At 47.6% G+C, this 571,074-nt stretch overlaps 15 protein-coding genes, 2 long non-coding RNA genes, 3 other non-coding genes and 5 pseudogenes across 25 annotated transcripts in view; 13 read left to right on the top strand and 12 right to left on the bottom strand.

Annotated features, from left to right (window-relative positions):
• Positions 1 to 71,601: 71,601 nt before the first annotated feature.
• Positions 71,602 to 129,383, bottom strand: LOC126025670 (histone-lysine N-methyltransferase PRDM9-like). 4 transcript variants are annotated; one of them, XM_049785466.1, is made up of 7 exons: positions 129,139 to 129,370; positions 127,331 to 127,457; positions 125,970 to 126,050; positions 76,345 to 76,421; positions 72,417 to 73,127; positions 72,068 to 72,164; positions 71,602 to 71,983 (listed from the first exon to the last, which is right to left on the bottom strand). In XM_049785466.1, the coding sequence occupies exons 1-5, from the start codon at positions 129,169 to 129,171 to the stop codon at positions 72,489 to 72,491; spliced, it is 957 nt and encodes a 318-aa protein (XP_049641423.1). In that variant the 5' UTR covers positions 129,172 to 129,370; the 3' UTR covers positions 71,602 to 71,983; positions 72,068 to 72,164; positions 72,417 to 72,488. The 4 variants fall into 4 exon arrangements, with proteins under 4 accessions (XP_049641423.1, XP_049641422.1, XP_049641424.1 ...); XM_049785465.1 differs by lacking the exon at positions 72,068 to 72,164 and having other exon boundaries at positions 71,602 to 71,996; positions 129,139 to 129,371; XM_049785467.1 differs by lacking the exon at positions 72,068 to 72,164 and having other exon boundaries at positions 71,602 to 71,912; positions 129,139 to 129,369.
• LOC126026868 (uncharacterized) lies at positions 95,960 to 96,058 on the top strand (annotated as a pseudogene).
• A 16,228-nt stretch (positions 129,384 to 145,611) lies between the features above and the next one.
• Positions 145,612 to 151,318, top strand: LOC126025924 (zinc finger protein 460-like). Its single transcript, XM_049785641.1, has 5 exons — positions 145,612 to 145,687; positions 146,319 to 146,445; positions 148,261 to 148,344; positions 148,749 to 149,003; positions 151,290 to 151,318. The coding sequence occupies exons 1-5, from the start codon at positions 145,625 to 145,627 to the stop codon at positions 151,316 to 151,318; spliced, it is 558 nt and encodes a 185-aa protein (XP_049641598.1). The 5' UTR covers positions 145,612 to 145,624.
• Positions 151,319 to 152,064: 746 nt separating this feature from the next.
• LOC126025691 (uncharacterized) lies at positions 152,065 to 185,375 on the bottom strand. The gene is made up of 2 exons (XR_007501503.1): positions 185,311 to 185,375; positions 152,065 to 152,259 (listed from the first exon to the last, which is right to left on the bottom strand). It is a non-coding gene; the product is annotated as an uncharacterized LOC126025691 (long non-coding RNA).
• LOC126025677 (histone-lysine N-methyltransferase PRDM9-like) lies at positions 152,220 to 153,640 on the top strand. The gene is made up of 2 exons (XM_049785480.1): positions 152,220 to 152,697; positions 152,866 to 153,640. The coding sequence occupies exons 1-2, from the start codon at positions 152,220 to 152,222 to the stop codon at positions 153,438 to 153,440; spliced, it is 1,053 nt and encodes a 350-aa protein (XP_049641437.1). The 3' UTR covers positions 153,441 to 153,640.
• A 5,624-nt stretch (positions 185,376 to 190,999) lies between the features above and the next one.
• On the bottom strand, positions 191,000 to 214,021 carry PRMT2 (protein arginine methyltransferase 2). Of its 2 annotated transcripts, XM_049785478.1 has the most exons (10): positions 213,952 to 214,021; positions 212,216 to 212,308; positions 205,149 to 205,331; positions 202,095 to 202,256; positions 201,429 to 201,593; positions 199,954 to 200,129; positions 197,967 to 198,096; positions 195,005 to 195,141; positions 193,366 to 193,537; positions 191,000 to 191,493 (listed from the first exon to the last, which is right to left on the bottom strand). In XM_049785478.1, the coding sequence occupies exons 1-10, from the start codon at positions 213,988 to 213,990 to the stop codon at positions 191,461 to 191,463; spliced, it is 1,290 nt and encodes a 429-aa protein (XP_049641435.1). In that variant the 5' UTR covers positions 213,991 to 214,021; the 3' UTR covers positions 191,000 to 191,460. The 2 variants fall into 2 exon arrangements, with proteins under 2 accessions (XP_049641435.1, XP_049641436.1); XM_049785479.1 differs by lacking the exon at positions 193,366 to 193,537 and having other exon boundaries at positions 191,000 to 191,140.
• LOC126026532 (small nucleolar RNA U3) lies at positions 199,196 to 199,409 on the bottom strand. Its single transcript, XR_007501767.1, has one exon. It is a non-coding gene; the product is annotated as a small nucleolar RNA U3 (small nucleolar RNA).
• Positions 214,022 to 218,550: 4,529 nt separating the features above from the next.
• On the top strand, positions 218,551 to 224,676 carry S100B (S100 calcium binding protein B). Of its 2 annotated transcripts, none has more exons than XM_049785488.1 (3): positions 218,551 to 218,732; positions 222,799 to 222,937; positions 224,396 to 224,676. In XM_049785488.1, exons 2-3 carry the CDS (start codon positions 222,800 to 222,802, stop codon positions 224,534 to 224,536), a joined length of 279 nt encoding a protein of 92 aa, XP_049641445.1. In that variant the 5' UTR covers positions 218,551 to 218,732; position 222,799; the 3' UTR covers positions 224,537 to 224,676. The 2 variants fall into 2 exon arrangements, with proteins under 2 accessions (XP_049641445.1, XP_049641446.1); XM_049785489.1 differs by having other exon boundaries at positions 218,551 to 218,737.
• Positions 224,677 to 228,037: 3,361 nt separating this feature from the next.
• On the bottom strand, positions 228,038 to 312,747 carry DIP2A (disco interacting protein 2 homolog A). The gene is given in 39 exon segments (XM_049785490.1): positions 228,038 to 229,813; positions 230,604 to 230,727; positions 231,338 to 231,512; positions 231,642 to 231,716; positions 231,950 to 232,007; positions 232,625 to 232,686; positions 233,219 to 233,248; positions 234,403 to 234,573; positions 235,999 to 236,167; positions 237,219 to 237,349; positions 238,096 to 238,205; positions 238,608 to 238,719; positions 238,819 to 238,940; positions 243,543 to 243,666; positions 246,230 to 246,310; positions 246,385 to 246,494; positions 247,612 to 247,813; positions 251,174 to 251,288; positions 253,021 to 253,148; positions 253,657 to 253,737; positions 254,031 to 254,167; positions 256,021 to 256,160; positions 257,023 to 257,137; positions 258,360 to 258,479; positions 259,491 to 259,584; positions 259,839 to 259,903; positions 261,886 to 261,988; positions 262,352 to 262,461; positions 262,706 to 262,829; positions 266,031 to 266,141; positions 270,068 to 270,159; positions 273,378 to 273,575; positions 274,254 to 274,373; positions 277,285 to 277,413; positions 283,125 to 283,328; positions 284,801 to 284,920; positions 287,911 to 288,030; positions 295,882 to 295,953; positions 312,641 to 312,747. Coding segments are annotated over 39 exon segments (4,698 nt in total). The 5' UTR covers positions 312,732 to 312,747; the 3' UTR covers positions 228,038 to 229,560.
• A 6,066-nt stretch (positions 312,748 to 318,813) lies between these two features.
• Positions 318,814 to 373,726, bottom strand: PCNT (pericentrin). Its single transcript, XM_049785459.1, has 44 exons — positions 373,579 to 373,726; positions 371,207 to 371,371; positions 368,731 to 368,847; positions 368,306 to 368,561; positions 367,501 to 367,556; positions 366,747 to 366,921; positions 366,161 to 366,297; positions 365,844 to 365,955; positions 364,478 to 364,712; positions 363,974 to 364,046; positions 363,113 to 363,245; positions 362,640 to 362,857; positions 359,207 to 359,673; positions 357,288 to 357,840; positions 355,004 to 355,138; positions 353,162 to 353,313; positions 351,639 to 351,778; positions 351,108 to 351,343; positions 349,959 to 350,121; positions 349,653 to 349,865; positions 346,074 to 346,303; positions 345,691 to 345,807; positions 344,341 to 344,547; positions 343,675 to 343,845; positions 342,048 to 342,188; positions 340,607 to 341,452; positions 337,258 to 337,905; positions 335,480 to 335,579; positions 334,381 to 334,523; positions 333,504 to 333,698; positions 333,191 to 333,352; positions 332,912 to 333,107; positions 331,787 to 332,009; positions 331,411 to 331,561; positions 330,323 to 330,772; positions 327,399 to 327,592; positions 326,290 to 326,392; positions 325,349 to 325,522; positions 324,689 to 324,808; positions 323,198 to 323,427; positions 322,788 to 322,864; positions 321,672 to 321,798; positions 320,746 to 320,867; positions 318,814 to 319,237 (listed from the first exon to the last, which is right to left on the bottom strand). The coding sequence occupies exons 1-44, from the start codon at positions 373,633 to 373,635 to the stop codon at positions 319,194 to 319,196; spliced, it is 8,964 nt and encodes a 2,987-aa protein (XP_049641416.1). The 5' UTR covers positions 373,636 to 373,726; the 3' UTR covers positions 318,814 to 319,193.
• On the bottom strand, positions 360,583 to 360,689 carry LOC126026696 (U6 spliceosomal RNA). Its single transcript, XR_007501919.1, has one exon. It is a non-coding gene; the product is annotated as a U6 spliceosomal RNA (small nuclear RNA).
• Positions 373,727 to 377,156: 3,430 nt separating the features above from the next.
• Positions 377,157 to 377,321, top strand: LOC126026932 (U1 spliceosomal RNA). Its single transcript, XR_007502118.1, has one exon. It is a non-coding gene; the product is annotated as a U1 spliceosomal RNA (small nuclear RNA).
• A 150-nt stretch (positions 377,322 to 377,471) lies between these two features.
• LOC126026439 (uncharacterized) lies at positions 377,472 to 377,609 on the top strand (annotated as a pseudogene).
• A 10,542-nt stretch (positions 377,610 to 388,151) lies between these two features.
• YBEY (ybeY metalloendoribonuclease) lies at positions 388,152 to 392,561 on the bottom strand. The gene is made up of 5 exons (XM_049785486.1): positions 392,470 to 392,561; positions 391,993 to 392,216; positions 391,407 to 391,535; positions 390,921 to 390,989; positions 388,152 to 388,289 (listed from the first exon to the last, which is right to left on the bottom strand). The coding sequence occupies exons 2-5, from the start codon at positions 392,200 to 392,202 to the stop codon at positions 388,203 to 388,205; spliced, it is 495 nt and encodes a 164-aa protein (XP_049641443.1). The 5' UTR covers positions 392,203 to 392,216; positions 392,470 to 392,561; the 3' UTR covers positions 388,152 to 388,202.
• Positions 392,562 to 393,696: 1,135 nt separating this feature from the next.
• MCM3AP (minichromosome maintenance complex component 3 associated protein) lies at positions 393,697 to 435,319 on the top strand. The gene is made up of 28 exons (XM_049785640.1): positions 393,697 to 394,744; positions 395,877 to 396,097; positions 399,618 to 399,696; positions 399,894 to 400,038; positions 400,434 to 400,615; positions 401,765 to 401,904; positions 403,895 to 404,092; positions 405,226 to 405,494; positions 406,554 to 406,716; positions 407,766 to 407,926; positions 408,574 to 408,815; positions 408,894 to 409,033; positions 410,060 to 410,160; positions 411,020 to 411,151; positions 411,334 to 411,447; positions 413,927 to 414,079; positions 414,941 to 415,138; positions 417,356 to 417,424; positions 417,511 to 417,642; positions 420,814 to 420,967; positions 422,546 to 422,816; positions 422,943 to 423,040; positions 423,674 to 424,064; positions 424,622 to 424,879; positions 425,511 to 425,640; positions 429,214 to 429,417; positions 432,349 to 432,502; positions 435,059 to 435,319. Exons 1-28 carry the CDS (start codon positions 393,697 to 393,699, stop codon positions 435,215 to 435,217), a joined length of 5,706 nt encoding a protein of 1,901 aa, XP_049641597.1. The 3' UTR covers positions 435,218 to 435,319.
• An 8,521-nt stretch (positions 435,320 to 443,840) lies between these two features.
• LOC126025679 (RNA-binding motif protein, X-linked 2-like) lies at positions 443,841 to 445,149 on the bottom strand. The gene is made up of 2 exons (XM_049785482.1): positions 444,118 to 445,149; positions 443,841 to 443,912 (listed from the first exon to the last, which is right to left on the bottom strand). The coding sequence occupies exon 1, from the start codon at positions 445,138 to 445,140 to the stop codon at positions 444,157 to 444,159; it is 984 nt and encodes a 327-aa protein (XP_049641439.1). The 5' UTR covers positions 445,141 to 445,149; the 3' UTR covers positions 443,841 to 443,912; positions 444,118 to 444,156.
• Positions 445,150 to 446,907: 1,758 nt separating this feature from the next.
• Positions 446,908 to 472,775, top strand: LSS (lanosterol synthase). The gene is made up of 22 exons (XM_049785463.1): positions 446,908 to 446,958; positions 448,374 to 448,542; positions 449,769 to 449,907; positions 451,914 to 452,022; positions 453,418 to 453,539; positions 453,910 to 454,006; positions 454,774 to 454,909; positions 455,124 to 455,232; positions 455,979 to 456,097; positions 458,244 to 458,341; positions 458,865 to 458,892; positions 460,621 to 460,677; positions 461,283 to 461,354; positions 461,585 to 461,635; positions 462,152 to 462,301; positions 462,822 to 462,918; positions 463,783 to 463,888; positions 468,776 to 468,841; positions 469,446 to 469,526; positions 470,432 to 470,602; positions 471,357 to 471,435; positions 472,114 to 472,775. Exons 1-22 carry the CDS (start codon positions 446,945 to 446,947, stop codon positions 472,243 to 472,245), a joined length of 2,202 nt encoding a protein of 733 aa, XP_049641420.1. The 5' UTR covers positions 446,908 to 446,944; the 3' UTR covers positions 472,246 to 472,775.
• A 9,851-nt stretch (positions 472,776 to 482,626) lies between these two features.
• On the bottom strand, positions 482,627 to 482,845 carry LOC126025687 (NADH dehydrogenase [ubiquinone] 1 subunit C1, mitochondrial-like; annotated as a pseudogene).
• Positions 482,846 to 483,458: 613 nt separating this feature from the next.
• On the top strand, positions 483,459 to 500,593 carry SPATC1L (spermatogenesis and centriole associated 1 like). Its single transcript, XM_049785481.1, has 4 exons — positions 483,459 to 483,663; positions 487,932 to 488,282; positions 499,904 to 500,055; positions 500,267 to 500,593. The coding sequence occupies exons 1-4, from the start codon at positions 483,459 to 483,461 to the stop codon at positions 500,591 to 500,593; spliced, it is 1,035 nt and encodes a 344-aa protein (XP_049641438.1).
• Positions 500,594 to 502,347: 1,754 nt separating this feature from the next.
• FTCD (formimidoyltransferase cyclodeaminase) lies at positions 502,348 to 509,487 on the top strand. The gene is made up of 14 exons (XM_049785468.1): positions 502,348 to 502,463; positions 502,863 to 503,046; positions 503,329 to 503,457; positions 503,721 to 503,809; positions 503,888 to 504,067; positions 504,420 to 504,557; positions 504,677 to 504,808; positions 506,432 to 506,493; positions 506,789 to 506,918; positions 507,036 to 507,197; positions 507,647 to 507,690; positions 508,626 to 508,764; positions 509,045 to 509,140; positions 509,309 to 509,487. The coding sequence occupies exons 1-14, from the start codon at positions 502,410 to 502,412 to the stop codon at positions 509,393 to 509,395; spliced, it is 1,626 nt and encodes a 541-aa protein (XP_049641425.1). The 5' UTR covers positions 502,348 to 502,409; the 3' UTR covers positions 509,396 to 509,487.
• Positions 509,488 to 520,386: 10,899 nt separating this feature from the next.
• LOC126025922 (transmembrane protein 184C-like) lies at positions 520,387 to 524,169 on the top strand (annotated as a pseudogene).
• A 4,089-nt stretch (positions 524,170 to 528,258) lies between these two features.
• LOC126025921 (transmembrane protein 184C-like) lies at positions 528,259 to 529,663 on the top strand. The gene is made up of 2 exons (XM_049785639.1): positions 528,259 to 529,396; positions 529,614 to 529,663. Exons 1-2 carry the CDS (start codon positions 528,259 to 528,261, stop codon positions 529,661 to 529,663), a joined length of 1,188 nt encoding a protein of 395 aa, XP_049641596.1.
• A 291-nt stretch (positions 529,664 to 529,954) lies between these two features.
• LOC126025919 (uncharacterized) overlaps positions 529,955 to 571,074 on the top strand; it is a 188,587-nt gene continuing 147,467 nt past the window's right edge. The window contains exon 1 of the mRNA XM_049785638.1: positions 529,955 to 530,057. Within this exon, the coding sequence (XP_049641595.1) occupies positions 530,028 to 530,057 (30 nt within the window). The 5' untranslated portion in view covers positions 529,955 to 530,027. The remainder of the gene's footprint in view (positions 530,058 to 571,074) is intronic.
• On the bottom strand, positions 560,528 to 560,625 carry LOC126026832 (uncharacterized; annotated as a pseudogene).
• Positions 568,513 to 570,606, bottom strand: LOC126025692 (uncharacterized). The gene is made up of 2 exons (XR_007501504.1): positions 570,466 to 570,606; positions 568,513 to 568,683 (listed from the first exon to the last, which is right to left on the bottom strand). It is a non-coding gene; the product is annotated as an uncharacterized LOC126025692 (long non-coding RNA).

The following is a 571,074-nucleotide window of genomic DNA, read 5'->3' as shown; positions in this document are numbered from 1 at the left end:
ATCTGAGAAATATTCGTATGTTTTGTTCAGAGAATCTTACGAAAAGAAAGTTGGATGTTCTAGGCTTATCCATAATGCTTCTGTAATAACACAATAAGGTGGAGAGTTGGGATATCCCCTCTCCCAAGTTCTAATCTCACCTGAATGATCAGAACACCCCGGAATGGGTGGGTAGAGGAGGCTGACGGTGAGTGGGAGAGGGAATAAGGATAGTTAGAGTCAGCAGAAGGTTCAGCATCAGAAATTCTGCATCATATTCAGCATCAGAAATTCTGCATCATATTCAACATCAGAAATTCAGCAAAGAAGCAACAGCAGTAGCAGCAGCAAGGGGAGTTAATCAACAAGAAATCCTGGAGAAGCAGCTGAAAGGGAAACAGGCTGAGAGAGCCAGAAAGAGTAGAGAAGTAGATTCTAGAAAAAGGCTTAGCATAGAAGTCATGTGAGGAAATGTTAGGTCAGTTAGGACCATGAAATAAAGATGGCTGACTCCTGGATGTTTATCTGACAGCTTTATGAATTTCTCTGTGTTTCTGTGCAATTTACTGACTTGCCACACCATAGAGACTGCAGGAACTGAACCAGAATGAGAAAGTCCTCACCATCCCCACACCACCACTAAGACTCTTTAATTTATATGAAAACAACATTTGTTTTAAATGTTCTAAATGGCCCACTTTAAAGTATAAATTATTGGAAAGGTGCAGGTATATATTTCTTTCAGGATAGATGCAATTATAAACACACATTAGTTTAAAGGAAAAGGATAAAACGTATGTAGTGTTAGCCACATCAATATAAAGGTTCTATTTGATAAAATACCAAAGTAGATTTCAGAGTAAAGAATATCACAAACTATTGAACGAGGGGTGGGTGGAGAGAAGGCAACACTGGTGAAGGGAATGGTCCTGATTTATTGTCACTATGTACCTTAAATATTACTGTGAAGGATGCATGATTCATTTTGGTCACAATGAAAATTATTTAAAAGAGGGGCCGGAGTGGTGGTGTGAGCTGTACGGCATCTATCTGCCTTGTGCACACCAGCCTAGGACAGACCACGATTAAATCCCCCAGCGTCCCATATTGTCCCCCAAGCCAGGAGTTATTTCTGAGCGCATAGCCAGGAGTAATCCCTGTGTGTGACAGGGTGTGACCGAAAAACAACAACAACAACAAACAAAAAACAAAAAAAAGAAAGAAGATTACACACTATCAAGAATGTTCTCTCAACATCTCTTATCTCAACAGATAAGGCTTTTGTTTTGCATATAAGGTTATCCAAATGTAATCTCCCAGACATCTGATGGTCCTTGAGCTTTCCTGAGTGTAAAACCTGAATCATAATTGAGAAAAGCACATGGAGTATTTCCACATCATGAATCTATGAAGAGAATTCCCCAAACTATGCCACCCACTAGGGAGAGGGAACCATTAGAACTTTTTTTCTAGGTTTCCAAATTTTGAAAGTTTGGGGAGCAATAGAAATAGATTTTTCTTTAGCCATGATGAATCTGTCCCATTCTTGAAGTCAAAATTACAGGATTAAAAGATTCCTTGAGATGAGCTGTGGGCAGTTTCCTGGCTTCTTGAGCTAGCTGCATGGGAGCCATGACAGTGTGCACAGGGGAATGGGAACATAGCAAAAGACCTCTGATAAATCCTATTGAAATTGGGCACATCTGCCTTGGAGGAACTCCTGACAGGTCTGGGAGATCAAGTGACAGTGGTGAGGGAGCAGTGGAGGAGTCCAGAAATGTTGTGGAGAGGTAGTGAGGAATGAGGAATTGCATGGGGGCCTTGGGAAGCCCAGGCTCTCTGGACTCACTCTGTTTTCATACCCATGCAGCGTGTGCACCAGCTCTTAAGATCTCTTCAGCAACATGGGGCTGCGGGTTTTGACATCGAAGACCAAGTGGACGAGATCATGGCCTTACTATTCGAACAGGTGGGAGCAGTGGGACTGGTACATCTTCATATGTGGTGATCTTTCTCTGTGTGAGCCCAGATAGATTCATAGTACCCATGGGTACAATTACAGGAAAATTTTCTGATTGTCTTTAGAGAAAATATATATGGGTGATGGCATTGAGTGATCTTTTTCTGCATTACAGAAGTAAGTCAAATCAGCTTGGAGACATCTCTGAGCTAGAATTCCAGGCTGCTTTCCCTTTCTCTTTTGGAGCTGCTGGTGTCCCCCAGGTAGAGGGGTCCTTATCTCAGTGCAGGCTTCATCTTCACAGTGACTTTAGTCATACACTCTGCAGGCTTTCCAGAAAGAGCCAGTGTCTGGAATCTGCATATATGGAGAGGGTCTCACGTGCAATGGAACACATTGTATTTTGTAGCTTTGATAGGCCACTGTCCCTTTCCCATATACTCTGGTAAATGGACACACAGATCCAACCACACCATGATTCCTGGAAGGTGTCAGTCCTTCTCTATAGCATCTTTGATTAGGAAAAGACTATGGAACCTTTTACAAATGACTTAAGTTTAGCATTTTAAATGCATGTCCCAATGTCTTCGCTTTTGGCTCCTCTGGGACTTGTAGATTCTATTAGCCTTTCTCCTATTTCCGAGGGACCCTATTTTTAGAGCTGTGTTCCTTGGACCCCTATCCATGTCCTGGGACCCTGGTGACCAGACTCCCAGATCTGATGGCTCTTTATCTCCCCACAGCTGAACAGAAGAGATCTATTTAGTGACCCACTCTTTGAGAAAACTGAAAAGATGACCTTTCAATGTTTCTATATCCTGAGTAAGTGAGGCCCCTGTGGGTAAAGGGTCTGGACCCTCTGTCTCTTCCTGGACAGGGGAAGGGGTGGGGGTTGGCACCATGAAGGGCTTCAACTCGTCTATAGAGATGAGCATTGTAGCTGTGCCTAAAATAAATGGCTTGCTCCTCTCCTCCCTGATTTTATTCCCTTTTTCTTCACCTGGGGTTGCTTCTGGCCTTGGGCATTCCAGCACAGAAAGGGGCTAACATTTCCTGAACAATCATGAGGAGTGTGCTGAGCTATGGGGGAAGGTGATGAGACGAGGAAAGTGCTTGGCACCTGGCTTATGCCAACTAAGTTTGGCTCTCATTCTCCTCCCATTCTCTTTGCGAATGGACCCAATTTGATCTGATTCGTGACTGTGTATTTAGTTCAGTGATTTTTATGGGAACATGATATCCTCCCAGCATACTACAACCTGTATTCTGGTTTTGATTCCCTTGTTTTTCCACCCTCTCTAGCATCAATACATAATAGTAGGGTCCTTTACATTCTGAAGATGGGCATTCTATCGAGAGACCCAGAGCGAATAGTTTTGACCCTGAAGGTTTTCATGAAAGTGATCGAAGTCGGTGAGTGGGAAATGGGGTTTTGCTGCTTTCCTATGAGATGATCTTGCTCATCTTTTGCTGATGCATAGTTTTCACTTGAGCATGGCCAAGTTAGACAGGCAGGGAGAAAAGGGATCGATCGAGTAGGAATGATAAATTGTGCTCAGGATGAAAATGTGCCAAGAAAAAGGAAGAGGTTTATAGCTGTCTGGGAAGATGGGGAACTCCTATGGAAGAAAGCAGAAGAACGCCATTCTTATGGTAGAAGTACCTGGCGTACAGAAAATGATGCAGTGTGAGAGATGGACTCAAATGGGTGGCCCCCTGATCCAGTGAGGACTGAGGATCAGTGAGCGCCAGGAAACTGTTTTGGTGTCTTTCCCTTGTCTAGGTTAAAGCAGAGCAATCGTGGCGTGTGCTCCATGACTGCTGCTTGGCCTTTTAATGTTTGTTTTTGATGGTGTTCAGGGTTTACTCCTAACTGCATTCAGACTTCTCTCAGAGGGGATAGGGACCTTTATATGGTATTGTGGATGGAACTCATTTTGGCCACATGCAAGATAAACACACTATTCACTGCACTTTAACGCTGCACCATCCCTACTCCCCACTCCATCTTATGCCACAAAGCAGCAGCAGCACTGGAAGTTGACTTGAGCTCTGTGCATGTCTTCCCTCTAGTGCCACAGAGCAACGACGTAAAGAGAGAGGTGGTGCAGGCAACTATTACAGTGCTGCAGCAGCATTTCCAACCAGTGAGTAGACACACTGTGCTGGCCCTGGGTACTGAGGACTTTCTGATATGGAGATGGAGAAAGATGGGAAGGAGGTGGTGGGGGTGAGCACTGTGAGTTTTCCTCATGCAATTCTCTGTGACAGGAATTTCTGTGGGTCACATTTAGGCTTTTCCATATCTCATCAGAGTTGAGATGAGAATGACTGCTTCTAACCTAATTTCTAAGCTTTTCTATAGGCAGCAATATGGTGTGCCCAGGGAGATTAAGTGGCGTGATTTACATCTGAAACGTGACATGGTTTACATCTGGGGTGCTATCTTTTCCTCATTTTTTAGGGTAGGGGTGCTGAGTGGGGAACACAGGGCAGTACTCAGAGATTACTCTGACTCTGTACTTGGGAGTTATTCCTGGTACTCTCAGTGTACCTGTGGTGCTGGGTCTTAAAGTCAGTATTCCAGCATGTATAGTAGAGTGAGCTCAATATTCTAGCTCACTGAGAATGCAGGAGCTTTCTTCAGCTAAGCTCTGCTGCTCTGCTGCTGGAGTTGCAGGCAGCATGGATGATAGTATTGTAAAGGGCCAGAGGGCTGGAGACCATGGGTTTGGTGCATGAAATGAAGGAAACTGGCAGAAGATTAAGGGAACTCATTCCCCAAAACCAATTGCTACCTTTGCAGAAATGTAACGATGAGGCCAGGATCTTAGGGATCCTGCTTGACAATTCCAAGGAAGGCCAGGGTCATGGGATCTGGTCAGGACTTATATTCTCTCCAGACTCCACATTACTGCAAGTACTACCTCAAGGAACTAGCTTTTTATCCAAAGGGCTCCAGTAAGATGAGGGGAGTCCAGTCTTGCTGGAACTCCAGGGATGAGTCCAGAAGAATCTGGTCTATTTGCAGCTCCCTGGAGAGGCACCCAGGGCTTGTGTCCCTCGAGGAATCCCCTCACTTCCTCTGATCCTTTGTGTCCTTTTCTGGTTCTTTTACACAGCTGACGGATCATCAGGTGGTATCTGGTTTTCTTACCCAGAGTCCCAGGGCTTCGCCTATCCAGGTGCAGCATATCCTTCTGGACTTCATTGTGGTGTTGATCCAGCAAGACTACTTGCTACCTCCTGAGGGCCACAACCTCCTGATAGAACTCATGCAAATGAATTTTAATAATCAATCAGTGAGTAGCACCAAGAGGAGGGTCTAAGAAGATGGTGGAGCAAGGGGAGGTGGGCTTTGGAACATGAGGGACAGTGACAACGAGATTAGATTCTGTGCAGGGGGCATAGCCTCATCGTTTCTATTTCATTTTCCATTTCCAGGTTAGATGGGACATGAAGAAGAAATGTTCGGATGTGTTAAATAAGGTACATTCACCCAGGGACACGGGCCTGGCCATGCCCACTCTCCTGGGTCCCCTAACTTCCTGGCCATGAAATATTGTTGCCCCAGCTTCTTCTCACCTCAGTATAGTCTCTACTTTTTCCAACTTCTATAGCTTTTTAGTTTTATTTTTTTGGTTTTGAGGCTGTACCCGGTGACACTCAGGAGTTACTCCGGCTCTGGGCTCAGAAATCGTTTCTGGCTTGGGGTACCATATGGGATGCCGGGGTATCAAACCAAGTTCCATCCTAGGTCAGCCACATGTAACGCAAATGCCCTACTGCTGCACCAAAGCCCTGGCCCCATAACTTCCATAGCTTTGCACACAGACCCTGGGTGTTGGAGCAATGGTTTAAGGGAGCAGCTGAGGGCACTACAGGAGCCCTAGAGGAGCAACTGGACTGGTCTCTGCCTTCATCCTGTGAATTTTTGAGCTCATTGATGGCTGGGCTGTAGTTTTCCCTTCTGCAAAATGAGGGAAAGATTTGCCCCACTTTTATCTCCCAGAACTGCTCCTCCCCAGCTCTCAAGTGATTTGAAGCCCAAGTCAGTACTGAGAAGAGGTGAGGGAGATGAAACCATCTCAAATCAATTAGAATTTGCTGAGACAGCATGAAGAAGACTAGGACATGATTTCTTCTTCCTGCAGTCACCAATGTGATTGGGCGCACACTTTCCTGACCCCCCCCAACATGGCACACTTGCCCCTGGAGTGTTCCTCAGACTTCCCCACGTCAGGTTACTGTGCCTCCTCTTTGCCCTTGTGACATGGAGGTCAGTACGTGCTGATGTTTTATTGATATTCAGTGGGAGCAGGCAGCATGTTTGTCCAGGCTCCTAGGGAAGGAAGCTATTGGGTGGAGAGCAGAATGGAAGATTGGGCCAGATGGATTTGTTGCTAACATCGAATATTTTGCCATGTTCTCTGCCAGGTTTCTTTGGCCAAACTCATCACAGTGGTATGCCATCCTGAGAACCACACCATTTTTGTTCCCATGAGCAAACGATTAATTAAAAGGTGTGCAATGGAAAAACGTCTGGGCCACTTACCCTACTTGAGCAGATATCAGCTGATGCGTAAGTACCAGTGAGATTACCACTGGAGGGGTGGCTTCAGGAACTTGGGGTCCTCAGCAAAACCAGTCTAGGAAGCAGGGAGACTGAGTTTTCAGGGGAGAGGGTACAGATGTGTGGGGTTGGGGGTTCAGGCCATAAGCTGGTTCAAAATGGGAGGAATTGGATTAAGTGTTAGGGCAATAGCATTACCAAAATAAGAAGGGACATTTTGAGAACTAGAGTGACATAGGCACGGTTAGCCGTTAGGGTAAAACATGAGATTCATGCTGTAAAACTATGTTAATTATGTCATCATGAGTCTGTAGCCTTTCCTGACCCTCACTTCTTTAGCCCCAAGTTTGAGACTCACTTTAACTTAGCCCATCTTTGACATTCATCTCAGTGGGACGCAGGGCTGGGTGAGATAGTTACTGACTCATCATATTATAGGAGTGTGTCATATCCTGGAAATAAAAACATTAAAAACTGATTCCAAATGCCACATGCCTTGGTGGCACTTGGCATAATGCTCCCCTGTCACTAGGTTATCTTCATCTTGGGAAGTACAGATGGTGGGATGCTAGTGTGGGCTTGGGGTTGGTCGCCTAAACATTGACTCACTATATCTTGTTTATTCTTTTCTTAACTTAGCCACCCGCTTCATGTCCCCACAGGAACTCTTGGTCAATCTTTTGGTAAGTGATATAGGGAAGGATACTATATCTGAGACAACCCACTTTGTCATCCACATCCATCCATGCAGCTGTCCATTTGTCCCTGATTCCTCACTCCTTCCTTCCTCCCTTCCACTCACCCACCCTTCCATCTTTCCATTGGTCCTTTCAATCATTCCACAGAGTTGAGTACTCCTCAATCCCAAGCATTTGTCTGGTCCTGATAAGGAAGTAGGCCCTGGAACACGGGGACTCTGAAGAGAAAATCGAGGCCACATAGCTCATAGAAAGAAAATGGAAGCATGGTAAATGTGGAGTTTAGAGGGGGAGGAGCAGGGATGGAGAAGACCCAGTCTGTCTCCTATGTGGCCTTCTGGAGAAAGCACCATTTTGTTCAACTCAGACAAGTCCACATGACTTTCTGGATGTCAGATTGTTAGCAGATAGGTTTTCAGTTTTTTATTTCAGTGGAAATGATAGGGGAGACATTATAAATACTTGGAGTGACCACAGAAATGTTTATGCTGTTGAGTTCAGTCTCCGTAGTGAAGACATATATCAGAATAATCACACATAATTCAGTGAGACAAATGTAGAAACAGAAAGGAAGACAGAATTCATGGTGGCTATTTTCAGAGAGCAGGGGACTGACTTCTTCTCTGAGGAACTCCACTAGCAGGCATTCCCAGGCCAAGCAACAGAACATGGTGTATTCCAAGAAGATGTGAAAGGGTTTTTTTTCTGCTTGGGTTTTTGTAGAGGTTTATAGAATCGCAAGCTAAGCTCTGTGGCTCTGTGCTTTTCTTTTGAATTTCTATCTTCCCCTAATCCAATCTGTACCTCCAGTTTGGATGTCTTCTTTTGAGTTGCTTGATAATCTTATATAGAATAGTTTCATTGAAGGAAATTTATTCATAAAAGTGTGGGGAGGAGGAGAGAGACTGAGACAGACAAACACATGTTCATGAGAGCACACGGGCTTCTGTAGAGGAAACAATCTGAGAGAACATCCCTCCGTGAGAGGAGGCCATCTCAAGAGTGGACACTAAGCTGCATCTCTTTTTCCCTCAGCTGTTAGCAAAGAATTCATCTGGGCAAGCTAAACTGAGGATAAACTCCCTCCTATTACTCTCATTCGTGCAACCACTCACCTCCCTGGATCCTGCTATCAACTCAGGTTACATAGACGTGTGTAGTAGGACAATTCCCCAGCTTGTGAAGATCCTGCGTGGTAAGGATTGGATTGGGAGTGGGAGCTAGAGCTGGGTCACTGGGAAGATTCCATAAGAGCTGGAGACCCACGATATAGGTGGGTTTCTATGATGAGGAGGGATTGTCACCAGCCCTATGTTCCAAAGCTGAGAGCATGGGCCCCCTTCTCCCTCCCTTATGCAGTTTATTATTTTCACTGAGTTCAGTTCTGAGGCTGAGTTCTGGAACTGTTATGGGTGGATGAACAGGATTTGGCAACCAAGCAGGCTCAGGTGTGCCTTGGGGGATCTGGCACTAATTATTTGAAATGCCAGACCATTGAGTCTTCTTGACATTTTGAAAGGGACTCTCTCCTGTGGCCTCTGTCAAGTGGGCTACATGATCATGTGGGATTCTGGAGGGAATGAGAGGAGGTGATGAGCATCCCAACCTGGGACTAGTTCTCACATATGTGGGCTTCTCTGGGCTTGAACATTCTGACAGTTTGGGGAATTCCTTGTTCTCTCCTTTCCTAGAAAATGAGATCACCCTGAATGAGAAGGAGTGGGACAAGGAGCTCCTCGAGGTGAGCATGCCTGAGCATTCCACTGTTCTATGCCCTATCCCTTTTCATTCCTCAGGGAAGGTAACTAGGGTGAGCTGCATGCAAGTCTTCAGGAAGGAGAAAAAGCCACTGAAACCTCAGACAAGTTGGAAGCTAGACTGAGAACACATCCCACCTGACATGCTCCCAAGAACTTTATTTCTGGGTCCCTGTCCACTTTCTCTACATCAGCATCTTTGACAATGTCTCCTCACCTCTAGAGAGCGATTTCTGGAGGCTGAGTGTATTGGATCTTTGCTGTGTTCTCAAGTAGAAAATTGGTCTTGGTTACTCATCCTTCCTCCTCTATGATAGTCAATCCAATTTTTCTTCAAGAATGAACTGGGAACCTGGGAACTGGGGAGAGGCTGCACTCATGTTGGTGACATTATCGTCAGTGTCTCTGTTGTTCTCTAGTCCTGAGAATGCCCTCTTGGATTGAAGCCTTCCTGCCTGCCTGAACTCTTTGCTATATGTGTAGACCTGTTATCTTTCTGACCCACTTCCATGGGCCAGAGTTGTGCCACCACCATTCACTGTGAACCTTCTCTCCCTCCATTTTTCTAGTTTTCTGGGAAATACTTGACTGCTGTCCATGACGATGACTGGCTGGAGCAACTACTCCAAGTCCTTTTGGAGAAAATAAAGGGTTCCAACTCAGGTTTAAGTGACAAGGTGGGTGTGGAGGCCGGGAATGAAAAGAGGGAAACTGATAAGACAGATGTGGAGGAGTCTGGGTGAATGTCCATCAAGTATGGACCTTGGGGAGGAGAAAAGAACTGTTGGTGGCCATAGAGAGAGAATCGAGGATGTGAAGATGCAGGAAAATCTTCAGAAAGAGCAATTTGCTTAGCTACAGAGTGTCCTATAGGGCTTGTCTTTTAGTTGGGAGGGATTCACACCCAGATGTACTTAGGGCTTACTCCTGGCTCTGCTCATTTTTGTTGATGCATGCAGGTACTGTATGTGATGCAAAGTTCGAATCTGGGTCAACCATATGTAACCCTTAGCCCCTAAAATCTCTCTGGCCCCAAGTCTGTCATCTTCAGAGTCCTGCCCTGTATTTTATAAGATCAGAGTTGGCTCTTGGACTTCTGTAGAAAAGCTAGTGGCCTGAGTGTCATGATGAAGTCAGAAATATTGGAGGGCTCTTTGTAGGTCAGGGTCTGTAGGTGGTATTTAGTATAAGAAGATGCTTGATATGAGGAGGTTCCATTCCATAGGTCTGTGATCCTGCTCTGGCTTCTCCGTGCTTTCCTGGAGTAACCAGGATCTGTACTCGGCCTCTGAGTGATATTAGTCACCTCATTTGGGTAGAAACAAAAACCATCTCTAGGTCCCAGGAGAGCAACTGAGGATCCAACAAGGAAATGAGAGGGTGTTTGTTCAGCATAGGTTAGGGAAACTCAGAGCTGTTTATCTCACACATCTACAGATCCAGAGATAATCCAGAGAGTCTTCCACACATGCTTATAAAATGAGTGATTAAATTGGGTTGTGAGATCTAAGTTTGTCTCCCTCTCACTGAATAGAACTGATATAGGCTTTGGTGGGGTAGGGGTGGAGTCTCAAGACAGAAACGTCATTCCCACGACTTTTCTCTCTGCCTGTGACTAAATACTTATTAAGCACCAACCACTTATTTGCAAAGCATTGTGAGGAGTGTCTTGGGCTGTGAAATGGAATATGGGCTTCTGAGTACTGGCCAAGAGGCTTTGTCAGAGGTGCCCACCATGTAGCTTTTATGCTCAAGGCTGTCTCTCCATGTTCAGGGCTGTTTTGGTGGAAACTGTGGTTCCTGGGATTGAACCTAGGCTTGGCACATGCACATGCAAGGAGATGTGCTCCACTGTGTGAGCTCCTCTCCAGCCCAAGGCTCTTCATGCTAGTGAAAGAGCATGTACTGGTAAATGCCTGTGGGCTGGGCAAATGGGGAAACTGGGTCATGCCTGGGAGGAGATTGTTGAAAGATGAACGCCATTGGCTGGCAAAGCAAGGAAGCAGCTGCTTTAAGGCCAGTTTCCCAGGAGCTGGGCCTTGGTTGACAGAGCAAAGGAGCAGGTCCGGGTGGGGGGATGGCTCAAGCAGGCAACCCTGAATGGATATGTCAGCGTAGTCTGTGCTGCCTGGAGACAGAAGGCCTGGGGCTGTGTCCCTGTTCCCTTACCTCACTGTCTGAGCCTCCATTCTGGGACTGGAGTATGGAAGGAAGGAGACAGACAGCAAGGCAGTCCTGATTGCCCCCCAAACATTGCTCCCCAATGCTGTAAGGGTGCTAATTCCACAAAGCTTGCCATAAGTGCCATAAAGGACCCAACCCAGGCACTTTGCCCACAATATGGGGGAATAGTAGCCCTGTGGGAGTTAGCATAAACTTCTCAGGTGCTTGCTCAATAGCTTTTCCTCTGTGCCATGAATTGTGCAAGTCCTGGGCAGCCCTTTGAACAAGAGCAGCTTTTATTTGGAGATTCATGGTGGGGGTGGTTTGGAACCGACCAAGCCAATATGTGGAACATATTTCCATGACAGTATTTTGACAGTAGCTCTATTCTCTCCAGCCTGAATCCATCTCATGTGCTTTCTTCTTTCCCAGTTTCCCACAGAGGTAAAGGGGATAGGAACAGGAACAGATTTCTTTTGCTTAGTAATTTGAGGTTTGAACCCCGAGTGTTATTCACAGAGACATTGCTGGCAGCTCAGAAGCTAGACTCAGCAATGGCTGCTCCCAGATTGCCCTCACTGTCCCTGTGATTTACGAACTTGCTCTTCTTCCTCTCCTAGGCTTTCTTATACAAACTAGTTGGATCTGCCCTGTCAATAGTAAACTCAAGGCAACTGGTGGAGAGCATGGTCATCTCCCTTCTCCAGACATCCCATAAAGACCTGGATGAGAGGAAGGTGAGTTGGAGGTTGCTGGCAAAGTTGAAAATCTGGTTTGATTTGGTCTTGTGTTGATGTAGGACTGTCATTTTTCTCCCTTGTGGTCCTCAGGAGGATCATGGCCCACACCACGCCTGGGGTTCAAAGGGTACAGTGTTGCATGAGCCCTGCAGTGTGAGGGAATGACCCGGTCTTTCTGTTGGTTCATGGGACCTCCATGAAAAACCCTGCAGTGTTCAGGGGCCCTCCGAGATGTGTATGATAATATTTGCATGATTAAATTGTGTGCCTGGGATTAAACCTGGTTTATTTGCATGTGAAGCTGCACTGGGACTAACTCTCTGGCCTCTTTTCAGTTCTAAAAGTAAGATATCAAGGTCGAAACGCATTTCCCAGCTCTGTTCTGCACTAGTTGTGTGCTCATGGGTGAATTGCTGAACCACTCTGGGCCTCATTTTTCACCTTTAACAATGAGTCTCTGGTAATTTTTAGGGAGGCTCTTTTTGGAAGTTTTCTTTTCAAGCAATTTCACACTTACAGAATGCTTGTATAGGAAACCAGCTAACAAGACCCAAACAGACAAGATTTCTCTGGTAGATTCCTCACATCCAATCATTTTCTCCCATTTGCTGTATAATTCTCTCTTTCACACTCTTCATATATCTATATGTCACAAGTACAGGGTGGAATCTGATTATCTTAAAATTTTATACATATGTGGTTCTAGATGTATATAGTCTAGGAAAATTTAGGAACTAGTGTTTGCAGTGTCATTTCTCTACCTGGAATTGTGGCAAGTCAATACGAGATACGAGATAGCAGGGATGTGTGTGTGTGTGTGTGTGTGTGTGTGTGTGTGTGTGTGTGTGTGTATGGCAACTGGTGATACTCTCTGTAATTAACTCCTGGGTTCACACTCAGGATTTTCTCATGCCAATACTGGGGACCATATGGGAATACTGGGAATGAACCCTGGGTTGGCCACGTGAACAGCTAATGCCTTCCCCACTGTAACAGTTCTACAACTTCCAGGGCACCAGATTCCCTTTCTGTTTTCTGATTTCACTTTTCTCTCTCTCCTCTCTTCTCCACTCATGGTTTGGGGGCAGGCAGGAGACTTTTGGTTGTCCTGTGTTGTGGCAGGGGGCTCAGACTATCCATGTTTCAGGGCATTGCAGAGGCACTCAGTGCCACATCCCAGAGCCACCTGGAGGTAGTCCTGCTCCAACTAAAAACTTATACTGCAGCGCTCCTAGAGGTGAACACATCACCCATCCTGGAAATGGCACAGGTAAATATGGCCTTCCAGGGCAATGGGAGATCTTCCTGTCTTTTAGAAAAGCCTTTAGGGGAATACCCTAGCCTCCCCCATGTCCCAGCAGCACAGCTGGAAAAGTTCCCTTTTTCCCTCTCTTCCTCTCTGGGGATGTTATATCCTTCTCCCACTTGTGTGCCTCAGTTCCACCATAACTCTACTAGTTATCTCTTGGTGCCATCTCTTCGTATCATTGTTTCCCATTTGGAAGCTGCAGGAGGAAAACGATAGGCAATTTTCTATTTGACCCACTTACAGGACCTTCAGCAAAGGGAATGGGTGCTGGTGTGTGACACAATCTACTGTAGCCTCAGCAAAATCACCAAGAAGATAAAGGGAGATATTGCCAAATATGTCAATGACATTCTTGCACTCACCAGTGACAACTACAATAATGCTATTGTTGAAAAGGTATCACGACCCTTTCTCCTGTGACCTGTCCCTGCCTTTCTCTCCCTCTCTTCTCCTCCAAGAAAATTCAGATTAGTTTTGATGGACACTAAGGATCTGCTTGGGAAGTCATTCCTCTTCTCCTTCTGCCCACTCACTGAGTGGAGACGGCCCTGGTAGTTTCAGGTCATTTGAAAAGTGTCTTTCTTTTCCATGCCTTTAAGATCTTGAAATATAATCAAAACCTGAATTCACTAGCACATTTGCAGGGACAAAACTTTGAAGGAAGTAGAGGTCACTTCCAGCACTGATTCTGCTTTGATTCATTCTTTGTCTGGAGCACGTTTCCTCAGAGTTGGGGGTCATTTGTTGATGACCTCATTGAAGAGGAAACCGGACCTATTGTCATTTGAGAGAAAGTAGAGGTGGACCAGGGAGGGGGCCCTTTAACCCTGTAGGGGTGTCGTGTCTCCTCTTTCAAGAGCTGCACTCGGAAAGATGATGTGGGGGGCCGGCGAGGTGGCGCTAGAGGTAAGGTGTCTGCCTTGCAAACGCTAGCCAAGGAAAGGACCACGGTTCGATCCCCCCGCGTCCCATATGGTTCCCCCCAAGCCAGGGGCAATTTCTGAGCGCATAGCCAGGAGTAACCCCTGAGCATCAAACGGGTGTGGCCCGAAAAAAAAAAAAGATGATGTGGGGCCTTGGCTGAGGGAAAGTTATCTGGAGGGTTTAGCTCCTCATAACCAGATCACTTGGGGCAGTTTTCTCTGGGTCCAGGACTGTTCCTACCCAGGGGATCTGAGCAATCTGATTGGTCCAGGACACTACCCTGAAGGTGAGCTACCTGAAAGCCCTGAAGAAGCTCACGACCGCTTTAAGAACCCAGCTTGTGGACAGAAACACAAAGTTCCCACACGCTCAGGAGCTGGTGATCCTCATGATGGTAAATGGCCCTTCTTGAGCAAGTGGGTGGAAGTACAGAGAGGAAGAAGGAAGGGTCCTCCCAGCCTGCAGAGCTAGCTCTCACTCTGGTGCTCGCCCTGGCGAGGAGCAGGTTGGATTCTCTGAGTGTGTCCTTTCTCCTTACTGAGCAGGGGATGAGGACTCTGGGGAGATGTGGCTTTGAGTCAGGGGGTTCTGTCTGTTCTCTGGAGTCCTTAGAAGTCCCTGAAGATTGGAGGTGTGGGGTGGGATAAGTGAGTGAAAGTGAGAAAATGTGCTTGTTAGCCTTATGATCTTTGCTGTGTCTGTGTGTGCGTTTCACAGAGGTTTCTGGAGGAGGAGCCGGTGGTTTCCATGTCCAGCCCCATTAGGCTGAAGGCAATCGGAGTAATCACTGACATATGGTACTGTGCGCCTGTCTCTTCAATTCTGCCTGTATCTCTGCCCTGTTGTCTCTAGTCCAGGCCCAACTATTTCTTCTGTTGACAGTTACAGGAGCCCAGGCAGTAAAAGACATTTAGGGACCCAGAGCTGCCACTTCCTTTCCTGCTACCCTATTTGGGAGCAGGGTTTTCGCTATTGGGCAGAGACTGCCTCTCCCACCTCCACTGACACTTGCTGTGGCTGGTACCCAGGGCTTGCTGCTCCTCCTCTGAGGCTGTCCTTGATGAGACACATAAGTGCTCATCAGTGATCCTCCATTCCCTCCAGACAGCCAGTGAATCAAAATTTCAATGTCATCCCCAAAGATCACTGCCCCATTTACCATAGTCCTGCCTTGTCCCTTTCTTTTAATCCCTGTCTATCTCTTCTCCTGTTTCTTTCCTGTTTCTCCTCCTTTCTTTGCTTTTCTCCTAACCTCTTCGTTCCTGCTTTTATACCTGTCTCTTATTTCATTGCCTTCCTCAGCTGTTACACCTGGTCTCTCTTCCCTCATTACCCATTTGCTTATCCCTTGATCTTAGGAGTTTTAAAGAAGAAAATCAAGATGATGAAGCAGTACTATACACATGCTGCCAGAATGTGTTCTCCCTCCCAGCTACATACCGTTTGTTTGGGGAGGGTTATCAGCACTTGGAGGACAATGCGGTATTTAATTCCTTCTCATTCAGATCTCTGTTATTTATGTATTTGGGGTTTGTAGTGGAATGAAAGGAACTCAAAAGCCTTAATGATAATGGAATCATTACTCTTGCATCCAACCTATGAGTGCAAAAGAGTCAATGAATGTATCTTTGCTCCCAAAGGAAAAAACTAGAGGCCCTGGAAAAAATGGAGCACATCCCTTGCTTCTCTGACCCTTTATTTATTTCTCTTTGGACTTTTCCAAAAACTCACACTAGAACATCTTGCCTGAGGAAGGACAATGCCAGCTCATAGTTTGTTTTCTGTATTTTAAAAATCAAAATAGTTTTCATTGAAAGAAATGTAAGGTTAGCGAGATGTCAAGGGAGAGAGATGTTTGAGAAGCTGGAATTCTCTAGAATGGTTCAGTACTTTTTTGTGTGCTTGTGCTTTTGTGTTGGAAGTCACATGTGGTAGTGTTCAAGGAATACTCCTGACTCTGTGCTCAGGGATCATTTCTGACTGAGCTCTGGGTATCATATGTGATGCCAAGGATAGAACCCAGGTTGGCCAGATGTATGGCAAGTGCCCTCCCTGCTGTATTATCACTTCAGATAAAACAAAGTTTGAACTGAATGCAAGAGATGGTCTTCTTTCTCAGGGGCACTCAATACTGACCACTGTCCTCAATGGTCATTTCATTTACATGACATTCATTTACTCCTTTTCTTGATAACAATGCAACTGCATTGGATGTTCCAGTGTGAGATTTAGGAAAAATCCATGGAGAAATAAATTAAGGGTCAAAGTATCAAGGGGCCTGCTCCATTTTTTCAGGGCCTCGAGATTTTCCCTTTCAATTAAATGTAAATTAAATGCAAAGGTGCATTTAATTGACTAATTTGCACTCATAGGTTGGACACCAATGCACTGTTTTTTGTTCCTTGATTGCCCTTCATTCTGGATTGGTTTTTCTTGTTTTATAGCTGCTGGAGTCCTTTATATTCACTGAGGAGTGTAAGATTATTTCCTTCATTACAGATGTCTCCTATTTATGGTGTTAGTTTTGTTTTCTGGAAAGGCCTGGTCTTGTCTCCTTATCTTGGACCTATTTTTCACCAGATGTCTGGTGGCCCTTTGTGAATGCATGGTCAATTGTGACGCCAGAGAAGGATTAGTGCATATTCTTCTGGTTTTATTCCTAGACGCCTTCTGGTGTGTAGTTCTAGATAGTCTGGGAAGGTAAATTTGATAGGGTTTCTACTTTTCTGCACCAGAACAGGCATTCTAACTGCTCTAGGAAGGACAGGTTTGGTGTGAAGATGTCTTCCTAAAGGTAGACAGTGTTAGATTTTCTATTCTTTCCTGATGCTTTGGTCTGTTCCTTTAGTTCTCCCGACAGGCTGTTGCATACATAGAATCCTCCGGGAAGTTGCTCTACATACTGTGTGATTTAAAATTGTTGAAATTGTTATTGTGGTTTAGGTACCACATTTAGAACAGTGTTAATCATTACAACGTTGATGTCTTGCTACCACACCTGTAAGTGTGCAGCACCCTCCATGAGTAAAAGCATTTTACTTCTAGGTCACCTCATTGGTCCCTTGCTCCTTCAGCTTGACTCTCTAAATTATGTCATCCAAGCTAAGAGGGTTCTCCATTGAACCTTTCTTTGTAAGCAAGATTTACCAGTCTTAGGGCAGGACTAGGTACATCACTAAAGGGCAAGAAGTGCGTATTCACTGATACTTTTGCGTTTATGTTTGTTTTTCTTTTTTGTCACAGTTAGCAGTTATCAGGGTTTGCTTCTGGTTCTTTGTACAGAGTTCACTCCTGGTGGTCCTGGGATGGTCGTAGCGGGGGAACTAATTAAACCCAGGTTGGCAAATGCTATATCCCCACTGCTCTATGATATGGGGCCCAGCATGGGAGCTACTGTGTGTCAGTTGCCTAGCTGGCCAGCCTGCCTCCCTCAGGCACGGGAGCAGGCTAACTTCTGAGTCAGTGCTGCTGACAGAATCAACAGCCTCCTGGGAGCAGAGTGCTGGGCATAGCTGTGTCCTCAGCTTCTCCCAGACCATTAGCACTTGGTGGAAATGTCCACATTCTGGTGAACAGAACTGAACAATTCCTTCGATTTGGTCTAGAGCAAAGGAGGCTCCTTGAAACTGAGGCCTGTGGGATAATTTAAAGCACAATTTTCCCCTGAAGCCTCCCTTGAATGGCCAGATATTTGGCAGGGTCTTGCAGGTGGGACGGGGCTGAGAACATGGCAATTCTTTTGAGTCCTCTTGCCTCCCCAGGATCTCTTCAGAAATACCGTGCGATCTTTACTAAACTTACTGAAGAAAACAGTTGCTGAGAAACCCTGGAGGATCGAGTGCTTTCTCACGGTCAGTGGGGAAGAGCCCAGGGAGGTTGCTGTCTTCCTTTCCCAGGGAAACAAAGAGCCTTCCAAATGTGGAAGTGTACTTTCTTCTCCTACTGTGGGAAAACCCAGAAGTTCAAATTCAAGCTATGGGTGGGTTGGTTCCTCCTTGGAGCCTCTGAAGCAGAGACTGCATCCCTCCTTGCTTCTGGTGAGCACCGCATGGCTCCTTCATTTACACATGACAATTATCCCTGTGTGATTTGTTTCCTCATGAAGACAGGGCTCATGGGTTCAAGCTCCCTTCAGATGGTGTGAATTCCCTTTCACCTGAACTCAACTGCAAAGGTCGTATTTCTGAATAAGGTTTTGTTCTAAGGTGGTGGCTGCTTAGGAATTGTGGGAGAATATTGAATCCATTTGAGCAGAGTTGTGATCATGGCATAAAGTAAGAGATAAAATAGACTGAAATGCATTTGCCGATCCTTTAGGGAAAAGATATTGGGGCTAAGACATAAGTGATATTGGTTTTCCCTTGGAGACAACCTTTCCTCCTTCACTTCCAGCCATTTCTGTGCCCACTGCCTCTTTCTTCACCTCTGCACCTTCCTAGAGGTAAAGGCATGGGAACGGGACTTGTCCACACTACCCTTGAAAATTCTTGCTCTGTTGTCAGTTGTGTGACCTGAGAAATGAATTTGAAGTTTTTTCCTGGAAAAATGAGATAGCAGTTGTGCCTTGTTGATAGTCATGTTCAGAATGAATGGGATTTGCTTATATATGGTTGGATATGGAGATTAGTCAGTCTGAGGGGGTTAGACATTGAATAATCTCACTCACTTGTAGGATATAAGAAAAACAAAAGGACTATATGATAATAGTATCCAGAGCCCAGAGATGAGGGCCAGGAGGACCAGTCCATGGTAGGAAGCATACCACAAAGAGTGTTAAAGCAGTTAGAGTGGGTTCCACTATGAAAATGATAGTTGGAACTGGTCACTCAAACAAAAGCTGGTGCTGAAAGGGCATAAAGTGACATGTATGGTAGCCCTTTATTAACAGTGTCAAAAGGGGAAAAAGAGAGAATCAAAATGCTTGATCCAGAGTTCTATGGAGATTGGTGAGTGGAAAGGAACCTGGGGACATTGGTGGCAGGAAAAGTGCACTGGAGAAAGGTGGTGTGTACGTTCTAAGACATAAAATCAATGAACAATTTTGTACCATAGTGCTTAACTAAAATAATTATTTTTTAAAAAGAGGGAGATGAAACTTTCCACCATGATATGAAAAACCATGAAGACAGTGAGAATTCATCGCTGCCCTCCACCTCTGGGGGCTCTAGTACTTAACCCTCAGAGAAAGTTCACTTCATATCTGCTTCAGTGTGTGCGGTGAGACTCGCAATCTCCACTTCCGACTGGGGCATGTGTCTGCCACTGTGAGTGGAGTCCAAAAGACTGAGAAAAGGGTAGCATTCTGCATATATTTTCCTCAGTGTATTTATGGACCCGGCCTTATCTAAAGGTCTCTGATATACTTTGAATTGAATTTTGTGTAAGGTCTGAGATACGGATTTACTTGCTATGTTCCAAATTTATGAACATAAATATATGGACATTATACTTAAGTATATTTCTACAAAAACATAAATTTGTTTTAAAGCAAGGGAAAAGTTCAGCTAGGGATCGGGTGAAAGGTACAGATGTCTCTTCCTCGCAAGGCTCCTTGTGTGTGATCAAACATGAGGCTCAGACCCTGGGTGTGGGATAAAGCAAAGAAAAAAAAAAAAAGAATGAATCGGATCATGTTTATTAGACTCTTGGGCCAAGGGATGAAGGTGCAGGTTGAGATAATACCCACATTAAAGCAACTTGTCACTGGATGATTCAATTCACCTTAATTTTGGTGCCACTGTGATGTTTTGCCCTTCAAAGGGAAAAGCTACAACAGAATTAAAAAGAGGAACTCTACTATAAAGAGACCTCTTCAGCTGAGAAGAGATCTCTCAGCATGAGCAGCAAAGCAAGCTTCATTTGATTCTGCTGGTCTGATCATTTGCCATTAGTTCTGTTCCACACATTCTATTATTACCCAAGAATCTCTGGCTATTTAGGGATTTTTAATACTTTATCTACATTTTTGCCCTACTAAAATGACTCTGTAAGGTAAAGGGCCATTTTAAAAATACCATTTTTTCAATCCTTGAACGGGATATATTTTCATTTCCATGTACCTTCTTTCTTCAAATGTCTTTCATTTCTTTTTTACAATTACTATAATTTGTATTTAAGTCTTGTGGGTATAAAAATGTTCATAGTTTGGTTTCAGTCACAGAATGTACAGTTTTCACTAGAGCAACTTTCCCACCACCAGTGTTCCCCATTTCCTTCCCACCCCACCTCCAACTCATGCCTGTCTTTAGAGCAGGCATTTTGTTCTCTCTCTCTCACTCTCTCTTCTGACACCATGCTTTGCTCTATTGTTAATGGGAATGTCACTTTGTCCTTTCAGCTCTCAGTTCTTGTCCAGAATGATCCATTTCAACTATCACTGTCATAGTAGACCCTTCTCTACTCTAACTGCACTTACTGTTCTTTGTGGCAAGCTTCCTAATATGAACTGGTCCTCCCAGCCTCATCTCTATTGTCTCTAGATATTCTTACCATACTGTCTTTTATTTTTCTTAAATTCCACAGATAAGGAGACTTTTTATGTCTATCCCTCTTCTCCTGACTTATGTCACTCAGCATAATAATCTCCCTGTCCATCCATAGATAGGCACAAAAAGATTTAATTTTTTTTAAATATATCTTTCACCTCTGGGATTTTTTTCTTGATTGGTCTTTTGAGTACCACTGGCTGTAGGCTCAGGGATCTCTTTGGACAAGTTTTAAGGGACCATCTTATAGTGCCAGGAGTTAGGGTATTTGAATATGAAAATTATTTAATCTCATGGATTTTTGTAGTTTTTCCACCTTTGTGTATTTGTTTCTTGTTTCTAAGTGGGTTTTGGGTGGCTTATATATTCTTATAAGAATACATCCTCTGTGAAAAGTGATAGTTTGAATTATTTGTCAATTGAAGACCTTTCATTGGTTTTATTTGTATTATTTTATTTTAACACTGCTCAGAATGTCTGTCTGGTAGCCTCACCACTGAGTCTCCTCGACCAACTGGGTTTTCGGTGCTGGTTATTAAACATGGACCGAATCTCTAAACAGTTCTTACTAGGTGCTGACCTCATTGTTGGCAAGAAACCTCAACCCAGAGGTCTGTTGCTTTAGGATCAGAAGAATGCTATCCATTAGACCCCTGTGTCAAATTGAGGAACAGTTGCCTGGGTAATAATAACTCATGCTGGAGTGCTGTTGGTGGGTTGATGTGATAGCGGTCGAGGTTGACAGTTGTGTTGATAGTGGCTCCTGTGTGAATTTTCTGAATGGCTTCAGTGTAAGACCCCGGCCTCCTTCCTCCCTTTTATTTTCCTATGAAACCTTTTCTCAGCAAAATCCAGCTGACTGGAGTCTTGCTGCATCACAACTGGAGGAAGGCATTTTCGTCACCCTCATCCTATTTGGGTCACTTGAATATCTCTTTCTTGTCAAATGCTATATATAGCAGGGAGTTCTAATACCAGTTTCAATCACAGTGGTGTCAGTGGACAACCTTGCTGTGCCTTACTTGTGGAAAGCCTTTCAAATTTTCACCATTTAGTAGAATGGTAGTTGTGGTTTGTGATAAATGGCCTTCAGTATATTAGGAAAAGATCTTCTATACATATTGTGTGGAGAGCTTGTTTTATATATACTAATTAGATTTTGTTGGCTATTTCCTCTGCATCTATTGCTATGATCTTAAGATTTTTATCTTTCCTGGTATTAATGTGTAATGTGGCATTAAGTGTTGTTATTGAGCAATCTTCAGATCCCTGGGAAAAATCCCACTTTATCATGGTGTATGATACTTCGATTTTTTATTGGATCCATTTGGCCTAGATGTGTCAGAATCTTTGATTCTTTTTTATCAGGTAAATGACTCTGTAATTGTCTTTGTTTATAATATCTTTTAACTCTGCTGGTCTCAGTGTCATGTTTGGTCACAGAGAAGCTGTTTCAGAGCATTTCTATCTCTGACATTCTGAGATTAAGAAGTAGGTCTTGGAAGATTTGGGAGAACTCACTGAGTGCATCTGGGCCTGCCTCCATAGCTTTTTCTGAGTCATTTTGATTGCCACGTTAGTCATTGGTCTGTCCAGGTGCTCTGCTTTATCCTGATGCAGTCTTGAAAGTTACGGAATCCCTCAGATTGATCCATTTCTTCTAGGCCTTCAATTTCATAATAATCAAGGGCCATCTTTTCTCTGATATCTGTTTCACCTTCTTTCCATTCTTTTCTGCTCCACATTAATATGTATTAGGTTTTCTGATGCTTATTATTTCAGGAAAACAGCTCTTGGATTTATCTCTTTGTCACTGCTATTTTTGTTTGATTTTGGAAGTCTCACCCACCAGTACATAGGGATTACTCCTGGCTCTACTCTCAGATTTCATGCTGATGGGGCTGACGTGATAAGTGGTAATAAGGATCTAAGACATGTTCGTTCACTTGGCCCCATTCATTGATCTCTTTTATTTTTATTGGTTTGTTTCTATGTTGTTTATTTCTGCTCTATGGTTTATTATTCTCTTATTTACTTTGGGCTTACTTTTTTTGGGGGGGGTCACACCCGGCAGCACTCAGAGGTTACTCCTGGCTCTATGCTCAGAAATCGCTCCTGGCAGGCTTGGGGGACCATATGGGGTGTTGGGATTCGATCCACCATCCTCCTGCATGCAAGGCAAATGCCCGACCTTCACGCTATGGCTCTGGGCTCCATGGGCTTTCTTTTTTAATATTTTTCAAGTATTTATGAAGGCAGTTAAGTTGGGCTTCTTGCTTCCTAGTGAAGCATGAAGGTACAAGAAGCTCCCTTTTGTAATAGCTTTTGGTGTGTCTCAGATGTCCTGATAATTCATATCATTGATTTTGTGATTTTGTGTGATGGCAATCAGAAGAGGAGCTTCTAAGTGGAGTCAAGAAGGCCCAAATCTGAGGTGCTTGGCTAATGGAGCAGTGGTTCAGTGTGATAGACCAGTTGTAGTGGTGCTAGGCACCTACAGTGGGAGGATTAACGAAGACACTAGAGACCTGTTGGGTTGCATTCAGCAAGCCTTCAGGAACCATGGGTGTCATGGATCAAGGGGGTATCAGGGCATGCATCTTCACCTTTGTTGAAATTCTTCAGCCAATCCAAATGAGATTCGTAGACTTCTCATGCTCTTTGATTTATCGGCTTTTAGTATGTCCATAGAGCAAAACTACTTTCTCTTCCTTCATTGCAGACAAGTTCTATTATTATGCAACTATGTACATAATTATATATTGTTCTGTATAGATCTATCCTATCACTAAGCTCAGTTTATAAAACACCCTCACTAAAGTAGATTTATCATATAATCTGAGAGGATATATTACTGGTGGTGCCTAGAAGAGCCGTTAGTATTATTGTCTTCACCCGTTACTTTCAGGGGCTCCCACACTAGTCTGGGTCTAGATTTGGGCAGGTTTGAGTAATTATGGAAGGTTTAAGCTGACCAGTTCTAATGGAGCTTCTGCAGCCATGTTTGTGTGCACAAATCAGCACCCCCTGCCCGCACCTCCAGTTCTCAGAGCTTCGCCATATCTTTTGGTTAGGATTGTATCTTGTATTTACTGATTCTGGCCTGGAATTAACTATTTCTCCAAGCACTCCAGTTTCTTCATGAAAAATGCTATGTAGAGTCCATAGTCTTGACACTGAGGCCATTTATCAGATGCTGGCTCTGAGAAAGATTGGTAAGGGTCCCACCACAATTTCTTTTCTCAGCACAATTTTTGTCTCATCTGTGTGGCTTTGGTGTTCTCTGAGTTGTTTGTGGATTTTTCATCTTGCACTCTTCTTCACAAATAAAAATTGGTCTGTGTCACTGTTCATATTGAAGTTACACTTAAAATCTGACAGGGCATCTGTTTATAAGTGAGACGGGGCATCATTTAACATGAGTGGCTTTACAGGCAAGTGCTTTGACTAGCAGTCTAGTATATAGTCATTTCTCAAGCACAGAATAAATCATTCATCCTGCAGTCTGTGAAAAGAGTCCTTATTTGTTGTCCCTTGCCATTTCCCTTTCGCCTAAAACATGGACATATGCTACATGGACCCACTGCAGGGGATGGCCAATATAATTTGACAGCCACTTTCCTTTTAATAATATTTTCTGCAGGTTTTTTGGGTGGGTCACACCAGTAGCGCTCAGGAATACTTTTTAAGATTTTGCTTTGTTTTGTTTTGCTTTTGTTTTTTGCTTTTGGGTCACAGCTGGCAGTGCTCGGGGCTTACTCCTGGCTCAACACTCAGAAATAACTCCTGGCAGGCTAGAGGGACCATTTAGGATGTCAGGATTCAAACCACTATCCTTCTGCATTCAAAGCAAATGCACTAACTCCATGCTATCTCTCCAGCCCCCAGGGAAACTTTAATTTTTTGGATACTCTTTTTAATAACATTTTTGTTTTGGTTTTGGTTGGTTTTCGGTCATACCCAGTAGCACTCGGGAATATTCCTGGCTCTGCACTCAGAAATTGTTCCTTGTAGGTATGAGGGGATGTCGGTATTCAAACCACCATCCATACTATATTGGCTGCTTGCAAGGCAAATGCCATACGGTTGTTCTATATCTAGCCCCAATAATATATTTTTAAGCACCCGAATTACAGAAAAGAACACCTCCCTTCACTAGTGCAACCTTCCCACCACCAATATCACCCAACACCCTCCTCCCCACCCCACCCCCCACCTGTCTTCAAGACAGGCCTTCTACTCTCTCACTCACTACCATTGTCATGATAGTTTTTAGTTATTTATCTGCACTCACCACTCTTTGTGGTAAGCTTAATATCATGGCTCGTCATTCCAGGCCTCATCTCTATTGTCTCTGGGTATTATTTTAAAATAATGTCTTTTATTTTTCTTAAACCCATAGGTGAGTGAGGTTATGCTGTGTCTCTCTCTGCCTCTCCCTTATTTCACTCAGCATAATAGTTTCCGTGTCCATCATGTATAGAAAAATTTTATGATTTAATTTTTCCTGACAACTGCATAGTATTCCATTATGTATATGTACCAGTTTCTTTACCCACTCATTTGTCTGTTGGGTTATACCTTATTTTATGTAAAACAAAGATCACTCCTAGGTTAGCATGAGCTATCTGTCCTTACTGCCCCACCAAGGGTTGGTCTCTGTATTCAATAAAAATGGCAGTTCTTGCAGGAAGCTGGCTCTCCTTATAGGTAGAAGACTGGATTATTTTATGCATGACCCTGATTCAGACTCGTTCACGTGTGGGGTTATTTTACATCTGTTGTCTGGCCTGTGGGTTGTTTCCAGATTCTGGCTATTGTAACTAGTGCTGCAATGAATATAGGTGTTTAGAAGGCATTTTATATTGTGTCTTTGTGTTCCTAGGAGTGGTATATTCCCTATGACTTGCATAGCTGAATCACATGGGAACTCAATTTCCAGTTTTTTGAGGAATCTCCATATTGTTTTCCATAAAGGTCTAGATTTTTTGACCTCAAAACAAGAGGGGCGACTGAAGATGACCAGCACCTAAATAAGTAGAAAACTGGGGGTAGGAGAAATGAAAGGCCTGATGTGAGGCCATTGTAGCATTTCCACAAAGACCAAGTAGCACAATTCTCAGAAAGCTTACCTGACACTTGGTGAAGTATTAATTAAATTATGAGAGTTCTTGATGGTGCATGGACTGGATAGATAGCACATGCAGCCTCTTCCAGCCTGCCAGGACTGTATGTGATGGCGAGGAAATGATCCGCAGGTAGTCAGTAGAAGTCAGGAGACATACAGCTTTATTTGGGCCCTAGCCACCATGTTTGGCCTCTAAGATAAACATTTTAAGCAGCCCCCTTCATCTTTCCTACATCTCCACCCTGCCTCCTTCTGCTGAAGCTTCTCTTGCTGAATCCAAATTCCTTCTCCCCCTGAGGCAACCCCTTTTATTACCTACCACAGATCCCTCTCATCCAGGGAAGATAGAAAGTTTGGGGGAGGGGCTACAACTTAGAAAGCAAGCTTCAGTCTCCTTTGAAGTCTCTAGATGTAGCTGTAAAGGTCTGACTTTTATCCTCTTCTCCTTTCAGGTTCTCTACGATTCCTTAAATAGTAGATCAAATGCTGAATGGGAGCATGGCATGTGGTGGGCTTCAAACATTCTAGGATATATGGCAGATACTGATTGTTTAACAGTGAGTGTACTTGTGCCTGCGCCTGGAGCCCCTGCATCCTATCTTCCTTTGCCCTGTCACTCACCTCCATCCCCTGTCTTCCTGGCCTGTCGTAATTTCTTATTTGTACACCTCATCTCCCTTTCATTGTCCCACCTATTTTTTTTAAACCTCATTTCCTCAATCCCTTTCTATTCTATTTGTTTATATTTGATCGCCTATTCCTTCATCAGTGGGTACTAGATGTCCAAGTTTTGAGGAGGCAATCTTCCAGAGAATAAACTTAAGTAGAATGTGATCCTGACTACCTAACAAGTGACAAAGAAATGAGAGATGAAAGTAGAAAGGTTTATAAGGGAGTGTTCTGGGAAAAGCAATCTAATTGTAATGGTAGAGTAGGATTTGAGCTAAACTCAAAGAATTAGTGTGGATTGTCAAGAAACCAAGAGGAGACAAGTGTAATGGAAACCCTAACTAGAGCCATGTCTGTGCTCTTGAAGCCACAACTTGCCAGTCTGTGTCCACTAGTTTTATGGTGGACATTGTCTCTACTCTGATATCTCTCCGGCTTCTGGTTCCTTTTCTCCTGATGGTTTTCTTGGACAACTCAGATTAAGAGAATGGCGGGGATAGTTTGTGACTTGCAGCTCTCCCATTTAGACAGAAATCGCCTTCATTAACTTCGGACATCTGTTGAAGCTGCTGACTATGGGCTGCCACAATAAAGCGAGCGACATTTTCTCCCTGTCTTCTCGGGCCCTCAACCACTTGTACAGCATTCTTGTGCAACAAAAGAGTAAAGGTATTGCTTCCTACTCCTCTCTGGGCTCCCTCTCAGGTCTCCCTTACATGTGTCCATCCCACTTGCATACACATACACTGTCTATGAGAATAGCAGCCAATCAGTACTTGAGTACCTCTTGTTCTGTCAGGAACACCATACTTCCAGGAGATAGTTGTCTAGAACTGGTGACTCCCTCTCTGCTGAGTCCCATCTCTTCCCTGGTACAGTCCCTGTCCAGATCAGGTAGCATGTGTAAACTTCTGTCCTGAGCTGTCACTTTTCTTTATTTCAACATCTACTGACTCCTTCCAGTCCCAGGGGACATAGCCCTCCTCCAACTGACTTAAATCGTTAAGTCAAGGGAAGCCAGGGTCAGTGATAGGTGGGAATGGGAACATAAGATAACCCTGAATGGGTGAGTCTTCAGGGGGATCTTTGTTTCAGGTGTACCAGTCGGATTAAAGTTTGTATTTCCAGAACTATGTAGGGGATCGAATGAGAAATACATGACCAAAATGAACGTCCACCAGAGCTATCAGGCAACAACCATTGGCAAGGTGAGGGGGCAGAGTTAAAATCAGAGCTGGGAGACGGCCTCTGTTTGCAACCAGTCCTAGATTCCTCTGTAATTGCAGGGTGATGACTAGAACTCCCTCTCCTTCGCATTGTAGTGAACTGTAGGTTGAGGACATTATCCTGGCATCAGCTTATCACATGCTCCCGCATGAGTTTTATGGTCCTTCTCATTCATTACCATTTTCCCAAAAACTACCACTTTATGCTAATGATGCTTTGGGAAATGTACACCCCCCCACTTCAGACTTCAAGTAGATGCCACCAAGGTTCTTCCCTCCAGCCCTGCCTCCCATCCTGCTCAGCTCTCCCTCTCTAGCCCCTGACCTCTGGACCCACCTTGCCTCTAAGCTCCCTGTTTCTTCCTTGCCACCCCCATGGTTCTGTCCCCAGAATGATGTTCTCTCGAAACCCACCAGAGGGTAGCACAGGCCTAAGGCAAATATCCATTGTGCTCACAAGAGAAGCTCTCCTTCCACCTTCATGAAAGAGAGCCAGGAACCAGGGTGTGATGGGTGTTCCAGCTGCATTGGCCTAACTCTACCCTGTTGCAGGTGTTTGCGGAATTTTTCAACAATACCCAGCTCCTCATCTTCCTGAAGGAGGTTCTTGAAGATCAGAAGGGCAGTGAGGTTGAAGTGTCTCTCACTGCCCTTCAGCTAATGAATGGCATCCTGACAGAGTGGTACAGAGACCCAATGCAGGTAGTGGGCTCCTCTAGCCAGAACTCAGCCTGCAAGTCTGGTGTGTTCTTCTTCTGTCTGTTACTAGCCAGCTGATGACCATGCCAAATTCATGTCCTCTGTAGGCTACAGTGCATTCACTTGTAACATGTAAGCCTCAGCTAGGCTTTCCTCGCACTCTCACTGAGCTCACACATTTGTAATCCTGATTCATCACTGTGCAGCCTTCTCTCTGAGGGCTTTGTAGCTGAGATCAGCTCAAACAATAGTTTACCTATATTGAATGGATCCGAGAGCTCGATTTTATGAATCAAGAAGTTGGCCTACTTGGGATCTCTAACCTAGCTCTGCATCCAAATCAAAAAAAGTGTGAGCATGAATCACTGGAAGGAGTGTTCTCCCTGGAGCGTTTTGTTACTCTCCCATGAGTCCCTTGGATATTCAGCTGCTTGCTTGAACCTTCCTCCTCAAGCAGTCATCATCCAGTTGGTGAAACTAAAGGCTTCCTTTGCTCAAAGGTCTTCCCAAATCCCTATGTTGCTTCTGATAAAGTACCACTTTGTTTTCCCCAAACCTTGTTCCCAAGGTGTCAAGCTCTCCAGTGACTGAGTGATTTCTGCTTTCTTCCAAATAGTCAGAACACTTCACAGAAGTCAGCCTGGCTTGTCTCCTAATAAGAGACATTAGAAAAAAGGAACTAAGAGTCACTTTAGAGTCCATTCGCTGCCTGAAGATCATAATGTCCCAAGCAAGTAAAATGGAAATCAAAGATAATTTCGGCAACATCAGTAAAGAACTATGCCTTTTGATGCTAGAGGTATGGGACTAAGTTCTGGGGAATAGTTGGGGAGAGTATGGAATGGGCTGAAGTGAAGCGAAGGGTGTGAACCAGGCTCTTCAACTGTGCTGGGAAGGTTCTAGATGCTGAGGGACATAAAATGAAGGATCTAGCTACTTGAAACGGTGGTAGCATGGTCCCCAGTGCACCTCCTTTGACATTCCAAACTAAACCCCTAATTCCTTAAATATGAAGTGCCAACTACAGGGAAGGTCCCCCATGGCTCCATATAAACCATCAGCTTCACTTACTGCTAGGACTTGGCCTTACTTACCCCTATGATGTATCATTTCTGGGCGGCCTGAAAAGTATTGCTCAGATCCATCAGCATGCTATCTGGCAGAGAAAGAGGGAAACAGCCCTTCAGCAATCTTTTTCTTTTGATGGCAGGCGAGGCGAGAAGTGAGGAATGAAGCCACTGACTTCCTCTTCATTATCCTGAAAAGAATCTATGCATTTTGTCTGGAAAATAGTTTGAAAAAAGAAATTCAAACTTTTATACTCCCACTTCTATTAAATTTTCAAGAAGAAAAGATCTGCACGAAGGTAACTGTGGTCTTTGTTCCTGCCACTCTCAGTCTAAACCGCTTCCCTTTCTGCTAGAAGAGAGTCCCTTTCTCTTGCCTCTTTCCCGAGCGCAAACTGCATCGTCTGCTCTGCATCCACCTATGATGGGATGGACCAGCTGCTCTGAACACTGTGCTCCTCCTTGTTGTGTCTGTGTCCCCTGAGTGCGTTCTTCTTTCTGATGCTCTGCCGCTCTATCAGGGGTCTCAAACTCAATTTACCTGGGGGCCGCAGGAGGCAAAGTCGGGGTGATCCTTGAGTGCGAAGTCAATAGAAAGCCTTGAACATTGGGGGGTGTGACCCAAACAACTAAAACAAAACAAAACAAAACAAAGATTCCTCTAGGGTTGGGCCACAGAATGTTGTACGGAGGGCTGCAAATGGTTCATGAGCGCGAGTTTGAGATCCGATTTCAAGTCTGTCTTTTCAGCCCGCAATAAGCCCCTGGGAGCAAGTGTTGTGTTTATTGCTGCTATGTAGGCTCTGACGTGCTCCTTTTCTCTCAACTGTGCAGGTCTGTGCTGTGACCCTTGGAAAATGGGCGCAGGTGATGGGGTATTCATCGCTAACCCGCAAGCTCGAGCATGGGAAAGTTTACGACCCCAAACAGAAGAAAACCATAGAGGAAACACTCAGACACCTGGTGAGTAAGAGTCTCTGAGGAAGCTCAGATACAAAATCCATTCGAGGAACTCAGTGATCAGGGGAGGAAGTGGGCAGGACTCATAGAAGATGCCTTGGGTTCCTGGGTTCTGCTCTAACAGCAGTGAGCCTGAGAACCTGTCTGATCCTCTTAACATTCAAATTCTGCCTTCAGATGCTGCAAATGTCGAGAAGGTGAGCAGAGAGCAGGGCACAGAGACCTCTTAGAGTTGGTAGAAGAGATCAAAGCAGGCAGGAGTGATCAGGGCTCACATGCGTGGCCTGAGTAGGAAAGGAATCTGCAGGAGCAATTGGAACGTTCAGAAACTTGGCTTTGTCTTGAACAATCAATGAACACTTTTGGGAGGGAAATGGGGGCAGGTTTCACATCAGCGCAAGAGCATCAAGAATAGTCTCCAGGTCTGGGTGTCCTGGCTGAACACTGGATTTTCAGAGAAAAATGTACTTATCGTCACACTTACCATCGCTGTTTCTGCTCTGTTGGGATATTACTTGAGTCTGAATTTCTCAGCTACAGAGGTTGAAACTGGTTGCAGCCAATATGCTGCTGACGATGCTTGTTACCAGATGTTCCAGATCCACACAAACCCCACACTCACCCCTCCCCTAAGGTTGTCTGCTGATCATCTTCACCTCCCTTTCGCTCCACAGATAAGTAGAAAACCACAATGGTTGGGGCGGTTGCTGTCAGAGAACTTCAGTCTCATCCACAGCCCTGACCCCTTCGTGAGGACCACTGCTTATAAGTTCATAGGTAATGCTGTGTTCCTAGCCAGCCTCATTCCTCTCTCTAGCAGGGATGCTCCCTGGCTTTGTGCTAATGGATAAGCCTGGCTTCTGTACCAGTGCAACAGTCAGCACCTTTCCTCGTTCTGATCTGTTCAGACGTCTTGGGACCTGGCTTCAAATCCTGCTTGGGAAGGTCCAGGAAGGAGAGGTGGCAGTTACCTGAGTACCAACTCAGTGGACCCTCCTGCCCTGTCTGCACTTCTAGGGAGGAGAAACACGTGCCACTGAAATGGGGGGGGGGGGTTTTCAGAGAAAGGGTCGTGGTTAAGGTTCATGAATTACACAGGGCTGAGGCTGTTTTGATTATCGGCACAACACAGGCACGATTTACCCAGGTAATTGAGGTACAGCCCTGAAGACCACCCAACACTGACAGGCGTGTCCGGAAGCACCACAAGAGTGTCACAGCTTGGATCCTGTATGGACTTTCTTGGCTGAGAATCGTCAGAAGGGTCCCCCTGCCTCCAGAGAAGCCCATCCCCTCCCAAAAATGGATAATTTCCCATAGAGGGCCTGATGCAATAGAATAGTGGATAACGAGTTTGCCTTAGATGCAGTCGATCTGAAATCTCTTTCCAGCATCATATATGGTCCATCAAATCCACCAGGAAGGGCTCCTATGCACAATGGTAGGAGTAACTGGGAAAATGCCAGGTATGAAAAGAGAAAATGAAAAAAAAAAAAAAAAAAGAAGAATTTCCAGTCCTGGAGAACAGTATAGCAGCTAGGATGTTTGCCTTTCATACAACTGACGCAGAGTTGATCCTCAGGATCACATATGGTGCCCCGAGCCTGCCAGGAGTAACTTCTGAGCACAGAGCCAGGAGTAACCTCTGAGCACTGCTGGGTATGTTCCCCCAAAACAAAAACAAAACAAAACAAAAACTTTTTGAACAGAAAAATATTGTTTCTACTGGAAACCCACTGTGTTTGCCAAAGAATTAAGGTTTCAACCATAACAAATTCATGAGAGGAAGCTGCATGTAACAATTTTAATAACTGCAATATTGCAATTCTGGAGGAATTTTAACTTTGTCCTATTTTTAGGGATCATATTGAAGGTTCTTCCCGAGGTATCGGAGAAAGATGCAGAGGTGATTGAAACTGGTGAGTTTCTACCTTCTATTTGGCTGCTGAATTTCACAGGGGATGCGCATGGGGCCAGAGAGGCGGGATAGGGAAATCCTTGGAGACATGTTTCATGCCCTAAAATAAGGTAAATGTTATTGTTGTCAGTGGAGAACAGTAGTTGGACCAAAGCACGTTTCTACTGTCATTTTATTGAGAGCACTAAAAGCCAAGAGTCCTGCCAAAAAAAAAAAAAAAAAAAAACAACTTGTAGAGCAACAAATAAGCTTGTTCTCTTGTATTTAATAGAACATATTAAAATTCATGTTTAAGAGAAATACACAAATAGCTTGTCTGTTCCAAACATTGAAACATCCTATTGATCCCCAAACCTTGTTTCACTCTGTCCTTCCTTGCCTTTTTGGTATGCATCAAATTAAGGATATATTAATGTGTACAGACTATTTGGGAGGGTGTTTTTTTTTTAAACTTTCTTGATAGATTGGTTTCTGGGCCAAACCCAGAGGCACTCGGGTTACTCCTGGCTCTGCACGCAGAAATCACCCCTGGTAGTCTGGGGGACCATGTGGGATGCCAGATCCCTCCTGGGTTGACCAAATGCAAGACAAACTCTCTACCACTGCACTATCTCTCCGGCCCCATAATGGACACAGACTATTTGTTCACTTGTGAATATGTGTATTCTATCATATATGTATCCTTCAAAAATATTCTTAGTTTTTCCTTTTACGTTGTTGACAGATACAGAGCTTCTGTGTTCTGGTCCCTCAGGATTGACCTTACTAAAAGATTGCTGTTCAAATAAGCAGCCATGAAAGTTTTTAGATATGTTTCCATTTTGGCATGAGTTTCTCCAAGTACACATGCAAAGGAGAATTTTCTCCTACACATAAATTGAGAAGTTCAAAATACAACAGCATTTTTTCACCTTGTTTCTTATCTTGATGTTTCATTCCAAACAACATCCCTTTCGAGAAAGAGGCTTTAGCGAGTCACTCCTCATTCTAAAATTTTGATGCTGTGATCAACTATTGTCATTTTAAATAGACTTTCAAACTCTGATACATACCTTTTTGTATCTGTCAGTTCTTTTAGTTTCATATTACTGCCTCATGAAATACCATTATTACTTCTCTGGACTTTAAATATTTTGTCTTCTATTTTTCTAGAGATTATATATATATACACTCATATTATATTCTGTCTTTTGTTTCATGGTGGTTCATGGGTTCATTCTTTTTAACTCATTTAAGATATTACTGTCTGTTTTAAATTTCACCCAGAGTATAGTTAATCATATAGTAAGGTCCAGTGTACACATCCCATCTCCAACAGGTGTCAACTCATTGATTTCTCATTTTCCTTGTGCAAAGCCACTCCCTGCCAAGACTTCTATTAATAAATGTATCCCAGAATGGCATATCATTTATAAGTATCTTAGTATTCACATCTGAATTATGCTCTTTTTCTTCCTTCAAATTTTGGCCTACACCTGGCATTGCTGAGGAGGTGTTCCCAACAGTGCCCAGGGATCCATGGCTAGGAAGAAACCTGGGAGTTCCATATGTAAATCATATGAGTCATCTCCACACTCAATAGTAGTCTTTGAAATTTGAAACCATTAAAACATATAGAATGGTCTTCCTAGGAAATAAGATGCATATTCGTGAATTTTTAAGTGCTAGTAGTCCCAAGAATATGTAAACTCTAGCAGCCTTGGTGGATGAAATCTTCCAGAAACCCTAGACTTGAAATTTAATTTCTTCTTAAGTTTAGGGGTTGCAGATAAGCTTTTATTGGACATATTTGAGTTACCTTTTAAATTTTACAGCCGGAATCATTTCCGGTCACATTCAGTCACAGTGGCTGAATGGATAAAGAATTAGAAGCCTGAATGTCAATATCTGACATTCTTCTAAGCATGGGGACATAGCTATAGTGAATAAGAGAGATGATGCCCCTGAATAGTTGGGCATAAATACTAGGCCCAAAAGTCAGGCCTAGAACAACTCTGGGGACCAAGTTGGATATGAGAGAGTGGAGACAGAGACTTATCCAAGAGGGGGTATTTCAGCAGGGAGAGCCAAGTAAGGTGTACCCATGAGTGGCCCAGGAGAGGAACAGTGTTGCCACCCATCGGGAACAGGAAGTCAACCTCATAGGCATGTGCTGAGCACAACAAAGTGCAGGATAGGAGACAGAGAACAGCAATTGGCCTGATCATGCCAAGTCTTTGACACATAAAAGGGTTTGTGATTTCATGTGGAGAGCCAGGGGTGCTCTGGTGACAGCATTGGCTCTTCGAGGGTTTGAATGAGGTTTGGGTGCTTGTGAGCACTACTTAAGCACATTGACTCATCTGGTACTTAGGGAGATGACTTGTCAATTACTTTGCCTCACTATTTTCCATGCTACCATAAATGTGGGTTCAAATGAGATTGGTTTGAGGGATTCTAATCCTTTGTCTTAGATGTGCTTTTACAGCTGGGATCTCTACTGGGGAGTGTTGTCTTAAATAAATAAAGATGGATCTGGATGGCGATGGATGGTGAAGGAACTGGATGGGGCGCCAGATGTTGTCTTAAATAATTAAAGATGGATAAGGTGCCAGATGTAGAATCAAATAATTAAAGATTGGGAAGGATGATGATGGATGGTGAAGGATGGAGGTGGATGGAGGCCTTTGTTCTTAGGCCCCGGCCACGTGGCTTCATCCCCCATCAGCCGGCAGGTCTGGGGTTCAGGAAAGCGATGGGTATTAAACTCACTCACAGGCAGGCATCAGGAAGTATCAGCTTTATTCATGCCCTATCCACCATATGTGTGGTTTCTATCATAACCTTTCAAGCATTCAGCCATTCTTAGCTACCCTGCATCTTAATTCCTTTCAGCCATCTCCCTTTGACCTCCATGCTGGTCAAAGACCCAAAAGCCAGAGAGCCCAGCAGGGCAGCGTCCCCTAATCCCCTGGCTCAAAGGCTTATCTACCTTTTCCAAGACCCCTCCCAGGAATGGGCGGGGTCTTGCAGGTAAGGTCACACATAAAATCTGGTTCCCAAGACCCCTCCCAGAAATGGGTGGGTCTCAGGTAGCTACACCTAAATCCAGGGTGGAGTTACAGAGAGTATACCCTCATTTGTCAGACTCCAAGGGGGAATTTCAGGGAATGCTTTGGCGTAATGAAATTCTCAATCACACAGATGAAAATGAACCCCTTGCCCGCCGCAGCTTGCTCATACCTCCAGAAGATGCCTCAATTTCCTGATGTAGGGGATGTTTATCCTCATTAATGTTATTCTGCACAAACAGCATCCATATCAGGCACATACACTCCTGGGATCAGGGATAAATATTCCAGTGATTTACATCTTTTCTGGGTACCTGAAGCCAACTCTGTCTCTGGTCTTAAGAAAATGAGACAACATGAGACAACAGTATTTGACAGGCTGGAGCCCTTGAAAGTATTATCGATGAAGATGCCTGTGGTTTTTATCTTTGATGCTATCAAAATTTCAGAATATCTCACCTCCCCAGGCACCTCACGTTCTAATCATTCACTAAATAAATAAATAATGTTGGTGTGCTTAGGTGTGACTCATGGCTCTGCACTTGGGAATCACTCCAACCTGTGCTCAAAGAACCATATGGGATTCTGGGAATTACACCCAGATAGACAACATGCAAGGAAAGTGATCTTTACTATCTCTCTGACCCACTTAATTTTTAATGGTTGCAACTTGCCCATCTTCTCGGCACTACTCTCCACTTAGCAGCCATGGTTTCTCGAAAGCATGTATACAGGATCACATCTGCACACTCATGCAGAAAACATCAGTGGCTTCATACTTTTGTAGGTGAGAGCCAGGGGGTGGATCCTTGCATTAGCCCCCTATTCAAGAAAGATTGACCACTGCCTCTCTATCCATTCTTCCTCTTCCTTCTTTCCCCTCACTGGCAGTTACAAGATGAGTAGATAACCCCCCACCTCAGGCTGAAACATTTATGCCTGAATGTGGTACAGATTCGTTCTCTGAACCTTAATTCTTCTGTGACTGGCCTGTTCAAAGGGACCTCTGCAGTCAGTTGCCAGTTTCTTTCTGAAACTTCCTTCTTTGTACTTCACCACTGTTGACTTGTTTCTGTTATCTTTCCCCCACTAGAAAGTCAAATTCTTGAGCATGGGGAATTAGTCCTTTTGGTTTGGCCCTGTTACCCCAGTGCCTAACAACTTTTGTGTCCAGAGATAGTGCTCACTATCACTGCTAGCAGGACAAGAGAGTAGTTATTGTTGAGCACACTGAAAAATGACAAAATTGTATATTTAGACACTGCAGGAGGTCTGCTAAGGAAATTACAACAAAAATCAGGTTGTGGGGCCAGGCAGATGGCACAAGTGGTAGAGCACATCCCTAGCATGTGTTAAGCCTTGGTCACTTCCACAGGACTGCCTGGTTCCAAGGCTGTCTGTGACCTGTACAAAAATAAAAGATGAAATGACTTCCTATTGAGAAATAGTTTATGGAAAGAATACTCAAACCTAATTTGTAATTTTAAAAATACCTATTGTTGGGCCAGAGAGATTGCACAGCAGTGCAATCTTGTCTTGCATGCGGCCAACTCAAGAGAAACCCGGTTTAATTCCCAGCATCCCGTATGGTTCCACGAGCCTTCCAGGAGCGATTTCTGAGCACAGAGCCAGGAGTAACTCATGGGCACCACCAGGTGTGACCAAAAAAAACCTAAAACAAATAAAAATCATATTGACAACCTTAGATGTTTAAAAAATACGATGTGAGGGATTTGCTTGTAGCTCAGTGGTAGAATGCGCCTCTTATGGGAAATTCTTGGTGCAAGCCCAGGCACAGCAGAAAACCGATGCCAGGATAGTTAAGAAAATGGAAAGTGTGGTGTGATGGGTGGGATGATTGATTTTATTTCCCTGCCTTTAACGGAAAAATCATCTATAAAAATTTCCCATGGCTATTCCACTTTCACTATACCTGTGACTAAATTAAGTCTAAATAAGTTCCTTAACAGTGTATAATCAGATGAATAATCAGGGCTTGGATAGACAGTGCTTAGAGAACTAAGAGACTGAATTCACTTTCTTTCTGGTTACAGCTCTTGAAGAAATCAATGAGTCTGATCCATTCATACAGAGACTGAAATCTTTAAATATGCATAGACTACACCAAATTCCTGCATGCCAGATGAGAAACAACTCTATATGTTGTTTACCTTGTACAACGTTTCCATGTTGGAGAAGGAGAGACTTATTTTCTTCCAAAAGAAGGGGACCTAGGGAAGCACTGAGGCACTGGCTGGGGTGGAGGGTGAGAGCTACATCACCTTCTGGGGTAGCCAGACCTATAAATGTTTAATGTTTAATGCCAATCAAATGCCTTTATTTTTGATTTGTATTTTAATAATGTATTTATTTAAACACTTATTACAAACATGACTGTAGTTGGGTTTCAGTCACAAAAAGAGCACCCCCTCTTCACCAATGCAACATTCCCACCACCAATGCCCCCATCTCCCTACTCCCACAAGCCCTGCTTGTATACAAAACAGGTATTCTACTTCTCTCATTTATTAACATTGTTTTAGTAGTTGCTAGTGTATTATTTCTCTAACTACACTCACCCCTCATTGAGGTGAGCTTCATATCGTGAGTCATTCCTTCCAGCACTCATCTCTGGGAATTATTACAAGATGTCTTTTATTTTTCTTAAAACCCACAGATAAGCAGACTATTCTGTGTCTTTCTCTCCCTCTATTTCACTCAGCATAATACTTTCCATGTCCATCATGCATAGGAAAATTTCACGACTTCATCTCTCCTCAAGGCTGCATAATATTGCATGGTGTATATGTACCACAGTTTCTTTAACCATTCGTCTGTTGAAGGGCATCTTGGTTGTCTCCAGAGTCTAGCTGTTGTAAATAGCACTATGATGAATATAGGTGTGAGGAAGGGATTTTTGTATTGTACTGTTTTGTTCTGGGAATATATCGCTGGGAGTGCTATAGCTGGATCATATGGAAGTGGAATTTCCAGCTTTTTGAGGAATCTCCATATTGTTTTCCATAAGGACTGGACTAGATGACATTCTCACCAGCAGTGAATGAGAGTTCCTTTCTCCCCACATCGTTGCCAGCACTTATTGTTCTTGTTCTTTGTGATGTGTGTCAGCCTTGTGGCTGATTCGTTGTTTTGATTTGTCTCTCTCTAATAGTTATGTGGAACATTTTTTTCATATGCCTTTTGGCATTCGTATTTCTTCTTTGAGAAATTGTCTTATTATTTCTTCTCTCCATTTTTGATGGATTAGATGTAACTAAAGACATGAAGAACCTATACAAAGAAAAGTACAAAACCCTGCTTCAAGAAATAAGAGGACACAAAAAATGGAGACACATACCCTGCTCATGGATTGGCAGGATTAATATCCCCAAAGCATTGTACAGATTTAGTGCAATCCCTCTAAGGATATCTGTGGGTATCCCCTCCCCCAACTCATCTATCCCACCTGAATGATCAGAACTGCTCACACCTAGAATGGGCGGGTAGAGGAGTCTGCAGGAGGAAAGAGAGGATAAAGAGATTTAGAGAAAGGGAGGAGAGGCATCATCATGAGAGCCATCATCATCAGAGATACAGCATCACACTCAGCAATTCAGTATCATCAAAAAAGCACCAGCAGCAGTATCACCAAAGGGAGTTAATTAGCCTGGAAGCCAGTTAGGAAGCCTGGTCAAAGCAGCTGAAAGGGAGAGAGAGGCTGAGAGAGCCCAGAAGGAGAAGAGAAATAGCTGCTAGGAAAAGGCTTAGTATTAGAAGCCAGGTGAAGAGGTGTACATGGCAGTAGCGACTGTGAAATAAAGCTGGCTGACTCCTGATGCTTCATCTGACTGCTTTGTGAATCTCTCTGCCCTCATCCTGCCACCTTCAGACCTGCCAGATCATAGGGGCTGCAGGAGCTGAGTCGAGTCCAGTAAGATCTCACCATCCCCTTACCAACAATAGGACTCGTTGATTTATATGAAGACAATAGATATCCATGACATTCTTTAAAGAAGTGAATCACACACTTCTGACATTCATTTGGAACAATAAACACCCACGAATAGCTAGAGCAACACTTGGTAAAAGGAGTATGGGAGGCATCACTTTCCCACTTTAACGTTCCTTAACATTAAACTGTATTACAAAGCTATAGTCATTAAAACAGCATGATATTGGACTAAAGACAGACTCTCAGATCAGTGGAATAGACTTGATTATTTAGAGAATATTCTCCAGTTATACAATTAATTAATCTTTGATAAAGGGGCAAGAAATGCAAAATGGAGCAAAAAAAAAAAAAGCCTCTTCAACAAGTGGTGTTGGGACAACTGGTCAGCCGTTTGCAAAACAGTGAACTCAGACCTCCACAACGGGCAAATCCAAATGGATTAAGAACCTCAGTATCGGGCCGGGCAGTGGCGCTAAAGGTAAGGTGCCTGCCTTGCCTGCACTAGCCTTGGATGGACCGAGGTTCGATCCCCCGGTGTCCCATATGGTCCCCCAAGCCAGGAGCAACTTCTGAGCACATAGCCAGGAGTAACCCCTGAGCGTCACCGGGTGTGGCCCAAAAACCAAAAAAAAAAAAGAACCTCAGTATCAGATCTGAAACCATAAGGTATATTGAACAAAACATAGGTATAACACTCCATGACATCGAAATTAAAGGCATCTTCAAGGTGGAAACAGCACTCTCCAAATAAGTTGAGGCACAGATAAACTGATGGGACTACATTAAGCTTAGAAGCTTCTGTATCTCAAAGGAAATAGTGCCTAAGATACAAAAGCCACCCACAGAATGGTAGAAACTAGTCACCCAATACCTGTCAGACAATGGGCTAATATAATATCTAAGATACACAGTTACTGACAGACTTAACAATCAAATGCCTTTAAAGGCAATTACACCTGATGCATTTGTAGTCGACCTTCTTAGCAAGGCTGGAACACTCCAACCACTGTGGCAAGCATATTTGCCAAAGCTTGTGCGACTTTTGCCCTCAGGAAATTTGTAAATTAAATGTTATGATGCGTGAATGCGTGTTTTTTGGGAAGCCACACTGGGTGACACTCAGGGGTTACTTCTGACTATGTACTCAGAAATTGCTCTTGGCTCGGGGGACCATATGGGATGCTGGTGTCCAAACCATGGTCCATACTAGGCAAGAGCGGGCAAGGCAGATGCCTTACTGCTTGTGCCACCACTGGCCTGAATTAGTGTTTTTTGAAGGAACACTGTTCAGGCATCACACTTACAGAGGTGCTCAGGACTTGCTGCTGGTGGATTTAGGAAGAAAAACCAAGTCTCCAGCATGGAAAGAATGTCTCAAGCCTGTTGCACTATCTCTCGATGCTTCCTGACTCATCTAGGAATAGGTGTCAGTCAAGTCATTCACAATCACAGGTACACTGGTCTCCTGGATGAAAACTTTAGGGTTCCCTTCGGGGGTTGGGCCAGGCCCTCCCTACCAAATCTCAAGCAGCCACCATATCAATGGTCGAGCTTCAACGCTTCAAGACTATTTTCTACAAAGATATCAACCAAACTGGTCAAAATTCCAGGTACATATGTTGAAACACTGGGGTCTTTTGGAGTGGGGAGGGCAGAACCCCCCACCTAAACCCACATCCTAAAGCTGCCACCATGTGTGGTCATATCCCAGTTCTAAAGATCCTGGGGTTCTTTGAGTGACACCTCCAAATTCTGCAATCTTGACAAAGCAGTTTGAGCAGAGCAAATTAGAAGGAAAAGCAGATGAAGTCAACTATGCTTAATAAAAAACAACACAAGGGCCAGGTGGTTGTCCAAGGGGTAAGGGCATTGCCCGCACTAGCCTAGGATGGACCACGGTTCAATTCTCCGGCATCCTATATGGTCCCCCAAGCCAGGAGCAATTTCTGAGCGCATAGCCAGGAGTAACCCCTGAGCGTCACCAGGTGTGGCCCAAAAACCAAAAATAAACAAACACAGAAGCCTCAACTAGCAACAAACAGCTAAGTAAACTCTCAGATTGACTGAATGTCCCCATTGAAAAATAACAGTTTTCACCCACTTTCTTTTATGAAAGTGTTGTTTGATAATTCTATTAGCCAGTTGGTTGTAACAAGCAATGTAAAGTAAATAGTTTTAGACTGTGTGGGGCAGAAATCCAGAGATAATAGAGATGAAGTTTAGGAGGAACAGGCATCTGAGTTCCAGCAGAGTTCAGCGGCTTCCCCTTTCTGGGTGTGTAAGCTCAGCTCCAGGAAAGGCTCCAGGGAAGGTGAGCTGTCTGCAGATGAGCCATACACAGAATGAATCAGGCCGAAAATGGAGCACAGCACAGAAATAGCGCCCGGGATACAAGAGCCCCCCACTGAGTGGGAGAAACTATTCACCCAATATCCATCAGGCAAGGGGCTAATCTCCAAAATATACAAGGCACTGACAGAAATTTACAAGAAAAAAAAACATCTAATCCCATCAAAAATGGGGAGAAGAAATGAGCAGACACTTTGACAAAGAAGAAATGCAAATGGCCAAAAGACACATGAAAAAATGCTCCACATCACTAATCATCAAGGATATGCAAATCAAAACAACTATGAGGTACCACCTCACACCCCAGAGATTGGCACACATCACAAAGAATGAGAACAAGCAGTATTGGCGAGGATGTAGAGAGAAAGGAACTCTTATCCACTGCTGGTGGGAATGCCGTCTAGTTCAACCTTTATGGAAAGCAATATGGAGATTCCTCCAAAAACTGGAAATCGAGCTCCCATATGACCCAGCTATACCACTCCTAGGAATATACCCTAGGAACACAAAAATACAATACAAAAGTTCCTTCCTTACACCTATATTCATTGCAGCACTATTTACCATAGCAAAACTCTGGAAACAGCCAACAGATGAACAGATGAATGGCTAAAGAAACTGTGGTACATATACACAATGGAATATTATGCAGCTGTCAGGAGAGATGAAGTCATGAAAATTTTCTATACATGGATGTACATGGAACCTATTATGCTGAGTGAAATAAGTCAGAGAGAGAGAAAGATGCAGAATGGTCTCACTCATCTATGGATTTTAAGAAAAATGAAAGACATTCTTGCAATAATAACTTTCAGACACAAAAGAGAAAAGAGCTGGAAGTTACAGCTCACCTCATGAAGCTCACCACATACAGAGATGAGTTTAGTTAGAAAAATAACTACGTTTTGAGCTATCCTAATAATGAGAATGTACGAGGGAAATAGAAAGCCTGTCTAGAGTACAGGCAGGGGTTGGGTGGGGAGGAGGGAGATTTGGGACATTTGGTGATGGGAATGTTGCACTGGTGATGGGTGGTGTTCTTTACATGACTGAAACCCAAATACAATCATGTATGTAAAAATTTTGTTTAAATAAAAAAAAGATTATGAAAAAAAAGAAAAAAAAATTAACACTAGCCAGAGTGATAGCATGGAGGTAAAGCGTTTGCCTTTCATGCAGAAGGATGGTGGTTCGCATCCTGGCATTCCATATGGTCCCCCGAGCTTGGCAGGAGCGATTTCTGAGCATAGAGCCAGGAGTAACTCCTGAGCACTGCCGGGTGTGACCCCAAAACCAAAAAAAAAAAAGAAAAAAAAAAGAAAAGAAAAGAAAAGAAAAATGAACACTATGTTCTTAAGAAAAGAACAAATGGGAAAATAAATTAACTCCAAAAGAATAACTAGAGTGACCTATGTTTGGCAAGCTCAAAATAAAATATGGGTTTATTCATCTTGTTCTGCCTCATAAATTGAGGGGGAAATAATGGAGGGTACCAAGACATAACAGTTGTATAAACATTGAGTAGAAATAAAAAAAATGATCAGACTTAAACACCAAATACAAAGCCAATGACAGCAGAATCGATACCCAATCTACAACAAGCTACACATAGAGGGGACCACTTATGCTAGCCTTGGGGACAAAGGAGGGGGATAAGGGGTGCATGCTGGGAACAGGATGGAGGGAGGACAACACTAGTGGTGGGAATGCCCCTGATTCAATGTCCTAAAATATGTCCTAAAATATTACTGTGCAAGATTTGTAATTTACTTTGGTCAAAATAAATATTATTAAAAAATTAAAACATATGAGTTTATTATACTTCCTATTGTCACTTCATTAATTTTTTGATTTCTCATCTAATTTATTCCAGTCTCATTATTTTTATTTACATCGTTATTCCTTTCTCTCTGTAATTTCTAAACCTCTAAAAAGAGCTCATAAAAATAAGGTCAGGCATGGGCCATTTCTGAGGACAGAGCCAAAAGTAGCCCTGGAGCACCACCTGGTGTGGCCCAAAAACAAAAACAAATCATGCCAGTGGCTCTTTATTATTTTTGTCAGAAACATGATTATTAGGAAATTCTTTATTAAGTTCCTTCTCAAGCCATTTCAAAATTTTTTTCTTCTTTGAAATATTCTTGCCAATATTTCTGCCTCACTAAACTTTTGACTGAACAATATGTACTAATGAAAGAGTATGTTCACAATGTATTATCCTTATCTCTGAAAGTTATTTTTTCCTGAAATATGTTACTTCTCTAACTTCTAAAGCTACACTTTGTTCTTTGCCTATTCACCTTTATATTAGTCTGTGCAGACAAACATTCATTTTTTTTATAAATTATGTGACTTTTACAACAGATTAATTCCTTTTTCTGAAAAATGAAAGTTCAAGACAAAGTGCTAGTGACCATGATGTCTAATGAGAGTTCTTATTTGTTTGTAAAAGAGTTGCTTTCTATTTGAACTCATATAATTTGTTTATTCATTTATTACTTGTCTTTGTTATTGTTGTTTTGAGTCTGCAAACACATTATATTTCTTTTATTATAAAGACAAATTCTAATCTTATGATCTAATTTAATCTTGATTCTCTTCTTTAAAACCCTATATTCAAATAAGGCTGCTTTTGGAAGTAGGACAAATATGCACATTTGTGTGTTTATATATGTTGGGGAGAGAGAGAGTTCAGGTCATGAGTTTCCCCTCATGTTTGGAATCAAATTTCTCTGTCTTTTAAATTCTTTTCTCTGAATACTACTGCCACCTCCACTGTCAACTCTTATATTTTGTTGTGTTCTTATGACATTTTTATAAGTGGGCGGCAAAATGGTAAAATGACAAATGGCAAAATGGTGAGAGATGATTTACGTATATGGATCTCAGGAACTGTTAACATTTGGGGACAAGGTTTGCATTCCCTTTCAACTTGAATTTAAAGAATGTAGAATGGCTGAATCATAAACTACTCAATAATTTTAAAGTGATTATTCAATCAGGATTATAAAGTCTGGCTTAATCTTGAAGCCTATGTTCTCCCTTTAGTAAATTCAAAGTAGATTTTCTTCTTGCATATGTTCTGTATTGGGACTCTACTTTTTATTGTTAGTTCAAGGTGAAGTAGATTTTGGTGCCCTTGATTCTTCAACAGACTCTACAAAGATGTGATTTAGCAATTGTCTTGCACATGACTGGACAGTTCAGTTCTGAGTTCCCTGTGTACACAACCAGGAATAATTTGTGCGGTCCCTCAAACAAAAATTTGACTTCAATTAGAAAGCAATATTTTAGAGAGGCCAGAGAGAAAGTACAGCAGGCAAGTGTCATTTTCAGTTTATGGCTCATTTTGCTTTAATCCCCCGTACTCACAGTCCCTGAACCCTGGCAGGAGTGATCCCTTAGCATCTTTAATACTAAGTGGCCTAAAAATAAACATGCATATATATCGATAGATAGATATAGAGTGAAGAAAACCTATAAGCAAAGATCCTAATACTTCCATTATTTCATCTGACAAAAATAAAAGTAAAGGAAGTCTGTAATCACCTATGTATGATTTATAATTCAGATACTGTAAGGTGAACAGATTAGGGGATAAGTGTTACTGAAAATACCCTCATGTGGGGAATATGAGATGCATGCTGGGAACAGGGGTGGAGGGAGGACAACATTGGTGGTGGGAATGCCCCTGATTCAATGTCACTACGTACCTAAAATATTACTGTGAAAGATTTGTAATCCACTGTGGTCAAAATAAAAATCATTAGGAAAAATACCCTCATTTAAATTCCTATAAAAAAGGACTTGTGCTCTCCTTCCTGGGAGCCGGGAGTCTAGCAGGAGGGGGTTTGGCAGGCTCCCGCCATGCCGGAGGCCTTCCTAACCAGGCCTAGTGGGGGTGTGGGACTTGGGTAACCCCAGCATCCCTCTACCACCTTGCTCCAGATCTCCAGGGCTTCCCCGGGCCACATGCCTGGGCAAGCCAGTGAGTTGGGCCCCTTGGTGGAGCTCGAGGGTACCCTAGGCTTTCCCCCATTATCCATTCAGCTCCTTAGGGAGGGTCTGGGTGGGGCCCTGAACTTCTGGCCTCCCAGCTTCTTGAAGGATCTCTCCTTCCTGGGAGCCGGGAGTCTAGCAGGAGGGGGTTTGGCAGGCTCCCGCCATGCCGGAGGCCTTCCTAACCAGGTCTAGTGGGGGTGCAGGACTTGGGTAACCCCAGCACCCCTCTACCACCTTGCTCCAGATCTCCAGGGCTTCCCCGGGCCACATGCCTGGGCAAGCCGGTGAGTTGGGCCCCTTGGTGGAGCTCGAAGGTACCCTAGGCTTTCCCCCATTATCCATTCAGCTCCTTAGGGAGGGTCTGGGTGTGGCCCTGAACTTCTGGCCTCCCAGCTTCTTAAAGTCACTGGTAATCTCTGTCCAGTCTATATTTTCAAAATCACGCGGGGGCAATAGCCCCCACACGCACAAGAAACATTAATAGTACTCACTGTCATTGAATTATGTTTTTATGTATGCAGAATGTCCATTTTGTACTCTGCCCTTTTGCATACCTCTTCATAAGATCATATTTCTCTTTAACTTCCTTAACTCCTATCATCATTACTCCTCATTTACCCTTTCTAACTTAAGTACTGTAGAGTTCTTAGTCACAGATCAAAGTGGTGCCCTGGAGTTAACACCCACCCAACTATTTTAAAAGGCATAAAAAGGACACTTATTTCTCTTCAACATTTTATGGGTGTTTTCTTTGACGGCTATAACTTTTGCTGAATATTTTCTTATACAGTGATGATTCCCCCCCCCCCATGTTTTTTATCTTCTCTTTGTGAACTGCTTAATATGAAATTTGGTGTGAAAGAATCCTTCAGTTTAATGCTTATGTTTAAACCAAGTCATGGGTATTGTTGGAAATGTTCTTACGCCCCCATATATCTGATAGCACCACGTGGCTTTATTTCTTGTTTGCTTAGGCACACTAAAATGGGAAAATACTATACATACCAATAAGTTCTTATCTAATAGAGATGGGAACACACAAATCTTGTAGTGCAATGAGACCTTACACCCTGAACATTGACATAAAGACCTGGTACAGGCCTCAGAAGAATGGGCATTCTCCATTCACCCCTGATCTAGAGAAGACATCTACAAAACATCCAAGGTTGTATATAACATCACCTGGAGGCATTCCTCTACCAGGGAAGACCCTACAGCTGCTCTGACATTGATCTACTCAAAAAAGACTTCCCTTAACACTAAGAAGACTTAACAAAAACAATGACCTGCTTACTGGACAGGGCTTGCTGTATTGCCCCTTAATTGTGAGGTTTGTCTATAACATCACCTGGAAGCAATCCTCTACCACGGAAGACCCTACCACTGCTCAGACATCGTCCTGCTGAAAAGAGACTTCCCTTAACAATGAGAAGACTTAACAATGACCTGCTTACAGCACAGGGCTTCCTGCATTGCCCTTTCATGGTGAGGTGAAACGAGAAGACACTCCACATCATAACTTCAATTTAGAATATGCAGATTCCAGAATCTTTAATACAGAAACATGATACCAACAACAGAGACTGTGTGAAAAGTGTGTTGGCACTACGGACAATGTCTTGGATCGGACAATAACTTGCCTGAAACCTAGAGTTGGTCTTATGCCAGGAAACTTCAGGGGTAGGATCTCTTTATATTTAGGCCAAGGTTATTCCTTTCCATGCCTCTCATATTTTGGTGGGCCTATGCAAAGAACAATTGCCACTCTAACACCATTTTTACTGTGCTCCTTTGACTCTAATCCTTTAAATGCACCCACTTAAAATTTGAGGTTAAATGCACCCACTTAAAATTTGAGGTTAACTTAAGCTAAGATGCATGTACATGGAAATGTAAACAATACTATGCCTCTAATGTTTAAGGAGTTATATAAGTTTTATGGCTTTAGATTGCCTTGTGTGCTATTAAGAAATATTATAATGTGCTACAATCTGGGGACTTGACGGACAAAGTAATTGTACATGGATTCTGTTTTATTTATCTTAACATTCTTTGGCTGAAAGTTCAAAGTTAAGATATCAGCAAGGGGACTTCTTCTGAGAATTATGTTATGGCTGATTGTCCTTCCACTATAACTATACCTTGTCCTCTTTCTTTGCATCTTTTGTTCTCATAATTCAAAATAAAAAAATTTAAAAAAAAAGGACTTGCGATGGGGTAAAGGAGTCATACAGACACTTCCATTTTAGGTTAGGGGCAGAAGAAGGTGAAATGATCATTTAAATGAGAAAAAATGGCTGTGGTAGAGTATACAGGCTTATCTTTGACCAGCTTGAAGTATTTTGCTTGACATTGGGAAATAGGACAATCTTGATTGTTGATGGCGACATTTGTGCAGATTTTAGTGATCCTGAATGGAAGCTTATATAGGAAGAGTATAGAAATGGTATGGGATTGCTTGGTTTGCATATAAGTGGATTCACAGGCAATTCATTTACTGGCTTCCAGGAATGGCTAGCTGTGGGAGCTACTGCTCCACTCCAGAGAGCAGGGCTGCAGATTTTAAGCATCAGGACAAGAATTTTTAAAAATACTGGCTCAGAGTGATAGCATAGCAGTAGGACATTCGCCTTGCATGCAGACAATCTGGGCAGACCCAGTTTTGATTCCAGCATCCCAGTTGGTCTCCCTCGCCAGGAGTAATTTTTGAGCACAGAGCCAAGTGTAATCCCTGAGCTCCATTGGGTGTGGCCCCAAAGCAAAAAAAGTATTTTTAAATTCAAATTAACACACAATTTATAAAATTAAAATGGACTTAGAACATTTCAATCTTCGTAAGAGATAAAACTAAAGATAAAAGAATTTGCAGATCAGGTACATGAAGATGGACAAGGACTAAAAAGAAAGTTAGTGTTTTTTCCTTCAAAAAGGATGCGACAGGTTCATATGGAAAAAGATTTAGGGGACATCTCTGCTAGAGTCAGCAATATTAGATCCCCTGGTGTGGGGAGCCTAGCTGATGAAACCTAGAACATAGGACACCTCAGTAATTCCTAATCTGGTCACCCACATGACCAAAGGCGCCCATGCCTTGAGAACAAAGGAAATAGACAAATACTAAAGTAATTCAAAGCAGCCCAATACATCCAGCCAGAAAGAAAAATATAGAGCAACTTGCCTTTGTGTTAGCTAAAGAATTACAGCTGATGTTCTATTTATGCTTATTGAGTATAATTTATAAAACTCTGTTTAAATCTTATGCCTTCAGGTAAAATGTGCTCTCTACCTCTTTGCCCCTCCCTATTACCTGCCCCAGCTTATGCTAATGAATGCTTGTAACTGTGATTGGTGGAAAACTTGTAACACCTTCTGACGTATTTCAGCCCTTAAAAGCTGATTCCCCCCGACAATAAACCCCTTTTGAACAGCATGTGCAGTCTTGAGGGCCCTTCTTACTAACTTCTCAAGTTCTTCTTTACAGGTCGGTTCTGCTCGGGCAAACCCACTAATAACTAGCAACCTTCATTTCCACACCCCCGTGGGTCGGGGGTCTCCCACGGGAGGTTGCAGAGTGGCGCCCAATGTGGGGCTCGAGTTACAGAACACCCGGCCGAACGGCAAAGGGGAGTCCCGGGAGCCTGTCCACAAGTCGCCGGTAAGACCCTATTAAGGGCGGGGTGCAGGAAGGTTAAACTAAGTGATCACTAACACCGCCGTTCTATCGCCCCGGAAAAATGGGGGCTACTTTATCGTCCCAGAGATTAGGGACTATCGCCCGGAGAAAAATGGGGGCTACTTTATCGTCCCAGAGATTAAGGACTATCGCCCAGAGAAAAATGGGGGCTACTTTATCGTCCCAGAGATTAGGGAATATCGCTCCGGAAAAATGGGGGCTACTTTATCTAAAAAAGAGGTTTTTATTAAAGATCTTAAGAAAGAGCTGGGTGAAAAAAAACGTTAAAGTAAAGAAAAAAGACTTAATTAAATTTTTTATATGTGTCCATGATATTTGTCCATGGTTTGTAGTCACTAGACCCCGAATAGTTAATCCACCCCAGGTTCTAGCACGGCAGACTGCCCCCTCTAACTTCAAAAAATGTAAGGCCGACCTAAAGACACAATTAAGAGAACTTAAGGAGATAAAAAGTCCAAAGGAACAAATTGCCCGGCTTCAAGCCTCTAATGACTCATATCAGTTCCCTGTATTTTTTAATCAACAGCCCGAGCGAGTTCCCAACAAAGGGGCACGGGTGCCGTCACTCGCAGCCATAGCCTAGATAGAGCCCAGGCTGCCCAGAGGGCTCAGGCTTCAGCTAGGTCCTGCTGAATGGAAGGAAATTGCTAGCACAACCTTGCCGCGCTCTCACTATATACTTTGGGAGACGGAATTTTTGGCCCGATGCAGGCAACAGGCCAACCCGGGCGACGGAGGTTTTACCCTTCCAGATCAGATCTATGAACAGCTTACCAGCACGGGAACCTTTCTCTCCCTTAGGGAATGACTACAGAGGCTTTCCCCTGCTTGTTTGGCTCAAACCAATGCTGCTGCCCTCCAGGCTTGAAGAGCCACGCCTAAAAGTGCACAAGCCACCATTCTGCTGGCTCAAACAGTGCAAGGCCCCCAGGAGCCCTACAATAAATTCATTAGCAGACTCCTGGAAATGGTAGAAAGGATTATGGGCTCTGCAGATTATAATAATCCCCTTTCAAGCAGCTTGCTTACGAAAATGCTAATGAAACCTGCAAAAATATTTTAAGAGACAAACTCCAAAGAAAAACCTGAAGGGGCTGGAGAGATAGCCTGGAGGTAAGGCATTTGCCTTTCATGCAGAAGGTCATTGGTTCAAATCCTGGCATTTCATATGGTCCCCCGTGCCTGCCAAAAGCTATTTCTGACCAGACTGAGCCAGGTCAGCTGCTAAGCCATAAAACCTTGTGATATCTGCACTTTGCTGTTAAAACTTCTGGGTCTAATGCGCCCTTTACTCAGTACATTTTGCTTGAGCCAGCCCAACTTTCAGTAAAAAAAGTTGAGCCCAACTTTCAGTAAAAAAATTTTTACCTCTAGCCTCCCTGCTATTAACTGTGCTGGCCCCTCCCCGCATTATCAGTGCAAATTTCTGCTTCACCTTGTAATATGTGTAGCACAGGTAACAAATTTTGTAAAAAATATTTTGAAAATAAACTTAATTATCCTATTCAACCTTAAAATAAAACAGCATATTAATTGGCTGATGCAAAATACAAATAATTGGCCTTTGGCATGTGCCTCCTTTAAGGAAAAAATTAATATTCATTATCCAGCAAATAAGTTTATACAGTTTTTCAAAAGATGCATGTAAAGAGAAAAAAAAAGTCGCAAGCCAGTAACAACAAGGTACCCCCTACCTCCTGGTCTTAAAAGTTCTTGTTTTAAATATCAAAACCTCAGATCAGCACAAACAGAAAGATAAAGTCCTGGCCCCACTCTAGGAAGAAGCCATATACCCCCAACTCACTCAAGGTCTATTTTTCTTTAAGATCCTAATAAGCTAGCCAACACCCCCGCCCCCATTCCTTAGGGTATAAATGCAGACCTAAAATGTTTTTCTAAAATAAAAACTACAGTTGGTAAAATTATAAGGTTTTAAAAGTGTTCAAAAATGTTATAATAAGCCCTTTAATCTATGCAGAGGTAGTGTTTGTGGCAGAAAGTGGCGGGGGTAGAATTTTGTTGCGTCTCATAAAATGCCTCAAATGTAAAGTTTGTGAATTAAATTATGTGGCATAAGTGTGCCTTTTCTAAAAGCATTTGTGTAATTAAGTTTTGTGCATTTGGTGTTGTAAAGTAATTATTAAAACATTGAAAATTAAAAAACCTTCTAAATTCATGTCTGTAAGGGTTAAAAAATTCTATAAAAAAAAGCAACAGGAAAATAACAGCAATAAACTCCCTTTTTTCATGCCTCTCAGAAATTTTAAAGCAAGGTCATAATTCTGTCACTTGTAATAACAGATTATTGGTAAAATAAAAACCTTTTGGTGTTTTAAAAATTTAAACGTATACACAGGTATTAAAATCTGAGTCTTTTATATTTCTATTAAAAATTTATTTTGATTCTTAAGGTATTTAAAAAAATGTTAAAAATAACGTGGTTAACCTTTTTAAATAATATAGTTAATTTTATTGCAGTTAACACCCAGGTGTGCTTCATAATACCCTTAGTTTTAATTTTGTGCTAAAGAAATTGTTCTTTACCTTTGCATTACAACAACTATCCTTTTAAGTGTATTCAAAAGGTCAGCACATTATACAAATCTGTACATTTGTGTCAAAGTAAAGAAATCTAGTATTGATAATATATATATATATATTTAATTTTATAATATTATAAAAGCAAATTAACTAGTATCAAATATAATTTTGGTCTTAAGTTCTAGGAGTAAAAATGCATCAAATGTCTTTAACTATATTTTATAATGTCTACACATCTTGTTAATTTGGTATATAATTTTTACAAATTATTCACTTAAAATCTTCAAAGTAGAAACAGTTGTTTGTTAAAATTTTTAACACTTTATTGCAGCTGCCTCACTGTTTTCCTGTTAAACTAATTTAAAGAAAACCTGTTCATTTACAGCAAATGATATCATACTTCAGAGTGGAGACTCCTTCTACAGTGCTCATTAACCATTTTACTTAACAAAATTTTTTAACTGCTTACATTTTACTTCATGTTTTAAACTTCAAATTAGAATTGTTTTAAAAATGTTTTGTGTTAAATCTAAACCTTAAAATTTATTTTCAGCAAAGTTCCACTCCAGCTACATTAAAGTACTTCTAAAAACTAAGTTTTTCTACAAAAAAATTTTTTTACAAACATGCCGGCTAAATATTTAAAAGCGCTTGTCAATTTTTCTAATGCAAGTTTTGAATGAATCCTTTTGTCTGTTCATGTGTGTGTTATGAGTGAAAGTGGCCACAATGTTGTGTTTCATGTTGTTTTGTTCTGTTTGTTTGTTATTTTTGCATTTCATGATAAATACAATTTTTAAAGCCTTATCCATTTTTGAAATTTTCAAATAATTTTTTTAAATCTGGCTCAGTTTGGTCATCTAACAAACTGTAACAACCTGCTAAATCATGTGTTAAGCTAGCTTTGTCCTTCTGACAGCATGGCAGAAAGAGTAGGGGATGGTAAACCCCAGATTTCTCAATGGCCATCGGGGATAACTTTTCCCTGGAGAATTTCTGGACTTTACAATCACCCAGCATTCCTGCTATGTGTAAGTTAAGGCCTATAGAATATGAATTTGTGGCTAAAGAATAGCATCTATCTTTAAAATAATAACTAGAAGTTTAAGAAAAATCCTTTATATTCAGTTTAAAAAAATTTTTTTTGAAAAATTGGCTATTGTTAATTATAACATTTTTTGAATGCTGAAGTCTGACAGAGGTCAGATAACATTCCCATGGTATTCTAAAATAATTTGTGTAATGTCATTTTTTTTTATGAATAATTTTTTTTTATTTAAACACCTTGATTACATACATGATTGTGTTTGGGTTTCAGTCATAAAAGGAACACCACCCATCACCAGTGCAACATTCCCATCACCCAAGTCCCAAATCTCCCTCCTCCCCACTCAACCCCCGCCTGTACCCTAAACAGGCTCTACATTTCCCTCATACATTCTCAATATTAGGACAGTTCAAAATGTAGTTATTTCTCTAACTAAACTCATCACTCTTTGTGGTGAGCTTCCTGAGGTGAGCTGGAACTTCCAGCTCTTTTCTCTTTTGTGTCTGAAAATTATTATTACAAGGGTGTCTTTCATTTTTCTTAAAACCCATAGATGAGTGAGACCATTCTGCGTTTTTCTCTCTCTCTCTGACTTATTTCACTCAGCATAGTAGATTCCATGTACATCCATGTATAGGAAAATTTCATGACTTCATCTCTCCTGACAGCTGCATAATATTCCATTGTGTATATGTACCACAGTTTCTTTAGCCATTCGTCTGTTGAAGGGCATCTTGGTTGTTTCCAGAGTCTTGCTATGGTAAATAGAGCTGCAATGAATATAGGTGTAAGGAAGGGGGTTTTGTATTGTATTTTTGTGTTCCTAGGGTATATTCCTAGGAGTGGTATAGCTGGATCGTATGGGAGCTCGATTTCCAGTTTTTGGAGGAATCTCCATATCGCTTTCCATAAAGGTTGAACTAGACTGCATTCCCACCAGCAGTGGATAAGAGTTCCTTTCTCTCCACATCCCCGCCAACACTGTTGATTCTCATTCTTTGTGATGTGTGCCATTCTCTGGGGTGTGAGGTGGTATCTCATCGTTGTTTTGATTTGCATCTCCCTGATGATTAGTGATGTGGAACATTTTTTCATGTGTCTTTTGGCCATGTGTATTTCTTCTTTGTCAAAGTGTCTGTTCATTTCTTCTCCCCATTTTTTGATGGGGTTAGATGTTTTTTTCTTGTAAAGTTCTGTCACTGCCTTGTATATTTTGGAGATTAGCCCCTTATCTGATGGGTATTGGGTGAATAGTTTCTCCCACTCAGTGGGGGGCTCTTGTATCCTGGGCACTATTTCCTTTGAGGTGCAGAAGCTTCTCAGCTTAATATATTCCCATCTGTTAATCTCTGCTTTCACTTGCTTGGAGAGTGCAGTTTCCTCCTTGAAGATGCCTGTAATGTCCTGGAGTGTTTTGCCTATGTGCTGTTCTATATATCTTATGGTTTTGGGGCTGATATCGAGGTCTTTAATCCATTTGGATTTTACCTTTGTACATGAATTTAGCTGGGGGTCTAAGTTTAATTTTTTGCAAGTGGCTATCCAATTGTGCCAACACCACTTGTTGAAGAGGCTTTCCCTGCTCCATTTAGGATTTCCTGCTCCTTTATCAAAAATTAGATGGTTGTATCTCTGGGAAACATTTTCTGAGTATTCAAGCCTATTCCACTGATCTGAGGACCTATCCTTATTCCAATACCATGCTGTTTTGATAACTGTTGCTTTGTAGTACAGTTTAAAGTTGGGAAAAGTAATTCCTCCCATATTCTTTTTCCCAATGATTGCTTTAGCTATTCGAGGGTGTTTATTGTTCCAAATGAATTTCAAAAGTGTCTGATCCACTTCTTTGAAGAATGTCATGGGTATCTTTAGAGGGATGGCATTAAATCTGTATAATGCCTTGGGGAGTATTGACATTTTGATGATGTTAATCCTGCCAATCCATGAGCAGGGTATGCGTTTCCATTTCCGTGTGTCCTCTCTTATTTCTTGGAGCAGAGTTTTATAGTTTTCTTTGTATAGGTCCTTCACATATTTAGTCAAGTTGATTCCAAGATATTTGAGTTTGTGTGGCACTATTGTGAATGGGGTTGTTTTCTTAATGTCCATTTCATCCTTATTACTATTGGTATATAGAAAGGCCATTGATTTTTGTGTGTTAATTTTGTAGCCTGCCACCTTGCTATATGAGTCTATTGTTTCTAGAAGCTTTTTGATAGAGTCTTTAGGGTTTTCTAAGTAGAGTATCATGTCATCTACAAACAGTGAGAGCTTGACTTCTTCCTTTCCTATCTGGATTCCCTTGATATCCTTTTCTTGCCTAATCGCTATAGCAAGTACTTCCAGTGCTATGTTGAATAGGAGTGGTGAGAGAGGACAGCCTTGTCTTGTGCCAGAATTTAGAGGGAAGGCTTTCAGTTTTTCTCCATTGAGGATAATATTTGCCACTGGCTTGTGGTAGATGGCCTTCACTATATTGAGAAAGGTTCCCTCCATTCCCATCTTGCTGAGAGTTTTGATCAAGAATGGGTGTTGGACCTTATCAAATGCTTTCTCTGCATCTATTGATATGATCATGTGGTTTTTATTTTTCTTGTTATTGATGTTGTGTATTATGTTGATAGATTTACGGATGTTAAACCATCCTTGCATTCCTGGGATGAAACCTACTTGATCGTAGTGGATGATCTTCTTAACGAGGCATTGAATCCTATTTGCCAGGATTTTGTTGAGGATCTTTGCATCTGCATTCATCAGTGATATTGGTCTGTAGTTTTCTTTTTTGGTAGCGTCTCTGTCTGGTTTAGGTATCAAGGTGATGTTGGCTTCATAAAAGCTATTTGGAAGTGTTTCTGTTTGTTCAATTTCATGAAAGAGTCTTGCCAAGATTGGCAGTAGTTCCTCTTGGAAAGTTTGATAGAATTCATTAGTGAATCCATCTGGACCTGGGCTTTTGTTTTTCGGCAGACATTTGATTACTGTTTTAATTTCATCAATGGTGATGGGGGTGTTTAGATATGCTACATCCTCTTCCTTCAACCGTGGAAGATTATAAGAGTCCAAGAATTTATCCATTTCTTCCAGGTTCTCATTTTTAGTGGCGTAGAGTTTTTCAAAGTAGTTTCTGATTACCCTTTGAATCTCTGTCATATCAGTAGTGATCTCTCCTTTTTCATTCCTGATACGAGTTATCAAGTTTCTCTCTCTCTTTCTTTGTTAGGTTTGCCAGTGGTCTATCAATCTTGTTTATTTTTTCAAAGAACCAACTTCTGCTTTCGTTGATCTTTCGGATTGTTTTTTGAGTTTCCACTTCGTTGATTTCTGCTCTGAGCTTTGTTATTTCCTTCTGTCTTCCTATTCTTGGGTCCTTTTGTTGAGCATTTTCTAGTTCTATTAGCTGTGTCATTAAGCTACTCAGGTAAGCTCCTTCTTCCTTCCTGATGTGTGCTTGCAAAGCTATAAATTTTCCTCTCAGTACTGCTTTTGCTGTGTCCCATAAGTTCTGAGAGTTTGTGTCTTTATTGTCATTTGTTTCCAGGAACCTTTTTATTTCCTCCTTGATTTCATCTCGGACCCATTGGTTATTGAGCATGAGGCTGTTTAACTTCCAGGTGTTAAAGTGTTTCTTCTGAGTGCCTTTGGAGTTCACAAATAATTTCAGAGCCTTGTGGTCAGCGAAGGTAGTCTGCAAAATTTCTATCCTCTTGATCTTATGGAGGTATGTTTTATGTGCCAGCATGTAGTCTATCCTGGAGAATGTCCCATGTACATTGGAGAAGAATGTGTATCCAGGTTTCTGGGGATGGAGTGTCCTATATATATCCACTAGGCCTCTTTCTTCCATTTCTCTCCTCAGGTCTAGTATATTCTTGTTGGGTTTCAGTCTGGTTGACCTGTCCAGTGTTGACAAAGCCGTGTTAAGGTCCCCCACAATTATTGTGTTGTTGTTGATATTATTTTTCAGATTTGTCAACAGTTGTATTAAATATTTTGCTGGCCCCTCATTCGGTGCATATATGTTTAGGAGAGTGAATTCTTCCTGCTCTACGTACCCCTTGATTAATATAAAATGTCCGTCTTTGTCCCTTACAACCTTCCTGAGTATAAAGTTTGCATTATCTGATATTAGTATGGCCACTCCAGCTTTTTTATGGGTGTTGTTTGCTTGGATGATTTTTCTCCAGCCTTTTATTTTGAGTCTATGTTTGTTCTGACTATTCAGGTGCGTTTCTTGTAGGCAGCAGAAGGTTGGATTGAGTTTTTTGATCCATTTAGCCACTCTGTGTCTCTTAACTGGTGCATTTAGTCCATTGACGTTGAGAGAAAGAATTGTCCTGGGATTTAACGCCATCTTTATTTCAAAATTTGGTGTGTCTTTTGGGTAGTCTTGTCTTAGATTAGGTCTTTCAGTTTTTCTCTTAAGACTGGTTTTGTGTCTGTGAAGTTTCTGAGCTGTTTTTTGTCTGTGAAACCATGTATTCTTCCATCAAACCGGAAAGTGAGTTTTGCTGGGTATAGTATTCTGGGTGAAGCATTCATTTCATTCAGTCTTGTCACAATATCCCACCACAGCTTTCTGGCATTGAGTGTTTCTGGTGACAGGTCTGCTGTAAATCTCAGGGAAGCTTGCTTGAACATGATTTCCCCTTTTGATCTTGCTGTTTTCAGAATTCTGTCTCTATCTGTGGGATTTGTCATTGTGACTAGGATGTGTCTTGGGGTGGTTTTTCTGGGGTCTCTTTTGGTTGGTACTCTTCGGGCATGCAGGATTTGATCACATATATTCTTTAGCTCTGGAAGTTTCTCTTTAATGATGTTCTTGACCGTTGATTCTTCCTGGAAATTTTCTTCCTGGGTCTCTGGGACTCCAATGATTCTTAAGTTGTTTCTGTTGATCTTATCATAGACTTCTATTTTCGTCTGTTCCCATTCTTTGACTAATTTTTCCATTGTCTGCTCATTTGCTTTAAGTTTTTTGTCCAATCTCTCCTGCTGAATGGAATTGTTATGTATCTCATCTTCCACAGCACCAAGTCTATTCTCAGCTTCTGATACCCTGTCCCAGAGCTTATCCATTTTGTCATTCACTTCATTTACTGACTTTTTCAGTCCTGTTAGTTGACATGTTATTTCAGTTTGGAGTTTTGTCATTTCTGCCTTCATATTTTCTTGGTTCTTATTAGTGTTCTGTTCAACTCGATCCATGGTTTCTTGGAGTCTGTTGAGCACCTTCCATATTGCTAGTCTAAAGTCCTTATCTGAGAGGTTGATTAGTTGTTCAGTCATTATCTGGTCCTCAGAATTGTCATCTTCATTCTCTATGTCTGATGCTGGCCTGCGTTGTTTCCCCATTGTCACACTTGTATTGTGGGTTTTTCTACGTGTTGTGGTGGTATTCATTGTCTATATGATGTAGGCAGCACACTCCTCTGGCTCCTCCCTTTCTGGATGGGCTGACTTGCCTCTAAGGGAGGGGAGTCCTCCGTGGATGAAGCCTCACACTGGGTCAAATCTTAGGCCTGAGCATGCAACAGAGAAGACAGTCCAGAGAGAAATGTTTGCTTCTGTGATATAGCGCCGTTCTTAGTGTGATTTTTCCTTCTTGTTGCAATGGAGTTCTTTCCTTAGAAAGAGTGCACGGCCGCGTAGCGAAGTGGAGCTAAGTGCCTTCTGGAGCCTCTTTTCAGCCCACTCTAAGGAGGTTTACGCAACAGGATAGCAGAGAGACACACACAGGCAGCACTCACAGTTTTTCACAGTCAGGCCCCACTGGTCAGGCGTAGTTTTCACTCGCTCGCTGGGCAGCTTCAGAATGCTGTATTTTTGGGGTTCACTTCCCAGGACTCTGAGGAGAGTCACTGGCTCACTGGGTAGCTTCCGAATGTAGTTTCTTTGGGGTTCGCTTCCCAGGGCTCTGAGGAGAGCTTCCAGAGTTCAGGAAAGACAGAGAAGGGTAGGACAGGGCTCGCTTCCGGTGCTCAGTTTCCTCAGAAGAAGCACAGCCGGGTGGAGACTCTGCAGGTAGAGCAATCAGCACTCTGCCTGGAGACCCCCACATCCAGCCATTTCTTACTCACTCACTGGCTCGCTGTGTAGCTCCCAAATGTAGTTTCTTCGGGGTTCGCTTCCCAGGGCTCTGAGGAGAGCTTCCAGAGTTCAGGAAAGACAGAGAAGAGTAGGACAGGGCTCCCTTCAGGTGCTCAGTTTCTGGTTCGCTGGGTAGCTTCCAAATGTAGTTTCTTTGGGGTTCGCTTCCCAGGGCTCTGAGGAGAGCTTCCAGAGTTCAGGAAAGACAGAGAAGGGTAGGACAGGGCTCCCTTCTGGTGCTCAGTTCCTCAGAAGAAGCACAGCCCGGTGGAGATTCTGCAGGTAGAGCAGTCAGCACTCTGCCTGGAAACCCCCACCTGCAGCCATTTCTCACTCACTCACTGGCTCGCTGGGTAGCTCCCGAATGTAGTTTCTTTGGAGTTAGCTTCCCAGGGCTCTGAGGAGAGCTTCCAGAGTTCAGGAAAGACAGAGAAGAGTAGGACAGGGCTCCCTTCTGGTGCTCAGTTCCTCAGAAGAAGCACAGCCCGGTGGAGATTCTGCAGGTAGAGCAGTCAGCACTCTGCCTGGAAACCCCCACCTGCAGCCATTTCTCACTCACTCACTGGCTCGCTGGGTAGCTCCCGAATGTAGTTTCTTTGGAGTTAGCTTCCCAGGGCTCTGAGGAGAGCTTCCAGAGTTCAGGAAAGACAGAGAAGAGTAGGACAGGGCTCCCTTCCGGTGCTCAGTTCCTCAGAAGAAGCACAGCCCGGTGGAGATTCTGCAGGTAGAGCAGTCAGCACTCTGCCTGGAAACCCCCACCTGCAGCCATTTCTCACTCACTCACTGGCTCGCTGGGTAGCTCCCGAATGTAGTTTCTTTGGAGTTAGCTTCCCAGGGCTCTGAGGAGAGCTTCCAGAGTTCAGGAAAGACAGAGAAGGGTAGGACAGGGCTCCCTTCCGGTGCTCAGTTCCTCAGAAGGAGCACAGCCCGGTGGAGATTCTGCAGGTAGAGCAGTCAGCACTCTGCCTGGAAACCCCCACCTGCAGCCATTTCTCACTCACTCACTGGCTCGCTGGGTAGCTCCCGAATGTGTAATGTCATTTTTATATGAAAAATTAAATTAAAAAAAAAGCCCCCAAGTAACCATTTTGCCTCCTGCCAAGCTGTTTTCTTATAGACTTCCTGCAGCTTCCCGCAGTCCTGTCTTCATCCACTTCAAAAGAGCCTGTCACCCCTTCTGCTAACCTGTTTCTGACTGACTCCGCCTAAGAACAATGCTGAATTTAACTCTGCCTGGCTGCCCTGGATGTCCACCACTGCCACTAACAACCTCTGTTGCAATTTGTTTGCTCCACTTGACTCTCCCTTGCAAGACGATGACAACACCTCTGGTTCCTTCCCTTCCCCTTTTAACAATGGTGCCGGAAACATAGCCAACCCCCTCCCACTCATCCCCTGACCCATCCTGGAAGTAGCCCTTTGTGCCCTCGCCATGGGTGCTGAGAAAGAGTGAGCCACCCCCAATCAATTTTTGCCACAACCTGGCCCATTCACCCATTCCCTAGGTCTCAGCTCATCCTTGTCATGGTAAATGCCTCCGCCCAAACGCCCTCCGGTACCTGCTACTCACCCATCTCACCGTTCTAAATTGCTGCCTTGAACTGCCTCACTTCACCAACGATACCAACCTTCTGCGATGCTGTATGAAACCTCAACAACATGGCATAACTTTAAAACTAGTGGTGGAACTTGAACTTTGCCCTTTGGTACCCAATATGATTCCCCCTGTTGAAAATTGTAATCAAATTCTTGTTGTTTATTTCTCCTTTCAGTTCATAATTGCCCCCAACTTAACGTTTTTTGCCTGTTTCACTGGTTTATCTCCCCCATTGTTTTACATTTGTTTATTTAGTCCTAGGATACTGTGTTTTGGCTGTTTTAATGCCTAAATTAACTGTTAGATCAGAAATTGCCTTATTACCTCTTAAATATAACCTTGTGTCTCTCTCCCGCTGCAGTATAAAATCAAACATTGCCTTCACCCCAGCCTTATTGAGAGGCCTGGGTGTTATTGGTGTGAGCACAGAAATTTATTCATTGGTTCATACTCTAGAATCTGTTAATGCCTTATAACTGTTGACAGAAATGTTTACAAACTTAAAAGAAGTTTACACTACTTAACTGTTGAATCCCTAACAGTAATAGTGCAGAAAAACTGCCGTGGTTTAAATTTGACATTTTTTTGAGGGAGGGGGAAATTTGTGTCATCTTTATAGCAGAATGTTACTTTAAAAAAAAAATAAACTCGGCTTAGTTAAAAATAGCATTAGACTTGTGGAAGAAAGTCTAGAGGATAGAAATAGAGGGATTAAGATGAGTCCTGATATAAAAATTGGTCCTCTACCTCATCCTGGCTGTCCAAGCTGCTGCCTAATTTGGTCCTTTCATTGGCTTTTTGCTACTTTTTCCTTTGGCCCCTAGGCATTCTGTCGCCTCACAAGTTTTTTTAAGAATCCGGTTACTGAGATTGCCCAATGTTCAGTATAGGTCCAATATCAGTGGCTCTCTTAAATGCACCCCGAAGGACTTGAAGCCTTGGATAAACCTCTGAGCTTTAAGGAGTTTTGAGTATTTGGCTAAACGCCCCTGCTTGCTCAGCATGCTCCTGGCTGTGGAGATGCTCATGACGGGGATAGCTTGGTGCCAGTGTCTGGGTGCAAACATGGCATTCCTAATATTTTGCGCGCAAAAACTTTTAATTTGGTCTCTTGTTGCCATGTCCAGAACTGGAAGCCCACCAAAGCGACCTAAGACAGGCACTTCACCCATTTTGCTCTTCTTCTTTTATTATTACAAAAACTGGGAACTGTGGGGAGCCTAGCTGATGAAACCTAGAACATAGGACACCTCAGTAATTCCTAATCTGGTCACCCACGTGACCAAAGGCGCCCATGCCTTGAGAACAAAGGAAATAGACAAATACTAAAGTAATTCAAAGCAGCCCAATACATCCAGCCAGAAAGAAAAATATAGAGCAACTTGCCTTTGTGTTAGCTAAAGGATTACAGCTGATGTTCTATTTATGCTTGTTGAGTATAATTTATAAAACTCTGTTTGAATCTTATGCCTTCAGGTAAAACGTGCTCTCTACCTCTTTGCCCCTCCCTATTACCTGCCCCAGCTTATGCTAATGAATGCTTGTAACTGTGATTGGTGGAAAACTTGTAACACCTTCTGACGTATTTCAGCCCTTAAAAGCTGATTCCCCCCGACAATAAACCCCTTTTGAACAGCATGTGCAGTCTTGAGGGCCCTTCTTACTAACTTCTCAAGTTCTTCTTTACAGGTCGGTTCTGCTCGGGCAAACCCACTAATAACTAGCAACCTTCATTTCCACACCCCCGCGGGTCGGGGGTCTCCCATGGGAGGTTGCACCCTGGGTCAAGGTATGTATGATGATTGATGTCCTTTAGTTTATAAAAATATAGTCTTGCAACCTTTATGACTCAGAACATGAGACTAGGAAATGATTCTACTACTTCTACTAATAAAGAATAATCAGGCAGGGCCAGAGCGAAAGCACAGCAGTGGGGTGTTTGCCTTGCATGTGCCTGATGCAGGACAGACCTGGGTTCAATCCCTGGTGTCCCATATGGTCCCTCAAGCCAGGAGCAATTTCTGAGCGCATAGCCCAGAGTAACCCCTGAGTGTCACTGGGTGTGGCCTAAAAACAAAATAAAACAGAAAGAATAACTGGGCATATAAAATCAATGTCCCAGTGGAAGTTTAATACAATACTACAGTAATACATGAAACTCACCTTGGGCCATCACTTAACTGGGGGAAGGTGGATTCAAATATTTTATTCCATGTGGTCCTCTCTTAGCTGCACATTTCTGTTCAGCTCTGAGTCCCTTTGGCTTTATGTGAAATGGCTGCCTAGTTGATTCTCTCTGCACAGTGCTGCTGAGAATTACATGTCACACCAGCCTTGTAATGTGCTGTCTTAAATTATCTTTCCATTTTGACCAATTGCTAGAAAAACTGCATCTCGCAGTGCCCCAACTTCTTCAACAAAGACCTGTTTTTCCTCTTAGATACCTGTCTATTTTGGTGCTTCTTATTAAGCCTCATAGGTTCCTACTCATCAAAATTGTGCCCAGGATACTTGAATTATTTCTGAGATGCATATTCAGCAGAACGCCAAGGAAGAGCAGAAATACACACATTGACAACAGTAAAATATTGAAAGAATGTGTAAATTAGACGACCTATTTTTATTTCAAAGACATGATAATGCAAAGGCATGAGGGAAATTTTAAAGAAAATCCATTCATAAAAATCCACTCATTTCAGTCTTCTTGCCTATCCTCCTCCATCATTAAATGCTCATGGAAAAAGGTAAATAGGAGATTAAGATAGTTGTAACTTAAAGGTTGTGATTTGTCAGGAATAGACATATGGCCTTTATAGCTCTCACTCTATTCGTATATTTATCTCTCAACCTGTCATTTATTACATATATATAGGAGTAGTTTTCCCGAAATGTCCAGAATAATATCTCAGTTCAATACACAAGCTATGAATTGTGTTCATCAGTATCCCTTCAAATTCAAGAGAAAAATTAACCCTTCTAGAATTATCCAGAAGAATGAAATTGGGGGTATTTCTCAGAATTAAGGATTTTACCTCAAAGTATATATTTTGTCAGGGGGAACTGACATAAGACAATTTGTCAGAGCGAATTTTAGAGCATCTGGTCTTATTCAATGAATTACCATTCCCTCATCTTGTTGACTCCCATCCTCTTTCCTTCTAGGTATTTATCCTCTTTCTTAGCTCAGGATTGAGAACAACACTTTTTTCTTACTTTCGTATCAATGTTTTTGTGGATTTCCTATACTACTGCTTCAACTTCTTTTTCCTCTACTAATTTATTTTATATTTATTGGAAATCCAGAAAAACCCAGAGGGTAGAGATTTCTTTTTCTTTCTTATTTCTATCTGCATATATACTTAAAATATTTGAGACTGGATTTCATCAGCGTTCCTGTCGGTGATCCTGCCTGCTTCAGAGGTAAATGTCAATTTTCTGGGTGACCCTGGAGACCACAGTGAAGGTTTTTGAGGCTTCAAGCTCTTTCACCTTTGTCAGTGAGAGAATGGGAAGCCCCAACCATCAGAGGAGATTACCCATTTCAGACTAGAATTAAAGTTCTAAAGGATTTCTGGGAACTCAGATGTCAGCACCCCTATCTGCCTGTCTTCTGTGCTGTGCTGCATTTTCGGCCTGATTTCATCCTGTGTGTGGCTCATCTGCAGACAGCTTGCCTTCCCTGGAGCCTTCCCTGAAGGTGAGTTTACATGCCCAGAAAGGGAGGAGCCAGAGGAGCACCGCCGCTTCACTTTGCTTCGCAGCCGTGCACATCATTTAGCCAATGAATAAAACCACAACACGTAGAAAAACCCACAATACAAGTGTGATAATGGGGAAACAATGCAGGCCAGCGCCAAACATAGAGAATGACGATGGCAACTCTGATGACTTGAGCATGACCAACCAACAAGTCAGTCTCTCAGATAAGGAGTTTAGAGTCGCAATATGGAAGATGTTCAAAGAACTCAAAGAAAGTATAAAAGAGAACACTAATAAGAATCAAGAGAACATGAAGATAGAAATCAGAGAACTCCAAACTGAAATTTCAGGCCAAATATCAGGTCTGAAAAACTCAGTAGATGAATTAAAGAAAAACATGGTTGAGGTTTCCCACGGGTTAATGGCAGTTAATTGAAAAATTACTCAAAGAATGGGAACAGATGAAAATAGAAGTCTACGATAAGCTCAACAAAAACAACTTAAGAATCATTGGAGTCCCAGAGACCCAGGAAGAAAATCTCCAGAAAGAATCAACGGTCAAGAACATCATTAAAGAGAAACTACCAGAGCTAAAGAATACATGCGATCAAATCCTGCATGCCTGAAGAGTACCGAATAAAAGATATCCCAGAAAAAACACCCCAAGACACATCTTAGTCACAATGATGAATCCCACAGATAGAGACAGAATTCTGAAACAACAAGATCGAAAAGAGAAATTACATTCAAGGGAACATCCTTGAGATTTACTGCAGACCTGTCACCGGAGACACTCAAGGCCAGAAGGCAGTGGTGGGACATAGTGACAAAATTCAATGAAATAAATGCTTCGCCTAGAATACTGCACCCAGCAAAACTCACTTTCAGGTTTGAAGGAACAATACATGGTTTCACAGACAAACAACAGCTCAGAAACTTTACAGACTCAAAACCATTCTTAAAAGAAAAATTGAACGGCCTACTTTAAGACAAGACTGACCAACAGACACACCAAACTTCGATATAAAGATGGCACTAACTCCCAGGACAATTTTTTTCTCTCAATGTCAATGGACTAAATGCACCAGTTAAGAGACACAGAGTGGCTAAATGGATCAAAAAACTGAATCCTATCTTCTGCTGCCTACAAGAAACACACCCAAATAATCAGAACAAACATAGACTCAAAATAAAAGGCTGGAGGAAAATCATCCAAGCAAACAACACCCATAAGAAAGCTGGAGTGGCCATACTAATATCAGATGATGCAAACTTTATACTTAGGAAAGTTGTAAGGGACAAAGATGGACTTTTTGTATTAATCAAGGGATACATACAGCAGGAAGAAATCACTCTCCTAAACATATATGCACCGAATGAGGGGCCAGCAAAACATTTAATAAAATTGTTGACAAATCTGAAAAATAATATCAATAACAACACAATAAGTGTGGGAGACCTCAACACGGCATTTTCAACACTTGACAGGTCAACCAGACTGAAACCCAACAAGAATATACTAGACATGAGGAGAGAAATGGAATAAAGAGGCCTAGTAGATATATACAGGACACTCCACCCCCAGAAGCCTGGATACACATTCTTCTATAATGTACATGGGACATTCTCCAGGATAGACTACATGCTAGCACATAAAACATACCTCCATAATATCAAGAGGATAGAAATTTTGCAGGCTACCTTCACTGGTCACAAGGCCCTGAAATTATATGTGAACTACAAAGGGACACAGAAGAAAAACTTTAATACCTGGAAGTTAAACAGCCTAATACTGAATAATCAGTGGGTCCGAGATGAAATCAAACAGGAAATCAAAACCTTCCTGAAAACAAATGACAATGGAGACACAAACTATCAGAACCTATGGGACACAGCAAAAGTGGTACTGAGAGGAAAATTTATAGCTTTGCAAGCACACATCAGGAAAGAAGAAGGGGCATACCTGAATAGCTTAATGACGCAGTTCATAGAATTAGAAAGTACTCAACTAAAGGACCCAAAAATAGGGAGACAGAAGGAAATAACAAAGCTGAGAGCAGAAATCAATGAAGTGGAAACCAAAAAAACAATCCAAAAGATCAACGAAAGCAGAAGTTGGTTCTTTGAAAAAATAAACAAGATTGATAGACCACTGGCAAAACTAACAGAGAGAGAGAGAAAGAGAGAGAGAGAGAGACTTGATAACTCGCATTAGGAATGAAAAAGGAGAGATCACTACTGATATGGTAGAGATCCAAAGGGTAATCAGAAACTACTTTGAGAAACTCTATGCCTCTAAAAAATGAAAACCTGGAAGAAATGGATTAATTTTTGGACTCTTATAATCTTCCACGGTTGAATGAAGAGGATGTAGCATATCTAAACACACCCATCACTATTGAGGAAATTAAGACAGTAATCAAATGTCTGCCCAAAAACAAAAGCCCAGGCCCAGATGGATTTACTAATGAATTCTTTCAAACCTTTCAAGAGGAACTATTACCAATCCTGGCAAGACTCTTTCATGAAACTGAAAAAACAGGAACACTTTCAAATAGCTTTTATGAAGCCAACACCACCTTGATACCTAAACCAGACAGAGATGCTACCAAAAATGAAAATTACAGACCAATATCGCTGATGAATACAGATGCAAAGATCCTCAACAAAATCCTGGCAAATAGGATTCAATGCCTCATTAAGAAGATCATCCACTACGATCAAGTAGGTTTCAACCCAGGAATGCAAGGCTGGTTTAACATCCGTAAATCTATCAACATAATACAGATCATCAACAACAACAAAAATAAAAATCACATGATCATATCAATAGACACAGAGAAAACATTTGATAAGGTCCAACACCCATTCTTGATCAAAACTCTCAGCAAAATGGGAATGGAAGGAACCTTTCTCAATATAGTTAAGGCAGGGGTCTTCAAACTACAGCCCTTGGGCCACATAAGGCCCGCAGACGAGTCTGATTCAGCCTGCCAGCTGTGAGCGCTGTTTGGTTGCCAAGATACCTGCCAGCATATCCACTCAGTGTCACGGTTTCTCAGGGATGATGTCAATCGCCTCCGCCCACGGCATGTTGTATGCTGGGAGGGTGGGCGTGAAGGCAGTGTTGAGAGGGACACTGATGCACCCTTGTGCCTGGTGCTTGGCACGTGCTTTGCTGATGATGTCACTGGAGGGCGCTGGACGCCGCATGGCGAGGAGTACCACATGTGGTTGACTATATGATGTAAAAAGGCGCCTGCTCCACCCCCAGGCAACATGGTGTCTGTGTGCTGTGCCTGCCTGTCAGTGAGGTTTTCCTCCACTCCCTCCACTGCCAAAGGTCAGTCAAAAGTGCCATAAAAATAAATTTTTGCCAGATGAGGGGTTCTGCCCAATTGGGCTGTGGGTGACTCATATGAAAATTCCCCTTAGGGGTGGTGAGGCGTTCAGTGCTGAAATCAAAGTTAGGGTGTGGACGGTGGTTGGGAGGTTAGGAGTTCGGTGCTGAATTGCCCATGTGGAAAATTAGGGGTTCGATGCTGAAGCATTTTAAAGGGGTTACATTGAAAATGTTATATGCATTTTGCAATTCCTTTTCAGTGTTCACATGCTGATTCCGAACATATCAATTTGGGCATTATATAGGGAGATATAACTGAACAATCAGGAACTGAGCTGGTCTGCTTAGAAAAAGCCTGCAAGGGGTAAGTGTTCACATCAGGGAGTAATGGGGGTTCATACACTGTGTGTATATATACACACATATTTGTATTTCACTAATATCAGTTTGGAATCCCTAGGAAACAATGATGTCAAAAAAAAAAAGAAAAATTAACAGCAAGTGTAGGATATTCAAAGAAGAGTGGACTTATGATTACTTTTTAATGCGGTACAAAGAAAAAGCTGTGTGTCTGATATGCCAGAATATAGTTGCTGTGTTCAAAGAATACAAATTGCGATGCCACTATCAAACTCAACATAAAGATAAATATGATTGTTTGGTTGGAGAAGTGAGAAAAGATAAAATATTACAACTGAAACATACACTGACGACTCAGCAAAATACTTTTGTGAAGCAGAAGCAGTTAAATACTTCCTCACTGCGGGCAAGTTTTCAAGTTGCCAAGCTAATAGCGTGCAATGGCAAACCATTTGTGGAGGGAGAATTTGTTAAAGAATGCCTTATTTCTGTTGCCAAAGAGATGTGTCCAGAGAAGGCCGATTTATTTAGTACAGTGAGCCTTTCAGGAGTTACAATGACACGAAGGATTGAAGAAATGGGAGAAAATTTGCTGCACCATTTGCAAAACTCTGCAAAGAAATTTTGCTATTTTTCCTTGGCACTAAACGAAAGCAATGATGTTCGTGATTCTGCCCAACTTCTCATTTATATGCGTGGGACAAATGAGTATTTTGAAGTCACAGAAGAGCTTGCTGCACTGCAAAGTATCAAAGGTAGAACCACAGGAGTGGATATATTTGAAAAGGTTTGCCAAATTGTGAATGGTTTGGAGTTGGACTGGGTTAAACTAGTCAGTGTAACAACTGATGGTGCTCCTAGCATGGTGGGGTCTAAGAGAGGAGTAATTGCTCACATTACACAAGAGATGGACAAACATAACCATCCTCATCCAATTGCCATACCTGCCTCATCCACCAACAAGTGCTGTGTTGTAAATCACTGAAGCGGGACTCTGTTATGAAAATTGTGGTATCTTGTGTTAATTACATTAGAACTCATGCACTAAACCACAGACAATTTCAGGAATTCCTATCTGAGGTAAATGTTGCCCATGAAGATGTTCTGTACCACACAGAAGTTTGTTGGCTGAGTAGAGGGAGAGTTTTGAAACGTTTCTATGACTTACTTCCACAGATTACAGCTTTTCTACTTTCAAAAAAACCAAGAAGTACCAGAGCTCAATGATGCAGAATGGAAATGGCACCTTGCCTTTCTGACAGATATAACAGAGCTACTCAACAGTTTCAATCTGCAACTTCAAGGCAAGGGGAAGCTCATCTGTGATATGGCATTGCATGTGAAAGCATTTGAAGTAAAATTAGGCCTTCTCATCAAACAAGTACAGGAGGAAAACTTCAGTCATCTCCCAACAACTCAAAACCTGTCAGCGGACAAACCATTGGTTGCATTCCCAAAGGAAACATATCTGGCTTCACTAGAATTGTTGCAAAAGGAGTTTCAATTTAGATTCCAAGAGCTTCATCTCCATGAACAGGACATACAGCTTTTTTGTAACCCATTTTCTGTTGAGATTGAAAATGTCCTTACAATTTATTTACCAAATGAAACTAGCTCAACTGCAGAATTGTGACTCTCTGAAAGACGCATTTAAGTCAAGTAACCTTTTGAATTTCTATGCATCTCTCCCCTCTGAGACATATCCAAATATCAGGAACCATGCACTCAAAATGGTAACCATCTTTGGTAGCACTTATGCCTGTGAACAGACTTTTTCAAGAATGAAACATCTGAAATCTCCAACCAGATCAAGATTAACTGATACCCACTTGCATCACTTGTTATGGCTGGTAGTGACAAATATGGAACCTGACATTGACCATCTCATTAGCCAAAAGCAGGCCCACAGTTCCCATTGAAATACTGGTGCATGATCTGTTTATTTATAAATGGTTTTCATTTTATTTATATAAGATATGCGCAGTGTGAGTAGGAATTAGTAGCTTATATAGTCCGGCCCTCCAGCTCTCTAAGGGACCGTAATCCAGCCACCACTTTAAAAAGTTTGAAGACCCCTGATTTAGAGTATATATCTCCTGGATGTGTTACATCTCACAAAACATCTTTCTTACTTTACACACTACTGAACAATTTATATTGATGCTTACAACTCTTAGTTATATACTATAACTGAAATGCAGTAGTGAATTTAACAAACACAAACACAATTAGCTAACTCCTTGTCAAATCAATTTCAGAAGTTACATGAACTGATCACTGCGGGTATCAAATTGTAGTGTAGGCGGCTTCTGTCCTACAGCCATTAGTGAGATCTCAGTGAAAACACTTTAGGGAGAGTGGGTTGTGAAATATAAAACAGTGAAACCACACACAGAGTATGTGGAGTCAACACGTCTTCTGGCAGGAGTGCAACAAGTTTATTTTCCAAAAAGGGGGTTTTATAGAGGTAAGCCAGTCACAGGTGCAGAGAAGGATGTTTACAATGACAAAGCAAAGTTAATTCTGAGTTGCAAAAGAAAAGGTCACACTCAGGGCAGCTTTTAACAACCAACCTCAAATGCAAACCAAAGGAAACTAAGAAGTAGAAAAAATCTAGAACGTGGTTCCCACCAAGGTGAACTCTGTTGTTTCAAAGGTCAAGGAAGGGGTCAAATTCTCTAAGGTAAGTTCCCAAAATTTACTAATTCATGGTGACTGCCTTCAATACATATTTTGTACTGATTCTTTTTTAAATAGAATATATCTGTCCATTCTATTTCCCTCCAATTTGAAGGGGGAAGGAAGTATTAAAAACCAGAACTACATAAGTATGAATTTTCTTTTGCAGAAAACTAAATACTGGTGGAGTTAGATGTCAGAACATTGACCTAACCACTTTCCTAGATACACTATGTAGATTTTGCTGGTTGTATTTGTTCTCTGTGGATTCTGAGGTCACTTTTCATTAGTCACCTTTCTCCAAATGTCGACATTCGAATATGTGTGTCCTGTGGTGTGTGATGAGATGTAAAATTTAGAAGAAGCTTCACCCCCACCCTACACAAACATGGGGTTTTTCTCGTGTGTCTTTTTTTGGGGGGGGGCCACATCCGACGGTGCTCAGGAGTTACTCCTGGCTGTCTGCTCAGAAATAGCTCCTGGCAGGCAGGGGGGACCATATGGGACACTGGGATTCGAACCAACCACTTTGGTCCTGGATCGGCTGCTTGCAAGGCAAATGCCACTGTGCTATCTCTCTGGGCCCTCTCGTGTGTCTTCTGATGAGACCTGACCTCTGACCAAAGCCACATCTACTCTCGGCAAACATGGTTTCTCTCATTTGTATCCCCTGATGTGTGATGAGATTTGACCTTAATGAAGCCTTGCCCACTCTGCAAACACAGGGCTTCTCCAGTGTGCAATGAGACAAGTAAAGCCTCTCCCACAATCTCTGTAAATATAGGGCTTCCTGGCTGTGTGTGTGGTCTGGTATATTATGAAACTTAACTAGCCAATGAAGACTTGATCTCAGAGTAAAGCCTCACCCACAATTCCTGCAAACATGGAGTTTCTCCTGTGTGTGTGTGTGTGTTTGTACTCTGGTGATGAGACTTAACCCGTGTGTGTATGTGTGTGTGTGTGTGTGTGTGTGTGTGTGTGTGTGTGTACTCTAGTGATGAGACTTAACCTCCAATGAAAGCTTCTCCCACTCTCTCTGCAAACATAAGGCTTCTCACCTGCGTGTCTTCTGGTGTCTGATGAGACTTTTCCTCCAATGAAAGCCTTGCCCATTCTCCACAAACATGCAGTTTCTCCCGTATGTCCTCTGGTGTGATGAGACTTCTCAGCGAAGCCTCGCCCACACTCTGCAAACATACGGCTTTCTCACCTGTGTGTCTTCTGGTGCATGATGAGACTTGGCCTCTCAGTGAAGCCTCACCCACACTCTCTGCAAACATAGAGCTTCTCCCCTGTGTGTATCTTCTGGTGTCTGTTGAGATGTGACCTCCAACAAAAGCCTTGTCCACACTCCCTGCAAACATAGGGCTTCTCCCCTGTGTGTATCTTTTGGTGTCTGTTGAGATGTGACTTCCAACCAAAGCCTTGTCCACACTCCCTGCAAACATGGAGCTTCTCTCCAGTGTGTGTCCTCTGGTGTGTGATAAGACCTAACCTCCAACGAAAGCCTCTTCCACACTCTCTGCAAACATAGGGGTTCTCCCCTGTGTGTATCCTTTGGTGTCTGATGAGACCAAACCTCACAGTGAAGCCACGCCCACACTCTCTGCAAATATGGGGTTTCTCCCCTGTGTGTGTTCTCTGATGTCTGCTGAGACTTGACCTCTCACTGAAGCCACGTCCACATTCCCTGCAAACATGAGGCTTCTCCCCTGTGTGTATCCTCTGGTGTGTGATGAGACTTGGCCTCTCAGTGAAACCTCGCCCACACTCTCTGCAAACATAGGGCTTCTCCCCTGTGTGTGTCCTCTGGTGTCTGATGAGACCTGACCTCAGAGTGAATCCACGCCCACACTCTCTGCAAACATGAGGTTTCTCCCTGTGTGTGTTCTCTGGTGTCTGCTGAGACTTGACTTCTCACTGAAGCTACACCCACACTCCCTGCAAACATGGGGTTTCTCCCTTGTGTGAGTCAGTTGATGTGTGATGAGATTTGATCCATCACTAAAGCCTTGCCTTGGCCTTACATGTTTGTCTCTTACAATTATTGGAAAGTTTATCCTTGGAACTACTCCACATGTGTCCTTTTGATTTTCTTCCAGGTCTGTGTTAATGTCTTCCTCCATTGTCATCTGTTTACTGGAATTACCTATTTGATCACTAAATCGTCTAGAAAAGGCTGCTGAAATTCTTCTAAGCCTCATCCTATTAGCCAGATGTTCAGAGCTTTCTTTGTGCTTTTGACTTTCAAGTATGTCATTCTTTGGTTTGTCATTATATAAATCAGAATGCTTCCACCATTGGTTTAGATCAGGTGGATAGGAATTCTCTGATTGAGGGTGCTTTCTTGCAGATGTTTCCAGGAGGAACCAAGAGGGATGACTTCGTTTCATGTGACGACTGAGTAAGTTCTGACTGGAGCAGGTGAGACAGCAGAAGGGGCAAGAATGGATTTCTGGCTTGAGTTCTGCTGAAAGAGAACGGTTTGGGTCAGCGTAGATGTTGACAAGGCTGTTTGAACCATAGTTCTATCTCTTGCTAAAGTCTGTTCTCCTAGCACTTTCTTATTTTTTTTTTGATAAAACAAGATAAAATCTTCATGCTACTAAATAGTCTGGTGGATTTTTCTGTTTGGTTGGATTTTGTGGCCACACCTGGAGATGCCCATACCTTACTCCTGTTTCTGCTCTGGGATGACTCCTGGCAGGCTTGTAAAACTGTATGGAATGCTGTACTATATCTCTGGTCCCTAAACTGTGTTTTGTCATTCCATTTGCATCCACTAAATCTTGCAAAATTCAGAAAGTACACATTCAGAACCTTTTCTTTGTTTTTGTTTTGTGCCTTAGAGTACTCAGGCATTGCTCTGTGTGTTCACTCAGCAAGTATTCCGGCTGGCTGGAAAAGACCATATAGGATGCCAAGGATTGAACCTAGGTTGGTGCATAAAAGACAAACACCTAAGGAGTTACGTAAGTTTGATGGCTTTAGATTGCCTTGTGTGCTGTTAAGAAATATTATAATGTGCTACAATCTGGGGACTTGAGAAACAAAGTTATTGCACATGGATTCTGTTTTATTTATCTTAACTTTCTTTGGTGAAAGTTCAAAGTTAAGATATCAGCAAGGGGACTTCTTCTGATAATTATGTTATGGGTGATTGTCCTTCCACTGTAACTTTACCTTATCCTCTTTCTTTGCATCTTTTGTTCTCATAATTCAAAATAAAAAATTATAAAAAAAAAAGACAAACACCCTTCCTACTGTGCAACTGCTTCAACCTCTCACCTGGAACTTTTGGACTTAATATCTTCAGTGACCTTTCGGTACACAGCACCCTAAAGTCCTTTTACTCTATGATGTGGTTTCTAAAGATATTTTACTCTCCTGAGATGTACTGACACTTGATATCATAGCTCAAAATCATTCTTAGTGACTTCCTATGAGGGGAAAACTATTAGTCATTAGGAAGCACCTAGCATGGAGCTTTACCAACAGAGGCATAATAAGGTTATGGTTAGAGATTATGAATGAATATATTCAATTTCATATTTTAACATCAAAAGTCATATTTAAGGTACAAGATCTATGGTGCATGCATGGCCTGTGGACAATCCCATTTCAATCCCTGACGCTGTATCTGGTTCCCCAAAGCACTGCCAGGAGTGATTCCTGAGCACCAATATAAGATTAATTCCTGAGGGGCCGGGCGGTGGCGCTGGAGGTAAGGTGCCTGTCTTGCCTGCGCTAGCCTAGGACGGACCGCGGTTCGATCCCCCAGCGTCCCATATGGTCCCCCAAGAAGCCAGGAGCAACTGCTGAGCGCATAGCCAGGAGTAACCCCTGAGCGTCACAGGGTGTGGCCCAAAAACCAAAAAAAAAAAAAAGATTAATTCCTGAATATTAGTGGGTTTAGCCAGACCTCTCTTCAGAAACCCAAAATGTCATATTTAGGGGCAGAATCCTAACTTAAATGGCAAGGCCCTAGTTTTAATCCCTTAGGACTATGTGGCCCTATGACTAGAGCTGGATGTGACCTAGTAACACCAACACAATAAAAAAATGAGTACAAATGCCAAGTCTGCAAGCAGTTTATATCCCCAGTGCTAGGGATCTAAGTCATACCCAGCACCACTGGGAGACAGTCACAAGCACTGGATCTTGAATAGCCTCTGAGAAACAGTGAGAACAACTAGTGTGGCATGAATGCAGGGAGAAAGGAACTCTCACTGCTGGTGAGAATGCTGTCTAGCCAAATCTTTCTGAAAAATATTATGGATATGGCTCAAGAAAGTGGAAACTGAGCTTCCATGCAATTCAGTAATACCACTCCTAGGGACAGACCCTAGGAACACAAAAACACAATACAAAAATGTCCTCCACACTACTATGTTCACTGCAGCAGTATTTATAGTAGTCAGAATCGGGAAACAACCCAGGGGCCCGACAACAGATTAGTGGCTAAAGAAACCTACACAATGGGACACTATGCAGCTATTAGAAAAAATGAAGTCATAAAATTGGCTTATACAGGGATGGACATGGAGATTATTATCATATTATAAATCAGAGGAAGAGAGATTGCCATAAAATAGTCAAACTCATCTGCGGGATATAAGAAAAATAAAACAGGGCATAGTAATATTATCTAGAGACAACAGACAGCTGCAAGGACAAGCCCATGATATGAATCTTGCAACAAGCTGTAAGCACAGAGCAATACAAGCATGACAATGATTGTGAGAGAGAGAAACAAAATGCCAGTCTTGGACAGAAGTGGGATATTGTGGGGGTAGGACATAGGGGACACTGGTGCCAGAAATGTTGCACTGGTGAAGGGCAGTGTACAATTTGACTAAAACTCAACAATGAACATTCAATAAACATGGTGCTTAAGTAAAAGTTTATTAAGAAAAGAATTAGTTGAATGAAACCTGGTTTAAGAAACCTGGTTGAAACATAGGTGAAGTGAATACATGCTGTTTTCAGATACTAAATAAGCTGTCATGAAAAGGCAAGACAGGTTGGGAGCAGCACAGTGAGGAACTTGGCAAAATCTACATTAGCTTTGTGCTGGGCTTGCTCATAAATGATTTAAAATACAGACAAAATATTTTTCTGAGTGGGCCAGAAAGAAAGCACAGCAGGGAGGTGTTTGCCTCGAAGCTGACTTGAGTTCAATTCCCATGATCTCATAATGTCCTCCAAGCCCACCAGGAGTAATTCCTGAAGCACAGGGCCAAGATTAACCGCAATTATTATCAGTGAGGGAACTTCAAAATAAAAGGAAAGAAAATCACTTCCTTGGGGATATCAAACACCCCATAATATCTATCAGAGTAAAAGAAAAAGACAGAGGGGCCTGAGAAGGGCACTCGAACATGAAGCTGTGCAACCATACTGAGCACTAACAGCAAATGAAGGAATCTCAGGATCTGTTCTAAATACCCAGACATGGAATCAGAAAGAGGTTTACATTCATAAACCTTTGCTGTCTTGCAAAGACAGCAAAGCTGCAGATTATTCTGGGACTCAATATAAAGGGAATTGAAAGGTCATGAGAGGTCTTGAACCAATGACCTGGTAGTCCCAAGGCCCAAGCCCAGGGCCCCTATCTCACACAGGCCCATGACAACCCACAAACAAACCACACCCTGAGCCCAGGAGGCTCTTCCCACATTCCCCTGCAAACAGACTTCGTGGCAGCCTCCCCAGGGCTCCTCCTTCCAACCAGGAGATTAGCACAGGCTTTACCCCAAAATACCCTGCCACAGAAGGACAATCCGGCATTAGAGACAATGAAGGGGACAGTAGTCCATGCCTAAGTCTGGATCCCTAATGAAAAAGGCCAAATCGTGGATCAAATGCAGAACAGAATTGCTGCTCTTCATATACATGTTGGTTATCACAGAGATGAGAATAGACTACAATAAAAGAGGGGAATGGATAATACAGCAAAGGGATGGGGAGCAATAGATCAGTACTGGCCTGTACATGGCCTATCTTCATTTGACCTCAGCACCCTCAGTACTGCCCTGAGTCCCTCAGGGCGTGAGCAAAGAGTGAAAAACCAGGAGCAAAATCAAGAACCACCCAAGCCCAAAGGTGTCTTAAAAAGAGGAGACTGGAGTCTGCTGGTCCTGATCCCCCTACCATCCTGTGCCATTTCAGGATTTCTGGTCTGTGTCTAAGTGGAAACAGGGCCCTCCAGTCCCTCCCATCAACCCTCCTTTTCCCAAACTACAAGGATGTTAGTGCATTTGCATAAGAACATTTCTTTTTGGTTTTTGGGTCACACCCAGCCACGCTCAGGGGCTACTCCTGGACCAATACTCAGAAATCGCCCCCGGCAAGCTCAGGGGACCATATGGGTTGCTGGGATTCGAACCACCGTCCTTCTGCATGCAAGGCACACACCTTATCTCCATGCTATCTCTCCAGTTCCAGAACATTTCAATTAATATAGATTTCCAGGCTGACTGGACCTAGCACTTTTTTTTCCTAGAATATAAACCTCAAAACTCAGTTGAACAAACCAATGAATTAGTTTGCATTATTTTTTGTTTTGTTTTGTTTTGTTTTGTTTTTTTGGGCCACACCTGGCAGTGCTCAGGGGTTACTCCTAGCTGTCCACTCAGAAATAGCTCCTGGCAGGCACGGGGGACCGTATGGGACACCGGGATTCGAACCAACCATCTTAGGTCCTGGATCGGCTGCTTGCAAGGCAAACACCGCTGTGCTATCTCTCCGGGCCCAGTTTGCATTATTTTTTATCGTACTCAGATAACTTCAATTGTTTAGGAAAATAACCTCTAAAGCAGATACACATACCTCTAGCCACTTTTTATGCTATCCATGCAATAGATCACTTTCTTAAACACCCAGTTTGGGATCTGCATGATTTTTTGTTTTTTTGTTTTTTGGGTCACACCCAGCAGTGCTCAGGGGTTACTCCTGGCTCTACGCTCAGAAATCGCTCCTGGCAGCCTTGGGAGACCATATGGGATGCCGGGATTCAAACCACCATCTTTCTGTATGCAAGGCAAACGCCCTGCCTCCATGCTATCTCTCCAGCCCCTCTGCATGATTTTTTAACCTCACCTCAGCGGGTTCAATGGGACATGTTTTACACAGAAGGAGTTAAAGCCAAGCTCTTTAGCCCAAAAGGAACTAAAAAAAATGGGTGGCAGAAGTGACCCTATCTTATGAACTATTGATGGCTGACAATCAACACTCAAACGTTCAAGATCAAGCTGCTTGATATATTGGATATAGTTAAGAAAATCGCATTGAGCCCGGAGAGATAGCACAGCAGTGTTTGCCTTGCAAGCAGCCGATCCAGGACCAAAGGTGGTTGGTTCGAATCCCGGTGTCCTATATGGTCCCCCGTGCCTGCCAGGAGCTATTTCTGAGCAGACAGCCAGGAGTAACCCCTGAGCACTGCCGGGTGTGGCCCAAAACCAAAAAAAAAAAAAAAATCGCATTATCCTCATGGGAAACAATTGATTGCATGGGAATATATTCAGGGAATTTTCTTAAATTTACACAGAGCAGGGGCCGGAGAGATAGCATGGAGGTAAAGCATTTGCCTTCCATGCAGAAGGTCGGTGGTTCGAATCCTGGCATCCCATATGGTCCCCTGAGCCTGCCAGGAGTGATTTCTGAGCATAGAGCCAGGAGTAACCCCTGAGTGCTACCGGGTGTGACCCAACCGCCCCCCAAAAATTACACAGAGCAATCTTGAACCATATGTAGTTTGTATGAAGGCTCCCTGATGCACTTAAATTGCAAGTAAAAGACGAGGATATGAGAAAATTTCTCAAAAATAATTTGGCTTACCAAAATGCAAATACAGCTTGCAAATCAGTATTATTGCCTCTGACTTGATAAAGCTGATATGAACAATTTTCTGATATAACTCAATCCCCATCTCACACAAACTCTAAGCAAACTCTTAAAGTGGCTAAGGGCATTACAGCTTCTCCCCAGAGGGGACAAAACACAGTCAGGAAACTAAGATTTTGTCCAAAATGCGGTAAAGAGCATGACTGCTGGTCCAAAACCGCTTTGATAACAACCTGGGGAGAAGTTTGAATACAAATCCAAGGAGGCAAAGTAACTGCTTCCATTGTGCGAAGCCCAGGCATTTCTAAAAAGATTGCTGACTTCTTTTAAATTCAGTTCCCCAGTACATGATACAGGGAAAATGTATATTGGGACTGTCTCAGCCCCCTCAAAATCAGGGCAAAACCTCTCAACCATAATGCTCCCCAGCTCAGCCCAAGGAAATTCTGCACTGTAAATGATCTGAATCTCACAACCACAGGAAGCAGCAGTCTGGACATAATATGTCCAGAAGACATTACTATCTACCCAGGACAATGTCTTTATATGTTGAGAACAGGTATTATGGGCTCAATACCCCAAATACATTCGGTTGGTTTTTGGCAGAAGCAGCCTCAGTAGCAATGGAATTTCAGTCATTAATGGTGTCACTGATTCAGACTCAATGGGAGAAATAATTGTGATTATTAGCATACCGGTTACTTGGATTTTTGTTTTTTGTTTGTTTGTTTGTTTGTTTTTGAGTCACACCCAGCAACGTTAGGGGTTACTCCTGGCTCTATGCTCAGAAATCGCTCCTGGCAGGCTTGGGGGACCATATGGGATGCTGGGATTCAAACCACCGTCCTTCTGCATGCAAGGCAAATGCCTTACCTCCATGCTATCTCTCCGGCCCCGGTTACTTGGACTTTAAGAAAAGAATCGGAGGTTTTGGAAGCATCAATCCAGGTGCCATCCATAACCCACTCATGGCTATGGTGAAAATAAGGGATGAACATCCAATGCTTTAATTGAAGTTTGAAGTACTTTTGGATTCTGGGGCACAGGTTACCAAAATCTCTAAAAAAGAATGGCAAGATACCACACTCCTAGGGATATATCCTAGGACAGGGATGGCGAACACGTGGCTCTCAAGCCGCATGCGGTTCCTGATCAAAATGAATGCGGCTCTTTGCCTCTTATCATTCTTTTGTATACTGTGGCTCTTTGCCAAGTTTGGATTTTGTTCTGCTGCTTCTGAGGAGGGATCTCTAAGGAGAGATCTCCAAGTACTTAGTCCTGCCCCCAGGCTGCATCCTCCTGTCTCCCATCCCTCGGAAGCAACTGCACGGGCCAGTGAGGGGGGCGGGACATGTGTGTGTCACATGTTGGGTCACATCTTGCCGTTAGTTCTTAGTGTGGAGGACGCAGCACACCCTCACCATCATTGCAGGATTTTCACCCTCACTCAAAATGGCAAAATGCAATATGTGTTTAATATATTATTGTTAAAATTAGATGCTTTTGTTTGAGTGTTTGTCTGTTTTGGCAGGTCTCTCACAGTTTAAAATTTTGGCTCTTTGTGTCAAACTTGTTCGCCACCCCTGTCCTAGGAACACAAAAATACAATACAAAAATCTGCTCCTCACACCTATCTTCATTGCAGCGTTGTTTACAATAGCCAGACTCTGGAAACAGCCTAGATGCCCCACAATAGATGAATGGCTAAAGAAACTATGGTACATACACACACACACACACACACACACACACACACACACACACAGTGGAATATTATGCAGCCATCAGAAGAGATGAAGTCATAATATTTTCCTATACATGGATTATATGAAATCTATTATGCTGAGTGAAATAAGTCAGAGGGAGAGAGATAAACACAGAATGGTCTCACTCATCTATGGGTTTTGAGAAAAATGAAAAACATTGTGTAATGATTCTCAGAGACAAAAGAGAGGAGGACTGGAGGGTCCAGCTCCTGACATGAAGCTCACCACTGAGATTGTTGGGCGCAGTCACAAAAATAATTACACTGATAATTATCATAACAAAATGTGACTGAATGAGGGAAGTAGAATGCCTGTCTAGAGTACAGGCCGGTGTAGCGTGGGAAGAAGGGACACTTGGGATACTGGTGATGGGAATGTTGCTCTGGTGAAGGTTTATATATATAAACTCAAGAGAAAAAAAGAAAAATAAAAATTAATTTAAAAAAAGACTGAATGAATGGGGCCGGGAAGGTGGCGCTAGAGGTAAGGTGTCTGCCTTGCAAGCGCTAGCGTAGGACGGACCGCTGTTCGATCCCCCGGCGTCCCATATGGTCCCCCCAAGCCAGGAGCGACTTCTGAGCGCATAGCCAGGAGTATCCCCTGAGCATCAAACGGGTGTGGCCCAAAAACCAAAAAAAAAAAAAAAAAAAAAAAAAAGACTGAATGGGAATTGTATACCAGAAAAGACAACTTTTCTCTTTAAATTCTGTTCTCAAAATCTGCAAGATTTGTTTTTTATATAAATTGAGTAATTTGAGCTCCCTGTCCTCACCAACTTAAAGGGACTTTAGATTGTTCTTATTTTTGCTTTTTTTTTTTTTTTTTTTGGTTTTTGGGCCACACCCAGCATTGCTCAGGGGTTACTCCTGGCTGTCTGCTCAGAAATAGCTCCTGGCAGGCACAGGGGACCATATGGGACACCGGGATTCGAACCAACCACCTTTGGTCCTGGATTGGCTGCTTGCAAGGCAAACGCCACTGTGCTATCTCTCCGGGCCCTCTTATTTTTGCTTTAGTTCACTGTATTCTATAGAGTATTAAGGCCTCTGTGAACCAGCTCTCATCACATGATCATGTGATGCAGACATATACAATGGTAAGAAGTAGACATAATTTCTAATAAAATGTCACTTCTGAAAACAGTTTCCAAGCTCATGTGACTTTTGTTTTACTTCTCCCTTTCCAAAATAAAAGTAGGGAAATGGAAAAAAAATAACATGAACTGAATATTATGAGTTAAGCACTGTATTCAGGGCTTTTATATACAGTATGTTATAACCCACAATATTTTTTTTTTTTTGGTTTTAGGGCCACATCCAGCGGTGCTCAGGGGTTACTCCTGGCTATCTGCTCAGAAATAGCTCCTGGCAGGGGGAGCATATGGGATGCCGGGATTCAAACCAACTACCTTAGGTCCTGGGTTGGCTGCTTGCAAGGCAAATGCCGCTGTGCTATCTCTCCGGCCCCAATATACCCACAATTTAATGTCTATTCTATAAAAAAATAAAGTTTCTGAAATCTGAAATTGGTTGTCCACAATCACATGATAGGTTATAAGCAGTCTTTTAACTTCCAATGCAAAAAAAAAAAGGCAAGAAAATTGGCCTCTCCAGGAAATCCTGTATTCTCTGGAGGGGAGTGGGAGGTTTAAGCTCCTATTTGCTGAGGACAAAGACTATGATGTGCAAAGGCCCAGAAGAAACAAAGAGCTATAATTAGACCTCATGTGGGCCCCTTTTCACCATCCTTGTGGGGTCATGACCTACAAAAACAGTGGAATGTATAATTCCATATCACACTAGCTCAAGAAGAACCTGAACCATCATCCTCTGATTCAAAAACTCAAGAAAAAAAATTTTTTTGGTTTTTGGGTCACATCCGGTAGCGCTCAGGGGCCACTCCTGGCTCTATGTTCAGAAATTGTCCCCGGCAGGCTTGGGGGACCATATGGGATGCCGGGATTTTAACCACCGTCCTTCTGCATGCAAGGCAAATGTCTTACCTCCATGCTATCTCTCTGGCCCCATAAAACTCAAAATTTTTACTAGAGGCCGCTGCCATTAAAAATCCCGCACTTAAAAAAAAAATCCAACACTGAAAAATAAAATGGGAAGTCTGATGAACCAATATGGACAGGTCAGTTGTGACCCCTGATGGGGGACCCCCGACCCGCGGGGGTGTGAGAATGAGGATCACGAAGTAATTCGTGGGTCACGAGCGGGATCCGACCTGAAATGGAGGAAAGAGGCTGAGAAAGAAATGAGCTCAAGTCAAACGGGGTGATCAAGAGCTAAAGTTTATTGAAAGGGGGCTAGCTTTTATAGTTAAGCAAAATACGGAAGTAACAGTCAGTACTTTTCCATGGTGTCTATAGAAAAGTAGGGGGGTCGTACAGGACGGACTTTCCAGTTTTACAGCATACTCTTAGATCATACAGACATTCTTTCACAATGGTAGCTTAACAGGATGTGATCTATATCTTATCAACTCAGAAGGTTTATTGGAGCATCTTGTGGCTATTGCTAACTGAACTATGTGGCTGTTCTTTCCTTTAGGCCCATGGGGGAAATGCCACAGTACAGCCTGTCAGGTATGCAGGCCTTTGGTTTCTCAGGCATCAGAGACTCCATTTTGCTCTCTAAGTCTTATGGCTTCCAACAGTCAGTGGCCTCTTAAAGCTGATAAATTAAAGGTGCTGAAAGAATTAGTGGATGAACAGTTGAAATGGGACATATTGAAATGTCCTTTTCACAGTGGAATTCACCCATAGTTATTATACAGAAAAACATGTGGGAAATGGATACTTTTCACTTTAGAGCTAATTTATCCATGATCCCCATGGGCAAACTGCAGACTGGTTTACCTTCACCTGTAGCTATTCCAAAGGACTTGCCATTAATAATAATTGATCTAAAAGACTGCTTTTATCATATTCCTATCCGCCCAGATGATAGAAAACGCTTTGCATTTTCTGGGGCCGGAGAGATGCGTTTGTTTGCCTTGGTTTGAATCAGGCATCCCATATGGTTTCCCGAGCCTGCCAGGGGTAATTTCTGAGGGTAGAGCCAGGAATAACCCCTGAGCATTGCCAGGTGTGACCCCAAAAACAAAAAACAAACAAAAAAAAAGTTCTGCATTTTCAGTTCCTTCTCTCAATAATACTCAACCCTGTAGGGCATTATCAGTGGGTTTTACCACAGGGCATGGCGAACTCCCCAACGAAGTGTTTTTTGTAGATAAGATTTTGTGCCCTGCTTGTGAAAAATTTCCTCAGACTATCATTTATCACTAAATGGACAATATTTTATTAACTATGAACAATGAGACAGATTTACAGAATTTGTACTCTTTTGTTACTGTTATAAGCATCAGGACTAAAAATAACTTCAGAAAAAATACAGACTATGTCACCTTAGCAATACGAGGGTTTCATTTTAGACTGAACTTCTATACACCCACAAAACATTTCCGTTTATAAAAAAAAATCTTAGAATGCTTAATGATTTCCAAAAACTTTTAGGTGACATAAACTGGATCCATTCCACACTAGGTATACAAAATGCAGAGCCAATCTTTTTCAAACACTGGAAGGAGACCTCCCCCCCCTTAAACAGCCCAAGGCAGTTAACACCAGCTGCCCAAAAAGATTTGAAGTTTTTCTTAAACAGACTTCAAAAATCCTACCTCTCCAGGTTTGTACCTGGAGAAACTGGCCTTCTGCTGATCTTTTCAACAATAGAATCTCCCACAGCTGTGCTGACACAGCTATCCAGACTTTTGGAGTGAGTTTATTTACATAACAAACAACCTCCTCAGGGGTGCCCTATTTAGAACTTATTTCAGAGCTTATCATCAAAGCAAGACTCAGAGCTGTTTCTTTTCTGCGTTTTGATCCAGACATAATAGTTTTACCAATACCAAAGAAAGGAAATTGAATCAGTCTTGCCTCTTTTTTTTTTTTTCTTGGTTTTTGGGTCACACCCCGCTTTGCTCAAGAGTTACTCCTGGCAGTCTGCTCAGAAATAGCTCCTGGCAGGCAAGAGGGACCATATGGGACACCAGGATTCGAACCAACCTCCGCTGTGCTATCTCTCCGGGCCCCAGTCTTGCCTCTTAATGAATCTCTTCAAAAGGCCCTCTCAGATTTCACAGGAGAAATGTCCTCCCATTACCCAGCAGGAAAGGCCTGGGACATTTTTTTTAAAAGAAAACACAGTTTGTTATTTCTTCAATTGTTTGGGCTTCTCCTATTCCCAATGCCCAGGTTTTTTACATCGATGGATCTCAAAATGGGAAGGGAGGAATAACTGAGGATAAAATTAATATGACTATACATACTAAATACAAGTCTGCACGGCAAGTGAAATTAGCAAAACTGAACTACTTAATAGCACATGTAATAGGACCATGTAACATTTTAAGTGACTCTGCTTACTTAAGTGATAGGTCTGTGCCCTGCTATAGCCACTGACTCCATCAAGGCCAATAACCTGATAATACAGAATTTACTTAAACAATTACAAAAGCTTCTATAGAAACAGACTGAGCACATCTTCATCACTCATATTAGAGTCCACTCTGGATTGCCAGGACTGATGGCTCAAGAAAATAAAACTGCTGACTTATTACCAATGCCTGTTTGTTTGTTTGTTTTTGGGGCCACACTGTTGATGCTCAGGGGTTACTCCTTGCTATGCACTCAGAAATCGCTCCTGGCTTGGGGGACCATATGGGACACCGGGATCGAACCATGGTGTTGTGTATGTAAACATTTCAATGGGATTATTATGTAACTGACCCTACCCTGATTGGTGATTGTGCCCCACCCTAGGGTGTGATCGGATTCTGCTTCCACCCTAGGGTGGTACCTGATCTGCTCCCACCATTGGGTGGTACCTGATTCTGGGGTACAAAAGCAAGGGTCTGTGGAAGGCGAGGGGCTTTTTGGCTGGAACTGATGCTGAGGCTTTGGCTTTAGTCTTGTCCACCGAATAAAGCTACCGTATTTGCCGGCGTATAAGATGACCCCCTAATTTTACAGTTAAAACATAGGTTTAGGCCTATATTCACTGTATAAGACAGAAAGTTCCTGTGCTTCAACTGTATGTACCACAGTGAGCCAATCACAACAAGCAAAGGTTCAAAGGGTATACTGTAATAGACTTCCTCTCTGACTCGGCCCATTTGAGCAGGCTTTTGACAGTGTAGATTCGGGTACAGAACATTGTCTAATTTGCATGCATCAAAAGCCTGCTTGAATTGGCCGAGTTAGAGAGGTGGTCCGAGCAGCCTTGCAGTGATTGGTGCAGGATCAAGTTGGAAAATTCGTCTCGTGGCAATATCCAGATAATTTTCATTTAGCGGCATATCGAGATGTTTTTCGGGATGTAGTTGGCGTATAAGACGACTCCCGATTTTCAGTTGACTTTTTTTCGTTTCAAAAGTCGTCTTATACACCAGCAAATACAGTAATATTTTTACAAGCCTGACCGTCTGCTTGCCTTTTACCTGCTGCTTCACCTCAGAACCGCCGGCTGAACAGGGTGGCAGACGTATGCTCTGAGCTGGAGGGAAAAGACCTCATCCTCCATCCCTCCATCAGTCAACCCCATCAAGGGCTGACTTACAACACCACGGTCCGTCCTAGGCCAGCACCAGCAAGAAAGACAGACATCTTACCACTCAGCACCACTGCTCCGGCCCTTAGCAATGCCTATTTTTAAAAACCCCCTTAGAAGAACATTCAGCTTAAAAAAAAAGAACATTCAGCTCTACATACAAATACATGCTGTCTACATGTGAAATATCAGGTTCCATGGAGGCAGGCCAGAGAAATTATAGAAAACTGCAACATTTGTGCTCCATTAACAAAGGAAATTCCCATTGCAGGAGCAACCCAAGAGGTTTACAGACTAATGAACTTTGACAAATGGATATTACTCATACAGATTTTTTTTTTCAAAAAAACTTTACCTGCATGTTGTGGTGGACACATATTCTCAATTTCTATGGGCAATTCATATGTCTTCTCAAAGATATAAGATTGTTTGTAGCTTCCTTTTACAGTGCTTTTCTGTAATGGGCATTCCATATTCTATAAAATCTGATAATGGGTCCACCTACATTATCAAAACTTTTTAATTATTTTGTAAAGAATGGCAGATAAGACACCTGAAGGGGGTTCCTCATAATTGTAGACAAGCCATTGTGGAAAGGACTCACAGAACCTTAAAACCTCAATTTCAAAAAAATAGAAAAAGAGGTTTACCACCAACGGACTTGCTATTATTGACTCTATTCACATTAAACTACTTAAGTTTACCTAAAGGGGAAATTTACACTGCAGCTGAGAGACAATTTAAAGAAGACATTCAGAAACAAGAAACAATCCATACACCTGTTTGGATTAAGGAGGATGATAAATGGATAGCTGATTATCTCCTCCTGATAGGGAGAGGATATGCCACGTTTCTATAGATGACAACCCTTCCAGAAAATGTGGGGGCCCATTATGCTTCGTCAGAAATCGGGCAAGCACAAATGATCAGATACAGACTGCCATGACTATAAACTCTCCTTCATATCAAATACAAAATACTCAAAAGACTAACAACAGTAACATTGCTGAAACCTCTGGCAGGTAACAAAGATTTAACATCCACATCCCACAACCTGAGTGAAACTGGTAATGGTGATAAGCCAGAGCAGTGGCGCAAGTGATAGGGCATTTGCCTTGCACACACTAACCAAGGATAGACTGCAGTTTGATTCCACAGCTTCCCATATGGTCCGCAAGCCAGGAGAATCACCAGTGTGGACTAAAAACCAAAAACAAACAAACAAACAAACAAAAATGGAGTTCTGACTTTTGGCTCTGGCAGAGGCCAAGAGTGAGAAGCCATTACTCTCACCATCTTTTTCTCAATGGAATTCACCTATATTCACTATAAAAAAGAAATCCGGTAAATGGAGACTTTTGATGGATCTTAGAGCTATAAATTTATCCATGATACCTATGGGCAAATTGCAGACTGGTTTACCATCACCTGTAGTTATTCCAAAGGAATGGCCACTAATTATAATTGATCTGAAAGACTGCTTCTACCATATTCCTATCCACCCAGATGATAAAAAACGGTTTGCATTCTCAGTTCCTTCTCTCAATAACACCCATCCCTGCAGACGTTTCCAATGGACTGTTCTCCCCCAAGGCATGCTGAATTCTCCAACAATGTGCCAGTTTTTTGAAGATAAGGTTTTGAGCCCTGCTCATGAAAAATTTCCTCAAGCCATGATATTTCATTATATAGATGATATCTTGCTCACAATGAACAATGAAACAGATTTACAGGACTTATACTCTTATGTTATTGACTGTTTACAAACATCAGGACTGAAAATAGCTTTAAAAAAATACAGACAATGCCACCATATCAGTATTTGGGTTTTATTTTGGACCAGACGTCAATATGTCCACAAAAAATTTCTATCAATAAAGAAAACCTCAGAACGCTTAATGATTTTCAGAGACTTTTAGGTGACGTAAATTGGCTCCGCCCTGCACTAGGAATCCCGAATGCAGAGTTGACTAATCTGTTTAAAACTTTGGAGGGTGACCCTGCTTTAGATAGCCCGAGAAACTTAACAACAGCTACCAAAAATGAATTGGACATCTTCTTGAGCAGATTACAAAAATCGTTTCTCTTTTTTTTTTTTTTTTTTTTTTGGTTTTTCGGGCCACACCCGTTAGATGCTCAGGGGTTACTCCTGGCTACGCGCTCAGAAATTGCCTCTGGCTTGGGGGGACCATATGGGACGCCGGGGGATCGAACCGTGGTCCTTTCCTTGGCTAGCGCTTGCAAGGCAGACACCTTACCTCTAGCGCCACCTCGCCGGCCCCAAAAATCGTTTCTCTTAAGGTTCATCCCAGGAGAAAAGATATTTCTGTTAATCTTCCCTACTATAAAAACCCCCACAGGGGCCTTGATGCAACAGTCAGGACCTTTGGAATGGGTGTTGTCCCCTACTTGCAACTGATTTCAGAGATTATTATCAAGGCAAGACTCAGATCTATATCTTTACTAGGTTTTGATCCAGATATAATAGTTTTGCCAATACCAAAAAAAGAAATTGAGTCAATATTGCCTCTTAATGAATCTCTACAAAGGGCCCTCTCAGATTTCACAGGAGAAATATCTTCCCATTATCCAGCAGGAAAAACTTGGGACTTTTTAAAGAAAACTCAGTTTGTTATTTCTTCAATTGTTCGGGATTCCCCTATTCCCAATGCCAAGGTTTTTTACATTGATGGATCCCAAAATGGAAAAGGAGGAATAACCGGAGACAACATTAATATGACCATAGATACCAAATATAAATCTGCACAGAAAGTTGAATTAGTAACGTTAATTTACCTATTAGAAAATGTATCTGAAGCCATGAATATAGTTTCTGATTCTTTGTATGTGGTAAATTTATGTCATGTGATAGCCACTACTTCCCTTAATGCTAATAACCCGATCATACAGAACTTACTTAAACGATTACAGCAGCTTCTTCAAAAACGAACTGAGCCCATCTTCATCACACATATTAGAGCTCACTCAGGTCTTCCAGGACCAATGGCTCAAGGAAATAAAACTGCTGACTTGCTAGCAATGCCTATATTTAAATCACCTGTAGAGGAACATTCAGCTCTACACACAAATGCTCGACATTTACATGTGAATTATCAAATTCCATGGAGGCAAGCTAGAGAAATTGTAGAAAACTGCAACATATGTGCACCATTAACAAAAAAGACTCACATAGCAGGAGCAAACCCAAGAGGCTTACAGTCTAATGAACTGTGGCAAATGGATATAACTCAAACAGATTTATTTCCAAGAAAACCTTATCTTCATGTTGTGGTGGACACTTATTCTCGGTTTATGTGGGCAATTCCTATGTCTTCTCAAAAATCTAAGGCAGTTTGTAGTTTTCTTTTACAATGTTTTTCTGTGATGGGTATTCCATATTCTATAAAAACTGATAATGGGCCAGCCTATGTTAGCAAAACTTTTGAATTATTTTGTAAAGAATGGCAGATAAGACATCTCAAAGGAATTCCTTACAATTGTAGGGGACAGGCCATTGTAGAAAGGACTCACAGAACCTTAAAAACTCAATTACAAAAAAATAGAAAAAGAAGTTTACCACCAACGGATTTGCTATCTTTGACTCTTATCACACTAAATTACTTAACTTACCCCAAGGGGAAAGTTACACTGCAGCGGAAAGACATTTTTTTTTTTTTTTTTGGTTTTTGGGCCACACCTGGCGGTGCTCAGGGGTTACTCCTGGCTGTCTGCTCAGAAGTAGCTCCTGGCAGGCACGGGGGACCATATGGGACACCGGGATTCGAACCAACCACCTTTGGTCCTGGATTGGCTGCTTGCAAGGCAAACGCCGCTGTGCTATCTCTCCGGGCCCGGAAAGACATTTTTAAATAAGATATTCAGAGACAAGAAACAACCCATAAACCTATTTGGATCAAGGAGGATGAAAAATGGATAGCTGGATATCTTCTCCTGAGAGGAAGGGGTTATGCCTATGTTTCTACAAATGACAACCTTCCCAAGAAATTTTGGGTTCCATTACACCTTGTTAGAAATCGGGCTAGCACAAATGATCAGGTTCAGACTATCAACTCCCCTTCAGAGCAAAAACAGAATATTCAAGACACTAGCAACAGTTATATTGCTGGGCAGGGAACAAGGATTTAGCTGTCACACACCATACATTGAGTGAGACTGACGGTAGTGATAAACCCTTACACTCTGAGATGCAAAAGGAAAGACAGGAACCTGTCTTAACTGGGCTAGAGAATACAGGAAACTGTTGCTAAATGAACTCAATATTGCAATGCTTGTATATTTCAGATTTGACTCAGTATTTTCATCAAGATCATTATAAAAAGGATATTAACAAGAAAAATCCAATGGGACATGAAGGTAAATTAGCTGAAGAATTTGGTCGGCTCATCAAAACCATGGGAAATGGATTTCATAGATATATTAACCCTGAAAGCTTCAAAGTAACAATTGATTTACTTAATGACCAGTTTGCTGGACACAATCAGCAGGATCCACACGAACTACTGATGTTTCTAATAGAGGGACTACATCAGGACTTGCTTACTGTAAGTCTAATGACAGACAAAACTACACATATTATGGAAAATAAAAATTATGAACAATTTAGTCCAGAACACCAAAAGGCTCACAAATCTATTATTTATTATCTCTTTAAGGACAATTCAAATCTATACTACAGTGTCTCACATGCCAACAAAAGTCTGAGGTTTATGAGACATTTGTTCATTTGTCTCTGGCTGTTACATCTACAGATAAATGTAGATTACAGGAATGCCTTTCTGAATTTTTTAAAGAGTTAAGGGATGACAAGAAAGTTTAGTGCAATAGCTGCAAAACTAGAAGAAATTTTTCAAAGAAAACGTATTTATGGAAACTGCTACCATACTTATAATACACTTGAAACGTTTTGCTTTTGATGGCAAACAAATAAAATAATTGCACACTTATGTGGATTTTCCTTTAGAAGACCTCAATTTAGTAGAATTCACTTCAGAGAATAAAAACAAGATTAAGAAATACAACTTATCTTATCAGTGTCAAACCATTATGGTAAAGTTCACTATGGACACTGTACTTCATACTGTAAAATTGCTGCAAAACAACACTGGATTCATTTTGATGACAAGAAGATCAAAAAAGTCCTTAATACATTGGTGAAATCCACAGCAGCATACATCCTGTTTTATACTTCTTAAAGATCTACAATGAACAACAGATAATCATTTCATTTCCTTATTGGTTGCTATTAATGCTCTAAGATTCTTTCCACAAGCATGATCAATAAATAGGATTAAAAATCACGGACTCCCAATGTGTTTCCTTGTATGGTGGATTTATGTCTTAATTTCATTATTGCTCTAGGTCTCAGTTAATCATGAAATCTTACAATTTAATTTAGTAAAGGTTCACCTGAAAGAAAAATTTCTTATCATATTAATGTTGTTTTTCTTTCTAGATTATACTCATTTAACAACTTTCTTTTTATTTTAACATCATTGCTTTATTTCCCTCAATTTAGGTTTTAAGACGCTGACATAATAATTTTTAGGTGGACTTTCTTCACAGTACTTCTCACCTATGATTGACTATCATTGAGTTACTGGTATACAATAACTTTGTATATATACTGTTATACACTTATAGTAGAATTTTCCATGTTTGTATTATGCATGAAATTCTCTTTCAGATCTGCTCTGCCATTAAAAAAGTTTTTTTTTGAATTTGAAATGATTCATCTAAACAGTTGCCAGCTATTACATTTTGAAACGCTTTTAGTTGATTCAGCTGAATTCTTTTTTCTTTTAATCTATTTTGGATTCTTTCCAACAAATGTTTTTTGGTATGAGTGAGTGTTATGGCCATAATTTTGTGAAGTCTGTATGTGTATGTCTTGTTCAGTGCTGTCTGTTTTGCATATTTTGTATATAGTTCCCTTTTTCCTAACTTTACCTTCCCCAATTTAGTCTTCCTTATCCTTTCTTCTCTCTTCCTAGTCCTTAAAATTTAATTTTCAGGATTCCCTTCACATGTGCAACTCATCTCCTTCACCCACAACTACAAGCCTCCTGATCTCGGCCTGAGGAAGAAATCCATGACTGTTGGAGTTTTGTACCATGTGTGCTGCAAACTTGTTGGAAATGAAGCCACCTGGAATTTGTGTCACAATATAACCCCAGAGAAAAGATCCATGGATAAGATCCCGTCTCTGGATCCCAGTTAAACTGTGCTATCTAAATTTCTGGTTTTCCATCCACATACACAGTGCTATTGTTTACCATTTCTACAATGGCTACCCCAAGATTGCACCGATCCCAAAGGAAATGTAGAAGCCCAACCAACTCCTGATGGTAATAATGTAACGCTTGGGGATGCCCCAACACATGGATGACTATACTGGCCTTCCTTCTTCATTCAGCTTGATGTTATCTCTGTACCAGGCTTCATCCCGCTTTTCCAGACCCATCAAGTATCTTTTGCCAGTCTTTTTGGAGTTCCAGACCCCTCATCTTTACAGATTGGTATTGGACTCTGTAGAAATTTCACATTTTCTATTTTTCTTATAATTGTAATCCTTTGAATTTATATTTGGTACTACACTTCTTTTGACTATTGTAATTAATGTTTTTCTATTTTAGTTTTTAATCTTAGGAATTGATGTTGTATTACATTAGGGTTTTGCTTTCTTGACTTTAGGTTAGTGGGTTAGATATTGTTGTCTATAATTTCCTAAATGATATTTTTGTCTGTTTTCAGGGTTTTTTGCATGGGCGCATCATAGGCAAAATACTAGGTTTATAGGAGATTCCATCCATTTTGGATGGACCCTCAAGTTGTTTATTTACACAGGGAGGGTCTCTGCCTTAAACATTTTGTTTTGGTTTGTGACTTAAGCTCCCATCTATAAATAATCGATGTATTGGTACATCATATGGACTTCAGCCTGGATTAAGAACTTGGATTAAGTTCAGAAGCCTATTGATCATCATTGCAGTGGCCCCCCACTGTGTAGGGGGTATATGCTTCTTCCTCCAAAATAAGGGCCTAATTCAATGACCTCAAAGATGGGCTTTCTGGTCTACCTGGACTTGAATGAAAATAGGTCCGGAGAAATAGCATGAAGATAAGGTGTTTGCCTTTCATGCAGAAGGTTATTGGTCCGAATCCAGTATCTGCCAGGAGCGATTTCTGAGCGTGGAGCCAGGAGTAACTCCTGAGCGCTGCCAGGTGTGACCCAAAAACCTAATACCAAAAACCAACAACAAGAACAACAAATAGGGCCGGGCGGTGGCGCTGGAGGTAAGGTGCCTGCCTTGCCTGCGCTAGCCTAGGACGGACCGCGGTTCGATCCCCCGGCGTCCCATATGGTCCCCCAAGAAGCCAGGAGCAACTTCTGAGCGCATAGCCAGGAGTAACCCCTGAGCGTCACAGGGTGTGGCCCAAAAACCAAAAAAAAAAAAAAAAAAGAACAACAAATAAAGAAAAGGTGCTTCTTCTTGCCTGCTTGCTATACAACCTTTCTGGCGTCTCTTCGAAGGATCTATGTACGTCTTAGATTTATCTTCTCAGGAGCTTGTAGTTGATTCCTTGATACATGTTTCTGGTTTTAGACACCCTGTATTTAGGTTAGAAGTTTTTTCTTTACATTTTCCTGTGATGCGCTTATGCAAACAGCCACTTTTAATATTGACTAGTTTTTCCTTTAATAATTATAGACAATATTGTTTGTTTACTAAAAACAAATGGGGGAATTGTTGTGTATGTAAACATTTTATGGGATTATTATGTTACTGACTCTACCCTGATCGGTGATTGTGCCCTACCCTAGGATGTGACCTGGCATTCTGGCCCCACCCTAGGGTGGTACCTGATTCTGCTTCCACCATTGGGTGGTATCTGATCCCACCATTAGGTGGTACCTGATTCTGGGGGATAAAAACAAGGGTCTGTGGAAGGCGAGGGGCTTTTGGCTGGAACTGATGCTGAGGCTTTGGACTTCAGTCTTGTCCACCGAATAAAGCTAATATTTCCACAAGCCTGACTGTCTGCAAGCTGTTTACCCGCCGCTTCACCTCAGAACTGCTGGCTGAACAGGGTGGCAGATGCATGCTCCGAGCTGGAGAGAAAAGACCTCATCCTCCATCCCTCCATCAGTCAACCTCTTCAGGGGCTGACTTGCAACAGAAGTTAGAAATACATCAAGGGTTGAGCTCACAACTCGTTGATTTTATTTTACAATCACTTATCATTAGGGAATTCCAAATCAAGACAACAATGAGATATCATCTTACACCACTGAAGACAGCACACATCAAAAATACTGAGAACTGGGGCCACAGTGGTGGCACAAGTAGTAGGGTGTTTTCCTTGCATGTGCCTAATCTATGATGGACTGCAGTTCAATCCCCTGGTGTCCCATATGGTCCCCCAAACCAGTAGTGATTTCTGAGCACATAGCCAGGAGTAATCCCTGAGTGTCACCGGGTGTGGCCCAAAAAACAAAACAAAACAAAAAATACTAGGAACAATTTCTACTGGTGGGGATGTGGTCAGAAGGAAACCTCCTCAACTCCTGGTGGGAATGCTGCCTGATCCAACCTCTATGGAAAACCATATAGAGGGTTCTCACTTCTCACTACCCTCAAAATTGAGATGCCATATGACCAGGAAAGCCCTCTTTTGGGTATGTATCCTCCAGACAGAAAAACATTCATCCAAAAAGTATGTCTTAAAAACAAGAGGCTGTACTGATATTACAGAAGTTAGGGCATGTGACATTATCAGAGTTGACAATGATTCAATCCCAGGAATCATATAGCTTTCACCAAGCCCCACCAGAAGGGATTTCTGGGTGCAGAAGGGATTTCTGGGTACATATCTGGGCATAAGCCACTGGACTGCCTGTGTAGTCCAAATACAAAAACAAACAAATGAGCCAAATTTTCCGTGGCCTGAGAAAGGATGCAATGTATTGGTTAATATGCTCTGCATGTAGGAACATCAGATTTGATACCAGCCCAAAAATAATGCTCCAATAATCACTGGGGAGACCCCAGGATCTGCTACCAAATGTAACTTTCGAAAACATAAAAAGAAATTAACTCATTTATAAATTCTGCAGTCTAGTTAGGAATGAAACAATAGTAGAGAAGAGAGCACGTGACCATAAACAGAACAACCCAGGGATGACAATGGCATCCAAGATGATGCCAAAACCCAACAGGAGTGATCCTTGAATCAGAGTCCAGAGACTAAGATCACACGATTCATGAATTCACATGAGGACACTGTCAGACTTAGGGGAGCATATGCAACGCCGGGTATCAAATGCAGTGTCGCCCAAATATGGCAAACCCCGTGAAACAATGTACATCGCTAGTCACTGAAAAGACATTTACAAATATAAAGTTGGATTCATCTGAGAAATGAAGTCAGAGGCTGAGGGTCAGAATAGTAGAGAAGTGGGGCCGGAGATAGCACAGCCATAGGACGTTTGCCCAACCTGGGACCGAACCAGGTTTGATTGTCAACATCCCATGTGGTCCTGAGCCTGCCAGGAGTAACCCCTGGGTGTGGCAAAACAAAATAAGTAAAACTTTAAAAGCAAAAAAGAGAACAGTAGGGAAAGGTTTGACCTTGGGCTCAGCAGAATCATGTCCCCTGTTGAGCCCATATCCCTGGCTGATCCAGGAACCTCCCTGTCACTCCAGGCTCTGGCTATCAGCGGTGGCCCAGGGCCAGGGCAGCTCTCACCTACTGCCTGCAGGTGCTCGTAGGTCTCCAGCATCACATCTCTGTAGAGCTTCCTCTGAGAGACATCCAGGCATGGCCACTCTTCCGGGGAGAAGCTCACGGCCACATCAGGGAAGGTCACCAAGCCCTAAACACACAAAGGAGGGCCAGGCTCACCCAGGGCCCTAGGAGGGAAGATAGGATCCCTTAGGGTCCTAGAAGGGCTCAAAGCCTATACAATCTGCCCTCGAGAGCACCCAGCTATCCAGAGTGCAGAGCCAGAAGAATTCCCTTTCGGCGATGGTGCCATAAATTAGAAATAAATCAGTGCTCGCTTCGGCAGCACATATACTAAAATTGGAACGATACAGAGTATGGCCCCTGAGCAAGGATGACATGCGAATTCGTGAAGCGTTCCATATTTAAAAAAAGGAAAAAAAGAAATAAATCAAAGAACCTTTCTCCAGGTGAGGGAGGAATGTTATTTTATGGCAGAAATTCTGGGATCAAGATCTCCTTCACCAACATCCAGGTTTATATTACCAGGAGCTCAACCCTGGAACCTGGCATCCAATACAGTCTCAGACTGGCAGGGAAGACCCAGGAACACTGAGTCAGCAGGAAGGTTTGAGCAACACCTGCTTAGCCCCCTGAAATAAACACAAGACAACAACAAAAGAAAAAGAAGAAAAGGGGGCCGGCGAGGTGGCGCTAGAGGTAAAGTGTCTGCCTTGCAAGCAGATTGTGACTGCGGTTCAATGCCCCGGCGTCCCATATGGTCCCCCAAGCCAGGGGCTGTAGCAGGTCACCCCTGAAGAGGTTGACTGATGGAGGGATGGAGAATGAGGCCCTTTTCTTCCAGCTCGGAGCACGCGTCTGCCACCCTGTCTAGCCCACGGTTCTGAGGTGAAACGGCGGGTAAACAGCTCGCAGACAATCAGGCTCGTGGAAATATTTGCTTTATTCGGATGGACAAAACTGAAGTCCAAAGACTCAGATTCAGTTCCAGCCAGCAAAAAGCTCCTCACCTTCCACAGACCCTTGCTCTTCTACTCCAGAGTCAGGTCCCACCCAATGGTGGGATCAGATACCAACCAATGGTGGAAGCAGAATCAGGTCCTACCCTAGGGTGGGGGCATAATGCCAGGTCACACCCTAGGGTAGGGCACAGATTAGGGTGAGCAACATAGTAATCCCCCAAAATATTTACATACACAACAATTCCCCCTTTTGTTTTTAGTAAACAAACAATATTGTCTACAATTATTAAAAGAAAAATTAGTCAATAATAAAAGAGCGGCTGTTTGCATAAGCGCATCACAGGAAAATGTAAAGAAAAACTTCTAACCTAAGCACAGGGTGTCTAAAACCAGAAACATGTATCAAGGAATCAACTACAAGCTCCTGAGAAGATAAATCTAAGACGTACATAGATCTTTCGAAGAGACACCAGAAAGGTTGTGTAGCAGGCAAGAAGAAGCACCTTTTCTTTATTTGTTGTTGTTGTTGGTGGTGGTGGTGGTCGTTTTTGGGTCACACCTGGCAGTGCTCAGGAGTTACTCCTGACTCCACGTTCAGAAATCGCTCCTGGCAGATATCGGCATTTGAACCAATGACCTTCTGCATGAAAGGCCAATGCCTCACCTCCATGTTCGGCCTCCATGCTATCTCTCCAGCTCCATTTTCATTCAAGTTCAGGTAGACCAGAAAGCCCATCTTTGAGGGCATTGAACTAGGCCTTTATTTCAGAAGAAGAGGCACATACACCCTCTGCACAGTGGGGAGCCACTGCAATGATGATCAATAGGTATCTGAACTTAGTCCAAGTTCTTAATCCAGTCTGAAGTCCATAAGATGTCTGAAATTGATGTCGACTATTTATAGAGGGGAGCTTAAGTCACAAACCAAAACAAAATGTTTAAGGCAGAGACCCTCCCTGTGTAAATAAACAACTTGAGGGCCCATCCAAAATGGATGGAACCTTCTATAAACCTAGTATTTTGCCTATGATGCGCCCACGCAAAAAACCCTGAGAACAGACAAAAATATCATTTGGGAAATTATAGACAATAATATATAACTCACAAACCTAAAGTCAAGAAAGCAAAACCTTAATGTAATACAACATCGATTCCTAATATTAAAAACTAAAATAGAAAAACATTAATTACGATAGTCAAAAGAAGTGTAGTACCAAACATAACTTCAAAGGATTACAGTTATAGGAAAAACAACAGATGTAATTTCTACAGAGTTCAATACAAATCTGTAAATATGAGGGGTCTGGAACTCCAAAAAGACCGGCAGAAGACACTTGATGGGTCTGGAAAAGCGGGTTGAAGCCTTGTACAGGAGATAACATCAAGCTGAATGAAGAAGGAAGGCCAGTACAGTCATCCATGTGTTGGGGCATCCCCAAGCGTTACATCATTACATCATAAGTTGGTTGGGCTTCTGTATTTCCTTTGGGATCGGTGCAATCTTGGGGTAGCCATTGTAGAAACGGTCAACAATAGCATTTTGTATGTGGATGGAAAACCAGAAATTCAGATAGCACAGTTTAACTGGGATCCAGAGATTGTGGGTCTTGTCCATGGATCTTTTCTCTGGTGTTACATTGTGACACAAATCCCAGGTGGCTTCATTTCCAACAAGTTTGCAGCATATATGGTCAGTATATATACAAAGTTATTGTATAACAGTAACTTTATGATAATCAATCATAGGCAAGAAGCACTGTGAAGAAAGTCCACCTAAAATTATCATTATGTAAGCGTCTTAAAACCTAAATTGAGGGAAATAAAGCAATGATGTTAAAATAAAAAGAGTGAAAGTCGTTAAATGAGTATACCTAGAAAGAAAAACAACATTAATATGATGAGAAATTTCTCTTTCAGGTGAACCTTGACTAAATTAATTTGTAAAATTTCATGATTAACTGAGACCTAGAGCAATAATGAAATTAAGACATAAATCCATCCTACAAGGAAACACATTGGGGATTCATGATTTTCAATCTATATTCATTGATCATGCCTGTGGAAAGAATCCTAGAGCATTAATAGCAACTGATAAGGAAGTAAAATGATTATCTGGTGTTCATTGTAGATCTCTAAGAAGTATAAAACAGGATGTATGCTGCTGTGGATTTCACCAATGTATTAGGGACTTTTTTGATCTTCCTGTCATCAAAATTGATCCAGTGTTGTTTTGCAGCAATTTTACAGTATGAAGTACAGTGTCCATAGTGAACTTTACCATAATGGTTTGACACCGATGATAAGTTGTATTTCTTAATCTTGCTTTTATTCTCTGAAGTGAATTCCTCTAAATTGAGGTCTTCTAAAGGAAAATCTACATAAGTATGCAATTTTTTTATTTGTTTGCCATCAAAAGCAAAACGTTTCAAGTGTATTATAAGTACTGGTGGCAGTTTCCATAAGTACGTTTTCTTTGAAAAATCCCTTCTATTTTTGCAACTGTTGCACAGAACTTTGTTGTCATTTCTTAATTCTTCTTCTTTAAAAAATTCAGAGAGGCATTCCTGTAATGTACATTTATCTGTAGATGTAACAGCCAAAGACAAATGAACAAATGTCTCATAAACCTCAGACTTTTGGTGGCAAGTGAGACACTGGAGTATAGATTTGAATTGTCCTTGAAAGAGATCATAAATAATAGATTTATGAGCCTTTTGGTGTTCTGGACTAAATTGTTCATAATTTTCATTTCCCATGAGATGTGTAGTTTTGTCTGTCATTAGATTTACAGTAAGCAAGTCCTGATGTAATCCCTCTATTAGGAACATCAGTAGTTCGTGAGGATCCTGCTGATTGTGTCCAGCAAACTGGTCATTAAGTAAACCAATTGTTACTTTGAAGCTTTCAGGGTTAATATATCTATGAAATCCATTTCCCATGGTTTTGATGAGCCGACCAAATTCTTCGGCTAATTTCCCTTCATGCCCCATCGGATTTTTCTTGTTAATATCCTTTTTATAATGGTCTTTATAAAAAATACTGAGTTAAGTCTGAAATATTATACAAGCATTGCAATATTGAGTTCATGTAGCAAGAGTTTCCTATATTTTGGAGCCCAGTTAAGACAGGTTCCTGTCTTTCCTTTTGCATCTCGGAGTGTAAGGGTTTATCACTACCATCAGTCTCACTCATTGTATGGTGTGTGACAGCTAAATCGTTCCCTGCCCCAGAGACCTTAGTAATATTACTGCTGTTAGTGTCTGAAGTATTCTGTTTTTTCTCTGAAGGGGAGTTTGTAGTCTGAACCTGATCATTTGTGCTAGCCCGATTTCTAACAAGACGTAATGGAACCCAAAATTTCTTGGGAGGGTCATCATTTATAGAAACATAGGCATAACCCCTTCCTCTTAGGAGAAGATAGCCAGCTATCCATTTTTCATCCTCCTTGATCCAAATAGGTTTATGGGTTGTTTCTTGTCTCTGAATATCTTCTTTAAAATGTCTTTCCGCTGCAGTGTAGCTTTCCCCTTGGGGTAAGTTAAAGTAATTTAGTGTGATAAGAGTCAAAGATAGCAAATCCGTTGGTGGTAAACCTCTTTTTCTATTTTTTTGCAATTGAGTTTTTAAGGTTCTGTGAGTCCTTTCTACAATGGCCTGTCCCCTACAATTGTAAGGAATTCCTGAGATGTCTTATCTGCCATTCCTTACAAAAAAATTTCAAAAGTTTTGCTAACATAGGCTGACCCATTATCAGTTTTTATAGAATATGGAATACCCATCACAGAGAAACATTGTAAAAGAAAACTACAAGCACCTTAGATTTTTGAGAAGACATGGGAATTGCCCACATAAACCGAGAATAAGTGTCCACCACAACATGAAGATAAGGTTTCCTTGGAAATAAATCTGTTTGAGTTATATCCATTTGCCAAAGTTCGTTAGACTGTAAGCCTCTTGGGTTTGCTCCTGCTATGTGAGTCTTTTTTGTTAACGGTGCACATACGTTGCAGTTTTCTACGATTTCTCTAGCTTGCCTCCATGGAATTTGGTAATTCACATGTAAACGGCGAGCATTTGTGTGTAGGGCTGAATGTTCCTCTATAGGTGATTTAAATATAGGCAATGCTAGCAAGTCAGCAGTTTTATTTCCTTGAGCCATAGGTCCTGGAAGACCTGAGTGGGCTCTAATATGTGTGATGAAGATGGGCTCAGTTCGTTTTTGAAGAAGCTGCTGTAATTGTTTAAGTAAGTCCTGTATGATTGGGTTATTAGCATTAAGGGGTGCAGTGGCTATCACATGACATAAATTTACCACATACAAAGAATCAGAAACTATATTCATGGCTTCAGATACATTTTCTAATAGGTAAATTAACGTTGCTAATTCAACTTTCTGTGCAGATTTATATTTGGTATCTATGGTCATATTAATGTTGTCTCCAGTTATTCCTCCTTTTCCATTTTGGGATCCATCAATGTAAAAAACCTTGGCATTGGGAATAGGGGAATCCCGAACAATTGAAGAAATAACAAACTGAGTTTTCTTTAAAAAGTCCCAAATTTTTCCTGCTGGATAATGGGAGGATATTTCTCCTGTGAAATCTGAGAGGGCCCTTTGTTGAGATTCATTAATTGGCAATATTGACTCAATTTTCTTTTTTGGTACTGGCAAAACTATTATATCTGGATCAAAACCTAGTAAAGATATAGATCTGAGTCTTGCCTTGATAATAATCTCTGAAATCAGTTGTAAGTAGGGGACAACTGAGCGAGGTTGTTTGTTATGTAAATACACCCATTCCAAAGGTCCTGACTGTTGCATCAAGGCCCCTGTGGGGGTTTCTATAGTAGGGAAGATTAACAGTAATACCTTTTCTCCTGGGATGAATCTTGAGAGAAACGATTTTTGTAATCTGCTCAAGAAGATGTCCAATTCATTTTTTGCAGCTGTTGTTAAATTTCTCGGGCTATCTAAAGCAGGATCACCCTCCAACGTTTTAAACAGATTAGATAACTCTGCATTTGGGATTCCTAGTGCAGGGCGGAGCCAATTTACGTCACCTAAAAGTCTCTGAAAATCATTAAGCGTTCTGAGGTTTTCTTTTTTGATAGAAAATTTTTGTGGACGTATAGACGTCCGGTCCAAAATAAAACCCAAATATTGATACGGTGGCATTATCTGTATTTTTTCTAAAGCTATTTTCAGTCCTGATGTTTGTAAACAGTCAGTAACATAAGAGTATAATTCCTGTAAATCTGTTTCGTTGTTCATTGTGAGCAAGATATCATCTGTATAATGAAATATCATGGCTTGAGGAAATTTTTCACGAGCAGGGCTCAAAACCTTATCTACAAAAAACTGACACATGGTTGGGGAATTCAGCATGCCTTGGGGGAGAACAGTCCATTGGAAACGTCTGCAGGGATGGGTATTATTGAGAGAAGGAACTGAGAATGCAAAACGTTTTTTATCATCTGGGTGGATAGGAATATGGTAGAAGCAGTCTTTCAGATCAATTATAATTAGTGGCCATTCCTTTGGAATAACTACAGGTGATGGTAAACCAGTCTGCAATTTGCCCATAGGTATCATGGATAAATTTATAGCTCTAAGATCCATCAAAAGTCTCCATTTACCGGATTTCTTTTTTATAGTGAATATAGGTGAATTCCATTGAGAAAAAGATGGTTCAATATGTCCTAAACTTAGCTGTTCCTCCACTAATTCTGTCAGCACCTTTAATTTATCAGTTTTAAGGGGCCACTGACCTGTCCAAATTGGTTCATCAGATTTCCATTTTATTTTTATTGGTGCTGGTGTTTTTACGGCAGTGGCCCCCACTAAAAATTTTTGGTTTTTAAATCAAAAGAAGGTTTGGGCTCTTCTGGAGCTAATGGGATGTGGAATTCTGCTTTCCACTGTTTGTGTAGGTCATGGCCCCACAGGGATGGTGAAAATGGGCCCACGTGAGGTCTGATTATTGCTTTTTGATTTTCTGGGCCGTAAAATAGTATAGTCCTCGTACTCAACAGACAGGAACTCAGGCCTCCTATTCCTTCTAGGGAATACGGGATTTCCTGAAGAGGCCAATTTTCTGGCCATTCTTTATCAGAAATTACGGTAACCTGAGCACCCGTATCTATCATTCCATCAAAGGGTTTGCCTTCCACGTGAAGTTTGATCATTGGGTGTTCATCTTTACATTTAGTAACCAGAGCCACGATTGGGTTTTGAGCAGCACCCGGATCTGTGCTTCCAAAACCTCCAATTCTAGTCTTATCTGAAGTCCCAAATTTGACATAAGGCACTATTACTATCTGGGCAATCGCTTCTCCTTTTTTAAGGGTCCATGTAACTGGTACAGTAATAACTACAATGATTTCTCCCATGGAATCTGAGTCAATGACACCAGTGATTACTGATATACCCTTTATGTTGAGGGAACTTCTGCCAAGAATCAAACCCATGGTATCTGGGGGTGGCGGGCCTACAATGCCAGTTTCTAACATGTAAGGGCATGCTCCTGGGTAAATTGTAATGTCCTCTGGGCATAATATGTCTAATCCGGCACTCCCTGAAGTAGAGTGGATTAATTCCCTTATCGTGATGAATTTTCTTGGGCTGGGCTTGGAAGGATTATTGTCTGTGAACTTTGCCCCTGATTTGGAAGGGCCTGGGGGGAGGCCCTGTGGGCGTTTCCCTGCATCTTGTATGTGTGTTCTTGGGGAGCTGAATTTATAAGGAGACGACAATTTCTTTTGATATGTCCCTGTTTTCCACAATGGTAGCAGGCGATTTGCCTCCTGGGGACTGTGTTGAAACCTCTACTTAGGTTATTATTAATGAGGTTTCTGGATCTGCAATCTTTCGCCCAGTGGCGACCCCTTTTGCATTTTGGGCAAAGACCTGGTTTCCGGAAAGTGTTCTGTCCCCGAGGGGACTAAGGCATTGTTCCCTTGGTAACTGGGAAGGTTTGTACTGAGTCTGAGTGGGGTGGGAGTTGGGGTTCCACATAGACATTCCGGCAGGCATAAAGGTAATCATTCAGATCTGACTTTTCATTTAATGTATTCAATACTAATCTACAGGCTGAATTTGCATTATGATAGGCCAAAGATTTTACTAGGAAGTTTCTAATCTCCTCATCTTCCACCTGTAACTTCAGAGCATCTTTAATCTTACCTACAAACTCTGCAAATGACTCATAAGGGCCTTGGGTAATTTTTAAAAAGTTTCCTCTACCAATGCTGTTAGAATCAATTTTTTCCCATGCTGACAATGCAATCTCCCTGATTAAATTTAAGATTTCCTTAGGTAAAGCTGCTTGTGTCTGAATATTTGCAAATTGATTTTCTGCCATCAATAATTCATACGATAGAGTAACACCTGCCACTTGCTTTTTCATACCATCCGGACTATATAATTTAGCTTTTACGCCTTCTGAATAGTACATTTCCCATTCAGTTCGCTGTTTAGACGACAGGCATATTTCAGCGATTCTTTTAAAATCATACAAAGTCCAAGATGAGTTATGACTCCAAAGTCTTAATAACTCCACACTGTATGGCGATTTTGGCCCATTTTCTTTACATGATCTTTTAAACCGATCTAATTCTTCCATCTGATAGGGTACATAGTTAGAAACATTTACCCCGTCTATAGGGGATAAGGCCTGATTAGCAAAATTACTCTGAATAGAGCTCTGAGACCTAGCATGTGGTTCATCGTTTGAATCTGCTCTGCTCTGCGATTCAATTTTGTGACTAGAAGGAGGCATACTTCGTGGAGTTAGCACTGGAGGTAGATCATTATCTGAGTCACTACTGTCAAGCAATTCACTAGAATCAGGCTTAACATTCTGAGTTGTTTTTCTTCCAGCAAAAATTTCTATATTGTTCATGGTGGGGCTGGATTCGTCAGCCTGCACCTTGGTCTGAGTTTTCGTCAGATAAATTTCATTATTATCTATACTGGTTTTAGCCTCACCATTTCTACACTTTCTATTTCCTAAATAGAAATAACAGCAAATAACTATGCTCATAATAATAACGTTAGTCAACACAGAAATTCCACAAACTATGATGGCTAGAGACACTACACTTTTCATTTGAAATATAGACCACAACCATCCAACTGCAGTGATTGTCCTTAGATCAAAACCAATTAGTTTTAAACAAAATGGAATGATCCACTTGTATACTAGAGCACCAATGCGTAAGACTAAGGGTGGTAAAATCCACATGACTAACCACAGAAACCATTTGATGGTCAGCATAGGAAATTTCCAATGAAATATTTCACTTACAGTTCTGAGGGTCCAGGGTTCAGGTCCCTGTCCGGGCGTCATTATGTAGCAGGTCAGCCCCTGAAGAGGTTGACTGATGGAGGGATGGAGAATGAGGCCCTTTTCTTCCAGCTCGGAGCACGCGTCTGCCACCCTGTCTAGCCCACGGTTCTGAGGTGAAACGGCGGGTAAACAGCTCGCAGACAATCAGGCTCGTGGAAATATTTGCTTTATTCGGATGGACAAAACTGAAGTCCAAAGACTCAGATTCAGTTCCAGCCAGCAAAAAGCTCCTCGCCTTCCACAGACCCTTGCTCTTATAGTCCAGAGTCAGGTCCCACCCAATGGTGGGATCAGATACCAACCAATGGTGGAAGCAGGATCAGGTCCTACCCTAGGGTGGGGGCATAATGCCAGGTCACACCCTAGGGTAGGGCACAGATTAGGGTGAGCAACATAGTAATCCCCCAAAATATTTACATACACAACAAGGGGCAATTTCTGAGTGCTTAGCCAGGAGTAACCCCTGAGCAGCAAACGGATGTGGCTGGAAAAACCAAAAGAAAAGAAAAGAAAAGAAAAGAAAAGAACTGCAGAGATCAGGACCTCTGAAGGAGTGCCAGCAACCGCACCCATCCCCAGATTCCTTCCTAAAACATTTCTGAGTTCCCCCCTGGTCCTGGGGGGGCTTGCACTCCTTCCCCCTACCCTGTCCTTCCCAGAGTCCATACTGCCCCTTACCTGGGGGCAGGATGTCAGACGGTGAGACCCCATCTTCTCCAGCCTGGATTATTCCCTAAGAGCAGCAACAAGGTCCACTGCCCAAAGTCCTGGAGAAAAGTCACAGCCCTGAGCAACAAAGATGAGATCCAGCTGCTTCCTGCTGGATCCTAACCCTGATCAGCACTTCTGAACCCGGCAACCACCACCTGCTCCTTTCTGAGGGAACATGTGGAAAGCGCCCAAGTAGCAGCAAAATCAACCTACTATCCACAGGGCTTACTAAGGAACTCGATGTGACCTGTGTCTGTGCTTGGAGTTTCTGGAATAAAATCTACTTTTATAATCAATAGATCTTTGTGGAAGGGGACAGTATGCAGAAGGGAGGGCATTTGCCCTGCAGGCAGCTGAGTCAAGTTGTCCAACTGGGGATGGAGCTCAGTGCCTCTGACCTTGAGGGTGTGGGCCAACACTCCCTTGCAAAAAGAACTGTTTTGCATAAAATTCCCAACTAAACAGAAACAAAAACAAAAAACCGCACCTCTTTCCCAACATACCCAAAGCCTGCGGTCACCCGCTCACTGGAGGAGAGAGCGAGCGGCAGGTGCTCAAGCACCATCAAGCCAGGGCGCAGCAACAGAACCAACAGTGGAGCGTGGGGCGCTCACCTGGCGGGGTCCTCTGGCCCGCGGGAGTGAGCACTGAGCGCAGAGCCCGGCCAAGACCCTGAGCGCCCGGCCGGTCCGAAGAGGGGGAGCGGCCCTCAACGGACGGATGGGCAGACAACCGTCCCTCGAGGCCCCGGCCGCCAGACCCCGGAGCTGCCGGTCTGGGGCGAGGGAGGCAGAAGCGGCCTTCCCGCTCCCAACGGAGGGATCTGAAAGGGCGGCTCCGTCGATCTGCAGCCCCTTCCCGGCCTGAAGGTCGGTTTTCAGCCGGCACTTGAGCTCGGTCAGGGGTGGCGACGAGTTCGGCACAAAGCCGACGTGTTAAACCGAGAGAGTCAGAGAGCAGCACCACGCAGCGACCGACCGGCCAAAACAGACGGACACTCCCACAAAAGCGTAGGATCTGAACAACGCTGTGAAACCCAGATTGCATTTTGCCGTTTTGAGTGAGGGTCAAAACCCTGCAGTGACGGTGCGTGTGCTGCGTCCTCCACCCTCAGAACTCACGGCAAGATGGGACCCAGCATGTGCCACACGGATCCCCCCGCGCTGGCCCGTGCAGTTGTTCCCGAGGGTGGGAGCCGGGGGACGCAGCCTGGGTCGGGACTCCGCGCTCGCTGGGAGATCTCTCCTCAGAGGTCCCTCCCCAGAAGCAGCAGAACAAAACCCAAACTGGGCAAAGGGCCACAGGATACAAAAGAATAAGAGGCAAAGAGCCGCGTGTTCGCCACCCCTGAGTTAGGCGATGATTAAACTGAAGGAGCAGTTTCAAAGAAACATAAACACACTCGTCGCTGGGGTGTGCTTAGAGCTCAGTGTGCAGCCAATCTTCTACACCTGTGTGAAAGCCCTATTAATGCCCCACAGAGCTGAAAGAAAATGCACGTATTTGCCATTTAAAACACCTCATGAGCGACTGAGCAATAGGATATAGGGAGGGCTAAGGCACGGCAGAGGACCTGCAAGGATTCAACCCCAGGCATCCCATAGGACCTATGAGGCAGCCAGGAGTCATTCCTGCATACAGAGCAGGAGGAATCCCTGAACAAAATAATTTTTACAAATATCCCACTATAGCATATTCCTGTGAAACGTCAATGACTTTGCTTTGCTTTTTAATTATCTTTATGTGCTACCGGGGTCCCCACCAGGCCATGCTCCTATTTACTCCGGCTGTGCGCTCACGAAGCACACTTGGTGAGTAGTGTTTACAATAGCCACAATCTGAAAACAACCCAGTTGCCCAAGATCAGATGAGTGGATAAAGAATCTTTGGAGTACATAGATGCACTGGAATACCATGTAGCTGTTAGGAAAAATGAAGCCATGACATTTGTTTATACGTGGAAGGAGATGGAGAGTATTATATGAGTCACAGGGAGCAGAATAGACATTGTAATAATGCCCAGACACAATAGAGATAGGGGCCAGAAGGGCAGCTCACAAAGAGTAGTGAGTGCAGTTAGGGAAATACTATATTAACAGCTATCATTACTATCTTAATGAGTGAGAGAAGTAAAATGCCTGTCTCAAATACAGGAAGAGGTTGAGAAGGGGGGCACTGGTGATGGGAATCTTGCACTGGTGAAGGGGGTGTTCTGTTTATGACTGAAACCCAACTACAATCATGTTTATAATCATGGTGCTTAAATATGTTATGTAAAAAATAATTAAAAAAAAAGAGGGGGCCGGAGAGATAGCATGGAGGTAAGGCGTTTGCCTTTCATGCAGGAGGTCATCGGTTCGAATCCCGGCGCCCCATATGGTCCCCTGTGCCTGCCAGGAGCAATTTCTGAGCCTGGAGCCAGAAATAACCCCTGAGCACTGCCGGGTGTGACCCAAAAGCCACAAAAAAAAAAAAAGAAAAGAAAAAAAATAAAGGGGCCGAAGTGGTAGCGCAAGTTGTAAGGTGTCTGCCTTGCCTGCACTAGCCTAGGACAGACCGCAGTTCGATTTTCCGGCGTTTCATATGGTCCCCCAAGCCAGGAGCGATTTCTGAGTGCATAGCCAGCAGCAGCCCCTGAGCGTCACTGGTTGTGGCCTAAAAACCAAAATAAATAAATAAATAAATAAATAAATAAAACAAAAAGGAAGACGACATTGTTTACTAAAAAAGGGGGAATTGTTATATATGAAAACATTTACTGATCCTACCCTAATCAATTATTGTACCCACCCTAGGGTGTGATCTAGTGATAGTATATTGGATTATTCCTTACTTGGTATTCTGCTCCCACCTGATTCTTGTCTATAAAAGCAAGGGTCTGAGGAATGCTGGGTATTCTTCATCCTTATCCACTGAATAAAGCTGATATCTCCTGAAGCCTGACTGCCTGTGTTTTCTACTCGCCGCTATCCTGAACCTTTAGATCTACTGGCTGAACAGGGTGGCAGACGAGTGGTCCGAGCTGGAGGAGAAAGACCTCATCCTCCATCCTATCACCTTCCAGCCCCATCATGGGCTGAATTACTACATAAAACCAAAAATATTTGGGGCCAGAATGATAGCACAATGGGTAGGGCATTTTTGTTGCACATGGCTGACCCAATTTAATCCCAGGCATTCCATATAGTTCCATGTGCTGGCCAGGAGTCATATTTAAACACAGAGGCAGGATTAACTCCTGAGCATCATCATGTGTGCCAAAAACAAAATCAAAACAAAATGAATTGTCACAATGAAAAACTTGGTAATCGGGCCGGTGAGGTGGTGCTACAGGCAAGGTGTCTGCCTTGCAAGCGCTAGCCAAGGAAGGACCTCGGTTCGATCCCCCAGCGTCCCATATGGTCCCCACAAGCCAGGGGTAATTTCTGAGCGCTTAGCAGGAGTAACCACTGAGCATCAAACGGGTGTGGCCCAAAAAAACAAAAAAAAAAGAAAAGAAAAGAAAAATTGGTAATCAAATTGAGCAACAGCTGCTGTGGACCAGAAGGGGATTTGGGAGTGGTTGGGGCTGTGGAAGGAGGAGACACCAAGGCAACGAACCCTGGTCCTGCTTATGAGAATGCCAGGGTTCTGTGTGGTCAGCTGTGGGGCACACTGATTCAGGGTTGGACACGAGGGTCTCATGTTTCCAGAGAAGTTTGGCTTCTGAGAAAAATTTACGAGGTTAGGGAGGGAGTTTCGCTTTGCCACAGCTTGGTGGTAAACATTCAGAAATCAACCTCCTGGTTCCTCCTCAAATAGTACTAGCCACAATCTGATAAGATTTGGTTTTTCGGGGAGGCGAGGTGGCACTAGAGGTAAGGTGTCTGCCTTGCAAGCGCTAGCCAAGGAAAGATCGCGACCGCAGTTTGATTCCCCGGCGTCCCATAGGGTCCCCCAAGCCAGGGGCAATTTCTGAGCGCTTAGCCAGGAGTAACCCCAGAGCATCAAACAGTGTGGCCCGATAAAACCAAAAAAAAAAAAAAAAAAGACTTGGTTTTTCAAGCTGTGGTCCCCTCTCTGCAAATGAACACTCTCACTGGGAACTGTTCTGACCTTGGAAGACTGAAGCAGAAGTGATAGGGACATAGAGACCCGCTAGTTCCTATCATGTCCTTAAATTCACCTACTCTTCTGCCTCAGATGAGTCACCTGAACTTGTTTGGAGGGAGAAGTCACTATGCCCTTCCTCCAAGTGGTCCCTCTCACTTTAATTTTTTTTGTTTTGTGCCCAGTATTTGTTATCCATCCATCTGTGCACCTGAACTAAGTCAAAAGTCCTGAAGGGTGAGGCATAGGGGAGAGAGAAAGGGAGGCAGCTGGATTTCTTCATGGGTTGGAATAAGCTGACCTGCACCTAAAGCAGCCTCTAGGGTTCTATAGATTGGGACTTGGTGTGGAGTTAAGGAACCTCAGTACTGGCAGTTTTACTGTTCCTGGCTGTAGAAGTAAAGTACATGCTGTCTCTTTAACACATATTTCTGGTGGGTTTTCTTCGACTCTGAGATGCCCATATTCTCTCTTGAACAAGATTTTCTCTTTCTGTCCCCTAATATTTTACTAAGAAAGTATCTTTTAATAAAAACTATCTCTTTTCGAAGGAAGGAAGGATAGAGGGACCAATGGAGGAAGTAAGGAAAGGCAGGAAAGAAAGATGGAGGGAAAGAAAGAAGAAGGATTTTTCTGGAAGCACACCTAGTACAGATAAAATAAATGGGTTCCATTCAAAGTTGCAACTCTGGCATCAACATGTGGAAAGTGGCAATCTTGAAATGTTCACACTCACCAAGCAATGGCAAAGAGTTCACACTGCTGCACTGTGTGAGATAATAGTTAAACCTTTAAAAATTCTCGAGAAGTTGTCATTTTATTTCTCTTCAGTCTCCACTGAATGTCTTGACTGGGCTAGGGACCCTTATAGCTCAGCATCAGATGGTAGAAAAGACATGACTTTACAGGAGCAGGAAGAACTAACTGAACTGAGACAAAATCGTGGTTTCAAGCTAAGATTTGCTGATCTACCTTTGGACAGTTTTTGGTTGGATACTGCCAAGGAGTTCCCTGTTCTGGCAGACAAAGCTATTTTGACATTGCTCCCATTTTCCACTACATATCTGTGTGAGGTGAGTTTTTCAAACCTGATTGCTATAAAAACTAAAGGCACAGAGAGACTAAGAGCTGTTGACAAAGAGCTACATGTGTGTCTTTCTTCGATTCCTGCAGAATATCAGCTTTGTATTCAGCCAAACAGGCCCAGGTTTCGCACTAAGTAAACAGAAATATGAACAATTATAAAATACTTTATTTCATAATAGTGATTCTAAAATAATTTCTTTGTGTTTGATTCCTATTCAAGAGAATTACTTTATAGTCAATCTAAGCACAGAGTTAAATTTTTTAAACATTTTCTAATGGTGGTGTGCCTCATGTTTTTTTTTTTTCTTGAAAAAAGTGTGCCTTTGCACAAAATATGTTGAAAAACACTGATTTAGAGCTCAGTGTAGAGCCAATGAGCACTTGTGTGAAGGCCAGGGGGAATTGTCCAAAGAAGTTAAGGAAAATGCCCATATTTGCTATTTAAAATACCTCACTAGAGCCTGAGCCATAGGACAAAGAGGGCTAATCCACTGGTGGCGACCAGCCCAAATTCAATCCCAGGCATCCCTAGAGACCCTCAAACTACCAGGAGTAATTCCTAAGCACAGAGCAAGGAGGAATCCCTGAACATTGCTGTGAGTGGCACCTAAACAAAAAAAAAATTTTGAAAGGTACCACTGTAGCATATTACTCTGAAACATCACTGAATATTTTTTCCTTTTATTTATTTATGTATTTATTTTTAATATACTAATGACATCCCCACCAGACGACTGCCATCTTTACTCTGGCTTTGTCCTCACTAATCACACTTGGGAAGCACTATTTACAACAGCCATAATCTGAAAACAACCCAAGTGCCTGATACCAGATGACTGGGTAAAGAATCTTTTTGGTACATATACGATACGCACTGGAATACCATCAAGTGGTTAGGAAAAATGAAATCATGACATTTGCTTATACATGGAAGAATATGGAGACTTATGCTGAATGAATCCGATGGAATAGACATAGAAGTATCTCACTTATTTGTGGGATATAAGCAAAAAAAAAAAATAAGACAGTATAGCAACAATACTCAAAGACAATAGAGACAAGGATCAAGAGAAACAGTGATTGGTAAGAAGCTTACCATGGATTGTGGAGCAGTGCAGTAGGGTACAGAAGTACCCTATATTAAGTACCACTCTGACAGTGACAATCATAGCTGAAACTTATTGCTCTAAACAAGTCTAAACAAGAAAAATGTAAGAAATAGAAGTAAAATGTTTGCCCAAACAAAACAGGCAGAGGGCAGGAGGGAAACTGAAACTTTGCCCTACCTCCTTCTTCCTTTCACCCACCCTTTTTGAAGACACACTTAGGCTTAGTTAAGCATTGTAAAAGTACTTTTATGTTTTAACTACATCTGCTTGTAGCAAGTCAGCCCCTGAAGAGGTTGACTGATGGAGGGATGGAGGATGAGGTCTTTCCCTTCCAGCTCGGAGCATGCGTCTGCCACCCTGTCTAGCCGACGGTTCTGAGGTGAAATGGCGGGTAAACAGCTCGCAGACAGTCAGCTCGTTGAAATATTTGCTTTATTCGGTGGACAAGACTGAAGTCCAAAGACTCAGCTTCAGTTCCAGCCCAAAGAGCTCTGGCCTTCCACAGACTCTTGTTTTTATCCACCAGAATCAGGTACCACCCAATGGTGGTATCAGATACCAACCAATGATGGAAGCAGAATCAGGTACTACCCTAGGGTGGGGCAGAATGCCAGGTCACACCCTAGGGTAGGGCACAATCACCAATCAGTTTAGGATGAGTAACATAGTAATCCCCTAAAATATTTACATACACAACATCTGCCCTTCCCACACCAGGTAGCTAGAGAATGAATAAAAAAGATCACAGGAGGTTAGTGGGCATTCAGCCCATAAAACTGAAAACCCTCAGACCCCAATCTTTCTATCCTTTATGTCATTTTGTTATCTTTTTTTGCTTTAATTTGTGGCACAGCAGCATTTAAAATTTACTGGGGGAAATAACACAACCAGGGTTTGAGCAAGCCCATTTGTCAGTGGAGCAGGGAAATCAATAGGGTCCCCTCCTGGATCATCACTATCAAGATTCACTCATGCTGGACTAATTGTGAAGACTTTTATTGAAGCACCAGCCTACATGGCCCTCCTACTGAGCTGCTTCTTGCTGCCCTGGTGCATTTACCAGCGTCTTTCACATTGACTGAATATGCAATGACCTTGAGAGATTCTCTCGCACACAAGCCCTGAGAAGGGGGGACATACCATTAATGGTGCATTCTCGATCTAAAGACATTCCCAGAAATAAGTTCACTAATGGAGATCCCCCTTTCCATAGTATAACTTAGATTTCAGTATATCAGATGAGAAAGATGAGCTGGTTACCACTTATAGACTCAGAGTCTGAAAAAGGCTCAGTAGAAGTGCTCCTTTCAGCCCAACCCTAAATCCCCCGTAGAAATGACTCCAGAAGTAGTTCCAAGAGAAGCTTATGGTTAAAACCCTTATTGTTTCATAAATGGTCTATTACATCAAGGCTACATGAGCTTCACCCTTACTCAACCATCTGGAAGATAATCATCCTCTATCTTCTGAAGGCTTGAAAACGGATTCACTCAGACACTTTAAAATGACCTGTTCTTCATATGGACCTACGTCTCCTTAGTAGAATACCTTAAAGTCTGGATTCCAAGTGCAGTTTGGTCCTCAGGATTTTCATGTGGTTGTTAGAATCTTCCTAAGCCCTTCTTGATACATACAATGGAAATGTGCTTTAGTGATAAAGCCAAAAAAAATCCCATGCCTTGGGTCTATTTGGGAGAAAATTTCAGGGATTCAATTGACTTATGAAATGCAAATAGTCACGGGAGAGTGGGAGAACACGATAAATGAAGATGCCTTGCCTCAGGTTTTTTTAGCTCAAGACCATGAGGCAGCATTGTGTACTTCAGAAAATATTGATGCAGGTACTGAATTTAAGGGAATTTATACATGAACTTAACGGGAAATTTCCAAACTATATGCAGAATTTATTAGGAAACTGAGGGATGTATTTCAGAGACAAGTTAATATTGATGTATGGTAGTTAGACACACCCCTTGGCTTACGCTATTCAATGACAGTAGAGCCTGGACACACACCCTAGATACACCCCTTGGACATGCCCCTTAAAATGCCAGGGGTAAAAGGAAAAACTTGGACTGTTGTGGGGGAGTTAGGGGCTAAGATAGTGACCACAGCAGTGCTTGTTGGTCCAAGGGAGACCAGAAAAAAGGACCAGAGACATGCTACCTGTTATATCTATTTCCTTCTCTCTCTTCTTTGAACCCAGGCCCTCCCAGGCCATTCTTAGCTCATAAAATATATATACAACACGTGGGTTGTGGTAATGGCGAGGTTTGTTCACTAAAAAGCAACAAATAATGAGGAATACATCTCGACACTCCCAAGAAAATATCTTTGGTCATATAATATTCATTGCTATGGGCGAAATGTCCTTCACATTGCCTAACAAGTGGTTTTCTTGGTTTTTCAAGTATCTTGAGATCCATCTTTTTCTCCTGAGCTGAAGGAGATGGGTTCCCAAGATGTGGGGTAGTTAGATTTCCACCCAGTCGCCCATTACTTCAGGCCATCACTCTGGCAGAGGAGAAAAATGTCTTCCAAGAAAATGCCTGAGACTTTAAGGAGACAGTGTGAATTTTGTAACACGTAAGCAGTGGTTGGTAATTTGAGAACTTTAAAGTTTCTGGATGTCACTTAGAATTAGCATCAAACAGGTTAGAAGGGGTAGAGAAGACAGAATCTGTCAACTCGAGAATTGTAGGCAGCTGTGGAATAACCAAAAAACAGACATACGGCTCTGTTCTTGTGCAGAGGCCAGAAGACTGCAATATGATCAATCCTAGGAGTTTGATTTCAGGAGGCTCTTTGCCGTGTTCTCTCCAGACCTCTTATCCTTACCCACATTAGCTCTCCAGACTGATCTTCAGGTAGGGTCTCTGCTTCTATGTTCTGCATTTACCTGGGAGGAAACTTTTGTTTATTTTGTGCTTATTGACACAACAGGAATGATTTTGAGTTACCCAAACCTACACGGGGCAATGTTCCCAAGGGCTACAGATAATGTTCTCCAATCAGTGCAAACATTGTTGATATTACGGAACAAGAATGTTAATATCTTTATAGCATAATTCAAAGAGAAGATATGAATCTCAGAGGTAACTTGAGAATAGTTCAGTCTGTCTCCTGAGACACCCAGTAATTACCATTCTCGTGCATTAGCCCATTCTGTGGTCTCTTATCAGGTCGGCTTGGGGCTTCCCAGTAGAGAAGAAACATAAATGGAAAAGAGACCATCAGGAGACATATTTCCCTGCATCTTCTATTTGTCTAATCTATATCTTTTCATTTGGTTGTTGGTACCCAGCAAAGCTCTTACGTTGCTTTGAATTGAGGAATTACTTTTGACTTGCTGGGGGACCATATGCTATGCTGGGATTGAACCTGGGTTGGCTGACTGCAAGAGAAATGGCCTTTCTGACTTCTGGTCTTTGCATTTGTGACTTGGCATAGTCATCAATTTTGAGTGAAATAAAGTTCTTTTGTCTTTTACTTCCAGATTGCAAAATACCCCAGAACATAGGGATTTATTGCTAGCATTTGTTTTCTAATAAACTCTGAATAGAGAAATAAGACTCCAGGTAGACTCAACTTGGAGATATGGATCCTGAGTATGCTGAGGGAACACCTTAGACCTTCCTCAAAAGCCTGTTTGCTGGTCCATGATGCCACAAGCCCTTCTGGTCATATCACAGATTCTGTTTCTGTTGGGCAATTAATATCCCCTGGCAAGGGGATAGATACACCTATATCAAGATTTCACAGAACTATGACACTCACCAATTCCTTTAACACAGTGGCACTGTAAATGAGTGTGACAACTTTCAAAAAGTATTATATTTACTTTTCTTGGTCTAATGGTAGGACTGCAGCTCAGCAATATGCAGGTAGAAATATGTACACAGGCTCAGGGCTCCCAGACAATCAAAGAGGGAAACTTGTCAACCTGTCAACCCCTTGATTTCTTCTCCAAGAAAATGCTTTCGTGTTGTTGCACAGAATTTAAAACAAATATACACGAACTGAACTCCAAATGTCTGTGGATTTCACAGTGGTCACAGAAATGTCATAAAATCCAGACTTGAGTTTCACATTGTATAGTCTCTGCTGCTATTGACTGATCGTCAATGTGTGAGGACCACTTCTTTTCTTAGAACACAGATGCTCAGATGGGACTGTTTCAGGGGAGTGTCTCTTCAGGCACGCAGCACAGCAGCTGCTCCTGTGAGTGTACACCTGTGAACCACAAATGCACCTGGCTCTCAGATCACATCTAGCTGGTTACTTGTTTTCTTTTCTTTTTCTTTTTTTTCTTTTTTTTTTTCTTTTTTTGGTTTTTGGGTCACACCCAGCAGTGCTCAGGGGTTACTCCTGGCTCTATGCTCAGAAATCACTCCTGGCAGGCTCTGGGGAACTATATGGGATGCCGGGATTCGAACCAATGACCTTCTGCATGAAAGGCAAACGCCTTAACTCCATGCTATCTCTCCGGCCCCACTTCTTTTTTATTTTCTGACATGACCGAAATCTTACTTCTGTTTTATTTTCGGACACGACCGAAATTGAACTTCAACACTGAAACTCATTTCTTTACCTTTCCTTAAGGACAAAGCTATTTTTCAAAATTGCTGAAATATTGGAGTTTTCTAAGTATACATGATCAGTACTTGCAGTGAGACCAACACATATGTCATTACAAATGGTTCTGCTTTCTTGGGGAGCTCCATTACATGTTCCAACATGAAAGTATGAATAAAGGACAGAATAGTACAGCAATAGGGTGTGTCTTGCAACCAGCATCTCATATGGTATCCTGGTAACTCCTGAGAAACTCCAGAGCCATGAATAATTAATCCCTTACCATCACTTGTTTGTCCCAAAAACAGAGATTGAATTCATGAGTTCTAGAAAAAAGGGCATATTTCTATTGGTTATTGAAGAAAAACAAAGGGACATACTGAACTTTTCTCAACTGAAACCAGATATGAGTCCCATTCTTTGCCTCAGACCCTGAATCTGCAGGGGAAAATCAGAAGGCATGAGCATCCCTATCATCTCTTCATGCAAAACAGCTGCCTGACACTCAGATGTGGGTTGTCACATGTGTCTCTTGCACAGTAATACACGATCGTCTATATATCTTTGAGTCTAGGAATCATTAATAACCTAATCCGACTGACCTCAAATACTTTAATACGGACTGATTTTCGGTGTAGAAGTGGATGATAGTCTGAGTTTCCTGTCCTTTCTTTCTCCTCTGATTTCAAGAGTGAAGGAAATATTAGACATCAAACTGTATGAAGACAAAATTTATTGGTGTACAGAGCAAAATATGGAAGGGGTTAGAGTCAATACACTTCCCTAGCCATCTTCTCAAGTACATTATGCAGTTTTGGGCAGCTCCATTTGTTCTCTGTAGATTCTGAGATGTCATTTAGTCAATTTTGCTTCAAATTTAGGAATTCTCCTTTGTGTATCGTCTGGTGTCTGATGAGATGTGACCTCTGACTGAAGCCTTTCCCACACTCGTTGCACACATGGGGCCTCTCCCCTGTATGTGTCCTCTCATGAGTGATGAGTTGTGAACCCTGAATGAAGCCTCGCCCACACTCCTTACAAACATAAGGCTTCTCGCCTGTGTGTATCCTCTGGTGTGTGATGAGATCTGACCTCCAACTGAAGCCTCGCCCACACTCCTTGCAAACATGGGGTTTCTCTCCTGTATGTGTCCTCTGGTGTGTGATGAGATGCAGCCTCCGACTGAATCCTCTACCACAGTCGCTGCACACATAAGGCTTCTCTCCTGTGTGTGTCCTCTCGTGAGTAATGAGAGCTGACCTACATCTGAATCCTTGCTCGCACACCCTACACACATAGGGCTTCTCCCCTGTGTGTGTCCTCTTGTGTTTTGTGAGATCTGAATACCAACTGAAGCCTCGTCCACACTCCCTGCACACATAGGGCTTCTCTCCTGTGTGCGTCCTCTGGTGTCTGATGAGACTTGCATGCCGAATGAAGACTCGCCCACACACACTGCAAACATAGGGCTTCTGCCCTGTGTGTGTCCTCTCATGTTTAACGAGAGCTGACCTACATTTGAATACTCGCTCACACTCCCTGCACACATAGGGTTTCTCCCTGGTGTGTGTCTTCTGGTGTTTAATGAGATTTGCATGTGGATTGAAGCCTAGCCCACACTCTCTGCAACCACAGGGCTCCTCCCGTATGTGTGTCCTCTGGTGTCTGATAAGATATGACCTCTGACTGAAGCCTCGCCCACACTCGTTGCAAACATGGGGCTTCTTCTCTGTGTGAGTTCTTTGGTGTCTGATGTGACTTGACCTCTGATTGAAGCTTTGTCCACACTCCTTGCAAACATAGGGTTTCTCCCCTGTGTGACTTCTCTGGTGTGTGATGAGATATGATCCATCACAGAAGACCTGCCTGGTTTTTACATATTTCTCTTTTAAAATTCTTGGAATTCCTTTCCCTGCAATTACTCTGCCTGTGTCTTTTGGATTTTCTTTCCAGCCTGTATTAGTTTTTTTCTCCATTGTCTTCTCATGGTTATCAGAGCTTCCTATTTTTTTACTAGATACATTAGAAAAAGCTTTTGAAATTGTTTTATCAATTATCTTCTTAGCCAAACGGATGGAACTTTTATTGTGCCTTTGATTTTCAATTATGTCATTTCTTGTTTTATCATTATATGGATTAGAATGCTGCTGCCATTGGTTCTGATCACGTGGACAGAAATTCTCTAATTGAGGGTGCTTTCTTGCAAATGCTCCTGGGAGCTTCCGATAGGGATGACTATATTTCATATGATGACTGAGGAAGTTCTGACAGGTGAAGGTGAGAGAACAGAAGGAACATGGATGGATTTCTGGCTTTGGTTCAGCTGAAAGAGGAAGGTTTTGGTCAGAGAAGATTTGATAAGGCTATTTGAACCATAGCTCTATCTCCTGCTAAAAATCTGTTCTCCTAGCTTTCCTTATTATGTTGATAAAGCAATATAAAACCTTCCTACTCCTAAATAGTCTGGTGGGGTTTTTGTTTGATTGGATTTTTCACCACACCTTGCTCAGAGCTCTCTCAAGTCTGTTTTCTGGGATGACTCCTGGAAGGCATAGTGAACTGTATGGAATGCTGTAGTATACCTATGGCCTCTACACAGTGTTTTGCCATTCTATTCTCATTCACCCAATCCCTTCCAGTTTTAAGAACATCTGTATTCAGAAATTTTGTTTTTGGGTCAAACCTTCACAGTGCTCAGGGGTTACTCCCTTTTTTGCACCCAACAAGAAGTCCTTGCTGCCTGAGTGAGACTGTATATGGGGCCTAGGATTGAACCTGGGTTGCTAAAGGCAAACATACAATCCACTTGACAACTGTTATGACGGCTATCCTGGAACATTTTGACATAAAGTTTTAAGTGACCTTTCCATACACAGTACCCAGAAGTCATATTACAGTGTGATGTGATTTCTAAAGATATTTTATTCTCCTGAGATATACTGACATTGATTTCATGAGGACAAATTATCATTAGTGACTTACTATGGCAGGAAAATTATTAATGTGGTGAGGAAGCACCTAGCTTGGAGTTGTAGGCAGGTTAGAATTATGGTTAGAGAGATATGTGAATAAACTTACTACATATACTCGAATGCCTTATCTCCATGCTATTTCTCCGGCCCCTAATTTTATAGAATTTTTTTTTGTTTTTGTTTTTGTTTTTGGGTCACACCCGGCAGTGCTCAGGGGCCACTCCTGGCTGTCTGCTCAGAAATAGCTCCTGGCAGGCACGGGGACCACATGGGACACCGGGATTCGAACCAACCACCTTTGGTCCTGGATCGGCTGCTTGCAAGGCAAACGCCGCTGTGCTATCTCTCCGGGCCCAGTTTTATAGAATTTTTTATAAAATATCTTATCTTTTAGCTTCTCCCTGGATAAAAAGTATGGTTGCTGCTCTTTGCTATGCCCCAATAGCAAACTGCTGCTATAGCCCAATTATCAGGCCCATTAAATGGCTCTACTTAAGCAATAAACAACCTCATACCCTTGTGCCAAATTTGGAATTGATAGCTTTTCTGGTAAAGGGAGACTGCAAACACATTTCCTACTGGGTTATGACCCCCCTAGCATTGTCTTGCCTATTCCAAAAAGGGAAATCAAATCCATTCTACCTCTCAGTGAGCCTCTTCAAAGAGCCTTAGCTGATTTCTCAGAAGAAATTTCTTTCCACTATCTAGCTGGAAGAGTCGGATTTTCTCAGAAAGATGTCTTTTGTAATTTCTTCTAGAATCTGTTCTCCATTCCTGATGCTCTGATATTTTATATAGATGGCCCCTCACTGATGAGTACAGTGTCTACAAACTATAAGTCTGCCCAACAAATGGAACTTGCCATATTGATTTACTTACTTTCTCAACTGTCAGGCCCATGTATCATGGTGAGTGACAGCATACATGGACAGCCTTTTCCCAGGGATTCTCACTGCTTCCCTAAATGCTCATAACCAAGTGGTTCAAGAATTACTTCAGCAACTCCAAACCCTTTATTTTTGTTTTTTTTTGGGTCACACCCACTGGCGTTCAAGGGTTATTCCTGGCCCTGTACTCAGAAATCACTCCCGGAGGAGCCGAAGAGATAGCATAGTGGTAGGGCATTTGCCTTGCACACAGCCAGTCCAAGATGGATCCTGGTTCGAATCCTGGAATCCTCATATGGTCCCCTGCCAGGAGTGATTTCTGAGCACAGAGCCAGGAGTAACCCCTGAGCGCAACCAGGTGTGAACCAAAAAAAAAAAAAATCACTCTTGGCAGGCTCAGGGCCCATCTGGGATACTGGGAATCAAATGGGGTCCATCCTGGGTTACTCTCATGCAAGGCAAACACCCTACCGCTGTGCTATAGCCCTGGCCCCAACTTCAAACCATTTTAAGACAGTATTCTGGATCCACTGTCATCACCTACATAAGATCTTATTCTGGCCTCACCAGCCAATGGCTCAAGGAAATGAAATTGCTGATCGCCTGGAAGCACCTCTTTTTACATCACCTATAAAAGAGCATCAAGCGGGGCCTGGAGAGATAGCACAGCAGCGTTTGCCTTGCAAGCAGCCGATCCAGGACCAAAGGTGATTGGTTCGAATCCCGGTGTCCCATATGGTCCCCCGTGCCTGCCAAGAGCTATTTCTGAGCAGACAGCCAGGAGTAACCCCTGAGCACCGCCGGGTGTGACCAAAAACCAAAAAAAAAAAAAAAAAAAGAGCATCAAGCTACACACATGAACACTCACCTTCATGTACATTACTTGCATATCATTGAAGCAAGCCAGAATGTCAGGGCATGTAATATTGATGCCCCTTTGAACTGTCGCCAAACCCCGAGGTCTGCCGATAAATAATTTGAGGCAGATAGATGTTATGCATGTAAAACCTCTTTTCCAAACAAGCCATATCTTCATTTAGTAGTTGGCACTTATTCTCATTTTATGTGGCTATGACTTCTGGAAGAGCTATGGCTGTTTATTTTTACTACAATGTTTCCCCGTCATGGGCATTCCCAATACTATCAAAAGTGATAATGGCCCAGCCTACATTAGTAAAATTTTTCAATCATTCTGCAAAGAATGACACATCACTTGTGATCCTCAGGGACAAGGCATAATTGAACATGCTCACAGAACCCTCAAAACTCAATTATTAAAATACAGGAGAAGGCACATGCCACCAAATGATCTTATATCCTAACAATATTTTCACTAAACCTCTTCAATTTACCCACACAACTGCAAAAAAACACTTTCAAGAAGATGCATGGACTCAAGAAACTGTTAACTCACCTATTTGGATAAAAATTCATTAAGAATGGATAGCTGGTAATCTCCTCATTCGAGGAAACGGACACACTTATATTTCTAAAGCTGGCAGCAACACCAAAAAAACTCTGGGTCCCAACTATACTCTGGCAGAAGTAGAATTCTCACAAATGATTAAATCAAGCTACAGGTTCCTGCTGAATGGGATAAGGAGCCCTCCAAGCTGAAGCATTTCTGATCCTCCACAAAGACAACACAGAATACCCAAGAGAAAAAGGAAACCAGCTGCAATTACAACAGATAATCCGGACAACAAGCCCACATTAACAACTCAATTACCCTTGTGCTCTAGAACACCACCTCACTCCCACAAGCCTGAGCACTCCTCACACACCTTCAACCTCCCGTCGCTATGGACTGCCGCTCATATCAGAACTGCTCAAGGACTGATGTCAGTCCATAATTCTATTTAGCAGCTGCAGGACATTTCCATCATATATTTGACTGCCATCAACTGACAGATCACCTCCTTAACTGAAGCAGTATTACAGACACTACCCACTTTGGACTTATTCAACAGACTAGGGGTAGATGCATATTTCTTCATGAGTATTTCCTCATGTGCATTTTTTTTTTTTTGTGGGGAACAGTATCGCTTCTTTGGACTGTGCAGCAGAAAAGAGGAGAGTGTGTAGTTTTTGAGGTATTTCTTGGGGAATAGTGTTGTTTACCTATGTATCAGGAATTATAGAGAATGGCATCAACTGAGAGACAGATACAACAACCTAGCCAAAGTTCCTTGATGGTCCAATAGTACTCAGTGGCATTATCCTTTTTTTTTTTTTTTTTTTGCATAGACCCATTAAAATGGAGAAATCTTAAGTGAGACAGGAGTTCCTGTTCAATTAGGGATAAAAACTCAAAAAATTTTAAACTGAGGTAGGTCTTTTCCCCTAAACATTTGTCATATTGACTTGATTTGAGCTTTGAGCATCAGTTGTTCTAAAATCGACCACATGCCCCCAAACTTTGGGACCCATCACTGAACCAAGAACAGATTTTGTGCCACCCTAACAAAGAATCCAGGGACAGGTTTTTTTTTTGTTTTTGTTTTTTTTTTTGGTTTTTGGGTCACACCCGGCGGTGCTCAGGGGTTACTCCTGGCTGTCTGCTCAGAAATAGCTCCTGGCAGGCACAGGGGACCATATGGGACACCGGGATTTGAACCAACCACCTTTAGTCCTGGATCGGCTGCTTGCAAGGCAAACACCACTGTGCTATCTCTCCGGGCCCCTAGGGACAGGTTTTAAGCCAGCCTGGCAATGAATTGAAAAACCAGGCATCTTTTGTGATACCCAGTCAACAACTTGCAACTCTGGCATCTTTATGACATCCTAGTAATGACTTGTAAACATGGGCATTCTTTGTCGTGCCCTAGCAATGACAGAGGACTTCTGAAAGCCCAAGGATTCTTGTAATATGACTACAATAACAGCCACCCTGAGAACTTTCTTTGGGACAAAAAAAACTCTGTGGTTAAGCAAAACTTAGATTGTTTGAAGCCTACAGTTGGAATGTATAAGCAATTCATCTTGGGGAAAGGTAACCAGCCCTCTATCTAGGGTTAAAGGCTTATTTATTTGGGGCTGGTGAGGTGGTGCTTGAGGTAAAGTGTCTGCCTTGCAAGTGCTAGACAAGGAAGGAACATGGTTCAATCCCCCTGCGTCCCCCATATGGTCCCCCCAAGCCAGGGGCAATTTCTGAGCGCTTAGCCAGGAGTAACTCCTGAGCATCAAATGGGTGTGGCCCAAAAAACAAAAAATAAAAAAAGGTTTCTTTATTTATTTCCCCAGATTTTACCATGCCTATGCAAAATAATAACCAAAATAACTAACTTTGGGGGGGGGGGTTGGGTCACACGAGTGGCGCTCACAGGCTATTCCTAGCTCTGCACTCAGAAATTGCTCCTGGCAGGCTCAGGGGACCATATGGGATGTCAGGAATCAAACCACCATCTGTTCTGGGTTGGCCATATGCAAGGCAAATGTCCTATCACTGTGCTATCTCTCCAGCCCCTCAAAATAACTTTTGTAACTCCTATTTGAGGGTTCTTGCCCAAATACCCTGTCTTCTAAAATTCTAGCATTTGGAACATGATCTATTCTGGTTTACCTCACATTTTATGCATTTAAGTAAACAAAAAAAGAAGGAATTGTTGGACTACAACTTATGATTTGATTCCACCGAAAACAAAGATCATCCCTGATTTTTTGTATTTGTTTGTTTACAACTTGGTTCTACCCAAAACAGAGATTTTCCTAACTTAGCCTGTATTAAGCAAACCTGGGCAGGGCAAGTCAGAATACGCCTTTGGTTCATACTCCCCTGCCTGAGAATAGTCTCTATACTCAATAAAAACTGCAATATTGCAGGCAGTTATCTCTCTAGGCTTAATGAGACAAATTACTTCTCAGCCACGCATATTTCTTTTTTACTATGGATTTTGAGCCACACCCAGCAGCACTCAGGGGTTCCTCCTGGCTCCTTGCTCAGAAATCATTCCTGGAAGTCATGGGGACCATATGGGATGCTGAGATTCAAACCACCGTCAATCCTGGGTTGGCTGCTTGCAACACAAAAGCCCTACCACTGCCAGCCCCTGCCAAATATATTTCACTCTCAGCTTTGTTCATGGTTAATTTCTTGCAGCAAATCTTGACCTAGATCTGCTTTCCCTCTGTGGAAATACTGCATTTGAGGTCATTAGAGTAATAATATCCAGACACAATAGACAGCAGGGGTGTGAAGACCAGTGGATGATACGAATCTTGATACAAAAAGTGTTGAGTTCAGCACTAACTGCACAGGCACAGACAACTTACATAATGATAGAAAGAAGCAGAATGGCAGTCCCAGAGACAGGCAGGGAAGGGTGGTAGGAAATGGGGGACAATGGTGGTGAGAAATTTGCACTGGTGAAGGGCAGTGTACATTCTATGAAAGAAACCAACTAAAAACATTTCTGTAACCATGATGCTTAAAAAAGAAAATTATTAAAATAAAAGTATAAGTTAAATGAAACCTGGTTGAACATAAGTTGTTTTTAGATACCGTATTTTCTGGCGTATAAGACAACCCTTCAACCCATGAAAAACTTCCTAAAAGTCTTAAAAGTAAGTTACTTCTTAAAAGTAAGAGGGGTGGGCCCGGAGAGATAGCACAGCGGTGTTTGCCTTGCAAGCAGCCGATACAGGTTGGTTCGAATCCCGGTGACCCATATGGTCCCCCGTGCCTGCCAGGAGCTACTTCTGAGCAGACAGCCAGGAGTAACCCCTGAGCACTGCTGGGTGTGGCCCCCCCCCCCCCAAAAAAAGTAAGAGGGGTGTGGATCACTCGTCCCTGAAGCTGGAACAAGTTTCCGCATGCCGTATACTAGCATATGACTCCCGACTTTTAGGAAGTTTTTCATGGGTTGAAGGGTTGTCTTATACGCCAGAAAATACGGTACTTTTCTATCAGCTGATAGAAAAGATTAAACAGGTTGGGAGGATCATGGCAAAATCTACTTTAGCCTTGTGCTGGGCACAGTCATCAAAGGTTTAAAACTACAGACAAAAAGTATCTTTGAGTGTGGTGTAGAGAGAAAGCACAGCAGAGAGTGTTTGCACTGAAAATGGTTGACCTGAGTTCAATTCCCAACACCCCATAATGTTCCATGAGCCACCAACTCCAGGAGTGATTCCCAAAGCACAAGACCAGGACTAACCCCAAGTACCATTACTGAGTGAACCTGAAAATAAAAGGAGAGGAAGGTAAGCCTCTTCCTTGGGGATACAAAAATTCCATAACAATAAAAGAAAAACACCAGAGTAAAGAAAAATGATACAGGGGCCTGAGAAGGGCACCTGACATGGGTCTGTGCAGAAACAAAGAGAATATAGACAGGGAGTGAAGGTTCAAAATCACAGGATCTGTTCTAAAAATCCACAGACAGAGAACCACAAAGAGCAAATGCAAGACCGCAAAGCTCCAGATTGTTCTGGGACTCGGGATAAAGGCAGTGCATGGGAATGGACCCTGCACCCTTATATGGGAGCCTGATGCCCCAAGCGCAGGGGCATCTCACAAGTGTCCACGATGATTCACATTCAACCAAGGCTCTGAGCCCAGGGGCCTTTTCCCACACTCACCTGAAAACACACATCTCTGTAGCCTCTCCAGCATTCCTCCTTCCAACCAGGAGATCAGTGCAGGCTTCACTCTGCAATGCCCTGCCACAGAACGATGAATCTTGGATTAGACAGGGAAGGGGACAGAGGCGGTGAAAGAGTCTAGTTCCATAACAAAAGCAGGCAAATCGTGGAACAGATGAATAACAGAATCTCTGCTCTCCATATGCACTTTGGTTACTGCAGATGAGAACAGGTTTTAGAACAAGCCTAATTGAGGGGGCTGCATACTATAGCAGGGGAAGAAGGAGCAATAAGACAGTGCTGGCACAGGACGTGGCCAACTTGCATTTTATATAGCTACCCTCTGTCGTTCCCTGAGTCCCTCATGGAGTGAGCAGTGAATGAAGAGCCAGAAGTAAGCACAAGCACCACCAAAGCCCAAAGGTGTCTTAAGAAGAAAAAGCTGGAGGGCCAGAGTAGTGGTGCAGCAGTAGGGCATTTGCCTTGCACGAAGCTGACCCAGGACAGGCGGAGGTTCGGTCCCCTGGTGTCCCATATGGTCCCCCAGTCAGGAGCGATTTCTGAGCGCATAGCCAGGAGGAACCCCTGAACGTTACCAGGTGTGGCCCAAAAATCAAGAAGGAAAAAAAGTAAAAAAAAAAAAAAAAAAAAAAGGCTGGAGTAAGTAGCGGGCATGTTCCATGATCAGGGTTGACAATGATTCGATTTCTAGAACCATATAGGATCCACAAAGCCCCAGCAGTAGTGATTCCTAGGTGCAGACTTGAGCATAAGCGCTTGGAATGCCTGCAGAGTCCAAATACAAAAATAAACAAAAAATTCAAACAGTCCCTGCCCAGGGACAGGATGCAAAGGATTGGGAAATGCTCCGCATACAGGAACATCCGATTTGATTCTCTCAAATGTCCCAAGAAGCATGGGGAGACCTCAGGATCTGTTACTGGGTGGCCCTATTGAAATCATGAAAAGAAATTGGGTCACATATATTTTGCAGTCAGTCTCGTGAGGATTGAAACAATAGTAGAGAGGGGAGTGTATGACAATAAACAAGGTCAACCCATAAATGCTAACAAGCACCCCAAATGATCCCCAAAACCATCAGGAATGATCCCTAAACTCAGAGTGGCAAACACCCAACACAATGTACATTCTCTCTGGTTGCAGAAATGACATTTATAATTATAAAGATAGACTCATCTAAAAAAATAAAGGGTCTAGTGTCAGAATAATGGAAAGGGGATTGACCTTGGTGCTCAGCAGAATCACGTCGCTGTTGAACCCAGATCTCTGCCTGATCCCGGGGCTTTCCAGGCACCCCGGGATGTAGCCTACAGCAGCAGCTTCAAGCCAGCTCTCACCTACTGCCTGCAGGTGCTGGTAGGTCTCCAACATCACATCTTGGTAGAGCTGCATCTGAGAGGCGTCCAAGCACTGCCACTCCTCCGGAGAGAAGCTCACAGCCACATCAGGGAAGGTCACAGCCTCCTGAGCACACTAAGGAGAGGTCAGGATCCAGATTAAGCCAGGGCCCTAGGGAGAGGACAGGACCCCCCAGGATCCTAGAGGAACTCAAAGGCCTCCCTTTTCTGTCCTTGGAGGAATCAGCCTCCGTGTCCATCTCTTGAGGGGAAGCTCCCCAGACATCATGCTAAAAAGCCAAGTCAGTCAACATGATGTGCAGACACTATTCTAGGTTTGCACCCAGACAACTCAGGTCCAATTGCTATAGATTCACTGGTATTGGTGGTCAGAGCTACACTTGAGTATCCAGAGCCAGAAGGAACTGAAAAAGCAACTCTGGGTGTAGACAAATGCTAAACACACAATAGTTTGATCTGCCTCCAGAGTCCATCTATGTCCCAGCATACAAGGAGTGAGATGGGAAATCCAGGGTCCAGTGAGGGAATCAAACCTGTGGTGGTACTATCCATACTCACGGTTCACTCCCAAACAAATCCCTTCTGGTACAGGAAAAAAAAAAAAAAATCACCCTACTCCCAGCAATTATGGCTTCAAGAAACATCCTTTGCTCCTGTTTCCCAATAAGAACCACAAGCCACGGGACTGTAAACAAGAGCTTTTGGAAATGCAACTGGTTTACTGAGGAGAAATCTGATTGTAGTGAGGAGGCTCGACTCTGCAGAATGGAAGGACAAAAGAGCTGAGCTGCAAGTCCTGGAACCAGAGCAAAAGTGCCACGGAGAGTGCGCACAGAGTCAATGTGAGGTCAATCCCAGGCAAAGATTCAAGAGTCCCTTGACATAGCCTGGAGCAAACTCTGCACAGAGTCCAAAGAAAGCACTGAGCACAGCCGTTAAGGCTCAAATTGAATACAAAGCAAAACAAGTAGACACAGCAAAGCTCAAAGAAACCAAATTAAAACCAAACAAAACCCACACAAAAATACACATACAGAAAAGGACCTTGCTCCATTCTTTCAGGTAAGGCAGAGAATTCTTCACTCAGAACCTAGAGTTAGGAACCCTGGGAGGGGGGCTGTGTGTGCAAAACCTGCATGGAGGGTCCAGAGCTAATACAGAAAGGAGACATGGGTGTAGTCATCAGCCTGACATCTGGGACAGCAGCAATATACAAAAGAACTTTGTGCAGGACCAACAAGACAATCTGATGGATACGTGCCTCAAATGGAGGTGTCATAGGCTGAATCCCCAAGTCCCAGTATTGTCCCCCATCCCCAGAAGATACGATTCTAAATTGCAGAGCCAGGAGAATCTCCTTTTGGCTGTGGTAACATAAACTAGAAATAAATCAAAGAGCTTTTCCCTTCATGAGGCAGGAATGATGCTTCATAGCAGAAATCCTAAATTCAAGGTCTCCTTCCTCACCAACAACCGGGTCCATATTACCAGGAGGGCAACCCTGGAACCTGGCATTCAATAGGGTCTTAGACCTGCTGGGGGTGACCCAAGAACACTGAGTCCTTAGGAAGGCCTGAGCACCACCTGGCGAGGCCCCAAACCAAACACAAGATAACAAACAGGACAAGAGTGTCTTCAAACTGCAGAGGCCAGGGGCCCTGCTAGGAACCACAACCTGACCCAGATAGATTCCTTCCTAAAACATCTCTGGGCCCTAAAGGTCCTGGATGGCTCTGCAGTCCTGTCCACCTACCCTGTCCTTCTGTGGGTGCACAATGGCCCCTTACCTGAAGAGAGGAAGTCAGACGGTGTGGCCCCATCTTCAGCTTGGATTATTCCTGAAGAGCAGCAGCAAAGACCATTGCAAAAAGTCCTGGAGAACAGTCACAGCAACCAAGATGAGCACCACCCCTGCCCAGCTGCTTCCTGCTGCGTCTTGCTAGATCCTAAGCAGATCTGCACGGCTGAATTCCACACCCAGCGCCTGCTCCTTCGCGAGGGGACAAGTGAAAGGCGCCCAAAGAGCATGTTGTCCAGCAAAGTCACCCTAATATCCACAGTGCTTGCTAAGGACCATGATGTGACCTGTGCCTGCACTTGGAGTTTCTAGACTAACATCTACTTTTTACGATCAATGCATCTTCGGGGAAGGGACAAAAGTACCGAGGGAGGGAAGGTTATCTGCCTGCAGGCGGCTGATCCAGGCGGCATACTTGGGGACGGACCTCCGAGCCCCTGAGCCCCGCTGGGTGTGGCCCAAAAATCCCTTGCCAAGTCAAGATTCCCCCTCCCCACAAAATGCTCCTTCCCCAAGTACCGCCCCAAAAGCCTAGGGTCACGGGCAGAGCGGTGGAGCGGGCGGCGTTCTGCAGCTTACAGAGGAAACGATCGCGGAGCCAGGGCCGCAATCACAGGACTCATAGCGGAGTTGGGGGCCCGCGGGAGTGAGCACTGAGCGCAGAGCCCGGCGAAGGCCCCCGGAAACGAGCGACGAGCAGAAAAGCCCCGAGACGCCCGGGGCCGAGCGAGAGCACGGGGCGGAGGCGCCGGTCTGCAGCCTCCCGGGGCGCCCCGAGGGGCCCCTCGACGGACGGCGGAGAGCAAGTCGTCCCTCCAGAGCCCCCGCGCCCGCGGAGACCCCCGACCCGACGCCGTCACCCGGGACTGCGCCGTAGGGCGGAAGGCGCTTCCGGAGACGGAACGGAGCCGGAAAAGGTGGCGTGGCGTCACGCGACCTCCGGCCGGAGTCTTAAAGGGCCAGGCTCCAGCTAGTTACCAGCCACTTCCTGGCCTCACTCCCTGGTGAGTTTTCCTCCTGAACTTGATTGAATAAGGGGAGGTAAGCCTATTCCTGTGAAGAAACTGGAGGACTCGTTTCAAAGAAATATAAAGCATTCCCCACCTGTGGGGCCTGATTAGGGCTCAGTGTGGAGCCAGTGAGCAAATGAGCACATGTGAAGGCCGGCGGGAATGCCCCCAAGGAACTGAAAGAAAATTTGTCCACATTTGTCATGGAAAATACTTCACTAGGGCCTGAGCCACAGGACGGAGGGAGAGCTAATTCATTGCAGGTGGCAGCCCAGATTCGATCTCAGGCACCTGAGTCCCTGAGGCAGCCAGGAGTAATGCCTGCATGCAGAGCAAGGTGGGATCCCTGACCATTGTCATGTGTGGCACCTAGACAAAAATATTTCGAAAAGTCCCATTGTAGCAAATTCCTCTGAAACTTCAATAAATTTATATACTACCGGCATCCCCACCAGATGGTGTTCATCTTTACTTGTGTGCTCACTCATCACACTTGGTAAGCATTATTTAAAACAGCCATAATCAAGAAACAACCCAAGTGCCTGATATCAGATGAGTAGGTACAGAATCTTTTTGATACATATATGCAGTGGAATACCATGGAGCTGTTAGGAAAAATAAAGTCATGAAATGTGCTTATACATGGAAGGATATGGACACTTATGCTGAATAAAATGAGTCAGAAGGAGAGCAATAGACATAGAAGTATCTCACTTACTTGTGGGATATAAGCGAAAAATAAGATAGCCTGGCAATAATGTCCAGAGACAATAGATATAAGGATCAGGAGAGCCAGTTAGTAGTAAGAAGCTGGTCATGAATTATGGAACAGTGCAGTTAAGGAACAGAAGTACCCTAATAGGGGCCAGAGAGATGGCATGGAGGTAAGGCGTTTGCCTTTCATGTAGGAGGTCATCGGTTCGAATCCCGGCATCCCATATGGTCCCCCGTGTCTGCCAGGAGTAATTTCTGAGCCTGGAGCCAGGAATAACCCCTGAGCACTGCCGGGTGTGACCCAAAAACCACAAAAAAAAAAAAAAAAAAGTACCCTCATAGTGCTTACCACTCCCAACAGTGACGAATGGAAGAGAGAGAGAAGTAAAATGTCTGCCCAGAACCAGACAAGGCAGAGTACAGGAGGGAAACTGGGTGTTATTAGTGGTTGGCAAAAGTGAACTGGTGAAGAGGTGTACGTTGTATGACTGAAACTCAATCATGAACAACTTTGTAACCAAAGTATTTAATAAATAAAAATATAGTATTAAAACATAGGTATATTAAAGGTTAAAAAATAGGAGCTGGTTGGTGCCAGCATGACAGCATAGCTGGTAGGTCACTTGCTTTGCATGTAGGTGGGATACCCAGCAACCCGTAGTAGAGCTAAACCCTCAGAGCTCACACTACATTATTCCCAAAACTGAGACTTTGCCCTACCTACTTCTTCCTTTCACCCACCCTTTATGAAGACACATCTAAGCTTAGTTAAGCATTGTAAAAGTACTTTTATCTTTTAACTACATCTGCCTTCCCATACCAGGTAGCTAGAGAATGACTAAAAACGATCACAGGAGGAGGTTAATGGACACTCAGCCAATGAGGCTGAAAACCCTCAGACCCCAATCTTTCTATCCTTTTTGTCGTTTGTTATCTTTTTTGATTTAATTTGTGGCACAGCAGCATTCAAAATTTACTGGGGTAAATAACAAAACCAGGGTTCAAGCAAGGTCACTTGTTGGTGGAGCAGGGAGATCAACAGGGTCCCCTTCTGGATCATCACCATCGAGAGTCACTCATGCTGGACTGATTGTGATGACCTTTATAGGAGCATCAGCCTACATGGCCTTCCTCCTCACCTATTCTGGCTGCTCTAGTACATTTACCCGCATCTTTCACATTGACTGAACATGCAATGGCCTGGAGAGATTTTCTGTGCATGTGGCCCGAGAAGGAAGTAATATCCCACTAGTGGTACATTCTCAATATAAAGGTGTTTCCAGGACTGATAAGTTCACTAATGCCTCAAAACAGAGAGATCCCCTCTCCCAAGTATAAGTTAAATTCCAATACACCATATAAGAAAGAAGTTTATGATGAATCAGCTACCACTTCTAGAGACTCAGAGTCTGAGGATGGCTCAGTAATAATGCTCCCTTTAGCCCCCTCCACCCCATATTTAAGTAGTTCCAAGCAAAACTTATGATTAAAACCCTATTGTTTCATAAATGGTCTATTCCACCAAGGCCTCATTAGCTTCGCCTTTTCTTCCCATCCATCTGGAAGATAATCATCCCCTATATTATGAAGACTTGAAAATAAACTCATTCAGTGCACTTTGGTTGTTAGAACCTGCCTAAACCCTTCTCGATACATACAATGAAAAATGTGGTTTAGTGAGGAAGCCAAAACAAAACTCCATACCTTGGGTCTATCTGGGAGAAAATTTCCAGGGATTCAATTTTTTTGAGATGCGAATAAACAATGGGGAGTGGGAGAACACAGAAAACAAAGATTCCTGGTCTCAGGTATTTTTATCTCATAACCATGAGGCAGGTTGAAAAAAGATTGATGCAGACACTAAATTTAAAGGAATTTACACACGAACTTATGGTGAAGATTGTGAACCATATGCAGAATTTATTTGGAAACTGAGAGATGCATTTCAGAGACAGCTGAACTGTAAAGAGGTTCAATAACACCTAAAACATTAGCCTTTAACAATGCTAATGAAGACTGTTGGCCTATCTTGCATGTCATTAGAGAAAGGGAAGCTGTTTTGGTTTATTTAAAGATTCTATTAAACATCTAGCTCTGTTAATGCTATTGAGACCTATGTAGTGCAGAGGCAAAAGCAGTACAAAGGTTCCATTTGTGGTAAATTAGGCCATCTCTGCAGGGAATACAGAGCCCTTCCCAATATAGCTCTTTGGGGAGTCCCACAGGACCTTGCCAGGATCAGCAGAGAAAGCCATTGGGCAAAAGAATGCTGTTATAGGGGCGAGACTGTGAGCACAGTGGTAGGGAGTTTGCCTTGCAGGAGGCTGATCCAGGATGGACCTGGGTTCAATTCCTGGCATCCCATTTGGTCCCCCGAGCCAGGAGCGATTTCTGAGCACATAGCCAGGAGTAACCCCTGAGTATCACCAGGTGTGGCCCAAAAACCAAAAAAAAACAAAATCCAAAACAAACAAACAAACAAAAAATGCCATTATACTTCTCATGATCTTGTCTTAGGAAATGGGAGAAGGAGCAGTGCCACAACCGCAAATGCCATGTTCACCTCTGTATAAGAAATTCTGACCCTGAGACCAAAGGGGGGCACCAGTCTCCAGGGGCCTTAACCACCTTACCCATAAGGTAGGGCATCGGGAGAGAGGTGTTAGTTGCCTATACCCATAAGGGAGGACACTGGGCTTGAGGTGCAGCCTGTACCCACTAAGAAGGGTATTAAGGCACAGAGAGACCTTGGCTGCCTGTCCATGAGGCACTCAGGGAAATGGGGAAACTGCTTGGGGATGTGGCATAAATACTATTTGAGACATATTTCAATAACATCTGAAGGACCTTTCTTTGAGTCTCTCTTAAAGACCACTCATATTTCTGAAAACCCACCCTATCACAAGCAGCTGTGTATGATCAAGTAATTCTTATTAGTCTTAAAAAAGTATTACTGCCCTCAAACATACCATTGCTATTAGCCTAAATGCAGTCATATTAAGGGTTAATATTTAAGGCCTCCACTCATAATGCATGAGGTAGAACAGGGCAAGGGCAGTGGAGGGGGTCAATCTCTGAGAGCTGACCTTAGTGGAGGAGCCTGGAGGCTGGGGGCTGTGCCCTGCCCTGAGTGGGTAAATATAAGCATGCAGCTTGTCCTGTGCATTTTGTCTAGGTACAATTTGAGAACTAACAGTTATGGCTGAGATGATGATGTCTGGCCAAGAAATTTAGTGTAAGTGTTCTGCGCTAGTCCAGAGGGAGAGACAATAATAAAGAGACAAGATGCAACCTCACTTCTGTGTGTTTTAAACTGATCACCAATTGCATGCCTCACCTTCCTGAGCAGGAACCCCGAGAATTTCCTTAGTGCCTGGACCAAGCAGGCCTTGACAGAGCAGAACTCTGGCTCAAAAGTTCAGACAGATGTTGTTTGTTTGTCTTTTAAGCCAGTCAAATTGAGCAGTGGGGGGAGGGGTTATATACCAACTTTTGCGATACTAATAAGTTCTGATAAACCACTGCCATCGGACCAGCTGGCAGATGTTTTAATCGTGGTAAATTGGGTCACTGCACAGGGAATGCAGGAATCCTTCTACCCCTGCCCTCTTCAGGCTGCTATTCAATAATCTTCTCTCAGGAAACTGAGAAGGAGCCAACCCCAGCTCCTGTCAAACCAGTTGGCACTCCTCACTACATTCCTCCTCTAGCCTAGGCTTATGGAACTATGGTCAACAGACTCACTGCAATCTGCCAACACGGGGAGTGCTGCTTTGCATATTCCCTGTCAAACACCATTACAATAACCCCTGCCCGATGTGCCTACAAATTGAAATTTGGTACAAAAAGACAAATTTTGTCATACACTATAGGCCCACTAATGGGAGAAGCAGTCTGAATCTTAAGGAAATCACTGTTTATATAGAGGGATATTTAGTAAAATGTAGTGCCCCAGGGCTTGCTGGGAAATTTAGTAAAATATAGTGCCCCGGGGCATGTTGGGATATGTAGTAATGTGTAGTGCCCCGGGACATGCTGGGATATGTAGTAAAATGTAGTGCCCGGGGGCATGATGGGCTATGTGGTGCCCCGGGGCATCCATGATCATTGGCTCCACACTGAGTTCTCCCAGGCCCCTCAGATGGGTGTGTTTTATGTTTCTTTGAAACTGACACTTCAGTTTCTGCCTAGGAATAGATTGACATGACCTGATACGGGTCCTATACGGGGGAAGGGGGGGAATTCTCCTTCAAGGCCACACATAAAGTGGCTGGTAAACAGCTGGACTCTGGCCCTTTAAGACTCCGGCGTGTAATCGCGTGACGTCACGAAATCCGCCTCGTTTTCCGCGCTGTGGCCCGCCCTGAGACGGAAGCGCCCAACCCACAGTTGCTGGGGGTCTCCGCGGGCGCGGGGGCCTCTGGAGGGACGACTTGCTCTCCGCCGTCCGTCGAGGGGCCCGTCTGAGCGCCCCGGAGCTGCGGGTCTGGCCTGGTGAGCGGCGGGGAGCCCCGGGGAGGCCGCAGGCCTGAACCCCTCCCCGGGAATTTGGGGTTTGTCTGCAGTTAACGTCCAGGGGCCAGTGCTCACTCCCGCGGCCAGGATCCCAACTCCACTCCTAGTCCTGTTGTTGCGGCCCTGGCTTTGCGATCGTTTCTCCGGAGAATGCTTACTCCTTCTTCCGTAAGTTGCAGAGCACCTCCCGCTCGCCAGGCTTTTGGGGTGAGTACTTCGGGAAAGAGCATTTGCGATGAGGGTGGATGTCATGCAAAACAGGTATTTGGGGGGAGTTTTGGGCCACAGCCAGGGGGTTCAGAGGCCAGAGGTCCATCCTCATGGGTACCACTTGGCTCAGCTGTCTGCAGGGCAAACGCCCTCCCCTCTGTACTACTGCCCCCTCCCCTAAAGATCTATTGCTTGTGAAAAGTAGTCTGAAAAGTAGGTTTCGGTCTAGAAGCTCCCAGTGCAGACAAAGGCCACGTCACATCACACCGCTTAGTAAGTTTAGGCGCTTCCCACATGTTCCCTCAGGAAGCAGCAGTTGCTGGATGTTGTGTATGTAAATATTTTGGGGGATTACTATGTTGCTCACCCTAATCTGATTAGGTGATTGTGCCCTACCCTAGGGTGTGACCTGGCATTCTGCCCCCACCCTAGGGTAGGACCTGATTGTTGTGTATGTAAATATTTTGGGGGATTACTATGTTGCTCACCCTAATCTGATTAGGTGATTGTGCCCTACCCTAGGGTGTGACCTGGCATTCTGCCCCCACCCTAGGGTAGGACCTGATTCTGCTTCCACCATTGGTTGGTATCTGATCCCACCATTGGGTGGGACCTGACTCTGGACTATAAGAGCAAGGGTCTGTGGAAGGCGAGAGGCTTTTTGCTGGCTGGAACTGAATCTGAGTCTTTGGACTTCAGTTTTGTCCATCCGAATAAAGCAAATATTTCCACGAGCCTGATTGTCTGCGAGCTGTTTACCCGCCGTTTCACCTCAGAACCGTGGGCTAGACAGGGTGGCAGACGCGTGCTCCGAGCTGGAAGAAAAGGGCCTCATTCTCCATCCCTCCATCAGTCAACCTCTTCAGGGGCTGACCTGCTACATAATGACGCCCGGACAGGGACCTGAACCCTGGACCCTCAGAACTGTAAGTGAAATATTTCATTGGAAATTTCCTATGCTGACCATCAAATGGTTTCTGTGGTTAGTCATGTGGATTTTACCACCCTTAGTCTTACGCATTGGTGCTCTAGTATACAAGTGGATCATTCCATTTTGTTTAAAACTAATTGGTTTTGATCTAAGGACAATCACTGCAGTTGGATGGTTGTGGTCTATATTTCAAATGAAAAGTGTAGTGTCTCTAGCCATCATAGTTTGTGGAATTTCTGTGTTGACTAACGTTATTATTATGAGCATAGTTATTTGCTGTTATTTCTATTTAGGAAATAGAAAGTGTAGAAATGGTGAGGCTAAAACCAGTATAGATAATAAGGAAATTTATCTGACGAAAACTCAGACCAAGGTGCAGGCTGACGAATCCAGCCCCACCATCAACAATATAGAAATTTTTGCTGGAAGAAAAACAACTCAGAATGTTAAGCCTGATTCTAGTGAATTGCTTGACAGTAGTGACTCAGATAATGATCTACCTCCAGTGCTAACTCCACGAAGTATGCCTCCTTCTAGTCACAAAATTGAATCGCAGAGCAGAGCAGATTCAAACGATGAACCACATGCTAGGTCTCAGAGCTCTATTCAGAGTAATTTTGCTAATCAGGCCTTATCCCCTATAGACGGGGTAAATGTTTCTAACTATGTACCCTATCAGATGGAAGAATTAGATCGGTTTAAAAGATCATGTAAAGAAAATGGGCCAAAATCGCCATACAGTGTGGAGTTATTAAGACTTTGGAGTCATAACTCATCTTGGACTTTGTATGATTTTAAAAGAATCGCTGAAATATGCCTGTCGTCTAAACAGCGAACTGAATGGGAAATGTACTATTCAGAAGGCGTAAAAGCTAAATTATATAGTCCGGATGGTATGAAAAAGCAAGTGGCAGGTGTTACTCTATCGTATGAATTATTGATGGCAGAAAATCAATTTGCAAATATTCAGACACAAGCAGCTTTACCTAAGGAAATCTTAAATTTAATCAGGGAGATTGCATTGTCAGCATGGGAAAAAATTGATTCTAACAGCATTGGTAGAGGAAACTTTTTAAAAATTACCCAAGGCCCTTATGAGTCATTTGCAGAGTTTGTAGGTAAGATTAAAGATGCTCTGAAGTTACAGGTGGAAGATGAGGAGATTAGAAACTTCCTAGTAAAATCTTTGGCCTATCATAATGCAAATTCAGCCTGTAGATTAGTATTGAATACATTAAATGAAAAGTCAGATCTGAATGATTACCTTTATGCCTGCCGGAATGTCTATGTGGAACCCCAACTCCCACCCCACTCAGACTCAGTACAAACCTTCCCAGTTACCAAGGGAACAATGCCTTAGTCCCCTCGGGGACAGAACACTTTCCGGAAACCAGGTCTTTGCCCAAAATGCAAAAGGGGTCGCCACTGGGCGAAAGATTGCAGATCCAGAAACCTCATTAATAATAACCTAAGTAGAGGTTTCAACACAGTCCCCAGGAGGCAAATCGCCTGCTACCATTGTGGAAAACAGGGACATATCAAAAGAAATTGTCGTCTCCTTATAAATTCAGCTCCCCAAGAACACACATACAAGATGCAGGGAAACGCCCACAGGGCCTCCCCCCAGGCCCTTCCAAATCAGGGGCAAAGTTCACAGACAATAATCCTTCCAAGCCCAGCCCAAGAAAATTCATCACGATAAGGGAATTAATCCACTCTACTTCAGGGAGTGCCGGATTAGACATATTATGCCCAGAGGACATTACAATTTACCCAGGAGCATGCCCTTACATGTTAGAAACTGGCATTGTAGGCCCGCCACCCCCAGATACCATGGGTTTGATTCTTGGCAGAAGTTCCCTCAACATAAAGGGTATATCAGTAATCACTGGTGTCATTGACTCAGATTCCATGGGAGAAATCATTGTAGTTATTACTGTACCAGTTACATGGACCCTTAAAAAAGGAGAAGCGATTGCCCAGATAGTAATAGTGCCTTATGTCAAATTTGGGACTTCAGATAAGACTAGAATTGGAGGTTTTGGAAGCACAGATCCGGGTGCTGCTCAAAACCCAATCGTGGCTCTGGTTACTAAATGTAAAGATGAACACCCAATGATCAAACTTCACTTGGAAGGCAAACCCTTTGATGGAATGATAGATACGGGTGCTCAGGTTACCGTAATTTCTGATAAAGAATGGCCAGAAAATTGGCCTCTTCAGGAAATCCCGTATTCCCTAGAAGGAATAGGAGGCCTGAGTTCCTGTCTGTTGAGTACGAGGACTATACTATTTTACGGCCCAGAAAATCAAAAAGCAATAATCAGACCTCACGTGGGCCCATTTTCACCATCCCTGTGGGGCCATGACCTACACAAACAGTGGAAAGCAGAATTCCACATCCCATTAGCTCCAGAAGAGCCCAAACCTTCTTTTGATTTAAAAACCAAAAATTTTTAGTGGGGGCCACTGCCGTAAAAACACCAGCACCAATAAAAATAAAATGGAAATCTGATGAACCAATTTGGACAGGTCAGTGGCCCCTTAAAACTGATAAATTAAAGGTGCTGACAGAATTAGTGGAGGAACAGCTAAGTTTAGGACATATTGAACCATCTTTTTCTCAATGGAATTCACCTATATTCACTATAAAAAAGAAATCCGGTAAATGGAGACTTTTGATGGATCTTAGAGCTATAAATTTATCCATGATACCTATGGGCAAATTGCAGACTGGTTTACCATCACCTGTAGTTATTCCAAAGGAATGGCCACTAATTATAATTGATCTGAAAGACTGCTTCTACCATATTCCTATCCACCCAGATGATAAAAAACGTTTTGCATTCTCAGTTCCTTCTCTCAATAATACCCATCCCTGCAGACGTTTCCAATGGACTGTTCTCCCCCAAGGCATGCTGAATTCCCCAACCATGTGTCAGTTTTTTGTAGATAAGGTTTTGAGCCCTGCTCGTGAAAAATTTCCTCAAGCCATGATATTTCATTATACAGATGATATCTTGCTCACAATGAACAACGAAACAGATTTACAGGAATTATACTCTTATGTTACTGACTGTTTACAAACATCAGGACTGAAAATAGCTTTAGAAAAAATACAGATAATGCCACCGTATCAATATTTGGGTTTTATTTTGGACCGGACGTCTATACGTCCACAAAAATTTTCTATCAAAAAAGAAAACCTCAGAACGCTTAATGATTTTCAGAGACTTTTAGGTGACGTAAATTGGCTCCGCCCTGCACTAGGAATCCCAAATGCAGAGTTATCTAATCTGTTTAAAACGTTGGAGGGTGATCCTGCTTTAGATAGCCCGAGAAATTTAACAACAGCTGCAAAAAATGAATTGGACATCTTCTTGAGCAGATTACAAAAATCGTTTCTCTCAAGATTCATCCCAGGAGAAAAGGTATTACTGTTAATCTTCCCTACTATAGAAACCCCCACAGGGGCCTTGATGCAACAGTCAGGACCTTTGGAATGGGTGTATTTACATAACAAACAACCTCGCTCAGTTGTCCCCTACTTACAACTGATTTCAGAGATTATTATCAAGGCAAGACTCAGATCTATATCTTTACTAGGTTTTGATCCAGATATAATAGTTTTGCCAGTACCAAAAAAGAAAATTGAGTCAATATTGCCAATTAATGAATCTCAACAAAGGGCCCTCTCAGATTTCACAGGAGAAATATCCTCCCATTATCCAGCAGGAAAAATTTGGGACTTTTTAAAGAAAACTCAGTTTGTTATTTCTTCAATTGTTCGGGATTCCCCTATTCCCAATGCCAAGGTTTTTTACATTGATGGATCCCAAAATGGAAAAGGAGGAATAACTGGAGACAACATTAATATGACCATAGATACCAAATATAAATCTGCACAGAAAGTTGAATTAGCAACGTTAATTTACCTATTAGAAAATGTATCTGAAGCCATGAATATAGTTTCTGATTCTTTGTATGTGGTAAATTTATGTCATGTGATAGCCACTGCACCCCTTAATGCTAATAACCCAATCATACAGGACTTACTTAAACAATTACAGCAGCTTCTTCAAAAACGAACTGAGCCCATCTTCATCACACATATTAGAGCCCACTCAGGTCTTCCAGGACCTATGGCTCAAGGAAATAAAACTGCTGACTTGCTAGCATTGCCTATATTTAAATCACCTATAGAGGAACATTCAGCCCTACACACAAATGCTCGCCGTTTACATGTGAATTACCAAATTCCATGGAGGCAAGCTAGAGAAATCGTAGAAAACTGCAACGTATGTGCACCGTTAACAAAAAAGACTCACATAGCAGGAGCAAACCCAAGAGGCTTACAGTCTAACGAACTTTGGCAAATGGATATAACTCAAACAGATTTATTTCCAAGGAAACCTTATCTTCATGTTGTGGTGGACACTTATTCTCGGTTTATGTGGGCAATTCCCATGTCTTCTCAAAAATCTAAGGTGCTTGTAGTTTTCTTTTACAATGTTTCTCTGTGATGGGTATTCCATATTCTATAAAAACTGATAATGGGTCAGCCTATGTTAGCAAAACTTTTGAAATTTTTTTGTAAGGAATGGCAGATAAGACATCTCAGGAATTCCTTACAATTGTAGGGGACAGGCCATTGTAGAAAGGACTCACAGAACCTTAAAAACTCAATTGCAAAAAAATAGAAAAAGAGGTTTACCACCAACGGATTTGCTATCTTTGACTCTTATCACACTAAATTACTTTAACTTACCCCAAGGGGAAAGCTACACTGCAGCGGAAAGACATTTTAAAGAAGATATTCAGAGACAAGAAACAACCCATAAACCTATTTGGATCAAGGAGGATGAAAAATGGATAGCTGGCTATCTTCTCCTAAGAGGAAGGGGTTATGCCTATGTTTCTATAAATGATGACCCTCCCAAGAAATTTTGGGTTCCATTACGTCTTGTTAGAAATCGGGCTAGCACAAATGATCAGGTTCAGACTACAAACTCCCCTTCAGAGAAAAAACAGAATACTTCAGACACTAACAGCAGTAATATTACTAAGGTCTCTGGGGCAGGGAACGATTTAGCTGTCACACACCATACAATGAGTGAGACTGATGGTAGTGATAAACCCTTACACTCCGAGATGCAAAAGGAAAGACAGGAACCTGTCTTAACTGGGCTCCAAAATATAGGAAACTCTTGCTACATGAACTCAATATTGCAATGCTTGTATAATATTTCAGACTTAACTCAGTATTTTTTATAAAGACCATTATAAAAAGGATATTAACAAGAAAAATCCGATGGGGCATGAAGGTAAATTAGCCGAAGAATTTGGTCGGCTCATCAAAACCATGGGAAATGGATTTCATAGATATATTAACCCTGAAAGCTTCAAAGTAACAATTGGTTTACTTAATGACCAGTTTGCTGGACACAATCAGCAGGATCCTCACGAACTACTGATGTTCCTAATAGAGGGATTACATCAGGACTTGCTTACTGTAAATCTAATGACAGACAAAACTACACATCTCATGGGAAATGAAAATTATGAACAATTTAGTCCAGAACACCAAAAGGCTCATAAATCTATTATTTATGATCTCTTTCAAGGACAATTCAAATCTATACTCCAGTGTCTCACTTGCCACCAAAAGTCTGAGGTTTATGAGACATTTGTTCATTTGTCTTTGGCTGTTACATCTACAGATAAATGTACATTACAGGAATGCCTCTCTGAATTTTTTAAAGAAGAAGAATTAAGAAATGACAACAAAGTTCTGTGCAACAGGTGCAAAAATAGAAGGGATTTTTCAAAGAAAACGTACTTATGGAAACTGCCACCAGTACTTATAATACACTTGAAACGTTTTGCTTTTGATGGCAAACAAATAAAAAAATTGCATACTTATGTAGATTTTCCTTTAGAAGACCTCAATTTAGAGGAATTCACTTCAGAGAATAAAAGCAAGATTAAGAAATACAACTTATCATCGGTGTCAAACCATTATGGTAAAGTTCACTATGGACACTGTACTTCATACTGTAAAATTGCTGCAAAACAACACTGGATCAATTTTGATGACAGGAAGATCAAAAAAGTCCCTAATACATTGGTGAAATCCACAGCAGCATACATCCTGTTTTATACTTCTTAGAGATCTACAATGAACACCAGATAATCATTTTACTTCCTTATCAGTTGCTATTAATGCTCTAGGATTCTTTCCACAGGCATGATCAATGAATATAGATTGAAAATCATGAATCCCCAATGTGTTTCCTTGTAGGATGGATTTATGTCTTAATTTCATTATTGCTCTAGGTCTCAGTTAATCATGAAATTTTACAAATTAATTTAGTCAAGGTTCACCTGAAAGAGAAATTTCTCATCATATTAATGTTGTTTTTCTTTCTAGGTATACTCATTTAACGACTTTCACTCTTTTTATTTTAACATCATTGCTTTATTTCCCTCAATTTAGGTTTTAAGACGCTTACATAATGATAATTTTAGGTGGACTTTCTTCACAGTGCTTCTTGCCTATGATTGATTATCATAAAGTTACTGTTATACAATAACTTTGTATATATACTGATATACACGTATAGTAGAGTTGTCCATGTTTGTATTATGCATGAAATTCTCTTTCAGATCTGCTAGGCAAAACCATAAAAAAAAAAAAAATTTTTTTTGTGAATTTGAAATGATTTATCTAAACAATTGCCGGCTATTACATTTTAAGGAGCTTTTAATTGATTCAGCTGAATTCTCTTTTCTTTTGCTCTATTTTGGATCCTTTCCAACAAATATTTTTTAGTATGAGTGAGTGTTATGGCCATATTTTTTGTGAAGTCTGTGTATGTATGTCTTGTTTAGTGTCTGTCTGTTCTGCATATTTTGTATATAGTTTCCTTTTTCCTAACTTTATCTTCCCCAAATTAGTCTTCCTTATCCTTCCTTCTCTCTTCCTAGTCCTTAACATTTTAATTTTCAGGATTTCACATGTGCAACCCATCTCCTTCACCCACAACTACAAGCTTCCTGATCTCGGCGGGAAGAAGAAATCCATGACTGTTGGAGTTTTACACCATATATGCTGCAAACTTGTTGGAAATGAAGCCACCTGGGATTTGTGTCACAATGTAACACCAGAGAAAAGATCCATGGACAAGACCCACAGTCTCTGGATCCCAGTTAAACTGTGCTATCTGAATTTCTGGTTTTCCATCCACATACAAAATGCTATTGTTGACCGTTTCTACAATGGCTACCCCAAGATTGCACCGATCCCAAAGGAAATACAGAAGCCCAACCAACTTATGATGTAATGATGTAACGCTTGGGGATGCCCCAACACATGGATGACTGTACTGGCCTTCCTTCTTCATTCAGCTTGATGTTATCTCCTGTACAAGGCTTCAACCCGCTTTTCCAGACCCATCAAGTGTCTTCTGCCGGTCTTTTTGGAGTTCCAGACCCCTCATATTTACAGATTGGTATTGAACTCTGTAGAAATTACATCTGTTGTTTTTCCTATAACTGTAATCCTTTGAAGTTATGTTTGGTACTACGCTTCTTTTGACTATCGTAATTAATGTTTTTCTATTTTAGTTTTTAATATTAGGAATCGATGTAGTATTACATTAAGGTTTTGCTTTCTTGACTTTAGGTTTGTGAGTTATATATTATTGTCTATAATTTCCCAAATGATATTTTTGTCTGTTCTCAGGGTTTTTTGCGTGGGCGCATCATAGGCAAAATACTAGGTTTATAGAAGGTTCCATCCATTTTGGATGGGCCCTCAAGTTGTTTATTTACACAGGGAGGGTCTCTGCCTTAAACATTTTGTTTTGGTTTGTGACTTAAGCTCCCATCTATAAATAGTCGACATCAATTTCAGACATCTTATGGACTTCAGACCGGATTAAGAACTTGGACTAAGTTCAGATACCTATTGATCATCATTGCAGTGGCTCCCCACTGTGCAGAGGGTGTATGTGCCACTTCTTCCGAAATAAAGGCCTAGTTCAATGCCCTCAAAGATGGGCTTTCTGGTCTACCTGAACTTGAATGAAAATGGAGCTGGAGAGATAGCATGGAGGCGAGGCGTTGGCCTTTCATGCAGAAGGTCATTGGTTCAAATGCCGGTATCTGCCAGGAGCGATTTCTGAACGTGGAGTCAGGAGTAACTCCTGAGCACTGCCAGGTGTGACCCAAAAACGACCACCACCACCACCTACAACAACAACAAATAAAGAAAAGGTGCTTCTTCTTGCCTGCTACACAACCTTTCTGGTGTCTCTTCGAAAGATCTATGTACGTCTTAGATTTATCTTCTCAGGAGCTTGTAGTTGATTCCTTGATACATGTTTCTGGTTTTAGACACCCTGTGCTTAGGTTAGAAGTTTTTCTTTACATTTTCCTGTGATGCGCTTATGCAAACAGCCGCTCTTTTATTATTGACTAATTTTTCTTTTAATAATTGTAGACAATATTGTTTGTTTACTAAAAACAAAAGGGGGAATTGTTGTGTATGTAAATATTTTGGGGGATTACTATGTTGCTCACCCTAATCTGATTAGGTGATTGTGCCCTACCCTAGGGTGTGACCTGGCATTCTGCCCCCACCCTAGGGTAGGACCTGATTCTGCTTCCACCATTGGTTGGTATCTGATCCCACCATTGGGTGGGACCTGACTCTGGACTATAAGAGCAAGGGTCTGTGGAAGGCGAGAGGCTTTTTGCTGGCTGGAACTGAATCGGAGTCTTTGGACTTCAGTTTTGTCCATCCGAATAAAGCAAATATTTCCACGAGCCTGATTGTCTGCGAGCTGTTTACCCGCCGTTTCACCTCAGAACCGTGGGCTAGACAGGGTGGCAGACACGTGCTCCGAGCTGGAAGAAAAGGGCCTCATTCTCCATCCCTCCATCAGTCAACCTCTTCAGGGGCTGTCCTGCTACAGCTGGATGCCTGGTCAGGGTGAGGATCCAGCAAGACCCAGCAGGACGCAGCTCGGCAGGGAGGGGCTGTGCTCATCTTTGTTGCTCAGGGCTGTGATTTCTCTCCAGGACTTGCTGCCATGGGCCTCGCTGCCACTGTTCAGGAAAAGATGGGGCCTCAGCGTCTGACATCCTGGTCCCAGGTAAGGGGGCAGTGTTGGCTCTGAGAGGACAGGATAGGGAGACAGGAGTGCGAAATCCTCAGAGCCTGTGGGGCACAGAGATGTTTTAGGAAGGAATCTGAGGCCAGAGTGTAGCTCTTGGCACTCCAGTCAGGGCGCTGGTCTCTGTAGTTTGAGGCCACTTTTGTTCTTGTTTGTTGTCTGGTATTTGGTGGGGGCCTTGCCAGGCGGTGCGCAGGCCTTTCTAAGGACTCAGTGTTCTTGCGCCACCCCAGCAGGTCCAAGACCCTATTGGATACCAGATTGGTTTCAGGGTCTCTCTCCTGGTAATAAGGACATGGTTTGGGGTGAGAAAGGAGACCTTGAACCTAGGATTTCTGCCATGAAGCATCATTCCTGCCTCACCTGGGGAAAAGCTCTTTGATTTATGCCTGGTTTATGGCACCACAAACAAAAGGGAATTTTCCTGGCTCTGCACTCTGGAGTCATACCGTTTGGGGCTGGAAGACCATATGGGGTGTCAGTAATTCAGCCTGTGGCAGCCCCGTCCTAGGCAAGCTCACCAGTTGTCTTCTTGATCAAGCACAAAGTTTGCTTCTCCCACATGCCAGGCCAGGCCAAGGTTGGGTGAGCCCCTATTTTGTGTACTCAGGACACAGTGACCTTCCCTGATGTGGCTGTGAGCTTCTCCCCTGAGGAGTGGATGTGCCTGGACTCCTCTCAGAGGAAGCTCTACAGAGACGTGATGCTAGAGACCTACCAGCACCTGCAGGCAGTAGGTGAGAGCTGCCCTGGAACCATTGTTGTGGGCTACATCCTGGGGTAACTGGGAGGTGCCTGGATCACTCAGGGATCTGGGTTCAGAGAGGATGTGATTCTGCTGAGCCCCAAGATCAAGCTTTTCCCCATGGATCTTACCCCCAGACTCTGACTTTATTTTTTAGAAGAGTCCAACATTATAATTTTAAATGTCATTACAGTGACCAGAGAGATAGCACATTGTGTTGGGTATTTGCCACATCTGGGCCAAACTAGTTTTGATCCTTAGCTCTGCATATGCTCACCTTAGCCTGCCATGTGTCCTCCCTAAGCACAGAGCTAGGAGTCAGGCCTGATCACTGCAAGGTATGACCAAAAAAGGTGTATTTTAGCCACACCTGGGTGTGCTCAGGACTTATTCTGGACTTTGAGTTCAGGGATCACACCTGATGAGTTTCAGGGATCATCTGGGATGCTAGTGGTTATTAATGGGTTGGCCTTCTTTATGGTCATGCACTCTCCTCAGTACTATTGTGTGTGTGTGTGGGTTTTTTTTTTTTTTTTTTTTTTTTGGTTTTGGGTTTTTGGGTCACACCTGGCAGCACTCAGGGGTTACTCCTGGCTCTTCACTCAGAAATTGCTCCTGGCAGGCTTGGGGGACCTTATGGGATGCCAGGATTTGAACCATCGTCCTTCTGCATGCAAGGCAAACACCCTACCTCCATGCTATCTCTTCAGCCTCTGTACTATTGTTTTAATCCTCATGAGACTGACCATAAAATTGCATTACTTTGAAAGGGCCAACAGATAGTAGATTCTTGCATCTCCCTAGTGCTTCATGGGACATTATGTTGTGAGGGATCAAATCAGATATTCCTTCATGCAGAGTATGTTCTCCATTTCATTGCTTCTGGTCCCTGGCCTGGGACAGATGTCATTTTTATTTATTTTTGTATTTAGACTATCTAGGCTGTCCAAGGGCTTATGCCCAGGTCTGCACCCAGGAATCAATTCTGGCGGGGTCTAATGGATCCTATATGATCATTGTCAACCCTAGTCATGACACATGCCCTAATATCTGTTCTATCCCTTCAGCCTTTACTTTTTTTTTTTTTTTTTTTTGGTTTTGGAGTCTCACCTAGTGGCGTTACTCCTGGCTCTGTGCTCAGAAATCGCTCTGGCAGGCTTAGGGGACCATATGGGATGCTGGGATTTGAACCGCCATCCATCCTGGTTTGGCTGTGTGCAAGGTAAACACCCTACCACTGTGCTATCTCTCTGGCCTCCAGCCTTTATTTTTTTAAGACACCATTGGGTTTTGGTGGTGCTTGGATTTACTCCTGGCTCTTCACTTAGTGCTCACCCCCTAAGGAACCCAAGGAACTACAGAGGGTGCTGAGATCAAATACAGGTCTGTCATGTGCAAGGCCAGCGTTGTCCTTTTGCTCCTCTTCCTCCTCCAGTAGCATCCAGCCTTTTTTTTTTTTTTTTTTTTCGGGCCACACCCATTTGATGCTCAGGGATTACTCCGGCTACGTGCTCAGAAATTGCCCCTGGCTTGGGGAGACCATATGGGACGCCAGGGGATCGAGCCGTGGTCCTTTCCTTGGCTAGCGCTTGCAAGGCTAGCGCCACCTCGCCGCATCCAGCCTTTTTAATTCGACTCTTTCACTTCAACCTGTTCTCATCTTAGAAATAACCAAGGTGCATGTGGAAAGCAGAGATTCTTTTATTCATCTGTTCCGTGATTTGGCCATTTTCGTTAGGGACCCAGACTCATGTATTGCCTGCTGTCCCTTTCTCTGTCTCTAACCCAAGGACTCATCCTTCTGTAGCAGGGCATTGTGAGATGAAGCCTGCACTGATTTCCTGGTTGGAAGGAGGAACCTTGGAGAGGCTACAGAGAGGTATGTTTGCAGGTGAGTGTGGGAAAAAGTCCCCTGGGCTCAGAGCCTGGGGTGGATATGAAGCATCATGGATACTTATGATGTGTGGGCCCTGGGCATTGGGTTCCCATATCAGGAGTGCAGGCCTGCTCCCATTCACTACCCTTGATCCTGAGTCCCAGAATGATCTGGAGCTATGCTGTCCTGCCTTTGTTCTTTCTGGTCCCCTATCTGGGCATTTAGAACAGATACTAGAATCTGAGCCTTCACTCCCCATCTGTGTTCTCATGTGGCTGCACAGCCCCATGTCAGGGTGCCCTTCTCAGGCCCCTCTGTCCTTTTCCTTTACTCTGGCCTTCGACCTTGGATAATTATGGTTTTTTGTTTTTTTTAGATCCCCATGGAAGTGATTTTCTTTCCTCTCTTTTTCTTTCCAGGTTCACTGAGTGATGGTGTTTGGGGTTACTCTTGGCCCTATGCTTCAGGAATCTCTCCTGGTGGGCTTAGGGAACATTATGATGTGCCAGGAATTAAATGCTGGTCAGCCTCTTGGAAGGCAAAACTCTCCCTGCTGTGCTTTCTCACTACACCAATCAGAAATACTTTTTTGTGGGGCTGGAGAGATAGCATGGAGGTAAGGCGTTTGCCTTTCATGCAGAAGGTCATCGGTTTGAATCCCGGTGTCCCATATGGTCCCCCGTACCTGCCAGGAGCAATTTCTGAGCATGGAGCCAGGAGTAACCCATGAGCACTGCCGGGTGTGACCCAAAAACCACCACCCCCCCCCACACACACACACCAGGAGCAATTTCTGAGCATGGAGCCAGGAGTAACCCCTGAGCACTGCCGGGTGTGACCCAAAAACCACACACACACACACACACACACACACACACACACACACACACACGAAATACTTTTTGTGTGTGTTTTTTTTTTTTTTTTTTTTTTTTTGGTTTTTGGGCCACACCAAGCAGTGCTCATGGGTTACTCCTGGCTGTCTGCTCAGAAATAGCTCCTGGCATGTACGGGGGACCATATGGGACACCGGGATTCGAACCAACCACCTTTGGTCCTGGATCAGCTGCTTGCAAGGCAAACGCCGCTGTGCTATCTCTCCAGGCCCTGTGTGTATTTTTAAACTATTGAAGAACGAGCCCAGCACAAAGCTAATGTGAATTTTGCCATGCTTCTCACCATGATCCTCCCAATCTATCTTGCCTTTCCTGTCAGCTGAATTAGTACCTGAAAATAACTCATATTCACTCCACCAGTATTGCCGCATTAAAATAGGTTTCATTCAATTTATTCTTTTATTTTAATAATTTTTTTTTTTTTTTTTTGGTTTTTGGGCCACACCCTGTGCCGCTCAGGGGTTACTCCTGGCTATGCGCTCAGAAGTTGCTCCTGGCTTCTTGGGGGACCATATGGGACGCCGGGGGATCGAACCGCGGTCCGTCCTAGGCTAGCGCAGGCAAGACAGGCACCTTACCTCCAGCGCCACCGCCCGGCCCCTATTTTAATAATTTTTTTTACTTAACATCATGATTACAGAAATGTTCTTAGTTGGGTTTCTTTCATAGAATGTACTCCACTGTTGACCAGTGCAATTTTCCAACCACCAATGTCCTCCATTTTCCTACCACCCTCCCTGCCTTTCTCTGGGACAGGCATTCTGCTTCTCTATCTCTCTCTATCATTATCATGATAGTTGTCACTCAGTACTCTTTGTGACAAGGTTCATATCATGGGCTGGTCATCCTAGCCAATCCTTGTCTCTACATGCTGTCTTTTTTTTCTTATCTCCCACAGATGAGCCAGACTATTCAATACCTGTCTCTCTATCTCTGACTCATAATATGAGCATAATAATCCCTATGTCCATTCATGTATAAGCAAATTTCATTACTTCATTTTTTCTAAATGCTGCATGGTATTCCTTTTTGTGGCTGTACCACAGTTTTTTAGTCATTCAATTGTTTCTGGCTATTGAAAATAGTGCTACAATGAATATAGGAGTGTGGAGGGCATTTTTGTACTGTGTTCTTGTGTTCCTAGGGTCTGTCTCTAGAAGTGATACTGTTGGATCTATAGGAACTCAATTGTCACTGTTTTGAGGCATATCCATATCGTTTTCCAGAAAAGCTGGAGTATACTACATTCCTACCAGCAAAGAATGAGAGTTCCTTTCTCCCATGTCTACACCATCACTCATTGGTTCTCAGAGGATACTCTAGATGCAGTGCTTGAGACTGGCTCCCAGTGATGCTGAGGGATCAAACAGTACCGAAGATCTAACCTGCATGCCTAGTTGCCCTTCTACCCATATTTCATTGTGCGAGGGGTTAGTAAGTCACACCCAGCAGTGCTCACAGGACGATACAGTACTCAGGCAACCTAGGGCGTTGGTACTTGAATATGATTTGCCCCTAAATATGACTTTTGAGTATTTGGAGAGAGGTTGGGCTATACCCATTATTATTTGTGCTCAGGAATAACCCCAGGCAGTGCTTATAGTACGGTATTTAGTGTAAGTAATTGCTAACACCAATTCAGGGATTGAATTGGGATTGGTCACAGGCCAGACATGCACTGTAAAATCTTGTACTATGTCTTTAACTCCTAAATAAGACTTTTTAGATGCTAAGACTCAACTTTAAATTTTTTTTTGTTTTTGTTTTTTTTTGTTTTTTGTTTTTCGGGTCACACCCATTTGATGCTCAGGGGTTACTCCTGGCTACGTGCTCAGAAATTGCCCCTGGCTTGGGGAGACCATATGGGACGCTGGGGGATCGAACCGTGGTCCTTTCCTTGGCTAGTGCTTGCAAGGCAGACACCTTACCTCTAGCGCCACCTTGCCGGCCCCTCAACTTTAAATTTATTCATATAAAATCTCTCTCCATAACCCTAACCTGCCTATATTGGTACAACTCCAAGGTAGATGCTTCCTAACCACATTATATCTTTCCCTTCATAAGAGGTCACTAAGGATGATTTGACCTCATGAAGCCAAGTCTCACTACATCTCAAGAGAGTAAAATACCTTTAGAAATACACGTCACAGAGTGACATCAGGGTGCTGTGTATAGAAGGTCACTTAAGATCATATATCAAAAAGTTCCAAGATAGAGGTCAAAGGATGTTAAGATCTTTGCCTTTCATGCACCAACCCAGGTTCAATCCTCAGAACTTTTTTTTTTTTTTTTGGTTTTTGGGCCACGCCCAGCAGTGCTCAGGGGTTACTCCTGGCTGTCTGCTCAGATATAGCTCCTGGCAGGCACTGGGGACCATATGGGACACCGGGATTCGAACCAACCACCTTTGGTCCTGGATTGACTGCTTGCAAGGCAAACACCGCTGTGCTATCTCTCCGGGCCCCAATCCTCAGAACTTTATATATGGTCTCCAGCAGCCAGCCAGGAGTACTTGCTCTTGCTGAGTGAAAAAATGGGAGGAACCTCTGAGCACTGTGAGGTTTGGTCTAAAAACAACAATAAAAATTTTCTGGATACAGATATTCTGAACTTTGCAAAAAAGATTTAATGAATGCAAATTAAATAACAAAACACTGTTTAGGGGTCAGAGGTATAGTGCAGCATTTTATACAGTTCTCCAAGCCTGGCAGGAGTGAGCCAGGAGTAAGCTCTGGTCATCTCTGGTTATGGCCCCGAAGTCCAGCAAAACAAAACCCACCAGACTAGAAGCATAAAGTTTTTATCTCGCTTTAACAACAAAATAAGAAAACTAGGATAAAAGACGTTAGCAGGAGATAGAGCTTTGTTTCAGACAACCTTGTCAACATCTACTCTGACCCAAACCTTCCTCTTTCAGCAGAACCAAAGCCAGACTTCCATCCATGTTCTTTCTGCTCTCTCGCGTTCTCCAGTCAGAAATTCCTCAGTCATCACATGAAACGTAGTCATCACTCTTGGATCATCCCAGGGACATCTGCAGGAAAACACCCTCAATCAGAGAATTACTGTCCATGTGATCAGAACCAATGGCAGCAACATTTTGATCCATATAATAACAAACCAAGGGATTACAAACTTGAAGATCTAAAGCACAAAGAAAGCTCCATATCTTTGGCTAAGACGATAAGGAATAACGGAATTTCAAGAGCCTTTTCTAGGCTATCTAGCAGTCAGATTGGGAGCTGTAATAAACGTGAGATGACAGTGGAAGAAGAAACTAACACAGGTCAGAATGAAAATCCAAAGGACACAGGCAGAGTAGTTTCAGGGATAGGAATTTTAAGAGACAAGTGTGTAAGGCCTGGGCAAGGCTTCAGTGATGGATCAAATCTCATGACACACCAGAGGACTCACACACGGGAGAAACCTCATGTTTGCAGGGAGTGTGGGCGAGGCTTCAGTCTGAGATCAACTCTCATCACACACCAGAGGACACACACAGGAGAGAAGCCCTATGCTTGCACAGAGTGTGGGCGAGGTTTCAGTCAGAGCTCAAATCTCATCAGACACCAGAGGACACACACAGGGGAGAAACCCTATTTTTGCACGGAGTGTGGGCGAGGCTTCACTATGAGATCACATCTCATCAGACACCAGAGGACACACACAGGGGAGAAGCCCTATGTTTGCAGTGAATGTGGGCGAGACTTCAGTCTGAAGTCACATCTCATCAGACACCAGAGAACACACACAGGGGAGAAGCCCCATGTTTGCACAGAGTGTGGGCGAGGCTTCAGTCGGAGGTCGAATCTCATCACACACCAGAGGACACACACAGGGGAGAAGCCCTATGTGTGCAGGGAGTGTGGGCGAGGCTTTGGTTGTAGGTCAGATCTCATCAAACACCAAAGGACACACACAGGGGAGAAGCCCTATGTGTGCAGAGAGTGTGGGCGAAGCTTCAGTTGGAGGTCAGATCTCATTACACACTTGAGGATACACACAGGGGAGAAGCTCCATGTTTGCAGGGAGTGTGGGCAAGGCTTCAGTTGGATGTCAAGTCTAATTAAACACCAGAGGACACACACGGGGAGAAGCCCTATGTGTGAAGAGAATGTGGATGAGGCTTCAGAGATCAAGTCTCATTACACACTAGAGGACACAACCGGGAGAAGCCTTATATTTGCAGGGAGAGTGCATGAGGCTTCAGTGTGAGGTCACTTTTCATCAGACACTAGAAGACACGGGAGAAGCCCTATGTTTGAATCAAAGTTGACTAATGAGCAGTAAATAACATCTCAGCATCCACAGAGGACAAATGCAGCCACCAGAAAGTGGCCAGGGAATGTACTGACCTGGTAACCGCATTTCATATTTATTTTGTCCTGTGAACTAATAAATTTTGTCTTCATACAGTTCAGACCTCTAATATTTTGTTCCCCTTGAAAGGGCAATAAAAAGGGAAAGACACTCATACTATTACCCAGTTCTACACACACACACACACACACACACACACACACACAGTCAGTCTCTGATAAAGTATCTGAGATCATTCAGATTAAGTTATTAATAAATTGATTCCTACGCCCAGAGAGAAAAATTTCAGTGTTAAGATGAAGTAGCAGAAGGAACGGTCGAGGTTCTTTGGTAGTAGGATCTTTTCTTGTGTGTGTATTTGTATTAGATTTGAGGTCACTCCTGACAGTTCTCAGAGGTGACTCCTAGCTTTGTGCTCAGATTTCATTTTGGGTGTACCAAATGGGGTGCTGGATATCAAACCCTGGTCAGCCACATGCAAAGCAAGTGATCTGCCCACTGAACCATCACTCTGGCATCAAAACTACATTTCTTTTTTTTTTTTTTTTTGGTTTTTGGGCCACACCCATTTGACGCTCAGGGGTTACTCCTGGCTATGCGCTCAGAAGTCGCTCCTGGCTTGGGGGACCATATAGGACACCGGGGGATCGAACCGCGGTCCGTCCTAGGCTAGTGCTGGCAAGGCAGACACCTTACCTTTAGCGCCACCGCCCGGCCCAAAACTACATTTCAATAAGAAACATTAGTTATATTCTCTTCAGTTGGATGCTTTTTGGAATACTAGATGTCTCTGGTGCTTTGGGGAAAGTAGGGAACAACTTGCCAGTTTGTCCCACTCAGAGAACACCACAGACTTTCCATATTCTGTGACTTTAGCTGAGGTATCTTAGGGCTGGAGGAGCAATAAGTCACTCTTCAAAGACCAGAAAAGCAGTGGGGGGGCAATCACAAACTTCCAGGTCAATGTCACATCCTCATCTCCCCAAAAGTGACTGCAGAGTTGAGAGATTGCACAAAAGCCAGAGGGCCCTCCCTTTCCTCCCCATCAGCAACAATCCACAGTGCTAACGTGGCCCCAGTCTCCAGGGTATCTCCAAGACTACTTCCTGCCACCTCAGTCTTTTTGGAAAGAGGGAGAGTCTGATCTCAAAGCTGAGTCGTGAAAAAGTACTTTGGCTTCAGTCTGCTTCACCTTGACACTGCCTCCCCACTCATGCTCAGTGGCTTTGGTCCTTATCCTGCATCTGGAGGAAGCTTAGAGGTGGGGCTTTCCTGCATTCACTTTGTCTCAAGTTTCTGTCCTCTAGAAAACAACAGACACCTTCACCAAGACCTCAGCCCTACCCCTAGGCCACCTCTGAGCATCCACAGCCACTGCTAACACCAGTGCCTCCATCAAAAAATTATTTACAGATGCAGGACTAGGTTGTTGGCAGATAGGAAGCAGGAGCTGAAGCAAGGGGGCCTCCATTCCGTTCATCCAGTCACTTGGTCACAGGAACTACCACAGCAGTCAAGACCAGCCCTCCTACCTGGGAAAGGCCATTGCCAGCTTTCTAGGGACCATATCTTGGCAGGTGAAGGTAAGACCCAAACAACAGAGCTGTTCACACCTGTGGTGGATTGAGCCTCAAGTAGGAGCAGGTCAAACAAGAGACTAAAGGTTTGTGGAACTTGGTACATTTGTCTTCAAACCCACATCTCAGCACTGTTTGAGCAATAACTGTGCACCTGTCAGAACTGTGTCTGACAAACTTCTAACAGTTGCCTTTAAGGAAACACGCTACCCAACAATGCTGTCTCTACAGAGAGCATGAGGTTGTAGAGAGCTCAAGTGGTAGAGCATATCACCTGCATATGTGAGGCCCTGTGATTCAGTCCCTGGCACTTCATACCTCCTTTCTACCCAAAATGACTAAGAGTGGCTCCTTGGTGCCTTGAGCCTTCATTAGGGTCTCTAAAATATTTAAAACCCGAGGCGGAGAGGTAGCATGGAGGTAGGGCGTTTGCCTTGCATGCAGAAGGATGGTGGTTCGAGTCCTGGCATCCCATGTGGTCCCTGAGCCTACCAAGAGCTATTTCTGAGTGTAGAGCCAGGAGTAACCCCTCAATACTGCCAGGAGTGCCCCCCCAAAAAAAACAAAAATAAATAAATAAATAAATAAAATACAATATTTAAGACCAGATTTAGGAGCTTGGAGGAATAGCAGAGACACTTGGAACACATGCCTTGCAAGCTTGTGGTCATAGATTTTTATCCCTAGTGTCCCACTTTCACAAATCACAACCCTGTCCTCCTATTTGATTATTGCTTGTTTTTATTTTAGGGTCACATTAGCAAGTGATCAGGGCTTTTCTTGGCCCTGCACTCAGGAATCACTCAAGGCAGGGGAATCCCATGGGTTGCCAGGGATCAAAATTGGGTCGATTATATGCATGACAAGTTCCCTACCAAGTGTACTATCAGTATTTTCCCGTCCTCTTGTTTTTATTTTTTGATTTGTGGGGCATGTTTGGGGGCCACACCTGGCAGTGTTCAAGGAATTACCCCTGGCAGTGATAAGGAGACCAGTTGGGTGCCAGGAATCAAGTCCAGGTTAGTTGCTTGTAATGAAAATGCCTGCTGTATTATTACCACTCTGGCATGGTTTTAAAAATGTTTGAGTCTTGCTGTTTTCAATCCCCACTGCTACAAGCACACTGTGGCTAGGTGTGTGAGCACCACCTGAGGGCATGATATGTCTAGGAAGCAACTACAAAAAAGCTATGCAAGAGCCATTACCAGGAAGTGACCCTGGCAAGCATGTGTTCCTTAGCACACACTTTGAGTGCGTGAACTCAACTAAGAACACTAGCCCCAACAAGCACTGTGTAGTGAGCGCAGGTAAGAGAATGTCAACCTTGAAGTTGAGTGTATAAGCACCCCAACTCGATGTGTGACCTACCAACACTGAGTACCAAAGATCTAAATATGTGAACTCTTAGCCATGTGTGCAACTGCCATCATCAAAACTGCATTAACAACACAATGAAAAAAATTTTAAAAAGATAAGGGGCTGGAGAGATGGCATGAAGGTAGGGTGTTTGCCTTGCATGCAGAAGGATGGTGGTTCGAATCCTGGCATCCCATATGGTCCCCAAACCTGCCAGGAGCAATTTCTGAGTGTAGAGCCAGGAGTAACCCCTGAGCACTGCCAGGTGTGACCCCCCCCCCAAAAAAAAAGTTAAAAAAACCCAGATTTCAGGGACCAGGGAGAGAGCTCCAAGATTTTAATGGTTCCTTAGTATGAGTGTACTGGTGGGATTCAATCCTAGCACTGCATGGTCCACAAGTACTGAGATGGAATCTGAGTGCTACCAAATACCAAAAAACAATAAGTCAGGCTTGATGCAGATTTAACTCCAGTGATAGAGCAGCTGCCTTGCATCTTTGAGACTATAAGTACCATATCTGGCATGAAACAAAAAATTCATATGATAAGCTAGTTATTTTTACAAAAATCAAACTCAGGGGGCCAGAGAGATAGCATGGAGGTAAAGCATTTGTCTTGCATGCAGAAGGTCAGTGGTTTGAATCCCGGCATCCCATGTGGTCCCCCGAGCCTGCCAAGAGCAATTTCTGAGCATAAAGCCAGGAGTAACCCCTGAGCGATGCCAGGTGTGACCCAAAAACAAACAAACAAACAAACAAAATCAAACTTAGGCTAGAGAGATAGTATATATGGCACTTGTGTATGAGGCTGACCCTGGTTCAATGCTGGGCACCACTTGATCCAGCAAGAGTTTCTTGAGTTTTCTAGGCCCAAAAATAAAACTCAGACTCATGATTTTCTGAGAAAAGCACTTTTTTCATGTTTGGGCCATGCTTAGTGATGCTCAGGATTTACTCCTGGATCTACAATCTGGAATCAGTTCAGGTAGATAGTGTTCAGGAGACCACATGGGATGCCGGAGATTCAAACCCAGACTGGCCATATGGAGGCAATTGCCCTACTCATTACTATTTCTATGGCCTGGAAAGCATGTAATTTAATGTAATTTTGGCCACAATCAGCAATGCTCAGGAATTACTTCTGGCAGTGCTCAGGGGATCAACAATATAGAATGCCAGAAATCAAACCCAGGTTGGCTGCATTCAAGGAAAGCCCAAAATACATTGTGGAAGTGGGAGAGTAAGACCACACCCAGTGGTGCTCAGGAGTTATTCATGTGTCTGTGCTAAAGTGTGACCCCTGACAATGCTTGGGAAACCAGATGTGGTGCCCAGCATTAACACTAAAGTCAGCAGCTTACCTTCTTACTATTTCTCTAGTCCAGTGCTTCTCAAATAGTGGGGCGCACCCCTCAGGGGGGGCATGAGACTCCATAAAAGGGGGCGCATTTGACCTCGACAAACACTGTCATAACAAGCTAAGCCCCGTGTTCATGTCTCGTATGTCTCTGGAGCTGAGAGTTGCTGTGTCCTGCTTCAAACCCCGCTTCGAAAAGCTATGCATTGCAAAATGTACTCATTGTAGCCATTAATTCAAACATCACCTCTGATTAAAAAATCAGCTCAAATTATTTTACATATTTTTGTTTTGCAGGTTAAAGTTTTTTTTTGTTTGTTTGTTTTTTGTTTTTTTTTTTATTTTTGGGCCACACCCGGCGGTGCTCAGGGGTAACTCCTGGCTGTCTGCTCAGAAATAGCTCCTGGCAGGCACGGGGGACCATATGGGACACCGGGATTCGAACCAATCACCTTTGGTCCTGGATTGGCTGCTTGCAAGGCAAATGCCCCTGTGCTATCTCTCCGGGCCCAGGTTAAAGTTTTTTTTTTAATAAAGATACTATTTACAGTAATGCAGGGGGGACACGAAAAATGTTTTCTTCTTCCTATGGGGGCATGACAGAAAATAATTGAGAAGCACTGCGCTAGCTCCTCCTGTCTCTAGTTTCTTAGAAGTATTTGATTTCATTAACTAGAGAAAACAATGTGTTGTGAAGTTTATACCTTAAAATTAATCTTATTGAGTTTCATTTGGGTTTTTAGTCATATTAAAAATCATTTGCTGGGGCCAGAGAGATAGCATGGAGGTAAGGCATTTGCCTTTCATGCAAAAGGTCATCAGTTCGAATCCCGGTGTCCCATATGGTCCCCCGTGCTTGCCAGGAGCAATTTCTGAGCTTGGAGCCAGGAGTAACCCCTGAGCACTGCCGGGTGAGACCCAAAATCCAAAAAAAAAATAATCATTTTCTGGGCCCGGAGAGATAGCACAGCGGCGTTTGCCTTGCAAGCAGCCAATCCAGGACCAAAGGTGGTTGGTTCGAATCCCGGTGTCCCATATGGTCCCCCGTGCCTGCCAGGAGCTATTTCTGAGCAGACAGCCAGGAGTAACTCCTGAGCAATGCGGGGTGTGGCCCAAAAACTAAGAAAAAAAGGGCCCGGAGAGATAGCACAGCAGCGTTTGCCTTGTAAGCAGCCGATCCAGGACCAAAAGTGGTTGGTTTGAATCCCGGTGTCTCATATGGTCCCCCGTGCCTGCCAGGAGCTATTTCTGAGCAGCCAGGAGTAACCCCTGAGCATCGCCAGGTGTGGCCCAAAAACCAAAAAAAAAAAAAAAAAAACTAAGAAAGAAAAAATTATTTGCTTGGGAGCTGGAGCAGTGGCACAAGCGGTAAGGCGTCTACCTTGTCAGCGCTAGCCTAGAACATACCACGATTCGATCCCCCAGCGTCCTATATGGTCCCCCAAGACAGGAGCAATTTCTGAGCACATAGCCAAAAGTAATCCCTGAGCGTCACCAGGTATGGCTGAAAAACAAAACAAACAAAGATACAAAGAAATCTACCTTTTAAAAAAAAAGTGGAAGTGGTCTTGGTATATTCTTTCCTTATTTTGTTGTTTGTTTTCTAAACCACACCTAGTGGTGCTCAAGGGTTACTCCTGGTTCTGTGCTAAGATATCCTGGCAGGCTTGGGGTACCATATGGGATGCTGGGATGAACCCAGGTGGATTACATGTAAGGCAAACTCACTTCCCATTGTGCTATCTCTTAGGCCCTAATACTTTCCTTTTAAAATAATAATATGCAAATTTATTTTCTAACATAAAAGTGTACTAAAATTGGACTTTTGTTTGTTTGTTTGTTTTTGGGTGGCACTCAGTGGTTCCTCCTGGCTCTACACTTAGAAATGGCTCCTGGCAGGCCCAGGGGACCATATTGGATGCCAGGATTTGAACCACCGTCCTTCTGCATGCAAGGCAATGCCCTACCTCCATGCCATCTCTCTGGCCCCTCATGTACTAAAATTGGAAAAATAAAAAATATTAGCATTGCCCCTGAACAAGAATGACATATAAATTCATAAATTATTCAAAAAGTCCTTTAAGAATTTTTAGAGCAGCCCCTCAGGCACACCCCTTACTTATAGCTACTTCACACACTCCTCAAACATATTCCTCACACAAGACTGCTCATGCATACCCATCACACATGGAATATTGGTATTTTTGAATCATAGAATAAATAATAAAATGATTGGATATAGGTGTAGTGGAATATTGAGATGTTGAATATTGGAATTATGGAATATTGGAATACAGGTATTTTTCAATTTTTGGAATATTAAGTTGGAATATTGGCATGTTAGAATAATGGATTATATGTATGATTTCATATCAAGATAGTATTTTTGAATAATGAAATATTGTGATGTTATATTAATAATTATGTGGATGTTGGAATAGAGGAATGTTAGGATGTTATAATATTGGAATATTAGAATATTGGTAAATTAGGATGTTAGAATACTGTGAAGTTGGAATCTTGAAATATTAAGATGATAGAATACTGGGATGTTAGACATTGGAATTTTGCATTTTAATATTGGGTTATTGGTTGGTGAAATAATGGTGATGGTAAATGTGCATTGGTGAAGGTATGGGTTTTGGACCTTGCATGACTAAATTTCAATCATAAATAAGTTTATATCTGTATTTCATGGTGTTGAATTAAAAATATTTAATTTTTAAATATACCACAATATAAAACCAGAAACATAACTGAGTTTTCCAGGGAGGCAAAATGTGGATTACAGGGCTCCATGGTTCATTGATGGATGAAAGCAGATATCTGAAATAGGTGATAGTATTAGAATATTGTATAATGAAGTTGTTAAGAACATTGAAAATAATAGTGCTAAAATAAAATAATAATTATTCATAAAAGATTATGACTTTCTGGCATTTATTTTGACATATAAAAATTACCAACTGAGGGGGGCTGGAGAGATAGCGTGGAGGAAGGGCGTTTGCCTTGTATGCAGAAGGATGATGTTTCGAATCCTGGCATCCCATATGGTCCCCCAGGCCTGCCAGGAGCGACTTCTGAGCATAGTCAGGAGTAACCCTGAGCGCTGAGTAACCTGAGTGCTACCGGGTGTGACCCCCCCAAAAAAAATTACCAAGTGAGGAAGCAAAATAATGTGTATGATATCCATTTAGAAATAGTACTTAAGAGGCCGGAGAGATAGCATGAAGGTAGAGCATTTGCCTTCCATGCAGAAGGTCGGTGGTCCGAATCCCAGCATCCCATATAGTCCCCTGAGCCTGCCAGGAGCAATTTCTGAGACTAGAATAAGGAGTAACCCCTGAGCACTGCCGGGTATGACCCAAAAACCAAAATCAAAAAAAAAAAAAAAGTAAAAAAGAAATAGTACTTAAAAAAGAAATACTATTGGGGGCCGGTGAGATAGTATGGAGGTAAGGCGTTTGCTTTCCATGTAGGATGGTGGTTCGAATCCCAGCATTCCATATGGTCCCCTGTGCCTGCCAGGAGTAACCCCTGAGCACTTCTGGGTGTAACCCAAACACAAAAAAAAAAGAAAAAAAGAAAGAAAGAAAGAAAGAAAGAAAGAAAGAAAGAAAGAAAGAAAGAAAGAAAGAAAGAAAGAAAGAAAGAAAGAAAGAAAAAGAAATACTATTGTCTAAAAAAATAAAAATAAAAAGAGAGAGGCGAGGGAAAGAAAGATTAAAAATCCCGGCATCCCATATGGTCCCCTGTGCCTGCCAGGAGCAATTTCTGAGCATAGAGCCAGGCGTAACTCCTGAGCGCTGCTGGGTGTGACCCCCCCAAAAAACAAAAACAAAAACAAAAAATGACTGTTATAATAAGTTGTGTAGATAAAATACTATACTGCTGTTAGGAAAAATGAAGTCATGAAATTTGCTTATACATGGACAGATATGGAGAGAGTATTATATTGAGCAAAATGGGTCTGAGGGAGAGGGATAAGATAAACATAGAATATCACACCCACTTGAGGGTATAAAAAGATTAAAATTGTATGGTAATAGTATCCAGAGACAATAGAAATGAGAGAGAGCCAGAAACTCCAGTCCATGGTAGGCAAAAAGTGAGATGAAATGGAAACCTCATGTCCCAATCCGAAGGGACTGAGAAAATGTGGGTCTGGAAGCACAGCTTGCCCGTTGTGTGCAGCAGTCTATGGCGAAAGGAGAGAGTCACAGAAATCTGTGGGAGACCGAGCATCCCACATATCAAAGGAACTCTGAATGAATTTTCCACCACCTGATTCAAGCCATAAAGTTTGCTTAGCCCCGAGCCAACTGAAAACTCTGCAAATAAATTTAGCCCAGCACACAGAATCTGGCTTAACCAGATTCCTTAACCTTTCCATGGAACCTGTTTTTGTAACTGCTCTCAAGCACGTAGTTATAGATAGGTTTTTGTAAAGTTTAAATTATGATCCTTATTGCTTGCACAAAAGAAAGATTTAAATGGAAAATAGGCTAAACAAAAATTGTATTTGCGTAAATATCAATTAGCTATTTGTTTAAGGATTTGCTTCCCCTCCCCCCATCCTGCCAGGTTCCTCTTTATCCTTCCCGCCATCAAAATGTGTTTATGCTCCCATTGGTTAAAATTGTTGTACTTGTACAAATCTGATTGGTTTATATTTCTTTTTTTTTTTTTTTTTTTTTTTTTTTTTTGGTTTTTGGGCCACACCCGTGGTGCTCAGGGGTTACTCCTGGCTGTCTGCTCAGAAATAGCTCCTGTCAGGCACGGGGGACCATATGGGACACCGGGATTTGAACCAACCACCTTTGGTCCTGGATCGGCTGCTTGCAAGGCAAACACCGCTGTGCTATCTCTCCGGGCCCATTATATTTCAATCCTATGTTACTACCCCTCCCACAGGAGCAGGGCATAAAAACCCTGCTTCTGGGCCGGAGAGATAGCGTGGAGGTAAGGCGTTTGCCTTTCATGCAGGAGGTCATCGGTTCGAATCCCGGCGCCCCATATGGTCCCCCGTGCCTGCCAGGAGCAATTTCTGAGCCTGGAGCCAGAAATAACCCCTGAGCACTGCCGGGTGTGACCCAAAAACCACAAAAAAAAAAAAAAAAAACCCTGCTTCTCCCTTCAATAAATCTCTTGACTGGAACACACCTTGAGCGTTCTACTAACTTCTGCAGCTTAATTTTTTAGGTGTTCACAAAAGAGCTTAACACTCGCGAATTATTTGCAGTTGCCTCTTGCCTTCTGTCCTGGTTGAGAGAAAGCTGCTGGCCGGAATCCTCTCCCAGTAAAGGACAGGAGCAAAGGCAATCGCAGAAATCCTTTACTAGTCAGACGGTTCTCCCTAATATCAAGCCTACTGTTTCTGAAGAAATTGGACCTTTTATGCCAGATCTTAACTTGTTAGGGCACTGGATGGTGTTATTGTAATTTCTTCAGGATGTGAAATGTCCAGGGCACAGCTTCCTGAAGTGACTGGCTTTGATGAGTTTATGCTTTGGCGTCCTCTTGGTACAGGCTGGGAAGCTTAGTTGCTGACAAAAAGGTTCCTTGATTTTGTAGGGCCTGGGATTGGCCCCAATTCAGTTTCCGGAGACTAAATGATTAGGTCTTGGCCTCAATGGGGCAGGTCCAGGAGCTGGAGCAGAAAAGGGGGAATCCTGTAGTCTACGTAAGTGTCCCATTTTGCCTCAGTTAAAGAATCTGACCTGAACTCTATGCATTTAGACCCTTTCCCCAGATACTCAAGATATAAGATGAGAAACAATCTCTAGCCCACTGGAATCCTTTGCTACACCTTGGAAAAGTTCAGGTGTTCTTCATGGACAGGGCTCACTGTATGCTTTGAAAAGATAATTGGATCCGTTCTGTTTCCTGGAGTTTGCCTGTCTGAGTAGGCTGCTAAAAGAGCTCAAAAACTGAATGACCAGCTCTTTCTACAAGCATGTAGAAATCCCATGACATCTCTCTCTCTCTCTCTCTCTCTCTCTCTCTCTCTCTCTTATGGACATAAAATAGTCCTACAATTTTTATTGGCATTTCTTTTTTTCCCGGGTTTTGAGCCACACCAGCGGTGCTCAGGGGTTACTCCTGGCTATCTGCTCAGAAATAGCTCCTGGCAGGCACGGGGGACCATATGGGACTCCGGGATTCGAACCAACCACCTTAGGTCCTGGATCGGCTGCTTGCAAGGCAAACGCCGCTGTGCTATCTCTCCAGCCCCTTATTGGCATTTCTTTTTTTTTTTTTTTTTTGGTTTTTGGGCCACACCCGGCCTTGCTCAGGGGTTACTCCTGGCTGTCTGCTCAGAAACAGCTCTTGGCAGGCACAGGGGACCATATGGGACACCGGGATTCGAACCAACCACCTTTGGTCCTGGATCGGCTGCTTGCAAGGCAAACGCCACTGTGCTATCTCTCCGGGCCCCTTATTGGCATTTCTAATAGCTAATTTTTTTTTCGGTCAGGAACTGTTGTATTTCCTTGCTTTGAACTTGCCTCCGGATAGCATCTGTCAGCTTCCCCAGAAGTTCTGCATGTAGTTCCAAAGCAGCCTGAAATGTAAATTACTATTTTGGTGTTTGTTTTTTTTCTTGGTGGGGGCCTGCATCCAGTGACGCTCAGGGGTTATTCCTGGTCCTGTACTCAGAAATTGCTCCTGGGACCATATGGAATAAAAAGGGTAGCAATATATGTGAAGAAAGACCATGGTCCCTCAATAAAAACCCAAGCCATTGTCACAATTTTGGACAAAATAGGAACTAGATCTTAGTCCAAGGTGGCATTATCTACTTGAGCAGCCACGAAATGAACCCAGAGAACATCTCACCAGTTGTAGACAGAGTCCCTTTACAGGTACCAGGTGAAGAGGAAGCTCATGCCTCAATCCCAAGGAATTGGGGAGAAGTGGTACTGGAAGCAAACAACGACACAGGAAATAATCCACAGATTGAAGGGAACAAAACAGGTTCAGTGGGCCCGGAGAGATAGCACAGCAGCGTTTGCCTTGCAAGCAGCCGATCCAGGACCAAAGGTGGTTGGTTCGAATCCCGGTGTCCCATATGGTCCCCCATGCCTGCCAGGAGCTATTTCTAAGCAGACAGCCAGGAGTAACCCCTGAGCACCGCCGGGTGTGGCCCAAAAGAAACAAAACGAAACAAACAAACAAAGAAAACAGGTTCAGTAAAATTCTACCACAGCCTTCAACTTAATAGCAAGAGATGCCAGCAGGCAGATAAGCTAGTTGTGGAAACCAAAACTGCAACCAGCTTCTCCCTGAAACATGAGGTCTTTATTGTGAAGAGAAAGACTATCTCGAGGGTGGAGAATAAGTAGGGTAAGAGAACAGTCTAGAGGTTCTTCCATTCCATGAGTGACAAGCACCAGCAAAGAATAAATACCCTGAGTAAAATGAAAACTAATTACTCCAACAGTGGAGAAGTGCAGTTAGGACAGAGATGGGACCACTAAGACAATGATAGTTGAAAATGATCCCTCTGGACAAGAACTGGGTGCTGAAAGGAGATAAAGTGATCATTATGATATGCCTTCAGCAACAACATTGCAAAACAGTGTCTAAAAGAAAAAAAGGTAAGAGGAAGATAGAAAGAGAAAGAGAAAAAAATATGTCCTCTGAATATCCTCTGAAGGCAGGCTGGGGAAAGCGTAAGGGAAACAGGAACAATAGGGTGGGAAATGAGCACTGGTGAAGTGTGGGCGACCGTGCACTCACATGTTCAATGGAACTCTGGATGAATTTTCCACCGCCTGCCTGATAGCCACAAAGTTTGCATAGCCCCGAGCCAACAGGAAACTCTGCAAATAAATTTAGCTCAGCACACAGAATCTGGCTTAACCAGATTCCTTAACCTTTCCATGGAATCTGTTTTTGTGCCTGCTCTCAAGCATGTAGTTATAGATATGTTTTTGTACAGTTTAAATTGTGATCCTTATTGCTTGCACAAAAGAAAGATCTAAATGGAAAATAGGCTAAACAAAAAATTGTATTTGCGTAAATATCAATTAGCTATTTGTTTAAGAAGTTGCTTCCCCTCCCCTCATCCTGCCAGGTTCCTCCTTATCCTTCCCGCCATCAAAATGTGTATGTGCAGTATGCGCACTAAACCAAAAAAGGAATTTATGCTCCCATTGGTTAAAATTGTTGTACTTGTACAAATCTGATTGGTTTATGTTTCAATCCTATGTTACTACTCCTCCCACTGGAGCAGGGCATAAAAACCCTGCTCTCCCCTCAATAAAGTCTCTCGACTGGCATACGTCACCCTGAGCCTTTTACTAACTTCTACAGCTTAATTTTCTAGGTGTTCACAAAAGAGCTTAACACTCGCGAATTATTTGTAGTTGCCTTCTGCCTTCTGTCCTGGTTGAGAGAAAGCTGCTGGCCGGAATTCTCTCCCAGTAAAGGGCAGGAGCGGAGGCAATTGCAGGTGGCGCCCCACGTGAGTGTCTCAGTCCTACGTGTTCATCGGTCGGCTGGAGGCGGCGAGTCCAGGAGCTTATGCATTAGACGTCGGGTAAGCCCCATCCGGGTGACACAGCGTAGCAGTTAGCCTTCCTTGTGTGCACACTTTCAATTTGTGCCGACCTCATCGTCCAACAATTGGCCTTTGGGACTCCTGTGCCTTTTTTTACTATGGGTAACTCCTTAAGCACAGAAGCCAAATTCATTGCTGATATTCAGTCTGAGTTAAAAGCCAGATGCGTAGAAGTCTCCAAACAAAATCTCTATAAATTTTTTGCCCTCGTTCATGAGGTTTGCCCTTGGTTTGTCCTCACAGCGCCCTGTATTGCCCAGTCCACTTGGAAAACTGTCGGCCAAGAATTAATCTCCTTTTGTGATCAAAAGAATGACCTCCCCCATAAAAACCTTATTCTGCAGTATTGGCAACTTCTTCAGGGTATTATTGTTGATGCTCCTTTCTCCCCCGCCTGCTCTCTTGCTGTCCAAGAAGCCCAGAAAGCATTGGACTCTGCTTCCCGCTCGCAATCCCGTGCCTCCACCCCTTCTCTTTCCCCTACCGGCTCTCATTCTGATCTTACCAAGCCTCTCCTGCCTCCTTCTTATACTGTTAACCCCTCTCTCTCTCCTACACCCACTGTGCCCCCTCTGGACACTGTCATTGACCCCCCCCCGCGTTCCATCCCCTGCACCCATCCAACAGTCCCCAGCAGCTTCACCCCCTTCGCCCCCCCCCTTACCCTTCACCCTTTGCCTTCTCCCTCCCATTCTGAGCTTCCCTCTGAACTCTCTCCCTCTGCTTTCCAAGCTACCATCACCAAACTCTCCGAAGTCCTTGATAAAGTTCTCCAACGCCTGTCCCCGCCTGACCCTCATCTCCTTTTCCCTGCCCTTGTTAAACAGGGTCCCGTGGCTCCTTCGGAACAACCCCTTCCTGACCCTCTTCCTCCCACTGCTGATCCCACTCCCTCTTTGCCTCCTCCTGCTGATCCCGGAGCCCGGCCTCGCCGCCCTCACACCCGATCCCAAACTAATCCCGGCTACCCCTCACCTTCTTCCTTTGGCGCTGCCACGCCTCCGCCTGCGGCTCCCTCTCCTCCATCTGCTAATCCTGATTCTCCGCCATCCATTCCTGAGGCACCTCTTGTCGCACCACCTGCCCAGCCTGCCCCACCTTTGGTCTATCAGCAATATGTTGAATATCAAGCCCTAAATCGCAAAGACCTCCAGGAGCTCATGAAATCTGTCCATGACTACGGAGTCCAAGCTCCTTACACCATTACGTGCTTGGAGGGGATGTCCTACGGTGGTGCTATGTACCCTCTTGAATGGCGCCTAGTTGCCCGTATCGCCCTTAAGCCTGAACTTTTTGTTTTGTGGGAGGCGGAATTCACCAATAACTGTAAAGACCTTGCTAAGGATGATAAGCGTTATTTTCAACAGCTCTCCGGTTCTGAGCCTTTTCATTCCATTGAACAACAGCAACTTATTCCCTTTCCTATCCTCACTAACACCTCTCAGGCCGCCATGAAAGCGTGGCGTGCTCTCCCTCGCTCCTCTGCCCCCTCTGAACCTCTCTCTCGTATCCAGCAGGGTGCTGATGAGCCCTATCACTTATTCATCTCCCGCCTCCTTGAGGCCATTGAACGCACTGCTGGTATTCCTCCCTCTGATTCCTCCCACCCTCTTATTAAACAATTAGCCTATGAAAATGCTAATTCTTCTTGCTGTGCCTTACTTAAATCCCACTGGCAGAGTAAATCTCTCCAGGATATGATTTCTTTGTGCAAAGATGCACATTCCTTTGCACATCAGGTTGCCGGTGCCCTCGTGGCCTTCCAAGGTCAAACTAAAGGTAAAACCTGTTTCCAATGCGGCCAGCCAGGACACTTTTCTGCTCAATGTCCCCAGCGCCGCGCCCCCACTATGCAAACTGGTTCCTCCACGGCACACCCCTCTCTCTGCCCGCGCTGTCGCAGGGGCCGACACTGGTGCTCTCAGTGCCGCTCTGTCACAGATGTGGAGGGCAATGCCCTTGCCCCCAACCCTAGCACTCATGCTTCTCAGACCTCCTCTCAGAACAGTTTTCAGGGAAATGGCCGCAGGGGCCTCCCCCAGGCCCTGCGCGCCCAGCCTTGTCATATCAATTTTGTTCCTGCAACGGGGGACCACTCATCAGGAACGCCCTCAGTTCCCTCTCAGGTGCTTTATCAGCACCAATGCTCCCAAAACCAATCTCCCGCCCCACAGCCTCCTCCCTTATCAGGGCCACCCCAGGCTCCGCAGGGCTCGATCTCAGTGCCTCCTCCCCTCACTTATTGACCCCTGAGGGTGGCATTTACCAGCTCCCCACCGGCATTTATGGACCACCTCCTCCAGGTTTTTTCTTTATGATTATTGGCCGCGCCTCCCTTACTATTAAAGGCCTTATCATCCAGCCTTCTATAGTTGATGGCGACTACTCTGGTGAAATTATTCTTCAAGCTGTCGCCCCTTACCACCCTGTGCAGGTTACACCTGGTCTTCGCATTGCCCAGGCCTTACCACTGCCCCTGGCTATGGAACTTCCCACCCTGCCTCGCCATTGTGGCGCGTCCGACCCAGGTTCCTCTGACGTATATTGGATTAAGGCCATCTGTCAGGAACGACCATCCTCCATTCTCACCCTTACTATCCAAGGCCGTCCTTTCAAGGGTCTCTTGGACACCGGTGCTGATACCACTTGTTTCTCTCCCCTCGACTGGCCCCCCGAGTGGCCAACCACCACCTCTCCTGACCATGTCTCCGGCGTGGCCGGTGCTGTCAAGCAAGTTCTTGTCAGCGCCCACCGCCTCGTCTGGCAAGACGAGGACGGCGATGCTGGTCTCGTCCGCCCTTACATCATTCCTGATCTTCCCATTAACCTCTGGGGCCGCGACCTCATGGATCAGATGGGCCTCCTGCTTCTTAAATGTAAGAATAAAACAGTTCTTAACCAACTTTTTGCTCAAGGGTACGTCCCCACCAAAGGCCTCGGTAAACACTTACAGGGCATTCGCAAGCCCATCCAGGCCACTCCCAACCTCGGCCAACAAGGTCTCGGCTACTCCCCTTCTCCCCCTCCCACCTCCTCTGTGTATGTTCAGTTTTCCCTTCCTCCCGTTTCCTCCTCTCTTCCTTCTCCGTCCCCTGCGCCTAGACCCTCCCTCCAAATTTCCTGGAAATCTGACTCCCCTGTGTGGGTTCCCCAATAGCCCCTCTCTTCTGAAAAACTTGCAGCAGCCTCTTCCCTTGTTCAGGAGCAGCTCCACGCTGGCCACATTGAGCCTTCTACTTCCCCTTGAAATACCCCTATCTTTGTTATCAAAAAGAAGTCTGGATCCTGGAGACTTCTTCATGACCTTCGAAGAATTAATGCCACCATGCACCCTATGGGATCTACTCAACCTGGTCTTCCTGTTCCTACCGCTTTTCCTGAAAATTCCTTTAAAATCATTCTTGACCTCAAGGATTGTTTCTTTTCCATCCCTTTGCATCCTGATGACTGTCCTCGCTTTGCCTTTTCTTTACCCCCAATTAATGCATCCGGTCCATGTGCTCGTTTTCATTGGAAAGTTCTTCCACAGGGCATGGCAAACAGTCCTACCTTGTGTCAAATTTATGTTGCCTCCTTTGTTGATCCTTTTCGCTCCCTCTACCCCTCCCTCTCCATTTATCACTATATGGATGATATTCTCCTTCTAGGCCCGGATGAGGATCTTCTTTTCTCCGCTGCCTCCCACTTGGTCTCCTCCCTTCAGCAACATGGTTTTTCCATTTCTAAAGACAAAGTTCAACTTCATCCTCCCCACCTTTTTTTAGGTTTTGAACTACTGCCCTCTAACGTCTGCTCTCAAAAAGTTCAGCTCCGTATCTCTCACCTAAAAACCTATCATGACTTTCAGCGTCTTCTCGAAGATATTACCTGGCTTCGTCCTTATCTTAAGCTCTCCACTGGCGATCTTAAGCCGCTCTTTGATATATTGCAAGGCGACACCGCCCCTACCTCCCCTCGATCCCTTACGCCTGTGGCTCGTGCTGCCCTTGATTTAGTTGAATCTGCAATCCAGTCTCAATTTCTTTCCTATTTTTCCCCCTCTTCCCCTCTTTCCCTCATTGTCCTTGCTACCTCCTTTGCCCCCACAGCCGTTTTTTGGCAATCCGCTCCCCTTTATTGGGTGCATCTTCCTGCCACCCAAGCAAAGTTCTTGCTACTTATCCTGACCTTGTTGTTTCCCTCCTTCAACAGGGCACCACGCTTTCCGTTAAACTTTTTGGTAAATTACCTGATACTCTTGATCTTCCCTACACTTCTAACCAGCTTGACTGGCTTCTCACTCAAGTCCCTGACTGGACTTTATTTCTTACCTCCTTCCCTGGCATAATAGCACATCATTATCCCACTGATAAATTGCTTCATTTTTTACGTTCCCATCCTGTTATCTTTCCCACTGTTACCCGTTTTTCTCCTATTCCCAATGCTTCCACTCTCTTTACTGATGGCAGTAGCTCTGGCGCTGCAGCTCTCCTTATACAAGGCAAGCTGCATTCCTTTCCCACTTCCTTTACTTCTGCCCAACATGTAGAATTGTTTGCTGTCTTCAAGCCTTTCAAATGTTCTCCTCTCCTTTTAATCTCTATACTGACAGCTCCTACATTGCCTCTTCCGTTCCCCTTCTTGAAACCGTTCCCTTCATTAAGCCCTCCACCACAGCTTTTCAATTGTTCTCCCAAATCCAACAGCTCATCTTGTCCCGCTCACATCCTTTCTTTATTTCCCATATTCGTGCCCATACCGACCTCCCAGGTCCCTTGGTGCAGGGCAATGCTCAAGTTGATGCAGCCACCAGGCACACTCTTTTTCCTGTCCTCTCATCTTCCTCCACATGCTCCCCTCTTCAACAAGCCTCTATGGCCCATAAGCTTCATCATCTTAACGCTCAAACCCTTCGTTTAAAATTCTCCATCACCCGTGAACAGGCTAGAGACATTGTCAAACAGTGCCAATCCTGCGTCTCCCTCCTTCCTGAACCCCATCTTGGAGTTAATCCTCGTGGTCTCCTGCCTGGTTCCCTTTGGCAAACTGATGTCACTCATTTTGCCTCCTTTGGCTCTCTTAAGTTTGTCCATGTCTCTGTGGATACCTTTAGTGGTTTTATTTGCGCCTCCCTTCACACTGGTGAAGCTACTCGAGATGTTATAGCTCACCTTTTGCACTGCTTTTCCATTGTTGGCCTCCCATCCACCATTAAATCTGATAATGGGCCTGCCTACACCTCCCACAAACTTCAAGATTTCCTTGCTAAATTTGGCATTGCCCACAAATTTGGTATTCCCCACAATCCCCAGGGACAGGGTATAGTGGTACGCTCTCATTCCACTCTCAAAAACATGCTTTTTAAGCTCTCTTCTAAAGACCTTGTTTTCCATGGTCACCGTTCCACTCCTCCTCGCTCACTCCTCAATCATGCACTTTTTGTGTTAAATTTTCTCTCCCTTGATCTTCATGGAAAGTCTGCTGCGGATCGCCTCTGGCATCCCTCTACCAAAGATTCTTTTTCCACAGTCTTGTGGAAGGATGTGCGCACTGGCGCCTGGCTTGGACCACACCCCGTTCTTATTTGGGGAAAAGGCCATGCATGTGTCCATAATCCGGACACCAATGAAACTCGCTGGCTTCCTGATTGCTTGATCAAGCCCTTTATTCAGCCCAGGGATTCAGACCCTGAGGTTTCTCCTTCTTCCATTTCAGATGCTGCTTCACCTCCCGTCTCACAAAATGACACCCTCACTGCCCCATCCACTGATGACAGCCCTGCTCCTATGGCTCCACCTGCTGGCACAGCCTAATGCTGCATCGCCATCTCCTCGTCATAGTTCCTCTCCGTATACTCTTTGGAACTATACATGGCTCATCTTAAATGAGGCCGGTGATGTTGCCAACGCTACCAGCATTCTTGCTACAACTACTCCTTGGCCTACGCTCACCGTCGATTTGTGCGCCCTCGCCCTCGGTGCTGATCCTGTCTGGGGCACTCCCAATTCCTTTCTGCCTTGTCCCGGACCAGCCAACCCACCAGATCAACAGCTCCAGCCTGCGGATCATTTTAACGTTCAGGGCGGTGCTTTCGCTTTCTCCAGAACCCAAAATACCTTTGGCTGTGGTAATCCCATCGCTCGTTCTGAGCTTTCTTCCTACCCTTTTTATGTCTGCCCTGGTGGTCATAGAGACCGCTCCCTCAATTCTAAGTGCGGTTTCCGTGACGTTTATTTTTGTGCCTCCTGGGGTTGCGAAACCACTGGTGATGCCTCTTGGTCCCCATCCTCCTCCTGGGACTATATCTCTGTCTCTCATGCCTCCTCTTCTTCCTCCCTTAAACCTCTTTGTTTAACCAACAAATGGTGTAATCCTCTCACTATTTCCTTTACTCCTGCTGGTAAAGTCCACTCCTGGTCCAAACGCTGTGACTGGGGCCTGCGCCTTTACTCCTCTGGACGTGATCCTGGCCTCATTTTTTCTCTTCAGTTGCTCATTGAGCCCCCTCGCTCTTACCTCCCTCTTGCTCCTAGCCCAAATCTCGCCCTTGCCTCCCGTCCCCCAACCACCACCTCCCTCTCTGCCTTCCACCCCATCTCCCTTTCCCCCTGCCACTCCTGATTCCTCTCTTCAGCTTACCCTTCCCCCTAGTGTCACTTCTGACTCTCAACTTATTCTTGACATGATGAATGCCTCTGCACTTGCCATCCAAACTCCTGGCTATCAACAATGCTGGATTTGTTTTTCTCCAACCCCCCCTTTCTATGAGGGTGTTGCAGTGCTTGGTGACCTTTCTGTCACCTCAGATCCATCAAAGCTTCGTTGGGGTATTGATTCCCATCATGCCATCACTGTTGGACAAGTCGTTGGATCCGGACTCTGTGTTAAACCTGTCCATACTCGTCTCCCCCATGAATTATCCTTCACCTGTAATGTTACCCATACTCTTTCTAATGCCTCTGATTCCTCCTTTTTGCTAGCACCTGAAGGCACCTACTTTGCCTGTGTTTCTGGTCTTTCCCCCCATATTATTCCTTCTGTCTTTTTACAATCCAATGATTACTGTGTTCTCATCCTTCTCCTTCCCCGCCTGTCTGTTCATCACACTGAAGATTTCCTTTTTGCCCACTCCACCTCCGGTTATTCCCGTCATAAACGTGAACCTGTCACTGCCATTACTGTAGGTGTCCTGTTGGCTCTTGGCGCAGCTGGTGCCGGTACTGGCATTGCTTCCCTTGTCACCTCCTCCCAACATCTTTCTGCCTTGCAACGCTCTGTTGATGCTGATATTGATGAACTTAAAAAAGGCCTGCAGCACTTCACCAACACTGTTAATTCCTTAGCTGAAATGGTGCTGCAGAATCGCCGTGGTCTTAATTTGGCTTTTTTGAAGGAAGGAGGAGTCTGTGTAGCCCTTAAAGAAGAATGTTGTGTTTTTAAGGATGAAACAGGTTTAGTTAGAGATAGCATTCAACGTATAGAGGATGATTTAGTAAATAGACAAAAAGATATAGAGCAGAGTGAGAGCTGGTACAAAAATTGGTTTTCTACCACTCCATGGATAACAACAGTGCTCCCAGCCTTTTTGGGACCCTTCATTGGCTTTATGTTGCTAGTTTCCTTTGGTCCTTGGGCTTTTCACAAACTCACCACCTTCGTAAAGAATCAAGTGGATGAAGCAACCAGAAAGGACTCAAAGGTTCTATATCAACAACTATGCACCTCAGAAGACCAGCTGACGCCTGACATCTCCCCTCCTGCCAACTCTCCGCCACTTAAGTTTGAAGTTATCAAGGAGCTGGCGCATAGACCTCAATCTGTGCGCTCGCGCCTTGCCAAGCTTTGGAAACGACTGACTCAAGGGTAGCAGATGCGGTGACTGGAAGCCCCACACCTCTTCACCCAGTGTGGCCAGTCCACCGAGGCACGTCTGTCCCTTCCATATTGTATACTATACAGGGGGAGATGTGGGCGACCGTGCACCCACATGTTCAATGGAACTCTGGATGAATTTTCCACCACCTGCCTGATAGCCACAAAGTTTGCATAGCCCCGAGCCAACAGGAAACTCTGCAAATAAATTTAGCTCAGCACACAGAATCTGGCTTAACCAGATTCCTTAACCTTTCCATGGAATCTGTTTTTGTGCCTGCTCTCAAGCATGTAGTTATAGATATGTTTTTGTACAGTTTAAATTGTGATCCTTATTGCTTGCACAAAAGAAAGATCTAAATGGAAAATAGGCTAAACAAAAAATTGTATTTGCGTAAATATCAATTAGCTATTTGTTTAAGAAGTTGCTTCCCCTCTCCTCATCCTGCCAGGTTCCTCCTTATCCTTCCCGCCATCAAAATGTGTATGTGCAGTATGCGCACTAAACCAAAAAAGGAATTTATGCTCCCATTGGTTAAAATTGTTGTACTTGTACAAATCTGATTGGTTTGTTTCAATCCTATGTTACTACTCCTCCCACTGGAGCAGGGCATAAAAACCCTGCTCTCCCCTCAATAAAGTCTCTCGACTGGCATACGTCACCCTGAGCCTTTTACTAACTTCTACAGCTTAATTTTCTAGGTGTTCACAAAAGAGCTTAACACTCGCGAATTATTTGTAGTTGCCTTCTGCCTTCTGTCCTGGTTGAGAGAAAGCTGCTGGCCGGAATTCTCTCCCAGTAAAGGGCAGGAGCTGAGGCAATTGCAGTGAAGATTTGGATACACTGGATAAATAAAACTCAATCGTGAACATCTTGTGATTGTGAAAATATGACAACTCTATTATGAACAATTTCCTAACCATAATGTTTAAAGTAATAATGAAAATAAGTCGATTGTGTGGATGGAACTGAGGTCATTGGTGGGGAAAAAGGGCACTGGTGAAGGGATATTTGTGAAATATTGCATTAATAAAGCTTAACTATGAACAGCTTTGTAATTGTGTATATCACAAATATTCAATGAAAAATTTTCTTAAATTCCAATAATGCATCCAGAAAGACAGTACAGCAGGTAGGACACTTGCCTGGCATGTGGCTGAGCAGGTTCAATGCCCAGAAATTCTAATCCTATCCTGAACCCACCAGATGTGATTCCTGAGTACAGTCAAATTACACCCGTAGCATCAAAACGGGAAGACCAAAACAACACAAAACCTCCCATTGATCTCATTAACAATTAATTATTAATTAATCCTCATAAAATATCATCAGTATAGCAATAATTAGCTGATTATTCTCAAAAGTCATATCATGTCCGGTCATTCTGTCTTAATTGATATGGCCGTATGGAGAGAGAAAAATAATAGCTTTGGGGCCGGAGAGATAGCATGAAGGCAAGGTGTTTGCCTTGCATGCAGCAGGTCAGTGGTTCAATCCTGGCATCCCATATGGTCCCCGAGCCTGCCAGGACAATTTCTGAGCATAGAGCCAGGAGTAAATCCTGAGCACTGCCAGGTGTGACCCACAAAGAAAAAAAAAGAAAAATAATACCTTTCATTTTAATGTCTTTATTTAAAAAGCATTTTATTATGTGAGATTTTAATTTTTTTTGGATTTGGGGTCACATCCAGCAGTGCTCAGGAGTTCCTCCTGGCTCTATGCTCAAAAATCACTCCTGGCAGGCATGGGGGACCATATGGGATGCCAGAATTTAAACCAATGACCTTCTGCATGAAAGGCAAACGCCTTACCTCCATGCTCTCTCTCCAGCCCCTATTATGTGAGATTTGATTGTTCATTATCAGCGCATGACATATATACACGACGTGGGATATGATCATGGCGAGGGTAGTTCACTGACAAAGCAACAAGTAAGGTCTTTGGGAAAATTGTCCTTCACTTTGCCTAATGAGTAGTTACCTTGGTTTTCAAGTATCTTGAGATCCCTGTCTCTTTCTCCTGAGCTGAAGGAGATGGATTTCCAAGATGTGAGGTAGGTAGATTTCCACCCAGTCACCCATTACTTCAGGCCATCATTCTGGCAGAGGAGGAAAATGTCTTCCAGAGCAATGCTTGAGAATTTCAGGAGTCAGTGTGAATTTTGTAACACGTAAGCAGTGGTTGGTCCTTTGAGAACTTTAGAATTACTGGGTGTCACTTAGAATTAGCACCACACAGAGTTTAGAAGGTGGAGAGAGGACGGAATCTTTCAACTCAAGAATTGTAGGAAACTGCTTAATAACCAAAAGGACAGACAGCGCTCTGTTCTTGTGCAGAGGCCAGAAGACTGCAATGTGATCAATCCTAGGAGTTCGATTTCAGGAGGCTCTTTGCCGTGTTCTCTCCAGACCTCTTATCCTTACCCACATTAGTTCTCCAGGCTGGTCTTCACGTAGAGTCTCTGCTTCTATGTTCTGCATTTACCCGGGAGGGAACTTTTGTTCGTTTTGTACTTATTGAGACAACAGAAATGGTCTTTGGGTCAGCCTAACCTGCACATGGGCAATGTTCCCAAGGGGAACAGATAATGTCTTCCCATCAGTATGAACATTTTTGATATTATGGAAAAGATTCACTTTGTGTAAATGACCATGTTAAGCATATTCCAAAGAGCAATTTATTGCCCATTGTTATTATTAGCCCATGCATTTATTGGCCCATTCTGTGCTTCTCTTTGAGGATCTGCTTAGAGCTTCCCAGTGGAGAAGAAACATATGGAGAAGAGACCATCAAGAGACATATATGTCCCTCTATCTTCTACTTGACTCATCTATTTATTTTTATTGGTTGTTGGATCCTATCTCGCAAAGCTCACAGGTCTCCTAGGTTGTTTTACACTGAGGACTTACTTTTGACTTGCTAGGGGACCATATGGTATGCTGAGCATTGATTGAATCTGGTTTGGTTGTCTGCAAGAAAATTCCCTATCAGATAGGCTATCTCTCTGGCTCCTCGTTTATTCTTTTGTGCCTGGAAGCTGTCTATTTTTGAGAAAAATGAAGTAAAAATTTTGTCATATACTTCCAGATTGCAAAATACCCCAGAATTTAGGGGCTTGTCACTAGTATTTATATTCTAGTAAACTTTGAAAGGAGAAATAAAATCACAGGTAGACTCAACTTGGGTAACGGATCACAGGGGTGTAGGGGGAAGAAACACCTGAGACCTTTAAGAGCCTGTTTATTGGTCCTATATGCTGCCAGCCCTCTGGCCACATCACAGATTGTGTTTGTGTTGGACATTTACTGTCCCCTGGCAAGGCGTTAGCTACACCGAAGATCAAGATTTCACAGAACACTGACAACAATTCCTTTCACACAAGTAGCACTGTAAATGTGACCATGACAACTTTCAAAAAGTATCATATTTAGTTTTCCTCGTTCAGTGGTAGGACTCCCCCTCAGGAACATGCAAGTAGAAAAATGCACAAAGGAGCAGGTCTCCCAGACAATCCAGGATGGGAACTTGTCAACCCTTGATTTCCTCTCCAAGAAAATGCTTTCTTGTTGACGCACAGAATTTAAAACAAATGTCCATAGACTGAACTCCAAATACCTGTGGGTTTTATATGTCACAAAATGTCATAAAACTCAGATTTGAGTTGTACATTATATAGCTTCTGCTGCTACTGAGCCTTGATTTGTGAGGAGCAGTTCTTTTCTCAGGACACAGATGCTCAGAGGAGACTATTTTGGGCAAGTGTCTGTCTCTTCAGGCACACAGTAAAGCAGCTGCTCCTGTGAGTGTACAACCTGTGGACAGCAACTGATCCTAGCTCACAGATAACACATAGCTGGTTACTTCTGTCTTGGTTTTTTGTTTTTTTTTTTTTTTTGACATGATTGAAATTAAAATTCAACACTGAAACTCATAACCTTCCTTAATGACAATGTCATTTAATAAAACTGCTGAAGTTTTGGACTTTTCTAAGTACACATGATCAGTTCTAGAACTTGGAATGAGACCAACACATATGTACAAGGGGTTCTGCTTTCCTGTGGATCTCAATTGCATATTTCAACATGAAAGTATGGATGAAGGGAAGGAGTGATAGATAGATAGCTAGATAGAAGGGAAGGGGCAGATAGGGCATTTATCTTACAACTAGATGACTTGGGGTAAACCCAGCATCCCATATGGTATCCTCGGAATAAATCCTGAGTGTACAGCCAGGAGTGATCAATCCCTTAACATCATCCTTGTGTAACCAAAACAGATGAAACTTTTTATGATTGTGTTCTAGGAAAAAAAGGGCTTTTCATTGGTTATTGTAGAGAGACTCAAGGACATACTAAACCTTTCCCTCTGCTGAAACCAGGTACGTAAGCCCCATTCTGTGTCTATGACCCTGACACTAGAGGAGGATGTCAGGAAGCACCAGCATCCGTCATCTCACCAGGCCTGTCTCTCAGGTTTCTGACATACTATGAATGTGGGCTGTCAGACTGTCTCTCGTACCGTAATACATGACATGTATTTCTCTAAGCCTAGGATTGACTTATTAATAACTTAACCTGACTTATCTCAAATACTTTATCAGGGAATGATTTTCTGTGTACAATTGGATAATATGAGTTTTTCTGTCCTTTCCATTGCCTTCTGCTTTCAAGAATGAAGGAAATATTATAGAACAGAACTGTCTGAAGACGGGGTCCAGAGAGATAGCACAGTGGCGTTTGCCTTGCAAGCAGCCAATCCAGGACCAAAAGTGGTTGGTTTGAATCCTGGTGTCCCATATGGTCCCCCGTGCCTGCTAGGAGCTATTTCTTTTTTTTTTTTTTTTTTGGTTTTTGGGTCACACCCGGCGGTGCTCAGGGGTTACTCCTGGCTGTCTGCTCAGAAACAGCTCCTGGCAGGCACGGGGGGACCATATGGGACACCAGGATTCGAACCAACCACCTTTGGTCCTGGATCGGCTGCTTGCAAGGCAAACGCCGCTGTGCTATCTCTCCGGGCCCACCAGGAGCTATTTCTGAGCAGACAGCCAGGAGTAACCCCTGAGCACTGCCGGGTGTGGCCCAAAAACCAAAAAAAAAAAAAAAAAAAAGGAACTGTTTGAAGACAAAGTTTATTAGATCACAGAGCAAACTATGGAGGTGGTTAGAGGTCAGTACACTTTGCTCGCCATCTTCTCAGGTATGTTATGCAGTTTGTTGTAGCTGCAATTTGTCTCTGCAGAAGCTGAGATGTTATTTACTATTGATTAGTCAACTTTGCTTCAAACACAGGGCTTCTCCCCTGTATCTACTAGTGTGTGGTTGGATCTGACCTCACAATTAAGCCTGGACCACACTCCCTGCAAACATAAGGCTTTTCCTGATGAGATGTGACTTCAGACTGAAGCCTCGCTCACACTCTCTGCAAACATAGGGCTTCTCCCGTGTGTTTTCTTTGGTGTGTGATGAGACTTGACCTTTGACTGAAGCATCGCTCACACTCCCTGCAAATGTAGGGCTTCTCCCGTGTGTGTCCTCTGGTGTGTGATGAGACTTGACTTCACACTGAAGCTTTGCCCACACTCTGTGTAAACAAAGGGTTTCTCCCCTGTGTGTGTCCTCTGGTGTGTGATGAGATGTGACCTTGTACTGAAGCCTCACTCACACTCGCTACAAAGAAAGGGCATCTCCCATATGTGTGTTCTCTGATGTAAGATGAGACATGACCTCCAACTGAATCCTCGCCCACACTCACTGCAAACATAGGGCTTCTCCCGGGTGTGTCCTCTGATGTCTTGAGTTGTGATTTCCGACTGAAGCCTTGCCCACACTCCCTACACACATGGGGCTCCTCTCCTGTGTGTATACTCTGGTGTATGATAAGATGTGACTGCCGACTGAAACCTCGCCCACACTCCCTGCAAACATAGGGCTTCTCTGAATGTATCATCTGGTGTGTGATGAGACTTGACCTCTGACTGAAGCCTCGCCCACACTCCCTGCAAACATAGGGCTTCTCCCCTGTGTGTGTCCTCTGGTGTCTGATGAGACTTGAACTCAGACTAAATCCTCGCTCACACTCTGTGCAAACATAAGGCTTCTCCCCTGTGTGTATTCTCTGGTGTGTGAGGAGATGTGATCTCTTAATGAAACCTCGGTCACACTCCCTGCACACTAGGGCTTCTCCCCTGTGTGTATCCTCTGACTGAAGCCTTGCCCACCTTCCTCACGAACATAGGGTTTCTCCCCTGTGTGTGTCCTCTGGTGTGTGATGAGATCTGACCTCCGTCTGAAGCCTGGTCTACGCTCACTGCAAAGATACAGCTTTTTCCCTGTGTGAGTCCTTCGGTGTGTCATGAGATTTGATTCATCGCTGAAGCCTTGACCAGGCTTTACAAATTTGCTTCTTAAAATTCTTGGCATTCCTTTCCTTGCAACAACTCTGCCTTTACCCTTTGGATTTTCTTTCTGGACTGTGTTTGTTTCACCCTCCATTGTCATCTCACGGTTAGTAGAGCTACCTGTTGGACTGCAAGGTAGGCTAGAAAAGACTCCTGACATTCTTTTATGCATTATCTTCTTAGCCAAAGATATGGAGCTTTCTTTCTGGTGTTGACTTTTAAGATTGCCATTTCTTGTTTTGTTGTTATATGGGTCAGAAAGCTGCTTCCATTGGTTTTGATCACGTCGACAGGAATTTTTTGATGGAGGATGCTTCCTTGCATATATTCCTGGGAGGATCTGAGAAGGATGACTACGTTTCATGTGACGGCTGACGAAGTTTTTTTTTTTTTTTTTTTTTTTTTTTTTTTTTTTTGGTTTTTGGGCCACACCCGGTGCTCAGGGGTTACTCCTGGCTATGTGCTCAGAAGTTGCTCCTGGCTTGGGGGACCATATGGGACACCGGGGGATCGAACCGCGGTCTGTCCAAGGCTAGCGCAAGCAAGGCAGGCGCACCTTACCTTTAGCGCCACCGCCCGGCCCCGGCTGACGAAGTTTTGACTGGAGAAGCCGAGAGAGCAGAAGGGACATGGATGACTTTCTGGCTTTGGATCTGCTGAAAGAGAAAGGTTTGGTCAGAGTAAATGCTGATAAGGTTGTCTGGATCATAGCTCTTTCACCTGCTAAAATCTGTTCTCCTGGATTTCCTGAATTTTATGTTGATTAAAAAAAAAACACCTTCATGCTCTGATGAGTTTTTTTGTTTGTTTGGATTTTTGAGCCACATCCGGAGGTGTCCAGAACTCACTCCTGGCTCTGTATTCTGGGATCACCCCTAGCAGACTTGGAGAACTGTATGGAATACTGTACTACATCTGACCCCTAACAAGTGTTTTGTTATTCCATTTGCACTCACTAAATCGTCTTGCAAAATTCAGAAAAAACCACATCCAGAATATTTGTTTTTATTTTGTTTTTTTGGGTCACACCCAGCAATACTCAGGAGTTATGCTCAGAAATCACTCCTGGCAGGCTCGGGAGACCATATGGGATGCCGGAACTCTAACTACCATTCTTCTGCATGCAAGGTAAACGCCCTACCTCCATGCTATCTCGCCAGCCCCCAGAATGTTTTCTTGTTTTGTTTTTGGCTCACACCTGGTGACGCTCAGGGGTTACTCCTGGCTTGGGGGACCATATGGGACGCCGGGGGATCAAACCGTGGTCCGTCCTAGGCTAGCGCTGGCAAGGCAGACACCTTACCTCTAGCGCCACCACGCTGGCCCCACCCCAGAATATTTTATGGGCCAAATCTCAGTGCTCAGCAGTTACTCCCATTTTTTAATTAACTGAGTTCTTCTGGCTGGCTATGGGAAGCCATAGAGGGTGCTGAGGACTGATCCTGGACTAGTAAATAATAAAAGGCAAACATCCTACACACTGTATTATCACTATGGTCTCTATCCTGGAACTTTTCTGACATAAGGTCTTAAGTGGCATTTGCATACACAGCACCTGAAATCATGTTCTGATGATGTGATTTCTAAATATGAATTACTCCTGAGACATAGTGACATTTATTTCTTTTTCTTTTTTCATTTCATGAGCTCAAATCATCCTTAGTAACTTCCTATGAAAGGAGAGGTATTAATGTGGTTAAAAAGACCTATCTTGGAATTGTACCAATGTAGGCTGCTTATGGTTAGAGAGATTATATGTGAATAAATTTAAATTTAAGGGGCAGGAGAGATAGCATGGAGGTAAGGCGTTTGCCTTTCATGCAGAAGGTCATTGGTTCGAATCCCAGCATCTCATATGGCCCCCTGAGCCTGCCAGGAGTGTTCTGAGTGTGAAGCCAGGAGGAACCCCTGAGCGCTGCCGGGTGTGACCCAAAAACAAAACAACAAATTTTAATTTGAGTCTTGTCATCTTAAAGTCATATTTAGGGGCTAAAGACATAGTACAAGGTTGACAGTGCATGCCTGGCCTGTGGCCAATCCAGTTCAATCTCTGACACTGTATATGGTACCCCCAGCACTACCAGTAGTGATTCCTGAGCACAAATCCAAGAATAATTCCTTAGGCTATAGCCTAATGGGTGTAGCAAAACCTCTCTCCAAAACATCCAAAAGTCATATTTAGAGGTAGAATCATGATTCATGTGGGTAGACCCTAGGTTTAATCCCTGAGTATTGTGTGGCTCTGTGAGCATTGTTGCATGTGACTTACTAACCACACCACAATAGAAAATGGGTAGAACCAATTCTGCTTGCAGGTTAGATCCCCAGTACTGCTGGATCCTTCAGTATCAATGGGAGCCGGTCACAAGCACTGCACCTAGAGTAGCCTCTGAGAATGAGAGAGAACGATCAGTGCTGGTGTGGATGTAGGAGAATAAAACTCATTCTCTGCTGGGAGGGAATGCTTTTATAGTTCAGCCTTTCTGGAGAACAATAAGGAGATGCCTCAAAACAGTGGCAACTGAGCTCCTATGATTCAACAATACCATTTTTAGGATAGACCCTGGGAACACAAAAACACAGTACAAAAAAGTCCTTCACACTCCTATGATGTTCATCACAGCACTATTTACAATAACCAGAATCTTTTTTTTTTGTTTTTGTTTTTGGGCCACACCCGGCCTTACTCAGGGGTTACTCCTGGCTGTCTGCTCAGAAACAGCTCCTGGCAGGCACGGGGGACCATATGGGACACCGGGATTCGAACCAACCACCTTTGGTCCTGGATCGGCTGCTTGCAAGGCAAACGCCACTGTGCTATCTCTCCGGGCCCAATAACCAGAATCTTGAAATAAACCAGGTACCTGACAACTTATGAGTGGCTAAAGAAACTGTGATACATCTATACGATGGAATACTATGCAGCCATAGAAAAACAAATTCATGAAATTTGCTTATATTTGGATGGACATAGAGATTATTATCCTCAAATTATGAGACAGAGGGAGAAGGATAGGCATAGAATAGACTCACTCATAACCTGTGGGTTATGAAAAATAAAATATGGCATGGTAATCGTTGGTTTACAACTTAGAAGCTGGTTCCACCCAAAACAATGATCATCCCCAGTTCCTTTTTATCTGTTTGTTTATAACTTGGCTCTACCCAAAACAGAGATATCCCTAACTTAGCCTTTCTTAAACAAACCTGTATAGGACTGGCTCAGGATAGGCCTTCTGTCCTTACTCTCCTGCCTGAGGGTGGTCTCTTACTCAATAAAAACTGCAATCTGGCAGAAAGCTCAATCTCTTGGCTGGACTAGACAGATTACTAGTCAGCAATGCATATTTCACTCAGCTTTGTTTGGATCATTACTGCAGCGACTCTTGTTCCATACCCACTTTCCCGGGGTAGAAATATAGGTTTGGGGCCATTACAATAATACTATCCAGAGACAATAAACAGAAGGGCCAGGAGAACCAGCCTATGATATGAATCTTGCCACAAAGAGTGGTGAATGCAAATAGAACACTAACTGCACTAAGGACAACTACAACAACAATGATAGATACAATTATTGCATACTGACACTAACTGGCAACTACAATGATAATGACAGAAAGAGAAGTAGAATGGCAGTTCCAGAGACAGACAGGAAGGGGTGGTAGAAAAATGGGGAAAATTGGTGGTTGGAAAGTTGTACTAGTGAACGGCAGAGTACATTCTATGAGAGAAACCCAACTAAGATCGCTTCTGTACCCATGATGCTAAATAAAGATATTATAAAATAAAAGAATAAGTTGAGGGGCTGGAGAGATAGCTCTTGCCTTTCATGCAAAAGGATGGTGGTTTGAATCCCGGCATCCCATATGGTCCCCTGTGCCTGCCAGGAGCAATTTCTGAGCGTGAGCCAGGAGTAACCCCTGAGCGCTGCCAGGTGTGACCCAAAAACCAAAAAGGTGGAGCAAATATAGGTTGTTTTTAGGTACTTAATCAGCTGACAGAAAAGGCAAGACAGGTTGGGAGAATTGGGGTGAGGAGCCTGGCAAAATCCACATGAGCTTTGTGCTGGGCTAACTCATCAACAGTTTAAAACTACAGAAAGAAGTAGTTTTGAGTGGGCAAGAGAGAAAGCACAGCAGGGAGGGTGTTTGCCTTGCAAGTGCTTGACCCGAGTTCAATTACAGGCTTCCCCCAGGAGTGATTACTGAAGCAAGGGCCAGGAATATCCCCAATTAGCATCACAAAGTGAACCTAAAATAAAAATAGAGGAAAGAAAATCACTTCCTTTGGGACCTCAAAAACCCCATAATTTCCCAATGGCAAAAGGCAGATTAAAGGAAAGGACAGAGGTGCCTGAGAAGGGCACCCTGACATGTGGTGTGCAGCCATGCTAAGAGCACAAACAGGCAGTGAAGGCTCAGAATCTCAGGATATATTCTAAACACCCACAGACAAGGAGCCAGGAAGAACAAAGGCAGGATGGCAGAGCTCCAGATCCTTCTGGTTCTCAGGATCATGAGCAGTGACCAGGAGCGGGAGAGGCCCAGCACCCAATATGGGAGCCCGATGCCCCAAGCTTAGGGCCCAATCTCACAAGTGCCCATGATGCTCCATATCCAACCCAGGCCCTGAGCCTAAGGGACCTTTCCTACATTCACCGGCAAACATGCCTCTCTGTAGCCTCTCCAAGGTTCCTCCTTCCAACCAGGAAATCAGTGCAGGCAGGCTTCACCCGCAATGCCCTGCCACAGAAGGACAAATCTTGGCTTAGAGACAGGGAAAGGGACAGCAGGCAATGCATGAGTCAGGGTCCCTAATGAAAGTGGACAAATCATGGAACAGATGAATAAAGGAATCTCTGCTCTCCATATGCACTTTGGTTATTTCCAAGATAAAAACAGGTTGAAATGAAAGAGGCTAAGAAGGCTGGATACGACGGCAGGGGAAAGGGAAGCAACAGGACAGCGCTGGCCTTGCACATGACAGACCTGCATTTGATCTCAGTACCCTCTGTAGTTCCCTGGGTCCCTCAGGGACTGAGCACTGAGTGAAGAGCCAGGCGTAAACCCGAGCACCACCAAAATCAAACATGTCTTAATAAGTAAAGACGGAAAGGCGTTTGCCTTGCCTGTAGAAGGTCGGTGGTTCGAATCCCGGCATCCCATATGGTCCCCTGAGTCTGCCAGGAGTCATTTCTGAGCGTAGAGCCAGGAGGAACCCCTGAGCACTGCCGGGTGTGACTCAAAAACCAAAAAAAAAAAAAAAAAAAAAAAAGTAAAGGCGGAAGTGATAGAATGGTAGTTAAGACACATGGCACCGTCAGGGTTGACTACAATTCAATTCCCAGAAACATATAGGCTCCACCAAGACCCGTGAGAAGTGATTCTTGGGTGCAGACCTGGGTATAAGTCCTCAACTGCCTGTGTAGTCCAAATGCAAAAATAGACCAAAAAATGTCAAACTGTCCATGGCCAGGGACAGGATGCAACAGATTGGGGACCATGCTCTGCATGCAGGAATATCAAATTTAATCCCAGGCCAACCTCAGGATCAGCTACTGGTGGTCTGTTGCAAATCAGCCCCTGAAGAGGTTGACTGATGGAGGGATGGAGGAGGAGGCCTTTCTCCTCCAGCTCGGACCACACGTCTGTTACCCTGTTCAGTCGGCGGTTCTGAGGTAAATGCGGCGGGAAGAAAGCCAACAGGCAGTCAGGCTTTCGAAGAAAACAGCTCCTTATTCTGTGAAGAGGCCGAAGCCAAAAGGCCTAAGTATAGGCCCAGGAAAAAAGCTCGTCGCCTTCCACAGACCCTTGCTTTTATGCCCCAGAATCAGGTACCACCCAATGGTGGGAGCAGAATCAGGTGCCACCCTAGGGTGGGAGCAGAATGCCAGGTCACACCCTAGGGTAGGGCAATCACCAATCAGGGTAGGGTCAGTAACATAATAATCCCATAAAAATGTTTACATACACAACAGTGGTCCTTTAGAAGTCATGAAAAGAACTTGTCAATTAAAATTTTGCAGTGTCTTGAGAATTGAAACTATAGTAGAGTGTGCGACCATAAATAAGATCAACACAAAAATGATCACTATCTCCCCACAGGATCCCTGAAACCAGTCATGAGTGATCTCTGAACTCAAAGTCCAGAATAAGTCCTGAACATATCCAGGTATGGTTAAGATCCCCCAAATCATGAAATCACATCACTTTCAGACACACCCCATAGTGATCAGGGGCAACTCCTGGTTCTGAGCTCAGAACACCTAGCAGGCGTAGGGGAGCATATGCAGAACTGGGGTTCAAACCCAGTTTGGCCCAGATGTGGCAAACACCTGACACAATGTACAATCTCTCTGGTCGCTGAAATGACATTTAAAATGATTATAAGTTGGATTCATCTAAGAAATAAAGAAAGGGGCTGGGGAATCAGAACAGTGGGGAAGGACTTGATCTTGGGGCTCAGAAGAATGATGTCTCATGTTGAACCCAGATCCCTGAGTGATCCAGGCACCTCCCTGTCACCCAGAATGTAACCCACAGCAGCAAACCCAAGGCAGCTCTCACCTAGTGCCTGCAGGTGCTGGTAGATTTCCAATATCACGTCCCTGTAGCTTCCTCTGAGAGGCATCCAGGCATGGCCACTGCTCTGAGGAGAAGCTCACGGACACAGCCTCCTAAGCACACCAAGGAGGGTCAGGGCCCAGACTCAGGGCATCGCCTTCTGTCCTCGGAAGGGGCAAACAGAGGGAAAGTCCTCAGATATCCTGCTAGAAAACTAGATCAGCCAATATGATGTGTGGACACTATTCTAGAAAGTTCTTGGAGATACTGTTTTGCACCCAGAAAAGCCAGGCCCAATCACTGCAAGAGATTCATTCATATTGGTCAGAGGTATACCTGAAACAGAGCTGAAAACTCTAGATGTAGACAAAATGCTATACACACTAGCCTCTTCTGTCCCCAGAGTCAATCCCTGCCCAGAATATAAGGGGTGAGAAGATAAATTCAGGTGAGTGAATCAAACTTGTAATTGGCGTTATCAGCACTCATGTTTGTTCACTCCCAAACAAATCCCTCCCGGTTCAGGTAAAAATCACCCAACTCCCAGCAACTACGGATTTCAGAAAGATCCTTTGCTCTTGTTTCCCAATTAGAAACACAAGCCACAGGACTGCCGACAAAAATACAAAAGATCTTTGTACTGAACCAACAGACAATTTAGTGGGAACTTGCCTCGGGCAGGACTGTCAGATGATAAATCCTTTTTTTTTGTTTTGTTTTTTTGGGTCACACCCGGTGGTGCTCAGGGGTTACTCCTGGCTGTCTGCTCAGAAATAGCTCCTGGCAAGCACAGGGGACCATATGGGACACCAGGATTCGAACCAACCACCTTTGGTCCTGGATCGGCTGCTTGCAAGGCAAACGCCGCTGTGCTATCTCTCCGGGCCCAGGATAAATCCCTGACACCCCATATGGCCGCAGCAGCCCCAGAAGGTATGATTCCAGCATACAGAGCCAGGAGAAGCCGCTTTCAGTTGTGGTGCCATAAACTAGAAATAAGTCAAAGAGCTTTTCCCCACATGAGGCAGAAATGATGCTTCATGGCAGAAATCCTAAGTTCAAGGTCTCCTTTCTCACCAAAATCCGGGTCCTTATTACCAGGAGCAAAACCCTGAAACCAATCTGGTATCCAATAGGGTCACAGATTTGCCAGGGATGACTCAAGAACACTGAGTCCTTAGGAAGGCCTGAGCACCACCTGTTGAGGCCCCAAACCAAACACAAGACAACAAACAAGGGCAAGAGTAGCTGCAGAGACCAGTGCCTCTTGGGAGATGGGGGGTTCACCTTCCAGTCCCCCTACCCAGTCCTCCTCAGGGCATACAGTACCACCTTACCTGAGGCCCTATCTTTTCCTGAACAGTGGCAGCGAGGCCCATGGCAGCAAGTCCTGGAGAGAAATCACAGCCATGAGCAACAAAGATGAGCACAGCCCCTCCCTGCCGAGCTGCGTCCTGCTGGGTCTTGCTGGATCCTCACCCTGACCAGGCATCCAGCAACTGCTGCTTCCTGAGGGAACATGTGGGAAGCGCCTAAACTTACTAAGCGGTGTGATGTGATGTGACCTTTGTCTGCACTTGGAGCTTCTAGACCGAAACCTACTTTTCAGACTACTTTTCACAAGCAATAGATCTTTAGGGGAGGGGGCAGTAGTGCAGAGGGGAGGGCGTTTGCCCTGCAGACAGCTGAGCCAAGCGGTACCCATGGGGATGGACCTCTGGCCTCTGACCCCCCTGGCTGTGGCCCAAAACTCCCCCCAAATACCTGTTTTGCATGACATCCACCCTCATCGCAAATGCTCTTTCCCGAAGTACTCACCCCAAAAGCCTGGCGAGCGGGAGGTGCTCTGCAACTTACAGAAGGAGTAAGCATTCTCTGGAGAAATGATCGCAAAGCCAGGGCCGCAACAACAGGACTAGGAGTGGAGTTGGGGGCACTCGCCTCGCACGGGATCCTGGCCGCGGGAGTGAGCACTGAGCCCAGAGCCAGCCGCTCCCCGGAGTGGCTCCTGGACGTTAATTGCAGAAAAACTCCAATATTCCCAGGGAGAGGTTCAGGCCTGCGGCCTCCCCGGGGCTCCTCGCTGCTCACCTGGCCAAGACCACACAGCTCCGGGGCACTCAGACGGGTCCCTTGATGGACAGTGGAGAGAAAGTCATCCCTCCAGAGCCCCGAGCCCAGAAAGAGAGAAAAGAAGGGGGGGGGGGGGCAGGTTTCGTGACGTCATACGACTTCTTTAAGGGCCAGACTCCAGCTATTTACCAGCCACTTTATGGCCTGGAAGGTGAAGTGTTTTTTTTTTTTTTTTTTTCTGTACTTGAATCATGTCATGTCAATCTATTCCTGTGCAGAAACTGAAGTGTCAGTTTCAAAGAAACATAAAACACACCCATCTGAGGGGCCTGGGTAGAGCTCAGTGTGAAGCCAAAGATCACATATGGATGCCCCCAAAGAACTGAAGGAGAATTGCCCATATTTGCCACTTAAAGTACCTCACTGGGGCCTGAGTACAGGACATAGGGAGGGCTAAGGCATTGCAGGCCGCCAGCCTGGATTCAATCCCAGGCATAAGTAGCATAGAGGCCTTGAGGCAGCCAGGAGTAATTACAGTGAGAAGAGCAAGGCGAATCCCTGAACATTGCCATGCATGGCGCCTAAACAAAATAAATATTGAAAGGTCTCATTGTAGCATATTTCTGAAACATCAATGAGTTTATTTTTCCCTTTTACTTTTTTTTATATACTACTGGCATATCCAACAGACGGTTGCCATGTTTACAAAAGCAGCAGGAATCCCAGCTCTAGCAAGGCTGGTAGATGCCTTGAAAAACCAAGGGGTGAGTGTCCCCTTCCCCAATGGGCATATTTAACCTGAGATGTAATGGACCCCCATCCTCCGCTGAGAGAACACAGCAGGAACCCCAGCTCAAGCTGAGGCTGGCAGAAGCCCTGAGAAACACAGGGGTGAGAGGCAACACACCTCCTGTGAGGGAACACAAACTTCTCTGGCCCAGAGATGCAAAAGCAGCAGGAACCTCAGGTCCGGCAATGCTGGCAGAAGCCCAGAGAAATAGAGGGGTGAGTGCCCCTTCCCCCAAAGAACACAAGTAACCTGAGAGGTGAGGCTCCTCCTCCATTGACAGAGACCCAGCCTGGCCCTTGGAGGCACTCCAGGCCTCTCTCACATTGCCACACTGGCCTGAGTGCTGGCTACATGAGTCCACTAGCATAATCCAACTTATGTGAGCTGTGATGTACTTTTTTGTTTTGTTTTGTTTTGTTTTGTTTTGTTTTGTTTTTGGGCCACACCCGGCAGTGCTCAGGGGTTACTCTTGGCTATCTGCTGAGAAATAGCTCCTGGCAGGCACGGGGAACCATATGGACATGTGGACTCCGGGATTCGAAACAACCACCTTTGGTCCTGGATTGGCTGCTTGCATGGCAAACGCCGCTGTGCTATCTCTCCGGTCCCTGTGATGTACATTTTCTATTTCAATAAAACGAGGCCTAGCAAGTGGTTCAAAGGCAAGGAATCTACCATGCAGGTGTGAGAGCACAAGTCTGATGCCCAACACTGACCCACATTGCCCAGGGCCATCCTGGGGCACTGCCACTGTGATCTCCAGCAAGAGACCTGTGACCCTGGTACAATACAACCAAGTATGCACCCCAAGGAAGGGATAGGGGATTAGAACACTTTTCTGGCAGATGGGAGGGAACATCTCACAAAGAAATGCAGTCTGATCCCATGCTTACAAAGAGCAAGTACATGCAAAGAGCAACCTCCAAATATTAAAAATATTTATTAAGCATGGACTATGGACCAACACGTGATTTACTTGGAAGACATGTCTACAAGGATCTCGTGCAGAGTCCACAGCATGCATGGCCACCTCTGCTCCCACACGGACTTTTGTGCTTCGTTCTGCAAAGTGGGAGAATGGGTGGGGCAGTAAGGTTGCCACTGATACATGTGGAGAAAAACCCCCTTTCATGGCACACAGGGCTGCTGTGTGTGCCCAGGGTTCACTAGCCTAGCTGAGGAACACTGAGCGACTGACTGGTGGGCTTGGGGACACAGCCTACTTCTAGAAGACAAAAACGAGGGACGAGCCGAGGTGCATCTCCACAGTGATCCTGACATTGCACCCACAGATGAGGGCCAAGCTGCTGGGAAGAGGAACTGGGGGTCCAGGTGTTGTCCCTGCCCACTCAAGCTTGTTCTTCCCAGCACAATCTGGCCTGTCATCTCCAGATTGGGAAGACTTTTTCTCCAGCCTGAAAAAGACCAAAGAGGAACCAATCAATCAATAATCATTCTGGCAAGATTAACACAAAGCATTTCCTAATAATTTACTGTAAGTCAAGAGACTGTCACTGGTACAGAAATTGGGGTGGGGGTGTCTCAGAGGCCCTGGGTTCACTCCCAACAGTGTTCAGCTGACTGGGCCTTATAGTTCTGTGCAGATCCCACAGTGCCAGAACCACCATGACCACAGAAACAGGTTTCCTTGACCCCTGTTATACCTATGCCAATTACAGAAATGTTTGGGTGTTTTGCTTTGTTTTGGTTTTGGCTGACAAAAGGCAGTGCTCCGGGCTTACTCCAGGCATTACACTCAAGGCTCACTCCAGCAGTGTTCAGATGACATGTGGGTTGCTCACTTTGTCTTATTATTTTTGTTTTTGGGCCACACTTGGTGATACTCAGAGGTTACTCCTGGCTACTGGCTATGCACTCAGAAATCGCTCCTGGCTTGGTGGACCATACAGGATGCCAACGATTGAACCAAGGCCCATCTTGGGTTTGCAAGGCAAACACCCTACTGCTGCACTACCGCTCCGGCCCCAAGTTGCCCACTTCTTTTGTTTGTTTGTTTGTTTTTTTTGGTCAAACTGGTGATGCTCAGGGATTACTCCTGGCTATGTACTCAGAAATCGCTCCTGGCTTGGGGGACCATATGGAACACCAGGGGATGGAATCTCGGTCCGTCCTAGGCTAGCATGGGCAAGGCAGATGCCTTAACGCTTGCATCACCACTCCAGCCCCTGGGTTACTCAGTTTTAAACCATGAACTCCTGGGGCCAGAGTGATTGCACAGCAGAGAGGCTGTTTGCTTTGCAGGTGGTCAACCAGATTTGATCCCCGACATCCCAGATGGTACCCTGAATTTGCCAGGAGTAATTTCTGAGCCTAGAGTCAGGAAATAGCTCCTGAGCAAGACAGGTATGCCCCCGCCCCAAAATAACTGGATAGCTCCAGTCCTTTAAACTATCTCTGACCCAACACTTCAATTCTTAAGATAGAAAGACTGTATAACAGGCCTGGAGAAATAGTACAGTGAGTGAGATATTTGCCTTGCACATAGCCAACCCGGGTTCAATTTCTGGCACACCATATGGTTTTGAGACCTGGCAGGAGTAGTTCAAAAGAGTGGAACCAGGAGTAACCCCTGAGTAATCCCTGTGTCCCCCTCAAAAAAGATAAAAGATCATAAAGCAAAATTAAAACAAGTAGCAATAATAAAAGGAAGGGGTTACGGCTGAAGAGATAGCACAGCAGTAGGGCATTTGCCTTGTATGTGGTCGACCCAGGACTGACAGTGGTTCGATTCCCAGCATCCCATATGGTCCTCTGAGCTTGTCAGGAGTGATTTCTGAGCCCAGAGCCAGGAGTAACTCCTGAGCGCTGCTGGGTGTGACCTAAAAACCAATTTCTGAGCACAGAGCCAGGAGTAACTCCTGAGCACTGCTGGGTGTGACCCAAAAACCAAACACACACACACACACACACACACACACACACACACACACACACACACACACACACACACACACACACACAGGAAGGAGTGAATTAATGAATGAATGAAGAGCAGCTATCTGATCACCTCCATTCTCCCATCTGGAGCAGAGAGCCTGTTGGTGCCTCTGTCGAGGTGATCCCGCTCTAACCCAGTGTCTCCACCTCTGTCCAGGAACTACTGTCAAACATGCCACAGCACCAACCGGGGCGTGAACTCAGCTATAATGGCAGCCCTGGTCACCCCAGCACTTTGGTCCCACTTCCTGTCGCTGGACCAGACAGAAGAAAAGGTGTGGCCCAGGCTCCAAGCAGTACCCAGTACACGATTCCAGGTGAGCCTTTACCTTTTGTGCCGTGGGGTCTAGTCTGGAGGTCACAGACCAGCTCAGAGTGACAGACATGTGCCTCCTCCACACCGGGTTCCTCTGCAGCACGATGGAGCCTGTGAGCACGTCTCCCGCACACACGGCCACAGGCTCATCCATCATGAACAGCACTTGCTTCCAGTGGGTGGTGCTGTGCGAGAGGGGTGCATGCTGGGAACTGCTCTGGGAAGGCCAGTCCCGACCCACAGCTCGTAGGGGAGGGCCGCAGGAGGGCAGATGCCGCCCACTAAGGGAAGGGGTGTCCCTGGAGATCTTGACAACTGAGAGCTCCTGAAATTAGCCTCGTTCTGGCCAAATGCACTGCAGAACCTCAAAGTCACTCCACACTGAGCAGTGGCTGCCATATTCAGCAGCATCTGAAAATCTGCTAGAGTCTAGAGCCAGGGGTCCTCAAACTTTTTCAACAGGGGGCCAGTTCACTGTCCCTCAGACCATTGGAGGGTCTGACTCTAGTAAAAACAAAACTTATGAACGAATTCTTATGCACACCGCATATATCTTATTTTGCAATGAAGAAACAAACAGATCAAGTACAATATGTGGCCTGCGGGCCATAGTTTGAGGACCACTGGTAGACCGTCAACAGGACAGTGACCTTCAGGGGACAGCAGCCCCTGAGGGTCCAAGGGAGCCCAACTGCCACACCTCCAGGCACCACCTTTCCTGTTTTGTCTCCTGCTCCACTTGGCCCAGTGCCGACTGGTCCCTTTGATCAACCCCATAGGGACCACCTACAGATGCACAGGCCCTAACACTGCAGCAGACCCATGGAAAGCTGGGAGGCACGGTCCACAGGACTGCGGGGTGCAGCCCACCTTCCTCTGACCAGACGCCATACTGCAACTCTCCCATGCACCCCCTGCGGGTGCCTGCACCTCAGTATGAGGGACTCCAGGGGCGGCAGAGAGAAGGACCTTTTCAGAGGGCCAGAGAGATGGCACAGCGGTGAGGCATTTGCCTTGCATGCAGCCAACCCAGGAGGGACCCGGCTTGATTCCCGGCATTCCATATGATCCCCCGAGCTTGCCAGGAGCTATTTCTGAGCACAGAGCTAGGAGTAACACAAATGCCTCCTGGTGTGTCCTCAAAACCAATCAATCAATGAATAAATAAAGTTTTTTTTAAAAAAGAGAAGGGGCCCTCCAGGAAGTGCTGGAGAGGGCACATGGCTGCCACGCCATGTGGTCCCACGAGAGTGTCCCAGCCCAGCTGACAGGCAAACAACCTGCTACCTGCTCGAGTGAGAGCAGGGGGTACTGGCAGTGTCCACGCACATCAAGAGCAAGGCCAGTGACAACTCCCACGTTTGTCGCTTGTGAAGCCACGAAGACTGAGGAGCAAATATTAAATAAGACCCAACTAGCTCCTCACACAGCTCTGCTCAGTACTGCACCGGACCTGTCCCATACTCCTTGCACACCCCTGGGTTCCTCACACAGCTCTGTACTCCCAAAGACACTCCTGGGCCTCTCCTACGGCCCTCCCAGCATCCACCCATCAGCTCCGCCCAGGGCAGCGTACCAGGGCTGGCCCTCCCTTTCTAGCAGGCCCCTGAGCCCGTGGAGAACCATGCACCTCACACCCTCGTCATACTCACGGGTGGAAGGGTCCTGTGCTCAGCACCAGCTGTGGCTCCTCCTGCTCCAGGTTCTGGAAGTGGACGCTGAACCAGGCCGTGAATCCGTGCAGAGTTCCCGCTTTCTTGATATCAAAGTACAGCTCACCTTTCAACATCTGCGCCCAAGCAGAGAAAACCAGAAACTCATGTGGCTTTCACGTGCACGGATCATGAGGCCACCAGCAAGTCCCTCTTCTGTCTGCCAGCAACACTGACAACAACCTGTAGCTGCCCTGGTCATATGAAGAGACAAAAAATTCTCTGGGGGAAAGTAGACATTAAACCTGAACCATAAATCCAAACGTTAGGGAAAATAAAAAAGATTTTTTTAACCACCTTGGGCCTCATTTCCCTGACTTTTCTGCTCCAAAGTAAGATACTCCTCACTTAACGACCTACCTGTTTAGTGACCGCTCGCACTTAACGACCATCCCTTCACCGTTATTTATTTATTTATTTATTTTTGGTTTTTAGGCCACACCTGGCAGTGCTCAGGGGTTACTCCTGGCTGTCTGCTCAGAAATAGTTCCTGGCAGGCACAGGGGACCATATGGGACACCGGGATTCGAACCAACCACCTTTGGTCCTGGATCGGCTGCATGCAAGGCAAACGCTGCTGTGCTATCTCTCCGGGCGCTATTTTATTTTATTTTAAATATCCTTTTTCCATCTTGTACATTCTCCAGTACAGTACTGTGGTTTTTGGTGCTTTGATGTACCTACTTTACTAACTTTATGTTTTGTAATCCATTGCAGTACTGTGTGTAAATGACACAACCTATGCAAATTAAAACAAGTGGAAGTTTTCAGTTTGATCTCTCTCGTTATTTTACTTATTCAGAATACTGTATTGCCAAGTACTATGCATATATTGTACTACTGTATCCAGTCCATGCAGTTCCTTACTTAACGACCAATTCGCTTAACGACCAAGTCTTTGAAACGGAAGTAGGTCGTTAAGCGAGGAGTATCTGTAATGTAGAAATCATTCTCCTCAAAATTCTCCACATATATGGATAGTTCCGGGCCAGGCCACCTGCCGGGCATGACCTCAGTTCTTCTTCAGAGCACACCCTTAACTGGGTGGCCCTGAAACCACACATGGACGGTGGCAACTGAGAGCAAATGGGTATTTAAAGGATTTGTCATCCATGGAGCTCAAGTAGCTTACAAAAACAAATTGATTCAAATTGCACAAGGGGCTGGAGAGATAGCACAGCGGTAAGGCTTAGATGCTGGAGGACGGTGGTTTGAATCCCCGAATCCCATATGGTCCCCCGAGCCTGCCAGGACCGATTTCTGAGCATAGAGCCAGGAGTAACCCCTGAGCGCTTCTGGGTGTGACCCAAAAACCACACACACACACACACACACACACACACACACACACACAAATCGCACAAGAAAACGATTGCTTAGATCTGAAGAGAGTGAAAATATTAAAGAGAAATCTAAAAATAACCAAAGATGGTGAAGGGGCCGGAGCAACAGCATAGCAGGGAAGGCATATTTGCCTTACATGCAGCCAACCCACGTCCAATCCCCAGCATCCCATATAGTTCACCAGAGCCTGCCAGGAGTGATTTCTGAGTGCAGAGTCACAAGTAACCCCTGAGCACTGCTAGGTATGGCCCAAAAAACAAAAAAAATAAAATAATGAATATAATGGGAAGACATAAAAGACAAGACTAGCTAACAAGGATGCCCTTCAACAGATGAATGGCTAAAAAAACTGGTACATATACACAATGAAATACTATGCAGCCATCAGGAGAGATGAAGTCATGAAATTTTCCTACACATGAATGAACATGGAAGCCATTATGCTGAATAGAAATAAATCAGGAGAGAGACGGGGCTGGTGCAATAGTGCAGCAGTAGGGTGTTTGCTGTGCACACAGCTGACTCAGGAGACCTGGGTCCTATCCCCAGCGTCCCCATATGGTCCCCCAAGCCAGGAGCGATTTCTGAGTGCATAGCCCAAGCATCACCAGGTGTGACATAACCCACCCCCCAAGGAGAGAGATGGACACAGAATAGTCTCACTCATCTATGGGTTTTAAGGAAACAAAATACATTATTGTAATAATGCCCAGAGACAACATAGATGAGGGCTGGAAGGACTAGCTCTCAAAGTGAAACTCAGCAGAGTGGTGAAAGCAGTTAGAGAAATGACTACACTAAGAATTATCATAATAGAGAGATAGCACAGAGGTGTTTGCCTTGCAAGCAGCCGATCCAGGACCTAAGGTGATTGGTTCGAATCCCGGTGTCCCATATGGTCCCCTGTGCCTGCCAGGAATAACCCCTGAGCACCGCCGGGTGTGGCCCAAAAACCAAAAAAAAAAAAAATCATGACAATGTTAATGAGTGAGAGAAGTAGAATGCCTGTCTTGAATACAGGTAGGGGGTAGGGAAGGAGGGAGATAAGAGACATTGGTGGTGGGAAGGTTGCACTGGTGAAGGGGCGGAGTATTTTTTTGTGACTTAAACCCAACTACAATCATGAATGTAATTCTGGTGCTTAAATAAAGAAAATAAGGGGCCGGAGAGATAGCATGGAGGTAAAGCGTTTGCCTTTCATGCAGGAGGTCATCTGTTCGAATCCCGGCGTCTCATATGGTCCCCCGTGCCAGCCAGGAGCAATTTCTGAGCCTGGAGCCAGGAATAACCCCTGAGCACTGCCTGGTGTGACCCAAAAAATAAATAAATAAATAAATAAATAAATAAATAAATAAATAAATAAATAAAAGACTGCCCCCAAGCATGCGATTCACTACCTCCCATGTCTGTAAGGTGCTGGATTTGATCAGGTATCACTACAACCACCGTATGGAAAATCAGGGAGAACCCACAGGGAATGCAGCAGCCCTGTGCTTGCACAGGTGTGGTTCCTGGTGACTGGTGATGTTGAGGGGGATCCCTGCTCTGCTGTGCTCACCTCCAGCTCTGCAATCTGCACAGTCCTCATGTCCAACTGAAGTATTGTGGCTGGGTCAGACAGACAGTCTTCGGGCTTCAAAATGTGATTATACTTGGGTTTTGAGAAGAACTCCTTGATTGCTAAGGATCTAGGGACAGATGAAATGTGGGTCACACAATGTGGCAGGCAGCCATATCTTGTGAGTTTGGGGGAGGGGAGTCCTGACCAGAAATTCCAACCCGGCCTCCCAGGCAGCAGTCTGGGTATAGAAGTGACAGTCACTACATCTGCCACTACTGAGCACTGGTTTCAGCATCTCTTTATGACCCCTGATACCCAGAATCACTCTGTCAGCAATTCTAAGAATGTAGCAGGACAGACAGCTGGACTCACACCCAGCCTCTCCACACAGCATCTAAGCACCAGTCCACTGGCTGAACTGACCCCGTGTTCTCTGAAAATCACCTCTTCTTGTTTTTCAGAGAAAAATGTTCCAACACTAAGCACTGTAGAAACTCAGCAATAACAAACGAAACATACAATTAAAAGTTTACCATACTTGTTTTCAATCTTCTGAAAAACATGATAATATATTCATAGAGATTTTGGAAAAGACAGAAAAATTTCAGATCTTTCATCTTCCTTCTTAGCTTTTAGAGTCCTCCAGTTTTCCACAGACATACGTGTGGAGCAAAGGCAAGCGAGTGCCTCCAGGTTCCCACTGGCAATTGCAGGGCCAGCAATTCCAGAGAGCAACGAAGGAGCCATGCCCCCAGTAAAACCCAGTGATCAGTGGGTTGGTTGTGTGCAAAGTGAGAAGAGCCTGGCCTGCTGTCCATATCTCCGGCACACAGACTTTTGGGCAATACCTAGTGAGTGATGCCCAGAGCTTACCTCTGGCTCTCTGCTCAGGAATCACTCCTGATGTGCTGGAGAGACCATAGGGTATGCTGGGAGTCAAACCACATGCAAGGCAAGAGTCCTACCCATTGGACTATCTCCCTAGCATCAAGACACATTTTTTATGTGAAAAATAAGAACCATTCTCTGTAAATGGCTTGTGTTCCACGAGCTCCTAATGCTCTAGAATCTCCAGGTATTCCTGAAAACCACCAGGCATAACAGTTAACTGATGGAAATGGTGCATGTCAATAGGCACTTCTTCCAGTGCCGTGTGAGAGGGCAGGCCAAGGCCAGTGTCATGTCCCAGCCAAGCTCTGAAGGCGATCCTCTTTTTTTTCTTTTTTACCACTCAGACTGCATCCTCTCCCTCTACCTTTCCCAGAGGAAAGGGAGAACGATCATCAATGGCAAAAGGCAGCTGCAGAAGCGACACCTAGAGCTGGCTTCACGCTCAGGAGAGGACGCTCTGACTCCTCCTCACGGCTTCGGGTGCTCTACACGATCAGAGAAACTTCTCTAGTCACATACTATAGAAGTGACCCCAGAAAGTCTAGTCTTTGAAGGCGATATTCTGATGGCCTGAAACAGCTCTGCAGTTTCAGTCTGTGCTGGTCCCGTGGGTAAAAGATCTTCAATTTTATATTGCACTTTCAATTACAAATAACACTTCAGTCTTTCAGACACAAATTGGTCATCTTTGTATGATTTGCATGCTCACATGATTGGCTATAGCTTTAGCTGAGTGTTCATTTTCTTCTAATAGACTCTTAAGATCAAACTCTGAGACAAATGTCTAACTTGTGATAGGTGTTTCACCTGGAGCTGCCAAGATTCTCATGAGTAGTGGAAGCCCCGTGCTCTGGGCACTTTCTCCCACCCAGGACTGCTTTGAGGCCCCCAGACTGATGGAACAGGTCTGTACTTGCTCACACACAAAACTTGAAGCACATGCACATACACATACCACGTGCACACACTGACAGACGCACACACATGTGCAGACACATACAAACTTATCAATCCCAGTGCAACGCAGAAGGACCAAGGGCTACTCCCAGTCAGCCCCCCCCCCCCCCATGTCTCAAGCCCACACCGCCCTCACTTGAGGGGACTGAGGTCAAACTCATAGGCGTTGTCCCAGAAGAGAACTTTGCTGCGATAGTCCCGATCTGCGCTGCAGGGCACCAGGTGCAGCGCCGCCGTGGTTGGCCAGATGATCCCGTCCTCCTTCAGCCACGCATCCCGGGCATGCAGGATCGACTCGATCATGAACTCAAACTGCAATGAGGGAAAGATGTGTAGTGACTGGGGATCTGTCTGCAGAAGTACCACCAACCAGCAGGGGCCGGAGAGATAGCATGGAGGTAGGGTGTTTGCCTTGCATGCAGAAGGACGGTGGTTCGAATCCCGGCATCTCATATGGTCCCCCGAGCCTGTCAGGAGCGATTTCTGAGCGTAGAGCCAAGAGTAGCCCCTGAGCGCTGCCGGGTGTGACCCAAAAACCAAGAAAAGAAAAAAGAAAGAAAGAAATACCACCACCAGGGATGACAGCTGTTTCTGAAGAAATATCACCAGCAAAAAGTACTGGTCAGGGGCTGGAGAGATAGCATGGAGGGAAGGCGTTTGCCTTGCATGCAGAAGGTCAGTAGTTCGAATCCCGGCATCCCATATGGTTCTCCGAGCCTACCAGGAGCGATTTCTGAGCGTAGAGCCAGGAGTAGCCCCTGAGCGCTGCCAGGTATGAACCAAAAACCAAAAAAAGTGCTGTTTATTGAGTTGTGTTGAGGTGCTACTTCAGCTTGTGTGTCTGTGTCCGCACCTGTTCACATGGTAATTAAGAACTAGGTGCAGATGGTCGAACAACCCTCCAGACTCTCAGGAGTCAACCACACATCTCAATCCCAAGTACTGCAGGTTCCATCATCACAAGAAATCAATTTGGCCTGGAACAGAATGTCAGAGCTGGGAGCCACAGATGTCATGTGGAACCTGGAAGGGCAGGTGGACGGACATAGGCTGAGCTCAGGGAGGCCTGTGTTTCTAAGTTATGGGGGCAGCGCCGGAGCAATAGCACAGGAGGAACGGCACTTGCCTTGCTTGCAGTCAACCCAGGTTTGATCCCCAGCATCCCAGGTCCCCTGAGCACCATCAGGAGTAATTCCTGAGTGCAGAGCCAAGAGTCTCTTCCTGAGCACGTCCTACTGCAACTCAAAAACCAAAAACCAAACTAAGAAAAATTAAGAAAGATGAAGGTAGGATTTTTTTGTAAGTTCATACAGGTTCATTACAGAAAAATTTACAAAATTCAGAAAAGCACAGAAGAAAGTCTGTTCCCTTGACTCAGCTGTGGTGCTGAGTGGGACAGTCACCAGCCATTCCGATGGTCTGCAGGGTTCCTGCTGGTGCCTGGCAGTCTGCACTATGACTCACGCCTCTCATAAAGGCACCTGACATGCCACCAACCTACGTTTCCAGAACGAATCACAGTCACCTCAGCCAAGGGTCTTTGTGGGGATTCAGAGATACCACCCAGCCAGCAGGCCCCAGGCCCCCCTTCACTCACCCCTCTTCCCTTACCAGCAGGCAGGTGCCCATCCACTCGGACACGAGCACGTCCACCTTTTCAGGGAGCACCACGTCCTCTACCTTCTGCTGGAACACAGTGATGATGTCGGCAAAGCCGTTCTGCACGACCAGCTGCCCCGTGTGCTGGGCCATCTCGCTGGCCTCCACGGCATACACCTGCACAGGACATAGAACTATCAGTGCACAGCCAAGCTTGCAAGCAGGCTGGATCCACCTCCTGGTCCAGCAGAGCCTGAGAGAACGGCCACCTACAGGGATGGCACAGGACAGGCATGCAGACAGGCAGAGCCTCGGGCAGAGAGCAGCCTCGCAGAATTCCTCTGCCTGCTGCAAACATGCAGACAGATACCGGCGGGCAGAGGCCTGAGGGACATGGAGGGCTGCTGGGAGGGTGAGTGAGGGCTGGGCTGACAGGGAGTAGAGGGGACTGTCCCTTAGGCTGTCATGCTGAAGCAGGAATGACGCGTGCTCTGTGGAGCAGACAGTAACACGAACAGGTTTCCCTGTTTTGCAGACTCTCCCGCAGCACCACTCCCAGAACTCCTGTCTGCCCCCCCTTCTGTGCTCCCAGACCCATTCACGAGGCATCACTAGTGATGGCTGCAGTGAGAGCACAGGGGCCCATAGCTTGCTGGGAGCTGCTGCAGGGTGACTCACGGCCTTGGGCTGCGCGTAGTGGGCACAGAAGAGGCTGATGATGCCAGTCCCACAGCCTACGTCCAGGATCACTTTGTCTCTCAGGAACTCTCTGTTCTGCAGGATGACGTTGTGGTACTTGCTGGTCCGTGGCTGATCTGCCAGCATCTCCAAGTGAAGTTTCTGCAGGGGACACATGCATGACCACAGCCAGTGACGGAAGCTCTGCTAAGAAAGCTTTAATTGGGAGATTCAATGCCCTTGACCCTACCACCCCATACGGAAAAGATGAGCAATAAAGAGGGTTACAAACCCCAATGACCAAAATACAGCAAAAGACTAGGCCAGGGTGATGGCACAGTGGTAAGGTGATTGCCTTGCAGGCAGCTGATCCAGGATAGATTTTGGTTCAATCTCCTAGCATCCCATATGGTCCCCCAAGCCAGGAGCAATTTCTGAGCACACAGCCAGGAGTAATCCTTAGCATCACAGGGTGTGGCCCCAAAACAAAAAGCAAAAGAGAAATACAGAAATAGGCAGAGAAACAGTGGAATGGGAGTGCCATGAGTCCATCCAGCTCAGCGTGGGGCTGTATCCAGCTGCACTTCCCAGGACCACGGGAGTGAGCATGGTGGCAGGAGGGCCCCTTTCCCAACTACGACAGGGCGGCCACGTGTGTGCCAAGGACATGTGCGAGCCAGAGAGGCCCAGTGTTGCGTGTGGGTCCATCCACACGTTGTGGCCTCTCCTGTGCAGACAAGCTTGCCGCGACCTGGGGAGAGGCAGAGAATAACCTAAGTCTGAGGGAGGACCCAGGTCACTCGGGGTAGCACTGCTCTTCCAGGAGGTTCACAAAAAAGACAATCAGAACAAATTAGCACATATTAAAAGTTCCACAAGAAAATGGTAGTAAGAAGGCCAAACTGCTTACTCAGCACACAAATAGAAATCAAAAGAAAACTGAGCAAAGTATACGAAAACTTGTTGGAAAAAGAAAGAGATGAACACAGAGAGTTAGCACTGGTGGTCTGTGTGGGAACTACATCATCAACAAACAAGCTGAGATCAGGGACCCTCCAGAGCAGGAACATGATGTGCCTACGATTCCACTAGGGTGGAAGATGGCAGAACTGCCTGTCAAGGGGACAATCTCTAATTAGGCTTTGTTCCCAAGTTCGGCCCTTTATTTTCCGTTTTTTTGTTTTGTTTTGTTTGGTTTGGTTTTTTTGGTTTTTCGGGCCATACCCTTTTGATGCTCAGAGGTTACTCCTGGCTAAGCACTCAGAAATTGCCCCTGGCTTGGGGGGAACATATGGGACGCCGGGGGATCGAACCTCGGTCCTTCCTTGGCTAGTGCTTGCAAGGCAGACACCTTACCTCTAGCGCCACCTCAAAGTACGGCCCTTTTAAGGAGACAACGCAGGTGCTGAAAACATGGTCCTCACACCAGCAGTTGGGGGGAAGCAGAGAGGAAATGGTGTGCAGACTGCAAGTTTCTCACAGATCTGCCAACACCCAGCAGACAAAACACACTCTGGAGACTCATCACTGCAGAGATCTAGTGATACTGTGTAAGATGGAAAGGGACAGCCTGGCTCTTTCTCACTCTTTCCCTTAACAGAGTAAAAGCTCAAGGGCCAGAGTGATAGCACAGTGGTAGGGCATTTGCCTTGCACGTGATCGACCCAGGACAGACCCAGGTTTGATCCCCGGTATCCCTGAGGAGTGATTTCTGAGGGCAGAGCCAGGAGTAACCCCTGAATCCTTAGGGTGTGGCCCCAAAACAGAAAAGCAAAAAGCTCAACCAGGAACATACAGACAGGCAATGTGTGTGTGAGTGTGTGTGAGTGACTGAGACACCCTGTGGTGCTCAGGGAACCATACAGAATACCAGATACTGAACCCAGGTCAGCTGTGTACAAGGCAAGCACCCTACTTGCTGTTCTGTTATTCCAGCCGATATGCAACTTTTGGGGGGGGGGGGTTTCACACCCAGCAGCGTTCAGGGGTTACTCCTGGCTCTGTTCTCAAGAATCGCCCCTGGCAGGCACCATATGGGATGCCGGGATTCAAACCACGTCCTTCTGGATGTAAGGCAAACACTCTTACCTCCATGTTATCTCTCCGGCCCCACCGATATGCAACTTTTTGATTTACATTTTAACCTCAAGAGAAGACATACCTTAAAAAGGTGTATTTGAGATCTTATGTGGCTCATAAGCACAGCCCACCACCACCCTCCATGCCAGTCCCTGACCCTACAACAGGGAAATCCTCCATGCCAACCACAGACTCACCTGTGGTTAAAACAAAGTATTTGCTTTTCAGGGGCTGGAGAGATAGCATGGAGGTAAGGTGTTTGCCTTTCATGCAGAAGGTCATTGGTTCGAATCCTGGCATCCCCTATGGTCCCCCGAGGCTGCCAGGAACGATTTCTGAGCGTGGAGCCAGAAGTAACCCCTGAGCACTGCCGGGTGTGATCCAAAACCAAAAAAAAATGTATTTGCTCTTCTTTAAATCATGAGGAAAGCTCAGATCCCACTGTTCAACTGCCCCTAACATAGGATCATTCTCAGTCCAACTTCCAATTCCAGCCTATCTGCTCTCATATGACCCACAAACGAAGAATGGGTTTTATATTGAGTGGTTTCTACAAACCAAAGAAAGACTATGGCTGGTGAAAATCATACAAAATTCAACCCCAGTATCCTTAAACGCAGTGGTGCAGGAATCCAGCTGCACAGTCTGATTCCACACTGTAGGCAGAGAGTTGTTCGGTGGACACCACAGGCCATAAGCTAGGGGTGGGAGCCTTTTCCTGGTCAACAGCATGTAGGCATTTATAACATCATCTGTGGGCTGTATGAGATGAGACAGGGATGGGCTGTAGGTAGCTGGTGAGAAGCATTCATCTGCCCTGTCGAGTGCTAGGACCCAGGGCCAGATCACATGACTTCAAGGGCCCCGGTGCAGATGAGCCTTCGCTCCTACTGTCAGCTGCTGGGTATGAGAAACCCAGACCGATTTGCCAGAAGTGGGAACTGGGGGAAGCCCCATTTGAGTCAGGCACAGTACCAGGGTGCCGTAGCTGCCGAAGTACTCCTCATCCTGCCAGGTGTCTTCGGCATCGGCCTCATCCAGTTCCTTCCCCAGGTGGTTGGCGGGGATGTAGCCACAGCAGCCAGCATGCTCACCCCACCACCAATCCGCCGTGGTCTGTCTCAGGATGAGGATCTTTTCTCCTCTCAGGAAACTGAGCTGGAAAGAAAGACAGCGGTGTGAACATTTAAAGGCGGCTTCAGTGGTGTTTCCTGTGTGGCTCGAAGACAGAGTCCTCTGGGCCTCCACTCAGCTGTGACCGCTACTCGGGAGCTTCAGCTACAGCTAACACGGGGAGAATAGGGGTGGAACAGGCACTTCATGGAGCTGGGCAGTCCTGCAGCTCGGGGAGATGCATGGTGCGGAGAACCCCAGTTGATTGCCTGACGCCACGCCACATGTCCCACCCTCACACCACCCCCAGCCCCATTGGAGAACCCTTTGGCCCTCGCACTGAACAACCAGCCCAGGTGGCCAAGAATAACTGAGAAAATAAGCAAAAAGAAGAGAAAGTTAAAAAAAAATAACTAGGGAGGGGAGCCAGAGTGATAGCACAGCAGTAGGGTGCTTGCCTTGCATGGGGCTATCCGGGACAGACCTGGGTTTGATCCCTGGTGTCCCATATGGTTCTCTGAGCTTGCCAGGACTGATTTCTGAGCACAGAGCCAGGAGTAATCCCTGAGTGTAGCTGGGTGTGGCCCCAAAATTAATATAAATAAATAAAAATAACTAGGGATCTCAACTGAATTTAGGAAGGCCTATCGAGAAAGCCATCCCATGCATAGTTATGACAAACTTCATAAAACCAAGTTGTAAATGAAGTAATTTTTATTGTTTTTGAATCACACGAGATAATGCTCAGGAATCACTCCTATTTCTGCACTCAAGAATTACTGCTGGGGCCCGGAGAGATAGCACAGCGGTGTTTGCCTTGCAAGCAGCCGATCCAGAGGTGCTGAACCAACCAAAGGTGGTTGGTTCGAATCCCGGTGTCCCATATGGTCCCCCGTGCCTGCCAGGAGCTATTTCTGAGCAGACAGCCAGGAGTAACCCCTGAGCACCGCCGGGTGTGGCCCAAAAACCAAAAACCAAAAAAAAAAAAAAAAAAAAGAATTACTGCTGGCAGTGCTCAGGTGATCTATGGGGAACTGGGGACTGAATTAGGGTTGGTCATGTGGAAAGCAAGCACCCTACCTGCTGGATTATCACTCTGACCCCGAAATCTTTTTTCCCCCTTTTGGGCCACTCCTGGTGATCAGGGGTTACTCCTGTCTCTGTACTCAGAAGTCACTCCTGGTGGGCTCAGAGAACCATATGGAGTGCCGGGGATGGAACCCGGGTCGTTCACATATAGGGCAAAGGTCTTATCCACTGTGCTATCACTCCAGCCCCTGACCAAAGTCTTTTTAAAGATCTAAGTTATCTCCTTGTAAAAAAATATACATTAGGGGCCAGAGAGATAGCATGGAGGTAAGGCGTTTGCCTTGCAATCAGAAGGTCGGTGGTTCGAATCCTGGCATCCCATATGGTCCACTGAGCCTGCCAGGGGCGATTTCTGAGCATAGAGCCAGGAGTAGCCCCTGAGCGCTGCTGGGTTTGACCCAAAAACCAATATACATATATACATACATACATACATACATACATACACACACACACACACACATTAAACTAATCAGGCTGATGACACATCAAAATATGTGGGTAGTACCAAAAAAAATGTGGGTAGCAATGTCAAATCAAAGTAATGTTCAATATCCCAGGGTGTTTGGATTTTTGTGTGTCATTGTTTTGGGGCCACACTAGTGATGCTCAGGGGTTACTCTTGGCTCTGCATTCGGGAATCATTCCTATTGGTGCTGAGGGAACAATATGGGATGCTGGGGATTGAATCAGGGTCAGCTGCATACATGCCCTTCTCACTGTCTTATTGCTCAGCCCCAACATTCTACGAATGATTCTATTTTTATTCTATGAACAGTTTTCTAAAACAGTTTTCTCAACATTATGTGAGTCTCTAAAATGTACTGTCCTCATATTTACTTGCCTTTATCTTAAAATACTGTACTTTTTGTGGCCCCTGATATTAAGTCTAAATAGATCTTGACCATTGTATCTGTGAAGCCTGGAGCAGAAAGGACTCCATTTTGTCAGCCCAAAGTAAGTTTCCATTTAAAGCTAAGCAGACGAAGTTTCTACTTGCAGGCTAAGTTTCTATCCCAACAATGATGACACAGACCCCAAGGCCCTGTAAACCACAATATACCACCCTCAATATCTAACCATAAAGAACATGATGAAACATCCTAGGAAACAGCCTAGATCTTTGATGGCGAACCTATGGCATGCATGCCAATGGTGGCACACAAAGGCCTTGCAGCTGGCACGCGGGAAGAGGTTCACAATTAAGATATGCGGCGCGGCAGGAGGCGAGTGTGCCGGTGTCTGCTTTGCAGCTCACCCGGCAACACGGCCGGACTGGCTATTGGGAGGACCGGGTATTGTGCGGCAGTTTGGGCACCCGAGCTCAAAAAGGCTAGCCATCACTGTCTAGGCCCTACAATGGCCAATCAGCATAACAGGCAATGCTTCCTGCTTCTTGCCCTATATAACCTAGCTTGTGACCCTGGGCAGGGTTACCTCATTCAGAAGGTGGCCCTCATTTGGAAGCTTATAGCACTATGTGTTGGTAGAAGGAACCAAGCTTTGCTTTGCTTTATCTCTTCCTTTGACTCTGGCTCTTAAAAGTATCCTTTTGTTATGGGGGAACCACACTCACTGCTGCTCAGGGGATACTCCTGGCTCTGTGCCTGGGGATCCAAGTGGGGCCAAGGGTTGAAGCCAGGTCCCTACATGCAAACTGTCCACTCAGATTACTTTGCAGTTAGCCACTGGGAAAGGAAGCCCTAGCCACTCCTCCAGGCTATATTCTTCTGTGTGAAGGCCTAGGCAGTGGCTCTTATCCTCGGCGGCTCACTGCCTTGGTCACTTGGAAGACGACTGGAACCATGCAGGAAATGCTTGGGGAGTGAATCTTGGGTACTTACATGCAGAGCATGTCCCTATCCCTAACCCCTATCCCAGACTATGTGTGATTCCTCAACAGAAAGCTTTCTTTTCATGGGCACGGTAAGTGCAAGGTAAACACTGAACACAAAATCTCCGCTGACATCTGAAATAGCCACTCCCAGACCTAGGGATTTCCTTCCAGCATCAACTCTTGATGGAAAACAAGGGGAAATGATCTGCTCACTATACAAGGAGACAGATACATACAACAGATGGCAGATGGGAGCTCACCTCACCTGAGGCTGCTAAGGCATTGCCTATAAAAGGACACCCAGCTATTAACCCAAAACACAGGCATTCCTCCAATTTCCTCTTTCCTTTCATGTAAAAGCCCACCTGGATAACTTGGCCTTCCCTTGGTTTAATAAGAAAGAGTCAGTTTTTGGCTTGGCCACGCAGAGACACCATGAGAGAGAAGCCATTGATTCCATGGCTCTCTCCTGATGGCTTGGTTTATTAATTTTTCACCGCTATCCTGCTTCATCAGACCCATCCGCCTGGGGGTAGAGATACAGTGTGTGGGGTGATTTTACAACGTGGATTTATTTTACAATTGCCCTCAGTTCTCTCACACTCTCTGGGCCACAAACCGTATTTGGACTATTTGCCTGTTCTGGGTGTGTAGTTAAGTTCCCTATTTACAACCACTGTAAAAATGACATGACCGAGGAATGTGCCTCACTTTACACTTAGAACTCACTGACTTGACAAGACAGATTTCATATGAATGCCTGAGGTGGGAGGGACTGCAACTCAGCGGGTAAAGCTGAGGTCCCTCAAATGGAAGGTTCTGGTTTCAATCCCAGAAAAGACAAACAAGGGCCCGGAGAGATTGCACAGCGGCGTTTGCCTTGCAAGCAGCCGATCCAGGACCAAAGGTGGTTGGTTCGAATCCCGGTGTCCCATATGGTCCCCCGTGCCTGCCAGGAGCTGTTTCTGAGCAGACAGCCAGGAGTAACCCCTGAGCACTGCCAGGTGTGACCCAAAAATCAAAAAAAAAAGAAAAAAAAAAAAAGACAAACAAACAAACACTCCTGAGTAAACCTGAGTAGTCCCTGCAGCCTTCCTTGTTACTCAAACGCGGACTCAAGTTAGCCTGTGCCCTTTCACTCCACATAGGACATGACAACTAAAAAAGGTCCTTCCATGCACCAAAAGACAGGGACACCAAACGTGGAGTGAAGCCCAACTCTTAAGTTCTGGGACAGAGAAATGGCTCAAAGAATTGAGCATGTTTGGCAGGCAGGAGTCTCAAATTCGATCCACAGCACTGCATGGTATCCCCAGGTACCACTTTAATGCTCTCCTCCCCCTAAAAAATACCGATGATGTTGAGAAAAGATCCCAGGCAAAGGGGTGGTGTGGAGAGGAAATGAGTCTTTGTAAAGAAACTGGGTCAGAATCTTATAGCAGGAGTGATTAGCACTCACCACCGTTTCACAACTGAAGTCAGCCTGTGCCCAGGCAGGAAGCAGGTTATCCCTGGTTCCAAACAAGGAATCATCTACTGCTTCAAGGAAGCTCACGCCTGTGATGAGTTTTTCTTTACAGGGTCACACCGCCTCGTGTGTTCAGGAGCTTGGGACTATTTATAGTTGTGCTGGGGGAGCATGGAGAACCAAGGACTGGCCCCAGACCCTATGAACACACAAACTGTACACTTGGGCTAGATCTTCTGGGAAGAGAACATCTCCTCCCAGAAGATCTAGCTCACCTGCCACAGAGACACAGAAGGATGGGGTGCAGCCCACACATAGCCCTGCCTCTCCTCCAGGGTCTCAGAGCAGCTCATCACCTTTCCTTTAAAGAGCAGCTTCTACACTGGGGGAGAGGGTAGAGGGGAACAGAAAAAGGGCAGATTTTTCCCAGCCAATATATAGCATCATATCTCAGGCTGTAATTCTTTTGGTCATCCTAAATAAATCCTTTTGCTAATCAAATCAGCTATTGTGTTGAAAACTGACAGATCTGATGGGTAATTACAGCCACTAAGAATGAGAAAAATAATCAAAAGATTTCTGTAGAGCAACTACAGGAAAGAAAAACCCAGTTTTCTCTCCGAGTCCCCTCTCCCCACCAAAAAAGAGTATAAACGGCAGTCATATGGGTTGCCAGAGCTCAAACCCTAGTTGGCTGAATGCCCCCGACCCTTTAAGTAAGGTGACCCCAGCTATTAACTCAAAACAAAGGAGTTCCCCCATCTTCCTCTTTCCTTTAAACCTCCCTTTGATATGTAAAAGCCCACCTGGAGAGGTACTTTTGTCTCTCTCAACCTTCCCCCTCCTGGTGAATTGGGAATGAGTTAATAAAGAAAGAGCTGTTTTGGCTAGGTGCACTGAGAGACATCACAAGGGTGCAACCATGGACCCCATGATTCTTTCCTGACTAGCTTAATTTATTAATCCTCCACAGATACCCTGCTTCTTCAGACCCATCCACCTTGGGGTAGAAATATGTATGTAGGGTGATCTCACAACTTGTGAAATTTATTTCACACTTTGTACCACAGCTTTGCCCCATAATGGATACTTTTTTTTTTTTTTTTTTTTGGTTTTTGGGTCACACCTGGCAGTGCTCAGGGGTTATTCCTGGCTCCAGGCTCAGAAATTGCTCCTGGCAGGCACAGGGGACCATATGGGGCGCCGGGATTCGAACCGATGACCTCCTGCATGAAAGGCAAACGCCTTACCTCCATGCTATCTCTCCGGCCCCCATAATGGATACTTTTAAAGATCGAACACTTTCAAATAGTTTGGAGTAGATCTTCTTAAGAGCTTCACATTAGGGGCCGGGAAGGTGGCGCTACAGGTTAGGTGTCTGCCTTGCAAGTGGATGGACCGCGGTTCGATCCCCCGGTGTCCCATATGGTCCCCCCAAGCCAGGGGTGATTTCTGAGCGCATAGCCAGGAGTAACCCCTGAGCTTCAAACGGGTGTGGCCCAAAAACCAAAAAAAAAAAAAAAAAAAAAAAAGAGCTTCACATTAATGCAACTATATGGTATCAACAGTTAGAAAGCTACAATCATGAAAAAAAAAAAAAAAGAAAGCTACAATCAAGTACTCTTAATCTATGGCCCTACTTTCCAATGACAAGAACAAGATCTTGATTTAGATCAAGATCCAAAGCAAAACCTAAAAAAGTGCTTCCTCCCCCCGCCCTTTCATTTTTTTCTTTTCTTTTCTTTTTTTTTTTGTGGTTTTTGGGTCACACCCGGCAGTGCTCAGGGGTTATTCCTGGCTCCAGGCTCAGACAGAAATTGCTCCTGGCAGGCACGAAGGACCATATGGGGTGCCGGGATTTGAACCGATGACCTCCTGCATGAAAGGCAAATGCCTTACCTCCATGCTATCTCTCCAGCCCCTCATTTTTTCTGGCCATACCTGGTGGTGGTCAGGGATCATTCCTGGCAGGCTCAGGGGACCCTATGGAATGCTCCTCACCATCAAACCCTTGTCAGATGAGTTTGCAAAACAAATGCCATACCCACTGTGCTACTGCTCCAGCCCCTATCCAGATATCTTTTTGATTAACTGGTCTTGGGCTTGGAACCACACAGGGCTGTGCTGTGGTGTTAGGAAGAAGGTATAGTATGAGGGTCACATCTAGGGCTCCTCCATGCAAAGCTTGTGCTCATGCTTTGAGTTGTCTTCTCAGGAGTCTCACACACAGGAAGGTCAGAATTTGTTGGCTGGGAAGAGGCAGCGACTATACCCTGGGTTCTTGAGGTTCTGGCATCAAATCATTTTTAGGAAACACTGGAAAGATTTTTCCAAGCCTCTGGGCAGCATGAGGAAGTCACTCACCTTGTATACAGCTAAACTATGTTCCATCATAGGCACCCTAGATGCCTCCCCAAACCATCAGGAATGATCCCTAATCATTGCTAGGTGAGGCCCAAACCTTATCTCCAACCCAAAAGCAAATGTCTCAGAACATGCTGATACCCACAGTCCCCCTGCTGGGTTCCCAGCTACCTGTGTCTCATCAGGAGCCGTGTAGTCTGCAATGGCCACAAACTCCTCAGGGTACTCGCCACCCTGGGCCTGTTCAGGCGGCTCTGCTCCCTCCTAGGAAACCAGGAAAAGAGCAAGCACATGAGTGTGGGGTTTGCTTAGCCTGCATTTGCTTTTATCAGGATTATTTGAAATGCTCCATGAGGCCAGGCTCTGGGTCCGGAGCAGGAGCAGCCCAGGAGGCAGGCACTGGCCTGGCCGGGCGTGAGCATCTGAGCAGCAGAGGGTCCTGAGCATCACCACCAGTGACCACTGGTGAGCCAAGCTGGGAGAAGACCTCCACAAAAGGAGGTGGAGGTGGGGGTTGGGGGGACACCAGGAGAACAGAGGAGCGGGAGGAGGTGACCTGTCATATGCTCCTGAGCCGCTCTCAGATCCCACTGCTGTGAACATGCTGCTGAGAGCCCCTCAGCTTGATGGCACCCCCTTACTGACCTACAAGCACAGGTATCCACCCCAAGGCAACAGCCCTGGAGGACTACTCCCCCACCTCAGCACACACTCTGACCCTGCACAGAAAGCTCTGCATCAGATCCCAGCACAGAGGGCTGCCAATACCTTAGCATGCATCATTGTTGAGCCTTGACATTCTCTTCGACTTTGTGGGAGGGGGGCGGGCTGGACTCACAAGAGGGGGCTCAGGGCCACTTGGGCCAACGCTTGGAAAAGAGGCAACCCAAATACAACCACAGCTCAGGCAGAGTTTGCTCAGGAGACCAAGGACGACAGCAGAGGTGCTCAAGAACCAATTCAGCCACCTGAAAACCATGACTAAGTATGTAAATGAGTGACTCAAACAGAAAACCCACACGGGAGTGAGTGTAGCCTGCACAGACCAGACCATGTCACTCAAGAGTCCAGTATACATGAAATTCAAAGCTACAAACTCATCAGCATCTCACGATCTCCACCCTGAGACCTATAGAATGTGGTCTAAAAAACAAAAACAGTAAATATATTATTTTGCAAAACAAACAAGCAAAAAAAAACAACAGACAACAAAACTCAAAAACAGACTGGAGGAACAGTACTGCAGGTAAACACTTGCCTTGCAAGTGGCCAACCTGAGTTCAATCCCCGGCACTACATGGACATAGTCCCCCGAGGACCACCAGGATTGATCCCTGAGTAAAGTGCCAGGAATAAACCCTGATCACCATTGGTTCAAATAGCAAAAACAAACAAACCAAAAAAAAAAAAAATCAACCTAATGCTAAGTGATGTCACAAACAGAAAAATATAGTGATTTCTTCAATAATGACTTGAAAGAAGGAAGAAAGTAACATGACTTTCATATGACTTCCCTGCCAATAATATTCCATACCCAGGACTTGATTAAATACCTACTTCCTGGGGCCGGAGAGATAGTGTGGAGGTAAGGCATTTGCCTTGCATACAGAAGGACGGTGGTTTGAATCCTGGCATCCCATATGGTCCCCCGAGCCTGCCAGAAGCGATTTCTAAGGGTAGAGCCAGGAGTAACTCCTGAGCGCTGGCAGGTGTGACCCAAAAACAAAACAAAGCAAAAAAACCCTACTTCCTGTGCAAAGTTACAATGCCCAATTCAGAAAGCCACTCGGAACCCCCACAAGAAATGCATACTGATTGGTCCTCGTTCAGTTGGGAGGCTGCAGACAGCTCACTGGCACCTTTAGATACAGAGATACAGGAGCTAATGAAACCACGAGCGAAATCACCTGCAATTCGCTTCCAGGCCAGTCACCTGATGTCGCCATAGTTTGCAGAGACGGTGATGCATTGCTGCCACTTAGTGCTGCATTTCCCCGCCCATGTCTATTTAGAGACAGAAGGGGAGAAAGGGAGGGAGGGAAGGAGGGAGGGAGGAAGAGAGGGAGGGAAAATTAGAAATGTGCTTACATCACCTAATAAAGTTCATCAAATTTCAATGGTCCATGATAAAGGTTCTCTACCAGTTTGTGTCACAATGGACTAAAGGGGCTTGGAGAGAGCAAGCACCCTCCCTGGGTGCCATCCCCAGCACCACACCGCCCCCAAACAGCCCTGGAGTGAACCTGTAGACCTCTGAGCACCACAGCACCAGAGCCTCAGGCTCCGGGACTGCACTCCTGCCCTGGTCAAGAAACCAAAGGGAGGGGCCGGCGAGATGGCGCTAGAGGTAGTGTCTGCCTTGCAAGTGCTAGCCAAGGAAGGACCGCAGTTCGATCCCCCGGTGTCCCATAGGGTCCCCCCAAGCCAGGGACAATTTCTGAGCTCTTAGCCAGGAGTAACCCCTGAGCATCAAACGGGTGTGGCCCAAAAAACAAAAAAATAAAAAATAAAGCCATGGTCTGTAACCACTGCTCCGCTGACCAGTGTGACAGATGTTAAGGTCGAAAACCACTGATCTAGTCTAACTGCAGGGCACAGCGACGTCAGCTTCTTTCAAGGGTTTCTATGAGAGGCTCGAGATAGCACCGGATTTGAGGAGTGCTGGCTTTGCATGAAGCTGGTACTGGTTCAATGTCCGGCACCATACATGGTTCCCCAGTACCACCGGGAGGATCCATGAGCAGTCAGGAGTAAGCCTGGGCATCGCTGGGTGTAGCCTAACAGTGATGATGATGATGATGATACCACAGACAGGAAGCGTTTCTTCCCACTCTCCATTCTGATTTTGCCAGGGCCAGTGAAGTCCACATCGTGCTCGGGAGCGTGAGCCTATCTGTTCCACCACAAACCAGCTCTTGAAGTGGATGCCTTCTCATCAATCGAGACCTACTATCTGTGACATTTCTTTGGTTTGCTTGGTCGACTGGTTGGCTGGTTTTGGGCCACAGCCAGTGTCGTTCGGCGGTTACTCCTGGCTCTGCGCTCAGAAATCGCCCTGGAAGACGTGGGGGACCCTCTGGGATGCCGGGAATCGAACCCAGGCCGGCATCCCAGAGGGTTGGGTGCTCTCTCTGCGGCCCACCTGCCGTTGCTAACAGCAGTGAGAGGAACACTGCGAGTCCGGAGAACGCTTTTCCTCGTGGGGGTGAGAGCACAGGCAAGAAAGAGGGTGCCTCAGCGAAGGAGGACGGTGGCGGGAGGGAGGAGGAGAACCAGCGCCAAGGCAAGAGCTCGGGACAGGCAGGGGCGGAGGGTGGGATGCCGGCGTGGGCGTGGCCGGGAGTGATGGACGGCGGGAGGGCGTGGCCCGGCGCGGTGGTCGAGCGGCCTCCGCGGGAGGGGCGTGGCGCACAGGGGCGGGGCTGTCCCGCGGAGGGGCGTGGCCCGGCAGAGAGGGCGTGGCCGTCGGGTGGGCGTGGCCTTCCGAGGGGCGTGGCCTTCCGAGGGGCGTGGCCAGGAGGCCACGGAAGGCGAGCCCCGGGAAGGGCGCGCGGCAGAGGGGCAAGGCCGCGGCCAGGCTGCCGCGGCGAGGCTCCACCGAAGGCGGGGGCGTGGCTGCTGGGGCGACGGAGGGCGGGGCGAGACGCGACTCCCGGGCAGGTGACGGGGTGGGGAGAGGCCTCTCTCGGCCTGCCTCAGTCCTACCTCAGCCGCGGTCTCCGCCGACCCCCGCGTCCACGCCGCGGCGCACAGGGCCGGCCAGTGCCTGCGACCAGCTGAGCCGCCGCCCTGGGCCCGCGCAGGCGCGGTGCGCGCAGACCCAGCGCGAGGGAAGCCCCGCCCCAGAGCGCGTCGGCAGGGGGCGGGGCCGCCGCACTCGGTCTGCGCAAGCGCGGGGCGCTGAGCCCGGCGGCGCCGCGGGTCTCTCCCGCGCACGCGCGCTCGGGAGCTCGGAAGCCCGTGGCTCCGGGGCCTGGGCCGCGGTGCTGCCGCTCGGCAGGGCCCGGGTGGGGTTTTCGGGGCTGCGGCCCAGTTGGTCGCGTACCGAGAGGCTGAGCTTTCTGGAGCCACTGGGTACCCGGGGGCGCTGCGGCGTGAAAAGCCTGAAGCTCCCGCCTCGTCAGTAGCGCAGGTTGCTTAGTGGTGGTTCCCACTTTCAGTCTGTCGTTACGTCCTCACCGACTGTAGTAAGCGTGTTCCAGTGACAGCGGCGGCAGAAAGGCACTGAGGGGGAGCTGGCGATCTCCTTCGTGCCTGCTGGGGAGCCCGTCCGCAGACCCTGCCCACCCCCTGCAGCACGGCACCCAGCACAGCAACAACAGGTGCGGCGCGGGCTTCTCTGAGCGCCCCACTCCAGTTCCCTCTCCAAAGAAGTAAGCAAAGTCCAACCACAGAAGCAAAGACAAAGGCCTGGCTGTTCGGAGCTGGACTCCTGCCTTGGCCTGGCTCTGAAGCAGACCCAGCACGGCCCCCCACTGCTCTGGACGCGCCCCTGGAAGGCTCAAGTGAAGCTCTGGAATCCAGCGCGGCACATGAACAACAAAACGTGACACCCGAAAGAGGAGGTTTCGTCTCCTGTGCCAGATGCCTCTTGGACTACCTCTTGTCGAGGAGCACAAGTAGCACACCCTCGTCCCGCTCCGTGGGCTCAGAAATCTCTGTCTCTGTTCCGCTCTGTTCTTCCTCTGCCAGGACTTCACCAGGCAACGGCCAGGCCTTTGCTGGATAGGAACTGGGATATCTTTGATCACAGACACCATCAGGGTTCATTCACACGTGCACATAACTGATGTGTGCCCAGGATGCTCAGTTCATTTTCTTTTGTTTAATTGATCGATTGATTGGGTTTTGGGCCACACCCAGCGGCTCTCAGGGGTTCCTTCTGGCTCTGCACTCAGAAATTGCCCCTGGCAGAATGGAGGACCCTATGGTATGCCGGGGATCGAACCAGGTCCCTCCTGGGTCGGCCGCATGCAAGGCAAAAAGCCCTACTGCTGTGCTACCTCTCCCGCCCCACTAAGTTCATTTTCTCCTCCATCTTCCAGAATCAAGGGAGATGCCAGTCACAGGTCTCCCACAAAGGGCATCAGAGTCCTCGGCCAGGGCATTCTGTAGAATAGTCTTTAGAAGAGGAATGACTGACGATTTTCTATCCCATACACACCACTCACCATTCCCTGCAAGAGTCTGTTGTTTTTCTCTCTGGCCTTCCAGGATACAGGGCCCCTTTACTCCCACACCTGTGGTCTTGGCCTCTGCAACCACCTCGGGAGCAGCCTGACACAGACGCCCACTGAGTGGGGAGAGGTACTGCCTGTCCTTTCCTGCCCCATTGCCATTCGGAGTAACCTTACTGGGCCAGCAAGCTAGCAGGGCCCACCAGTGGTGGGTGGGCTGGAAAGGGGAGTGAGTCGTGTCCAGGGGCCACACAAAAGCTCAGAGCCTTGACAGAGGTTTAACCACCTGGGGCCACTTACTGAAGGGACTCCTTCCCACCTTGGACAGGCTCCCTGCCTGAAGCTTACAGGTCCCTGAATGTGTCTGAGGTAATGTCCTATCCCTGGGACTCCTTAGGACCAGGCCAGATGTTCCATCTCCCCTCACCCCACCCCAAACAGAAACCAGAGATTGGTCTCAGGAAAGGATATACTTTGGCCCATAATCTAGAACTCTGGTCAGAATGGGCTGGTCTGCTGAAGTCCACAGAGCATCCTGGGTCCTCAGATCATCATGGGGTCCACACAACATGTGGGACATGAGAATGTGGCTTGAAGACGGGCTCACTCCTGAAATGACTGGCAGAGCTGCTGCTTCCCGGGGGAGGGGGGGATAATTGACCCATTGCTGACCTCCTCCTGGGGGGTGTCAGGCAGTGGAGAGAGTTCTGTGGATTTACCTTTCTCTGCATACCAGCTGGCCACTGTGACGGCTCAGCAGAAGGGTCTGACCAGGGCCCTGGAGGAGGGCAGTCTGCCTCGTAGCTTCCCCACCAGAAGTGGCTCACGAAGGCACCCTGCAGTCAAGAAGTGTGTGTGTGTGTAGAATTAAACAATTAAAAGGCTTAATGCAACATGTGTGGGAGGGGTAGCGGGGGTGGTGGTGGTGTTATTTTGCACTGCTCCAGGATCACCTGGACGGGCAATTCTGGGACCCTCCTCTCTGACACAGGCCCTTACCTACTGGATGAAGGTCTTGCTGTGGCCTGGCAGGCCCTGCAGGCCTGGCTCTGTGCTTCCCCAGAACAAGGCTGAAACGAGAGGAAAGCTGGGCCCTCAGCTATCATCTGCTTTGGCCCTGAGAGCTTCTGGCACCTGCTGTGAGCTGCTCTGCCCGAATCAATAACCCAAGGCCCTTTTCTAGGCCCAGCCTGCTGCCAAGACAGCAGGACACTGGCCTATAAATTTTTCAGTAGCACAAAGTGCTGACTCCCCACTTCCTGCCCATGGGCCATTTTCCTCTTTGGCCCCGAACAGGCCTGGCATCCAACAAGTGGGAGGGGGGCCGTCAATACAGTGCTGTGTGCAGACCACCCCAGCATTGGCTCCCTGGGCCTGCAGTGGGCAGTTGGCCACGCCCGCCAAGCCACGGGAAGGGATAAGAGGCAGCCTCGCCCTGTCTGTCCGCATCTGTGCGGGACCTGCAGACTTCGCCTGCCTGCGGGACCAGGAGCAACAGCACAAGCCCTGACGTGAGGCTCTCAGGAAAACCTGGTCTTTTCTCTTGGGGCTGGGATCTTGAGGGAGGCCGGGAAAATGGGTGGTCGTTAAAAGGACCCTTTGGAGAGGTCTGGAGACAGAATACGAGGGTTAGTGTTCATTGGCTGTGACTGACTCTGTTGATCCCTGGCACCACAGGGCCCCCAAACATTGAGCCCCGAACCTGGAGACTGCCTTAGCACCTCAGGGTAGCTCTGGGGATCCTCAGCTGTGCAGGGCTCAAGTAGCACATCTTTGCGCCCTTGCTCTGAGCCGCTGTCGGGTTGGCTAAGAATCATGGGCCGAGAACCATGAGCCCCAGGGGCATTGCTTGAGAGGCTCCCAAAACTAAGACAATAAATCCCTTAAGGATAACTGACATTTCCACGACAGGATTTGTGGGCAGGCCTATGTTACTAGCCAGCAGAAGGGACCCATGGTGGGTGCTTTGCAGAGTTGGTGCCCAGCCCCTGCCCAATCTATCTCAGGGTACTCTGCTCCCTGCCACCCTCCATCTGGACCCGCATCTTCCTAGATGTTGTCAGGGCCTCACTGAGAATGGCCAGGAGGGTTTTCTAGGGAAGCACTAGCAGGGCCTCCCACATATGATGTGTGCTCAGGAACCAAACGCCCAAAGAGCACCATCAGTGCTCATGTTAGACTGATAGTATGTGCTAAGGAAACCTCCTATCAATAAAAAACAGGACCGTTTTGGGGGCCGGAGAGATAGCACAGCGGTAGGGTATTTGCCTTGCACGCAGCTGATCCAGGAAGGATGGTGGTTCGAATTCCAGGGCATCCCATGTGGTCTTCCGTGCCTGCTGGGAGTGATTTCTAAGAGCAGAGCCAGGAGTAACCCCTAAGCTCCGCCTCTGGATGTGACCCACAAACAAACAAACAAAAAACCTGGAGTCAGAGCAATAGCACAGTGGACAGGGCATTTGCTTTGCACATGACCAGCCTGGATTGGATCCCTGACACCCTTACACCCTTATGGTCCCCTGAGCCTGTTAGGAGTGATTTCTGAGCGCAAAACCAAGAGCAACCCCTAAGTGCTGCTGGGTATATCCCAAAGAACAAAATTAATAACTGAAAACTTGTGCAAAGGATAAGAAAGTTTGAAATGTTTAAGAGTTTAATGTATCTGGAGTGTTCTATGTTTGTGTGATGTCTAGGATTCAGGCACTTACAGGCAATGCTGAGTAGCCATCAGTTGCTTCAGCAAAGGAGCAACTGAGAGACTTGTAGTACTTGAGTAGCCTGAGGACTGTTGAAAACTAAAGCCAATGCCAGTTTTGAATAACTGGTTTTAATTTCTAACTTTTTTTTGAGGGAAATAAAACCTTTTAAATAAAATAAAATAATTGAGTGACTTTCAACCAAGACAAAAATCCTCGATCCTTTTTCTTTAGATCAAGAAATTGTTTTCTGTTTTTTGGGTCACACCCAGTGACTCCTGGCTCTGCGCTCAGAAATTGCTCCTGGCAGGTACTGGGGACCATATGGAATGCCGGGATTTGAACCAAAAGTTCGTCCTGAATCGGCTGCATGCAAGACAAATGTCCTACTTCTGTGCTATATCTCTGGCCCAAGAAATTGTTTTTGATACTAAGTCCAACTTATTTTTAAAATACAAGTGGTAGATTTAGAATGGAAATGAATTTTCAACCAGCAGCTGTATTTCTTTCCATTATTTTTGTGGGGGGCACAGCCAATGGTGCTCAGGGGTCACTCCTGGCTCTGTGCTCAAAAATCACTCCTGGCAGGCTCGGGGAACCATGCTGGATGCCTGGGGTCACAAATGCCCTACTCACTGTGCTACCACTCTGGCACTTTTTTTTTTTTTTGGATCACACCAGCAGCACCCAGGGGTTACTCCTGGCTCTATGCTTAGAAATCTCTCTTGGCAGGCTCGGGGAACCATATCGGATGCCGGGATTCGAACCACCATCCTTCTGCATGCAAGGCAAACGCCCTGTCTCCATGGTATCTCTCTGGACCCACTCTGGCCCTCTTAACATTATTTCTTTTCTTTTTTTTTTTTTTTTGGGGGGGGGTCACACCCGCGGTGCTCAGGGGTTACTCCTGGCTGTCTGCTCAGAAATAGCTCCTGGCAGGCACGGGGGACCCTATGGGACACCGGGATTCGAACCAACCACCTTTGGTCCTGGATCGGCTGCTTGCAAGGCAAATGCCGCTGTGCTATCTCTCCGGGCCCTCTTAACATTATTTCTAACATGGCAGCATAAAGACTCTAAGCCAGACATGGGCTGTGCACTTCTTGTGGCTGTGAAATAATGCAGTAGCTTTGTGCAATATATCTGGTTCCCAGGGCTGTCTTCCTCCCTGGCAGGGATGATACTGCTAATGCCCCAGGAGAGGAAGGACTTTTCCCCTCTGGAATCTGCAGAGACGCTTTCAGCAGTGAATGAACAATGTTCCTCAGCTAAGCAGCAGGCAGACTTCACTCACAGTAGCCAGAAAGTGGCCTCAGAAAAGAGTCCTGCTTCTATAGGTCAATGCACACTTCTTAAAGCTTTTCAAAAATTAATACTCAGGACACCATTTCCATACTCACTACCATTATAGTCAGCAAATAGTCTTATTTTTTAATGATTCTATCATGTTTATTTTTTCCACTTGAATTTTACATGCTTTGGGGTCATGTTCATTATCTATCACAAACAATGTTCAAGAGCTGGGGGTTAGGCTAATACCTTACATGGGGCCAGCACTGCACCTACCTGCCCTGATTCTACACCATTGGCCCTTTTGGCTAATAATCACCAGGGGTACTTGGACCACCTGAGCACCACTTGGAAAGGCCCCAAACAAGCACAGGAGTCTGCTAAGGTTTTTCTCAAAAACGAGTTGAATTCAAGCATAGATTCAAAGGTAACAAGTTTCTTCTGGGATCTTGGGTAGGAAATGCAGGTTCCCAGGAAGGTGTGTGTGTGTAAAATAAAAATCCATGAGTTGTGAGATCACCTCAAGTACTTTATTTCTAAACCCCACACAGACAGGTCTAAAGAAGCAGGGTAGAGGTGAAGAAATAATGCACTAAGCCACTTAGGAAGAGATGATCATGGATGGCATCCATGACTTTTTGCCTCATGCTCTCTACCTGAGCCAACAAGCCAGAACTCTTTTCTTCATTAAAACCAATTCCCAGGGCCCGGAGAGATAGCACAGCGGCGTTTGCCTTGCAAGCAGCCGATCCAGAACCAAAGGTGGTTGGTTCGAATCCCGGTGTCCCATATATTCCCCCGTGCCTGCCTGGAGCTATTTCTGAGCAGACAGCCAGGAGTAACACCTGAGCACTGCCGGGTGTGGCCCAAAAACAAAAAAACAAACAAACAAACAAAACCAATTCCCAGTGGCCTGAGCAATAGCACAGTGGGGCAGGCATTTGCCTTGCACACAGTCGACCCAGGTTCAATCCCAGGCATCCCATATGGTCCCCTGAGCTGGCCAGGAGTGATTTCTGAGTGCAGAATCAGGAGTAACCCAATATCAGGAGGTAGAAGGTGGAGAGAGAATAAAGTACCTATCCAGTGGGCTTTTATTTATCTGAGGAAGAGGTTTAAGGAAGGAGGGAATTGGGGGAACATCTTTGTTTGGATTCAATAGCTGGGTGTCATCTTCTAGTGTGTAGGACTGGGATGGGCTTTGGTTGTTCTTGGATGGAACAGCCAGATCAAACAGGGAAGCTATTGATTTCTGGAGCCTCACTTGCTTCATCCGCATTGTTCTGCTCTGTCTCATGGCCTTGCTCCTGTGGGATGTCCATCCTGGAGCCTCAGGCAAGCAGATGTGGCTTCACTATTCCCCCCAACCCTTTTGCTCCTCCTTGTTTTTTTTTTTTTCCTGTTTTCCTGCCGAAGTTAGAGGGTCTGGAACTTAGCTACAGTCCACAGGGGCAAGCAGGGAAGAAGTGGGTGGTGGGAGGAAGAGTGGCCCTAAAGGGAGGAGCTATGTGTGGCCCCCCTGTGCCATGGGGTATCCCTATTCTGGGAAGCAGCAAGGCAAACCAACAGCATTTTTGCTTGTGGCTCATAGCATGTCTGAGCTGGAGAAGGCTGTGGTGACCCTCATCGACATTTTCCACCAGTATTCTGGAAAGGAAGGCGACAAGCACAAGCTCAAGAAATCAGAGCTCAAGGAGCTGATCAACACCGAGCTCTCTCACTTTCTAGAGGTAAGTCACCATTCTCAAAACTGCCCAAGGCAGGGGCCCCTCCGGGCTGTTCTCAAGTGATGCCTGCTGTCAGGGTGGGAGGGGGCCTGAGTGCTCCCTGATTCCCGGGTCTGCCCTGGGTTTCCGGGACAGTACGGCACCCAGAAAGAGAGATGCCACAGAAGCCAGAGATGGTGAGTTTCATCTGAAAAATCTAAGGATGCATAGTGGCAGAGCAGGCTGAAACCAGAAAATGGTCCAGACAGGAGCACCAGGGAGGGAGTCAGCATCTGCTGTTTGGCCTTAAGTCAGGTGCTTGGCAAACGCCCAGTTCAGGACACCTCTGCTCAGAGCCACAGCCAGGAGGTTCCACATCATTGAAGGGTCTAGGGGTAAGGGTGGGGAGGACTGGTCCTCACTGAATGCCTGACCCAGAGAGTATCTTTTCTGGGCACTTACTGCCTGGGCAACAGTGGTTCGAGGACCAGCCTCCTGGTTGAGGCCTCACGCCCCTTTCTGCCCAGCACCTTTAGGTCAGTCAAAGTGCCTCACACAAGTGCTTCTATTTATGTACCTTCTATTTATGTACCTTTCTGAGTAATCAGTTCCAGCACTGGTTGGGGTGCTCCCTTGAGGGAGTATTTCCTGCTTCAGAGGGACATTTCCTAGGTTTCAGAGCAAACCAGTCACACACACCCCACCCCATGTGGGACCAGTGCTCTGGGGACTGAGAGCTGCTTCTGGGACAGACCCTGTGCATGACCATGCCCCTCAATCCTGGAGTCCATAAGCACAGGACACGGTGGTTCCAGCTCCTACTGTGCAAATGGGTACAGGAGACTCTGCCTCCCCACAACTTGTGACTGTGAACCCTGCCACCCAGGCAGAGGCAGCGAGGAGTGGGGACACCCTAGTTCTGGCACTCCAGTGTGAACTCATGCCTCTCCCACAGAACGCTGAGCTCCAGAGCAAGCAGTTGCCTTCACAGGCTCTGGGCTGAAACAGGAGAGGGGCAAGAGGGAGTTGGCTGCTTCTAGGTTTCCTTCAGCAGATAACAAAGAGCAACTCGAAGTCCACAAATAATTGCAGCTCTCCCACCCAGTGGCCTGGCTCCTGTAGGAGCAGTGATGCCACAGCTCTACTAGACATACACACGGAAGGCTCAGACCACCTTGCCCGACCCTGTCCCCACTTTGCCCGTCTGTGCCTTCTTCCCTGGGCTCTGGGCTACTCTGTGTGCTGGAGCCCGAAGCCCTGTCTTGGCGGTGCCATCCTCAAGGTCTGGTCAGAAGCCGGTCCTTTGCTGCGGCAGAACGAAGCCTGAGCACTGCATGCTCCACGATCTTCCCTGGTATTTTGCATTTTGTGATGTAAATCATTTGTCATGCAAAGTGGCAGCTGAACGACATGTGTGGTCTTGTCTCGGTGAGCTGACATTTCATTTAAAAACAAGTCAGGCACCGTTGCTTTTTCTTTCAGGAAATCAAAGAGCAGGAGGCTGTGGACAAAGTCATGGACATCCTGGACAGTGACGGAGATGGGGAATGTGACTTCCAGGAATTCGTGGCCTTTGTTGCCATGGTGACTGCAGCCTGCCACGAGTTCTTTGAGCATGAGTGAAATGGGGAGGGCAGCCGCAGGCCCTGTGCAGAGGCGAGGTGTGGGGAACAACGGGGCCTGGCAGGGCAGCAGCAAACTAGGAGGGGTGATTTGCTTAGTGCATGAAAAATTAAAACCTGCTCCCAACGGTGGCTTCTCATGGCCTCCACCTCAGTTTCTCTGGCCACCTGTCATCTTCCCCCAACCCCCACAAGTCACTTGAGGGTGCTGCTGCCCCTCATTGGGCCCTCCTCCATGCCAGCTTAGGATTCATTTAACATTTCTTACGAGAAACTAGGCACTGACCCTTTGGTCAGACTGAAATTCTACTCAGTGGCATTTCCCTTGAGTGGTGTGGCCGACTGTGTGGATGGAGACTAGGCCTGAGGGTGTCAGCTGTCCTGTGTCCTATGTGCCATGTCCTAGTTCCTCCCATGCTGGCATCAGTCGCCATGGTGCTTACTGTCTGCTCTACTGGTGAACATCAGTGCTGACCTGTTGGGACGGAGACTGGAGCAGCCAACAAAGCACGTGGGACATGAACGGTCGGCATGTTGTCACGAATCACGCAAACTGAGTCACAAACACAAAATTTACTTCCAGGAAAATTCCAGTGCACCTTCTTCACTCTTACTTATTCTTTCTGTTTGCTGGGCACAGACTAGAAGCTCCTAAAATTGATGGCTTGTATCAGCACTAAATAAAAAGTATAAGCAAGGAGTCTCTGCAGCTGTTTAATCTGAAGTGAAAACAAGACACAAAGCCAGAAAAGTGACAGCATCAGTTCTGCCAGGGCTCTGGGAACTCTTGGACTGAGCCTTAATTCCAGAGATGGGAGAATTGCCCCAGGAGAGGGCCCACACCTCTCCCTGTCTGATGTGTCATCCGCACCATAAGGGCTGCGCAATGCATCTCAAGCTGCAGGCACCACTGTAGGGTCACTGTAGAGACAGTAGTACTGAGTCCATTGTCAAGATCCTCAGACAGGACTCTGCAGGGCCTTGGCTCCCTGAGCACTGGCAGACGCTGCTGTCCTGGTTGCTCCGGAGCCTGATCCCATCACACAGCTCTCCTCACCCTCACACTCTTGCAGGCACAGGGATGGAAGCAGGATCCCAACTCCAGGACAACGGCCAGACAGCGTCCAGAAGATGGGAATAGCCCCGTGCTAGGACCAGCCAGACTCCCCAATCTGGCAGCCAGGGTTGCCCCCCCCCCCCAATTCCTGACCTTGCTCCCTGCAGCCCCCAGGAAGCACACTTTCCCCATCGAGGCCTCACCAACTCCCTATGGGCACAACTCTGTGCCATGCCCTGAATGCCCAGAGCCAATGACCTGGGTAGCTCCACCCTCCACCCTGCGGGATCCAACCTAGGTTCCAAGACTTGGCTCTCAGGCCCTGCCAGCCCACCTGTTGTCTGGGCACGTAGAAGTTCTGGGGAAGTCCACATCTCTGTCCTGTGAGGTCTCTGGGTTATTTTGCTTTATTTATTTATTTATTTATTTATTTTGGTTTTTGGGCCACACCCTGTGACGCTCAGGGGTTACTCCTGGCTATGCGCTCAGAAGTTGCTCCTGGCTTCTTGGGGGACCATATGGGACGCCGGGGGATCGAACCGCGGTCCGTCCTAGGCTAGCGCAGGCAAGGCAGGCACCTTACCTCCAGCGCCACCGCCCGGCCCCTATTTTGCTTTATTTTTAGTTAGTTTAAATTTATTCAAATTCATTGAAAAGCAAGACTGTTAATTGACATCAAAAACAAAATTAAGACTACACACACACACACACACACACACACACACACACACACACACACTCATTTGGCTTTCGGCCACACTCAGCTGTGCTCAGGGGTTACTCCTGTCTCTGTGCTCAGGAATCACTCTTGGCAGGCTCAGAGGACCACATGGAATGCCAGGAATCGAACCCGGATCAGCTGCATGCTAGGTAACACCCTACCTGCTGTGCTACCAGTCTGACCTTCAAAACAAAATTAAATTAGGGGTTTAGAGGGTAATTCCTAACTTTAGCGAGCCTCAGCACCAACTTTCTTTCCCTTTTTCTGTTTTTGGGTCACACTTGATTGAGCTCAATGTTTGAGGGAATGGACATGGGTCCTCTGGGCTCTCCCCAGCTGTTAGTCTATTACCTGACCTTCCTACAGCCAATCTGGCTTTTTTAGGACTGCTTATTTGCATGAAGTATCTCAGTTATCCAGATCTAGAGGTCCTCTCCTGTGAGGACTAGGAAGACAGAGCTCAGCAGGATGGAGAACATGCCTGGATGCACAGGGTTAGAGTCATCTGCTCTGCTGGGCTATGGTGGCCCCAGCACTGTTGGAAATTTGTTTCCTCCAAAACAATAATAGGGGACTGGAAAGATGGGCTTGCACATGCTGAGCATATGTTTGACCTAGGTCCAATTCTGGGCACCACCAGGTCACCAAACATCACTGGGCGCAGCACTGCTCGGGTGGCTCAGGGATGCTCTGGCATCTCAGTCCCCAGCAGTCTTGCATCCTGGGGCTTCTGCACTGAGGCACTGGCCCAGCTGATACAGAACTGTCCATGAAACCGCCTGAGCATGGCCTTGCCTGGGAATTCCCTGTACCCTGGGGAAAAAAACAACCAACAGGTTGTCAGTAGGAAATAGTGGGATCCTGTCAGATGAGCTCTGCCTTTTGAACGAATGAGTGTTGTTTTTAGATACACTAAAACAAATTTATCTTTTTATCTTTTTTGTGTGTTTATGCATTTAGTTCTACTTTACTACTTACTGTCATGAAGGAAATATTTCTCAGCCCACTGAGCTATCTCTCTGAGAGCCCACAACTGCTTACTAAACCTTCATGCTGACAGTCTGTGCTGTATGCCCTCAGGCTACTTGGAGTGGGTTTCCCTGTGGGGCTCAGGGGCTGAGAGGCCACTCTTGGTGATACTCAGGCCCTGTGGTGCAGGCCTGAGGGTTTCAGTAGCAAGAGTATGTGCTTGGGGTGGGGGAGTGTTGGGGAGGAGGCAGTATTGGGGCAGGAAGTGTAGGGAAGAAGCAGAAGGTTCCAGAAGTCAGACACAGGATGTGACACACAAAGCTGCCAGCCCACAGTAGGCTTCTGAGGGTGGGGCAGATTGTGGGGACCTTCACTCCCAGTCAGGAATCGAGTGGCCCCCAAGCACCCTTCTCCTGAGCACAATCCATGACACACTCTGAACATGCAGGATTTGTGTCACACATGAAAAATCCGCAATTTATTAAGCACAAAGTTGAGTCTAAGTATTTATGATGCTAACTGTTAAAAAATTTAAAGGAAAAAATCCCTAGGAAGGATTTACATTAAATACTAATGCTAATATTACTCAGATGTAGGATTATAGGATATTTTAATTCTTTTATTTGCATTTTAACGTGCATTATTAATCTTATGCTATTGGCATAAATGCTTTTATATTTTAAAAAAGGAAGGCATAATAAAATATACTATTTGGGTTAATTCAAAAATGTTTTCACACATTTAAAAATGCAGAGTTACAAATAGTCAATAACTTTTATTAACATTATATAAAAATTTTAGTGTGATATACAGAATTCCCATAGAGTATTTTTAAACTAATATGCTTCTTAAAATATTAATTTACAAGACATCTTGTCTTAACTGCCACTGACCTTCCAATACAAAAATTTTACAGTATTTGCTATAAAACTACAACATCAAGATGAGGGTTAGGGAACTCTTTTCCCTCCCAGCCATTCTATTATAAGGAGCGTGACTAGTCTGCCTTGAAAACCTCTGGATGTCAAATAATAAGTTACATGGATTATGTACATAATTACAACGGGACCGTTAGATTTTCAGTACGTCACCACACACTACGTGGAAGTCCAGTACCACAGCATCTAGAGCCACTGTGCACCGACTGTAGCCAAATGAGAGTGAGAAGCGGCTGGGTCAGTGGAAAGACCCATTTGGTGAGAATTAGAACCACTCTAACAAGCACTGATTCGGGGTAATTTCAGAAGAATCTGGCTGTTTCTATGAAGCATGCATGAGTTATAAACTTTCTCTCCCCGAGTTCCTCCCAAACCCAACAACTCCCTAACATATTCTTCATTAGCTGTATAAAAATAATCTATGTCTTAGATTAGAGTTCAACCTCAAATTTTTAGAAGTATCTAAAGGATTTTACATTCTCTCTTCCATTGAGATCTACTATAATATTAGATCATTCAGGTTAGTTGAGTTTGAATAAAATACCTGGACACAGTTTGGTCATATTTTATAGGCACACAACTCAAACTATGAAGCCAGAGTGAGGCCGAGCGTGGGGTGAGGCTGAGGTGGGTGCTCAGCACATGGCACTGAGGCAAGAATTTTATCCCTGCCTGCCACCAGCGTCTCTGGGTCTGCTGACATGGGATTAAAAACTGGTGTGTACAAGAACTCACGTCGCTAGGAAATCGATAAAGCAGCATGAGGAGGAACTAAAAAAAAACCCAAGAAACAAAAACTAAAAGCTTGTCTGTCTTTCCACGCCTCAGCAGCTACCTCCTAGCTCACACGTGCACTTCCCAAGTTCCATGGCACAGGGCATGCTTGGTGGCACCTCTGGCATGAGTAAAAGGACCAAGTGCCCGTGCTCACAGTCCACCTCCAAGTGCAGGAGGGAGTCAGGACCATTCCCTTTTGCACAAGCCCTTCCGACTTCTGCTCTTCCTTCAAAGTATGACACTTGCTCTGAGGTCCTCAGAGTTGTTTTCTGTCTAACTTCTTTACAAAGCTAAGTGCAAACTTGCAATGCAGCAGAGAAATGCTGTGCATGTGCCACAAGCCCCCCTGGCCTGGCCACTTCTCCCTGCCCACCCACCGTCCGTCAACTGGTGCTTTTGCAAATGTTCTCAGAAGAAATGTCTCTCCAGATCATTTAGAAAGTGGTTTCTAGAATGTCGCTTAGGGACAGAGCAAAGGGCAGAGACGGCCAGGGTAGCACATACAACATGTCCTGGAGCTGGACTGGGCGTGTGTGGGCCACACTGGGCTGACATGTGTGGGCTCACATGTTGTAGGCCACATAGACAGGGTCAAGCTGGTCAGCCAGGAAGCCGTCACGCAGGTGCATGCGCTGCTTTTCGCCCCGGGAGTTGATGGGGATCACTCCGGGGTCCACGATGACCACGACACCCACCACCAGGTGGTGCTCCTCCAGCACCACATTGGTCACCAGTGCCACCAGGTCCAGCGCGTCCTGCTCGAGACCATCCAGTTCCACCACCACCACCAGGAGGTTGGTCCATGTGAACACAGCACTGTGGGGAGAGACACAGAGCATCACACGGGAGGGGAGAACAGACCCTGAACAACACTGCTGGAAGCCTCCACCAGGTTCTTGTCAAGGTCATGAGTCTGTCTGGTCAGTGGTAAAGGCTTTACCTGTCTCAGTGAGCTCCCTACACAGCAGACACACAGTCATGGAAATTGGGAAATTTAGTTAAAGTCAAAACAGTACAGAAGTGTGTGATCTCATGCTTCACCTGTATCATCCATCACTTGGTTTAAAACCAACTAAGAGGGGGCCGGAGCAATAGCACAGAGGTAGGGCATTTGCCTTGCACGTGGCTGACCCCAGACGAACATGGAAAAGTTTGATCCCCGGCATCCCATAGAGTCCCTTGAGCCAAGAGCGATTTCTGAGCGCATAGCTAGAAGTAACCCTAGAGCGTCACCGGGTGTGGCCCATAAACCAACCAACCAAACAAACAAAAAAAAACAACTAAGAGGGCAAGAGGAACCAAGAGGATAGAGTGGCTTGGAGTGGGTTCAATCCTGGTACCACCTGATTCTGTGCATAGAGATAGGAGTAGCCCCCGCAACACTGGCTGAGGTTCCAAAACAAAAATACAGAAATGAAAAAGTAAAACTGGCTGGGAGTGGAAGCATGGGACATCTTATCTCCTGGGAAAAGCACAGAAAGGGCAAGACCCTGATGGGAAGCACAGAGCATTGCATTTCTTGGGAAGACGGGGTGTGCGGGGTGTGGACAGTTGATGGCAAGCACATAGGGCAGGGCCAGCGGGGCCACGTGACAAGAACGCTCACCACTCAGCAATGCTCCGGTGTGCTCGGATCACAGATGTCTCGATGTCGATGGGGTGGTACCTCATGCCTCTCAGCTCCAGCGTCTCATCCAGAGAGCCCACGACATACAGTGCATCATGCCTCTCTGAAAGCACAGATCCTCCTCAGAGCAGGAGCCTGAGTGCTCAGGTACACACGTCCTGCACAAAGAGCTGCAGGCTCTTACCCTGAGAGTCCAGCTCTGTCCTGCAGCAGAGTCAGCACATACAAACATCTTTCAAAGGCTGGAGAGAGTGGACCAAAGTGAAGACTCATGTCTAGCATGAGGCTGATGCCAGTGCAGCCAATACCACAGGAGGAATCCAAGAGGCCCCAGAGCACCACCAGGGAGCACAAGTCCTCCCCAGAACTGCACAGCAGGGCCCGAGCAGCACCAGCTCTCAGGCCCCTGCACGGAACAGCCAGGTTGAGTCCTCTAGGACCTCTAAGAACTACCAGGGAAACCGAAAAAGAACTTTAGAAGTTCCTACTTCTGGAAACAAAGACACCACGGAGCTGGCCTGTGACTGACTACCTGAGGTCAGAGGTCCGGTCCGGATCTCTCCATATTCACTGAACTCAGCAGAGGTCAAGCTCCAAGGACAGGAAGCAAGAGCACACAGAGAGCAGCAGGCCCCAGAGAGCAAGTTCCTCAGGTGTGAGAGACTGCAGGAGCTGACAAACAGCCTGATGCACCGCTGGCCCCTGGCTCTCACCTCCACTGGCATCTGTGAGCTCTGTTCTTCGCAGAAAGCCTAGGTAGCCAGTCCTCGCCCAAATGGTCTGGGTGTCTCCAAAACTCAGTCGGGCACTGAAGTGGTCGGCGTGCAGGGCCTCCTCCCCGTACACTGTGTAGTAGCCAGTAGCATTGTGGGGGCTGCTCACCCAGATCTGGAGGGCAAGGACAGAGGGTCAGCACACCGGGCAGAGCTCAGACATGCAGGGAAAAGGGAGCACCTGCTGACACAGAAGCAGGGTGAGGGGAAGAGAAGCCACAGTGCCACTGTGCCCGGCATTCACCTCGCCCAGGTGAGAGTCTCCTAGGGGTCCCCTGGTCTCCGTATGGGCAATGATGACCTTCACTCCCGGGAGGATCTGAAGGAAGGAAACAGGAGATCGGAGACTCTTGGGTTACCAGGTGGGAAACCAGCCCAGCTCTTTAGTACTTAAAACACCAGGAGATGTTTGTAGGTTTTTTTTAACAATGGTGACATATCCCCCGTCTCTTCCACACCCTGACCAAGAAAGCCCTTTCTGCCCTGTGACTCAACGTTCCCTCTGTGGTGGACAACCGGAAGAAACAACGATGAAGGCTCAGCTCCCATTACCTTTCCAGACTCTGTCAGCGGCAGGCTGTGTGGAGATCCCCGTTCCACCAGACGCACCCTGAAAAAGAACACAGGAAATCGAGAACCAAGCTGACTCCACAGAGTAGCTTCCAGGGTGGTGTAGGTGGTAAAAAGCTGCTTCCTTCTCTCACACCTTGCTGGAACCTTGTGAGGTGAGTGCAGGTACCATGGGCCTTTCCCTACCTACTGTGCTGCTCAGGTACCAACGCTGCCTAGACTCTTTTTCAGGGCCTCCTAGGGCCAGCGGGCACCTGCCCTGTGAGTTCCTCTACCACACACAACAATGCTGTGCCCATCTTTGCCACTCCAGAACTGGGACTCATCTACCACATAAGGCTGAGTCCTCTGCGAATGATAGCATGCAAAGTCGGTGCTTCCCATTATTTGTTTATTCTACCCCACAAAAAACTCAGCACCAAGTCTGATTCCTCCTTGTGTGGGAATGGCTGGAAAGTGGACCCCCAGGGGGGACCTCGGGAAGCAGGATGTGGGGCCACACTCCCCCAGGAGAGGCCTGAGCCAAACCAAGCCCTGCATTTCCTCAAGCCTCTCTTAGACACCAGCCTGCTTCTCTCTCTCTCCATCCTTGCCCTGTATCCATCAGCCAGGTCCTTGCCCACGGGTCCCAGCAGCCTGGTGGGCCGGACACTGTACCTGTCGTGCCGCAGTGCCCTCATGTCCACGTAGACGGTGGTGGGGTCCGGACCCGCTGTACCCTGGAGAAGAGCAGCAGAGACCCCATTTCTCGGAGTGTCCATAGTGGAGCCTCCCACAGGACAGCTCTCGGGGTGGGGCCCGGCCCAGGAGCAGTTCCTCCCTTAGGCTCACTGATGCCTCCACCGCACTTGAGCTGCTCACAAAGGGGCGCCAAGGCGCACAGCCCCACATTTCTACCCCCCATGGCCTCCAGCCTGTAGAGACACCAGAATAGGCTGAGCCACGGCCTTTCTGACCGAACTCTCCTACTGCCTGGTCCCAGAAAAAGGACATTGAGTTCCACTGGGTCAGATAAGACCAGCTGAGTTTGGGCTCGCCGTGCTCTGGAGAGCTGAGACTGCATAGTCCTGGTCTCCTGGGGACCAACACTGCACATTACAGGGGCCCATCTGCCCCGGGCACAGAGCCTTCCGGAGTCCTTTTCTCTTCGACTTGGTCAGTTGTGACTGTCACGTAATATCCACTGTGAGCAAAACCATACGGTTCCCCAGGGGGAGCGCAGAGATGCATGGGCGGAGGTCATGGGCGTACCTGCTCAGCCAGCTTTCCCAGCCTGTTGGGCTGACAGAGGCAAAGGGGCCAGCAGAGCGAGACAGGGAGACAGCACAGGAAACAAACAGAAAGCAACAGCCACATGAGAAACACAGGAGAAGAGACAGCAAAGGGGCCCCTGCATCTCAGAGCCAACAAACTATCCCACCAAGACCAGAGTCACCAGTGAACCCACACAACGAGCAGAAGAGTCCAAGTGTTTGAAGCACAGGGCCACAATCCCTACAGATGGTTGCTAGTTTCCAGTTTGTCTGCACCTGGCAGGAGTTGGAGAGGCCCACTGAGGCACAGGATCTGCAGTCTTCAGGGAGGGGGAACTGCTCTGAGGGCCAGAAAAAGCCAACCGCCCAGGCCCCTTGTGAGCCCGGTGTGCAGTGTGGAAGTTTTCAGGAGACAGAAAAGGGCCTGCATGGGAACTCTAGATAAGAGCCAGAGTCCCCAGAGCAAGTGGCCTGCTCACCAGGTAGCATTCATTTCCGAAACTTCAAATTCTGGTCTTTTCTTTTGTGTGGGGGCCACACCCAGCGGTGGTACTCAGGGGTTACTCCTGGCTCTCAACTCAGATAATACTCCTGGCAGGCTCGGGGGATCATGAAGGAAGCTGGGGACTGAACCTGGGTCAGCCATATTTAAGATAAGTGCCCTATCTGCTGCATTATCACGCTGGCCCATTTCAAGGTCTAAGCACAAGGGAGTTTGAGGCAACACAAATAATCACATCAGTAGTTGTTTCTATCTAAGTATGCCTAGAAGTTAAGAGAATAAGTTCACTACTGCTTTAACATATTAGCTATTTATTACATTCAACTTAGAGAGTCCAGAGATGATAGCATTTTAGGTATAAGAATTGAAAACGATTCATTTGGGGTCGGCATGTGCCCAGAGTGTTCAATCCTGGACACTGCATGGCTGTGAAAGGCCCTGATCCCAGTACCCCCCAGAGCAGCCCCATAGCACCACCTATTTGTTTTAGGGTTAGAAATGTGTTTCCCCCCCAAGGAACCTCCCCATCTTTTTACATCCATAAGAAGAATCTTTCCAAATGCAATGCTCACAGGTCTCTGAGCTAGACAACTATTGGAAACGAAATGTCTGAGGACAGGGGACAGACAGGGGACAGTAGGTACTATTCCTATTCCTGAGCCCATGAGGTGATGCCCTACCTGCAGGCAGATGGCCACGTTGACCCTGCAGCCGAAGGTGGTGCTCACAGCGCGTGCGGGCAGGCCCAGGTCTTTGAAGAGCTTGCAGAAGGACTGCGTCAGGGCGATCCGCGGCCGCTCCTCTGCGACCACCATGCATGTACGCACACAGGACAGGCTCACCCCCTTTGTCTGGGTAAGGAGATGCTGCCTCAGTGGGGTTCAAGGGCCCAGGTGGTCTGGCCTGAAGTTTGAGTTCACAAAGACCCAGCTGGACACAAACCTTAGGGGCCTGCTGCTTTCTTTATTTGATTAGTCATAGTGAAATTGCTATATTATTCAGGACTGTGATTCAGCACCCATCCCTTCACCAGTGCCACTTCCTTCCACCCTAGGCTGATTTCTTTGTTTGATGTTTGGGCCAATCCGGGCTCTAGAAAAGTTTACTCCTGATGGGGCTCAGGGGACCCTATAGGATGCCAGGGATCAAGCCCGGGTTGGCCATGTGCAATGCATGCACCTTAACCACTGTGCTATCGTTCCGGCCCCTAGGGTGCTTTCTTTCTTTTTTTTGGGGGGGGGGGCCACACCCGGCATTGCTCAGGGGTTACTCCTGGCTGTCTGCTCAGAAATAGCTCCTGGCAGGCACAGGGGACCATATGGGACACCGGGATTCGAACCAACCACCTTTGGTCCTGGATCGGCTGTTTGCAAGGCAAACATCGCTGTGCTATCTCTCCAGGCCCAGGGTGCTTTCTTTATTAATTTTTTTTTGTTTTGTTTTTTGGGTCACACCTGTTATTACTCAGGGGTTACTCCTGGTTCTGTGCTCAGAAATCGCTCCTGGCAGGCACCGGGGATCATATAAGATGCCGGGATTCAAACCACCCTCCGTCCTGGGTCATCTGTGTGCAAGGCAAATGCCCTACCACTGTGCTATCACTCTGGCCCCCCCTACGGTACTTTACTGAGTCCTGAAAATTTCTCGATATGGAAGCACAGGGGCCCTTTGCACCCACACTGGCCTTTTCAGACACCTCCCTCTGGATGTCTAGCAGTAGCCAGACTGTGTTCTGCAACAACCTCCGAGTCCTCCTATCTGTGGCCTGATCCCTTGTGCCCCACCCCATTCCTTCCTCATGGTTTCTTGATGAAGGAAGAAGCCTGGGGGAACAGCCAGGAGGCAGGGAGAGTTTCCCTACTATACCTGTGGGGCCCAGGTGGCCAAAAGTAGCCTCTACTTCCACAAAGCCCTGCTGTGTTCTGGGGACACATTGCATGCAGTCTTTTTTTTTTTTTTAATTTTATTTATATTTTTTTTGGGGGGGTCACACCCGGCAGTACTCAGGGGTTACTCCTGGCTCTATGCTCAGAAATTGCTCCTGGCAGGCTCAGGGGACCACATGGGACACTGGGATTCGAACCACCGACCTTCTACATGAAAGGCAAACGCCTTACCTCCATGCTATCTCTCCAGCCCCTGCGTGCAGTCTTGTACTGAACCCAGTCTTCTGCTCTGCCTGTATTCAGCCCTGTGGACACTTCTCCAAGCCCTGCGGGTCTCCCTCCAGGAGTGGGCTCAGAGCCCTGCTCAGGTGAGGGCAGCAAACAACTCACCCTGAGGAGGCCAGTCTGCGTGCCCAGGCCTTTGGTGCACATCTCCATCACAGAGTAGGAGCAGAAGGTGACACGCGCCTTGTACTGGCTTACGGCCGACAGCCACAGGGACACATTGCTTTCCAGCTCCAGTGGGGGCACCAGCACTGACTGGTGGCCTGAGTAGACACTGCGGGGAGGATCGGTTCAGAAGGTCATTTCAAGGCTCTGTTGATGGCTTCCTTTGCAAGGACATTTCATTTTCCACTAGAGCAGAATAAGTGTTTTCTAACAGAACCAATCTGCCCTCATGTCATTTTTAGTGGAAAACAGAGTGAGACACTCTCTCTCCTGGAAAACAGGGCATGACACTCTCTTTACTGGTCTCACTCACACGTCAGAATACCCAGGCCAGCTGCCTGGGGACTCACTAATCTGCTTCGAGGGTTTGATGGACAGTGGTCTCCTCAGTATTTCTCATGGGCTATGCCGGTGCCCCATTAAAAAAAGTGTATTTACTATCCTTTCACTTAATTTTATTTATTTATTTTGGTGTTTGGGTCACACCTGGCAGCGTTCAGGGGTTACTCATGGCTCTATGCTCAGAATTTGTCCTGGCAGGCTTAGGGGACTTTATGGGATGCCGGGATTCGAACCACCGTCCTTCTGCATGCAAAGCAAATGCTCTACCTTCATGCTATCTCTCCGGCCCCAAATAAGTCAACCACAAATAAGTCAACCATTTCTGCCCAGAATAGCTTGCTGCTTTTTCTTTCTATCTTTCTTTCTTTCCTTCCTTCCTTCCTTCCTTCCTTCCTTCCTTCCTTCCTTCCTTCCTTCCTTCCTTCCTTCCTTCCTTCCTTCCTTCCTTCCTTCCTTCTTTCTTTCTTTCTTTCTTTCTCTCTCTCTTTCCTCCTTCCTTCCTTCCTTCCTTCCTTCCTTCCTTCCTTCCTTCCTTCCTTCCTTTTTTGGTTTTCGGGTCACACCCAGCAGCGCTCAAAGGTTACTCCTGGCTCTACGCTCAGAAATCACCCCTGGCAGGTTTGGGGGCCCATATGGGATGCTGGGATTTGGACCACCCCTTTCACTTAATTTTAGACCCAGACTCCAACCCACTCAAGCTCTGGACAAAGTCGTCCAAACGTGTATCTCTGGGATCTGGGAAGGGGGATCTGTCGCAGCACAGACATTCCCTGCCTGCAGGTACAGATGGGCAGCCAGGGACTCCCTGACAAGCTCACCTGCACAGGCACCACAGGGCAAAGCCAAGGCCACAGTAAGGGTCCAGGCAGATGGCGATCTGCCTTGAGGGGTACAGTTCACACTGCAGTTTGATGGAGCGGCACAAGGCGCTTGTGGCTGCATGTGACATCTGTGGAAGGAGTCAAAGCTTGGTCAGTGCCGTGAAGGAGAGGGTTCATTTTCAGACAGGTTCATGTCCTGCAAGAAGGCTGGCTCAGGGTCCCCATGGACAACACCCAGAAGAAAGCACACTTGGTCTCACAGACAAAGACTTGTTGGGTCCTGTTTACACCTTGATTGGTTATCAATGGATCCTCAAAGAGCTCTCAGAATGAGAAATTGATTCCCACTCCCCTATCCCCTTGGGGAAGAGGAGATCTTGGTAATGTTTATCTGCAGCGAATAATCCACACAGACAGGAGGGTAAAGGGGTAAGAAGGTTGGATGCAGAGTCCTTTGTCAGCCTACTACCAGCTCCAAAAAACACCTGGAGCCAGCTAGTAAACTCTACCAAAAGACCCGGAGCACTTTGCTCCCAGGCTATTTATTAGGCTCTCAACAGCGCCCTCACCTGGAAGGTAGTAGGTGGGACAACAGGCAGAGATAATAATCTTATGGAAATGCTTTCATATGTAACAAGACGCAGAACAGTCATGGGTTCAAATGGACTCCTGGACCCTGTGCCCTGGAGCTGGTCATGAATGAGAAGGCTCACACATCACCACAAAATATCCAAGTGCACATGACTCAGCAACTAACTTATACCTGAAGATACTCTTTGGAGCCATGATAAAAGGAAGGGACTATGCACTTGTGCAAACACCCTCCAAGCAGCATCCATCAGGGCTGCTGCCCCAGGAGACCACCCGGACTCACCTTCACACCCGCCAAGATGCCCGTGGTAGACACGCTGAAATCCAGGTATGCGAGTACCTCAGGTGTGGAGGGCCTGAAGATACTGGCCACTCTCTTCTTCGGTAGATCATCTGACAGACACGAAACAGGGGAGGCTCAGAAAGGAAGCTGGACGGATATCAAGTCAGAACACGACAGAGGAGCTGCTGGACATGTGGCAGTGCTGTCTCCACTTCTAAGGTGTGGGTCTAGCAAAATACAGAGTGAGCCCACTTGACCACAGAGCAGGCACATTTGTCCATAGAGGAGTCAAGTGAAGGAAGGGCAAGAAGGTTGCAAACCTACCTAGCTGACAGGGGTTTGTGTCAACGATGGGGACAGGTATGAGCGAGTAAATGAGCAAACAGATGTGCGTGCGTGCGTGCATGTGTGTGTGTGTGCTCGCGCGCGTGATGAGAGCAGCTTTGGTTAGGCATGAACCGCTGCTCTGGGTATTGCTTTTATAGGGAGGCGTTGGCGTCGAGAACACAAACCTGTATCTAGGATGGTGGGCCAGGCCCTGACGTCCACAGCAGCTGTGGCTTCCTTGGACTTCAGCAGCCTCATGATGGCCTGTGTGGTGAGCACGCACGCAGATTTGCTGACCTACAGACACAGGAGCTATGGGCCCAGTGGGGGAGGAGGGCACCCCACCTGGGCTCATCTCCCACACAGGGTCCATCAGCAAGGGCAGGGTGCATGCACCTCCACAATCATCTTGACAGTAGGAAGAGTTGTGGCAAGGTTCTGAGGGTGTGGGGGGCGCACGGTCACAGGTACACAACCACAGTACAAGCAGCCGTAGAAGGCGGCGATGAGGTCCACTCCTGGAGAGACATACAGCCAGAGGCACACACAAGTGAGATTGTACCTGTGCAGGGAGGACTGAAACACGAGCACCAGCCATGCTGGCATCCCACTAATAGACTGTGGACTAGGCCTGATCACCTGCTGCAGGCGGACAGGGTGGAGTGTTCGCTCCTTTTAGAGAGGCTCTTCTCCTAGGGAGGCAGGATGTCCTGGCCTTGTTCTCAGTCACAACCACATTCTTGTTTGTTTTGGGGCCACACCCAAAGATGTTCAGGGTTTATTCCTGGCTCTGTGCTCAGGGATCACTTCTGGTGGGGCTCAGGCAACCATATGGGATGCCAGAGATCAAACCTGGGACTGAAAGCTTCCTCCAACTGTGCACTCATTCACAGGAGTAAGGACAAGTTTGAACCATCAGGAGGTGGTGCAATGTCCCTGCTGTTATCTTGAGAGCTGTGTGTGATGTGGAATAAATGAATCAATACGGGATATTTGAAGTCCATAATGAGCTCAGTCAGAAAAATCAGGATTCCAGCATGGGAAAAGTGTGTGTGTGTGGGCGGGGTGTCACTGAGATAACAGGTTAGTTAACAGCATCTAACTCTGATTTTGAACTAGATGTAATCTGAGAACTTTGTGACCCAGAAACAAGAGGCACTTTAGAAGACCAGGAGCAGCTGTGAGATTAGTGCTTATGGGGAAAGTGACTCTTAGGCTGAGGCAGGAAAGGCATAGCTAGGTGTAGCGCGCGGGTCCCAGCAGCCAGCTAGGAGTCTTCTGGGGCCCACTCAGAGACAGAAATGTAAGATGACCCTTAGCTATTAACCCCAAACAAAGGCGGACCCCCTCAGCTTCCTTTCCTTAAAACTCTCCTTTGATATGCAAAAGCCTACCTGGATAGGTCCTTTCCTTTCCACTCTTCTCCCTCCCTCCCTCCCTTTCCTCGCCTCTCCGTCTCCTCCTCCTCCTCCTCCTCTCTCTCTCCCCCTCCTCTCTCTCCTTCCCTCCCCGCCTCCTGTCTCCCCTCCTCTTTCTCTCTCTCCCCATCTCTCCTCTCCTCCACCCCACCCCCCCTTGCTGTATGGGTATTGGTTTAAATAAAGAAAGAGCAGTTCTGGCTTCTGGCAGACACCGTGAGAGAGAGCCATGAGAAGCCACTGACTCCATTACTCTTTTCTCGCTGGCTATTAATCTTTCCTGCTGCTTCAGACTTGTCCGCCTGGGGTTGGAGATAGAGTGCATAGAGTGATCTCACAACTCGTGGGTTTTATATTGTAAGAAGCTCCCACTGAACAGAGAGGACAACCTAAGCTTTAGTAGAGAGTTAGGGAGATGGTTCAACAGGCTGGAGCACAGGATATGCATGTGGGTACTCCAGGGTCAGTGCTTGAAACCACATGGTTCTTTGGGCACTGCTTGGACTAACCTCTGGGTGCTGCTGGAAGAAACTCCTGAGTATTTCCAGGTATGGCCCCATCCCCAAAATATCTCTGTATTTAACAATCTAATCTGCAACCCGAGTTAATATGTGCATTATGTTTAGTCCACAGATCCCTTTAGAGTAGATCAGAAAACAAAGCTCATGTGACTGAAAACTGATCAAAAAATCTTACTCTACCTTCTGTATGTAAACTCTCAACCACTGTGAATACTGGATGAGAAAACGTTGACCATCAACTTCACAGCGAAGAAATTACAAGAGGCCAGAGTTGGAGTCTAGCTCTCAGAGCCTGGTGGAAACAGCCCCTGTGGTGGCTGCGGTTGGCTCAGACAATACCCATATGTTCCCAGCAGTTCTGCACACACCCTGGTTCCAGAGAGGACTGAGGGGATTCTGCGCCCCAGCACAGGTGCTCATTCCCTATGAGAAAGGTCGGGGAGCTCCTGCAGTGAAGAGATTTAAAACGCTGAAGAACCTGGCAGACATCCAGGACAAGGAGTACTTGTCCGTTGACCAGACCATGCTCCAGGCGTGGCATACCACTCGTAGTATACCAGAATTAGGATAAGGCTGCTGGGGACTGAGCTGGGGGCATCTTACGCATCTTAGAACGATACTTTCTAGTATCAGGTGTATCTAGATAGTAGAATATTAATTCACACCCTACTATTAACCCGGAAACAAAGTCAGTCCTCCAACTTCCTCTTTTCTTTAAACCTATCTCTTTGATATTAAAAGTCCACCTGGGATCTCACTGGAACCCTCCCCTGCCAGGTTGAATTTGTTCTGGAGAATAAAGACAAGTATCAGTTTGGCTGGATAGGCAGAGACACCACGAAATGAGAAGCAAACTGACTCCATGACTCTCCCCTGACTGGCTTGGCTTATTAATCCTTTGCAGCTACCTGTTTCAGACCTGTTCACCTGGGATTGGAAATATGGTGCATTGGGATGTATTGGGATGTATTTTACACGAGCGACTTATCTAGTATCTCTATTTACTAATATCTACTATCTTCCTTTAGGTGGCTTAAGGAAGTTGGCTCTACATTTTAAAGAAATGCCTAGATGGGCCCGGAGAGATAGTACAATGGCGTTTGCCTTGCAAGCAGCCGATCCAGGACCAAAGGTGGTTGGTTCGAATCCCGATGTCCCATATGGTCCCCCGTGCCTGCCAGGAGCTATTTCTGAGCAGACAGCCAGGAGCAACCCTGAGCAACCCCTGAGCAACGCCGGGGTGGCCCAAAAACAAAACAAAACAAAAAAAAGAAAAGCCTAGATGGGAACAAGCCACTCATAAAGCTCAATAACAAAAGACCAGTAACTCCAACCAAAAAAGTGGAGAAATGAACAGATACCTCTCCAGAGAAGAGATATAGAATACAGTAGGCAAGAAAAATGTGTTTTGTTTTTATTTCCTTTTGGGTATTTTTTGGGGGGAGGGTTGGGGCCATATCTGGCAGTGCTCAGGGCTTACTCCTGGCTCTGCACTCAAGATTATTCTTGGCAGGCTCAGTCAGGGACCATACAGGATGCCGGGGATCAAACCCAGGTCAGTCCAGGGCTGACAGCATGCAAGGCAAATGCTGTACTGCTGTGTTATTGCTCTGGCCCCAGAAGAAAGTGTTTACTAAAGAGCATTCATGTCACTGGTTATCAGAGAAATGCAAATGAAAACAACAATCTATGATCTCACACCAGTGAGTATGGATGGCATAGATCAAAAAGGCAGAAACAAGGGGCCAGAGCGATAGTACAGTAGTAGGGCATCTGCCTTGCATGCAGCTGACCCAGGACAGACCTGGGTTCAATCCCCAGCTCCCATATGGTTCCACCAAGCCAGGAGCAATTTCTGAGTGCAAAGCCCGGAGTAATTCCAGAGCGTCACTGGGTGTGGCCCAAAAACAAACAAATAGAGAAAAAATGGCAGAAACAAGCAGTGCTAGTGGGAATGTAATTTAAAAAAAGGAGCTTTTTTTATGCGATAAAAAAAAGGAGCTTCAGGGGGTGGAAAGGTGGCACAGAGTATTGCCAGCACTAGCCTAGGACGGACTGCGATTCGATTCCCTGGCATCCCATATGATCTCCCAAGCCAGGAGCGATTTCTGAGCACATAGTAGGGAGTAACCCTAAGCGTCACCATGTGTAGCCGAACACCTCCTCCCCCCAAAAAAAGGAGCTTCACCCACTGACAGCAGGAATGTTGTTGTCTTTCTGGATACTATGGAAAGCAATTTAAAAAAACTAAGGACAGGGCCTGGAGAGATAGAACAGCGGTGTTTGCCTTGCAAGCAGCCGATCCAGGACCTAAGGTGGTTGGTTCAAATCCCGGTGTCCCATATGGTTCCCCCCCCCCCCCCCAGGAGCTATTTCTGAGCAGACAGCCAGGAGTAACCCCTGAGCACCGCTGGGTGTGGCCCAAAAAACAAAAACAAACAAAAAAAAAATGTAAGGACAGAGCTCCCATATGAACTTGTGATTTCACATACTGGCATCTATTCTCAAAACACAAAAACATTAATCCAGAAAGACATTTGCACACCTGTGTTAGTTATGGTGCTTAGTACGACAGTCAGGATAGTGGAACAAACTAGATGTCAGATGAGTGGATAAAAAAACTGTGGTATAAAGGAATGATAGAATGCTACATAGCTTTAAGAAAAGAGCATCATGCATGTGGAGGAACTAGACAGCATTATGTTAAGCAACAAAAGACTTTGGAAGGACAAATACCAGGTGATCACACTCAAGTGTAGAATATTCAAAGACTAAACAAGGGAACAGACATTTTCCAACAATGACACCCCTTTGGCCTTGGATCACAAAACTGACTGCCACGCTCTTCGGGGAGAGGAGGATGCAGACCGGACTCCAGTGGCAGCACATAGGCAATGGTGGAGGGTCATAGGTCATGGGCACTTTGGCGGGGCAATAACTGTGTATCAATACCATATTCTGTATCACTATGGTAACCATCTTACCTAAACTATACTTACAAAAGTAAAGAAAAGTATGGGTGGCCAGAGAAAAAAGTTCAGAGAGAGTAAGACTGTATCCAAGCTACATCCTCCCACTGGCTGACTTGTAAGGAGAGTAGTTTCCAGAGCCCTAAAGGCTCTGCAGTGTCAGGAAGACAGGAAAGTGCACCGAGTGATGCCAGTGCTATTCCTGTGATTACCTGGGGGATACACCAAAGCCACATGGTCCCCAATACTCAGTCGTGCCTTTTCCGTCAAAGCAGCGGCCACCCTCTCGGCCCGTTTGTGCAGCTGGACGCAGGTGGCAGTGCTCGTGACTGTGCCCTAGGAAAGCAACAGGGTCAGTGCGGAGCTGTGGTGAGTGGCCCAGCACGACAGGGACACTCCCTGTGCTAAACTGATACGTACTGATACCCTCTGTTCTCAACAGTGGAGTGGGGCAGACAGAGTGGCCAAGAAACACTGACTGCTATCTTTTCTGGAGAGTCTAAATGGGATTCCCAGTGCTTTAACAGGGAGGGAAGAACAGGCCTCTGTCTTCTTAAGATGGGAGAGGCCAAGTTCATCCTAGGATATGACTACTACAGAAAGTCCTTTGAACCTTTTGGTGAAGTATTTCAAATTTTACATTACAGAGAAAACTACACTGAATTCGATTCTTACTGCCTATTAATACATTGCTGCATTGCTTCCATTTCTCTGTAAAAATAAATTAGTTGGCATACTAACCCAATTCCATCACTCCCTCCCACTGCCCTGAAAATAACACAGACAAATGTTGTAACAGACATCGATGACTAAACCCTATATGGCAAAGCAGTGGTCTGTGTCACCACAATTTGCTTTCTTCAGCGTCTCCTGGTGCAGAGCCTGTGCTGTATGTGTGAGGCCCTGGTGGGGCTTGTCCCCATGCCTTGCTGCACCATCCACTTGTCTATAAAGGACCCTGAGGGAGGCCTTAAGGGCCAGGATCAACTGTGCCCTTCGCTCTACTGACCATGTTGGGCTTTTCTAGTCTTCCAAGAAGCTGAGGAGCATCTCTGTGACCTTGGTGCCGTTCAGTTCAATGTCCTGTGAACACCCCAATTCTGCATGCTGTGAGCTATCAGCCCGGCACACCATATCTGATTCTCCTGCAGGCTTCACTGCTAAGCCAGACCAGACCCCTTTGCCAAGCTGGGTGAACTCAGCAGCCCAACACCCAGAGTCTGTGATCCCTAAGTAGGGCCAGAGGCATCTTGGGGAACCCAGAGCAGATGGTTCCAAGAGAGGAAGACGCTCAGCAGTTATGAACACATGCCTGGGTGGGAGGACATGGGCCAGTCTACTGTGGATGTCTCCTCTCCATAGAAGGCTGTGAGCTCTGTTGCTTCCCTCGCAGAGTACATCCTTTGTGTGTGTGTTTTTGTGTATATGTGTGTGCATGTGTGTGTGTGTTTGTGTGGTCATACCGGCTGTGAGCTCTGCTTCTTCCCTCGCAGAGTACATCCTTTGTGTGTGTGTGTGTGTGTGTGTGTGTGTGGTCACACCCGGCGTCACTCAGGTTGGTAACCCCGGCTTTGCGCTCAGAAATCACTCCTGCCAGGCACAGGGGACCATATGGGATTCCATACAGAATACATCCTTGCTGCCTGCCACCCCTCAGCCCCACTCTGCCAGGTGCTTGCCTGTAAGTCAACAGAATTCTCACACTCGAGACACCTTTGGGTCCTCACCATGCCCCCACCATGGTGGCTTGAGTGAGCCACGGTCTGGGTTGTCTGCTCACACACTCACTCATCCCCTTACAAGCCCAGAAATGCCCCGATGGCTCCATCCTGGCCAGGGTGTCCCCCTGTAGCCTGGCCTTACCTCCCCACTCCTCAGCACTGAGATAAGAGGTTGGTTGTATGATTTTCAAATGCTCATTGTGAACTGTGCATTTTCTTGGCCTACTGTCGTTACTGCTTACAGCTTGATGGCAAGTGCCAGCTCTGTGGGTCACCAGCAGGGAACAGGGACCCTTCTTACCTTATGCAACTCATCATCTGAGTATCAACATCTAAGTTTTGAATGAAGCAAGTGGTCAGTGGCTGCTGGGAGTAAAACAAGACAAGCTAACTCCCGGAGCCCTTCTGTCTGAATGAGCTCGAGGGGGCAATCTTGTTAGAGAACTTGGTACCTTGCCAACTGGCTCATGACTGGGCATGAGGACAACAACTTCTCCTTTTAGCAAAGTGCTCCTAGTGATGTGTCTGCACATTCAAAGTGCCCGTGGAAGGCCAGAAAGACAGTACAGCAGGAAAGGGAAGTGCCTACATAGGGCAGGTACAGGTTTGGTCCCTGAGCACAGAAGGTAAGTTCTGAGCAAATGGATGTGGTCCCCTAAATCCCAAAACCAATAAGCCTGGGATACCCACTAGATGCTTTTGTTTCTGGTTTGTTTTTGTTTGGTGGCCACATGTGACAGTGCTCAGGGGTTACTCCTGGCTCTACACTCCGCAATTATTCCTAGGGTGCTCAGGGCTAGCAGCATGCTGGACCAACACTCTTGCCTGCTGTTACTATTGTTGCAATCTTCTAAATGCCCTTTGATTTGGTACCTGGACCACAGCAGCAACTAGCTTCTCTTACAGTGATCTGCGCTTAGCCCCTTTAACAGTAATCTGTACAAGTCACCAGAACACGCAAGCTATGAACCGAGAGCTACTAACAAGTACACCAATTCCAGGAAAGAAACATTTTTTTGTAAGCTTACTTAGAAATATTTTACCCTCATGTACCTAATTGGCAATCCGCAAGGTAATGGTAATTTTTCTAAATTAAATATGAAATTGACAGGCAGAAGGAGTGGGCATAGGTGGGAAGAGGGCTGGCAGCAGCAGTACAGGGTACAGCCTTGCCTCACCTTGGCGTTGAGCAGCAGGAACAGTGGGTGGTCGGGAGTGGTATGTGCTCGCCACTGCAGCACGTCAGGCAGGAACAGGAACTGAGCAGAGAGGCTGTCAGCAATACGGGGAGGGGAAGCAGCCCTCAATCCCCCAGCACTGGGCATTGTGCTACCTTTCGCGCTTGGTCGCTGTCCTCCAGGTGGGCCAGCTCTCGCCCAGAGGCCTGTGCAATCCTCTTTCCAGCAACCAGGTTCCCCACAATCATGGAGGCTGGTCCGACCTCTGGAAAACAGGGATTCTCATGAGCACTTGGACTCCACCCCCAGCTTTGTTATCACATGTTCATCTGAGCTTCTAGTCCTCGCCCCATGGCTTCTGTTCAAGGAACCAGCCTCAAGTTCCATGTGGAGTGAGTGACAGAGCCTCTGCAGACACAGCAGAGTCAGGCTGAGAGGTTCACCGTGGTTCATAGCTCTCAGAAAAGGGTCTGGCTTCAGTCATTATATTTCACATATAACACAGGGATTATCTTTCTAATTATTTGTATTTTATCTAATAACATTATGTGTACAATGGTCAGCAAAGCCTAGTAATGAAAGTAATAAAGTAATGAAAAACTCTGTTGGGGGCTGGAGAGATAGCATGAAGGTAAGGCGATTGCCTTTCATGCAGAAGGGTCATTGGTTTGAATCCCAGCATCCCATATGGTCCCCGAGCTTGTCAGGAGCGATTTCTGAGCGTGGAGCCAGGAGTAACCCCTGAGCACTGCTGGATGTGACCCAAAAACCAAAAAAAAAATAAAAATAAAAATAAAGAAAATAAAGAAAAACTCTGCTGTCATAAAACCAGCCTTTTAAATTATTTCTAAACTTGTGAAACCAGGGAAAAGAGCAACTGAGAAACTGTGAGCCCTGGATGCCACTGTGGACTGTGGCAGATCCCAAGGCAGAACAAGGGATCCTGATGGTGAGTGAGAGGGTCCTGAGGCAGAGTGAGGGGCCCCAATACTGAAGAGATTCTGAGGCACAGTGAATGGGGTGTCGAGGCTGAATGAGGGGATCTTGAAGTGGAATGAAGAAGGGGTCCTAATGGTGAGTGAGGGGGTCAAAAGGCTGAAGGGGCACTATGTATGGCCTTGGCATGGTGGCTACCATAGCTGGGTGTTCCTTAAACACACATCTGTCCATGGGCCATGTTCCCTCCACCATCACTACCAAGTGGCAGGTGGCATGGGCCTAGACAGGCAGCAGGATTGTGTTGCGCAGAGGGTTAGCTTCATACTTCATACTCAGTCCAGGGGGGCAAGAGGTGGTGAGCCACCCATTTTAGCCACATAGGGTGATGACAACAGATACATACTCTTCCCCTCCCGACAGACATACTCTTACGCACTACTCACCGGGTTGCTTCTGGCGTGGTTTGGGGAGATTGGTCACACAGGTGTGAGGACACATCAGCACATTACAGGGGTGCAGCATTCCCTCCAGAAAGCGCTGGCTTAGTTTTCAGAAATATGAATTCCTCGAGAGGAGCCTTGGGCAAGTGTTGGCAGGAACCAGGGCGAACATGTACACACCAACCTGGTGAATGCTGTCGATAGCCTAGGTGGAAAAGACAACTCTGAGTCACAACTGAGCAGGTGCAGATGAGCTCAGGGAAGGTGAGAAGCTGGAGAATGAGGCCTGGGCAGGTCTAGAAGCCCTGGCCTCTGGAATTGCTGAGAAATCTGGTGCTAGATGGAGAGAACCATGCATGCTTTCAGCTGTCCAGTGGAGAAAGGACAGGCCAGTGCTGTGCACACAGACTCACAGTGGCCTTGGCACTACTCAGCAAATAGAGGCAGGCAAACCCAAAAGAACACGAGACTCCCTGGGTGAGCAGCCACACATATGCTTCTCTGAGCCAACCTTGTTCAATTTTGCTTTTAGAAACATGGCCATATTTTATGTGTAACAAGCATAAAGCTTTAAAACACATCAACTAAATTCCATGAGGTAAAACGAACTGAATCCAGGGGTAACAGGCTGGCAGGATAGTCCCACAAAGAGAAGCTGTAGTGTGACGACCACCTGGCTTATAAGGCCATGTGGATAGTCGTGTGTAACTATATGGCACAGCAGCTGTCAACACTATGATTCTCCTGAGGAAGGAAGGCAGGGAACATGTTACAAAAAATTCTGTGGCCCTAGAATAGACCTGGGATTACCAGCACTGATCCAGGGCATAGGTTATGTTCTAAAGCAGGGGTCTTCAAACTACGGCCCTCGGGCCACATAATGTATTTATTCCCATTTTGTTTCTTCACTTCTAAATAAGATATATGCAGTGTGCATAGAAATTTGTTCATAATTTTTGTTTTCACTATAATCTGGCCCTCCAACAGTCTGAAGGACAGTGAACTGGCCCCCTGTTTAAAAAGTTTGAGGATCCCTGTAAAAGCATCTGACACAAGTACTAACTGAATTTGTCGAATATAAAAGGGCCTGAAATAACGTGTTCTTATGCCCCCACATACTGATAACGCCACGTGGCTTTATTTCTTGTTTGCATAGGCACACTAAAACGGGAAAATACTATACATACAAATAAGTTCTTATCTAATAGAGATGGGAACACACAAATCTTGTAGTGCAATGGGACCTTACACTCTGAACATTGACATAAAGACCTGGCACAGGCCTCAGAAGAATGGGCATTCTCCATTCACCCCTGATCTAGAGAAGACATCTACGAAACATCCAAGGTTGTCTATAACATCACCTGGATGCAATCCTCTACCAGGGAAGACCCTACCGCTGCTCTGACATCGAAAGAGACTTCCCTTAACACTGAGAAGACTTAACAACAACAATGACCTGCTTACTGGACAGGGCATTTCTGTTTGCCCCTTAATTGTGAGGTGAAACTAAAGGATACTCCACACCAGCCTGACTTCAATGTAGGATGTGCAGATTCCAGGATCTTTAATACAGAAACCTGATGCCAACAATAGGACTGCGTGAAAAATAAAACTGTATTGGCACTACAGATAATGACTTGGATGGAATAAACTAGTTTGCCTGGAGCTTAGAGTTGGTCTTATGCCAGGAAACTTCAGGGGTAGGGGTCTCCAAGGCTTTTCCTTTCCATGTCCCCCATATTTTGGTGGGCCTATGCAAACAATATTTGCCACTCTAACACCATTTTTACTGCGCCCTTTTGACTAACCCTTAAAAAAAAACCTCTTAAACTTTTGATGTTAACTTAAACTAATATGTATGTGCATGAAAACATAAAAAAATACTATGCCTTCAATGTTTAAGGAGTCACAAATCTCATGGCTTTAGGTTGCTTTGTGTACTGCTAAGAAATGTTATAATGTGGGCCCGGAGAGATAGCACAGTGGCGTTTGCCTTGCAAGCAGCCGATCCAGGACCAAAGGTGGTTGGTTCGAATCCCGGTGTCCCATATGGTCCCCCGTGCCTGCCAGGAGCTATTTCTGAGCAGACAGCCAGGAGTAACCCCTGAGCATCGCTGGGTGTGGCCCAAAAAAACAAAAAACAAACAAAAAGAAATGTTATAATGTATCTGGGGACTTGTGGACAAAGTAATTGTACATGGGTTCTGTCTTATTTTTCTTAATGTTCTTAGACTGTTAGTTCAATATTTAGGCGTCAGCAAGGAGATTTCTTCTGAGAACTCTGTTTATGGGCGATTGTCCTTTCACTGTAACTTTACCTTGTCCTCTTTGCATCATTTTTATCATAATTAAAAATGAAAAATTAAAAAACATAAAAGGGCCTGAAATAGTGACTAACCCAGTACCAAGCATCTGCAGAGTGACTGAGGTTTTATTTCCCCTGCAGGGCACCAAAGCCCTGGGGTAATAGCTGTAGATGCCCAAGGACGAGAAACACACCCTCTGCCCCAAGCATGTGAGCTCACTCAGCTCTCCTGAAGGGGTCTCAGGGATGTTGAGGATTCAAGAGGCAGCTGACTCCTGAAATGGGAAGCAGCAGCCACAAACGGAGGCAGCACTGGAAGTGCGCGACTCATGCCTCAACGGGTAATGGGAGCAGCACATGTCATCTGGGACCACTCACACAGGATCTGAACGTCAGATGCATTTTGTGTTCTACCCCGTTTTCCTGTTTTGCCTAGGATTTGCTTCTAAGTGCTTATGAGGGTCAGGGCAGCCTCCATTCTGAAGCCGGGTCCTGGGCAGACACTGACACTCTTGCTCAGTTCAATGAACATGAAACAGTGTGAAGAACATTTGGTGGAAAAACAAAATTCTGGTCTCTCTGACAGCAGACTGGGGCAGCTTTGTTCCTCAGAGCCTATGGGCTCAGCGCTCTAGGAAGATGAGTGGAAGTCAGGGCCGAATTAATACAATAATACCATATAATAATTTCCCCAAGTGTTCATGCACTGTTGTCCATAGCAACTTTTTTCATAAGGCCCCAGGTGAAAGCCGATGCATCAGCGCATCAAGATGTGAGCAGGGAAGCAGAGGTGGCTGGATCCACCCAAGGACATGGCCACTAACAGGAATGCACAAGGACCATCACAGGCAGCCAGGCCGAGAGCACCCAGTCCTTCAGAGAACCTGCACCCCAGAGCCAGGTTCTCTTCAGGGTGAGAGGAAGCAGGCAGGCCTAAGAGGTGGGCTTGGTCTCAAGGTATCTGGAACCTACTGCAAGAGTGTCTGGTCAGCCAGCACAGTGAAAATGAGCTCATTCTCCCTATGGAGGGTCACACGGACACAGTCACCATTCAGAGCCCTACAAAATCCCCAGTGATACGGAAGCCTGAGGGACCAGATCTCAGCAAGCCCTTCTGTGATCATGAAAAGGTAACTGGACTCCTGACTACTGGGCAGGGCCCTCAAAGGCTGGAAGCAAGGAGGGTAGGGAAGAGCCCAAGCTCAGTGGCTCTAAGGGGCCGAAGGCTGGCAAGAGGATGGGAGAGGCCCAGCCCACCTGCAGCACACGGCTCATCCACTGGAAGCTGTCTTCCTCAGAGGCATCCGGCCGCTGCTCTGCCACCAGGACAATGCGGTCATCATGCAGCACTCTCACGGAGAACACAGCGATCCTGAGGAAGGCAAGGATACAGTGACCACCCAGAAAGGGCCACCTCCTCGCACCTAGAATGGAAGGTGTGGCGGGTGGTATTGGGGCGTGTCTCCAGATGCAGCTCCAACTGCTCAGATTCACTCAGGACTTGGGCTTCTGTTTACAGGAGAGACTTTAATTCTAATGCACAGCACATCTCCTTTTTTTGAGGGGGAGGGGGGGACAAGAGGGACACATCTGGTGATGATCAGGGGTCAATCCTGGCTATGTGCTCAGAAATCGTTCCTGGCTTGGGGGACCAAATGGGATGCTGGGGATAGGACCATAGTCCGTCCTAGGTTAGCGCGTGCAAGGCAAACGCCCTACCGCTTGCACCACCTCTCTGGCCCAAATACAGCACATCTCTTTGTGAAGAAACCAGTTCAGCAGATTGAAACCCTTTCACTATGTCAACCTGTGTGTGTCTGCTCAGCTCAATGCAGCCTCACTGATGCCAACAGTGTACACACAGCTGCTCCCTTCTCTGCTGCCTGTTTCTTCTCTGACTTTCAGTAGATGTCAGAATGTCCCTTTCCTTGTCAGGTGCTCTCAGGGCTAGGGAAGACGCTCAAATGGTCGGAGCACATGCACCCTAGGGGATGGCTCCCGAACAAAACAAGCGGTTCTCCTTTCAAACCCACTATGTCAGCCCATCTGCAGGTGCAACCCTATGCCCTGAGGACATGCCACTTCTAGTTCTCTCCTTCCATGGGCATGGAATGTACACACACGTGTATGAAGGCTCACATGTCCTATGACCTGGCCGTGCCTGTAGGCTCTGACTCCAGTGGCACACTCAGGCCCTGGCTCATTCTCTAGGTCTCTGCTGCAGCCCGGCAAGAGCCAACCACCCTCTCCCCTCTTCACAGAATGCAGGTTGCCATTTCCTCCAGCTGTTCATGGCAGGGCACGGCCTCCAGCACCTATACAGTCAGGTGGGAAGGAGGAGGGCTCCACAGGTCCCTGCAGAACTAAGAGAGGGTTACCTTGCCATGGCACTAGGGTACCCGCACCAGCCACCCCATGAGACTTACCCACCCTACCCTGCTGGCTTCTGCCTAGTAGCTTGTGCCCTGCCTTCGACCTGAGGAGGCCAAGTGGCCACATGGTCTCCACTCAGTGGAATTCCACTCAGGGAATTCTTAGGCTTCTTTAGGGAAAAGAGGGTTTGGGGAAGTGTTCAGATCCCTAAGTGTATATGATGAAAAGTCCTCTCAGGAGAATAAACTTAAAAGCAGCCAGTGAAGGCTTGTCCTCCTTCCTGGAGCACAAAGGGCCTGAGGCAACAGAGCTGGACAGGAGTGCCCCTGGCTGCAGCTACCTGGGATCTAGGCCAGCGGCTTGTTTCTGTGCTCAGAGCAGCTTCATCACAGGAGCAGGGGCACAAGTGCTCTCTGCGCCCTGAGGGGGCGGGGGGGACCTTGGTGGCTCCAGAGAAACACACAAGTGAGTATTTCCACGTGGAGCTCCGGTTCTGTGCTCTCTGCCCTGGCAGCTCCTCTAAGATGGACCTGGGCACAGGCTCACAAGGACAGCCTGGCTCAGAGAAGCCAGGGGGAGCCTTGGCGCTCACTCAAGTGCCACCTCTTTCTTCTGGAGCTTTTCAGAGCAGCAGGAACTTCTAGACTCTACATATGAAGTGAGTGGGCTCCCTCTGTGGACCTAGTCCCGAAGCTTTTAAAGTCACAGCACCAGGACCCGCAGCGCATCACCTGCCTCTGTAGACAAACTTCATGGGCTCCACAGCTAGGGCAGTGGCCACGACGTCGTCTGCATTGTGTCTGCGAACTCCAACCACCATGAGCCCATCCAATTTTCCCACGACAAAGACCAAGTTGTCCTGAAGGAAAGACTCTGGTCAGGCCCGAATGTTCACACAGGCAGAGCCTGTGGTCCTGCCCTGCATATCCAGGGATACAGGGGATCCTGGAGTCAACAAAGTCCACAGCTATGTGCCACCCTGACTCAAAGAAAGGCCAGTCAGAGGTGAGGGGCAGATGGGGCCTCAAAGTTTCGTGACTGAGTGGGTGCTGTTGGCACAGGCTCTGAAGATTCAGGTGACAGCCCTGGCCTAAAGGTGCCCGCAAAGTGCCAGCAAAATCCCCTCCCAAGTCATGACAAACAAAAATGCTTTCAGATGTTGTCCACCATCCCCGGAACAGGAAGTGCAAACCCTGCCCAGCTGACAACCCCAGGCCCAAGTGACACAACCAAAATCCAAGTGGCAAAGAATATGCTGTCATTTCACCTGACAAACATCTCCCACACTCCCAAGGCTAACCTGGGAAGGGGGACAGCCAGGAGCAGAAAGGGCAGTATAGCTGGGTCCCGAGTGCAGACATACTCACAGGCCCGATGAAGCCCAGCAGCCCCGTCCTGGTGAAAGGCGTGTCGGAGATGGGTACCCCAGCTGCAGTGACCGGCACAGTCTGCAGAGAAACAAGAACACTCAAGGGCAGCCAGACGATCCCCTCAATGGGGAGAAAGTGGTGTGCACACTGGCGGTCAAGCCAAGGGATCCTTTATTCTCCTCCCCTACTCTGTAGCAGCATCTGGTCCAGAGCCAGGGTACTTTCAGGATTTGTTCCATGGACCGACCCAACATGCATGCAGAGTGCTGACTTCCTGTGTGTCAGGCATGTCAGCCATAGGCCTGCCAGCCCCTCACCCACCACTGTAGGGCTCGATTGTGGAGGCCACCAGCTCGTCTGCAGGAACAAACCTCAAAGACATTTCTGGTGATGCCCAGTAGTCCATAGTAAGCTGAGCCAGTCGCCCCAGAATGGACACATATTTCTCCAACTTCATCCGTCTTACAGAGATGAGGGGTGCCTTCCACCTTCACAACACACAATGTAGCTACAAGGGAAACCACATTCAGAGTGAGATGCAGCCGTGGGTGGCGGCCTGTGGAGTCCATGGTTGCCAGCTTTCACTTACAGCCAGATGTGCAAGTGCAATGCACCACTTTCTCAGGGCATGTTACCCAGGGCACAGTCGTGTAGCTGGGGGTGAGGAGGTCCAGTACCCAGACCCTCCAGATTGGCAGATAAGACCCTCCTACCTTCAGAGCAACATGTGCTGTGCTGATCTGAGGCAGCTCCTGCTCCTGCCTTAGGTTCGCTAAACATGGGCCTTTTTGTCCTGGGGCCCATATGTGATTCATCCACAGCCTGTCAGCACTCTCCTGTCAACCCTGAGCAACCAAACATGCCATTGCCTGACACACAGCCTAGCCAGAAAGTAGCTGTCTGAAGTGCCCCATAACAAGCTAACCTTCAGAGCATGTGAGGCCACCAACGACACCAGGCTCACCCATGATATGTTATTTCTGCCAGTGACAGGAGGACGGCTCAGAGGAGGTGGTGCTCCACATTGCAGTGAGCAGGCAGCCTCACGTAGGCCTCTACTACAGTAGACACCACACAAAGGTACAAAGACACAGATCACACCAGCCAGTGCTTTCCAAGTTGAAGACTTGGAGGTTTCATGAGGACAAGTCAATTGCTGGTGAGTCAACCCAAGGTTTCTGTGACATAGCTTGGGGATCTCTGTCCATGTGCATACACACGCGTGCACAGACACACCTTAGGGAACTCTTCAGGAGAACTGTGCTTGTGCAAGCAAGCTCACGCTCATACTAACTGTGCTTGTGCATGCAAGCTCACACTCACACCCACTGCACAGTCCTTTCTAGGCTGTCCACAAGCCCAAAGAAGTGAGCAGTACTGTGAGCACAGTGGAGTATGAGAGCAATTCCTTTACACAGGAAGCAGGTTCACAGACAGGTGGACGGACTCGCACACAGGAAGTGAGCAGCATGATAAGAATCCTTATCAGGTTTTGTATTTAAATCAATTGGGACTGACTTCCTTGTGCCTTCTTTACAAATAAACTTCATTTTCCATTCTTGCTGAAAAAATGTTTCACCCCATGTTCAAACATACAACAGGACTAATAACCCATGTTCTGACCAAACATTCACACATGAAACATGTTGGAACTCTGAATATAAAGGAGAGTATCAAGTGGTGAGCCCTCGACACCCTGCACAGTGCCCAGTTCTCTTGCCTCTCTCTCAGGCAACAAACAGCAGGCAGAGTTGCAGGCCAGGGTTTCCTGGATGGTCTGCTCATATTGCCTCTAAAAGTTACTGGAATGTGAACCACCCCCTCCCCGAAGAGTGGACACAGTGGAGAGGGCCTGAATCAGATGAGGATGCCATAGGAAGGCCCCCAACTCCCACAACAGTCTCCTCACAGCGCTGCCACATGTACCTGACCTTCGGGACACCACATGCAGGAGGTCAACTGCGCTCCTGACACTCAGACTGGCTAAGACTTCCCATGATGCCCAGGGTGACATAAGGGGAAATGCACTGAAATGTGTGAAGCCTGGAGACCGTACTTGGCTACAGGAGGGGGCTACGGTCACCTGAAGAACAGGGTTAGGTTAGGTTCATGGCCAGACACACACTTGCATTGTGCCTCACCTTTAAACTTAACACAAGGGAAGCAAGAAAGTGAAAAATACTGAAATTTGAAATTCCAGTATACATGGTAAAGTCTGTAGGGAACCTCCTGGAATGCCCACACCTGGAGCACGGTGTCTTCCGTGGAATGGCACTGGAGCATGATACGGTGATCTTCCGTTAGGAGATGGCACTGGAGCATGATACCCTTTATTCGCAAGCGGTACAGGTACTTCCTTACCTCCAGGCATGACCTGCCCAACATCCTGAACAGTGAGGACAGACAACTTTTCTTCAGTGTCAACTCTGATCACGCCATAGCTGAGACCATTCATGGACAGGACAGCTTTCCTTGGAGGAGGTCCTCCCAGGTCAGGTGGCCTAGGGAACAAAGTCATACTGGCTGAGCTAGGGTAAAGCACAGGAAGACCACCCCCAGGCCCTGTTACCTAGAGGACACCCTGCACCACAGCTCCAGGAAAGCTGAGGCAGTCCACAGCAACCCAACCTCACCAGGGCCCAGAGACGCCCAGCTCTGCCCAGAACACCAGCTTGTGGCTGCAGTGGTGCTTTCAGCCCCCAATTTCAGGAGTAGTGAGCTGCTCATCACTAATGACTGGCCCGCATATCTTCCAACAGGGAGAATGACAAAGGGAGCAAAGGAAAGGCAAGGCAAGGCTTGGGAAGAAAATGGTGCTTTTCTTAAGGTTCTTGTCTACCACGTGCACACATGGAAGCCAAGGTTGCATCCTTCTCACATTGGAGTTAAGGAAAAAACACTGATGCCACCACTGCTGCCATTTGTGGTAAGCACATCTACATAGGAGACACCAGAGTACACACCAAAGCCAACGTGGTTTTTCATTTTGTTTTGGTTTTGGGTCACACCCGGCAATGCTCAGGGATTACTCCTGGCTCTACGCTCAGAAATCGCTCCTGGCTGGCTCGGGGGACCATATGGGATGCCAGGATTCGAACCACTGTCCTTCTGCATCTAAGGCAAACAAACGGCCTACTGCTGTGCTATCTCTCCGGCCTCTAAAGTCAATGTGTTGACACAAATTATAGCCCTATCTTCTGGCAGGTCCCAGCATATGCCAGGCATGGGCCCTGTGCAGGACCAAATACAACTGGGAAATGGGGAAGGGAGTGGTGGGCTTCTGCTTAAAAACAAATTGGCCATATGTGGCAGCGTCAGGACAAGCAGCGAGGTGCTCACAATGCAGACAAGCCATGCAGTCACCTGCGGATGGCGACTGTCAGTGCCTCAGGAGAGCTGGCGCATGGACAAATGACCTCAGGTCTCAGCCCTCTGGATTGGAAGACGTTGAGGAAAGCATCACAGGAGGATATGGACCCTGTATGGAACAGAGGGGCATGAGTTGTAATGGCCTAACCAGGCTGACCTGGCTACAAACCTGGGCACACAAGGCAAATACAAGCTGGGCCGCCTTGCCTGCCTACTCGAGTGGGAGATGCTGCCACAGCATCCTGGAAGGCAGGTGGGGCTGCTCCCTGGATGTGAGCCTTTCAAACCACCACACACACAAGTGCACTTGAACCCTTGCATTAGTTCTCAGGTGAGACTTAAAGGTCAGCCCTATACCTCTTGTCCTCCCCAGGAGACAGGGCTACTATGAGGCTGGGTGTGGCTGCTCAGGGCTGAGTCAGTACTACCAGGATGCAGGTACAGTGTGGCCCAGGCTTCTGCACTGGGTGGTGGGACAGCAGCAGCCAACAGTTGGGGGAAGAGTCATATATGGGACACAGCAGCTTGGGTTGGAGGTTTTGAGGAAGACAGCTTAAGGAGTACTACCTGGTGGTACAGTCACACACTGGGAGTGGACAGGGGCTGGGGGGGGGCAGCTCTGGCAAAATGAGGGGCTGAGTGAGGACTGGAGGAGACCAAGACCTGGTGTTTCAGGGCTGTGTGTGGGAGCTGACTGGGATCATATGTGGGTAAAGGGGCTGAGAGGTTCGAGCTATCAGAATGGGGTAGAGAGAATAAATTTAGGGGTATAGGAAAGAGGTGCTGACAGGCCCACTGAGTGGAGAATCAGAGTTTAGGGATCCTGGAAGGTACTGACAAGGTGCCCAGGAGCACAGGATGTCCAGGCGTTACCAGATGGAGGCAATACCTAGGTCACTTGGCCAGGGCAGTTCCATTCATCAGTGACTTAGGACTGTGAAAAATGACAACACTAACTAACTGTGTGCTCCCAGGAACCCTTAACAGAGGTCAGTTGGCACCAGACGGGCCACGAGACATGGCACTCTCAGATCCTGTATGCCCAAAGCACCTGCCAGAAGACACACTAAGTAAGTCAGGGCTCAGGGGGGAGAGGAGGGTATCAGGGACTGGGCCAAGCTCTTAGGACACACCTTCACTCGGGCTATTTCTCAAGAAAGATGGTCACCGTGGGCATCCTTCGAGGGGCCAGGCAAACCCAGTGCCTGCCCAATGCTCCTGCCCAACGCTTCCAGGAAGCCTAGTGAAGCTGCCAATTAATTGGACGCACTGCAGGGGTGATTCTGCCACTGGGTGGGAACACCGAACCCTGCTGGAACAGACCTACTCACATGGGTTAGCACCGTCGGCCACAATAAGCAGGCGCAGGGAGCTGAGGCTGACATCCCTCTGACCCCGCTGAGCCAGAAGAGACCAGTGCATGTCTCGGGACTTCACAAGAGCGGCACGGGCTGAGGGGATACAGTTGTGCTGAGTCACAGGAAGGCTTGTCCCCACACCTTCCAGACATGTATGGACATGCACCACCAAGAGAGGTTTCACACACTCTCACGGCCACATAACCAGCACTTCACACAGACATGAACTCGGAGGCAGGATTCAGTACAACAGATTCAGGTGCATTTTCACGGACTGCCCCACCAAAGCCCTCTCCCACAGCCCCTCTCTGAGCTGTAACACAGTGGTGTGTATGCACAAATGCAAACACTGGGCTCTAAGCCTGGCAAAGCTCTGACAGAGGAAGGCAACACCCAAATCCCTGCTGGGCTTTTTCTCCTCAGGACGGAGAATGATGGTCAGCTGCCACCTGGAGGCTGAGATGCACCTTCTCAGGCCCAGTGGCCGGCTCTACGGTGCAAGCAGACTGGAGACAGGGTGCCTAGAAGCCAGCTTGGGAAGTAGGGCAGATGAGCCAGAGTCTGGGTAAGGGTGGGGTGTGGTGCTGCTCCTTTAAGTAAACAGCTCTGAAAAGCTTGAAAAGCCCAAACTTTAAACTGAAACAAAACAAAACAAAACATGTCCGATACTAAGCGCAGGAGCCCTGACATGGCAGACATTAGAGACTAGAATGAGTGTCTGTGGTGGCAGCAAAAAAGAACCTTGGGGCAGGAGCTATAGCACAGCGGGGAGGGCATTTGCCTTACGTGAGACAGACTTGGATTCGATCCTCAGCACCCCATTTGGTCCCCCAAGCCCGCCAGGAATGATTCCTGAGCACAGAGCCAGGAAGTAGCCCCTGAACATGGCCAGGTATAGCCCAAAAGAAAAATAAAAAGAGCCTTCACACACAGACTTGTCTGTGCACATGCAGGTCACAGGTCAGCCCTCCAAAGCCTTGCCTGGGACTTGGTCCAGCACACGCCCCCCTCAGGGCTCTCGGCCCACAGCTGCAGTTCTGCCTGAGGGCTTTATTCTCTCTCGTTCCCAAGCATGAGCCAAGGGATGGAGCTATCTCCTGTTACCTTTATAGGAACATACTTTCTGGATCCAGGAGAGTGGGTTCACCTTCATCAGTGCGTAGGGGATGCTGATCACGTGCATCCTGTTCATGACGCTCTAAAAAGAGACAGGAGCTCAGGGGCATCCTTACGAGCACTCAGCGAGCAGCACGCATGCATGCCACACCAGGGCAGGCCACCGTAAAAACCAATGCTCTTCCCACATTTCAGTTCAGATATAGCATTCCAGCAATCAGCACAATTAAAGATTAATCACGGCACCTGAAAACAGGGCTCGGCATCGTTACTGTTTTATAAAACATCAGAAAGCCCTCATACCAGCAATGAAATCATTGAGCTTACAACACTCACTGTTAACACTCCATGCCACAGGCCAGCATCCCTTTTGAAATCCAGCACATTTGTTAATGTTTCGGCTGAAAGTGGACAAAGATGGTTAAGACAGATTGTCTGACCCTCTCTCAGACCTTCATGCGCTTTTGCAAAAACTCAGGTGATGACATCATCAGCATAGATGATCTAAGCAAACCAGGAAAGCATGCACCAACCAATCACTGATCCTGGCTATCTGTTCAAATTCTTAAGCAACAGAGAAGTCCAGGACACACATTCTGTATGCAAACACAACTGATGCACACTCCGGCAACAGGGAAGCTGAAGAGGTGAGGGTGGGTGAAGGATTTCCTGGACATCCCCTTCCTACCCCACATCCAGAGATTCTTTTCTGCGAAGCCCCCAGGGTCCTTCTTTCCCAGCTAACAACCTGGGAAGATCTCAGGAACCTCCTTTTAAAGAAAAATGCTCTCCTTAATTTTCTCTCCCTCAAAGAAAATGGACAGCCAATTTAGTTAGGGAGTGGGGGAATAATCCCTGAGGGCAGAGGCAGGAATAAACCTTGAGTACTACCACAACGACAACAAAAAAAACAAATAAAAATTAAGTCATTGAGGGACTGGAGAGTTGTACTGTAGGTAGGGAACTTACTTGCCTTGTATACAGCTGACAAGATTTAATCAACTGAAGGAAACCATATGTCCCTCAAGTCCTGCCAGGAGTAATTCCTGGGTGCAGAGCCAGGAGTGATCCCTAAACATTGCTGGGTGTGGCCCAGAAATCAAAACTAAAGTTCTTAAAAATACCCTACATCTGGGCCAGAGACAGTACAGAAGGAAAGCTCTTGCCACCAACGAGGCTCCAACATCAGGCATCTCAGATGGTCCCCTAAGAGTAGAGCATTGTCAGGACTGTTCCAAAGAGCAGAGCCAAGAGTAAACACTGAGCAACACAGGATATGGCTCCAAAACAAAAAAGAACAACAATAAGAAAACACCCTAAATCCTTTGCCTAATTTCTACTGTTGTCTACTGTCTTGTCCTTAGGCCAGTCCTTGTCTTTACAGACGTATTTATGTAGTTAAAAATGCCATTCATGGGGCCGGGTGGTGGCGCTGAAGGTAAGGTGCCTGCCTTGCCTGCGCTAGCCTTGGACAGACCGCGGGTTCGATCCCCCAGTGTCCCATATGGTCCCCCAAGCCAGGAGCAACTTCTGAGCACATAGCCAGGAGTAACCCCTGAGCGTTACCGGGTGTGGTCCAAAAACCCAAAAAAAAAAAAGAAAAAAAAAAGCCATTCATTTTAAAACCTAGTTTTGTTCCATTCTAGTATCACAACAGGAAAACTGCAAGTATCTGTCTGAAAAGATTTTGTTTTTGTTTGGGGACCACATGTCATGGTGCTCAAGGGTAACTCCTGGCCAGTACTCTAGGGTTGCTCCCAGGTGTGTGCTCAGGGCTCCACACCCGGGCAGGGGTTGAACCCTGGCCAGCATGACAGACTCTTCTCAGCCTGTTGAGCTCTTCTCTCCAGCCCTACACAAAAGTTTAAATAGCAGTTCTCAAGTTAAATACCTGGTGGTTAGCAGTTTTAACATTGGGGGTTACAGTATTTTATATATTTTACACACAAGAGATAAAGTATGTGGATAAAAATTCCATTTCTGTATCTGCAGCACAACGGTTTAGGCCAAAACAACAGTCACCAGAAACTACAGGAAGTGCATCCCAATTAAAAAAAGCTTTCCATTTCCTGAGATACACAAGGCACTGGCCATCCACTGCCATATGCTAAACCAGGTACTGGGCAGAGAAGTCAGTGGTGTCAGTGTGGGTTAGAATCAATAGTGTGTGGATGTCACTCTCTAAAAACATGGGGACACACACTTATCTACTGAAAGGACCCTATGAGTTGTGTGGACATCTCAGCACCCACTTGTCCAGCAGAGCTGAGTCTGTGGCACATCCTGAACTCAAGGGCAGGCCCTGCACAAGGCTCATCAGACAGGTGCCAGCCATGCCAGACACTGCAGGCAGAGCCAGAAAAGTCTCCCCACAGGGCCTTACCTTCCGAGTAGCCGCATGCCTGGGTCAGAGCCCGGCACTGTGCCAGCAGGGAAGCATGGGACACTGTGACACCCACTGTGCTGCCTTCTTTGCTGGTTTTGTACTGAAATATTTCAAGAGAAAAATTCATTATGTGATGATTCTGGAGATTAAATCAACAAACAAGACCATGGACTCTTCAGAAGAAAGGAGAGGCCCTCGGGCTTTTTCACTGCCCACCACCAGGCTAAGGCTCCCCTAAGTCTGACTCCAGGAGACACTTTAGGCGAACTGAGGTGTTCTCCTGGCACCTGAGGGCCCCTCACAACCACACTGACTCCCCCTCCCAAAGTCAGTAGAGCCAGGGTGAGAGCAAACCCTGCGAGTCTTGGGTGACCCAGAAGTGGGACTCAGAGACAGTTTCATCCTCAGAAGAGCTCGGTGCTCTGCCCTGGGCTTGTCTCCTGTGCAGTGGTCAGGTCAGTACCTCAATGTAGGCAGTTCCAGCCCCTGCATCCTGTGTCAATGGATGCCAGTCCTTGGGTGGCTTGGCCAGATGCTTTCCATCGATCACTAGCCAGGCAAGGGGAGGCCAACCTGTGAGGGCACAGGGGGTAGGTGACTGTGGCCCAGAGGCCAGGCTCTGTGTGGCTGACATGCATCCACTGCCTGCCTTGTGCCTAGGAAGAGAAGTCTCCATCTCATTGTGGACTTGTGTTCAGGGACCTCCAGTTCATGGCTACCAAGCTGGAGCCAAGGCCAGACCCCAAGCGAGAAGAGAGCGCTTAGGGCCAGCAGCTAACATAATGAAGGATACCAGGTGCCTCACCCTGAAGCCCACCTTTGAAAGTCGCCACCTCTCCTGTCTGTGCCTTGGGCAGGCCCTTCTGACAGGCATCTGTGGTCAGTGCCAGGGTGACCCCACAGCTGCCCAGCAGAAATCCAATCTGCTGACTGCCGGCGTCCTACAGAAAAGAGAGGTGGGCGTGAGGTCACACATAAATATAGCTCCTCCATTTTGTTCCAAGAATACTTCTAGAATAATTCATTCCTCTGATAAATACGCATATATTATAGATTTTTAAAAAAGGACTTTGGTGGGCCGGAGAGATAGCACAGTGGTAAGGCACTGGCTTTGCAAGCAGCCAATCCAGGGCAGATGGTGGTTCGAATCCCTTCTGAGCGACTTCTGAGTGACTTCTGAATGCAGAGCCAGGAATAACCCCTGACACTGCCGGGTGTGAGCCAAAAACAAAAAAAAAAAAAAAAAGAAAAAAAAATTGACTTGTTTCGGGAGGCCACATCTGGCAGTGCTCAGGCTTACTCCTGGCTCTGCACTAAGGGATCACTTCTAGCAATGTTCAGGGGAACTAAATGGGATGTCAGGGATCAAATCTGGATTGTGCATGTGTAAATACCTGCTGTACTATCACGCTTGTCCCCATAGTTGTTTATTGTTTTTCTTTTTCCTTTTTTGTTTTTTGGGCCACATCCGGTGACGCTCAGGGGCTACTCCTGGCTATGCGCTCAGAAGTCGCTCCTGGCTTGGGGGGACCACATGGGACGCCAGGGGATCGAACTGTGGTCCGTCCTAGGCTAGCGCTGACAAGGCAGACACCTTACCTCTAGCGCCACCACGCTGGCCCCAGTTGTTTATTGTTTTTAATAATTTTTTTTGCTGTTGTTTTGTTTTGGGACCAAACCCGTTGACGCTCAGGGGTTACTCCTGGCTATGCACTCAGAAATTGCTCCTGGCTTGAGGTGACCATATGGGACGCCGGGGGATAGAAGCATGGTCTGCGCTAGGCTAGCGCTTGCAAGACAGATGCCTTACCTCTAGTGCCGCTGCTCCAGCCCGTTTTTAATAATTTTTAATTGAATCATAGTTGTTTTCTTTTTTTTTTTAAATGAACTATAGGGGCCAGAGAGATAGCATGGGGGTAAGTCATTTGGCTTGCATGCAGAAGGTCGGTGGTTCGAACCATGGCATCCCATATGGTCCCCTGAGCCTGCAAGGAGCGATTTCTGAGCATAGAGCCAGGAGTAACCCCTGAGCGCTGCCGGGTGTGACCGAAAAACCAAAAACCAAACAAAAAAACAAAAGAAAAGAACTATAAAGTTCTGGATAATGTTGACTTCTCAAAGTTTTTTTCTTACAAATAACAGAGCAGCATTTTCTTTTTGTTTGTTTGTTTTAAGGCCACACCCATAAACCACCCTAAAAGCACTCTGCTGGCTCTGTGCTCAGAAATTATTCCTGGAAAGCTCAGGAGACCATATGGAATGCTAGGGATCAAACTTAGGTTGACCATGTGCAAGGCAAATGCCCTCCCCACTGTGCTTTCGCTCCAGCTACTCCAAGAAGCATTTTAATTTTAAATTACTAGCATTTGGGCAGGGAAGACAGCTCTATGGGCGTAAGTGGATACAGCATGCCTGGGCTCCAGGAGTGATCTCTGGCAGTACAGGATATAATTTTTTTGCGGGGAGGTCACACCCAGCAGTGCTCAGGGGTTATTCCTGGCTCTGAGCCCAGAAGCTGCTCCTGGCAGGTATGGGGGCCCATATGGGATGCTGGAAATTGAACCACCATCCATTCCAGGCTGGACTCATGCAAGGTAAATGCCCTACCGCTGTGCTATCTCTCTGGCCTCATGCAGGATATGATTTTTTAAAAAAGCCGAAATAGTATAGATTTCCACTTGAATTATATTTTTATGGGAGGCCCGATATTATTACTATTACTACAGACAAATACATGCTTTCGTTTAATCAAGAGTTCTTTTTTATTATTTTGGGCCACACCCGGTGATGCTCAGGGGTTATTCCTGGCTATGTGCCCAGAAATCACTTCTGGCTTGGGGGACCATATGGGACACCGGGGATCAAACCGCGTTCCATCCTGGGTCAGCCACATGCAAGGCAAATGCCTTAATGCTGCGCCATTACTTCAACTGATGTGTTATTCAGTCGAGTCCAGGATAATTTTCTTCTTAAGAATCCTATTTTACAAATACAACTATCTGTTCATTTTATTCTCTGAGATATACTAGTTCTATGAGTAGACTTTACTTTTGGATTAACTATCACCTGAATTTGGGGCTAGAGTGATAGCACAGCAGATAGGGTAATTATTCTTCCACATGCCCAAACTAGGTTTGATTCCCGTTAGTTACCCCATAGGACTCCAAGATCCCTGCCAGGATTGATCCTGAGTGTGGAGCCAGGAGTATTTTTAAAACACATGTTTAATCTGCTCTCAAAATGCTATTTTTTTCTTCTTTCTTTTTTTTTGTTTTTTTGGGCCACATCTGGCTATGCTCAGGGGTTACTCCTGGCAGGCACGGAGGACCAAATGGGACACCGGGATTCAAACCAACCACCTTTGGTCTTGGATTGGCTGTTTGCAAGGCAAACGCCACTGTGCTATCTCTCCAGGCCCAAAATGCTATTTTTTTCAATGATCAGATCAGTGTTATTTCTAGCAAAAATATAATGTTACCTAGAATATCAGCACATTAAGCTGATATTCCCCACATTCAGCACACAGTAAAAAAAAAAAAAAAAAAAAAAAAAGCAGTAACAAACATTAACACAAGAGAATGTCCATCCTGCTAATCCAAAACTACTGCTGAGCACTATTATCATACATCCATAACAATTAGTGCCAGAAAATGAATGGCTGCATAAATAAGTATATGGTTCTAAGAAAAGTCAGAAAAATATTTTCAAATCCCAATGTCCCCCCTAAAACAAACAAACAAACAAATGGGGCCAGAGAGATAGCATGGATGCAGAAGGACGATGGTTCGAATCCCGGCATCCCATATGGTCCCCCGAGTCTGCCATTAGCGATTTCTGAGCGTAGAGTCAGGAGTAACCCGAGCACTGCTGGGTGTGACCGAAAAACAAAACAAAACAAAAAAAAAATCAAATCCCAATGTCTACTCAGTAGAGGAAAGCGGTGAGTGGCCCTGAGTGTCTCTCACCAACAGGACAGAGAGAACATCTTCCATCTTGCTGAGGCTGGTGGGTCTGTGCTCCTGCCTATCCAGAAATGTCTACTGACAGCCTGCTCTAGCAAGGGGAAAACTAAGGCACTAGTGACTGATGGCTGACCGGAGAATGAACCCTCAGGGACATGAGCCCATCATGGAGGTTGCTACCTTCCTTGTTAATGGCACTTCGATGGGAACAGGAACCAGCTCTGCCAGGAGACATCCATAAAAGGCAACCATGAACATCACAGGGTCACTGTTGGGGAACACCAGCGCCACCTACGACAGCACAGAGCACAGAGAACATCATCAAGCCCACACAAGAATGACACTCATTTTAGAACCACTGACTAGAAGGAATTTGATCATTCTAGATCAGGGGTGGCGAACAAGTTCGACACAAAGAGCCAAAATTTTAAACTGTAGGGGCCGGAGAGATAGCATGGAGGTAAGGCGTTTGCCTTTCATGCAGGAGGTCATCGGTTCGAATCCCGGCGTCCCATATGGTCCCCTGTGCCTGCCAGGAGCAATTTCTGAGCATGGAGCCAGGAGTAACCCGAGTACTGCCGGGTGTGACCCAAAAACCACACACACAAAAAATTTAAACTGTGAGAGTCAGAGAGCCACACCACGCAGTGACCTGCCAAAACAGACAAACACTCACACAAAAGCATATAATTTTAACAATAATATATTAAACACATATTGCATTTTGCCATTTTGAGTGAGGGTAAAAATCCTGTTCGGCACCCCTGTTCTAGATTATCTGATTTCAAAAATGTAACTCTAGTGTTAACTTCCCTCAAATTTCTACATGAAGCTAAAACAAGAGCTTTAAATTTTTAGGTTTCAAGGTAACACATTATGTCTGGCTTTGTTTGTTTTGATTTGGGCCACACCTGGTGATGCTCAATGGTTACTCTTGGCTCTGCACCCAGGAATCATTTCTGGTGGTCTCAGGGGGCTTTTAAGGTAATGCACACAGATCTGATTTTGGGAATGAAACTTTGGTCAGGGATAAACATGATGGGCTGTCACCCATGGTCAATGAGCTCTGGTTAAAACTGCTGTGCCAACATAAAAACTAAACAAGGAATCATTCTCCCTAAGTATCTTCCTAAAGAAAAAACCTATCTGTCCCAAGGCATTAACTAAAGACACCATCATTCAAACAAAAGGCATAACAAAACTCAGCTGAGACTCTCCACAACTGGCCCAAAGTGCCATGGGTGATCCCCATTCCCCTCCCATCAACATGCTGCCACTGTTCTATTATATTCTACATTTTAATTTTAACCAAACTTTTTTAAAAAGGGAACTTAAAATTCTAAGTGTGAATGAAAAACAGTATCTACTGGAGTCAGAGAAATAATACAGTGGGTAGGGCACTTGCCACCTGGGTTTGATCTACCAGGTCACATTGGGATATGGCCACCAAGAGTGATCGCTGAGCATAGGGCCAGGATTAAGCCCTGAGCGTCACTGGGTATGGCCTCCAAACAAACAAGTAAAATACAGTTAAGGCTACTATGGAGTAAGATTTTCATTATTTGTTTTCTTTGTTTTGTTTTTGGGCCACAGCAGACTTTACTCTGGCTCTGTGCTAAGGAACCACTCTGGTGAGCTTGAGGACCATACGGAATGTTGGGGATCGAACCTGGGTCAGCTGCGTGCAAGAGAAACACTCTACCCGTTGTACACTCTTGCCAAGATGTTCGTAATTTATAAAGATTATATACAAATAGCAAATGATAAGATGAACAGTATCAGAGCATATCATGTTCAAATCAACAGTATTTGAGGGTTAACAGTGCCTTTGGAGAACATGAAACAAGATATAATTAACACTCCGCTCCCACAAGGCAAAATTTCTGCTCTATCTACATTGATTCTGTAGCTCGTATCTGGAAGTGGAATTTATAACCAGCCCATTTGTTGAAACAGGCAAATTCTCTTCGGATTGATGCAGCTGTTGCAGAAGTGTGGCCTTCAGTGTTGAGACCACTATACAGAAACAGGCTCTCAGATACTTGTTAGGGACCTTGTCCAGACTCCCTTGGATAAGACATGTCATCAAAGGAGCATGGACTCACCACCTCTCAGATGATTTCCTCACTCTCTGCCTACAGGGGTGCTCTTTTAAGTCAGTTGAGTATGCTGGCAGCAATTTCTTTCAAGAATAAATGAATGCCTCAGCTTCAGTTACAGCACAGCAAGTTATCATGGCTTCTGACAAGCTCCCTCTGAGCACAACTCTCAACTCTCAAGGGCCATGTTTCCTGGCATTATCAACATCATTCCCAGGTCTAGTGTTTATGCATATGTCCTTCTGTGCTGCCTGGGCTGCTCCTGCAGTAGCTGCCCTGCACAGATTCTGTTCCCTCATTTTTTTGTTTTTGTTTTTGGGCCACACCTTGCGGTGCTCAGGGGTTACTCCTGCTGTCTGCTCAGAAATAGCTCCTGGCAGGCATGGGGGACCATATGGGACACCGGGATTCGAACCAACCACCTTTGGTCCTGGATCGGCTGCTTGCAAGGCAAACACCGCTGTACTATCTCTCCGGGCCCCTGTTCCCTCATTTATGAACACTATTTCCCACTGGGGAGTCTGTTTTCTCCTGTGTCTATAGTCCCAGCGTTCCTCAACAGTGCGGCCCAAAACAACTTTGGGCCATGATGAGCTTTTCTGGTTCCAAGCCATCAGTTTTATGGCTATTAGCCATAAAAGGGCAACCAAATGTTTATTCAATTTTGCTAGACTTAAATGGCCTAAAGTGGCCACTGCCAGTCAGATGGGCAGAGTAGGTTACAGACCTGAAGTCTGGCCTCCCCTGTACTCCATTTCCACAGGAAGAGAAGGAGAGGCCACCTGGGTATGTGGGACTGAAAGAACAGTGAAAAGAAATTGTCTTGAATTTCAAAGTAAATTTTTTTTTAGTTTTTTGGTTTTTCGGGCCACACCCGTTTGATGCTCAGGGGTTACTCCTGGCTAAGCGCTCAGAAATTGCCCCTGGCTTGGGGGGACCATATGGGACGGCGGGAGAATCAAACCTCGGTCCTTCCTTGGCTAACGCTTGCAAGGCAGACACCTTACCTCTAAACGGCCACCCTCGCGGGGGCCCCTCAAAGTAAATTTTTTTTTAACTTTTTTTTTTTTTTTTGGTTTTTGGGTCACACCGGCAGTGCTCAGGGGTTACTCCTGACTCCATACTCAAACATTGCTCCTGGTAGGCACGGGGGACCATATGGGACACCGGGATTCGAACCAATGACGTTCTGCATGAAAGGCAAACACCTTACCTCCATGCTATCTCTCCGGCCCCTCAAAGTAAATTGTAAAGTAAAATTTAAGTTTTAAAACTTTGTTAGTTTGGTTCTGGCCCACACCCAGAAATACTCAAAGGTTATTCCTGGCTCTGCACTCAGAATCACTTCTGGAGGTGCTCAGGGACCATATGGGATGCCATAGATTGAACCCAGGTTGGCTGCACGCAAGGCAGGCGCCTTCCCTGCTGTACATCTCTCTGGCCTCATGCTCTGAAATCTTTTTTTTTTTCATGTTTTTAAACCTTAACAACAATATCTGCCTTTAACATTTTCATTGCAGTTAAGATATCAAAAAGCAAACAAAGAAGCGACAAACAAGAGGATGGACAACGAGAATAAAAGAAACTGTCATCACTGACAGAATCAGGAACTTCTCTCATCCAGACTTAATGATTTCCTCACCAATTTTATTTGAATTTTGGGGTCTATTTTTGTGACATACCGGGAAATGCTCAGAGATTACTTCTTGATCTGCACTCAAGATTTACTCCTGGTGGGGCTTGGGGACATAATGGGATGCCAGGAGATCAAACAAAGATGTGTTGTGTGCAAGGCAAACACCCTACCTGCTCTTTTATCACCTCAGCCATTTACTTTGAATTTTGGGTCACACCTGGAAGTGTTCAGGGCATACACCTGGCTTTGTGCACAGGAGTCACTGATGGACGAGCTCAGGGGACTATATGGAATGCTAGGAATCGAACCCTGGTCATTTGCATGCAAGGCAAATGCTCTACCTGCTGTACTACTGCTTCACCCTCCTAGCCAATATGACTCCAGCACATTATTGCTAACAGTCTAACAATTGATGGAATAAAAGTTTCAACATAATGATCTCTAGGGTCTGTTTTTATTCATGTAAAATTCTAGTTACTTACTCTGTCTCCAGGTTTCAGTAGTGGTTCATTCTTATTAGTCAGTTTATTAAGCAGAGTATAAGCTAGCTTTAAACTCCGACTCCAAAGTTTGCCTAACACAAAATAAAAATAGTAAGAATTGTAAGAAACTATAACTATAATTAACACTTCAATGTATCAATCAAACCCCACTGCTCCATCCGAACTTTTAGTATTCTGCACAACGCTATAATGAACATCATAGTTTTCTGGTATTGATTTTTGTTTTTTAAACACATTTGGCAGTACTCAGGAGTTATTCCTGCCTCTGCACTCAGGAATCATTCCTGGCAGTGCTCAGGGGACTATAAGGAATGTCAGAGATCAAACTCACATTCACCATATACAAGGCAAACACCCTACCCACTGTATTATTGCTCAGGCCCTGAAAATCATAGTTTTCTATAAGAACTTAGGTTGTTTTTTTTGGTTTTGGTTTTTGGGCCACACCCGGCGGTGCTCAGGGGTTACTCCTGGCTGTCTGCTCAGAAATAGCTCCTGGCAGGCATGGGGAACCATATGGGACGCCGGGATTCGATCCAACCACCTTAGGTCCTGGATCAGCTGCTTGCAAGGCAAACGTCGCTGTGCTATTTCTCTGGCCCCATACAAAAATGAAACAGGATTACAGAAAATTTAGAAATTGAAAATCCTACACAAAAGTCAGTGTATTTCTGCATTTTTCTGCATACAGAAATACAGATATGTGTGTGTGTGTGTGTATATATATATAGACACACATGTTTATATATATACTTTTCAATAAATAGTTATCACTTTTCATGCTACTTTTTTTGGGGAGGGGGTCACACCCAGCAGCACTCAGGGCTACTCCTGGCTCTATTCTCAGAAATCGCCCCCCAGCAGGCTTGGGGAACCATATGGGATACCAGGATTCAAACCACCATCCCTCTGCACCTCTGCAGGCAAGACAAACGCCTTACCACTGTGCTATCTCTCCAGCCCCTCATGCTACTTTTTTCAATCACTGTTTCACTGTGAATGGAGCTTTTTTTTTTTTTTGGGGGGGGGGGGGTTGTTTTTGGGTCACACCCGCGGTGCTCAAGGGTTACTCCTGGCTGTCTGGTCAGAAACAGCTCCTGGCAGGCACGGGGGACCATATAGGACACCGGGATTCGAACCAACCACCTTTGGTCCTGGATTGGCTGCTTGCAAGACAAACACTGCTGTGCTATCTCTCCGGGCATATGAATGGAGTTTTATGTCACTAAATGTCTCTCAGCTGCATCATTTATAAGTGTGGCATATGATCCACTTGACCTTTCCAACAATTCATGAGGCAGTTCTCATCGATGTCTCTGCCTCTCACTGAGAGGAAGACAGCCAGGGGTGCTAGAAATCTGCCCAGTTTTGATCTCTGGTACTGCTGGGAGTAACTCCAGATTATTACCAGTTATGGCTACGTCAAGAAACAAGTGAAAAATGAACATACCAAATATCTATAAAAATGTGCAACAAAAGGCATGCAGCAGTACCACATAAATTAATTAAAATAAAAAAATATAGGGGCCGGGCGGTGGCGCTAAAGGTAAGGTGCTTGCCTTGCCTGCGCTAGCCTCGGACAGACCGCGGTTCGATCCCCCGGCGTCCCATATGGTCCCCCAAGCCAGGAGCGACTTCTGAGCGCATAACCAGGAGTAATCCCTGAGCGTCACCGGGTGTGGCCCAAAAACCAAAAAAAAAAAAAAAAAAAAAAAAATAAAGAGAAGGATTGTTACTTTTGGCTGGAAGACTTAATGAAGAAATATTTTCTTTAAATTGGTTCAAAGCAATAACTGGTACCTCAGCAGCTGTCTGTGGCTCCTGCCAATGAAGCTAAAACAATGACAGGCAAGAAGGCCCAGATGCACTGAAGTGAGGAGGGGACAAAGAGGCCCTCTGTGGTGCCAGAATTGGACACAGGCATTAAGAGAGTGTGGCACTGGACAGAACAGAATCACAGGGATTAGGAAGAACTCCCTGTATACATTGGACACCCCACTGATGATGGAGGCACCACTGAGCAATTAGCAGCACTGTGAGAACATACATGAATCTTGTCCCCTTTCTGAAAAAGCTGACCCACAACCCACCTCTGCTCTGTACACAAAGCTTTGCCCTACATGTGAAGGTTAAACCAACAATATTCTCCCAAGGTGTCAGGGGATGGGGAGCCTTCCTCATCAGGCCATCAAAGATTTAGAGTTCATGAAAGAGGATTCTTAAATAGACAAAGGAAGGGGCTGGAGAGATAAGATAGCATGAGGTAGGGCATTTTGCCTTGCATGCAGAAGGACAGAGGTTCGAATCCCGGCATCCCATATGGTCCCTCGAGCCTTCCAGGAGCTATTTCTGAACGTAGAGCCAGGAGTAACCCCTGAGCACTGCTGGGTGTGACCTAAAAACAAAAACAAACAAACAAAAAACTAAAACTAAAAAATAGACACAGGAAGAAACAGAAATAAGTCAGTGGAAAATCAGCCACAGAAAAAGCATGCTACCACTCAACTTCTTAGAGCTACAGAGGTAACAGAAGCCTTGAGTGGCAGTGAGGGCTCCTCCCACAGTGCGAGGTGGAGCTACAGGAGCACTTGAGAAACTGTCTGGAAATGTGTCTCAGAGCTAACAGCCCACTCCATGTCCCTTAGATATCCAGCCTGGTGCCCAACACCCAGAGACACCTTGGTGCCCTTGGTCACCCCGTGCCAGTAGCCTCTTTACCTCAGGTGGGCACACCGGGGAGTGTGGGCAGAATCACGCACCAGTATCTATCAGGGAGAGGACACTGGCTCACAAAACAGCATGCTGCGAGCACACCTTTCACACAACTTAGAGAGCAGCAAAGGCAGCCATGTGGTCAGTCACAGGACAGCAGAGGAGGGACAGAGGGGCACATGGGGAATGGGATTTGGGTGAGTGCTGGTGTGAGAGTTCACTCTGTGAGAGACATCAAATTCCATGTTTACGATCCATCAAAACACATGTGTGTGTGTGTGTGTGTGTGTGTGTGTGTGTGTGTGTGTGTACACACATACAAATGCTGATTCTACCAACACTCCAATTGGACAAAACTCAGGCTCACTGAACCTCTGAACCAAACAAGTGTCCCCACCAGTACACTGGTGAAGGGTGTCTCTGAGGGAGGAGGAAGGGTATTAAGGAGACAATGCTCTATGTCTGACACTGTGGCACTTGGGCATCTGTCCTGTATTCCTTGTCAAGCTGTCGATGAGCTGTGTGTGTGCGTGACATTAGCTGCTACACCAGTGCCCCAAGCTTTTCTGACACTTGCCGTAGGTGAGGGTGTAGACCGCCTTCCCCGTTGTGTCCAGAGCAGTCAGACAGGGAGCTTTGGGTTGCATGGTGCCCCACTGCTGCAAAGCAGCCAGTAATGACAGCGGCCAGGGTGATGCCAGGGCCACAGGTTCCCCTCTCAGAACCACCGTCTGGCTTCCCTCAGGCTTGGGCTGGTTTGGATCTGGTTGTTGGACTAGAAACAAAGTTAAAACATTAAATACCAACATTTCATAGTACCGTGCACAGACCCTCATTTTTAAGCATTCTAATTCTTAATTCTTTCCTAGAATGTCAATAAATGTCAAGTTATTTAACGTGATTATGCCACTACAGTTTGTCAATCAAACCACATCAAGTGTGAGCCACTAATGGCGTACATCCCTGTCAGCGTGCTGACATCCTCCTCAGTACCACTATCCAAGGGAGAGAGGGACTTGGTCCTGGCCTGAGTGATCACAGAACCCAGAACCACATCACACAGTAAGACCTGAGAGTCAGAGGTGGCCAGCTTCCTCTCACTTTCCATTACTTGGCAACTCTGTTTGGTTTTGTTTGTACTGAGGACCACCATGGCTCCACACAGAGGTACTTGGGAGGCCTGTGCTGCTGGGGATAGAAACCAGGGCCCTTTGCAATAATGTAGGTAAAACCAATCCTCCTAAGTATCCTTCGAAAAGCAACTTGCAGTAGAGCAGAGGCACAGAAAGGAGAGGGGTGCTGTCACTTAGCTGTGAGAATATGTCTGATCAGTGATGCACACAGAGCCACCACCGCTGGGACAGAGAGTATTACCTATACTTTATGCAGAGCCCCAACCCAGGGAGAGAGACACATGCATACGCCAGCACACATAAAGCTCGTAACTTCTTACCTTCTAATAGCTCCTCAAAATCATCCACAAAAAATTCCTTCAGTGGTGGACGCTTTGGCTTCTTTAGGGTGTTCAGGAGCTGCTGGATTTTGGAGGACACCCTGCTGTTCACAGGGACACCTGTCACAGGAGGAGCAAAGGAGAGCGACACAGTCATGCCACGCAGTCAGAAGGGGACATGAAGACAAAGTCTGGCAGCACCAACACAGATTTGTCAGAACATACATGTACCATCCACCCCAACACAGATCCAGTGGACAGCCACTGTGGAATGGCCACTGACATGTTTGTTGAATGGCTTCCCACAAAAGGTTTAATCTAGCAGTTTTCAAACTTTCAGTTTAGCAATGTCTTTCCCAAAAGGGCTAAATTATTTTGTCCATATCTAGGGGCTCCATTGGCCACCCCCGGCAGTACTCCGGGCTCACACCTGGCTCTGTGTATGCTAAGGGAACCATAGTAGTGCCAGAGATCAAACTTGGGATGGCCACATGCAAGACAGGTGCCCTAACCCTTGTACTATCTCCCCATACCCTAAACCATTTTACATTCCCAGCAATAATACATATTTCACTAAGAAAAAGGCTGATTGGGCCCGGAGAGATAGCACAACGGTGTTTGCCTTGCAAGCAGCCGATCCAGGACCAAAGGTGGTTGGTTCGAATCCCGGTGTCCCATATGGTCCCCCATGACTGCCAGGAGCTATTTCTGAGCAGACAGCCAGGAGTAACCCCTGAGCACCGCAAGGTGTGACCCAAAAACCAAAAAAAAAAAAAAAAAAAAAAAAAAAAAAGAAAAGAAAAGAAAAAGGCTGATCATCATGTTTGAAGGCTGGTTTATATAACTCTTTTCAAGAACTGTCTGCTTGGGCTAGAGTGATAACATTAGTGGGTAGGCCATTTACTGAGTTCGATCCCTGGCTTCCCAGAGGGTGCCCCAAGCTTACCAGGAGCTATTTCTGAGTTCAGAGCCAGTAGTAACCCCCGAGCACTACCAGGTGAGGCCCAAATACAAGCAAATAAACAAACAAACAAAAAAAAAAAAAACCCCACTGTCTGCTCCTATTCTTTGCCCAACTTCCCTGAAGAGGAGCTGGCAAACTTTCCTTACAGGGCAGGAAGTAAAAACTTCAAGCAGCAGGGACAGGCCCGGTTGTATGCAGGAGACTAACACAGACCAACCAGAAAGGGTAGCCATTTTTTGTACCTAGGAAACTACTCCTAAGCAAGAGGACAATCCATAAACCATAGTGTGCCAACCTCTGATCCCTATTATTTGGGGATTTTGGCATTTTTTTTTTCTCCTTTTCAATAGTAGGGAGAAGGTTCTAATTTCCAAAATACGTTTCCAGTGGTTCCAGTGACACTTATTAAACAACTACTCTGGGACACTGAGTTGAATTACCTTATTTGCACAGTGGATTGGCAATAGTCAATCCTACAAAAATGATTTGGTTTTGGAATTTTGTTTGTTGTTGTTGTTGTTTTGCCAGAGCCAACAGTGCTCAGGACTTAACTCCTGGCTCTTTGCTCAGGAAATGCTCCTGATAGAGCTCAATGATAGACCATATGGGGGTGCTGAAGATGGACTATAGGGCAGCCAACGTGTGAAACAAAGATCCTGTCCACTGTACTATTCCCTAGTTCCCTGAGGAAACTAAAGAAAATTAAAACGGAAAGACCAGAAACCTAAAGAAGGCAAGAATAGCATAAAGCATACCTCAAGAGAAAAAGCAATAGGTCAAATTTGAGAATCTATCTGATCAGTTTAAAGCTGATTCACACTGACTCAGTATTTTCCTTCTGTATCTGAACAAGAAGTTATCTAAAAAAATAACCTTAACAAAACATGCACCTAGGGGCTGGAGCTATAGCACAGCAGTAGGGCATTTGCCTTTCATGTGGCTGACCCTGGACGAACCCAGGTTTGATTCCCAGCATCCCATATGGTCCCCCGAGCCTGCCAGGAGTAATTTCTGAGTGCAGAGCCAGGAATAACTCCTGAGTGCTGCCGGTGTGGGCCCCCCCCCCCAAACACAAACCGCGCGCGCGAGCACACACACACACACACACACACACACACACACACACACACACACACACACACACACGCATCCAGTGTTAAATCTGAGATCCTTTGAATTTTTCTGCACTTCAACTCTGGTACATTAAAAAGAAATCTCACAGGACTTTGATAAAAGAGTGCAAATCGTTTCCAAGGAAATCATATAAATGGGGCACACTGACATCTCTGGGCTTGCAGTGCCAGTTCCACGGCTGAGTTGTGGATGTCAGGACACTCACATTGCTAAGTGGCCACTTTAGGGCCAAACCAAGAAACTTTCCATGGCTTTGTTTTTGTGCCACACCCAGCAGTGCTTGGGGGACCCATATTGGACGCCAGGGATTGAACCCAGGTCGACCATGTGCAAGGCAAACGTCCAACTTGCTGTATTAAAGCTCTGGCCCCTTCACACGGCTTCTTATTTCCCCACTCTCCCTGAGAGCCAAACACCTGCATCCAACTTTAATCTGAGGGCTGGTAGAAGAGAGAAAATGAGGGGCCTTACAGAGACAACTGTGGTCTGATCCCTGGTTCCATAGATGGTCCTCCAAGGACAGTCATGAATGATCCACAGGGTGTGACCCAAAAACACACACATCCATGGGGCCGAAGAGATAGCACAGCGGCGTTTACCTTGCAAACAGCTGATCCAGGACCAAAGATTGATTCGAATCCCAACGTCCCATATGGTCCCCCGTGCCTGCCAGGAGCTGTTTCTGAGCAAACAGCCAGGAGTAACCCCTGAGCACCGCCGGGTGTGGCCCAAAAACCAAAACCAAAACAAACAAACAAAAAACACACATCCCCCCTGACTGATGACACAGACATTTCCATACAAACTTGTGCACACAGGCATTATTATCTCGAGGGTAGAGCAGCCCAAGACTGATGACTGGCCCAAGGGGAAAACATAGGTCCAGCCTTGGAGAGAGAACCTGGGCTCCGTTGCTTCAGGAAAGAGACTGACCCCCTGCTGTTTCCAGGATGCTCCCACTGCAGCCCCGAGGAACGCCTCTCACAGAAGCCAGCTGCGGTCGCTCACAGGGCGCGTGCTCCACAAGGCCTGTGGTGACATCGGGAGGGGCAGCGTGCACACCTGCTTTAAAAACAAGAACAAGAGAGGCTCTTAACTCCAAAGAGCTTACAGTATTGTTTAAATACCATTTGACTAAAGCTTTATTCAAAGTCCATTTTGAGTTCTAAGCAAGGAATATGTTGTTCAGATTTTTTTTCTGGTTGACTTAAAGGCACACCAGTATCCCATGAACAGGGCACCTGCAGACACATATGAAGAACACACGAAGGTTTACAGAAACCAAACACAGAACCACCCACCACAGCAGAGTGAGCCTTTCCTCACTTATCTCTCTTAATAGCCTAGGAAGTCCTAGTTAGAAGCTCTCCCTCAATGAACAAACTAATTTTAGGATTATTGCTATAGACTATTCTACAACATTATGGAAAAACAAAATCAAGCAAGGAAAGAGAGGGGCTGGAGCAACAGGACAGCAGGAAGAGAGTTTGCCTTGCAGGTGGCTGACCCAAGTCTGATCCCTAGCATCCCATATGGTCCCCCAGCACTGCCAAGAATAACTTCTGAGTACAGAGCCAGAAGCATCACTGGCTGTAGCCACCCAAAAAAGGGATAAGGAGGGAAAATAGAGATGAGAAAAGAGATGATTGTCCTAAAAGCATCCGACTCAAGTACCATCAGGTTACCCCTGAACACAGAGCCAGAAACTGAGTGGAGCAACACTAGGTGTGGACCACCATAACCACTCCAAAACAGGCCTGGCTTACAAAACAAGTGTCTTTTTGAGTGTCAGCAAAGAATCCATACACAAAGCTCAAATCTGTCTCTCTAGGAAGAAACAACGCAGCCCTTAGAGGGGGTTACTGTTCCTGCTATTTCCTTTGGGAGATCTGGAAAGGACAAGGCCACATGTTGTCGTGATCACTGTCTTCCAGGGAAGGGATGCTGGTCCTCAACATGTTCACTATTATAGCCCAGGCTGCTACTAGAGTGACTGTGAGAACTAAGGCCAGCTCAACTGTAAGAAAATAGGTTATGTTGGGCCATCGAGTACAGGGTATAAAGCAGGTGGCCTGCACTCCATCCCACGACTGACAGATGCCTTTGTGTCACACAGACATTGGGACAGTCTCAACTACTATACTCCAACTACTTCTCTATCCTCCAATATCCTAGGTGGAATGCAAACATCTTGTCTAAATACATAAAAAGATAAAATTATTTGGAAGCAAAAATATAATCTCAGTAGTCACAAAGCAAGGGGAAAAAAACATCAGAAGGGCCCAACTTTAATGTCACAGATTTCACAATCTGGAAAAACTTGATGCAATTGCATTTTAGGAACTGGAGAGTTAGTAAAGTGAGTAAGGTATCTGTCTTGCACATGGCTGACCTGTCAATCCACAACACCACCTATAATCCCCTTGAGCACTACCAGGAGTGACTCCTGCGCACAGAGCAGGAGTAAATCCTGAGCACTGCTAGATGTGCCCCCTCAAAACAAATCAAACCAAACCAAAGAAAAATTAAGTAACAATATATAATGTAAAGTATGTCTTTCAAAAAGTTCTTTATATTTAAATAAAAATCTTCCCACTTTTACACATCTGGAAAGAAATTATTTCCAGTGTTTTGGAAAAATGGCATGGTCATTTTTGAAAAGTAGTTTTCAAAACATCCACATTAAAACCAAAATGTGCCTGATCCTGAGAATTCAAAGCTAAGAAACTGCATGCAGAATCACACCATTCAGCCCCCAAGCCAGGGACACACACCCTCTCCAAGTGCAGAGTTAACACAACCACACATTTCTTGATTTCAACATTTCTTATAGAGAAGATACACCGACATTCTAACTTTAGTGCCCTACCCATACAAAACATCTTCAGAGTTCAAAAGTCACAACAGGAAAGGAATGTAAAACCTCAACATACTTAGTGGGTGAAGACTCAGCCAGTAATAGCCAATTAATATAAGAGAAGAGCTTTAGGGGGCCGGGCGGTGGCGCTAAAGGTAAGGTGCCTGCCTTGCCTGCGCTATCCTTGGACGGACCGCGGTTCGATCCCCCGGTGTTCCATATGGTCCCCCAAGCCAGGAGCAACTTCTGAGCGCATAGCCAGGAGTAACCCCTGAGCGTTACCGGGTGTGGCCCAAAAACCAAAAAAAAAAAAAAAAAAGAGAAGAGCTTTAGATAAGAAATGTTGGGGATGTTTTAGGAGCTCAAAGAAACAATGGAATGGACAGCCAATAAAACACAAGAGAATATGAGGAAAGTACAAACAGAAATGACAGAACATAAGAACCTGGTAGGTGAAATGAAAAACGCTGAAAAGGCCTCAGCAGTGGAGTGACAGCAGCAGACCATAAAATCAGTGTGCTGCAGGAGGAGATGCAGAAAGGGACCACAGAACACAATGGAAAAAATGACTCAAAATAAATGAACAGCAGACAAGGGACCTCCGGGAAGAACCCAAGTGGAAAAATTCAAGTGGAACATAAGAATCGTCAGGATCTGGGGGCCGGATAGATAGCATGGAGGCAAAGCCTTTGCCTTGTATGCAGAAGGACGGCGGTTCAAATCCTGGCATCCCATATGGTCCCGAGCCTGCCGGGGCGATTTCTGAGCGTAGAGCCAGGGGTAACCCCTGAGTGCTGCCGGGTGTGACCCAAAAACCAAAAAAAATGCAATCCTTGCATGAAACCTCGAAATCTTATACTAGTGTAAGAACAATAGTATCACAGGAAATCTAATGGGAAAGTTCTATAAAAATCTCAAAGCTCGGGCCAGGTGGTGGCGCTGGAGGTAAGGTGCCTGTCTTGCCTGCGCTAGCCTTGGACGAACCGCAGTTCGATCCCCCGGCATCCCATATGGTCCCCCAAGCCAGGAGCGACTTCTGAGCGTATAGCCAGGAGTAACCCCTGAGCATCACCGGGTATGACCCAAAAGAGAACCAAAAAAAAAAAAAAAAAAATCTCAAAGCTCAGTGAGCCTGAACAATAACACAGAAGGCTCAACTAGCACCAATCACAGTCCAGTAAATAATTAAGACACTGACTTTAGTAACACCATGGAAAGAGAACCATTATTTCAAACTGACCCTCTTGGATTTAAGTTTTGATAATTCCATTTACCTTTGTATTGTAACAAACAATATAAAGTAAATTTGCTTATGCTTGCAAGGAGGCAGAATAAGGTAGTGGGTTGGAAATTGTGGACACTGGTAAAAGGAAGGTTCCACTGGTGATGGGGTTGGTATTTGAATATTCAGTGACTGAAACAACTGTATTATGAACAATTTGGTAGAACTCAATGTTATAATAATAATGTTAAAAAAGGGGGCCGGAGAGATAGCATGGAGGCAGCGTGTTTGTCTTGCATGCAAAAGGACGGTAGTTCGAATCCCGGCATCCCATATGGTCCCCTGAGCCTGCCAGGAGAGCCAGGAGGAACCCCTGAGCGTTGCCAAATGTGACCCAAAAAACAAACACAAAAAAAAAGTTAAAAAAAAGTTAAAAAAGGAATCCGGGATCAGAGAGATACCATGAAGGTAGGGCATTTGCCTTGCATGCAGAAGGACGGAGGTTCAAATCCCGACATCCCACATGGTCCACCGAGCCTACCAGGAGTGATTTCTGAGTGTAGAGCCAGGAGTAACCCCTGAGTGTTACTGGGTGTGACCCAAAAACCAAAAACCAAAATCAAAACAAAAAGAAGGAATCCAGGGGCCGATGCAGTGGCGCAAGAGGGTAAGGCATCTGCCTTGCTTGCACGAGCCTAGGACGGACTGCAGTTCGATCCTCAGGCATCCCATATAGTCCCCCAAGCCAAGAGCAATTTTTTTTTTTGAATTTTGGGTCACACTGGCAGTGTTCAGGGGTTCCTCCTGGCTCTATGCTCAGAAATTGCCCCTGGCAGGCACGGAAAACCCTATGGGATGCCAGGATTCGAACCACCGTCCTTCTGCATGAAAGGCAAATGCCCTACCTCCATCCAGGAGCAATTTCTGAGTGCATAGCCAGGAGTAACCCCTGAGCGTCACTGGGTGTGGCCCCAAAACAAACAAACAAAAAATGGAATCCAACCTTCTGCCACTTATAAGAAACATGTGAACAGTAAAGGCAAACATAGACTCAAAATCATCAAAGGGTGTACCTATGTACATATGTACCTAAAATGTTACTGTGAAAGATTTGTAATCCACTTTGGTCAAAATAAAAATTATTTAAAAAAATACCTGTTGGGTATTTTGCCCCCCCCAATAAAAAAATCATCAAAGGGTGGAAGACACTATATCAAAAAATTAATTCCAGGGGCCAGAGCGGTGACGCAAGTAGTAGGGCGTTTGCCTTGCACGCACTAAACTAGGACGGATCATGGTTCGATTCCCCCAGCATCCCATATAGTCCCCCAAGCCAGGAGCAATTTCTGAGCGCATAGCTAGGAGTAACCCCTGGGCATCCATCACCGGCCCAAAAGCCAAAAAAAAGAAATTAATTCCATAAACAGAACAGTGTGGCCATACTGGTATTAGACAACACCAACTTTGGGATTATAAAGTTGTAAGGAGACAGAGAAGGTCATTTCTTAATGATCAAGGGATGTGTACATCAGAAGAACTCACTCCTAAACCTATATGTACCTAATGAGGTACCAGCAAAATACCAGCAGCCATTTCACCCCACTCCATCAAATGCCCAACATCACACAAAAGCAACTCAGCACCTGAGTCCAGGGCCAGCTTGGACTCAATGGAAACACAACCTGCTATGGCACATGCTGGTCTGTTTTGGCAAAAAAGCAACAAATAGGGGGCCAGAGAGATAGCACAGTGGTAGGGTGTTCACACTGCATGAAGCTGACCCAGGAAGGACCCTACTTCGATTCCCGGCATCCCATATGGTTCCCAGAGCCTGCCAGGAGCAATTTCTTTTTTATTTTATTTATTTATTTATTTATTTATTTATTTATTTATTTATTTATTTTCAGGAGCAATTTCTGAGCGCATAGCCAGGAGTAACCCACATGACACCAGATATGGCCCAAAAGCAAAAACAAACCAACCAACCCCAAAAAAGCAACAAATAGAGAAAATGGATAGGAACCAAAAAATGTTATATCAGTCCAGGACTAACCACAGGGCCAGCCTAAGTATTCAGCCATCCCCAGTGCAGTCTGTGTCCCTGTGTGCATAGAAGAGGTTGTTGCCACAGTGGGCCCCTACCAAAAGAAGTGTGCACTTCTTTGCACATCAACTCTGGGTGTCCACACTCCCACTGTACAGAAAAAAAAAAGGGTTGCAGTTTTCCCTCCAAGACTACTGTGATCTAATGGGATAGATTTGGTAAAAATCTTATCAATTTCAGGACTATAACATAGTTTTAGATATCTGAATAGATTGCAAAACAATCCCACAGTTCAACTAGTTAACCTGTCACCTCACATTTGTAAAATCCTTTGATGACAAAAGCGACTTCAAGAGCCCTTTTAGCAACTCTGAAATATGATCCAGCTTTGATCGCCATTTAAAGGGCTGCTCCACCTGGAGTGTGAAGAAAACAAGGGCTGAGCCGCTGGCCCTGGCTCCGACCCATGTACACAAAGGAAGGAAGACAGGCAGCACGAAGGCAGATTGAAGACCACACACTTACAGGGCACTGGGGGACACACCCAGAACATTATCTTGTTCCCAAACACTTTGCAGATGAAAAAAAGAGAAGGCAGGTGGCGCTGGGCACTGAAAGGTCTGTCCTGGGCTGTGGCAATGGCTACTGACCTACGTGGGCGTGGACAGCGGGGCCTGTGGCTGCGGGTCTCCCTCCTGGGTGAGATGAGGTGGAAGATGCGGAGGATGAGGTGGACGAGCCCTGAATGGCTCGGTCGAGCCACGGCTCAACGTTGGAATGGCTCTGAAGCGGAGTGGAGGTTAGCCGCCTGGGTCGCCGTAAAGAGCCCTCATCTTCTGAGGCAGATGATGTGTCTGTGGTTAAAATAAGGATAAGCATGACGCAAGGAAGAGGGCAAGGGCCCTATTCCATCACCTGGGCTTCTCAGGCCGTGCTCAGCAAGCTTAATGCACTGACTGCTGCACCAAGATAGGGCCAGGATCATCCTCAGGGACAATTTCTCAGAGCCCAGACTAGCATGGCACTCTGGGATAGACTGCCAAGCACCAGTCTCGCTGCCTGCCTTTCTCAGAGCACTGGGCTAGAGGGTACCACCCAATACAGTCAGGGCAGTTGCCAACTCCTAACCAGCCGCAGCACTCTTCATCTGTATCAAGAGCTTTGCGAGTGCTCAGTGTTCCTGCAGCCCAGTGTGAGCCCCATCCGCCTCACACTAATTTGGGGGGTGTGGGGAGACACTGGGCAGGACTCTGCAGTCCACCTGACTCAGTGACAGGTGGCCCAACACCATACAGTCTTCTAAGGACTGGCTGGTGTGGCTAAAAAGAATATAAAACAAACAAACAACAATAGCAACAACAAACAAACAGGCCCACAAAGGAAAGTTCTTTATAATCATAGTTAAGCCTTGGGGCCAGAGTGATAGCAGAGTGAGCAGGAGGGCGCTGGCTTGCCTTGCACCTGGTTAACCTGGGTTTGATCCCCATATGGCATCCCATACGGTCCCCAGTCTGCCAGAAGTAATTCTTGAGCAAGAGCCAGGAGTCACCCCTGAGCACACCCCAAGTGTGGCCCAAAAACCAAAAACCAAAAAAAATTAAGTTCTAACTCTAGTTATAGTGACCAGAAATAACTTTACAATTTCTTTGGACTTTATTATGTGATAAACATTTTTTAAAGCAAGGAAGTATTACTCACACCACTAAACTATCTTGGGAATCTGGGTGTGTTTCATCAAATCAAAACCAAATGTGCAAGTATGTTGCAAAAAGCAGAAAGGCAACGATGAAGCTCAGACACAAAGTTCTTCCTCCAGCAGATGCCCAGCTGGTAGAGTTTCACGCAGTGTGAACAGAAACCGCTGAGAGAACTGCAGGAGGAGGCTTCATGTCTAATGTAGCAGCAAGGTCAATGGCAAAACAGCAGTAACAACACAAAGGGAAACACCCTCCAAATAGCTCTTTTGCAGGCCGGCACACACACACACACACACACACACACACACACACACACACACACACACACACACACACACACGCATGCGCACACACGCACGCACACGCACGCGCGCGCACACACACAATTTAAGGAACTTTAGCATTTCCCTCTGCTTATTTAGATTCTTCTCTTTACTAAGAGAAGAAAAACATCTTAGTGAAACCACTAGCATCTACACAAGAGGTGTGGCAGAGCGAGTGTCGGAGCAGCACCCTGCTATGCCCAGATTACCAGGGTGGAGCCCTGGACCTGTGTTTCCAGACCTTCTCTACAAAGTCGAGGTTTCCAGCACCAGGCATCTTGTCACTGCTGACTCTGAGATCAGTACCTGGAGGGGTGTAGGTCTCCACAGATGTGTGCGTGAGAACAGAGCGTCGTTTTGAAGGCATGGGCATCTTTCGCTCTTTATATTTGGCCAAAGCTGCTTGCACAGCTTCAGTGTGAACATCTGCACAAAGAAAGCACAGCAAACATACTTCTTACAAGATCAAAACTGATATGACCAAGTTTCACATTTTTATTACACAGAGGTTACATGCTCATGATGTGTGTGTGTGTGTGTGTGTGTGTGTGTGTGTGTGTGTGTGTGTGTTTGCCTGTGTCTGTGTGTATAATTGGGGCAGGGGTGGGTTTAAGGCATGCAGCCAACCTCAGTTCTCAGCAATACTTAGGGAACATTCCTGACAGGCTCAGGGAGCCATATGAAGTACCAGGGATCAAACCCAGGTAGGCTGCGAGCAAGGAAAGTGCCCTCTCCCCGTATCATGGCTCGAACCCCCAATGTTATCTGGAGGAGCCCAGCAATACTAGGTCCTCGCAGCCCTCGTCCTCAGTGCTCACACTGAACCACCAGCCCAGGTAAACAAGAATCTGAGAGTCAAAAAAAAAGAAAAAGAAAAAAAAGAATCTGAGTCACTGGGATGGGCCCCAAGGCCACCCGAGAGCAGCACAACCCTACTACCACCACCCCTGCAAAATATAAAAGATCAAGTGGCTCTTCGTTCATGTATTTGATTTTGAAAACATGTATTTTGATAGTTACGAATTAAGTTATTTCATTAAACCCCAAAATGAAAACAGAAGAAAATAAAGGAACATAATATGTCTGTAGTGGTCGGGACTAGGAAAATGCCTCAAAGACTGTGTGTGTGCTCTGCATGCAGAATCCCAGAACCCAAGAATCCCCTAGGCATGCTGGGAACGACCACTGGGCTCTGGACTGGGAGTTGTTCCTTATATATTGGGGGGGGAGAGGGGGGGAGAAGGGGGAGAGGGGGGGAGAGGGGGAGAGGGGAGAGAGAGAGAGGAGAGAGAGAGAGGGGGGGGGGGAGAGAGAGAGGGGAGAGAGAGAGAGAGAGAGAGAGAGAGAGAGAGAGAGAGACACTCACTCCTGAGCCTATTCCACCCAGGTTAGCTTGAAGAGAGAGAGGAAAGAGGGAGAAGGCCTATCCTGAGCCAATCCTACCCAGGTTTGCTTGGAGGAGGAGAGAGGGGGTGGGATTAGGGTACATGTGGCTATATGAGGGTTTTGTTTTATTTTGGTTTTGGTTTTGGGCCACACCCATCGGTGCTCAGGGGTTACTCCTGGCTGTCTGCTCAGAAATAGCTCCTGGCAGGCACGGGGAAAATATGGGATGCCAGGGATTCGAACCTACTACCTTAGGTCCTGGGTCAGCTGCTTGCAAGGCAAACACCACTGTGCTATCTCTCCTGCCCCATGAGGGTTTTGTTTGTTTGTTTGTTCTGCCCAGTGACACTCAGAGGTTACTCCTGGCTATGCGCTCAGAAATTGTTCCTGACTTGGGGACCACAGGGGATACGGGGGATTGAACCATGGTCCATCCTAGGTTAGCACGTACAAGGCAAATGCCCTACTGCTTGCGTCACTGCTCTGGCCCTTAATAAGGGTTTAATTTCCAGCACCACATAGATTCCCTAAGCAATGCCAAAAGTGATCTCTGAGCACAGACCAAGGCATAAAATCTGAGCTCTACTGGGCATGGCCTCAACTCCCCCAAATTACCCCCACCAAAATAAAGACAAAGAAAGAGAGGCAGCAAAATAAATTGGTTTCCATAGCATGGCAAGATGTTGGTGAATTAACACATTTGGGATTTGGTGATAGTTTTACAGGTGTTAAGAGATTGAACCCAAGATTTCAAACACTCAAGGCACATGTGCTAACACTGAGTTGTTAGCATCTGCAACAACTGCATCCATTCTTTTTTCCTTCTTTTGGTGGGTTTGTGGGCCATACCTGGAGGTGCTCAGAGTTACTCCTAGCTCTGAACACAGGGATTGCTCCTGGTGGTACTCAGAGGACTCTATTTGGTGCTAGAGATTGAACTTTAGCTGGCCATGTGCAAAACAAGCACACTAACTGCTATGCTATCTCCTCTATGGTTTTTCTTTTAAAGCTATATGAACATTTGCATACCTAGTACTAAGAAACTGTTATTCACTGCCTTAACATGTTTTAGAGATGCATTCTTTTTAAGTAATGTTCAAGAGTACAATGTATTATGATATCTAAATGAAATAGCATGATCTCTGACACAGGTTACAACATCCATCAGGGATGGAGAAAGCAGGTGAGTTTTAGATGAAGGAATCCAAGCCCAAGTATGGCACTGATGGAACTGAACACTGAGTCTGAAGGGCTACCACTTTAGTAAGTCCACATTTGTATTGTCTAAATTTTTTGCCAGGGAAAAATTCTAAAAACACTGTAAGGAGCAACAATACGTTGGCCTTGCACCTGGACAACTCAAGTTTGATCCCTGGAAGCCCATATGATCCCCTTACTGCCCTTAATGCCAGGAGTAAGCCCTGAGCATGGCTAAGTATGCCCCCAGAATAAAAAACAAACCCCCAAAATAAATTAATTGAAACCATTTTTTAAAAATCTTATAGCAAGAAGGCTCGTAGGGGTCTGGAGAAATAGGTAGAGTATCTTGCCTTGCATGCAGCAAACCCAGGTTCAATCCCCGGAAACACAGTTCACTGTGTCAAGCTTTCCTTGACTGATATCTGGGTACAAGACAGGTCAGTCCTGAGCACCGCTGGGTGTGGTCCCCAAACAAAACAAAAAGAATGAAAATACTCAGACCAGGAGATGTCTCAGCAGGCTGGAAAGCATGCTCTGTATGCTGGAGACCCAGGCTCCATCTATGGTAGCACATTGTGTGTCCCTTTTTTCCCCCCAGCACTGTACAGGAGTAGCCACTCCATGTGCCACTGGGTGTGGTCCAAAAAAAACCAAAAGAGCAAAGAAGAGGAATATTTCCAAAGGTCTGAGAAGGGGACCCTAGAGGTTTTCCTTAGAGAGCTGCATATGTAAGTTCTCTGGATGAAAACAAACTGTCAAACAGCCATGTCTGGTAAACAAAGAACTATAAAGCCTGGATCTGACACTGAGTCACCCCTCGCTGGCTCTACCTGACCGGAAGCGCTCATCTCGGGAGTTGGTGGGCCGTTGCTTCTGCTGTTTGAGTGCTGTGGCTGCAGTTTGTGAGGACCCAGAGATCCTGTGCTCGGCAGGTGAGGTCGGATCTACTCCTGGAAAACAATTTCATAGGGAGGTCTCGTCAACATTTGGTTTCCGAGTATGGAAGAAAATGCTGGAAGTCTCCCTTGAACTGCCACCTGGCACAGATGGCAATGTAACAAGGGGACAAATACCCAACCATGCCGTGGTACCTCCAAGCACAGCAGACAGTGACTCTGGAAGCTGAAGGAGCAGCTCTCTTCCCACAGGAAGAGCCCCAGAAAGACTGTTCATAACCTGTTACTATTTCCCAGGTATGAAAGAGGCTAGGCCACAATCTGGTACTGTTCATGATGTCAGTCAACTCAGTGACAAATAGCACTAAGCAATCATGATGGGGTCCCAGGCAGATGTGTGGGTGAGATAACTCTAAGTTCATCATGAAAACACCTAGAGTCTTCGGCACCATAATGACAGTGCTGTAGAGGAAGGCACATGCTCATAAACTCGAACTCTTTAACATACATCACTGGCTTAATAACTGAAACAACAAACTGGCAAAGACAAGAAAATTCACTCTTAGGCCCTGTGAAAACAACGATATTCACCAGAGGGAAAGGGGATGGAGTGAGAGGAATAGGTCGAGTTACAGGTGGCAGGATGTTGCATGGGGTTTATGTAGGGTGGATATGGCAAGTCTTATCATATACGGAAAAACTGAAAACTGAAAGAGGGGTCGGAGTGATAGCACAGCAGTAGGGCATTTGCCTTGCACGCGGCTGATCCGGGACGAACCTGGGCTCGATCCCTGACATCCCAAATGGTCCCTGAACCTGCCAGGAGTGATTTCTGAGCACAAAGCCAGGAACCCCTGAGCACTGCTGGGTGTGGCCCAAAAACTAACTAACTAACTAACTAACTAACTAACTAACTAACTAACTAAATAAATAAGGTTTAGATTGCTAAACCAAAAAGAAGCCATTGTTGTGTTTTTGTTTTCATTTGCTTGTTTTTTTGTTTTTGTTTTTGTTTTTTGTTTTTGGGTCACACCGGGCAGTGCTCAAGGATTACTCCTGGCTCCACTCTCAGAAATCGCTCCTGGCAGGCACAGGGGACCATATGGGATGTCGGGATTTGAACCGATGACCTTCTGCATGAAAGGCAAATGCCTTACCTTCGTGCTATCTCTCTGGCCCCATTTGCTTGTTTTGTTGATTTACTCCTAGCTCTAAAATCAGAGATCACTCTGGTAATGCTCCAGGGACAATATGGGGGATGGGGGGAACTGGGGATCAAACTCAGACCAACTACTTTAAAGATAAGCACTCTCCCACAGTCCTCTCTCCCAACCTCAAAGTCACCATATTTTGAAGAGGTATGAAAAAGCACTCTTAAGATGCAGAATGTAAATTGATGTTACTTCAAAAATATTTTTTAAATAGATTCTTCAGAGAGATACAAAATTCAATGTGAAATGGCCTGGTGAAAGACAGGGTGTATTTTTAACTTGGACAGTTATCAAGAGATATCTTCTTTAAAGGTTACTGAGATTCTCACTCCCACAGCAACATAGAGAAGTGCCACTTCCCCACATCCTTGTCAGCACTGAATTCTGAGAAACGACTTAGAACTCTGCCAGTTGGGTGGGAGACAAACAGTTCGTTTTCACTTGCAGTTCCACATAGACCAGAGGCAGGAGAATTTAATATCTGATGCCAGACCACAACTCCTGTCTTGAGTTTCTGTTCATTACTAAGATGCTGAGTGCACCCCCAAAGACCAGAGCTGGTCTACTAGGAACCCACCTGGTCTAGACTATCACACCCCATGCTTTCATCTTGAGTGAACCAACAAAACCTAGTACTCTATGATTTTCTAACATTTTAGTCCCTTACAATGCCCTTCCACTCCAATTTTATTTATTTATTTATTTTGGTTTTTGGGTCACACCCGGCAGTGCTCAGAGGTTACTCCTGGCTCTATGCTCAGCAATCGCTCCTGGCAGGCTCAGGAGACCCTATGAGATGCCGGGATTTGAACCACCAAACTTCTGCATGTGAGGCAAATGTCTTACCTCTATGCTATCTCTCCGACCCCCAATTTTATTTTTTTATTTTAAATAATTATCAGCATAGAGAGAGAGCTTCAATACTCTTTGTTGTTGTTGATTTACTATAAACAGTTTATATTCATATGTATATTTATATATTCAAGTTGATAGTATAAAGTATGTGCAAGGTGTGAGAATTATTAATCAGAAAATGACAAAGAAAAAAAACAAGTACAACTATATCAAATTAAAGTTTTTTCATATGGCAGAAGAAACTTGAAGCAGGGGCCAGACATAATACAGCAGTAGGGTGTTTACCTGGCAAATTGGATCTTTGGCACTCTACATGGTCTTCAAGCCTGCTGAGAGTGGTCCCTGAGCACAGAGCATTAGTAAGCCCTGAAACACTACCAGATGTGGCCCAAAATTCTCCAAAAAAGAAAAAAAAAAAAAAAATAACCAAAACAGACACTTTTGTAAGTGGTCAAGTGTAATACAAGAATATTTACACACAATACGTGACATAAAAGGCTAATATCCAAGATGTATAAAGCACTCACAAACAAAAAATTCTTTTTTTTTTGTTTGTTTTTGGGCCACATCCGTTTGACGCTCATAGGTTACTCCTGGCTATGAGCTCAGAAATCGCCCCTGGCTTGGGGGGACCATATGGGATACCAGGGGATTGAACCTCGGTCCGTCCTACGCTAGCACTTGCAAGTCAGACACCTTACCTATAGGGCCACCTTCCCGGCCCCTCACTAACAAAAAAATTCTAACAGCCACATTTAAAAAAATCGGGGAGAGGGGTCGGAGAGATAGCATGGAGGTAAGGCGTTTGCCTTTCATGCAGAGGGTCGGTGGTTCGAATCCCGGATCCCATATGGTCCCCTGAGCCTGCCAGGAGCGATTTCTGAGCAAAGAGCCAGGAGTAACCCCTGAGCAACTGCCGGGTGTGACACAAAAACCAAAAAAAAAAAAGATATGAAAACTTTTGCCGGGAAGGTGGCGCTAGAGGTAAGGTGTCTGCCTTGCAAGCGCTAGCGTAGGACAAACCGCCCAGAGTCCCATATGGTCCCCCCAAGCCAGGGGCGATTTCTGAGGGCATAGCCAGGAGTAACCCCTGAGCACTGCCAGATGTGACTCAAAAAAAAAAAAAAATTGGGGAGACAAGAAGACAGAGAGATAGTACAGAGGTTACAGCACTTGTTTTGCACATGGCCAAACCAGGTTTGATCCCCAACACTGCAAACGGTCCCCTGAGCTCTGCCAGGAGTGATCTCTGGTATGTTCCCAAAACAAATAAATAACAAAAAATAAATAAAATGTGGAGGAGAGAGAGCAGACACATAACAAAGAAGATATTCAGAGGCCAATAGGAAATTTTTAAAAAAAAGATTTATCATCTCTTATGAGGGAAATACAAATCAGAACATCAATGAGATTTCATCTCACACAAGTAAGAACAGCATACATCAAAAAGTCTGGAAAATTGGGGTCGGAAAGATAGCACAAAGGTAGGGTGTTTGCAGCCAGAGAGATAGCATGGAGGTAAGGTGTTTGCCTTGCATGTAGAAGGACAATGGTTCAAATACTGGCATCCTATATGGTCCCCCGAGCCTGCTGGGAGCGATTTCTGAGCATAGAGCCAGGAGTAACCCGAGTGCTACCAGGTGTGACCCAAAAAACAAAAACAAAAACAAACAAACAAAAAAGATTGAGTGTTTATCTTGCAGGCGGCTGACCTGGAACAGACCTGGGTTTGATTCCGGGCATCCAATATGGTCCTCCGAGTCTGCCGGGAGTGATTTCTGAGCACAGAGCCAGGTGAGTGCCTAAGTGCCACTGCTGGATGTGGCCCCAAAACCAAAAAAAAAAAAAAAAAAAAAATTCTGGAAAATTGGAGCCAGACAATAGTATAGAGGGTGTTTGCCTTGTATGCAGCAGACCCAATCTCGGGCACCTCATATGATCGCCAAGCACTGTCAGGAATAATTCCTGAGTGTGGAGCCAGAAGTAAACAGTCATCATCAGTTGTGACCCAAATACCCACCTTCTCCCAAAAAGGTCTGTAAAAAAACTGTCTTCAAGGAGGTGTTGAAAAGAAAGTCTCTTTCACTGTTGGTGGGAATATTCTCTACGTCAATTTCTTGTTTTGTTTTTGGGCCACACCCAGCAGCGGCACTCAGGCACTCACCTGGCTCTGTGCTCAGAAATCACTCCCAGCAGACTCGAGGGACCACATGGGATGCCCGGAATCAAACCCAGGTTAGTCCTGGGTCAGCCGCATGCAAGGCAGATGCCCTACTGCTGTGCTATGTCTTCGGCCCCTAGTCAGCCTTTTATGAAAAACAAGTTGGAGTGCTTTCAAAAGTGGAGAAGAAGGGCTCCCACAAGACCCCGACCCACACATTACTTGGCATAGAGCAGGGGTCTCAAAATCGAGGTCCATGGGCCGTTTCCGGCCCTCCGCACAACATGTTGTGGCCCTGTCCTGGAAGAATCTTTTTTGTTTTGTTTTGTTTTAGTTGTTTGGGTCACACCCCCCAATGTTCAAGGCTTACTACTAACTGCACTCAAGGATCACCCCCACTTTGCCTCCTGTTGCCCCCAGGTAAATTGAGTTTGAGACCCCTGCTATGCCCTCCAACACAAAAATATTACTTCAGAAAGTTATAAGATACATAAAATATCAAGTTGATATGTGCACACCAGTGTCCACTACTGTGGTCAGGATATGGAAACCAAAATCATGATGGATGTGAATACCTGACTCACTCATCTTTGGAAAACAAAGAAGCAATATAAGAGAACAGAGAGCACTGAGTGATGATAAAGCCTTGGCCTAAAAATTTAAATCTGAAAACACCAAGCAGGGAAATGGATTGGGAGGAATGATGAGGTAAACTGGAAGTAACAAAAATACATTGGTTGATGAAGTAATAACTGTGTACAACAAAACCATACATGCTGGAGCCAGAGCAATTATAGAGCAGGTAGGGCATTTGCCTTATACTTTATTGATCCAGGTTCCATCCATGGCATCCTATATGGTCCCTCTGAGCACCACAGAGGTAACTGTTGAGTCAGAGCCAGAAGTATAACCCCTTAGCATTGACAGATGTGGCCCAAAAACAAAAATAGAAACAAACTCTCAAATCATAAATGTTAACTTGGGGCAGGAGAGATAGCACAGTGGTAGGGCATTTGAATCCTGGCATCCCATATGATCCCCGTGCCTGCCAGGAGCAATTTCTGAGCGCAGAGCCAGGAGGAATCCTTGAGCGCCGCCACAGGGTGTGACCCAAAAACAAAAACAAAACAAAACAAAAGTAAACACTAAGTACATGGCCTAACTCATAATCACAACAGAAAACAGGCCGGAGCAGTATCGCAGCAGTTAGGACATTTGCTTTGCTCGTGGAGGACCCAGATTTGATCCCGGGCATCCCATAAGTTTCCCAAACATTGAATTTCCTTATGTTTCCCACATGCAAATCCTTATGCAGATTCCAGGATCTTTAATACAGAAACATGATACCAACAACAGAGACTGTGTGAAAAGTGTGTTGGCACTACGGACAATGTCTAGGATTGGACGATAACTTGCCTAAAGCCTAGAGTTGGTCTTATGCCAGGAAACTTCAGGGGTAGGATCTCTTTGTATTTAGGCCAAGGTTATTCCTTTCCATGCCTCTCATATTTTGGTGGGCCTATGCAAACAACAATTGCCACTCTAACACCGTTCCTTTGACTCTAATATGCATGTACATGGAAATGTAAAAAATACTATGCCCCTAATGTTTAAGGAGTTACGTAAGTTTTATGGCTTTAGATTGCCTTGTGTGCTGTTAAGAAATATTATAATGTGTTACAATCTGGGGACTTGAGGGACAAAGTAATTGTACATGGATTCTGTTTTATTTATCTTAACGTTCTTTGGCTGAAAGTTCAAAGTTAAGATATCAGCAAGGGGACTTCTTCTGAGAATTATGCTATGGGTGATTGTCCTTCCACTGTAACTTTACCTTGTCCTCTTTCTTTGCATCTTTTGTTCTTATAATTCAAAATAAAAAAATTTAAAAAAATGTTTTATTTTCTTCCAAAGATTTTTTCTTATGAATGAAATATTCATTTGTCTTCTGTTTTCCTACTGGAAATTTTTTTTATCATGTTGGAGAGATTTATGACTATTTAAGCTTAAATCAATTCAAATTAAATTAAAAAAGCCAATCTCATATACTTCAAGTGCTGAGAAGTCATTATGTGGCCAGTGGTGAGCTGACTGGACAGTACAATAGGAGACAGCCCATTACAGCAGCACCTACCAAATGGTGTCACTTCTATGACTGAACATGAGGTCTTCAGTGATCTGTGTTACAATTATCCTTCCTCACTCTGGGGCCTGACTTGAATCTCTGTGGTGATTAATAAAGTTCTTTATTTAACAGTCTAATTTATATTTTTTGAGGGGGTAAAACCTGGCAGTGCTTAGTTAACTCCTGGCTCTAACGGGGGTCTCAAACTCGCGGCCCACGGGCCGTTCCAGCCCTCCGCACAACATTTTGTGGCCCTGCCCTAGAGGAATCTTTTTTTGTTTTGTTTTGTTTTAGTTGTTTGGGTCACACACCCCAATGTTCAAGGCTTACTACTGACTTTGCACTCAAGGATCACCCCGACTTTGCCTCCTGCAGCCCCCAGGTAAATTGAGTTTGAGACCTCTGCGACATTCAAGGGATCACTCCAGGAAAGCTTAGGGGATCATACGGAATGTGGGAGATCAAGCCCGAGTCGGTGGCATGCAAGAAAAGCACTTTACTGGGGCCTGTACTATCTCTCTTGCCCCTACCTTTTGGTTTTTTATTCCTTTGTTCTTGGGTCACACCCAACCATGCTCAGGGCTTACTCTTCCTGAGACTCAGAGACAATACAGGGTTCCAGGGATTAAACCCAGGCCAGCTGGGTTTAAGAGCCCTATATCCCATATGGTCCCATGGGCCCCGCTAGAAGTGATCCCTGAGTACAGAGCCAGGAATAATAAAAACAAAGAAAGAAATTCACGGGCAAGGTATTTGTTTTGTATGTGGTCATTCAAGGGTAGAATTCCCCATACTCCATATGGTTCCAAGTACCAGGAGTGAACACTGAACAGAGTCTGGTGTGGTCTCAAACTATTATGCCCCTGCTCCAAAAAATGTGACCCTTCCTAACTCAAGACAGTGATAATTTCCCCACACATCTTGGAAGACATGCTATTGCCTCCCACATCAGACCTTTTACAAAACTAGAGTTGACTTTGTGCTGGATAATGTGTCTAGCATATGGGCAGAAGCTGTGCCAACACACAAGTGACCTGCAAGCCCACTGCCACTTGTACATGCCTGTGCAGGACCTGGCTCTGAACTTACACCCTCCCTCTCCAGGCACAAACCAGGTTTTCTTACTGCACAGCTTGGTATTAACATTCCTATTCTGGTGCGGCAACTCCTTCCACCTCCTCTGGGGCATAATTTGTTTCTCTTGGCCCTTTATAGGGGATATAAGTTTTAGAGGGGAAAAAACAGTTTTGGAGGTAGTTTGCTAAATCCTGCAAAGAAAATTGCTGATACAGAATGAGATGATGCTACGGGTCGGTCTATCTAAGGTGAGAAGAGATAACGTTCTTATTATCTGTGTTCCAAACCTGAGTAAGGAAATATCCTCATTGTAATCACAAAAGTAATCATGTTTGGTAATCTGAAAAATAATATATATCCCAAGTCTTTGAATTTTATAACTTAGACATATTTATAATCTAAAACACAGTAACATTAAGTTCTAAATCAACTTTCAGCTAGGTTTCAAAGGAGAATGTGTGTTAACAAACACTTACCTTGAATGAGTGGTATATAGCGTGCAAGCAGCTTTGCCCTTTTCTTCTCATAACCTTTTTGAGTGATATCACCTAAAACAATGGAAAAAGATTACATTGCACTTAAATTCCATTTTCCAAATTTAATTCAGCATGCAAAAGCTGGAAACCGGTCTTTCAGTTGGTGATCAGCCCAACAGAGAACTCAGCTCCTGTGTGATAGAACATTATCCAGCACTATAGAGGAACGAGCCATTTGTGTGGCCTGGACAATCTCACCTGCATTCTGAGACTGAAAGGCTGCACACTGAGTCATTCTGTCAACATATCTGGGAGATTCAACCCTGGGGCACAGAGCAGATGGTGGTTGCCGAGGGGTGGCGAGACAGAGTTGACTCTAAGAAGGATCAGCAAGGATTGAGAATTTGGCAGAGATCAAACTTCTGCTGTCACTATGGTGGTGGTCCCATATGAAAACAAACCCTCACGTCGTGAAATCATGGTGTCTCTGAACAGCCAATCCAAAAACTGACTCTATTAAGCCAATACCCAATACCCAATACCCAATACCACAGGAGGGGGAAGGCCAAGTGATCTGGGTGGGCTTTTACATATCAAAGAGCTAGGTGAAAAGGAAAGAGGAACTTGGGGGCACACCTTTATTTTGGGTTAATAGCTGGGTGTCATCTTACAGTCACACACAACTGTGTTTTGGTGTAGAAATTGAGAAGCAAGTATTTGAAAAGGGCAAATTTGACTACTTGTAAAGAGCACGTCAATGAGTGCTACCTAAAGACAATGAATCTGAGTTCAAGAAAGACCAGTCTGTGGTTTGGGGCCACACTTGATGCTGTTCAGTGGTTATTCCTGCTTCTGCACTCAAGAATAAACTCCTGCTGGAGCTTGAGGAACTATATGAGATAACAGGAATGAACCCAGGTTAGTAGCTGCATGTAAGGCAAACATTCTACCTGTACTATTCCTCTGGTTTCAATAAATTGTCTTATTATTATTTTTTTTAATAAATTGTCTTTAAAAAAAAAAAGAAAAGAAAAGAAAGACCAGTCTGAAGGTCAGGCAGATATGCTCTGGGAGAAGGAGGGGCTATTACCCCCTACAGTCTCTGCTTAACAGCTGATTCACCACTCCCAACTCACACACAGCAGGAACCTGTTGGTCTCAGCTGTGTTCCCTGCCACCAATCCCTCTCCCTACCTTATTTCCCACCATGTCCTGGGAAATGGTCCTACTGTTTAGTTAGTGCCCTCAGATCTGAACAGGCCCTGCAGAATGTAAACTAATTTGTGCCTGTGTGTTGCATCTAATGGAATTACATTATAAATGCCACTCTACCTTTTTTATTTTTTTTAACCAAACACTATTTTTGGGTCACTTTTTTGTTGTGTTTTGTTTTGGGACCATGTCCAAAGTTGCTTGGCGGTTAGTCCTGGCTTGGTGGTAGGGAACCATGCAGTACCAGACACTAATACTAGGGCACCAACATGCAAAGTCTGTTTCCCAGCCCATGTATATTTTCAGTATACACAAAATGATGACCATATTTGCATCACTTTGATTGCAGTAATCCTTGGGATTATCCTTTGGTTAATCTAACCCTAATCTGCATATAGTCATATGGCTGTAGACTTCTCCTTGACAAAGTTCCAAATGTGAACAACTTTAAGGCACAACTTTAAAGCAATATCTAGTAAAATAAAATTTCTTTCTCTAGAATAAAAAAAAAACACATGCAATTAAAATATACTTAAATGAAAATTAAATATTGTCACACTGAACAGAAATTTATAAACCTGTATTTAAAAGCAGAATATTTTTCAGATTATTAAAAAAAATTAAGTACGGATTTCCTAGAAACAGCTCTTTCTGTTCTAGTTTCCATATGTATCTAAATGAACAGCATTCAGAACTGAAACACACTCTCCTCTATGCCCCTTATATTCCAAAAGCGGTCAATTTTTATTGAGCCAACTGACTGACTAGCCATTTCCAAAGAGCCAGCTACCAAATTTCTCTCTCTCCTACACACACACCTACCTCTCAAACACTGACCCAATATACATAAACTGACCTACCCTCTCAAAAACTGGCCTAATATCCATAAATTGAAAGCAAGGGTCTATTCAAAATCAGGTTAAAACAAAAAGGGCCAGAGTGATAGATAGCCCAGTGGATAGGGCCTTGGACAAAGCTGACCAGAATTCAAACCCTGGCATCCGGGCCCGGAAAGAAGCACAGCGGCGTTTGCCTTACAAGCAGCCGATCCAGGACCAAAGGTTGTTGGTTCGAATCCCGGTGTCCCTATGGTCCCCGTGCCTGCCAGGAGCTATTTCTGAGCAGACAGCCAGGAGTGACCCCTGAGCACTGCCAGGTGTGGCCCAAAAAACAAAAACAAACAAACCCTGGCATCCCATATGGTCCCCAAACCTGCCGGAGTAACTTCTGAGTGCAGTGCCAAAAATAACCCTTGAACACTGCTATGTGTGGCCCTCAAAAAACCAAACAAACAAAAAATTAATTTAATTTAAAAAACAATAACAAAAAAAAAAATAGAATTCAGACTCAAAATAAAGGTGTCAACAAAAGGGAAGTGAATTCAAGTATTTTACCCATGCTCAGCAAACACTAAATACCAGCAGCCAAAACACTTACTATCCCAGCCAAACCTGGGGTCAGATATGGCTGAAAACTATCATAACAATGTGAATGAATGAATGAGGGTAGCAGAAAGCCTGTCTTGAGTACAGGTATAGGGGGGTGGGGAGGAGGGAGATCTGGGAAATTGGTGGTGGAAATGTTGCACTGGTGAAGGGGGGTGTTCTTTACATAACTGTAATCATACATCTATAATCATATTTGTAATTACGGTGTTTAAATAAAGATAATTATTAAAAAAAAAAAGGAGCCGGGAAGGTAGCGCTAGAGATAAGGTGTCTGCCTTGCAAGCGCTAGCCTAGGATGGACCGCGATTCAATCCCCCAGCGTCCCATATGGTCCCCCCAAACCAGGGGCGATTTCTGAGTGCATAGCCAGGTGTAACCCCTGAGCGTCAAATGGGTGTGGCCCCCCCAAAAAAAAAGACCAACCTGGGGAACAAAATAATAGTGCAGTGTGTAGGGTGTTTCCCTTGCACATGGCCAACCCAGGTTCAATCCCTGGCATCCCATGTGGTCCCTGAGCCTTCCAGGAGTACTTCTTGAGTGAAGAGCCAGGAGTAACTCCAGAGCACCACTGGCTGTATTCCAAAAAACCAACCAAACAAACCAATAAAAAACAAACAAACAAACAAACAAGCACTATCAGTGCTGACCTGGATGTAGGGAGAAAGGGACTCTCATTCACTGATATGGGAATGTTGAATGGTCCAGCATTTTGGAAAACAATACAGATATTCCTTAAAAAAAAAAAAAAAAAAAAAAAAAAACGGGCCAGAGAGATAGTACAACGGTAGGATGTTTGCCTTGCACAAAGTGGACCAGGACGGACCTGAGTTCAATCCCCAGCATCCCATATGATTCCCCTAGTCTGCCAGAAGTGATTTCTGAGCACAGAGCCAGGAGTAACTCCTGAGCGCCACCGGGTGTGGCTCAAAAACAAAACAAAACAAAGCAAAACAACCCAAACAAACAAACAACAAAAAAAAACCCATAAAACTAGAAAATGAGCTTCCATATGACCCACCAATAGCACTCCTAAGAATATACCTAACGAGCCCAAAAACACAATGCAAAAAAGTCCTCTGCACTACATTTATTGCAGCACTATTCATAATAGCTAGAATCTGGAAACAACCAAAGTACCCAAAAACAGATGAGTGGGTGAAGAAACTATGGTACGGGCCCGGAGACATAGCACAGCGGCGTTTGCCTTGCAAGCAGCCGATCCAGGACCTAAGGTGGTTGGTTCGAATCCCGGTGTCCCATATGGTCCCCCGAGCCTGCCAGGAGCTATTTCTGAGCAGATAGCCAGGAGGAACCCCTGAGCACCGCCGGGTGTGGCCCAAAAACCAAAAAAAAAAAAAAAAAAAAAAAAGAAACAAAAAAAAGAAACTATGGTACATCTACATAGTGAAATGCTGTGCATCTGTTAGGAAGAATGAAGTTATAAAATGTGCTTATACATGGATGGATATGGAAAGTTATTATGTTGGACAAAATGAGTCAGAGGGAAAAGGATAGACATAGAATGATGGCACTCATTTATGGAATATAAAAAAAGATAGATGGTAATAATATCTAGACAATAGAGATGAGAGCCAAGAGGACCCATCCAATGCAGGAAGCATGCTACAAATAGCGGGGGGAATGTAATTAGGGCAGAGAAGGGACCTCTAAGGCAATGATAGTTGGGAATGATCACTCTGTACAAGAGCTGGGTGCTGGCTTGAAAAGGAGAGAAAATGATATGCATGATACCCCTCAATAAAAATATTGCAAACCACAGAGGGGAGAGAAAGGGGGGAAGAGAGGAAGGAGAGGGGGGAGAAAGAGAAGAAGGAGAGGAGATAAGGGAGAGGGAGAGAGCGAGGAGAGAGGGGAGAGAGGGAGAGAGAAAGAAGGGGAGAGGGAGAGAGAGAAGGAGAGAGAAATGTCTGTCTCAGAGGCAGGCAGGGGAGAGGGTAGGAGGGAAACTGGGGACATTGGTGGTAGGAAATGTGAACTGGTGAAGGATGTTGGACATTATGACTGAAATTCAATTATGAACAACTTCGCAACTGTGTATCTCACAGTAATTCAATTAAAGAATGTGTTTATTAAAAAAGAGACATTAATCCCTGTGCAGAACATAGATTTTGCAGTGTTGAGGATCCCTAAAAGTTGTAAGAGCTATGAGGTTTTGTCTAAAATGATACGTACTAGAGGTAGTTTGATAATCATTTCTAATTATCTAATGCCACCACAGAATGCTATATGAATTCTATGAACTGTTTCTGCATTTTATGAAATTAAAATGATTTCAAAAAGTGTTAAAACATAGAAGAGAATCCATAAAATTGGTGCTATTTCTTTTTGAAATGTTTGATAAGATTTGTCAGTAAAACCATCTGGGCTGGGGCCGGAGACATAGCATGGAGATAAGGCATTTGCTTTATACGCAGTGAACATAATGTGCATATATCCTTTTGAATGCGTGTTTTTTGTGTTCTGCAGATAGATTCTGAGAAGCAATATTGTTGGGTCATATGGAAGTCATTCCTGCTTTTCGGAGAGTTTTTTTTGTTTTCTAGAGACTGAACCAGGTGGCTTTCCTACTGTAGTGAATGAGGGCTCCATTCTCACCACAACCCCACCAATATGGCTGTTTCCAGACTTTTGTTTGTTTGTTTGTTTTGTTTTTGGGTCACACCCAGCAGTGCTTCTCAGAATCTATCTGCAGAACACAAAAAACACGCATTCAAAAGGATATATGCACATTATGTTCACTGCAAAGCTTAGCAAAAAAGGCAAGGTACGGAAATAAGCTAAATACCGAACTACAACCAAACAGATCAAGAGATATAGTAGTAGGGTTCTTGCCTTGCATGTGGCCAACCCAAATTTGATCTCCAACACTCCATAACACCCTGAGCTCCACCACATGTGACCCTTGAGCACAGAGTCAAGAGTAAACCCTGACCACTGCCAGGTGTGGCCCAAAAACCAGAGAAAAAAGTTTTGATATATGCATCACAATGAAACATTATGCAGCTCTATAAAAGAACAGAACCATTCCATTTGTCACGATACGGAGGAACTATCATGGAGGTTACCATGATGAGTGAAGACTGTCAGAAGGAAATGGATACAGAATGATCACTCATAGGCACGACTTAAAGATACACAACAAGCAACAAGGTAGCAACAAAGGGAAACAGGAAAAGAGGAGTTGAAGAACTACTAAGCAGACAAGGTGCTTATCTGTACACAGTTGACTTGTGTTGACCCTCCCAGGGGTCTCAAACTCAATTTACCCGGGGGCCGCAGGAGGCAAAGTCGGGGTGATCCTTGGGTGCAAAGTCAGTAGTAAGCCTTGAACATTGGGGAGTGTGATCCAAACAACTAAAACAAAACAAAATAAAGATGCCTCTAGGGCAGGGCCACAAAATGTTGTGCAGAGGGCTCTTTGCGGTTTTTTTCGTTTTTGTTTTTGTTTTTTTTGCATAGGCATAATAAGCATTGGAGAAGAAAGGGAATTCCCGTGGCCTAAGAGATTCAGGGTTTCTCCATCCTTGAAGCATATCATCATGGGATCAACACCCCCCCCCAAAAAAAAGTGGTGGGAAAGCCAAAACCCTGCCACTCCAGCACCCCTACTTTTTCTTGTTCTGTTTTGATTTGTTAGTTTTTGACTTTATTTTCCTTCTCTTTTCTCTTTCTTTTTCACTCTTATGGTTATTATTTGGTGATTTTTTATTTTTATTTGCCGGGTGCATTTTTTCTTTTTTTCTTCCATTTTTTTCCCTCTTTCTTTTTTTGGTAGTTGTTACCAAATTTTTTTCTCCCTTTTTTCTTATCCTTTTTATCTCCAATGACGGTGGAATGGATGCTCAATCTACAACAAGCTGTAAAGTGGAGACCAGTTGCACTAGCATTCTGGGGGTAATGAAGGAAGATATGGGATACATGCTGGGAACAGGGGTGGAGGGAAGACAGCACTGGTGGTGGGAATGCCCGTCACTCATTGTCACTATGTACCATAAATGATGTAGTGAAAGATTTGTAATGCACTTTGGTCACAATAAAAATTTAAAAAAAGGAGGGGCCGGGCGGTGGCGCTGGAGGTAAGGTGCCTGCCTTGCCTGCGCTAGCCTAGGATGGACCGCGGTTCGATCCCCCGGCATCCCATATGGTCCCCCAAGAAGCCAGGAGCAACTTCTGAGCGCATAGCCAGGAGTAACCCCTGAGCGTCACAGGGTGTGGCCCAAAAACCAAAAAAAAAAAAAAAAAAAAATTAAAAAAAAGGGGCCGGAGAGATAGCATGGAGGTAAGGCGTTTGCCTTTCATGCAGGAGGTCATCGGTTTGAATCCCAGCGCCCCATATGGTCCCCCGTGCCTGCCAGGAGCAATTTCTGAGCCTGGAGCCAGGAATAACCTCTGAGCACTGCCAGGTGTGACCCAAAAACCACAAAAAAAAAAAAAAAGTGATTCTTGAGACAGAGCCAGGAGTAATATCTGAGCATTGCTGTGTATGTATGGCCCAAAAACCAAAACCAAAACCAACCCCCAAATCAGAACTGATCCACAAAACTGAGTTTGTGTGTGTTTGGGGAGGGGAGTTGTGAGGGAGCACTGGGATCTTATGATAAATATGCACATGGGAAACCATCATTATCAGTACTGTAGTCACAGTACTCAACCAAAAAATACTGTAAAAATGAATTTGCATTTCTCTAATGACATCTGTATAGCATCTTCTATTTGCCTTCTGAGTATCTTCTTCAGGAAGGAATCTGTTAAAAATCCTTGGCCCGTTTTTTCCATCAGGTTGGTTGTTTGCTCACTACTGAGTTTGTTTGGGCTGTTTTGGTGCTGTGGTTTTGTTTGTTTCATTTGGGGAGCCACATCTACCGTATTTTCTGGCGTATAAGACGACTTTTGAAACGAAAAGAAGTCAGCCAAAAATCGGGGGTCGTCTTATACACCGAGTGTATCCTGAAAAACATTTCGATATGCCACTAAACAAAAATCGTCTGGATATTGCCATCAAATGAATTTCCAATTCGATCCTGCACCAATCAATCACTGCAAGGCTGCTCGGACCGCCTCTCTAACTCAGCCGATCCAAGCAGGCTTTTGATGCATGCAAATCAGACAATGCTCTGTACTGAGTCTACAGATTGGCCAGAGTCAGAGAGGAAGTCTATGACAGTATAACCTTTGAACCTTAACTTGTTGTGATTGGCTCACTGTGGTACATACAGTTGCAGCACAGGAATGTTCTGTCTGATAGAGTGAATAGAGGCCTAACCCTATGTTTTAACTGTAAAATTAGGGGGTCGTCTTATATGCCGGAAAATACGGTACCTGTGCTCAGGGCTTACTCCTAGCTCTGTACTCAGTGTCACTCCTAACAATGAATGCTTAAAGAACGGAGACTCAGAGAACTGTACCAGAGTAGGCCTTAAGTAAGGCAAGCACCTTCTCTCTTTGGACCCTTGCTGTTGAGTTTTAGACCTGTGTATTTCGGGTAAGAGTCCTTTATCACATGTCTTGTATGCATTTTCTTTAAGTACATGGCCTGTCTTCTCATTCTCTTGACACTGTTTATAGAACGACAGCTATTAATTACTTTGAAGTCTAGCTTATCAACAGTTATTTTTTTCCTTGGATCTTGACTTTTTTGGTATTGTTTTGATTTTTGGGTCACACCTACCAGTGCTCAGAAACTTATTTCTGGCTCTGAGCGTAGGGATCACTTCAGTTAGTACTGGAGACAGTATGTGGTGCAAACAACCCAGGGAGGTTGTTTGAAAAGCATATACCCCATCCTCCAGTCCTTTGTCTGTTTTTATAGTCATCTGACTGGCACCACATATGGTCTTGCCCAACTCCCCCACCCCAAGTCCACCAGCAGTGATCCCTGGGCACAGAGCCTAGAGTAATCCTAATTAACACAGGGTATGCCCCCCTTAAAAAAAAAACCACTGACAAACCAAAGATAGAGCTCAGAGGTAGAAAAAAAGCCCTGCAAATGTGAGGCCCTGTATTTGAGCCTTGGCAACATAATGGAAAAAAAAATCAAATCATTGTAAAATCTAAGGACATCAAAGTTTTTTTCTCTATTACCTCCTAGAACTATTAAAATTTTTCTTTACACCCGGAAGCTTACAATCCAATATAAATTTCTGAGAACATAAGGCCTCTGTCTAGGTTTTCTTTCTTTTATGCCTTTGGCTACACAGTACTGTCCTGGTAGGGAGGGGGGTGTCACTCCTGGTAGTGCTCAGGACTATGTGTTTCTGGTATTCCAGTACAATGCAGTTAGCTCCCTCTCTAGCCATTTTTCCTTTGCATTTAGTCACTCTGTTCCAGCTCCACCCTTTCTATGTCAAATGTCAGTGGACTATATTTATGTGGATTTCTTTCTGGGACCTCTATTCTGTTTCCCTGATTTATCTTTTTCTATTCTATCACCAATACTACTATAATCCCAACTACTGGTTTTGTTTTTTATAGAAAGTCAAAGTGGGAAGTGTCAGTCTTCCAACTTTGTTCACCACCTTCGATATTATGTTGTTAATTCTGCATCTCCTGCTGTGAATAACCTCAATGTCTGTCAATACACAGATAACATGCTGAAATTTTGACTGGGGTAAAACTGAATCTAGCTCAAGTTGTGAACTGACATCTTGACAGTACTGTCTTAAGTTCATGAGCATGAAAATATCTTTCTCTATTTCTTTCTTTTTTTTTTTTTTTTTTTTTTGGTTTTTGGGTCACACCCGGCGTTGCTCAGGGGTTACTCCTGGCTGGCTGCTCAGAAATAGCTCCTGGCAGGCACGGGGGACCATATGGGACACCGGGATTCGAACCAACCACCTTTGGTCCTGGATCGGCTGCTTGCAAGGCAAACACCATTGTGCTATCTCTCCGGGCCCATCTTTCTCTATTTCTTTGATTCATCAGTTTTATATTTTTTCTCATGTAGCTCATATATTACTTGATTTATGCCTAAGTATTTCATTGGGAAATATTGTTTAATTTTTTAATGGGAATGAATTTTTTATTTCAATTCTCATTTGTTCACTGCAAAATTTTATAGCAAAGTAATGGATATTCATATATTACCCTTAAATCAACTGCAACTGTACATATTTGTTTGCTTATTAATTCCAAAAGTTTTTGTTTTGTTTTGTTTTGTTTTGGATAATGCTTCTGAATTTCCTAAACAGATGTTCATGTTCTCTGTGAACAGAGCTGGATATGTGACTTCCTGATCTGCATCACTTTGATTCCATTGTTCTTGTCTGCTGCACTGGCAAGAAGTGGAAAACAGTGGTGAAAGGGGACATCCTTGCTTTGCTCCTGGTCTTGGTAGAAAAGTGTCATGCTTCTCCCCATGAAGTATGTATGACCTGAACTGTGCATGTGTGGATGCTCCTTATCACACTAAGAAAGTTCACCCTCTACTTCTAGTTTACCTTAAAATTTTAATCTAAACAAGTATTAAATTTTTTCTAATATTTTATATATTTACTAATATATCATGTGATTTTTCTTTCTTTAGCCTGTGGATGTGACAGATTAGATTCACTGATTTTCAAACACTGAACCTGTCATGCAGACCAAGGATATATTCTACTTAAAAATGCAGTTCTTGGGCCCGGAGACCCAAAATCGAAAACAAACAAACAAAAAAAAATGCAGTTCTTGGGGGCCGGAGAGATAGCATGGAGGTAGAGCATTTGCCTTGCATGCATAAGGACGGTGGTTCGAATCCCGACATCCCATATGGTTCCCCGAGCCTGCCAGGGGCAATTTCTGAGCGTAGAGCCAGGGGTAAACCCTGAGCGCAGCCGGGTGTGACCAAAAACCAAAAAAAAAAAAAAAAAAAAAAATGCAGTTCTTTTTATACATCGTAGGATTTGATGCACTAATATTTTTGTTAAGGGTTCCCCGCTTAAGGGTTTTTATCTCTCTGTTCATGAGTTTTCTTGTGCTATCTGTTCCCTGTCTTGTTTTGATATTAGGGTCTTACAGAGTGAGTTAAATACTCCCTAGCTAGGGATCAGCCTCCAAATAGCTGAGTTGATACCACGCATCATGGTACATGGATTCAAACCTGGGCTTGTTCCCCCGGGCACTGACAAGTGAGACCCTAAGCACCACAGGATGTGGCCCAAAAATCCATTCCTTCTTTTTTTTTTTTTTTTTTTTTTTTTTTTTTTTTTTTTTTTTTGGTTTTTGGGCCACACCAGGTGGTGCTCAGGGGTTACTCCTGGCTCTATGCTCAGAAATAGCTCCTGGCTATGGGACCATATGGGACACCAGGATTCGAACCAACCACCTTTGGTCCTGGATTGGCAGCTTGCAAGGCAAACACCACTGTGTTATCTCTCCGAGCCCCATCTATTCCTTCTTTAAAGACTAGAAAGTTGACATAATTTCCTCCCTAAACGATAGGCAGAGCTGACTAGTGAAGCCGTCAGTGTTCCAATACTCCTGTACAAGCAGGTGATTATTAACTCCAAGTACTCATACAGATACAGTATTCAAACAGTCTCCTGGGGTAGAACTAAAGGATAGAGCATGTGACTGCGGACCATGCATACACCGTGTCATACATATAGAAGTTTTGGCAAACTGTCTGGTTCACTTCATCCAGGCTACCAGATTTTGGGGGGTTAAGAGTTATCCAAAGTATTCTTTTATTTCCTTTTCAAGGCCATGAGGTCTGTACGATTTACCCTTTCACTTCTGATATTAGTGTTTGTGTCCTCTATATTGCTTAGCCTGGTGAGATTACATTTTACTGACCTTTTCAAATAACCAGCTTCTAAACCTCATTATAAGTGATTTTTATTGAAACAAGAACTTAAAAGGGACCAGAGATATAGCACAGCAGATAAGGTATTGCCTGGCATGACAATGACCTGGTTTGGATCTTCAGCGCCATATATCATGTCCTAGAACACTGCTACCAGTGAACAGTCAGGAATTAAATCCTGACTACTACCAGGCATGAACCAAAAACCAACTCTGAAAATATTGTTAAAAGTAGTTTTGAGGGGCCGGAGAGATAGCATGGAGGTAAGGCGTTTGTTTGCCTTTCACACAGGAGGTCATCAGTTCGGATCCCGGCATCCCATATGGTCCCCCATGCCTGCCAGGAGCAATTTCTGAGCCTGGAGCCAGGAATAACCCCTGAGTACAGCCGGGTGTGACCCAAAAACCACAAAAAAAAGAAAAATAAATAAATAAAGTAGTTTAGAGAGAGCGTGGAGCCAGGAGTAACCCCTGAGCACTGCCAGGTGTGACCCAAAAACCAAAAAGAAAAGAAACCAAAGTAGCTTAGAGAGGGGCTGGAGTGATAGCCCCTGGAGAGACAGTGATACAGAGGTAGGCCATTTGCCTTGCATGCAGCTAACCCAGGGTGAACCTGGGTTCGATTCCAGGCATCCCATATGGTCCCCAGAGCCAGAAGCAATTTCTGAGCATATAGCCAGGAGTAACCCTTGAGCATCACCAGTTGTGGCCCAAAAACAAACAAACAAACAAGCAAAAAACAAACAAACAAACAAAAAAGTAGGAGCCGGGGGAGATAGCACAGCGGTGTTTTCCTTGCAAGCAGCCAATCCAGGACCTAAGGTGGTTGGTTCGAATCCCGGCATCCCATATGATCCCCCATGCCTGCCAGGAGCTATTTCTTTTTTTTTTTTTTTGGTTTTTGGGCCACACCCGGCGGTGCTCAGGGGTGACTCCTGGCTGTCTGCTCAGAAATAGCTCCTGGCAGGCACGGGGGACCATATGGGACACCGGGATTGGAACCAACCACCTTTGGTCCTGGATCGGCTGCTTGCAAGGCAAACACCGCTGTGCTATCTCTCCGGGCCCGCCAGGAGCTATTTCTGAGCAGATAGACAGGAGTAACCCCTGAGCACCGCCAGGTGTGGCCCAAAAACAAACAAACAAAAAAAAGTAGCTTAGAGAGTAAATCTTTTAAGTTCTAATTTGTTGTTGTTGTTGTTGAACCATACCCAGTTGTGCTCAGGACTCATTAGTGGAGTAAAGGACCAAACCCCAGGCAGCTATACATGAACAAGGCAAAAACCCTTGGCTCTATCTCTCCAACGTTTATAGAATTATTAACTACAATAACCATCCATGAGGATTTAGGGGATAGCTTAGAAGGGTCACAAGCAGCAGGGCTCAGGAGTCATTCATAAAGGCGCTCAGAGGATCATTATGTGGTGCCAGGGATCAAACTGGAGTGAGCCATATCCAAGTGCCTCAATTCATGTATTATCCCATGGACCCCATGACCTATTTTATAACGAGAAGGATGTATTGTACCTCTTTTTAATTTTAATTTTGGGGCCACATCCAACAGCACTCAGGGGTTACTCCTGGCTCTGCACTCAGAAATCACTCCTGGCAGGCTCGGGGAACCATATGGGATGCAGGGGATCAAACCTGGGTCAGCGGCATGCAAGACGAATGCCCTACCCACTGTGCTATCACTCTGGTTCCTATTGCACCTTCTTTTTCTCTCTTGCAGTGCTCGGGACATGCTGAGTCCTAGTCCGTATCAGCCCACAGCTCTGGTGGCCTATGGGTACTCATCATCCTCCCAGTAGACAACTTGAAAGACAGCGAGGGGGTGTGGGGGGGGGGGCGGAAAAGAAATTTCCTTTCTTACTTCACCGAGAACAGTGACACTAACATGAACATGGCTCTCTTTTACCACACATTAACCACATTAAAGATTACGCACTTTTTCACAACTTTGCTGTTGTACGAATGTCAAACCAGGAAACACAGAAATTACACCTCTTTTTTTCTTTCTTTCTTTTTGGGTTACACCCAGTGGTATTCAGGGGTTACTCCTGGCTCTGCCCTCAGGAAGAACTCTTGGCGGTGCTCAGGTGACCATATGGGATGCCAGAGATTGAACCTGAGTCAGCTGCATGCAAGGCAAAAGCACTCTACCCACAGTATTATTGCTTCAGCCATAAGTGACACTTTAGTATTATGATATAGTCTCCCAGAAGGGATTCAAAGATGTTCCTTTTAGAAGGAAACACAGGACACTAATAAATAGAGGTCATTTGTAGGGAGAAGCAGGAGGAAAGAAGAAAAAAACTCACTTCACCCTACTCTTTTTCTGAACTGATTAATCTCTTGGAACCAATGACCTTCTGCATGAAAGGCAAACGCCTTACCTCCATGCTATTTCTCCGGCCCCTATGCATTACTTTTTTAAAATGTCGCATTGTGTAAAGCTTTATGATCAATGGTTAGTGGTGAAGTAAGAGTTGATCTTTGAGATAGTACAGTGGTTAGGGAGCTCTCTTGCAAATGGCTGACCTACGGCATAAGCCCTAAACAGAGAGGGGTGTTGTCCCAATGTCTCCTCCCTGCCCCCCAACAAACAAAACGAAATATTCAATGGTAAGAACTCCGAAGGAGGAAGCAAGAGTGATGAGAATTCAAAGAAAGTAGGACCTGAAAGAAAGACTAAGAAAGGTGCAAAAGAAGGCATTTGGTCAAAGTATTGACAGATGGCTATTACTCAGGCATGAGAACTTGCAAACAAAATATCTAGAGAGCAAACACTTACAGAGAGAAAACATTGTGAAAGAAGTCCCTTCCTCGAAACCCAAACATTGTGCTAGTACAGCGGGTGAGGCACTTCCATGTAGCCAACCCAGGTTTGCGGCCCAGCACTACATATCATTTCCCTGAGCCTCCTTGGAGTCATCCCTGAGTCCCCCACCCCAGAGTGATCCCTGAGCTCCCCTCCATGACCTCTGAGCCTCCCTCCCCAAAGTGATCCCTGAGCTCCCTGGATAATCCCTGAGCCCAGAGCCAGGAGTAAACCCTGAATACCACTCAGTGTGCCACTCCCCACCCCCAAACATCCAAACTCATCATTTCCCCTTTCCTTAGACTCCATCTGGCTGGTACCCCCAGCATTATCAGACTGTAGGAAACAAGAAAAAGACTAAACTTAAACTATGTAACAGAACTATGAACCAGAATAAAAAAAAAAAAAAACTAGAATGGGATAACAGTAGCCTATTGTATAAGATTTCCTCTCTAACTAAGTACTGCAGCCACTAAAAAACAAAGAGCAAACCAAAACACAATCAACCACATTTTGAAAGCAACTCAGCAGCAAGGGCATCACGATTCTGTACAGTGCCATAATCAGCTGTGAGAGAATGATTTGATACAAAAGGGAACACACAAGTGCTTGGAATGTAATATTTGGGAGTCCAATGTCCTACTTCTAATATCTTCATTTTTCTCCATAGGTATTCTCAAGTACTTTGAAGAGCCACTGTATGGCTTCTGGGAGTGTTCAAAGGGATGGTTGAGGGGGAAGGGAATCTAAGAAAAGGGGGGAGGAGCACAAACAGACAGAATAGCCCGTAAGTGCTTGTCTTGCACTTAATCCCCAGTACCGCATGGCCCCCAAGCACCACCAAAACAATCCCAAGCACAGAGCCAGAAGTGGGTCCCTGAGCACCGCTGGGCGTGCCCTCCTACCACAAAAATGAAATGTGGAGCCAGACCCTTCATGATCATATTTCTTTAAAAGGGCATCCAAACTAAAGAAAGGCGAAAGAGCCAGGACAGTTAGGGACCCAGACAAGGGGTCTGCTTATTTTTCCCTCTTGAGAATCCATGACAGGAAGTCAACAAAGCTGCTGGATGGGCAGAAATCCCTATATTCTAAGATCAGAACCTTTCCAGAAGGCCCAGCTACAAGGCTTCAAGATGAGAATCTAGTGAGTGCCTAAGAACAAGGCACACTTTCAACCGGCCACTGATGGTACAAAGGCCCAGGGGAAGGCCTGCAGGCTTTTCCGGATCATCAAGGTCTGCTACTCTCCGCCAGCCTCCAACCTTTCTGGCTTAGCCTTAACTCCAAGGTTTTCGCCATTTCTCATTCAAACGAATGCAGAGAAGTGCAGCAAAGTCATCCTATTTGGACATGACTCCGAAGTACAAGCTTTATCTCCCACGGAAAGTGGGTGAAATTCAGGACAGAGATTGATCAAAGTGCAAAATAATGGTAATGGGGCCGGCGAGGTGGCCATAGAGGTAAGGTGTCTGCCTCGCAAGCGCTAGCCAAGGAAGGACCGCGGTTCGATGGATCCCCGGCGTCCCATAGGGTCCCCCCAAGCCAGGGGCGATTTCTGAGCGCTCAGCCAGGAGTAACTAACCCCTGAGCATCAAGGGGTGTGGCCCGAAAAACCAAAAACTAAGTAAATAAAGGTCAAAGAAATGCCCAAAACACCATAGAGGCTTTAAGATTGCACTTCACTATAACACTGCTCTGCTGGATCGAAATACAGCCCTGGCCATTTTTGTTTGTTTGTTTGTGTTTTGGGCCGCACCCGGCGCTGCTCCGGGGTTCCTCCTGGCTGTCTGCTCGGGGATTCCTCCTGGCGGGCAGCGGGGACCCCGGGGGCGCCGACCACCCCGGGTCCTGGATCGGCTGCGTGCAGGGCAAACGCCGCCGCGCTCTCTCTGCGGCCCCAGCCGTGGCCGTTTCGAAGCATGCTAGCACACACGTCGCAGAACGGCGGCCATCGAGTCTCGGCCCCGGTGACGAGTCGAGTCGTCCTAAGTCGGCGGGGCGCGCAGTGTTCGCCGAGTCGCAGTCCTCCGTCCCTCCGTCCCTCCGTCCCTCCGTCCCTCCGTCCCTCCGTCCGGCCCCGGCCCCCAGCAGCTGTCAAGGCTAAGAAAGTCGCGCGACGGCGCGGGACCGAGGCCTCACGGCCGTGCCCGGGTCGCCACAGAGCGCTCGAGCTGGGGCAGCCGAGGACGGGGCCCGGAGCCCGGCTCCGCGCGGGCGGGACTGTCCTTCGGGGCGCGCGGGGTCCGTCCTCCCTCCGTCCCCCGAGCGAGCGAGCGAGCGAGCGACGAGCGGCCTCCTCGGGCACCGGCTCACTGCGGGCGCTCGCTCGGCCCGTCCGCGGGGGCCGCGGCGACCCCGAGGCTAGAGGGCGGCGGGCCGCGGCGGGGCGCGGGGCGGCGGGAGGCGTCCCGAGGGCCGGGGCGGGGCGGGCGGGTCCGGGGCGGCGGCGCGGCGCGGCCCGGGCTCGGCTCACCTTCCGACAGCTCCAGCTCCAGCTCGGCCAAGCCCTCCCGCACGTCGGCGGGCAGCGGCAGCGGCTCGAGCGGGCCCCCGCGGTCGGCCATGGCGGCGACGTGGCTGCCTCCCCTGGCCGGCGAAGGCGGCGGCGGGCCGCGCGGGGCCGCGGCGGAGCGCGGGCGGCGGGGCAGGGGCAGGGGCAGGGGCAGGGGCAGGGGCAGGGGCAGGGAGGGGCGCGGCCGAGGCGGCTCCGCACCCAGCGGCCGGCCGCCCAGGGCGCGTGCGCGGCGAGGGGGGGCGCGCGCGGCGAGCGCGCCTGCGCGGAGCGGGGCGACGGCGGCGGCGGGCTCTGGCCCCGCCCGGCAACACCCAGGCCCGCTGCCATTGGCTCGCGGGGGCGGAGCGGCCGCTGCCCGCGCCTATTGGACGGGGCGGGGCGCGACGGGGCGGGGCGGGGCGCGACGCGACGCGACGCGACGCGACGAGCGCTGCCCTCCCGAGAGCCTCTGCTCTCCTCTCCTCTTCTCTCCGGGCCGGACCGGGCCGGGCCGGGAGTCGCTCAGAGCGCCCCGGCTGCGCTCAGGGGCCCTTGGGTGCGCGCACGGCCGGTGAGTCGCCAGCTCGGCGCGGGTGGCCGGCCGGGGGCGGGAAGGGACACGGGGCGAGGCGGGCGGAGCCTCGGCCGGCCGGCGGGACCCTCGGCACGAGCGAGGCGGCCGAGTGTGCGCGTGCGTGCGCCTGTGGGGCTCCGTCGCCCCCCGCCCGCCCCGCGGCGCGGCGCGGCTCCGGACCTCTCGCTGCCACGTGGGGCGTGTGTCCACTGGCCTCCTTCGGAGCTTGAGTGCCTCGCGCTGACGTGTGGGTGTGTGTGTCCGGCCTATTCGTTTTTCGGCCACACTCGGTGATGCTCAGAAGCGGCTCCCGGCCCGGGGGATCCAAGACCCCGAGACGGCCAGAGCGAGCCCCAGGGAGACAGACAGATGCCTTGGGGCGCAGGCCCCCGCGCGCGGCCTCTTCTGGACGCCGCTACCGAAAAGGCTCTGCTTTGGATGCTGTTGGTGAAAAACAGCCGCAAGGTCCCAGAAATAGATCGATCTCTTCTCTGCAGCCCTTCCTGAATCCTAAACACCTGGCCCTTAGCCCAAAGATATTTTGGCGCGTGAGCTGCACGAGGACCCCACCCCTTCCGACATTTCAAGTGGCAAACCTTACCTGTGCTTCTCTGAATCTTGCACAAATGTACCTGAGCAGAACGGAAGCTATCGAAAGGCTTCTTAGATCTGCTTCGAGGCTCTCTCGTCCTCTGGGAGGGCCCCTGCATGCTTGTAGAATAAAACCCCTTGCTTTCGCATGGCCTCTGCCTCCTGGAGTCGTTAGAGGGGTGTGTGTGCAACTCCCGACCTTATCAAGTGACCGACTGATGGAGAGCCTAGAAGTGCCGGTGGTGGGACTGCCGATGTGGAGCTACTGTGACAGTGGATGAGGCTTTTAGTGTCGCGCAGTATGATGCCTGCCAGTATGACTGGCAGTGCTGGGCATTACCATCAGTGCAATGTGGCGGCACTGTATAATAAAGCAGTGTTGCGTTATGTGATGGTGTGTGTACAGCAGTACTGTACGGTGGTGTGATTGTATAGGTCTATACAGAGTGGTATATAATGAGTATTGTATGTTGTAGCACTGTTGTACCCTGTTATAATGCCTGCCGTACAATAACAGGAGGCAGTTTGAGCTTAAAGGTGCAGTAGAGTTCTGTGCAGCAGCAGCTTTGTACACGGAGCAGCATAGGGATGCCATTATGGCCACTATGTAGCAAGTGCAAGAAAGTACCACCACTAGTGGAAGAAAAACCTATCACAAAAGTATGTAATGACACTGGGATACTTATAAAGCAGCCTATTTGGAGCAAAGGAGATTGGGTGCAAGTATAAGTAAAATTCCAGCACTAACCACAATAGCCCAAATCTGGAAACAACCCATGGATAGATAGATGACTGGATAAACAAACTAGGGTACATAGACAATAAAATATTACTTAGCTATAATAAAAGAGATTCATGCAATATACTGCTAGGTGACAATCTGAAAGTATCATGCTGAGTCGATTTAGAGTGAGAGACCTAAACAGAATTAGAAATGATAAAGATGGGTGCTGAAAGGAGGCTAGTGATATGCATGATATCCTTAAGAAATAATATTGCAAATTACAGTGCCTAAAAAGGGGTATGGGGGGAGGGAGGGGGAGAGGGAGAGAGAAAGAAAGGAACGAAGGAAGGAAGGAAGGAAGGAAGGAAGGAAGGAAGGAAGGAAGGAAGGAAGGAAGGAAGGAAGGGAAGGAAGGAAGGAAGGAAAGAAAGAAAGAAAGAAAGAAAGAAAGAAAGAAAGAAAGAAAGAAAGAAAGAAAGAAAGAAAGAAAGAAAGAAAGAAAGAAAGAAAATATATAGTGGAAAGCCTGCAATAGGAAAGGGGGAGAAACTGGGGGCATTGGTGGTGGGAAATGTGTGCACTGAAAATGGTGATTCAATTAAAATTAAATTATCATGGGGGGGCAGAGAGATAGCATGGAGGTAAGGCGTTTGCCTTTCATGCAGAAGGTCATCAGTTTGAATCCCGGCGTCCCATATGGTCCCCGTGCCTGCCAGGAGCAATTTCTGAGCATGGAGCCAGGAGAAACCCCTGAGCACTGCCGGATGTGACCCAAAAACCACACACACACAAAAATTATCATGGGGCCAAAGAGATAGCACAAAGGTAGGGCATTTGCCTTGCATGCAGCCAACCCAGGACGGAGGGTGGTTCGAATCCCACAGCCTGGTATGACCTGCCCCCTCCCCCAAATTATCTACCATATATGAGATCTAAAGAAACATTATGATGGATTAACAAATGTCCAAAGACAAGGGAAACAACACAAGAAGAACTGATCTTCAGTAGGGGATGGGAATAGAAGGAGAAGGAAATATTCAACCGGGAGGCAGTGATACTGAAAAGTGGTTGTTATTGCATGAAACAGTACTCTAAACTACTGTACCAGTGTGCAAAAACTTATTTTTTTTTAAAAAAAGCCTCTTGGGGCCAGAGACATAGCACAGCGGTAGGGCATTTGCCTTAGACACAGGACAGTGGTTTGAATCCCGGAATCCCATATGGTCCGAGCCTGCCAGGAGCAATTTCTGAGCCAGGAGTAACCCCTGAGCGCTGCCAGGTGTGACCCAAAAACCAAAATACATAAATAAAATTAAAAAAAGAGCCTCTCAGAGGCAGACTGGTAGGTGAATGCGAGTCAAGCATTGGGGGAGTGAATACTGGTGAAGGGATTCGTGTTGAAACAGACTACACCTGAACCCCAATCATGAATAACTTTGATTTTAGGGTAACTTTTAAAAATAATGAAATAAAATAAACTTTAGATTGAAAAAGGTAATGAGTAAACTATGAAAAGATGAAAGTCATGAGAAATAGACTGTTGATAGAAAGTTAGAATAATCCAAACTAAGATTAATTAACAGGCAAATAGGTACTAAATGGAGAAAACCCTGAATTTTTCTTTAAAAAATATTAATTTAGGGACTGGAGAGATAGAATGGAGGTAAAGCGTTTGCCTTTCATGCAGAAGGACGGTGGTTCAAATCCTGGCATCCCATATGGTCCCTTTTTGCCTGCCAGAGGCGATTTCTGAGCCTAGAGCCAGGATAATCCCTGAGCACTGCTTGGTGTGAGCCCCCAAAAAAATTTAATTTGGGGGCTGGAGCAGTGGCTCAAGCCATAGGTGTCTGCCTTGCTTGCGCTAGCCTATGACACTCCACGGTTCCATTCCCAGGCATCCCATTTGGTTCCCCAAGCCAGGAGCGATTTCTGAGCATATAGCCAGGGGTAACCCCTGAGTGTCACTGGGTGTGGTGATGGAAAAAAAAGAAAACTATATATATATATATATATATATATATATATATATATATATATATATATATATATATATATATATATATATATATATATATATATATATATATATATATATATAAATTTGTATGAGTTTAACATAAATTCAATGTATTTTTTCCAGTGATAAAAACGAAGTGGATTAAACCAAATGACACAAGGACTGTTCACAAATAAAGTACTTTGATTAGAAAAGGCTGCTGCCTTGCTCCCTGCCTGCTTTCCTGCGTGAGGTAGCCAAGAAGACGACAGTGAACATAACCTCTTTAGGACCCAACACAGGGTAAGCTGTCTCAGCCCAATAAGGGTGGAGACAGAGGAGTGCGGCTGCTCTTCTTTGCATCTTCTAGCCTTTGAACCCCACGACAACACAACACATAGTAAAAAACCACACTACAAGAGTGGCAATGGGGAAACAGCGCAGCACAACACCATGCATAGAGAATGAAGATGACCTGACAAGTACCAGCCACCTAGTTAGCCCCCCAGATAAGGAGTTTAGAGTAGAACTATGGAGGATGTTCACAGAAATCAAGGAAAGCATAGCTCAAGCTGAACAGACCACAAAGACAGAACTCAGAAAACTCCAAACTGAAATAAGAGAACTGAAAAACTCAGTAGAGGAAACTAAAGCCTCAATGGAAAGCCACTCCAACAGAGTAACAGCAGTTGAGGACAGAGTAACAGCAGTTGAGGACAGAGTCAGTGACCTGGAAGATGAGATGCAGAACAACTCCATACAGCAGAAGCAATTGGAAAAGAACCTTAAATCAAATGATCAGACAATGGAAAAAATCCTCAAAGAATGTGAACAGATGAAAATAGAAGTCTTTGATAAACTCAACAGAAACAACATAAGAATCATTGGAGTCCCAGAGACCCAGGAAGAAAATCCCCAGGAAGAAGCAACAGTCAAGGACATCATTACAGAGAAATTCCCAGAGCTAAAGACTGCATGCAACCAAATCCTGCATGCCCGAAGAATACCAGCTAAAAGAGACCCAAAGAGAAGCACCCCAAGACACATCCTAGTCACAATGACAAATCCCATAGATAGGGATAGAATACTGAAAGCCACAAAATCAAAAAGGGAAATTACATTCAAAGGAGCATCTTTAAGATTTACAGCAGACCTGTCACAAGAAACCCTCAAGGCCAGAAGGCAGTGGTGGGAGATAGTGACAAAACTCAACGAAATGAATGCTTCACCTAGAATAATGTACCCAGCCAGACTCACTTTCAGGTTTGAAGGAAGTATACATAGCTTCACAGATAAACAGCAGCTCAGAAACTTTACAGACTCAAAACCAGCCTTAAAAGATAAGCTGAGAGGTCTACTTTAAAACAAGACAAGCCTAAAGACGCATCAAACTTCCACACGAAGATGGCTCTAAATCCCATGACAATTATCTCTCTCAACGTTAATGGGCCAAATGCACCAGTTCAGAGATACAGAATGGCAAGATGGATCAAAAAGCTGAATCCAACGTTCTGCTGCCTACAAGAAACAAATCTGAATAGTCAGGCTCAAAATCAAAGTTGCAAGCACACATCAGGATGGAAGAAGGGACCTACATAAATAAGGTTAACGACAGCTTATAAAATTAGACAACGATGAACAAAATTTAAATTAAAAAATTAACAAAATAAGTAGGCAGAAGGAAGTAACAAAGCTTAGAGCAGAAATTAATGAAGTGGAAACCCAAAAAACAATCCAAAAGATCAATGAAAGCAAAAGTTGGTTCTTTGGAAAAAAAAAAAAAACAAGATTGATAAACCACTAGCAAAATTCACAACAAAAGGGAGAGAAACTTAATAAACCAGATTAGAAAAGGGGGAGGCCACTACAGATACAGCGATCCAAAGGATAATCAGACTACTTTGAGAAACTACCACGAAACATGAGATCCTGGACGAAACGGGAGAAAAAAATAAAAGACGTTGTTGTAATAATGCCCATTGTTGTAATAATGCCCAGAGATGATAGAGATGAGGGCCGAAAGACTGGCTCACTATATGAATGCAGTTAAGAGAAATGACTACACTAAGAACTACCATGACAATGTTGATGAGTGAGTGAAGTAGAATGTCTGTCTCAAGTATAGACAGAGGGTGGGGGAAAAGGGAGTAGGGGGAACACTGGTGGTAAGAATTTGCACTGGTGAAGGGCGGGTGTTCTTTCTTTGACTGACGTCCAACTACAAACATGTTTGTAATCATGTTGTTTAAATTAAAAGAAAATAAAAGTACTATAATTTAATTTTATTATTTTTTTGTTTTCATTTAAAAACCCCATTTCATGTTTAAAAACAACAGGAAGCCACGTTTCCTTCCTGCTTCTTGGAAGTAAGCAAGTGACTGCCAACATGCAATTAAACAGGTCCTGGAGGAGGAAAGAGTAATAACATGCCAGAGGCCCTGAGAAGCACTCCTGGGCTTTGTAGCCCCATAGAAAAGTGAGACCACCCAATCCATACCTCCCCCCCTCCCAGACTGGCATCTTGGGCACTGAGTGACAAGGCACTGCTCCAGATGATATATCACACTGTCAATTTTCCTCATGAAGAGGAAAACAACATCTTTTCCTTAAATGTAACTATCAGAGGTAAGAGCCACAGGACTTTTATTCATTGTTTAATTTTCTGGCGGAAGGATTTCTTCGATGTGGAATCTAAATAGAAATAAAAATGATACAGTTAGAAGGGATCATACCCTTTTTTTTTTTTTTTTTTTTTTGGTTTTTGGTTTTTGGTTTTTGGGCCACACCCGGCGGTGCTCAGGCATTACTCCTGGTTATCTGCTCAGAAATAGCTCCTGGCAGGCACGGGGGACCATATGGGGCACCAGGATTCAAACCAACCACCTTAGGTCCTGGATCGGCTGCTTGCAAGGCAAACACCACTGTGCTATCTCTCCGGTTCCGGGATCATACCTTTTTATGGGGTAAGGGCCTTCAAGTGATGCTCAGGCCATTAATTCTTTTTTGGGGGGGGCCACACCCAGTGATGCTCAGGGGTCACTCCTGGCTATGTGCTCAGAAATTACTCCTGGCTTGGGGGACCATATGGGATACTGGGGGATGGAACCACCGTCCATCCCAGGTCAGCCTTTTGCAAGGCAAACGCCCTACCACTGTGCCAAGGCTCCAGCCCCAACCCCATTAATTCTTGACCAGCCAGGTGACAGTTCATTGTATGGGCCCTAAGGTGCCAGAGACTACCAAGGCCACGCTGGCGGTACTTGGCCTACAGGGCTACACCCAGCAATGTTTGATATACCGTATAATAGCAGAGAATGAACCAGGATTGGTTGCATGTCATTGCAAGATCTTTCTGCCCAGAAAGGAACCATATTTTTATGAAGTCCATAATATCGAACTATTACTACTACCGAGATCAGCATGTTTTTGGTAAAAATAGGACTAGCTTAAATTACGATGACTGAACACTGGACTAGAAGCTATTACATTAAAAACTGGGCTGAGAAAGTGGTATCCTGGTTACAAACTATTTTTTTATTTTTCCTGTAAGTATAGAAAATGGAAGGAAGTCAGAAAGACCCAACACTTCTGCTAATATCAATAGCCTAACACGGGGCGGGAGAGATAGCACAGCGCTGTTTGCCTTGCAAGCAGCCGATCCAGGACCAAAGGTGGTTGGTTCAAATCCCGGTGTCCCATGTGGTCCCCCATGCCTGCCAGGAGCTATTTCTGAGCAGACAGCCAGGAGTAACCCCTCAGCACAGCTGGGTGTGGCCCAAAAACCAAAACCAAAAAAAAAGCCTAACACATTTTTAGTTCCAAGGCTCAATGTTATGACCATGTCTACATTCTTCCTTTGGTGCTGCTTATAAGAGTATGTGCCTGACACCAAACTTACATATTCACTAAGTTGGATTCTTCAAACATGATGCATTGTCAAATTCCTAGCATATAGCTTATTATTTTAAATGTTGTAAAATATAAAATACATGTAATTTAGTTATATGTACAATATATACATATATTTTATATATATTATATGTATATAGCAGGATGGGAAGGCATAGTCAGCAGTGCTTACTCCTGGTGGTTTTCATGAGACTATTTGGTATGGGCTGGAATCAGGGTCAGCCATACACAAGGCCTTGCTCCTGCACTGTCTCTCTGGACCAATTTAGCTAGAGAACACTATATATTACCTGATGGTACTCCCCCAAGTCTTTGCTGAATCATTTCCAGTTGGTGAATATATTCTGTCAAGGAATGTTCTGGATCTTGAGATTGAGTCAGAGATCTTTCTGATCTGGAATTTGGGGATAGACTGGACCTACAAATAAAGCACCACATTATCTCACATCTACTTAGGGTCAAATGGCCATTCATTTTAATGAATCATTACAATGCCCCCAACCATTACCACTGGATAGTGGGGAAATAGTTTTCACTTTCACTTTGAGAAGGGCCAGGTCCTCTGATGCCAGCCTTATAACATGGCCAACTTGTTTTATTTATTTATTTTTTTTTTTTGGTCTTTGGGTCACACCCAGCAGCGCTCAGGGGTTTACTCCTGGTTCTACACTCAGAAATCGCTCCTGGTGGGCCCGGGGGACCACATGGGATTCGAACCATCGTCCTTCTGCATGCAATGCAAATGCCTAATCTCCATGCCATCTCTCCGGCCCCCAACTTGGTTTGAATCCCAGCACCACATGGTCTCCTGAGCAATGCCAGGATATCCCCCAAACTTTACCTTATGTAACTCAAATCCCCCTCATCCCCATCAGATTACTTTTTCAGTGAAAGGAGTTAATAAAGCTGTAGATTATAGATCTCTCTGAACTGCCAAATAGGTTTAAGTATACATATTATGTCATGCAGTAAAAAAAAAAAAAACCTTTCCCAGAGGAAAGAGATGAAGTAGAGTCAACCAGGGCCTTACTTATCGCTATGTGGTATGTGCATGTATAAATCTGTGTGCAGGCACGTGCCTGTGTGTGAATGAAAGACGATGCCATGTGACTGCACCCCAATTCAGATGGCTTGCCACCTGTGCCAAATTGCTTAGGACATCCATTGTGATGGCGAGTCTGCAGCCTAGAGTAGCCAGTCTAAAGCTATAGCTCACCTTTCCCTCCTCCTCCGTAGGAAAGCTCTAGGCACAGAATCCCTGCTGTGGCTCGAAGATACATCCCGGGTTGGTGGGGAGTCACTGCTCTCAGGGGGAGACTCTTGGTGCTGGGGCATTAAGAATTCTTTTCACAGGTGATTTCATAACAAAAAGATCATGGAAGAAAAACAAAAGATTTTAGTAGGAAGCATCACTGAAACTTAGAATTCCATAGGACATCTTTTAAGGATTAACAAACGATTTCAGAATGTTAAAATTACCTTTTTTTTTTTAAGCTTTAGAAGAACCCAAGTTTGGAAGACCTGCATTTTACTACTCCAGAAGGATGTCCCTCAGCTCTGCATTGTTACAGTACATTGCATTGTTATAGTACATTCCTCCAGTTCTCTGGGGATTTCTCCCCACCTCTAAGGAGTTGGCTTTGGACCTGGTTTTTGTTTGGTTTTGCGGCCAGACATGGCTCTGCTCAATATCACTCCATAACAGCACAAGGTAGGGGCCGGCGAGGTGGTGCTAGAGATAAGGTGTCTGCTTTGCATGGGCTAGCCAAGGAAGGACCGTGGTTCGATCCCCAGGTGTCCCATATGGTCCCCCCCAAGCCAAGGGCAATTTCTGAGCGCTTAGCCAGGAGTAACCCCTGAGCATCAAACGGGTGTAGCTCAAAAACCAAAAAAAAAAAAAAGCACAAGGGACACTATAGCAAGCACCCTACTTACTGTACTTTTGCTCCAGCCCCTAGGCTCAGGACTTGGAAGATCCCCAAGGAACTGAAAGAGGTTCATATCTGATAATTTCAAGACAGAAGTGCCAGCACACAAACATCACAACTTAGGGATTCACAGGAAAGCCACAGAGGAAAGTGCCTGACTTTAGAGCTCCTCCCTTGGAGGGCATAGAACTTGATGCTCTGAGCCAGGACATAGGAGGAACTTGACATGAAAGACCCTTTTATGCAGGAAAGCCTTATCAGCCCATGAATCTAGTGCCTATATTTATTCAAATATTATGTTGCTGAGTCATTTTCCTTTAGAGAAGCAGATAAGCTATGATCTTCAAAACCTCTGTTCCTCTGACAAGGCTAGGAAAGGGCAAGTTTGAGAATTGAAGTCCCACCTGGGCGCGAGGATCTGCTGGGTATCAAGGCTCCTTTCCGACCCACTTCTTGCCATTTCTTAACCAGAAACCGCAATCTACAAAAAAAAAGATGGGGGCTTGAAAAAGGGTTGGGGAGATAGTACAGAGGTAGGCACTTGCCCTGCAAATGACTGACTGGGGTTTGATCCTCAGCACCACTTATGATCCTCCAAACCCTGCTAGGAGTAATCTTTGGGCTTACCCAATATTGACACAAAAATAAAAAGAAAACTCTTCAAACTTAGAAAACTTAACCGAATGCAGAGTTTTCATTATTCATTTTTTAAATGGTCAACATTACAAACACACTCCAGAAAGAAAAGTTAGGTGCCTTGCACTATCTGTCCTAGTCCCCAACAGGCCTCCATTCAGTGACGCTTGGGCTCTACCTTAAGATGGCAATCACCACCCTGACAGCGGTTCTGAACTTTGTGAAAGGACGAGAGATCACTCTCCTGTCTGCTTTAGAAGGAAATACTCCCAGGTGAGCAATCATGGAGAGTGTTTCCTGCTCAGAGTCCTGGAAGCCACCGATGAGCAGTAACAGATACTTCTTCTGGTAAATCAGAGCTTTCCTAAAGCTCTCTGCTCTCAGGTAATGCAGGTACAATTTCTCCATCTGAAAAAACACAGCAGCACTTAATCACTAAAGAGAGATTATCCTGCAAGATTAACCTTATCCTAGCCACCAGCACCAAGGGCTTTGAAAGGAGCCAGGGAATGGCTTGACTAGCTAGTGGCATGCACTCCTCCCAAGTGGGTAGCAGGTAACTCCCTTAGCACTGAACACTCAGGCCCACGTTGCTAGTGGCGAAGAGCTGGCTCTGGCCCCTCATAAAAAGAACAAAAACGGGCCAGAGAGATAGCATGGAGGTAAGGTGTTTGCCTTGCATGCAGAAGGACAGTGGTTTGAATCCCGGCATCCCATATGGTCCCCTGAGCCTGCCAAGAACAATTTCTGAGCTTAGAGCCAGGAGTAACACCTGAACTCTGCCGGGTGTGACCCAAAAAAAAACAAAAAAAGAACAACAACAAATGAACTATTGGGGCTGGATCGATAGTATAGTGGTAGCACATTTGCCTTGCACGTGGCTGACCCAGGATGAACCTGTAGCCAGGAGTAATCCCTGAGTGTCACCAGGTTTGGCCCAAAAACAAAAATTAAAAAAAAAATTAACTATCAAGGAACCAGGGTTCTTTCCTCAGCAAAGATCAAGTGGCCACAGGATGATCTTGCTGACCAGCTAGAACAAAGCCACCAAGAGCCCCACAACCTGCCCACTGAGAAGGGCTCTCAGGACGGGTCCACAAGGAAAAACATGGGTGGGGTGCTAGGTGAGACGCTGGGATAACAACAAAAGGCTGGTGTCAAAACTACTCTGTAGCTGTACTCAGTGGGCCTGTGACTGGCAGGCCAGGGCCTGAGGCTGACGGCTGCCCAGCACAGAGGAGCATCACTCATCACCCTGACCCTTGAACTATGCAAAACTGGATTGAGTATCCAATCAGCTGCTCCCTGGTGCATACTCAGGCCAACCTGCCTGTCAGAGTAGATATAAATGGACCATGATGACCACAAAGCATAGGAGACCAAGCCTACATTGACAGGCATCACGAGAGAGGCGGTAGGGATTTTGAAGTATTCAAGCCCTGGGGAGAAATGTCCCAGACACTGCAGCTATGGGATCATGAACAGGAAAAACTCATGTCCAGTGGGCACTGACAGTTGAGAAAATAGGCTTGGAGCATATGAGCATACAGGAACTCTTGTGAGTCGCCCTCTGTGTGTTTAAGACCCTCTTAACTGCCGTCCCAAGATGCCCTGAGAAACAGGTGCCTAGCAGGCTCCACTGCCCAGCCCGCCCCCGGCAAGGCCTCACTTTGAAGCTGCCAGAGTTGGTGTCTTCACTGGGGCCGGAGACCCGAGCTCCTGGCTCTGAGTGCTGGGAAGAGCTCTGCAGAGCCGACTTGTCGAGCTTCCGCGCAGACTTGTCCGACCTCTAAAAGGAATCACAAACAGCACCATGTTCTTACTTAGAACAGTGCAAGGTATCTCCTAGCCCTGGGTTCCCAAAGGCCCTGCTACAACTGTCAGCACCGCACAACCGCTGCATGGTTACGACCTATGGCAAAAGCTACTCTTCCTGCTGCACCAGGTAAGGCTGGGAAGGGGGAGAGGCAGATGTACACGAAGATTGCACCAGTCCCGTCCTTTCTTAGCCTCTTTCTAATGGGTCCAATTTGTCAGATACTATTATTACTCCTCTTCTGGGTTACACCTGGTAGTGGGGGGCGGGGTATATGCTCCAGAAGGTGCTCAGGACACCAAGTGGTGCTGAGGAAAATACCTGAACTTCCCTGATGCAAAACATGCACTCGGGCTACAGAGGATAGGGTGCTTGCCTTGTATGCAAGCCAGGATGGGTTCAATCCCTGGCATTCCCTATGGTTCCCCAAGCACCATCAGGAATTAAGTCCTGAATGCAGAGCCAGGTGTGGGACCTCAGAGCCCAGCCTCCCGCCCTAGATGTGGGACCTACGCTCAGAGCACAGCCTTTCAGCAGATGGTGCTTTAGGGTCTTCTCCAGCTTGGACACAGCCCGACACAGTTCTGCCTTCTCCTCAGCCACTGTGCTAAGTGTCTTCCGCAAAGACTCGTTGTCACTCAGCAAAACATCCACCAGCTGGATGTGCAATCCTGCTGTCATTTTCTTCTGATGGAAAGAAGAGAAACACTATCAAGTTCTGCTGAAAGGCACATGGTCCAACTGTCACTGTACTGCTTATTTTCTGGGACCAGGATTCTATTTACAAACTGGCTGTGATCAGGGATTCCTCCTGGCTCTGCACTCCAGGGTCACTCCTGGCAGGGCTCGAGGGACCAAATGCCTTACCCAATGCCCTATCTCTCCAGTAGGACTATGATTTCAAACCTGTCTGGGGTTCAGAGAGCCTTGTGGAGTGTCTGGAACTGGGATGCAAAGGACATCAAAGCATGTTTCTTCTCAATTCTCTGCAGAGTTGAGCTGACAACATAAGCCAACTCCCACCTCCATGTCACCTCCAGTCACCGAGGTGACTGGGGACCATCAGCAACGGGCCCCACGCAGAAGTTCCTCTTGAGAGCACCCTACTCACACAGCCAAAACCCTTCACCCCACAATGGTCATGAGGCTCTGGGCAGTCCCAGGTGAACAGGGACAGACATGAGAGTGGTGCCTCCATATAACCTGGTTCCACCCACCAGGCGTGAGGAACTGACTGACACCAAGGACAACAGCTGCAGCGAAGGGGTTCTAAGGGGCTCATGATTCCCGGGGTGTCCAGTAATCTCACTTGTAGCGATTCTCAAATAAGGGACAGAACAGCTGGGCCAAGTCCTTATTGTTGAAGTGCCCTACCGAAAATGGACAGACAGGAGCCCCAAGCAGGAGTGGCCCGCGGGAGGCAGGAAACGGAAAAGGCAGCAGGCGCTACTCACAGGGGAGGGGCTGGGTGCAGTCAGCTCGGACTTGAGTTCCTGCAAGGTGCAGAGCAGGGATGCCACTGCCTTCTCGTTGGAGGACGTCCAGTCATGAATGGTCCTGCAAGCAGGTATTTAAAGGCACTTGTCACTTGCTATTTTGGGAGGTCTCCCTAGAGGTTTGGGGTTCCCAAGGTTACTGCCTGGCAGTGCTCAGGAAGCCACACAGTTTGAGAAGAAGTCTGGAATCTATGCAGGTCAGCCATGGGCTCCTTCCAACTCTGGGCCACTTCCCTGGCACTAAGCAGGTATCTGAAAGGTCTGGAGTGTTGGCAGAAACTCTGCTTTGGGGACAAGCAACCAGTATGTGCAGTGTCCCATGGCCCTGGGAAGACCGTGAGGGGCACTCCATGAGGTGCATCCCGGAGGCAGGATTCCATAGTGCAGGGGTGAGGTTCTGGGTGGCCTGCACTGTTCCCTGTCAGGAAACTGGGCAGGAACCCCCGTGCTCAGCAATGTGCTGCTCTAGGGGCAGGTCCAACCATACAAGGGCTCTTGGAACCCAGACTCTCTTGGCTCTGGCCATGTGGGTGGCCACCCCAGGAGGTCTGGGGAAGGTGAAGAAGGTGGACACAGACTCCTGGCTCTGACCTCCATAGCATGAGTTCCTCTCTGGGAGGAGGACAACGAGCCAGCTGGGCACACGTCAAAGAACCTGGTTTATGTTCAAAAATAAAAACTCCCAACTTGGTCACTATCCTTGAGAACACAGTTGCCCATGCCTCCATCCAAACACGGGAAGGGCAATGAACTTTTATGAAAAAAGGCACCTGGGGACTGGAAAGATGCTGTATGAGCTATGGCATGGGCCTCCTGAGTGACCCTGGGGTGTTTGTCTCTGTCTCCAATACTGCACATTCACACTCCCACTGACATACTCGCATACAGTCACACACACATACACGCACAGTCTTTCTGCACGTATAGTATCACTATGTGCAACCCTGGTGGGCTTCACTGGGAGGAACGTCTAAGACCCTTGAGAAGCACCGGAGAGGAGCAGTAGCCCACAAAGACCCTGCTCCTAGAGTGCCCAAGCTCCAGGGTTGAATGCGACGGTGCCACACCTGTCCAAGGTCTGGTTGATGAAGCTGGTCAGTAGCCCCGCGGCACACAGCAGCTGCTGCCGGATCCTCTCCAGGCCCTGCCGCTCCGACTGCACCCCGGGCTGCGTGGCCCCCTCTGCCTGCAGCTCCCCCACCGTCCGCTGAAGCTGTTTCATCTTGTGCTCGTTGCGCTGGCACTGCAGCTCCAGCTCTCGCTGTAGTGGCGGCAAGACACAGAAAGACCATTGCAAGTGCTCCAAGGATGCCTCGCCCCAGAACTGGGTCCTGACCCTGGGGCCACCCCCAGCAGCTCACACAAGGCATTCCGTTCTCCACATGGAGTAAGGAGCGTCCCACAGCCAGATGCCACACACCTAAATCTCAGAGATTGTCAGGCCCTGACAAGTCCTGGAGTGAGGAAAGATCCTGAGATGAGGAAATCGGATTGAGCCCTAGTCCAAGTTCTGGGCCCATGAGACAAACGACAAAAACGCACAGGCGCACACACCACAGAGATGCATGAATTCAAATTCACACACACTACTCACTCATATATTCACACAATTGTTCATACAGTCTTGTGAGGTGTACTCTTTTCCCGAACGCCCTAAACTTTCTATTGAAATTTTAATATAACCTGGATGGTCAGACTTGCCCACACCTGGGATGAGCAGGGATATCTTGAATAAAGAATAATAGTTTGTCTGGGAGGAGGGAAAAGAGACAGAGGGAGAGAGCAAAAGGAGGAGCAGACAAGAAGCTGCTTGGAGTAAGCTGAGTGTAGAAGCCATTCGAGAAAATGCACATGGCGGATAGGACGGATAGGGTCATGGAATAAACCAAGTTGACTCCGATGAATCTCTGACTGCTTGTGATTGTTTCTACGTCATTATCCCGCACCTCAGACCCACGGGCCATAGGGGCTACAGGTGCCATGCCTTGCTGAGAAAGGCCTCACCCCAACACTAGGACTCTATATTTTTTTTTTTTTTTTTTTTTTGGTTTTTGGTTTTTGGGCCACACCCGTTTGACGCTCAGGGGTTACTCCTGGCTATGCGCTCAGAAGTCGCTCCTGGCTTGGGGGACCATATGGGACACCGGGGGATCGAACCGCGGTCCGGTCCGTCCTAGGCTAGCGCTGGCAAGGCAGACACCTTACCTTTAGCGCCACCGCCCGGCCCCTATATTTTATATTTTATAATTAAAGCAACACACTCTCATTCTCATACTCATAGGCACATCATGCTTTCCTGTGCAAATGGTCCAGCTCAGGAGAACTGGCCCCATGAACCTCAAGTCACTGGAAATCCAGCCTGAGGCTTAAAAAGCTTAAGGCAGCAGTGGTCCTTGGCTGTAGACAGAGTATGGGGCCACAGACACCCAGTGCCCTGAGACAGATTCCCAGTTGGGTGCACAGCCCAGCTCTACAGGGAGACAGAATAGGAAGAAGAGTAGGGGATCCTGGGTGGCCTCAGAGACGAGGCAGGACTCCACTGGGGAGACACCTCTGAGCCAGAATCAGGACATCTGTTTTCCCCTGAACATGAGCTGAGCTCAAACTCAAAACAGGGCACCTCAGCACCCACTTCCTCGAGGAAGCTGACAGTGCAGGGCCACAGAGGTGAGATAGAACAACGGGCTTGGCTGAAAACCGGAGAGTTTGGGCAAGTTCACCAAAAGGAAAGACGGGGTGGAAACATACAAGCCACCAACCCTGGGACCACTCAGATGGGGGGAGGGCCTTCAGCTCCTACCCCACAAGCTCTCCCTTGATGGGTGTTTACTATGGGACCACCTGACCCAAGAGCGCCTGAGTGACCCCTAGGAACTGGCAGGGGGCAGCATACACAAGGCTCAGCCGCCTCAGGGAGACTGTGGGAAGCAGGAGAGAGAGAGCTACAGGTTGCAGCTCTGTGTTGGTGTGCCGAGAATGCTCCAGAATTAACTGCAGTAATGCTGAGCTCTGAGGATACATCACTGAAATCATAGCCAAGATGCTACAACAGAAATCAAAACCCGTAATAACACACCAGCTGTGTACGACTCATACACAGATCCAGTGGATTCACCCCGAGAAAGCCCAGATGTGAAAGTTATGTGCACGACTCAGCACAGCAAACACAAGCACAAGTCCCAAGATCCCCAGACTCAAAGTCTTGCATGCAGATGACGACGAGTGGGATTTCCTCCGATGACCCACAAGTTGCCCACAATTTGCTCCTAGAGAGCCTGAGGCTGGCTGCTGCCCCAGTCAGGAAACAGCAAGATGCAGGCCCTTACCACTGACCAGGCAACCCGGCAGCAAGAAGGAAGCTGTGTTTCCTACACTGAACAGAAACTCTGATAGGAAAACCAGGTTTAAGAAACAAGCTGGAAAAGGCTGGTGCTCGTGAGTAAGATCAACCCAGAAGAACAATGGTCAGGAAAACAACAAAAAAAATAGGAAAAAGAAAATGATTCCACTTAGAAAACAAAAGCATTAAAAATCATGTGAAGAAAATGGTAAAGGAAGTGCGAACTTATCCTCTAACAAACAGGTTCCCACTTCCTGAAGAACTCCCACTGCTCCGAGCCACCTTGACCCAAATCCCAACAGCTTCTCGGAAGAAGCAGCATAGCCACCCTGGCTGCCCTCAGCCTGGAGCGAGGCTCTGCGGCCCAGCAGCTTCCGGTCGGAAATTCACTACCAACCCAGTGACCGCCACTGCCCAGGGAGGCCCTTGGGCACGAGCTGTGGCTCTCACCAGTTTCTCCTTGTCTCTCTGCCACTGCTGCCACTTGTCGCTGTCGCCCGGGCTCGGTGGGGCGTGGCTGTGGGGGGGCCTGCGTCCCTGCCGTTCTCTCCGTTTCCCGTGCAACTGCTCTAGCTCTGCCTGCACTGTCTGCAGTGGACCTGGCGGCTCCGGCTGCTGGGCCTCCACGGCGGCCCTCAGCACCGCACTCACCTCCTTCTCCCTCTGCAGCTCCGCGCAGCGCCTCTGCACCTCGGCCTGCAGCCGCTGCTGTGTGCGCACGGCCTGCTGCTGCGCCTTCTGCAGTGTGGCCTGCAGCTCCCGCACCCGGGCCTGCTCCTCCTCCAGCTTCTGCAGCAGGGCCTGCTGCGCCTGCGTTTCCTGGTGGGCGCAGACCTCCTGGGCCCTGCGGCTCAGCTGCTCGGTCAGGAGGCGCTCATGCTGCAAAGCCTCAGTCAGCTCCTGCGCGCGGCCCCTCTCAGCCTCCAGGCTCTGCTGCAGTTGGGTCAGGCGGCCCCGCTCCTGGGCCAGCAGCGCCTCACAGCGCGACGCCTCGATCCGCAGCTCCTTCTGGAGGTTGTCCTTGGCCGTCTGCTCGTGCTTCAAAGCCACACACAGCCGGTTACTCTGGGCGAACTGCTTGTCCAAGGACGCCTTTAATTCCTGCACCAGGAAAACAAGGTGGGAAATTCAACAGGAGAACGAAGAGCGATGGCCAGGCACGAGCTCTTATTGGGAGCACCCAATAAGCTGAGACCCTGGTTTCTGGATCTCCACGGAGAGAGAAACAGCAACCCCGTCCCCAGCTTCTGATTCCATTTCTCTTTTTAGTTTTTGGGTCTCACCCTGTGGTGCTCAGGAGTTACTCCTGGCTCTGCACTCAGATATTGCCCCTGGCTGGCTCCAGGCACCATATAGGGGGCCAGAATTCAAACTATCGTCTGTCCTGGATCAGCTGCTTACAAAGCAAACTCCCTACCACTGTGCTATCTCTCTGGCTCCTTCTAACTCCATTTCTATCGTGCACCCAGCACCACCCACAGCAACGCTCCCGCCACAGGAAAAGATGAGATGTCACTGTAAACACACACCTCCTTGCTGTGAGCAGCACTGGCCAGAGACAGGAGCATATGCCACCCCATCCGGATCCTCTCCCCCACGCCCAATCTGGCCCCTGGGCTTAGACAGCGTCACCCTAACTGGGAACGTGAGATAATACACAAGCCCAGGAGCCAGAAGACACTGTCTGACAGAGCAAACATACAACGCAGCCTGCTGGGGGCAGTGGGAGTGCTCGGTACCTCCAGACTCCGGGTGTTCTGACCCTCCATGTGCAGGTGGCGCTGCCGCTCCTCCTCCAGCTGGCTCTGCAGGGCGCTCTCCAGCCCTCGCTGACTCTCTAGCTCCGTCAGCGCTGCTCGCAGCTCCTTTTCCTTCCCATCCAGCACACGCCTGGAGGGGGACACAAGTTGGCACCATGCACATTGCAGACGTGGCCCTGCTGTTCCTGAAATGTCTGCTGACTGGCCCTGTGCTCCAGAACTGTCTGACAAGAGACCCTGGCTCTCCTGAGCCGTGTATTGTGCGCCTGGTACCAGTCTTGAGCACCACCTCACCCGTCCCCACCCCTCCATCCCTGTCCTCAAAACGTCCCCACCAAGCACAGTAGGGCCACACCTCAGTTGCAGGACCTCCTTCTGTACGTCGCTGAGAGACTGCAGCAGCCTTTCATTGTCCTGCCTGCACTCGCACAGCTCTGACTTCAGGGCCTTGGCCACGCTCTGCTCTGCCACCAGAAGCTTCTGAATGGTACTTGCTTTCTCCTGCTCTTCGGTCAGTGTTCTCTGCAGGTCACTTGCTATGCATTTTTCCTGCTCGACCTTATATGCCAGTAACTCAACTGCAAAAATGAGAGAGAAGGTAAATCAGCAGAGCCCAAGACTATGGAAACAAACCTGTCGAAAGTGGGGAGGGGATGAAGTCCTGAGACCCAGAACCTGTATGTTTCTGGGAAGTTACAGGAACATCCCAAAGATAGGCGGGTAGTCAGCAGGCTGACCCACAGGACCGTGCAGGGCACACAGTGCCCCGGAAGCTGCCGGACATATATGACTGTGGGGCAACACCTGCGGTGTGAAGGACCACACCTGAGTGCCTCGAGATCACCCTCCAGGCAACTGGGAAGGGACCCTACTCCTAAACGCTGCATAAAACCCAGGACACATGGGGTATGCAGCCTGAACAGGGTTGGGGACACGGGTCACATTACTAACAGCAGCAAACCGGCAACTAAGAGCCAGAGCACCAAACCAGGAAGAGGTTCAAGAAAGTGAGTGAGCCCCAGATCCAACCTATGCACGCATGGCCCCAGTACCACTGCAGTGGGCCCGAAAAAGCATTTGGCATGGCAGACAAGGGGTTTCCTGTTGTGTTTTGTGAGTGGGGATGGGGAGGGCCCGAAACCTGGCAGAGTTCAGGGCTCTCTTGGTTTTGCACTCAGGGATCACTCCTGTTCACTTGGAGACCATAGGGAATATCAAGGGTCAAACCTGGGTTGACTTTGTGCAAGGCAAGGACCAACCCCACAACAGAGTTGTCTAGATCAACAGCACAAAGGCAGCTCCTGCTCCAGCATGGCCCAGCAGCACCCACAGTGCCTGCCGGGTGGAGTCCTGGCTCTCCACCTGGGCTCCTGGATGAGCCGAGCTTGCCTGGCACTTGGGGACTGGACCCTGCAGTGCGTGGCGGCTTGAGAGGCCCTGAATCTGCTCACAAGGGAGTATGGGTGTCGGCCACACCCACCCTGTCTGCGCAACTGGTGCTCCCGCTGGCTCCCACGGGCCTCGCTGCCAGTGAGGGCCGCACATAGCTGCTGCAGCTTCTCCTGGTTCTGCAAGTGTGTCAGGCGCAGCTGGGCACGCAGGGCCTGGATCTCAGACAGCAGGCGGGTCCTCTCTGTGGGCCTCGAGGGTTCCAGTGACACCTGCGAAGCTGAGCCCTACGGGGCAAGAGGCGAGGCTCAGAGGAGGGGAGAGACGGGGGAGATGGGTGTCCCTGCGCCCATTCCCCTCACGGACTCACCTGTTCTCGCACCACCTTCTCCAGCTTCTCCCACAGGGCACTGGGCGTGCAGGCTTCAGAGCTGACCTGTGGCGCCCGCAGTGTGGCCCACTGCTGCTCGCAGGCCTCAGGCACTACCTGCAGATACTGCCCCCTCCAGTCCAGGCTCAGGCAGGGGGGCTCCTGATGGGGAGGGGGAAGGAAGGGGAGACTGAGAATCAGAACCCTGAGCCTACTGTGCTCACCAGGCCCACCTCCCTCTCAGGCCTCTTCACCCAGCACAGGACATGGGCTGTGGCCGACTAGGTCTCCGCAGGACTCAGCACTTCTGTACCTGCTCGCCTTCTGGGTGTGCCAGGCTTTGGCAGCCCCTCAGAGCTGCTGCTGCATCCACAAGGTCCTGGCCCTCCCTCAGGAAGTGCTCAAGGAGGACACTGGGATCCCCTTTGCTCAGGGCACCGGGAGTGTTCTGGAACTCGGACAAGGCCAGGATCTGGTGGCTCTCGTCACACACCATCTGCAGCAGGGCCTATGGAAGATGGAGGGGACACTGAGGGTCGGTGTGCTGAGGAAAAGCAGCTGAGAGCGGGCAAGTGTCAGAGTCTGAACATGGCAGCACTGTCCCTTCCTGGGACAGCTGAGGGGCAGAACCCACTACCCGGTCAGTGCACAGAATTTGCAAATATTTTGTAGCTGTAGCTTGTAGCTGGTGGGGAGCCTGGGAGTCCAGTGAGAACATCCCACAGCAAGCTGGCGGCTCAGATCAGGGCTGAGCCTGCTGGGGTGGGGGTTGAGGCACCAGCAAGAGAGGGAGAAATGAAGGAAGGAGAGGTAGAAGAGAGAGAGGGAGAGAGGAAGGGAGGAAAGGGGACAGGGAGAGATGAAAGGAGGGAGACAGAGGGAGATGGAGAGAGGGAGACGGAGGGAAAGAGCCACGAGGAAAGGAAGCAGCCTCTCATCCACACCGAGAAGATGAGCAGAACAGGCAGGGCGGCCTAAGTGCCCAGAGTACTAAAAAGGGCAATCCTGGTGAAGTGCAGGAGCGGCCACAGCCAAGGTCCACACCCGTGAGCCCTCCAACAGTGGGCAGCGCCCGTGTCCTGGCCCCCGAGCTCAGTTCCAGGAGACGATCCCTTTCTTGCGTGATCTCCCCCGAAGCCACGCTGTGGGCTGCACTGGGCACAAGCCTCCCTCCCTGCTCTGTGCTTCACCTTCACATGCTGTGGGTGCACGCCCTTGTCCTTCATGGTTGCTGGAGCCCGGCGTGACTTCCTGGAGGCGGGAGGAGGCACCAGCTTGGGGGATCTTGGGGGGTCATGGGTCAGTGGCGTCTCTGCGAGCCCCGAGCTGTCACCTAAGCACACACAAGGACAAGGTCCAAAACTGCAATTCAGAAAGCACTGTCCAGGCACCGTGGCATCAACGAGTCAATAATTTAGTCAGAAAGGTAGTGACTGGCACGCAGCCCATCCAGAACAAACGGTGGTTTGAATCCCAGCATCCCATAAGGTCCCTGGAGCCTGGCAGGAGCGGTTTCTGAGCGCAGAGCCAGGAGTAACACCTGAGCACCACCGGGTGTGTCCCAAAATCAAAAAACAAAAAAAAAGAAAAGAAAAGAAAAGAAAAGAAAAGAAAAGAAAAGAAAAAAGAAGAAAGAAAGAAAGAAAGAAAGAAAGAAAGAAAGAAAGAAAGAAAGAAAGAAAGAAAGAAAGAAAGAAAGAAAGAGGGAGGGAGGGAGGGAGGGAGGGAGGGAGGGAGGGAGGGAGGGAGGGAGGGAGGAAGGAAGGAAGGAAGGAAGGAAGGAAGGAAGGAAGGAAGGAAGGAAGGAAGGAAGGAAGGAAGGAAGGAAGGAAGGAAGGAAGGAAGGAAGGAAGGAAGGAAGGAAGGAAGGAGCGGGTCAGAAACCAAAGTGGCAGCCACCATCCTGGAGGCCTGAGTTGAGTGAGGGGACCGAATGGCACCTCATACCCCGTTCTGCCCAACACACTCCAGGGGAAAGGAAGGACACAGCGCTGGGGGAGGGTACTGCCAGCCCTTCAGGGATGCCCTCCCAACAGAAAGGAAGCAGAGAGCCCTCCACAGCAGGGCAGCTGCACAGGGGAGAACAGAGTCCTTATGCATGAGGCACCAGAGCAGAAGCCACGCATGGGCCAAAGTGCACGCCCAGGTGTGAGCAGTTGTGGCAGCACAGTACCAGCTCCAAGAGCAAAATGACACGGAGTGTCAAATTCTGGGAGCACAGACCGAGGACAGCATATGGGGACGGAAGAGGGGGAGGGACAGAAGGGCACAGGGCAACAGGACACTCACGCTGCTCACTTCCATCATTCCCGTCCAACCGGGGAGGAGATGAGCACGATTTTTCTTGGGTATCAAGAGATGTTATAATAAAGTCTTCGACATCTTTCTCCTGTTAAAGTAAGGGAGTGTCATGAAAATACTTTATACAACAGAAACTTTCTCATGCCTGAACTCATCTGCAGAAGTGCTCAGAATTTGTGATAACACAAAAGTCAAGTGATTCTAGTAATTTAATCAAATGTGTTGCTACTTCTCAGGAATATTTTTTTTTGTCTAAATAAAAAATTTAGGATCTTTTAAATGTTGCCTGAGGTGAGAGATATGACTCTGAAAATATGACAGGAAGAACACATGCCTCAAATATGTGAGGCCCTGGGTTTAATCCCACCACAGCCTTGAAAAAAAAAAAAAAAAAAGATGGCTCAGAACAATAGCACAGTAGGGAGGGCATTTGCCTTGCACACAGCTGACCTGCGTTAAATCCCCGACATCCCATACAGTCAGTCCCCCAAGCAGGAGTAATTCTGAGCAGAGCCAGGAGTAATCCCTGAGCACTACCAGGTGTGACTCCAAAACCAAACCAAATCAAGCAAAACCAACAAAAAACCCAGCAGGAAATATCTGAATAGGGTTACTTGACATAACATGCATCCCCTTGTGTGGGGGGAGATCAAACCCCTTATTGATGGTCTCCAAGTCAAAGAATGATTCCCAAAAAGATAAATTGAATCCCATTCTTCCGTCCCCCCTTTTGAGGGAGACTTTGATAATAATGTCCGACGTGAATAATCAACGAATGCAAAAGATTAGGGGACCAAAGGTTCAGCAAAGAAAGTCTTTTGTCAGTTGCAGCCAGCTCCAAAAAGCAAACCAAACAAGCCGTCAGTTCTGGCAAAAGAGCTCCCTATGCCTCCCCAACAAGCTATTTATTTATTTACTTAACCACCCCCACCTGGAAGATCCAGGTGGGATGACAGGCAAAAACATTATTACAACAATCACACAACACCCTTGTTTACTCCATATTTTCTAGCCCCTTAAAAATCTCAACATCATTAAGAAAATGTACTCAAAAATAATTTTTTTTTTTTTTTTTTTTTTTTGGTTTTTGAGCCACACCCGGCGGTGCTCAGGGGTTACTCCTGGCTGTCTGCTCAGAAATAGCTCCTGGCAGGCACGAGGACCATATGGGACGTAAGGATTCGAACCAACCACCTTAGGTTGCTTTCAAGGCAAACACCACTGTGCTATCTCTCCAGTCCCTCAAAAGTAACTTTTGAAAAAGCACATTGAAGTATTGACATTAATTTTAATGTTACGTGTAGAAACTGTTAAACATAAAATACTGGGGTGGAGTGCTAAGTGAACCCCCGTACCACGAGATTCCAAGAGTGCCAGGAGTAAGTAAGCCCTGGGCACTGAATGTGGCCAAAAGACAATTATGAATGAAATGTGAAGCTCTATCCTGTACGAGAGTACATGTGGCCTACACAGACGGGTTCATGGCCGAGTTGTCAGAGCTGGCTGAACCGGCCTAGAGCTCTCCTGAGACAGACGCCACCATGCTGAAAAACGGCGTCGGGGGAGCCAGCTGGCGGGTGTGGGCAGCCAAGCTCTTCCCAGTGGCCAAGCCCTCGCCCAGCCCCCACATCAGCTGCTGTGGAGACTGGGCATCTCTGCACACAGCTGAAGCAGCAGCGTCAGCAATGACACAATAATGCGCAGCTGTGACCCTGCCCATGCCACAGCCCTCAGATGCCCTGCCAAAACCCCGAACAGGCACCTACCACCGACGTCCACTGCAGTTGCCGGTCAGCTGGAAGGCCCCTGTCCACCGCTGGCTGAGACTCCTCTGGTGTAGAGCCCCCTGGGGGACCAAGCAGCCCCAGCCAGCCAGTCTGGGACCCTGACACGCTTGGCCTGTCCCGCAGAGACGCATCTAGACTGTAGTGGCTCAGAAGATCCATGCATGGAGTGAGGGGCAGGCTGGGCTGCAGCTCAAGGGTCGAGTCCTTCCTGAGCAGCTCAGGAGAGCTCCAGGAGGACAGATCCAGGGTCCTGAGTGCCTTTGTCAAGTGCTCTGCCCCCTCAGAGTGCACATGGCTGACTTTGCGGGGGCTGTGGCGAGAGCTGGCCTGTGGTGATCCTGGGCGGTCCTTGGGTGGGTCTCTCCATTGCCCAGTTCTGCCCGTGGGTCCCTGAGGCCCAAGCCAGGTGACCAGATCCCACACAACTTCGCTGGCAGGAGATATGGCCTGAGGACGCTGTCCCTCTGCCTCTTCGCCATCGCTAGCGCCACTGCCGCTGGCCTCTGTGCTTGGGCTCTGGGAGTCCATGCTTAGCACCAGTTGGTCCAGGCTCTTCTGAAGCTGCGTCACCTGGCTTAGGAGATCGACTTTCCTGGGCAGACAGTCACCCACGGGCTCTTTCTCATCCTGTAGGTGAAGAAGCACATGGGTCAATGAGAGACAAGTCACATGGAACACAGGGGCCAGTCTGAGCCTTCGGGTCCACGTCCCTAAGCAGGTGATGCTGCCTCAGGGTGCTGGAAGGAACAGCCTCGGGCAGAGGAGAATCTTCTGGAAAAAGGGAGGTTTCCCAGGGGTAGAGTAATCTTGCAGTATGTAATGACACCTACGCCTGCTTGTGTCTCCAAAGCCACTTGCCCTGCAGCTCTCACCTCAGGGCACCCACTGTCAACGTCTGCTCCCCATCCAGCAGCAGGGCCCACTCCTGCCAGGCCACAAACACCAGGCCAGGCTCTGGCAAGAGCGGAAGAGAAGGACCTAACTCCACATACATTGTAGAGAGCAGGCAGCTCAGTGACAGGTGTCAGGTCAGACACGAGCAGTGACCACCGTCATCAGGGCACAGCAAGCAGCCACAGAGGTGAGGAGTAGAAGGAACCATTTGGTTCTGAGGGGGATGGAGATGCACAAGCTGCAGGGGACAGGAGCCAAAGGCTCCTACAGGCGCTGCCACTGCTGTCTGTGCCTGCTCACCAGGAACAGGAGTGTCCTAAGGGAGTGGAGCTTGACTGCACACAGTGGGAACCACGAGCTCTGGCTCACGAAACATCGATACTCATTACTGAGTCACCCACAAATATGGCCTCCAGCACCTGACCTGCACTGCTGTCTGCCTTTAGCATTCAACCACGGGGCAAGACAAGGTGAGGGAACGGTCAGGGATGATGTTTCCTGTTGTGGTTTGGCAAGTCCGAGTTCGACTCTGCCGTCCAGTACAGCTACAGGGAATGGAGGCCTCATCTCCCAGTGCTGTTGGGGCATGTACTCACTGGGAGAGTCTCTTGGACGTCGGGCAGGGACCCCAGCCTTGGTGCATGCCCTCGCCAGCAGGGCCTGTGCTGAGCAGGATTGGCCGCTAGACCAGCAGCCACCTGGGTCTCTTTTATTTATTTCCCCCCCTCGGTTAAAATTCCTTTAATAAAAATTCTTCAGCATCGAAAAACAATTTATGATCGTATAAAAATAACAATAATAGGGGGCTGGAGAGATAGCATGGAGGTAAGGCGTTTGCCTTGCATGCAGAAGGTCTGTAGTTTGAATCCTGGCATCCCATATGGTCCCCCGAGCCTGCCAGGAGTGATTTCTGAGCCTGGAGTCAGGAGTAACCCCTGAGCACTGCTGGGTGAGACCCAAAAACAAACAAACAAAAAATAAATATATAAAATAATATATAATATAAAATATAAAAAAATAAACAATAGTTTGCCTTGCACACAGCTAACCTGGAACAGACCTGGGTTTGGTCCCCGGCATCCCATATGGTCCCCAGAGCCTGCCAGGATTGATTTGAGCGCAGAGCCAGGAGTGATCCCTGAACACCGCTGGGTGTAGCCCAAAATTAAAAAATTAAAAAAAAATAACTAAACAAGTTCACTGAAATTAAATATGACATGTTATTTTAACTAGTAGTTGCTGCAGGCCTTGTCCCTCCTTGGGGCATCCACTTGGCTTCACTGTGCTGGTGTAAACAAGCAGAAAGAGCTCAAGGGGCAAGGCTTCGTCCTCATCTGGCAAGAAAGCCACCCTGGTCCGGTGCCACCATGAGGGCTGGTAGTCATAGGACCAAGCTAGAGGCCAGCTTGGGCCCAGTTCCCTGCTTGTCTCACAGCAAGAGAGAAGATACCATGACTAATCAGTAGCCCCTGCAGACAGCAGAGCAGTGTCCCCAGCAACAGCAAAAAGCTGTGTGGGCGCCAGGCCACCTTGCCCCCTCCCTACCCGGCACCGGGCCACATACCTTCCAGGGCGCTACTGTGACATCGGGACAGCCCTCAGCCATAGGGTGTATTTCCTTCGCAGAGAGTTGCTCAGGGCGCAGCTGCTGCCGGCAGATGCTGAGCACTGATAGTGCATCGCCTTGCTTGAGGGGACTAGTGTCAGCAACAGCCACCAGGGCTTTGTCCAGGTGCAGATCTGTGGCCACTGGTCTCTGCGGAACACAGAGCAAATACTCAGGAAAAGAAGGGCTGTATCACTGACAGAGTCAGGTCCACGGGAAACATAGGCATGGTCAGTGCCATCTCCACCACACAGGCAGAGCTTGAGGCAGGAGCTGCTGCAGCTCAGAACATGCACGGGGCTGAGGGACACAGGGCAGACCACACTCAGTGGACACAAATGGTCATGGCCTCAGTCCCACACAAAACCAGCCTCTTAAAGCTCCAGAATGAAGCAACTGGGAAACATCTCACAGGAAGGACCTGCTGAGGAGAGATTGGGCCAGGTTACAAGGCTCAAGTGGCTAAATACAGGTCCTGAGAAGGTTCTGGTTGGTCCCAGTATGGGGAGGAGCCCCGAAGCATTATGAGGGATGGTGAATAAACGAGGAGAGTTACACCAGAGGGAGCAGAGTGAATGGGTCAAACCCAAGCCCTATCACAGTGCTGGCTATTTCCTCCATCGGTAACAACAAGGGTCCTCGAGGCCTAGGGCCAGAGACAGAACAGGCGTTAAGGAGCTTGCCTGGTACCCTAGACCCCAGTTAGAATCCCTGGCACAAGGTCAGACAAGCATGGCCAGAGGTCAGTCCTGAGTTCAGAGTCGGGATAGGCCCTGGGCGCCCTCAGCACTTGTCCTGTAACAGTGATGACCAGAGCTGTTCCCATACCTGAGGGTCACAGCCAGGGCCACGGGGGGCCACACTCTGCAACCTGCAGCCCACAGCCTGCTCCGGGTCCTGGTCCCCCAAGTTCTCGGGGCTCTGTGCTGGGGAGCAGCCGTCCCCGCAGGGGGGGCAGGCCCCCCAGAGCAGCTGCTGCGGGCCCAGCTCCTTCTGGCACCGCAGGAAGCGCTGGTTCAACTGCTGCAGCTGGCGACTGAGGCGGACGCACTGTGCTCGGAGTCGCTGCAGCTCTGGGGTCTCCTCAGGGGCTGCCAGCACCTGGCGCTCCAGTGCTCCTCGGAAGTGAGCAAAGGCCGCCAGGATGGCCTGCAGCTGGGTGGAGCGGGCCCAGCGGCTTCTGCTCAGGCCGGCGATTTCCAGCTCTCTCTCCGCGATCTTGGCTTCACACTCGCGGACGCGGGCAGCCAGGCCCTGGGCCTCAGCCTCTTTGAGGGCCGTGCTGCGCTCCAGCTCCACCAGCCGGATGGCAGCCGCTGCCTCGGCATCACGCAGGCGCTGGCGCAGCGTCTCCAGGGCCTGGCCATGCCCGCGCTCCTGCTCAGCCAGCAGCTGGCTCAGCGCCTCTTTGGCCGCCAGAGCAGCCTGGAGCTCGCCGGCTAATGCCTCGTGAGCCTTGGCCCCATCCAGCTCGCTTTGGAGGCTCCCAGCCCAATTGCCACTGACTTGGCCCTCAGGGCCCGCCCGGGACAACTCCGTCTGCAGCTTCTCGATGACTTCGTGCAACTGCTCCATCTCCTCTGCTTTATCCCTCTGCAGCTGGTGCTGGTTCTCGCGAAGATTCTCAATGATGGACTTCAGCTCCTCGATTTCCGAGCTCCTGTCATACACGGCCTGAGAACAAAGCAGGTTTCAAGCAATGGCCTTCCAAGTTTCCCTTTCACAGGCAGCCTACCTGGAATTCACCCTTAAGGGAACTGAAGAGACCTCAGGCTTACAAACACAATGGCCAGGGTAGAGTGCAGAACTTCGGGGAGGGTGTTTGTCTGGCACACAGTTGACCTGGGCTCAATCAATCCCCAGCACCCCCATATGGTTGGTCTGTCAAGCCCACAAGCAATCCCTGAGTGCAGAGCCAAGAGTAAGCCCTGAGCACCACTGGGTATGTCCCCAAAAGACAAAACAAAGGAAAACAAGAACAATGACTGAAGTCAAAGAGACAGATAACCCCAAGCTATGAAGCATTTGCACAGTAAATGCACTTGGATTTACAGGAGAAGAGCGACTCTGGCAGGCACTTGAGTGGCTTGACCCTTGTCTGGGTGCATGAGTAGGCAGGTGGCGGGGCAGCCTTTCTCTAAACAAGAGCTCCAGGTCTTAGCAGAAAGCTGCCTGCACTTTCATGCCACCTGGATCTTCTCCCTGAGGCCCCCAGGTGGTGATCCTGCCACTGGCACAGGGCCGACCCCAAGAAGTCTGTCCAATTTACCATCAAGCGGGTGTTCTCCTCCTGTAGCTCTTGGACGCGGGCAGCTGCGTGGCTCTCCTTTACATTCAGGTGCAGCACCTCTTGGTCTTTACTGGCCAGGTCAGCTCGGATCTTTTCTAGTTGCTCTTTTAGGTCCAATACCTTGCAAAGAAAGGGAGGCAATTTTACTCAATATTCTAGTCGGTTTAACATCAGTCACAAATACTTAATGCAGACATTGGTGGTGGGAAACAGGCACTGGTGAAGGCTCTTGGACAATGTATGACTGAAATTCAATTAGGAACCGCTTTCTGTGTACGTCAGGGTGATTCAATAGAGTATTTAAAAGTTGTTTAAAATTATCAGATGCCCGGGGCGGAGCGAAAGAACAGCGGGTAGGGCGCCTGCTTTGCACGCACTCAACCTGAGTTCGGTCACTGGTATCCCACATGGCACCCTGAGCATGCCAGGAAGGCGTCCTGAGCAAAGCTAGGAATAGCCCCTGAGCATCGCCGGGTGTGGTTAAAAAAAAAAAAAAGACAAAAAAATAAAATAAAATTATCAGATGCCCTTCAATAGATGAATGGCTAAAGAAACTGTAGTATATACACACAATGGAATATTATGCAGCCGTCAGGAGAGATGAAGTCATGAAATTTTCCTATACATGGATGTACATGGACTCTATTATGCTGAGTGAAATAAGTCAGAGGGAGAGAGATAGACGCAGAAAAGTCTCACTTATCTATGGGTGTTAAGAAAAATGAAAGACATCTTTGCAATAATTCTCAGAGACAAAAGAGATGAGGGCTAGAAGATGCAGCTCACGACATGAAGCTCACCACAAAGAGTGATGAGTGCTGTTAGAGAAATAACTACATTGAGAACTATCCTAACAATGTGAATGAATGAGGGAAGTAGAAAGCCTGTCTCAAGTACAGGTGGGGGTGGAGTGGGGATGAGGGAGATTTGGAACACTGGTGGTGGGAATGTTGCACTGGTGAAGGGGGGGTGTTCTTTGTTTTTTTTCTTTTTGGTTTTTCGGGCCACACCCGTTTGATGCTCAGGGGTTACTCCTGGCTAAGCATTCAGAAATTGCCCCTGGCTTGGGAGGACCATATGGGACACCAGGGGATCGAATGGAGGTCGAGATCTTTCCTTGGCTAGTGCTTGCAAGGCAGACACTTTACCTCTAGCCCCACCTCGCCGGCCCCAAGGGGGGGTGTTCTTTACATGACTGAAATCATACAACTACAATCATATTTGTAATCACGGTGTTTAATAAAGATAAAAAAATTATCTAAAAGTATTGCCAAAAAAAAAAAAGTATTGCCACGTAAGCCGGGGTTGCACTAACTGGCTTGTGGCTAACAGGTGGGGTATATGGGACAGACTATAACTTCCTCAGAGGACACACACCCACATCCATCTCCTTAATCAAGGCACTCCTACCCGACCTCCCTCATCAGACACACACACACCACACACACGCAGGGACACACACACATACACACCTCATTGTCCCGCTGCTGAAGCACCCCATGTGCCACACCCATCTCCTTAATCAAGACACTCCCACCCTACCTCCCTCATCACACACACACACACACACACACACACACACACACGCACGCACGCACACACGCACCTCATTGTCCCGCTGCTGGAGCACCCCCTGTGCTTCCTCGAGTTGTTCCTGAATGCTCTCAAGGCGGCTGCCTGTCACAGGAACAGGGCACTTGGCATCGTCCAGTCTGGACTGCAACGATGACACCAGCAGCAAGTGCTTTATCTGCTGCTCCTGCAGCGCCTCTTGGTCCTGTCAGAGGGAGAGATGCACCCATCAGCACTCCCAGGAGCACACAGGAGGCTCAAGTGCTTATCAAGATTGTGCCAGACAAGCTCAGACCCAAATGCTCAGAGGTCTGTCAAGTAGGCCCAGAAGGACCCGGATGTGCCATGTGGGGGAGGTTTGACTTTAGTAATCACGCACAGGTGTCAAAATAATCTCAGGGTGGGGATATTTTCCTTGCACATGGCCAACCCAGGTTTGATCTCCAGCATCCCATAAGGTCTTCTGAACCCACCAGAGGGATTCCAGAATGCAGAGGCAGAGGAAGCCCCAAACACTGCTGGGTGTGGCTCAAATACAAAGCAAAACAAAAGTTAAATTATGGGTCCCCTAGTGGGACCTGAATTGCCCCTGCACCCCCTAACCCCACCCACCCATGCCCTGCCCTGCCCTGCCCTGCCCTGGACACAGTTGCTGAGGTAGGCAGCCCCCTGGGCCGCCCACAGGCCAGCCAGTACTGACCTGCTGCAGGCCCCTCACAGTTCTTCTCTGCTGCTCCAGCTCCCCCTGCAGCTGTTCCACCAGCCTGCTGCTCTGGGCGTTGGCCTCCTCCAGCCTCCTGATCTCCTGCTCCTGCATGGCCACTTGCTGGTCTGCCAAATCCTTCTTCAAAGCCAGTTCATTCAGCCCATCAGACTGTTCTCTCAACTTTTCTTGTAGCAATTCAACCTGTGACAACAACAAATGCTGAAGCAATAAAGTAGTTAAGAAGCAACTAGCTTCAACTGAAAAGGCTGACTGGTCCTGGACAGGAAGGCTGCCTTCAGCCCCAGGCAGAAGCCGGCCTAGGGCATCATGCAGCGGCCTGGAGCAGAACAGAGCCCAGCACAGTGAAATGCCACAAGGTATAACCATAATGCACGGCTGGCTGTGTAGCCACTGGAAGACCTGTGCAGAGGGGCAGTCAGGCCATGGGAGACATGACACGGCTGCTGCAAAGTAAGAGCATCCAGGAGAGGGTTCAGGCTGCAGAGTCTGTGGCACCGCAGAGGGACGCTAACAAGTCAAAGAGGACAGCAGGTGGTTTTTGTGCCTAGTTGATGTCTAGCAACTTTATGGTCACCAGGCTCCACCAGGAGTGATCCCAGAGCAGAGTCAAGAGTGGACCAAAACCAAAACAAACAAAAAGATCAGCTAGAGTGACTACATGATTGCAGCTGAGCAGAAGCAGCAAGAAAAATGAGCAGGCACGAAGGCATGCACACTCATAAACCATTTGTACTCAAAAGACGCACTTGGGGTGGAAGGATAGCACAACAGGAAGGGCATTTGCCTTGCACAGGTCGACCTGGCTCCATACCCAGCATCTCATAAGGTCCCCCTAGCCTGCCAGGAGTGACTCCTGAGCACCACTAGTGTGGCCCCCAAACAAAACAGAACAAAAAGGCACTCATAACACAACACCTCACCACACACTTCATGTCATAGACACACCTGTCACACGCACCACATGGGCACATATCACACACAACACATCCCCTGCATTCACAGAACACATACATGCACACACGACACAGCCACACACTTGCACGTATCATACATCACCTATAGATATACCCCACACCGTGTGCACATGCATGCCACGTCACACGCGTGCCTTAGCACACATGCACTCTCAGAGCCACAGGCAGTGCGCAGAGCCCGTCATGCTGAGGCCAAAGAGGGCGGGGAGGGCAGCATGTGGCCTACCTCCTGGCCCAGCGGAGTCTGCTGTGGGTCCCATGTACATGGAAGGGAAAGAACAGGACAGTGAGAGCATGACCAAGAGCGTGATGCCCCTGGGTGACAGGTGGGGCACAGCCGCTAACTCACATCGCTGTCCTGGGCGCTGCGGGGCTGCGGCCTGGACATCTGCCGGAGCTGCTCCTCCAGCCTCTGGATCTCCTGCTGAAAGTCCTCGCGCTCATGCTCCCGCTCCATGGCCTGCTCCTGGGGGAGGGCACACAGCACGTCAGGCTCGACAGACCTCCACCCCGGGCTCCCCCACAGGCAAGGACAGGTGGGCAGGAGGAGTCAAGCCTGGAGAGTGCTGGTGGCACAGAGCATGTGCACAATGCAAGGTCAGCAGCCCCTGCCTGGCTCAGTACAGCCCAGCACGACCCTGCTCAGTTCAGCCAGCTCAGCCTGGCTGGCAAGTCATAAGGCTTGCTCTGCACCTTGACCAGCCCGGGCGACTCAAAGGAAGCACAGCTTACGTCCATGAACTGTCGCTGGCTGCGCAGGTGCTTATCCAGAGACTCCAGCTGCTGCTGCAGTGCTGTGAGCTCCTCAGCCTGCTGGGCACAAGCCTGCTGCCGCAACAGCTGCTCCTCCAGCTCTGACTCCAGCACTTTCATCTGCGCCAGCAGGGCCAAGCGGTCCTTCTCACACTGTTTCCTTGTCTCGAGCTGCTCCTGGCTGAGACTCGTCACCTCTGCGCGCAGAGCTGGCAGGGAGAGCAGACAGGGGAAAATGGCAGGGAAGAATGGTGAGGTTCAGGACCACAGCAGTCACACAGGGAGGACACAATTCAGGCCAAAGTAGTTTACACGGGAGGATGGCAGCTCAGAACCACAGCAGCCTCATGGTTCCCCGAAGAAGGAGCTCCAGACCTCTGGCAGCACTATGGTCAGCCAAGACCAGAGCACTGAGAAGGAACCCCCACAGCCAATAGGGCTGCGTCCTGCCACACACTGCCACAGCATGACAAGGACACAATCTACCAGACACTCCCTGAAAATCTGGAACTCACACTTGAAGGAAAAATGTCTCGCAAAAAGACTGGCTGAAATTGAAAGGATAAAGACTCGCTAATAATAGAATGCCACAAGGACATCAGGTTAATTTGGGTGGGAGAATCTATCTTTATATATACCAGTAACCTTCGAATACATTTTGGTGGTGGGCCAGGCCCCTCAATGACTGGGGGCCTCTGCCATGTGCTGCAGCTCTAGGGGCATCTCCCCAACCTACTATTCTGCTTTCTGTAGGGGTCACACCCACAGTGTTGGGGAGCAGGGGATGGACCACTGCCAGCCATGCTGCCCAGACACACGTACTTCAGCCACGCTCAGCCCAGACTTACTTGCCTATTCAATTGGTGCTGGGTCCAGTGGGTTGTGTGCCAGAAGAGCCCCAGGGTACTCCTGATACCCAGATTCATGCCTAGGGCCTCACCCCTGAGACATGGGCTCTTCCACATGAGCCATCTCGACTTTGTTCTCCCAACAGGCCACGGGTCACAATGCTGTGCTGGGGACCACACCCAGGTCCACTACGGCCCTCGCCCCAGATTGAACCACAGACACAGGATTGCCGTGCGTGATACAGAAGCTAACAGCAGGCTGGGAGGACTCGCCCTGTGCTCTTGGCACCCCTGACCTCATAGTGTCCTGGGCCAACTACATTCTGCCCCATAGAGGGATGATGCAAAATCACTAACCGCTCTGGAAATTGGGGAGAGCTATGCTGCTCATAGAAGGTGTGGGCAGTCCAGAAGCCACCTGTGAGGCCATGGTTGTGCCTAGAGAGGAAAGGGTGACCACAGGCACATCTGGAATGAACAGGCTGAGGTCCAGCCCAGTAGAACCAAGGAACAAGTGTGTGCCCGTGGAACACAGGGCTCAGCGTCTGCTGACTCCCAAGTGACTCAAACGATCCCAAAACCCCACAGTAAGTCACTATACAGAATTCATGATACATCTCTAGGTCTAACAACCTCGCTGTGTGGTTTCTGTAACGTGGCAATCTATGAAACAGAACATCACGGCAACTGCTCATGCTAAGAAGGAGGCCATGATAACCGGCTGCAGCAAGAGAAGCAGAGCAGTGAAGTCGCTGTCACAGGTGCCAGAGCACAGGGCGGTGTCCGGGTGGTGGAGACCGAGAGAGATGGCCTAGCAGGTCTCCCCCCTCAGGTGCCCTACAAAAAGGCCCACTGCAAGCAGCAGCCCAGCTGACATGGTTCAGGAGAGGCTCGGGTGTTTCCTGCCTCAAGAGCCAGGTTCTGGTCACCTTTGACAGGATGTTTACTACAGAAACAGAGACACCTCCCTGGAGGGAGCAGTTTGCAAAACCTATTGCAAACTTGCACACAGCACAGCACACAGCAAGTGTTTGCTCTTACAAACCTGAATCCTTGTGAGCTACAGTAACAGGAAGGCCTAGAAATAAAAAGGCAGAATGTTGGCAGATAGAAACAGAACACGTGGGGTCGAAGAAATAGTGTAGTAGGAGGTCGACCGAAATGGACCTAGGTTTGACTCCTGGCATCCCATATCTCAGGTCCCCTGAGCCTGCCAGGAGCAATTTCTGAGCACAAAGCCAAAAGTAACCCGAGGGCCTCCGTGTGGCCTAAAAGAAAGAAAGAAAGGAGGGAGGGAGGGAGGGAGGGAGGGAGGGAGGGAGGGAGGGAGGGAGGGAGGGAGGGAAGAGAAAGAAGAAGGAAGGAAGGAGGGAGGAAGGGAGGGAGGGAGGGAGGGAGGGAGGGAGGGAGGAAGGGAGGAAGGAAGGAAGGAAGGAAGGAAGGAAGGAAGGAAGGAAGGAAGGAAGGAAGGAAGGAAGGAAGGAAGGAAGGAAGGAAGGAAGGAAGGAAGGAAGGAAGGAAGGAAAAAGAAACAGGGCCCGCAAGAAAGAAAAAGAAACAGGGCCTGCACAGACTGAGAGGTGCAAGGAGGAACGAGAGATGGAGGAGGCACCACTGCAGGAAACATCCGAGGTCTCTGTCGGCACCACATCAGTGCTGACATCAGCAGGAGGGTTCTGCCCCCACATGACATGGGCTCAGGCCCGCCTGACCTCTCCCTCGTGGCACAAGCGCTGTCAGCCCAGGCTTTGGCAGCAGCACAGAAAGGTAAGGATCAGGGACAGGCACATGCCCCGAGCACACCCTACATACCCAGGGAAGGCGCTGGCCACGTATCCACAAGGGGCACAGGGCAAAAAGAAGCTGCCAGAGTTGCAGGGATCCCCACAGCTCATGCCCAGTGGAAGAGAGGATGGAGGTCAGAGCAGACACAGCAGCAAACCAGAAAAACCCAACCCCAAGGATAAGATGCAACCACGAGTCAGAGCGCAGCCAGGTGTCATCCGGAGCTGGCACTGAAAAGCAAACATGCAGGCCCACTGCCCAGCCTGCACCACAGTCACCAGACAACAGGCCTGGGAAACGGAGAGGGTAGAAGTGCTGTGCGTGTTAATGTGAATGCATGTATGTGTGTGTGTCTGAATGTCTATTAAGTGTGAAAGTGCATCCATTGTGAGTGCACGAATATACATGTGTATGCATATACCTGTATGAGGGTTGAGACACTTATGACCACACCTCACCCACTACCCAGGGCCTGGACAGCTCCAGCTGTGTGTTCTGCTGCTGTGTTGAGCCTGACTGTGTCTGGAGGAGGAAGGTTGGGGCCATACCCAGGGAGCTCAATCAGGGCACCAAACGAGGTACAGAGAGTCAAACCTAGGTTGTCTCTGACCCTAAACTCGTCTGTTTGGTGCCAGAGAGTGAGTTCAGGTCGACTTCTGGAGCGTAGAGCCCAAGCCTGGCCTGTGACACTCTTCCTGCCCTGATATCTTAGAGCTGACACTGATCAGCTCTCGTGGAAAACAAGCCCCGGGCAGTGGCTGCACTGGGCCAACCCTCCAGGTTTGGTGGCTCTGACCATGGCTCTCAAGGGTCAGTCCCCATGGGCAGAGTTGCCAGCTGGTGCCTCCAGGGTCTCCCTGCCCAGCAAACCAGGGGTGCTCCCTGCTCCGTGACCAGGGTGCTCCCTACAAAGCGAGCATCTCACTTGCTTCCTTGTCCTTCGCCTCGGCCACCACAGCTTCCTTCTGCCTCTGCAGCGCTGAGTTCTCGTCCTGCAGCGCCACCACCTGTTGCGACGCCCGCTGCAGCTGCTCTCGCTGGCTCTCCAGCTCCTCCACCAGTGCCTTCTCCGATGAGTCCTTGTGGCCCAGAGCCTCCTGCAGCCCAGCCTGCTCCTCCTGGAAGCCAGCAATGAGGCCTGCAGAGACAGGGTAGGCAGCTGAGACCAGGTCCTGGGGGGTAGTAAGTCTGACAGGAAGGGCCCCGCAGCCCCACAGCCCCACAGACAGACCCTCGGCCTTGTGCAGCTCAAGCACCAGCCGGGAGTTGGCAGAGCTTTCCTCATCCAGACGCTGCAGCAGTTCCTGGTGCTTCTGGACAACCTGGGCCGTCTCCTCGTTCTTGCGCTTGAATTCCTTCTCGAAGTGAGAATGCAGCTGGCGAGCTTCCTCTAGCTGTCACGGTCGAAGAAAAGGTGACATGAGCAAGACCCAGGCTGCACTTGGCATCATACATGCCACCAACCGTCAGGCCATTTGACTCGGGGGGACTGAGCACAGCCAGAGCACTGCAGGCACATCAACACCGCACATACAAGGGCCTCAGCACTGCACCTACAGGGGCCTCAAGCAGCTGCTTCCAAAGGGGAAACCAGCGCAAGACATGGACGTCCAGAGCAACGGTGGGCACGTGAGGCAAAGGCCACAGGAGACAGGTGGGGATGAACAGTCAGGCAATTCAGGGCCTATATTCATGCTCTTCTTTCCCTTCATCCCTCCTCTCCAGGCTCTTGTCAATCCTGACCCCCACACAGCACAGGTCAACACACAACTGCCTCCCACATGTCCTGATATGAGCCCTACCCTCCTGCACAGTCACAGCCAGGGTCACGGCTCCCTGACCACTCACTGGGCCCCTCGTGCTGCCTGGCCTGAGGAGCCAACAGCAACTCCACACTCCCAGGAGCACAGAATTCTAATGCCGCCTGTGTCCTGTCCCAACCAACGCTACTCCTATAACCCGTCCCATGGCACCCACTCCAGGGCCCACAGCAGACCAGCCTGGGTAGGACCAAGGCAGGTCAGGACTGTGTCTCGTGGCCACTCTCAGCTGTGGTCCTGCCTAGGCCCATCAGTGCGTGTTAAACAGGCAGAAAAGATCCCCCAATGCTGCTGCTGTGACATTTGCCCAGAGCAGGGATAGGGCTCAGAATGCCACATGGACAGACATGGGCACTTCGGGCAGGGCCGGAGATACACACCTGCAGGGAGGGCAGCCTGGCCCACACCCAAGAGCCATAAGACATGGAGGGACAGGGACAATCAGAGCAGATCTCAGAAAAGGGACACAGTGCCTATCCTGCCATCACATCACACCTTCTCCAAAGACGCAGGCGGCAGGCATGGGCACTTGGGCGCACTTTCAGCCCGGGGTGACTTACCTGCCTGCTGGATTCCAAGGCCAGCCCCAGCAGGCCATCCACCGCCAGGTCCAGGCTCTGGAAGACCCTCCGCACGGGTTGCTCCCAGTCCAGGCTGTTGTCAGGGCTCAGGAAGCTCTCACATATGTGGCTGCTGATCTCGGCCACCGAGGACATCTCCGTGTTTCCAGGCAGTGTCGTGTCCAGGTCCAGCATGGCTGACTCAGAGCGCAGCCAGGTGTCATCCGGAGCTGGCACTGAAAAGCAAACATGCAGGCCCACTGCCCAGCCTGCACCACAGTCACCAGACAACAGGCCTGGGGAACGGAGAGGGTAGAAGTGCTGTGCGTGTTAATGTGAATGCATGTATGTGTGCGAGTGTCTGAATGTCTGTTGAAGTGTGAAAGTGCATGCATTGTGCGTGCACGAGTATACATGTTTATGCATATACCTGTATGTGGAAATACATCTGTCATCAGTGTATGTGTGTGTACATGGATCTGTCTGGGAGGTAGTAGCATCCATGCAGCAGCACAGAGTGGCAGGGCTCACCTTGCTGTGTGTCCAGCAGGCCCTCGTGATCCAGACACAGCCCCACTCGCTCACTGATACGGTTCCTCAGGGCGGTGGCGGCCCTCAGAGACTCTCCGAACAGACCCAGCAGCCTCTTCAGCGAGTTGTGCAGTGCACTCCTGGGACACAGAACCTGGCCTCAGACTCATTACTCCAGGTTCCAGGACGCTGCTCTCAGAGAAAGGAAAGCAAGCCTGGTGCCGACCCACTGTCCTATTAGACCGAGACTAAAACCAAGGCAGAGACAAGAACACAAAATGCCACAACAGACCTAAACCCTAACCCTATCCCAAGAGAACTGTGCAGCTTCTGTGTGGAAAACCATTCACTCTATTTGGTTTGGCTTTTGGACTTCGGTTTCTGGACTACAGCTTCCTCGGGGACTACTCCTGGCTGTGTCCAGAAGTGTTGGGGGAACCACATGTCCCAGGGACAAAACGAGGCCAGCCTCCCCATGTGCAAAGCATCTGCATGTGCCCTGCTGGGTTCATGAAGGCACTGCTCTGGCCCTCAAGTCTTCTGTTTAGAGGTCATCCCCAGCAGTGCTCAGGGAATCACTCCCAGCAGTGTTCAAGGGACCAAACTGGAGTCAGCTAGCCGCCTGCAAGATAAGCCTTAGCCCATGGTCAGTCTCTCTTGCTCTCCTAAATCTAAGTAAGAATAATGTGGTCTGGGGCCCTGTCCTGCCAGATGCCAATGTGCCAGGAGACACTCAGTGAGAAGCCTGTTGGAGCGACCAGTTCTTTCTCTAATCACAGGCTAATTCTTTTTTTCTTCGTTTTTTGGCCATACCCGGTGGTGCTCCAGGATTACTCCTCAGTAACTGCACTCAGAAGTTGCTCCTGGCAGGCTTGAAAAACCATATGGGATACCATGGATCAAACCCAGGTCCATCCCAGGTTGTCCGCGTGCAAGGTAAATACCTTGCAGCTGTGTTATCACTTCCAACAAAGATAATCCTTCTTTGCAAGTGTTTGTCCCTCCTGAGAGGGAAGCATCTCTGAATTGACCACTGCCCCTACCTGTTCTCCACCCATTGGGGTGCTCCTACTCCTTCCAATAAAGACATTGGGGCAGAGAGACTCCTTCCAGTGTGGGCCCACAGCTAGCTTATCTGTCTGCCAGTGCTCTTTTGCCTGCTGGCAGAAAGCTTATGGTTTTATCTCCCTAACCAAGTTTGGATTATTTCCTGTGTCAATGTCACTTCCAGACCCACGTTCCCCAATCCCCCAGGAATTGGGGCATAAGACTTCCACTACACAGCCCAGGAGAGGGCAGGACTTACCACAGGGGAGGCTGTTTCCACTGGGGGCAGCAGTCAGACAATTTGTCTGTCTGTCTGTCTCTCTCTCTCTCACACACACACACACACACACACTTCCATCATACATACCTTTTCATGATACACACACTTCTTTCTATTATAAACACACACACCCCATTCCATGACATACAATCTTGCTTCTGTCATACATGTCCTTTTCCGTGACACATGTACAGACCTCTCCCCATGAGACTGGTCGATATCGGACTTGAGCAAGGAGATAAGGTTTGTGCTTTCCTGGTTTTCCCTCTCGCGCCTCTGCCGCAGTTTCTCCAGCTCCGACTCACGTGCTTCTAAGTCATGACGTAAGGATAAAATCTGGTCTTTCAGCTGTTGGGAGAAAATGGTCAGTTTACATTTATTAATTTATTCTCTACTTTTGAGGGACAGGTGATTGACCTGGCCCTGCACTCAGGACTCACTGCTGGTGATGCTCGGGGGACCATATGGGGTTCCAGAAATCGAACTCAAGTTGTCGAGCACAAGGTAAATGCCCTATCTGCTCTACTATCACTCTGGCCCCAAAACTGTAAAACATTTGTTCAAATGATTCTGCTTAAATTTAAGAAACTTTCATCATCTAAATTAAAACACTAAACGGACCAAAGAGCTAGGACATGTGGCCGACCTGAGTTCTAGCCTGTGTCCCATCCGGCCCTCCAAGCCCTGCCAGGAGTAGGCCTCCCACACCCCCAAAACTTGAAAACCTAATGAAATAAAATACAGTAAAAGCCAGAAAAGGGGGGGCCGAAGAGATAGCATGGAGGTAAGGCGTTCGCCTTTCATGCAGAAGGACGGTGGTTTGATCCCAGCATCCCATATGGTCCCCTGAGCCTGCCAGGAGCAATTTCTGAGCGTAAAGCCATGAGTAACCCCTGAGCACTGCTGGGTGTGACCTAACAAACAAAAAAGCCTGAAAAGGTCCTAAGACTATTGACCCTTTTGTCCATGTGAATATCCCCTAACCTGACTTCCTATTTATCCCACCTGGATGGTCAGACCCACCCACACTTGGAAAGGGTCTACAGTTGGGAATAAAGGATATAAGGTGTTGCCTGGGGGAAGGGGTAGAAAAAGTAGCTGCCTGTTCTCCAGCTCCGCTCTGTCCCCCAGTCCTTTCAGCTTGAAGCAGATACTAGCAGAGAGCAGAGGCAGGACCTTCATGTCCACTAAGCAGGCTCAGACTAACTACCCGGGACAAGTGTCCTGCCAGTCTGAGAGAAACGACATGGCCGTGGTCTGCTGCCTCCTCTCTGTGACTATCGTCTGTAGTCATGCTGCACCCATGTGTCAAAACATGGGGAGCAAGCTGAGGCCAGTTCCTGGGGTCCCTAGAGCAAACCTGGTTCATAAAAGCAGCCTCATGGCCCTCTGTTATCAAACTGTGCTGATGAGCACCATGGCAACTGAGAATCAATGAAGAGATGAAGAACCCAAATCCAGTTGGGATCCCAAGTTCCAGGAGCCCCTAGGGGAAGCACGGGAGGGACGGGGAGGGAGGCAGGGACTCTGAAGTGAGAAGACAGCTGACCCAGCCAACCTGCCTGGTGCTGCCCAGAGAGCTCTGTGAGTCACCACATCTCCATGCGAATGGCCTCAAGAATTGTCATGGTGACAGCAGACAAACGGGTCAAGGGAAGAGGGGGACAGTCCTCAGGCAGAAAGCCAAGGCCAGCCCCAGCAAAGTGCAAAGTGCTCAAAGCATGAAGTGCACGAAGCAGCAAAGTGCTACATGCTTGCACACATGAAGACACGAGATGGACACGCAGGCTGGCCCTATGGGCAGACACTGTGTGGTCCACTTTGCAGCCCCCTGGAGCAGGCAGGGAAGAGGCATTGAGGGGGAGGCTGGGAACACCATGTAACCAGAAGTTATAGTTTAGCCTGAAGCCAAGTTCCAGGATGGTCATCACCATGGAGACACACGTTCCCAGAGGGCCAGAGGGTCAGAGGCTCCCTTTCGTGCTGGTCCACTACACGCTCGGTGAGAGCAGCGAAAGCAAAGGGGCGTCCCACTGACCTGCTGCATCTGAGGGTCATCCTGAGGCTGCGGCGAGAGAAGCATCTCTGTGTGTGGAGGTGCTGTCTGCTCACTGTCGACTCGCTGACACTTTTCCTCCCGCAAAGTGCCTTTCGCTGCACTTTCACGTTCGCTCTGCACAAAAGCACATTAACGATGTAAAGCCATCAAGCCGGGAAGTGGCACTTGTTTCGCATCTCTGTAGTTGCCAACACTGAACATGCAGCGATCACAGGTTCCAGGCCTTTCCAAGAGCCTTGACTTTGGCCTTCCCCATGGCATCTCCTTCAGGAAACACTTCATCAAGGCCCTGAGGCCCATGGTCAGGGCAACCCCAGGACCACTGGGGACTTTGCAAGCCACAGCACTGAGTCGGACATCACTTGGACCCTTCCCTTCAGCTCCAACGGACTCCATCTGTCTGGACAGGGCATCAGTGAACCCACCTGGTGCACCAGAGGTACTCCCAAACATGAGGATCATTTTCCTTTCCCCTTTTTCTGGGGGACCTCTCCAACAACAGCTCACAGACAGGAATAGACCCCCCTGAAGCTGGGGTACAGCCCCAGCCTTCTTTTACCCTGCAAAGATACTTCTAAAAGGTTATTCTCGGGGTGTTTGTAATGCACATAGTCAACCTAGATTTGATCCTTGGTATACTAACTAGTTACCCAAGCCCACAGGAGTGGGCAGAGTGCAGTGAGTGCAGAGCCAGGAGTAAGACCTAAGCACCACCGAAGCAAATGATTCTACGAAAGTCTGAACAATTATAGGAAAAATATTATCAATTTGCAATCATTAAGAAAATCAAGTAGCCGGGCCAGAGAGATAGCATGGAGGTAAGGCATATGCCTTTCATGCAGAAGGTCATTGATTCGAATCCCGGCATCCCATATGGTCCCCCGAGCCTGCCAGGAGCGATTTCTGAGCATGGAGCCAGTAGTAACCCCTGAGCATTGCCAGATGTGACTCCAAAAAAAAAAAAAAGAAAAAGAAAATCAAGTAGCTGAAGCGATGGCACAGCAGTAGGGCATTTGCTTTGCATGCAGCTGACCAGGAAAGGACCAAGGTTCAATCCCAGGCATCCCATATAGTCCCCCGAAGTTGCCTGGAGCGATTTCTGAGCACAGAGCCAGGAGTAACCGAGTGCTACTAAGTGTGGCCCAAAATCCAAAAAAAAAAGATAATTAAGTAGCATGCCTAAAGAAGAAAAACCTAGGAGCCAGTGTGGTGGTGCAAGCTAGCCTAGGGCAGACAGCTGTTCGATCCCCCACCTCCCATTTGGTCCCCCAAGCCAGGAGCCATATCCCTGAGCGTCACTGGGTATGGCCCAAAAGCAAACAAACAAACAAACAAAAAACAAAGGAAGAAAAACCTAAGTAAAGATTTACAGAAATCACCGACATAATAGTAAAAATAGGGCAGGAGTGATAGCACAGCGTTAGGGCATTTGCCTTGCACGAAGCTGCCCAGGTTCGGACCTTGGTTCAATCCCTGGCGTCCCGTATGGTCCCCCAAAGCTAGGAGCGATTTCTGAGCACAAAGCCAGGAGTAACCCCTGAGAATAACCGGATGTGGCCCAAAACCCCCCCAAATTAAAAAATGTCTGCTAGCAATGAACTAAAGACATACTGTTCACAGTGTATCTAAAATCACCAAAAATTCTTAAAATCCTCTTCATACCTAGTGCAATATTTGGGGGCTTATAACCCAAAGACGATGAAGGCGATGCCCTGAGAAGCCGCCTGTGGTCTGCAACTACACTACACCCAGAACACTGCTCCCAGGATCCCCAGCAACACAGCCCTTCCAGTGAGTGTCCCCTGGCGCTGGCCCTGGCCCTTCCAAGCAGTGAGACTGCCACTGTCCGAGCCCTCCGAGCCCTCAGGCACACAGCCTCTCCAGCCCAGACAAGAGGCACATGGCACTCCTGTCAGCAAACCAACAAGCCTCCGGGTGCCCATCCCTGTTCCTCTGCCTCCGGGCTTCCTGGGAACCTAGTCGGTGCCATCACAACCTCTTCTGTGCAGCTACCAAACAGTTACTGAACAGCCCTTGTGGCCACTTGGCTCCCACAAGACTGCTATCCTCCAGTACGTGCTCGTGGACCAGGCCACTGCAAACAGAGCAGTGTGTCGACCTGCTGTCGATTGGCTGAAGGCAGGCAGGACTAACTGAGGAAGCTGCACACATACAGACACACGCTCAGACAGGCACTCGGGCTCACAGGCACCATGAACACACGTTCGAGCAATTGCTTGGGGGGAGGAAGGCGGCAGCTCACCTGCTGTGCAGCCGGGAGCTCAGAGGCTGGGCAGGCATGGCCACTGCTTGACTCTGCTCCCAGGCTCTCCTGGGCTGAGCGCAGCTCCTCCTCGTGTTTCCGCTGCAGCTTCTCCAGCTCCTGCGCCAGGCTTGCACGGTGAGCACTGTCCTTTCTCCGCAACTGGTCCTCGAAGTCTGCCCGCAGCAGCTCCAGGGTGCGCCGGTGCTCGTCCCGAATGCTCTGAATCTCAGACAGGCAGCAGGACTCCAGAGCGTCCAGGTTGGATGAGTGTTTCGACTCCAGAACACTGATCTCAGTGGCGTGCTTGGTCTGCAGCTCGGCCACATGGACCTCGAAGCGGGCCTGCTGCTCGCTCTCCAGAGAGGCCTGCAGCTCTGCCAGCCGAGCCTGATGCTTGGTCTCAAGTTCCGAAGTCAGGGCCAGAATCTGCTGCTGGTGCGTCTGCTGTAGGTGCTGCAGCTCCCTGGCATGCTGCTCCTGGGCTGCCTGCAGAGAGGAGTCCTGCTCCACAGTGAACTTCTCGGTCATCTCCTTACGCTCTGCCAAGAACCTGAGGAGACAGCAGTCAGCATGAACAGCCCAGAGCAATGTGACTGACACCACCGACGCTCCCAATCGACTCGTTCCCAGGCCCCTCGCCGCACCCAAGTCCTCTGTCCTGCTGATTCCATAGCCATACGAGACTGAATCACCAGATACCGGTGCACAGGAAGTTAGAGGCAGACGAGTGTCCCCAAGCAGACTCCAGTGAAGGGTGAGAACATACAGAAGCACAGGACCCAAGGCAAGGACACAAGATGCCCAAGAGGGAACTCAAGTAACTCAGAACACTCACGATTTCAAACAAAAACAAAAGCAGATGACAGCGGAAGGCCCACCTCCACGAGGGCCCAGAAAGCAGAGCTGGAAGGAACACAAGAATCACACTGAGGGGTACACATCTAATTTGGTGCTCGCACAAGACGGCCAGGCTGCCTGGGTCTTATGCACTTCCTTAGGTGATCCCATAAGCACTCACCAGGGTTAGCTTATTCAGTTGTGATATGAGCACAGAGGGCCTCACCCAGACCCCCAGCCCTAACCTACACGCAAACCCTAACCCTGCCCTATCTCCAACCCAACTCTAACCCTAAACTCAACCCTAACCCTCATCCAATAGTGCTCTGTCAGATCAGATGTTGACCCTCACCCAGGGGCAGCACCCACATCCCTAAGGCCATCGGGTCAGCCTCTTCCAACCCAACATGTGCCCCACAGCAAGAAGCAGCAGCTCAGCCAGGTCTGAGCAGACAAGTGGCCCGAGCTCAAGACCACCACCATCACCATCAAACAAGCACAGCAACCCATCCTAACTGCACACTCCATGCTCACTCTGCAGAACCCATCAAGTTAAAATGCAAAGCAAGTAAAAATGCAAAGTGTGTGAGAGACTACACACGTGTCTGTGAAATCAGGTCAGAGGCTCCACAGTGGAACAAAACCAAACAGAACAAACTTGACATCTCTCACACACACACACACACACACCATCCAGCAGGGGCTGAGTATAGGTGCCTAGTGTGAAGCCTGTGCACTCTCCAGTTGAGAACCCAGAAAAATGTCCTGAATCACGGATCCAGCCCTGCCCTGTGTCCAACCAGATCTCACACCCACCACACCCACCCACACCCCTCTCTAGGGAGGCCACCAACTGGCCCCACATCCAATCCAATCCCTCCCCACCCCTCCCCATCTCTGTCTCTCTCTCCCCCCCTCTAGGGAGGCCACCTAGCTGGCTCCACAGGCATTCAATCTGATCAGCTTTCTCCCTCTTCCTCCCTTCCTCCCCCCCACAAACACACATGCCCCTAGAGCGCCTGCCCAGCTGGCCCTGTCCCCACCCCACATCCAACCAGGAGGCCAAGGGCAGCACCCACCTATTCTGGGCCTGTATTAGCTGGAGGGCACAGTCCTCCTTCAGGCGCAACATGGCCAGTTTCCATTCCCCGTCCGCAGCAGGCCCAGCACCAGGCTTGCGGCTACAGCGCCTGCACTGCGTAGCCTCCTCTCCAGTTGCTTCGAGCTCCAGCTGCCGCAAGCGGCCTTGCTGCTCCAGCAACGAAGCCTCCAGCTCCAGGATCTGGGCGGCCTGCTGAGCCTGCAGCTGCCGCATCTCTGCTTCTCGAAGCTCGAACTTGTCCACCACACCCTGTTTTTCGGACTCAGCCCGCTCTCTCAGCTCCAGGAGCCGGAGCGTTAGCTTCTCCTCGGCATTCCTCTTCTGGGCTTCACTGGCCACTGCCCACGCTGCCTCCTTCTCTGTAAGTTCCTGCTTCAGTGCTTGATGCTTCTCCCGGGCTTTCTTGAGCTCCTCCAGGTGGTCTCCAATCAAACTGTCCTTTACCTACAGAGAAGCAGTTTCACTGGAGGGAAAAAGCTAAACAGAAATTACCAGCAGTCACAGCCCAAACCCGCCTCTGGAAATAGTAATGGCCACATGTGGAGGCTCGGACCAAAGAGCAACGTGAAGGTTTGTGAGGTAAATCAAGGCCTTTGAAATAGCTCCCATTTGTACCTCAATTATTTTCTGTGGATCTTGTTTTCCCTTTGACTTTCATCTGGCTTTCCCCCCAGCCCCCTGGGGTGAGAGGTTTGATTTGGGTCTCAATGAGAGGCAGAAGAGCTTAGGGACAAGCGGCCATCTAGATCTGTGGTTCCACGTGGTGGAATGACTGGCTTGTGGGTGACAACTTGTAGTATGACTTTTCTTGCCTGCTATAACCTTCATATCTATGGGGATTACTTATTGCAAGGAACTTCAACCGGGCCAGCATCTCCTATCCTCCCCAGATAGGAGGTATGGGACCCCCGTTCCAACTTGGGGTCTGTGGAGCAATCAATTCTGTACCACTTCACATGCATATAATTTATGTTTTTGTTTTGTTTTGGGGCCACAGCCACCAGTGCTCAGGGCTTACTCCTGGCTCTGAACTCAGGATCACTCTTGCTGGTGCTTAGGGGACCATATGGGATGCAAGTGATAGAACACAAGGTCAGCCACATGGAAGGCAAGTGTCCTACCCACTGTCTCATCCCTCTTGCTTCATCTGATTAACATTTTTCTTCTTTGTTTTTGTTTTGGGGCCACACCCGGCAACTTTTAGGGGTTACTCCTGGTTCTGCACTCAGAAATCACTCCTGGCAGACTCAAAAGACCATAGGGGATGCCAGGGATCACACCCAGGTCAGCCACATGCAAGGCAAATGCCCAAGCCACTGTGCTATCACTCTGGTCCCCTGATGAACTTTTTTTTTTTTTATGGAACACTTCACGAATTTGCGTGTCATCCTTGCGCAGGGGCCATGCTAATCTTCTCTGTATCGTTCCAATTTTATTATATGTGTTGCCGAAGCGAGCACCCGATGAACATTTTAAAGGTACCGTGTGAAAGGGGGAAAGACCAGAATGTCACAGGCAAATGGACATCCTAATCTTCAAAGAGAAAAGGAAGCAGGACAATGAATGTCACAGAAAAGAAAGCTAAGCCAAGTGTGTATAAGTGATACTACTCCTTATTAAAAAAAAAAAAAAAATTATGGGCCTGGAGAGAGAGCACAGTGGCATTTGCCTTGCAAGCAGCCGATCCAGGACCAAAGGTGGTTGGTTCGAATCCCAGTGTCCCATATGGTCCTCCATGCCTGCCAGGAGCTATTTCTGAGCAGACAGCCAGGAGTAACCCCTGAGCACTGCCGGATGTGACCCAAAAACCAAAAAAAAAAATTTTGTTAGGACCCAACGTAAAAAAAAATTACGTTATGGGGGCCGGAGAGATAGCATGGAGGTAGGGCATTTGCCTTACATCCAGAAGGACAGTGGTTCAAATCCCGGTATCCCGAAATTGCCTACCAGGGGCAATTTCTGAGTGCAGAGCCAGGAGTAACCCCAGAGCGCTGCCGGGTGTGACCCCAAAACAAAAAATTACATTACCTACCCTACAACAGGTAGGCAATTGCCTTGTACAGAATTGGCCCAGCATCCCATATGATCCCCCAAGGCTACCAGGAATAATTTCTGAGAGCAGAGCCAGAACTAACCCGAGTACTTCTGGGAATGACCCAAAAACCTCCAACTTTAATTAATGTTAATGGGGGCTAGAGAGTGGGCTCAAAGTGAGCTTAATCTTTGCCTACAGAAGCCTAAGTCCCACCTCAGCACCACCCAGTCATCATATTGCTCCAAGCAGTGCCAGGAGCAGCCCCTGAGTGCTGCAAGGTGTGTGGCCCACAGGACAAAAAGAAAAAGATAATTATTAAAAATTAAGTTTAGGCACTGGAGAGATAGCACTGTGGGTAGGTAGTGTGGCCTTGCACAATGCTCACCCATCTTCAATTCCTGAGGGTGGCTGCTACAGCAGGGATAAGCCCTGAGTACAACTGAATGTGGCCCCTAACTAAATCAAATCAACTAAATCTAAAGCCCTATTTCTGAGCATGAGCAGTTACCAGACAACCCTCTCAGAGATAAAGAGTTGAAAAGGACTGAAACAGGGGCCGGAGAGATAACATAGAGGTAGGGCATTTGCATTGCATGCAGAAGGACAGTGGTTTGAATCCCAGCATCCCATGTGGTCTTTTTTTTCTTTTTTTTTTTTTTGGTTTTTGGGCCACACCCTGTGATGCTCAGGGGTTACTCCTGGCTATGCGCTCAGAAGTTGCTCCTGGCTTCTTGGGGGACCATATGGGACGCCGGGGGATCGAACCGCGGTCCGTCCTAGGCTAGCGCAGGCAAGGCCCATGTGGTCTTCCGAGTCTGCCAGGAGTGATTTCTGAGCGTAGGGCTAGGAGTAACCCCTGAGCACCAAAAAGAAAAAAGAAAAAAAGAAAAGGGGGCCAGAGAGATAGCAGAGCAGTAGGGCATTTTGCCTTGCAAACAGTGGACCCAGGAGGGACAGTGGTTCGAATTCCCAGCATCCCATGTGGTACCCTGTGCCTGCCAGGAGTGATTTCTGAGCAGAGCCACGAGTGGCCCCTGAACGCCACCGGGTGTGACCCAAAAAGAAAAGGACTGAAACTCTTCATGACCCAACACAACCAAGACATGGCGGCGTGACATACGGGCATATGCCAAACGTGAAGAAATTCCAGAACTTGCTCGCTTATGCCAGGAGGATGGAGAGAAATGGGAAGCCCCAGAGGGAGCCAGAGAGAGACAGCATCTGTGCCTCGCCCACCCAGAGCCCAGCCCTGGGCTCCAAGCTATGGCCCCAAGTGCAGGCAGGACTGAAGGTCACCCCTCTCCAGGCAGTGTCACATGCTCCTGAGTGAACAGAGCACAGCACTGTCCTGCAGCCGGAAGATGTAGCCACTTGCCTTCTCCAAGTCCTCCCGCAAGCCAATCTCGTGCTGCAGCTTCTCATGCAAGTTCCTGTTCTCAATCCGCAACAAGTTCATCTCCTCCTTGAGCTCTGTCTGCAGAAGTGCCAGCTGCACCTTGTGCTCAGTCTCCAGAGCCAAGACTCGGGCTGTCACCTCAGCCTCCACCTCCAGGGCTGTGTCCTGAGCACAGCGAAGACACACGCGAGCCAGGCCTGCGGGCAGTGTGGCATCAGGCACATGGGACTTGGATGGGCCTGTCCGGCCAAAGCTCCTGAGACAAGACTTGGATCCAGGCTTGTCCTCACTCAGAGCAAGACCTCATCTCCCCTGGAACAGGAAGCCTCATCCCTCACACGCTCCTTAGCCTCCCCCACAGAGTCCCTGGAACAGGCCCCACTTCTCTCATATGGCCCAGTCCCCATAAGGCCTTCTTTCCTCCAACTGTCATTGGGTCTCAGGTCACGTACCTTGGCCAGGCTCGTCCGAGAGCCTTGCAGGCTGCTCCCCTGTGCACCTTGGGGATCCCGTGAGCTGCAGCCCCTCAGACACATCCAGGGAAGTTTCCCAGGCATCAAGCGAGCACTGGTGGTCATCCTCCAGCTGCATGTAAGCAGGCAGGGGCATGCGTGACCATGTGGCCGACTGTGGCAGGAGCAGAGTCACAGCTGGTGGAGCAGCACAGCAGATATAGCCCCGGCACAGGGGCACTTGCTCAGCTCCTGAGGACCAACCCCAGCCTGGCACAGATGTTGCCCTGCCTCCCTGCAAAGGGCACTTGGGGGTGGAGCGTCCCTGAGAGGGTCTCCCAGGCTAGGAACAAAAGGGTGTAGTGAAAAACTTCCTGTCCTCTCAAAAAGGCAGCCAGGAACCCACTTCCTCACAAATCACGAAGGGTCTCGCCAGCCTGAACACAGATTCAAAGGTGCTGAGGAGGGCCATCGAGACACAGCTTGTCTGCAGGGCCCAGGCTCCAGACTGCTAAGCATGGTCCCCAGCACCACTGGGTGTGGCCCCGAAACAAAAAAACAATAAAAAGACCCAAAGTTCCTTTGAGGTTTGGAGAGTGGGGTTTTCCAGGTACTCGGGAGCCTGGGGAGGCTCCAGAGATTAGGGGCTGAAGAGAGCATAGACTGACTGATGAGAACACGAGCCCACACCCAAATTCCAGCCTTGGCAAGGGCTAGCGAGAACCTTTTGGGGTGAATGCTGGAGCCTGGGCAGGACCTCTCGGGAAGAAGAGGAAGGAGTTTGGGAAAGGGTGGCTGGAGGTGTTTCCCCTGAAGACCAGGGAGAGCGGGAGACAGAGCCCTTCTGGGCCACAGCCTCACCTCATGGGGATCCAGCTGCAGATGCCGGCTGACTTCTCCCTCAGATGCCTCTTCTAATGATGTGCTGGTTGCTCTATGGGGGGAAGATGGGAGATGAAGGGAGGTGGAAGGGCAAGAGCCTCTCCTGCTCCACAGGCCAGGCTGGGTGTGGTCAGCCTGTTCCCAGACACCACACACCTCCCGCACAAAAGCCTGTCACAGGCAGAGCAACACACAGCAAGGAGGGTGTTTGCCTTGCACACAGCAGACCCAGAATCGATCCATAGCATCCCGTAGGATTCCCTAAGCCTGCCAGGAGTGATTCTGAGAGCAGGGCCAGGAGTTAACCCTGCCTGGTATGGCCCCAAGGAAATAAAAAAAGCCTCTCACTGGAGACTCAGGCCTGCTGCGGAGCCACTGGCTCAAGAGACAAGTGGAGGGGACAGGCTCCCTGGGGAGGGGCTCGATACCCGTGTCTGGGGATGTGGGGCTTCCCTACGTGGGGTTGGGGGACCTGACCATTACCCCGCGTCCAGGGGCGAATCCACCTTCCCCTCCTGGAGCCGCTGCTGCAGCAGCGTCAGGTCCTCCTGGTAGCTCCTCTCGGCCTCCCGCAGCCTCTGCTCAAAATAAAGCCGCAGCTGCTCCAGCTCTGACTCGTGCTCGGCTTTCTCCTGCTGCTGGCGCCGGGCAAAGTCCTGCTTCAGGCCTTCCAGCTCCTCCACGCAGGACTCTTGTGCCTCGAGTGGCTGCTCAGGCTCTGCCATGGGCAGAAGAAACCGGAAATCAGGGAAGGTGAGGAATGAGGGGAGGGAGGCACCGGGACCTCCAGCTCATGCACATGTGTGGGGACCCAGGCGACCTCAGGGGCCTCCCTCAAGTGAAGGCTCCTGAAGGTACTGGACGTGAGAACCAGATGTGGGTAGCTCTGGGGTTCTGCAGGCTCAGAGGCCACTGTTGGTGTAAGACCCTGGATTTGGTGTAGATACCTAAGACCCACCCATTTCTGGGAGGGGTCTTGGGAACCGGATACTAGGTGTGACCTTACCTGCAAGACCCGGCCCATTCCTGGGAGGGGTCTTGGAAAAGTTAGATAAGCCTTGAACTGAGGGAATTCTCGGCCTTTCGGCCCTGCTGAGCCCGCTGGCTTTGGGGTCTCTGTTTCTGGTCTTGGACCAGGATGGAGGCCAAAGGGAAGATGGCTGAAAGGGTTAAGATGCAGGGTAGCCTAGAATGGCTGAATGCTTAAAAGGTTATGAGATAGGCCACACACATGTGGCGAATAGGGCATGAATAAAAATGATGCTTCCTGAAGCCTGCCTGTGAGTGAGTGATTTCGCCTTTCACCTGGGCCTGGAACTCGCGGGCTGGATGGGGGATGAAGCCACGTGGCTGGGGCCTAAGCACAAAGGCCTCCATCCTTCACCATCCAGCCCCATCGTTATTTATTGAATTCAACAGGCCACCTCCAGAACTGTGAGTAAGGGACAGCTGGACAGCCAGCAGGACACACGGGGTCATGCCCTTAGATCGCTGCTTGGCCAGTCCAGGTCCAGTGGGGGTCGGTGACTGGGCAGAGCAGCCCACAGCCTGTTTCTTCACACATAATTGGCAAGTGCCTCCACCTGCCATATCTGTACTTCAGTGTTTTGTTTCCTTTGGGGGAGGGCTCCCAGGAACAGGAGGGACTAGGGGGATAGTAGGGGTCCACAGGCCCCTCCCCACATGCCGATGCACTCCCCACAGTGAAGCAGGCTGTCAGCTCTCTCTCCCATGAGGCGATAGGCAGTGCCAGGATATGAGACCAGGCTCAGTGCTCTGAGGACACAGAGCCTGGACTTTGAGGTTCCAGGGTCCACTGAAGGTCCCTAAAGGTGAAGTGGTGCCTCACCTCGGGGTTCCTGTCCACCAGGCCCCGCCAGCTCCAGCTGGGCCCACAGGCGTCTGATCTCCTCCTGGGACTGGGCCTTCAGCTCCTCGTAGGACGCCCGCAAGTCCTGAAGCTGGAAGAGAACTCCTGAGTGAGTGCAGGGAAGCAGGGCGGGCCAGCAGCCCACACCCAAAGCAGGGCAGGGCCACAAGGTTGGGTTACACCTGACACAGCAGAGGCAGACCCGTGAGCCACCCAGACCAGACCATGCTGTCAGCCCCTCAGATCAGCCCCAGGTGTGAGCCCCTAGAAGACCATCCCCGTCAGCCCCAACACACCTCCCTCTGTTTTTCCTGCTCTTGCTCCCTGAACTTGAGCTCCAGGCCCTCCAGACACTGGCATCGCTCAACCTGCAAGTCCTCCCGAAGTTGGCACATGGCTGCCTCGTGCTGGGCTTCCAGCGTCTGCAGAGCACCTGGGGGCAAAGTTTTTCAGGGCCACAGTGCATCCCACTACCTCCCGCCAGCTCTGTCAGCACCTGTGAGTCTAGGATGGATGCACCAGGGAGCAGGACACCTGATTCCTCCCGCCCTGCCTCCTGCCACAGGCGCTAAAACAGCCAATTCCTGCTCATTTCCAGGGTTGGGGATCCGACTGGGTGGGGCCTTGCAGCCAGAACAGACCAACAGAAGAGCCAGACATGAGCCATTTGACTCCAGCCAACTCAGGCACACAAGGTGCAAAGCCTTTATCTCACGATAAAGGCTTCAGGGGTTGTGGCATCTTGAATAGCTGTGACCTATGAGGGAGCCAGTCTGAAGATGACTGCCCCGAGCCACCATAGCCACAGCACAACAAACTGTGGGCCATGTCCTCAAGTATCCCCAGAAAATCCCCCACCAACTGCTCTAATGAGAGGCTCACACTCAGCCTTGTTTTTGGCTTGAAAAATCTTCTCCAGCTCAGTTTTCTGTTCTGCCAGTTTTTTCCTGAACTGATCTTGTAAATCCTCCAATTCCAACTGGTGCTTTGCAGATAACTCTTCCCGTAGGTTTGCTAAGCACAATTCCCTCTGAGATTCCCAGTCTTGCTTCAGGTTCTAAGGGAAAAAAAAAGGAAAAGGAAGGTTGTGGGGATGTCTAAACAACTGTGAAAACTAAGTGTCAGTGGTACGTTGGGACCAAGGAAAGCCTGTCTGAACCCACAATTCTGCTACTGAGGAAGGGACAGAGACAAGCATCTGAGCAATGAGGCTGTAGGAGGCAACAGAGGCTTTAATGTACCTGCATACCTGTCACCCACATGCCCAACACATTATAGCCCTAACATCATGTGTACCTGTCACACCTGCCGGTTACCCACGTACCCATGTCAACCCACCCCTAATGTCACTGTGTGCCCATGTCACACCCTTAATATCACCTGTATGCGCATCATCCCTACCCATTGCCCTGTCCCTAGTGTGCCCGATCACACCGACCATCTCCATCATGTGTGCCTCTCTCTGTCAATCTCTACAGGATGTAACCTTCCCAGCTGGGCTGGCATCCACCAAGAAAAGAAGAGCCAGCTCTGCAGTGAGGGTCACAGGAGAACATGGCAGTGGGTGACGATGTGCCCAAGGCACTTATCCTCACCCCGAGCCTGGCTTGGACCCACTGAAACCACCTTAACCTACCTCCACCATCTGGGAATTTCTCTCCATTTCTGACTGTAGCTTCTCCTTCAGCTCAGCTGCAAGAGTTACAAGAAGTTCAGACTGGCCCAGGACTAGATAAGCACCAGAGAAGGACCTATAGGGCATGGCTAGGAGTACCTCAAGGAAAGGTTAGCAGAATGTCAGCTGAGGGACAGCCAAGACACTCAGGAAGGCTGATCCAGGCCCTGAGGGCTCATGTAACCTCTGGTGGCCTGAGCCCGGCCTGAAGGGCCCCACACCCAGATCACTAATCCAGGCTGTGCCTGTGCAGCACAGGGAAGGAGGGGCCAGACAGACCAGGTAGAGAGGTGCTGACAGGAGATGTGGATACAGGCAGGCTCAGGAGCCCCAGAAAAGAACAAGGAGAAATGATGGAGGTGGGGCACAAGTCCACAGACAACACCAAGAGAAACAAGAAGCAAAAGGCCAGACACACACACACACACACACACAAAAGGCCAGACACAACCTAGAAGCAAAGCCCTCTGCACACAGCAAAATACGAGGCACAGGAGTGCGGCTCCCTGTACTATCAGGAATGACCCCAAAGCACCCCCAGTAGAAAAGCTGTTACGAGGAAGCTATGAAGGCACATCTAAGACAGCACTCAGATTGGGTCTAAGAATCTGCCCGTCACGGGACCCTGGGCCCACCGAGTGCACCACGGCTGCAGACAGGCACTGGCCTTGCATGGAGGAGGCCCCATTCCCAGCACAGCACAAAGCACAGCGACACAGAGCCCCCCCCCCCGCCCCCCCCTCCCCGCTTCCCAGCGAGCGTGTACCTGTCTCCTGGCTGCATCGTCGGGCCAGCTCCTCCCGCTCCCGAGCATGCTGCTCCCGGGCCTGTTCCAGCTCCAGCTGCTGCCGGCTCTGTGCGAGGGCCAGCTCCTGGGCATGCCGCCCATTGAGCATGTCGCGCAGCTCCACCAGCGCCGTCTCCTTCTCTCGCTGCAGGTTGGCCTGCGTAAGCTCCAGCTGTGCCGTGTGCATGTTGTTCAGGCTCAGGCGCAGGGCCTCGAGCTCCAGGGCCGACGGTGGCTGCAGAGACAGGCTCTCTGAGCTAGTGTCCTGTGCGCAGTGCCAGCCCTGGGGACAGGGGACAAGGTACAACACACAGCCCAGTAGCTGGCAGGGAATCTAGGCTTAGCCACATGCCATCACCCAGCCTCCCTTCCCGCTGAAGGCGAGTGTGTGGGAAGCTGCTCACCTGGACCAGCTGGGTCTGCAGCAGCCCCGAGCCCGCCGGCCCCTCCTGCTCGCCATCCTCATCTTCCCTTCCGCTCCTTGGCACAGCGGCCTCAAGATCATCTTCCCGGTTAGGCTCCTGGGGAAGAAAAGCAGACAGAGGGCGCCTGTGCGTGGGAGGCATCACACAGGCCTGGGCGCTCTCCTGGGACTCCACCATCATCACGCCCACTGGCCAGAGGTGCCAAAGGACCAGAGGCCAAGAACAGTGCTGAGGCAAATCCAGCTGAGAGGACGGAAGCTCTAGTGCGGGAGCCAGAACACAAGAACAGCACCAAGGTGCTGAACAGGTGCCACCCAGAGCAGAGATCCACACGTCTCTGGACAGGGTGGGCTGAGGGGCACCTGGAAGGACGCAGGGTTTCCTCAAGGGGCAGGAAACCAACAAGAGACTGCGTTGGACACGCTTCCACAGCAAACCAATTGGGACAGGCCACTCTACCCTACACACATGTTGGGTTACACCTTATTTTACCTAAAACAAAGATCATCCCTGGTTTCTTTGTATGCTTGTTTAAACTTGGACTTACCCCCAAACAGAAATTGTCTTACTTGTAAACCTGGGTTAGTTTACTGCCCCACGCAGGGATGGTACCTGTAATCAATAATAACAGTAGTTCTGACAGGCAGGAGGAGCTCCATACTAGGTAGAAGACTGCCAGACTACAGGTGTTTCACCCTCAGCCTGGTCCAGATTATTTGTGTGACCCTGATTTAGACTTGTTCAGCTGGGCTTGGAGATACAGCACGTGAGGTTATTTTTTACAAAAACACACCTTGTACCATGGCCTCCCGAACCAAGCGGCTGTAGACACTGAGGGCAGGAGACCAGCTCCAGCTCCTGGCCTACCTCAGACCAGGGAGCCTGGGAGGTGACCAACAAGCTGAACCGGACGGTATGAGGAAGGCCCAGGTTCCATCCCAGTACCGCGGTCCCAAGCCCTGGACTTACAGCAACCCAAGCCCCACTGGGTGTGACCCAAAACCCAAAAATAAAAAGGTTCCCAAGTGAACATCCCAGTGCTGCTTTTGACCCAGAAAGGCAGAAACTCCTCAGCTGCGACATATCGGGACACAAGTTGCAGTGGCCTTGTCCTGCCTACAATCCTATCCTGCCTAAAACCGTTACAGTCTGTAGCCCTCTCCTTCCTGCCAATCCCTGGCCAGCACACGCATCCCCCTATGAGGATAATCCAGGCTCTCGCCGGGCAGTGGTAGGCTCCCGATGCAGGACCGTCAACCCCTAATGCTGATTCCCTAGAATCCCTTCAAAGACAACAGAAAGGGCCACTGTTTCCTGAAACTGGTGCCAGACACACCATGGGACCCTCCAGACCTGAGCATATGAGATACAAGTGGAGAGGAGACAAGTGTGTGTCTCTCCTGAGGGGACACACCAGCGGCCCCTCTGCAGAAGCAGCCGATGTACACAGACGGTGGCCTTGGACCCAGGTCATTGCCCTCCACTCCCTCCTGACTACAGAGACCAGCCCTGTGGCCTGCTTCCGACTGCCCGATGGACCAGTAAAGATCACAGGAGGGCCAGTACAGCAAGGTGAGAACTTGCCCTGCATGCAGCTGACACAGGTGGGGAAGGAGAAAGAGACAGGCAAACCATAGCACGTGAGGTAGATGGAGCAGGGGTGGTGCTTCCTTTTAAGAGCAGGTTTTGAGAACACAGAGCACAGCTTCCTTGAGTTTACAAAAGGAGGGACCAGGTGAAAACCAGTACCTAACCCGGCACCACTCTTGGAGCCAGGCGGGACAAGCGGTCTGTCTCTGTCTCCAGACTGTGGCCTTTCCCAAGGCCACAAATAGCCTCATTCCCACACAAAGCACCAACCAACTCCTCAGCAAAGAGGCAGCTCCAGGACTGGGGAGAAGCCAAGTGGCGCCCGCCCAGTTCAGTAGCACTGTGGCCACCCAAACAGCACTGCCATAGTGCAAGGGGCTCCCAGCCTCTCTGTGGGGAGCTCCTGTTTGTCCTGCTCACAAGACCCCAAGCTGTCCATGTCACTGTGTCGGGAACAACAGGAATACACACCTGCCTCACAGCACAGTCCCTAACAGGTGACATGCAAAACCAGATGTGCCAGGCCACAGGTGATGGGGCCAGTCACTGCTCTGCCCCTGCCCATCACACCTCACACCCGAGACAGGGGACATGGGGCACCTCCCTCACCCACAAGAGGTGCAAGTTCCAAGCCCCTCCACCCCCCCACTCCTGCAGAGGACAAAGAGCAGCAAGAGCAGGGAAAGTAGCCCTGAGGGGGCAGAAGGCCACGGCCATGTAGGAATACACATGTGGGCCCTTCTAAAGCAGCCCCGTCCTGCCATGTCCATAATACCCCTGCTCAGGGAACTACGCCCCTGTAAGGGAAGAGGAAAGCTGCAGTACAGCACGGCACATGTGCAATCTCAGGCAGAATACCCCCTACCTGCACAGCTCCTGGTGTTGGGGCAGGGGCTCCCCCAGACCCTGCTACCGTGCTCGCCTCCTCCTCCGGTACAGACGCAGTGACAGCCGTGCTCTTCCTCTTCGCCGTCGTTTTCTTCGGATGCGCACTGTCGCCTTTTGCTTTTCTCTGTCGGAACTGAGCAAGCTGAGCAAAAAGGTAGATAAGTAGTAAAGGCAAAGGTATGAGAGGAAGAAGTAACAGAGCCACCGAGTCAGCAGACTGGCAGGGGATACAGACATGGGCAGGCCCAGGAACTGTTGGTCTGACCCACAGACAGACGCGAGCCTAGAGAGGGCTCAGGCCCGCAGCACTTCTCAGACAGAGATGCACCTCTGGGTGGCTGAGCAGCACCTCGGGCCATGTATGGCTTAAAGCTGGTACGGCACCTAGATTCACCCCTCAATCATGGAACCAGAGACCAAACCCGCTCGCCTCACACTCCGAGATGAGATACAGAAATAGCAAGAACTTAATTAAGCTGGTCGATCACGCCCTACACTACGGACTCAGATGTTCTAGTTTTCATGATACAGCTCAGCAAAGCACCAGGGACTGCTAGTGTTCCCGGCAGAGGAACAGACTCAAAGCAAGGACTCAGCCCCGGCTCAAATACCAACTCCCACCAACACCAGGCTCTGAGGGGTAGGTACTGATGAAAGCTGTGCGGGGACAGTGCCCTGAAGCCAAGGCCGTGACTTTGGACATGGACAGATGCACAGCTTGGAGGAAGGAAGCAAAATGCCTTCCAGAGAGGCTCATGTTCCCAGCCCAGACCACCAGTGCCCTTCCTGCCACTTTCCAAGATGTAGGAGCCACTTGCCACTGAGGTCTGCAGCCCCAGAGCACAACAACTGTCCAGAGGAGAGAGTTGGGCAAAGACCTCTTCACAAACCCAGTCCCAGTTCCCCCTCTCCAGAGACATGAATAGACCTCTTGGGCACAGCTGACCCTGTTGCTATGACCCCAGTGTGTCTCCTGACATCATTCCCAGCCGCAGAGAGCCAGGGTTCCCCCTTCCCTCAGCGAAATACCTCACTGTGTCCTTTGGGGAAGGGGCTTGCACTGAAACTCCTCAGCTGGTGCATCAAGAATTTGACCAACATTCAATGAGTATGAAGGGGACCTTGTTCCCTGAATAGACTAAGTTAGAGGGGATACACCCTGCTTCTTCTGGCCCAGGCCTTCAAACTTTCCACACCTATACAAGCAAGTGGAGAACATGGGTCTGTTGGTAAAGGGGTCAGTTCCTGGACCCGTCCCAACGAAAGGGAAGCATCCTGGGGCAGAGTAAAAAGGAGATGCTGTGAGCACCCTGGGAAGCACGAGGTACCCACGGTCCACATCTGAACCCACATCTAGAAGCTCTGCTGGGACCCCACCAGGCACAGGCCCCAGCCACTGCTGCGGCTGCTCAAGACTCAAACAGCAATGCAGTGAGGTCACATCTGAGCCTGGGAACAGGAGATAGTGGAGTGGGTGTGGGGGAACATTAAGTGCCAGTCACCGGCCCAAGGTATCATTCAGGACTGGTGTTTTGAATGGCTAAAAATTCCAGAATCCATTTTTTTAAATGCCCACAACGGTTAAAATGTGAAAGCAGGGATGAGCCCAGAGAGAGAATCTGTGCCACCCAGGTCTGCAAGAAGTCCCCCAGAACGGGAGCCACAGGACACTGGGAAAGGCACTTGCCTTACAAGGTGCCCATCAAATCCCATCCCCAACAGCCCAAAAGATCCCCCAAGCCCGGCCTGAGTGATCCCTGAATGCAATGCCAGGAATAAGACCTGAGCAGCCCCTGCTGTGACCCAACACCACCCTCCGCCCACACAAAATAAGACCTAGCTAGGAACCCAGGTTGCTGGAAGTGGGCATGGCAGTGTGTGGTACGTGCGAGGGCGGGCATGCAGGGGTACAGGCACTGCCTTGGGCTAACACCTGCCCTAGACGCTACCCCGGCACTGGCCGGCGTGGGACACACCGGTCCTCGGGCAACGCGAGGGAAGCTGCTTCCCCGCAGCCACCGCACGGGCCGACAGCCAAGGGACCCAAATGACAGCAGCCGGGCCGGGCCGGGCCGGGCCGGGCCCGCCCACCGGAAGCCCCGCCCACTCCCGGCGAGCCCCGCGCCCGGAGTCCCGGCCGCTGATTGGCTGCAGGCGGGGCGGGGGCGGGCGCGGGCGGAGGGCGGCGGATTCAAGATGGCGGCGGCCAGGAGGCGCGTTCCGCCGCGCGCTGAAGGGCACGTTCGTGGGGGCGGCTCCCGCCGCGGGGCGGCGGCACCGGGACCCACTCCCGGAAGCGCCTGCCGGGCCGGCGAGGAGGAGGCGGGGGAGTCGCTCGCCGCCGATTACCTTCGCCCTGCCGGCCTCCACCTTCCTGCGCCGCTGCTCGCCGTCATCCCCGTCCATCGCCCCGCGAGGCTCCTCACGGCGCGCTGGGGAGCTGCGGGACCGACGCGTCGCGGCTGCCGCTCTGTTTACACCTACTCCCGCCCGTCGCGAGCCTCGCCCGGCCCCCGCGACAACTGTCACGGCCCCGCCGCCAATCAGGAGCCCGCGGCCCCACTCCCGCGCACGCGCGCCACGGCCCGCGCAACTCCCCGGAAGTCCCGCCCGTGCGCCGGAAGCGCCTCGGGGGCGCGCCGCCGCGCCCGCCTCCCTCGGCGCGGGCCAATGAGCGGGGCCGTGAGGCCTCGGGGCGCTCTGTGATTGGTCGGTTTTAAACGCGCGCGCTTCCCCAGTGGGTGGCGGGCGAGGCGCCGTCCAATGGCCTGGCCGGGGAAGCGGAAGTGCCCGGAGTCGCTGCCCTTGAGGCCCCGCCCGGCGTGGCCCTCCGTCCTGGGCGCTCGGGGCGCTCGCTGCTTCGCTTCCGGGCGGTGGCCGCATTCTGGGCCCTGCGAGCCCTCCCTGGCCCCGCTGGGCCCCGATGTCGCGCTCTGACCCGGGAGCAGAGGGCAGCCTGGGACCCAGGCCCGGCGACTGCAGGTGGCTTACCTTGCCAGGGTGCTGTGCCCACTCCTGAGACCAAGGGAGGGCACCACCGGGTCTCAGAAGGCCTAGCACCTGTGAACCTACCTTCAAGGGAGGACGCTTAAAAAGTTGCCTGGACCCACGGAAAGGAGGGTATTCGGGTGCCGAAAGACCTTGGTCGCCTGTCCACTGGAACTCGGGGGCAAAAGGGACCTAACATTACATGACTTCACTAACATTCCAAGTACTTTTCTTTGAGCCCCTCTTAAAGGCCACACTCGGATCTTGATAAACACACCTTGTCTGGCATGAGCATTTGCTCATGACAATAAATAAGTAAATAAAGAATAAAGTAGGGGCCGGGCGGTGGCGCTAAAGGTAAGGTGCCTGCCTTGCCTGCGCTAGCCTTGGACGGACCGCGGTTCGATCCCCCGGTGTCCCATATGGTCCCCCAAGCCAGGAGCAACTTCTGAGCACATAGCCAGGAGTAACCCCTGAGCGTTACCGGGTGTGGCCCCCCCCAAAAAAGAATAAAGTATCCTTTATTTAGTCTTAAAGAATATTACCCCCCCCCCCCGCAAAAAAAAAAAAAGAGGGGGGCCAAAGAGATAGCACAGCTAGTCCAGGACAAATGGTGGTTTGAATCCCAGCATCCCTTATGGTCCCATGAGCCTGCCAGGAGCGATTTCTGAACGCAGGCCAGGAGTAACGCCTGCAGTGCCATTGGGTGTGACACACACACACACACACACACACACACACACACACACGTTTTACTGTTACCCCAAGTGCAGTCATATTACGGGTTCATATTTCAGGCCTCAGCTCAGAATAATCAGGGGTCTCAAACTCAATTTACCTGGGGGCCGCAGGAGGCAAAGTCGGGGTGATCCTTGAGTGCAAAGTCAGTAGTAAGCCTTGAACGTTGGGGTGTGTGTGTGTGTGTGTGTGTGTGTGTGTGACCCAAACAACTAAAACGAAACAAAAGATTCCTCTAGGGCAGCGCCACAAAATGTACGGAGGCCGCAAACGGCCTGCGGGCCGCGAGTTTGAGACCCCTGGTACATGAACTGAAGCAAGGCCAAAACTATAGCCAGTTCTCTGGGAACTGACCTTGCTGGCTGACACTTCAGATAGCAAAAGCAGTGCAGGAGCTTGAAACTGCCCTGGATCAGTAAAATATAAACATACATTTTGCCCTGAACGATTTGCCCTGTGCTTTTAGCTTGGGAAATACAGTTATATCTGCAATTGTGATGCCTTGCCAAGACATTTTGTATAAATGTTCTGCCCTAGTTCAAGAGAGGGAAGACAAGAATAAAGAGACAGACAAGATGCAACTTCACTTCTGAGTGTCTGGATCTCTGATCCCATTTTCGCCGAATTCATGCACACACCTTCCTGAGCACGGACCCCCAAGAATTCCCTTACTGTCTGGACCAAGCACACAGTGACACCAGGAAACAGGCCAGGGCACTCTTTCGTTGAGACGCTGCACCAGATTTGCTGACAGTCGATCTGCCCATATTAAGGTCCAGAATCAAATGATGAGCCCACATAATTGAAATAAAGCAAATCAAAGCTTTATTCTGTCTACCAACAAACTACAAACTGATCAGGACCACCTTCCACAGGAGGTGACCCCGTCCAGGGGAATCACAAGCTAGGTTATAAAGGGCTAGATGCAGGAAGTCTCGACCTTTAATTTGTTTGGTTGTTGTCTAGAGTGTTTCATTATGTCCTATTTTTTGTTTTTTTTGGGATTTTTTTTGTTTGCTTTATTTGTTTTGGGGCCACACCCAGAGGCACTCGGATTACTCCTGGCTCTGCTCAGAAATAGCTCCTGGCAGGGTCCTGGGGGACCATATGGGATTCTGGGAATTGAACCTAGGTCCCTCCCAGGTCGGCCACGTGCAAACCAAATGCCCTACTACTGTGCCATCACTCCTGCTCATCATGTCCTTTCATAGCTAGATATCTAGGGTGATATATTGTGGTTTACAGGGCCTTGGGGTCTGCGTCATTATTGTTGGGGTAGAATCTTAGCCCTGACAAGATGGAGTCCCTTCTGCTCTAGGCTTCACACTCTCACCTTGCACCACAACAGCCAGCAGGCATTATGCACGTATTTTCCTCTTTACAGTAAATCTGCAGAGAGCTGTTTGAATTGGGCAGATCCTGTGAGATGCAGGTGCTTCTCCTTTTAACCTATCTTTATTTGGGGAAGATGCTCAGGCCCAAATCCACTGGTCTGCACCTCCCCACTGAGCTCTGTCTGAGTCAGAGATTTGTCTCCCAAGCTACCAGATTATTGGAACATCTTTGTGGTCAGAGGGGGGAAGATTCAGAACCCCAGTCCTTCCCTCTTTGTCCAAGCTGACAGACTTCAGCACTGCAATTTGGTTTAATTGAGCCACTATTATTGTGTACTGAGCTTCTACTGACAGTGGGGTGGGGTGGGGGCTGCTATACTACTCAGCCATGCAGCAGCCCTGGGCAGCACCCATGCAGGTATGTCCACATCTCCCTACAGCTTCCCTGCCCTTGTCCTATGGTTGCACAACTTTCCTGAGTCGGGCTGACACTGTGCTGCTCCGTGTAGACTAATTTGAGAACTTGCTTGCACTTTCACTTATTTGTACAGAGGCTCTGCAGACTGTGCTCAGGCACAGTATCAAGCGGGGGTGGGGGGTAGCAGAGTGGTAGGGCATTTGCCTTGCACACAGGACAGACTGTGGTTCCATTCCTTGCATCCCATATAATCCCCCAAGCCTGCCAGGAGTGATTTCTGAACAGAAAGCCAGGAGCAACCCCTAAGCACAGCTGGGTGTGACCCAAAAACCAGAAAAGGGGCGCACAGCTCAGGCCCTTGGATACTTGAGATGTGTGGGTCCACCACACAAGATCTCTTGGTGTTTAGCAGGAAACAATTCATCCTGCTGAGAAAGGAGAAGGACATCAAGAATGCCAGGCCAGGGAAGATACCATGATCATGAAGGTGGTTTCCCCAGGGCGAGGCTTATCCATTGCACTCTGGATGTGCTGACCCCTGCAATTTCCCCAAATGTGGGAAACTCGACTGCATAATTTATGGTAGTGGGGGACTGTGTTCGCGCTCTCCCTTAAAGAAAAAAGGAGGGCCCGGAGAGATAGCACAACGGTGTTTGCCTTGCAATCAGCCGATCCAGCACCAAAGGTGGTAGGTTCGAATCCCGGTGTCCCATATGGTCCCCTGTGCCTGCCAGGAGCTATTTCTGAGCAGACAGCCAGGAGTAACCCCTGAGCAATGCCGGGTGTGGCCCAAAAAAAAAAAAAAAAAGAAAAAGAAAAAAGGAGCCTGAGGGTACAGGAAAAGTACATTTCCCTCCCCAGGAAGACTGTTTCCGTTGGGGCCTACAAGGTGAGCTGACAGTCGCTATTGGGTGGGTGTTATATATGGAGGCTTTTTATAATATTTCCCTATAATATCCTTTTCTCTGCCTGTTGTCCCACCTCCAACCTTCCAGGTGGGGGTGCTGTTGAAAGCCTAATAAATAGTTTTCGAGCAAAAAAAAAAAAAAAGAATGCCAGGCCTTGGGGCCAGAGAGATCGCATGGAGTTAAGGCGTTTGCCTTGCATTCAGAAGGTTGATGATTCTAATCCCGGCGTCCCATATGGTCCCCTGAGCCTGCCAGAGGCGATTTCTGAGCATAGAGCCAGGAGTAAACGTCTGAGCACTGCCCAAAACAAACAAACAAACAAACAAAAGAATGCCAGGCCCTTCTATTGACTGGCCAGGCAGGCATTTAGTTTCCACAGTGACAGTCAGTCAGCTTATAAACTGAGTAGTGGAGCTTGACTACATGCAGCATTTGATCCTTACTCAGAATAAGTACTGGTGAAGGAAAGCCATTGTTGCCTTATCTGGACAAACAAGTTCAAGAAGGGTGGAAATAAGAAATAGAAAAGCTCTGCATCTCACCCAGACTGAATCCATAGCCAGAGTGACATTCTTTTACCTTAAGAGCATATTTCTCTTATTTTGTAAGACTGTAAGGTATGGGGCTGGAGAGATAGCACAGCAGCGTTTGCCTTGCAAGCAGCTGACCCAGGACCTCAGGTGGTTGGTTCGAATCCCAGCATCCCAGAGGGTCCCCCATGCCTGCCAGGAGCTATTTCTGAGCAGATAGCCAGGAGTAAGCCCTGAGCGCCACCGGGTGTGGCCCAAAAACCAAAAAAAAAAAAAAAAAGGCTGTAAGGTATATAAAAAACAATTCCAGAAAATAAGCAGGGGGCGGAGCAATAGCACAGTTGGTAGGGCGATTGCCTTGTACATGGCAGACCCAGCTTCAATCTTCAGCACCCCATATGATTGCCTGAGCCTGTCAGGTGTGAGTCCTTGGTGCAGAGCCAGGAGTAATACCTGAGCACCGCCAGGTGTGGCCCCCCCCCCCAAAAAAAAATCAACAGGACAACAAATAGTTTTGTTGCTAATAGTCATTGGAGGGGAGGCACCACACAGCGCTGGGAAGTGTGAAGGGTGGAACCTGGGTTGTGCACGTGTGTTCCAGCCTCTGTGCCCTCTCCAAGGCCTTATGAGTATTTTTCACACTTCCAGACCATCTCCTCCCGTGTAAAGCTTACCTTGTATGGAGAACATCAGCCTCTCAGTTTTGAAGGTAGAAAAAGAAGATTCATAATGTTATCAGCAACCTGTGAATACTTATTTCCTGCTCTCAATTAATCTACCATTTTTTACTATTTTGGTTTTGGGGGCCTCATCTGGTGCAGCTCAGGGACTACTCCAGTTCAGTGCAGCTGGGAGTGGTTCTGTTTTTTTGTTTGTTTTTCTTTTTGGGTCACACCCGGCAGCGCTCAGGGGTTACTCCTGGCTCTAAGCTCAGAAATCGGTCCTGGCAGGCTCAGGGGACCATATGGGATGGCGGGATTCAAACCACCAACCTTCTGCATGAAAGGCAAACGCCTTACCTCCATGCCATCTCTCCGGCCCCTGGGAGTGGTTCTTGATGGTGCAAGGGGGACCGTGCAGTACTGGGGGTCACATGCAGGCCTCCTGTTTACACAGCCTGTTCTCATAATTGGGTGGAGTCCACACCTGCCGGCACTCAGGGGTTACTCCTGGCTCTTTGCTCAGAAATCGCTCCTGGCAGGCTCAGGAGACCATATTGGGATGCTGGGATTCGAACCACCATCTGTCCTGGGTTGGCCATGTGCCAGGCAAATGCCCTACTGCTGTGCTATCTCTCTGGACCCCATGTTCTCTTAATTTTTTTCTTTTTTTTGGTTTTAAGGCCACACCCGGTGACGTTCAGGGGTTACTCCTGGCTATGCACTCAGAAATCGCTCCTGCCTTGGGGGACCATATGGAACACCGGGGGAATGAACCGAGGTCTGTCCTGGCATGTAAGGCATGTAAGGCAAATTCCCTACTGCTGCACCATCGCTCTGCTCCCCCACCCCCGTGCTCTCAATTTTTTTGTTTTGTTTTTGGTCACACCCGGCATGTTCAGGGGTTACTCCTGGCTCTACACTCAGAAATCGCTCCTGGCAGGCTCGGGGCGTCCTTCTGCGTGCAAGGCAAATGCCTTACTGTTACCCCACCCCCATTCCTCCTGTGTAATCTTACCTGTTAATAGACCTCCCAAAGATTAGGGGTAGATAACAAAAGGCTTTGGCCAGAAGAGCGAGGAGAATTTGCCTGGATGGAGAATGGAGACGGTAGCAGGGGGGAGATGGCTGAGGAACAAGGTACAATGCAGGGCTAAATAGGAATCCAGCGTAAATGGTTATGATAGACCACATATGTTGGCCAGGGCAAATAAAGATGTCATTTCCTAAAGAAGCCTGACTGCATGTGAGTTTTCTACCCGCCGCTCTTCTGAACCCAGATACCCACCGGCTGGAGAAGGTGGAGCCACGTGGTCCTGGGCTGGAAAAGAAAGGCCTCCATCACCATCCACCTCCATCCAAGCCCATCCAAAGGGCTTAATGCAACACCTTACCTCCATGCTGTCTCTCCAGCCCCATGTCCTCTTAATTTTTAAAATGAAGCCCTAACCCTAGTTTTTCCAGTTAATTTTTACGGGGGCCACAGCTGTGCATACACCTAGAGACACAGCAGCATAAAATATTGCAAGTCCAGAGAGATTTGCATGTGGAGCCTCACTCACACCCCAGCACCACACGGTTGTGGTCCCTCTGAGCACTGCCTGGTGTGATCCCAAAACAATAAGCAATGTTAGGGGGCCCTTGTGTGGGAGGGAACCTTTAAGTACTCGGGACTTCTGAGCCCCTGCTGTTGCAATGTTGTCCTGCCAATGGCATCGCAAGAACAGTTTTGCTTGGGCACCCTCAGAGCCTAAGCCCATGTGTCCTGGGCAACCTCAGATCATCCCAGAGCAACTTCAGAACCATTGAGCCAGTGACCAGGGACATAACTACTAGGAAGGACCTCGGACAGCTTGGAATCCCGTACCCCTCTGAGAGAGTGCCTGGTGGAGCAGACACGTGTCACCATCCCATATCACGACTGTTCCCTCCTGAGTAGATGATGTCACCAACCGGAGCTCCCGGGACGGGCTGCTGAACTGCTCTGCCTGCGCCCACCAGTGCCATATACCTTTAGAAAAGGCTTCTCAGCCTTTTCAACTCCAGCACCACCCACAGATGCAGAGTGGCAGATGGGCCCCACAGACCCCACACCAGCACAAGGGGCCCATGGCGGACACCTAGGAGTCCCACGTGGGGTGAGGTCCAGCCTCAGGGTCCGAGTAAGGTCTGCTGGCCCATGGATAGGTGCCCAGTCTCACTCCACCCAGCTGGCAGCAGCGTCCCCAGTGGCAGGCAGCTGCTCTGGCAGAAACAAGGTAGCTGTCCCCTGCAGAGCTCACCCCAGTCCCTGGTGCCATCCAGTCTGACTCCCATGCAGGCCCCGCCCAGCCACCCTGGGTATCGCTGTGTTTACCCATCAGCTGACAGGACAGAAAACCTGGCAACCCCAGCCTCCTAACAACACCTGCCCTGCTTTGCAGCCTGCCTGGGGTTGGCCAAGAAGTGCAGGGACCCTCCAAAGAGCCAAGAAGCCAAGAAGGGAGGTTGGCCGGGCTCTCAGGTGGGTAGGATGCAGGACTTCCCAGGAGAGCAGATGACCCAGCTGTGCCTGCGGCTCCTGCAGAAGGTCAGCACCTAGCGATGTTCTTGGGTTCTTCCCTCTTATCCTTTTTCTTTTCTCGGTCTTCCTGGCAGTGTGCAGTGGCATCTGACCAGGCCGGCGGTGCGTCCATGTCAGGGATGACCAGGCTACCCAGCTGAGGGGAAGAGCTCAGGGACCCCCTGAACCCTCCCCTCACTGGCTGCCCAAGGGGACACCATGGAAGGGTCCTCAGTGCACAGCAAGATGGGGCACATGGTTCCCTTCTTTCCTGACTCCTTGGCTCTGGCAAATGTCTCCCCACAGGCACAGACCCCAAGATGAAGGAACTTGCGCTTCTTTGGGTTTTCTTTGCAATATTCTCTTGTGTTTTTCATTTTATTATTGTTGCTCTTGGTTTGAGGGCTACTCCTGGATCAGTGCTAAAGGACCACACCCTTCATGAGGGGGCGTCTGTGTGGTACTGGGAAGGAACCAGGCCCACAGGCACACTCAGCCCCTGGAACAGATTCCTCTGTCTTTGTGCCCTCACTTTGTGCCCAGGTCCCAGCCCCACCCCCCAGTCCAAGATGGTGCTTTGGGAAGGTTCCTGAGGTCTCTGGGCACTGCCCACAGTAACCACATAGAGTGACTGCATGGTCCCTGGGACACAGAGGCCCTGCCTGCTGCACAACTTGCTCCTGTCACCCATCTTAGCCACACTGCCAGACTGTCTCACAGGGAACCTTCATCTCTGTCTCTGTCTTGCAGAAACTGGAGCAAGAGCGTGAGAATATGGATGATTCTGAGGAACCCCAGTGTCTATCGGGTGAGACAGCTGCTCAGTGAGCAGGCCCGGGAGCCCTCAGCACCTCTCTCCCTTCCTCTCTCCCCCATTGTGACTGCGGGACCCTTTGTCCAGGGCAGAACCACAGTGGCCCACACCATACCCCACAGGGTGCCCCAAACACCACCGTCCCTGAGAGTCAGGCACTGTGGGGGCTGGATGTGTGACCCCTGGAGGGTTGGGCTGATGTGATCCCCTCAGTGAGCACTGTCCCACAGGGTCTGACAGCAGGCTGCGGAGCGCTCTGCGGAGGAGGAAGCAGCTGCTACGCAGGCTCTGGGTATGAGGGGTCAGGACTTGGGGGTGGTCTGAAGGGCTGGGCACATAAGGTGGGATTGCACACAGAACCCACAGACAGTGGAGCCTACGCGGCGGAACCTGCTCTCAGTGGAACCTTCACACACGAAACATGCAGAGGAACCTGCACTCAGAGGGACCTGTACACAATGGAACCTCTACAGCAATACCTGCAGAGGAATATGTACACAGTGGAGCCTGCTCTCAGTGGAACCTGCACACACTGAACATGTAGAGAGAAACGGAACCTAGAGTCTGTGGAACCTGCAGACAATGGGACCTACGCACCAGAACCTGTTCAGAGGAATCTCCACATGGAAACTCCACGGTGGAACTTACACACAGGACAACCTAAACAGTGGAACCTGCACACATGGAACTTTCATATGTGAAACCTGTGTGGGCTGCAGTGTGGGTGGGTTCCAGGATTGGCTGTGCCAGTGCCAACACTCCACCCTGGGAAGGAACCATGAACGATAGATATGTCACCACCCTGAGCCTGTTCCCAGGACGCGCCCATGCCAGGCAGCAGGGACATCTGGCAGCTAGCCAGAGTGTGGTGAGTGTGGCCGTTCACAGCTTAACTTGTCTTGCAGGACCAGCACCTCCTGGAAGAGCTTGCTGGGCCACCGGCCTGGAGTGGGGCCAGCAGAGGAGCCCCTGGGCCAGCACCGCCCCCCGAGCTGCTGCCTCCGGAGCTCCCACGCATCATTCAGCAGTCGGTCAGTCTCTTGTGTGTGCAGAGTTGCCACTTGCCCCTGGACGGAGGACAGCTCAAGGGCTCTTCCATGCTCCGTCCTCTTGGGCCAGCCTGCCTGGGGCCTCGCCATCACTATGAGCACCGGGCACTGTCAGCCCGGGAGGTGGAGGAGCAGGACAGCAGGAAGAGGCGTGGAAAGAGAGAATAAAGCTGTGATGATTGTCCTCTCCTGTCCCTCGCCAACTTTTCCTCTCTTCTTTATTGGTGGGTGAGGGCACACCAGGCAGTGCTTAGGACTTACTCTGGATTCTGCACTAGGGGCCATTCTTGAGGGTATTCTGGGAGGTCTTGGCAGACCATATGGGGGCACTGTATGGATCAAACCCAGGTCAGCCATGTAGAGGCAAACCCTCCCACCCACTGTGCTCTCTCCAGCCCCGACTCTTTTTGGATTACGGCCCTGCCCTTTTGACTTCATTTAATTTTTATCACTGTCCAATTCTATTTTTTGTTTATATTTTGGTTTTGGGGCCACACTTAGTGAAGCTTATGGCTTACTCCTGGCTCTGCACTTAGGAGTAACACCTAGGAGTGCACAGGGGACCACATGGGGTGCTGGATGGATTGAACCTGCATCACTGGCATGCAAGACAATTGCCCTACCACTGTACTATCGCTCAGGCCTGTCACCTTATAACTTTAACATATGAATTTGGGGTCTGACAGAACAGTCCACAGAACATCCCACTCTAAGTGATATCCAGATATAAACATCTATGTAGAACATGTTTATCCTCAAGGGACAATAATTTATTTATATTTAGTTTTGAGGCCCACACCTGGCGGCGCTCAGAGGTTACTCCTGGCTCTGCACTCAGAAACCGCTCCTGGCAGGCTCAGGGGACCATATGGGATGCTTGGGATTGGACCTGGGTCTGTCCTGGGTCAGCCGTGTGCAAGGCAAATACCCTACTGCTGTGCTAACAGGACTCAGGCACAATGATTTCAAGTTATTTCTGAGCAGGAAAATCTGTGATGGCTGGTGGTGGACAGATGGACTGAAGGATGTGATGGGGGTTGATCAACAAGGGCTGGCTGTGCTGACACTGGAAGCTAGGGCATAGCAGGTAACTTCTCTCCTATTCCCTAGATCCCCCCGCCTCCAGCCACCATCATTCAGCAGCTTCCACAGCAACCACTGGTGGCACAGCTGCCTCCTCCCCAGCCCTTTCCCACTCAAAGGTCAGCAAGCATCAAGGAAGGTAAGTGTCCAAGCTAACGTTAAGAGGAACGAAGTCTAAGGTGGTTGGTTTGAATCCCAGTGTCCCATATGATCCCCCGTGCCTGCCAGGAGCTATTTCTGAGCAGTTAGCCCACCGCCGGGTGTGGCCCAAAAACCAAAAAAAAAAAAAAAAAAAAAAAAGAGGAATGAAGTCTTCCACCAAGAGCATTTTTGTTAAGTTGATCACTGAAGTGATATATTTGCCAGAGGGGGGGGGGGGAGAATAAGATCTAAGTTGAAGAAATCTTCGTAAAGGGTTGGGGATGTCACTCAGTGGCGAAGCCTGTGCAGTTTACAGCCCCTGGAAAACATAAGAAACCGTAACCAGTGACTTTCTCTGAGGGAAGGAGGCTGGAGAGATCTGGGCTCTGGTCCCCAGCTACACAGAAATCTGGTTAGAAGGTTCCATGATGTCAACTTTTAAATGGTCGGCTTGAGGGGGTGAAGTAAAATAAGGCCTTGGGCCCTCCTGAGTCCTCTCTTAGCTGAGAGGCTGCAGGGATGTGGCCTGACCCTGTGGTGAAATCTGTCACCCAGAGAAAGAACCCATGGAAAGGCTCATCCATACAGCTGTGGGCAGGGACAGCCTCACACCGTATCCCACCTTGATGGAGACAGGGAGGCCTGTGGAGTTTATATCTCTCTGGGCCAGCAGCAAGCCACATGAAAAGGTTGATAAGCTCTGTGGGGGCTCACTAAGGGCCTATACTGGCCCCTTCTGATACTTTCAGCCTATGCTGGGATCACCCAATGTGAGACATCGCGTGGAGAGAAAGGTTCTGGGGACTGCACTCGTGTGCATGTGTGTGTATGCAAATGTGTGCCTGTGTGGTGTGCTTCCGTGTGTGCATATGCAGGGTGCAGCCGTACACCCCAGTCAGGTAAGCTGTGGTAGCTGCCAAGAGCCCCGTGTGTGCTGTCGGTCCTCCCGCAGACATGGTGGAGCTGATGCTGATGCAGAATGCGCAGATGCACCAGATCATCATGCAGGGGCTGATGCTGAAGGCTCTGCCACCGGCCGCGCTCCAGGTGGGCTCAGTGAAGGACTGGGGCTGGAGACCGGCCGGCCCGGCCCAGTGCCCTAGGGTCCCTGGGAATACCTGGCTCTGAGCTCAGTGAACTGCCCCTCCAGGGGGAGGGTCCTCGAGGTGGGTGCTGTTTGAAGGGCTGTGTGGCCTCTAAAGTGGGTGCTGTGCTAGGACCCACAGCCGCTGTCTCCCGGGGCCCCTCGAGCCGAGAGGCAGAAGCAGCCATCTGTGCACCATCACCACTATGCACCCCTGGGGCCAGCGGGCTACTCTCTATGGCCCCCCATGGTCTCGGCCACTACCCTGCCTTCCGCTGCCGGCTTCCTGCCCACCCTGCGCCATGTGGCTGGGCCTGCTGCAGCTGCCTTCAGCCCGTAAGTCCCAGCCAGACTCCTGGGGACAGGGTGGGACCCCTGGGCACCTCCATCTCTGTCTGAGGTTGTCCTGCCCTTTAAGAAGCCGCTCTTGTAGGCTCTAAGCCCTAGTCCCAGGCTTGCTCAGTGGGTGCCATGTACCCACAAAAACAGATGTCATCTGGGCACACCACACTGGTGCCTTTCCTCTCCTAGGGCAGCTGATGGGGTCTCAGCAGCCCAGGCTCCAGGCCTGTGAGTCCCACCACAGTCTGGCAAGGAGAGGACCAGCTCTGGTGAGTGCAACACACCTCGGGACAAGGTGGGGACCGGGAGCTATGGGCCTTCTGGGGGTTCTGAGGTGCAGGCAGAACAAGGTTGGACACCTGAGGGCAGAGGGGCTGACCCAAGTATGGTGGGCCCATTGGGACTGCAAGAAACAGGTGTTAAGTGAGTATTAATAGGCGAGTGTCTCCCTGGCCTGGACCTGCTGTAGGGGCTGAGTCAAGGGTCTCTGCCCCTGACTCCCCTTGGGGGGATTCTTCCCCATGCACCCCAGCTTACCCCATGTCCCGGTGTCTTTTCCTGGTGGGACACACTCCTTTGCCATGTAGTGATCTCAGGGGGTCCTGCTGCATGCAACTCCTTGGGTGGACAGAAGGGGCGGTGGGCACAGTTCCCTGGAGGGGCAGTAGGGGGTACTGGGTGCAGTTCCGTGGGTGGGCCGCAGTGCTCTGCAGGGAAGGGCTCCCAAATGCATGACTGAGCTTTGAGGGTCCACTAGCTTGTCCTCTGCTGACTTCTGATTTTTCAGTTCGTGACTGCGGGGGCCGTTCTGACAATGCCAAGAGCCTTAGTTGCTGGCTATCAGGGCCTCAGGGGAGGAAGAAAACGTTCCTGCATCTAGCACGGAAGGGGTGGGGAAGGAGAGGCAACAGGAGCTCAGGAAGGCAGGCACCAGGGAAGGTCACGAGATGTGGTCCCAGGCCCCATTACAGCCCGGGAGCTGGACACCTGATGGCTCTTGGGGGCTATTTGGGGAGTGTTGATACTCATGCAGGCTGGGCGTGGCTGTACTGCCAGCAAACTGTCAGATTTGAAGATGCTCCCTTCCCCGCATCTGGCATCTTCACCCTGTGACTCGCCTTTCCACTCCCAGATCAAAAGCTGTGGGTTAGCCTGACCCAGCTTGGAGCTGTCAGCCCCAGTCTGGAGAGTGGGAGCTGTAACCCCTCAGGTCTCAAACCTCCACAGACTCTGAGTCTGCAGGTGCTGCCCCAGCCCTAGTTACCCTTCAGCCCCCCCAGTGATCTCTCAACCCTCTGATCCCCAGTGACCTCCCAGCCACTTTCAGACACTTGAACAAGACCTGCAGGTGGTAGATTCTGGAATATCCTATAAGGGCATTGTGGGAGTCTGGGCTCAGCCATATAGGACAAAAGTGGGGTCCCTGGCTTCCGGGACAGGAGTGGTCTCTCTGGTACCCAGTGGGCACAAGGTAGTGGCCATCACCGCCCCTCATAGGCCCCAGAGCTGTTCTGGTCTGTCCAAGGAGCACTGTGGGGGGCGGTACTGGGGGGGCAGCCAGCAGACCTGGTACCCTCCTGAGGAGTGTGGGTGCATCTGGTGGGGTGGTGGGTGCAGTCCTGATGGCAAACAGGCTCTGCACTGTTGTGCACCTGTTCACAGCTGCCTGGATGCAGAGGGGTCTTGGCGTGGGGGATCATGGAAACGGGCTGTGGGCTCACCCTCAGCTGATGTCAAACCCAGACCAGAGGCTGAGAGGAGTGCCATGGCCTGTCAGCCACACTGCAGAGCCACGCAGACACCGGGACCGAGGGCTGGGGACCTGGAAGATGCCGAGACCAGGAGCACTGGTGCCCCAATGTTGCACCCAGGGCTGTAGCAAAGGGCGGGGAGAGAGGGAGACCAATAAAGTAAAAGCTGAACCACCACTGGGCCGAGTTGGGAAGCATCGACCACCAGCAGGGTGCAGGTGTGCAGTTGTGGGAATTGCAGGAAGGGCACAGCAACCGAGGGGAGGTAGGAGGCCTGCTGGCGCAGACACGAGGGTCTTCCAGTGAAGCTGAGGCTCCCACAGGCCAAGGGCTGGACCCATGACAGGACCAGCAGGTCACAGGTGGTCGTGTCTTCCTGAGCTGGACTGGACAGGGCACAGGCCAGACTTGTGGGTGCCACACTGGGGCTGCCCTGTAGCTGGGACCAGTGAGCACAGCAGCCAGATCAGATGGGCAAATGATGCTGCCTGAAGGAGAATAGGAGCAGCCAGTAGACTCACCTCCTGGTGCTAAAGGGAAACAGTGCTCAGAGCAACTTTATTCAGAGTGAGCCCAGCAGTGCTCCAACTCGTCAGAAGAGGTTCTGGGTCAGCGGCTGCAGCTGGGTCCCTGTGTACTGGCTCAACTCCTCCAGGACCTGCTGCTCCTTCAGGAACATCTGCAAGGAACCCCAGGAAGTCGCTGGCCACCAGCCCACCCTGCCTGGCCTGTGGATGGCTGGGCCTGGTCCTCCCTCTGGGGTCTGTGTCCAGCCCGAGTCACCACCTGCTTCTGCTCCCTAGCTCAGGAGCAGCGAACGTCGTGGCAGGGATAGGGGAGCTGCCAGGCATCACAGCGGGGTCTGACGGGCACCCTAGGAGTGCAGGATATGTCAGGCAAGTGGGCACAAGGAGAGGGCAGTGATAAGTGAAGCAGACACTCCACACCCGAGGGGCACTTTGGAGCAGGTCATGCTCAGCTTGAGGCATAGTTCTGCTTGTTTTGTATTTGGGGGACCACACCCAGTGGAGTTTAGGGCTTGCTCTTGCCTCTGCACTCAGGGATCACCTCTGGCGGGGCTTGGAGGACCCTAATCAGTGCCAGGGATAGAACCAAAGCTGGATGGAAGTAAGGCAAGTGCCCGTCCTGCTGTACTACTGCTCTGACCCCCAAGGACTGTTTTTAGGGGGCCCCCACAACTGTGCTCAGAGGTTACTCCTGGCTCTACACCCATGAATTAATTCTAGCAGGGATCATGTGGGGTGTTGGAGATTAAACCTGGGTCATCCACATGTGAGGCAAATACCTCCCTGCTGTACCATCATCACTCTAGCCCCAGCACCATGGGAATTTGGGGTGGGGGTTTGTGCCACACCTTGTGGCGCTCAGGGGTTACCCCTGGCTCTGCGCTCAGAAATCGCTCCTGGTTCAGGGGACCATATGAGATGCTGGGGATCAAATCTGCATCCATCCGGGATCAGCCACGTGTAAGGCAAATGGCTACTACTGTGCTACCACTCTGGCTACCCCCCTTTTTCTCATTTTTGGGCCATTTCAAGCGGTACTCAAAGGTTACTCCTGGCTCTGAGCTCAGAAATTACTCCTGGCAGGCTCAGGGATCCTACAGATGCCTGGGATATTATATTTTTATTTATTTTTTGTTTTGGGGTCACACCAAGCAGCACTCAGGGATTACTCCTGGCTCTACACTCAGAAATTGATCCTGGCATACTCAGGAACCAAATGGGATGCTGGGATTCAAACCACCATCCTTCTGCATGCAAGCAAATGCCCTACCTCCATGCTATCTCTCCAGCCCCTGTATTTTTGGTTACTGGGTCACATTCGGCAATGCTCAAGGGTTACTCCTGGCTCTGTGTTCAGAAATCGTTTCTGGCAGGCTCAGGGAACCATAAAAAATGAAATGCTGGGGATCAAACCTGGATCTGTCCTGGGTTGGCCATGTGTAATGCCCTGCCACTGTGCTATCACCTCAGCCTCCCGTTTTTTTAGGGTGATGCCGGGGATTGAACCCAGGTTGGCCATATGCAGGGCAAATGCCCTATACTCAGTGCTATCACTCCAGCCCCAAAAGAACCATTTTTGTTAGAGATGGTGCCAATGAGTATGTGAGTTTATGAAACACAGGGAGACCAGGAGCCTGGTGAGCCCAAGTTACCAACCCTGATCTCCACTGTGGCCTCAGCTCTGGGGCTTCTCTGGTGGGTTCTGGGGACAGAGGATGACACCCAGCAGTGTCCATGGGTCGGGGTCAGTGGTACTGGGGAGCCTTGCGGCCTGGCATGTTAGAGCTTGGGGTCACCAAAGCCTGTGTGCGGCACTGAGGGCTGAGCAGTACCCAGCATTGGGCTTGTGGCCTCATGTGGCTGCCTTCACTGCGGCCTTGAGCGCTCCTCCTGGCCCCATATTTTTCTGGGAAACAGCTGAGAATTTCAGGCTCCAGGACCTCATGCCAGTCCCGACTTCATCAGAAAAAGCCCTCATGGTTTTCTCTGTAAGATTTTGGAGCAATGGGGCCAGAGCGGTGGAGTGGAGTGGTAAGGTATTTGCCTTGCTGGCGCTAGCCTAGAACAGACCGCGGTTCAATCCCCCCGCGTCCATATAGTCCCCCAAGCCAGGAGTGATGTCTAAGCTAATAGCCAGGAGTAACCCCTGAGCGTCACCGGGTGTCGCCCCCCCCAACTCCCCAAAATAAAATAAAATAAAAGATTTTGGAGCAGGGACTCAGTGATAGCACAGTGGAGAGGATGTTTGCCTTGCATGCAGCCAACCCGGCATCCCATGGAGCCTGCCAGGAATGACCTCTGAGCATAAAGCCAGGAGTGATGCTGAACATCATTGGGTGTGACCCAAAAACCAAAAAGAAAAAAGATGGCGGAATAATGGGACCACAGGGAGGGCGCTTGCCTTGCACACAGATGATAGGGCTCAATTCCCCCTGTCCCACATGGTCCCCTGGGCAGAGCCAGGAGTGAGCCCTGTGCACCCCTAGTCCCAGACTCTGCAGACTGGAGTGTTAGGTCACTGGAATTCTGAGCCACAGCACAGTGCTGGCTAACTGCCAGGTCCTTCCTCAGTAAAGAAATAGCCCAGGGAGCAGCACTCAGGACACTGGTCGCATCACTGTGCTCTGTAGCAGCATCTACAAACTGTGTCACCCTGCGGGTGCCGGGGACCTGTGTCAGACAGATGAGGACAGGCATCCCCAGCATTGAGCATTTCCCAGTTTTGTTCTTCACATGTACCACAAGAGGCAGGCTGGGTGGCCTGGTTCTGGGTCAGCTCCTACCTTCTGCCACTCGGTCTCTGTGTTGTGTGTGAAGCCCAGCAGATGACACAGTCCATGGGTGGCAGTCACCTGTGACAGCAAAGTGGACAATGGTAGGACAGTCACCTGACCAGCCTACAGGCTGGCTTGTGTGGGCTGCTGAAGCAGGGCCCCCTGCTGGGGGTCTCAGACACCTCAGCCCAGTGCTGGCTGCAGAGAACCTGTTCGTGGGGAGAGGTGTTCAGCCAGGTGGAAGAACTCCCAGCACCCCCACAGTGAGAGGGGTCCTCGGAAAAACCTGACTTTTACTTGTGCAGGTGGGGCTGTGGCGAGGCATGGCATTGACAACACTGGCTCTGTCGTCCACATGCATGCTGAGCACTGGGATAAATGGCAGTGCTGAGGACAGGGGCGAACACGTGCTGTTGGGCAGAGTGTGGTCTACTGATGATACACGGGGCTGGGGACCAAGCCAGGGCCCCTGACACGTCTCTGTAATCCACTTACAGTCAGCACATCATGGAAGTCCTCGCCACCTCTGCACTGCTGGAAGATGTACTCCACGCCCAGGAAAATGTCCCCCAGGTTGTAGTCATCTGGGAAGTCAGGCTGGGGGATTTCCCCAGCTGTCAGATTCTGCAAACAGAGACACATTTGGGGAGGGTTTCTCAGGAGTCACAGCTGGGCAGCCCAACTATAAAAGGAGAACCGCTCTTGGTGGCTCTGCAGGAAAATCCCTCTTGGTGGAGTTCAGACCATATAGGGTGCTGGGAGTTGGAACTGAATCATCTGTGGTCTAATCACACAATGTTTGTGCATATTTAAAACAATTTTTTGTTTGTTTTTTTGGGTCACACCCAGCAGTGCTCAGGGGTTATTCCTGGCTCTCTGCTCAAAAATCGCTCCTCGCAGGTTCAGGGGACCATATGGGATGCCAGGGTTCGAACCACCATCCTTCTACATGCAAGACAAACGCCCCACCTCCGTGCTGCCTCTCCAGCCCCCTTTTGTGCATATTTGAAGACTTTCCAATAAAACCCAAAGATGATGCCTGTAGCATGAATTGTCGGTAGACTAGACAAGATGTTTGTACCTCATGATATGGAAAAGAGAGCACATCCGTGGGGATGTTTTTCTTTCTGTAGATTCTATTAATATGCTGGATCTTCTTGTTGTCAACACAGATGATGGCCACGTCGAATTTCTGCACCCCTAAAATTTGCCTCAGCACCTCTATCCTCCTGCGAAGAGGTGCTCTCCTGAGCCCGACAGCTCGCTGCACGTTCTTCAACACCAAACTCATCTCAGGGGAAACATCTGCGAAGAAACATGAGCCTGAGCACTGGAGAGGACCAGTCAGGGGCCTGAGAGCTCAAAGCCTCTATGTGTAAGACAGCACAGAACAGTTCAGCCCCGTAAGAACAGAGAAATAGCCTTGAATTCCTGGCGAATTCCAAGGTAAGATAAGAAAGCATGCCAAGAACGGACCACCTAAGAAAGAAAAAGGTTGATAAGTCTCAAGGTTGACCACTGAAGGGGAGGAGCTGGTTAATGCGATGTGCTCACACACCTGACTGTCAGGATGTTCCGGGATGTTATAACTGCTCTTTTCTGCTGCTGGACACCTGCTTCGCTTCAGTTAAGATAAGAATGTGGATATGTACCTCAAGGCCTGTGCAAGAAAGAGAATAGAATGTGTGTGTCAAAGCACTTGAGGGTCCTCAGCGATGAGCTTTAATAAACTCTACTTTCACCTATTTCCAGTCTCTGGGGTATCTGTGTTGAGCGACAGTCTAAATCACTTCTCTGGGAAACCAAGGACACCTACAGTAGCCAGAAGAACCCATGAAAACAAGACAGCGGGGAGGGTGCCTGCCTTCCAAGTGGCCAACCAGGTTCCCCAGCATCCCACAGGGTGGGGTCCCTGAACCCGCCAGGAGTGATCCCCGAGGGCAGAGCCGGGAGGAAGCCCTGAGCATCATTTGTGTGGCCCCAAACAAAACAATCCAGAACACCTAGGCACAGAGCTCCCTGGGCCTGCACGGGGCCCTTCCTCGTCCTCTCCTGCTCCTCCTTAAGTGACTCCCCAAAAGCCCGCTTTTCCTTTGAAGAGAAGCAAACCGCCCAGGAGCCCCGAAGCCGAGTGGAGCCCGGCACAACAGGTGCCAGCTGCAGGCTGCAGGGGGAGGAAGGGGGGCTGAGGGGGAGCTCGGGGCAGGCCGTGGGGGCATCGACGCCCCACCTCTGGGCTACGGGCGCCCCCCGAACGCACCCGAGCTGCAGCGCGACGCGGTCGGAACTCGGGCGCAGCGGGCGCGGAAGCCGGGGACGCGGCCGGAGCGGACCGGAAGCGAGTCCGTCTCGGGTCCCGCCCGGGGAGGGAGACCGGAAGCGATCCGCCTGGAGTTTGGACCCGGGGAAGCCGGAAGCGAGTGCGCTGGGCCCCGCCCCGCCCGACCGGAAGCGAGTCCGTCTCGAGCCCCTCCCCGGGAGACCGGAAGCGAGTCCGTCTCGGGTCCCGCCCGGGGAGACCGGAAGCGGTCCGTCTGGAGTTTGGACCCGGGGAAGCCGGAAGCGAGTGCGCTGGGCCCCGCCCCGGCCGGCCGGAAGCGAGTCCGCCCGTTGTTCCTGCCCGGGCAGGCCGGCGGCGGCGGCGGCGAGTCCGCCTCAGGTTCCGCCCGGCCGAACCGAAAGCGAGGAGGGCGACGGCGGAGGCCGCCGCGCTCCCCTCGGCCATGTCCGCCCGGGCGTGCGGGCCCGTCGCCGTCGGAGGGCCTGAGCCCCGAGCCTGAGCGCCATGGACCCGAGCCTCGGCCCGTTCGCGGGCGCGCCGCCCGCCGCCTTCCCCGGCTCGTCGGGCGCCTTCCCGGCGCGGCCGCCCTTCCGCCTGGGCCCGCCCGTCCTCTTCGGCCCGGCGGCGGCGGCGGCGGCGGGGAAGGGCCCCGCCGCCTTCCCGCCCGCGCCCGCCGCGGCCCCGGCCCCGGCCTTCCCCCCGACGCCCTTCGCCGCGCCCGCCCGCCCGAGCTTCGGCTTCAAGCCGCCCGCCGCGCCCGCCTTCGGGCCCGAGCCCGCGGCCAAGGCCGACCTGGGCTTCCGGCCGCTGGAGAAGTCGGTGTTCCGGCCCATCCCCGGCCCCGGCCCCGGCCCGGCCGCGCAGCCGGAGCCGCAGCCGCAGCGGGAGGCCGGGCCGGGCCCGGGGGCGTCGGGCTTCTTCACCTACCCCCGCCCGACGGGCGGCGCCCCGGCCCCCGCCGCCGCCCGCTTCTCCTTCTCCCCGGCGGCCGCCGGCTCCGGCTTCGCCCTCCCCAGGCCCGCCCTGAGCGGCGGCGCCGCGTCCGCCTTCGCGCCCGCGCTGCCCGGCCCGCACGCGGAGGAGGAGCCGAGGGGCGCCCGGCCGCTCTTCGGGGGCTTCCCCGCCGCCTCTCTGCCCGCCCCGGCCGACCCCTTCGCGGCCCCCAAGAGCGGGGCCAGGCCGGCGGCCGAAGACCCCGGGGAGCCCCTGCCGGGCCTCCTGAAGGCGCTGAGGAGGAAGGAGGAGCAGGACCGGTCCCCCCGCAAACGCGGCCACGACGGCCCGGACGAGCCCGACCCCCTGTCGCTCTCCCCTCCGGACAAGAGGCCCGTTCGCCTGAACCGGCCCCGCGGGGGCTCGCTCTTCGGCCGGACCATCCAGGACGTCTTCAGGAGCCACAAGGAAGGGGCCCGGCTGAGCCACAAGGAGTCCAAGAAGGACAGTGGGTGCGCCGAGCCCGGCGAGAGCGAGCTGGCGGCCCTCGCTGGAGGGAGTCCGTCTGTCCCAGGCTCCAGTAAAGAGGGAGAAACGCAGAGCAGAGATAAGGAAGACGGTGCGTGCTGCAAACGCGCCACGCCATCCTAAATTTTGGCTGGCCCGCTGCTGCCGGCTTCTTGGAAAATATCCCTGGGGAGTTTTCGAACCATTTTCCATCTTAAGATTATTTGATTTTTTTTCCCCCCTCTCTTTCGTTTTCGGACCAAGCCCCATGGTGCTCAGGGCTTACTCCTGGTCTTGGGCTCAGGTACTCCACACTCATCCCTGGTGGAGCTTGGGGAACCGTAAGGGGTGCTGGGGTGTTGGAGTGACCGGTTTTCTCTCTGTTGAGGATAATTCTTTGCTTGTGCTTGTCACTCGTGGACTGGAGGTACCTCTAGATTGGCTTACACGCATGACTTGGTTCCACCCAAGACAAAGATCATCCTTGGATTCTGGTATTTGTTTTACAACTTGGTTCCACGCAAAATAGGTTTTCCTTATTTAGCAAAATAGGTTTTCCTCATTTAGAGTGTCTCGAGCAAACCTGGATGGGACTGGCTCAGGATAGGGCTTCTGCCCAGGGAGGGTCTCTACTCAGTCTGCCAGGCAGCTTCCTCACTTGGCTGGATGAGATACTTTGCAATGGCCACACGTATTTCACTCATTCAGCTTTGTTTGGATGATTTCCTGTAGCTACCCTTGCTCCAGGCTCTCTTTCTCATTACTCGCACCTACCTGTTCTCCACTCTTGGGGGTGGTCTTTCTCTTCCCAATAAAGACCTTGGGTCTCTGGGAGAAGCAGCTTGTGGTTTCGGTTTCCACAACTAGGTTTTTTTTGTTTGTTTTTGTTTTTGCCAGTGAGCGGAAAGCTTGTGGAAGTTTTTCTGAACCTATTTTTTATTCTTCTCAACCTTGCAAAGACACCGTCCTAGGCTTTTTATTTTGTTTTTGATTTTGGGTCACACCCTGTGATGCTCAGGGGTTACTCCTGCTATGTGCTCAGATATCACTCCTGGCTCAGGGGACCATATGGGATGCTGGGGATCGAACTGAGGACCATCCTGGGCCAGCCGCTTGCAAGGCAAGCACCCTACTGCTGTGCTACTGCTTGAGCCCCATCCTTGGCTTCTGCATCATCGATGCTTTCCTCCTGTGTGGAAATGCTCCACCTAATGTGTTTCTATGCCCATCCACTGATTCCCTAGATTCCCTCCGAGCCTCTGGGCGTCAGGGTAAAAGAAGTGAGAGTACAGACAGTCTCGGCGGCTTCTCTCCTTCTGAACTCACAGCGATCCAGGTCAAGAACATCCCTGACAACCTCAATGACCGAGCCACCCTGGAGAACCACTTTGGCAAAATCGCCAAAGTGCAGCGCATCTGTACCAGGCACAACAAAAAGCTTGCGGTGGTGTATTTTTATGATCACGTGAGTGTTCCAGGAAAAAAATGTATAAAGTGTGAGGGGCCAGGCGGGATGGTCTTAGGGTGCATGTCTGGTATGCTGGTGGCCTTGGTTCCTGCCCTGGCACCACAAGGTACTCTAAGCGTCACTGGGTGCAGCCCTGGATGCCCCTGAGAGCTCTACCACCTCTCAGTGAATCACTGCTCTGCAGGGCCTCTTTAGCATTGCCCCCTGGGACCATGCTCTGAACTACCTGCCCCTGTAGGCTGAGAGTTGCCAGGAGAGGCCTCCAGTGGTCTGAGCACCATTTGGAGGGCACTTAAGAGTGGGCTGGGTCACTATTCTTGTTTATTTTTAGTGGGGCTGAGGCCTTGTGGTACCTCAGGTCTCCCAGTTCTGCTCAATCACTCCTGACGGTGTTTAGGAGACTGTATGAAGTGCTTAGGATCAAACCGGTTGGATAACGCTTTAAAAGTTTTGGGCTCAGGGCTGGAGAAATAGCATGGAGGTAAGGCCCAAGTTTTGGTTAGGGCATTTACCTTGCATGCGGCTGATCCAGGTTTGATCCCTGGGACCCCATATAGTCCCCTGAGGCCATCAGAAGTAATTTTTGAGTGTAACAGCCAGGAGTAAGCCCTGACCACTGCTGGATGTTACCCAAACAAAACAAAGGAAGTTTTGGAGCTGGAATAACAGTACAGAGAGTAGTGCTTTGCCTTGCATGTGGCTGACCTAGGGTCAATGCCTAATATTCTTGTCCTCTCTGTTTCATGTCCCTTCGTTGCAGCAACCCAAGACTATTTTAAAGGAGAAAGTGGTCTTATGTGACTAATAAGAAAACCTTTCTATACTTAGGATATTAGGGATTATTTGTTTGTTTTTGATTGTTTTGTTTCGGAGCCACATCTACCCGTGCTCAGGCCTTATTCTGGGGCTGTGCACTCAGGAATCGCTCCTGTTGGGCTTGAGGGATTGACCATATGGGATACCAGGATTGAACCTGGCTTGGCTGCATGCCAGGCACATAAGTGTCCTACCTGCTGTACCACTGTCCTGGCCCCAGTTTCTGGTTTTAGAACCACACACAGCAGTGCTAGGCTCCTGACGATCTTGGCTCCTATGTGCAGAACACATCTTCCAGCCTTTTGAGCTCTTTGCAACTCTGTGTGTGTATACTTAGAAGTAAAATGTCTTTGTTAGGAGCTGTGAGAGGGAAAAGTGAGCAAGAGTTCCAGAAAGTCAGGCCAGAGAGATAGCATGGAGGTGTAGGGTGTTTGCCTTGCATGCAGAAGAATGGTGGTTCTAATTCTGGCATTCCATATGGTCCCCCGAGCCTGCCAGGAGTAACCCCTGAGTACGGCCGGGTATAAACCCCCACCCCCCCAAAAAAAAGAGAGTTCCAGAAGGTCAGGAAAAGCTACAATGAGAGCATTTCTAAGCCGTTTCACAGGTTCACCACATGCCATTGTGTACCTGGGTCTACTGCCTTTTGAGGGGAGCTGTGTCCGTGTAGCTTCCTGTTGTGCCAGACAGGACTTGGTGCTGTTTCATCACTGAATATGTTCAGAGGGTCGGAGCATTCTCTCGGAGCACCAAACTGGTGTTCTGGGGCTGGGCAGAAGCTCAGAGAGCAGGTATATGTCTGGTGTGGCCCTCTTGGCCCCCAGCTCCAGTGGACCTTCTGGATTGGCTTCTGAGTAACACCAGGAGTGACCTTGGGGCCCCTGAACACTGCATGGAAATCACTCTTTATCTCCTCAAAAAGAAATTGATTTGGGGCCAGAGTGATAGCACAGTGGTAGGGCGTTTGCCCCCATGTGTTCGATCCCTGGCGTCCCATATGGTCCCCCGAGCCAGGAGCAATTTCTGAGCGAATAGCCAGGAGTACCCCTGAGCATCACTGAGTGGCCCAAAGAACAAAACAAAACAAAGAAAGAAGTTGATATCCGGGGCCCAAGAGATAACACAGCGGTAGGGCATTTGCCTTGCATGCAGCAACTCAGGATGGATGGTGGTTCGATTCTTGGCATCCCATTTGGTTCCCCAATCCTGCTGGGAGCAATTTTTTTTTTAATTTACATCTTTTTAATTTTTATTTTAATTATAAGAACAATGATGCCAAGAAAGAGGACAAGGTAAAGTTACAGTGGAGGGACAATCACCCATAAACAATTCTCAGAAGAAATCCCCTTGCTGATACCTAAATTTTGAACTTACAGTCAAAGAACATTAAGAAAAATAAAATAGAACCCATGTACAATTACTTTGTCCTCAAGTCCCCAGATTGTAGTACATTATAGCAGTACACAAAGCAATCTAAAGCCATGAAATTTATGTGATTCCTTAAACATTGAAGGCATAGTATTTTTTTTTACATTTTCATGCACATGCATAATAGTTTAACATCAAAAGTTTGTGTTTTTTTTTTAAGATTTAGAGTCAAAGGAGCACAGGAAAAATGGTGTTAGAGTGGCAAATATTGTTTGCATAGGCCCACCAAAATATGGGGGACATGGAAAGGAAAAGCCTTGGCCTAAATACAAGGAGACCCTACCCCTGAAGTTTCCTGGCATAAGACCAACTCGGCTCCAGGCAAACTAGTTTGTTCAATCCAAGTCATTGTCTGTAATGCCAATACAGTTTTCTTTTTCACACAGTATCTATTGTTGGCATCAGGTTTCCGTATTAAAGATCCTGAAGTCTGCATATTCTACATTAAAGTCAGGCTGGTGTGGAGCATCCTCTAGTTTCACCTCACAATCAAAGGGCAATGCAGAAAGCCCCGTCCAGTAAGCAGGGCATTGTTGTTAAGTCTTCTCAGTGTTAAGGGAAGTCTCTTTTGAGTAGGTCGATGTCAGAGCAGCAGCAGGGTCCTCCCTGGTAGAGGATTGCTTCCAGGTGATGTCATAGACAACCTTGGATGTTTCGTAGATGGCTTCCTTAGATCAGGGGTGAATGGAGAATGCCCATTCTTCTGAGGCCTGTGCCAGGTCATTATGACAATGTTCAGGGCGTAAGGTCCCATTGCACTACAAGATTTGTGTGTTTCCATCTCTATTAGATAAGAACTTATTTGTATGTATAGTATTTTCCCATTTTAATGTGCCTATGCAAACAAGAAATAAAGCCAGAAATAAAGCCAAGAAATGCAGAGCCAGTAGTAACCTCTGAGTGCTTCTGGATGTGATTACCCCCCCCCCCCAAAGTTGATTTTCTTTTTTTCTTTTTTTTGGTTTGGAGGCTACCCGCAGCAAAATGCTCAGGGTTACTCTTGCTCTACTCTTAGGAATCACTCCTGGTGGTGTTCATGGGAACCTGTGGAATGCAGGGGATCCAATCTGGGTTTGTTTCTAAAAGGAAAAGTGCACTAAGTATGATTCTGGCACTGCAAAGAAAAGAGCAGCACAACCCCCTGCTTGTGGTACCATGAAAGAGGAGTCTGGGGCTGTTGTGGTTGAGGCAGAGAGCCCTGACCACGTGTGGCATGATGTTATGAAATCCTGCTGGAGTCCCCTGATGGAAGCCGTGTGGGACTGCTTTTCAGGCGTCTGCTGCTCTAGCCAGGAAGAAGGGGAAAGGCCTGCATGAGGACGTGACTATCTTCTGGCACAAGAAGAAGATCAGTGAGTTTTCCGTCACCCCTGCCATTTTACATGCTGTGTGTAGGCCTTTGACCACTTTCCCACCGGTCCCAGAGGACCCTGAGTTTAGACTGTTGCCTAGGCTCTTTCATAATGTAGTTACACGTTTGAATGTTTCTTTTTCAGAGAAAGGTGGGGAGATTGCAATACCCAGTAACTTTGTTCTGACTCTGTCCCAGGTCCCAACAAGAAACCCTTTTGCCTTAAGGAGAAGAAGCCTAATAAGGGGGATGCTGGCCCCAACTCTGAGGATGCGCCCTTCCAGCTCTCCCCTCTGGGCAAGTCCGTGGCTCGGGCTGCGGGGGCCGGCCTCCTGAACAAGAGGTAAGGCACTGCTGATGTGTGCTGTGGGCTTCAGGACAGCTGAGCCCCACCTGGGCAGGCAGGCAGAAACAGGGCAGGGAGGGTGGCCAGGGCAGGGAGATGGTCTCCAGAGCTCTGACTTCATGTTCTGGGCTCAGGGCTCGCTCAGCAGCATGAGTGGGTCTGTGTGACCTTCTGAGCAGGTAACCTTTCAGGACTTCAGACCTATGGTGTGAGCCTCACCTTTGTCTTTGCACTGGAGGTCCAGACTCTCACACCTCCAGTGTCACTGCAGGGTCGGGGAGGCTCACCCCAGTGTCACTGCAGGATAACTATGAAGGAGGAAGGCCATGTTGAGAAGCAGGATAGCAAAAGGGCGGGTGGGATGCAAGGCCCTTAGGTGCCTTTCTTTGTAGCTCTCCGGTGAAGAAGCCAAGTCTCTTCAAGCTTGAGGGAGACCCCTTCGATTCAGCCTTGGAGGGCTCTGAAGGACTTGGATCATGTGCAGCGTCCATCAGCACCCTCATCGGCACCGTGGCCGAGACATCCGAGGACAAATACCGCCTGCTGGACCAGAGGGACAGGGTCATGCGGCAAGGTAGACTCTGCAGGGAAGCGTTGCCCTGGGAACTTGAGGGACGTGTCAGCGCTGGTGATGCAGGCCTGTCCTGCTGTAGGACTGCTGGGGCCGGCTGCTCACGACTTCCTGGGCTGTGCTTGGCTTGTAGCTGCTGGGGTGGTCTAGATGACAGAAGAGGTGTGAAGGCCACAGGGAGGCGTGTGGACACATAGTGGCCATTTTGCTTTCTTCCCCTGCTGTGTCTCAGCAGCTCACAGCTCCTGGCTGGAGTTTAGGGCAGGACTCGGAAGCATGTTTGAGACCTTTGTATCACCTAAACTGCATATGGACGGTTGGTTCTCAGCACACAGACAGCTGCTACTGTGGGGAGGAACCATAAGACGCTCTTGCATGGATGGAGAGAGGGCACAAGGACATAGACACTTGCCTTGCGTCTGGCTGACCTGGGTTTAATCCTGCTACTGATATGGTCCCCTGACTCCTTCTGGGAGTGATCCATGAGTACTTCCAGGTGTGTCCCCAAACCAGAGTTAAAAAATGTCATGAGTAGTTGGAATGACCAACATGCCGATGACATGCTTTTCATACTCTGAAGAAAATCATTGCTATAGGGATTTCTCAGAAAGTATGTGTATTTTGAGTTTTAAAATTGTCCTCCGTCTTACATAAAAGATCCTTTGGAGGAATCTGTAGTCTGGTTCAGTGGTAGGGAATCTGTCTCACATGTGAGGCCCCAGGTCTAATCCCGGCACTGAACACCTGGCCTTGAGCGCCACTGGGAATGCCCTGTTCCCGGAATAGCACAAGCACAGCCGGTGCTTTTATGGCTTTGTTCTGTGGGTGATGGGGCCACTTGTTCCTCATGTTCCTGTGAGGCCTTGATAGGCACTGCTTCTCTTTCCTTTTTTGGGGGGGGTGGGGTTTGGGCCACACCCTTTTGACGCTTAGGGGTTACTCCCTGCTGTGCACTCAGAAATCGCTCCTGGCTTGGGGGGACATATGGGATGCCGGGGGATCGAACCTCGGTCCGTCCTACGCTAGCACTTGCAAGGCAGACACCTTACCTTTAGCTCCACCTTCCCAGCCCCACTGCTTCTCTTTCTAACGCATGTGTGCTCTTGTGTCCCTTCATCGTGCCGGGATCTCTGGGACTGCTGGGCCAAACAGCTCGGGTGAAGAGAACTGACCTGGACAAAGCGAGGACTGTGGTGGGGACGTGTCCGGACATGTGTCCTGAGAAGGAGCGCTACATGCGGGAGACACGGAGCCAGCTGAGCATCTTCGAGCTGGTCCCCGGCACAGACCAGGTGCGGTCTTGTGGGCCATGTTCGCCCTTGGTGAAGCTGGGCTGCAGGAAGCTGATGTGGCTGTTTGAGCATGCTCAGGCTCTGCCTTATTCAGGGTCACGTCACCAGTGGCTTGTCTTGCGAGCTGTAGGCTAAGCTGTTCCCTGTCATGGACTGGCCCTCCTGGCACTCTCCTCTCAGAAGATGTGTGTGCAGGTTATTAATGGTGGAGAAAGCATTGGTCTTAGTTTTCTCTATGCTTTAATCTTGCCCTTTCTGTATTTACATTTGAGTTAATGATGATAAAATTTTGTGTGAATCATTTCACTTAAAACTCTTGTCATGGAGGGCCGGAGAGATAGCACAGTGGTAGGGCATTTGCCTTGCACGCAGCTGACCCAGGACAGTCGGTGATTCAAATTCCAGCACCCCATATGGTCCCCCTAGCCTGCCAGGAGCGATTTCTGAAAGCAGAACCAGGAGTAATCCCTGAGCTCCACTGGGTGTGACCAAAAACTAAAAAAAAAAAAGAAAAGAAAAGAAAAGAAAAACTGTCATGGGTGGCTGGACAGATGATGATGAGGACATCATCAGGGAGCTTGCCCTTTTTGTTTGTTTGTTTATTTTTGGTTTTGGGCCACACCCGGCAGCACTCAGCTGTGTTAATGCTCTAGGGCACTTGCATGCAGCCAACCTGGGTTTAATCTTCAACATCTCTATGGTCCCCCCTACCTGCCAGGAATGATTTCTGGGTACATCGAGTGGAATTACCCTTGAGTACCGTTTGGTGTGGCCCAATTGACCAACCAAAAATACCTAATCAACCAACCAAAAAAGCCTCTATCATAGGGCCGGAGCAATAGTACAGCAGGTAGGGTGTTACCGTACTTGCTTTGCACATGGACAATTAGAGTCTGACCCTCAGCATCCCAAATGGTCCTCTGAGCCTTGCAGGGGTGATTCCTGGAGGAACCCCTGAGCACTGCCCCCAGATACAGAAACTCAAACTATCGTGGGGCTGGAGTGATAAAACAATGAATAGCTACTTCTCTCTCATTTTTTTCCTTTGGGGGAGGCACACCCAATAGTGCTCAGGACTTATTCCTGGCTCTGCACTCAGGAGTCACTCCTCATGGTGCTGGAGGGACCATAAGGAATGCTGGGGATTGAACCTGGGCTGGCCGCATGCAAGGCATATACCCTCCTTCCCCTCCTCCATTTTTTGTTTGGTTTTTGAGCCACACCCTGTGGCGCTTAGGAATTACTCTTGGTTATGCACTCAGAAATTGCTCTTGGCTCCGGGGATCAAATCCAGGTCCATCCCGGGTCAGCTGTGTGCAAGGCAAATGCCATTGCTCTGGCTCCATCCCTTCCCTATTATTGCTTCCTCCCTGCTCTGTTAATGCTCCAGGCTTTCTTTTTCTTTTAAAAATATGTTTTTGGAGATCTGCAACCAGCAGTGCTCAGGATTTACTACTGTTCTGTGCTTGGCTCACTCCTGGTGGGCTTGAGGGACTGTGTGGAGTGCTGGGATTGAAGCTGGTTACATGGCCCTGAACAGGGTGTGTGCTCTCCCTGCTCTCCGTACTATCACTTTGGCCCCTGACATTTCTTTCATGAAGAAACTTCTGGAGCCTCCCAAGCAGTGCGCTAGTAGTCAGCAGCCGACTGTGCTGGTTCAGTCCTTAGCCTGGTCCAGAGGAACGTGGTGGTACTTCCAGCATTGCTGGGTCACACGGAGCCTGATGACTGTCTGCATGCGCTCCCAGCCATTGAGCCACTGCCTGTCCTCGTGCTCTCGATGTGCTCACCTCACTATCTTTACTTCCATGGATCGGCCTGCAGCGGAATTCTGCCTCTGAGCTTTGGTTGTTGTCTTCAGAAAGAAATGGGCTGTGTTGTCTCTGGGTTGTCTCCTGCGCTACAGCTCTCAGGGAAGCATAAGCAATCCTTTGTTTGCGGTGCCCCTTGTTTCTGCCCCCAGCCATGTGTACCCGCTTGGTATCCTCAGGTGGACCATGCAGCGGCCATCAAGGAGTACAGCCGCTCCTCAGCCGACCAGGAGGAGCCACTGCCCCACGAGCTGCGACCTTTGGCGGTGCTCAGCAGGACCATGGACTACCTGGTCACCCAGATCATGGACCAGAAGGAGGGTTCACTGCGGGACTGGTACGACTTTGTGTGGAACCGCACCCGCGGCATCAGGAAGGTATTGCCATCCCTGGGGGCTGGGCTGTAGGCCGGTGTGTGTGTGTGTGTGTGTGTGTGTGTGTGTGTGTGTGTGTGTGTGTGTGTGTGTGAAATGCATTCTTAGAAACGGAAGGTATTGCCATCTCCATGGGCTGGGGATAGCACAGCGGTAAGGACGGTGGTTCGAATCCCATATGGCATCCCATACGGTCCCGAGCCTGCTGGGGGCGCTTTCTGAGCGTAGAGCCAGGAGGAACCCATGAGCGCCACTGGATGTGATCCAAAAACAATAAAATAAACGTGCCCCATGGGGTTGGAATCAGTTTGGGCTTGATTGCTTCTGTTCAGTGGGTAGTGATTCTACACATGTGTGAGGCTTGCGTGTGTGAGGCGTGCACAAAACTACCTCTGGCATTGGGATGTGTGGCACGTGTGAGTGAGAGTGCATCTGTGTCCCTAGGGTTTGAGTTGACACCGGGCGATGAGAGTTCAAGACCACTTTTGATAATCAAGGTGCAAAAGGGAGTTTATCTGTTCTGAGCCTCATCCCACTAGGGGAGTCTTGGCATGGACCCTGAATCCAGTCTTCAAGCAGTTTATATGGAAATTACAAGCAGTAACAGAACATTAACAGAACAATCATTCCATTGTATAGATGTCTAAATCACTGATTTCTTTGGTTGTCTAGGGATATTCCTGGTTGTCAAGGGGGATCTCTGATTCAAACTTGGTCGTCAAGGGATATTCTAATACAGAATCTGGTTGTTGGGTGGAATCTGAGACAGCACCTAGTTGTCGGGGGGGAGGGGGGATATCTGATACAGAACATTGTTGTCGGGGGGATACTCTGATTCAGAACATGGTTGTCAGGGGGATACTCTGATTCAAACTTTTGATTGTCAAGGGAGCCTTTTCCCAAGCTCACTCAACCCCTACTTCCTTATTCCTGGAAGGCACCAACGTGGGCTTTATTTCTGAGTAACTTTCAGCCTCAGGTAGGAGTGGAAAAGTTTACTAGGGTTTGGGCTTGTCTTAGTGTAGAGTTCCTTATCATAGACTTAGAGAAAGAATCTTGGTTCTTACAGTGTGTGGCTCATGTGCACCTGTGTCTAACACATGTGTGCTTGGTGTCTTGCCCTTGCCTGTGGCCAGGACATCACCCAGCAGCATCTGTGCGACCCCCTGACAGTGTCCCTGATTGAGAAGTGCACCCGCTTCCACATCCACTGTGCTCACTTCCTGTGCGAGGAGCCCATGTCATCCTTTGATGCCAAGATCAACAACGAGAACATGACCAAGTGCCTGCAGAGCCTGAAAGAGATGTACCAGGACCTGCGGGCCAAAGGTGTGCTCTGCACCAGTGAGGCTGAGTTCCAGGGCTACAACGTCCTGCTCAACCTGAACAATGGTGACATCCTCAGGTGAGGGTAATGCTCAGTCTGGGCTGAGCTGAGGTTCACTTAGCGTAGGGAGGAGCTATGGGGTTGGGGAATTTACGAGCACCTCTTCCCCCTTACACAAGTGCAGACTGCAGACTGTAGAATAAGAGTCTCTGGGACAGCCTGAGGCGGGGAGGACTCACCTTACCCTTCGCAGCACTGGATAAAAGGGAGGAGGCCCAGGGACAGTAGGTGGGAACTAGGCGGGGTGGTGGTGGTGGGTAGGTGGGGCCAAGGGGTTGGGAGGAAGGCAGAGGACTCGGGCCCATTCTGTCAGAAGTCTGAATGAGAAGGGACAGGCCAGACAAAACCTTAAAGGGTTAAAGAGGCTGCAAATCACTGCAGAGGGGACTCTCGGGGGACTGCATCCACTCTGTCAGGAAGCAGACTTTCAAAGGGGGTTGTGTCCTGGCCCAGCTGCCCCTTGCTAGGCTGTGTCCTGGCTCATTGTCCCTTGCTGGGCTTTATCCCAGCCAGCATCACTGGTCTTAGTGGGCTGCGTCCTGATCTCACCAGGCCCTCGATAGGCTGTGTCTTGGCCCATTGGACTCGCCGGGCTCCCTTTGGGCCTTACGACGCTGGGCTGTGTCCTGGCTCCTCTGTCCTTACTGGACCCTTGCTGAGCTGCATCCTGGCCGCATTCGCCTCGCTGGGCATTTTTTGGGCTGATAGCACTCTTGCCCCTTGGCCTGACCACCCCTTTGTATGCTGAGATGCTTTTCACCACAGTCCCCCGGAAGTCTTATCACAGGTATCTGGACGTGGGACTAAGTTTGAACACCTGAGTTTATCTCAGAAGCCCCAAGACACGCTGGGTGTAGGGCTGGATTGTGCTGGACATTTGTTCTGGCTGTCATCAGTCCAGTCAACTTAGTGGTTGAGCATAGCTGGCAGTCAGCGTGAAGGAACTCATGACCCCCTGGTACACACACTGTCACTCTAGTCAGTGCACAACAAGCAATCTTCTCACCAGAGCTGTTTCCATGGGAATTCCATCTCCTCAAAGAAGAAATTCTCGTCCCTGTCTTCTTTCGTTAACAGGGAAGTGCAACAGTTCCATCCTGCAGTCAGGAACTCCTTTGAGGTGAAATTTGCGGTTCAGGTTTTTGCTGCATTGAACAGTAATAATTTTGTGAGGTTCTTCAAACTGGTCCAGTCGGCTTCCTACCTCAACGCTTGTCTCCTCCATTGCTACTTCAGCCAGGTGAGGGGCAGGCCGCCCTGCAGAGGTGAAGCACAAGCCAGACAGCCTTGACGCTCACAACATGCCTCATGGAGACAGCCTCGTGACAGCTGTCTTAGAGGGTCATGGGTGGCTAGTCCCCAGAACTCACCCCGTGTTCCCTGGCCCCGTGAGCAGACAGGTGAACTCTGAGGGCAGGTGTTGCGTTGAGCCCCATCATCGTCCCTGCAGCTGAAGAATCAGAAGTGTGGGTGCAGCAAGTCCATGCTGGAGCCCCTAAGTTCCTGTTCCCACATGGTGGCCCCTGAGCAGCAGCACGTCAGGCCAGGAGAGATCCTAGGTACCCCAGCACTCTCAGGTTGTCCCTGTAAAGAAGTGCATGCATGTCCTAGCTCAGAAACCCTCGATGGGGCCCGGAGAGATAGCACAGCGGTGTTTGCCTTGCAAGCAGCCGATGCAGGACCAAAGGTGGTTGGTTCGAATCCCGGTGTCCCATATGGTCCCCCGTGCCTGCCAGGAGCTATTTCTGAGCAGACAGCCAGGAGTATCCCCTGAGCACTGCCGGGTGTGGCCCAAAAACCAAAAAAAAAAAAAAAAAAAAGAAACCCTCGATGTTCTCTCCTGCATTTGCCCGTGTAGAAAGTGTCGCTCTTAGTGGTTGCTCTGGTGCACTGGACAGTAGCCCAAGCTCTTCCCTCCGCTCCATGCTGAGTCCTCGGCTTAGGGTTGGGTAAGGCCTGGCCACAAGACACCAGGACACCTACACATGATACCAGAGTGCACCCACCCATTATCTGAGCCTGTAGGATCAGTGGCACAGTCAGACACCAGTGTGTGGGACTGGGGACTGAGGATGGGAGAGTGGGAGTTGGGAATCATGGGAGAGGCCATTGTCTTCCCAGGCAGCTTGGATGTTGCCCGCATGTGTTCCTGGGTCTCTTCTGTCCAGTTGGGAGAGCCAGGCCGGGGTCCTCATGCCACACGGCTCTCAGAATGCCAAGCATAGTGCAGCTGCCCTCACACCGTGCTTCTGGTCCTCAAACCAGCCGGGACGTGACTTCTGCTTTCAGATCCGCAAGGACGCCCTTCGAGCCCTCAGCATCGCCTACACCGCCAGCACGCAACGTTCCACAGTCTTTCCCCTGGATGGAGTGGTGCGCATGCTGCTATTCAGGGACAGTGAAGAGGCCACTGATTTCCTCAGCTTCCACGGCCTCGGCGTGTCTGATGGGTGAGAGAGAGCGGGGAGCAGGCTGGGCCTCTTCTATGCACACTGGGTTGCTGAAGGGCTGGGCAGTGCCCGCTGTGCCATGCCTGACTCCAGCGCAACTGAAAAATTCACACTGTGGCTTCGTCTCCCCCTTCTCCCATGTGTTGGGGTTTAGACCCAGTTATCCATGACTTGAAAGGCAGAGCTAGTGCTGTTCCATGGTTGGAAGAGCCCTAGGCTGAGCATCAGTCAGGCTTGTTCTTCCTTTCTCCAGAGATGACATTTGCTTGCTTAGAGCACAGTCCCTCTCCGCTGGCCCACTCTGAGGCTGCAGGTGCAGAGTACAGAGAAGCCTGGTGGAATTCAGGCTCTTTCAGAACAGGGCACGTTAGCACCTGGTCAGGTCACACTTGGGGTATCCTAGCTCCTTACTATCACCTGTCTGCAAGCTCCAGAGTCATTTCAGACTGCACACATACATGCATGTTGTTCTCTGTGTAGCTATGAACATGTGAGGCTCGGCCACCCCATGCCTCTTGGGCTATCACAACTGCTCATGCATGTAGAGCCATATCACAGCTGTTCATGCATGTGGAGCATCCCTTAGTGGCAAGTGCTACAGGTCTAGATATGTCTGCCCTCATGACCTCCCTGTTCTGTCCTGGCAGCTGTGTGGAGCTGAGCCGCTCCGCGTTCCTGGAACCGGAGGGGTCTTGCAAGGCCAGGAAGTCGGTGTTTATCACCCAGAAGCTCATGGTGTCAGTTGGAGAAGTTGTGAATGGAGGCCCGTTGCCTCCCACCCCTCGTCACATCCCCGTGTGCAGCTTCAATGCCCAGAACAAGTATATGGGGGAGAGCCTGGCCCCAGAACTGTTGATGAACGCACCCAGGCCCAAGTTGGACCCTGCCGGTGAGTGATGCCATAGCTTGTCACCCCCCAGTTGCTGTCCCTGTGGTGCCCTGTGTGAGCGTCAGTGTCTCCTTGCAGGTGCAGGGAGAGGAGAGGAATGTGGTACAGATGCCGCCGCCCTCCCACAACCCCTGCCTGCCCCTGCGCCCAGCCTCTTCCTGCCCACCGTACAGCCCCAGCTGCCTCCTCCGAAGCCTGTACCTGTGTACTCTGATGCGGTATGACCCTCTGCTGGTGCTGGTCTGGAGGGGTCCCTGGAGAGCCGATGCTGCCTGGGCCAGCGCTTGCACTATGCCCTTCTGTGAGCTGAGGGTTTTTTTCTGCTTGGACAGGGAGCGCAGGGGCTCTCTCCACTGCTTTATCTCAGAGGAAACAGAGCAGGGTCAGGAGCCTGCCTCGGTGCCTTCTCTGAGCACCTGGGGGCCATTGCACCAGGCACGGTTACTGCCGGACAGGGCTTGCCCTCCTGTGACCCGTGTTCCAGAGCACTGTCCACAGTGCATGCTCTATCCCTGCTCTGAGGGCCCCTATCTACTTCTGGGAGCAGAGCAGTTAGGACAGGGACGGGACAGTGGCAGCTCAGGTGCCTGGTGGGAATCTGAGGTGTCCCCACCACTGTGCTGGGACTGCTGCTCAGTACCTGTCCATGCAGGCTTAGGGGCACTTTGATGAGGGCAAGACAATCACAGTGTCACAGGCACTTACTGAGACACACACTCATAAACAGGCACTCACACAGACCTTGACGCTGACAGACACAGACACAGACACAGGCACTGACGGAGATACAGATGTTAGCATCTCTTGCACAGACACTGATACTGACTCAGGCACGACATCAGCATGGATACTGACACGGACGGACATAGGCATTGAGACTGACAGACTGACACAGATGTAAACATTGATCCAGGCATTGACACTGAAACAGAAAGATACTCAGACAGATGCAGACATTAACGCAGGTACGACATACACACCTACAGACACTGATCAACATGGGCAGAGACGTCAGTGAGGGCAGCTGCTCAGGCACTAGTTTGGGGCTGCCATGGTGAGTGAAGAGCAGCCCCCCTCCCCCGCCCCAAAGCTCCAGAATTTTGAAAGCAAGAGATCTTGCTGAGGCAACATCATGGAGCCCAGGTTGTCCTTGGATTCGGGCCGAGGAGATGGTGGGAGGGGTGTGCACCCATTCGGGGTGTTCCCAGGATACGGCCTCACTCTGTCTCTCCCTGCTCTCCCAGGACCTGGTGCAGGTGGTGGACGAGCTCATTCAAGAGGTTCTTCAGAGGGACTTGGAGGAGGTGGGCACTGCAGGGGCAGCCTTCGCAGCCACAGCCCTGGGGTACGTGTGCCTCCTCTCCCAGTGTCCTGCTCACGACTGACTGGTCCCTCGTTGCTCTGTTCATTCCTTATGCTCATACTGTGTTCTTATCCTACACGGCATTGAGGCTTCTTTTTTTTTTTGGTTTTTGGGCCATACCCGGCGGTGCTCAGTGGTTGCTCCTGGCTGTCTGCTCAGAAATAGCTCCTAGCAAGCACAGGGACACCGGGATTCGAACCAACCACCGTTGGTCCTGGATTGGCTGCTTGCAAGGCAAACACCACTGTGCTATCTCTCTGGGCCCTTTAGAGAACCTTTTTATTTATTTATTTATTTATTTTTTGTTTTTGTTTTTTGGGCCACACCCAGTGATGCTCAGGGGTTACTCCTGGCTGTCTGCTCAGAAATAGCTCCTGGCAGGCACGGGGGACCATATGGGACACCGGGATTCGAACCAACCACCTTTGGTCCTGGATCGGCTGCTTGCAAGGCAAATGCCGCTGTGCTATCTCTCCGGGCCCTCTTTTCTTTTTTCTTTTGATTTATATATATTTATATACACAAAAAATCCTTCATCAGTGCAACATTCCCATGACCAATATCCCAAGTGTCCTTCCTCGCCACCCCACACAGGCCTGTACTCTACACAGGCTTTCTACTTCTGGTCTGTATTGTGAATTGGGGGACAAAAAAAAAAAAAAAAGATGCGGCGAAGCGGGAGGGAGTGTGCTGGTCTCTGCTTTGCAGCTCACCTGGCAACAGGGCCAGACTGGCCATTGGGAGGACCGGGCATTGTGTGGCAGTTTGGGCACTCGGGCTCAAAAAGGTTAGCCATCACTGCCTTAGAACATAACAAACATGACCGCTGTGCTCTCTGCAGTGTCTCCAGTGCTGCTGTGGAGGAGCTGCTGACGGCCACTACCACCAGCATCCTCAGGCACATTGCTGCTGAGGAGATGAGCAAGGAAAGAGAGCGAAAGGCGGAAGAGAGACGGCGAGCAGAGGAAGAGAGGTCTGCATGCTCCTGCGGCAGTGCTGGCTGGCGGGAAGCTGCCAACGGGTCTTTTGCCGCTCCGCCCCTCACCCTTGGCTTCTGGCCTGGCCTGGCCCGGCCCACTTATATCCAGCTCAATTGGGGTGGGGGCAGCACCATCCATGCCCCTCCTGCATGATCTCACTTGCTTCCTTCCTCAGGCTGAGGCTAGAAAAAGAGCTGGCATTGACACAGCTGAGCCAGGCCCTGGTTGCAGAACTAACGGAGCTCGTGCTGAGGGAGTGTGTGAGGGAAACCTGCTCCCAGGAGTGGAAGTAAGTGAGTGCCAGTGTATGCGTCGACAGGCCACTCCTGCTCCCCCTGGTGAGGGCAGAGGCTTGTTGCCATCCTCTCGGAGCAGCCCTTCCTGCCAGACTGACCCGGAGTCACCTGGGCCGGTCATGCAGGGACTCTACCTTCTGTTATGCTCCAGAGCGTGACAGTAGCTCCTGGAACCCACGGTATACATAGCGCATCCGTGTGGACAATGTGGTGTGTAGAAGGCTTGGGCTCCTGTGTGAATGATAACGGTGTGGGGAGGACGTGTGAAGGATGATAAGGCATGTGGAGGACAGGACAGGTATTCCCCATGTGAATAGGGCAGTACACGGAGGGCCTGTAGTCCTCATGAACGAGTTGGTGTGTGGAGAGTTCTTGTGTGTATGGCCAGGTGAGCTGAGGCATCTGTTTTCTGAAGCCTGGGTGCTTTGCTTGGTGGTGGATATGGTGCTTCGGTCCAAGAGAATCTTGGGCTTTTCCACACTCTAGTGCAGGCGTCCTCAAACTTTTTCAACAGGGGGCCAGTTCACTGTCCCTCAGACCATTGGAGGGTCTGACTATAGTAAAAACAAAACATATGAACGAATTCATTTTTTTTTTTTTTTTTGGTTTTTGGGCCACACCCGTTTGACGCTCAGGGGTTACTCCTGGCTATGCGCTCAGAAATCACCCCTGGCTTGGGGGGACCATATGGGACGCCAGGGGATCGAACCGAGGCTTATCCTATGCTAGCGCTTGCAAGGTAGACACCTTACCTCTAGCGCCACCTTCCCTGTGAACGAATTCTTATGCATACTGCATATATCTTATTTTGCAATGAAGAAACAAAACAGATACAAATACAATATGTGGCCTGCGGGCCATAGTTTGAGGACCACTGTTCTAGTGGAAACGGTAGAATTACATATTAATTATAGAGTCCTAGATGGTGTGGATGGAGGGTACGACTTCTCCTACCCGAAGTCTGCGCCTTGCAACAACCCCTCCATCCGGCAGGTCTGTGGGTTCAGGGTAGCAACGAGGAAATGATCTACAGCAGTCAGATTTCAGGAGACATCAGCTTTATTAATAATAAGATCTGGGATCAGTGAGGTGGCGCTAGACGTAAGGTGTCTGCCTTGCAAGTGCTAGCCAAGGAAGGACTGCCAACGTCCCATATGGTCCCCCCAAGCCAGGGGCAATTTTGGAGCGCTTAGCCAGGAGAAACCCCTGAGCATCAAATGGATGTGGCCGAAAAAGCCAAAATAATAATAATAATAATAATAAGGCCTTAGCCAACATGTATAACCCTTTAGAATCCATAAGCAGCCCTGTACTTAAACCTGTCCCTGATATCTCTTCATGCTGCTAGCCTCTCCAGTCCCTTCTTGCTTCCTACTGCAGACCTCCTTACACTCCTGAGGCAACCCATTTGTTACCATCCGTAGACTCCTCCCAGATGTGGGCAGGTCTGACCTTCAGGTAAAATTAGCATTTGGTGGGGCTGGAGAGATAGCATGGAGGTAAAGCGTTTGCCTTTCATGCAAGAGGTCATCGGTTCGAATCCCAGCGTCCCATATGGTCCCCTGTGCCTGCCAGGAGCAATTTCTGAGCATGGAGCCAGGAGTAACCCCTGAGCACTGCCGGGTGTGACCCAAAAACCACAAAAAAAAAAAAAAAAATTAGCATTTGGTCTAGGACCAGGTGACCTGAAACCTCATGCCCCAAGGCTAAGGGATTGGTGAATGCGGGTCTGGAAGCTCTGCTGATTTTGGAAAGAATCCACATGGATTAGGGAGAGAAAACAGGTTCAGGAACTTCCACCACAGGCTTAGCTGAGAGCAGCAAAGATGCCAGCAGGCAGACAGGCAACTTGTGGAACCAAACCCCCAAAGAAGTCTCTCTGACCTGAGGTCTTTATTGGGAAGAGTAGGACTGCACCCATGGGTGGAGAACAGGTAGGGGTAGGAGACAAGCACATGCAAGAAGAATTATCCTGAATAAGGGGCTGGAGCAATAGCACAGCTGTAGGGCCACGAGGCTGACCCAGGACAGATCTCCGTTGGATCCATTTGATCCCTCGCATCCCATATGGTACCCTAAGCCAGTATCGATTTCTGAGCACAGAGCCAGGAGTAACCTTTGAAAGTCACCGGATGTGGCCCAAAACCAAAAAAAAAAAAAAAAGGAGAAAAAGAATTATCCTGAATAAGGTAAAAACCAGTTTCTCCAACACCCCACAGCTCCATAGCCCTCTCTGTGAAAATGTTGCATATCTGTGAGCTGTTTCGATTTTCTGACTAAATGTATTTGCTCTAAGCCCCTTGGCTGACAGGATTTTGTCCTAAGATCCTTCGATACTGGTTTCTTGGGGGTTTGTGTCCACATGGCCTCAGGGTTGCCAATCTCAGTAGGTCACTGAGTATGTGTGCTCTGTGAGCACTCCTGGCCCTGCTCCTGGGCTAAGAGGATCTGTGCTGGCTCCTCTTCTCTCAGGAGTGCGGTGGAGGTGGACCAGCAAGTCCGCATAGCCCGTTGCTGTGAGGATGTCTGTACCCACCTCGTGGAACTGTTCCTGGGGGAGGAGATTTTCCAGACTGCAAAGGAGACTCTCCAGGAACTTCAGTGCTTCTGCAAATATCTCCAGCGGTGAGTCCCGAGTCATTTATGCATGGGTAGTTTATATATAGATCATTCTTTTGGGGATAGACACTTTAGAAGTCTGAAAGGCTGCAAATCATGGGGGTGAGAGCCAGCACCAGCAAAAGGGTTGCCCCATTTCAGCAGATGGCCAGTGTGCTCACCTCACTGCTCGCACCCACTTCAGCTGTGCATACCCTCGAGTACAGTGAGGCAGCTTAGGGCGAAGCCATACTTGGGGTGCAGCAGACAACAGCCTGCAGTGTATGGCCAGTGAAGTAGATTGTTTGTGGAAAAGCTCTGTGGCCAGAGGGAAGCATGAAGAATCATACTGGCTCCTTGGGGATGAGAAGGCGGATGACTGGACTGCTGCATCTGTGGTGGTCAGGCTGGTCACGGGTGTGGGTTTATTCGCTGATGTGTGTCACGCATGGACTGGGTGCAGTGTCCTTGGTTGCAGAGTGGGAAGGGCGAGTGGTGGCAACTAGGAGCAGAGCCTCCACTCCTGAGAGCCTGCAGCGCTGAGCTGCCTACCTGGTGGCCTGGTCAGTGGCTGCTCTGAGGGGCTGAGCCTTTTCCTCCTCTTTGGGGCATGGAGGCCCCTGGATGTCGTGGCAGTGCCCACAGTCTCAGTGAGAGTTCTGGGCAGACCCCCTGCCAGTGTTTATATGCCCGATGACCTCTCATTAGCCTTTTGTCCCACACCCTTAGGCCGTGCACACTTCCCATGTGCCTGGTTTCCTTCTGGTCCTGTCCAGTGTGGGAGTTGTTGCTTAGAAGGGCCTGATCTGTGTAATGGGCGGGGGCCCGGGACCATGCTGTCTGTGCCATGGACACGTGCATGGACATGATGGCGGTGTTGTTCTGCAGGTGGAGGGAAGCTGTGGAGGGCAGGAAGAAATTGCGACGCCAGATGCAGGCCTTCCCCGCAGCACCTTGCTGTGTGGATGTGAACAACCAGTTGTGGACACTGGCACCCAGCGCAGAGTGCCCCATTGCTGAGGAGAACCTAGCCAGGGGCATGCTGGACCTGGGCCATGCCGGGAAAGTAGGCATCTCCTGTACCAGGTCAGCCTGTGCTTTCGTGTGTGTGTGTGTGTGTGTGTGTGTGTGTGTGTGTGTGTGTGTGTGTGTGTGTGTGTGTGTGAGAGAGAGAGAGAGAGAGAGGAGAGAGAGAGAGAGAGAGAGAGAGAGAGAGAGAGAGAGAGAGAGAGAGAGAGAGAGATATGGGCCAGCCGGGTGCTTTCGTGTGTGTGTGTGTGTGTGTGTGTGTGTGTGTGTGTATGTGCGTGTGCGTGTTGGCCCTGAGATGCTCTAGGTCCTGTCTTTAGATCTTTGCTCCTGGTTTTACTTTATCCTGGTCTTGGAGCCAGATATGCCGGTGGGGTGGAAGGGCTGCCCTCTCTATGGTTTTGCTGTTTTTTTTGTTTTGTTTTGTTTTTGTTTTTGTTTTTTCGGGCCACACCCATTTGATTCTCAGGGGTTACTCCTGGTTAAATGCTCAGAAATTGCCCCTGGCTTGGGGGACCATATGGGACGCCGGGGGATCGGACCGCTGTCCTTCCTTGGCTAGCACTTGCAAGGCAGACACCTTACCTCTAGCTCCACCTCGCCGGCCCCAGTCTTACTGTTTCTGAGCCTTCTGCCTCTGCTCTTCTGTCCTGGATGCTGCAGGAAGTCAGCTATGTGACTGTCCCCTTCCAGGGCTCCTAGCTGCCCATTTTGTGGGGTTCACTACCAACAGTGTTCAACTGGGGATCCCCAACAGGATATAGAGCACTGGAGCTCAAGACCTGAAGGCCCATATCCAAGCACACGCTCTGGCTTCTAGTGCCACTTCCTGGCCATTTCCTTGACTTGGTGCAGAGCTTGACCCCAGGGCTCACATGCAAGGCAAGTGCCTTCCGTGGACCTGCCTGCCCCTGACCTGCGTGCTGCAGCTATCTGCCCTCTGGGTGCCCGAGCACATGCGTCGCCTTCAGCCTCTGCTCGGCTCCCACCTGAGCTCTGGCTCTCCTGTGCAGACTCAGCTCTTCCTGCTGGTCTGGCCAGGATGTCGGGGAGTGTATGAGAGGTGGGATGGAGGGCTCAGGCATAGACCACAGCCTCTTGGTGCCTCTTAGTCACGAAGTCTATCTGGGACTCTGGGGACCTCCTGACCCTGCCACAGTCCTGACCTGGGCCTTGGGGTCATGGGTTTCCCGGCACAGCTCTGACCTGCCCAAGTCTTTGAGTCCCACACTTCGGTGCCAGCTCTTCCCTTTGCCCAGTGATTCGCTTTGGTGCTCACAGCCACCCTCGGCCTCAGAATCTTCCGTGTCCAACTCTCAGCATAGATAACATAAGCATAGATAAACATAAGCATAGGGCTTATGTTTGCTTGTTTGGAGATCACACCCAGCTATGCTCGGGTTACTCCTTGTTGGTAAATATAAAATATAGAGTTCTAAGGTTGGGGGTGGGCCTCCCTTGGCTCGGCCTGGTACCTGTAGCCCCTCCGGCCGGCAGGTCTGTAGGTTGCAGGGTAATGGCGGAGAAACGATCCCATGGCAATCAGTTGAAGTTTCAGGAGATACTCAGCTTTATTTCAGGGCCCTAACCACCATGTGCATTTCTCCGCTTGGCTTTTTATTTTCGGGCCACACCGTTTGATGCTCAGAAATTGCCCCTGGCTTGGGTGGGCGGTCCTTCCTTGGCTAGCACTTGCAAGACACCTCACCTCTAGCACCACCTCGGTGGCCCCTTCCCTTGGCTTCTAAGTTAAGCTTTTTTTTTTTTTTTGGGTTTTGGGTTTTGGGCCACACCCGGCGGTGCCCAGGGGTTACTCCTGGCTGTCTGCTCAGAAATAGCTCCTGGCAGGCACGGGGGACCCTATGGGACACCGGGATTCGAACCAACCACCTTTGGTCCTGGATCGGCTGCTTGCAAGGCAAACGCCGCTGTGCTATCTCTCCGGGCCCTAAGTTAAGCTTTTTTAAGCAGCCTCCTTCAACTGCCTTCCATCCATCCTTGCTGCGTCTGCCTCTCTCCCCTCCCCATACAGCCCTAGTCTTCCTAACAGCAGTCCCCACCCCAGTGTGGGTTGGATGCTGGAGGTTGAACCTGGATCTGCTGTGTGTCACAGACACGGCCTGTCACTTCCTATCTATTCTTGTCTGCCAAGTGTTACTGGACTTGATGAGACGCAGAGGCAGTCATCGTGCTGGAAATCACCATGTGCCCATACTGTCTCCTCCATACAACTATGACACACTCACACTGTGGTCTCTGGACTGGACTCTATAGGTTGCGGTGGCTCAGGAACAAGACTGCCCATCAACTGAAGGTGCAACACTTCTACCAGCAGCTGCTGAGGTGTGTCGTGTCTCATGTCCATGTCCCCTTCACCCTCCCGCCACCCCGACTGCTGCTTGGCTCACACTTATCTGATGTTTCCACAGCGATACAGCATGGGCACCTCTGGACCTCCCGTCGCTTGTGGCTGAGCATCTCTCCGGGGCAAAGGAGAACATGTTTTGGAAACTGGTGCTGATGTTGCCGGGAGAAGAGCAGTCTACAGGGCATCCTGGCAGGTCAGGGGGCCCCTGGGAGAGCAGCGTAGCTGATCTGAGGGTGGTCCAGGGGAGTCAGGATGGGTTCCTCTGTGGGGTACACTCTCCCACTCAGAGGGCACTTTGGTTATTGAGTTTCTGCTCTGGGTCCTAGATTTGTCAACACTGCTGCTATAGCAGCCAGAGGAGAGTGGTCACAAGAGCAGCTGGGGGAGATGTGGTCACTAGGGCCGTTAATTTTTCTGCTCCTGACTAGACAGTATATATTTTGCTTCCTCTTTATGAGGGTTGGATTTGGGGCCACGCTTGGCTACTGGGGTGGGTGTTCTTCCTGGTGTTCAGGAAACCCTGTGTGGTGCCAGGGATCAATTCAGGTCCATCACAAGGAAGGCAAGAATCTTTAGCTCTGTACTGTCTCTCCTGCTCCTCCCCATTTTTTCCTCAGGAAATTCTTTTTTTTTTTTTTTTGTTTTTTGGGCCACACCCGGCATTTCTCAGGGGTTACTCCTGGCTGTCTGCTCAGAAATAGCTCCTGGCAGGCACGGTGGACCACATGGGACACCGGGATTCGAACCAACCACCTTTGGTCCTGGATCGGCTGCTTGCAAGGCAAACACCGCTGTGCTATCTCTCCGGGCCCTCAGGAAATTCTTTGGGTATTTAAAAAAGAAATTCAAAGGATGGATACAATGTCCTAGCCTATAGGCAAATCATTTGCAGGGTCTCAGCTGCTGGCAGATAACCGCACAATTTGTGCTGATAAAATCACGTTCAGTGTGTGGGCCATTGGTGGCGTGCACTGGCATCATTGTTAAAGCAACTGTGCTATATCACTCTTCTTACTTGATAGCTTTGCTGAGAAACAGTGTCACCTGACTTCATAGCCTTGTCTGAATGGCTTTCACTGTATTCCCAATATTGTATGGCTTTCACTACCGTCTGATTCCAGAACATTCTTTTTTGTTTGTTTGTTTTGTTTTTTGTTTTTTTGTTTTTTTGTTTTTGGGCCACACCCGGCATTGCTCAGGGGTTACTCCTGGCTGTCTGCTCAGAAATAGCTCCTGGCAGGCACGGGGGACCATATGGGACACCGGGATTCGAACCAACCACCTTTGGTCCTGGATCGGCTGCTTGCAAGGCAAACGCCACTGTGCTATCTCTCCGGGCCCCCCAGAACATTCTTTTATCTAAAATATCCCAGGATGTAGAACTAGGACAGTGGGAAGAGCACTTCATTGCATGTAGACTACCTAGGTTTGATTCCTGGCACCCTTGTTGAGTCCCTCAGCTCAAGTGATCTGTGACCACAGCCAGCAGTAAGTTCCAAGCACTTTCTGGGGTCACTCCTGAAAATACAAGAAACAAAAATGAATCCTCTCTGCATTGATGTTCACTACTACTGTCCCAGCCCTAGGGGTCTCCTGATCTGTGTCTACCCTCTGCCTCAGTGTCACCTGAACTGTGTCCGCAGGTCCTGCAGTGTGGGATCTTCTCTGCCAGCATATTGTCCCTTAGCAGGCACCTTGTTTTATGGGCTCATTTAGGTTAATACCTCCTTCGCTTTTTTTGCTGACTAATACTCCTTTGTGTGAGTATATCATGTTGTCTTTATTTGCTCAGAGGCATTTGGATGGTTTCTGTTTGTTCAGGCTGCTAAGAACATGGTGTGTTTGTGTGTGGCTGTCTATTTGCAGTTCCCTCAATTCAATGCTAGATTGTTTTAACACTTTGTTTTGGGGCCATACCTGGCAGTGTTCAGCGGTTACCTCTGGCCCTCTACTCAGAAATCACTCCTAGCAGTGCTCAGGGATCCATATGGGATACCATGGCTCAAACCCAGGTTGGCCACGTGCAAAGCGAATGCCTTCCCCTCTGTCCGACTACTCTGGCTTCTTATTTAACACTTTACAATAAGCAAATCCGTTCCCCTTCCCATCCTAAGTGGGAAAGTGTTCTCACCTATTACAGGCTGGCCTGTGCCCTGCTGCTCCCCTTGCTCCCTGACCTTGTGAGCACAAGCAGGTCTAGGAGAGAGGAAGCCATAAAGTTCCTTTCCAACACAGCTGATCACTGATAGCAGGCCTGGTCTGGCAGGCCTTCAAGAATCCACCTTGCCAACTTGTGGACCTGAGTTCAAGTCTCCAGTGTCCCCTGTGCACTGATGGCTGAATTCTGGATCTGCAAATGCTACATCCCAGCCAGGGTTATGCAGTGCCTTGCCCCTGAATGAGCACTGCAAGCCGAGGGCAAGTGGGGGCCCCACTGGCCTTCCTCTGCCCTCACACACACAAGTGAGTTAGGGGCACAGCACCCAGAGTGCCAGCCTCAGTGAATATGTGGCCAAGTGTGCTGGCGCCTTGGCCTCTGTGGGCCCAGGTGAGGCACCAGGTGGGGGCTGCCTGTGCATGCAGCCTGCACAAAGGGCGGGAAGGAGATGGGTTGTGGTGTTTCAGAAGTGAGTGAAGACTCAATTAAGACTCCTCTTGGGCCCGGAGAGATAGATAGCACAGCGGCGTTTGCCTTGCTAGCAGCCGATCCAGGACCAAAGGTGGTTGGTTCAAATCCCGGTGTCCCATATGGTCCCCCGTGCCTGCCAGGAGCTATTTCTGAGCAGACAGCCAGGAGTAACACCTGAGCATGGCCAGGTGTGGCCCAAAAACAAACAAACAAAAAAAAGACTCCTCTTGTGATTTGATGATGCCATTTTGTTTGAGAGTGTCAGGAGTGAAAGATTTGTCTGTTAAGACATGTATCTAGAACTCAAGCACTAACTTCCTCCTGTTGCACAGCACCTTTGCTTTTGCTTCATACCAACTAATTCTGAATGCCTTCCTTTTGCCAAAGCAACCCAGAACAGTTCCTCACAGACATGTATGAGAGCTGGGGTTCCATCCCTGGCATCCCCCAGAGAGTAAATTTAAGACCACAGCCTGTTCTGTTAGATTGTACAGCATATAGAGGGTGCCTGCTTGCATAGGGCCAACCTCAGTCTGACCCTGAGCCCTGTCAAGAGCGACTGCTGGGCAATGAGCCAAGAGTAAGCCCTAAGCCCTGCTGGTGTGGCCCCAAATAGGTCCACATGACTGTAAGGGTCAGTGGGCCAAGACTATTCTCCTAACTTCTGTCCCTGAAAGTTGCCGTCGTTCAGATTCAGAATTCTTCAAGTATTCTGTCAAATCTTTTTTTCCACAGAATTTTAGCAGATTGGTTAAAGGTCAAGTTCATGGGAGATGATGGATTTGGGGACGACCCTTGTGGGCCTACTGATGGGATCCAGACCCTCACGTTGTTTAACACTCTGAGCAGCAGAGGGGGCCAGACAGTTTCTGTCAGTGTGTGCATAAAGGTGAGTGACAGCCACTTAGTATGTCCACCATACTCTGTTGGGCCATGAAAGTACGCTGAGGGAGGGACCAATCCCTGTTTTCTACCCCCCCACATCCCTGTTTATTCTCCTTTTATATACTGATGTGTGTCCCTGCTCATTCTCCCTACTGACAAACACACACACACACACACACACACACACACACACAAACACACACACACACACACACACACACACACACACACACTTGTGCACATTCTGGCTTGTTCTTCCTGCCCGTATGACTCCAGTGATGCCATCATATGATGCTGCTGACATGTCTGGATTTTCTGTCCTTTTCTCTGTTGGGGGCCATGGGCTCCCTGAGTCTGTCCTTCTATCTGGGATTGTGAAAATCACTTGGTGCACTGGTTCTGGTCACAGCTATTACCACAGGTGGGGGACATGATTGTCTCTGACCCTGCCTGCCTTCCTTCTTTTCTTTCTCTTGAACCCCTGCAAGAGAGGTGTTGGGTTTCCATCATCCTCTGAGCCTGGATCTTGTTGTCTGACCATTTTATTCCTGTTGTGTTCTGGGAGGTTTCCTTGGCTGTCTTATTCCAAAGAATCTTGAATTTTTTTTGATTAATTTTTTTAAAAACTTTGCCTTTGGTGCTACACCCAGCAGTGTTCAGGGCTTACTCCCAACTCTGAACTCAGGGATCATTTATGGCTTGACTCAGTGAACATATAGGGTGTTGGGGATCGAACCCAGGTTAGCTGAGTGCAAGGCAAGCATTCTACCTGCCTTCCTTTTTCTTACTCTGATTAGGTTTTTGTTGCTGTTTATTCCTTCTTCCTAGTCCCATATTCAGCAGTGCTGGGGGGCTGCTCTTGAGACTTGCTCTTGGCTCTTGGTAGGTCATGCTCAGAGAATCGTGTGGTGCTGGGATCAGATCAGATACTTGTGCTTTCTCATCTGTTCTGGGTTTCCCTCGCGCTCCTGATCTTGCACTTCTATGTCAGTGGGTGATGTTGCCCCTTCTCTGTCTGTGCCCAAGCAAATCCTCACGCTGGGATGCAAGAGAGTTCCATCTCGGAGAGGCTATCAGCCCCTGGCTCTGCTTGCTTTGCTCCATTTCGGGGAGGCTATGTAGCCTACTGCTAGCCGGTGGCTGTTGCTCTGGGCTTGGTGAGGTGCCTGGGTGGTGCCTCAGGTCAGCTCAGGCTGTACTTTGTGGACACTGTCAGTGGGTGGACAGCCTACTGCCCTCTATCTTGAAGCTGCTGGGCCTGGGTGTTCTGTTTGGGCTCTTGTGTCCTGCAGTCTATGCCCTCAGGTATGGCTTCCCTGGCCTAGCCAGTAGCTATCCCAGTTCTACTCTGCCTTTTAGAATCCTGTGGTGCCGCTGGACTGTCCTCCCCTCCTGTCTCTTGTCATCACAGTCTGGTCTGTATTTCAGGGAGTTGCTGGGCTCTGAGACATGAGGCCCGCTTAGTTCGACGGGAGCTGGAGCCTGGTGGGCAGCTCTCCTCACTTATCGCTGACTCAGAGAGCTTCTGGCTACCGCTCACCACCATCTCCCGGTTGTGTCTCCCCAATGGTCTTGTTTCTAGGTATCCCATGGGCCCCTCAGTGACCGTGCCCTCGAAGCCGTGGAGACACAGAAGGGACTCCTGGGCGCCAGTGGGCTCCTGCTGCTGCTCCCACCCAGGGCGAGACTGGGGGACAGGGCGGCGGAGGAGGAGGAAGAAGACATCTCCCGGCTGTCAGCGTTGCTACAGCTCCAGCAGCTCCTGCAAGCCAAGCCCTTCCAGCCAGCGCCACCTCTCGCTGTCCTTGTCCCCAGCCCGGGAGGGGCCAGTCGCCAGAAGGCAGTGGAAGATGGTTTGTGCGAGTAACTCACCAGGGTGCACCTGAGTGGGTGGGCCGTGCCAACGGCGTGTGTGTGTGTGAGGTGGGTTATGTTTGGGTGCCTAGAGCACCTGTCAATCGACTGTCCTCTCCTCTCAGGTCTCATGCTGCGGGATCTGATATCCGCTAATTTGATTTCGGAATTTTCTGTTCTTGAGATCCCGGAGTCCGTCAGTGATTCGCAAAGCACAATCAAGGTAATTCACTTCACTTTTGAGGAAGGAAGGGGGGATCCAAGCGGTGCTCGAGAGGCTGAGGGGATGCCTCCTGGTGATTTTTTTGGCCAACTGAGCTGCCAGTTCACTGCAAGGGCTAACCTGAGGCCAACAGTTTCTCCCATTCTGTTCTCTTGAGCTTAGTACATGTTAGAATTTGGCTTCTTCACTTGGTATTTTTGACAGATACTTTTAAGTCAGAGCAGAAATCAAAAGATAAAACATAAGACACGACAAATAAAATAGCCCATGTAAATATTTTCAGCATTGTTCTTGTTAGAGAGTTAAACTGAAGCTACTCGTCTCTTGTCTGAGGGTTGCAGGTTCTCCATAGGCCTGCACCGACAACTAGGAAGGACTCAACGTCTGCAGAGGGCCCTTGTGGCGCATGCTCTGTGGTGTCAGAGTGTGTCCTGGTGTGCATAAGCTCCTGGGTTTGAAGAGGAAAGGAGGAAAGTGTCTGCTGCAAAGCAAGGCTGTGTTCTAGGCAGATTGGGCCTGGTGCCACTGTGCCTGTGGAGAGAGGGCAGGTGGGACTGAGGACTCAGCATTCCCTGGCCCCACAGTGGGAAATTGCTGGCTGCAAATGTGCATTTCCCATGCCTTTCTCCTCAGGTATCGGAGGCCGTCCAGTGGCTGCTCTCACGCTGCCCCCAGGCCTTGGACCTTTGCTGCCAGACTCTGGTCCAGTACGTGGAAGATGGAGTCAGCCGAGAGTTCAGTGGCCGCTTCTTCCACGACCAGCGGCAGCGGCGGCTAGGCGGGCTGGCCTCACAGGAGCCTAGCGCCATCATTGAGCTCTTCAACAGTGTGCTGCGCTTCTTGGCCGCACCTGTGTCCTCCGAGCAGCTCTGTGATCTGTCCTGGCCCGTCACTGAATTTGCCAGAACTGGGGGTAGCCAGCTGCTGCCTCACCTGCACTGGAATAGCCCTGATCACCTGGCCTGGCTGAAGCAGGCTGTGCTGGGCTTCCAGCTCCCGCAGATGGATCTTCCGCCTCCAGGGGGTATGTATAAGCTCAGGTTGGATGGGCTCGGGACAACCACAACTGCCCCCTCTTCTTGCCCTCTGTTCCTTCCCAGGCTCCCACACCTGTTTAAGGGACCAGCAGGTAGGCAGCGGGTGAACTGCTGACTCTTCCCCTCCAGCTGAGCTTGTTGTGATCAGCCCAGAGGGTGGGAACAAGTAGGTGGAGAAGCGCAACACCCAGGCCCTTGTTTTCTTCCCCATGGCTCAGGGCAGCATCTCCTCAACATTGGCTCCTCTGAGCCTCAGTTCCTTGCTGAGTCAGCCCAGTGCTCCTGGGTGGGCTGGGCTGGACACTGGCCTGGGCTGCCACTGTACTTGGGTTGGCATGGCAGAGTCTCTGAGGCACCCAATGTCCAGGATCTTGGGCAGGGCAGGAAGCTCCTGTGAGTAGAGCTCAGCTCAGACTCATGCTCCAGTGAATGTCTAGAGGGACCAGCAGCCTCTTTTGTGTGTGCGAAAGCAGGCTTGCCACAGCATGGCGCGTGGAGAATACATGCTGTGTTCAGTGGCACCTGATCCACTGCCTCTCCCTAGCTCCCTGGCGCCCCGTGTGCTCCATGCTCATCCAGTATGCTGCCCAGATCCCCAGCTCTCACCGTACCCAGCCGGTCCTCCAGTGCCAGATAGAGAACCTACTCCGAAGAACCTACTGCCGCTGGAGGAGCCAGAACCCCTCCATGGGTTGGGGTGCAGGACCTTCGGTGGCCGAGATCCCCTGGGACGATGCCATCGCCCTGTGCATCAACCACAAGCTGAGCGATTGGACACCCCCCAAGCTTCCTGTCACTCAAGGTACCAGTTTCTCAGTGCTGTGTGGCTACATATCATGGCTTTTCTGATCCAGTTGTAGTTGTAGCAGAAAAGAAATCTATTTGGAGATACACACACAAACACACACTGTAAAGTCATTTTTAAGTCTTCTTTCTTAGGCTCTGCCACTTACAGAGGTTTTTCCAGAGCAGTTTCAGACTAGCATACCTTCAAGAACTGGGACCAGTCTTACAGTGGGTTATAGTCCTCCTGCCTGGATCAAGAGTGATCTGGACTGGACACTGTGGGAGCACTGGGTGAAGACACAGGACCTATAGAATCTTGGGACTTTGATTAGGGGCCACACCCAGCAGTGTTCAAGGACTGTTCCTGCCTCAGGGCTTAGGGGACCAGGTAGTGTTAGATGACCTTATCTTCATGCCCCACTGCCTGCATCAGTTTGAGCCATTTTTTTTTTCAGTTTATGGGATTGAGTGGCTTTGATCCAAACAGTTTGTCCTGAAATCAGGTCAGATGATGGCAGCAGGCTCCAGGCTGGCCGAGAAAGGCCCTCACCATCCATCCATCCACCATCACATCTTACAAGGACTTTATGATTAATAATTAATGCAATAGGCAGTGATATCCTCACTTATGTTCTTGTTTGTCTTAGAGGCAGTGAGTGAAGATGGGCAGATTTGTGTATATTTTTTTAAAAATCATTTGAAGAACTACACCATTCCATCGTTATGGGAACAAGCCCGGACACAGACGCAGAAGGAGCTACAGCTACGCCAGGGGCGGTGAGACATGTGTCAGCGTGTATGTGAATGTGCCATAGCTGCAGCAGAGTGAGACCGTGACCACAGAGTGTGTGTGTGTACGCGTGTGCCTGTAACTGCTACAGCTGAACTCTACATGTGTGTTTGTGTTCCTGTAAAGGTACCACAGCTTCAGCAGTGAGACTGTTCAGTGTGCCTGTTTGTAAACTCTCTCCAGAGCACACAACTGGGATAAGCATTCCACACACTGGCTCCAGCCACGTGGACAGATTCTTTTTTTTTTTTTTTTTTTTGGTTTTTGGTTTTTGGGTCACACCCGGCAGCGCTCAGGGGTAACTCCTGACTCTGTGCTCAGAAATCGCCCCTGGTTGGACCGGAGCAGTGGCGCAAGCAGTAAGGCGCCTGCCTTGCCTTTGCTAGCCTAGGACGACCGAGGTTCGATCCCCCGGTGTCCCATGTCGCCAGGAGCGGTTTCTGAGTGCATAGCCAGGAGTGACCCCTGAGCAACACTGGGTGTGGCCAACAAAAGCAAAATAATAATAAATTAAAAAAAAAAAAAGTTAGCCAGGAGAGTCACTCCTATTTAATGGGCCCGGAGAGATAGCACAGTGGCGTTTGCCTTGCAAGCAGCCGATCCAGGACCAAAGGTGGTTGGTTCAAATCCCGGTGTCCCATATGGTCCCCCGTGCCTGCCAGGAGCTATTTCTGAGCAGACAGCCAGGAGTAACCCCTGAGCAACGCCGGGTGTGGCCCAAAAAAAAAAAAGAAAAGAAAGAAATCGCCCCTGGTAGTCATACGGATGCCAGGATTCGAACCACCGTCCTTCTGGATGCAAGGCAAACGCTCTACCTCCATGCTATCTCTCCGGCCCCTTGTGGACAGATTCTGTCAAACCCTGAGGAGCAGGAGAGTTCCTGGTTGAAATTTCTCAAGCAGAGAAAAGTTGACTCTTGCTTCATAAGCAGATGAACCGGTCCTTGAAACCTAACATGGCAGGGAGGCACACACAGGCCGAAGAAAGCCAGCAGTTCAGCTGAAGAGGAGCTTGGTTCAGAAATTGGGCTAGAGCGATAATACAGCAGGGAGGGCTCTTACTGACATATGTTCCCTGAGCCTCTAGCAGTGATCACTGAACAGAGAGCCAGGAATGAGCCTGAGTGCCACTGGGTGGGGCTCCCAAACCAAACTAAAAAGCCCTCTCCCCAAAGATACTTAAAAATATGTTAACACATAGGGGCTGGAGAGTTAGCACAGAGGTAAGGCATTTGCCTTAGACGCAGAAGGACGGTGGTTCGAATCCTGGCATCCCATATGGTCCCCTGAGCCTGCTGGGAGCAATTTCTGAGCGTAGAGCCAGGAGTAACCCCTGAGCGCTGCCAGTTGTGACCCAAAAAACAAAAAAACAAAAAAGGGCTGGAGAGATAGCATGGAGGTAAGGCGTTTGCCCTTCATGCAGAAGGGCGGTGGTTTGAATTCTGGCATCCCATATGGTCCCCTGTGCCTGCCAGGGGTGGTTTCTGAGCATAGAGCCAGGAGTAACCCCTAAGCACTGCCGGTGTGACCCAAAAATCAAAAAAAAAAAATGTTAATACATGGGGCTGGAGCAATAGCACAGTGGGGAGGGCATTTGCCTTGCGTGCAGCTGACCCAGGTTCAATCCCAAGCATCCCATATGGTCCCCAAGGCTGTCAGGAGTGATTTTTTTTTTTTTTTTTTTTTTTTTTTTTTTTTTTTTTTGTGGTTTTTGGGTCACACCCGGTAGTGCTCAGGGGTTACTCCTGGCTCCATGCTCAGAAATTGCTCCTGGCAGGCCCGGGGGACCATATGGGACGCCGGGATTCGAACCAATGACCTTCTGCATGAAAGGCAAATGCCTTACCTTCATGCTATCTCTCCGGCCCCGTCAGGAGTGATTTTTAAGCACAGAGCTAGTAGTAAGCCCTGAGGTCCACCTGGTATGGCCAAAAAACCCAAAAATTAAACAAAACAAAAAATGCTAGCACATGCTTTGTTACAGAATAAGTTACAAGTAGGCCTTATTCACATAGATGATAACGGATTGTTCATAATAGAAGGTTGTGTGTTTGCCAAAACAAGGAAAGAAGTTGGTTATTTAAGTAGACAATGAAATGCCTTTGTTAAATCACCTGCTCTTGCCCTTACTCCATTTTTTTTTTTTTCTTTTTGGTTTTGGGACCACACCCAGCAGCGCTCAGGAGTTACTTTTGGCTCTGCACTCAGAAATTGCTCCTGGCAGGCTCAGGGGGACCATATGGAGTGCTGGGGATTGATCCCGGGTCTGTCCCAGGTCGTCTGCATGCAAGGCAAATGTCATACCATTGTGCTATAGCTCCAGCCCTCTTACTCTATTTTTGGCCTCCAAATTTATACTCATTCTCGACCATTTATCTACCATAGTTGTAAGAAAATTCCTCTCTGGCCTGGGATGTGGCTCAGCTTTAGAGCATTTGCCTTGGCATGTGTGAGGTGAGGCCTTAGGTTTGCTTACCAGCCCTACACCATCAGGAAAATATTCCTCAACTTTGTAAGCTACCCATTAAAACGGCCCTCTTCCCCACGGTGTTAGGTTGAAGGACGTCAGGACCTGCAGTGAACACGGCCTGAGCTCAGAGGCCTTTGTGTGTTCTCTCTGGGGACCCATGCAGCACAGGGACATTGGTGGGAACCAGAAACCCCGCCAGTGGCATTGACACCTCACCATCAGCAGTGCCATCCTTAGAGTCGTAAGGGGGCAGCCTTGTGATCAGACCACAGACTGCAGCAGCAAGACCTGGTTATGGACACAGAGTGTCTGGCTGGTTTTGGTGTCGGGAGTTGGAAAGGAGAAACACCAGTATCCAAACTGGAAAATCTTTTTCCCTTTGCTGGTGCCAGGACCTGGATCAAGGGCCTCACATAAAGGCAGGTGTTCTGATTAGCTACATCCCAGGATCTCAGACTGTTTCTTCCTGTGAGTCTTTAAAATGTCATTGTGATGTTCACCAGGCCGAGGAAGTCTGAACCAGTTGTTGAGGACATTTTGGATAAGGAGGGTCAAAGCAGGTAAAACAGTAGAAATTCCAAAGCTGATGTGTTTGGAGCATCAGGCCAGCAAACCAGCAGGGAAGGGCAGATGTGGCACCTGGAATAAAGGAAACTGGAGATCCAGGACCTCTCCTCATTTAACAAGGGTAGTGCTGGAACTCGAGTGATAATAACACAGCTGGGAGGGCGTTTGCCTTGCATGTGGTCGACCTAGGTTCAATTTGTGACATCCCATATAGTCCCCTGAGCCTGCCAGGAGTGATTTCTGAGCGCAGAGCCAGGAGTAACCCCTGAGTACTGCTGGGTGTGGTCCCCAGACAAAACAAAACAAGGGTAGTGTTAAATGAGGTGCCATTTAAGCCCACACTGGGGAAGAGCCAGGAAGCTACTGAGGACTGGACAGTGCAGCACCACCCAGATGAGTCCTCCAGGGGTGAACTGTGGGGGACAGAGGGGAACCCAGCCAGGTGGCTGGCTGGGGCCCTGAACCGGAGCTGGAGGCTGCCTTCTCCACCCTTCACTGACTGAATATCTTGTTTGTCCTGTCAGCCCGGAGAGCAAGACTGCTCTTCCTTCTGCAAACAGCTTTCCTGCCCCATTGCTTCCTATGCACCAGAAAGGGAAGAGGAGCGGAGTGTGCGGCAAGGGGAGCGTCCCCAGTGCAGAGGACCTGGTGCGTGGTGCGTCTGCTCAGGAGCTTCTAGTCCAGAGTCTATCCAGCAGACTGCTGCTGGAGCAGGAGGAAAGTCAGAAGTGAGTGTGGCTCCTCTGCCCCTCAGGGCATCTTTCCGTCGTGCTGGTCCTCATGCTGGTGTGGGAAGGTGACCTGAGCTCAGGGAGTGAGGCTCAGGCTGCACGGGCTGGTGGGTTGAAATGCTCTAACTGGAGATTATGTCTGTTACTTGTTTCTGGTTGTTCAAGGACTTACGCTCACTCAGGATCAAAGGGTCCTGGGTGACCTGCTCTCTGTTTCCTTTCCTGGGTGCCAGGCAATAGCTCCACCTTGGCATTTGTTCTTCCTTTGGCATGGACACTCCGAACAACCCTCTTGTCTCATGGCTTTCCTTGTCTTTATGGTCTCCATGCAGATACTTCTTGGACCAAGAGCTTGAGTGTGTCACATGTGGAGACCCTGGCTGCATCCTCAGCAGGGAGCCCCTGAGTACCCACAACCGAGTGTGGTCTCAAACCAGAACTTAAAAAGTGCTTCTTGGGGGGCCGGAGAGATAGCAGGAAGGTAGAGCGTTGCTTTCCATGCAGAAGGATGGTGGTTCGAATCCCAGCATCCCATATGGTCCCCTGTGCCTGCCAGGGACGATTTCTGAGCACAGAGCCAGGAGTAACCTCTGAGCAAAGCTGGGTGTGACCCAAAAACCACACACACACACACACACACACACACACACACACACACACACGAGTGCTGGAGCGGTAGCACAGGTGGTGGTAGGGCGTTTGCCGTTTGCGCGCTAACTTAGGATGGACCACGGTTCGATCCCCCGCCATCCCATATGTCCCCCAAGCCAGGAGTGATTTCTGAGCATATAGCTAGGAGTAATCCGATTGTCACCTGGTGTGGCCCAAAACCAAAAAAAGAAAAAAGAAAAAGAAAAACTGCTTCTCAAGGGTCTCTGGCCCATGCCCTAGCCTGTTTCCCAGCTACTGCCGTCAGACAGGTAGGTGTCCCTGTCTACCTCTCACAGCCCCTCACAGCCAGCCTCAGAAAATTGCTGTTTGGTGGGAGAGAAGCCGGCCATCTCCAGTTCCAGAAGAGTGCTTAGGTCCCCGTTTTCCCAGCAGTTTGGGTTAGACAGTTCTTGGCTGTCTAAGGATGTGGGATAGACTGTTGGCCCGTGTTTTGTGGCAATGGGAGATAATTGAATAAATTTTGTGGTTTTGTTTGTTTGAATTTTGGTCTGCACCTGCCTATGCTCAGGGTTCACTCCTGCTTGCAGGTCTTTATGGGGTGCCAGGGATCAAACGTGGGTTGACCATTTGCAAAGCAAGCACTACCCTCTGTATTATTATTCTGGCCTCTTGGATTAACAAGCATCAATCATTTATTTGGATAGTCTGTGAAGATATAAGAATTATATACACACACAAGATCAAAATAAAACCAATGAGAGAGGGGCCGAGAGATAGCGCAGCCGTAGGGAGTTTGCCTTGCGTGCAGTCAATCCAGGATGGAAGGTGCTTCAAATCTGGGTATCCCATATAGTCCCCCTGGCCTGCCAGCAGTGATTTCTGAGCGCGGAGCCAGAGCACTGCTTGTGTGACTTAAAAACCAAAAACAAAAACAAAAAAAAACCGAGAGAACTGAAGATACAGTATTATAGTGCTGAGTAGCACATAAAAGCATTTATTTTAGGCAAGATTTTAAGAAAAATACTGTATTCTGTTTATATTTCCTATAAATATAAGGGAAGGAAATGAGACTTCACAAGATATTTTTTTAATTGACTCACTGTGATGAGATAGTTACAAAGTTGTTCAGATTGAATTTCAGTCCTACAGTGTCTGACACGCATCATTTCACCAGTGCACATTTCCTACCGCCATTGTTCCAGGTTTGTTTTTGTTTTTTGGGCCACACCCAGCACATAGGTTACTTGTGGCTCTACGCTCAGAAATCACTCCTGCCTCAGGGACCATATGGGATGCCGGGAATTGAACCCACTTCCGTCTTGGGTCAGCCGTGTGCAAGGCAACGCCCTACCACTGTGCTACCACTGACGCCTGACCCCCCCACCCCCTGTCCCAGTTTTCTTCCCATGTCCTCTGGCAGACTGTCACAGTTGGAAGAGACAGTTGGGGAGAGAGTCAGTTGTTATTTGGAAGAGACAGAGTTTGTTAGCAGTTGGAAGAAATATGTCGGGCCTGGACATTGGCCCTTGGACATGCCCCTTTGTCATGCTGGTATAAAAGGAGAAACTTGGGGCTGGTGAGGTGGCGTTAGAGGTAAGGTGTCTGCCTTGCAAACGCTAGCCAAGGAAGGACCTCGGTTCGATCCCCCGGCGTCCCATATGGTCCCCCAAGCCAGGGGCAATTTCTGAGCGCTTAGCCAGGAGTAACCCCTGAGCATCAAAAAGCAGGAGTGAACCCTGAGCATAGGCAGGTGCAGACCAAAAAAAGCCCCAAAAAAAAGGGGAGAAACTTGAATTGGTGATCAGAGCTGGCTCAAGGGGGGGACCAGAGATAAAGCGTTGGAGAAATGCTGCCTGCTTTGCAACTATTCGCTTTCATATCTTCTTTGAACCTGGGCCTCCACGGGCCACCTCGAGCCTGTGAATTTCCATCTCGCTCTCTCTGGAATCCCTGGGCGGCAGTGGCAGGCCTCAGACACGAGGAGGAATAAAAGGTGTACTTAATTTCTTCACTTCCTTTCGCCTAGTTCCAGATGGTGGTCGCTACAAGTTGGAGTCTCTGGTGGGCATGAGGTCCAACCTGGCAGCTGGGCCACATGGGCCCCTACAAGCTTGCAGAACTGGACCCTTGGCAGTCTTGGGTTTCTGCAGCAGACAGTTCCCCCCTCTCTCCTTTACATGTACACACACGTCTGCTTTCTAGTTGAACTTACCATGTAGCTCTATCTTCACTAAAAAAAAAAGTCAAAGCTTTCAAACATGCAAAGTATATTTACAAGAAAATGGGTGGTGACATTTTTACTTTCAACTGTTTAAGGTTTGAAGATCAGCTGCAGCAGTTGCTGTCAGAAGACTCTGAAGTCTTTGCAGATTCACCTTCCCTCCCGCTCTACCTTCCTCAAACTCTTGTGTCTCTGCCTCAGACACTTGCACCCATGAGGAGACCGTCATTGTTGGCTGTCAGCCCTCAGGTGAGAGGAGTCCTTCAGTTCATGGAAAGTCCAAGATAGGGTGTTTCAAGCTTGTAAGAGGCCGTCTGATGACAAAACGTTCAGTGTCAGATGTCCTAGATCTCTGGGTGCTTCATAGTCCTGACTGCCTCTGAGTTTCTGCCTGCCAAGTGACAGACATGTGCTCAGGGACCTGCTGATAGGCAGGAAGGTCTCAGGAGAGGAGAGGGCCGCAATATTTGTGTCTGTCTTAGCACATGCTGACTGGAGTCACACAAGCTAAGGAGATGGCTCAAGGGTTGGATATGTGCCTGGGATTGTGGGAGCCTCTGCCTCTGTGCCCTGAGGACCGTGACATGTGGCCCCTACAGATTAAACTGAAAACACTGAGGAACTGAGATCTAGTACAAGGGATAAGGCACTTATCTTGGATGTAACCTATCCAGTTTGATTTCTAGCACCACGTAGGGTCCTTAAGCATGGCCATGAGTGATTCCTGAAGCCAGAAATAAGCCCTAAGCACTGCTAATTGTGGACCCCAAACCAAAATAATTTTTGTTTTCGTTTTGGTTTCTTTTGGGTCATACCCGGCAGCGCTCAGGGATTACTCTTGGCTCTACGCTCAGAAATCACTCCTGGCAGGCTCGGGGGACCATAAGGGATGCCTGGGTTCGAACCACCGTTCTTTTGCACACAAGGCAAACAACCTACCTCCGTACTATCTCTCCGGCCCCCAAAATAATTTTTTTAATATATAAAAATAAAAACACACACGGGCCCGGAGAGATAGCACAGCGGCGTTTGCCTTGCAAGCAGCCGATCCAGGACCAAAGGTGGTTGGTTCGAATCCCGGTGTCCCATATGGTCCCCCGTGCCTGCCAGGAGCTATTTCTGAGCAGTCAGCCAGGAGTAACCCCTGAGCACTGCCGGGTGTGGCCCAAAAACCAAAAATAAACAAACAAACAAACAAACAAACAAATAAATAAAAACACTTGAATTACAAATCTATAATGCTACACACACACACATGCAAGGTACGCTTCTGGACTTTTTAGCAACTCTACTAGGGGCCAGGAGCAAACTGGGGTGAAATGTTGTTTTCATTTACAGTTAGGCAGAGAACTTAAAACTATTTGTTCTTGTGGCTGGAGAAATAGTATAGCAGGTAACATACTTGCTTTGCATGTAGCCGATCCGGGTTTGAGCCCAAGCACTGTCAGGAGTGATTTCCTGAGTGTAGGTGCAGGAGCGACTCCTGCGCATAGCCAGGTATGGCCAAATATAAAACAAAACAGGGCCAGAGCAGTATCACAGTAGAAAGGGTGTTTGCCTTGCATGTGGCTGACCCAGGTTCAATCCCTGGCATCCCATACGGTCCCTGAGCACCACCAGGAATCAGCACTGAGCACAGAGCTAGGGGTAACCCCTGTGTGCTTCTGGGTGTGGCCCAAAAACTTAAAAATAAATAAATAAATCCCAGAAAATCTTTTTTTTTTTTTTTTTTTTTTTTTGTGGGTTTTGGGTCACACCCAGCAGTGCTCAGGGGTTACTCCTGGCTGCACACTCAGAAATTGCTCCTGGCAGGCACAGGGGACCATATGCGACGCAGGGATTCGAACCGATGACCTTCTGCATGAAAAGTTTTGCCTTACCTCCATGCTATCTCTCTGGCCCCAAATTATTTGTTCTTAGGACCAGAGTGCTAATAATACAGTTGGCCATACTGTGCCACTTGCACACTCACATGTACTTTGGGTTGGGGCACTTGCTCTGAGAATTAATGCTTATGCATTGCATGGGGAAACCTCAGGTTCGATCCTTTGCATTACATGATTCCCTAAGGACCACTGGGAGTGACCCATAAACATTGCTCTGGGTGTCTCTGAACACTGCTGATTGTGCCCCCCTCCCCCAAAAAACCCTAACAAAACAAAATTGTTCTTAATTTTGCTATGGGAGGATCCAGAGCATTAGAACAGGAAGTGGCATTTGACTTTTCACGTGGCTTTTCCCAATTTAATCATTCCCAGCACCACATGAACACACACAAATGACCCTGCGTGCAGAGCTGGGAATAAGCCTTGATCACAGGTGGATGTGGCCCAGACACAACAAAATCTGCTCTAAAGCAACTGACGTATCACAAAACTTAACATTTTCTTATTTCTTGTATCATTAGTTATACTGCATGAAAGGAAACTATCTGAAGGTAGAAATCTGCTTAGCTGGAGGATGGTCGATGCTGGGGTGGACTTCTGCTCCCAGCCAATCTCCAGAGTTGACCTCTAACCTGAGCTAGGCTTGATGCCTTTGTCAAAGCACACTCAAATACTCTAGGGCCAGAGTGATAGTACAATGGGGAGGGTGTTTGCCTTGCACATGGTTGACCCTGGTTCGATCCCAAGCATCCCAAATTATCCCCTGAGCACTGCTTAGAAGTTCTTTCTGAGTACAGAGCCAGGCGTAATGAACAGGTGAGGATTCCCCACTCCCTCCTCCCAAAAAGAAAGAAAAACCAAGTCATACATTGGGTATGACTGTCCCCAGATTATTTCCTGTGTATTTTCATTCAAATAGAATGAGAGGACGAGGGAGCAGCTGCGGCCATTGGAGGGAGCAGGCACCAGTCTGACAGACCGTGTGGCACATCTAGAAAGGCTGATCTGCAGTTCCAAGGAGGAGGAGGTGGCCTCAGAGCTCCATCTGTCTGCACTCTTGGACATGGTGGACATTTGAGGAAGTCAGACTTGCGGGGGACTCTCTGGACTTCCTGATTTTATACAGAATGATCTCAGATGTTTGATGCATGTTGTAAATATGATATTATGCAAATAAATTGTATAAACGTTCAAGGCAACTTTTTCCCAGCTTTTAGAAAGAAAGGCTGTGACACCTTGATCTTCCTCGTTGCCATCATCTCAGATTGCTGGCAAATGTTCTGAGGGAGTTTACAGCTGTTGTCTTCAGGCATATAGTGAGTGGTGATGTGTAGAATATAAGCCCTTGGGGCCGGCGAGGTGGTGCTAGAAGTAAGGTGTCTGCCTTGCAAGCACTAGCCAAGGAAGGACCGTGGTTCAATCCCCAGGCGTCCCATATGGTCCCCCCTAGCCAGGGGCAATTTCTGAGCGCTTAGCCAGGAGTAACCCCTGAGCATCAAACGGATGTGGCCGGAAAAAAAAAAAAAAAGAATATAAGCCCTTGAATTGGGCTGGATGGTGGTGGATGGTGATGGAGAGATAAGAGGCCTTTTTCCTCCAACCCAGGACACACGTGTCTGCCACCCCCTCCAGCTGTCGGGTCTGCAGGTTCAGGATAGTGGCGAGGAAATCATCCACAGACAGGTTCCAAGAGATATCAGCTTTATTCATGCCCTAGCTGCCACATGTGTGGCCTACAATCTTAAACCTATTTAAGCATGCTCTCCTCAGCTTGCCCTGCTTCTTCCTCCATCTCTCTTGCTGAATCCCCCCTCATCCCCTCAGGCCAAACCTTTTGTTACCTACTGAAGACCCCTCCCAGATTGGCAGGTCTTATTAGCAGGTAAGGTTACTCCCATTCTTCCTGAACCTGCAGACCCGACAGTTGAAGGGGATGGCAGACACGTGTCCTGGGCTGGAGGAGAAAGGCCTCTCACCTCTCATCTCCATCGCTATCCATCGCCATCCATCACCATCCAGCCCCATCCAGCCCCATCCAAAGGGCTTTTATTCAACACTGATATGCTGCTACTCACACATAACCTTCATCACCTCAGCACAGTTGCACTTAAGGATGTGAGCAGGAGCCTGCTCAGCCCACATTGGAGTCAGCAGCTGTCCACCTGGTCAAGATGATTGGGTTGGCAGGATGGAACAGTGACTGGGAGGTGCCTGAGCAGGTGAGGTGAGAACTGGGGCTGCAGTGTTGGGTGTCAGTGTTGCCGAGGGAGGAGAAGGCTGGAGCACAGGGACTTTTGAGTGCTACACTGGGCAATAACCTGTCTTATAGTGACAGAAGTGATTTGGTCACATTTTTCACAGTGGCATATTGGAGAACCATCATAGCAGGATAGCTAGGACTTGGATTCACACCACACTTAGATTCACTGTTTCCAGTGTGAAGATCACATTGTAGGGAAGTGTGTGTTTAGAAAACATCTGCCATCTTTTTCAATCTGGAACACTACCCCCTAGTTCTGGGAATAGGGAGACTTATTCCTCACTCTTCTCCCATGGACGCTCCCACCACTTGAGATGACGTGTACATCAATACTCTCCCACACGGCACACTTCTCATTGCAGTTGCCAGACAGATGGCAGCAGAAGAGAATGGCTCCTTCCCTGCACGGCCGAAGCATGTGTCTTGGTCAGTCTTATTACGGGTGGAGGAGGGCCATGGAGTATAGCCACTGGGCAGAATTGTGAGCAGGAGAGAATCCTCACATGGGGGCTGGGGCCCAGGTACCATCAGACGGCTGGGCAGTTCACCAGGGATGGACCTACCACATGTCTGGCACAATGGCGTCAATTTAATGGGCTGTTTTAGGAGCATGACTTAATGGAAAGAACCGTAGCTAATATGTTCTCTACCTGGTTCCAGACTAACGCTAGGACGTCCCTGTTCTCGCTGGATTCGTTCCCCAGAATCTGTGATGCCGCCTCAGCTTAAGTGACTCCCAACACTGTGATGTAGTACTCTCTTCTGACTTAACTGAGTGGCTGTGCCACAAGGCTGTTTGGATTGGTTTTGGTTTTGGTTTTTGGTTTTTGGATCACACCCGGCAGCGCTCAGGGGTTACTCCTGTCTCTACGCTCAGAAATCACTCCTGGTAGGCTCGGGGGACCATATGGGGTGCCAGGGTTCGAATCACCGACCCTCTGCGTGCAAGGCAAATGCCGTACCTCCATGCTATCTCTCCGGCCCCTGTTTGGATTGTTTTTTTTTATGTTTTGCTGGGGTCACACTCAGCAGTGCTTTTGGTCTTTTGGTTACTTTTGGTCTGCACTCAGTAATTACTCCTGGTGGTGCTTGGGGAACCATATGGGATGCCGGGGATTTAACCCAGGTTGGCCCCCTGTAAAAAAAATACCCTCCCTGCTGTCCGATTGCTCTCCCTGTGCCACAAGACTGGTCACTTGCACTCGTCTTCGCTTCTGCCCTTTAATGGGAGAGATCTCTGGCTAGCAGCTTTCTCTCAACCAGGACAGAAGGTAGAAGGCGAATACAAATAATTCGCAAGTGTTTAAGCTCTTTTGTGAACACCTAGAAAATTAAGCTGTAGAAGTTAATAAAACGCTCAAGCAGAGTTCCTGTCAAGAGGCTTTATTGAGGGAGCAAGCAGAGTTTTTATACCCTGCTTCAGTAGGAGGAGCAAAAACATAGGATTGAAACTTAAACCAATCAGATTTGTACAGGTACAACGATTTTAACCAATGGGAGCAGACACATTTTGATGGCGGGAAGGATAAGGAGAAACCTGGCAGGATGGGGGGAGGGGAAGCAAATCCTTAATAGATCTTACAGTTTAAACCTTACAAAAACCTATCTATAATTGCGTGTATGAGAGCAGTTACAAAAAACAGGTTCCATTGGAAAGATTTAAAGAATCTAGTTAAGCCAGATTCTCTGTGGTGAGCTAAATTTATTTGCAGGGTTCTTTTGGCTCAGGGCTATGCAAACTTATGGCTTGAATCAGGCAGCGGTGAAAAATCCATTGAATATGTGGGTGTACGGTCGCCCACAGTCACTACAGGCCCACACTGACTTGGAAACTAAAGTCCACATTGCCAGTGGGTACTCAGATCTCTAAACTTTGGGAGGTTTTTTGTTTGTTTATTTTTGGCACTCAGTGGTTTACTCCTGTGCTCAGAAGTCGCTCTTGGCAGGCTTGGGGGATCATATGGGATGCTGGGTTTCAAACGTGTCTGCCCTGTGTTGGCCACGTGTAAGGCAAACACCTTACTGCTGTGCTATCGCTCTGGCCCACAAATATCTCTAAACTTTGGAGGAGGATGAAGCAATTGTCTGAAGCATTAGATTGCTTAATACCATCCCCACATGTTCAGGTAATGCCAAGTATGAAAAACTGACTATATGACTATTAAAGTTTCCTGTGGAATCCATATACATCCATATTAACCCAGAGACTGGAGGCCACAACCTTTCTCTTTGCTGAAGTTCAGGCAGGATCTTGCTGGAAAATTCTCTGCTGGCTAGTGCTTTGCTCTCAAAAAAAGGTGAACACCTCACTTATCCGTTGGCCTTACTGTTTTCAAACTACATTCAGCAGTGTTTAGAACGGCCTTTTGTGCTTGGGCGTCACTCCCTGTGCTACCTAGGGGACTATGCAATGCCCAGGATCAGTTCTGGGCCCTTTGGGATGCAAAGCATACACGTAATCAGTTGAGCTCTCTGGCCCCCAAGTGTACTCTTAGCCTTTTGAGCTTTCTCAGGCCCTCACTTGGCCCTTAGCAGAAGTGTGCATGATCCACAGCAATGTAGACACCCCAACTTGGTGAGGCTAAGGGAAAAATGTACTAGAACTTTTACTAGCTAGACTCTTGTCTTGGTCTTCATGATGATGCCTTTATCCCATTGTGGAAATGTTTTTCTAGAATGAAACAGACTTACTAATGTAATTGTTCTGATGGTTCTGTTGAGTCATTGTGCCACAGACTCTTATCTTCTTATGTATTCACTTGGAAAAATTGTCCTTATACAACCTTTCTGGGTCTTTTTCACACTAACATTCTCACCCTGGTCAGAGACCATAGTTTCCTAATGTTCCTGCAAGAGTAAACATGGGATGGAGTGTGATGGCTGATATTTGGGCACGGTCCACTGCTCCCTGTTTCTTATGGGGGTTAAGGGCTGTAAAATGACCCCAGGCAGGTTTTTTTTTTTTTTAATCTTTATTTAATCCAGGCAGTTTCTTCAACCCCAGATGAACCAGTCTGAATCAGGGTCTTGCATGAAACAATCCAAACCAGGCTGAGGGTGAAACACGTGTGTTTAGTCTGGCAGTCTTCTATCTCGTATGAAGAGCAAGCTACTGCCAGAACTGCCATTTTTATTGAGTCTAGAGACTGGGTGGGGCAGTAAAAACAGCTCAGGCTATCCTGAGCCAGTCCCACCCAGGTTTACAAGTAAGACCATCTCTGTTTTGGGGAACATCTAAATTGTAAACAAACATACAAAGGAACCAAGGATGATCTTTGTTTTAGGTAAAATAAGGTGTAACCTAACAACTGCCCCTTCTTTGTTAAAAAACTTGAGAGGGGTACATAAGTCGTGTTCAATTACTGTTCTCTGACAGAGGCAGGCACCCCAGATCAGAATTTACAAAAGTGGTTGTTATTTTGCATAGGCACAGTAAAAGTCGGCTGTAATAGCATTGAAGTTTAAAATGTATATATGTCATTCTCAAAACAATCGGCTTTTTCCATAGTTTTATCTTATACAGCTCACAACACTTTCATAGGCTTCTCTGAACAAACTTTAGAACCTTTCTGCATAGGCCAGAGAGATAACACAGTGGTAGGGTGTTTGGCCTTGCATGTGGCCGACTCTGGAGGGACCCTGTTTGATTGCTGGCATCCCGTCTGGTCCCTGAGCCTGCCGGAGCTATTTCTGAGTGCAGAGCTAGGAGTAACCTCTGAGTGTTGCTAGGTGTGGCCCCAAAACCAATCAAGTGAAAAAAAAATAACATGCTGCAGACACTCTTGATAAGAAAATTCTTAAACATTCTTACATTGAGCATTTTAATACAAGTTTAGAATCTCTGAGTTCCTTTTCATAAACTTTGTTAAAATTACAAGAACAGGGGCTGGAGAGATAGCATGGAGGTAAGGCCTTTGGCTTTCATGCAGAAGGTCATCTGTTCAAATCCCTGCATCCCATATGGTCCCCCGTGCTTGCCAGGAGCAATTTCTGAGCATGGAGCCAGGAGTAACCCCTGAGCGCTGCCGGGTGAGACCCAAAAACCAAAAACAAACAAACAAAAAAAAAATCACAAGAACAGGGGCCAGCGAGATAGCATGGAGATAAGGCATTTGCCTTGCATGCAGAAGGACAGTGGTTCGAATCCCAGCATCCCATATGGTCCCCCAAGCCTGCCAGGAGCGCGATTTCTGAGCGTAAAAGCTAGGCGTAACCCCTGAGCGCTGCCGAGTGTGACCAAAAAAAAAAACACACACACACACACACAACATTTCTGCACACATATACATATAGTTTGAAAATAAAGGGGCGGAGAGATAGCATGAAGGTAAGGCATTTGCCTTGCAATCAGAAGATCGGTGGTTCGAATCCCGGCATCCCATATGGTCCCCCGAGCCTGCCAGGAGCAATTTCTGAGCATAGAGCCAGGAGTAACCCCTGAGTGCTGCCGGGTGTGACCCAAAATCAAAAAAAAATTTTTTTGCTAAAATATTCTTATAATGAGCACTGTAATAAGAGTAGCATCCAAGTTCCTTTTCCATCTACTATTGTGGAGGACAGAGTATTTTTGAAAACATAATTTTGAGGATAAGTTGCTAAGTAATATAGACATCAAACACAGTAATTAGGAAACTTTCAATAGGTTAGCTAAGAATCATTAAAAGTCTAACATTATGGGGCCGGAGCAGTGGCACAAGTGGTAGGCTTGCACGCATTGACCAAGGATGGATCGCAGTTTGATCCTCCGGCATCCCATATGGTTCCCCAAGCCAGGAGCGATTTCTGAGCACATAGCCAGGAGTAACCCTGAGCATTACTGAGTGTGGCCTCAAACCAAACCAAAACAAAAAAAACTAACATGATTTCCCTGGAACTGTGCAAACTAATAGTAAACCACTAAAGTTGGATACAAAATTTTCTTTTTGCAGTGGGGCATAGAATGAAACAGAAGCTCTAACATTGAATACAGGTAGAACATATTTAACCAGCAATATAGTGACGGATGCAAATAGGGTCAAGAGATTAGATTGTTCATTTTTTGGAGGTAACCCAGGTGCAGGAAGTTCTGAAAGCAGCTTCTCAGCTGGTCTTGGATCCTCCATCTTCTCAATCTTCACCTTTTGTTGATAAGGTCGGGAATTCCACACGCACCCTTCTAATGAGTCCAAGAGGCAGCGACCATGCAAAAGCAAGGGGTTTTACTTATTTACAAGTATGCATGCAAGGGCTCCCACAGAGGATGAGAGAGAGAGCCTCGAACCAGATCTAATCAGCCTTTATATAGCTTGCAGAAGAGTGGTTCATTTCAAGAAGTACTGACACTTGACATTTGCTCAGTTACGTTTTTGCAAGATTTAGATAGCCACAAGTCAGAAGGTTTGCAACAGTTAAAATGTCAAGGGCAAGTCCTTGGGATTTAGGAAGGGGTGGGGTCCTTGTGCAATGCATCTTTTGGTCAGGGCAAGGTTTTTAGGATTTAGGAAGGGGTGGGGTCTTGGGCGTTAAGGGCGAGTTCTTGGGAAGCTGCTAGAAAAAATTATTTCGGCCCGGAGAGATAGCACAGTGGCGTTTGCCTTGCAAGCAGCCGATCCAGGACCAAAGGTGGTTGGTTTGAATCCCGGTGTCCCATATGGTCCCCTGTGCCTGCCAGGAGCTATTTCTGAGAAGACAGCCAGGAGTAACCCCTGAGCATCGCCGGGTGTGGCCCAAAAACAAACAAACAAAAAATTATTTCTTTTACCTTTCACTGTGTTAGGCTGCTGGGGTCTCCTGGGGATAGGACTGCTGGGGATTAGGGTCTGAGGTTCTTGCCAAAGGCGCCTTTGGTAGAGGGGAGATGGTAGAAATCTTCAACTTTCTCGTACTGCCTGCTTCTGTCCCACATGTGGGGCCTTTGCCATCATAGGGCAGCTGAGTGAGGCCAGGGGATGAATCGGCAGAAACTATAACAATGGGAGCACGTCTGCTACTTTTTACTGGCATTTCACCAGGTCTGGATACATTAGCAGCTTTTGGTCCCCTCTCTCCTTTCAGGATATCAAACTCCAGTCTCCCCATCTCCAATGCTACACAGAAACTTCCTGAGATTGTTTCTCTTAATAGCATTGTTGCGATCTTCTTGAGTTCCTGGGTCCTAGGTCAATGTTCAGGCGCCAATTGTTTTTGTTTTTTTTTGGGGGGGGGTGTTATGGTTTTTGGGTCACACCTGGTGTTGCTTATTTTTTGTAATATTGTTTTTGCTGTCGTTCCAGGTGGGGGCAATTAAGGAAAGAATAAAATAGCTTGTTGGGGAGGTATAAGGGGCTTTTTTTTTTTTTTTTGCCAGAGCTGATGGTTGGTTCGGTTTGCGTTTTGGTTTTTTTTTTTTTTTTTTTTTTGGAAAAACTAAATTTTTTATAAAGTAAGTTTAGTTATGTAGATTTCTCTCTTGAATAACTCTTAAGAAAAACACATGGAAATATATTAATCAACAATATAGGAGAGGTACTTATCTCAATACAAAGAACAGACTAACAGTTCATTCCTATATCATATCACGCTAAAGGAAGACACTGATCCCAACACAAACAGAACAATTTCATTACTATATCTATATTAAGCCATTTCAACCTGGTTAAGTCACACTTACTTATGGTTTTATTGGCCACCTGAAAAGGCCATCCAACACACAAAAAAACAGTTCTATAACTGTAATATTTTCTTCTTTCCTAGATATTTTTCATCCAAATGTGGGGGTCTATAGGTTCACAAGTCTATGTATGAATCCACTTTACACACATGCTTTCAATAGTACCAAATATATTCCAAACATTCCCTAACAACAAATTTTGCTTTAAAATTTAAGGACATCGGGGCCGGGCGGTGGCGCAAGAGGTAAGGTGTGCTAGCCTTGGACGGACCACAGTTCGATCCCCCGGCGTCCCATATGGTCCCCCAAGCCAGGAGCAACTCCTGAGCGTTACCGGGTGTGGCCCAAAAACCAAAAAAAAAAAAAAAAACTTAAGGACATCAAACTGCCTAGAGTATACCTTTCTCAAGAACTGATACTAAAGGGGACAGAGCAAATTAGTAAGAAAAGGGAGGGTGTTAGCCCAAGTTCAATCCCCAGCATCCATATGGTCCCCCCAAGTCTGCCAGGAGTGCAAGAGCAAGTACTAACTCCTGAGTGCAATCAATATATTAGAACAATTTAACTAGTTTTTCTTGCTTTAAAAAAAAGTTATGGGGTCTTAAACCCCTGGAATCCCATATGATTCCTTCAAGCTGGCCAGCTCAGGAGTGACCCCCCCTGAGCTCCAATGGGCATGGCCCTGAAACAGTAACAAAAAGTTTATCTCTGAGGACTAGTGACAGTAGAAGGTAGGGTAATAATCTTGTATGCAGCTGACCTAGGTTCGGTCCCAAGGACCCATCTGGTCCTAAGCCCCACCAGTAGTGATGCCTGAGCAGAGCCAGGAATAAGCCATGAGCATCTGCAGGTATGACCCAACACACACAGAGAACTAACAAGTTCCTGACCAGTTCTTTTTTTTTTTTTTTTTTTGGTTTTTTGGGCCACACCCATTTGATGCTCAGGGGTTACTCCTGGCTATGCGCTCAGAAATCACCCCTGGCTTGGGGGGACCATATGGGACACCAGGGGATCGAACTGCGGTCCTTCCTTGGCTAGCGCTTGCAAGGCAGACACCTTACCTCTAGCGCCACCTCGCCGGCCCCACCTGACCAGTTCTTAACAAGCAGCACAACAAGCTGGAGCATCAGTGATGCCTCCGGTCTCTAGAATTGGGGGATCCCCGGTCCCGGGAGTGCCAAGAACTTTTATGCCTATGAGACGTATCTCGGCTCTGACTCCTACTCCTACGACTATTCCTTTCAAAAGGCCCACTGTGCCAGTCAATGCAAGTGTCTGAACTTCGATCTTTGTCCCTATCCCTGTTCTTTTCATCCCTTGCCTCCTTCCTACTTGAGGACCTGTGTTCATGCCTGGCCTGCTCTTTTCTGGGCTCCCTATCTCGGGCCTCTGCGCCAGAGCGGCTGTTTGTCCTGACCTCAGGGGAGCTGTGGCACTGCATACGCCCCTCCCTGGACTCAAACTTCAGGCCCATCTCAGAGTTCTTGCTGCTGAGCTTTTTAGAATCTGAGGCATCCTTTTCCTTTAACGTCTTCCTTCTGGGTGATGAAGAGGAGACTGGTAGCTTGGGCTGTACTTCCTGGTTGGTCTTCTCTTTGTCTTTCTTTTTTTTCTTTTTTTCCTTTTTGTCTTTTTTGTGTTTCTTGGCAGGTTTGTCATCTTCAGAGTCCTCAGATAAACTGACTGAAGGCATGGGATTCTCACAGCCTTTTTCCTGAAGCTGCTTAGTCACATCATCCAAATCATCTGAGTCCTTAGGAACCCGATAGTTAGACACATGATCCACTCGAATAGTTCTCCCTTTGATCTTAATGCCATTGAAATCGTCAACAGCCAGAATCGTGCTCCGCTGGTCTTCATAGCAAAGGAAACAGAATCCTTTGGATTTCCCAGTCTTCTGGTCCCGTACCAGATTTATGTTAACAACCTCGCCGTATTGGGAGAAGACACAGATGATGTCCCCTTCAGTCAATTCATAAGGAAGTCCTCCCAAGAAGATCCAGGCGCTGTCCTTGTACTGGGAGTGCCAGGACACCTTCTCCGCCACCCCAAGCTGGGCTTCGCGCTCGTTCAGCTCGTTGATCAGCTTCACTTTCGTTAACGGGTTCATCTTGCGCCGGCTCCCGCACAATGGTCCCTACGAAGCGGGTTCCGGCCGAGGCCTCGGTTTGCTTTTTGGAGCTGGCTTCAGACTGACAAAAGACTCTCTTTGCTGAAACAATCAATAAGGAGTTCAAATTTCACCAACACCTGGTGGCTCAGGAGTTACTCCCATCTCTTCGCTCAGAAGTCGCTCCTGGCCGGCTCAGGGGACCATATGGGATGCCGGGATTTGAACCAGGGTCCATCCTGTGTTGGCCACGTGCAAGGCAAACGGCTTACCGCTGTGCTATTGCTCTGGCCTTCAGGCACCAATTGTAAAATCACCCCTGGTGCAGTTTCTCCAACCCAGGTGAATGAGTCTGACTCGGGGTCACGCATGCAATAATCCAGAATAGGCTGAGGGTGAAACACGTGTAGTCTGGCAGTCTTCTACCTCATATGGAGAGCAAGGTGCCTGCCAAACTGTCGTTCTATTGAGTCCAAAGACAAGCCCCAAGGTGGGGCAGTAAGGACAGAGTAAGGGCAGTTTGCTCAGGCTATCCTGAGCCAGTCCCACTCAGGTTTACAAGTAAGACCATCTTTGTTTTGGGATAAATTCAAGTTGTAAACAAAACATACAAAGGAACCAGGGATGTGTGTGTGTGGTGCTCCTGCATGGTCGAATGAGCTCCCTATCTACTCAACATGACTTGAGAGTCCAATGGAGTCTTCTGTCCTCACAAACACTGAAATAGTCCCAGAACCTTTCCTCTCTTGGTAAACGGCAACTCAGTATATGGCCAGTTGTCCATAGCACTAGTTTGGGAGACTTTGGTATTAATTTTATTTGAACAAACGAGTTGGCCGACTGTATTTTATTCTCCTTAAGATTGTCCTGGGAAATTCCTCTCTGAATGTTCATATGGATTTTACAGCTATCTTATCAATCTCTTAGATATTAAAAAAAAGCGATTTCTTAATCCAGTAAAAATATCAAAACTCAAAACTTGGAATTCGAGACTTGGCTCAGTGATCATCATCCAAGTTCCATCCTGCACCGAAAGGCCCCTGAGCACGCCTGGGGCCGGCCCGAGAGCCCCGAGCGAGCGACAAACTCAGCCGCCTCACCAGAAAGTGTCCTCGGCGGAGCTGCTGGAGGCCATTTCCCCTGATGGGTGCGAGTGCAAGTAGTGGTTTAGGGGTGCGCGGCTAGCAGGCTCGCTCGGACAGGGCCAAGCCCTGTCCATTCCCGGCGTCCCTTAGGGTCGGTCCCCCAGCCTGCCAGGGCCGATGTGAGTGCAGAGCCAGGAGTGGCCAAGGACCAATCGATCGATCAATCAATCAATCAGTCTTCAATGAAAAGCCCGAGAAGCCGAATCCTTTGCGCCTTTCTCTTTTTCTTCTGAAATACGGGCCGCACCCGGCGACGCCTGCCGGACAGTCCTCGCCGGCCTGAGGTGGTGCCAGGGGCGTGCCCCCGCCTGGCTCCGCGGCCCCGAGGCCTCGGCGCGCGGCGCGGGGTCTTCCGGGCCGGCCTCGGGGCCCCCAGGTGGGTCCCCGGCGCCTCCGCAGGACGGAGAGCGCGGCGCGCCCAGCTCCGGGGGGCCAGGACGGACGCCCACCCCGGCCGCCGCGCCCCGCGGGCCCCGCCCCGCCCCGCCGCTGGGCTGTTGCGCGCTCGGCCAATGGCGTGGCTTCGCGTGCTCCCGAGCCCGCCCTCGCGGCGCTCTGATTGGCTGCGGGAGAATCGGCTCATCCGGCTTCCGCTGGCTGGGCGACTCGGGCGCGAGCTCGGCCCGACTCGGCCCGTCAGACTCTGGGCAGCCGGCGGGATGACGGACGGCACGTGCGTCGGGGGGACAGCGAGCGAGCGAGCGAGACAGACAGACAGAGACAGGGGAGAGAGAGACAGGAGACAGGAGGAGAGGAGAGACAGAATGAGAAAAGAAAGAGGAGAGACAGTAAGGAAAGAGGAAGAGAGCAGGAGAGGAGGGAGAGAAGAAAGAAGAGGGGAGAGAGACAGAGAGGAGAAGAAAGGGGGGAGAGGAGAGAAAACACAGAGAGAGGGTAGGAAAGAGAGGAGGGAGAAAAGAGACAGAATGAGGAGAAGAGAGAAAGAAAAGGAGAGAGACAGAAGAGAGAGTAGGAGAGGAGAGAAAAAAGAGAGAAGACGAGAGAAGGGAGGAGAAAGAAGAGGGGAGAGGAGATAAAAAGACGGAGTAGGAGAGAGAAGAGAGAAAGGAGCGGACAGGAGAGAGCAGAGAGAGAGGGTAGGAAAGGAGAGGAGGGAGAAAAGAGACAGAATGAGAAGAGAAAGAAAAGGAGAGAGGAGAGAGTAGGAGAGGAGGGAGAGAAGAAAGAGAAGAGGAGAGACAGACGAGAGGAGAAAGAAGACAGAGAGGAAGAGTAGAAGAGGAAAGACAAGAGAGGAGATAAAAAGACAGTAGGAGAGAGAAGAGAGAGAGGAGAGAAAGAGAGAGCAGATAGAGGGTAGGAAGGAAGGGGAGGGAGAAAAGAGACAGAATGAGAAGACAGAAAGAAAAGGAGAGAGAAGAGAGGAGACAGTAAGGAAAGAGAAAGAAGAAGAGTAGGAGAGGAGGGAGAGAAGAAAGAAGAGGGGAGAGACTGAGTAGGAGAGGAAAGACAAGAGAGGAGATAAAGACAGTAAGAGAGAGAAGAGAGACAGAAAGGAGAAGAGAGAAAGAGCAGAGAGAGGGTAGGAAAGGAGAGGAGGGAGAAAAAGAGAGAATGAGAAGAGAGAAAAGGAGAGACAGAAGAGAGGAGAGAAAGAAGAGAAGACGAGAGGAGATAAAAAGACAGCGTAGGAGAGAGAAGAGAGACAGAGAAGAGAGAAAGGAGGGGAGAGGAGAGAGAGAGGGTAGGAGAAGAGAGTAGGAGAGGAGGGAGAGAAGAAAGAGAAGAGAGACAGACAAAGAGGACAGAGGAGAGAGAGTAGGAGAGGAAAGACAAGAGAGGAGATAAAAAGACAGGAGAGAGAAGAGAGAGGAGAAGAGAGGAAGGAGGGGAGAGAAAGAGAGCAGATGGAGGGTAGGAAAGGAGAGGAGGGAGAAAAGAGACAGAATGAGAAGAAAAGGAGAGACGGAGGAGGGGAGAGAAAGAAGAGAGAAGAGGAGAGAAGGGGCAGAGGAGAGCCAGCCGCGAGGGCGGGGGTGGGCGTCCCCGCTCGGGGCCGAGGGCGGGGGCGGGCGGGCCGTGGGACCGGGCCCCGGGAGCCCCTGACCCTCCGCCCGCCCCCGCCAGGTGCCTGCGCCGCCGAGGGGGCCCCTGGCCCACGCCGCCCGCCACCGACCTGGGCCGCTGGCGCCTGCGCTGCGAGGTGGGCCGCCAGACGTGGACCTACCTGCGGGAGGACGAGGCGGCCGAGCGCGAGCAGACGGCGCTGGAGGCCCACTCGCTGGGGCTGGACGCCGTACGTGGCCCGGGCCGGGGGCGAGGGGCGAGGGGCGCCCGGGGGAAAGCCGCTTGGGCCTCGGCAGCCCAGCCTGCCCCTTGGCAGGCACACACGGAGGCGTCGACATTCAGATCAGCAAAAGTCCACTGGGTTGGTGGCGGTCGTTTCGTGTTGCATTTTGGGCCACACCTCGAGGCTCTCGGAAAGCGCTCCTGGCAGGCTCGGAGGAGGACCCTGTGGGATGCAGGGATCAGACCCGGGTCCGGCCTGGGTCGGCTGCGTGCAAGGCAAACGCCCTACCTGCCGCTGTGCTATCACTCTCGTTAGGTCTCAATGATAGATCTTGATGGTGTGAACTACAGTCGCTGTCAGGATTTACCGGACTGATGGGTGCTAGTTCAGCCCCTGTGTTCTTGTGTAGACTCATTGGAGCTTGATACTCTTCTATGAAACCATCAGGTTTTCCGGACTGACAAGACTATGAAATTTCGAGATGATGTTGCCCGCCCTGAATGATCCAGGCTCTATAGATCTGGAACTGTTTGGTGGCTCGGCCATTTGATAAGCTTCAGTCGTAGAGCTGGACCATTCTCTGTGGAGGGTGTCAGGTGTGGCTGCAGCTGCAGGCAGAAAGGGGAACCTGCCACCCGTTTTCTGAAGAAGTCCCCAGAGTTGCCAGATTGGTTTGAACCAGTCTAGCTGGGATGGTGGGCTGAGGATCAGACTGTGTGGGATGCTGGAGACTGAACCTGGGTTGGCCACTTGCAAATCAAGTGCTTTAATTGCTGTCCTATCTCTCAGTCTTGTTTTTTTTTTCTTATTATCATTACTTTTTTTTTTTTTCATGGAGAAGTTGTAAAAAAGTTTGTAAGTAGGTGACTTGAAAAAGCAACGCTGAGAATACAAAGCCATTCTTGACTTTGCTGAAATGGTATTTGTTGGAAACCTCAGGAACTTAAGTAATTCTGATTGATTTGGCTTGGATTGTGACAGAAAACCACTAGCTTTCATCTCTCTGTGTGTCTCTGTCTCTGTCTGTCTGTCTGTCTGTCTGTCTGTCTGTCTCTCTCTCTCTCTCTTTCTCTTTCTCTCTCGGTTTCTTGGCCACACCTGGTGATGCTCCTGGATTACTCCTGGCTCTGCGCTCAGAAATCGCTCTTGGCAGGCTCGGGGATCACATGGGATGCCGGGGATTGAACCCCTATCGCTCTGGCCCTAGTTTTCATCTCTTTTGTCCTTTGCAGAAGAGTTACTTCAAGGACCTGCCCAAAGCCCATACAGCCTGGGATGGTGCCTTCAATGGGATGATGTTTTACAAAGAACTGCAGGCTGAGGACGGGCACTGGGCCGGCGATTATGGAGGACCACTCTTCCTCCTGCCAGGTAGGAACACCTGAGAGCGAGGCCACCTGGCAGTCCTTTGGGTCCTGGTCTTGTTCAGGTCTTGGGGAATGTGACATGAATGAGTGTACAGCTGAAACTAGGAGCTCATGCAGAAAATGGCTGGCGAGAACTGCCACGTATCTCAGTTTTGTCCTGCTGCTGATGGCGCTGGAGTAAAGCTATAACTGAGCTTATAACTTATAGCTTATATAACTGGAGTAAAGCTATAACAGTCCCTCCGCTGTATGGGAGTGAGTATGCGTGTGTGCGCACGCGCACGTGCGTGCGTGCGTGCGTGTGTGTGTGTGCGTGTGTGTGTGTGTGCGTGTGTGTGTGTGTGTGTGTGTGTGTGTGTGTGTGTGTGTGTGTGTGTTGAGCATAAGAAGCCAGAGGGAGTGGGTGCTAGTGATAAGGTTCTGTGGATTCTCTGTGGGCTAGTTTTTTGTTTTGTTTTGTTTTGGTTTGGTTTTGGTTTTTGAGTCACACCTGGTAGTGCTCAGGGGTTACTCCTGGCTCCACGCTCAGAAGCTCAGAAATCACAGGGGACCATATGGGATGCCGGGGTTTGAACCAATGACCTTCTATGAAAGGCAAACGCCTTATCTCCATGCTATTTCTCCGGCCCCATCTATGGGCTAGTTTTAAGATGAGTTCATGAACTCAGGTCAGGATCAGGGTGGTGAGTTGTAGGATAAAGTGGGGGCTTCTGAGGAGTGAACTGATTCAGCTAGATAAAACTGTATTGTATATTGGGAATGTCTTCCTAAATAAATGCCCTGTCTTGTAAATTGGAATTTCCCTCCTGTGAACTTAAACAGAAAGATCTTTGTAATCATGTAGTTTGAGCACTCAAACATACCATTGTACAGTTTGAGCTAATGTAACTATGTTTCTGTAAAAATAAAATTTCCTTTTGCTTTTGTGGCCACACCAAGTGGTGCTCAGGTATTAATCCTGGTTCTATGATCAGTGGTAACAGGACTTGGGTGGCCTTAGGTGGTGCTGGTGACCAAACCCAGGTTGGTTGAATACAATGCAAGCCCCTTGCCCACTAGAATATTTCTCCAGCCTTTATGAAAATTCTTATTGATAGAGGTGTTTTATTTTGTTACTTTGTTAGTAACTGACTTGTAGATTAAATTCTTCTATCCTTTTATTGCCTTTCACTTCAAAAACTTTTCTTAGGTTTGTCTGGCCATGTATTCATCCAAATTGCCTTTATCAGGATTGGATCAAATCCCTAGTAAAGCCTGATGCAACTTTGATTATTAGGGTTTTTTGGTGGTTTTGGATCACACCCAGCGGCACTCCTGGCTCTGTACTCAGAAGTCACTCCTGGCAGGCTTAGGGGATTAGATGGTATGCCAGGGATTGAACCAGGGTCGGTCCTGGATTGGCCACATGCAAGGCAAACTCTCTACCGCTGAGCTATCATTCTGGCCCCTGATGCAACTTTGAACAGATTGCAATATGTTTGCAAAGAGTTCACCTTTAATGTTGAAAATATTTTTTTTTTCTTTTTTCTTTTTTTGGTTTTTGGGCCACTCCCGTTTGACGCTCAGGGGTTACTCCTGGCTATGTGCTCAGAAATCGCCCCTGGCTTGGGAGGACCATATGGGACGCCGGGGGATCGAACCGCGGTCCGTTCCTTGGCTAGCGCTTGTAAGGCAGACACCTTACCTCTAGCGCCACCTTCCCGGCCCCTGAAAATATTTTCTATGGTACTTATTGTAAAGAGCCCCATTGAACAGATGGGGGAAATGAAGCACACTTACTTTAGGTCACACGTTAAGTAGAAAAAGCCCTAGAAATTTATCAGGTTCTGATCTTTGGCTTTAACTTTTGCTGTCTCCTAGATAATCACATTTTTTTTTTTCTATCCAGGGACTCATAGACCTATCCTTGGGAGCAAGACAAGGGACTTTTTTTCCCCTTTGGAGGCAAGGGCTTAGGTTTAGTAGTCCTGGGTGCATGCTCCCAGGGAAAAACATTTTTTCTGCACACAGGCCTCTTGATCACATGCCATGTGGCACGTATCCCTTTGCCAGCTGGATACAAAGAAGAGATGGTGCGGTACCTGCGCTCAGTGCAACTACCTGATGGCGGCTGGGGCCTGTGAGTTTGCTGATCCCAAGTCACTCTGTGTGTGCATTCTTACATGGGAAATGCACCTCCCATGGTAGACATATCTCCATTGTGAATCTGGGAAGCTCTGGGGGATCTGGGAGGAGGATCTGAAAGCCTGCCTGTAGATTGGTCCCCATTTCCATGAGAAACTCCGCATGAATAGCAGTTGACTTTCTGGGTTCAGTTCCACAGATTGTGTTGGGAATTTCAGCACTCATTGAGAGTCTTTTGAAACAGTGCTTCATAGTGAAAATCACTGCTGTTTTTAGTGAGGCTAAATAAATCCAGTCTCGCATCAGGGGTTGTAGCAAGTAAAGCTTCCACCTCCTTGAGTTCAGCCTGTCTTTCTGTGTATGGCTCATTCTGGTAGGGGTCAGCTGCCCACTATGGATGTGGTTTTGATATTTTTAGATTAGTGGCCCGACCAAAGCTAAGGCCTTTTGTCACCACTAGCTGCCATTTTAAAATACTAGGAATATAATGCAGCCTTTTTGTTTGTTTGTTTTGTTTTGTTTTGTTTTTTTTTTTTGGGTCACATCCAGCAGTGCTCTGGGGCTACTCCTGGCTCTAAGCTCAGAAGTCGCTCCTGGCAGGCTCAGGGGACCATATGGGATGCTGGGATTCGAACCGCCGACCTTCTGCATGAAAGCCAAACAAACGCCTTACCTCCATGTTATCACTCCGGGCCCATAATGCAGCCTTTATTCACATTCTCAATGGAGTTGTGGCCCTCTAGAATTTGAGACTTCAGAGCTGTTGGGGTCTTAGCACATTTTGGCAACATTAAAATTTCTTTTGGGGGGGGGGGTTGGGTCACACCCAGCGGTGCTCAGGGGTTACTCCTGGATCTGCACTCAGAAATCGCTCTTGGCTGGCACGGGGGACCATATAGGATGCTGGGATTTGAATCACCATCTGTCCTGGATTGGCTGCGTGCTAGACAAACACCCTACTGTGCTGTGCTATCTCTCTGGCCCCAACATTGAAATTTCTTAGGACAAGCACAGGTCTTGGCTTGCCCTAATAATTTGCTTAGAGAGTTTGTTCTCTGTCTGCTTAGTGATGATCAAGTCTTAGTACTTGGGTCTGGTATAGTTGATTTCAGGAAGAAGAAATGGGCATAGGAGTCAGGAAGGTCCTATAGGCAGTACTTTATATATATATATATATATATATATATATATATATATATAGGCAGTGAAAGATGCATAAAGTCTTCCTGGAGAATGACTGTTGTGGGTGTTCTGTATGTTATGTAAATCTGTTTTCACATTCTTGATTATTTCAGGAAATTTTTGAAATAAATTTCTGAAAGAAACAAAGCACTGCTTTATTTCTTAGAAATAATGAAAGGTGTCATTTTCACCCCATTTGCTTTGGTAGGCACATTGAGGACAAGTCTACGGTGTTTGGGACTGCGTTGAACTATGTGGCTCTGAGAATTCTGGGCATTGGGCCTGATAATTCTTACATGGTACGAGCCCGGAACCTTCTTCATAAGAAAGGTATAAACTGTACAGCCTGCCTTAGTTCATGCAGGTAGAGGCACACATTATTTTCTAGAGGCCCATCTCTCGTTTATTTGGTTTCGGGGCCACACCTGGCAGTGTTCAGGGGTGACTCTGGGCTCTGTGCTCAGAAATTGCTTCTGACAGGTTCGGGGGACCATATGGGATGATGGTGATCGAACCTAGGTCCATCTCAGGTCAGCCATGTGTAAGGCAAATGCCCTACCACTGTGCTATTATTCCAGCCCATCTTTTCGTTAGAAGCAGGTGATGTGGTATTTGTGTGGTGCTAGAGATCAAACCTAAGACCTGGTGCATGTAGCAATATCTCCAGCCTATGGATGAAATGTCGTGTTCTCTCTTGCAGGCGGTGCTGTTTTTATCCCCTCTTGGGGAAAATTCTGGCTGGCTATCCTAAATGTTTACAGCTGGGAAGGCCTCAACACTCTGTTTCCAGAAATGTGGTATGCTCGATCTTCTGTAGTTGATTAAGATGTAGAAAGTCCTGTTAAGGAAGTGAAGCAGCTGGGGGTGGTAGTGGCCGGAAGGCATTTGCCCGGCAAGGGTTTAGGAATAGGAAGGGGGTACTCTGAACACACTGGATAGGGGGATCACAAGGAAAGTAGAAAAGTCACAGTGGCCTTGGGAGAAACAGGTATCTCTGAAATATGCCAGTGGAAATAAAGATCAAAGACTCATAAAGATCCGAGGGGCTGGGGCTGGAGAAATAGCGTGCAGGTAAGACATTTGCCTTGCATGCAGGAGGACAGTGGTTTGAATCCCGGCATCCCATATGGTCCCCCGAGCCTGCCAGGAGTGATTTCTGAGCGTAGAGCCAGAAGTAACCACTGAGTGCTGCTGGGTGTGACCCAAAACCCAAAAATAAATAAATGAATGAATAAATAAATAAATAAATAAATTCGAGGGCCCTAAAGATACTTATTATGGAGATGAAAGTTTCAGGAATGGTTTCAGAGAGTCGAGAAGAGCAGTTCTCTGCACTAATCTGTGGTGCTCAGGGTTGAAAACCACGGAACAGAATATTTCCATAGATCTCTCACTTCATGAGCACATTTCTTTTATGGTGGTGTTTGTCAACATTGAGAAAGCCTACATGTTGAGGTCAAACCCCCTGGTTTAGGGTACTGCATCTGGGGTAGGAGTTGGCAGGCCCCCAGGGGTCTGACCTCCCATCCCCAGCAGCATGGCTGTGAAGTGCCCTTCCCCTCAGGTTGTTTCCTGACTGGGCGCCTGCACACCCTTCTACACTCTGGTGCCATTGCCGGCAGGTCTACCTGCCCATGAGCTACTGCTATGCTACTCGGCTGAGTGCTGAAGTGGACCCATTAGTTCAGAGCCTTCGCCAGGTGAGGTCTCCTGGAACTGATTTCTGGATCTGAGGTAACCATTGAGCCTAACCCTCCTGAATGCACATTGGGGATCCCAATGTGTCCCTAGAAGCTGGTCCTGAGGTGGCATTTGGGAGGCTGTTGGTTAGGACAAGCCCTTAGGCAGGGCAGAGGGAAAAGATCTACAAGCCTCCCTCTAGCCCCCTCCCCCTGCTGAGCACTGTGCCCTTAGGAGCTCTACGTGGAGGACTACGCCAGCATCAACTGGTCAGAACACAGGAACAGTGTGTCCCCTGATGACCTGTACACACCCCACAGCTGGCTGCTCCATGTGGTATACAGTGAGTATCTCCTGAGAGTGGCTGGTCTTTGCAGAGTGAGGGAAAATGGGGTGACCCTGCTCTATAAGAAGTGCCTGTTCTTGGGGCCTGGTGAATGGCCATGTGCTCCTCACGTCCAGCAGACCTGTCCTCACCCAGGGCCAGGTTCTTATGGAGAGCTGAAGACAGAGCTGAAGTGATGAGAATAGGCAGACCCTGTCAGCTGGCATGGGGTGCCAAATGTGGAACATCTGTCCCCTTGCTCATTCCTCCACTGATTCTGGAGTCGGGGTAGGGTCAAAGCCAGGAAGCAGGGCCCGGAGAGATAGCACAGTGGCATTTGCCTTGCAAGCAGCCAATCCAGGACCAAAGGTGGTTGGTTCAAATCCCGGTGTCCCATATGGTCCCCCGTGCCTGCCAGGAGCTATTTCTGAGCAGATAGCCAGGAGTAACCCCTGAGCACCGCCGGGTGTGACCCAAAAACCAAAAAAAAAAAAAAAAAAAAAGCCAGGAAGCAGCTCGAGTAGACCGCTCTCCCCAAAAGTATCCTCCACCCTGTTCCAGGGACAGTTGGGAAGCAGGGATATTGGGGAGCACTCTGATGGGTGGCATGGCCACATGGAAGAGCAGTGTGGGGGTGCTGCCTAGGTCTAGGCAGAGAAAGAGGTAAGTAGGAAGGGGAAGAAAAGAGGCACCCACCACTGCCCCATGTGGGCATCTACTGTTGGGGCCCTTCCCAGTAGCCACTGATGCTTTCACTTTCTCAGGCCTCCTCAACTTCTATGAGAGCCATCACAGCACAAGCCTGCGGCAGCGGGCCATCGAGAAGCTGTATGACCACATCGCAGCTGACGATCGCTTCACCAAGTGCATCAGCATCGGGCCGGTCAGTGCTGCATGAGGGTATCAGGCCAGGCCAAGAGGTCCTCTCTGGAACTAGACTAAGGGTTTTCCCACTCTAGCCTGGAAGCTCTTTATTTGGTACCCGATTCTCTTAATCTTACAGTAACTCAGCCTTGATGAATGTTCCTGACCTTGGTGCTTGGCCTTCTCTTCTCTCCTCGACCTTACCCAAAACTGGAAGCTTTCTCTTAAGACTACCTCCTGAGATTTTCCTTTCTCTCTGTTGACCTTCTCATCCACACCCAGTAAAGCCTGCCTCCTGTGCTGGTGCTCAGAGTCCTGCGATGCTAGTTTCATTCTGCTCCTCCTGTCACTGGCTTTGAGACTATGGGGTCTGGTAAGGGCCAGTGTGAACATGAGGCCAAATCAGGGTAGAGAGCTACTCCTAGCCACATGGTTGGAGGTGCAGAAGACAGAGTTGTTGAGAGCCCCCGGTCCTAGAGTGTGAACTCTGAACTGTGTACAGTTCTCTAGACAAGCCCAATTGCTACCGTGTCATTGAATCCCACACTCAAACTTCAGCAGATAAGAACACAGTGATCCCAGTGGAGCAAGCTGCTTTCTTTCTTTCTTTTTTTTTTCTCCCGCCTACTGCTTTTTTTTTTTTTTTTTTTGGTTTTTTGGGTCACACCCGGCGGTGCTCAGGGGTTACTCCTGGCTGTCTGCTCAGAAATAGTTCCTGGCAGGCTCAGGGGACCATATGGGACACCGGGATTCGAACCAACCACCTTTGGTCCTGGATCGGCTGCTTGCAAGGCAAACACCGCTGTGCTATCTCTCCGGGCCCTACTGCTTTCTTTTTAAAGTTAGTGGTCTTTGATTTAATTCTTCAGATAGCACTGGTTTCCAGCCGCTCATTTGCAGATCAATCCTATCAGCAGATGTAAAAAAGGCTGAAAAAAATCAGTGGCATACCTGGTTCGACTTAATTATGTTTAACTGAAATTGGAAATAATATTTTATGTTTGTTTGATAAAAGGACCATACCTGTTGTATTAATTATTAATTATTGAGTCCTAGTGTGGTGGATGGTTGAATACCGGTGAGGCCTTTCTCGGCCCAGCCCAGCTCTTGTAGCCCCTTGGGCCTGCAAGTCTGTAGGTGCAGGGTGACGGCGAAGAAATGATCCACAAGCTATCAGATAAAGTTTCGGGAGAAATCCAGCTTTATTTATCCAGCCACGTTTGGCTTCTAAGCTAAGCTTTATTCAGCAGCCTCCATCAGCTGCCCTGAGTCCCTCCTATGTCTCCTCTCTCCCCTTGCAGCATCTTCTTCTCCCCTCTCCCAGGCAACCCTCAGTTATCAACCACAGACCCCTCCCAGTTGTGGGAGGGTCTCACCATCTAGGTGAGATAGACGGGAAGTTGGGGAGGAATAACACATACCCAGTGGTACTTAAGGCTTTCTCCTGGTTCTTTGTTCTGGGATTGCTCCTGGTGGTGCTTGGGGGACCTTTGCCAGGGATTGAACCCAGATCAATTGCATGCAAGGCAACTGCCCTACCCAGTGTACTTTTGCTCCAGCTCCTGGAAATATGTTTTAATTAGATCTGGACTTATGAGAGCCCATAACGTTTTGAGCAAGTGGTTCTTACCATGTAGGTCTTGTCTTAATCTCTCCAGTACCCACTAGTTCATCTTCTCTTTCCTTTGTCCCCTGAGTTAACTAGGGCAACTCAGGACAGGTCACACCCACACCCACATGTACTTGGTACTCCCAGACTTTTTTTACCCTCATAGTGGGCTCAGTTTATGTTGCCTCTGACAGGAAGCTTCCCTGCCTCCTCCCTGCTGCGGTGCTCATTCCTTCTCCATAGCACCTTGAAGCTATCTTGACTCCTTTGGAGACCATTTCCCTTGTGGACCCATTTCCTCGGTGTTGCACTCAGGGCTTGATGAAAATGAGGTTGTGCTAAGCCTCAGTTAAGAGTGGTGACTGGGGGGAGGGGCGGAGAGATAGCATGGAGGTAGGGCGTTTGCCTTTCATGCAGAAGGTCCATGGTTCAAATCCCCGAGCCTGCCAGGAGTGATTTCTGAGCATAGAGCCAGGAGTAACCCCTGAGCACTGCCGGTGTGACCCAAAAACCAAAAGAAAAAAAAAGAGTGGTGACTGGGCCGTGTCTCCCACAGATCTCAAAAACCATCAACATGCTTGTGCGCTGGTATGTGGATGGGCCATCCTCCTCTGCTTTCCAGGAGCACGTTTCCAGGATTCCTGACTACCTCTGGTGAGTGTGACAGGGAACTGCTTGGATTGTGGCTTTCAGGCTTGGTCCTGACAGACATGCTGTGTCCTCAAGGACACTGGGACGATGCCCAATGTAGGCGCAGGTGTTATGACCCCCTCCCCCAATGTCAGTGTCTCAGAGAAGGTGCTGGAGGGTGCCGAGGGTCTGGAGTAACATAGAACCAGGAGATTCAGGATTTGTGGAAACGGGACAGGAAACAGGGCAGAAACTGTGGAAGGTTCCAAAAGGTAGAACTAAGATGCCCATGGTTAGGCAGGGGAAGCTTATTGAATATCTGGAAGGTCTTGTTGACATTCCAGAGAGAGCTGCTTTAGTCTTGGATTGTGTGCAGGGGAGCTCTTTCTAGAGTCTGTGGTGGCACCTCCAGCTGCCTGGGGCCTCTGTCCTGTGGCCAGGAGAGCAAATAGTTCTGCCAGAGTCTGCTGTGCAACTCTCCCAGTTTTGTGCTCTGACTTCTGGCTCTTTCTCTTCTACTCCCTGACCTGAACTCTTCTCCTCACAGGATGGGCCTCGATGGCATGAAAATGCAGGTAAGAACAACAGGGTGGCTCTTGTTTCATTAGCAGCAACTCCTGCCCTGTGGGTGTGTGGAGACATGAAAATGACTCTTGAAGCATGTTTAGCTAATATGTGGGAGTCACCTGAGTCCCACCTGAGGGACTTCCTGGGTGTCTACCATTTAGCAGCCATGCAACAAGCCTGGGAGGGTTGTGGGAGGGCTGAGAGCCTGCGGCCACCCTGTGAGGCTGTTGAAAGAATAGTTCAGAGGTGCCTAATAGAAGAGCCACAGTGACATCTCTGGGCTGCTAGCTTCACAGGAGAATCCCGGCTGACACGGGTGAGCAGAGGGCATCAGACAGAAAGAGCCCGTGACTTGAGGATCTCTGAGCATCTACGAGCTGCCCTACCTAAAGAGTTAACAGACTGCCTCCCTGGACCCTACTTCCATGGGAGCCCTCACTGCATCACTCTTTCATGTATTACACAGCTTAGCTAAATTCCATGTTTGTTGTTTTTGTTTTGTAGTTGGGCCACACCCAACAGTGCTCAGGAGATAATACGAGCTCTGCACTCAGGAATTACTCTTGGTAGTGCTCAGGGAGCCAAGGATTGAACCTGGTTTGGCCACATGCAAGGCAAATGCCCTCCCTGCTGTACATAGCTCTGGCCCCAGGTTTGTCATTGTAACTAGCCATGGAGCAATGTGGGACTCTAGGAATGACTAATCACACAGGCATGAAGTGCCCAGAGGTGCCGTTGGAGACTTTGTCAGGGAGTCAGTATCCATTCCCAACTGACTGACTGCCACTCTGCCAGTTTTTGGTAAAAAGATTTTCAAAATACAAAGTGCAGAGGTGTGATGTCTCCTGTTCTGGGCTCTCCATCCTCTTTTATTCCTTAGTACCTCCAGCTTTGGAGGCATTTTGAGTCTTAGAAAATTCTGTGTCTTTAGACTGTGGGCACTGCTAGAGCAGCAACAACAACATCCAATTCAGCCGTGCAACTTGTGGAGCTTTGCTGGTGATTGGTCTGTGTTCTCAACCTACCATCACTTCCTCTGTGCCCTGCTTTTTTGTTTGTTTGTTTTCTGTTTTTTTCTTGCAAATTAGTAATTAGTTCAAATTTGCAGCTTGATCCAGCTTGAGTTTTTGTTTTGACCAGTGGTTTTCCTCGTTGGTGTCCTCTTCTTACACCTGGGCCTCCCTGGCTGACAGCTGTTGCTAGGTCTCTTCTGGCCCTAGTGCTGCCGTCACTGTCCTGATTGTCTCTGAGCTTAGACTACTGGCATTCTGGTGCAAATGTTGCCTAGTGAGCTTGACTCCCTAGGGTAGGATTTGAGAAGTACCTTCCCAGCCCTGCTGAAGCCTCTGCTAGGCTCCATCACCTCCAAACATACTCCTAAGTGGGGTATTCCTTGGCATCACTGTCGTGGGGGTTGAGGTTCTCTTTGGGTAATGGGTGGGTGTTGAAGTCCAGGTGGTGGCAGTTCAAGCCCTAGAAGTGCCCAGAGAGAGTCCTGTTGTGCCCCTGTAAGGCAGGAGAGTGCCTCTCCCCCTCTCCCCTTCTAGATCTTGTGAGCTTGGAGGAATGTACAGAGACTATAGCCTAGATTCAGGCATCAGCTGGACACCAGCTCTGCAGAAGCTCGTGGGAGCCCCAAATGCCTTTTCTGTCTGCAACTGTGTCTTGGACCTGGGTGCTTGTGTAGGTGGGAGGATGTGATGGCTGCTGTTGTAATGCCTGTTCTTGATGTGCAGGGCACCAACGGCTCACAGATCTGGGACACTTCATTTGCAATTCAGGCACTACTGGAGGTATGTGACTTTGTGTCCTTGCCCTTCATCCTCCAGCTGCCTTCGTGTGTGTGGATGGGGCTCCTGTGGGCCCTCCTTTTGTTCACCAGGGCCCTGTGCCTTTGCCAGCGTGCCAGTGAGGTGGTGACCTTCCTTGGGAGGTCCGGGGTGAACCGACATGGAGACTTCTGAGGCAGGATGCTGAGGGTTGTTCTTGAGCACATGGGGCATCAAGGACATCTAGAAGCAAGAGCAAGGGCTCTAGGTTTTTCTCAAACATTTGATTTTTCATAGATGGTCCTTGTGATGTTCTCCAGGGAAAAAGAGCCTATTTTATACAGTGGGAATGATGGAGAGGTCTGGGTTGGATAAGGTCTGCCTTTGCTGACCTGTGGGCCTTTCAGATACTGGCCCTGGCCGAGACAGATTGTGATGCGACTGTCCCACTGTCCACTTCTTCTTTTGTCGTGACTTTTCTGAATGATCAGTAGGAACCCAAACGCTTGAGACTTAGCTGCATGTGCCTCTGATTCTCAGTGGTGCCAGGAGGGTGTCACTGTTGCCTGATATCAGAGTCCTGTGCCAGTTATTGATAGGGACTCAGTCTCTCCTTTACTTCACTTCAGGCCAGTGCAGAACATAGGCCTGAATTGTCGTCCTGTTTGGAAAAGGCGCATGAATTTCTCCGGATCTCACAGGTGAGGCTGAGCATCGTTCTTTTGACAGCTCTTCCCCCATGTGCTACCCCACTCTCTCTCTAGCTCAGGGCTCTATTCTCCAGCAATGGACAATTGGTGAAGTCCCCGGTGGTTAACAGAGAGCAGTGCTAGGCCTCATACATCTTACTGTCTCCATGCCCTGCCCTACTGTTTGTATTGGTGACTGGTTCCACTCTCTGCTCGCCACTCATGCTCTCACTGTTGCCCAGAATCCAGACAACTTTCCTGACTACCAGAAGTACTACCGACAGATGTGTAAGGTAACCATGACCCCCTCTGCTTCAACCCATTGTTCCCCATGTCACACCTCCCTGATCTCGGGGATGGCAGCCTGGTTCCCTGGTCCTGGCCTTTGAGGGAGGGCTCATCCTGGTATCCTGGGGCTTTCTGTTCCTACTGAAACATAGCATGGGGTTCCACTGATACCCCTGGCTGTCTCGAACTGAGAATGAGGTAGTTCGTTCCTCGTGGTATCATGTCACATGCCATGTACACGCTTGTACTTGTGAGACCTTTCAGACAACAGAGTACGGAGGATTTCCTGTGGGTGTGAGTAACTGGAGAGAGTATGCGAGAGGCTGGCCCACCAGCAGTGTGTACCTAGGCTGTCTCCTATAGCAGAAGTTAGTGAGCTGTCAAAAGACAGTGATGAGAGCAGGCTGTCACCCCTGGGGAAAGGAGGTAGGGAGCAGGGACCCTGGGGGAGTAGGACTATGACCCCCCTTCATCATGATCTGGGTGAAGAAGGGACTGGTCACAGAGCCTACACTTTGCAGGGTGGCTTCTCCTTCAGCACTGTAGATTGTGGCTGGATTGTTTCCGACTGCACAGCTGAGGCCTTGAAGGCTGTTCTTCTCCTTCAAGAAAAGTGTTCCTTTATCACCAAGCATATCCCCCGAGAACGACTCTTTGACGCTGTTGCTGTGGTGAGGCCTCCCTGAAGCCTGAGCCCCTTTGCTGTTGAAAATAGTGACTTCATCTTCCATTCCCCTCAGGGCCAGCCCTGTGGACCCAGGGCACTTCCTCTGATGGCTTTTGTGCAAAGGGCGAGGGTAGTGGCACAGACTCTGGCATTGACCTCAAAGTCAGGGCTTTTCCAGGGAGGGGCAGCCCCATACTTGTGGAGAGCTTGAAGGGGGGAAAAGTCCTGTCAAGTCCTCTTAGCACATTTGAATCTTGTGCAGCTTTAACAGTAGAGAGGCGCAGTTTACATGACCTGTTTGTAAACTGACAGACACCTGTGTGTTGGGGTGGGGTGTCCCTACATTGCTCCAGTTATGGTTGATACAGGACACTTTGGTACTTAACAGGAACACTGGTTGCCCGTTCCTGCTCCATTAGTCCCTAACCTTGGAAAGCCCCTAACCTTCTAGAAAGCTTTTTGGAAACTTGTGGGCCCCGTCTGTCTGTGAGTGACTTCTTAGAACCCCTTTTCTCTGGTTTTAGTTGCTGAAATTGAGAAATTCCAATGGAGGATTTGCCACCTATGAGACCAAGCGTGGGGGCATCTTGCTGGAGCTGCTGAACCCCTCAGAGGTCTTTGGTTAGTGATCACCCTGCATTGTGGCACACAGACCAGGGGCTCTGAGACTGAGGCAGATTCACCCATGCCTCAGCTTTGTTCATGGGAGTGGTGCCAGCAGGGCCTGGGAGATGCAGGCGAGCTTATCAGGAACCTCCCTCAGCACTGAGGGCTCTGCTCCTCCATATCTCAGAGAGATGGGGCTAGTCCTTGGGGTGGGGGGAGCTGTGACTCTTCTTTAGAAGTCTGTGGAGGGATTAGACTTTATACCTGTGACAGGCTAGGGATGGCTCTTGGGGAGGTACCTGTCTCCTGAGTGCTTCCCACAAAGCTGATGTCTCCGGGCAGGGAAGGAAGTGTTGGTGGGACCCCTTTCCATGTGTCTTCTCTATGTCTTCTCTATGCGCCAGGGATCTCTAGGAGCTGTCAGTCACATTAGCACTGTGCTCTTTGGGATGGGTGAAGCTCTCTGCTATGTGTGCCCCTTGTTTCCAGTGAGTGCCCCTTCCTCCCTCTTCTTGCCATTCAACTGTCCTGCAGCACAGACGAACCTTAGGTGACCCTACAAATACAGGTGCTGCCCTGCCACCTGGCGATTCTTGCCCAATTCTAGGTTCTGGCAGTATCCCCTGGAGGTCCCCAGGCTTTTGTAGTGGTTTGGCCTGAATTGGCAATTTGGTATTTTTGTTTTATTTTTGGGCCACACCCAGGAATGCTCTTGGGTTACTACTGATAGGGCTTGGGGGACCATATGGGGTGCTGGGGATCAAACCCAGGTTGGCCACATGCAAGGCAAGCAAGCACCCTCCCCATTGTGCTATTGCTCCAGTTCTCAAGTTGGATGTTTGAGGTGTATGCCCCTGTCATCTTCTTTACCTTTCCCAGGAGACATCATGATAGACTACACATATGTGGAATGTACCTCGGCTGTGATGCAGGCACTGACGCTTTTCCACTCTCAGTTTCCAGATCACAGAGCTGAGGAGATCAGGTGAGGATGGCCTCAGCAAAGGAACACTATTACTCTTCCATGGGTTTTCTCTGTAGACTTGTACTTACAAATGGCATATTTTTACTTTAAGCTCATAGGCCTTGGGCTGGAATGATAGTAAATGATAGGGCACTTGTCTTGCATGCAGCCAACTTGGATTCTGTCCTTAGCAACCCATATGGGTCCCTGAGCATAGCCACGAGTAGTTCCTGAGTACAGAGCTAGGAGTAATCTCTGAGCATTGCTGGATGTGGCTCCAAAACCAAAATAAATAATTGAATATAAATAAACCCTGTAGTTGCTTTTCTTTTCTTTTCTTTTTTTTTTTTTACTGTCCTGACTGACACATCCAGTATTCTGTATAGCAGAAGTTGTAATAGTGGCATATTTGTCATGTTTCTTGATTTTAAAGGAGGACTTTTTGTAACATTTTTTTTTTTATTCAAAATTAAATGTTGAATGCCGGAGAGATAACAGCTGTAGGGCATTTGCATTGCAGGTGATCAACTCAGGATGGACTCTGGTTCGATTCCCAGCATTCCATATGTCCCCCAAACTTGCCAGGGGCGATTTCTGAGCACAGAGCCTGGAATAACCCTTGAACACTGCTAAGTATGACCCAAAAAAAAATTTATTTTTTTTTTTTTGGTTTTTGGGCCACACCCAGTGGTGCTCAGGGGTTACTCCTGGCTGTCTGCTCAGAAATAGCTCCTGGCAGGCACGGGGGACCATATGGGACACCGGGATTTGAAACAACCACCTTAGGTCCTGGGTCGGCTGCTTGCAAGGCAAATGCCGCTGTGCTATCTCTCCGGCCCCTCATGACCCAAAATCTTAAAAAAAAGAGAGAGAATTAAATGTTGAGGGGCTGGAGGGGTAATACAGTGGGTAGAGTGTTTCTCTTGTATGTGACCAACCCAGGTTCAATCCCGTATTACTGGGTCATATCGTCCCCAGTAAAATCACCTCAAGTGCTGTATTTCCAACCCCAGGTGAATGATCTGAAGCAGGACTGCGCATGAATAATTCAAACCAGGCTGAGGGTGAAACACAGGTAGTCTGGCACCTTAGTATCTTGTATTATGCATGAGTTGCTTGCCAAGAACTGTCCTCTTGGGCCAGAGAAATAGCATGGAGGTAAGGCGTTTGGCGGTGTTTTGAATCCCGGCATCCCATACGGTCCCTTGAGCCTGCCAGGAGCGATTTCTGAGCATAGAACTGTCCTCTTTATTGAGTATAGAGACCACCCCCCAGGTGGGGGAGTAAAGACAGATAACTTAGGTTATCCTGAGCCAGTCCAGCTTAAGTTTACAAGTAAGACAATCTCTAGGGGTAAATCCGGGGATGATGATTTTTGTTTTGGGTGAAACCAGGGATATTTTTTGTTTTGGATATAATAAGGTATAGTGTAACAGTCCCCTAGCATCACCAGGAGTAACCCTGGCACATTACCATGTGTATGGTGGCCCTCCTCACCAATAAATTATATGTTTTTTTTTGTTTTTTTTTTTTTTTTTTGGTTTTTGGGCCACACCTGGTGATGCTCAGGGGTTACTCCTGGCTGTCTGCTCAGAAATAGCTCCTGGCAGGCAAGGGGGACCATATGGAATGCCGGGATTCAAACCAACCACCTTAGGTCCTGGGTCGGCTGCTTGCAAGGCAAACACCGCTATGCTATCTCTCCGGCCCCAATAAATTATATGTTGAGGACCAGAGCAATAGTATAGCAGTTAGGGTGCTTGATTTTTACATGGTCAACTTGGGCTCAATCACTGGCATCCTATATGGTATCCAAGCCTTGCCAGGAGTTATCCCTGAGTGCAGAGCTAAGAGTAATTCCTGATCAATTATGGATGTGGCCCCAAAACCAAAAACAAATAAATAAAAATTATGTGTTGAAAGGTTTTGGTAACTTTCCTTGTTCAGATAGCACACTCCTTTTCTGAATTTGATATGTTGTTTTTCTCTCTGGAAAAAAGTTGAATCTTAGGAAATGACATTTCTGTCTAATAAGATAATGTGTGTCTTTTATCTCCTCGTTCTGTTAATGTTTTTGTTTTGTTTTGTTTTGTTTTTGGGCCACACCCAGTGATGCTCAGGGGTTACTCCTAGCTGTCTGCTCAGAAATAGCTCCTGGTAGGCATGGGGGACCATATGGAACACCGGAATTCGAACCAACCACCTTAGGTCCTGGATCGGCTGCTTGCAAGGCAAACACTGCTGTGCTATCTCTCCGGGCCCTCGTTCTGTTAATGTTATAATTGATTATTATATATAGATTATGTAAGGTCAAAATGCCTGAAATATCAGGAGTGGCCTTCACATGTGATCAGTTTTTCTCTGTATTTAGTTTCTCAATATTTAGATTTTGGATCTGTGACTGAGATGTCTCACACTTGATGGTTTCCTGAAAAGTTTATATTGGATCCCTAGAATGAACTAAGAGGTGTTCCTTTCCTTTTCTCTTTACTAGGATAAATATTCTTGATAATTTAGGAGAATCTTTTTATAAAAATATAGGCTTGAAATTTCTTTTCTGGGAAGAGTTGGCACTCTTGAAGGGTATAAGGAGATGGTGGGGTGGCACTCATGGCGGTCTTAGGGACCAGATGGAGTGCCAGGGATTGAACCTGGGTGGACCACATGCAAGGAAGAAACACCTTATAAAATTATGGTGCTGTTTATTTTAATTTTTTGTTTCTATTTGTTTGTTTATTTTTGGACCACACCCAGTGACACTCGAGGGTTATTCCTGGCTATGAGCTCAGAAATTGCTCCTGGCTTGGGGGACCATATGATATGCCGGGGGATCGAACCGTGGTCTGTCCTAGGCTAGCCAGGGGATCGAACCTCGGTCTGTCCTAGGCTAGCACGGGTAAGGTAGACGCCTTACCGCTTGCAGCACCGCTTCGGCTCCTAGCTGCTATTTATTTTAAATGAAAACATTTAGCCTTTATATTTGGGTCTTACCTGGCAGCGTTAAGTGATAGTTCATGGACATTTGCTTCGAAGTTGTTCCTGGTAATGCTTGGGGGAACCATTTGAGCCAAGGAAGCACATACTCTGGCCCTGAGCATATTGCTCTTTATTGCTAGTCGTGTGTGTTTGTGCTTTTCGCCTTTCACTATTTCATTCTATTTCACTAGAATACCATAGGTATTCTAGTACTACAATCTTGGGAATTGAGGACTAAAAGTGGCAGACATTATTTCAGTTTCTGTGGGTTTTCTTTCTAGTCATGCTTGATCTTGGTTCTTTGCTTTAGGATTTCTGTTTTCAGATTTACTGAGGGCCAGAGTGATAGCACAGTGGTAGGGCATTTGCCTTGCACGTGGCTTACCCGGGATGGACCGAGTTCTATCCTCAATTTCCAACATGGTCCCCCAAGACTGTCAGGAGCAATTCTGAGCACAGAGCCAGGAGTAACTCTGAGCACCACCGGTTGTGGCCCAAAAACAAAAACAAATTTTAAATAAAAATAAAAATAAAAGTAAATTTAGTTTGGGAAATAAAAGTTATTACTGGTGATGCTCACAATTCCCTCTGGCTCTGTGCTTTGGGGTTGTTCTGATGGTGCCAAGGATCCAGTTGGCCATATGCCAGGCAAGCACCTTAAGCTTTGTTCAATCTTTCTATCCTACTCTGATATTTTGAGGCAGGACCTCCCTTCCCTGTGGCTTTAGTGGCCCTTCTGGGCAGCAGTTATCCAGTTGTGCAGGCAGGCCTTGGGGCTCAGTCCTCAGGGATTCAGTTCAGGACTTTGTGCATGTGAGTCCTGTACTCCGGCCCTTTGAGCGATATCCTTCGTCCTTCTCTCTAATTTTTTGTTTGGTTTTCGGGTCACACCCGGCAGCGCTCAGAGGCTACTCCTGGCTCTATGCTCAGAAATAGCTCCTTGCAGGCTCGGGGGACCATATGGGATGCTGGGATTTAAACCACCGACCTTTGATTGCAAGGCAAATGCCTTACCTCCATGCTATCTCTCCGGCCCCAAATAGGTGACATACTGTTTTTTTTTTTTCTTTTTTTTTTGGTTTTTGGGTCACACCCAGCAGCGCTCAGGGGTTACTCCTGGCAGGCTCAGGGGACCATATGGGATGCCGAGATTTGAACCACCGTCCTTCAGTGTCTAAGGCAAACGCCCTACCGCTGTGCTATCTCTCCGGCCCCTTCTCTCTAATTTTGAATTAATCTATTTATTGATTGGTTTGGGGGCCACAGCTGGTTGTGTCCAGGACTTACTCCTGGCTCTGTGCCCCAGAATCACTCCTGATGATGCTCAGGGAACCGTATGTGTGCTAGGGATTAAACTGGGAGCAGTTACATGAAGGCAAACTTTTATTTTTTGGGGCCACACCCGGAGAAGTTCAGGGGTTATTCTTGGCTATGCGCTCAGAAATCGCTCCTGACTTGGGGGACCATATGATACGCTGGGGGATTGAACCGCGGTCTGTCCTAGGCTAACACCAGCAAAGCAGACACCATACTTCTTTGTGCCTCTGCTCTGACCCCGAAGGCAAACATCTTAAACCCTGTATTCTCTCTATGGTCCCATCACTTTTTTTTTTTTTTTTGGGCCACACCCAGCGGTGCTCAGGGGTTACTCCTGGCTGTCTGCTTAGAAATAGTTCCTGGCAAGCACGGGGGACCATACATATAGGACACCGGGATTTGAACCAACCACCTTTGGTCCTGGATCGGCTGCTTGCAAGGCAAACACCGCTGTGCTATCTCTCCGGGCCTGGTCCCATCACTTTTGATATTTTTAAATTTCCTTTTGTATGGTTTACTCAGACCTGTGTTTCTGATACAGTTTTATTATGGACTTTGTGAGAGCATTTCGTCCCAGAAGTTTTACCTTTCACCATTTCCCCTCTTGTGTTCCAGGGACACCATCAAGCAGGGCCTATCATACTGTGGGAAGATACAGAGGGCTGATGGCTCCTGGGAAGGGTGAGTGGTCCCGAGGTGCAGGTATGTGTGGGGTGGGAGATCTGGCTCGGTGTGTTCAGTACAGCCTGTACCACATTAGAGTCAATGGAAACACACTGTCAGCCACTCTACAGGAGCCTCGCTTTTGTTTCACATGTTGGACCTCACAGTGCTGGTTGCCGTGTGGCAAGCTGCTAAAGGCAGATGCCTTTGGCCAGATAGGAACTTTCAGTGATGTTTGTGATTACCCATCCTCATTTGAATCTACCTTGCCGGGCAGTTCCTGAAGGAGGAGCTGTTCTACTGTGTGTACTGTGTATCTCATTTGGTCTAAAGCCAGAGGTGCTGGAGCTGGACAGTTTGCCGAAGGCCATGGGAACTTTTCCCGTTTTTCCTTTTTATTTTGGGGGGGGGGTGTTAGGCAACACCCAGCGATGCTTAGGAGTTACTCCTGGCAGTGCTTGAAGGTCTCTATGGAATGCCAAGAATTGAACCTCGTTGGCTGTGCAAAGCAAACACCCTATACACTCTACTATCACTCTGGTGCCATGGGAGATTTTTCTTTAAAAATTACCGTAGCATTCTGGCAAATGGAGATTTTAGTCTCTCTCTTTGTTGCCTCCAGATCCTGGGGAGTCTGTTTCACCTATGGCACCTGGTTTGGACTGGAAGCATTTGCCTGCATGGGGCAGGTCTATCATGATGGGTAAGTGATGCAGCCAAACTGAACTTAGGCCTCTAGCCAGCCATTCTTTTGAATTTGCTTCTCCCTGTGGTGTTAGGTTTTGTGGGAGACTTGATATTTTTTCAACAGTGAAACAAGATGGGTATTCCAAGTAGAAAGGAAGAAGTTGTTTTTTTGTTTGTTTGTTTGTTTTGGTTTTTGGGCCACACCCGGTAACGCTCAGGGATTACTCCTGGCTATGTGCTCAGAAGTTGCTCCTGGCTTGGGGGACCATATGGGACACCGGGGGATCGAACCGAGGTCCGTCCAAGGCTAGCGCAGGCAAGGCAGGCACCTTACCTTTAGCGCCACCGCCCGGCCAGAAGTTGTTTTTTTTTTTCTTTAGGAAGAAGGTTTTGGGTCCTGTCTTGGCAGGCATCTGTATTACAGATGCTTGGCTGTGAAGTAGCTCCCTGCTCTTGCCTGCATTGTGCAGAGGAGAGGAGCTCTAGGGTCCCTAGCCTTCCTGAGTTCCATTCACAGTGTTTGAGGATAAGGAGGAGGCCTTAGGTCTAAATTGTCTCTGGACACCTCCCTTAGTTTTGTTCTGCTGGTGGGAGCCGGAGGTAGTTTTAGGAGCACTTGTGCTTGATCAGGCAAGCTTGAGCAGCCCTGGACCTCTCTTCAGATATCAGCGAACACTGTTAGCTTCCATGAGCCCATCATGTTGGTGAGGCTGTGTGGGTCTATGAGTTCTCTTCCTAGCAGGCACTGTGAGTAGGAGAGTAGTAGGCCACGTGGAGGTGGCTTCCTCTGTCCGCTTCATTTCCGATGCTCCCTGGGACTGGAGGGCAGACCCCCACAAATCACCACGACTCCAAAGAGGCCCAGTGCAGGAAGAAATTCAGGCGTGTCCCCAGTGACTGTCTTGTGTTTGTTTTCTACAGGGTGGCCTGTGCAGAAGTCACCCGGGCTTGTGACTTTCTGCTGTCCAAACAGATGGCAGATGGCGGCTGGGGGGAGGACTTCGAGTCCTGTGAGCAGCGTCGCTATGTACAGAGCAGTGGGTCCCAGGTCCATAACACCTGCTGGGCCCTAATGGGGTTAATGGCTGCCAGGTTGGTACTGAGACCTGCGGCCCCTGAGGAGGAGGCCAGGATGGAAGGGGCAGCCCAGCACACTCATGCCTCCAAGAGGAGGCGTGGTTGCCAGTGATACCAGGGAAATGGGCTCTGGGGAGAGGCTGCTGTGCAGCCGTCTGCAGATAGTACTGAACTCAACTGGTACGGGAAGTCATGTGTGGACATGTGGCAAGCACTGGTGCTTATGAACACAGATGTGCTAACACAGATGTGTTTATATACATAAGATGTGCTAACACACCCACCCACTCTGTTTATACTGCTCTCATGGGCTTGGGGCCATTGAAATCCTACAGCTCCCTTAAAGCCATGCTGGAGGATGAGCAGGAACAGCAGTGTCTGGGGACCCTTGGTTCTCTTCTGCCTCCCATCATTGAGCACTTGGTTCTTCTTCTGTCTCTGCCATTCCCAGGAAGTGAGGGGCTTACTTTGGCTTCTGTCCACAAGACCCTGAGTACCAGTGGATGGTATGGGGCACTTCATCATGGAGTGCAGATGGTCTCTCTTTGTCTTCTCCTTGCAGTGTCTTCCACTTCCCAGGGTTCTGATGTTAGTGATGCTGCAGATAGCAGTGCTGACTGCTCCAGCTGGGTTGGTTTTATCTCATGAGTCATCAGTCTTTGCCCTCATTGTCCCGGGCTTGACCGTGCGAGTCTGAGGATGTAGGGCTGACTAGTCAGAATCTGTCTTACATACTGTGGCAGGTGTCCTCACGCCTCTTTCCCAACAGGCATCCTGATGTAGCAGCCCTTGAGAGAGGAATCAGGTGTCTGCTTAGCAAGCAGCGCTCCAATGGCGACTGGCCCCAGGTATGTCAGGGCACTTCTGTGCCTTTACCTGCCCCCAAGTTACTCACTGAGAATTGAGGGAAGGTTTCAGCTTTCGGATTAGAGGCAAGTGTTATGTATTAAAAGCATACCTGTGGCCGGAGAGATAGCATGGAGGTAAGGCATTTGCCTTTCATGCAGAAGGCCGGTGGTTCGAATCCCGGCATTCCATATGGTCCCCTGAGCCTGCCAGGAGCGATTTCTGAGCATGGAGCCAGGAGTAACCCCTGAGCTGAGCTGCCAGGTGTGACCCAAAAACCAAAAACAAAAAAAAAAAAAAAAAAAAGAAAGAAGCATACCTGTGAAGGCATTGTCTTGAGGTCTCAAGTAGTTCTTGCTCTTTGCACATGAAACACTAACTGGGGTAGGGTGGGGATGCTGGATGGGGAGCAGCCCAGAGGCTGATAGACTCTCACTCAGCACTGGGGTTCATCAGGTGCTGAGAGGTTAACCTTCCCTGTAACTGACACTGGTGCTTTACGAGGCCAGGGATACAGACTGGAGAGTTAGCTGGGTACCCAGGGATCCAAAGCCGGGCAGTGTTGGGGAGATACCAACTAGTGCTTTTCATGCTCTCATCAGCCAACCCTCCAGTCAGAGTCCAACTTCAGGGAAGCCTTGCCTGGTAGATCCTTTGTGTATTTCCCTGTGTATTTTCAGGAGAACATCCCTGGAGTCTTCAACAAGTCCTGTGCCATCAGCTACACAAACTATAGAAATGTCTTCCCCATCTGGACCCTTGGCCGCTTCTCCCAACTACATCCTGAGAGTGACCTCGCTGGCCACCCCTGAGAGCACACTTCAGAGTTTTTGGGTGGGCACTGGGGTCTTGGGGGGTGACTAAGCTTTGGTGGTCACACAGCATAGACAGGGTCCAGTGAAGAAAGGAGATCCCTGTAGCTGTGTCTTGCTGGGGCCTGGCCTGTAAGGGATGAGGTTAAGTTCTAGCTATAGAACTGGTGGAGGACAGTACTAGCTGATGATGCTCAGTGAGTTCTGTCCTCCTGTAGCTGCGGGAGATTCCTTGACCCATGAAAGGTCTCAGGAGCACCTATGCCTCGTTCACATCCTTCTTGGTGCTGTCGGGGAGACAGTCTGAATGGACTTCCCCCAGCAGTATTTTCTGGGCTTTGCTCTGTTGGGCTGAGGAATGTTACCACGTACCAAACAGTTCGGTGAAGGAGGGTGACCTCTCTGATCTTGCCCCCAAGATCCAGTGAAGAATGGGCACCACACTTGCTGAGAGTCTTGGGGCCATTCGGGGGGAAGCCAGTCCCGACATACCAACCCATCCTTGATCTCAAGCTCATGCCCATTGCATGAAGTGCCAGCATCTCTAGTTCCAGAGTGTAGAATCACTTTGTGGAGATAAATGCTTGAAGCCCAGGGCCAGGGTTCCTTAGACACTGTGTATTACTGTGCTTCTGTGTTCAGTGATCACACATGTGCCCAGGCCGAACTCTCAAGGTCACAGTTCTCATGCCCTAGTCAGACTCTGAGCTGAGTCTGGGGCCTGATCCTGAGCATAACCTCTTAGTAGTAACCCTCTAATTTCCTCTGACTTCAAAACTTGTCTGGTTCAGCATGCAAGACTCAGGGGTGGAAGAGTTACATCCTGGGTTTATTTTTGACCCAGGAGCAGCTCATGTGCTCAGAGTTTCTCTGGAGGGTGATTGTGAAGAGTTGCCAGGTGCTGTATAAGAGGAAACCCCAGGAGGCATCACTCTTAAAATCACTTCCAGCTTGTCACCCACCCTGCCCCTTTCTTCTGTACCTCGGCCCTGTCTCCTCTTGGTGTTTCCTTCGTTGGCCAGCCTCTAACTCTGACAGCTCCTCAATGTCCCCTGAACCATATCCCTACCCAGCAGCTTTGGGGCTCCACTGCCTGATGCATTAGGGTAGTGCCAGAGCCTCATGGACTTTGGTGGGCTTTTTTTGAGGGGGGTTTGTCACATCCAGCAATTCTTAGTCTTTTTTTTTTTTTTTTTTTTTTTTTTTTGGTTTTTGGGCCACACCCATTTGACGCTCAGGGGTTACTCCTTGGCTATGCGCTCAGAAGTCGCTCCTGGCTTGGGGGACCATATGGGACACCGGGGGATCGAACCTCGGGTCCGTCCTAGGCTAGCGCAGGCAAGGCAGGCACCTTACCTCTAGCGCCACCGCCTGGCCCCTCAATTCTTAGTCTTACTCCTGGCTCAGGGATCGTTTCTCGCAGAACTCAGAGAACAATATGGGGTGATAGGGATCAAACCCGGGTTGGCTGCGTGCAAGGCAAGTGCCTTAAATGCTACATATTGCCCCAGCCTCCTTATGGACTTTGTGCCCTGTGATCTTGCACGCAACTCTTGCCTCTGAGATGCTTCTCTGCTGACCTGTCCAAGTGCTGCTTCTGTTTATGCCAAGTCTTTTTTTTTTTTTTTTTTTTTTTTTTTGGTTTTTGGGCCACACCCGGCAGTGCTCAGGGGTTACTCCTGGCTGTCTGCTCAGAAATAGCTCCTGGCAGGCACGGGGGACCATATGGGACACCGGGATTCGAACCAACCACCTTTGGTCCTGGATCAGCTGCTTGCAAGGCAAACGCCGCTGTGCTATCTCACCGGGCCCACCAAGTCTTGCCACTCTACTGATGAGCCATGTTGGTTCGTGTCAAGGGGTGGGCTACAGAGGCCGATGGTTGTTCCTGCTCTTGTGCAGATGTCTTAAGTTTGGCTGAAGTTTTATTTTTGACTGATAGGAAGTGTATTGGGACCTCTTTGCTGTCTGCCAAGTGGCTCTTTTCTCCCCAACCAGGGCAGCAGCAGGGCACACCAGGATTCACCAAGATGATCAGCTCACTGGACAAAACATTTTGCAGGAAAGAAATGGAAATTGCTTTAATGTTGAAAACAATACGTTTCTATGTGACAGCTATCTTCATAGATATTTGGGCCAGGGAGAGAGCTCAAAGGATAAGTGTAGGCTTTGCTTTCATGAGCCCCAGAACCACACAATTCCCCCAAGCACTGCTGAGTGTAACCCAGGGCCCCTGAATTAAGCTGACATTTGAGTCCTGTGTGCAGATGCTTGCTATGTTTGTTTTGCTTCATCTTGGGGGAACAGTTACGCTTCTGTGGTTTTCTGAGACTGTCACTTTTGCTTCGTGTTAGACTCTGAATTGCCACCTCCTGGTTTGGGGAACGAGAATAACCTCAAGAAGACAAGCAGAATTTCTCTGGTCACCTGAAGAAACACCTTTGCCTCACTCGGATTAATACCAAGTTTTTCACATCCTGGATAAATGATTAAGTATTCTCTTTTTTTTTTTTTATGCCAGTTAAATATTTTATTCATTTTGACTTTAATCATAGTAGAATTTATCTTCTCTGTTATATCTTGATTTCTTTGACCTTTTGGTCGGCTTTTCATTTCCTGAGATCCCAGTGGCGGATTTTGCCTCTGGCATTCTTGACAGTGCTCTAGAAGTGGCTGCTCCTGCCCTGGCTATGGAGTCTGCTCTTTTCACCAGGTCTGATGCCTGGTTTCATAAAGCTGCAGCAGCCCCGGCGACTTCTGATGCTTTGGCTCGAGCATTTTCTGCCAAACAGCACGGCTTTCCAGAATGCATTCAGAGGCATGACGCCTGCTTTTTTACTGGAAGTTGCGTTCTAGCAGAGCTGCTGTCGACGCTGCTGCATGTTCGGCCAGGCAGGTATTCTCTTTTCTTTTTTTTTTTTTTTTTTTGGTTTTTGGGCCACACCCGGCGATGCTCAGGGGTTACTCCTGGCTGTCTGCTCAGAAATAGCTCCTGGCAGGCACGGGGGACCTTATGGGACACCGGGATTCGAACCAACCACCTTTGGTCCTGGATCGGCTGCTTGCAAGGCAAACGCCGCTGTGCTATCTCTCCGGGCCCAGGTATTCTCTTTTCTAATAGGGCTACTCCTGCAGAGCTCTGAGGGCCTGTGGCCAACCTCAGTGATGCTTAACTGTGGTGCTCTGGGCCACCAGGATTCTAAAGATTCTTTGTACTCAAGGTATTTTATCTTTAGTTACCAATAGCAGATTGTGAATCTGGTACAGGGTTTCCTCAGGAACCACTTTCTGTCTTCACTCATATCATGTCAGTTTCCAATACTATCCTTGGAAGATTTTCTAACTGGAAATATTAACTTACCTCCTGGACTCTACAACCAATATATTTGCTATATAGTTCCAAATTTTTTTCAGATAATAAAATAAATGAATTAATACTGTGTACCACTGCTTCCTCATTTGTTCATCTCAGCAAACAGAATTAACAATAGGTCATTATTAAGAGACAGGGAGGGGCTGGAGAGATAGCACAGCAGTAGGGTGTTTGCTTTGCATGCAGAAGGATGGTGGTTTGAATCCCGGCATCTCATATAGTCCCCCTGAGCCTTCCGGGGTTATTTCTGAGCATAGAGCCAGGAATAGCCCCTGAGCGCTGTCGGGTGTGACACAAAAACCAAAAAAAAAAAAAAAAAAGAGAGAGAGAGAGAGAGAGAGAGAGGGAGGGAGATCGGGCTGGGAATTGAGATGGAGTTGAGAGGGATGTCAGCGCATGAGACCTGCTAGGGGTGAGATTTGTGGACCTCAGATTTTGTGCTCGACTCTCTAGGAGGCAGGTGGAGAGGGCAATTCTATGTCTAAGACAACTCTCCATAGTTTAGGAGATGGATGTCGGTAGATGCCCATGAAGTCTGAGAAGGCAATTCTGCAGAATACAGCCCTAAATGATATGTAATCTGCATCCCTGTTCTCCAGGCATAGGTATGGTTGCAGCTACACCTAGCAGTGCTCCAGGGCTATTCCTGGTTCTGGGAGCCATTATGTAGCTTCAGGAATCGAATTAGGGTTGACACATTTGAGCCCAGTGTCATGACCCTGGTCCTATTTCTCTGGCTCCTCTGAGGGGTTATGTCCTGAATTGTTTCTTAACCCGGGAGTATAAAGGAGGTGTGGGTGACTTTAGAACTATTTGTTATCTTTAGTGCACAAAAAACGTTTTTATGTGATGACTTGTTGGTAGCAGATGATTTTAAGAATCCCTGGGGATGGTGCTGCTCTAGCTGTTGCTCTGGAATGACTTGCTTGCACTGGTCTCAGGGTACAGTGAGTTTGTATAGCTTGAGGCAGCCCCAGACTCCATTATATTGTGGGTGTGAAATGTGACTCCATGTCCCTTCCCTCATGTTCTCAAGTACAGTGGCAGGCTGTTTTGGAACAGGAGAGACATGTCTGCAGTGACCATTGGGCTTAAAGGTTCTGTGATCTATTGAACGGTAACATTGAATGCTAGAATGGGAGTCCCAGCAATAAAGAGGGATGGAGGGAAGAGGGAAAAAAAATCTTTATTTTTTTTATTTTTTATTTTTTTGGCTGCACCCAGTGGTACTCAGGAGTTACTCCTCACTCTACACTCAAGAATCACTCCTGGGGCCAGAGAGATAGCATGGAGGTAAGGTGTTTGCCTTTCATGCAGGAGGTCATCAGTTCGAATCCAGCGTCCCATATGGTCCCCCGTGCCTGCCAGGAGCAATTTCTGAGCGTGAAGCCAGGAATAACCCCTGAGCACTGCCGGGTGTGACCCAAAAACCACACACACAAAAAAAAAGAATCACTCCTGGCAGACTTGGGGGACCATATGGGATGCTCGAGATCGAACCCAGGTTGGCCACATGCAAGGCAAATGTCCTACCCATTATTCTATTGCTCTGTCCCAGGAAAAAACATAAGTAATCATGTTGCCCCACATAATAACTACACAGACAAGCCCCAAAGCACAACAATATGGTGATAACCAACTATGGGTAAAGACAGCAACACACTTGTTATAGAAGGTGGAGAGATAGCGTGGAGGTAGGGCATTTGCCTTGCAAGCAGAGGGATGGTGGTTCGAATCCAGGCATGGTCCCCCGAGCCTGCCAGGAGTGATTTCTGAGCGTGGAGCCAGGAGGAACCCCTGAGCGCTGCCGGGTGTGACCCAAAAACCAAAAAAAAAAAAAAAAAGAAGGTGGACAAAGGTACTGTGGGCACAGATACCTGGAGCCATGCAACAGTGTTAAAGGGATGAATAGAATGGCCTCCTTGGGCGAAAAGCTGCCACCCTGCTGAACTGATGGGCCTGACACTCCATGGTACTTCATCATCCTAGTGGCACAGCTCGGGAGCGAAGGAATGCAGAAAATGATGGAAAAGGTGTGTAGGAGCCCACTAGGCTCAAGGAACAAAAGCAATAGCTCAGCAAGTCCTCATGCAGTAACTTAAGTAATATTATGAGAGAAATATATTGTAATAAGCAATATAAAGCTAATTATTTTGTGCCAGCAAGCTGGGGTGGATGGGTGTGGGTGGGTACCTTGTGTAATTAGTGAAGGGGTTTAGGGAATTAAGTAGTGAAGGGAAGGCCCCGATGTTGGGGTTGGGGTTGGAATATTGAATACCTGAAATGACTTTATTATGAATAACTTTGTAAATCATGATGTTTAAGTAGTGTTGCAAGTGGGGGAAATAAAGTAGCCAACTAAACATTCCGTATTGATAGGAAACCAACAGTGTCAAGAAAAACCTGTCCGGACCCTCGCCCTAGTGGAAACGGTCTTGTTCAGGCTGCAGGGAACAGACCAGACGGGAGCTGTGGTCTTCACTCCAAAATGAAAACTAGAAAGCGGTATGTGATAAAGACAGAAGGCTTTCCCCTTTGGGGAAGGAGTTTTTAGAAACTAATTTAGGGGCCAGAGCAAACGTACAGTGGGTAGGGCATTTGCCCTGCATGCAACCAACCTGGTTTTAATCCCTGGTAGTACATTTGATGCTCTGAGTCCCACCAAGAGTGATTGCTAAATGTAGAGCCAGACATAAGCCCTGAGCCCCACCAGGTGTAGCCTTCTCTGCCCCAATTAACTTTAAAAGGAAAAACTAAATTTTGTTCAGTAAGTAAGCCCTACCTCCTCATGAAAGAATAGTGCAACTCTGAGAAGTGAGGGGAAGCTGTAAGGACCTCTGGAATAAACCACAAACAATAAAAGGTAAATTGATAAGGAGGAATAGGGGAGGGGTGGATAATATAAGAGTTGAGGCACTTTCCCTTGCATGCAGCCAGTTCCAGTTTGACCAATGACAGGTAGAACCCAGCACATTACCTTTACCACCAGGATTGATCCCTGAATACCTCCAGGAAAATATTTACCCCACCCCACCTCCCTCCAAAAAAGAAGAAAAAATAAAACCAACAGATGGGACAAAAAGAAAGCAGGATTTGTTGTTGTTTTGGGGTCACACCCAATGGCACTCATTTATTCCTGACTTTACACTCAGAAATTACTCCTGGCAGGCTCGGGGATCCATATGGGATGCCAGGATTTGAACCGGGGTCGTCCTGTGCCACGTACAAGGCAAACGTCTTACTGCTGGGCTTTCGCTCCGGCCCAAGAAAGCAGGATTTAAACCCCATTCTTAGGCACTGAATCACGTCCCTCAGATACCTGTGTGATTGAATTTGAAGCTTGGGCCTTTCAGAAGAGAAGATGAATGGTCAGATTGTAGAGTAAGGGCTGCTCTAGGTTTGGTGTCCTATAAGAAGGGCCGCCTCAGAGGACACATGGCACTGTGGTGAGGAAGCAGCATCCAAGGACCCAGCCCTCAGACCCCAGATCCGGGTACCAGCCCCTAGCACTGAGAAACTGCACTTCTGCTCTCCAAGCTGCTCAGCCCAAGCAAAGCAATGCAGAGGCCACTTAAATACTTCTATTGCCTATGAAAATGTGACACTCCAGGTAGAAGGGACATTTGGCTTGTGGGGATCTATCGTGTGCCCTAGAATGGCATAGTCCACCTGTGCTGGCATAGGAAAATGGAATGGCCTGTAGGTAGCTCAGCAACTCAGAGCACTTAGGTTGCAAGTGCAGTCCCTAGTGCTGCTGCAGCAGAGGGCTGGAATCCTGAGAACTGCTCTTGAGTCTGGCAGCTCTGCTCTCTTGTTCTTGTTTTTGGGCCACACCTGGCCATGCTCAGGGGTTACTCCTGGCTCTGCACTCAGAAATTGTTCCTGGATGGTTCAGGGGACCATATGGGATGCCAGGGATCAAACCCGGGCTCATCCTGGGTTGGCAGCATGCAAGGCAAAATGTCTTACCTCTGTGCTATCACTCTGGCCTATGCTCTCTGTCCTTGATCCCTGCACTGCACATCATTTACAGAAGCATAACAGCCAGGTGTGAGCTTCATAACAAAGGGGCAGGGGTGCAAGCCCCATGAGCCCTGCAACGAAATGCTGTCTGAGCACTAAGGCTAGGAAGCATGATCTTTGGTCAGCATGTATGTGAGCTCCATGCTGACTCTCAGTGAGCAATATAAGTAGAACGCATGCAAGCATCATAGCTCAGTGCGGGGAGTACCCGTGGGAGCATGACATTTGAAAGGGCATAGCCCTCAGGGAGCCATGCAGCTGAGTATGTGAGCACCACAACTGGTGTCCACCACAACTGGTGTCCACCACAGCCATGCGTGTGCATCATCTCTGCTCACTACAATAGGAATTAGGAAAGGAGGGAAGGGGTGTTTGTTTATTTAGGACCAGAGAGATGGCTGGGTCGGCAGGTGTGTGTGTGTGTGTGTGTGTGCTTGAGCACATGTATGCAGAGGTCCTGAACTCAGTTGCCTGTACTGTCTGGTCCCCTGAGCATGCAGGTGTGTGTGTGTGTGTGTGTGTGTGTGTGTGTGTGTGTGTGTGTGTGTGTGCTTGAGCACATGTATGCAGAGGTCCTGAACTCAGTTGCCTGTACTGTCTGGTCCCCTGAGCATGGCTGGAGGTCCTGAACTCAGTTGCCTGTACTGTCTGGTCCCCTGAGCATGGCTGGAGTGTATTGTACTCAAGGGAAAAAAATTTAACCATGAAGATAAGAGCATGGGACCGAGTGATAGCACAGCAGTAGGGCATTTGCCTTGCACTCGGCCAACCCAGAACAGACCCTGGTTCGATTCCCGGCATTTCATATGTCCTCTGAGCCTGCCAGGAGTGATTTCTGAGCGCAGAGCCAGGAGTAACCCTTGAGGGCTTCCAGGTGTAACCCAAAAACAAACAAAATAAAGTTGATAAAAGCAAAAGAAAAACTACCTTGAAAACATTCATCCCAAGAAAAAAAAGCAAAAACACTACATTATTAGCATTGCATGTTTTAGACACAGGAATAGTATCAGAAATAAAGAGCATTTTATAACCCTATAGTCCAATCCATCAAGAAAAATTAACAATCCTTAATGTAAAATTATGTGATAAGAGCTTGAAAATAATGAAACAAAAACTGATGGAATTGGAGAGAATTATACAAAAACACAATTAAAAGAAGGAGAGCTTGACACTTCTCTCACACTAGCTGTGAACCCAAGATGTTCAATGTGAGGTAGCTAACCTTTCTAGATTATTTGGCCTACTGGTCTTTTCAAATGTTTATAAACCATATATTAGGGACATAAACCAAGTATTTTTATTTGTTTGTTTTGGCAGGACCCATACCCAGCAATGCTGAGGTCTTATGCCTGGCTCTGTGCTCAGGGATCACTTTTTGTTTTGCTTTGTTTTGGGGTAATACACAAAAATGCTCAGGGCTCGCTCCTGGCCCTGAACTCAGCAATCACTCCTGGAAGACTTGGGGGACCATATAGGATGCTAGAGATTAAACTCAGTTGACTGTGTACAAGCCAAGCACCCTACTCACTGTACTATCTCTTCAGCTCCATGACACCAGTCCTTTTTTTTTTTTTTGCCACACCCAGTGGCACTAAGGGATATTTCTGATCATGTGATCAGAAATAGCTCCTGGCTTGGGGGACCATCTGGGATTCTAGGGGATAGGTTCATTCTAGGCCAGCCACTTGCAAGCAACTTGCAGCCCTACCACTGCGCCACCACGGCCCCAACCAGTCTTGACAAATTTAAAAGGATTTGAACTATACAGAGTAGAACGTATCATTTGGTTACAATGGAATTAAATTAGAAGCCAGTAATTAAAAGAGAGTTGAAAATCCCAAAAGTTTAGAAATCAATAATCCTAATTAGCCAATGGTAAAAAAAAATTAAACTGAAGGTTCATTAAAATATTTCAAGTTTCATGAAAAGCAGGACACCATACTTTGCGGACTATAACTAAAATGTTCTTGTTTTTTTGTTTTGTTTTGGTTTTGGTTTTTGGGTCAAACCTGGCAGCACTCAGGGGCTTACTCTCAGCTCTACGCTCAGAAATCACTCCTGGCAGGCTCGGGGGACCATATGGGATACCAGGATTCGAACCACTGTCCTTCTGCATGTAAAGCAAATACCCTACCTCCATGCTATCTCTCCAGCCCCCAGACTTGTCTATTAATGCTGTATATGAGACTTACTTTGAGGCCATGGCTATCAGTCTCAGGGATAACTCCTGACTGTGCTCAGAGATCAATCCTGGTGGATCCTATGGGTCACAGGAGATCAAAGCCAAGTCAGCTGTGTGCAAGGTAAACACCCTACCTGCTGTGCTATCACTCTAATCCCCAAGAGTGATTTCTGAATGCAGAGCCAGGAGTAACCTCTGAGCACTGCCAGAGGTGACTCAAACCATGCCTCCCCACCAAAAAGTGAAAGAAAATGTTAACAGAAAAAACTCATCGAGCCAAGATCTGGTACTTTGAGAATATTAATAAGCCTTTAGTGTGATTCATAAAGCTAAGAGCAACCTATATGAGGAATAAAAAATGGTTTATCAAGCCAGCTGAGTCCCCTCTTTGGTCTGTCACCCTGGTCACCCCTTCCTCATGTCACACTTCTCCCACTTGTCCAGACAGTCCCTATCCTGTTGAAAATACCAGCAGGTGACAATGTCCTTTACACTTCTGTGTTGGTCTGTTTCTTCCAGGTGGAGACCACAAAGGGACAACAGGTGATGTCTGAACTACTTGATGTCCATCATGGACCTGTGTGTGAAAAGACCCAGCTGTCACCTAGAGGAGCAGAGAAGAAATGAAGTCAAGTGACCTTTTCTTTTTAGCCACAGATATAATTTTTCATTTTTCATTTTATGATGCAAAACAAATGCTGACTTAACATAGTCACATGTAACCTTTGATTTCCTATTTACAACCAACAGAATGTGTAGATCCAGAGGAATTGCTGAGTATACTGTCTTGTTATTCCAAAAATTTATTCCAATCCATTTCTTCTCTTACACTCTGAAACATCCTCATTATGTTGTTTGATGAGCAAGCCCCACGAGACCATGGAAGTGCCCAACTTTGAGCCAGTTGGGTTTGTCGTTTAACGGCTCCCACACATAGAACTTTGCCTGTGCCAACAGGTGCTCAGGAGCTTGGCGGGGACCAGCAGCCTGGACTTGGAGCACAGCAAGGAGGATGGCTCCATCTTGCCAAGGCCTGACTCCACCCCTCGAGTCAAGTGACCTTTTATTTCCTTAAGAAACTGAGCTGAAAACTGAAAATGTACTGAAAAGAAAGCTTGAGGCCAAATGGTTTTCCTCACAGATGAACTTGAGGGTCTCTGAGCAGGAAAGAAATGGTGTTTTCAGTGCCATAGGAGAGCCAGGCAGGGCATCTGCCCTTGGTCCTGAATGTGCCTGTCTGCCCTTCCCCTGAGGACCTGTCCAGAGTTCCTCATGGGGCAATGCAACTCTACGTGTGGTTGGCCTGACAATTGTTCCAGTATTCTTTCTGTTTGTTTCTAGAATTGTGCTGGAACATTTCTGGTCTCGCTGAGTCAAGCGCTGCTCCCCTGCCGGGCCATCCTCCCTAGTGACCTCAGACTCCAGTCAGACCTGTTGTCTTACAAGGTTCCCTCTTTCTCTGTCATAGAAGTGTCACCTGCCAGCAGTGGAGAACCGGAGGGGGTACCGAGGCGGGCCACCGTCTCTTTAAGGCGACATCACAAGGCTGTGGAAGTGGGGCCTGGAACCCCGAGGCCAGGGCTTTATTTCCACCTTCATGGGGCTGCAGACGCCCCCGTGAGCAGCAGGATGGCCATGGCTGAGGGCAGCGAACTGATGAACCGACTCATGAGTGAGAATGCGGACCTCAAGAAGCAGGTGCGGCTGCTGAAGGAAAACCAGATGCTGAAGCGCCTGCTCAATGAGAGCTGTCAGGACAGCTGCGGCCATGGCAGCCGTGACCTGCTTTACCCCAAGGGGCCCACCTACCCTGAAGAGACCTGCTCACCTGGGAGTGGAGGTGAAGCCTGTGGGGGACTGCCGAGGGGTCTCTAACCCAGAGCGCCTGTTGCTGGGGTTTGGAGGTTGCTAGGAAAGTGGGGGCACTTAAGGCCATGGGGGGGTCAGAGGCTGCTAGGGGTGCTCAGGAGCTGCTCCAGGCACAGCCAGGCAAGGATGGCACCATCTTGCTGTCAGGGCACAGCTGAGTGCTGTGAGAGTGGAAGGCCCTCTCTGTCCCTCGCACAGCCCGTCTCTGAGCCCAGTGTTCCTAGGCCAGGATGGGCTGGTGTCCTTGGGTCAGGGCCTCCATCTGCTCCTGACCCTCACACCAGGCAGGTTGTAGCCTCCCTTGCTGGCCACAGTTCTGAAGGAGGCGCCTGTAGCTGCTTCTTTAGGAGCAGGAGGGAGAGGTCATGGGCCCCGAGATCTTAGCCTGCTTCCCTGCAGTCTACAGGTAGATGCCTATCTGATGGGAATGGAAAGGGCAAGTTTCCAGGCTGAGACAGCCAGGGCCCTCCCAGGGCAGCAGGCGGGAGTTTTCTTAGGGTGCTCACAGGAAGCATAAGCCTCATGCCCCAATTCTTAGGGATCGGGGAATGCCGGGCTGGAAGCAAACGTTGACACAGGAAATAATCCACACAGATTGAAGGGAATAAAACAGGTTCAATAACATCCCACCACAAGCTTTCCTCTCACTAGCAAAAGATACTCACAGGCAGATAAGCTAGTTGTGGAAACCAGAACCGCAAGCAGCTTCTCCCTGAGACCTGAGGTCTTTATTGAGAAAAGAAGGACCGCCCCTTGGGTGGAGAACAGGTAGGGTAAGGGACCGATCTAGAGGCACTTTCAGTCCATGAGGAACAAGCACCAGCATAGAAAAATTATCCCAAATAGAATGAAAGCTGGTTACCCCAACACTATCTGACATGGTATTTCTGGTTGGTTTCCCTTGAGGGACTTATAGTCTGACCTCCATAGAGGTGGACTTCTCACAAAGTGAAGACCATGGTGTGAGAGACTGGGAGCCACAACAACGCAGCCATTGGGGGCAGAGGCCACCGTGGGGCTGTGAGGAATCTATGATGTCCTGCGCCCAGCCCCACTCAGCTTTTTGGGCCCTTCCAAAACAGCTGTGCACGCCCATATTACTATGAGCACAGCACCCACCCCCTGCATGTGTACTTCTAAGAATTCCTCTATCCCCACAAATCCTTCCTGAGCCAACTTTTGAGTGGGCCAAAGCTGGCGCCACACCTGTCCTTTGTGCCCTTCAGCTGATCAGGCACTGGTCACATGGTGATGTCGGCCCACCCCGTGGGCAGTTCTTGGCTTTTTTCCTACTGACAAACACTGGCTTCTCACTGTTCAAACACTTCAGGAAGGAACTGAAGCAATCACTCTCTGTCATCTCAGCTCTTTCTCACCCTGATTGATTTTTGTTTATTTGTATTTGGGGCCACACCCGCTGGTGCTCAGGGCCTACCTCTGGCTCTGTGCTCAGGAATCATTCATGAAGGCTCAGTGCATGTCGAAGGTGCTGGGGCTCAAATGCAGGTTAGCCACATGCAGGGCAAGCTATGTACTCACTGTCCTATCTATCACTCCAGCCCCAGAAACAGCTGATTCTGGGCAAGTTTTTCTGGAGAGGAACCGCTGGTCCAAGGCTGGAGTTCTGGTCCTTCCTCCCTTCCTTGCACTCTTGGCTTGGTGTGTAGAGAGGGACCACAAGCCTAGAAGCCAACCCAACTCCATGATTCTCTCCAGAATGACTTGGTTTATTATTTCTTTATGGCTACCCTGCTTCAGACCTGTTCACTGAGAGTTGCAAATATGGCCCGTGGAGTGATTTCACAGTTGCTGTCCTTGCCATGTGGATTCTGGTCTGGCCCAGGTCTTCAGGCCTGAGCTGGTTCTACTGGGAAGGTGTTGGGACAGATGCCCAGCTGCAGACACTATTATGTGAACAGTTTCCAGAGCACATTCCGGTGTTGTATGCTTTCTGAATTGACCATATTTGACTGAGAAGAGGTTGCAGGGTGGCTTGGTTATCATGCCTCAGAACCTTGCAGCCTGTCAGGACACCAGTGCTTAGGCCTGGAGAGTGAGACATGCACTGGGTCTGGAGAGAGCTAGATCCTCCTCCTAAAGAGCATCTGGGGGCCGGAGAGATAGCATGGAGGTAAGGCATTTGCCTTGCATGCAGAAGGTTGGTGGTTCAAATCCTGGCATCCCATATGGTCCCCTGAGCCTCCTAGGAGCGATTTCTGAGCATAGAGCCAGGAGTAACCCCTGAGCGCTGCCAGGCATGACCCATAAACCAAAAAAAAAAAAAAAAAATAATAATAATAATAATAATAAAATAAAGAGCATCTGTGGGCACCGTGCCTCTGCTTCCTACTTCTGTGCCCTTACTCTCCTCCTGTGCCCCCTACTCTCTCCCCTGGCAGTGTTCAGTGGCTGCTCCTGGCTCTGTGCTCAAGGGTGGGTCTCATGCTAAGGATGGACTCAGGCTCCTGCCTGCAGCTCCTGCCACAGCTCAACCTGTTTTATCTTCCACTTGTAGTAAAGGCTGAGCTCATTTAAGACCCTGCCTGTAAAATAAAAATCTACAGATTGTGAGACCACCCCAGGCACTGAGTTCCTAAACCCCCATTCAGAGCGGTCTGGAGAAGCAAGGTAGAGGGGAAGAAGTAATAAGCCGAGCTAGTCAGAAGAGCACTATGGAGCCAGTCTACTCCTGGTCTATCTACACCCAAACTGACTCTTCTTTATTACACCAATAATCATCAGGAGGCAGAAAAAAGAGTGGGGGAGAAAGAGAGGAGAGAGAGAGAGAGAGAGAGAGAGAGAGAGAGAGAGAGAGAGAGAGAGAGAGAGGGCGAGAGGGGGAGTAGAGAGAGAGAGAGAGAGAGAGAGAGAGAGAGAGAGAGAGAGAGAGAGAGAAAGAGAGAGAGAGAAGAGAAAAGTACCTATCCAGTGGGCTTTTGCATATCAAAGGAAGAGATTTAAGGGAGGAGGAAGTTGGGGAATACCTTTGTCTTGAGCTAATAGCTGGGTGTCATCCTACATCCTCCCATGATTTTAAAGGTTCTTCCAGCTATAAATAACAACACATGGCCCTAAGAGCCCAGCCTGAATTTAACTTAGTTGCCCGCAGCATCCAGGATGAGTGTTGTGGTCAGAAAAGTGTGAGACACCTGGGGAGCTCCTTCACTAGGTGTGGATCTCGACACCAGCCCCCCAAAAGAGGAGAAGGAAGGAAAGGGTTCATGGCAGAGCTGGGTGTTGGCCTAGCTGACTGCAGGCTCCAAGCACGGAGGCTGTGGTGAGAACCTCGCTGGACTTCTCTTTGTTAACTCATCTGTCGGGGAATGGGAGGGAAGTCGGGCCTGCCTGAGTCTGGGCGACTGAGCCCCTGGCAGAGAGGAGAGGCTCTGGGGAACTCGGGGCGTGAGCTTTGTTGTCCCGGGCCCTGGGAGCGTCTCAGCATAGCACACACCAGCATCACTGAAGAACGCACATGTAGGCTCACCTGTGTCTATGGGTGTCTGCTACACACACGTGTGCTTCGTTACACACCAGCAAATACATGTCTCTGTGTTCATGGTATGTACGCATATGCATTGTATGTGAGCATGTGTGACACGTTTCCATACACGAGGGCGTGAGGTGCATGAGCATATATTATGGACTGCTGCTGTGTCAGGAAACCCGTGAGTGGGCCAGGTAGGGCCAAAGGATGCAAGGTGCATTTATCTGGAAAGGGACTGTGCTGGCTTGGGAGTGTGGCTCAGAGACAGAGCACCTGCCTCATACAGGTGAGGCCTACAGTTGGAGGGTTTGATCCCAGCATTGCCCCCATCATAGACCAAAAATGCTGCAGAAGATGTGTTGGGGACAATCCCTTGGTGTCAAATGCCGGAAACAGAAGAGTGTCTGCTGTGCTTGGTGGGTTGTACCCAAGGGTGCTCAGTCTGTGCCATGATCCTCAGGACAGGAGATGCATCCAAGGGTGCCAGTCTGTGCCATGACCCCAAGGGGGCAGGAGATGGACCCAAGGGTGCTCAGTCTGTGCTGTGACCACCAAGGGGCAAATAGATTCACCCAGGATGCTCAGTCTTTGCCATGACCCTTAAGGGGAAAGGAGGTTAGCCCAGGATGCTCAGTCTGTGCCGTGACCCCCAAGGGGTGCTCAGTCTGTGTTGTGACCCTCAGAGAGGCAGGGGTGTGGGCAGACCCTAGAGCACCATCTCCTGCCTGCCTGAGCTGCTCTTCCCTCTTTCCCAGTTTCAGACTTTGGGCGGTTCTCCAATGTGGTGGACACGTCGTCTCAGCTGCAGACCAGCTCTCTGGAGGACCTGCTGTGTTCCCACGCGCCCCTTTCCAGCGAGGACGATCCCTCCCTCGGTTGCACCACTGCCTCCCCGGCCACCTTCAAGGCCTTCCTGAGTCCCACCGAGCTGCACACGGCACGGGGCACGGAGCGGAAGCTGTCTCAGTTCCTCAGCCCCCTGCAGGACTCGCTGGTGGACAAGAGCCTGCTGGAGTCCCGAGAGATGGCGCGGCCCAAGAAGGTGTGCTTCTCGGAGAACAGCCTGCCCTCTGGGGACAGGACCCGACGCAGCTTCTACCTGAATGGTAAGTAGGGAGGAAGCCGGAGGAGGGCTGGGGTGGCTGGGAGCAAAGCCAGGGGCTGCAGTGACCCCACAGCTGAGGCAGTGGCGGCTGGGCTGGGTCTTTCGCCTCCTTCGTGATTTGCAGATCCGTGACCTCTCTGCCAGGTGGTTCTGTTGTCAGCTCTGAAAAGCTTGAGCTGTGTCTGAGCTGTGTCAGAGCTTTGTCAGCTGTGTCGGAACTGTGTCCATGCTGTGTCTGAGCTGTGTCAGAGCTTTGTCAGCTGTGTCGGAACTGTGTCCATGCTGTGTCTGAGCTGTGTCAGAGCTTTGTCAGCTGTGTCGGAACTGTGTCCATGCTGTGTCTGAGCTGTCTGCTCAGAAAAGTCCAGTCTGATGCATTTGGTTCTAATGGAGGGACTCTGTGCTGATCTGGGGTCACAGACATTCTAGCTCATGTCGTTTCACAGTTGTGGGTCTCACACTGGTGTGACATCTGGGTTGCACCTCTTCCCGATTATCCTTTTTGATTTTTTAACTATCTTTAAACACCGGGATTACAAATATGAGTGTAGTTGTATGATTTCAGTCATGTAAAGAGCACCCCCCTTCACCAGTACAACATTCCCACCACCAATGTTCCAAACCTCCCTCCTCCCCATCCCACCCACACCTGTACTCGAGACAGGCTTTCCACTTCCCTTATTCATTCACATTGCTATGATAGTTCTCCGTGTAGTTATTTCTCTAACTGTACTCACCACTCTTTGTGGTGAGCTTCATGTCATGAGCTGGACCTCTGAGAATTATTGAAAAAATGTCTTTCATTTTTCTTTTCTTTTTTTTTAATTCTTTATTTTTAATTATGAGAACAAAGATGCAAAGAAAGAGGACAAGGTAAAGTTACAGTGGAAGGACAATCACCCATAACATAATTCTCAGAAGAAGTCCCCTTGCTGATATCTTAACTTTGAACTTTCAGCCAAAGAACATTAAGATAAATAAAACAGAATCCATGTATAATTACTTTGTCCCTCAAGTCCCCAGATTGTAACACATTATAATATTTCTTAACAGCACACAAGGCAATCTAAAGCCATAAAACTTACGTAACTCCTTAAACATTAGAGGCATAGTATTTTTTACATTTCCATGTACATGCATATTAGCTTAAATTAACCTCAAATTTTAAGTGGGTTTTTTTTTTAAGGATTAGAGTCAAAGGAGCACAGTAAAAATGGTGTTAGAGTGGCAATTGTTGTTTGCATAGGCCCACCAAAATATGAGGGGCATGGAAAGGAATAACCTTGGCCTAAATACAAAGAGACCTTACCCCTGAAGTTTCCTGGCATAAGACCAACTCTAGGCTCCAGGCAAGTTAGATCGTCCAATCCAAGACATTGTCCATAGTGCCAACACACTTTTCACACAGTCTCTGTTGTTGGTATCATGTTTCTGTATTAAAGATCCTGGAATCTGCATATTCTACATTGAAGTCAGGATGTGGAGCGTCCTCTCGTTTCACCTCACCATTAAAGGGCAATGCAGGAAGCCCTGTCCTGTAAGCAGGTCGTTGTTGTTAAGTCTTCTCAGTGTTAAGGGAAGTCTCTTTTGAGCAGGTCAATGTCAGAGCAGCGGTAGGGTCCTCTCTGGTAGAGGATTGCTTCCAGGTGATGTTATAGACAAACCTGGATGTTTCGTGGATGGCTTCCCTGGTTCAGGGGTGAATGGAAAATGCCCATTCTTCTGAGGCCTGTGACAGGTCATTATGTCAATGTTCAGGGTGTAAGGTCCCTTTGCACTACAAGATTTGTGTATTCCAATCTCTATTAGATAGGATCTTATTTGTATGTATACTATTTTCCCATTTTAATATGCTATGCAAAAAAGGAGCAATGCCATGTGGCGTTATTGGTGCATATGTGGGCCATAAGAACAAGTCCAACAAACCCCATGACATGGTTCAATCATAAGGATTAAACTGGGGGACTCTTTCACCAAAATTCCTTGTTGAACAGCTCATAAAGAGAAGATAAAAAGTGGTTAGAATCGGGCCGGGCGGTGGCGCTGGAGGTAAGGTGCCTGCCTTGCCTGCGCTAGCCTAGGACGGACCGCGGTTCGATCCCCCGGCATCCCATATGGTCCCCCAAGAAGCCAGGAGCAACTTCTGAGCGCATAGCCAGGAGTAACCCCTGAGCGTCACAGGGTGTGGCCCAAAAACCAAAAAAAAAAAAAAAAAAAAAAAAAAAAAAAAAAAAAAAAGTGGTTAGAATCGTCACTGTATAAGAGAATATTATGTAAGACTTATAGTTGTCAGAGAAAAAACACAAAATATTCTAAAGAAATACGTGTCCATTTTATGTCTTTTGAAACAGTTTGGGGTTGTTACACACAATGTGATTAGGATTGTACAATACTGAAGTTAAAAGAGTAATGTGGGTTAGAGATGTTTGGGGGGGTGAGAGAGTTAAGGAGTAAAAATGAGCTTTGTAGGGGTGTGGAAAAGGGCAGAATACAAAATGGACATTCTGGATACACAAAACATAACATAAAGATAAGGAATACTCTTCACTTGATCTTAGCCAAAAGGCCGAGAAGCGATAAAGATAAGGAATACTCTTAATACATACAGTGCACGTGGGGGCGCTAGTCCCCGCGAGGTTTTCCATATGCAGAGTGGTCAGAAATTGCCAGTGACAGCGCAACCGAGCAAATCTCAGTACACCCCAAGTTAGGACCAACCATTTCTGGCCGCCTGGGCTGCCACCCCAGAAGGCCTGGAGGCCAGGGGCAGAAGAGGGGAAGGCTGGGGGCCTATCAAGGCTCCCAGCGCACCCAAGTTAGGGAGAAGGCCTTCCACATGGGGTCTCCCCCAACCCCATGCCGGCTAGAGCTCGTCTTTCATTTTTCTTAAAACTCATAGATGAGTGAGACTATTCTGCATCTATCTCTCTCCCCCTGACTTATTTCAACTCAGCATAATAGATTCCATGGCATCCATGTATAGGAAAATTTCATAACTTTATTTCTCCCGACTGCTGCATAGTATTTCATTGTGTATATGTACTACAGTTTCTTTTCTTTTTTTTTTTTTTTTGGTTTTTGGGCCACACCCGGTAACGCTCAGGGGTTACTCCTGGCTATGCACTAGGAAGTTGCTCCTGGCTTGGGGGACCATATGGGACGCCAGGGGATCGAACCGCGGTCCGTCCAAGGCTAGCGCAGGCAAGGCAGGCACCTTACCTCTAGTGCCACCGCCCGGCCCCACTACAGTTTCTTTAGCCACTCATCTGTTGAAGGGCATCTTGATTGTTTCCAAAGTATGGCTATTGTAAATAGTGCTGCAATGAATATAGGTGTGAGGAAGGGATTTTTATACTGGATTTTTTTGTGTTCCTTGGGTATATCCCTAGGAGTGGTATAGCTGGATCATAAGGGAGCTCAATTTCCAGTTTTTGGAGGAATCTCCATATTGCTTTTCATAAAGGTTGGACTAGACGGCATTCCCACCAGCAGTGAAAAAGAGTTCCTTTCTCTCCACATCCCCGCCAGCACTGCTTGTTCTTATTCTTTGCGATGTGTCTATTCATTTCTGAATTTTTGTTGTTGTTGATCTTTATTTGAGGCAGCTTTGCCCTTTTTGTTTTTGTTTTTGTCTTTGTTTTTGGACCACACCTGGCGGTGCTCAGGGGTTATTCCTGGTTATCTGCTCAGAAATAGCTCCTGGCAGGCATGGGGGACCATATGGGACACCGGGATTCGAACCAACCACCTTAGGTCCTGGATCGGCTGCTTGCAAGGCAAACGCCGCTGTGCTATCTCTCCGGCCCATCCTTTGGGCCTTTTCAATATATACAGGTTCCTCTCTCTGGAGATCAGGAAAGTTCTTCGTTATTATTTTTCTCACCAGTTGTTTATTCCACTTTCTCTTTTAGTTCTTGGTTTTGGTTCACACCAGGTGGCGCTCAGGGTTTGCTCCTGGCTTTGCACTCAGAAATCACTCCTGGCAGGCTTGGAGGACCATATGGGATGCCGGGGATCAAACCCGGGTCAGTTGTGTGCAAGTCAAATGCTCTACCTGCTGTGCTATTGCTCAAGCCCCGAGAAATAATAATCTCATAAAACTTAGTCAAGTCCATTTTAATTTGGAGGGGGCAGGGGAGCACACTTAGAAGTGCAATGACTTAATTCCTGGCTCTGTGCTTAAGGGGTCACTCCTGGCAGGGGGACCATATAGACGCTTGAGATTGAAACCAGATTGGCAGATGGGAGGCACTGATGGTGGGAATGTTGCACTGGTGAAGGGGGATGTTCTTTTTATGACTGAAACCCAACTCCAAACATGTGTGTAATCATGGTGCATAAATAAAGATATTACTTAAAAAAAAAAAAGAAACCAGATTGGCACATGTAAGCAAGTGCCCTAATTGCTGTGCTATGGCTCTGCCCTGTTTTAATTTTTTTCAGTTTTGAAGTCACACCTGATGACACTGAGGAGTTACTCCTCGTTCTGTGCTCAGAAATCACTCCTGGCAGGCTCAGGAAACCATATGGGATGCCAGGATCGAACCCAGGTTCATCCCGTGCTGTGTGCAAGGCAAAAGTCTACTTCTGTGCTATCACTCCAGCCCCTAATGCTATCACTCTGGCCCTTAGTTTAGGTTCTTAAGTCCACCCTCCTACTATTTCTCAATTAGATACAGGAGTCTAATCGAAAGGTTTCTTTGCTCTTAAAGGAACAAACTGCTTTTTTGTGAGCGATATCTAAGAATTATCTATCACAAATAATCTCTTCCATTCATTAATTTCTCTTTTCTTTTGTCACTTCATTAATGGTGATGACCTGTGTTTTGTCTCTAATATCACTGACACTGTCTTTTGCATGTTGAGTTCTGTTGCTGTGACTTGCTATTTTATATTTTTTCTTTATTTTGTTTTTTGGGTCACACCCTGCTGCGTTCAGGGGTTACTTCTGGCTTTACATTCAGAAATCACTCCTGGCAAGCTTGGGGGACCACATGGGATGCTGGGATTCGAGCCACTGTCTTTCTGCATGCGAGGCAAACGCCCTACCTCCATACTATCCCTCTAGCCCCTGCTATCATATTTTTTAACGCCTTCAATTTCAGTTGCATGGTCTCTGATACTCTGGGCCAGTTCAACTTTGAGTTGGTTACCTTTTTCTTCCAGTAATTGCCTTATTTCCATGACCATTGCATTGAACATTGATTTAAGTTCTTCATCTATGATGCTTGAGGCCTTACTTGAGCTTGATAATTTGCCGGGTTTAGTGTGTCTGTCGGACAGAGCAGGTGTTTCCCCGTTGTTCTTAAAAATTTGTGGATGCTGCGATTTGAACTTCATATTCCCAGTTATCTGAGATCTGATCTGTTTCGGTATTTTCCAGCAAGATGTTACTCCTTATACTCTATTAATCTAACCATTTCTGAGCTCTAAGGTGCTATTTCAGTGGTCACAAGTTGAACAGTTAATCATTCCACTTGCACAAAAGGTTATTATAGAAGTATTTGGAACAAGATATCAAAACCAACAACCCTTAGAACTGGCAGGGTGGAGGGAGTAAATTTGCTGCACAAAAGCATAAGTGCAAGAGGCCAGTGTCAGCGTTATGGGTCCATAGTTGTGTGTCCTGGTTTTAAGAGCCAGGTGGAAGGGCTCCCTCAGTCTAGGGGACCCCGGGAGAGGCCACAGCATAGGTGCAATGGGGAGGCAGGAAGAGGATTAGAGCACTTGGTGCACCTAGATGATGAAAGAGCCAGCATCAGCACCATGGTTCATAGAGGTATAACCTAGGTTTGAGAGCCAGGTGGCTTCCTTGGTCCAAGGGACATAGGAAGAGGTCACGGCACAGTGGCAGCGGGGCATAAAGGGGATCCTTGAGCAATTTTCTGTGTGCAGATCTTTTTTTTTTTTTGGTCTCACCCTGCGACATTCAGGGGTTACTCCTGTCTCTGCACTCAGGATTCGCTCCTGGTGGACTCAGGGGATTATATGGGATGCTGGGAATCAAACCCAGGTCCATCCCACGTCAGCCATGTGCAAGGCAAACACCCTACCACTGTGCTATCGCTTCGGCCCCAGATCTTTATATATATTTATGTTGAAATTTTCTCTTCAATTTAACAGTCTTGATACTATTTATCTTCTGTTTCTTTAAAAACCAACCTCGATCTCGCATTATCTGTTTCTAGCAGTAACAATGATTTCATATGTGATAATTAATTTTGTTGTAACTTAATGGGGCCATAATAGTCCCTCACACTTTCTGGTTATTCTGGTGGGTGTTTTAGAAAGCTTAGCGTTTGGGTCACTGGAGTGAGCAGGTATCTGTTGCTGATCTCAAGAGAGGATTCCTCCCGCCTGACAGCAGCCTTGTGCTTGAATGGGGACGAGGATGCCAGCTCCCAGGCCTCAACCTTTGTCCTTTGACAGAAAACACTGTGTTGGTTCCTGCAGGTCTCGGTCTCAGACCTTTGATCTCACACTGGAACTTTGTCCTGGGCTCTGCTGACTCTCTGCCCAGATCCCTGGGCTCATCCAGGAGCATGCAAGCCAATCCCTTTCATGTTCCCACACAAGTAATACTCATGCACAACTATCACACACATGCATGTGTGGACCCACTTGTACACACACACAAACACCCAACACACATGTGTAACACCCACACCACCTGCTTATATATGCATATTCACACTCACACCCACACAGACACACTTCTACCCAATACATACCTACCACACTTACGCATGTAGCACAGACTACACATCCCGCACCCACACACTGCACACGCATCGCCATACTCACCACACACTTGTCACGTATCCACACCCAAAAACCTGTATGTATACACACTGCGCAGGCTCACACTCCACATACACGCTGCAATATACCACTCACACATGCTACACACATATTCACATCCACACACCTGTACACACATTCACACTCTAAATACACTCACACAACGCACACAACATTCATACCCATAACATACCCACCATACACTCACACTCATCATGTGCATTCAGACATATACCACACATCCGCACACACTACATACATACCCACACTACACACCTCTACACAAAAACACATACTCACACCCATATTGTACACCTGTACACACATGCACACGCAGACTGGTTCTGGTCCTTTTCTCTGGAAAACCCAACAAACACACCTTGTTTTTGCAGCGTCACTAAGTTCAGTGATTTATTCTAGGGTGAGAAACAAAGCCCCCTGGGGCTGGGCCCGAAGTGGTCCCAAGCCTTCAGAAAAGCTACTGTAAAGTATTTTTTTACTCTACAACTTCCCCATAGGCAGAGGATGTTAGCTCAAAGATAAAGCCACAAAACGTATCCTCTAAAGGGCAAGACCCTCACTGTTCTGCTGAAATAAAGGAACTAGGTGGGTCTGAATGTTCCACTGATAAGTGTGAAATGTTAAACTGAGTATTCCACAAACCCCAGAGGAAGGGAGATTCCCATGCCCCCAATCCAGGTAGGACAAGAGACAGGAATTCAGTAGTAAATGCGATGCGGGAAATAATCCACACACGATTGGAAAAAACAAACCAGGAACCCACACCGCAAGCTGAACCCCACCAGCTAGCTAGCAGCTCCACAAGCAGAATGGCTAGCCAAGATGGCGGCTTCCCCTCCAGGGTTCCCAGCCCAGGGAGCCTTTATTAGGAAAACAAAGCCCACCTCCAAGAGTGAGGCAAGGTCAATTGAAAGTCGGCCAATACCAACAGATAAGGACTCCCTTGACACAAAATCAGCAGTGCGTTAGAACATCAATCCTGTGACATGATGTGATTTGTGTGCAAATGGAAATAGACCGATCATGTATGTGGTGAAGGATGAACTGCTTGTATTAACCAATGAAGTGTTTGTATTGTTGAAGCTCGTAAAGCCCTATTTAAATTGGTTGAAGTTTGGGTTTGGGGTCCTTGTGAAGACTCACCTGGTTGGATGAAACTTGGACCTCGGCTAGCTGAATTAACTCCCTTTTGCATCTTGCATGGAGGTGGTCTTTTATTCTCAGTGCCCAATTGGGTGTTAACTCGAATCCTACACTAGAATCGTGCAAAAAGTTCTTCAGATGATTGTGCCATTTGCAAATCAGAAACACTTATTCGGGCTGGAGAGATAGCATGGAGGTAGGGCGTTTGCCTTGCATGCAGAAGGATGGTGGTTTGAATCCCAGCATCCCATATGGTCCCCCGAGCCTGCCAGGAGTGATTTCTGAGCATAGAGCCAGGAGGAACCCCTGAGCACTGCTGGGTGTGACCCCAAAACCAAAAGAAATCAACAAATAAATAAAAACAAAACAAAAAACACCTATTCTTTTATATTCCTTTCCCCAATCTACTGCATTGGTTGAGCCTCACAACCATGTTGAGTAGCAGATGTGGTTATTCTTCTGGTCCTTGCGGGGGGGGGGGGGTGTTGGGGGGTATTGGGAGGAGATCTCAGTTCAGCACCAGTAAGTCTGATGTTTGTGAGGCCTTTGTCGGTGCTCTTCCTCAGAGTGAGGACCGGTTCCTAGTTCTGCTTATCCATCGAGAGAGAGAGAGAGAGGGGGGGGGGGGAGACGGAGAGGGAGAGAGAGAGGGGGGGGGGAGGGAGAGGGAGACGGAGAAGGAGAGGGAGGGAGGGAAGGGGAGGGAGGGGGAGGGAGGGAGAGGAGGGAGGGAGAGGAGAGAGGAGAGAGAGATGGGAATTAGACGCTTTTTCAACATCGATGGAGATGATCAGTCATTTTATTTATCCTCAACTCAATTGTGTTGGATTAACTCATTTTCACCCTAGTCAGGGATGGTTTCTCTTTGTATTTGTCCCACCTGTGATTAACTCATTCAACCCTAGTTTCTCTTGCATGTTTGTCCCACCTGTGTGGGAAGAACCCCGGATAGGCTCTCTCCCCCAACCTGTTCTCCACCTGTAAATGACGCTCGTGAACTGGTGAGGTCAGATCTCAGGCAGTGGAGAACTCGCAAAGAAGCATTCACTGACCTTTTCAGGAAAGTAACTCAGCTTATTGTAGGTGGTAAACAGCTATTAGGGGAGAGCAGGGTGTGGACTCTGTTGAGTACCTCACAACAGGTAGGATGTGAGAGGGGATTAAAACAGGCTGTGTGCTTCTGTGTTTAGGGAAGACAGGGTAAGGGGATGAGGGAAACAGGGTGTGTGCTCTGGGTGTCAAGACACGGTGTGTGCTTAAGGTGACTAGCTACATCTGACACTTTTTAACTTTATAGAAAAATGCAGAAACATGAGGTAAAACAAAGTAACTTGTGACCCTAAGTTCTAAGAAAAAGGCAGATGTCCCTATCTAAAAGATAAAGGAGGTGGCAATTTTTTTTTTGCATGGGTGCAGCAAAAGTTGGAAAAAAGAAAAAAAACTTTCAGGCTAAAAACAGGGTGTGTGATTCTGTGTTTAGAAAAGACAGGGTGGGGCCGGCGAGGTGGCACTAGAGGTAAGGTGTCTGCCTTGCAAGCACTAGCCAAGGAAAGATCTCAACCGTGGTTCGATCCCTCGGCGTCCCATATGGTCCCCCCCCCCCAAGTCAGGGGCAATTTCTGAGCACTTAGCCAGAGTAACCCTCCAGGGGCAATTTCTGAGAGCAGAGCCAGGAGTAACCCCTGAGCTCTGCCATGTGTGTGGCCCCAAAACAAAACAAAACCAAAAGAAGAGGAAAAGTTCCAGGCCCTTTTTTGAAAGGCCAAATAATTTTGGTGGGGGACTAGAGAGATAGCACAGTAATAGGGCATTTGCTTTGCATGCAGGACAGACAATGACCCAGGACAGACAGTGGTTCGAATCCTGGCATCCCATATGGTCCCCTGTGCCTGCCTACCATGAGTGATTTCTGAGCGCAGAGTCAGGAGTAACCCCTGAGTGCCGCCGGGTGTGGCCCCAAAACCAAATAAGCTTGGTAGCCTGTGGATACAGAAGGGGAACCTGAAGGCTGGAAAGCCATGGGGGAGGCACGTGTGCTTGCCAGTGATATTCGTGGAACTCTGGGAGATAGTTTAGTCAGCGAAGAATTGTTTCTTCAGCACATGGAAAGGCAGGTGGACAGTGTGAGACAGTGGAGCTGGACTTCCCCACATACTGACCATAAACCCGAGAATGAGGAGAGAAGGACTGCAGAACCCTGGGAAGAAACAGAGCTACTTCCTATGACCTCGTTGGGAAACAGATTCTTGGCTTGTGATGCTCGAAGTCCGGATATCAAGATTTTCACAGGAGCAGATTGGTTGGAAACAAAATGTCAGTCTACAGGATAGGAGGAAAGAACTGTGATATGGTCCCCTGACTCAGCCAGGAGTAAGCCCGGAGCACTATAGGGTGTGGCCCCCAAACTAAACCCAAACCCCAAGCCCACCAAGAATTGTGATTATGCATCAGGAACGGACAGGATTGCTTCACCTCGACAGAGCTGAGGCCACCGTTGGTATGACAAGAAAGGCGAAAGGTCACCTGGGGCTGATGGAGGCCCAAAAGCAGGACAAGCCCAGGGCTGAAGCAAAGCTGTGTCACACAGGTCACCCGAGCGTCCCTCTGGAACCCTTCCCTCAACTTCCTTTCCCTCTAACCTCTTTTTTTTTTTTTTTTGGTTTTTGGGTCACACCTGGCAGCAGCGCTCAGGAGTCACTCCTGGCTCTACGCTCAGGAATCGCTTCTGGCAAGCTCGGGGGACCATATGGGGTGCCGGGATTCGAACCACTTACCTCCATGCTTTCTCTCTAGCCCCTAACCTCCTCTTTTGGTATGTAAAAGCCCACCTGGAATACAGGACCACCCCCCACTCTGGTGTGTGGGGTTCTGGATAATAAGGAAAGGGTCTAGCTTTGGGCTTAAGAGAGAAAGCACATGGTATAGGCAGCACAGGGCAGTGAGAGCACATGGCAAATGGAAAAAGCACATGGCAGAGAAAGGCCACAAGGAATAAAGTGAGATGACTCCAACTAACATCTTTTCTGACTGCTGTATATTATTTCTCCGCTGCTACCCTGCTTCATCAGACCCGTCCGCCTGAGGTGTTAGAAACATGGTGCCTGGGGTGGCCTCACCCAAATTGTGTATTATTTTATATTTTTATTTTACATCTCAGTGACCCTTACAGTCTGGGGTCCAGGGCTGAGCAGAGCCAGCTCCCTGAGATCCTGGCCTTGCCAACGGAGTCCTGCTCAACCCGGCCACCCCACGATAGGGGTGACAGGCCGACACAGGCTGGCTGGGAGACAGTCCTGTGGCAGTACGGGGCAGAGCTGGGCACCACGCCTGCTAGGAGCACTGCTGGCAAGGGTGGGCACAAGCGAGATCCTCCACCGCCATCACTGGGCATTGGCAGTGCAGCCACCACCGCCCTCCCCAGCCCTCACTCTGCCTGCTGGAGGCATCATCGCATTCAGGTGAGTCAAGAGGCTGGGCACTGGCTGGTGGCAGTGTGGGTAGGGTCCCAGGTGGCTCTGGGACCATGAGGCCCCAGGCTGCAACCAGGACCTTCCCTGACCAGGCCCACACCAGCCCGGAGCCTCCCCAGACCCTGGCACTATTCGAATCTGCCTTTCCACCCGCGGGGCCTGGCTCACTGTCCCCTAACCCTCCTAGAGATCCAGAGCTTCTCAGGCACCGAGAAGGACGGTCGCATCGTGGGGGAGATCGCCTTCCAGCTAGATCGGCGCATCCTGGCCTACGTCTTCCCTGGGGTCACCCGGCTCTATGGTTTCACCGTCTCCAACATCCCCGAGAAGATCCGGCAGGTGCGTCTGCCTGGCGCGGTGCCCAGGCCGGTCCCAGCCTCCCCTCACCCCTAGCTCTTCTCCAGAGCCTGTTCACTGCCAGCTCCCCAGTGCCTGCTAGGCCTGGGCTGTGCCCGTCCTGTGGCCGGTGGGGTGGCCGAGTGTGGGCCGGGCCGGGCCACTGTGTCTCTCCCTGAACGGCCGTGCAAGTCCGGGGTCCCGGTGCCCACAGACGTCTGTCAAGTCCCTGGATGGCACGGTGGATGAGAAGAAGCTGCGCGAGCTCACACACCGCTACCTGACGCTGACGGCCCGCCTGGAGAAGCTGGGCTACAACCGCGACGTGCACCCGGTGTTCAGCGAGTTCCTCATCAACACCTACGGCATCCTGAAGCAGCGCCCCGACCTGCGCACCAGCCCCCTGCACAGCAGCCCCGCGGCCCTGCGCAGGCTGGTCATCGACGTGGTGCCGCCCAAGTTCCTGGGCGACTCGCTGCTGCTGCTCAACTGCCTGTGCGAGCTCTCCAAGGAGGACAGCAAGCCGCTCTTCGCCTGGTGAGCCCGCGGCCCGTCCTGCAATAAACGTGTTTGTTCCACCGGGGCCCGCGCCTGCGTCCCCTTGGCCGGGCAGGGTCCTCTGGGTGCCCGGGGCCCGCAGGCGGAGCTGAGCGGAGCTCTCGGAGCAGAGTGGAGCAGTGGGCAGAGCCCAGGTGGGCTGCCACCATGTGGCAGCTGTGATTAAAGTCTCTGTTTACCTATCGCCTTACCTTTGGCTCTTTGAGGGGTGCAGGTGGCCCAGGGTCTGCTGGGTCCAGCCCTGGGGGAATGGAGCTCTGAGGGGTCAAGACCTCAGGCCTGGCTCTTGGCAACCCTCCCCCTAAGTCCAGTCCTCCCAGTGAAGAGCCCTCCAGGGTGGCCCTGCTGCAGAGCTTGAAGCGAGGACTGTATGCAAGTCGCACCCAGAGGTGTCTCAGAGGCCATTGTGCCCTGCTTATCTCCAGGTCACCCCCAAGACCCTGGTGCCGACCCAGCTCGGCTTCCTGAGGACTGAAGGGCATGACCTCTGAGCCAGAATGGCCACGCTGGTGCCTCCCTGGGCTGTTCCCAGCAGGGCCCCTGCTCAGGCCTCGGCAGTGGGCATGAGATGGTACTTCTGTCCTCGCAGCTAGGCCCTGCCTTCTCACCCTTAGCATGTCTGTCCTGCTTGCGGTGTCCTGTGAGGACCTGCAAGGGGGCCCGGGGCAGCCACAGGTGGAGCCAGAGATGGGACACAGACCACCGCCCGCCTGAACTCTGAGGGGTCTCAGCTTTCTCACCATTCCCAGTCAGAGCGCGTCCAGGAACGGAGTGACAGCCCGCAGGGCAGGGGTCTGGGAGATCTGGGTCTGTCCTGGGCGAAGTCGCCTCAGGTACTGACTGCGCGTGAGCGCCTGCACAGGCATTTATAGATGAACATAGGTCCCCCAGGATGAGCATAGGTGAGCCCGGGACAAACACAAATGAGCCTGGGATGAACACAGGCCAACCCGATGAGCACAAGTGAGCTCAGCATGAGCCCAGGTGAGTCCAGAGGTGAACACAGGTGATCCCAGGGTGAATACAGTGAGTCCAGGGGGAATTCAGGTGAGCCCGGGTAACCACAGGCACCCCAGGACAAGCACAAGCGAACTGTCTAGGATGGGTTTGTCCTGTTGTAATACCTGAGTGCAGGTATGAACAGACTGGATTCTTACTCAGAGTTGTTGCCCAAACAGCAGAGCAGCCTCAATTTCAGGTGCCCATGCTGGCTCACCCTGGCCCCTTAGCCCACCCCGCTGTGGCCTGAGCACTGAGCCTCAAGAACACCAGTGGGCCAGTAAATAGGACCCGAGCAGCTGGCAGCAGAGCTTGTGGGGGGGGAGAGAAAAGTGTGTGTGTGTGTGTGTGTGTGTGTGTGTGTGTGTCTGCCGAACTCCCATCCTCTCTGCCTCTCAGCACAGTGGCTGGTGTGGCCCAGCAGGGTCCCTTGGTCCCTTTCCCTCTTCCTCCTGAGTCCCTGAGAAAACAAACCCAAAGGTCACACGGTGACTCCAAGGTGACACAGACCTGTCCAGGTGGCTCCAGGCCAGGTCAGAATCAGCACATGACCAAGACCCCCTTGGGAGGCCTTTTCAAGGCCTCCATGGCCCTTTCTCCCTGGGGAGTCCCGGTGGGGTGATGTGGGGTGACGTGGGGGTCCTCATAGACCATCCTGGCTGCCTCAGTGGGTCCCGGCTGGGCCCCGTGGTGTTTGCTCAGCTCCGCCCTGCCGTCCGCCCGGTGGTTAATGAGCAGCCGGCCTGTGCGTAAAGGGGCAGTTTGGGGTCAGCAAGGCAGAGCCCGGTGCGAACGCCACCATGTCGCAGCTGGTGGAGTGTGTCCCCAACTTCTCTGAGGGAAATGACAAGGAGGTAAGCAGAAATGCTGAACCTACTGGGGCCGCGGGGGTGGTGAGGTGATGGGTCAGTCCCGAGTCGGTCATCAGAGCTCCTACCGGGCTGTCGGAGGTGACTGTTCCCTCCCCACCTGGTCGTGAAGAAACTGAGGCACAGATCTCAAGTTCCTGCCAACTGGGGCTGTCTAGCTGCCCTCGACCCTGTACACATGGGGGTCGTTGGCCCACTGACCTTGGCTCGAAGGGCACCATCTCAGAGACCCATGTCTACCATCCACACTTCTCCCTGCCTCGGTTTTTCCAGGAGGCCGGTCGGGCGCCCCACTTGGTCCCCTTGGCTGGGAGAGACCACCTCAGTGCCCCATTCCCGGGGGTCCTGGCACCCCCAGGACTGGGCTCAGACCAGGCTTCCTAGGTCATCGAGGCCATCTCCCAGGCCGTGGCCCAGACGCCGGGCTGTGTGCTGCTGGACGTGGACGCCGGCCCGTCCACCAACCGCACAGTCTACACATTCGTGGGGCGGCCTGAGGACGTGGTGGAGGGTGCCCTCAATGCTGCCCGCGCCGCCTTCCGGCTCATCGACATGAGCAAGCACAAAGGTGAGGGAGGGTCCGGCCTGCAGCGGTTCCCAAAGGTGTCCCGAAGTGCTGCCCTAGCACCTCCCTGTACCTGGCAGCCTGCGGGTCCCACAGCTGTGAACTCTGACCTTGTGCCGGGTCAAAGGGCAGGAGTCTCACCAACGACATCGGGGGAGGCCAAGTCCCCGGAGACTCAGAGTGAGCCTGAGCTATTGCTGGCTGGAGCAGTGGGGCTCCCCCATCGGCTTGGCCCACGAAGGGGTAGGACTGAGGCCCCAAGTGAGGCCTGGTCCGTGTCCGCAGGGGAGCACCCCCGAATGGGTGCCCTAGACGTCTGTCCGTTCATCCCTGTGCGGGGCGTCACCATGGACGAGTGCGTGCTGTGTGCCCAGGCCTTTGGACAGCGCCTGGCAGAAGAGCTGGGAGTGCCAGGTGAGTGTGGGGTGGGGTCCTCATGGGTGGGGGGCTGGGTAAGCACGTGGGAGACTCAGCCTGAGCCCTTCTACTCAGAGGAGCCACAGGCTTCCGCCCTGTCTGTCCTTCCAGACAGTGGAGGACTGGGGCCCCCCATTTGGCCGAGTGCCCACTGAGGCCTGATCAGAGGGCTTCGTGGGGCCAGCTGGAGAGGCCCCTCATCTCAGAAGAGGTGAGGGGTGCAAGGCGGCCCTGGCCCAGCTGGCCATCCCCCCCTGCAGTGTACCTCTACGGGGAAGCAGCGCGGACGGCCAATCGCCGGACTCTGCCGGCCATACGGGCCGGGCAGTATGAGGCTCTCCCGGAGAAGGTGCTGACCCGGGGGGTTGGTTCTCCCACCCCGTCCTGGGCTTCCAGGGAACCCTCACCAGGCTGAGTCTCCCCACAGCTCAAGCAGGCCGAGTGGGCACCTGACTTTGGGCCCAGCACCTTCGTCCCCAGCTGGGGGGCCACGGTCACGGGGGCACGGAAATTCCTCATCGCCTTCAACATCAACCTGCTGAGCACCAAGGAACAGGCACACCGGATCGCGCTTGATCTCCGGGAGCAGGGCCGTGGGAAGGACCAGGTGCCAGCACCGGAGGAGTCACCCAAGTCGGACACCCGCACCCTGGGGATAGGGGACACCCAGCCTCAGACACCTGCACTCAGGGAAAGGGGATACCCAGTTTCAGTCACCCGTACCCGGGGAGAGGGAGCACCAGTTTCAGACTCCCACATCCCAAGGAGAAAAGACACCCAGTCTCAGACATTGCACCCCGAGGAGAGGGGACACCAGGCCTCAGATACCCGCACCTTGAGGGGTAGGAGATCCACTTCAGATACCCACATCCCTGTCAGGGCCAGCGAGGTCAGACAAGCCACCCAACCCGGGGCCGAGTGTGGGCAGAGCAGCACTGGGAAAGGCATTTCCTTTGCAGCCGGGCCTTCTGAAAAAGGTTCAGGCCATTGGCTGGTACCTGGAGGAGATGAACCTGGCCCAGGTGTCCACCAACATCCTGGACTTCGAGGTCACAGCCCTGCACACTGTCTACGAGGAGACCCGCAGGGAAGCCCAGGTGAGGGGCGGGTGTCCCTGATGACAGGGTGACACCCGTCTGCCCAGAGCAGCGGCAGGTGTCCTACATACTCCTGGCGGTGACCTCGGACCTGCCCTGAGCACTGGCCCACCCTTCAGGAGCTGAACCTCCCAGTGGTGGGCTCGCAGCTCGTGGGGCTGGTGCCTCTGAAAGCCCTGCTGGACGTTGCGGCCTTCTACTGCGCCAAGGAGAAGCTGTTCATTCTGGAGGAGGAGCACCTCATCAGGCTGGTGCGTGGTGTGTGGGGACCAGGCTGGCCCGGGTGCTCCCTAGGCCCATCGTTCCTCCCCAGAGATCTGGGTGCCGGAATGCCCCCCGACTGCCCAATCCGCTTCCCTCCTAAGGCTCACCCGGGGACCCTCTGCTTCGGCTTAGACACAGCCACGCTGTGTTCACTGGGACAGCCTGGGAGATACTGGTACCCTGAGGTGGGATTCCTCACAGAATCTCTGGGCTCCCAGCCCCAGTGCTCTGACAGGCCGGGCCTGCCTCCCCATCACTGGTGTTTGGGTGAATCTCAGAGACAGAGCTTAGCAAGTGGTTCCCAGGCTGCAGGTCTGTCCTGATAGTGGCTCTGATTGACACACACAGTGGGTCTCTCTGGCAGAGGTTCTGACTGACACGCATTGGGTTTCCTGGAAGTGACTCTGACAGAAACACACAATGGGTCTCTACGAAGTGGCTCTGACTGGCACTGTGGGTCTTTCCATAGTGGCGTTGACTGACTAATACACCATGGGTCTCTCTGGAAGTGGCTCTGACTAACATAAAGTGGGTTTCCCGGAAGTGGCTCTGACAGAAACATGTAGTGGGTCTCTAGTAGTGGCTTTGACTGACACACAGTGGGTCTCTTCGACAGTGCTTCTGACACAGAGCTGGTCCCTTCACAGTGTCTTTGACTAACACATCAAGGGTCTCTCTGCAGTGGGTTTCTCCAGCAGTGGCTCTGACTGAATCTGTTTTGTGTGTAACTGACAGTGGCTGACAGTAACACAGAACAGATTTCTTTGGAAGTGGCACTGTCAGTGTGGACTAAACGGATTCTCTGAGATGAGTGAGTTTCCCCCTTTTTATGGGAAAGTTATTATTATTAGGTATTCTGTGATTATCTTTACACCTTAATATATTGCCTCCTTTTTCTTTTCTTCTTCTTCTTTTATATATGTACTTATTTATTATTTATTTATTTTTTGTTTGTTTTTGGGCCACACACAACAGTGCTCAGGGATCACTCCTAGCAGGCCTGGGGGACCATAGAGTGGCACTATAAAGTGCCAGGAAGCAAACCTGGGTAGGCCATATGCAAGGCAAATCTTACCTACTGCACTATTGCTCCAGTCCAATGTTTATCTTTTTTTAAAAAATGGATTTAAATATAATTTTAAATATATCAAATTGATTAATGATTTTTTATTAGTGCATTGCACAAAAATAAGAAAAATGTTCAATGGGTACTAGATTTGTTTTTCTTCTCAAGATCTTGAATTTTAATTGTTTTGTTTGTTTGTTTTTGGGCCACACCGGTGGTGCTCAAGGGTTACTCCTGGCTCTGTGCTCAGAAATTGCTCCTGGCAGTGCTCAGGGAACCATATAGGACGCTGGGGATCAAACCCAGGTCTGCCACGTGCAAGGCAAGGCAAACTCGTTACCCGCTGTACTATCACTCTGGCTCCTCTGGTGACACTTGGGACTGGCAGCCAAGGCCTGTGCCTGAACCTCAGCATCCCCCTGTGCATGCCTTGTTCCCTGCAGAGGCCGCCAGACCTTGTACTGAGTGCCCAATGGGTGCCACCTGGCCCCTCAGAGGTGGGGTCCCCTGTCACCCCCCAGTCACTTCCCTTCACCCTTTCCAGGTGGTGAACCGGCTGGGCCTGGACTCCCTGACCCCCTTCGACCCAAAGGAGCGGATCATTGAGTGAGTCACTCCCTGCGGTTCTTCCAGAACTTTCCTACCAAACTCAGGTGCTGGGCTCAGGGTAGGGTGCAGCAAGGACACCCTCAGTCTCACACACCCTCAGTGAGCTCCTGTGAGCTGCTAGTGCCCGGTCAGGAGCCAGGGCCTGAGCCAGCTCTCCTCTCAGTGGAGAAGGGTGAGACAGGGCCCCCGCCCACCCCAGTCCTCCCTGCCAACCTGGGCTTGTCCCCCTCCTGTGTGCCAGAACCCTGGCCAGTCCCTGACCCCATCAACTTCCTCCTGCCTGTGCCCTTAGGTACCTGGTCCCCAAACGTGAGTCGCAGCAGAGCCTGGTGGAGAAGCCCCTGAGAGCCTTCATCAGGGAGGTGGGCGCCCGTTCTGCAGCCCCAGGTGGGGGCTCGGTGGCAGCAGCAAGTGCGGCCATGGTGAGTGGGATGGGGTGGGTGCACAGGGCGGGGACGGGTGGTGACGGGAGTGAACTGGCATGAAGGCAGGCGGGCAGGAGCCATGTGTAACATTGGCACTGGGTTCGCCCTCCTCAGGGGGCGGCGCTCGCATCTATGGCCGGCCTCATGACCTACGGCCGCCGCCAGTTTGAGCACCTGGATGCCACCATGCGACACCTGATTCCCCCATTCCACAAGGCCTTGGCTGAGCTGACAGAGCTGGTGGACACAGATGCCCGGGCCTTTGAAGGGTATCTGGTGAGCATGCAGGGGCTGGGGGCCTGGGGGCGAGGGTCCTGGGGGATGATAGTCCTGGGGTGAGGGGCCTGGCGGAGAGACACCCTCCCCAGGGCACAGTGAAGAGGTCCTGGCCTGTGGCTTTGAAGATGGAGGAAGGCTCAGTGATGCCTATTTGCCACTGTGGCTACCCAGAGTGGCTGAGGAGCTTTTGGGGCAGGGATTTGCACCAAGCTAGTGGGCATGACTCACTGCCATGGGTCCAAAGCCAGCAGCCCTGAAGCAAGCAGGCTGGGGCCAGGAGGTCCTGCCACGGTAAGGGTTGCCCGCTCTCCTCACAAAGCTGTCTGGCAGTGATGGGGAGGGCACGGAGAGCACCAACACCCTCCACCCGCCTGTCCTCTGTGGGGCCCTGGTCACATATGGACACTGACACTGTTGCCTCAGTATGTGTTTGGTCTTGTTGGCAGGAGGCAATGAAGCTGCCTAAAGGCACCCCAGAGGAGCGAGACAAGTGAGTGTGGGGGTGCTTGGGCAGGGGGGGCACCCTTGGGAGATGGGGAGATACTGTACTCCTGAAAAGAAAACAAGCTCCTGAAGGGGGAACAGGGCCCTGGGAGAAGAGGTCCCTCAGGGAGAGAACATGCTTCCAAGGGAAGGACACCCTCCTGAGGGAAGACATGTCCCTGAGGAGAGAACACATCCCTGAAGAAAGGACACATCCCTGTGGGAGGATACACCCATAGAGAGGACACGCCCTGAGGGAGGACACACCCTGAGGGGAGGACATGCCCTAAGGAGGACAAACCCTGAGGGAGGACAAACCCTGAAGTTGGAAAAACTCTGAGGGAGTGGGGCTGGAGAGATAGCATGGAGGTAAGGTGTGTTTGCCTTTCATGCAGGAGGTCATCGGTTCAAATCCCAGCATCCCATATGGTCCCCCGTGCCTGCCAGGAGCAATTTCTGAGCCTGGAGCCAGGAATAACTCCTGAGCACTCCCGGGTGTGACTCCCCCCAAAAAAAAACAAAAAACGAAAAACTCTGAGGGAGGACACACATTGAGGGAGGACATGCCCTGCGGGAGGCTGACACACCCTGAGGGAGGAAGGGACAGGGTCCTGATGGAGGAATGCTCCTGAGAATACACCCCTGAAGAGAGGACATGCTTTGGTGGGGAGGACACACCCCTGAGGGGGGACACGCCCCTGTGGGAGGACATGACACGCCCCTGTGGGAGGACATGCTTTGAGGGGGGGACATGCCCACTGAGGAGGACACCCCCAATGGGAAGAACATGCCCCGAGGAAGGATACACCCTGAGGGAAGACACTCTGAGGAGAGACATGATTCTGAGGGAGGACACTCCTCTGAGAGGACACACCCCGTCTCCCCCTCTCCCCCCCATCCTGGTGGCCCGGTGCCTGGTTTCAGCTGTGCCTCCTGTTGCAGGCGAGCTGCGGCGCTGCAGAAGGGACTACGCCAAGCTGTGGCTGTGCCCCTGGGGCTGGCGGAGAAGGTGGCCTCGCTGTGGCCGCCTCTGCAGGAGCTGGCCAGGTGTGGGAACCTGGCCTGTCGCTCTGACATGCAGGTGCGCGGGGAGGGCCCAGCAGGTGGCCGGGCAGCACAGGTGAGGGACCCAGGTGGGTGGGTGCCAACAGTCTGTCCCAGACTGACCTGTGACCCCCTTACCTAGGTCCTCCTGCAGCCCAGGAGAACTCAGGATGGTCCCAAGGGTCTGTGGACACGTGAGGGTGGGTGGGCCTCTGCCCGGGACACCTGCCTGCGGCATCCCAGAGCAGACTGCGATGGGGCCAGGGTACTCGGGGTGCAGCACCCAGGCTCCTGGGCTCAGTGGGCGGGTGTTGCAGGTGGCAGCCAAGGCCCTGGAGACGGGCGTGTTTGGCGCCTACTTCAACGTGCTCATCAACCTGAAGGACATCACGGACCAGGATTTCAAGGAGCAGGTGAGCCAGCAGCGGGCAGGCCCGGCCTGGTAGGACACCTCTGCCTTCTGGGCCCCTGGGTGCCCTGCGTGGGCACTACTCTCCAGCTCAGGGCCAACAGCTGCGTCCCGAGGGGTCACGGAAGGGGGCAGGGGAGCCCCACATGCAGCTGACGCGGCTTCTGTGCAGGTCCAGCAGCGCATCAGCAACCTCCTGAAGGACGCACAGACCCAGGCCGCCCTGGTGCTGGACCACCTGCAGGTGCGGCGGGAATGACCCCCACCTCTCCCTCCCGACACCCTCCTGCAAGATGGAGGGGCCGTGGCGCTTTGGGTCCCCTTCGGCCCCCAGTAAAGCAGGGCACAATGGCCTGTGTGTGATGTGTTGAGGGGTGAGGAGTTCCAGAGAGCCTCTTCTCTGGGCTCTCTCAGGGCCCCGCTGGGATGCCTGCAGATACTGGTCTGGGGACACCCTGCCGCGCCCTGGTCCTGCCTCCCCAGACCCACATGGCCCACTCTGGGGGCTCAGCCTGTTCGCCTGGCGCCAACTCTTAGGGTCCTCAATGAGGACCCGGATGTCTCTGGGACCCAAGTCAGAGGGGCATAGAGTCAGTCAGGACCTCAGACCCCAGAACCCACTTCCTATAGCACCTGTGGGGAGGAGTCTTGGCTGGGGTACAGCACAGGGGAGTAGGGCACGCGTCTGGAACCGGGACCTGAGCGTGGCACCACAGGCCCCTTGAGTGGTCGGGGTGTAAAGTCAGGGAACAGGGCAGGACCAGAGGTCTCTATTCCATTTGGGGGGCTGAAGGTGTGCATAGGAATTTGCCCAGGTGTGTCCTGGAGTGCCCCACCCCAGCCAGGGGTCGTTCCTGCTTGGCCAGGGGGATGTCAGAGCTGCCCTGACTGGCTGAGTTGAGTTCCGAGGGCTTGTCCCCTCCCGTGTGGCTGCTGGAGGGGCTGTGAGGAGGGTAGGGTAGGGGGAAGGCAGGCAAGGGGCTGGAGGAGCTCCTGGGGCACCCCTGAATGTGGTCGGACACTCCAAGTCCAGGCCCTTCCCACTCTCATCTGACTCAGGAGGACCCAGCTCAGGGCACCCAGGCACCCCCGAAGGGGAGGACCCCTGGAGCTGCGGCTTTAGTACTCATTGGTCCCCCCAGATGTGCCCCCAGGAGCAGCGTGGCCTCTGGCAAGTCCCAGGTCACGGACCCTCCAAGCACCTCGATCCTCACCCCTGCACAGGCTCTGAGCTGACGTGTGTGTGTGTGTGTGTGTGTGTGTGTGTGTGTGTGTGTGTGTGTGTGTGTGTGTGTGTGTGTGTGTGTGTGGTGTCTCCTGTCTCAAGTCCTGAGCCTCACAGCACCTCATTCAAGCCTGACAAGCTGGCTCCTGGGCTGGAAACCCCAGTAGCTTCCCCTCCCCAACCCACACATCCTGTTCCCTGTGCTCTTTCGATACTGGGGGAGGCCCTATGGCTTCACCTCGGTGTGTACCCGCACATGTGGGGACTCACCTCCCCTCAGGCCAGTCTTATCACAGCCTGGGGACGCTAACACCCAGGGGTGACATCCCAGGTCCCATCCAGTGCCCGAAGGCATGCACACACCATACTCAGAATCCCCAGGCCCCTCCTCCCCCCATCGCAGGGGATGCCCTGGGCGTGGTCTGAGCTCCCGGTTCGCACTGAGCCCTAAGAATCTTTATGATGGGGCACCCCACGAGCTGGGAAAGACCAGTTGATTGGATGGAATTCGGGAGACCAGACTCTCGCTGTGTGTGGGTGTGATATGCACGTGTGTGTGCTTGTGGGGCATCCATGTGTGATTGTGGTGTGTGAGACTGTGGGGCATCTGTGTGTGATTGTGCTGTGTGTGTGACTGCGGGGGTGAGATTGTGTGATTATAGGGTGTCATTGTAGGGGGTGGGCTGTGATTCTGTGGTCGTGCTTGTAGAGTTCGTGGTTTGCAGTGTGATTGTGGGTTGCGAGTGTGGGGTGTGTGTGATTGTGAGGGTATGTACATCACCCCATGCGCCTTATCTCCAAGCTCAGGTGAACGAGTCTGAATCAGGGCACTGCAGGAAATAATCAAAACCAGGCTGAGGGTGAAACGCATGCAGTCTGGCAGGCTTCGGCCTTGTATCTCCAACCCGATGCCTGCCAGAACTGCCAATTTTATTAAGTGCAGAGACCACCCTTGGGTGGGGCAGTAAGGACTGAGTAAGGACAGATAGCTCAGGCTCTCCTGAGTTAGTCCCACCCGGGTTTACAAGAAGACAATCTCTCTTTTGGGGTAAATCCAAGTTGTAAACAAACACACAAAGGAACCAGGAGTGATTTTGGTTTCAGGTAGAATAAGGTGTGACCTAACAGGAGCAAGTCCTGATCCAGTGCCCTGAGGGAGCACAGGGCCAGAGTGAGAGAATGGGGGGGGGAGGGCGTTTGCCTTACACCAGCTGACCTGGATTCAATCCCAGTCTCCCACATGTTCCCCACCAATGGCCAGGAGTGATTCCTGAGTGAAGAGCCAGGAGTAAACCCTGAGTGCCACTTGCTGTGACCCAAGACCCAGTGCCGACAAGCCCACCCCCCACTTCCAAGGCTGGTCCCAGGGCTGCCCTGGTCTCTCCAAACAGATTAGCATGTGTGCCTCAGGTGGGGAGAAGAGCCCCCAGGCAGGCGACCAGAAACACTTGGGCGAAGAAAGTGAGTGAGCAGGGGGAGCTGGCTTGGTCCTTTGTTAGGCCTTTGCTGAAAACATACTCTCCAGAAACAGAGAGAGGCCAGTTTCATCACATCCTGAGGATACTAACACCTAGGGGTGACAGAAAACACAGGCCCCAGGCCCCACCTAGTGCCCGAAGAATTGCCAGGATGGGGTGCTCCATGAGCGGGGAAAGACCAATGGATGGGATGGAATTTGCTGTGTGTGAGTGTGACATGAATGTTGTGTGTTGTTGTCATTGTGTGGTGCATGTATTTGTGGGGTGGAAGAAAAGAAAGTGCATTAGTGCTCAAGACCAAGTGCCTCGAGCCAAAGAGACTCTGGGAACCAGCGCTGGGGACTTGAGACCAAGAGACTCTGAGAGCCCCGAGCAGTTTTTCTGGCCACAGGATCTGCTTTCCTGGCACAGGCTAGGCAAGACAAGGCCACACACCTCCCTTACCTGAAACAAAGCTTACCCGAGATACAAAGCAAATGGAGCGTTGGGGTTTTCTGACCAGATGCTTCACATTTGGTTTGGCTCTCATCTTGGCTTCCAGCTAAGCATTTCCCTCTTCAAGACTCAGTCTTCTTCTGGCAAGACTACTGCTGTCTCACACCTTCTCTTTTCTCTTTTTGGGTGTGTGTGTGGCCACTCCCATGGAGCTCAGGGCTGAGTGCTGGCTCTGTGCTCCGGTGGGAATCAAGGGACCAGACGGGGTATCAGGGACCAAACCAAGGTCCACCGTATACAAGGCAAGTGCCCTAGCGCTCATACTCTCTGCAGCCCCACACTGGTTCTTAATAATGAAAACATGTATGAGAACACAGACAGAACTAGTTATCATTTAAGTGAAACATCAGAATGATCAAGGAAAGTACTGACTACTCTCATTCAATGTGTGTCCATGAAAGGGCAAAGAAATTTAACATGTCCAAGAACAAATGTTAGACTCTGACCACGGGAACTAAGGTTAGGAGTACTAAGGGGGAGTAGTTGGCTGAGATGATAAAAGGAGCTCCTAAACAGAGGTTCGTGGACTTTGGCAGAAAGATACAGGCAACTCAGTGTTGAGCACAGTTTGGTAGTATTGTATCCTTAAAATGAACATCTATAGTCTTGCAAACAAATATTACCACAATGAAACAAATTTCCAAGTTAGAGCTTATTAGCACTGAAGCCAGAGTTCTACTGCAGATAGTACCAACATTTCAGATCCCCAATTTTTCACAAATTTACAAATTCATTGAACAACTAGTTATGGATTACTTTACCAGATTTTGTAAGATACCGTGCTATCTTGGGAAGCTTCTCAGCAGAAAAAAAATAGCACAGCTCATCTACAAAGCTCCAAGAGAAAATAATGGCCTCCAAAGCATAAAAGTCAAATCAAAATAGATGAAAGACCTTGAAGCCATAACATACGTAGAGGAAAACGTAAATACATTAGTACACACTCTACAGGAAAATGTAGGCAGAACACTCCATGACACTGAAGCCAAAGGTATCTTCAAGGATGAAACACCACTAGCCACACAAGCAGAAGCCCAGACAAGTAAATGGGACTATATTAAGTGTAATTAAGCTAAAGTAAGCTTCTTCACCAAGGAAGAAACCATGACTAAGCCACCCGCGGAATGGGAGAAACGATTCACCCAATACCCATCTAATAAGGTGTTAATGTCTAAGATATATAAGGCACTGAAGGAATTTAGCAAGGAAAAAAATTAACCCCATTCAAAATATAGGGAGAATATGAACAGATATTTCCTCAAAGAGAAAATTCAGATGTCCTAAAGGCACAAGAAAGCTTCACTAATCTTGACATTTGTAAGGAAATGTGAGGAATGAGGAGGCTAAGGTTTAATTTCTGAAGGTTGTCTTCCTCCAGGGAAGGTTGGCAGATAAGAGATGCTATACAGGATTCACGCCCACAGGGCATTTCCTATGGGCTCCAGAATTCAAGCAATTTACCTTAAGAATCCTAAGATCATTATCTGCACCTTCTCTCTGACTACTTGTCTTCTAGCTAAACTTGATTGTTTCTTGGATGTCTTCTACTACAAAGAAGATATAAATTACTATAACAAGATATACATTACATATATTTGTTTGGTTTTATGTTTTTTGTTTTTTCGGGCCACACCCGTTTGATGCTCAGGGGTTATTCCTGGTTAAGCACTCAGAAATTGCCCCTGGCTTGGGTGGACCATATGGGACACCCGGGGATTGAACCGTGGTCCTGATCCTTGGCTAGCGCTTGCAAGGCAGACACCTTACCTCTAGTGCCACCTCACTGGCCCCATAAATTACATATATTAATATATGCACACATGTAGTGTAGCTACCTGAGACCCACCCATTTCTGGGAGGGGTCTTGGAAACTGAATATTAGGTGTGACCTGACCTGCTAGACCCCGCCCATTCCTGGGAGGGGTCTTGGAATAGGTTTATAAGCCTTTGAGCCAGGGGATTAAGGGTCTTTGCGCTTTGGGCCCTGCTGAGCTCTCTGGCTTTTGGATCTTTGCGATCTGGTCTTTGACCAGCATGGAGGTCAAAGGGAAGATGGCTGAAAGGGTTAAGACGCAGGGCTAGCAAAGTATGGCTGTGCTTGAAAGGTTATGAGATAGGCCACACACATGTGGTGAATAGGGATGAATAAAGCTGATGCTTCCTAATGCCTGCCTGTGAGTAAGTGATTTCCGCCATTCACCTAACCTGGGACCTGCTGGCTAGATGGGGTTGCGGAGCCACGTGGCCTGGAATGGCAGAGAGAAATCCATCACCATCCACGGCCATCCAGCTCCATCGTTAATTATTTGATACTACACACACATATATATTTATATGCACAAACACACACACACATAGTCTTCAACTACCCTAGTGAAAGGAAGGTCACACTGATGATGGGATTGGTGTTTGAACCTCGAATGCCTGAAGCAACTGTACTATGAACTGTTGGGCTCAGGGATTAGTCCCCCTCTCTCGAGCGGCATCTCGCGGGAGCGTTTCAAGGAGATACGGAGCCATGCAAATCTGTAAAATTGACGATTTCTTTCGGAGCCATGCAAATCTGTAAAATTGACGATTTCTTTCTTTCTGGTGCCAGGGTGACTGACACCAGGCCCAGTGCTAAGGGATGAACCCCAGAGCAAAGACACTGAAACAATTCTCACAAGTTTTTATACAGCAAAGGGACAGCGTCACCACTCCTTATTTTACAGCTGGTCTTTATCTTAGAAAAACATTTTAACTCAGGCATCCTAACTCAGTTAGGAGAAAGGAGCATTTATCACAACAGAGAGACAACCATAAAAACCTAAGGGACGTTTCATCTCAATAAAACCTAAGGGAGGTGGTTACATCCTTTATTATGCAGGGTAAACATGACATCTAGGGCTGCATTCCTACCCTAAAGGATGGGGGGTGGCTAGTTTACTTTAATCTCTTAGAAGTAATCCAAAACGGGCCAAGTGTGGATTGAGCATATGGCTTTATCTTGAAGGGGAGGGAGACACCAGGCCTTTTGTTGTTTCTGACTTGTGACTCTGGCTTGTAACAGAGTCAACTGAGAGTTTTTATGAAGAACTTAAAACTTAAAGCAAAGCTGCACTTAAAAAAGAACTCCTTAGAGGGAAAACTCCTTTCCTTTTCAGAACAACTTGGAAAACCACAGTGTTATAATACAAAATTGAAAAAGATAAAGAAACCATTCTGGGGCCGGAGAGATAGCATGGAGGTAAAGCGTTTGCCTTTCATGCAGAAGGTCATCGGTTCGAATCCCGGCGTCCCATATGGTCCCCCGTGCCTGCCAGGAGCAATTTCTGAGCATGGAGCCAGGAGTAACCCCTGAGCACTGCCGGGTGTGACCCAAAAACCACAAAAAAAAAAAAAAAAAAAAAAAAAAAAAAAGAAACCATTCTATCTAGTTAATGCTTGTCATTTCCTCAAGAAAATTGAAACAGAAATATTATAGAAATACAGAGTAACGGTATCCTACAGTCTAAGAACTTTCTGACCTTTTTCTTTTGTTGTTGTTAGCTCTGGACTTGAGAGTAGACTCACAAAGACTGCAAGAAATGGGTCAGTAAATACAAAGCAATGGAGCTTATTCAGATACCAACATGCTGGCTTCCCTTAAGGGGAGTTCACAAATCATTTTCACAGGGTTTCTGGGGCCTCAAATTAGGGGTAAAGCTATAGGTTCTTAGTATATGTTGCATCAGTTGGGTTTAAACTGGTTGGCTGATGTAGTGAAGGAGAAGCAGCACCCCACTGAACTTGGGGTGCATAGAGATGAGTGTGCACAGGGAAATTAGTAGACACAGACACACACGTGGGCCAAAAAAATCATTTGTGCAGAGCTATATGCAAAGAGAAGCTTTGACTGATTAGAGATTGTCCCCCTTTGTCCCCAGAGGGTTATGTCATCACCAGTTTGAAAACCCTTATAGATTCTACTATAGGTATTAAAATTGTTGCCTAACTGTTATAAGATGAAATAGTGGGAAGGTTATATGAACGTGGGTTTTTCTTTTTTGGGGTCACACCTGGTGACGCTCAGGGGTTAGTTACTCCTGGCTATGTGCTCAGAAATTGCTCCTGGCTGGGGACCAAATGGGATGCCTAGGGATTGAACTGCTGTCCGTCCTAGGTTAGCACATGCAAGGCAAATGCCCTACCACTTGTGACACCGCTCTGGCCCCTGAAATGTGGATTTTTGAGGGGTAGGGTTGCCTTATTTGACCCTTTACAAAACTTAATTGAATTTTGAGAACTGAATTTTTCTTATCAAGATTTTTACATCAATGGAAAAAGTTGGCTGCTTCAAAATATATTCTTAGGTGAATGTAGCAGTTGGTGTTGTGTACATAGAGAATAACATCATGATCGTCAGTTTAACTCTTGACTGCACTGAAGTTGTTTTTACCACAAAATTTCGATATTATATGTAAATTATCTGGGCTGTTAAATCCTTTGTTGGGTATTTGTGAATCCAAGAACAGTCCCCAGAATGAGAAATTACTTCCCATCCCCTTGTCCCCTTTCGGGGGGAGACCTTGGTAATATTTATCCGCAGCAAATAATCACACAGACAAGAAGGATAGGGTGTAAAAGATTGGGCAAAGAGAGCGAGAGAATCCTCTCGCAGCCTGCAAACAGCTTTCGCAAAAGGACCCCTCTCCCCTCTCCATCAAGCTATTTATTGCCAACTCCACAGCGCCCCCACCTGGAAGGGCTAGGTGGGGCAATAATCACAGAACAATCCTAAGGAAATACTTTTATATACAACAATTCCAAGAATAATCTTATGGAAACTTTTTCATATACTACAATTCCCCCTTTTTTTGTAAAGAAACAATAATAATGTACAGAAGTAAGTAATATTTTTTTATAATTGTAAAAATAACAACTAAGCAATGGTAAAAGAGTGGCTGTTTGCATAAGCGCATCACCGGAACAAGTATAGAAAAAAAATTTTTTTAACCTAACACAGGGTGTTCAAAACCAGAAACAGATGTAAAGGAATCAACTACAAGCTCCAGAGTAGAGAAAATCTACAGCGTCCAAGATGAACAATTCCGAAGCGGCAATACCTGCGGCTTGGCTCGGCTCGGCTGGGCTCGGCTCTGCTATGGAAAAACGGCAAGCCTGGAATCCACCCTCCAGATCACAAAGGTCAACAGCGCAGCAAACCATCTGCGGGGCCTGGGACTATGGAAGTAAACCACGTGGTGAGAACAGTGTGGGACAAATTAATCATCTGGACATTTGGTTTTAGGTGAAGGAATTTCACAATTGGTGTTGGTAATGGGAAAAAATTAGGTAGTAGTGTAAAAAAAAAGGACTAATAACAGTTTAGCCCATTTAAAGATCTAATTTCTAACTGCCTGCATCTTTGTCTTGATTAAGTCATTTTCTTTATAATTTAACTGTGTTTTGTTTTCCATAGTTAATATTTTCAATTGCAAAATGTTTTACTGTGTGTATTTTAATGTGCTTAGCCTGTTTTTAAAATGTATGTTATGCATTTATGCTGTAGTACTTGTGTGTAGGGAAGGTTAATAGGAACAGAAAGTTCCCCCAATATAGTTTAAAAGTATAGGAACATGAAAGTTCCAGAATAGTGCTTGGTAGAAAAGCATTAATAGAATTTTAAGTTACAGGTATATAGTATATTTTTCAGAAATGTTATGTTTTTGAAAAGGGCTGATATGTTAATTTTCACTCTATTATGTTGTTGCATGAAAATATTAACCCGCCTTTGGCTAAAGGTGGAGTCAGGATTACAAAAGGTTCTTTTATATTTCAGAGAAGGGGGAGATGTAACTCCACCCTGGATTTAGGTGTACCTACCTGAGACCCTCCCATTCCGGGGAGTGGTCTTGAAAGGTTATATAAGGCCTTTGACCCAGGAGATTAGACTTTTGCCCTTTTGGTCTTTGGCCAGCATGGAGGTCAAAGGGAAGATGGCTGAAAGGAGTTAAGATGCAGGGCAAGCTAAGAATAGCAAATGCTTAAAAGGTTATGATATAGGCCACACATGTGGTGTTAGGGTATGAATAAAGCTGATACTTCCTGATGCCTGTCTCTGGATGAGTCTGATTCCGCCGTTCACCTAAACCTGGGACCCGCCAGCTGAATGGGGATTGCGGAGCCACGTGGCCTGGGATGGCAGAGAAAAATCCATCCATCCCTCTCCATCCAGATCCATTGCTAATTATTTAATGCAACAATTATATACCTGTAATTTTTTGTTCTTTCATACTATTTGTAAAATTGGTATGTGTCAAATATAGTTGAAATGTAGTACCTTTATTTAGTTTTTCTTGATTTTTTTGGGGGGGGCATTATGCCTGATAGTGTTCAGGGATTACTCCTGGCTTTGCACTCAGGAATGACTCTTGGTGGGTTCTGGGGACCTTATTAGATTCTGGGGACTGAATCTGGGTCAGCCTTGTGAAAGGAAAGCACCCTACCCACTATACTATGTTCTGGTCCCTTTCCTGAAATTTTTTTTACCTCATTTTCTGCCCCTTATTGTGATTAGTTTAATGTTTTGTATTGTGTGGGATATCCCTTTGCCCAAGGCCCTTGCCTGGGCTTCCTGTTGATGTTTATTCTACCTGTGGAATCAGACCTGCCCTCTTCAGGGGTTGGGAAGGCTATTTCGAAGAAAGAAAAGACAGAGTCTGGCTGGGGGAAGGGAAGAGAAAAGAAGGGAAAAAGAGGCAGAGAGCTAGAGGAGGAGGACAGACAAGAAGCTCCTTGGAAGAAAGAGCTTAGCAAAGAAGTCATGTGAGGAAACGCATATGGTGGGTAGGTGTTGTGTATGTAAACATTTTATGGGATTATTATGTTACTGACCCTACCCTGATCAGTGATTGTGCCCTACCCTAGGGTGTGACCTGGCATTCTGCCCCCACCCTAGGGTGGTACTTGATTCTGCTTCCACCATTGGGTGGTATCTGATCCCACCATTGGGTGGTACCTTATTCTGGGGGATAAAAACAAGGGTCTGTGGAAGGTGAGGGGCTTTTGGCTGAAACTGAGGCTGAGACTTTGGACTTCAGTCTTGTCCACTGAATAAAGCTAATATTTCCACAAGCTTGACTGTCTGCGAGCTGTTTACCCGCCGTTTCACCTAACCCTCGGCTGGACAGGGTGTCAGACGAGTGCTCCGAGCTGGAGGGGAAAGACCTCATCCTCCATCTCTCCATCAGTCAACCTCTTCAGGGGCTGACTTGCAACAGGTAGGGTCTTGGAATAAAAGCCAAACTGACTCCAAAGAAACTGACTGCTTGTGAATTATTCTCTTTGCCATCACCATGTCATCTTCAGATCTGTCTGCTAAAGGGGCTAGAGGTGCCCTGCCGAGGGAGGGAGGCCTCACCAGACATGTGGACTTTAGACATTATGCTTTAAATAAAACAATAATACAGGGCATCATTTTCACATGAGTATTCAAGTTCTTCGAAGAATCAATTTCATGTACTCTTATATAATGTATATTGTTTATTAGTTATTTTCTACATAGGTTATCAAAGAACCACTTATGTAACCAGAATGTGCTGGAGGAGGAAGAGACCTTGCATCTAGTGATGCCACAGCACAGGAAGCTGGCAAAAAGGCTGTGCCGCAGGAGATGGGCATCCAGGGCACTTTGTCCCCCTGATGAACTGGGCTCAGGTTTGCAGGGATCAGTCCAGAGTAAAAGCCAGGATCTCTTTAGAGCCTAAAGACTGAGCTCCATGTTTGCCAGGGGAGATCCCAGAGTGTGAGAAAGCACCCTCCTGGCCTGAAGAAAGAGCTCCATGTCTGCCAGGGGAGATTCCACTGTGTGAGAAGGGAGGGGCCCTCTTGGACTTCACTCCTGTCCTGAGCAAAACCAGACCAGGAATGTTCTGTCAGCTGTGTGTCTAAGCTCCACCACCTGAGAGAAGAACTAAGAGGGTTGCAGCCATCAGAATACAGGCCACATCTCTCCTCCCAAGTCACCCAGGGACAGGCCCACCATGGGTTCCCTGGTCTTTGCAAGGAGCCACACGCAGGCAGTCAGACATGCTACTGCCCTGCAGCATCCCTGGAGGCCACAGCTGTTACTGCCGCAGCAGCAGCAGCAGCATCAAGCCACTTGCAGCAGTATCAAGTCACCAAAATAAGAAGGCATGGTTCATCTCGGAGGTCTTTGTCCTCTTCATGATCCCCATGTCCACCTGGTAAATTATGCATTACCTAGTGCATTTGTCCAGGCTGAATCTCCAGAAGCCTATCATCAGGATCCTCTGGATGATGCCTGTCTACAGCTGCGAGAGTTGGGTGTCTCTGATATGGCCCAGTATCGCCATATACGTGGACACCCTCTTTGTGCTTTATACCTTCATGAACCTCTACATGAACTTCTTTTTTTTTTTTTTTTTTTTTTTTGGTTTTTGGGCCAAACCCGGTAACGCTCAGGGGTTACTCCTGGCTATGCGCTCAGAAGGCGCTCCTGGCTTGGGGGACCCATTGGGACACTGGGGATCGAACCGCGGTCCGTCCAAGGCTAGCGCAGGCAAGGCAGGCACCTTACCTTTAGCGCCACCGCCCGGCCCCATACATGAACTTCTTAAAGGCCCAATACCCAAACCTAGAAGCCATCCTGTAAGTAAAAGAGCAACAAAGGTTTTCATTTCTCTTCTGTTGGTTTTCCCATGCCCCACTGGAGAGAGATTGCTATGCAGATGCAAGCTGGGGGTGCTGCAATGTATCACCATCAGACTCTTCAGCACCGTCATGGCTAGGATCTGTGAGTTCTTCCAGGTTTAAAAGGAAGGAACCTTCAGCTTGTCCAGTGATTGGCTGTGCTTGGTCATTGTCAACTATTGTGTATGTAAACATTTTATGGGATTATTATGTTACTGACCCTACCCTGATCGGTGATTGTGCCCTACCCTAGGGTGTGACCTGGCATTCTGCTCTCACCGTAGGGTGGTACCTGATTCTGCTCCCACCATTGAGTGGTATCTGATCCCACCATTGGGTGGTACCTGATCCCACCATTGGATGGTACCTGATTCTGGGAGATAAAAGCAAGGGTCTGTGGAAGGCGGGGGGGGGGGGTGGCTTTTGGCGAACTGATGCTGAGACTTTGGGCTTCAGTCTTGTCCTCAGAATAAAACTGAATTTTCACAAGCCTGACTGTCTGCTAGCCTTTTACCTGTCGCTTCACCTCCGGCTGAACAGGGTGGCAGATGCATGCTCCAAGCTGGAGGGGAAAGACCTCATCCTCCATCCTTCCATCAGTCAATCTCATCAAGGGCTGACTTGCAACATAATGGTGCCCGGACAGGGACGCGAACTCTGGACCCAAGAGAACAGCAATCATGGTGAGCTTTTGAGTTTGATTTTGGCTCTTTTCAGTTGCAGTCAGCCCAAAATCTTGGGCTACCACGTGACGCCATTGTCAAATTTGGCTGACACCCCTTCTGGGGGCAGAAGGGCAACTGAAACATGGGAGGTGGAAGCTTGTATCACCCCATCCCAGGCCCAGGCTCAGGACTGAGACTTTGTTACAAGAAACAAAAACCTTGGCCTCCTCAGAGACTGATGGAAAGCCTAGATTAAAAACGGACAAGAAAAAAGACTGTATTTAGAATGGACTGATTTACTGAATATGACTTACAGCTTGAATTTGGATTTCGACTTGGAAAATTTCAGACTGGACTTTTAGTTTAAACCACTTTGAACTCTTAACATCCAGACTCGCCCTGCGGAAAAAGCTGTGGACAAGTTGTGTTGCAGCAGCTGCGACAGCGGAGCCGGCTTCCAAAGTGCTTTCTGGAAAAAAGGCAGCTGCGATCAGCACAGAACACCCGTCCTGCAGCAGATAAGTGGCAAAAAGCTATGGATAGGCCAGAAGTGGCAACGTGTGCGGCCTGGCTCAGCTCAGCTCTGCTCTGCTCCGGTAAAGCTACGTGGAAACAGCCCCACGGGGAACCGGTTTTTTGCAGCGAGCCTGGGACCCGCCCTCCAGATCAGGAGAATGAGATGGCTCAAGTTATCTCAGTTGAAAACCCATGGAAGAAAGCCACGTGGAGACAGCGTGGAAGAAGACCAGTGTCTGGACTAATGGTTTTTAGGTGAAGGGATTATGTGGGTAGCCACATATTTTACACATAGTTGGTGATGGGATAAGTTTTAATTAGTGGTGTAAAAAATTAGTTAAAAGGGGGAAAAATAACAGTAAAGCCCAAATGAACAATCTAATTTAAAAACCGCCGCATTTAACTTTGCTTCAGGTGTATCTCTTGATTAAGTCAGGTTCTTTCCAATTTAAATGTGTTTTATTGTTTTCCATAGCGAATATTTTCTTTTTTTTTGTTTGGGTTTTTTTTTTTGGGGGGGGCCACCCCTGGCAGTGCTCAGGGGTTACTCCTGGCTGTCTGCTCAGAAATAGCTCCTGGCAGGCACGGGGGACCATATGGGACACTGGGATTCGAACCAACCACCTTAGGTCCTGGATCGGCTGCTTGCAAGGCAAACACCACTGTGCTATCTCTCCGGCCCCCATAGTTAATATTTTCAATTGCCAAATGTTTTACTGTGTATTTTAATGCATTAGTCTGTTTTCAAAATGTATGTTCTGTATTTATGCTTTTGTGCTTGTGTGTAGGGAAGGTTAATAGGAAGAAAAAGTTCCCCCAAATAGTTTAAAGGTATAGGAACAAAAAGAAGTTCCAGAATAGTGCTTGGTAGAAAGCATTGAAAAAATTGTAAGTTACAGGTGTATGGTATATTTTGCAAAAATGTTATATTTTTGAAAAAGGCTAATATGTTAATTTTCACTTTATTATGTTGTTGCTATGGAAATATTACCTGCCTTTGGCTAAAGGTGGAGTCAGGATTGCAAAAGCTTATTATTATTCATTTTTTTAAGGGAGGGCACCCTGTGTTTAGGTTAGAAGTTTTTCTTTACATTTTCCTGTGATGCGCTTATGCAAACAGCTGCTCTTTTATTATTGACTAGTATTTCCTTTAATAATTGTAGACAATATTGTTTGTTTACTAAAAACAAAACGGTGGAATTGTTGTGTATGTAAACATTTTATGGGATTATTATGTTACTGACCCTACCCTGATCAGTGATTGTGCCCTACCCTAGGGTGTGACCTGGCATTCTGCCCCCAAGCTAGGGTGGTACCTGATTCTGCTCCCACCATTGGGTGGTATCTGATCCCACCATTGGGTGGTACCTGATTCTGGGAGATAAAAGCAAGGGTCTGTGGAAGGCGGGGGGCTTTTGGCTGGAACTATTGCTGAGGCTTTGGGCTTCAGTCTTGTCCTCGGAATAAAGCTGAATTTTCACAAGCCTGACTGTCTGCGAGCTGTTTACCCGTCGTTTCACCTCAGAACCGTGGCGAACCGTGGCTGGACAGGGTGGCAAATGCGTGCTCCGAGCTGGAGAGGAAAGACCTCATCCTCCATCCCTCCATCAGCCAATCCCATTAAGGGCTGACTTGCAACAGTCAACAATGCTTCACAGGTCATTGCTCTATATGTCCTCTGAGTATTTTACAAAGCCCTGAAGGAGGAGCTGAGGCCCATCCAGCCTGTGGAGAAGTTTGTTTGTGTCTAGCTTGTCATATTCGTGACATTCTGGCAAGCAGTGCTAATTGCATTTTTGGTGAAATATGGTGTGATTTCCCAAAACTTCACCTGGGACTGGAAAACAGCAGAGGCAGTGGCCACCGGACTGAAGTACTTCATCATCTGTATTGAGATATTTGTTGCTGCCATAGAGCTTTCCATTATAGCTATTCCTACATGCCTTATATGGAAGACCAAGAAAGGGGAACATGGTGATCATCAACAATGTGTCAGGTCTTTGCTGTATATTATTTCATCTGGGTATTTTACAAAGCACTAAAGGAGGAGCTGAGACACATCCCACCCATGGGGAAGTTTGTGTGAAGCTTCTGTTTTTTGGTGACGTTCTGGCAATCAGTCATGATTGCTTTGTTGGTGAAAATGGGTGCATTTTCCCAAAACTTCATCTGGGAAGACAGAAAGCAGAGTCAGTGGCCACCAGACTGCAGGACTTCATAATTTGTATTGAAATATTTATTGCTGCCGTAGCCCACCACTATGCCTTCTCCTATACAGCTATATGACAGGGGTGACGAACAAGTTCGACACAAAGAGCCAAAATTTTAAACTGTGAGAATCAGAGAGCCACACCACGCAGCGATCTGCCAAAACAGACAAACACTCACACAAAAGCATCTAATTTTAACAATAATATATTAAACACATATTGCATTTTGCCATTTTAAGTGAGGGTCAAAATCCTGCAGTGATGGTGAGGATGTGCTGCGTCCTCCACACTAAGAACTCACGGCAAGATGTGACCCAACATGTGACACACGGGTCCCCCCTCCGTGCTATATCTCTGGCCCCCAAAATTTGCATGTTTGTATCTCTATTAGATAAAAACTTATTTGCATATGTAAGCTTTTCCCATTTTAATGTGCCTAGACATAAAAGAACAATGCCACAAGGTATTACTGGTGCATATAGGGGCCCAGGTAACAAGTCTAACAATCCCATAACCTGGTTCTAATATGAACTCTAAACAGAGACTTATCTACTAGAATTCCATACTAAACAGATCCCCAAAGTGGGGGAAATTGCTGTTACATAAGAAGATATTCAATACAGGTTATGCCTATCAAGGGAACTACACATATCCCCCTTAAGATTTTTGAAATAGTCCGGGGGTTGGGGGATAAAATCCGGAGCACAGCTTCAGCCTGTGATTTGGTCTGTGGAGTCTAAAAATATGGCTCCCAGCAGTCACATATCAGGAAATGTCTTCGAGCGGGACTTCTCAGCAACCGAATCTGGTAGCAAACGAAAGTCCACAGTGAAGGGAGGTGGAGGAAAAGGGGCCCCAGAGAGCAAATCAACAGCAGCAGAGTATCCGTTTCTTCTCAGGCTGAGAATCTATCTTTTCACTTTGGGAGCTAATTGGCAACTGGCTGGGCTGGGGAGAATGTTCTGCTTTGTGAGGAGTTAAGAATTGAGGATAGGGCCGGGCGGTGGCGCTAGAGGTAAGGTGCCCGCCTTGCCTGCGCTAGCCTTGAACGGACCACAGTTCGATCCCCTGGCGTCCCATATGGTCCCCCAAGCCAGGAGCAACTTCTGAGCGCATAGCCAGGAGTAACCCCTGAGCATTACCGGGTGTGGCCCAAAAACCAAAAAAAAAAAAAAAAAAGGAATCGAGGATAAAAAGGGTTAAATGGGGGGAAATAACAGGAAGGGCTAGAAAAGAGTTTGTAAGGTGGTAAGCAAAGGGGGGAAGGAAGAGTTAGTTATATATGATAGGAGGGAGAACAATAGTGTCCCTATAAATTTAAGAGAGTAGACTTTTTGTTGATCCTCAGATAATTAGGAGTGGAATTGCTGCGTTATATAGCATACTTCACATGTTTATTTATTCTGAGTTATATATAATTGTACTCAGAGCTTCCTCCTGTCTCTGTAGTTAAGGATCACTCCTGGAAAAGCTTCAGAATATCTTTTTTTTTGGTTTTTGGGCCACACCCGGCGATGCTCAGGGGTTACTCCTGGCTGGTTGCTCAGAAATAGCTCCAGGCAGTCACGGGGGACCATATGGGACACCGGGATTTGAACCAACCACCTTTGGTCCTGGATCGGCTGCTTGCAAGGCAAACACCGCTGTGCTATCTCTCCGGGCCCAGCTTCAGAATATCTTACGATATTCTAGTGATCAAATCTGGGCCAGGCATATGAAAGGCAAGTGTAACTGCTCCCTTTTCTGATGGGCTAGCTTTACTTAATTCATGACTTAATTTTATTACTTTATTTAAACACTTTGTTTTATATCGTTGCTCATAATAATTTGTTTCTGCCATTCCATGTTCCAATACCAATCCCACCACCAGTGTCAAATTTTCTCCATCATTAACCCCCAATTCCCACCATCCCAAGCTGCCTCCATGGTAAGCATGAAATGATTTACTTTATATTGTTTTTGGTAATAGAATTATCAAAAAACTAGAGCAAAGAAAATTATGATATCTTGCAATAAGGTCATAAGTTGCTGCCTGAAGATTTCCTAAGCAGCTTGTTATTGATCATTCTGATATTGGATTTGTTTGCTAACATTAGGTGATGTCTATGTTACTTTGATATCTAATTTGTGTCTCGCTAGTGGGGTATCCTTCGCAGCCATGTGGTACAGAATCCCAAGTTCTGTGACTGACATGACAGTGGCTGTGGGGTATGTCTATGACTGGGCTACTGGAAGTATGAAAAGTATGGGGGAGGCTGTCCACTCTTTCTCCAAAGCCCTGGAGATCTGAACTCAAATACTGCCATAGTTGGAGTTTTGGTTGGCTAGATATCTCTGCAGAGATCATGTTAAAAAGGTGACATTGGGGGCAGGAGAGATAGCATGGAGGTAGGGCTTTTGCCTTGCATGAAGAAGGACGGCATCCCATATGGTCCCCGGAGCCTGCCAGGAACAACTTCTGAGTGTAGAGCCTGGAATAACCCCGGGTGTGACCCAAAAACAAAAAAAGGTGCCATTGGACCATTGGCATGGCATTGACTATGGATTCTGGGTGTAGTAGCAGATGAGGCTTTGGCAGGGCAGGGACTTAGCCTGCTCCTCTTCCCGAGAGTTCTCCTTAACGAATTGATGTATTCAATTACCTTAGGTTTTGTTAGGGATCTTTACATCTATGTTCATTGGGAAGATCGGTCTCTGGTTTTCTTTTCTTTTTATTGAAAACAATTGTTGTCAGCTTTGTGAATCAGGGGACTGCTTATGTCAGATAAAAGTCTACTGATGAGCACTTTTTAAATTTTGGAAGATTTCAGAGGTTTAGGAAATTGGTCATCTTTGAAGGCTTGCTTGAACTCCATAATAAGTCATCTGTGCCTGGGCATTTGTATTGAGTGAAGGGAGACTTAGTTATTATTTCACTTTTCTTCTTCTTCCTCTTCTTTTTTTTTTTTTTTTTTGTTTTTTGGGCCACACCCGGCAGTGCTCAGGGGTTACTCCTGGCTGTCTGCTCAGAAATAGCTCCTGGCAGGCATGGGGGACCATATGGGATGCCAGGATTCGAACCACCATTCTTCTGTGTGACAGGCAAATGCCTTATCTCCATGCTATCTCTCCAGCCCCTATTTCTCCCTTTCGATGCCCTTACGTACTTTCATTTATTTATTTTGGGGGGTTGGTCGATTTGGGGCCACACCTGGCAGTACTCGTTGTTGTTCTGGCTCTGCACTCAGGCATTAGTTCTGACAGTGCTCAGGGGACCAGGGGTGTGCAAGGGATCAAACCAGGGTAGCCAGGTGAAGGCAAATGCCCTGCCCACTGTACTATCACTCCAGGCCTGCCTCACATCATTTTTTTTTTTTTTTTGGTTTTTGGGCCACACCCGGTAACGCTCAGGGGTTACTCCTGGCTATGCGCTCAGAAGTCGCTCCTGGCTTGGGGGACCATATGGGACGCCGGGGGATCGAACCGCGGTCCGTCTCCTAGGCTAGCGCAGGTAAGGCAGGCACCTTACCTCCAGCGCCACCGCCCGGCCCCTGCCTCACATCATTTTAATGAGTTTCACTAGAAATTTTCTTGCTTCACACACACAGAGTCATTTAAAATCTACAAACGTCTGGCTTTATTTTTGATAATTGTTATCAATGATATCTGATTCAATAAGATAGGCAGTTGCTATATTCAGAAAACATACCGTATGTGAAATAGATGATATTCAAGCTAAATCGTAGCAGATATGTAAAATTTAAGCTAAATATAAAATCTGGGGTTTGGGGCCTCAGTGATGCTGCCCCCCCCCAGGGCCCTCCTGATTTCACAGAGCAGCCTTTGTGAGTGGAATGTTGGGCCCCGTCACTGGGGCGATGCCTCGGATTTCCTCAGAGACTGCGAGCGCTCTTGAAGAGGAAGGCCTACTAATGTCGAGCTCCCGCAATTCAAATAAGTTTCATTGGAAGCGCTGGCTTCGGCCAATAATTTTGACCCTCTACTTCCTGACCCTGGTCCTGGCCGTCCCCGTGGTCGTCTGGCAGCTGCAGCGCCACAACTGGAGCATCCACACCAAGGCCTGGTTTATCGCGGGGATCAGCGTGCTGTTCACCTTGCCCGTGTCCCTCTGGGGCATCCTGCAGCACGTCGTGCACCTGTCGAGGCCTGACCTGCAGAAGCCCATCATCAGGATCCTCTGGATGGTGCCCATCTTCAGCCTGGCCAGTTGGGGCTGTCTGCTCTGGCCCGACCACGCCACCTACCTGGAGACCCTCCGCGAGTTCTACGAGGCCTTTGTCATCTACAGCTTCATGGGCCTCTTGGCCAACTTCGTCCAGGCCCAATACCCGAGTCTGGAAGCCATCCTGGAGGCCAAAGGGAAGCAAAGGTTTCCCTTCCCCTTCTGCTGGTGTCCCCCGCACCAGGCGGGACAGAGAGTGCTCTGCCGATGCAAGCTGGCAGTGCTGCAGCACATCACCATCAGGCTCTTCAGCTCCGTCATCGCTGCCATCTGCGAGTTCCTCCACGTCTACAAGCATGGAACCATCAGCGTGTCCAGTGCTTGGCTGTACTTGGCCATCCTCAACGGAGTGTCAGAGACCTTCGCCGTCTATTCCCTCGTGGTGCTCCACCAAACCCTCAAGGAGGAGCTGAAGCCCATCCAGCCCGTGGGGAAGTTTGTGTGCATGAAGCTGGTGCTATTTCTGACCAACTGGCAAGGAGTGATCATCGCAGGGCTCTTGAAGTCGCACGTGATATCCGAGACCTCCACCTGGGACTGGCAAACGGCCAAGGCAGTGGGCGCAGGGCTGCAGAACTTTGCCCTCTGTATGGAGATGTTCGTGGCTGCCATCGTTTTCCAGTACAGCTACTCGTACACGCCCTACATGAAAGAACAACGAAGAGGTACGTTTTGGTCCTTCTTCTGGGAGATCTGGGATGTGTCAGATATTACAGAAGACGTAGTCGCACAGGCCATGGGGTTCACGGAGTGCTTATGTGGCAGCACGAAAGGTCTGAGGACAGAAAAGGATGCGTGTGTCATTGAATTGCTGGCTTCCTCACCAGACACACTTCCCACCGCGGGTGCCTCACCAGCCTCCTCTGGGAACCAGCCAGGCATTGGACACGCACTGCCATCGCTTTATTGACTCTGCATATTGACTCTGCCGGCAATTCAATGACACACGCATCCTTTTCTGTTCTCATACCCTTCGTGCTGCCACATAAGCACTCCGTGAACCCCATGGCCTGTGCGACTACGTCTTCTGTAATATCTGACACATCCCAGATCTCCCAGAAGAAGGACCAAAACGTACCTCTTCGTTGTTCTTTCATGTAGGGCGTGTACGAGTAGCTATACTGGAAAGCGATGGCAGCCAAGAACATCTCCATACAGAGGGCAAAGTTCTGCAGCCCTGCGCCCACTGCCTTGGCCGTTTGCCAGTCCCAGGTGGAGGTCTCGGATATCACGTGCGACTTCAAGAGCCCTGCGATGATCACTCCTTGCCAGTTGGTCAGAAATAGCACTAGCTTCATGCACACAAACTTCCCCACGGGCTGGATGGGCTTCAGCTCCTCCTTGAGGGTTTGGTGGAGCACCACGAGGGAATAGACGGCGAAGGCCTCTGACACTCCGTTGAGGATGGCCAAGTACAGCCAAGCACTGGACACGCTGATGGTTCCATGCTTGTAGACGTGGAGGAACTCGCAGATGGCAGCGATGACGGAGCTGAAGAGCCTGATGGTGATGTGCTGCAGCACTGCCAGCTTGCATCGGCAGAGCACTCTCTGTCCCGCCTGGTGCGGGGGACACCAGCAGAAGGGGAAGGGAAACCTTTGCTTCCCTTTGGCCTCCAGGATGGCTTCCAGACTCGGGTATTGGGCCTGGACGAAGTTGGCCAAGAGGCCCATGAAGCTGTAGATGACAAAGGCCTCGTAGAACTCGCGGAGGGTCTCCAGGTAGGTGGCGTGGTCGGGCCAGAGCAGACAGCCCCAACTGGCCAGGCTGAAGATGGGCACCATCCAGAGGATCCTGATGATGGGCTTCTGCAGGTCAGGCCTCGACAGGTGCACGACGTGCTGCAGGATGCCCCAGAGGGACACGGGCAAGGTGAACAGCACGCCGATCCCCGCGATAAACCAGGCCTTGGTGTGGATGCTCCAGTTGTGGCGCTGCAGCTGCCAGACGACCACGGGGACGGCCAGGACCAGGGTCAGGAAGTAGAGGGTCAGGATGAATGGCCGAAGCCACGCTTCCAATGAAAATTATTTGACTTGCGGGAGCTCGACATTATGGCCTTCCTCCCAGAGAGCTCACGCAGTCTCCAAAAAATCTCCCCACCCCACCCCCCCCCCCCATCCCCACCCCCATCCCCCACCCCCCCTATCCCACCCCCCACCCTGACCCCCTCCCCCCAATATTTCCAGTGACAGAATTGGACTCTCGGGAGCTCAATATAATTGTCTTACTCCCAGAGAGAACGCAGTCTCCGAGGAAATCCCCCCACCCCCCCATCCCCCACCCCCACCCCCCCACTCTGCCTCGGCCTCGTCCCAGTGATGGGGCCCAAACAATCCAGGCTTCGGAAAACTCTCATTGGTGGTTGTTGATGGGCCCCAGTGAGACAGCCGACTGCCCAGGCACCATCCAAAGCAATCTGGTAAGGGCTTCTAGAGATCAGGCTTCAACAAGTGCACTAGGTGCTGCAGCCTTGCCCCATGTGTACGGGCATAGAGAACAGTCCAGAGTCCCCTGAGATGAACCATGCCTTCTGTGGATGCTCACGTGGCGCTGCAGCTGCTACATAGAAAGGGCACGGCCAGGATCAGGAGGGTTAGAGTTAGGTTAGGGTGCGTTCAGTGCTCCTCAAACTAAGGCCCATGTGCCGCCTATTGCATTTGTTCCTGTATTTTTTCCTTGTATTCAAAATAAGATATATGCATTGTGCATATATCTTTGTTCATTAGTTTTGCTTTTACTATAGTTTGGCCTCCAACAGTACGAGGGACAGTAAACAGGCCCCATGTTTAAAAAAGTTTGAGAACCCCTAAACTAGAAGGAGGGTCAGCGCTTTAGAGGAGGAGGAGATTGAGGAGGGGTAGGGATAGGAGGGACTGGGGGAGGACTGGGAATCCTAAATTATTTAAAGTAATCCCTGCTAGCAAAGGAGTTTATACTGGTATTTTGAAAGTAAAAACTAATTCTTGGGCCAGAGAGATGCCCAAAGCGCTGGAGTGCATGCATTGCACATGAGACACTTGGGCCTGATCCCTGGCACTGCATACTGATGACCCCTCCAAACTCTGCCAGGAGACTGGAGCAACAATCTGGGAGTATTTCTAAGTACCAAAGGAAATGGTCTCCAAACCAAAAAGAATACAAACATGATTTCTATTTTCTTTTTTTCTTACTACCTTTCTTTGTGTTGTGTATATGTGTGTACAACATATGATTCCCTTATTTTGTTCTGTGTATAGCTTATAGATTTTATTTTTCTTCACAGATAATGCCTATTGTATCTGATCTGAAGAAAGAGAAAGAAAGGAAAGATAAAGATAGAAAGAAAACATGAAAGAAAGGAAAGAAGGAAAGAAAGAGAAGAGAAAGAAGGGAGAAGAGAGAAAGAAAGAAAGAAAGAAAGAAAAATAAAGAAAGAAAGAAAGAAAAGAAAGAAAGAAAGAAAGGAGGAAGGAAGGAAGGAAGGAAGAGGAGGAAAAGAAGGAAAGAAAAAGAAATAAAGGAAATAAGGAAGGAAAGAAAGGAAGGGGAAGAAAAGGAAAGAAAAGAAATGGAAGTAAAGGAAAGAAAGAAAAGGAAGAAAGAAAAAGAAAAGAAAGGAAAGGAAAGAATAAAAGGAAAAGAAAATAGAAAGAAAAGGGAAAGAAAAAAGAAAGAAAAGAAAAATGAAGTGAGGAAAGAGGAAAAAGAAAAAAAGGAAGGGAGAAAAAGGAAGAAAACAAAGAAGGCAAAAAGAGAAAGGAAAGAAAGGAAAGAAAGGAAGAAACTAGAAAGAAAGAAAAAAGGAAGTAAGAAAGAAAAGTAAAGAAAGAAAAGAAAGAAAGAAAAACAGAAAGGAAAGAAAGGAAGGAAAAAAGAGAGAAAGGAAAGAGAAAACAATAGGAAAATGGAAGGAAAGAAAGAAAAGAGAAAAAAAAGAAGAAAAAGAAGGAAAGAAAGAACGAAAGGAAGGAAGAAGAGAAAAGAAAAAAGAAAGAAAGAAAAGGAAGAAAGAAAAGAAGACAAAACAAAAAGAGAAATTAGGAAGAAAGAAAGAAAGAGGAAAAAAAGAAGAAGGAAGTACAGAAAGAAAAGAAAGAGAAAGCCTTGGCCTGAAATGTATAGAAATTTCAGACGATTGACAAAAAGGAAAATGAAAGAAGGGGAACCAATTAAGAAAATTGGATCCCTATTTCACACTGTAAACCAAAGTTAATGAATTCATGTTCTTTATATTAGACTTGACTATATAAAATTCATTGAGGAAAACACAACCAGTATTTCTCTTAATCGTGACCTCAGAGAAGGTCTACACTGGTGAAAGGATTGGTGTTGGATCATTCTATGTTTCAAACTCAGTCACAAGGAACTTTCTAACTTTGTGGTTCATGGTGACTTGATTAAAAATAAAAAGTAGTAATTCATGAAAATATTCTGCTGGCAAAAGAAACAAAAGTAGAAACGAACAAAGGAGACTATATAAAACAAAGATACTTCTGCATTGTGCAAGAAATGAAGTCTAAAGCTCAAACACACCATGCTAATTGGAAGGATTTGCAGACCAGACATCAGACCATAAAAAACAGGACTGATATTAAAGATACATAAAGGATGCTCTCCAACAAAATAAAAAGCCAGTTCAAACATTGGGAGAGGAAAAGAATTGACACATGCTCAAGATGGGAACTTGACCAGCAAGCACAGGGAAAAAAATGTTTGTCATCACCTCAAATAAGGGAACTGCAAATCAAAGTGAAAATTAAATCACTTTACACCTGCGACAATAGTCTAAGCAAAGGCCAGAAGATAGTGTTAGTGGAGATATGCCAGCAAAGAACTTTTCATTCACCATTGATAGGACCTGTATTTTGGTTTAGCTAAATATACCTGAAACACTTATGCTATCATAGCATTGTTGACAAACAGCCGGATCTATAAATGGCCTAAGTACCCACCATCAGGTGAGAAGATGAAGACATTGTACACGGACACATTGGAATACCACTCAACTTGAAGAACCAGTGACATTTTGCATTTTGCTGAAATGGAATTTTGCTGGATGGAACTGGAGTCCTTGAGGATAAATGAACCAAGAAGGAATGGACAAATGTCAGATGATCATGCTCCTGTGGAATGGGAAGAAACAAAGTAGGTGTCTTAGGAAAAAAACAATCAACATTGGGATTCAATCCCAAGACATGATTGTACTAGCACTGGGAATGAATAGAAACTGTGTGTGTGTGTGTGTGTGTGTGTGTGTGTGTGAATAGAAACTGTGTGTGTGAATAGAAACTGTGTGTGTGTGTGTGTGTGTGTGTGTATGTGCTGGGAGAACTTAAGCCACATCAGAACTCAGGGTTTATTCCTGCGTTTGTCCTCAGAGCTCAGCCTGGTGATACTGGTGATGTTCAGGGGACCACATGTGGGGCTGGGAGTCAAATGTGTTTGGCCACATGCTAGGCATAACTCTACCTGCTGCACTATCAGATTATCTTGCTCTTTGTGCCTGCTTTGAGTTGGCCTAAGTGAATTTTTATCTCAATTCTGTTTCTTATTTTTAGACTTTATTTAAGCATTGTGATTGCAAATTATTCATTGTAGAATGCACATCACCCTTCACCAGTGCACCCTTCCCACCATCCATGTCTCTAGGTTCCATCCAACGCTCTCACCTACCCCAGCCTGTCTCTAGGGCAGACAATTTGTTCCTCCCTTCCTCCCTCCGTCCCTCCCTCTCTTTTTCTCTCTTTTTCTGTCTGTGGTTTGCACTCTTGTTAATGGAGGGTGCCTTGCGTGTCTCTTTCTGCCATTTCAGTACTGAATTCTTGTCCAGAGTGATGAGTTCCAGCTACCATGGGCCTAATAGACCTTCTCTGCTCTACCTTCACTCACCGCTCTTTGTGGTAAGCTTCCTATCCTGAATTGGATCTCCTGACCCTTGTCTCTCTTGTCTATGGATATTAAGATCATACTATCTCTTGTTTTTCTTATATCCCGCAAATGAGTGGATCTGACCCTAAATGAGCCAGAATCTGGAAACAACCCAGGTGCCAGGAAACAAATGAGTAGCGAAAGAATCGGTGGTATATCTACACAATGGAATACTTGCAGCCATTAGGAAAAGTGAAGTCATTAAACTCACTTGTATATGGAGCCTATTATGCGAAGAGAAATGAGTCAGAGGGAAAGAGATAGACATAGAACAACCAATTCTGTTACTTTGAAGTAAATTGGTTTATTTAAAAGTACTTAATTTTAGTTTTCTTTTTACTAATATATTTATTAAGAACCATGATTACAAACATGTTTGTGGTTGGCTTTTAGTTACAAAGAACATTCCCCTTCACCAGTGCAACATTCTCACCATTAATGTCCCCAATTCCCCCCTCCATTACCCCTTACCTGTGTTTGAGACAGGCATTCTACTCTCTCTCTCTCTCTCTCTCTCTCTCTCTCTCTCTCTCTCTCTCTCTGTCCCTTTGTCATGATAGTTGTCTGTGTAGTTATTTCTCTAACTGGACTCATTGTGGTAAGCTTCATATCATGGGCCGATTTTCCAGCCCTCATCTCTATTGTCTCTGTGTATTACTACCACAATGTCTTTTATTTTTTAAAACCCATAGATGAGCCAAAGTATTCTGTGTCCATCTCTCTCTGTCTTTCTGCCTTACTTCACTAAGCACGATAGTTTCCGTGTCCATCCATGTATAGGAATATTTTATGACTTCATTTTTATTATGGCTGCAGAGCATTACATTGTATATTCTTTTTTTTTTTTTTTGTGGTTTTTGGGTCACACCCGGCAGTGCTCAGGGGTTACTCCTGGCTCCATGCTCAGAAATTGCTCCTGGCAGGCACAGGGGACCATATGGGACGCTGGGATTCGAACCGATGACCTCTTGCATGAAAGGCAAACGCTTTACCTCCATGCTATCTCTCCAGCCCCTACATTGTATATTCTACTTTAGTGATTGACGTTATTTTTTAGGATGTTTTCAAAGTTAAAACTCTCAGTTTTTATGTATCATTTAGCAAGAATTGATTGTGCAGTTTTAAAATAACACATTTAGTATAGGCCAGTTATGGCATTCAATGGAAGGTTTGTTCCTGATTTTTACTTTTCCCTAGGTTTACCCATAGTGTGGGGCATTAGCCAATACTGGAGGCTCTTCAGGAACCAACAGACCTGACTCTGCACCTGGGGAAACACAAGCCCCACAGCAGGAACTACTGGACCTGGACACCAGCAGTTTATCCAACAAATGCTGCCAGCTCTTGCTGAAGTAAATTCTCAAGTAATGGCACTTTCTTATTCGTGTTTTATAATTTTAATGTTCAAAATTTCCATTCCTCCATAAGAAAGGAAAGGGATGGTACTTTGATGTGTAATGAAAGGCACAATATTAGTATAGTGATCACAAGATAGGTCACACAAAGATTGTTAAATGTGGTATTAAAGGAGACAATGCAGACACTATAGAAAATGTTCCAGGTATTGTGAAGAAATGCTACTACTCAAGGCTTAATGTTTAGACTTGCCTTATAAAATGCATCTTTGGTCATCTTCCTTAAACAGTTTATTTTGGGAAAAGTTACTTAAAAAGTTTTCTAAAAATGTGTCACGGAGGGATAGAACTTTGGTTATAACTTTGAGAACCAACCTATCTAGGTTTCTTTGCTTTTGATTTGGGGCACAAAATCCCAGTGATATTCAGATTGATGGCTGGTTGCCTCTAGTGGAACCTGGGACCATGCCTTTTGGGATAGAGACCTGCATGCAGGCTATACTCTCAACCTGTTGGGCTACTTCTCTGCCCTTTGTATTCTATCTAGTTTGTTTGGATTTACAAAATTCTGACTATTTTTAGCTCACTCACCATCACCTCTTTTGGTAATGTTAAATATTTAAATTCGAGATAAAGCTAAAAATGTGGAATTCTGATAATTCTCTTGCATATGAAAACATTTCATTGATTTTACTAAAAATGTGCCACTATACACAATGCTGAACTATAGGTGGCACCCCCTGTATGGCAAAAGTACAGCATACTTTGATTTTTAATCTTTAATTAAACCATAGTGGGTTGTGTTTAATTATTTTTAAAATAAAATTTAAAAAATAGGACGAATATTAAAGATACATAAATTAAAGTATGATGTCCAACAAAATAAAAAGCCAGTTCAAACATTGGGAGAGGAAAAGAATTGACACATGCTCAAGATGGGAACTTGACCAGCAAGCACAGGGAAAAAAATGTTTGTCATCACCTCGAATAAGGAAAATGCAAATCAAAGTGAAAATTAAATCACTTTGCACCTGTGACAATAGTCTAGCAAAAGCCAGAAGATAGTGTTAGTGGAGATATGCCAGCAAGGAACTTTCATTCACCATTGATAGGACTGTATTTTGGTTTAGCTAAATATACCTGAACACTTATGCTATCATAGCATTGTTGACAAACAGCCAGATCTATAAATGGCCCAAGTACCCACCATCAGGTGAGAAGATGAAGACATTGTACACGGACACATTGGAATACCACTCAACTTGAAGAACCAGTGACATTTTGCATTTGCTGAAATGGAATTTTGCTGGATGAAACTGGAGTCCTTGAGGATAAATGAACCAAGAAGGAATGGACAAATGTCAGATGATCATGCTCCTGTGGATTGGGAAGAAACAAAGTAGGTGTCTTAGGAGAAAAACAATCAACATTGGGATTCAATCCCAAGACATGATTGTACTAGCACTGGGAATGAATAGAAACTGTGTGTGTGTGTGTGTGTGTGTGTGTGTGTGTGTGTGTGTGTGTGTGTGTATACTGGGAGACCTTAAGCCACATCAGATTGTACTCAGGGCTTATTCCTGTCTTTGTCCTCAGAGCTCAGCCTGGTGATACTGGTGATGTTCAGGGGACCATATGTGGAGCTGGGGATCAAATATGTTTGGCCACATGCTAGGCATAACTCTACCTGCTGCACTATCAGATTATCTTGCTCTTTGTGACTGCTTTTGAGTTGGCCTAAGTGAAGTTTTATCTCAATTCTGTTTCTTATTTATTTAGACTTTATTTAACCACTGTTATTATAAATTATTCATTGTAGAATGCACATCACCCTTCACCAGTGCACCCTTCCAACCACCCATGTCTCTAGGTTCCATCCAAAGCTCCCACCTACCCAGCCTGTCTCTAGGGCAGACAATTTGTTCCTCCCTTCCTCCCTCCGTCCCTCCCTCTCTTTTTCTCTTTCTGTCTGTGGTTTGCACTCTTGTTAATGGAGGGTGCCTTGCGTGTCTCTTTCTGCCATTTCAGTACTGAATTCTTGTCCAGAGTGATGAGTTCCAGCTACCATGGGCCTAATAGACCTTCTCTGCTCTATCTTCGCTCACCGCTCTTTGTGGTAAGCTTCCTATCCTGAATTGGATCTCCTGACCCTTGTCTCTCTTGTCTATGGATATTAAGATCATACTATCTCTTGTTTTTCTTATATCCCACAAATGAGTGAATCTGACCTTAAATGAGCCAGAATCTGGAAACAAACCAGGTGCCAGGAAATAAATGAGTAGCTAAAGAATCGGTGGTATATCTACACAATGGAATACTTGCAGCCATTAGGAAAAGTGAAGTCATGAAACTCGCTTCGACATGGATGGATATGGAGCCTATTATGCGAAGAGAAATGAGTCAGAGGGAAAGAGATAGACATAGAACAACCAATTCTGTTACTTTAAAGTAAATTGGTTCATTTAAAAGTACTTAATTTTAATTTTATTTTTACTAATATATTTATTAAGAACCATGATTACAAACATGTTTCTGGTTGGCTTTTAGTTACAAAAAGAATATTTCCCTTCACCAGTGCAACATTCTTACCATCAATGTCCCCAACTCCCTCCTCTACCACCCCTTACCTGTGTTCGAGACAGGCATTCTACTTCTCTCTCTCTCTCTCTCTCTCTCTCTCTCTCTCTCTCTCTCTCTCTCTCTTCCCCACCCTCTCTCTCCCTCTCTCTCTCCCTCTCCCTCTCTCTCTCTATTTCTATCTCTCTCCCTTTGTCATGATAGTTGTCTGTGTAGTTATTTCTCTAACTGGACTCATTATGGTTAGCTTCATATCGTGGGCTGATTCTTCCAGCCCTCATCTCTATTGTCTCTGTGTATTACTACCACAATGTCTTTTATTTTTTAAAACCCATAGATGAGCCACAGTATTCTGTGTCCATCTCTCTCTCTCTCTCTCTCTCTCTCTCTCTCTCTCTCTCTCTTACTCTCTCTTTCTTCCTTACTACACTAAGCACGATAGTTTCCGTGTCCATCCACGTATAAGAAAATTTTATGAATTCATTTTCCTTATGGCTGCAGAGCATTTCATGGTATATTCTACTTTAGTGATTGACGTTATTTTTAGGATGTTTTCAAAGTTAAAACACTGAGTTTTTATGGATCATTTAGCAAGAATTGTTTGTGCAGTGTTAAAATAACACATTTAATATAGGCCAGTTATGGCATCCTTTTTTTTTTTTTTTTTAAAAAGGAAGGTTTGTTCCTGATTTTTACTTTTCCCTAGGTTTACCCATAGTGTGGGGCATTAGCCAATACTGGAGGCTCTTCAGGAACCAACAGACCTGACTCTGCACCTGGGGAAACACAAGCCCCACAGCAGGAACTACTGGACCTGGACACAGCAGTTTATCCAACAAATGCTGCCAGCTCTTGCTGAAGTAAATTCTCAAGTAATGCACTTTCCTATTCTTGTTTTATAATTTTAATGTTCAAAATTTCCATTCCCCCATAAGAAAGGAAAGGGATGGTACTTTGATGTGTAATGAAAGGCACAATATTAGTATAGTGATCACAAGATAGGTCACACAAAGATTGTTAAATGTGGTATTAAAGGAGACAATGCAGACACTATAGAAAATGTTCCAGGTATTGTGAAGAAATGCTACTACTCAAGGCTTAATGTTTAGACTTGCCTTATAAAATGCATCTTTGGTCATCTTCCTTAAACAGTTTATTTTGGGAAAAGTTACTTAAAAAGTTTTCTAAAAATGTGTCACGGAGGGATAGAACTTTGGTTATAACTTTGAGAACCAACCTATCTAGGTTTCTTTGCTTTTGATTTGGGGCACAAAACCCCAGTGATATTCAGATTGATGGCTGGTTGCCTCTAGTGGAACCTGGGACCATGCCTTTTGGGATAGAGACCTGCATGCAGGCTATACTCTCAACCTGTTGGGCTACTTCTCTGCCCTTTGTATTCTATCTAGTTTGTTTGGATTTACAAAATTCTGACTATTTATAGCTCACTCACCATCACCTCTTTTGGTAATGTTAAATATTTAAATTAGAGATAAAGCTAAAAGTGTAGACTTCTGATAATTCTCTTGCATATGAAAACATTTCATTGATTTTACTAAAAATGTGCCACTATACACAATGCTGACCTATAGGTGGCATCCCCTGTATGGCAAAGGTACAGCATACTTTGATTTTTAATCTTTAATTAAACCATAGTGGGTTGTGTTTAATTATTTTTAAAATAGGATTTAAAAAATAGGACGAATATTAAAGATACATAAATTAAAGTATGATGTCCAACAAAATAAAAAGCCAGTTCAAACATTGGGAGAGGAAAAGAATTGACACATGCTCAAGATGGGAACTTGACCAGCAAGCACAGGGAAAAAAATGTTTGTCATCACCTCGAATAAGGGAAATGCAAATCAAAGTGAAAATTAAAGCACTTTGCACCTGTGACAATAGTCTAGCAAAAGCCAGAAGATAGTGTTAGTGGAGATATGCCAGCAAGGAACTTTCATTCACCACTGATAGGACTGTATTTTGGTTTAGCCTAAATATACCTGAACACTTATGCTATCATTGTATTGTTGATAAATGGTCCGATCTATAAATGGCCCAATTACCCACCATTAGGTGAGAAGACGAAGTCATTGCACATGGACACATTGGAATACCACTCAAGTTGAAGAACCGGTGACATTTTGCATTTTGCTGAAACGGATTGAACTGGAGTCTGTGAGAATAAATGAACCAAGAAAAAAATGACAAAAGTCAGATGTCCATGCTCATGTGCAATGGGGAGAAACAAAGTACGTGTCTTAGAAAATTAAACAATCAACATTGGGATTCAATCCGAAGACATGATTGTACTAGAAATGGGAATGAATAGAAACATTGTGTGTTTGTGTGTGTGTGTGTGTGTGTCTGTGTGTGTTTGTGGTTGGGAGTACTTAAGCCGCATCCAGTTGTACTCAGGGCTTATTCCTGTTTTTGTCCTCATAGCTCAACCTGGTGATGTTCAGGGGACCATATGTCTGTGGGCTGGGGGTCAAATTTGGGTTGGCCACACGCTAGGCATAACTCTACTTGCTGCACTCTCTGATTATTTTGCTATTTGTGCCTGCTTTTGAGTTGGCCTAAGTGAATTTTTATCTCAATTCTGTTTCTTATTTTTAAACTTTATTTAAGCACTGTGATTACAAATTATTCATTGTTGGGCTTTATTTGAAGAATGCACATCACCCGTCACCAGTGCACCCCTCCCACCACCCATATGTCCAGGTTCCCTTCCAGCTCCCCACCACCTCCCACTCCAGCCTGTCTCTAGGGCAGGCAATGTCTCCTCCCCCTCCTTTTTTCCTTTTTGTTTGAGGTTTGCACTGTTGTTAATGGAGGGTGCCTTCATGTCTTTCTCTCATTCAGCACTGAATTCTTGTCCAGAGTGATAAGTTCCAGCTACCATGGGCCTAATAGACCTTCTCTGCTCTACCTTCACTCACCGCTCTTTGTGGTAAGCTTCCTATCCTGAATTGGATCTCCTGACCCTTGTCTCTCTTGTCTATGGATATTAAGATCATACTATCTCTTGTTTTTCTTATATCCCACAAATGAGTGGATCTGACCCTAAATGAGCCAGAATCTGGAAACAACCCAGGTGCCAGGAAACAAATGAATAGCTAATGGTATATCTACACAATGGAATACTTGCAGCCATTAGGAAAAGTGAAGTCATTAAACTCACTTGTATATGGAGCCTATTATGCGCAGAGAAATGAGTCAGAGGGAAAGAGATAGACATAGAACAACCAATTCTATTTCTTTGAAGTAAATTGGTTTATTTAAAAGTACTTAATTTTAGTTTTCTTTTTACTAATATATTTATTAAGAACCATGATTACAAACATGTTTGTGGTTGGCTTTTAGTTACAAAGAAGAACATTCCCTTTCACCAGTGCAACATTCTCACATTAATGTCCCCAACTCCCTCTCCACCACCCATTACCTGTGTTTGAGACAGGCATTCTTCTTCTCTCACTCATTACCATTGCCATGATAGTTATCTGTGTAGTTATTTTTCTAACTGGGCTCGTTGTGTTAAGCTTCATATCATGGGTCGTCCTTCCAGCCCTCATCTCTATTGTCTCTGATCTCTATTGTCTCTGTGTATTATTACCATAATGTCTTTTATTTTCTTAAACTCATAGATGAGTGAGACTATTCTGTGTCTATCTCTCTCCTTCGGACTTACTTCACTTAGCACAATAGTTTCCATGTCCATCCATGTATAGGAAAATTTCATGACTTCATTTTCCCAATGGCTGCAGAGTATTCCGTTGTGTATTCTACTTTAGTGATTGACATTATTTTTAGGATGTTTTCAAAGTTAAAAACACTCAGTTTTTACGGATCAGTTAGCATGTATTGATTGTGCTTTGTTAAAATAATGCATTTTACTATAGGCCAGTTATGGCATCCTTTTTAAAAAAAAATGGAAGGTTTGTTCCTGATTTTTACTTTTCCTTAGATTTACCCCTAGTGTGGGGCATTAGCAAATACTGGAGGCTCTTCAGGACCCAAGGGATCTGACTTTGCACCCAGGGAAACACAAGCCCCACAGCAGGAACTACTGAACCTGGACACCAGCAGTTTACTCAACAACAAATGCTGCCAGCTCTCCTCAAGTAATGGCACTTTTTTTTTTTTTTTTTTGGTTTTTGGGTCTCACCCGGCTGTGCTCAGGGGTTACTCCTGGCTCCATGCTCAGAAATTGCTCCTGGCAAGCACGGGGGACCATATGGGACGCGGGGATTCGAACCGATGACCTTCTGCATGAAAGGCAAATGCCTTACCTCCATGCTATCTCTCCGGCCCCAAGTAATGGCACTTTTCTGTTTGTGTTTTATATTTCTTTTTTTTTTTTTTTTTTTGTTGGGTAACATTCGGCATCGATCAGGGGTTACTCCTGGCTCTATGCTCAGAAATCGCTCCTGGCAGGCTCGGGGGACCATATGGGAAGCCGAGATTTCGAACTGATGACGTTCTGCATGAAAGGCAAACGCTTACTCTTCATGCTATCATAGAAATATTATATTTCTAATATTAAAATTTTTCACCCCCTATAAGAAGGGAAAGTGATGGTACTTTGATGTGTAATGAAAGAAGGCACAATATTAATATAGTTATCACAAAACAGGTCACACAAAAATTGATAAATGTTGCATTAAAGGAGACATTATAGAAAGTGTTACAGGTATTGTGAAAAAATGCTAGTACTCAGTGCTTAATGTTTAGAGTTGCCTTACAAAATGCATTTTGGGTCATCTTCCTTAAACAGGTTATTTTGGGAAAGTTACTTTAACAGTTTTACAAAAATGTGTCAGGGAGGGGAAATAAATAAGGACAGAACTAAATATAGAAGCCAAATTCAATGATAATAGAATCAAGGGACATAACCTTGAACAATCTAAACTGAAAGGGGCCTGTTTTACTTGCAGGCCAGGGGACAAAAGGTGGTGGTATAGGATGTATTCTGGGGCCATTTGTGGAGGGAGATTAACATTGGTGGTCAGAAAGGTCCTCACTCTATAACTCAGACTCAACTATCAAGTTGAAGACAACTGTTGGTCACATATTTTTTATTAAAATAAAATAAAAAATGTGTCAGAGGAATAGAACTTTGGTTATAACTTTGAGAACACACCAACCTATCTAGGTTTATTTGCTTTTTAGGTGGGGCACAAAACCCCAGTGATATTCAGAGATTGATGGCTGGTTGCTTCTATGAGAAATAAAAAAATATTGGATAGAAGTTGAATGTTCCAAGAGAAAGCCCAGGTTTTTTATACCTTCTTAGGCTGGGATTGTGTTTAAAAGCAGGTAAGTTACATTAATGTGATTTTTGTGTTATTTAGAATGATTTTTCATTCTGGAACGAGGATATGGATTTCTTTTTTCTTTTCCCCTTTTCATAGCTTCAGAATCCAAAAGTGAGATTTCAGCAACAACTGGAACAGCTCAGTGCCATGGGATTTTTGAACCAAGAAGCAAACTTACAAGCACTAATAGTAACAGGAGGTGATCTGAATGCATCATAGCAACATTTCTGTCTCTTGAAAAAAATGTGATATTTTTGATAATGGCTATTAAATCTTTAAAGTACCCAGTTTATTTCATTTTGACTCTTGGCATATTTCTTGGTTTAGAAATAAGCCCAATATGATTTTAAGGTGGAATGCCATAAGATGTATGGAGGTTTTGGTGTGTTTTGGTCTACAACAGTGGGAATCAATGCTTTTTCGTTTAAGACGACATTTATCGTAATTTAAAAAAAATTATTTGCTTTGTCAATATTAGCCTATGGTAGTGATTTATGTAGAATAAAAGCATTAAAAAGAAGCACATTACTTGCACTCTATAATTTGTGGTAAAAGATTGCTTAATGTGACTTTTGCATGTATACTTGTGGACAGAATGCTGTAAGATTTACTACTGAGAGTTTTTGCTTTTGTTGTATACACCGTAGTTCTGCACTTTGGGACTGCATTTCTAGAAATAAAGTGCAATAGATTATCTGGGCAAAATACCTATAACCAAAACCAGTAAAACTCAGGAAACTGAGTGTTTCCTTATTGTATAGAAACTTACAGCATCTTTGATAAACATCTCTCAGCCAAAGTACCAGTTGATTAAGATTTGTTGAAACATAGGAGAAAAGCTGATTTCTAAGGACTTTCATTGTACAAAGGACATGATATAACATTGGTTCAGCATTCAGAGATTGACTGTAAATTATCTTCATCTCAAGGATGGAAGGGGCACTGTGGCATAACTTAAAAGTACATTTGCATAGGACTTTTCAGCTTTTTTGCATGTAGTTTAACAAGCATTACAATTTATGATTTAAATGTTGCTTTTGCTGAAAGTGTCTGATGTGTCTTATTTTTAATCACTATATGAAAATTGAAATATATGAAAATTGTTTGGTTTATTCATTTTCACATACCAGGGAGCACATGAATTTAAATGATTTGCGAGCTACTTGTTTTGGAAGCGTGCTGGTAGTTTTATAAGAAATAGTTCCATATTGTGCTTTTCAGAGCCTCGGGAGGGAAATGGGGGTGGGGGAATGTGACCTATTCTGGACTGGGGCAGCCTAAAAGTACTAAAACACGATTCTGTTTAGGGTTGCTGTGCATAGAATGTAGTGAAGAAGTTTCCAGGAGAGAAAAAAGAGCCGTTTAAACAATATTGAGTCCATTTGGCTGTTCTAAGAGCCTTTGCTCTCATCCCCAAAGATCTGGTTGTCTCTCATACTTTTGGGGTAGTACACTCCTTTAGGACCAATTAAAACATGACTTTGTGAGGCCAGAGAGATAGCATGGAGGTAAGGCATTTGCTTTGCATGCCGAAGGACGGTGGTTCGAATTCCTGCATCTTATATGGTCCCCCGAGCCTGCCAGGGGGCGATTTCTGAGCATAGAGCCAGGAGTAGCCCCTGAGCGCTGCTGGGTGTGACCCAAAAACCAAAAACAAACAAACAAACATGACTTTGGGTCAATAATCAATTAGTCTGACTTTGTTTCAGTATTTTCTTAGCTCGTTATATTCTTTGATGGACAGTTACAGAAAGTTAAAAGATTGAAGTAATGAAAAATGAGTTTAGACCAATAAAACAAGGAAAACACAAGTGGATTTGCATTACTCTGTACGTTGCTTACTATGAAAACAGGTCCAGATGTCAGGTTGCCAGCAGCCGACGCAGTTTTGCTACTTTACCCAGGCAGGAAGCAACATTGGGAAGTCAAGGTGGAGGCATGACTGGAGAAAGGGGTGTGGATGGTTTTCATGTGTCTGTGCTCATCTGCCATATGCTTCTGTCTGGTTTAAAGAACTGTTGTGATGGTTAATGGTGGTAGACTTGTGGGATAGTGTCATAACCAACTTGGCAATCTATTAATCACAAAATAACAATAGATCTCTAGCTTTTCCACTTGGTTTGTCTTGACTCTTATAAGAAAACAAAGATATGATGCTAAACAAAAGATGTGATGTTCTTGGAATTGATTGATCCAAATGTTTTCCACACTTTAAATCTGTCTTAATGTTGATGCTTTCCCAGTTAAAGTAAGCAAGTATACTCCATTCCATATTTTAAAAAAGATATCTAGCTAGGTAGACCGACGAGTGTCTTGTTCTCTGTGGAAATTTTGTTTGTGTGGGGTTTTCTTTGGGTGTGATCATTTGACTTTTGGTAGAGATTACAATTCCTTCGTAAAAGCGATGGTGAGGTTTATGCAACTGCAGGAGTTGGTGATTTTGGTGTTCTTATTTTCATTATTTTTGTTTTGGATATCTGAGTATTTTAAGAAATTCAGAACACTGACTAGCTCATAAAAGCATTTAAAAGACACTTAACGTATTGCATTTTATATTGAACTTAAATATAAATGTTCTTTTGGGGGATATTTATTACAACTTGAATAAAGAACAACATATTGAACATAAAATTGCCAAAAGAAGGAATGTGGTGGTATCCTAAACCAAGAATAGGAAATGATCATCAAACAGATGGCAACTAACCTCTGTATTAGAGTTTCAGCCATGATATAATATGCCAATCATGACTCTTTAGAGAAGACAGTACTTTGAAATTTAATGGACAGATCATGGCAAACTAGGATTGAATGGGTAAATAATAACATCAGTGATAAAAGGGAATCTAGACTTGCATGGCTATGCAGTAAACAAAGATTGTACTTTCGTTGTACATTACCTTCTTAGAAGTTAACATGAAGTTAAGCACCTGAAAGCTATAAAATGTCCTGTTAACAATTTGACTCTGGTATGTACCTTCAATGGCTCACACCAGGATGTCTGCAAATACCACCAATGATCTACACTTGGATGTCCCATCAGATACCTGAATTATCAGATATGGACAAAATTGGTCTGTTAAGCAGAGATAAAAACCTGCCATATAGTTAAAATGGTTGGCCATTTGACGAAGAAGTGTCTGTTCATTTCTTCTCCCCATTATTTGATGGGCTTAGAAGAGTTTTTCTTTTTTTCTATTTTTTTTAAATTTATTTAAACACCTTAATTACATACATGATTGTGTTTGGGTTTCAGTCATGTAAAGAACACCACCCATCACCAGTGCAACATTCCCATCACCAATGTCCCAAGTCTCCCTCCTCCCCACCCGACCCCCGCCTGTACTCTAGACAGGCTCTCCATTTTCCTCATACATTCTCGTTATTAGGACAGTTCAAAATGTAGTTATTTATCTAACTAAACTCATCACTATCTGTGGTGAGCTTCCTGAGGTGAGCTGGAACTTCCAGCTCTTTTCTCTTTTCTGTCTGAAAATTATTATTACAAGGGTGTCTTTCATTTTTCTTAAAACCCATAGATGAGTGAGACCATTCTGCGTTTCTCTCTCTCTCTCTGACTTATTTCACTCAGCATAATAGATTCCATGTACATCCATGTATAGGAAAATTTCATGACTTCATCTCTCCTGACAGCTGCATAATATTCCATTGTGTATATGTACCACAGTTTCTTTAGCCATTCGTCTGTTGAAGGGCATCTTGGTTGTTTCCAGAGTCTTGCTATGGTAAATAGTGCTGCAATGAATATAGGTGTAAGGAAGGGGTTTTTGTATTGTATTTTTGTGTTCCTAGGGTATATTCCTAGGAGTGGTATAGCTGGATCGTATGGGAGCTCGATTTCCAGTTTTTGGAGGAATCTCCATATCGCTTTCCATAAAGGTTGAACTAGACGGCATTCCCACCAGCAGTGGATAAGAGTTCCTTTCTCTCCACATCCCCGCCAACACTGTTTATTCTCATTCTTTGTGATGTGTGCCATTCTCTGGGGTGTGAGGTGGTATCTCATCGTTGTTTTGATTTGCATCTCCCTGATGATTAGTGATGTGGAACATTTTTTCATGTGTCTTTTGGCCATGTGTATTTCTTCTTTGTCAAAGTGTCTGTTCATTTCTTCTCCCCATTTTTTGATGGGGTTAGATGTTTTTTTCTTGTAAAGTTCTGTCAGTGCCTTGTATATTTTGGAGATTAGCCCCTTATCTGATGGGTATTGGGTGAATAGTTTCTCCCACTCAGTGGGGGGCTCTTGTATCCTGGGCACTATTTCCTTTGAGGTGCAGAAGCTTCTCAGCTTAATATATTCCCATCTGTTAATCTCTGCTTTCACTTGCTTGGAGAGTGCAGTTTCCTCCTTGAAGATGCCTGTAATGTCCTGGAGTGTTTTGCCTATGTGCTGTTCTATATATCTTATGGTTTTGGGGCTGATATCGAGGTCTTTAATCCATTTGGATTTTACCTTCGTACATGATGTTAGCTGGGGGTCTAAGTTCAATTTTTTGCAAGTGGCTATCCAATTGTGCCACCACCACTTGTTGAAGAGGCTTTCCCTGCTCCATTTAGGATTTCCTGCTCCTTTATCAAAAATTAGGTGATTGTATGTCTGGGGAACATTTTCTGAGTATTCAAGCCTATTCCACTGATCTGAGGACCTGTCCTTATTCCAATACCATGCTGTTTTGATAACTATTGCTTTGTAGTACAGTTTAAAGTTGGGGAAAGTAATTCCTCCCATATTCTTTTTCCCAATGATTGCTTTAGCTATTCAAGGGTGTTTATTGTTCCAAATGAATTTCAAAAGTGTCTGATCCACTTCTTTGAAGAATGTCATGGGTATCTTTAGAGGGATGGCATTAAATCTGTATAATGCCTTGGGGAGTATTGCCATTTTGATGATGTTAATCCTGCCAATCCATGAGCAGGGTATGTGTTTCCATTTCCGTGTGTCCTCTCTTATTTCTTGGAGCAGAGTTTTATAGTTTTCCTTGTATAGGTCCTTCACATATTTAGTCAAGTTGATTCCAAGATATTTGAGTTTGTGTGGCACTATTGTGAATGGGGTTGTTTTCTTTTTTTTTTTTTTTTTTTTTTTTTTTTTTTTTTTTTTTTTTTTTTGGTTTTTGGGCCACACCCTGTGACGCTCAGGGGTTACTCCTGGCTATGCGCTCAGAAGTTGCTCCTGGCAGGCACAGGGGACCATATGGGACGCCGGGATTCGAACCGCGGTCCGTCTCCTAGGCTAGCGCAGGTAAGGCAGGCACCTTACCTCCAGCGCCACCTCCCGGCCCCTTGTTTTCTTAATGTCCATTTCATCCTTATTACTATTGGTGTATAGAAAGGCCATTGATTTTTGTGTGTTAATTTTGTAGCCTGCCACCTTGCTACATGAGTCTATTGTTTCTAGAAGCTTTTTGATAGAGTCTTTAGGGTTTCTAAGTAGAGTATCATGTCATCTGCAAACAGTGAGAGCTTGACTTCTTCCTTTCCTATCTGGATTCCCTTGATATCCTTTTCTTGCCTAATCGCTATAGCAAGTACTTCCAGTGCTATGTTGAATAGGAGTGGTGAGAGAGGACAGCCTTGTCTTGTGCCAGAATTTAGAGGGAAGGCTTTTAGTTTTTCTCCATTGAGGATAATATTTGCCACTGGCTTGTGGTAGATGGCCTTCACTATATTGAGAAAGGTTCCCTCCATTCCCATCTTGCTGAGAGTTTTGATCAAGAATGGGTGTTGGACCTTATCAAATGCTTTCTCTGCATATATTGATATGATCATGTGGTTTTTATTTTTCTTGTTATTGATGGTGTGTATTATGTTGATAGATTTACGGATATTAAACCAGCCTTGCATTCCTGGGATGAAACCTACTTGATCGTAGTGGATGATCTTCTTAACGAGGCATTGAATCCTATTTGCCAGGATTTTGTTGAGGATCTTTGCATCTGCATTCATCAGCGATATTGGTCTGTAATTTTCTTTTTTTGTAGCATCTCTGTCTGGTTTAGGTATCAAGGTGATGTTGGCTTCATAAAAGCTATTTGGAAGTGTTTCTGCTTGTTCAATTTCATGAAAGAGTCTTGCCAAGATTGGCAGTAGTTCCTCTTGGAAAGTTTGATAGAATACATTAGTGAATCCATCTGGACCTGGGCTTTTGTTTTTCGGCAGACATTTGATTACTGTTTTAATTTCATCAATGGTGATGGGGGTGTTTAGATATGCTACATCCTCTTCCTTCAACCGTGGAAGATTATGAGTCCAAGAATTTATCCATTTCTTCCAGGTTCTCATTTTTAGTGGCGTAGAGTTTTTCAAAGTAGTTTCTGATTACCCTTTGAATCTCTGTCATATCAGTAGTGATCTCTCCTTTTTCATTCCTGATACGAGTTATCAAGTTTCTCTCTCTCTCTTTCTTTGTTAGGTTTGCCAGTGGTCTATCAATCTTGTTTATTTTTTCAAAGAACCAACTTCTGCTTTCGTTGATCTTTCGGATTGTTTTTTGGGTTTCCACTTCGTTGATTTCTGCTCTCAGCTTTGTTATTTCCTTCTGTCTTCCTATTCTTGGGTCCTTTTGTTGAGCATTTTCTAGTTCTATTAGCTGTGTCATTAAGCTACTCAGGTAAGCTCCTTCTTCCTTCCTGATGTGTGCTTGCAAAGCTCTAAATTTTCCTCTCAGTACTGCTTTTGCTGTGTCCCATAAGTTCTGATAGTTTGTGTCTTTATTGTCATTTGTTTCCAGGAACCTTTTGATTTCCTCCTTGATTTCATCTCGGACCCACTGGTTATTGAGCATGAGGCTGTTTAACTTCCAGGTGTTAAAATGTTTCTTCTGAGTCCCTTTGGAGTTCACAAATAATTTCAGAGCCTTGTGGTCAGCGAAGGTAGTCTGCAAAATTTCTATCCTCTTGATATTATGGAGGTATGTTTTATGTGCCAGCATGTAGTCTATCCTGGAGAATGTCCCATGTACATTGGAGAAGAATGTGTATCCAGGTTTCTGGGGATGGAGTGTCCTATATATATCCACTAGGCCTCTTTCTTCCATTTCTCTCCTCAGGTCTAGTATATTCTTGTTGGGTTTCAGTCTGGTTGACCTATCCAGTGTTGACAAAGCCGTGTTAAGGTCCCCCACAATTATTGTGTTGTTGTTGATATTATTTTTCAGATTTGTCAACAGTTGTATTAAATATTTTGCTGGCCCCTCATTCGGTGCATATATGTTTAGGAGAGTGAATTCTTCCTGCTCTACTTACCCCTTGATTAATATAAAATGTCCGTCTTTGTCCCTTACAACCTTCCTGAGTATAAAGTTTGCATTATCTGATATTAGTATGACCACTCCAGCTTTTTTATGGGTGTTGTTTGCTTGGATAGTTTTTCTCCAGCCTTTTATTTTGAGTCTATGTTTGTTCTGACTATTCAGGTGCGTTTCTTGTAGGCAGCAGAAGGTTGGATTGAGTTTTTTGATCCATTTAGCCACTCTGTGTCTCTTAATTGGTGCATTTAGTCCATTGACGTTGAGAGAAAGAATTGTCCTGGGATTTAACGCCATCTTTATTTCGAAATTTGGTGTGTCTTTTGGGTAGTCTTGTCTTAGATTAGGTCTTTCAGTTTTTCTCTTAAGACTGGTTTTGTGTCTGTGAAGTTTCTGAGCTGTTTTTTGTCTGTGAAACCATGTATTCTTCCATCAAACCGGAAAGTGAGTTTTGCTGGGTATAGTATTCTGGGTGAAGCATTCATTTCATTCAGTCTTGTCACAATATCCCACCACTGCTTTCTGGCATTGAGTGTTTCTGGTGACAGGTCTGCTGTAAATCTCAGGGAAGCTTGCTTGAACGTGATTTCCCCTTTTGATCTTGCTGTTTTCAGAATTCTGTCTCTATCTGTGGGATTTGTCATTGTGACTAGGATGTGTCTTGGGGTGGTTTTTCTGGGGTCTCTTTTGGTTGGTACTCTTCGGGCATGCAGGATTTGATCACATATATTCTTTAGCTCTGGAAGTTTCTCTTTAATGATGTTCTTGACCGTTGATTCTTCCTGGAAATTTTCTTCCTGGGTCTCTGGGACTCCAATGATTCTTAAGTTGTTTCTGTTGATCTTATAATAGACTTCGATTTTCATCTGTTCCCATTCTTTGACTAATTTTTCCATTGTCTGCTCATTTGCTTTAAGTTTTTTGTCCAATCTCTCCTGCTGTATGGAATTGTTATGTATCTCATCTTCCACAGCACCAAGTCTATTCTCAGCTTCTGATACCCTGTCCCAGAGCCTATTTTGTTATTTTGTTATTCACTTCGTTTACTGACTTTTTCAGTCCTGTTAGTTGACATGTTATTTCAGTTTGGAGTTTTGTGATTTCTGTCTTCATATTTTCTTGGTTCTTTTTTTTTTTTTTTTTTTTTTTTGTGGTTTTTGGGTCACACCCGGCAGTGCTCAGAGATTATTCCTGGCTCCAGGCTCAGAAATTGTTCCTGGCAGGCACGGGGGACCATATGGGACGCCGGGATTCGAACCGATGACCTCCTGCATGAAAGGCAAACACCTTACCTCCATGCTATCTCTCCGGCCCCATTTTCTTGGTTCTTATTAGTGTTCTGTTCAACTCGATCCATGGTTTCTTGGAGTCCGTTGAGCATCTTCCATATTGCTAGTCTAAAGTCCTTATCTGAGAGGTTGATTAGTTGGTTGGTCATTATCTGGTCCTCAGAATTGTCATCTTCATTCTCTATGTCTGATGCTGGCCTGCGTTGTTTCCCCATTGTCACACTTGTATTGTGGGTTTTTCTACGTGTTGTGGTGGTATTCATTGTCTATATGATGCAGGCAGCACACTCCTCTGGCTCCTCCCTTTCTGGATGGGCTGACTTGCCTCTAAGGGAGGGGAGTCCTCCGTGGATGAAGCCTCACACTGGGTCAAATCTTAGGCCCGAGCATGCAACAGAGAAGACAGTCCGAAGAGAAATGTTTGCTTCTGTGATATAGCACCGTTCTTAGTGTAATTTTTCCTTCTTGTTGCAATGGTGTTCTTTCCTTAGAAAGAGTGCACGGCCGCGTAGCGAAGCGGAGCGACCGTGCTCCGCTGGAGCCTCTTTTTGCCCCACTCACAAGAGTTTCACGCAAGAGGACAGTAGACAGACATATACAGGTCAAACTCACAGTTTTTCACAGTTGGGCCCCACTGGGCCGGTGTACTTTCGTGGATTTTCCCCGCCTGGTGTCACACACAGGGAGCCAGCTTTTGCAAAGTCTTGCCGGTTTTCATGCTCTGTAGTCCCTCCCTGAAAATTGCGTCTGGGCGAGCGAGGTTTCTGGAGCCTCTTTTTGCCCCACTCGCAAGAGTTTCACGCAAGAGGACAGTAGACAGACATATACAGGTCAAACTCACAGTTTTTCACAGTTGGGCCCCACTGGGCCGGTGTACTTTCGTGGATTTTCCCTGCCTGGTGTCACACACAGGGAGCCAGCTTTTGCAAAGTCTTGCCGGTTTTCATGCTCTAGAAGAGTTTTTCTTATCGTGGATAGCCCCTTATCTGATGGAGGGTATTGGGTGGATAGTTCCTCCCATTCCGTGGGTGGCCTTTGTATCCTAGTCATTGTTTGCTTTGCAATGCAGAAGCTTCTCAGTTGAAGGTAGTCCCATTTGTTTTCTCTGTACTTGTTTGGACATGCAGTTCTAGTTCATTATTTGTTTATGTTTTGGGGCCACATCTGGTGATGCTTAAGGGTATCGCCACTCCTGGCTGTGCAATCAGGTATTATCTATAACCTTTGGAAGTTATTGGATTAGGTCCCTGTCGATCCCTGAAAAGCCTTACTGAGCAGCCTCGTTTATTGAAAAGCCACTCTTCCATCTGGGGGCATGATACTAGCACAGTTTAGAAAGCCAATGAATCCTGGTCCTGACATCAGACCATGCAGGGTCACACAATGCTGGTTAGGGTTGCTCTGGGCCCCTCATGACCAGAGCATGGCTCATTAGGCTTCGCGGGAGAAGGAGGCATCTGAGTACATTCCTCAGGGAAGTCTAGCATGCAGTCGAGGCTGAGAATCACTCTTTTTCCCGTCAGTCACCAGTTCTGGTGTGGGGGTGGTAGTGGCAGGAGTTGGCAAGATAAAGGCCTCCAACAATAGGCCAGATGTTGCTGAGCGTGGCAGTCTAGCTTAATTTTTGTTCTTGTTTTTGTTTTTTGGGCCACACCCGGCGATGCTCAGGGGTTACTCCTGGCGATGTGCTCAGAAATTGCCCCTGGTTTTGGGGGACCTTATGGGACACCGGGGGATAGAACTGTGGTCAGGCCTAGGTCAGCCTCATGCAAGGCAAATGCCCCACCATTGTGCTACCGCTCCGGCCCCAGCTTAAATTTTCTTGTTTAGTTTTTTTGGGGGGTGGGTACCCAGTGGCTTTTGGGTTACTCCTGGTTCTGTGCTCAGAAATTACTCCTGGCAAGCTTGGGGGGAAGGAGCCAGATGGGATGCTAGGGATTGAACTTGTTTTCTGTGTGCATGGCCAACGCCCTACCTCTACCCACTGTGCTATTGATTTGGCCCCTGGCTTAAGTCTGGCATCAAGGGAAGTACTTTGGCCTCCAGTATGGCAAAGGAACTCTGCTTTGCACATGCTAGCCTAGGACGAACCTTGGTTCCATCCCCCAGCACCCCATATGATTTCTGAACACACAGACAGGAGTAACACCTGAGTGTCACTGGGTGTGGCCCAAACACAAAAAAAAATAAAAAGAAAAGAAAAGAAAAGAACTTTGGAGGCTAGACTTTAACCCTGCTTTCTCTCTATTTTCAAGGCTCCAATCACATCCTTCCTGTGTGTCCTTCATTAGTTTTCTTCCCACGGTGCCCTCCAAAGCCAGGGCTTTGGATCCTCAGGTACCACTGTCATCATAGTACCGAGCACTAAGAACAATGCACTGATCACTTCCTCCAATTCTCGGAGTATCTCACCCAAGTCTGACGGACAACTTAATGACGTATGCCCTAAGTATGGAATGGTTGTAAACCAGAGATCAACAGATGGTGCCTCAAACAACCTGGCAGAAGACTGCCGCGTTTTCTTAGACAAGGTCCAGTCACCAGGAGGACCCTTTCATTTCATTTTGTCCCACCAACACTTCATAATATGTTCTTCTAGAGAGACTATGCCTTGATGAAAGAAAACATGTGAATCCAAAACTTGGCTTTGGCTATGAAAAAGCATATGGAATCTTATTCCTGAAACCCATGGCAGTTGATACTAGGATTGAATCACCTTTCAACATCCCTTACCATTTCATCCTACCCAGCTGCCATTCTCTGCTCATCACTGCCCATTGATATTTTCTGTCATTACTGAAGCAGATACTACTCTGTTATTTCTCACTCTCCAGCCTCTGCCTAAAAGGGTGATAAAGTAAAACTGGAATGATGCAGAGAAGATTTAGCCCTGCGCAAATTTGTGAAGCGTTCCATATTAAAAAAAAAAGAGGGGGTTTGACTGATGATGACGTTCATGGCAGAGGGTAGGTATACTGACACATGCCTGGTTTCACGAAGGTACTGTTCACTCAGGATCTGCCTTTGCCATTTATTATATCTGTGAACTTAGTATATATTTACAGGCATGTTTATTTTGAAGTTACCTTCAATGCAAGAAAGTTGGGTGAAACAATTTAGAGATTGCATTGGTCTTTGTGATATGGTATATGTTTCTGCTATCAAGAGTTTGCTACTGAAATCGATTTCCAAGGGGTACCGAAGATAGCTAAATTTTATTTATTTGAATACAGAAATGATCCAATGTTAAAAATAGATTTATACTATTACTCTATTTGATTAGGTCACATATATTCCTGGGGCTTTTGCTTTCAAAGTTCCTTCTTATTAACCGAGTGAATCACAAGATGTATAAGAGCATCACAAATTCCTAAAAATGCACCCAAACATGGAGCCAGAGTGATAGAGCACAGTGGTAGGGTGTTTGCTTTGCGTGTAGCCCTTTGGGTTCAGTCTCCGGCATCCCGTAGGGTCCCTGAGCACCACTGGGAGTGATTCTTAAGAATAGACCTTATACGATGCCTAGGATGGGACCCTGGTCGACTGGCTGCCTGCAAGGCAAACGCCCTCCCTGCTGTGCTGTGGCTCCAGCCCTGGAGTTTGGTTCCTGAATTGGTGCCCAGGTCAGGGCCTCGAGGTCTTCCCATCCTGCTCTGGGGCCTGGTGGGTTTGGAGCACCCTGAGCTGGCCCCTGCTGGGGAGGCCAAGTCGGTGGCCCTCCAGGACTTGGTTCTCACAGGACCACCAGTCAAACATGTTCTTCTTGCTTCGGGAAAGTGAACCAGGACCCAAACCAGCACCCAGGTCTGGGATAGGAGGTCTCCAGTGTTCTCCTGACCAGACATTGGGCTCCTATTTTAGGTCATGGTCTATCAGTGCAGCTGTTACATGGCCAAGAACCAGCAGTTCCAGTGGCTGGAGCAGGTGAGTCTAGGATGGGGGCCCGGCCGGAGACCCGGGGCTCCCTGGCACCCTCAGGATCAGTTCTGACAGGGTCATGGCTGCCGGGGCTTGTCTGGCAATCTGAGACCCCAACTGGCAGGTGGTTTGCCCACAGGAAAATGAGCAGCGCCAAGCTGTGCCCGCCTGAAAGACAATGCGGCGGGCTCTGTGGGCTCTTCTCACATAGCCTGCCTCTGATCTAGCACCCAATGCTCTTTGTTTTGTTTTGTTTGGGGACACACCTCGTGGTGCTCGGGGGTTATTCCTGACTCAGCCTCCAATCCTATTCTAAAGAATATATAGCCATAATATTTATAATATTTATATATTTATATTTATATAATGTAATATATATAATTATAATATATAATATTTAGCTAATGCTAAAGAATAATACAATTCTACACCAGTAATGAAATAGTGCCAATAATTCTTCTAATAGTAGTGATTCAATTAGAAAGAACTCTAATAGCTTCAAAATAATGATTCACATGAAAATTCCTTTCATATGTATCTCATGTATTCACTCTGATTTTATACCTTCAGCTGTCAAAATAAAATAATGTAGCACAAGGTCCACAGTATTCTGAAATAGCAAAAATCAAAAACTACATACGCAGGGCTGGAAAGATAGCACCGCAGTACTGCATTTGCCTTGCACAAGACCAACCCAGGACTGACAGTGGTTCTTTTTTTTTTTTTTGGTTTTTGGTTTTTGGGCCACACCCGGTAATGCTCAGGGGTTACTCCTGGCTATGAGCTCAGAAGTTGCTCCTGGCTTGGGGGACCATATGGGACGACGGGGGATCGAACTGTGGTCCGTCCAAGGCTAGCGCAGGCAAGGCAGGCACCTTACCTCTTGCGCCACCGCCCGGCCCCCTGACAGTGGTTCTATCATGGCATCCCATATGTTCTCAGAGCCTGCCACGAGTGATTTCTGAGCTCAGAGCCAGGAGTGACCCCTGAGCACCGCCAGGTGTGACCCCAAACAAACAAAGACCTACATAAGCGTACATATACCTGTCTATGCATCAAACTGCAATGTCCAAGCAAGAGGTGTGGCAGTTAAAATGAAGGGATGGGCTAGAAGTATCAGAAGGGTCCTGGAGGAGGGCAATGGACACTCTGAGGACAGTCCTAACTGTACCCCAAAACCATCCATGGCATTACGAATACTAGACACGTGTCACCGAACTACAATAATTTTTCAATTGACTAGCCTTCCCTCAGTAATGACTCCCTCAGAAGAAGTTTAAGCAGAGCCCTTCCAGCAGTTCCCTCATTCATAAATACTTGACCCTTCTTTTTCCTTTTTGGGTGCCACCCAGCAATGCTCAGGATCCTTCTGATTTTGCACGCGAAAATGACTACTTGTAGTGTTCCGGGCTTCTGGGGATCAAACCCAGGTTTACCAAGTGCAAGGCAGTGCCCTACACATTCCCCTATCTCTCTGGCCCAAATCCTCACTTTAAAGCAACAGAGCCTAAGGCCATTTTCTTTGCTAAGAGTCCCACAATTACGAAGGAGTAGTTTATTGGAAAGCCCATTCTGTATTGGCTGTTCCCAGTTGGACCCGATATCCACATAGGGTCCTGACAGAAGGGATCCCCGAGCAGAGCCCGGAGTCAACTCAGAGCACCACTAGGTGTGGCTCCCACCCTTCCCCACCCTAGTTCACAGCCCAGCACCAGAGCCATCCAAGGCCCGTCCCTTTAAGGACGACCGCGTGTGATTGGCTGGCTGAGTCTAGAACACCCCAGCCTGGGGAACACTGGGTGTGCAGAGGGTTTGGTAGTTAGAAGTAACCGTCGAGGAGCCTTGAACTGCTCCAGCTCTTCTCCCTGGTGAGCACAGACTTTTGGCTACTTCCAGATGTATCCTTTGACTTCACAGACCTATTGGGGAGACACAATGGATCTCTGGGGTTCCCTAGAAAGGTGTGTGCAAGAGTGTGTGGGAGACAGAGGCCAGAGTCAGGTTGGGTTCCAGCTCTGTTCCGTTTATTCAAAGCAAAAGGTGGATTACTTACTCGATTTCCTGACAAGTCATAATGTTCAAAAAAGTTATTCAGATGAGGCTAATTTCCCAAGAAGGCTCAGGGGCAAATTGTTCAAAACATCTTTTGACGTGAAACTGCTTTTTGCTAGCAGCAGTTTCTCAGACTCGAGGTCAGTTGAGGATTGTTTTGGTTTTCCTGTCCCCGGAAGGACATGCAGGTGACTGTCCTCACGCCCCCCACTCGCCGACCACAGGACCTCGGCTTTGGTCGCCCTTCTTGAGGGTCCACTGTGCTGTGTCCTGCTCCAGCCGCCCAACTTCGGCATGAGCTCCCTGTGCAGGTGACGCCTGTCTCTCCTGCCTGGAGGGGGTGAGTCACCCCTGGGGTGCTGAGGGTAGACCAGCTCTGCCGACCCTGTGGGGTCAGAGTGGACCAGCCAGGCTGCACCTCACTGTCCCCCTCTGTTTGCTCAGGCCTGTTGCGTGGACTCCTGGGGCTCTTTGTTGGTGGTGGTGGTGGCTTTGGGCCACTCCTGGTGGTGCTCCGGGTTACTCCTGGCGCTGTGCTCAGAAATCCGGTCGTATAGGGTGCCGAGGATCGAACCCAGGTCAGCTGCATGCCAGGCATCGCCCTCCCCGCCATGCCACCGCTCTGGCTGCAAGCCAGTAATATTTTTATCGAGTGGCTATTTCTATCTCCACTTGGGGCCCTAAGCACTGCGTGGAGAGCACAGGCCTGGCATGGGGATGAACGGGGTTTGAACCTGATGTCCGGCATCCAGCAGGGTCTCCTGGACACCGCCAGGAGTGAGCCCTGAGCACAGACCCAGGAGTCACCCTTGAGCATGCCAGGCCAGATGTGGCCCTAGAGGCAGCAAAGGTGGGTGGGTGGGGGGAGCCAGAATCTCGGCCTTCCAGGCAGGAAGGGGAGTGAAGGGACCCGCAGGCACCAGGTTGTGCTTGGCCCTGGAGCTGCGCCTGGCCCTCCCGGGCTCTGTCTGCAAGCCTCCTTGGCTGGAAGCACCCCGCTTCCTGGGCTACCCTTGTGGGTGCTATCTAGCCGCTACTCCAGAGCAGCAGCCTGGGCCTGGGGAAGGGGAGGGGAGGGGAGGCTGGGGAGCAGGCGGGGGTGGGTGGGGTTCCCACTCAAAAGGTCCTTTTCCTGCCCCCCCTGGCGTGGGGAACACTTCTGAAGACACAAGCTACCAGGTCAGGGATTCTTGTCCCGAGCCAGGGCACGAATGCACGCTCACACCACGCGAGCTCAGACCACACACTCTACACAAGCTCACTTGGCATGTGCTTCACGCATACGCACACCACATGCTCCACACACAGCCACTTCATGAACATGCACACCTCCTGTTCAGACCTCACAGGGGGACTGGTGGCTTCTCAGAGGCCCCGCTGGCCTTCGTCTTGCCACTCCAGGTTGGGCCAAGATCTGCAACCAGATCCTTGCCTTGCTTCTGCCGTGCCTGGGGCCCCCCAGCCTGCTCTAGCTGGTGGTTTTCTGGAAGGCAGCATGCAGAAAGCTCCTGGCAGGGAGAGACCAAGGCCACCTCCTGGGCTCTGGTGTGCTGGGCCCTGACTTCCTCCCCCTGCACTTGCAGCACCAGGTCACCAGGATCCGCCTGGAGTGGAGCCCCCAGGCTGCCCACAGGTGAGGGACATGCCAGGGAGGGGCTGCTGGCTGGGAGAAGGCCCAAGAAGGCTTGGGATGGGCGGGCATGCTGGGCCTGTGAGCTGGGCCCTGTAAGGCACCCACTCCTGCTTGGGCTGGGGAGGGAGTTGTACATTGTTAAAGTGGAAGACAGAAACCCCCAAATGTTCCTGGGGGAGGCGGGTAAAGCCAACTCCTGAGCACTGTGCCCACTGCTGAGAAAGAGGGGAGGGACGGGCTGCCCAGGAGGGGAGGGAGCAGGAGAGATGGGCGGAACTTCATGCTGGCTAGTGTGGGCGGGCATCCTGGGATGACTTCCTGAGTGTGGCAAGACTTCCCTCTTCCTTCCTAGGGCTCCTGACCGTGTTTCCAATGCAAGAGCTCAAGTCCTTCGGCTAAAGCTGCAGTTTAGTTATGGCAAGTGACCATTATGGAATCAGAGTAAGTTCCCCAGAGACCTCTGGAGCCAGCCTGTGTTGAAGAATGCAGAAGCACCCACATGCATTTCTGCCAGCCCCTGCTGAGACCACCGGCAAAAAAGGCCAACTGCAGGAGCTGGAAAAACCAGGCCGAATAGCTGTTGAACTAAAATACGTTGAACATTTTTTTGCTGTCATCCTTGCGCAGGGGCCATGCTAATCTCTGTATCGTTCCAATTTTAGTATATGTGCTGCCGAAGCGAGCACTGTTGAACATTTTTTAATTTGATTAGAGAATCCTTTTATGTAGGGCTGGAGCAATAGGAGAGCAGTGAGGGCGCTTTCCTTGCACAGTCGACCCAGGTTCTTTCCAGGGCATTCCATAGGGTCCTCTGAGCCTGCCAGGAGTGATTCCTGAATGCAGAGCTCAGAGTAACTCCTGAGCCTGACCACTGCCGGGTATGGCCCAAACCCTCCCCCCCCAAGAAGAATTTATTTGACTGAATTTTAATCAAGATATTGATATTGACTTTGACATATTATGCTCTAATACCAGTCCAGTGTCATCTTCCCTCTACCGGTGACCCCAAGTTTCTTTCCAACCCGAAGTTTACCACTTTAGACAGACATGTTATAGACTTTAGCTGTTGTAGTCTGGGTACCATATTTTCAGTGTCTGTGGCTTTGTGGTTCTTATATATAGCTAGAATGCTCCCCCACATTACAAATGAGCCCCAAACGCTTGAGCCCTGCTGTGCTGTTATTCCAGTATTCATCCCCCCCTCAATTTCTTTTCTTCTCATATTTCTTCTCACTTGACTCGGGGCCCCAAGGGTGATCTAGGTTCCCCCCACTTTACTACATTGCATTTCCTTGTCCAGTTAGTCTATAAATCATAGCTAAGTGATAACTGTCTGTGTTTGTCCTTCTGGCTTAGTTCATTCACACTGATGTCTTGCAGTTTTACAAAACCGTGAAGGAGCACTTGAAGCCCTCCAGCCCGTGGTGAAGTTTGCTTGTTTGAAGCTCGTTGTATCCCTGACATAGTGGCAAGCAGTGGCCATTGCAGGGCTGAAGAAATGGCATGTCATTTCCCAAAGCTCCACCTGGGACTGGCAACCATCGGACTGCAGAACTTTGCTATGCAAGTGCTTCTTGAATGAATATTTGTGCCCTAGGGGCAGATACCCTAACGGGGAACTGTTGGGTCCTAGGGAGCTGAATTCTTGGTCTACTGAGAACTCTCCATACTGTTTCCCACAGGGGTTGAGTCCAACAATATGCCCACCAGCAGTGGATGGAAGTGTCTTTTCACCTAATCAAAATAATACATTTATAACAACAAACGGTTATCTCTATTTGCATTTATTTCTTTACATATAGAATGGTTCTTCTGTAAAGTAAGGGTTTCTTTTCCTTGATTTTTGGGTCAGACCCTGCGATACTCCAGGCTTACTCTCTGCTCTTGGAAATCACCCCTGGCAGAATCAAGGGATCATATGGGATGCCAGGGATTGAACCTGGGCCTGTCCCAGGTAGCCTTCATGCAAGGCAAATGCCCTACTGCTGTGCTGTCTCTTCAGCCCCACATTGTTTTTCTTGTTCAGTCAGGTGTTGGGAATTGCCAATAGTTCCATTAAAGACAAATAATTTCTCTCTTTTTGGAGGGGGTGTCACACCTGGCAGCTGTCAGGGGCTACTCCCAGCTCTGCGCTGAGAAATCGCTTCTGGCAGGCTCGGGCGACCATATGGGATGCTGAGAAGCGAACCGGGGTCTGTCCTGTGTTGGCCGCGTGCAAGGCAAAGGCCCTTCTGCTGTGCTACACTTCAGCCCCTCCTACTTCAACTGCACTTCCTCGAGAATGGTCTGTCACAGAGACTATAAATGCCAATTTGCTCTTGGGACTGGGAGAAGGGTTGGCAACAGGGAAACAGATTCCTTTTAGTTTCTTTCTTCCCAACAGCCCTAAACTTCCACTCTGAAAATCTTTTTTTGAATTCATGAATTAGTAGTTTTTTAATTAAAATATTTCTTGACCGAATAAGTGACTGGATAAAGAAACTATGGCACATAAGCACCTGGGAGAATACTTATCTATAAGAAATAATGAATCAGGTAATTGATGGTTACATGGCTGGATCTGGTGAGTATTATGTTGAGTGAGGTTAGAACACACATAGAATTCTCTCTCTCGTGTGGGATGTAAAGACATAGTGTAGGATGAACAAATGCTACAGAAATTGAGAACTCTCCTTTTTATTTCTTTCATTTTGTTCTTTTACTTGTCTGTCATAAGATTATGGTGTGTAGGGGTTTAACTTCACACATCTGTGTGTGATAGTCAACACTCCTGGCACCACAAACCTCTCTACTTTATTCCATCAAGTAATTTTTTTTTTGGTTTTTGGGCCACACCCAGCGGTGCTCATGGGTTACTCCTGGCTGTCTGCTCAGAAATAGCTCCTGGCAGGCACGGAGGACCATATGGGACACCGGGATTCGAACCAACCACCTTTGGTCCTGGATCGGCTGCTTGTAAGGCAAACGCCGCTGTGCTATCTCTCCGGGCCCTGAATCAAGTAATTTTATTGTCTCTTACCTGTTTGCTTGCTATGGCTATTTCACAGAGGAAAATGAGAAGCCCTCGGTGTTGTCTTTCTCTTCCTGACTGATTTCCATTAGCACAATCACTTGAAGATCTATTATTTATTTCATCCCCCAATGCACAGTGCCCCTTGTTTGCTTATGGTGGAGTCGTATTTCCTTGCGATTGTGTGCCACAAATCCTTTATCCAGTCACCTGTTGGACGGTTCCTGGATTCCACATTTTGGCCATTGCACAGGGAGCAAAGATCTGAGTCAGAAATTTTTTAACTTTGTCTTTGGGCCACACCTGCAGTGCTCAGGCCTACTCCTGACTCTCCGCCCTTAGGGATCACTCAGGCGACCAGATAGGGTGATAGGGGTTAAACCTGTGCCAGATAAGCACCCCACCTGCTGCACTATCTTGCTAGCCCCTTGATATCTCTTTACTGTTGGGGCTGTAGACTGTCTTTTCAATGTTACTCATTTGATTTTCAGCTTCATCCATTGTGCTGTTGAGAGTTGCTGCAGTATTCTTTGGCTCCCTTATTTGTCTTTGAATGAGGCCTTTCATTCCCCCCGTTTGGTTCTCTTTAAGTTTATTGAGTATTTGTTCAAAAGTCTGTTTTTAGATCACTGAGCATTGCTAGGATTGCTCTGAAATCTTCAGAGAGAGTAAATCGGCTGTCATTGTGGTGTGTGTGTGTGTGTGTGTGTGTGTGTGTGTGTGTGTGTGTGTGTGTGTGTGTGTGGTTTCTCTCACGCTCAGGGCTGTTGCTGCTGTTACTCGTGAGAGTCAGTCTGGAGCATGGGGGCTTGCTGTGGTTTGGGTGGCAGGGCGGAGGAGCCAGGCGTGCTCTATTCTGGGGCTGCTCCTGCTGTGCTTGACGGTGGGTGGCATGAGGTGGGCTAAGGGCTCAGTAGTGGACGCAGGTCACAAGTCCAGGTCTGCTCGCCCCGGAGCTGGTGCTGTTCTGGGCAGTAGTTGGCACTGGGAAGTGGGACAGGTCAAGCAAAAGTATCTTACACTTTTGAAAACAATCAGTAGCCATTACGCCGAGCTTTGTGCACACTCACCTCAGCCGACAGGGAACAGTCCAACTCAAACATCACTGTCCATAACTGATGCCTTCAGTTCAGGAGATGTAGAAAGCTCAGCAAAGATACCACAGACTGACTGGATGTAGAAAAAAGTCCATCGCTGACTTCCAATGAGCTTTGTTTGCTGTAAGCTTCGCCTCGGGAGAGAATGTGCGAGGTCCTGGGTTCAGACGCAGGCCTCCGCAGCTCTGCTACATGTGGTCCCATTATCCCCCAGCTAGCACCATTGGTCATGGCTTCCACAGGTTGAAAAATATTGCACTGAATAAATTTGATATATGAAGGTCAGATACACACACGGTGGTCCTCAAGGCTTATTCATTCCTGTCTCTGCCTCAGGGATCACTCCTTGCCAGGCTTGGAGACCAGAGAGCTTCAAGGGCCTCCAACCCCAGGCTGCGTACCCTCTGTACTATTTGTCTACCTTCTACTTTAAAATTTTTTATAGTTACATGTATACATTGTGATACATTGTCCTTTGTAATGATACTTATTCTGTTATAGCGAGATAATAAATGCTATTACCTATAGACCATTTAAAAAATCTTATCACTTACCACTTTGGCATTTTTGGGTTTTTTTAGCCACACCCATCAGTGCTCAAGGCTGACTTCAGGCTCTGTGTTTAATGACCCTGGTGGTAGGAATTGAGCACAGGTTAGTCCCTTTTAAGACAAGCCCCTTATCTGCTCTGCAACACCCCCTTCAGCTTTGTATGTGTGAAGTAAGATAGTTGATTCTTTGGTGTTTTTGCATGTTTGTTTTTGGGCCACACTCGGCGGCATCCAGGGGTTACTCCTGGTTCAACACTCTGGCAGGCTTGGGGACATTGTGGGGTGGTGAGGATCCAACCTGGGTCAGCTGAGTGCAAGAAAGCCTTCCCTGCTGTTTTTTTCACTGCAGCCCTCACTGGAAGCCACTTTCTACACCACTTCACCTTTATCCCAAACCATACTCTCATGCGCCACCTGAAAGGTTAAAGGAGCCCTTGTGAGCAGTGGATGCTCTTCTGAGGCACAGGGCACTGCCTGCTCTGTCTCCACCTCCTCCAGCTCTCCTTCCATGCGAGGCACAGCAGACACACTAGCCTGCCTTGGGTGTACACCTCAACCAGCTTCTAGGTGAGGAGCCTCACAAAGCCCAAAGCCCTCCTCAGTCTGGGTCGCTTCTGCCCACTTCCTAGGGAAACGATTCTATCTATTCCTAGATTTCATACCATTTCCTCCCATCTTGCGAGTTCCACAGGCAACTGACCAGAAGTGTTGAGGACTGAAGCAGAACTGAGTGGAGAGTCAGAAGTAAGCCCTGAGCACTGCCATGTGTGGCAAAGAGAGAAAGGGGACGAAAGGGTAGAGGGAGGGGTGGAGGAAGGGAAGGAGGGAAAGAGAGTGGGAGGGAGAGAGGGAAGAAGGTGGGAAGGGAGAAAGAAAGGGCTGAGGGAGACAAGATGGGTAGGAAGGAAGAAACGAAGGAAAGAAGGGAGGGAGTAAATATGGTAAGGAGGGAGGGAGGGAGGGAGGAAAGGAAAGGGAAGGGGAAGGGAGGGGAGGGGAGGGAGGGAGGGAAGGGGGAGGTAGTGAAGGAAGGACGGAAGGAGGGAGGGAGGAAGGAAAGAGGGAGGGAGTGAAGGAAGAAAGGTAGGGAGGAAAGAAGGAAGGGAGGAGGGAGGGAGGGAAGAAATGGAGAGAGGAAGGATCTGACTCTTCTTAGTTCTCTCATGTCCAGTCCTCTCTCTCTGCTGACAGGAGGGAGTGGAAGGGAGAGCTCTTGCAGGAGAGGGACCCACACAGTGTGTCAGGTAGCATACAGAGAAGGCTCTGAGCAGCACAGCACCTAACCATGCTTGCTCATGAGGCTGGGACCCTGACAGCTCTGAGCCGAGCCAGCTGAGACTCCATAGAAGGCCACTCAACCAGCTGCTCTCAGTCTGGACAGTGGACTCGTAGTCTGAGGGCATCTGGAACTAGTTCAAGGCAAGCAGCCTTTGACCAGGCTTCCCTCCATCCAGCTTCCTGTCGTTTTAGGATAGCGACAGGAATCTGAGGTTGCTTTTCTTTTACAAATGTTGAGTTGTAGGACTCTTTGTCCTAAAAATGATGGAGCAACGGTGGGTAGTGAACTTGCCTTGCATGTGGAGACCCAGGCTTAATACCCTGCATCCCATATGGTCCCCCAGGTGCAATCCCTGAATCTTTAAAAGTCCCCGGGTGTGGCCCCCAAACAACACAATTATTGAGTGTGGTGAGATGGCATAATAGGCGGCCATATGGACTTTGCAGGCAGGACGTCCAGGTGTGAGCTACACGTCATGGCTTCATAAGCACGGGTCTGGGGGGAACCCTTCGCACTACTTAGTTCTTAGCCCTCCGCAGTGAATAACCACAGCAAAATTATTGAGGACTACGTCAGCTTCTATGCATGGGGTTTTTACAGGGATTGCTCTTTGTAGTGCTTCGGGGAACCATGTGATGTCAGAGTTTGTGCAAAACAAGTACTCCTATCCTTTGGGCTGTCTCTCCAGTCAGGGTCAGGATTTATACTTTTTCATAAAGTAAATAGCCATGGGATTCATGTTCGTGTCCTTAGCATCTGGTGCTGTATCTGGCATATAGTAGGTGCTCAAACCCTACCTAGTGTGGGGCAGAGACTGAAGGAGGCAGGGAAGAGGGAAGGGAGGGAGTGGGGAGAGAGGCAGGAGGGAGCAAACTTTACCACCTTCCTGGCAGTCACTGGCATTGACTTGACTATGTCAAGTCTGACCCCTAGTTGCAAGGATGAGGATTTAGACAGAAAGCTGCCAACAGAAAGGAACTGGTTTTCATCTTAGTCCTTCAAGTCCATTCTGCTTCTCTATGCTCCTGCATAACATTCTAAGCTTACCTTATAGAATTCCCTTCCTACAGGATTCAACACAGTAAAGTGTTTTATTTCTAACTTTGGAATTTCATAACATTGACTTTTACTGTTTCTGCAGGTTGATTAGACCTGGACAAATAATTTATTTTATTATATTTTTCTTATTATTATTTTTGGTATTTAAAGTGTTTTATTTCTAACTTTGGAATTTCATAACATTGACTTTTACTGTTTCTGCAGGTTGATTAGACCTGGATAAATAATTTTTATTTTATTATATTTTTCTTCTTATTATTTTTGGGTTTTGTGTCACTATCAGCGGTGCTCTGGGGTTACTCCTGGCTCTGTGCTTAGAAATTGCTCCTGGCTGGCTTACGTTACCATATGGGGTTCTGGGAATCAAAGCAAAGTCTGTCTTGGGTCTGCTAGGCTCAAGGCCAATGTCCTATAACTGTTATTGCTCTTGCCCCTGGATAAATAATGTAGAAGCAAAGCCCAACATAGGCCACACATGTGGATTTTGCTATCTATAAATTGTTGCTATGAAGGATATAAGATGACAGCAACTATTTACCCAAAACAAAGGTGTTCCCTCAATTTCCTCTTTCCTTTTCACCTAGCCCTTTGATATGGAAAAGCCCACCTAGATCTCACTCCACCCTCCCTCCCCAGAGGATTTTGAATTTGTAGTAAGACTAAAGAAAGGTCAATCTGGCTGGGTAGGCAGAGAGGCCAGGAACTGACTCATGATTCTCTCCTAACTGTCTTGGTTTATTAATTCCTTGCAGCTACCCGACCTGCTTCAGACCCATCTATTTGGGATTGGAAATGCGTAGTGTGGGGATCTGTTTTACAGAGTTCCTTCTTTGTTGTCTTTAATCACTGTTATTCTTTAGATCTCCTTGCTTGTTTATTACTTGCAAGTTTGTACCCTTAAACAACATCTCAATTTCTCCACATTTTAGTTTTTTTAAACGTGAGGAGACTGTAGGGGTTCCCAGACCTAATTTATCTATTTAAAATTTACAATTCAGTTCAGTCCATTGGGCCCCCCAAACTCAAGAAAACAAATTATAAATTGATTATAAATTGGAATACAGTAGAGTAGGCATGGATTTAAAATGAATGAGTGGGTATGTATGGGTTTGGTAGTTATTTACTATGAAGTTGTGAAGTGGACTACTCAGCCACATTTATTATTCTGTGTCACTTGTTATTTCTGCCCAACAATAACTGGATCTTCTTAGGACTCTAGTATTTGTATCTCCTCTTCTGAGTTATGCCTGCTTATTTCCTTTCTTTGTTTTCATTTATTAGTTGTTTCATTTTTCCTTTCTCTATCGTACACTGAAAGGTCTCTGTGTATTTGTCGTCTATATTTCTCAATCAGACTTTTTATTACTTCACTTAAAATTTTTCCCTTTGCCCTGAAAACATTTTTATCAAATGTCATATTTAAAATAACATTTTCAAGTAAAAAGAAGTTCTAACACTTTTTATGGAATATCTGAAATATTTTGACATTTCTGTTATATCACTAAGAATCATGTAAGCAGCATAAAATATATCTGATGCTTCTTTGAAAACCACATAAGAATAAAATATTAATTCAGTAGCATTTTTCCTATTGGTTTTAATGCTTCACAAATTTCTCATCGTGTGTATGCAGTGATGACTTGATGCTGCAGCTGCCACATATACAAGGGTATGGCCCCGACGATAAACAGCAGGTAGAGGCTCAGTGCTAGCGGACAGCACAAAGATGGATGAGTGAACTGGGAACACTAAAGGAAGAAAGTTGATACAGGTATTGAGATTGACAGTAGAATACTATATATGTAAAAAAACAACGATCAGTAACTTTGTATATCATACTTTTTAAAAGTACTTTATAATCAAAAATATAAAAATCAATAAAAAAGTAGACTTGATTTATTAGTCTGATTATTTAGTGAATTACCAGTAGAAGAAAGAAAGCAACATTTTGTTCTTTTTCTTTTCCTTCTAGCAATTTTCCTTTTTATGTGAAAAAGGAAAATTAGAGCCCTTGCTTAATAAGCATGTCCTAGTAGGGTGAACAGTTCATGTCACCCAGTCGAGAAACTGGTGCTGAAAGGTGGTAAGGTACAATATGTAAAAACCTATGAGCAATAGAACTCTAAACTATTGACGTTGCACATATATGTACATATATATGTATATATGTATATATGTATATATGTATATATATATATATATGTTTATCGCCAAGAGTAGACTAGTAAATGGGAGGCTAGTGGGGGTGGGGATAGGCAGTGGTGGAGAGAAGTAGATACTGATGAATATATTGGTGCAGAAACATAAAATATGCTTGACCCAAGCCTTTATAACTTTGGAATTTCTTTTTTTTATATTTTATTTAAACACCTTGATTACATACATGATTGTGTTTGGGTTTCAGTCATGTAAAGAACACCACCCATCACCAGTGCGACATTTCCATCACCAATGTCCCAAATCTCCCTCCTCCCCACCCGACCCCCGCCTGTACTCTAGACAGGCTTTCCATTCCCTCATACATTCTCATTATTAGGACAGTTCAAAATGTAGTTATTTCTCTAACTAAACTCATCACTCTTGGGGCCGGGTGGTGGCGCTAAAGGTAAGGTGCCTGCCTTGCCTGCGCTAGCCTTGGACGGACCGCGGTTCGATCCCCCGGTGTCCCATATGGTCCCCCAAGCCAGGAGCAACTTCTGAGCACATAACCAGGAGTAACCCCTGAGCATTACCGGGTGTGGCCCAAAAATCAAAAAAAAAACAAAAAACAAAAAAACAAACTCATCACTCTTTGAAGTGAGCTTCCTGAGGTGAGCTGGAACTTCCAGCTCTTTTCTATTTTGGTCTGAAAATTATTATTGCAAGAATGTCTTTCATTTTTCTTAAAACCCATAGATGAGTGAGACCATTCTGCGTTTTTTTCTCTCTCTCTCTCTCTCTGACTTATTTCACTCAGCATAATAGATTCCGTGTACATCCATGTATAGGAAAATTTCATGACTTCATCTCTCCTGACAGCTGCATAATATTCCATTTGTATATGTACCACAGTTTCTTTAGCCATTCATCTGTTGAAGGGCATCTTGGTTGTTTCCAGAGTCTTGCTATGGTAAATAGTGCTGCAATGAATATAGGTGTAAGGAAGGGGTTTTTTTTTTATTGTATTTTTGTGTTCCTAGGGTATATTCCTAGGAGTGGTATAGCTGGATCGTATGGGAGCTCGATTTCCAGTTTTTGGAGGAATCTCCATATTGCTTTCCATAAAGGTTGAACTAGACGGCATTCCCACCAGCAGTGGATAATAGTTCCTTTCTCTCCACATCCCCGCCAACATTGTTTATTCTCATTCTTTGTGATGTGATAACTTTGGAATTTCATGGTGACTAAATAGCATTAACAAAAATAAAAATAAATAAAACGACCCAAAAATAAAAAAATAAAAATAAAGGAAACCCACTGGATTCACCACTCTGGGATTAAGAAAACTACTCCTGAGAATTCCCAATTACCAGAAGAGAATTTAGAGCTACCTTAGTCACACCTTGGGAGATGTCCATTCAGCAGTGCAGAAGGTTGAGGACATCACCGTGGACCACAAGTTATAGTCTGGAACCATCTGTGTTGGTGGGGAGGTGGTGATAAAGCAAGTGCTGGTAGGAATAGTGTCTAGTTCCAACTATACACTAAACAGCGTGGTAGGAATCCACTGATGGTGGGAATATTATCTATTCAACCTAAATAGATGAGTATTATCTAATTCAAACCCTGATTGAACTCTCCACCTTTGCAGTGAACAATCTTCCATTTTTGCAGTGAGCTGCCACTGACTCTGGCTGTTCCATTAGCCTTGCTTCCAACACAGAGAAGTGGTGGCCACTGCCCCTGGAGATTGGGACTGAATAAAAAATACCTATTGGTAGCCTCATTTCTCTGGAAGGTACTCTAATTTTAATTGATACTGACTGGATTAGAAAGCTCCTTATTTCTGGGGTCAGAGTGATAGCATAGCGGGGTTTGCCTTGTATGCGGCTGACCCAGGACGGACTGTGATTTGACCCCTGGCGTCTCATATGGTCTCCTGAGTCAGGAGCATTTCTGAGCGCATAGCCAGGAATAACCCCTGAGTGTCACTGGGTGCA

Source organism: Suncus etruscus, chromosome 13, assembly GCF_024139225.1.
Source record: "Suncus etruscus isolate mSunEtr1 chromosome 13, mSunEtr1.pri.cur, whole genome shotgun sequence".
Lineage (NCBI taxonomy): Eukaryota > Metazoa > Chordata > Mammalia > Eulipotyphla > Soricidae > Suncus > Suncus etruscus.
Note: the sequence above shows the minus strand (reverse complement) of the source record. Positions and strands in the feature narration are given on the sequence as shown.

Excerpts from the sequence above, each read along its gene's own strand:
- LOC126025670 (XM_049785464.1), bottom strand. The coding sequence starts at position 129,171 with ATGGGGCCACACCGTCTGACTTCCTCTCTTCAG. Across the intron at positions 127,458-129,138 it reads GTCTGACTTCCTCTCTTCAG|GAGGCTGTGACCTTCCCTGA; the intron begins GTAAGGGGCCAT and ends TAGTGTGCTCAG. Across the intron at positions 118,854-125,969 it reads ACAGAGATGTGTGTTTTCAG|CTGAACCAAAGCCAGAAATC; the intron begins GTGAGTGTGGGA and ends TTCCTCTTTCAG.
- LOC126025924 (XM_049785641.1), top strand. The coding sequence starts at position 145,625 with ATGGGCCTCGCTGCCACTGTTCAGGAAAAGATGGGGCCTCAGCGTCTG. Across the intron at positions 148,345-148,748 it reads ACAGAGAGGTATGTTTGCAG|GTTCACTGAGTGATGGTGTT; the intron begins GTGAGTGTGGGA and ends TTTTCTTTCCAG. Across the intron at positions 149,004-151,289 it reads GAATCCCGGTGTCCCATATG|AGGTCACTAAGGATGATTTG; the intron begins GTCCCCCGTACC and ends TCCCTTCATAAG.
- LOC126025677 (XM_049785480.1), top strand. The coding sequence starts at position 152,220 with ATGAAACGTAGTCATCACTCTTGGATCATCCCAGGGACATCTGCAGGA. Across the intron at positions 152,698-152,865 it reads AGGCTTCAGTCTGAGATCAA|ATCTCATCAGACACCAGAGG; the intron begins CTCTCATCACAC and ends CTATGAGATCAC.
- PRMT2 (XM_049785478.1), bottom strand. The coding sequence starts at position 213,990 with ATGGCGACATCAGGTGACTGGCCTGGAAGCGAATTGCAG. Across the intron at positions 205,332-212,215 it reads CGGCTCCTGATGAGACACAG|CTCAGTTTCCTGAGAGGAGA; the intron begins GTAGCTGGGAAC and ends CTTTCTTTCCAG. Across the intron at positions 202,257-205,148 it reads TCGGCAGCTACGGCACCCTG|AAACTTCACTTGGAGATGCT; the intron begins GTACTGTGCCTG and ends TGTCCCCTGCAG.
- S100B (XM_049785488.1), top strand. The coding sequence starts at position 222,800 with ATGTCTGAGCTGGAGAAGGCTGTGGTGACCCTCATCGACATTTTCCAC. Across the intron at positions 222,938-224,395 it reads AGCTCTCTCACTTTCTAGAG|GAAATCAAAGAGCAGGAGGC; the intron begins GTAAGTCACCAT and ends TTTTTCTTTCAG.
- PCNT (XM_049785459.1), bottom strand. The coding sequence starts at position 373,635 with ATGGACGGGGATGACGGCGAGCAGCGGCGCAGGAAGGTGGAGGCCGGC. Across the intron at positions 332,010-332,911 it reads GCACCAGTTGCGCAGACAGG|TTGAGTTACTGGCATATAAG; the intron begins GTGGGTGTGGCC and ends TCATTTTTGCAG. Across the intron at positions 330,773-331,410 it reads AGAACACCCGGAGTCTGGAG|GAATTAAAGGCGTCCTTGGA; the intron begins GTACCGAGCACT and ends TTCCTGGTGCAG.
- YBEY (XM_049785486.1), bottom strand. The coding sequence starts at position 392,202 with ATGAGTTTGGTGTTGAAGAACGTGCAGCGAGCTGTCGGGCTCAGGAGA. Across the intron at positions 391,536-391,992 it reads TCTCTTTTCCATATCATGAG|AATCTGACAGCTGGGGAAAT; the intron begins GTACAAACATCT and ends CTCTGTTTGCAG. Across the intron at positions 390,990-391,406 it reads ACTTCCATGATGTGCTGACT|GTGACTGCCACCCATGGACT; the intron begins GTAAGTGGATTA and ends TTGCTGTCACAG.
- MCM3AP (XM_049785640.1), top strand. The coding sequence starts at position 393,697 with ATGGACCCGAGCCTCGGCCCGTTCGCGGGCGCGCCGCCCGCCGCCTTC. Across the intron at positions 409,034-410,059 it reads TACCTGTGTACTCTGATGCG|GACCTGGTGCAGGTGGTGGA; the intron begins GTATGACCCTCT and ends CTGCTCTCCCAG. Across the intron at positions 425,641-429,213 it reads CTACAGCTACGCCAGGGGCG|CCCGGAGAGCAAGACTGCTC; the intron begins GTGAGACATGTG and ends TTGTCCTGTCAG.
- LOC126025679 (XM_049785482.1), bottom strand. The coding sequence starts at position 445,140 with ATGAACCCGTTAACGAAAGTGAAGCTGATCAACGAGCTGAACGAGCGC.
- LSS (XM_049785463.1), top strand. Across the intron at positions 448,543-449,768 it reads ACTCGCTGGGGCTGGACGCC|AAGAGTTACTTCAAGGACCT; the intron begins GTACGTGGCCCG and ends TGTCCTTTGCAG. Across the intron at positions 454,007-454,773 it reads ACTCTGTTTCCAGAAATGTG|GTTGTTTCCTGACTGGGCGC; the intron begins GTATGCTCGATC and ends CCTTCCCCTCAG.
- SPATC1L (XM_049785481.1), top strand. The coding sequence starts at position 483,459 with ATGGCTGAGGGCAGCGAACTGATGAACCGACTCATGAGTGAGAATGCG. Across the intron at positions 488,283-499,903 it reads ACGCAGCTTCTACCTGAATG|AGATCCAGAGCTTCTCAGGC; the intron begins GTAAGTAGGGAG and ends TAACCCTCCTAG. Across the intron at positions 500,056-500,266 it reads TCCCCGAGAAGATCCGGCAG|ACGTCTGTCAAGTCCCTGGA; the intron begins GTGCGTCTGCCT and ends CGGTGCCCACAG.
- FTCD (XM_049785468.1), top strand. The coding sequence starts at position 502,410 with ATGTCGCAGCTGGTGGAGTGTGTCCCCAACTTCTCTGAGGGAAATGAC. Across the intron at positions 504,068-504,419 it reads AGGGCCGTGGGAAGGACCAG|CCGGGCCTTCTGAAAAAGGT; the intron begins GTGCCAGCACCG and ends TTTCCTTTGCAG. Across the intron at positions 507,198-507,646 it reads GGGCCTTTGAAGGGTATCTG|GAGGCAATGAAGCTGCCTAA; the intron begins GTGAGCATGCAG and ends TCTTGTTGGCAG.
- LOC126025921 (XM_049785639.1), top strand. The coding sequence starts at position 528,259 with ATGCCTCGGATTTCCTCAGAGACTGCGAGCGCTCTTGAAGAGGAAGGC. Across the intron at positions 529,397-529,613 it reads CTTATGTGGCAGCACGAAAG|CACTCCGTGAACCCCATGGC; the intron begins GTCTGAGGACAG and ends CTGCCACATAAG.